We start from the raw sequence: 576,716 nt of genomic DNA, 5'->3' as shown, positions 1-576,716 counted from the left end.
ACGTTACCAGATCTGTGAAGGAACATATCAACATATACTTTGTAAAAGGCATATTGTACAGTATTCTAACTGTTGTATGTGTGTGCATGAATAAAACAGAAAATAAATAACGATGTACACTGAAAGTGTTCAATCTCGCAAACTATTCGGAATAGGGCAAATGTCCATACGAAATATTTTGCTTCAAATGACCGTTCCTGTCATATTCCTCAATACTGACCATTCCTGCTGAGACACGCTGTGTTCTTATTATCGAAACGCATTTTATTGTACTATTGATTTTCTAGTAATCTTCGTACAATTGTGATCAATCCTGAAAATGTCTGGTAAATGTTATACATGGAAGAGGAATAGTGAAATAATGTAAGCAGTTTAAATAAAGTCGTGTACTAAAAACTAATAGAATCCGCAACAACTCGAAAACACTTTAGTTCCAGATAATTATGTCATCACTGTAACATAATGATGATCACAGATTGATCACTTGCTTAGTTGTATTATTATTGTGTGCCTTAATGACCAGTGGCCAGTGAACTGTCCCAGAACATCCAGATCTTTTTTCTACCTTGTCCAAAATTCTCCTTGCAGACACCTTTCATTTCCAGACGTGATTATTCTGCGGAAATCAACGATTTCCTCAGTTGTGGCATTTAACTGAAGAAAAAATTGTGCATAATTCATCTCAGAATCAAATAAGGGGCATATAAAGTGAAAATATTCATTCTTCCCCGTACGAAAATGCCCCTAGTAGCTGTTCCAGCAAGAAATTGCTTAACTACTGTTTTCTTTGGCAGTGAGCTACTTACACACATTTTATGCCAAAACTACGATGATTCATTTCAAACCAGAGCTGAAATCGTTGCGAAGAACATTAGGTATTAGAGATAAAGTTGGTGAACTGTTAACAGATGTTAACTCTGAAATTATTGGTATATCAGAGCACCATAATAATTTGATAATTCAGAGGCTTCCTTTACCAGGCTACAGATTAGCTGGCTGTTTCTCAAGGAGTAAAAAACAGTATTTCATTTGAATCCATAAACGTATTACGACACTGCACTGAACAGATATTTGAAAGTTGTGCAGCATTAGTTGAATCTAGTGAAACTATACTTCTAATTGATGTTGTTTATAGGTCCCCTAACTCCGACTTCAGAGCATTTTTGCTTAAGCTAGAGAGGGTTCTTGATTCACTTTGTAGGTAGTACCAGAAACTAGATGTATGTGGTGACTTCAATATTAATTTTGTATATGATTGTGCAAGAAAAAGGATGTTGATAGATCTCCTAAATTCATATGATCTGATTGCAAACTGTGTTTTTTCCAACTGGGGTGCAGGAGAACAGTAGCACAGTCATAGACAATATTTTTATTCATCCTTCATTACTAGATGGGCATTCTGTAAGTAAAAGGGTGAATGGCCTTTCGGACCATGATGCACAAATTTTAACACTAAAAGGTTTTTGTACTCAAACGAGTGTCATACTTAATTACAAACTACGTAGGAAAGTTAACTAACAGCAATAGAGAGTTTCTTAAAACTTGTCAAGGAACAAGAGTGGCAAGATGTTTATAGTGCCGATAATATAGATGATAAATACAATGCTTTCCATAACACATTTCTCATGCCCTTTGAGAGTTGCTTTCCATTAGAACATTCTAAACGGGGTACTAGAAGTAATGGACACCCCGGTTGGCTGACTAGTGGGATAAAGATATCATGTAGAACAAAGTGAGAATTATATCAAAATGTTAGAAGTAGTCACAATCAAGCTACAGTAGCCCATTACAAACAGTATTGTAAGATGGTTAATAATGTTATTAGCAAGGCAAAAAGTATGTGGTATGCAAATAGAATAGCTAATTTAGCTAATTCACAGGATAAAATTAGAGCCATGTGGTCAGTTGTGAAGGAAGTGTCTGGTCAGGAGCACAAGGTCGATGATATAGTCAGTTCGCAGTAATAATATTTCTATTACTGATAAATCAGATATATTTGCAGTATTTAACAATCATTTTCTGAGCATTGCTGGTGAATTAAATAAAAATTTAGTTTCTACAGGAAATCATATAAATTTCTTAGCAAATGCCTTTCCGAGACTGACGTCTGAAATACTCCTCTGTGATACAGACAAGAGGGAGATTGAGTCAATAATTAAATTACTGAAGACTAAGGACTCTCATGGTTATGATGGAGCGTCTAGCAGAATATTAAAGTACTGTGCTGCATATGTTAGCCCTGTATTTAGCCATATTTGTAATTTTTCCATTAGGAATGGTCAGTTTCCTGAGCGATTAAAGTACTCAGTAGTAAAGCCGCTTTATAAAAAGGGAGAAAGGGATAATGTAGATAATTTTAGACCCACTTCTATGCCATCAGTGTTTGCAAAAGTTATCGAAAAGGCTGTGTATGTAAGGTTAATTGATCATTTTATATCACACGATTTGCTATCAAATGTACAGTTCGGCTTTAGAAGTCGTTTGACAACTGAAAATGCTATATTCTCTTTTCTCTGTGAGGTACTGGATGGGCTAAACAAAAAGTTTAGAACGCTTGGCGTATTTTTTTGTTTAACAAAGGCATTTGACTGTGTTGATCTCACAATATTGCTACCGAAGTTGGACCATTACGGAATAAGGGGAGTAGCTCACAATTGGTTCACCTCTTACTTTAGCAACAGGCAGAACAAGGCCATTATTCACAATGTTGATAACGGCTGTGACGTGGGCTCTGAGTGGGGTACTGTCAAGTGGGGGGTGCCCCAGGGATCAGTGTTGGGGGCGCTCCTGTTCCTTATTTATATAAATGATATGCCCTCTAGTATTATGGGTAACTCTAAAATATTTGTTTGCTGATGACACTAGCTTGGTAGTAAAGGATGTTGTGTGCAACATTGACTCGGTTTCAAGTAGTGCAGTACATGACCTCAGTTCATGGTTTGTACAAAATAAACTAACGTTAAATCACAGTAAGACTCAGTTTTTACAGTTTCTAACACACAATTCAACAAAACCTGATGTTTTAATCTTACAGAAAGGGCATATGATTAGTGAAACTGAACAGTTCAAATTTCTAGGTGTTCAGATAGATAGTAAGCTGTCATGGAAAGCCCACGTTCAGGATCATGTTCAAAGACTTAATACTGCCATTTTCACTATTCGAACGGTATCAAAAGTGAGTGATACTTCGACACGTAAATTAGTCTGCTTTGCTTATTTTCATTCACTTATGTCATATGGTATTATGTTTTGGGGTAACTCTTCCCATTCTAGAAGGATATTTTTGGCTCAGAAACGGGCGGTTCGGGCAATAAGTGGTGTGAGTTCACGAACCTCTTGTCGACCTCTGTTCACGAGTCTGGGTATTTTGACATTGGCCCCTCAATATGTATATTCCTTATTGTCGTTTCTTGTTACCAATATTAGTTTATTTCCAAGAATAAGCAGCTTTCACCCGGTTAATACTCGGCAGAAATCAAACCTCCATTTGGATCGGACTTCCTTAACTCTTGTGCAAAAAAGTGTGCAGTATACTGCTGCATCCATTTTCAATAGGCTGCCACTCGAAATCAAAAATCTTAGCAGTAATCCACGCGCTTTCAAATCGAAACTGAAGAGTTTCCTCATGGGTCACTCCTTTTATTCTGTCGAGGAGTTCCTTGAAAAATTAAGCTGATTCTTATTGTGTTGCTGGTAGCGTTTACTTAAACTTATGGATTGCCTTTTTTTCAGGTTCATGAACATTTATTTTTATCTGTTATTACTTTTATGTTGTAAGTTCATGTACTGACACGTTCCATGACCTTGGAGATTTGCTCCTCAATTTGGTCCTACGGAACTTGACGTGTAAATAAATAAATAAATAAGAACATTTTGAAATAAAATTCAGATGAAGCTAATCAAAGGGCTTGCTTCCATTCGTAAATCAATTGCGGTGTGAAGATGCACAAGTCGGTACTTTTCCGAAGTTATCCGTGTTGGACAGAGTTGTATACAGGGAAAAGACAGGCAAAGCACCATGTAGTTCAACGTCCTATAGACATCGTGGTCCTTAGAAACGGAACAAACATTCTGAAAACACAAAGTGACTTTAAGGAACCATCTTGAACTTGTTTCAAGTGATCTAAGGAAATGACGAAGAACGAACCGCAACGCTGACTCGCTCATTTTATACATGGACGTTACGATACATGTGAAAACATACAGATATGAACAGCTAAATGGCTCCAAAAATAGTCAGATGAAATGTGAAGCTTATAAACAGACGGAAAGCTTCGAATTTTGTTTGCAGAAGAGACAACCATTTCACTATCACTAATCACTGACTAGAATCAATATCAGCCATCATATATACCTAAGTGTATTCCTTCGTGGTGATTCAAAGTGGAAAGACCACGTAAATCTGATATGTTGAATGAAGACAGACACCAAGCAGAGTCGTTGAAGAATGCTACGGAAGTTAAATTCACTTACAAACCTTCCGTGCGTCAGGTTAATGATTAATGTGCTCTGTCTGGCACTTTCGCCAAGATAGATTAACAGTAAAGGCTAAGAAAATTCTGACAAGAGATGCGCAATTAAGGTCGATTCGTACTGTACGTCAAAAGGAGACACGGAAAGAGAACGAAAGTTACTATCAGTTGACGCGTGTGTTCACACTAGACGCTTAGCTTAACTCAGTACAGAATGATGAAAGTGCGGTTATGAGATACCGTCCATCTTACAAAAAGCCGGAATACACAGTATTACATGGACGATTATGTGAATTATTTGCAACTGGCATTACTAAAGGAACTAATAATGATACTGAGTTTACTTACGGCCACAGCAAAATTCATTACGACTGTTCTTCACAAATGTTGTATGGCAAATATTCACACTTCTGATGAGTGAAAGAATGGGAAAACATTTATTTTCTCTAGAAAACATGTTCATCCATAAGCATCAAACAATATTTAGAAGGCAATACAGTATTTTTACTTATCTGTTTTTTTCTGTTGTTTCTTAATATCAAATAACCTCAAAAATGTGTTTTTCTTCTCAAGTGCAGTCGACTATTTCATTGATAAAAAAATTATTATCTGTAAATTTGTTTATGTATTTATGTTCTTATATATGCGTGGTGTAAACTTTTTCTCAGTCCAGCGATTGCAAAACATAAATCGGTTTCAGTTACCTGCACTCTCGTCGAAGAAGATTCATAGACTTTTTTCTATGAGTCTTCGAGCAACCTTCTTGATGTGTCATGAAAACGAAGTAAACAATGAAATAAAGATTAAGAAAACACTAAAGTAGAAAATCCACCACTACGATGGGGCTGGCAGTAACAGGCTGACTTCCATGTTAACAGACGAACGTCACAATTCTTCCTCATACCCACACCTTCTTTTTTTTTTTAAGGAAACTTTCTTTCCGAGAATCCTTAACATTGAGGATCTACGTGAATCCCACCACTGAAATCCTTTGTGGACTGTTTTGCCGTTCCTTTCTGTGACGTCAAGTGTGAATTGAAATTTAGGTGTCATTTCGTTTCGTCAGCACGCGGGCGTCGCATAAATGCCCGTCAAACGCCAGGAGAAGGCGGTGCAATGATATAAAATATGCCTTGGGCATCACAGAGAGACTACATGTGTCCGATAACGGACGCTCATCCTACATGAAAAGAGAAATCGTGCTACGAGGCATGATAATCGAAAGTTGTTCATCTGCAATAGCATCTACGTACGGGATGATAAGGTGGGAAATGATACTGGTACCCTCCACCGCATACCGCAGCGTAGCTTCTCGAGTGCTGATGCAGATACAGACAACATGTATGAAGTAACGCGTAATTTCGTGAAAACGTACTTGTAGTCACTACGCTCCTGTCTATAAAGACTTCGAGTCGCCGGGACGTTAAACTCCTTCATTAATCCTTCTTCTTACATCTTCCATGATAGATAATGGTGCTGGTACAGGGTGGACAGTTTACCCTCCACTAGCAGGAGCTATCGTACATGAGGGGACGTTAAATCCTCACCGTCATTTCTTTTCGTTACAACAAATATAAACGCATGTAACTGTAAGCTTTCACTTATATCACGGCTCACGTAAACGGATGGAAGTAAACTCATTGAAATCCGGTGGCTGCGGAGCTATCGAAGTGAGTCGGTCGCCTGCACTCTGAGAGCGCTGTGCTGACCATTCTCGCTCTTCGGTAATTTAGGGTTCCGAAAGAGATGTAGGGCACTGGACGTGGAACATTAGCGCCGAGATAGATGTCTAGCAGCGGTTAATGTGACACAGTCTACTGCCACTCACTCCGAGCCAAATTGGACGACTCCGCCAACGGCGCCGCTTCACTTCAGCAGGCGCCTGCGGAACAACTGCCCAGCGCAATCGCCTCTGGCGAACCTTAATGAGCAGGATCACGAAGGAAGGCGGTAGCCTGCGTGCCGAATCGCCGAGCTGTCCAGCGCATTTACACATCGCCGAGCTGTCCAGCGCATTTACACGCACCTACGCATGCACACCAAAAAACGCTCACTACCAACGTGTGAAGATGTCATCACGAGGAGAGCGTCGTACGCATTCCGTTAGCTCTGCGATATTTATCACACGATTTCACAGAAACTATTCGGTAAAAAAAACAAATTATTTTTGCCTTACTTTATTTTTCTTCCTTACTTGTAGCTTTATACGTCAGATTCATGTTGAAGTGCCCATTATATCATTAACAGTCATTGTTACTACGATATTTCGCATTTCAGTAAGACAGTGTGCGAAATTAGAAAAATTTTCAATTAAAAATAGGGATCGCCGTGATTTTGTGTTCGCTGCATATTACATCACACGTCGCGGCGCATGAAATATAGCTAACATATGCTTGAGTATGCAAATAATTTATATTATAGCTAATAGCACAAGTTGGTAGGAGCAATGCTATCTACATATTGTATGTAAGAAAAGATAACGAAGTGGGTTTCTCAATTGGAAATCACATTTGTACGTTGTTTGTTTGTCGGAAGATAGTGTTACGCCTCCTCTATAAAAATCAACAAGGATTCCGGAAACTTGAGAAACTCAGCTCGCTCTTTTCCTCCATGAGATCATCAGCGCCGTAGCCAACAGCGCTCAGCTTCACGTCGTGTTCCTTGACTTCAGAAAGACATTGAACCCTGTCCTGCGCTGCCATTTAATGAAACAAATAAGAACTTTTCGGGTATGGACCAGATTTTCGACTGGACTCAAGGATTCCTTGTGGACAGAACACAACACGTCGCTCTTAACGGAACAAAATCGACATACGAGAAGGTGAATTCCGGAGTACCCCAAGAAAGTGTGATAGGATGTGTACTGTTTGCAATGTATATATACTGAAGCGCCAAAGAAACTGGGCGCTGCGGTCGGCAACGCCTATGTAAGACAACAAGTGTTTGGCGCAGTTGTTTGATCGGTTACTGCTGCTGCAATGGCAAGTTATCAACATTTAAGTGAGTTTTAACGTGGTGTTACAGTCTGCGCACGAACGATGGGACACAGCATCTCCGAAGTAGCGATGAAGTGGGGACTTTCCCTTACGACCATTTCACGAGGGTACCGTGAAAATCAGGAATCCGGTAAAAGACCAATTCTCCGACATCGCTGTGGCCGGATAAAGATGTTGCAGGAATGGGACTATCGACGACTGAAGAGAATCGTTCAACGTGACAGAAGTGCAAACCTTCCGCAAATTGTTGCACATTTCAATGCTGGGCCATCATCAAGTGTCAGCGTGCGAACCATCAACGAAACATCACCGATATGGGCTTTCGGAGCCAAATGGCCACTAGTGTACCCTTGATGCCTGTACGGCACAAAGCTTTACGCCTCGTCTGGGCCCGTGAACACCGAGATTAGACTGTTGATGACTTCAAACATGTTTCCTGGTCGGACGATCCTTGTTTCAGAATGTTTCGAGAGGATGGACGTGTACGCGAATGGAGACAACCTTATGAATCCATGGACTCTGCATGTCAGCAAGGGACTGTTCAAGCTGGTGGAGCCTCTGTAATGGTGTGGGGCATGTGCAATTGGCGTGATATGGGACCCATGATACATCTAGATACGGCTGTGACAGGTGATACGTACGTGAGCGTCCTTTCTGATCACCTGCATACATTCATGTGCATTGTGCATTCCGACGGACTTGGGTAATTTCAGCAGGAAAATGCGACACGCCACACGTCCAGAATTGCTACAGAGTGGCTCCAGGAACGCTCTTCTAAGTTTAAACACTTCCGCTGGCAACCAAACTCCCCAGACATGAACATTATTGAGCACGTCTGGGATGTTTTACAACGTGCTGTTCAGAAGAGATCTCGACCCCCTCGTACTCTTACGGATTCATGGACAGCCCTGCAGGATTCAAGGTGTCAATTCCCTCCACCAGGTGTACCAGTTTCTTTGGCTCTTCAGAGTAGGTGATATAGCGGAAAGAGTCGGAAGTTCTTTAAGGCTATTCGCCGATGATGCGGTTGTCTATAAGAAAGTAAAAACGCCAGAAAATAATATCGATTTGCACACTGGCATACAGAGGATTGACGAATGGTGCAGGAATTGGCAGTTGATCTTAAACGTAAATAAATGTAACATACTGCGCATACATAAGAAAAGAAATCCACCACTGTAGAACAACACTGCTGATAACAAACTGCTAGAAACAATATGTACCGTAATATGTCTAGGAGTAGCTATGCAGAGCGACCTTAATTGGAAACGACCACATAAGATAAGTGGTAGGAGAGTCAGAACCAGACTGAGATTCATCGAAATAATCTTAAGGAAATGTAACTCATCCACGAAGAAAGTAGCTTACATGGCGCTTGTTCGGCAGATTGCTGAGTATTTTCATCAGTATGGGACCTTCCCAGGTAGGACTGATAGCAGAAATAGAGTAGATGCCACGAAGGGACGCGTTTCGTCGCGTGGTCGTTTAGTCGGTGCGAGAGCGTTACAGAGATCCTCAACAAACTCCAGGGGCAGACGTTACAAGAGAGGCGTTGTACTTCACGGAGAGGTCATTATAGAAATTTCGAGAGAGTGCTTTCCATGAAGAGTCGGTCAACATGTTACTTCCTCCCGCATGCACCCCCCAAAATCACCACGACGAGAAAATTCGATAAATTAGAGCTAATACCGACAATCATTGTTTCCAAGCGAGTGGAAGAGGTGAGAAAGGTTAGTGGTACCTGAAGTACCCCCCGTCCCCTCAGCCACACACCTGGCTTGCGGAGGGTGATGCAGATGTTGACGGTTTCTGTACACTTCATATTAGTTTCGCAAAACTTTACTGAACTTTTCTTCAGTCGAATTCTATAGGTGATACACTCGATTTGTATTACGCGTCAGTGGTGTTCATGGTAAATGCAAGCTGGATATGGCTCTTGTTCCATGCTGCTGTTAGTACCATTGTTTCTGTGTGATTCTTAGAGGACAAAGCAGTTGCGTCAAACCACTACTCGCTGAAAGAGGCGAGAAGCGTTCTTCGAGGAGGAAGCTGTGTGTGCCGGACACGGCGAGCGACGGCCGCTGTTCTCGTGGAGGCGTGAGGGACGCCCGCCAGCGCCCCCGTGACGCAACGGCGGCCGTCTCCGCGCCTCTCGGGTGTCGCCCGCAGAAAATAGACGCCGCCTCACGCCGACGCCGACGCCGACGCTGAGCCGTCCCCGCCGATACCAGCTGCCCGTTGCACTCATGCTGGTACAACGTGCAGCCTTACAAAAATCGTTCAAGACAGACTTCTTCAAGCGATCATACTGGTCTGACGCATCTCCCCACGCTAGTTTATAACGTGCAAACCTCATCATCTTCATATAATTACCGTAACCATTTCAACCTGCTTACTGTATTCCAGTCTGGTCTTGGTCTACAATAATTCGCCGCCCCCATCTTCCCCCGTTCTCCACACTGATGATACCTCTATGACTCAGTTTGTGTCTTATCAATCGATTCCTTCTTTTAGTCAAGTTATGCCACAATTTACTTTTCCCCCAATTCGAATCAGTGCCTCCTCATTATTTACTCCAGCATTCTACTGTAGCAGGTTCATCAGCTTCGCTACATCATTAGGGTTGTTCATCTCCAGCACAAACTTCCAGCGGAAAAACATACATAAAGGAATCTGGGTGTCACCAGATGGGAGAACTGTAAAACAAATAGACCATGTTGCCGTTGATCTCAGAGTCAAGAGATGGGTGTTAGACGTTAAGACAGCGCGGGGTGCCGAAGGTGGGAGTGATCATTTCCTGGTCAGAGGCCTTTTAAACATACAGTGTAAAGGAAGAACGGGGCCTAAGTTAAAAAGAGTGGAAAGGTACCATGTGGAGAAACTGAAAGATGAGGCAACGAAGACCGGATACCAGTTGCAACTTAGTAACCGCTTTGAAGCACTCAGTAAAATGGACGCGAATCAGGACCTTGAACTAATGTGGGGAAACATCCAGAGCTCAGTTAGGGATACAGCAAAGGAAACACTCATGGGAAACCCAGTGGGCAAGAAGATCTGGTTTGGAAAGGAATGTGCAGATGCCCTGGAAAGGAGAAAGGAAGCCAGGAACAAATGGCTGAAGGGGACAAATCTGGCACAGGCCAAAGCACAACTTGAGGAGGTCCGAAAGACTACACAAGCAATTCTGAGAAGAGCAAATAGGAAATACATAAGGGATATCATCATTGAAGCAGAAACAGACTTCAGAGTACAAAAGACTAGGGAAATATTTCTGAAGGTGAAGTACCTCTGCAAAGGTCACCAGGCCAAGCAAACATTTGTCAAAGATTCCCATGATAAGATCCTGACGAACGATAGGGACATAGCTGAGAGATGGAAAGAGTACTTTCGACAGCTACTAAATTGTGATGAACCCGAACCGCAGTTTTATTTCCAGTACCCAATTACAGCCGATGCAGACTATTCCCTACCTACCCTGGATGAGATAAAAACCAGAATCAGACACCTTAAACAGAATAAGAGTCCAGGTGAAGATGGAATACAGGCTGAAATGATCCTGGCAGGAGGAGAGAAACTTGCAGAAAAAATTCACCGACTGATAAAGGCAATATGGACCAAAAAAGAACTACCAGGAGAATGGAAAACAACTCTGATTTGTCCAATACATAAGAAGGGCGACAAACTGAAATGTGACAACTATCGAGGAATCGCCCTGCTTAACGTCTGCTATAAGTTCCTGTCCAATTGCCTCATACATAGAATTCAGTCAGTAGCAGAATCGGTGATTGGGGAGTACCAGGGAGGTTTCCGGCCAGGACGGTCAACAGTAGATCACATCTTCAGTCTCCGGCAGCTCACTGAGAAACTGGGTGAATATGGTAAAGATTTGCATATTTCATTCGTTGATTTTAAGAAGGCCTGTGATTGCATACATCGCAAGAGCCTGCTCAACTGTTTAAGGAAGTTTGGCATAGCAGAGAAACTCATCAATCTGATAAAGATCTGTCTGAACGAAACACGGGCAAAGGTGAAGATGGGGAATCGCGTAACTGAGGAGTTTGAAATTGTGACAGGACTCAGGCAAGGAGATGGGTTGTCGCCTATCCTGTTCAACTTTGCCCTCGAGAAATTCGTACGCGAGACCTTCCAAGAGAACGAAGGGATTGAAATCGAAGGAAAGAGACTGGCATACTTAGCCTATGCAGACGACATCTGTTTACTCTCTAGGTCGGAAGAGGTGTTGGAGCAAATGACCAAAGCGCTAAAGGAGGCTGCCAGCAAATTTAGGCTAAACATAAACGAAGCCAAGACAGAGGACCTCGTTATGACGCGTGGTCATTGTCAGACTGCTGATCATCTACAATCACTGCAGGTTGGGGACCAGTCCTACAAGAGAGTGCAAGAATTCAAATACCTAGGGGCACTTTTCACTGAGAACTCGTCATGTGAAGCAGAGATCAATGCCAGAATACAAGCAGGAAACCGATCTTACCACAGCCTAGCACAACTGCTTCGGTCCAAATATCTCTCCAGACGACTGTACAAAACCCTGATCCAGCCTGTTGTTCTATATGGCTGTGAGACATGGAGTATCCGGAAACAGGACTTCCATAAGCTCCTTGTTTTTGAGAGAAAAGTGCTTCGGAAGATTTTCGGTCCGCTTCTGGATGCAGATACAGGGGAATGGAGGATCAGATACAACCAAGAGCTTGAGGAACTATACCAGCAGCCCAGCATAGCAGAAACTGTCAAAGCCAACCGAATGCAGTGGGCCGGCCATGTGGCCCAGATGGAGGATCACAGATGGCCTCAGAAGCTCCTGGATTTCACACCTACAGCAAAAAAAGAGACCGCCAGGGAGACCCAAGAAGCGTTGGAGGGATGGACTCCACGAAGATTTAAACCAAGTGTCAATAGATGTGAACGGATAGCGGATAGCAGCAATGGACAGAATACAGTGGAGGAGAAAACTTGTAAATGCGTGCGGTCCACTGGGCCTGATCACGTAGTAGTAGTAGTATTCTACTGTAGCAGCACGTTTCGAAAGCTTCTTGCCTCATTTTCTCTGAATTGCTTATAGACCGTATTATTTATGTGTTTATTGCTTATTTAGCCTGACCAGATTAGGGCCTTAAGGCCCTCTCTTACGTCTGACCAGTGTAGCCGCCCTCCGTCGATCTGCTGTCGTCGACTCCTCTGACCTGAGATGTTGATGTTGTTATCCACTGTATATGCCTGACTTTTCGTTATATCTACACATCAGATGAAGCAGCCACGAACATCTTCACTGTAACGGCGACTAAACTTCGTGTTTTCATAATCATAATTAATATCGACCTTTTGCACAGTCGATCACCCTTCATTTGTTGTTGCGTTACCGAAGACAAGATAGTTAATGACGTCTCTGGATGTTAGTTATTATTTCAGCTTCCTATTTCCCACGTTACTACTTATCCCCACTGTTTCTGATTTTGAATTATTTCTGTCCGATTGGAAATGAAATGTTAAATAGCTTGTAAGTCACAATTTACGCTACGTAATATTTCATAATCGAACCTTCCGTCATCCAGAGATACAGTTTGCTGTTTGTCTATGATTATTGATGACTAATACACACGCTATTGTGGAAATCACATTAGTTTTTTATTAATAACATTTAATAATAATAAACAACATTTAATAATAATAATTAAATGATCTTGAATGATTGCGGTTTGTATATAGAGAAAAGGAGGGTTCATCCTACAATTACTCTCAGCAATTACGGCAACTAAAATGTCCGTGATTCTTATAGTTCGTCAGACAAAGATATTTAGTAACGACTATGGTCCATTACGATTCTTCGATACAGTCATTCAAACTTCGTACGCTTTTATTTCACGAAGCTAAGTGTCCAGTTCCGTTCTTACATTCAATTTAACGTCCCTTCGTAAAGTCCACAGATCCTATTATCGGTTATTCGGCATGTATTAGAGTTAAATATGAAGCACTACTTTCTCTCGCGCACACAATTCCTCAGACATTCTTAGTTCGTGACCTTACGGCAAAGACCTACCTAGACCTCAGTATAAGTTTCAACGTAAGCCCGTCCAGTATAAATTAACTATAGTCACTTTTCTTGCAATTTAGCAGAAGTTCCCTGATCCCTTCCGTAGCATATCACATGGAAATGCCAGCTATACAGGGTGATCCATTGATCGTGACCGGGCCAAATATCTCACGAAATAAGCGTCAAACGAAAAAACTACAAAGAACGAAACTTGTCTAGCTTAAAGGGGGAAACCAGATGCACTATGGTTGGCCCGCTAGATGGCGCTGCCACAGGTCAAACGGATATCAACTGCGTTTTTTTAAATAGGAACCCCCATTTTTATTACATATGCTTGTAGTACGTAAATAAATATGAATGTTTTAGTTGGGCCACCCTTTTCGCTTTGTGATAGATGACGCTGTAATAGTCACAAACGTATAAGTACGTGGTATGACGTAACATTCCGTCAGTGCAGACGGTATTTGCTTCGTGATACATTACCCGTGTTAAAATGGAGCGTTTACCAATTGCGGAAAAGGTCGATATCGTGTTGATGTATGGCTATTGTGATCAAGATGCCCAACGGGCGTGTGCTATGCATCATGCTCGGTAGCCTGGACGACATCATCCAAGTGTCCGGACCGTTCGCCGGATAGTTACGTTATTTAAGGAAACAGGAAGTGTTCAGCCACATGTGGAACGTCAACCACGACCTGCAACAAATGATGATGCCCAAGTAGGTGTTTTAGCTGCTGTCGCGGCTAATCCTCATACTAGTAGCAGAAAAACTGCGCGAGAACCGGGAATCTCAAAAACGTCGGTGTTGAGAATGCTACATCAAAATCGATTGCACACGTGCCATACTTCTATGCACCAGGTATTGCATGGCGACGACTTTGAACGTCGTGTACAGGTCTGCCACTGGGCACAAGAGAAATTACGGGACGAGGACAGATTTTTTGCACGCGTTCTATTTAGCGACGAAGCGTCATTCACCAACTGCGGTAAGGTAAACCAGCATAATATGCACTATTGGGCAACGGAAAATTCACGATGGCTGCGACAAGTGGAACATCAGCGACCTTGGCGGGTTAATGTATGGTGCGGCATTATACGAGGAAGGATAATTGGCCCCCATTTTATCGATGGCAATCTAAATGGTGCAATGTATGCTGATTTCCTACGTAATGTCCTACCGATGTTACTACAAGATGTTTCACTGCATGACAGAATGGCGATGTACTTCCAACATGATGGATGTCCGGCACATAGCTCGCGTACGGTTGAAGCGGTATTGAATAGCATATTTCATGACAGGTGCATTGGTCGTCGAAGCACCATACCATGGCCCGCACGTTCACCGGATCTGACGTCCCCGGATTTCTTTCTGTGGGGAAAATTGAAGGATATTTGCTATCGTGATCCACCGACGACGCCTGACAACATGCGTCAGCACATCGTCAATGCATGTGCAAACGTTACGGAAGGCGAACTACTCGCTGTTGAGAGGAATGTCGTTACACGTATTGCCAAATTCATTCAGCTTGACGGACATCATTTTGGGCATTTATTGCATTAATGTGGTATTTACAGGTAATCACACTGTAACAGCATGCGTTCTCAGAAATAAGTTCACAAAGGTGCATGTATCACATTGGAACAACCGAAATAAATTGTTCAAACGTACCTACGTTCTGTATTTTAATTTAAAAAACCTACCTGTTACCAACTGTTTATCTAAAATTGTGAGCCCTATGTTTATAACTATTACAGCGCCATGTATCACAAAACGAAAAAAGTGGATCAACTAAAACATTCATATTTCTTTACGTACTACACGAATATGTAATAAAAAATGGGGGTTCGTATTTGGAAAAAAAACGCAGTTGATATCCGTTTGACCTATGGCAGCGCCATCTAGCGGGCCAACCATAGCGCCGTCTGGTTTCCCTCTTCAAGCTAGACAAGTTTCGTTCTTTGCAGTTTTATCGTTTGATGCTTATTTCGTGAGATATTTGGCTCGGTCACGATCAATGGACCACCCTGTATACTACGCCGCAGCCACCTAAACGTATTCAGAGCGCAGAAAACAAGACAAGAGATCTGACAATACCCGCGCAAGGTATAGAAGAATTTAGAAACAAAAGTATCCGCGTTAAACCGTCTTTGATTTCTCTGAGGCGCTACTTTGCTGCGCTCGTTATTCTGATGAGAGATCATGTATCGATAATTTTAATTTTAATTATTTTCGATATTATCGATCACCTCTCTCCTATATGCGAAGAAGCCTGATAATATTGTTCTCAATTAAAAGAGCGGTTATAATAGGAACAACAAACACAAAAAATATTACATAACAATCACAACAATAATGATTTTTATAGTTGTTACGAATATCAGCCAACCATAGTGCTCTTTAAATGGTTTTCATTTTATAAATCATTTACGATAAGCCCATTTCGGCGCATTACCATCATCAGGTACTCTGCAAATGCATAAGTAAACTATGGTGTTGTGAGCGTGCAAGCTGCGGCGGGAGTTCAGAGCGGCAGTTTCTCGCCGCAGAGCACGTGGCTGGCGGTTGCTACGGGGCCGTGACGAGCGGCTAGCATTTACACGGCCTTAGAAAAACCAGAGTGGGAGCTAGGCAGGCAGGGGCGCGTGTGGCCGTGTTTGCGCGCTTGGAGAAATTTATATTCCGGAGAAAAACTGATCAAAACAAAGAGTGACATGAAGGCGCGAGTTGGCACTCATGGACAGAAAATTATGTAAAGCTAAACTACCTAGACGCACCACAAAACTATTTAACAGTTTAAAATTATTGTTGTCCTAAAAATTGTAAATTTATGAAAGTTCATAAGCTAATATCTCGGCAATGCTTTGGTCGATTAATATGAACGAAGTGTCTACGGACAGTTAGTAAAGCTGCATCAAACAATCATATCCGATTTAGCTGAATATCTACCATTTTTGACGAAGAGGACGGAATATGGGATTCGACGAAGAGAAACTGTGTTTTTGGTAATAAATAAATTTAAAGAGACGAAACTAGCGGCAGCATTCTCAAGTTTAAAGAGGTAGAAGAGTAATTAAGTACGTATTTTCATTTGTTTATTTATGTTTAGTATCAAAAAATCCGGGAAAAGCAATATCACGCCACAAGATCATTATTTGTGAAAAAAACGGTGGCAGATACAGAAAATTGGACCTTAAATAGTTATTGCCCAGAAAGTTTCCATATTTTTTCAATGTATCAAATGTGTTTTTGTGTTTAGTTTTAGAATATTCGTAATTATTTTGTCAAACATTGTTTTGAGTTAGGCAGTCGTTTCGAGGGTGCACAGGGCGGCCATCATCAAAGGATGACAGAGCAGGTGGGTTTGGAGCGACGCTAAGAACCAGACGTGCCGCACATCTGGCGGTGGTAGTGGGTTGGTAGCCACGTTCGGGGACAAGTACGTATGTAGCGACATTCTCAAGCGATCAAGTGGAGCGCAATATAGTGGTTTAGAACAGCAGACAACAGTGTGTTTCGTGAATTGTGAACGGATTGTCGAGTGCCGTGGTCGCGAGATATGAATTTTATAGTGAAGTGTTGTCGCATCAGTTATTAACAGCCGCCCTTACATAAAAGACCCTCAGACTGCATTTTAAGTATTTGGTGAAATATCGATGAAAAATAAACTACTTGTTCAAATTATAAATCAACGTGAGAGACTCAATATTTTAAATTTCACCGCAATGCCTGCCTGCATTGTTTTTTTATATCTTATTTCAGCTTAAAAAATTGAGTTAACAGCAGATGTGAGCTGGCACCCTATTACGAAATACGTAGCCAAACGTTGAAACCAGCCACATCCCTGGGCCTCTCAATTAAGCTGAGTGTAACAAATATATACATTTTCTTGCCATAGCACGTGGGTGCTCGGGCCAAACTATTCATAGATTTTCGTCGTGTATTTTGTTTGTAGATGTTGAGAAAATGTGGATGGTTTGTTTCCACTTTTTCTGGTGTGCTCTATAAACATAATTTTGAAGTGTCTACCGGTTTGTCCTATGTAGAATTTGTGGCATGTGTTATATGAAATTTTGGAAATGGCGGCGTTGTTGTGTGTGCAAATTTTCGAGCTGCCTTTGTGGATTTTGTGTTTGAGGCTGTGATACGCCAGTGTGATGTTAGTTTTGTTGAATAATTTGTTAAATTTTTTCTAGACCTTCCCTACCTAATTTGTGGTTTCGTATGTTGTTTTCTTCTTCTTCGTTGTGTTTATGTTAAGTATAATTTCTTTATGTATATTGTGCCTTTCTGGTTGTTTTTTATTGTAGCATAATTGTGCCACAATAGGTTCGAACAAAACGCAAGAGTCACGGAGATGCTTCGGGAACTCAAATGGGAATGCCTCGGAGGAAAGGCGACGTTCATTTCGAGAAACACTACTGAGAAAATTTAGAGAACCGGCATTCAAAGCTGACTGCAGAACGATTCTTTTGTCGCCAACATACATTTCGCGTAAGTCCTACAAAGATAAGATATGAGAAATTGGGGTTCGTATGGAGGCACATAGATAGACTTTTTTCCGTCGCTCTGTCTGCGAGTGGAACATGAAAGGAAACGACTAGCTGTTGTACAGGGTAACCTCCGCCACGCACCTTACAGTCGCTTGCACAGAATGTTTGTAAAGGTAGCCGCAGATAAACTTTGAGGCAGACAGGAATTCTGACCTACGGCTTTTGCCTCCGCGAGCAGTGTTCTTACCTACTGAGCTACCCGGGTAATACTCAGGGGCCTGTCCTCACAGCTTCGATTCTGCCAGTATCTCTTTCTAATTTCCAAACTTTATAGAAAATCTCCTGTATATTTGCACTAGTGCAATAAAGGATTTCGCGGAGAAATCGATCGCAGAATTTCTCCAGGAGAAACTTCAACTGGTCAGCAATAAAATGAATTCTTAGAACAAGACGACAATTGTGCTAGCAGGAAGGTTATCTCGAAGTATTAATACGGTTTGAGGAACGCGACTGCTACGGTCGCAGGTTCGAATCCTGCCTCGGACATGGATGTGTGTGATGTCCTTAGGTTAGTTAGGTTTAAGTAGTTCTAAGTTCTAGGGGACTGATGACCACAGATTTTAAGTCCCATAGTGCTCAGAGCCATTTGAACCATTTTGAACGGTTTGAGGAAGGATCACGCGTGTGAAACACAGTTCAATTTTCAGACATACAGCAGAGATAGGCACCGCCGTTTAGGCCACAGGCGGACAAATCGGTCACGACAGAGGTCTTCATCAGCTACCAGCCGGTGGCACCGTGTGGATGCGGTATGGAATGGTTGGGGTCAGTTCGCCGCTTTTCCTGACCGTTATCGGGTTAGCAGACCTGAGGCCGCTATTACTCGGTCAAGAAGCTCCTCAGCTGGCATCACGAAAACCCTCCCACCACGGTAAAAATCCATAGCAGTGCCGGCTATCGAACCAGGGCCCTCCGCAAGGCAGACAGCGACGTTGAGCACTCAGCAACGGAGGCGGACGCCTTAATGCAAGCATCTTGCAGGTAGGTGAATCAGTCGAACGGGTACGAGCAGAATTAATCTCTTAACGCTGAAGAGGGATTTACGCTGTATTGAAACTTTCTGAGAGGGTTAAACCGTGCGTTGTACTGGACTCGAACTTGGAATCTAGCTTCTTGGAGGCACTAATCCCGACCTGGCTTCAAACCTGTATCTCTGGCAGTACCTCTGTTCTACCTCTATCTATATAAATTAGACTGTCTCTTTGTTTGTTTGTAATTCATACAACTCTACAGTTTTATTCTGATCTTTATGAAATGTTGCACACTTTTCCTTCAAGACAAGAGGAAGATCACTGTCTACACAAGATTTCGCAAACTGACTTGGGACATATATGTACGTAATATATGAAGCGGAAAGGTTGATACCAAAAATCTGTAGAAGTTCTTGTCCGATTTACTTCAAATTTCTACACGGTCACCGAATGAACATTAGTGCCAATATACGCTTCATATATTTTTTAATATACACAGTATATTAATATATACAAACGTATATAAAATATATAAAGAAGAAACTTCGTTATCAAACATCTCGAAAAGTGCATGATACGTTACTTTTACTTTAATGTGTAATTTAAACAGGAATCAAAGCATAATCTAAGACGTAATTTTTATTACAAAGCTTTTGGTCTGAAATTGGTGTATATTTGCGAAAGTTAGAGCCGCAAACCTAGAATTTGATTTTTATGAATGCTGCAACTGAAGGAGTATGCATTCATACCATTCCGTTGACACCCAGTGATTAAATATGCCCTTCACTTTAAAGTGTTTGCAGTTCCCCACGCGGCTTCCATTCGCTATGAGTATCAACAAGACACAGTGACAATCGCTTTATGTGACAGATATGAAACACCTCGGATAACGCTGGGCACTGCAGTTTCTTCCAAAGATCGCTAAACCTCTCGTGCATAGCCTGCTGGTCTAACAGTATTGGTTCTGGCCGAGCGGTTCTAGGCGCTTCAGTTCGGAACCGCGCTGCTGCTACGGTCGCAGGTTCGAATCCTGCCCCGGGGATAGACGTGTGTGATGTCCTTAGGTTAGTTAGATTTAACTAGTTCTAAGTCTAGGGGACCGATGACCTCAGATGTTAAGTCCAATAGTGCTCAGAGCCATTTGAACCATTTTTAACAGTATTGATAGAAAGAATTCTAGTGAGGAATGGCTCAGCCACAAACCAGTTGCTGATTCAAGAAGGTATGTATCGTTTACTCTGCAGCGGACTGTACACTTCTTTTTAAATTGTTTGATGGATAGGTAGCTCAGTAAGAGCTCTGCCCACGAAAGACGAGTTTCCTGTGTCGGCGCAAGGTTTTAATCTGACATGGTTTTCTGAGGTACGAGAGTCGTTCAATAAGTAATGCCCTACTTCTTTTTTCAGAACATATTTATTGTTAAGAGTCAGAATCTGGTGACAATATACATCACCATGTCTTGTGAATGTCCTATTTTTCTACTTAGTCTCCTTCATCTTCTATGGCTGTACGCCAATGTTGTGGACGAGCATGTATTCCCTGCCGGAAAAGCTCTTGTCCTGTTGGCTTACCCATGTTTTCACTTCATGACTGACGTCCTCGCTATCTTCAAAGCGTGATTGAAGTCCGACGGTGACAGGTCTGGACTATAGGGTGGATGAGGCAACGATGTCCAACCCAGTTTGGCATTCTGTTCCCTGGTTCTCATACTTGTGTGTGGGCGTGCATTATCGTGTTGGGAGCAAGGCTTCTGCTGGCTTCTTGTCCGATCGAACACGTCGGAAACGGTTCTTTAGTTTATTCAGAGTCTTCACGTATGCCTCTGAAATGATGGTGACCCTCTTGGCATCACATCCACGAGAATGACGCCATCACAATTCTAGCAGACTGTCACCATGACTTTTCCGGCAGAGTAGGTTGTCTTGAATTTCTTCTTTTGTGGTGGATGAGGATGATGCTACTCCATGGACTGCCTTTATGTTCCCGGCGTAAAGTGATGCGCCCAGCTTTCGTCCCCCGTAACGATCCCTGACAGAAATGCCTCTCCGTCGGCCTCAAAACGCTCCAACAATTCAGATGATGGCCTTTCTGTGAATCTTATGGTCCGCTGGGAACATTCTTGGAACCATCGTGAGCACCTCTTTGAATATCCGGGAGTCTCGATCATTGCAGACCCACTTCCAATGCTGTCAGACAACTGTAGAGTCAATTGTCGAGTCGTGATGCGCCGGTCGGCACGAATAATGGCATCCGCACAATTCAGGATGTCTGGAGCAATGGCTGTGACAGGACGTCCCAAACGTGGCTGATCATGGAGCCCTGTTTCTGCATTTCCTGAGGTTGTAACTTTCTTGACCCATCGCCCAATTGTACTCTTTTCAACTGCAGCATCGCCATACACGGCACACAAACGTTTATGGATGTTCACCACGGGTTCTCTTTCTGCACACAAGAATTCAATAACAGCACGCTGCTTGTACCGTGAGTCGTACGTAGACGCCATTTTGACGCTGTACTACGGTCAGAACGGTTCCATACTTCACCGGCTCACAGAGGAAACATCAAATGTGAAGACCAGAAGGACGTTTATATAGGTATAGTAATGACTTTCTAAAAAAAAAATGTGTGGTATTACATACTGAACGACCCTCGTACGTTCAATCGTCTAACACTGTCAAAAGACGTTCCACCACTATAAACACATTCTCGACTGATAAGCAAGTCATGATCATTCCGATCACCTTCTCAAATACACTATCCAATCAAAATTGTCTGACACTTACTAGGAAACATTAATATGGGTAGTGTACACCATTCGCCTTTATGACGGCTTGAATTCTGCTGGGGGCACTTTCAGTGACGTGTCTGGATGTCTGTGGACGAATGGCAGCCGATTCTTCCTCAAAAATCAAAACGAGAAAGATGTTGACGTTAGACGCTGGTGTCTGGAGCGAAGTCGACGTTCTAAATCATTCCAAAGACACTCCACTGGGTTCAGGTTGGGACTATGGACAGGACATTCCATTTCAGGAATGTTATTGTCGACAAACCGTAGTCTAACAGATGCTGTTTTATGACAGCGTGCATTATGTGAGGTACAGCCTTCTACGGCTCAACGACATAACCTTAAAAACCAGACGCGGCTGTGTGCACGTGTGTTTGATGGCTGAGGGGACGTGCCGCCTGCGCTGTGCAGAACTCAACAGCGAGCGAACTCAACAGCGAGCTACACCAAGGTTACAGCCGTCATCAGGAGTTGGTGGCAAGGCACAGCAGACGTGTGACTAGCGGAAACTGAATGAGAAATCCCACAGCTGTTGCAAAGCACCAGTTAAACTCGTGCCTTAGCTCGGTGGCTAGAAAAACCCAGTGCACTGAAACCCAAACCTCCAAATGTCAGATACTCAGATCGGTAGCAAACGTTGTCTGTCGATAGAGTATCAACCAATACACCGATTTACTTTGTGCTATGAGCTGTCGTCCAGTAGAAGATGCGTAAACAGGAATTAAAAGTAACGCCAGAACTACGGAGTGTAGCCAAACCATATCCTTATCTCTGGTAGGTGAGTTGCTAGAGTATCAGGCTGTCGAAAGATATCGGGTTCCAAACCCGTTACTGGCGATTTTTTTAAACAGTTTACGCGTGAAATTTTCATATAGGAGAAAATTTAAAAGGACATTTCGGAGATTGTAGCAATGTCCTTTTGGCAGTCTGCTTTCGCTTCGTTAAACGAAAGTAGCAAACCTATACGTATATTTGTATAGATAATACCACACCTACCTATACAAATGTACTTTATAGGTTTGCTACTTTCAATTAACGAAGGTAAAACAGACTGCCAAAAGAAAATTGCTACATCTCTGAAACGTCATTTTACATGGCAGAAAAATGTTCTCCCATTCAGCAATTTCACGCGTAATCTGTTTACAAAAATCGCTACCAAGGGGGCTTCGAACGCGTGACCTATAGTACACCAATCTGACGCTCTTCCAACTCACCTACCAGATTTCTTCACAACTGAAGCTCACAGATACGGTTTGCCTATACTCCGTAGTTCTAGTGTTACTTTCAATTACAGTTACGCGTCTTCTACTGGACGACAGCGCACAGGGCGCTAGGTGTTTTGGTTGATACTCTATCGACAGACATAGTTTGCTACCGATCTGAGTGCCTGACATCGGGAGGTTTGGTTGTTAGTCGTAGCCGAGTGGCAGGGAAGGAATACCTGCAATGGCGGAACTGAATGACCAGAACGACCACTGCCGGCCGTTGTGGCCGAGCGGTTCTAGGCGCTTCAGTCTGGAACCGTGCGCTTGCTACGGTCGCAGGTTCGAAACCTGCCTCGGGCATGGATGTCTGTGATGTCCTTAGGTTAGTTAGGTTTAACCATGGACCTTGCGGTTGGTGGGGAGGCTTGCGTGCCTCAGCAATACAGATGGCCATACCGTAGGTGCAACCACAACGGAGGGGTATCTGTTGAGAGGCCAGACAAACGTGTGGTTCCTGAAGAGGGGCAGCAGCCTTTTCAGTAGTTGCAGGGGCAACAGTCTGGATGATTGATTCATCTGGCCTTGTAACACTAACCAAAACGGCCTTGCTGTTCTGGTACTGCGAACAGCTGAAAGCAAGGGGAAACTACAGCCGTAATTTTTCCCGAGGGCATACAGCTTTACTGTATGGTTAAATGATAATGGCGTCCTCTTGGGTAAAATATTCCGGAGGTAAAATAGTCCCCCATTCGGATCTCCGGGCGGGGACTACTCAAGAGGACGTCGTTATCAGGAGAAAGAAAACTGGCATTCTACGGATCGGAGCGTGGAATGTCAGATCCCTTAATCGGGCAGGTAGGTTAGAAAATTTAAAAAGGGAAATGGATAGGTTAAAGTTAGATATAGTGGGAATTAGTGAAGTTCGGTGGCAGGAGGAAAAAGACTTTTGGTCAGGTGAATACAGGGTTATAAATACAAAATCAAATAGGGGTAATGTAGGAGTAGGTTTAATAATGAATAAAACAATAGGAATGCGGGTAAGCTACTACAAACAGCACAGCGAACGGATTGTTGTGGATAAGATATACACGAAGCCCACACCTGCGACAGTAGTACAAGTTTATATGCCAACTAGCTCTGCAGATGATGAAGAAATTGATGAAATTTATGATGAGATAAAAGAAATTATTCAGGTAGTGAAGGGAGACGAAAATTTAATAGTCATGGGTGACTGGAATTCGACAGTAGGAAAAGGGAGAGAAGGAAACATAGTGGGTGAATATGGATTGGGGGAGAGAAATGAAAGAGGAAACCGTCTGGTAGAATTTTGCACAGAGCATAACTTAATCATAGCTAACACCTGGTTCAAGAATCATAAACGAAGGTTGTATACATGGAAGAATCCTGGAGATACTGAAAGGTATCAGATAGATTATATAATAGTAAGACAGAGATTTAGGAACCAGGTTTTAAATTGTAAGACATTCCCAGGGGCAGATGTGGACTGACCACAATCTGTTGGTTATGAACTGTAGATTAAAACTGAAGAAAATACAAAAGGTGGGAATTTAAGGAGATGGGACGTGGATAAACTGAAAGAACCAGAGGATGTAAAGAGTTTCAGGGAGAGCATAAGGGAACAATTCACAGGAATGGGGGAGAGAAATACAGTAGAAGAAGAATGGGTAGCTCTGAGGGATGAAGTAGTGAAGGCAGCAGAGGATCAAGTAGGTAAAAAGAAAAGGGCTAGTAGAAATCCTTGGGTAATAGAAGAAATATTGAATTTAATTGATGAAAGGAGAAAATATAAAAATGCAGTAAAAGAAGCAGGCAAAAAGGAATACAAACGTCTCAAAAATGAGACCGATAGGAAGTGCAAAATGGCTAAGCAGGGATGGCTAGAGGACAAATGTAAGGATGTAGAGGCTTATCTCACTAGGGGTAAGATAGATACTGCCTACAGGAAAATTAGAGAGACCTTTGGAGAAAGGAGAACCACTTGCATAAATATCAAGAGCTTTGATGGAAACCCAGTTCTAAGCAAAGAAGGGAAAGCAGAATGGTGGAAGGAGTATATAGAGGGTCTATACAAGGGCGATGTACTTGAGGACAATATTATGGAAATGGAAGAGGATGTAGATGAAGATGAAATGGGAGATATGATACTGCGTGAAGAGTTTGACAGAGCACTGAAAGACCTGAGTCGAAACAAGGCCCCGGGAGTAGACAATATTCCATTGGAACTACTGACGGCCTTGGGAGAGCCAGTCCTGACAAACCTCTACCATCTGGTGAGCAAGATGTATGAGACAGGCGAAATACCCCCAGACTTCAAGAAGAATATAATAATTCCAATCCCAAAGAAAGCAGGTGTTGACAGATGTGAAAATTACCGAACAATCAGTTTAATAAGTCACAGCTGCAAAATACTAACGCGAATTCTTTACAGACGAATGAAAAAACTGGTAGAAGCCGACCTCGGGGAGGATCAGTTTGGATTCCGCAGAAATGTTGGAACACGTGAGGCAATACTGACCCTACGACTTATCTTAGAAGAAAGATTAAGAAAAGGCAAACCTACGTTTCTAGCATTTGTAGACTTAGAGAAAGCTTTTGCCAACGTTAACTGGAATATTCTCTTTCAAATTCTGAAGGTGGCAGGGGTAAAATACAGGGAGCGAAAGGCTATTTACAATTTGTACAGAAACCAGATGGCAGTTATAAGAGTCGAGGGGCATGAAAGGGAAGCAGTGGTTGGGAAAGGAGTGAGTCAGGGTTGTAGCCTCTCCCCGATGTTATTCAATCTGTATATTAAGCAAGCAGTAAAGGAAACAAAAGAAAAATTCGGAGTAGGTATTAAAATTCATGGAGAAGAAGTAAAAACTTTGAGGTTCGCCGATGACATTGTAATTCTGTCAGAGACAGCAAAGGACTTGGAAGAGCAGCTGAACGGAATGGACAGTGTCTTGAAAGGAGGATATAAGATGAAGATCAACAAAAGCAAAACTAGAATAATGGAATGTAGTCGAATTAAGTCGGGTGATTCTGAGGGGATTAGATTAGGAAATGAGACACTTAAAGTAGTAAAGGAGTTTTGCTATTTGGGGAGCAAAATAACTGATGATGGTCGAAGTAAAGAGGATATAAAATGTAGACTGGCAATGGCAAGGAAATCGTTTCTGAAGAAGAGAAATTTGTTAACATCGAGTATAGATTTAAGTGTCAGGAAGTCGTTTCTGAAAGTATTTGTATGGAGTGTAGCTATGTATGGAAGTGAAACATGGACGATAAATATTTTAGTCAAGAAGAGAATAGAAGCTTTTGAAATGTGGTGCTACAGAAGAATGCTGAAGATTAAATGGGTAGATCACATAACTAATGAGGAGGTATTGAACAGAATTGGGAGAAGAGGAGTTTGTGGCACAACTTGACAAGAAGAAGGGACCGGTTGGTAGGACATGTTCTGAGGCATCAAGGGATCACCAATTTAGCATTGGAGGGCAGCGTGGAGGGTAAAAATCGTAGAGGGAGACCAAGAGATGAATACACTAAGCAGATTAAGAACGATGTAGGTTGCAGTAGGTACTGGGAGATGAAGAAGCTTGCACAGGATAGAATAGCATGGAGAGCTGCATCAAACCAGTCCCAGGACTGAAGACAACAATATCAACAACAACAACAAGTAGTTCTAAGTTCTAGGGGACTGATGACCTCAGATATTAAGTCGCATAGTGCTCAGAGCCAGCCACTTGAAATCGGTCCGCGCGACCGCTACGGTCGCAGGTTCGAATCCTGCCTCGGCCATGGATGTGTGTGATGTCCTTGGGTTAGTTAGGTTTAAGTAGTTCTAAGTTCTAGGGGACTGATGACCTCTGATGTTAAGGCCCATAGTGCTTAGAGCCATTTGAACCATTTTTGTTTTAAACATACGTACGCGCGCGCACACACACACACACACACACACACACATATTTTATCACATGTATCGATACTGCGAAATCGTAATTGTAATGCTGATACAATCACCGTCCTGGAACCGCACCAACACTGTAGGCATAACACAACTCTGTAAAGTGTGTTCATATCTTCCCACAGTTAGCCTTTTCTTAAGCACAATAGGTGGATCATACCCTAACCATCCCGTACTTCACTATTGTCACCACACATGATGACAGGCAACGTTTTCCAAGCATTCGCTAGACCCAATCACTTCCATCGGATTGCGCGGTTCATCACTCGAAATCACTCGGCTCCATTGCTTCGCTGTCCAATGACGTCGCTCTTTGCACCATCTCACCAATCGCTTAGGAGTGTCTACAGAAATGTGTGGCATATAACGAGCTCGTCGACCATTGGATCCCATTATTTTTAACTCCCTATGAGTAGTCACTGTGCTACGTGGACCGCGGGTAACACTTCGGAAATCACAAATCATTCCTTCCGCTGATTTCACGCAATTTTTACAAACACCCATCGCACTGCCCTACGGTTCCTCTCCGTCGGTATATACACTACTGGCCATTAAAATTGCTACACCAAGAAGAAATGCAGATGATAAACGGGTATTCATTCGACAAATATATTATACTAGAACTGACATGTGATTACATTTTTCACGCAATTTGGGTGCATAGATCCTGATAAATCAGTACCCAGAACAACCACCTCTGGCCGTAATAACGGACTTTGATACGCCTGGGCATTGAGTCCAACGGAGCTCGGATGGCGTGTACAGCTACAGCTGCCGATGCAGCTTCAACACGATACCACAGTTCATCAAGAGTAGTGACTGGCGTATTGTGACGAGCCAGTTGCTCGGCCACCATTGACCAGACGTTTTCAATTGGTTAGAGATCTGGAGAATGTGCTGGCCAGGGCAGCAGTCGAACGTTTTCTGTATCCAGAAAGGCCCGTACAGGACCTGCAACATGCGCTCGTGCATTATCCTGCTGAAATGTAGTGTTTCGCAGGGATCGAATAAAGGGTAGAGCCACGGGTCGTAACACATCTGAAATGTAACGTCCAGTGTTCAAAGGGCCGTCAATGCGAACAAGACGTGACCAAGACGTGTAACCAATGGCACCCCAGACCATCACGCCGGGTGATACGCCAGTATGGCGATGACGAGTACACGCTTCCAATGTGCGTTCACCGCCAAACAAGGATGCGACCATCATGGTGCTGTAAACAGAACTTGGATTCATCCGAAAAAATGACGTTTTGCCATTCGTGCACCCAGGTTCGTTGTTGAGTACACCATCGCAGGCGCTCTTGACTGTCATTCAGCGTGAAGGGTAACCGCAGCCACGGTCTCCGAGCTGAGAGTTCATGCTGCTGCAAACGTCCTGGAACTGTTCGTGCAGATGGTTGTTGTCTTGCAAACGTCCCCATCTATTGACTCAGGGATCGAGACGTGGCTGCACGATCCGTTACAGCCATGCGGATAAGATGCCTGTCATCTCGACTGCTAGTGATACGAGGCCGTTGGGATCCAGCACGGCGTTCCGTATTACCCTCCTGAACCCACCGATTCCATATTCTGCTAACAGTCATTGGATCTCGACCAACGCGAGCAGCAATGTCGCGATACGATAAACCGCAATCGCGATAGGCTACAATCCGACTTTTATCCAAGTCGGAAACGTGATGTTGCGTATTTCTCCTCCTTACACGAGGCATCACAACAACGTTTCACCAGACAACGCCGGTCAGCTGCTGTTTGTGTATGACAAATCGGTTGGAAACTTTCCTCATGTCAGCACGTTGTAGGTGTTGCCACCGGCGCCAACCTTGTGTGAATGCTCTGAAATGCTAATCATTTTCATATCACAGCATCTTCTTCCTGTCGGTTAAATTTCGCGTCTGTAGCACGTCATCTTCGTGGTGTAGCAAGTTTAATGGCCAGGAGTGTAATATTTGCCTCGTCTCTGTTTAGCTGCGGTTGTTCCTTCGTGTTCGCACTTCACACTCACATCACCAACATTCGACGTTGGCACCTTTAGAACTGTTGAAATATCCCTGATGGATGCATTATTCGGGTGACATCCAATTACTGGCCCATGCACTAAGTCACTGAGTTCTCCTGGTCGATCCACCCTGCAGTTGCTGCTGCTCCACCGACAACGCAGTACTCCTTGCCTCCTCTCATACTGAAGGGCACACCTTTCGTGACCATTCCGCATTATATAGTTGTGTCAGCAGTCCTCTGATCAGATACTGCATGTAATCGGATCAGAAATTTGTTCAATACCAGAACGATACTTGACGGTGAATATTCAAGGGAAGTGAAAGTAAAATCAGTTTGCCGTAACAAGCATATCAGGATCGCCAGTAGTCTCGTGACGCACAAAGAAGAACCGTAGAGAGTTAATCTCACTCTTAAATTATTGACTGAAGATATACTTGTTATAGTCAAGTATCGTCCATTTTGAATAATGAATGACGACTGTCAATAAATATGAAAAATGTAAGATAACGCGCATGGACCACAAACAAGAAAAAGAATGTGGTAATGCGTATTAAAGCTTCAGCGGCAACGTTATGGAGCTTGTCACTAGACACTCCCCTCAACTACAATTTGAAGTATAGAGTTCACTGCTTTGTCGATTCATTTTGTTGGATACATTGGCTCTGAGCACTATGGGACTTAACATCTATGGTCATCAGTCCCCTAGAACTTAGAACTACTTAAACCTAACTAACCTAAGGACATCACACAACACCCAGTCATCACGAGGCAGAGAAAATACCCGACCCCGCCGGGAATCGAACCCCGGAATCCGGGCGCGGGAAGCGAGAACGCTACCGCACGACCACGAGCTGCGGATTTGGATACATTGCAGATTTAATTGCACAAGGATATAATTTGAGAACATTAAACTAAAAAATATCACATTCATAATCATTTTGATTATACAAAAAGGTGTGCTTTGAAGGTAATCATGAAATTATGCTTACCTTTTAGATTTGAATCGAAAATATTGATATCCTTAAGTTAGGTGTAAGTAGTTCTAAGTTCTAAGGGACTGATGACCTTAGATGATAAGTCCCATAGTGTTTAGAACCATTTGAATCAAAAATATTGAGAGGATAACCATCAATTCTTTGGGATAGAAGTTTTTTGCACCCCTATGAAATTTATTTCTTGTACCATCAAACGTCTCGAAACTGATCTACTCATTTTACATCAAAAATGGCAATTTCAGAGACTCGATCCCCCTCCAGAGTAAATATCTGTTCAAGCCCATAGTCATATACGCTTCTACAGCCTTGTCCACGAACGCATTTAAATCTTATAGCCAAATAACAATTTTTTCATCTAATGCATTTATAATCCCTTGCAATCAGAATACATCCACTATCACCTGACTTCAAAACCAAAGAAGGATTGCCATCTACTCCTAATTTACTTTCTGCTACAAAAATCTGGTGTAGTAAATTCTTGTGCATAAAACTGTCTCAAAAATGCGCTAGCTTAAAAATATTATCACCCTTACACAATGACGAGACAATTGTCGAGAGATGCCTCCTAATATCGTGTCGGACCTCCTTTTGCCCGGCGTTGTTTAGCAACGACGTGGCATGGACTCAACAAGTCGTTAGAAATCCCCTGCAGAAATATTGAGCCGTGGTGCCACTTATGGGCGTCCATAATTTCGAAAGAGTTGTCGGTGCAAGATTTTGTGCACGAACTGTTCTCTCGATTACGTCCCGTAAATGTTCGATGGGATTCATGTCGAGCGATTTGGCTGGCTAAATCATTCGCTCGAACTGACCAGAATGTACTTCAAAGTAATCGCATACAGTTGTCGCCTGGTGAGATGGTGCATTGTCATCATTAAAATTCCATCGTTGTTTGGGAACATGAAGTCCATGAATGGCTGCAAATGTTCAATGATCTATTCAGTTGGACCAGAGGATCCAGTCCATTCCATGTAAACATAGCCCACACCATTATGGAGCTCAAAAATGGCTCTGAGCACTACGGGACTTACCATCTAAGGTCATCAGTCCCCTAGACTTAGAACTACTTAAACCTAAGTAACCTAAGGACATCACAGACATCCATGCCCGAGGCAGAATTCGAACCTGCGACCGTATCGGTCGCGCGGTTCCAGACTGAAGCGCCTAGAACCGCTCGGCCACTCTGGCCGGCATTATGGAGCCACCACCAACTTGCACAGGGGCTAGTTGACAATTTTCGTGGCTTCGTGGACCTGAACCAGACTCTAATCCTAACATCACCTCTTGCCAATGAATTCTGGACTCATAACCAGGCCACTGTTTTCCAGTAATCTAGGGTCCAACCGATATAATCGCAGGCCCATGAGAGGCGCTGCAGGCGATGTCGTACTATTAGCAAAATAATCGCGTCGATCGTCTACCGTCATAGCCCGTTGACGCCAAATTTCTCCGCTCTGTCCCAATAGGTATGTTCGTCGTACGTCCGACATTGATTTCTGCGGTTATTTCACACAGTGTTGCTTGTCTGTTAGCACTGATAACTCTGTGCAAACGCCGCTGCTCTCGGTACGAGAAGGATGTCGTCCGTTGCACTGTCCGTGATGAGAGGCAATGCCTGAAATCTGGTATTCCCGGCACACTCGTGACACTATGGATCTCGGAATATTGAATTCCCCAACAATTTCCGAAATGGAAGTCCCATGCGTCTAGCTCCAACTACCATTCCGCCTTAAAAGTTTATTAATTCCCGTCATATGGGCACATACGCGTCGGACATCTTTTCACATGAATCACCGGGGTACAAATGACAGAGTTGTCAGTGCATTGTCCTTTTATACCTTGTCTACGCGATCTACCGCCATCCGTATACGAGTGTGTGCATATCGGTATCCCGTGACTTCTGTCACCTCAGTGTAATCAAGCTGCGAGCGTAAACATATTTCGTCACTGAGAAGCAGAATTGGTCACTGCGTCAATATGTGTGAGGTCAAAGCGTGATTAACATATTCAGTAGCACTAATATGCGACTCAAGTGAAAATAATGCGTCGCCATTCATCGTTCCGCTATGGACAATCTGTGAGCATGTCGAGCGGTGACACCAAACGGAAAACAAAGCTTATCGCTTGTAGGACAGACAAACTCCGTGCCCGCGCGCGCACACACACACACACACACACACACACACACACACACACATACACACACACACACACACACACACACACACGTGTTCCTATAGTTAACGATAATGACGAAGAAGCTAATAAACTCAGCGCAAGAATGATGGAAATGGGTTATTAGTTGACTAAATATGTGTATGATAAGAGATCCAGAGAAGATCCAACATTACATTACAGTGTTATAACAAGACTGTTTATGCGCATCTGAGTGCTTAGAGGATTTGTCTAAGACGGGAATAATAGAAAGTATGGAAAAGAGACAGTGGCATATCCTGAGAAAAGTATTACAACAATCGTGAACACATGAAGAGTATTAATGAAGTTCCGTACTGAAAAAGTGGAGCAACTGAATATCATCATAAGCGAAAATCAAAATAATATTTTATGAACATCTGGTGTGAATGAAAAATGTCCTGTAACATACCGAACATGTCACACAGAAAAAATCTCTCAGGTGAAAAAGGATACCAGAAACTGGAAATTGTCTGACATGGATCGACGGATATGCATAAAACACTCGACAGGCCAAGATTATGGAAGACGAGAAACACTCGCCTTGCTGGCTGTATGCTACTAGTCGACAACGTACCCACAGGACATGAGGAACATCGGTCCACCTAGAAATCGTTAAACAGCCTTCGTACTGCTGTTGGCAGAGCCAGAATTAGTAACATGAAGTGGGCTTCCCTAGCGCATCTAGGCTATGCGAATGTGACTAAGATGAAACCAGAGCCCACTGCATGAACTGCAGCAAGTGCCCTCTGAAGTGCACTATTGAGGACTTCATGGAGGCAATACCAATTTCCGTGATTTGGCCAAAATCTTAGCAGACATTATTTGTTTTTTTTTGTGTTTTGTCGATAAATATAATTGTGAAATGCAAAGTATATTTTTATAATTATTCATTCTAATAAAATACAAGCAGAGAATTGTTTCGAAAGAAACTGATAAAAAATTTGAAGCAGAGCTGAAATGATGGCACTGATCGAATGCGATAAATGAGTGCCAACAGGTGATCAAAGAATTTCGAACATGTCATCCAAAAAAATGTCATAGTGGTGCCGATGGCTGCAAGAAATCAGGAATGATCTCACACTGATGAAGATGGAAATGCATTAAATTTTCAAGAGAGATACAATTCAGAAGCAAGTTTTAAAATCCCGGCTACAGAAGAAACCAAAAATGAAAACTCGAAGAAAAGAGGAAATTATGATCATAATTGAATGAAATACGTAATGTTTAGAAACTATAAGTTAACTCAGAAAAAAATTACTCATGTGGTCGACTGGAGACCCAAATTGGAACGAAACAACATTTTTACCCTTTCATCCTCTCTTCTGAGCGCGAAATGCCGTCTTGGTCACTTTTCGGTGAACATGACTGGATGAAAAACCAAATGAGTCTACGCCAGAATTCCCCAATAGACCATGAATAAATAATTTTAAAAAATCTGTTCCTAGTTCGAGGGTTTTTGCATGACATGGAAGTAGCCTGTTTTGACATATATTACCCCTGTGCGGAAAGATGGGCTAGCATGCACTAAGTAATCGATGTGTACTTTACAGTTTGGATGGAAATCACACAAACCATGGAAGTGAAAGAAAAGACGCTCGCATCGTTGGGTGATGCCAAACGAAACCTAATATTTCTAGAACTTCTTTCATCGCTCCACTCAGACTGACCCATCTTTTGCTTTATGCCAACAAAACACTGCGCAACTACGCCACGGTTACGATACTGTGTTCAAGATCAAATTAATTTAGCTCGCGGACCTTTGCAATTACAACTACAGATAAATGAAGAGTGGGAATGGAAAACTTTCTAAGTGCCAAATCTAACATTTATGAGGACAATGAAAACACAATGTAGGCTATCTCTGTTTGTACATAACCGATTTGATCCCAAAAAAAAAAAAAAAAAAAAAATGGTTCCAATGGCTCTGAGCACTATGGGACTTAACATCTATGGTCATCAGTCCCCTAGAACTTAGAACTACTTAAACCTAACTGACCTAGGGACAGCACACAACACCCAGCCATCACGAGGCAGAGAAAATCCCTGACCCCGCCGGGAATCGAACCCGGGAACCCGTGCGTGGGAAGCGAGAACGCTACCGCACGACCACGAGATGCGGGCTAACCGATTTGATCCAAAAAAAGCTGAGAAAGTGACCTGATACCACAAGAATACGGTGCTCTCCGTGTCATCGAAAAAAATAATGAGACAAATTAGAAAGTAAATACTTTGTTAAGAATATTCGAAGTGTCACGCGATACCAAGTGATTGATTCGCTCTAAGTGCCAATAATAAAAGTTTTACTCGTTGATTCGCGCAAAGAAGAAAACAGCAACCAGCCACTGTAAGTAACGCTATTCATTTACTCAATTAGCGACATTACCGGCTTCGAATCTGGAGGTTCATCTTCAAGTTGGATGTTTTTTTTGGAAGGGTGCATCGCGGATATCCTGCGTCCTCATGTGCAACCTCTCGTGCGACGGTATGGTGGTGTTATTTTTCAACAGGACGATGCTCGTCCACACACGGAACGTGTCTCCATGAACTATCTCCTTGATATCGAGTACTCCCAAGGCCAGCGAGATCCCTAGATCAGTCCCTAGCAAAACAGGCGTGGGACCGACTCCGACGTAAAGTCCATCCCAGTTCTAGAATCCAAGCCATCGAGAACCATTTACAATAGTTGTGGGCTAGCTTGTTTCAAGAGAGGTTACAACAGTTCAACAGTTTTATATCACTCTTTCCAACCGTGTCAGTGCACGAACTCTTTCCAACCGTGTCAGTACACGCATCCATGAAAGACGGGCAGCGACGTCATGCTAATAAGTGGGTTTATACTGCCAACTACTGTATAAATTTAATTTGATTCTGTAATCACTGAAACAACGTAGCATATCCTCTCAACATGTGGTTTCATTTCGTTTTCTCCTCCCCTTCTGGGGGCTTCACTTCCGTTATCAGACTATGTATGTTCATACTCATTTACTTTACTTTTTGGATATATTAGCCACTAGAGTATGAGGCAACTGCCACTTTTCCTCATTAAGGTCTACGAGCCATACACACTCAAGTCTTACGCCCACTTCTTTAAACTCAGAATAGTTAGCACAATAAAACAAAGTATGTTCAGGTGGGCCTACAAATCCAATCCGTACGTCGGTCTCCCAGTCTTGTTAATTCTACACAAATCCATGCAGCATTCACCATATCCTGCCAAAAAATGTATCATTGATTTGGAATGATGTAATGCTGTATTGCTGATTTGGATCTTTCATCAGTTGAAGCCTTGTACTGATGTACAAGCTGCCAGTCTTCCATACCGTAGGAAATATACAGGCGAACTCTAAAGCTGTTCCGCCACCACTGACGGAATAATGGCAAGGGTTTCCCCACAAAGCTAAGCTTCTCATTACCAGATTTAAATTTCGAACGTAAAAACAAGCTGAAAAAACACTCCTATTTCTTTTCGAACGTATCGTTTATCTTTCTTTGCTCTGTCATCACCACAGCCACGTTAAATTGCAGTAAGTTATTTTTAATAGAAGTTCGGTGTGAAGCTTGGCTAACAGATTCTGAAATCACTAATGCAGTCAGAATTTGTCGATATTGCATTACCACTCATTTTGAGTGTTGCTAGTGAGATCGGGAGTCGGCCATTAGGACTGTTGTGAGTGCTCTACGTATATACATAGTTAAAGTCCAAAAACTTTTGTACAGGGGTACTTACGTCTCAGTCAGTTCTTTTTGTTCCTTCCGGAGTTACGACCATTCACTAGGCCATCGGAGAATCGTGACATGCCGTATCAACCGCCGGCTGAACAGGACGTGGTGGAGGTCACTGTACACTGACTGACTCTGCAGATACGAAGCCGGACGCACACAACTGTCACTCAGCCGGTGACCTCGTTTGGCAGAGCCCTGATTTTCGCACTATCTAACAAGGACGAACACTCAGTGTAGTCTCGCCATCGGAAATGACGTAGGTAAACATTTGCCTACAGACAGCCGCTGTGCGTATGGACAGCTGATTGGTTCCGTACGCAATCGCCACAGGAGCCTAGCTTCCGTCAGCCGAGGCAAAGCTGAAGTCCAGGCGTTACGTTATCTGAAGACGAGTGAGTTAAACTGGTATAGTGTTAACAAAAGTACTCCATGGCGCTGTTCCAGGTGGACAAGCTATAATCTGCTTCTGTGACTGTTTGAGTCTGTCGAATTACACACTGTAATTTTGAACGTGTGCTTTCCTATCAGAAATTCCGTAGCAGCTGCTCATTTAGTGTCAAGAGATGTTGCAAGGAAGGAAGATTAATGAGGAAACAGCTTTACGACTGACTTATCGAGGGCTAAGATTAATTTAGCGCTTCGAGTAGATGACTTGCGTGCTTGGGGAAGACTGTCCTCATAACTTCACAATACACGGCCTGTCACAGTCGCCAATTTAAACAAGACCCTGCCTGATTTTATTACGGGAAATTGAGAAAGTATGTCCCTAAACAATTATTGGGGATTTTGTATTTCGACATAACTGTCATTAAGGAGTGTGACTGAATGAAATTTAAAATGTGGTGTCAAATAAACATTTTAAATTATTAGGGAGCAAGAATGCAAATCTTTTCTTCTTTCTTTGTTGTTCTTTCTTTTACTTCCAGTATTCTTTCATCTTTTCACTATGTATTCTTTTTCTCTCCTCGGACCATTTTGACTCTGTCTTCTTCTCCCTCCTGCTTTGGAATCCTTCCATTTTTAACACTTTCCTCTTGCTAAACAGTGAATTTCAATACCTTTGTTTTTAGTTCCCAGTATGATTAAAGATAGACTCTGTTCTTTTTGTTTCCATTCTCTTACTACTTTCTCTAGTAAGCAGTTAAACCGGAGTGGAGATAGTCCATCACCTTACCTTACACCTGTTTTTATGTTGAATGCCTTCGATATTTCACCCCGAAATACTTTTGATTTGGTGTCTGTCAGCATTTCACGAAAAATGGTTACTTATTTAGATTTGATGCCAAATTCTCTGATCACTTTATGGAGTGTTTTCCTATCAACCGAGTCAAATGCCTTTTTAAAATCTATAAATGTTACAACTATATCTTTGGAGTTTGTAAGGCTGTGACGAATTATGGGCTTTAGGTTGAAAATCTGTTCTGAGCAAGATCTGCCCTTTCTAAATCCAGTCTGATATTCTCCCAAATGGCTATCAAGTGTTGCTTCTTTTATTATAATAAATTATATTTTATTATTATAAATTTCCTATATTTAATAATGGAAATAGCCCTTCAAATACATATTCTTTACGTAAAGAGAAAATATCGTAATGTTAGCACCTATTATTCTGATATCATAAATGTATTTCACTGCTAGGAAAAACTATCTCATCTATAGATATTAAATATTTTTCTTTCTGACTCGAAATAAATTGAAAATTCTTTTAATTATGAAATATTACTTCCTGAGGCTCAATCCAAAGTTAATGAAAGCGAAAAATGAAAGAAAACTAATTTCAAACTGCTTTTACGAATTAAAATACCACACGAGCTTCCACCTACACAAAGCATTGGTCACATTTACTTAAAAGGCAAGTAGAAGAAAAGGTTTCCGTTTCACAGTAAGAACATAATTTTAAAGTGCAACAGTGATAATTATTATTTAACGGTAATCCAACTTTCATGAATAGGCCGCAAGCCTCTATACATCGACCTCTACGTGTGCAAGACAAGAGCAAGCGACAAGATCAAAAATACAAGTAATACGAAAGAATTTGCATGACGTCTTTCCTTTATATAGTAGTTCGTGGAATCTTTACATGTCACCGAGTAATCTAAGGTTTGAATACACTCCTTGTGAAAAATATTCTTTGCTAAGCGTATATCACTGTAATTACTTTTACCACTAATTAGAGGCGTCACAAGCACAAATAAGACATAATCGGATGTTGATGTAACTTTGTGCACATACACACCACCGGCGACTATGTAAATCAGCATCTCCATCTACGTGATTACTCTGCTACTCACAATTAAGTGCCTGTCAGAGGGTTCAATGAACCACCTTCAAGCTGACACTCTACCGTTCCACTCTCGAACGGCGCGCTGGAAAAACGAGCACTTAAATTTTTCTGTGCGAGCCCTGATTTCTCTTATTTTATCGTGATGATCATTTCTCCCTGTGTAGGTGGGTGCCAACAGAATGTTTTCGCAATCGGAGGAGAAAACTGGTGATTGAAATTTCATGAGAAGATTCCGTCGCAACGAAAAACGCCTTTGTTTTAATGATTGCCACTCCAATTCACGTATCATGTCTGTGGCACTATCTCCCCTAGTTCGCGATAATACAAAACGAGCTGTCCTTCTTTGTAGTTTTTCGATGTCATCCGTCAGTCCCATTTGGTGCGGATCTCACACCGTACAGCAATACTCCCGAATAGGGCTGACAAGCGAGGTGTAAACAGTCTCTTTAGTAGACCTATTGCACCTTGTAAGTGTTCTGCCAGTGAATCGCAGTCTTTGGTTAACTCTACCCACAACATTATCTATGTGATCGTTCCAATTTAGGGTATTTGTAATTGTTATCCCTAAGTATTTAGTTGAATTTACAGCCTTCAGATGTGTGTAACTTATCACACCTTGTAAGTGTTCTGCCAGTGAACTGCAGTCTTTGGTTGGCTCTACCCACAACATTATCTATGTGATCGTTCTAATTTAGGGTATTTGTAATTCTTATCCCTAAGCATTTAGTTGAATTTACAGCCTTCAGATTTCTGTAACTTATCGCGTAATCGAAATTTAGCGCATTTCTTTTAGTGCTCATGTGAATAACTTCACACTTTTCTTTATTCGGGGTCAATTGCCACTTTTCGCACCACACAGATATCTTATCTAAATCATTTTGCTACTCGTTTTGGTCATCTGATGACTTTGCAAGACGGTAAGTGACAGCATCACCTGCAAATAATCTAAGACGGCTACTCCTATGTCGTTAATATAGGTCAGGGACAATAGAGGGCCTATAACACTTCCTTGGGGAACGCCGGATATTACTTCTGTTTTACTCGACGACTTTTCGTCTATTACTACGACTGTGCCCTTTCTGACAGGAAATCAGGAATCCAGTCGCTCAACTGATGCGATGTTGCATAGGCGCGCAGACGCGTGTGAGGAATTGTGTCGAAAGCCTTCTGCAAATCTAAAAACATGGAATCAATTTGACATCCCCTGTCGATAGAACTCATTACTTCATGAGTATAAAGAGCCAGTTGCGTTTCACAAGTCCGTGCACATTGTTCGTCGATAAACCGTTTTCAAAAATGGTTCAAATTGCTCTGAGCACTTTGGAACTTAACATCTGAGGTCAACAGTCCCCTAGAACTTAGAACTACTTAAACCTAAGTAACCTAAGGACATCACACACATCCATGCCCGAGACAGGATTCGAACCTCCGACCGTAGCAGTCGCGCAGTTCCGGACTGAAGCGCCTAGAACCGCTCGGTCACCACGGTCGGCTAAACCGTTTTCTTCGAGGTAATTCATAATGTTCGAACACAGCATATGTTCCAAAACCCTACTGCAAATCGACGTTAGTGATATGGGCCTGTAATTCAGCGGATTACTCGTATTTCCCTTTTTGGGTATTGGTGTGACTTGAGCAATTTTCCAATCCTTAGGTACTGAAATTCCTGTGAGCGAGCGGTTGTATACAATTGCAAAATATGGAGCTATTGTATCAGCATACTCTGAAAGGAACCTGACTGGTATACAACCTGGACCGGAGGCCTTGCCTTTATTAAGTGATTTAAGCTGTATTGCTACACCGAGGATACCTATTTCTATGTTTCTCATTTTGGCAGTTATTCTTGATCGGAATTTGGTGAAGGAGTTTTGGAAAACCGTGTTTATTAACTGTGCTTTAGTGGCACTGTCATCAGTGACTTCAACGATGTTACCATGCAGTGAAGGTATTTTTGATTGCTCTTGTCACTGGTGTGATTTATGTATGACCAGAGACTCCTTGGATTTTCTGCCGAGACAGTTTCGTTGTGGAAATTATTAAAAGCATCTCGCACTGAAGTACGCGCTATATTTCGAATTTCTGCAAAACTTTGCCAATCTTGGGGATTTTGCGTTCTTTTAAATTTGGCATGATTTTTTCGCTATTTCTGTACATTGATCTGACCCGTTTGTGTACCATGGTGGATCAGGACCATCACTTATTAATTTATGTAGTATATATCTCTCAAATGCTGTCGATACTATCTCTTTAAAATCATTCCACATCTTTTCTACGCTTATGTGATCAGATCGGAAGGAGTGGAGTCGCCGGCCGGTGTGGCCGTACGGTTCTAAGCGCTTCAGTCGGGAACCGCGTGACCGCTACGGTCGCAGGTTCGAATCCTGCCTCGGGCATGGATGGGTGTGATGTCCTTAGGTTAGTTAGGTTTAAGTAGTTCTAAGTTCTAGGGGACTGATGACCTCAGATGTTAAGTCCCAAAGTGCTCAGAGCAATTTGAACCATTATTTAAAACGGTTTATTGACGAACAATCTGCACGGACTTGTGAAACACAACTGTCTCTGTATACTGTTAAGTCCCATAGTGCTCAGAGCCATGTGAGGAGTGGAGTATGTCTCTTAAAAAAGGCGTTAAGACCATTTTTATCAGCTTTTTTAAAGGGATGTACTTTGCGTTTCTTTTTGATGGTTGTAGGAGTTACGGTTTTCACCCTAGCAGCAACTGCCTTGTGGTCACTAATCCCTGTATTCGTCATGATACTCCCTATTTGTCCAGTATTATTTGTTGCTAAGAGGTCAAGTATGCTTTCGCAACCATTTACGCTTCGGGTGGGTTCATGAGCTAATTGTTCAAAATAATTTTCTGAGAAAGCATTCAGTACAATTTCGGATGACGTTTTATGCCTGCCACCGGCTTTAAATGTACAATTTTTCCAGCATATCGAGGGTAGATTAAAGTCACCATCGACTATAATTGTATGAGCGGAGTACATATTTGAAATGAGACTCAAGTTTTCTTTGAACTGTTCAGCAACTATATCTTCTGAGTCGGGAGGGGGGGGGGGGGGGGAGGTCGGTAAAACGATCCAATTAATAGTTTAGTCCGATTGCCAAGTATAACCTCTACCCATACTATTTTGCAGGAGCTATCTAATTCAATGTCACTATAAGGTAAACTACTTCTGCCAGCAATAAATACTCCAGCACCAACTGGCTCAAATGGCTCTGAGCACTATGGGACTCAACTTCTGAGGTCATTAGTCCCCTAGAACTTAGAACTAATTAAACCTAACTAACCTAAGGACATCACAAACATCCATGCCCGATGCAGGATTCGAACCTGCGACCGTAGCGGTCTTGCGGTTCCAGACTGCAGCGTCTTTAACCGCACGGCCACTTCGGCCGGCAGCACCAACTGTATTTAATCTATCCTTTCTGAACACTGTTAGGTCGTTTGCAAAAAATTCGGCTAAACTATTTAAGGGCTTTAGCCAGCTTTCCGTAGCTTTAGCTACTTGAGATTCAGTGCTTTCTATTAAGGCTTGGAGCTCTGGTTCTTTCCCAAAACAGCTACGACAATTTACAATACCGATCGTTTCTCCAACTACCTTACTGTGTTTTACCTTCCCGCTTTTAGACGGACGCCCTTTCTGTGGTTTCCTGAGACCGTCCAACTTAAAAAACCATCCAGTCCCTTCCACACAGCCCCCGCTACCCGTTAGCTGCTTCGTGTGTGTAATGGGCTCCTGACCTTTTAAGCGGAACCCGGAATCCCACCACCCGATGGCGCAAGTCAAGCAATCTGCAGCCTAGACGGTCACACAACCGCTTGAGCCTCCGATTCAGACCCTCCACTCGGCTCTGCACCAAAGGACCACAGTCGGTCCTGTCGACGATGCTGCAGATAGTGAGCTCCGCTTTAATCTCGGAAGCAGTCTTTACCATTTCCGCCAGCCGCCCGAAACCAGAGAGAATCTCCATCGATCCAAAGCGACACACGTCATTCGTATCGACATGGGCCATCACCTGCAGTTGGCTGCACCCTGTACTCTTCATGGCATCCGGAAGCAACCTTTCCACATCTAGAATGACTCCCCCAGGTATGCAATCAGACTGCTCACTGGATTTCTTCCCCTCCTTGGAAGCCATGTTTCTAAGGGGCCCCATTACGCGCCTAACGTTGTAGCTCCCAACTGGAGTTGCAATTGTCTGTGGGAGGTAGAACGACCACCAGAGTGCATTAGTGTTGATCGAGTTATGTGTTGTTAACAGACCTGGTAGGCTATATAAGGAGCATGAACAGATTCAGATATTGAGCGATCACTGTGAAGGACATTGAGGGGCCACATGCTCGTGAGAGACAGCATTATGAGAACCTGATAGAGTTTGAAAGGAGCCTCATTGTTGGTCTCCATTTGGCCAGTTGATCAAGTCGGGTAATACTCATATTCGTGGGCTATGCGGTTGTGATAGTGTCCCGATATTGTATTGCTGGGAACGTGACGGTAGGCATACTCTTTGTCAAGTTTCAGATCGACCACTACTGACCACCTCAAGGAAGCGTCGGCTTACAGTGCACCAAGCACATCGTAATTCTCTCATATCTGCGCCTGCCATCCGAAAACAAGTGATGAACTCCACGCAAGGTCCTGTGTCATGTCACCCCACTGGTCGGGGACTAACGGCAGCCAGGCTAGGAAACTACCGTCCCATGAGTAGGCTGCAGTTAACATCATAGTACAAACGACTGCATTTAGAGTGGTGCCGTGGCTATTTAATAACTTTAGGAAGCCCGTATTTTATTTTCGCACCATCGCCATGACTCCCCATAAAAAACTACAGAAATGTGTCAAAAGATTTTAGCCTTGTGGTGTTAACATTGCTGACCCTCGATTACAGGGTACTGGGTTCGATTCCTGGTCGGGTAGGACTTTCTCAACTCGGGGATAGATACGTGCGTTATCCTCATCACCATTTTATCATCAGCGACGCGCCAGTCGACAAAGTGGCGTCAAACAAAAAGACTTGCACCAAGTGGCCGAACATCCTGAAAGGGTCCCCCCAGCCAATAAGGCCATTCGCACATTTCATATCATTTTAATGATACACGAGGTCATCCATGGATAACAGCCAGAATACAATGTTTATACAATCGTCAGTGTATTAATCCACACTTCCATACTAATATTATTACACCCAAAGGCAATTCTGTCGATTTGACGACTAAACCGCTGAATCGAGTTTGATGAGATTTTGCATGGAGATGGCCTGAACTCTGAGAAACAACGTAGGCTACTTTAAAAGAAAAAAAGGTTGACCACTAAGGGCGAAGCAAGCAATGGAACGTGAACCATATTAAAAATTATTAATTGTGTTGCATAACGATAAGTCGACCACTAACAGTAAGTAAGGAATGGAACGTGATCCGTATTAAAAATTATTATATGTGTTGCATAATGATAATACACACCTTGTATAACGTATAGATGCCCACAAATCCCCACATACATCGCTTGGCAGCGACACTGCGCATGCTGTAGCGTCGTGCGCTGGAACGGTGCACACATGAGCTATGCTTAACAAGACAAGCAGATGCGTCAGGGCAGCTGAAGTTATTGGACGTACAATAGCTTTCTTACTCACTCATCATAACGAAATTACTGACACGCGAACGCGGCTGCAGTTATTTTCATAATGTGTTCTGACAACAGAGCATATTTGTTCTAAATGTCATTTGTAGCTCTTCTGATACGGATAATAGCGGATAATTCACTCGGATATTCCTTTGTAGAAAGAGGAAAACATCACGTCAGATGAGATCAGAGATACACTGGGATTCTGGGATTGTTCAAAATCTTTGAAGTCTACTGTTGCCACATCTTTCATATAAATGTTTAACTGATGCACACGATTCTGAAAAAGAACCAGTTGTTGCATCTTGACATCAGACAAATGGTCCTAAACGCTTCCAAGAATTAAGGCAGGCTCTATTCTCGTGCACTAAATTTAGTGAAAATTTATAAGACCGAGAAACATATGGCCAACTGATATGTAGTGTATTGTAGAAGTATATACACATATCAAAAAGGCTTTGCGTCACCGCGGTTCCCAGAACTCCTGCAGATAGACTTTGACTGTGTATATTGTATTGCAGACACAGTCGCTATGACTGTTCAGAGATGTCACTAAACCCGCCCAAAGATGTTAACAACGATCCATGAGCAGCGCCTATTAGATGGAGGGGTCCGACAGCCTATCAGTTCCAGTCATTCTACCAGGAAGTAGGTACACGGTTCATGTTGTCTGTAGTTCAACCACGCCTAGACGGTCAATACCGCGGTTCGATCGCGCCCGCATTGTTACTTTGCGTCCAGGTGTCTCAGAGTGAACCAAAGCGATGTTGTTCGGAAACGCAAAAAAAATGGTTCAAATGGCTCTGAGCACTATGGGACTTAACATCTGTGGTCATCAGTCCCCTAGAACTTAGAACTACTTAAACCTAACTAACCTAAGGACAGCACACAACACCCAGCCATCACGAGGCAGAGAATCGGAAACGCAAGAGACAGGAACTGTCGATGACATTCCTCGCTCAGGCAGCCGAAGGGCTACTACTGCAGTGGATGACCGGTACCTATGGATTATGGCTCGGAGGAACCCTGACAGCAACGCTACCATGTTGAATAATGTTTTTCGTACAGGCACAGGACGTCGTGTTACGACTCAAACTGTGCACAATAGGCTGCATGATGCGAAACTTCACTCCTGACGTCCATCGCGAGGTCCATCTTTGCAACCACGACACCATGCAGCGGGGTACAGATGGGCCTAACAACATACCGAATCGACCGCTCAGGATTGGCATCATGTTCTCTTCACCGATGAGTGTCGCATTTACCCTCAACCAGACAATCGTGGAAACGCGTTTGGAGGGAACCCTGTCAAGCTGAACGCCTTAGACACACTGTTCAGCGAGTGCAGCAAGGTGGAGGTTCAAATGTTCAAAAGTGTGTGAATTCCTAAGGGGCCAAACAGCTGAGGTCATCGGTCCCTAGATTTACACACTAATACTTAAACTAAATTATGCTACGTAAAACACACACATACGCACCCATGCCCGAGGGAGGACTCGAACCTCCGGCGGGAGGGGCCGCGCAGTCCGTGACAGGGCGCCTTGAACCGTGCGGCCACGGTGGAGGTTCCCTGATGTTTTGGGGTGGCATTATGTGGGGCCGACGAACGCCGCTAGTGGTCTTGGAAGGCGTCGTAACAGCTGTACGATTCGTGAATGTCATCCTCCGACAGATAGTGCAACCATATCGGCAGCATATTGGCGAGGCATTCGTCTTCATGGACGACAATTCGCCCCCCCCCCCCCCCCACACACACATCGTGCACATCTTATCCTTCAGGATAACGACATCGCTCGACTAGAGTGGCCAGCATGTTCTCCAGACATGAACCCTATCGAACATGCCTGGTATGGATTGAAAAGGGCTGTTTATGGGCGACGTGACCCACCAGGCACTCTGAGGGATCTACGCCGAGTCGCCGTTGAGGAGTAGGTCAATCTGGACCAACAGTGGCTTGATGAACTTGGGGATAGTATGCCACAACAAATACAGGCATGCATCAATGCAGGAGAATGTGCTGCTGGGTATTAGAGGTACCGTTGTGTACAGCGGTCTGGACCACCACCTCTGAATGTATCGCTGTATTGTGGTACAACATGTAATGTTTGGTTTTCGTGAGCAATAAAAAGGGCGGAAATTATGTTGATGTTGATCTCTCATCCAATTTTCTGTACAGGTTCCGGAACTCTCGAAACCGAGGTGATGCAAAACTTTTTTTGATGTGTGTATGATCTCCGACCATTAGCATACAGTACTGTGTGAAGCCTCATACTGCTGCAATCAGAGCATATAAATGCGTGGAATGACATTAAGGGGGTCCTGGTTGTGTTCCTGGGGAAACTGCCACGACGCAGTTAGTTCTTGCTATTCACATAACAAGATGCGACCGTGTCTATTTTGTGAATTTCTGTCACGAGCTACGATATGGCATGCACTGTCAAGGGAATGCAATTTCCACAAGAAACAACTATTCCTTATAGGGTCTTAAAGAAAAGAGTGATTTTCAGGTGCAGACTGATCCATGGATTCCTCTGTCTGGAGATTTGATTCGAAATCACCGTCTTTCGATAATTTCCACACTGGAACAGCAATTTGCGAGAGTCCAAAGATGACAGTGGACCAAGGAGGGGAGCTTTGTAGAGGCTGAAATTTGTTAGGGGAAACTTGTTGCACCATTGAAATACAGTGTCTGACAGAAGGCGAGGAGGATACTATTGTGGTTGAGAGGGTACGTTAGTTTAATTCGGTAATTACGTAATCGAATCAAATTAACAAGTAACTTTTCGGAATGACGTGCATCTCGTCTGGACTAGATTCATGCACTGATTCGCTTGGGAAGTGTGTCATATCGTCGTTGTATCCTCTCCTGAGTCAAACTGGCCCACGACTTTTACAACTGGTCCTTCACATTCTGGATACTGATACTGGGAAGTAGTTAACGTCCAAGATAGTCCCACACGTTTGCTATTAGGGATGGTCTGAGGATCTTGCTGGCTACGGGAGTACCTCAACATCACGCAGACAGTTCATAGAGACACATGCCATGTTCAGACGAACATTTGTTGTTGAAAAGTGGGACCACAGTACTGTCACAAGATGGCCGTTACGTACCATTGTGCCTCCATAGTTTCCTCAACCATTACCAACTCTGATCTGAATTTATACCTGATAGCTTTCCATACTATGACACCACTGTGCCTCTCCAAAAACTTTGGAAGAACGGCATCTCTCCCCAAGTCGCCGTCGCACTCGCCGGTGATAGCGATCTGTGGCACTGTAGTGTAAAGCCGCGATTCCTCGGTGAACACAATCAACAGCACTACCTTGCCCGTAATGGAGGATCATCAGTGCTAATCACAAGACCACAAGCTGTTGACCCATTTCTGTAGTTCTGTTATGGTGAGTGACGGTGAAGGTGCTAAAAAAAAATTGGCCTTTCTAAAGCTATTAAACAGCGTTAAAGTGACGAAAAGACTGCCCCTTGTAGCTGAGCGGTCAGCGCGACGGAATGTCATATGTAACGGCCCTGGTTCGATTCCCGGCTGGGTCGGAGATTTTCTCTGCTCAGGGACTGGGTGTTGTGTTGTCCTTATCATCATCATTTCATCCCCAACGTTACGCAAGTTGCCGAAGTGGCGTCAAAAAAATGGTTCAAATGGCTCTGAGCACTATGGGACTTAACATCGGTGGTCATCAGTCCCCTAGAACTTAGAACTAGTTAAACCTAACTAACCTAAGGAGATCACACACATCCATGCCCGTGGCAGGATTCGAACCTGCGACCGTAGTAGTCGCGCAGTTCCGGACTAAAGCGCCTAGAACCGCTCGGTCACCGCGGCCGGGAAGTGGCGTCAACTCGAAAGACTTGCCAGGCAAACGGTCTACCCGACGGGAGGCCCTAGCCACACGGCATTTACATTTACAGCGACGAAAAAAGAAAATAACTAATTTGTAGTTAATTGCAGCACAAATTTATAATATTTGTACGTGTAATAACATCAGCTGCCCTCTCATGTCAGCCTGTTACTCGTGGGTGCGATCACATGTCATAATCAAGTGCAGCCCCACTAAAAGTCTCCCATGTTTCACATGTAAAGGCGCGATGTCTCTATTTTCCGTACAGCATTTAAATCACGACTCCATTGTGAGTCCTCACGAATCTCGGAACTTGTAAGATACTCGCCATCCACAGCAACTAAAACGCGATGGGCTTCTGACTGATATTAGTATGGAAGTATGAATTAAACACTTAAGCATTTTATAAGCACTGTATTCATTACGCTGAATCGTATTAAGTAGAATATATCAAACACTGAAAGGGTTTTCAAAAGTCAAAGAGGAAACAGCTTTTTCAAAGAGTAATTATCGTTCCACATTTCGCATTATTTGCCTTAAATCAATAAGTATCTTCTCCTAAACAATTTCTAAAATAACCTGTGTTCTTCCCCAGTGATCAAGCTATCTCCATACTATTTTATCAAAACTAGTTGAGCGGTTAAGTGTTGAGAGCGTTACAAATCTCTTAGCATATTATTTATTGATTCTTGAACAACATTTTCCGATGTCTTAAGAAATTCTGTCTTCATTAAGCCTCCTCCCCATTCCGAGAAGTTAAAGTCGCTCTGTCCAAACTGAGATGTGTCCATGACGGACGTGTACCAATCTGTAAATCTTATCTGAAATGTAAAACCAAACAATTTTCTTGTGTATACGATATCGCACGTGGAGTAACAGCGTAATATTTTTTTTTTTAATTGACAAAATAAGAAAATGGCGAACGCTTGAAACAAAGATGTGGTTTGGTCGTGTGTTTTGGTCACTTTTTTGCAATAACTAATATACAGATTACAATAGAACTTTACTTTCGTATTTGTGATATTAGCTTGGATTCTGAAAGTACAGCTTCGAAAGATGTAGTATGTGTGCACTGGCCTTGTACAATATTTTCATATTTCTACTAAAGAAGCTATAAAAAAATATTAATAAGAAGCGGATGAATCCCTTATTGGCACATGAAGTGCCCTAACAGTTTGCTGATAGGCACATTCTGGATATTCCACTGATCTTCACACGCGTTTTCTCCATCATCAGAGCTAAATTGCGGGGAAACTCATGCGGTCCAACAGCACAGTGAGTCATTTCCGACTCGGGACATATTCGGCAGGGCAAACTGTACCGATCGGTTTCGGCCTCAGGTTGTGAGAAACAAAGAGCTAGTGTCCTCAATAGTTCTGCTTATTAGGATGATATGACGTTATGTACTGCAGCTGTACCGATTATTGCTGTCAGTATGAGCGACAAGGCAACGCCTGAGCCACGTTGTTTTTCTGAGGACGTTCTGATAGACGGCTGAAATGTACTGGCTACATCCTTCTTTGCGTAAAATATAAACTGATTTCCTTTAAGCAATAAGTATCAAAGAGAATGTGGATTTGAATCTTGTTGGAAAAAATTTTAAGATTCTCACCAAAAGACTGAAAACATTTGTCATTGAGTATCGATATAGAAAATCTACGTAGTTAAAACAAGACTTGTAACATTGTGACAAAGGGGGGGGGGGGGGTTAAAGTAAATGAAACAGTATACATTACCAGTATTGGTATACGGTTAAAGATTCGAGCGAACAACAAAAAGCGTGTCATATAACACTTATCTTCAGAATCTGCGTTCAGCTGAAATATGCTAATAACGGCAAACTCTAACAAAAATGACATCGAAATGTGTGAGGTTTAGCGCTCTGACTAACTGCTCAGTTTTCGTTTTGCTACTGTAGGTCGTTATGTTCATTTTATGGTCCAGTCGCCTCACACAGCCTACAAAATAAGCGATTTTTACGATTTTTTTGGAAAAAGCTAATGAAGTAATCAACGTAAATTTTTTCGCACATTATTCTTGGAGAACATTTTCTGATTTATTTACAAAATTCAGTCATCATTAAGCCCCCCATCCGAGGAGTTAACGTTGCTCTGTCCAAAACTAAGTGTATTGATGACGGAAGTCCTGCAGTTTGCAAATATTATCTGAAATAAAAAACATTGTTTTAATCTGCAGGATAATGCGCACGAAGTAACAGCTCAGTTTCTTGAAATTTAACAAAATAAAAATATGGCAGGCGCTTGAAGCAAATATGTAGTTTTGTAGGGTTTTTTGGTCACGTTTTTTGCAACAACTAATGAATAAATTAAGCCTATTAGTATTTGTCACGATGTTACAAGTCGTGTTTCAACTATGCAGATTTTCTATATCGGTACTTACTGACAATTGTTTTCAGTCTTTTGGTGAGAATCTTTAAATTCTGTCCAGCAAGATTCAAATCAACAAAATTTTAGAAATATATCTTTATTAGTGTCCCTGCAACCCATTCCGACAGTTTGAAGTGTAGTTTATTTCTGTAATTTGACCGAATCACTCCTCGGACATGTCCGCGAGAAGTAATAGTCTTTTTTTTCATTTTAATAAATTCATTAGTTATTGCATAAAAGGTGACCAAAAACACACGACCAAACCACATCTTTGTTTCAAGCATTCACCATTTTCTTATCTTTTCAGTATTTTTAAAGACTGTGCTATTACTTTCTTAGATTAAGAAAATGGTTTATTTTTAGATTTCAGGTAAGACTTGCAGATCGCGGGACTTCCGTCATGGACACACCTCATTTTGGACAGAGCAATTTTACCTCCTCTGATGGGAGAGTGGGTGGGGGCTCAATGACGACTGAATTTTTTTTAAAAATTGGAAAATGTTATCCGAGAATCAATAAATAATATGCTAAGGGGTTTGCGTTGATTGCTTCATTAGTTTTTGGAAAAATCATAAAAGTCGATAATATTATACGCTGACTGACGAGAATGAACCTTTAATGCCAGCTGTAGTTTGGTGTCATGTTAACTTCTGTCATTTGGAGGTAAAGGTGGTAGTAAGTATTCTGCAGAGTCTATCCTGAGATAATGATTCCCCGTATTTGTGCACGGTAGAAAATATAATCAGAGACATAATTTTTGTTGTGGTAATAATGTAGGGAATATCGGGATGTTGATTTCGAGTTAATATGTAACACAACCATCCCAGCAGTCAGGTTTCTGTATGTCCGTCCTTTTGACTGGAGGTCTTTAGGACCACGACTGTTAACTATTGTAAGATAATGAAACGCCTACAGCCGTCCTCGTGATTTTATTTATTGTGTAGCTACCAGTTCCGGCGCCTCAATGCGCCATAGTCAGGCCTTATTTGATGTTCAAAGGGTTGCCATGATCCATATGTACGCTGCATCAGTGGCCAACATAACTGGTTTACGCAGACTATCTGTAACTATGATGTCAACACTCCACTGCAGTTGATGGTTGTAGTGCTGCCATCATAGTTACAGATAGTCTGCGTAAACCAGTTTTGTTGGCCACTAATGCAGCGTACATATGGATCGTGATAATCCCTTCAGCATTAACTAAGGCCTGAAGATGGCCCACTGAAGCGCCGACACTGGTAACTACACAATAAATAAGATCATAAGGACGACTGCAGGCGTTTCATTTTCTTACAGTCCCTGCATTCAGCTCTTATTCTCGATATCAGATCTTTATAATGTTTCGTAAGGTCTCTCCAATTATGCTCCCGATGTACTCGTCTGGACCTATGAATCTAAGGTAACAATTTCTTGACAAACAAACTCTTCATTTCGCGTGGTAGAGCGGTTTGATCGTGCACTCACTTCTTTCAGTTGTCTGCATTGTACATATACTGAACTGTTTTGTATGTGATTTTGCCACTTCAGCTTCATCGCCACCTGGTGCTATAAGATAAACTATTTCTGTTAACCTGTTCCCATGTCTTGTTGAGATCTTATCTGTTCCGAGGAATGCATAAGTTAACTTCCTCTGGTTACCACGTAGGACAAGGTCATCGATAGATAAAACCACCTTCTCCTTCAACACAGATCTGACAGGTCGTTTCATTGAAAAAGTTACAGTTATAATTGGTCAGAACATTATGTACATTACATTAGTCGTACTCCATGGATCCCGTAGAGTGGGGTCTCGGGGATGTGGAATGAAGGCAAAGATATACACTCTCTTTAGGTACAACGTAATGAAATGGATTGATATTATGAGAGGCTATTGTATTACAGTGCTAATGCTCATAATAAAATAAACTTCAACGTTAATCTTATGAATTTCGTCGGGGATACTATTCACTGTAATAAACTGGATGCCTAACAGAAAGATTTTAAAAACAATTGAGCCTTAAAGTCAACTGAATTATCTATGTGACACTTAGTATGTTTGAGAGGTTGTGAAATACCCAAGTACCCAAGTATTTTACTTTCTTATGTACTAATGATAATCCCCTCAATTCATAGTGGAGGTTGTTTATCGCACTACTGTCACTTTCATGTCTTTGACTATTCTCTGAGAGAATAGAATTGTTGGTAATGACGAAGTACGTTATCTATAGTATTTTAGACAGTATCTTCAGAACACAGAAGCATAAGAATTATATCTAGTTTTGAATTCAGAACGTCCTACAACGACTTCAAAAAACCTGGCCTTTTCACAACTGCAGTTACCACGTGCACCGCAAACGTACAGTAGCTGAACTAAAGCACTTCATTAATTCTAGGCAATTAGTTTTGCAGTGAAGACTGCAGATCTTATTTCCATTAAATAAAGAGCGCAAAACCATATCAAATGGCTCTGAGCACTATGGGACTTAACTTCTGAGGTCATCAGTCCCCTAGAACTTAGAACTACTTAAACCTAACTAACCTAAGGACATCACACACACATCCATGCCCGAGGCAGGATTCGAACCTGCGACCGTAGTGGTCGCACGGTTCCAGACTGTAGCGCCTAGAACCGCTCGGCCAACCCCGGCCGGCACAAAACCATATCCATCCTTCCGCTCATTCCTTGGTTTGTATTTTGATACTAAAAACGCCTGGCAACTTTTTTCTCAAGATGTGGAAGCTCTCTTCGATTCTTATCAGCCCTGTACATCACAGAACCGTATCATTGACCACAAACGTTTGAGATAAACACATTGGCTAAGTAACCTAAAAATGTCTTTCAGAAGACTGTTCCGATAGAGCGTGTGCCTGGATTGTAAACAAAGCGCAAATAGTACGTCGAAGGCATATCAGTATTGACTTCTTGGTCGCTTTCATACCGCAACATCCTCACCGCTTTCTTCCTCGATATATCAGCTGGATGTGACAATTTTCCAAGTAGCTACACAAATACTAATCACGACTCCAAACACACACTGATGGCAGCAGCTGAATCAATAAAAACTAAATCACATCAACCAGTACTGACTGCTTTCTGGTTGCTGTCAACGTTAGACGTCAAATAATATTTTTAGGAAGTAATAAATGGAACTTGCGATCGCTGAAATGTTGTCTGCAATGGGGTTTGAAATCATCTTATTTATCTACGTGTTAGACGCTGTGTTGTCTGCTAGCTGATGTTGGTGGCGACCGAAAAGCTTTCAATACCCAACACTGTATTTACATCGCTTCATCTTCCACACCGCGAATCTACATATTTGTAACAGTCATTGTATGTATGTATAGTGTATATATATACAGTAAGTATGTGTGTACACTACCTGATCAAAAGCATCCGGACACCGTTACGTAGTAGGTAACTGACCAACAGTTGTCACGAGCGCCCGATCTGTCAATATAAAAGGAGGCGTGGAGTCTTATGTTGTCAATAGAGAAGTAGCAAAAGCATAAGGGATCGATCAGTGCGGCTCAGTAAAGTCAGTGGATTAACAAATTCATCACCCTTCTAAAACTGCACAGATCCACTGTTGGTGATGTGAGCGCGAAGTGGAACCGCGAGAGAACAAACACATCTACACCAAGAGCAGGCAGACCTTATGATTGACGGACAGAAGGGAACGAAATCAGCGGAAGGAGTCACACGTGAGTTCCAAAGCGTTACCAGCAGCACATGTAGCACAATGGCTGTGCGCATTAAAGAGAATGGGTTGCAATGCTGAAGCACCTCCTCATATGCTACACTTTCTGTAATCACGCTAGGGGTAGTGTAAAGAGCGAGGGCACTGGACAGCTGATGGCTGTGAGGGAGTTATGTGAAGCGTTGAATCACGCTATACCCCGTGGAAATCCAATGGAAGGGTTTGTGTTTGGCAAATGCCTGGAAACGTCACCTGCCATCGTGTCTAGCGCCATCAGTTAAGTAGAGAAGAGGCAGTGTTATGGTATGGGGGTATTATTCGTGGTTAGGGTGTGGTCCCCATATTGTGCTTAGACAACGGTGAATGTGAAGGATCTGAACAGAACACGTACAACAGAGGAACAGTTTGAGGCGATGGCTGCTTGTATCAGTATGACAATGCACTTGTCACAAAGTAGCACCTGTGAGGCAATGAGTTGTGGACAGTAAAATTCCTGAAATGGACTGGCCCGCCTAGAATCCCGACTTGAATACAACAGAACACCTAAGAACGTCGACTTCTCTTCGGACCCCAGAGACCCCAGCTTCCAACAAATCTTCTCTAGTTTCGGCTCTTGAGGAAGAATTGACTTCCATTCTTCCAAAAACATACAGACACCTCACTGAAAGCCTTCCCAGCGTAGTTCAAGCCTTCATGAAGGCGACGGGTGGGCACAATAAATGGTTCAAATGGCTCTGAGCACTATGGGACTTAACTTCTGAGGTCATCAGTCCCCTAGGACTTAGAACTACTTAAACCTAACCTAAGGACATCGCACACATCCATGCCCGAGGCAGGATTCGAACCTGCGACCTTAGCGGTCGCGCGGTTCCAGACTGTAGCGCCTAGAACCGCTCGGGAACCCCGGCCGGCGGGTGGGCCCACTCCATATTTATGTCCATTAATGGATCTCCATATACCTCTGATCAGATAGCGTATGTCTGTATGTACGTTCTACATGAGCTCCTAACCACTGGATCGAATGCATGCAAACAAGCTACACATATACACTATGTGATAAAAAGTATCCGGACACCCCCAAAAACATACGTTTTTCATCTTAGGTGCATTGTGTTGCCACATACTTCCAGGTACTCCATATCAGCCACCTCAGTAGTCATTAGACATCGTGAGATAGCAGAAAAGGGCGCTCCGCAGAACTCACGTACTTCGAACGTGGCCAGGTGATCGGGTGTCACTTGCGTCATACGTCTGTACGCGATATTTCCACACTCCTAAACATCCCTGGGTCCACTGTTTCCTATGTGATAGTAAAGCGGAAACGTGAAGTGACATGTAGAGCACAAAAGCGTACAGGCCGACGTCGTCTGTTGACTAACCGAAACCGCGACAGTTGAAGAGGGTCGTAATGCCTAATATGCAGACATCTATCCAGACGATCACACAGAAATTCCAAACTGCATCAAGATCCACTGCGAGTAATATGACAGTTAGGCTGGAGGTGAGAAAACTTGAATGGTGGACGGCTGTTCATAAGCCACATATCACTCCTGTAAATGCCAAACGACGCCTAACTTGGTGTATGGAGCGTAAACATAGTGGAAAAACGTAGTGTGAAGTGACAAATCACGGTACACAATGTGGCGATCCGATGGCAGGGTGTGGGTATGGCGAATGCCCGATGAACGTCATCTGCCAGCGTGTGTAGTGCCAACAGTAAAATTCGGAGGCGGTGGTGTTATGGTGTGGTCGTGTTTTTCATGGAGGGGTTTGCACCTCTTGCTGTTTTGCGTGGCACTATCACAGCACAGGCCTAAATTGATGTTTCAAGCACCTTGAAGACCAAATCGGGGGCCCGCATCTCGTGGTCGTGCGGTAGCGTTCTCGCTTCCCACGCCCGGGTTCCCGGGTTCGATTCCCGGCGGGGTCAGAGATTTTCTCTGCCTCGTGATGGCTGGGTGTTGTGTGCTGTCCTTAGGTTAGTTAGGTTTAATTAGTTCTAAGTTCTATGCGACTGATGACCTCAGCAGTTGAGTCGCATAGTGCTCAGAGCCATTTGAACCAAATCGGGGATGGCGACTGCATCTTTCAACACGATCGAGCACCTGTTCATAACGTACGGCCTGTGGCGGTGTGGTTACACGACAATAACATACCTGTAATGGACTGGCCTGCACAGAGTCCTGACCTGAATCCTATAGAATACTTTTGGCATGTTTTGGAACGCCGACTTCGTGCCAGGCCACACCGACCGACATCGATACCTCTACTCAGTGCAGCGCTCGGTGGAGAATGGGCTGCCATTCCCCAAGAAATCTTGGAGCACCTGGTTGAACGTATGCCTGCGAGAGTGGAAGCTGTCATTAAGGCTAACTGTGGGCCAACAGCGTACTGAATTCCAGCATTACCGATGGAGGGCGCCACGAACGTGTCAGTCATTTTCAGCCAGGTGTCCGGATACTTTGGATTACATAGTGTAGCTTACTATACGCAAAGAAGCATCGTGTGGGTAAGAATCACTTACTGCCCATAGGGGTTGGAACAGGGTGTGAAAGAGGATGTGTCATAAAGCATAACTCACGAGGATATGGAGCGATTTCAATTAAATTTTGTATATTCACGACTCAATATTTGTACAATCATTAGTTTTGAAAAGAAACACTCCGGGGTAATGTAGCAGTACCCACACTAGGGTCGGGGCTAGGGGTGAGGAGCCGTGACTTGTGAAATATTCGATAACGACCGATATTACTATCGCTTCCATACTTTACTGGATCATTGAACTCATTGGTGACAGCACCAATGACGTTTCACCCCTATGGGAAGCGGGGCGTTGCAATGACTGTGACATACAGCATAGCCCTGTAATGCAAGAAGCAATTTCTTCCGAACTTAGCACACAGATCACTGGCTAGCTGGAAAAAATTACTGACAATAAAAAAAACCTTGCACCTCAAGGTTGAGCATGGCGGTTAAAAAGTGTGACATAAAAGTAAAAATGAGGAAACGCAAGGAACAATTTCCTCTAACTTCAGTGTGTATGTCACACATTCTTTTTATATAAAATACTGTGGGAGTAAGATACCGCTACTACCCCTACAGATCGAGGATGAGAATGGTTGACAGATAAGAATGCTCGAAAATGTCCTGTTGGTACATCTGCTCCGTATTTAGCTGACTTGGAATACTTTAAAAGTATGAAGCGCAATTTCCAACTCATTTGTGCTGCTCAGAGTGTGAATCTGTTAGCGAGAAGAATCACTGCAGCGTACCGATAATTTTGCCAGTTTGTCTCGGGTCCAATGATGATGGCACATTGTTGAATATCACAGATGCATTTAACGTAGTCTCCGTGCTGGAGTCGCGTGACATAAAGCAAAAGAGAGTCAGACAGTTGCCAGCGGCAGTGTTATTTCTCAAAACTGTCATCCAGCGCTGTTGTCATTACGATGCAAATGAAACTGTAGTCTGTCGGGCAGATTCAGTGGAAAGGAAAAAAAGGCAAAACTGTTTGCGAAGAAATGAAGGAAGGAAGGGAGATCGCGTTATGGTAAAAAAAAAAAAAAAAATGAAATAGACTATCAACAAAGACATTGTCTACAGTCTGACGGTAAATGTGTCTCCACAATGTTTGTGAGCCAGAAGAAAGTGAACATCGCTTGCAAGGAATCAGGGAACGAGCCAGCACTTCACGGGCTGGTGAATCTGAGGTACGACACGAACGTTGCTTACAAGGAATGAGATAACGACCCAGCACATTATGGACTGCTGAATCTGAGATACGGTGTGGACGTTGCTTACAAGGAATGTGTGAAGGAGCCAGGTCACAGGCTGCTGAATCTGAGATATGGTGTGAACGTCGTCTTCAACGAAATGTATAGTGCATGTGTGTGAAATATATGCGACACATATGTGTCGCAGGCGAAGCCTCCGGGAAAAAGCTGGTAGGAATACTACGTACCTTCATCACGCGTATCTTCTTACTGTTCCACACTCGTTTGGCGCACATTCAAATGGGCAACGAGATGGTGCGCCCACGATGAATATCGAAAGACCTGTCTGCCACTGGACTGTCCTCAGCCTAGTATGTTAACATCGTATGTTAGCAGTCGAGTGGTCGAATGTTTTAAGTTTACCTGAGTGCAAGTAAAATGCTACAGAACTTGTCTAGCGGATTGAAGGGCCGCAGGTGATGCTTATGAAAACTATTTCACTAATCGTAGCTGTACAGGTAGTTCATCCAGGTAAGTTGCCTTCAAAAGTTTCCGACTGCACTCATGTCGCCACAGGCATTGCCCTCTGTCGCAATGTTCGTGTATCAACCAGAAGTCCACTATTCCCTGCATCCGTAAAACGACATCGATCATACTGTATTTATTTCCAGTCGGTCCACCGCATACCATTTGGCTTCTCCATTACGATAGCCGTTTTGTACTTGTAAGTTTGCACGTCCTCTCCTTTGCCAACAATTTCACTGACCACTTCGGACAAAGCTCAGGGAGTCTTCCTGCTTTTAACTGCAATCGAAAACAAAAGTCCCATTCTTTCTCACACGGGGCATGTACTGAACAGGTAGGTAAAAATAAATCACCAAATGGCTCGTTTATGAAATACTTCATAATTTTAATGTTATTTAATTTATAAATACATTGTTTTAAATTTACTTTCAGTTGGTGGAGAACGGAATGTCTTTCCGACTCATCTTCGCTCAGTTCTGGCGAAGCGGGACATTACTTCTGTTTTGTGCGTCTGACATTGGCCGCTGCATATGTGATACCAGCATAGCATGTTTCCGTTGCAGTCAATAGTTCCATACCTTCAACAAATTCTGTCTCGTTTATAACGTTGATGATTGCCTTGGCCATTTCTTGAGCCATGATTTTAGACCGGTTAGCCTTTACCGAATTTTATCCAAAGTTCAGTGCAATAGCACACTGTAGTGTTTATATCTTCTTTCGTTCCCGGGGTCACACTTTCATACTCTTCAAGATCATAATCAACAATTTCTCTTTTAACAGTTTCCCTGTGTGAAACTGATTGTGACGTTCCTGCTACAGACTCACTTTCAGCATCCCTTCTTTTCCCGGGCATGCTCCATTGAAAGTCTATTAGTTTTAACAGCTTCTAATGGAATGAAGATATTCCCCTATTTGTGACGTCAATGACACAAAAACAATCTAGACCGGTTAGGGCTCACCATCGCCAGCTGCAGACGCACTTGACAATACGCCGGGTAAGCAGTCTGGTGAAGTGGCGTCGAAACTTTTAGGCGCCGCTCTCTCGGAAACTATTAAAGTGCCTAATCCAAAACAGGTGACCCGTTATCTTCACCCTGTGAAGTTTTGACTGTATCAGGCGGCGAACTGTGATGGATTTACCTTCTAAGTTTTACAGATTTATCATTATATTCTCTTCTGTTAACAGATACTAAATATATGCAAGAAACATTAATTTCGCGAACATCTGAATCTGCAAATAGTAAAGTCACAAATATGGAGCGAAAGTCTACAATACCAGTATTTAGATCTCACAACAAATCATGAGTAGAGATGCTTTTAAAACCGACATTTTGTGTTGCTGCAACATGTTAGATTTCATACCAAAAAACAAACACCGTCCGAACAAGCCTTGAAGGCCCAACGGTACCGACTGGCCGCCGTGTCATCCTCAGACCTCAGGCGTCACCGGATGCGGAAACTCGTTGTGACCGAGCGGTTCTAGGCGCTTCAGTCCGGAACCGCGCTGCTCCTACGGTCGCAGGTTAGAATTCTGCCTCTGGCACGGATGTGTGTGATGTCCTTAGGTTAGTTAGGTTTAAGTAGTTCTAAGTCTAGGAAACTGATGACCACAGATGTTAAGTCCCATAATGTTTAGAGCCATTTGAACCATTTTTTGATGCGGATACTGAGGGGCATGTGGTCAGCACATCGCTCTCCCGGCCGTTGTCAGTTTTCGTGACCGGAGCTGCTACTTCTCAACCAAGTGGCTCCTGAGTTGGCTTCACAAGGGCTGAGTGCATCCCGGGTTGCCAAAAGCACTGGACATACCCGGATGGTGACCCATCCGTGTGCTAGCCTGACAGCACTTAAATTCGGTGATTTGACAGGAACCGGTGTTACCAACGCGGCAAGGCCGTTGGCTAGGTTACATACCACCTGGAAGTTTGTGTCTCTCTCACCGGTGAAATGCTCGCCGAGATAGCTGTATAATCAGTTGCGTATTTCCCTTCAGTGGTTTCGAACGGCCACAAAATGTATATGGACGAGGTTAATTCTTATTATATACCGTAAAAAAAATGGATGTGCTGACAGCTAGATGGAGGCCGTTTCTCCTGCCTTTATTTGTACTCCTTCCCACGACTAACGGTCGTCCCCGCTTAGCTGTTAGAGCCCGCTACCTGAACTGTTAACTGTCTTAACCTATTTAAAAACAAGCTAAGCCATTAGATTTCGTGCATCTTCTCTGAAGATAAAAAATGTAGCATCAAGCCGGCCGTGGTGGCCGAGCGGTTCTAGGCGCTACAGTCTGGAACCGCACGACCGCTACGGTCGCAGGTTCGAATCCTGCCTCGGGGATAGACGTGTGTCATGCCCTTAGGTTAGTTAGGTTTAAGTAGTTCTAGGGGACTGATGACCTCAGAAGTTAAGTCCCATAGTGCTCAGAGCCATTTGATCCTGCATCAAACGTAACGTAAGGGGAGAGCATCCCAGACATAACATTAGACTATGTGAGTTATAATGAACACCCTAACCGTTACATGCCATAACGAACTGTAATTCAAAAAAGGCCTTCGTGCAGGCGAACAATAATGTGCTCTTTGGAAGCTTACTAGTAAATTTGAAATAAATTATGTGGAGGAACTTAGTCTGCTGAAAACATGAACGCTCTTAGGAATGGGAGTGATATGAGCTGGAACTGAGGCGTCAAGTTCTTGAAGACAAATACATAACCTATTAACTCTATCACGCCAGTTGTTTGTTACAACATTCATTTGGAGTTGCCAATGCGATGCACAAGTGAAGAGAACTCATAAACTTATCGTACTGAAATGTCAGTTGTAAATCGGAACAATTACATTAACAATGAGTGAAAAAATTCAATAGGATCTAAATCTTGCTTGAGGGTATTTTCGTTTTGTCGTTACAACTACAAAAAATGCATGTTTTTTTCACCAGATGCGTTTCGCTTTATTGAGTTAGAGCATCATCAGTGGTCTATAATTAAGTTATTTAACAGTTCCTTAGTAATACTTTGGTTTTTACTTACGGTAATTTCCGCTTGATTTCTCTCCTACATCGGGAAATGCCGTATGCTAGAACATCATTGATGTTTTTCTTCTTTAGACGCTGATAGTTTCGATCTTAAAGCAAATCAAAATGTAAACAACTTAATTATAAATCACTGATGATGCTTTACCTCAATAAAGCGAAAGACATCTGGTGAAAAAAGCCCGCATTTTTTGTAGTTGCAACGACAGAACGAAAATACCCTAAACAATTGTAAAGCAGCTACGGACATTAGGGCCACGCAATTGAAGAATTTTAGGGTCTAAACCATCTACTGGACAGCCAAGCAGCACTACACTAAGCACGAAATCAGATGACTCAACCGGAGGACAAATACTCTGCGCTGACTTATATGCCGACGAGTGCTGAATTCTCTGGAATGTCGTCACTGGTGGTAGTCCTAGAACCACGAGCGTTGACCGCTGAAGTCAGTCTCCAGTGTGCTTGCCTTAATGGGGGGCGATGGGCCGTTTAAACACTGATTCATTCGTTCAGAGAATATCGCTGCCTTGCTACCTGAGGCAATCGCTGTCTAGAAACAGGAGCAGGCTTACAGAGTACTCTGGATGTTTGGGCGAGTGAGTGTGCCGCAGGGCGTCGAACCGTGAATAGTGAAGTCTATCATGTTTCTCAAAACCGGATATACTTATTGCGAGTCATATATGGGATATTTCAGAGTACTCCCAAACTGAACATTCAGAGTAATATTATATAGCAAGCGACCAACTGATTGGGAAAATGTGGATTTGACTATCTGCTTTTCCACTTGGGAAAAAAATGTAGCGTAGTGAGCTAAGCGATTACTAGCCTAAGAGACATGGGTGGAATACACACGTCGTAGAAGAGGACGTTGGTCTTATACTTGGGCACAAAGGGTGTGGCCTTCAATAACTTCAATTAGATTTACGCATCATCTTTAGGCGAATGCTACTTCCCTATATCCGCCTCAAGAAGGCAATACTCGAGCAGTTAGATAATGAAAACTCACAAAACATTATTTAAATTATTCGCACACCCGTGGTGCCATGACATTCTTCCTTTTACACTGTAGTGGCATTGTGGCTTCAGGCAGGATGTTTGTCTACAGAAACAAATGCCACATTCCTGATTGCAATAAATAAATAAATAAAATAAAATAAAAAGAAAGATATGGATGTCGAAAGAGCGAGTGCTACGGAAAAAAAAGGTCACAGGGTTCGCAATCCCAATGATTGATGAAATAATTTATCCTTACTTCTGTATTAGAGTTGCCCAGTGACGTTTCAGTGCTGAGAAATCACTTCTTAGTTTCAAATCGAGTAATGAAGTGCTAGGGAGAGCGGTGCATTGCCACTTTTGAGTGGTCATTTATAATCACATGATTAATATTATATGATTAATATTAAATATTGAACTACAGGATGAGTTAGTGTGGATCTTCGCACACTTCAAATGACCATGTGACCTAACCACAAAGCTAAAGTTCTGAATGCAGCACGTAAGTCAGTTTTGAAACGATACGAGCAGCAAATGTTTTACGTCTTCTTTAAGAGCATAGGTCGCCTATACTTTATCACAAAGTGGATAGAGTTAGCTAAGATAGTCAACTGAGCATCTACTCTGACGTCGTAAGTGAGTGAATAATGCAGGTACGATTCAAAGTTTTCTTTAGTCTATAACCGCAGAGAAAGGCAACCACGCGGGTTTTTTTATCGGCAGACAGTGAAAATACAAAGGAAAACTGTGCGAACGAGTTCAGCCTGCTCTTCGCCGTGCGATAACGAACACGATGCACCCTGAGTGGAACGTATTGCACATACTGCTGATATATGCAAAACTTTCGAGTAGTCATTAACAAGGATAAATAGATTCCTATGGCGTCGCTGAAAATGCATAAATCGTCGCTTGAAAGTATGCATTCTGTATTCTCTTATATAACAGAAGCAATCCGATTCACCATTCTATAGATACGTACTATGAAAAATGTGTGTTACCTGATAATCGTAGCCATTCTGCAGAATGATCACAATGTTTTGGATTTTTAGACTGAGTCTTCCTCGCTACAAAAAGATGGTGTTAGTTAGGTGGTCCACCACTCGTTATTTATTTTCTGGAACAGATGAAACAACTAATACAGAAAAATAAAATATACCGTGTCATACAATACAGAAAAAATACCGATTAAGTGGACTTTAGCAAGCAGTGAACTGAAGTTCCAGCGCTTGAATGCATTTACATCTACGTCTACAGTCTGCAGGTTAACGTAAGCTTTGGACAAAAGGCACAGTTTCTCGTTTTGTGTTACGCAGGGATCTTCCGCTCCAGGGATGAAAACCTCCTCTGTTCCGCCAGGATGGAGGCCAAGGAACCTGTGTGCCGTCATTAGACACAATAAAACAAGATTACAAATTACTTCTTTTATCCCTCAGAATGCGTCTTGTCGTCTTTTCCTCTGCGGCGGCCGGTAGGTTCGTAAGCCGGGGTGTGATCTCCTGAATCCAGAGGCAGACTCACGGTTACCGGAGATCGCCACATCAACGCAGAGCACAGGTCAGTGACGCACTGTAGTAGGTTGCCTGCCCTTTGGCACTCCTGCGGCTTGTCTTCTACGGATGTGTTGGTTCACACGCCGACTTAAGAATACTCCGTTCCGCCCACAAGGAATCCCTTGAGTCCGAGGTCGCAAGTTCAGTCTTTTGTAAGGCTCATTTGAAAGTGTGGAAAAATATTAAGTGCTAAGGACTCACTATGTACAGTCTTAGACATAAAACCTGACCGCCGGCCGGCCGCCACAGAGACTAAGTCGGAGTCGTTCACTTAAGGTGGCCAATAAAACTGACCGCCCCTGACAACGCTAAGTCCGGCCATCTGCACAATCTGGCAACACTGTAAGATGGGCGAAGTGTTAGGAGGAAGTATTGTCTACTTCCGAGTAGATATGCATGGAGTGAGCCCGTGGTCTTGCGGTAACCGTCGTACATTCTAAACTTGGAGTCGCGTGTTCGCGTCCAACTATTTTTTTTTTTTTTTTAACCACATTTCGGTCTAAAGTTATGAGTCTGATTGAACTTCGAAGACAATTCGCTTAACATTCTACCCACCCGCAATAACAAGTATTCCAGAAACAATTCCGCAGAACAGCTCGTGGCTGCGTCACGATCATAACAGCTTACGCTCGAGCGTTTCCTCGCGTTGCAGCGGCTACCGGCCACCGGCCAGACGCCACCCGCCACATGAAATCCGGCGCCGCCCATGTGAAGGCGGCGCCACGCTGTCAGAGCATGTATCAATACCATTTTCGTATTTGAAGTTCTAGTTATCATCTTGCAGTTAAGCATTGGATTTTGCATACTTGAAAATCATGAACTACAGTTAAGCATTGAAAAATTGAGTCGCAACTGGAAAAAGAAGTAACATCTGCAACACAACGTTTACTTTTGGTACAACAGAGCGGTGAATGTAGAGGAGGCAGCTAGAAAGATTTGAATTGAGTGTGGAGCGAGTGCTTTTGGGAAAAATACGCCAGAAAAAGATATTCTTGTTTCAACGATGATCGTTCTGGCATGAATGATTTTCCACATTAAGAAAGTCTCGACTACTGATATATGTGACAGATTACCATTTTACCATCATGCGACATTTGCATTCAACAAGCAAAGTTCAGAAGTCTGGTTTAGGAGTACTGCATGCTCTAATTCGAAACAACAAAAATCAACGGAGTGACTATTATTGAACGTTATCAGGTGGCTCATTGAGCATTCCTATGCAGTACTGTTACTGGTGACGTGTTACGATGCCTTTATCGTTAACTTCCTAAGAAGGAATGCAAGGCTGAGCCCCACCAAAACACGTAGACTAGAGTAAAGTGTAATGTGAACATAATATTTTACATTTGATAGCTCCATAAGTGTGTTTTGGACTACGAATTCTGCCCCAAGGGGTGTGTGCAACTCAGCTGGAATTTGTTGTCAACAACTGAAACACCTTTCGGTCGCAGTGTAAGAAAGTCGAGCAACAAAACTACATCACCTGTGCTACTGCATGATAACTCACTCTGTTGATTTGAGAAACAAAACTATCCAGGAGATTGATAGGAAAATCGTCTCTCAGGCACTTGTATTGATAGGGAAGTCCTCTCTCAAGCACTTGCCCCTCTCGACATATATTCGTAAAATATTACCTTTCCCGCTCTTGATCGATCAACCGTCAAGGCAATTCATTTCTAGACGAAAATACTCTTAAAACTACTATGGTTTAATGACATCGTTAAAACAAGCAGGCGTAGAATTTGTAAACAACTATTGCATTGTCAGATTGTTGTAGATATGGAGAAGAAAAAATTCAGCTGCTGATTAATTTCTCTTTGATGATTACTGTTGCGTTTATTAAACTAATGGAAAATGTAAATAAAATAATCACTTTACTAATACAAATTAAATTCAGCTCACTACAGAAACATCACGACGGCAGTCTATCTTAATAAAGCATTAAGTTCGAAAATGGTTAAAAGGTCTCTGAGCACTATGGGACTTAACTTATGACGTCATCAGTCCCCTAGGACTTAGAACTAGTTAAATCTAACTAACCTAAAGACATCACACACATCCATGCCCGAGGCAGGATTCGAACCTGCATCCGTAGTGGTCGCGCGGTTCCATACTGTAGCGAAGCATTAAGTGCCTGTAAGACGATTGATCCCATTTTAACACGAATTATTAGGATATTACCGATTTTTAATTTCGAAAAGATCTGTATTTACTTCATTTCCTGTATCATTCGCAAGTATTATGAAAATGTGGCATTTCATAGATAAAATTATGTATTCACAACAACAAAAAATATGTCGGCAGAAAACAAAAGTGGCATTATGAAATTGGCAGTACCGTAAGGTTTTCGCTCTGACAGTAAGGGTTACTGAAAGTACCAAGACGAATTTTGCTCGAGCGCTGTCTTACGATTCCCTTATTGAGTTTGTATCTGCCTGCTTGTAGCTCTACTGCAAAAGAATAAAAAGTCTGGCTTTCAGCGAGTCTAGAAAGGCGAACGACAGCAGCTTGCACCTGGTAGCCAAGCATGTTACCTGAGAAATGGTATTTTCCTAAAGTGGGAAGATATCCTTTTCTGGTTGAATTGTTGGCAATAGTCAGTCAGACGTGTGCCGTTGGTCTAAGCGTTTCGGTGTGTAGAATTTGTACCAATGATTTTTCTAGAGGTTTTTTCTGTCCCAAATAGAGAGTTGAAGTCACCCTTTAGTATTTTCACGTCATCTTGGTGACTTTTGCTCATAATATTTTCGAGTGTGTTCCAGAATTTTTCGACATTTTTGATGTTTTCCTTATTTTCGATGTTGGTGGGGGCATGTGCATTGATGAGTGTATATTTTTACTGGGTCTCTGAATGAGAAGTCGATTGTTGATGGCTGTGTTTCTTTGACAGACCTGATGATAGATCTGTGTTCGAGAAATGCCATGGCCAAGATTGGTACGCCTTTCGCTACCTTTTGTTGCATTTTGCTCTTGAAGATGCAATGGTTTCCGTAATGCAAGGTTTCATTGTCAGTTAGTCGTGGTTCTTGAAGAGCAATGGTGAGAATTTTTTGTCGGTCGATTTATTATGTTAGATTATTTAGTTTTCGTTATTTGGATCAATGTATTGATATTTTGTTATAAAAAAGGGTCTTATGTATGTGAAATCTTATGGGACTTAACTGATAAGGTCATCAGTCCCTAAGCTTACACACTTCTTAACTTAAATTATCCTAAGGACAAACACACACACACACCCATGCCCGAGGGAGAACTCGAACCTCCGCCGGAACCAGCCGAACAGTTCATGACTGCTGCGACCGCGACCGCTCGGCTAATCCCGCGCGGCGTGTAGTTTTCAAATGCATGTTTTCTACTTGTAGGGAAAATTTACAAGAGATCTTCAATATTCTCTGCCGTGCTAACCTGGCCTCCCCAGAATCCGAAATTCCAACTGCCGCCTGTCGACAGTTTGCACAGTTCATGTTTGCTTGTGTTTCATTGGTTTGGCCTGGGTGATTCCAGGACCGGACAGGACCAGAGGGTGTTGAAGCCTTTGGAAGCAAATATTTTCAGCCGAGCTCATTGAGTTAACAGACGGTGACCAGAGTAGCGGTGGTTTTCACTCAGACGTGTGTGGATTTTGAGTTCAACGGATTGAGTAGTCGCTGAGGATTGTGTTAGTATTTGGTTCACCCCAAGTATTTGATTTTCTCGGTACCACCCATATGGGGGAGGGTTTCCCCTATCGGCCCCACGGGATTATTATTATTGTCATTATGTCATCAGCAAATCCGATATGGTGCATCTTTCCACCACTGAAATAGATGCGCATTGTTCGACTCAGTATTTCCATCACATAAATATGGGTTATAATTACGTTTCATTGCTGCTAGTAGACATATTTCTCACTTTTTCTTGAGCAGTTGCTACCTGTTACTCCATCATAGGAATTTATGTGCGCAGCATTGTTGCAATACAGACGTTCAAATTATCCAATTTCTGTAATTTCATTTCGATACCAGATCGTTCTAATCGGATTCAGCCAGTCAGGCTTAATGTGGACATCCGAATACGACTCTCATCATTTGATAGACTGGGTAAACCACATTCTTAATCGGACGGTTGAATCTAGATCACTTATTTATGTCAGGGCCTGAATTCTTAAACACTGTCAAAAATAATAATACAATGTGCTTATTACTAATATTTTATTTAAATATAAATATATGAACGAACGAGATAACAGTTTATTTACAGGAGCACAGCCCCATCCATCATAGCAGAGCAGTGCGAGATTGGTTTCAGGGCCAAGAGAGGATAAAGCTGTTGCCGTTTGTTCCACGATCACCGAAGATCAACCAGATAGAGGATATGTGGGCAGAGGTAACAAGGTCATTGCCATGTGGACCTACAAATGCAAGCGACCTTTGGACGAATATAGAAAACGTATGGTGGGAAGTAAACCACCACGCTACACTGTCGATGACTTAATGAAAACAATGCCCCTACGCCTTCGAGAAATCTTACGTAATGATCGTGGGTGGGTTGGTTACTAAAAGTATACTCGTCCACAGTACCCATGTAAACAATTATCTGATAGTCGGTCAAGCTTTGCTTTGTCGCAGCTCTTTAGATACAAGTCCATTTACTTTCAGTCTCCTCCTTACAATTCTTGCAATGCAAGGTAATTGAAAAATCGCATCCACTCGACGCCAGCTGAGGAATTGACTGGTGCATGTGTTGTTCAACACACAGTAGTTGTCACCCTCACTGGTATCAATGACTGTTTGTGTGTGCGTGTTTTCGTGTTCACGCACAATCTGAATCAATACTATTAACATTAGAGAGAAAAACCAACAATAAATATTGCACCAAATATGACTATAAAGTATTTTAATGTGATGGGAAGCTACAAACTGAATTTTTACCCAACGCACGACCTGTATATTACGTTACGTTAAGTAAGATGTATTAACTCCATAGTGTCGTTAGCAGAGACAGTGCGCTCTTGTTGTCGAGGCTCGCGACAAGTGCAGCGATTGGCAGTGCCCAATGCGCCGCGATTTATGTTGGCTGAGCGTGGACACTGCAGCAGACGCTTCGCCATAAACAGAAAGAAATCACCTTGGCTCTGACTGCAGTGAGCGGATATCACTGCCTGCGTGTTCTTATAGTAACCAATGTGAGACTCTACTCATAGGTGCCATGGAGCAATTGCAACGGGTATCATGTCATTAGTCATCAGAATATTAACCAGTGATGAAATGTCCACTCTATTTGAATCTCAAGAAAATAGGAACCTTCTCACAAAGGAATGTGAGGTGATATCAAAATTTATCCAACATACAAAAATTAACTGCAGGGCTTTCAAGTATGCAGTAGTAGCACACAACGAAATATTTTGTCTCGGAAGCGTATATTTCATTTCCTCTGCTCATATTAACGCCCTTGTTTTAGTATGAAGTGAGAAAAAAACATGAAAAACTAGAGTTCCTGAGAAGCATATCAGTCATTTCCTCTTCTCAGATCATAACTTTTATTTTAGTATGAAGTAAAAAAACAAACAGTTTAAGTTTGTGAAGCATAATATGACACAAGATTCTTATCGTAGGCGCTATCGGAAACGCAAAAAGCAGGGAGCTGTCTATTCTTTTGTCCAACAGTCTGTCTCCTTTCATGCATTACTCCCGCTGGGAGATTCTTATTTAAGGACTTGTGGGCATCAAGTTCTTCATCAGAACAAGCCTTATGTTATTGTGCTAATTACGGTATGGAAAAAATGCAACAAAGACGATTTCCCCTAAAGCAGTGGGGATATTTGCAAAACTCTGTATTCAGCAATGACTGCCAGCTGCCATAACACTTGACAGAATCCATGCGATAGGCAACACAACTGTGCGTGCACTTCAGACTTCATTCAGTAAGACGTCAGGAGATGAATGGAAACGTCAAATTAACAGTCGTATTCAATCCAGAATGAGGTGTTATTAAGGTAGTTGAGCGTTCTAGCAATTACACTTTTATAATTTCCATATGAGTATTCCGATAGCCAAAAGAACCCGTTAGTGTGAAACTATCGGGAACTGCATTAATATCAAACTGCAAGAACTTGAGACAATACGTGGATTCTTCTCTTCGCTGGGTGACCGATTACTGTTATTTAGGATTCTCTCCGTCCTAGGCGTAATGCAAATGGAACTTCAGAGGCGCTTTCCGCTATTCTTGACAAACATCAGCAACTTGTCATCACTGCGAATTACAACTGCATGATGATATGGCTCAGGTTGTCAGTAGTTGTGGTGGTGTTATGCTGTCAAACTGCTTACAGTAACGTTAATGGTGGCACGCATAATTTAGCGCTGACTACCTACTTAAGTAAAGATAGTGTTGTGGCGTCGTCGCTTCTCTTTATTTGGCCTCACCTTGAGTAATCCGATTTAACGAACATAGAATTCCATTCGCGGGCTGCTAATGATACAGTATGACTACAGAAATCATCGTGCGGGTATTACATTAATTCTCCAATGAATTGCTTAACAAATATTACCCTCAGCTATGCAGCTGGAATGACTCATTACATAGGTACTCTATGTTGCACTTGGTTAAGGGATCAGTTCGCTGCAATCCTGCTTCTACTGTTTGTAAATGCTCGTATACTTCATAAATGGTTCAAATGGCTCTGAGCACTATGGGACTTAACTTCTGAGGTCATCAGTCCACTAGAACTTAGAACTAATTAAACCTAACTAACCTAATGGCATCAGACACATCCATGCCCGAGACAGGATTCGAACCTGCGACCGTAGCGGTCGCGCGGTTCCAGACTGTAGCGCCTAGAACAGGTCGGCCACACCGGACGGCATACTTATTACTCACCATTCGTTATTTGACTAAATATGAACTACAATCTGATTCGCATGTATATGACATGGGTTAGCGCCGGCACAAAGCGATGACTAAGGGTTGGATGCCGTTAAAGTCCCGTTACTCTGATGGCAAGACAAATGTTCGCAAATCACCTCTATTGCCTCAAGAAACAATTGCATCTTAAATGTCGAAGGACCGACGTCCACACTGTCACAGCGCGTTGAAATACAGCTAAGACGGCAGATGAATATTTGTGACCGACTCGGCATCGAACTTGGACCTCCTGCTTTCTAGACAGACATGCTGATCACTGCACTATTATTTTTTTTTAAGTTTGAGAAGGCTTTCAGCACCAGGTAGGCGGAGGCAAAGAGGGCAGGGGTCGAAGATCCGAGGCCTGGTGTCAATGCCTCCCCCATACCTGTCAGTGAGCAGCTGCATTATTCCCATGTATTCCATGTTTGCACCCATATATACCTTTAAATTGTGGAAAAAAATTGAAGTAGTAATTAAGGTAAAATAAATTACAGATTGCCGCCTCCAATGGCGTGCGTTCCTTGTAGAACATAACCTATAACAGTGAAAAGGGTGACGGAAAAATACACAACAAACATTCATTCAGAAATATATTCACAATTTAAGTTATTATGCTCTTAACCACAATCCGAGTTGGAGTCTCTCTTCAGTTACAGCTAACCAGTGCGCACCTATTGCACTATCGTAAGAACCTACATGCAGTATTTTGGATACTAGCTGTTTCAATAAACTTTGCCATGTAACAGTTGGAAGCAGGGAGCAGTGGAAAAACGAACCACAACACCGTGCAGGAGACATAATATAGTGGTTTACTGACAGGTCGCAAACAGATAAAAGTACCAGGTCTGGTGTACTGCCTAGAATCTCTTTAAGGAAGATGGCCACAGTATTACACGTTTTTTTCCTGTCAGCATGTGCACGGAGGAAAATTAGAGTAGACCCTACAAAAATCGTAGCATCTACTTTTATTCAGACAGCCAAGCATCGCTGAAATCTGTATCAGCCCCTGCAACTAGATCTAAGGTCGTTGCAGAATGCCATGAAGCATTTTCTTTCGGACATGTCCGAAAGAACAGACACCACACATATATCCATATGCAGGGTGTTTCAGGAGGAATAGTACATATTTTAGGAGGTGGTAGTACAGACGAAAAAAATTCCATATAAATGCGTCCACTTTCTATTGAGTACAGAGATACAGCTGTTAGTACGTAACGCTAACAAACTCAAAGCAAAGGCAAATGAGGACATTCAAAGTTGATTCTCAAAAATTCACCAACCAACTTCAATGCACATTTGACTTCTCTTGATAACACCACGTGTAGCCTTACTGAGGTCGTCTTTGCGTCCTTTTATGAGGGCTGCACTATTCATAAACCCAAATCGGCTCTTGGGTTTACCTTTTATTTGTAGACTTCGCCTTTAACTATCCACGCAGGCAAAAATCCAAAGAGATAAGGTCCGAGGACCTTGAAGGCCAAGAAAAGTGTCATATCTAATGATCCACCTTCCGGGAAATGTTAGGTTTGGATAATGTGTCACCTGACGACTAGAATGTGCAGGAGCCCCGTCGTGCTGGAGGAACATACGCATTCTTGTAGCCAAATGAACCTGCATCTCGGTTCTTACAATACTGCAACAGGTGCGCACTGGTTAGATGTAACTGAAGAGAGACTCCAACTCGGCTTGAGGTTAAGGGCAAATCCCAAGCGCATGGCCACGAACAATTGGGAGCGGAAACTTAATGTCATCGGAACCTTGTTGAAGGACCATGACATCAAATTGAGACCATCTCCATACTGCGACAAATGTCGGCTTGTAGAAACTGTAGAGCACATCTTCTTATGTGAAAATAGAATCAGAATTTGGAACCGGACTAGGAAGAAATTAGCACTATCAACAGAACCGCCGAAAGTCATATACCGATAACTGAAGCTTTACAACCCGACTGGAAATGTTACCCGTCCGCAAAGAATAACAGTTATTCGTGGCTTCTGGGACAGTTTGTGTTTTACGTCGTAACAAACAGAACTTAGAAGAGTACATGTTTTATATTGCAGAAGAACATTTTACGCCGAAGAAGAATAACAAATAAAAGGAATGGTTTCAATTTTTTTTATCTATTGCTTTATGTGGGCTACGAAGAGGTGGACAGTTTTTTTGATTAGAAGCAGGATACCATTCTTTCACCTTTTTTTTAATTCCTGGAATATTCTTTTACGTTGGTTCTCAAATCAGAACTGTTCTAATTTGGCAAAACCCCTCCGGCTCCGAAATTTTTATCATTTGTGGAAAAAATAAGTCTTCCTTACAGACCTCATATGCATCGAGTGCAAAATAACTTAAATTGTAATTATATTTCTGAATGAAAGTTTGTTATGTATTTTTCCGTCACCCTTTTCACTGTTATAGGTTATGTTCTACAAGGAACGCACGCCATTGGAGGCGGCAATCTGTAATTTATTTTACCTTAATTACTACTTCAATTTTTTTCCACAATTTAAAGGTATATATGGGTGCAAACATGGAATACATGGGAATAATGCAGCTGCTCACTGACAGGTATGGGGGAGGCATTGACACCAGGCCTCGGATCTTCGACCCCTGCCCTCTTTGCCTCCGCCTACCTGGTGCTGAAAGCCTTCTCAAACTTAAAAAAAAATAATAGTGCAGTGATCAGCATGTCTGTCTAGAAAGCAGGAGGTCCAAGTTCGATGCCCAGTCGGTCACAAATATTCATCTGCCGTCTTAGCTGTATTTCAACGCGCTGTGACAGTGTGGACGTCGGTCCTTCGACATTTAAGATGCAATTGTTTCTTGAGGCAATAGAGGTGATTTGCGAACATTTGTCTTGCCATCAGAGTAACGGGACTTTAACGGCATCCAACCCTTAGTCATCGCTTTGTGCCGGCGCTAACCCATGTCATATACATGCGAATCAGATTGTAGTTCATATTTAGTCAAATAACGAATGGTGAGTAATAAGTATGCCGTCCGGTGTGGCCGACCTGTTCTAGGCGCTACAGTCTGGAACCGCGCGACCGCTACGGTCGCAGGTTCGAATCCTGTCTCGGGCATGGATGTGTCTGATGCCATTAGGTTAGTTAGGTTTAATTAGTTCTAAGTTCTAGTGGACTGATGACCTCAGAAGTTAAGTCCCATAGTGCTCAGAGCCATTTGAACCATTTATGAAGTATACGAGCATTTACAAACAGTAGAAGCAGGATTGCAGCGAACTGATCCCTTAACCAAGTGCAACATAGAGTACCTATGTAATGAGTCATTCCAGCTGCATAGCTGAGGGTAATATTTGTTAAGCAATTCATTGGAGAATTAATGTAATACCCGCACGATGATTTCTGTAGTCATACTGTATCATTAGCAGCCCGCGAATGGAATTCTATGTTCGTTAAATCGGATTACTCAAGGTGAGGCCAAATAAAGAGAAGCGACGACGCCACAACACTATCTTTACTTAAGTAGGTAGTCAGCGCTAAATTATGCGTGCCACCATTAACGTTACTGTAAGCAGTTTGACAGCATAACACCACCACAACTACTGACAACCTGAGCCATATCATCACGCAGTTGTAATTCGCAGTGATGACAAGTTGCTGATGTTTGTCAAGAATAGCGGAAAGCGCCTCTGAAGTTCCATTTGCATTACGCCTAGGACGGAGAGAATCCTAAATAACAGTAATCGGTCACCCAGCGAAGAGAAGAATCCACGTATTGTCTCAAGTTCTTGCAGTTTGATATTAATGCAGTTCCCGATAGTTTCACACTAACGGGTTCTTTTGGCTATCGGAATACTCATATGGAAATTATAAAAGTGTAATTGCTAGAACGCTCAACTACCTTAATAACACCTCATTCTGGAATGAATACGACTGTTAATTTGACGTTTCCATTCATCTCCTGACGTCTTACTGAATGAAGTCTGAAGTGCACGCACAGTTGTGTTGCCTATCGCATGGATTCTGTCAAGTGTTATGGCAGCTGGCAGTCATTGCTGAATACAGAGTTTTGCAAATATCCCCACTGCTTTAGGGGAAATCGTCTTTGTTGCATTTTTTCCATACCGTAATTAGCACAATAACATAAGGCTTGTTCTGATGAAGAACTTGATGCCCACAAGTCCTTAAATAAGAATCTCCCAGCGGGAGTAATGCATGAAAGGAGACAGACTGTTGGACAAAAGAATAGACAGCTCCCTGCTTTTTGCGTTTCCGATAGCGCCTACGATAAGAATCTTGTGTCATATTATGCTTCACAAACTTAAACTGTTTGTTTTTTTACTTCATACTAAAATAAAAGTTATGATCTGAGAAGAGGAAATGACTGATATGCTTCTCAGGAACTTTAGTTTTTCATGTTTTTTTCTCACTTCATACTAAAACAAGGGCGTTAATATGAGCAGAGGAAATGAAATATACGCTTCCGAGACAAAATATTTCGTTGTGTGCTACTACTGCATACTTGAAAGCCCTGCAGTTAATTTTTGTATGTTGGATAAATTTTGATATCACCTCACATTCCTTTGTGAGAAGGTTCCTATTTTCTTGGGATTCAAATAGAGTGGACATTTCATCACTGGTTAATATTCTGATGACTAATGACATGATACCCGTTGCAATTGCTCCATGGCACCTATGAGTAGAGTCTCACATTGGTTACTATAAGAACACGCAGGCAGTGATATCCGCTCACTGCAGTCAGAGCCAAGGTGATTTCTTTCTGTTTATGGCGAAGCGTCTGCTGCAGTGTCCACGCTCAGCCAACATAAATCGCGGCGCATTGGGCACTGCCAATCGCTGCACTTGTCGCGAGCCTCGACAACAAGAGCGCACTGTCTCTGCTAACGACACTATGGAGTTAATACATCTTACTTAACGTAACGTAATATACAGGTCGTGCGTTAGGTAAAAATTCAGTTTGTAGCTTCCCATCGCATTAAAATACTTTATAGTCATATTTGGTGCAATATTTATTGTTGGTTTTTCTCTCTAATGTTAATAGTATTGATTCAGATTGTGCGTGAACACGAAAACACGCACACACAAACAGTCATTGATACCAGTGAGGGTGACAACTACTGTGTGTTGAACAACACATGCACCAGTCAATTCCTCAGCTGGCGTCGAGTGGATGCGATTTTTCAATTACCTTGCATTGCAAGAATTGTAAGGAGGAGACTGAAAGTAAATGGACTTGTATCTAAAGAGCTGCGACAAAGCAAAGCTTGACCGACTATCAGATAATTGTTTACATGGGTACTGTGGACGAGTATACTTTTAGTAACCAACCCACCCACGATCATTACGTAAGATTTCTCGAAGGCGTAGGGGCATTGTTTTCATTAAGTCATCGACAGTGTAGCGTGGTGGTTTACTTCCCACCATACGTTTTCTATATTCGTCCAAAGGTCGCTTGCATTTGTAGGTCCACATGGCAATGACCTTGTTACCTCTGCCCACATATCCTCTATCTGGTTGATCTTCGGTGATCGTGGAACAAACGGCAACAGCTTTATCCTCTCTTGGCCCTGAAACCAATCTCGCACTGCTCTGCTATGATGGATGGGGCTGTGCTCCTGTAAATAAACTGTTATCTCGTTCGTTCATATATTTATATTTAAATAAAATATTAGTAATAAGCACATTGTATTATTATTTTTGACAGTGTTTAAGAATTCAGGCCCTGACATAAATAAGTGATCTAGATTCAACCGTCCGATTAAGAATGTGGTTTACCCAGTCTATCAAATGATGAGAGTCGTATTCGGATGTCCACATTAAGCCTGACTGGCTGAATCCGATTAGAACGAACTGGTATCGAAATGAAATTACAGAAATTGGATAATTTGAACGTCTGTATTGCAACAATGCTGCGCACATAAATTCCTATGATGGAGTAACAGGTAGCAACTGCTCAAGAAAAAGTGAGAAATATGTCTACTAGCAGCAATGAAACGTAATTATAACCCATATTTATGTGATGGAAATACTGAGTCGAACAATGCGCATCTATTTCAGTGGTGGAAAGATGCACCATATCGGATTTGCTGATGACATAATGACAATAATAATAATCCCGTGGGGCCGATAGGGGAAACCCTCCCCCATATGGGTGGTACCGAGAAAATCAAATACTTGGGGTGAACCAAATACTAACACAATCCTCAGCGACTACTCAATCCGTTGAACTCAAAATCCACACACGTCTGAGTGAAAACCACCGCTACTCTGGTCACCGTCTGTTAACTCAATGAGCTCGGCTGAAAATATTTGCTTCCAAAGGCTTCAACACCCTCTGGTCCTGTCCGGTCCTGGAATCACCCAGGCCAAACCAATGAAACACAAGCAAACATGAACTGTGCAAACTGTCGACAGGCGGCAGTTGGAATTTCGGATTCTGGGGAGGCCAGGTTAGCACGGCAGAGAATATTGAAGATCTCTTGTAAATTTTCCCTACAAGTAGAAAACATGCATTTGAAAACTACACGCCGCGCGGGATTAGCCGAGCGGTCGCGGTCGCAGCAGTCATGAACTGTTCGGCTGGTTCCGGCGGAGGTTCGAGTTCTCCCTCGGGCATGGGTGTGTGTGTGTGTTTGTCCTTAGGATAATTTAAGTTAAGAAGTGTGTAAGCTTAGGGACTGATGACCTTATCAGTTAAGTCCCATAAGATTTCACATACATAAGACCCTTTTTTATAACAAAATATCAATACATTGATCCAAATAACGAAAACTAAATAATCTAACATAATAAATCGACCGACAAAAAATTCTCACCATTGCTCTTCAAGAACCACGACTAACTGACAATGAAACCTTGCATTACGGAAACCATTGCATCTTCAAGAGCAAAATGCAACAAAAGGTAGCGAAAGGCGTACCAATCTTGGCCATGGCATTTCTCGAACACAGATCTATCATCAGGTCTGTCAAAGAAACACAGCCATCAACAATCGACTTCTCATTCAGAGACCCAGTAAAAATATACACTCATCAATGCACATGCCCCCACCAACATCGAAAATAAGGAAAACATCAAAAATGTCGAAAAATTCTGGAACACACTCGAAAATATTATGAGCAAAAGTCACCAAGATGACGTGAAAATACTAAAGGGTGACTTCAACTCTCTATTTGGGACAGAAAAAACCTCTAGAAAAATCATTGGTACAAATTCTACACACCGAAACGCTTAGACCAACGGCACACGTCTGACTGACTATTGCCAACAATTCAACCAGAAAAGGATATCTTCCCACTTTAGGAAAATACCATTTCTCAGGTAACATGCTTGGCTACCAGGTGCAAGCTGCTGTCGTTCGCCTTTCTAGACTCGCTGAAAGCCAGACTTTTTATTCTTTTGCAGTAGAGCTACAAGCAGGCAGATACAAACTCAATAAGGGAATCGTAAGACAGCGCTCGAGCAAAATTCGTCTTGGTACTTTCAGTAACCCTTACTGTCAGAGCGAAAACCTTACGGTACTGCCAATTTCATAATGCCACTTTTGTTTTCTGCCGACATATTTTTTGTTGTTGTGAATACATAATTTTATCTATGAAATGCCACATTTTCATAATACTTGCGAATGATACAGGAAATGAAGTAAATACAGATCTTTTCGAAATTAAAAATCGGTAATATCCTAATAATTCGTGTTAAAATGGGATCAATCGTCTTACAGGCACTTAATGCTTCGCTACAGTATGGAACCGCGCGACCACTACGGATGCAGGTTCGAATCCTGCCTCGGGCATGGATGTGTGTGATGTCTTTAGGTTAGTTAGATTTAACTAGTTCTAAGTCCTAGGGGACTGATGACGTCATAAGTTAAGTCCCATAGTGCTCAGAGACCTTTTAACCATTTTCGAACTTAATGCTTTATTAAGATAGACTGCCGTCGTGATGTTTCTGTAGTGAGCTGAATTTAATTTGTATTAGTAAAGTGATTATTTTATTTACATTTTCCATTAGTTTAATAAACGCAACAGTAATCATCAAAGAGAAATTAATCAGCAGCTGAATTTTTTCTTCTCCATATCTACAACAATCTGACAATGCAATAGTTGTTTACAAATTCTACGCCTGCTTGTTTTAACGATGTCATTAAACCATAGTAGTTTTAAGAGTATTTTCGTCTAGAAATGAATTGCCTTGACGGTTGATCGATCAAGAGCGGGAAAGGTAATATTTTACGAATATATGTCGAGAGGGGCAAGTGCTTGAGAGAGGACTTCCCTATCAATACAAGTGCCTGAGAGACGATTTTCCTATCAATCTCCTGGATAGTTTTGTTTCTCAAATCAACAGAGTGAGTTATCATGCAGTAGCACAGGTGATGTAGTTTTGTTGCTCGACTTTCTTACACTGCGACCGAAAGGTGTTTCAGTTGTTGACAACAAATTCCAGCTGAGTTGCACACACCCCTTGGGGCAGAATTCGTAGTCCAAAACACACTTATGGAGCTATCAAATGTAAAATATTATGTTCACATTACACTTTACTCTAGTCTACGTGTTTTGGTGGGGCTCAGCCTTGCATTCCTTCTTAGGAAGTTAACGATAAAGGCATCGTAACACGTCACCAGTAACAGTACTGCATAGGAATGCTCAATGAGCCACCTGATAACGTTCAATAATAGTCACTCCGTTGATTTTTGTTGTTTCGAATTAGAGCATGCAGTACTCCTAAACCAGACTTCTGAACTTTGCTTGTTGAATGCAAATGTCGCATGATGGTAAAATGGTAATCTGTCACATATATCAGTAGTCGAGACTTTCTTAATGTGGAAAATCATTCATGCCAGAACGATCATCGTTGAAACAAGAATATCTTTTTCTGGCGTATTTTTCCCAAAAGCACTCGCTCCACACTCAATTCAAATCTTTCTAGCTGCCTCCTCTACATTCACCGCTCTGTTGTACCAAAAGTAAACGTTGTGTTGCAGATGTTACTTCTTTTTCCAGTTGCGACTCAATTTTTCAATGCTTAACTGTAGTTCATGATTTTCAAGTATGCAAAATCCAATGCTTAACTGCAAGATGATAACTAGAACTTCAAATACGAAAATGGTATTGATACATGCTCTGACAGCGTGGCGCCGCCTTCACATGGGCGGCGCCGGATTTCATGTGGCGGGTGGCGTCTGGCCGGTGGCCGGTAGCCGCTGCAACGCGAGGAAACGCTCGAGCGTAAGCTGTTATGATCGTGACGCAGCCACGAGCTGTTCTGCGGAATTGTTTCTGGAATACTTGTTATTGCGGGTGGGTAGAATGTTAAGCGAATTGTCTTCGAAGTTCAATCAGACTCATAACTTTAGACCGAAATGTGGTTAAAAAAAAAAAAAAAATAGTTGGACGCGAACACGCGACTCCAAGTTTAGAATGTACGACGGTTACCGCAAGACCACGGGCTCACTCCATGCATATCTACTCGGAAGTAGACAATACTTCCTCCTAACACTTCGCCCATCTTACAGTGTTGCCAGATTGTGCAGATGGCCGGACTTAGCGTTGTCAGGGGCGGTCAGTTTTATTGGCCACCTTAAGTGAACGACTCCGACTTAGTCTCTGTGGCGGCCGGCCGGCGGTCAGTTTTTATGTCTAAGACTGTACATCAGGAGAGCGACAGAAATCACATGTCAGGGAGACGCAGAGATCAATTTTCTGTGGGACGTACGTATTACACTTCACAAAATGGACATCGTCGACATTCAAGGAATGTTCAAAACAAACCATTAACTTGCACCATGAACTCCGAGTGAAAAATGGCGCGCCACTGTGATCACAAAGATTCGGACCATCAAGACGGAAGGCGAACTCCCTGGTAGTTGCAAACCGTGCAGGACGTTCAGCTATGAATCCACTCTTAGACAAAGCATACAGAATCATATCGGAGTAACGGGACGATGAGAAGTGATGGAATCTGATGGCATGCAACCGAATGCGAAACAGTCTGTCGTGGAGCTTATCGTAAAACTGGCTATCCTTTGAGGCGTAGCTGCAGATTGTACGATAATATGTTTTACAGGCACGGAAAAGACATATTTCCAGAGGCTGAATTTTGTCCAGTGGCTCCATGTGGTATGAATTGCAATGTGAGACCCCTTTCAAAAGGTATAGTTAGTTCTAATGGAGTCTGATTTTTATACGCACACCAGGAATGAAGCAAGAGCAAGTTACTTTGACCACCTGATGGCCAAAAGCAGAGCTCATACTTTAGTTGTAGTTCTCTTACGCCCATTTTCCCAACCTTGCTTGCCGTGACGTTAATATTTCCCATTGCCCTCCTAGATCACACACGCGAGAAAGAGTCTTAGGGGGCAGAGAATCTCCAACTTCTCGCAGCTCAATAAATTAACTTTCCAGCCAATTTACCATCCAGATTAACAGTCGACATAATTGTATACGAATGGGTAAAGGCGCTGATGTTATTGGTTCTCGATACAACTCTCTTGGCACTTCTAATTTCCAGGGTTCATTACATATGCATTTCCTCTTCAAATTCCGATTGCTCGGAGATGATAACAAATTCCTTACCGAACGATGGGATACGTTTACTTATCTCATTTACAAATTTTTTGGTCGGGTCCATAGTTTGCTGGGGTTCGTGAAGTTGACGCTTGGTTTGAAATTTCGTTATCTTACGTCTTCCAGTTCTCTAGCACTGTTTAAAGTTACGTAACCATCCACTGCTTCTCTTGAAATCATTGTAATCTATGTTGCGCACAGTTTGATGTGCATGACGTACATCTACATCTACGTGATTACTCTGCTATTCACAATAAAGTGTTCAATGAACCACCTTCAAGCTGTCTCTCTACCGCTCCGTTCTCGAACGGCGCGCGGGAAAAACGAGCTCTTAAATTTTTCTGTGCGATCCCTGATTTCTCTTATTTTATCGTGATGATCATTTCTCCCCACACTGTATTCGCAATCGGAGGAGAAAACTGGTAATCAAAATTTCATGAGAAGATCCCGTCGCAACGAAAAACGCCTTTGTTTTAATGATTGCCACTGCAGATCACGTATCATGTCTGTGGCCCTTCTCCCCTAGTTCGCGATAATACAAAACGAGCTGTCCTTCTTTGTACTTTTTCGATCTCATCCGTCAGTCCCATCTGATACGGATCCCACACCGCGCAGCAATACTCCGGAATAGGGCGGACAAGCGTTGTGTAAGCAGTCTCTTTAGTAGACCCGTTGCACCTTCTAAGTGTTCTGCCAATGAATCGCAGTCTTTGGTTGGCTCTACCCACAACATTATCTATGTGATCGTTCCAATTTAGGGTATTTCTAATTGTAATCCCTAAGTATTTAGTTGAATTTACAGCCTTCGCGTAATCGAAATTTAACGGATTTCTTTTAGTACTCATGTGAACAACTTCACAGTTTTCTTTATTTAGGGTCCATTGCCACTTTTCGTACCACACAGATATCTTACGTAAATCATTTTGCCAATTCGTTTTGATCATCTGATGACTTTGCAAGACGGTAAGTGACAGCATCACCTGCAAATAATCTAAGACGGCTACTCCTATGTCATTAATATAGGTCAGGAACAATAGAGGGCCTATAACACTTCCTTGGGGAACGCCGGATATTACTTCTGTTTTACTCGACGACTTTTCGTCTATTACTACGACTGCGCCCTTTGTGACAGGAAATCACGAATCCAGTCGCTCAACTGATGCGATATTGCATAGGCGCGCAGACGCGTGTGAGGAACTGTGTCGAAAGCCTTCTGGAAATCTAAAAACATGGAATCAATTTGACATCCCCTGTCGATAGAACACATTACTTCATGAGTATAAAGAGCCAGTTGTGTTTCACAAGTCTGTGCAGATTGTTCGTCAATTAACAGTTTTCAAAAATGGTTCAAATTGCTCTGAGCACTTTGGAACTTAACATCTGAGGTCAACAGTCCCCTAGAACTTAGATCTACTTAAACCTAAGTAACCTAAGGACATCACACACATCCATGCCCGAGACAGGATTCGAACCTCCGACCGTAGCAGTCGCGCGGTTCCGGACTGAAGCGCCTAGAACCGCTCGGCCACCACGGTCGGCTAAACCGTTTTCTTCGAGGTAATTCATAATGTTCGAACACAGAATATGTTCCAAAATCCTACTGCAAATCGACGTTAGTGATATGGGCCTGTAATTCAGCGGATTAATCGTATTTCCCTTTTTGGGTATTGGTGTGACTTGAGCAATTTTCCAGTCCTTAGGTACTGAAATTCCTGTGAGCAAGCGGTTGTATACAATTGCTAAATATGGAGCTATTGTATCAGCATACTCTGAAAGGAACCTGACTGGTATACAACCTGGACCGGAGGCCTTGCCTTTATTAAGTGATTTAAGCTGTATTGCTACACCGAGGATACCTATTTCTATGTTTCTCATCTTGGCAGTTATTCTTGATCGGAATTTGGTGAAGGAGTTTCGGAAAACCTTGTTTATTAACTGTGATTTAGTGGCACTGTCATCAGTGACTTCAACGATGTTACCACGCAGTGAAGGTATTTTTGATTGCTCTTGTCACTGGTGTGATTTATGTATGACGAGAGACTCTTTGGATTTTCTGCCAGATTGCGAGACAGTTTCGTTGTGGAAATTACTAAAAGCATCTCGCATTGAAGTACGCGCTATATTTCGAATTTCTGCAAAACTTTGCCAATCTTGGGGATTTTGCGTTCTTTTAAATTTGGCATGATTTTTTTGCTATTTCTGTACATTGATCTGACCCGTTTGTGTACCATGGTGGATCAGGACCATCACTTATTAATTTATTTAGTATATATCTCTCAAATGCTGTCGATACTATCTCTTTAAAATCATTCCACATCTTTTCTACGCTTATGTGATCAGATCGGAAGGAGTGGAGACGCCGGCCGGTGTGGCCGTACGGTTCTAGGCGCTTCAGTCGGGAACCGCGTGACCGTTACGGTCGCAGGTTCGAATCCTGCCTCGGGCATGGATGGGTGTGATGTCCTTAGGTTAGTTAGGTTTAAGTAGTTCTAAGTTCTAGGGGACTGATGACCTCAGATGTTAAGTCCCAAAGTGCTCAGAGCAATTTGAACCATTTTGAAAACGGTTTATTGACGAACAATCTGCACGGACTTGTGAAACACAACTGGCTCTTTATACTGTTAAGTCCCATAGTGCTCAGAGCCATTTGAGGAGTGGAGTCTGTCTCTTAAAAAAGGCGTTAAGACCATTTTTATCAGCTTTTTTAAAGGGATGTACTTTTCATTTCTTTTTGATGGTTGTAGGAGTTACGGTATTCATCCTAGCAGCAACTGCCTTGTGGTCGGTCACTAATCCCTGGATTCGTCATGATACTCCCTATTTGTCCATTATTATTTGTTGCTAAGAGGTCAAGTACGCTTTCGCAACCATTTACGCTTCGGGTGGGTTCATGAGCTAATTGTTCAAAATAATTTTCTGAGAAAGCATTCACTACAATTTCGGATGACGTTTTATGCCTGCCGCCGGCTTTAAACGTATAACGTTTCCAGCATATCGAGTGTAGGTTAAAGTCACCACCCACTATATTTGTATGAGCGGGGTACCTAGTTGAAATGACACTCAAGTTTTCTTTGAACTGTTCAGCAACTATGTCTTCTGAGTCTGGGGGTAGTAGGTCACTATCATGCACATCCTCTGGACTGTATCGAGTATCTCTAAAACGCGCGAACACCAGTTTTTGTAAAAAGTGAGCCGTGTCCTTCCTTTAATATTCGTAGCTTTTCATACGTGCCGGCCGCGGTGGTCTCGCGGTTCTAGGCACGCAGTCCGGAACCGTGCGACTGCTACGGTCGCAGGTTCGAATCCTGCCTCGGGCATGGATGTGTGTGATGTTCTTAGGTTAGTTAGGTTTAAGTAGTTCTAAGTTCTAGGGGACTTATGACCACAGCAGTTGAGTCCCATAGTGCTCAGAGCCATTTGAACCATTTTTTTCATACGCACTACACAGTCATATTGCTGCGGACATATTCGAAATATGTTCATAATTTGGAGACGTCCGAAAGAACAGACACCACGCATTCAAATAACTGATTCGCCTAAATAGACAGTGAATCCACCTCCTTCAGTGCTCATGCAGAAGTGCGTCCGACCTCCCGCGGGAATTTCCAAGTAGCCAGCCTGGAGAAAATGGACAGGAACTGCTGATAGATGCGCTCGGTGGGAGTGCGGATCGGACGTGAGGCGTGCCGAGACAGACCGCGCAGCTGCAATAACACTGTGTCCCGGTTGGCGTAGTTGTTAACGTACCTGCCCAGTAAGCGGGAGGTCCCGGGTTCGAATCCCGGTCCGTATCCATTTTCACTTGTCGTCGGTCTTTCCGTGTAATGTCCCGATGCAACGGATAGCAGTAATTCCTTTTGTTTCCTTTCTCCCCCCCCCCCCTCCCCCTCGAACCTCCAGCCTTCAATTTACAATTCGAATTACCGAGCGAGGTGGCGCAGTGGTTAGCACACTGGACTCGCATTCGGGAGGACGACGGTTCAATCCCATCTCCGGCCATCCTGATTTAAGTTTTCCGTTATTTTCCTGAATCGTTTCAGGCAAATGCCGGGATGGTTCCTTTGAAAGGGCACGGCCGATTTCCTTCCCCGTTCTTCCCGCACCCGAGCTTGCACTCCATCTCTAATGACCTCGTTGTCGACGGGACGTTAAACACTAACCACCACCACCACCTACAATTCGAATCAAGAACAGCTGCCAATGTGAGTAACATAGAAGTAGATATCCCCGTAGTAGTGAAGCTACTTAAATCACTTAATAAAAGCAAGTCTTCTGGAAAAATTTTGCAATTTGTGGTAAGTTCTATGGGACCAAACCGCTGAGGTCATCGGTCCGTGAGCTTACACACACTACTTAAATCAACTTAAACTAATTACAGTAAGGACCACACAAACGCACATGCCCGAGGGACGACTCGAACTTCCGACGGGGGGAGCTGCTCGATCCGTGACAAGGCCCCCTAGACCGCGCGGCTACCCCGCGCAGCAAGTCTTCTTGTCCAGACTGTACACCAATGTAGGTATTGCTGATGCAATACCCACATACCTAAAAACCACATACAACCGCTCACTCGACGAAATATCTGTACCCAAAGAGTAGAAAGTTGCGCAAGTCACACCAACATTCAAGAAAAGCAATAGGAGTAATCCACTAAATTGCAGACCCATATCATTAATATCCATATGCAGCAGCATTCTGAAACATATGCACTACTGCCCATTAAATTATCTACACCACCAAGATGACGTGCTACAGACGCGAAATTTAACCGACAGGAAGAAGATGCTCTGATATGCAAATGATTAGCTTTTCAGAGCATTCACACAAGGTTGGCGCCGGTGGCGACACCTGCAACGTGCTGACATGAGGAAAGTTTACAACCGATTTCTCATACACAAACAGCAGTTGACCGGCGTTGCCTGGTGAAACGTTGTTTTGATGCCTCGTGTAAGGAGGAGAAATGCGTACCATCACGTTTCCGACTTTGATAAAGGTCGGATTGTAGCCTATCGCGATTGCGGTTTATCGTATCGCGACATAGCTGCTCGCGTTGTTCGAGATCCACTGACTGTTAACAGAATATGGAATTGGTAGGTTCAGGAGGGTAATACGAAATGCCGTGCTGGATCCCAACGGCCTCGTATCACTAGCAGTCGAGATGACAGGCATCTTATCCGCACGGCTGTAACGGATCGTGCAGCCACGTCTCGATCCCTGAGTCAACAGATGGGGACGTTTGCAAGACAAACAACCATCGGCACGAACAGTTCGACGACGTTTGCAGCAGCATGGACTATAAGCTAGGAGACAATGGTTGCAGTTACCCTTGACGCTGCATCACAGACAGGAGCGCCTCCGATGGTGTACTCAACGACGAAACTGGGTGCACGAATGGCAAAACGTCATTTTTTCGGATGAATCCAGGTTCTGTTTACAGCATCATGATGGTCGCGTCCGTGTTTGGCGACATCGCGGTGAACGCACATTGGAAGCGTGTATTCTTCATCGCCATACTGGCGTATCACCCGGCGTGGTGGTATGGAGGTGCCACTGGTTACACGTCTCGGTCACCTCTTGTTCGCATTGACGGCACTTTGAACAGTGGACGTTACATTTCAGATGTGTTACGACCCGTGGCTCTACCCTTCATTCGATCCCTGCGAAACCCTACATTTCAGCAGGATAATGCACGACCGCATGTTGCAGGTCCTGTACGGGCCTTTCTGGATACAGAAAATGTTCGACTGCTGCCCTGGCCCGCACATTCTCCAGATCTCTCACCAATTGAAAACGTCTGGTCAATGGTGGCCCAGCAACTGGCTCATTACAATACGCCAGTCACTACTCTTGATGAAATGTGGTATCGTGTTGAAGCTGCATGGGCAGCTGTACCTGTACACGCCATCCAAGCTCTGTTTGACACAATGCCCAGGCGTATCAAGGCCGTTATTACGGCCAGAAGAGGTTGTTCTGAGTACTGATTTCTCATGATCTATGCACCCAAATTGCGTGAAAATGTAATCACATGTCAGTTCTATTATAATATATTTTTCCAATGAATACCCGTTTATCATCTGCATTTCTTCTTGGTATAGCAATTTTAATGGCCAGTAGAGTATTAAGTTCGAACGTGACGAACTACCTCGAAGAGAACGACTATTGACAAGCAATCAACAAGGATTTAGAAAACATCGTTCTTGTGAAACACAACCAGCTCTTTACTCGCACGAACTGTTGAGTGCTACTGAGAAGGGATTTCAAATTGATTCCGTATTCCTGGATTTCCGCAAGGCTTTTGTCACTGTCCACACAAGCGGCTCGTAGTGAAATTGCGTGCTTACGGAATATCGTCCCAATTATGTGAATGGATTTCTGATTTCCTGTCGGGAATGTCACAGTTCGTAGTAATTGACGGAAAGTCATCGAGTAAAACAGAAGTTATTTCTGGCGTTCCCCAAGGTAGTGCTATAGGCCCTTTGCTGTTCCTTATCTGTATAAACGATTTGGGAGACAATTTGAGCAGCCGTCTTATGTTGTTTGCAGATGACGCTGTCGTTTATCGACTAGTAAAGTTATCAGAAGATCGAAACAGATTGCAAAACGATTTAGAAAAGATACCTGCATGGTGCAAAAATTAGCAATTAACCCTAAATAACGAAAAGTGGAAGGTCACGCACATGAGTGCTAAAAGGAATCCGTTAAACTTCGGCCGTAAATTCAACTGAATACCTAAGAATTACAATTACGAACAACTTAAATTGGAATGAACACACACAAAATGTTGAGAGGAAGGCTAACCAAAGACTGCGGTTTATTGGCAGGACACTTAGAAAATGTAATAGATCCACTAAGGAGACTGCCTACACTACGCTTGTCTGTCCTCTTTTAGAATGCTTCTGCGCGATGTGGAATCCTTACCAGATAGGATTGACGAAGAACATTGAAAAGTTCAAAGAAGGGCAGCACGTTTTGTATTATCGCGAAATAAGGGAGCGAGTGTCACTGAAATAATACAGGAGTTGGGATGGACATCATTAAAACAAAGGCGTTTTTCGTTTCTGAGCAATCTTCTCACAATATTCCAATCACCAACTTTCTCCTCCAAATGCGAAAATATTTTGTTAACGCCGACCTACATAGGGAGAACCGATCACCATGATGAAATAAGGGAAATCAGAGCTCGTCCGGAAAGATATAGGTGTTAGTTGTTTCCGCACGCTATACAAGATTGGAATAATAGAGAACTGTGAGGTGGTTCGGTGAACCCTCTGCCAGACAGTTGAATGTGATTTGCAGAGTATCCCTGTAACAAGCTGTTTGTGCTCCCAGTCCCGCAGCGTGAGGGAACGGCTCTTACGGAATGATTGTCCCTTTTACTTTTTTGAACCCAGATGATTAAGTGACTTTATTTTTTAGACCAGGTGATTGAATTCCAACTGTTCCGAAACCTATCGTGTACCCAATAAAGATGGTGGATTAAGCAACTGTCCTACAGTTTTTTTTCATTTTTCAAACTGGACTTGTATAGTTGCGGCTGCCCCATAACAAGAACTCTTTGCCTAACAATATGCTTTTCATGTCTGGATCGTGTGATGATTTGAGCACTGAATCCAGATCTGATCTCAGTTTGTTTGTACAACATACAGTTTTGACACAATATGGCTTCCTTATAAACAAGAAATTAACAAAACACATGTAGGTGAAATGAAAAGTCAAATCATTTTTAAATAACAAATGCCTTTTTATTACCTTAGAACTGCGTGTCCGTTCCTTATATTTATTTTTCCCCTGCTCCTTGAAATAGCTAACACAGCTCTTTCTCCGACGAACTACCTCTTGTATGTCTCGTTGAAGAGACCAACAGTAAGACTCGCATCGTACTGGAGTTCCAAATACTGTCTATTTTCGAATGTCAGGTTACGGCGTTCCTTCGCTATTAAATGGGTGTGTAATTAATGTGCACCGTCGTAGCTACTGAACATGATGCAGCTCAGTCATCAAATCGAATGCGTTTGCGGTTCATTTCTCTGTTATTACTGCAGACAGTACGCAACTGTCCCAATTTGTACTGGGGCAGAGCACGTGTAAGGTGCCTAGTTGCGCCAGAGCAGGACGCAGAGTTTCTGAAAATTTACTCCAACCTTGCGTCTTCAAATGAAGTTTCCGTCCCAGCAGATCGTGAGTCCGTAGGTCTTTCTGTGAGCCTGTAATGTAACTATTAACGAAACGGCTAAGGTTCACTACCACTGTAATCATGATTCCAGAAGTTTATTTGGATTCCATCGTCTTTTTATTCTGCGTATTGCGTGAGCTAAAGCCAAAAACTGATCGCAGGGATTGTGTGGTAAAACGTATCCTTACAAAAGTCACACGTGAAGTAACTACAAGGAGCATTCAAATGAAAAGATACGAAACATTGTGTCAAAAGAACTGGTTGAAATCTCCACATGGCGCTTTGGGATAAAGAAATAAGACATCTAGGGATGTGAATGTAGCGTCGTCACCTACCCCTAAAAAAATTGAAAGCTGTGTCCTCGGCAGGCAAGATGAAGCTTACGGTCTTTTTCGACGTCTGAGGTCCGATACTAGAATTCTTTGAGCAGGAAAGGCCATTAAAAATGATATACTGTGAGACATTCCGCAGCCTACGCAAGTCTGTCAAGAGCAAACGGTCGGAGCTGCTCAGCAATGAAGGATTCTGTTCCATAACAACGATGTCACCGAGGTCACACAAAGTGTAATGGCCAAATTTAAGTGGGAAAAGCTTGGATATCTTTCCTACAAACTGGACGCGTCGCCTTGCGACTTGCATGTGTTTGGTCCCATAAAGAAACAACGCAAAGGGAACCGCTTTATCTCGGACGACGAACTGAAAGATACAATGGAGAACTGGCTCCTGTCACAGCAACAAGAATGTTGGGAACAGGGAATCCTTCCACTCATGAGACAGTGGGGTAGTTGCGCTCACGCCTCTGGTGATTACTTTTGAATAAAAACTTCACTTGTACCCACAATGTTGTGTCGTCCCTTTTATTTTGAACCCCCCCCCCCCACCCCCCCACCCCCCATAATGACCCATATTATTCACAAACGTAATCCTTACATATTGTTAAAAATGTTAAAACTATGGTAATTGTTTCGCAAATCAAATTATACCTCCTAAGCTCAATCCATTCCGCCTTGCTCAAAGAGTCGCGATTTTGCCGACTGTAGTATTCGGCGCACAACTAGCACTTTACTCTTCGGCCCCTCCTTAACGAATGAGCTCTTTCGCCCTTCTGCTAAAACTGAACTTGTTAGCACGGACCGCTTCGCTGGGCGGTCATTCGACGCCAAGCGAATGACACACGAAGTGAGTCGGCTCTTTCTTAGTTATTTAAATATTCTCCAAAAATTTCTACTAAAATGAAACTTTGATTATGTGGTGATAGATGGCCTCCATCTCAAAACTAACCTATTACTTTAAACGAAATTATTGTTTAGTACCAGTCAATGAATGAAAATGTGAGCTTTGGGGCGCTGGCTCGAGGGTAATTCCTCCATCTTCCTCCACAGAAGCGAAACAGATTACAAGGCTATTCATTTGGCGCAATTTCTGACAATAGTTGTACTTGCAGTACCATCTGTTGCTCGTATCTCACTCCACTTTATAATAAAAAGTGTCAGCTACTGCATCTTCGCTCAACTGAGATATGAAACGTAGGGAATGAAGCTTATGGCTTCCAGAGTCAGAAATGTTACAAGGTACACCAAACAAACCTTCTACCAAATTTCGCTTCTCTTAGATGATAATACTCATTCTCCATCTTTGGGTAAGGATTTTACAAACTGTTATCAGTCACAACTTAATGAAAAGTAGTGGTAATAACTTTTTTTGGATGAGTGAGGTTCTTCTGCAAGATGTAGAAGAGCCACAGAGTCCGTCATAGTACACTACTGTGCAAAACGTAATGACGAAAGTAACTTTCGCATGATGTGGCACTTCCAAGTAACATAGCTCGATTTGGTCCATACATGGAAAGAAATGCTAAAGTATAGTACAGAAGGTAACTGACAGAAATGCTCAATGAAACGAACAGAAATAACACTTTTATTGAAAGACAATAATTACAGTGAAGTGATTTTGTCATGATCCCTTGGGCATAACAAAAGGCATGTGATCACCACGGGCGGCAATGTATGGTCTGAAACGTGCTCCCATGCTGGCCACATGGTCTTGTGGTAAGGTGCTCCATCCCTCCAAAAGGGCGGTTGACAACTCCTGATTGGATACGCTGTAGTTCCTGTCCCAGACGCGTCCCACACGTGATCGGCGGAATTTAAGCCGGGGAAACGAGCAGGTCAGTCTGTTCGCCAAATAGCCTGTCGTATCAAGAGCTCCTCCAGCTAAAAAGACGCACATGGAGAAGGAGTAGAGTGCCGCAGTAATGTTGAACGGCGAGTGTAGCGTGTTCAAAGATCTGGAGATCAGTGTGTTCATACAACACGGTGGGACCGCCAAAATGTTCGACAATGCTTCTGTGTGCATTACGTGTTCCCCCCTCTCGGCGTTCAGACTCACTAATCGGACTGAATCTGCTCTCATCTTGAAAGATCAAGCGACCTCCCTCTTCGTTGGCCCAGTGCTTATGCTCTTGGCACCGTTGCAGACTGTAACGCCGATGTGCATGTGTGAACGGAACTGGTCGAGAGACCACCCCTACGCAATCACCGTGCCACTGTGGAGCTTGATACTGCGCGCTTTGCAGTCCTGTTAAATGTGGAAGCAATTACATTCACAGTTTGTCGTAGCGTTCATCTGCTGCCGTAGTTGACCGTTGTCGACCACCCCTCCCCTCTTGGCAGCAGTGCCTGTGGCTCGGGACGCTCTCCACGAGCGTGAAAAATTGCTGGGAGCAGTACCAAACCCGTAGGGTATGCTCGTAACACGTCGTCCTTCTTTCAGTTTCCCGTGTGAAGTCATCCAGATTTTGTCTCCGGGTCATGCTGTAATCATGAACACCACCACTGTTCACGGTTGCTACTCGCTGACTGATACTGTCTTTTACCGTTCCTTCAACTTGCTTCATGTTTCGGGCACAGACCCATTTGGCGCTATAGTCACACTGACCGCACGCCATATAACGCCAGACTTTCTGTCCATGACTGGAAGACCTCTGGCCACACCGTCCCGGTTCAAAATGGTTCAAATGGCTCTGAGCACTATCGGACTTATCATCTGAGGTCATCAGTCCCCTATAACTTAGAACTACTTAAACCTAACTAATCTAAGGACATCACACACATCCGTGCCCGAGGTAGGATTCGAACCTGCGACTGTAGCAGCCGCGTGGTTCCGGACTGAGGCGCCTAGAACCTCTCGGCCACAGCGGCCGGCCATCGTACCGGACTTCAATCCATATCCACCGAGTAGTTAATATGTTACGGTACTTTACACTGAGGTGACGAAAGCCATGGGATAACGTCATGCACATATACAGATGGCGTAGTATCCCGTACACAAGGTGTGAAAGTGCAGTGCATTGGCGGACCTGTCATTTTTACTCAGGTGAATCATGTGAAAAGGTTTCCGCACAATGGGAGTTAACAGACTTTGAACGTGGAATGGTAGTTGAAACTGGACGAATGGGACATTACATTTCGGAAATCGTTAGGGAATCCAATCTTCCGAGATCCACAGGGTCAAGAGTGTGCCGAGAATATCAGATTTCAGGCATTGCTACGACAATTTACAACTACAATACCAGTCGTTTCTACAACTACCTTACAGTTTTTTACCTGTCTACTTTTAGACGGGCGCCCCTTCTGTGGTTCCCTGGGACCCCACGGACAACGCAGAAGACGACGGCCTTTACTTAATGACCGAGAGCACCGACGATTGCATAGAGCTGTCAGCGCTAACAGACAAGCAACACTGCGTCGAAATAACCACAGAAATCAATATGGAACTTACGACGAACGTATCCGTTAGGAAGGTACGGCGAAATTTGGCGTTAATGAGCTACGATCGGAGACCTTTGCTAACAACACAATTTCGCCTGCAGCACGTCTTCTGGGCTCGTAACAATATCGGTTGGTTGCAGAAACGTGGCCTGGTCGGATGAGTCCCGATTTCAGTTGGTAAGAACTCATGGTAGGGTTCGAGTGTGGCGCAGACCCCCCGAAGCCACGGACACAAATTGTCAACAAGGCACTGAAAAAGCTTGTGGTGGCTCCATAATGGTGTGGGCTGTGTTTACATGAAATGTACTGGGCCCTTTGATCCAACTGAACGTACTATCTCTGGCTGCAAATGGTTATGTTCGGCTAGTTGGATTTCATGTTCACAAATAACGATAAAAAATTTTCTAGACGACAATGTACCATGTCACAAGGCCACAACGGGTCGCGATTTTTTTGAAGAACATTCTGGACAACTCGAGCGAATGATTTGGCCATTCAGACATGAATCCCATCGAACATTTAAGGGACATAATCGAGGTAAGTTCGATCACAAAATCCTGCACCGGTAATAGTTTCTGAATCATGGACGGCTATGTAGGCAGCACGACTCAATATTTCTGCAGCGGACTTACGACGACTTGTCGAGTCCACGCCACGTCCAGCTGCTGCGCTACGCCGGGCGAAAGGAGGTCCGACACGGCATTAGGAGCTACCCTAAGACATTTGTCACCCCAGTGTATCTATTCGTCCGTGAAATAGTAGTGTAGTTACGATGTACACCAACCAGTGCTATAACTGCCACTGAAATCTTAAATCCATGTTGCTGTTTACTGAAACAGTGTATGAAATGTACTTCATTGAAATCGCTAAAAATGCATTGTTTCAAAACTGTTCGACATGAATTGTAAAGAAAAAGGATAGGGGAGTGGGGGTATGCGGTGCTTTTGTTATGGTACTGGCATTCAGCCGACTGAAACCAGAAGCATAAGCCAATCTCATTAAGAAAGTTTTTCATCGCTGGCCTCGTGGAGGAGTAACTGCAGCGCGTGAGTCACGGCAGCCCGCGCTCGGCTAAGCGGCCTGCGGAGCGGGGGGCGCAGGATGGATGAATGGCCTGCCTTGTGGCGCTCGGACGTCACCAGACACGCCCTGCCGCCAGAATCCCAGCCTGCAGCTAACCCAGAGGCGCCACAATTCATGACGCGCCGAAGCCCTCTCTACTGGGAAGGCGTATGCGTTATGTGGCACACAGGCAGCGTTCAAAATAACAGAGACACCGCGTTAAACACAAGTACGCTTTCCAGATTCGGTATTACTGATCAGCAACCTATGGAGACATTCTTTCTTTGTGGTAAGGTCAGCGCAATCTAAGCCATATGTTATGTAAGGTACAGTAGTGGAAATCAGTTTAAAGACAGGGTTCCTACGAAAGTAATAGTACAATGTCTGTATCACACAGTATCAAATTTATTACGAAAGTGGTAGATACGTGTTACACATAAAGTATCTTTCATAATGCGAGTAACAAAGTAAGGAGTTTGCATTTCCTGGATGGAATAAATGCACTCACTGTCCTGTTGTGTTAGTGCATTGTTAGTATTTTGTCCAGTCGCTGTTCTTCATAATTTCTCCAAAAACTCTCTTTAGCATTGATTTTGTTAACGTTTCTCGTCCTTGCAGTGAAATTGTCGTTCGCTCTTCTCCTATCGCAATTTTCAGCTCACATACTGCCTCAGATTGCCTTCCATTGCGATAACATCGTCTTGCAAGTATTCCCCAAGTGTTTTCCACGGGGTTCATATCTGGGATACGTGCACGCCAGGGCAAGACATCGGTATCCTTATCTTCAAACTACTTTTTGGTTGTAGTAGAAACATGCACACATACATTGTCTTGTTGAAGCATTAGCCTTTCGTTCCCTACGCCCTCATACATTCTAATCAGTTCTGTCTCTAGCACCCCTGTGTATATGTTAGAGTTCATTCTAGTGTTCAACCGCGCAAAGTATGATTTACCTTTAGCATACAAGACTGCCCAAATCTTAACACTTCCACCTTCAAAATTTCTCCTCATCCTTACCTGCTGCTCTGTTCTCAGATCATACCAGTAGCACTGAAAACCATCCGGCCCTAGCCGGCCGAAGTGGCCGTGCGGTTAAAGGCGCTGCAGTCTGGAACCGCAAGACTGCTACGGTCGCAGGTTCGAATCCTGCCTCGGGCATGGATGTTTGTGATGTCCTTAGGTTAGTTAGGTTTAACTAGTTCTAAGTTCTAGGGGACTAATGACCTCAGCAGTTGAGTCCCATAGTACTCAGAGCCATTTGAACCATTTTTGAACCATCCGGCCCATCTACACTAAACCTCTTCTCATCACTGAAGATCACTTTATCCTATTCTGAAGATCATGACATACGTTTTTCAGCAAACTCCAATCTAGCCTTTTTATGTCTGAGTTTTAAGGCAGGTTTCTGGAGTCGTTTCTTGAATGCAAGATGTTTGTCATTTGATTAAATTTGTCGTACACGTCTGGCAGTTGCTGACCGCCGTGAATCAGCAACAAACTGAGAATAATAACATTTTGTGGCTCTTGCTTTGCGCAAAAGGAACCGCTTCGATTTCTCAAATAATTTTCTGCTTAGCCCATATTTTCCTTTCTGCCTATATAGTGCGCTCAATCTAACGAAATTATCAGTCAGTATACTTTAACGGTTCAACGTCTTGGCGACTGGAAGACTAGAGAGTCTTATTTCCTTGCACGCACCGATTTTTGCGTTTTCGTCGCGTGATAACTGTTTTCCGTGTGGCTTTGTCGCAACACGTACTGTCACTAAAAGCGTCTGTTTCCGATCTCCAGTAAAGCCACATACGCACATGTTAACAACACACACAGCCGACTGGCTTTATGCCGAGTTCCACCATCTACCACCTGAGTCGTAGATGTCTTGTTATATGTTGTACTACCGAAATCAGATACGGTTCTGACTGCATTTGTCAGTATACTGGGTCTCATGGTATTGCATATACACTGTGCACAGCTATTCCACGCGACAATGTTAATTTTCCTACAAATATCTATGCCTTAATACTGATTTCTACTACTGCATTTCGATCCCACATCACATCAGTTTAGTAGTAAAAGCAGCAGCAGCATTAGTAGAGTTTTATTCATCTTTGGATCACTTTTTCAAGGACGCTGGGCATGCCATGTCAGTTTAAGAACATCAAAAGTAACATCATTCATATACACTGATGTTTCCATACTACGGATCTAATATGACCAGGCTGAGACATCTGTTGTCGCCCAGGCACTTGCCTGAAGTGGTTTAGGGAACCCACAGTACACCTAAATCAGGATGACTGTATGAAGACTGGAACCTTCATTCTCCAGTATGTAACGCCAGTCTGTTTAAAACATTGCTGCGTGATTCGGTTTTCCCTACTGTATATCACTGTTTTGCGAAGAACTTATTTAATAATCTAAAAGACTAGTGTTCCACTGTTCACTCATTTCTCGCTCCCAGTTACTGCACATACCGCACACACTATACACACATTGTTTGATAACGTAACACTACACAAGCTATCAGCTGACAATGTTTGGTTTCCAGTTTGTGTACTACAACTTCCCATGTGCTAGCCTGAAAAATGAGCCAGCGTCCCTCTATAAAGAGTGAGATGTTGACCTCAAAAAGAAGATAAGGTTATTTTGTCGAAAACTGACATGTACAGACCGCGGTTGTGTACAAAATATAGGTCGCTTCTTTCAAAGGAGGAGAGAGCAACCAGCCATTATTGAGTGACTAGTTGCTGTCTCCTTCTTTGAACGAATAAACTTATATGGTGGATAAGGTGTTAGTGTTATACATTGCATAGCTTTGGGAGCAAGTTTCTCCACGAAGGAAAAAAAGGATAGAAATAATAAAGAGTGGAGAAACATACTGTGAAAATGTTATGTGAACTATTATTATTATTATTACTTACTTACGTACTTGTGTTATCTTCTTCACAGAACCACTCCTGTATATTATTCAAATAATCCTTCACTGTACAGAAAGTATCGCTTAACTTATGCGTTTTAAATGCCTTTTTAAATAAATTCGTTTCAATCTCTATAATCTACACTCCTGGAAATTGAAATAAGAACACCGTGAATTCATTGTCCCAGGAAGGGGAAACTTTATTGACACATTCCTGGGGTCAGATACATCACATGATCACACTGACAGAACCACAGGCACATAGACACAGGCAACAGAGCATGCACAATGTCGGCACTAGTACAGTGTATATCCACCTTTCGCAGCAATGCAGGCTGCTATTCTCCCATGGAGACGATCGTAGAGATGCTGGATGTAGTCCTGTGGAACGGCTTGCCATGCCATTTCCACCTGGCGCCTCAGTTGGACCAGCGTTCGTGCTGGACGTGCAGACCGCGTGAGACGACGCTTCATCCAGTCCCAAACATGCTCAATGGGGGACAGATCCGGAGATCTTGCTGGCCAGGGTAGTTGACTTACACCTTCTAGAGCACCTTGGGTGGCACGGGATACATGCGGACGTGCATTGTCCTGTTGGAACAGCAAGTTCCCTTGCCGGTCTAGGAATGGTAGAACGATGGGTTCGATGACGGTTTGGATGTACCGTGCACTATTCAGTGTCCCCTCGACGATCACCGGTGGTGTATGGCCAGTGTAGGAGATCGCTCCCCACACCATGATGCCGGGTGTTGGCCCTGTGTGCCTCGGTCGTATGCAGTCCTGATTGTGGCGCTCACCTGCACGGCGCCAAACACGCATACGACCATCATTGGCACCAAGGCAGAAGCGACTCTCATCGCTGAAGACGACACGTCTCCATTCGTCCCTCCATTCACGCCTGTCGCGACACCACTGGAGGCGGGCTGCGCGATGTTGGGGCGTGAGCGGAAGATGGCCTAACGGTGTGCGGGACCGTAGCCCAGCTTCATGGAGACGGTTGCGAATGGTCCTCGCCGATACCCCAGGAGCAACAGTGTCCCTAATTTGCTGGGAAGTGGCGGTGCGGTCCCCTACGGCACTGTGTAGGATCCTACGGTCTTGGCGAGCATCCGTGCGTCGCTGCGGTCCGGCCCCAGGTCGACGGGCACGTGCACCTTCCGCCGACCACTGGCGACAACATCGATGTACTGTGGAGACCTCACGCCCCACGTGTTGAGCAATTCGGCGGTACGTCCACCCGGCCTCCTGCATGCCCACTATACGCCCTCGCTCAAAGTCCGTCAACTGCACATACGGTTCACGTCCACGCTGTCGCGGCATGCTACCAATGTTAAAGACTGCGATGGAGCTCCGTATGCCACGGCAAACTGGCTGACACTGACGGCGGCGGTGCACAAATGCTGCGCAGCTAGCGCCATTCGACGGCCAACACCGCGGTTCCTGGTGTGTCCGCTGTGCCGTGCGTGTGATCATTGCTTGTACAGCCCTCTCGCAGTGTCCGGAGCAAGTATGGTGGGTCTGACACACCGGTGTCAATGTGTTCTTTTTTCCATTTCCAGGAGTGTATTTGGGCAATATACTTGAATTCTGCAGTTTTCTTTCTTCGTAGATAATGCTGTTTTTAGTTTTATATGAATCTTTCTTGGTAAATATGTCTTTTTCCCAATTCAAAGCGAAATTTATGGCATTTGTTTTCTTTATGTTCAGTATCATGTATTGCATAATGACCAATTTAAATTTCCTTGACAATTTTCACTTGCTTTCTCTGAAAGGAGTTCTCTTGTTTCCTAAGTGACTATAACACTGATATCATAAGCAAAAGAAATTTTTACCCACGACTATCACTATTAAGAAAGTTTTGTAAGTCTTTTTTCTTTTCTCTTTTGTCATCAGTTTTCCGACTGGCTTTTTGAGGCTACCACTTCCTCTCTTCTGCCACGGTCTTCATTCCAGACTAGCACTTCCATCTACCGTCCTCGATATTTGTAGAATATGTTTCAGTCTCTGTCTCTCTCTTCAGGTTTTACCCTCTACAGCTCCCTGTAGTATCATGGAAGCTATTCACTGATACCGTAACACATGTGGTGTCATCATGCCCCTGCTTGTCACTCTTTTACAGATAATCTTTCCTCGTCATTTCTGCGGATCAACTGACTTTTCAACATCTCCTCCTGCAATACCACATCCGGAACGCTTCGAATCTCTTCTTTTTCGATAGTTCCACGGTTCACGATTCATACCATACAATGACGTGCTCCAGATGTACATTCTCTGAAGTTTCTTCCTAAAACAAGTTGAGACCTATGTCTGATACTAACAGACTTAACTTCAGTAAGGAATGCCATGTCTGTTAGTGCTAGTCTAAATCATATCTCCTTACGTTATTTTGCTTCCAACGCAGCGGAATTCCTTCATTTTGTCTACTACGTGGTCCCCAGTTCATATTTCCAGTATCATTTCTGATAGACATTGTTACATTCGACTCTCTTTGGTTCACCCTCGGTCCATAACCTGCGCTCATCAGGTTGTTCGTCCCGTTTAACAGGTCCTGTAATTTTTAATCACTCTCACAAAAGATATAAAAGTCATCTGCGAATCTTATCTTCGATATCCTTTCATCCAGACCTTGAATCGCACTTTCTTCATTGCTTCTTAGACGTTGAGCAATAGGGGAGAACGACTGAATCCCTGCCTTTCAATCTCCTTTATCTCACCAGTTGTCTGTTGGTCTTCCATTCTTATTGTTCCCTCTTCATCCTTGTACCTACTTTACAATACTCTTGTTTCCCTATAAGGAAATTGCTGTCAAGCATTACATTAACTAAATTCTGTCCAAGAGGTAATGAAAGTAAAAAAAAAAAAATGCACTTGTGGGCTCTTCTCGACAGATTTTAAAAGTTTATCGAGTCAGAACCACGGTATCTCCCACTCACCCACCCACCCCCCTCCCCACCTACCCCCGCCCCCCCAAATGCCCCCTCTTAGGTATCTTGCAATGACCGACAACTCAGCTAAAGTCTTCAAGCTCCAATAAACCAGTATGTCTCTCATACGTTTGTTGAAAGTCATCAGTCAGGATTCACCTGTCTACCCAGTGACCGCCATGGAAATATTATTTATTATACAATGTGTCCCATTTATCTTGCTCACCCAAGTAGCTTTTTTTCTGATGTCTTAAATGAAAAAATATTTCAACCAATGTTTTTTAACATCATTGCTCAGTTCTTGGTAAGGCTATACGTTTTATATGTCCCCACAGATGTAGGAAATACAAGTTTTTTAAATGTAGCCATGTACATTTTATTCAAGAATACACTTACCCTCTCCAAGAGCTACTGAAAAATGTATTACACTGTAACATTTTTGCCCATAAAACGTAGATGTACTGAAACTGAACTTGTACCGTTCCATATTTTCTCAATAAATTTCCGGTACAAGAGAATTAATGAAGAGAATTTTTTTTTTGCTCTGCAGAACTGAATCAGTTGGTAACAGGCAGGAGCGAATGAACCAAACGGCGTTTGTTTATTTATTGATGTTATTTCGTGTGTACCACGTTTTCCTGCATACTTTCCCTTGTGTGACCGGGGCGGTATGAATGAGAAATTATGTGAAGTAGCATAAAGCTTTAGTCAGAGGTTGTAGCATTGTATGAGTAGAGTGGTTCTGTGGTAGGTACCAACCCCTCAACGCGAGCAAGTTTGGCAAAGAAGGTGTGCAAGTCAGGTGAAAGAGGTCGCGAAGGCACGAGTATTGGCTCTAAGGTTGGCGAACCATCCCTTCCACCACCACTTTTGAACGGACAACGGTTAGGCGATGTGGCCTGGAGGTCACTGGTTCGTGGGTAGCGGCGCTGTGCAAACGTTGAAGACTTAACTCTCGATTTTATGGTAATATTATCAAAGGTATTAGACTGTTTCAAATCTTTCCGTTACTAAAGTCCATATTGTTGAAATCATGTGTGATATGACCACGAAACCCACATAAGGGAGTTTGTTTTCGTAATTTGATTAAATTTCAGTAAGAACTTTGCGTTTGTGCCTTGGTCAGGCATGCACCATGGGTCTTAAGCTCACAGTCGTATTATTGCTCTGTGCGTAACAGAAGTTAACTCATTTAATGTATTTTAATGTGGTGTTTCTTTCACTGTGATATTTTGGGGATTTTTCGATTTCTGATATGTTTTCTTTGTGTGCTTGGTTTCCCGCCACGTGATCGGTTGGAGCGACCGTCACATTAATAAAGTGCAGTTTCATTCCAAAAATGTACAGTAGCTTCACTACAGTTTCGTGTAGCAGAATTCGGAAACAATAAATTTGTGCGGAGAATGAGAACTTTGAATCATGAAATGTGCTCATATTCACTATAGCGTGAAACTGTCAGCGGTCGTTAATAGAAAGGTGGGTCACATCAATAGGTACAAGGTACGAGTGAATAACTATATGGTAGTGCGTGAGTGTAAGAGGGGGAAGAAATAATCTTGTGTGTCAGCATTTTTGTATTTCTGTTGGCTACCGCAACGTGGCCACGTGTATGAACTAGCATCAAGGTGATAATTAGTAAATGTTTCTTAAGCCCCCATAACTATTTGATTTGCTTATAATGAAGTGTGTTACATAACATACGGGTTAAACTCTTGTATCTATAAAAAGTTCAGATTTTAATGCCAATTGGTGGGATAGAGACTTGCAAAATATTTTCCCGCCATATGATAGTAAATGTTCCTGCCCCCCCCCCCCCCCCCCCAGCTCAGTAACGTCGGAACGCAGTATTAAAGCAAAATTGTCAGTCATCGTCAAGTAGACCAATTACTACATCTCTTCGGCGCACGTTTTAATGAAAATTGAAATATTTAGGCAGATGCTCTTCTGCCCTGACCACGTTCACTTCTAGTGTCTTTTGTTGAACTTGTTCTGCGTGACTTGTAGTAATTAAATGTAATATCAATAGAAAGCATGGGTTTAAGTATAATTGTGTGCCTGCATAAAATTCCACTAAAGCCAGGTCTGCGCTCCCCTCTCCCTTTCCATAATTACGAGGTGAAAGTAAATCCTGTTGACTAGAGAGGGCATTTGTCATGACTTGTAATATGAGAGCCCCAGCTGTTGCATAAGAATGGGCAGTAACTATTCCGATAGATACACGGTTAATTGTTCAAATGCAGTAGGTGGTCAATAAATATCAATCTAAATCCTCTACTGATTATTTCCTCCCTTTATCATTAACAACTCAAAGAATAGGTGAAACCTAAAGTATCCAAACCTGCCTAGAGTTCCTACCTCAGCCACATGCTAGGTCAACAAATAAAATAAGTAAAAGCTCTATGCTCCCTAATAAGCACTACATAGGTGTCCTCTGCAGTGGTTATGAAGATTGCGTTATCCGTTACCTTCAAATTTTTACCGGTAGGTTGTAATTTCGTGGAGCACACGAATTTGTTAAACCAGTACCACAGAGGGTAACTTTCAGAAGCAGTAGGACACGATAAGCGACTGTAAACATCCTACCCGGTCGAATTTTATCAGTACCATTGGTAGGAGGGTTACGTTGCAGTACAAACGGCAAAGAGTACACAGATTGTGAAAAAAACGAACTATTTACTGCCTTGATTGTACACATTACGTACACAATGTAGTGCTGTAGGAGAGGTGTGGGGTTTGGTTATGATTTCCGACTCACGTAAACGCAAGTAGTCCTCTCCCCCGCTGCGTACCTCATTTGTTGTTGCTTTAGCGTACAGGACACTGCATACCAGTGTAGTCGTGCATCAAAGTAACTTAGTAACTGGATGGAGGTTTACACAGTGTGAATACAATTTTGTTGTGTAAAGGTGTATGATGTACACACATGACAATAAGGTAGAAATGCTGCCTGATGACAGCATTCTTGCGTTTCTTTGTTCAGTACTGTTAGAGAACATTATGACTATTATATTATCACGTCTATCTTGCACTCTGCTGTACATACCTATACTGTAATTTCCCGTAAGCGGGCGAAATTCTGGTCAGGCACAACTACTGCACAGCAGACGATTCCCCGACAAGCCATCGCCTCCTCGCTGGGTATTTGGTCGTCTCATTTCTAGTCCACGTGAAACGGGGAGTTTAAATGCAAGACCTCAAAACCAGTCTATAACACGAACAGACGAAGCTGCTGAGGACGCTGCGCTCGCTGCCGTAGCCGAGAATCCTCAAGTCAGCACACGACGAATTCCGCGTGAAGCAGGTGCCTCGAAAACAAATGCACATGGCATTCTGCAATGTCATAAATTCCATCTTTACCATGATCATTTACACCAAGAACTTAATGGAAATGACTTCAGCAATAGGGTTCAATTTTGTCAGTGGGTTCAGCAACAACTTCTGACCAATCCTAATTTCTTCTCAGATATTCTTTTTACAGACAAGACGTCATTCTCCAACGAAGGAAATGTCAGTACATGAAATATGCACTATTGTTACGTCAACAATCCAAGATGGCTCCGACATATAAAGCATCAACGTCCATGGAACGTTAACGTTTGGTAAGGAATTATTGGAGGTATCATTATCGGACCTTGTTTTGTAAATGGCAATCAAAATGGCGGACGATATGCCAAATTTTTAAGACACACTCTTCCTGTTCTCTTGGACGACGTACCTCTGAATCAGAGGATGGTCATGTGGTATGAGCATGATGGATGCACTATACACAACGCCTTACGAGCACGACGAATTCTGGACCGTAAATAGCCTGGTAGGTGGATTGAACATGATGGGCCGGTTAGTTGTCTTGCCCGATCTCTGAACCTTACACCGCTGGATTTTTTTCTATGGGGAGCAGTCAAGGATGCTGTAGAGCCATCACAGAGGAAGTAGTAACACGATGTTTTTCATTTACTGGTAGTATCACAGTAAAAGTTACTACAAAGGGCCATGTTACTTCTGCATTGTCATAAGTACTGTGATACAGGACTGTACAGTAACAAGATCCAGTTACTACACAGTGTAGTACTGTTGCAATCAGAGTTTACTGATAACGTTCAAACCCACCTTGAAGAGCTTAAATGATTTAGTAAATGATATCCACTGAAGTGATATTTAAAATTAGAGAAGTTATATATTATTCATCATTTCCATTGCTACTAGTTTCGTGGATAAAATGGTGCAGTGTGGTACATTTTTTGAGTAGCTCCTGGAGAGGATGGGTGAGTGTATTCTTGAATAAAATATACATGGTTACATTTAAAAAAATTTAACCTCTACTCCGTATCTCCTATCCTACAGCTGTAGGGACGTACAGAACGTATACCCTCAGCAAGAACTACCTAGTGATGTTAACAAACATTGCTTGAAACTATTTTTTATTTAACCCATCAGAAAAGTTATTTTGGGTGAGCAAGATAAATAGGACATCCTGCATATTTCAGTTCCAGGTCACACTAATGGTGTCATTACCAGCGTTGGTTAATTACCAGGTCATCATCAGAGTATTTAAATGAAAGAAAGACAACTTCTAAATTGCAGTTAGTTGATTTTATATTTATCTTATAAGAATGCACGTCTCCAAATAAGAAGCCATCAGAACGTGATAGCTCTGTCCAACATTGATTTGCGTTCTTTATATACCATACTTTCGCAGTGCATATTAAGTTAATGAGGGTGATAAGTCGAAACCTGTAATAACAGCACTTGTGTGGCCTGAGGCAAAAACATTAAGAGAAAAAATTATGTACTTCTTCGATCCTCAGTTTCAACCTGTTTCGAACACAGATGATAGTGAACGCGCTGCTGCGAGATAAAGTATTCATACTCGTAGTTACAGTTGATGATAGTTATTCGTCAATACGTAATTACCTTGTGTTTGTATTTTTGCCACAATGCATTTGGTAAGACGTGGCTCGCAACAGACAATAAACTGCCTCATACTAGAAACAAGGGAAAATTTAAACTGCCTCATACTAGAAACAAGGGAGAACGTGTATTTGGCTCCGTTTATCGCATTCATTAACCCTCCTTCAGAAAGGTTATGGTTCATTTGATGCCCGGCGCACTGTGATAGAGCATCATTTTTTTATCTGTGGAACGTAATGATTAAGACAGGGGACATGTATTCAGCAGGAAGCAAGTTCAAATGATAACCGACATAGTCTGATTTACGCTTCCTACGGTTTTGCAAATCGCTTTAGATGATTGCTGAAATGGTCACTGAAAAACAAGCTACCACCATCTGATTCACCCGTCCTTCTCCAACTAAGCAAATTTTCTGGTTGTAACGACTGTGCTGTCAACGAGCATATGAAACTTTTACCTTCGGTTGTCCTGTGAGGAGATATTTTGCGTTTAGTTTTCATCTTGTTTCATTTCCTCCTGTTGGCAATATGTTCATATCGTCTTCATTACGCTTTCTTGCCTAATACCTTAATAAACATAAACATGGCCCGTAATAGGCTGTAATGCGAAGTTTATTTAATCGTGCTATTAGCTAATTTCGACTAAGCGTCAGTGTCAAGCTCCTGTAAAACCAACATGGAAAAGCACTACCTTGTCTGCACACATCGCCATATGTAAATAAAACTTTACACTCTTCAGATTAAGATAAAACAGTACTGTACAAATTTCTTACTTACATTTATAACATCTGTATTACATGTCATTTTCAAATCACTCTTATTTACCAATAAATAGTAGTCATATTCCGTCATTTTACGAGAGGATCCACACTACAGTGACACCTTTTAAAATCGTATTCCGAATTTTGCTCTGTGTACAACAACGTGGTAACTGACAGCAGGGCCGGCCGAAGTGGCCGTGCGGTTAAAGGCGCTGCAGTCTGGAACCGCAAGACCGCTACGGTCGCAGGTTCGAATCCTGCCTCGGGCATGGATGTTTGTGATGTCCTTAGGTTAGTTAGGTTTAACTAGTTCTAAGTTCTAGGGGACTAATGACCTCAGCAGTTGAGTCCTATAGTGCTCAGAGCCATTTAAACCATTTTTTGAACTGACAGCAGCTGGTATTTGTTGTCACAGATACATATTCATCCAAAGACTTGAAGACTCTCGATAGCACATATCATAGGCACGTTACATATATTGCTGGCGTGCCAGACTTAGTTACTGTCATGTATAAAAACAGTAAGCGACCAAAGAATACATTAAAGTCATACAAAAGGGCATAAAATAGTGCGTAGAGAACATGGCATATCACAGGACGAACTGCATTATTTTTATCATATTAACAAAAATATATATTAAGTACGTAAAAAACTCCATAAATAATTGAAATAGAATATTCCAGCAATTTCTGGTTTGCAAGGTATAACGACTACCTCATATCGTAAGTCATCAGTGTCTGAAAGTTATTCATAGACGCACAGAAACCTGACGTGACTATTTGTGCAGAAAGATAATCAGCAGAATGAAAGCGTGACAACCAAATGTCACCTGCGTTATAAAATGTATCGACCAGTATTGGGAACATCAAGTACATATAAAGAGAAATAACGTGGGAAATAACTATAAACAGAGGAGAAAGGAAGCCTCAAAAGAGGGAACGTTATGTGGCCACATAAAGTAAGCATAGCACCGAAATATAAAATGTGTATATATCAATATCACACTCCTGGCTCCCCAGGAGTTGGTGTGGTATTCTATTTCAATTATTTGTGGAGTTATTTACGTACCTCATATATATTTTTGTTGATATGATGTTAAAAATAATGTAGTTCATCCGGTGATATGCCATGTACTTTATATAATATTTTATGTTCATTTGTATGCCCTTAATGTATTCTTTGGTTGCTGACTGTTTTTATACATGACATCAACTAAGTCTGGAACGCCGGCAATATATGTAACGTGCCTATGATATGTGCTATCGAGAGTCTTCAAGTCTTTGGATGAATATGTATCTGTGACAACAAATACCAGCTGCTGTCAGGTACCACGCTTTTGTACACAGAGCAAAATTCAGAATACGATCTTAAAAGGTGTCACTGTAGTATGGATCCTTTCGTAAAATGACGGAATATGGCTACTATTTATTGGTAAATAAGAGTGATTTGAAAATAGCATGTAATACAGATGTTACAAATGTAAGAAATTTGTACAGTAATGTTAATCTGAAGTGTTTAAAGTTTTATTTACATATGGTGTCGTATGCAGACAAGGTAGTGCTTTTCCATGTTGCTTTTACAGGAGCTTGGCAATGATGCTTAGTCGAAATTAGCTGATTACACGATTAAATAAAATTCGCATCACATTACTACGGACCATGTGTAAGTAGGCTGTTTATGTTTTCTTATTGGCAACGTTACGTAGCGTTCTGTATGAAAATCACTGGCTGTGCTGTGTGCAGTCTGTGGCTAGTTTGCATTGTTGGCTGCCATTGTTGTGTTGGACAGCTGGATGTTAACAGCGCGTAGCGTTGCACAGTTGGAGGTGAGCCGCCAGCAGTGGTGGATGTGGGGAGAGAAATGGCGGAGTTTTGAAATTTGTAAGACTGGATGTCATGAACTGCTATGTATATTATGATTTTTCAACACTATTAAGATCCAGTCAATTATAAATTTATGATCTACTTCCAAGAAAATGAGGGCACATAAATAGACATTTCCCTTCACAGGAATTGCATAAATAATTTTTTTACGATTTGGTAACTTATCTGCTAGCGTAAGTTCTCGTGATGCATCACCCTAGTGTTAAGATGTGACATACGTATTAAAGATGGCCATTTTTACTGTAATATTTTTTCTGATTGAGCTTTGTCATGTTTAGATATAAGTTATTGCATTTGCTGCTGCTGTTTGCCAGGCATAGTGCTACTAAATTTCACTTTGTATTACTCTGTTAAGCTAGTTTTACTACTGATTTATTTTTCTTGTTGCTGCACATTGGCTCATATTAGTTGTAATGTTGCATTGCTTGGTAATTTAGATTTATTGCAGCTTGCTTTGACAATTTCCATTTTTTTCATTGCTGTTTGTATTAATTGTTTTATGCTGCTGCATTGCCTCGTCCCTTAGTTTAGCATCTGAGCTCAGTAGATTTAAGTTAGCTTAAGGGGCTCCGGAAAGGCTCAAAATCATGAAAAGTTCATTTTTTACTTTTTTACGTTTTCTGAATCTGCAGACTATTACCTTTTAATAGATATATAATTTATTCAATTCCGAAGACTACAACTATTTTTAAATTTTTTTTGAAATGTGTTCTACATGGGCGTGACCCACTGTGGCGCTGTTAAACTGCTGCCAAATGGTGTTATTATTAACGTCCGTGTTCATCAGGTACATTTTAGTGATGTGAGATAAAGTATGTGTTGTGGCTAACCTGTGATGGTTCAATATATATCGCTGGTGTGATTGTCGATTGTTTCATGTTTATTTACTCTGTCGTTATCTCGAAAATATTCGTAATTAATTCTGTTTCTTGAGTCTCTGTTTTGTTGAAGTATAATAATGAGTAAAAGTAAAGTTATTAGAAATCCTCTGAAGGCTTTTAAGAAAAGGAGAAATGTTGGAAAGCCAAAGGTACGTGTTATTACTGTAAACAATAAAGACGATAACCAAGTGAGTGAACCTAACCTCTCAAGTACACCTGCCCATAGCAGTCAAAGTGGGAAAGAAAATACTTCACAGAAGAAGCTTGGTTCAATGAGTGAAAACTATGAATGTTTTATGGGCGAATCGGATGTGAATGAAATATTTGATATGTCGGTTCTCAAAAGGATTTTTTCAAACTGTGTAAGATGTTTCCAGAATGAGATTTTCACTCTGCAGCGGAGTGTGCGCTGATATGAAACTTCCTGGCAGATTAAAACTGTGTGCCCGACCGAGACTCGAACTCGGGACCTTTGCCTTTCGTGGGCAAGTGCTCTACCATCTGAGCTACCGAAGCACGACTCACGCCCGGTACTCACAGCTTTACTTCTGCCAGTACCTCGTCTCCCACCTTCAAAACTTTACAGAAGCTCTCCTGTGAACCTTGCAGAACTAGCACTCCTGAAAGAAAGGATATTGCGGAGACATGGCTTAGCCACAGCCTGGGGGATGTTTCCAGAATGAGATTTTCACTCTGCAGCGGAGTGTGCGCTGATATGAAACTTCCTGGCAGATTAAAACTGTGTGCCCGACCGAGACTCGAACTCGGGACCTTTGCCTTTCGCGGGCAAGTGCTCTACCATCTGAGCTACCGAAGCACGACTCACGCCCGGTACTCACAGCTTTACTTCTGCCAGTACCTCGTCTCCCACCTTCCAAACTTTACAGAAGCTCTCCTACGAACCTTGCAGAACTAGCACTCCTGAAAGAAAGGATATTGCGGAGACATGGCTTAGCCACAGCCTGGGGGATGTTTCCAGAATGAGATTTTCACTCTGCAGCGGAGTGTGCGCTGATATGAAACTTCCTGGCAGATTAAAACTGTGTGCCCGACCGAGACTCGAACTCGGGACCTTTGCCTTTCGCGGGCAAGTGCTCTACCATCTGAGCTACCGAAGCACGACTCACGCCCGGTACTCACAGCTTTACTTCTGCCAGTACCTCGTCTCCCACCTTCCAAACTTTACAGAAGCTCTCCTGCGAACCTTGCAGAACTAGCACTCCTGAAAGAAAGGATATTGCGGAGACATGGCTTAGCCACAGCCTGGGGGATGTTTCCAGAATGAGATTTTCACTCTGCAGCGGAGTGTGCGCTGATATGAAACTTCCTGGCAGATTAAAACTGTGTGCCCGACCGAGACTCGAACTCGGGACCTTTGCCTTTCGCGGGCAAGTGCTCTACCATCTGAGCTACCGAAGCACGACTCACGCCCGGTACTCACAGCTTTACTTCTGCCAGTACCTCGTCTCCCACCTTCCAAACTTTACAGAAGCTCTCCTGCGAACCTTGCAGAACTAGCACTCCTGAAAGAAAGGATATTGCGGAGACATGGCTTAGCCACAGCCTGGGGGATGTTTCCAGAATGAGATTTTCACTCTGTAGCGGAGTGTGCGCTGATATGAAACTTCCTGGCAGATTAAAACTGTGTGCCCGACCGAGACTCGAACTCGGGACCTTTGCCTTTCGTGGGCAAGTGCTCTACCATCTACCATCTGAGCTGCCAGGAAGTTTCATATCAGCGCACACTCCGCTGCAGAGTGAAAATCTCATTCTGGAAACATCCCCCAGGCTGTGGCTAAGCCATGTCTCCGCAATATCCTTTCTTTCAGGAGTGCTAGTTCTGCAAGGTTCGCAGGAGAGCTTCTGTAAAGTTTGGAAGGTGGGAGACGAGGTACTGGCAGAAGTAAAGCTGTGAGTACCGGGCGTGAGTCGTGCTTCGGTAGCTCATATGGTAGAGCACTTGCCCGCGAAAGGCAAAGGTCCCGAGTTCGAGTCTCGGTCGGACACACAGTTTTAATCTGTGTAAGATGTATTCATTGTAGTGAAGTTGGTCTGGAACTCTCCATAATAAAGCACGTAGGTCTTGCTAGTGAAATACAACTGAAATGTGATAAGTGTTCATACATGACCACCTTTTGGAACAGTGTTGCAGTAACTGCAACTGAAGAAAATGGTAGCAAAATCTACGAACACAACAACGAGCGATGCTTGCTTTAGACAAGGAACGCCTTCGGGCTGCAGACAGGGCTGTAAAGAGTCTAGAAATACAAGCAAGAGTAAACAGGAGGAGGAACAAGAGGAAGCTGGAGGAGGAGTTTGCAGAGGATGAAGATAATCCATCCTATGGACCTGGAATGCACTAAAAAGTTAATCCAATCTTTGTCGCTCGATTCCCAAAACTTTTATTTTCTCATACTAATTACATGTTTTCTAAGGATCTTCCAAACATATTTGTTTCAAACTTTCAGTAAATGTTACGCAGTACCTTCTGCATAATTTAACACAGCCTTTTTCCAAAAAACTGTATATTTTTGAATATATAAATAAAAAATTGCAAAAAAATGTTGTGAATTTTCATTACAATTGAAAAAAAAATCATCTTTAATAACCGAACTAAAATTTTGTAAAATCCCTGTGTTAAGTTGTAGCCCATATTCCACTAAATAATCTGTAAAAATTTCAACTTCCTACCTCAAATACTTTGTGAGGAAAGATGTAATTTATAAGCGTTATTTTAACATTGCAAGTATAAGGCGTTCCGGAGCCCCTTAAGAGGGGGTAGACTATATAAGAGAATGAGTTGCGATGAATTGGAAGAAATGCATTGAGACGTTTTACGAAAAGAGTACAGAAAGCAGGTATAGATAGCACTTTTTGAAATAATGAAGAACGAAGGGAGATCTCCAAGAAGTAAAGAAAGTTTTGTTTGCAAGATACTGCAGTAAAACAAACCCTGTCCTTTCCCTTTCTGTTATTCCGCTATGTGTTTGTGTACTCTTGTATATTTGTGTTCTTCCTGTCTTTATGTGTTTATCTGATGAGAGTTACATTGTAGAATTTTTCTGATAATATGTTATTTACTTTGAAAAGATGTTTAGACATTATTTATTCTGTTTTGTTGCTCATATATGAAGGTGATGTTTCAAAAGTTATTCTGATCTTTATGTATGTACTTATGTCATAATTCCTGTAACACTGATGTATCTGTTTATTTCTATTCTTTTGTAAAGCCTGTACTACTACAGAGTTATCTGTATTGTTATGTTCTTTAATTATGTATTTTGTTCCTTTGTAATTGTATTCTTATGTTATAAAATTGTAATTGACACCAGTTCATCATATTATTAACTTGTAAGTTCCATTTCACTGTACACGTTTCTGTTGGTCATAGTATATGGACAATATGTGAGAAGTAGGGACTGTAGTGTTTGCACGTTTGTTAATAATTCAGCAAGGGACTGGATAACAGCATTGCTGGTTCTAAGGACAATTCCAAAAACTTTGTGAGTGCACAAGTGGTGGTTATGGACTTGCTATATTATCCGCAAGACTCTTCAATGGTGATTGTGCACCTGCACAGTCACAACAGATGGCTGCTGGCCATCTCTACAAGGACTACAGTGGGTCTGTATCTTTGATGACCCACCAATACCATTATTTCTGGAAGGACTACAGTGGGTCTACACCTTTGCTGACTCACCAGTACCATAATTTCTACAAGGACTGCAGTGGGTCTGCACCTCTGGTGGCCCACCAATACCACAATCTCTACCAGGACTACAGTGGGTCTGCTCTGTGATGACCTACCTACCAATAGTCTTCAAAACTTCGAATGACTCTGTTGTGGGTTTGCTCTGTTGTGGCCCATTACCTGTCTGCATGTCAAGGGTCAGCATTGTCTTTCCGTTGGAAGGGCAACACTACTTCTTCAAGACTGCATGGAAATCCACTACTTCCATGTGCATTCTCTTTTGCTGCTCAGACTTTGAGAAAAACACTGCAATTTTACTGTGATGAATGATCAGGACTGTCTTTATGGACTGTGAGAAAATTTTAGCTTTTGACCAACATTGTATCAATAATTGTGTGCATTTGATATCTTTGTTATTGTAACTATGCAAATTTTTTTTCAAATGTGTATTGGCCACTGCCCAAGACAATTTGTAAAATTTTTTGTGGGGAGCATGGGGGCTATGTAAGTAGGCTGTTTATGTTTTCTTATTGGCAACGTTACGTAGTGCTCTGTATTATGTAAGTAGGCTGTTTATGTTTTCTTATTGGCAACGTTCCGTAGCGCTCTGTATGAAAATCACTGGCTGTGCTGTGTGCAGTCTGTGGCTAGTTTGCATTGTTGTCTGCCATTGTAGTGTTGGGCAGCTGGATGTTAACAGCGCGTAGCGTTGCGCTGTTGGAGGTGAGCCGCCAGCAGTGGTGGATGTGGGGAGAGAAATGGCGGAGTTTTGAAATTTGTAAGACTGGATGCCATGAACTGCTACATATATTATGACCTTTGAACACTATTAAGGTAAATAAATTGTTTCTTCTCTATCAAAATCTTTCATTTGCTAACTATGCCTATCAGTAGTTAGTGCCTTCCGTAGTTTGAATCTTTTATTTAGCTGACAGTAGTGGCGCTCGCTGTATTGCAGTAGCTTGAGTAACGAAGATTTTTGTGAGGTAAGTGATTTGTGAAAGGTATAGGTTAATGTTAGTCAGGGCCATTCTTTTGTAGGGGTTTCTGAAAGTCAGATTGCGTTGCGCTAAAAAAAAAAAAATATTGTATGTCAGTTTAAGCACAGTCATGTTTACGTTTATTAAGCATCTGGAGGCTGTGGATGCCCACAAATACAAAATTTTGCCTAAGACCGTCTGCCAACGATGCTGTCGTTTACAGAGAATTGATTTTGAGTTATAAATGCTACTATATTCATTTGCGAAGAAAATAAGGCAGTGATCTTCGTATTCCGCTTTTGGCACTTATTAAAATACTATAATCCAGTGTGCATCCTCCGTAATCTACTACGAAAACGTACTCTGACGCTTAGTTCTTCACCTCTCCCACCTGCCAAGAAGGCCTTTCGGTATTATTGAGTGTTTGGCAGCCTTCCTCAGCTCAACCCGAGCCAAACGCCCTTCGGCCCGCCTGCAATGTAAGCAGTCGGGCGTTGCGAATCGTCTGGAACTCGTCACTGCCCACGAGGAATCTAACTCCTTACCTCAACAGTACCACGGTATGTCATGCTCACGGGTGTGGCATTCCGTAAATTGCATGCCTCAGATTCATCAAATAGACAGACCTAAATCGTTTTCTTATCTCAAACGGCTACATAGCCACCTACTTTTTGATGTTGCATAACAAGAGTTTGTCGTTGACGCTTTCTGCATCATCCTGAGAAAGATATGCAGATTTATTGGTAGTGCTATAAAACTGAATTGTGCAACATACCATTTCAGTTGTTGGTCTGAGCATACATTTAATTAATAAATCACTATTCAAAGGAGGAATTCAAGACCTCCCTATTAATGCTCAGGCTGTAACATCAATACCTATTCTTTGCACTGTGGACACCAAGCTAAAGTAAAACCGATCTCGTTATTTACTGCGGTACCTATTCCGTATGTATAAATTATCATTGTTTATTGCACCTACGCAAAATTAACATTCCTATTACATTTTATATCCAAATTTACGCCTGTGATCTGCAATTAGCTGTGAAACACGGAGCAGACGACATTTTATGTTATTGCGAATACTGTTATTAACATTGCGCTCTCCCCTGAAGAACAGGCGTATGTTGGTACAGTAGACTGGCAAGGTTGTAGGACCAAGGACAATTAACAACGGATTACCACAGCCCTCTGTCCCGTCACTAGTTCTTTTCAGTTTGTACACTGCGGACCTACATCGATATTTTTTAATGAGGAATTACTGTTCTACAGGATGTGGCTGTTGAAGAACAAACTACGTAAAGCATATTGAATGAAACCATACTGAGGCTGCAAAAATGGTAGATCAACTGCTGCCTAGATATATCGTCCGAGAAAAGAGCCGTCATGATGTTTAAATGCGGCACACAACCCAAGACAAACAACGAATCCAGAACGGTAGTTATAACTTGCCGATGGACGAAACTAAATATGTAGAAATACATTCCGATAAGTTATATAGTGGTATAAAGCGAAAAGCTTTTAATATACAACGAGCAACAACAGTAATTGATTTGAGCGCAGGCCGTGGAGCAGCTCTGGCAATGTCGCGCGCCCGCATCAGATCATTAAAATATTATAGATATTATAGATACAGGGATTCAAAGACCGAACGCAATCAAAGAAGACGGGAACAACCTGGTCGCAAGAACGTAAAGAAGCCCACTCAGAAAAAATGAAGAAGTACTGGGAAGAACGCAAGAAAAAGCACAAGAAATGACTGATGCTTAGCGTAGTCCAAAGTTGACTGTAACGAATAATAATAATAATAATAATTATAGATATGTGATATGGATTAGTGACAGGAAGCTCCTTAAGGCCAGTGGACAAAATACAACACAAAATCCTCAGACAATACTCACTAACATATTGCTTAAAGAAGCACATGAACCAACATAGCTTCTACGTTGGAAGCATACTATGGGTAAGTACCTACAAAAACTGGGGTAAGTTGGAGACAAAACAGTGAATAGTAAAGCCTTACGACTAAGAACCGAGACCCGACCAGTAAAGTATTAGATGAATAAACAAATGCCGAAAGTAACGACGGAGTGCTTCGAACTCGAAGGAGGTCACAACAACGTATAAACAACGCCATTGACAAACGGTTACTTCAATTTTCGTTAGGAGGCCGCTAACAAAAACAAAATGTTGACGAAATATTTGACACCCTAGCCGGAAGCTTGCAAAACATCAGAGCTCGCACGAAAAGATTTAAGCGTTAGTTTTCCCCCCGCGCTGTGTGAGAGTGGAACGGTAGGGAAATAGTGCGAAAATGTTTTGATGAACCCTCTGCCACGACTTAAGTGTGAAATGCAGAGTAGTCTTGCAGACTTAGACGTAGATACACAGGGTGAGGACCGGGTTCTACAATATCCTGTAGAACCCAGACCTCCAAGTCTAGTGTACGCACAGTCCGCCGCCTCCCTGCACGTTCGTTTGTCTGAAAGGATCCATGATCACACAAACGCCCAAAAATGGCTTGAAATGTTGCGTTATGTGGGTGGTGTCTGTGAGGGTACTTGTTTTGATATAGCCGGGCTGCCTGTCGACCGTTTTCATCTGCGTGGTCGTTCACAAACACCGTCTCGGCTTGTTCCCGGCATGAATACCGGATCATTCTGCTTCTTATAGTATGTTGCGTCAGTCACACAGCCTGCAACTCACAAGAAGACATGACACGTGATCAGAGGAACTTTCGTTCGGCAGTACCATCTACCGTGGCACCGGTGCGTTTCCACGCATATGTTCACAGGACCTTTTTTCTTCCATTTCCAGTCAGGAATCCGCCCGTTCAGTTTGTCAGTTTTATTCACGTCCATCTTCTATATACCTGCAAAGAATGGGGCCGAGTGCACATACCAGGATAAGGCAAAAAAAATTTCTCCAGGATGTAGAAACTACACCCAGACGCGGGCATTATGATAATACCAGCCTGCCTCCACTAACAGCCTACGAACATCACCATTCAAGATTAAATAACCATCCACTCATAGAACAAAACAGAAACATCATGGTACGCACGAAAATACACAGTGGCGTTGGCAACGTGTTCGGTCAACATTGGCCACTTACCAAAGGAATAGCATCAGACCTCATACCCAAGTATACGGGAAATTTTATAAATGACGGGGAGGAAGAGTGGATTACAATGTCACATATATTAGGCTGACATTATGTTCAGATACACACAACTGTCCCAGTACAGCACTTGTTGTTGTTGTTGTGGTCTTCAGTCCTGAGACTGGTTTGATGCAGCTCTCCATGCTACTCTATCCTGTGCAAGCTTTTTCATCTCCCGGTATCTACTGCAACCTACATCCTTCTGAATCTGCTTAGTGTATTCATCTCTTGGTCTCCCTCTACGATTTTTACCCTCCACGCTGCCCTCCAATACTAAATTGGTGATCCCTTGATGCCTCAGAACATGTCCTACCAACCGATCCCTTCTTCTGGTCAAGTTGTGCCACAAACTTCTCTTCTCCCCAATCCTATTCAGTACTTCCTCATTAGTTATGTGATCTACCCATCTAATCTTCAGCATTCTTCTGTAGCACCACATTTCGAAAGCTTCTATTCTCTTCTTGTCCAAACTATTTATCGTCCATGTTTCACTTCCATACATGGCTACACTCCATACGAATACTTTCAGAAATGACTTCCTGACACTTAAATCAATACTGGATGTTAACAAATTTCTCTTCTTCAGAAACGCTTTCCTTGCCATTGCCAGCCTACATTTTATATCCTCTCTACTTCGACCATCATCAGTTATTTTGCTCCCCAAATAGCAAAACTCCTTTACTACTTTAAGAGTCTCATTTCCTAATCTAATTCCCTCAGCATCACCCGACTTAATTAGACTACATTCCATTATCCTTGTTTTGCTTTTGTTGATGTTCATCTTATATCCTCCTTTCAAGACACTGTCCATTCCATTCAACTGCTCTTCCAAGTCCTTTGCTGTCTCTGACAGAATTACAATGTCATCGGCGAACCTCAAAGTTTTTATTTCTTCTCCATGAATTTTAATACCTACTCCGAATTTTTCTTTTGTTTCCTTTACTGCTTGCTCAATATACAGATTGAACAACATCGGGGAGAGGCTACAACCCTGTCTTACTCCCTTCCCAACCACTGCTTCCCTTTCATGTCCCTCGACTCTTATAACTGCCATCTGGTTTCTGTACAAATTGTAAATAGCCCTTCGCTCCCTGTATTTTACCCCTGCCACCTTTAGAATTTGAAAGAGAGTATTCCAGTCAACATTGTCAAAAGCTTTCTCTAAGTCTACAAATGCTAGAAACGTAGGTTTGCCTTTCCTTAATCTTTCTTCTAAGATAAGTCTTAAGGTCAGTATTGCCTCACGTGTTCCAGTGTTTCTACGGAATCCAAACTGATCTTCCCCGAGGTTGGCTTCTACTAGTTTTTCCATTCGTCTGTAAAGAATTCGTGTTAGTATTTTGCAGCTGTGACTTATTAAGCTGATAGTTCGGTAATTTTCACATCTGTCAACACCTGCTTTCTTTGGGATTGGAATTATTATATTCTTCTTGAAGTCTGAGGGTATTTCGCCTGTATCATACATCTTGCTCACCAGATGGTAGAGTTTTGTCAGGACTGGCTCTCCCACGGCCGTCAGTAGTTCCAATGGAATATTGTCTACTCCGGGGGCCTTGTTTCGACTCAGGTCTTTCAGTGCTCTGTCAAACTCTTCACGCAGTATCATATCTCCCATTTCATCTTCATCTACATCCTCTTCCATTTCCATAATATTGTCCTCAAGTACATCACCCTGGTATAGACCCTCTATATACTCCTTCCACCTTTCTGCTTTCCCTTCTTTGCTTAGAACTGGGTTTCCATCTGAGCTCTTGATATTCATACAAGTCGTTCTCTTATCTCCAAAGGTCTCTTTAATTTTCCTGTAGGCGGTATCTATCTTACCCCTAGTGAGATAGGCCTCTACATCCTTACATTTGTCCTCTAGCCATCCCTGCTTAGCCATTTTGCACTTCCTGTCGATCTCATTTTTGAGACGTTTGTATTCCTTTTTGCCTGTTTCACTTACTGCATTTTTATATTTTCTCCTTTCATCAATTAAATTCAATATTTCTTCTGTTACCCAAGGATTTCTACTAGCCCTCGTCTTTTTACCTACTTGATCCTCTGTTGCCTTCACTACTTCATCCCTCAAAGCTACCCATTCTTCTTCTACTGTATTTATTTCCCCCATTCCTGTCAATTGCTCCCTTATGCTCTCCCTGAATCTCTGTAGAACCTCTGGTTCTTTTAGTTTATCCAGGTCCCATCTCCTTAAATTCCCACCTTTTTGCAGTTTCTTCAGTTTTAATCTACAGGTCATAACCAATAGATTGTGGTCAGAGTCCACATCTGCCCCTGGAAATGTCTTACAATTTAAAACCTGGTTCCTAAATCTCTGTCTTGGAACTACTGACGGCCGTGGGAGAGCCAGTCCTGACAAAACTCTACCATCTGGTGAGCAAGATGTATGAAACAGGCGAAATACCCTCAGACTTCAAGAAGAATCTGCATCATGCTACTTGTATAAACACAAAAAGTTCTCTACATCTGTGGCAAAACTGAAGTTTAACCATGGATTTTTTGAGAAACGTCTGCACATAATACAATTGTCATCGACGGCACAGTGTAAGTGCGGCGCAGAAGAACCGAACCACTTGGTCTCCCAGTACAATGCCAACCAAGATAAAACGGAAGACCTACTGAAAGACTTGATAAACTGTGGACAACTCCCTACAAGTGACGAAGTACTTCTTGCAACACTCAGCTACAAAATTTGTAAACTACTGTGGCACTATTATTACCGAAAAACAAATGCTTTTGTAATGTTCTGATTTGTATTCTCGTGTAAACGAGTTTAAGACTATTTACTGTTCGCAGAACTGTCCAAGAAGGAAAAGAAGATAAGAATTTAACGTCCCCACGACAGCGCGATCATTCGAGATGGAGCACAAGCTCAGATGACGAATGGAAAGCGGCCATGCCCCTTTCAAAGAAACCATCAAGGCATTTGCCTGAAGCGATTTAGGGAAATAACGGGAAATCTAAATGTGGATGGCCGAACGGGGATTTGAACCACCGACCGCTAGTTTAAGAATCTAGTGTGGTAACTACTGTGCCACCTTGCTCAATGCTAAAGTGAAGTAAGTACACTCCTGGAAATTGAAATAAGAACACCGTGAATTCATTGTCCCAGGAAGGGGAAACTTTATTGACACATTCCTGGGGTCAGACACATCACATGATCACACTGACAGAACCACAGGCACATAGACACAGGCAACAGAGCATGCACAATGTCGGCACTAGTACAGTGTATATCCACCTTTCGCAGCAATGTAGGCTGCTATTCTCCCATGGAGACGATCGTAGAGATGCTGGATGTAGTCCTGTGGAACGGCTTGCCATGCCATTTCCACCTGGCGCCTCAGTTGGACCAGCGTTCGTGGTGGACGTGCAGACCGCGTGAGACGACGCTTCATCCAGTCCCAAACATGCTCAATGGGGGACAGATCCGGAGATCTTGCTGGCCAGGGTAGTTGACTTACACCTTCTAGAGCACGTTGGGTGGCACGGGATACATGCGGACGTGCATTGTCCTGTTGGAACAGCAAGTTCCTTTGCCGGTCTAGGAATGGTAGAACGATGGGTTCGATGACGGTTTGGATGTACCGTGCACTATTCAGTGTCCCCTCGACGATCACCAGTGGTGTACGGCCAGTGTAGGAGATCGCTCCCCATACCATGATGCCGTGTGTTGGCCCTGTGTGCCTCGGTCGTATGCAGTCCTGATTGTGGCGCTCACCTGCACGGCGCCAAACATGCATACGACCATCATTGGCACCAAGGCAGAAGCGACTCTCACCGCTGAAGACGACACGTCTCCATTCGTCCCTCCATTCACGCCTATCGCGACACCACTGGAGGCGGGCTGCACGATGTTGGGGCGTGAGCGGAAGACGGCCTAACGGTGTGCGGGACCGTAGCCCAGCTTCATGGAGACGGTTGCGAATGGTCCTCGCCGATACCCCAGGAGCAACAGTGTCCCTAAATTGCTGGGAAGTGGCGGTGCGGTCCCCTACGGCACTGCGTAGGATCCTACGGTCTTGGCGTGCATCCGTGCGTCGCTGCGGTCCGGTCCCAGGTCGACGGGCACGTGCACCTTCCGCCGACCACTGGCGACAACATCGATGTACTGTGGAGACCTCACGCCCCACGTGTTGAGCAATTCGGCGGTACGTCCACCCGGCCTCCCGCATGCCCACTATACGCCCTCGCTCAAATTCCGTCAACTGCACATACGGTTCACGTCCACGCTGTCGCGGCATGCTACCAGTGTTAAAGACTGCGATGGAGCTCCGTATGCCACGGCAAACTGGCTGACACTGACGGCGGCGGTGCACAAATGCTGCGCAGCTAGCGCCATTCGACGGCCAACACCGCGGTTCCTGGTGTGTCCGCTGTGCCGTGCGTGTGATCATTGCTTGTACAGCCCTCTCGTAGTGTCCGGAGCAAGTATGGTGGGTCTGACACACCGGTGTCAATGTGTTCTTTTTTCCATTTCCAGGAGTGTAGCAGTAAATATTGCAGTTATTGTGTGATGACTAAAGGGTTTGGTATAGACATATCTACAGATGAGACATTGATCCACGAATTAACGACAACCGTAGCAACAAAAAAAGTAAATACATTTATGCACTAACAATAAATGTACCGTATTTCAAATTGTAAAACAGCTTTCACATGGGTGTATGGGTCCTCTCTTCAGTCCAACAGAATTAAGAAATAAGATTATATTAATGAGATTTAGGCTATGTTTCTCTATGTACAACTAAATAAATGCAATTTATCGTGTCTCCAGATGCGTTTCGCTTTAATTTATTGAGGTATTTTCAATGGCAATATGTGCTGGTCCTGTTCAAAAGTGTGCTTGGTCTTCAGCTGGTGAAGCTGTTCTTCTGTTTACACTAGTAATGATTCTTGTCAGCACAGCCCCCAAACCGCTTACGCACATTCCACCATGTTATTAATCGTAGTAACTGTCCTGGCTCCCGGGTTCGATCCTATGTACTACTTAGATTTTGAGCAAAAATAACCAGCAGTGGTGGCCAGAGACTTACGATATAAGGAGTCACCCTCATTCTGTCAACGGCGTTGTCAAAAAGGACGGAGTTGTGACAAGAGCTTCAGAATACCATCTTGTCCTTGGGGTGGGGAACTGGCTCTAAAGGCGGAAGGATCAACAGTATTCAACGACATGAGAACGTAGAAGACAATGTAAAATACTGCATTAAATACACATAACCCGTATCCACAAGAAATGTTGCTATTGGTCTGCCGCATCAAACCACGCCGAAAACTAATTACCCATAAAAGAGATACATATAAAGTGAAACTCGTACACGTAACATTAGTAGCAAATGAAGGTAGATACTAATAATATTACGGACCATTATTAAGATTTCTTTCTGTTTCATTCTTTGGAATTTTGGAAGAATATCCATTTATATGCGTCAGAGCTAATTACACTTAATGTAATTTTGTCGCAGGGTTTTCTACCGAAAGTAGGGTGTGTATATCTGAAAAATATTCATAGAAACTGTTCTGAAAAGGGATTCTGGATAGGAGTCTTTGTTTCGGTCTCTGACAGTTCAGCATTTCTGTGAGTTCCTTCACTAGCGAAACAAATCTATGTCCATTAATGGTTATATTCTTAGTATATTTTCGATACCTCTTGTTGTGTCAACTTTATACGTCTTCTCAGCAATACGAAGGTAATTCAGTACTAGGTGTAGAAACGTTTTATATCTTTCGTTGATAAATAGGATTTTCCACTACTCTACATGTGTACCGAGATCTGCCACTTAGAATCGATGGATAAACCAATGTTTGATATTTTCGTTCCTTTACATTGACGGTCCGAGGCATTTTACAGCATCCCCTATTCTTGGAGTATTTAGTCCTTCGTCAAAAGCTACATCTTGACACGATTCGTGAGAAGCATGACTTTACATTCCTTTATGTGAAGAAACAATTCCCAATGTGAATACCATAGTGAAATCTTGACAAATTTGTGGAAGGCAGGCCGGGACGGGGGGGGGGGGGGGGGGGGGGGGAAGTTGTCGGTACGCGCCAAACATTTTTCAGATAACGTCTCTCCACTGACATCCATATCAGCTACTAACTAGTCAGTCACATGCTTCGTGTGTCACCTATTGACAGCAATTACTTACGAAACATTCTTCATACCGAAACAAGCTTATCGATAAGTGACAGTTCGCATAAGAGCGATTGTTCTGTTGTATAGCCAGTACTATTATGCACTCAAATATAACTAAGCGAAATTTCATACTTTTGTTTAAAGCTTTTCACAGAAAGCGGAATAGACTCAATATGAATGTCTAAGCTGTCGGTGCAAAGCATTTTCTGCCTCAGTGACTTTGCGCTCAGCAACAAAAGCCAGACGAAACTGTGCTTTGCGTACGAGGTTGATAGTTAAGAATCCGTAAGTTCACAGAATACTGCCTGGTAGTTTGCTCATTCTCGCTTCCCCAAAACTTAAACGCTACGCATTTGCTTACTATGGTGCCAGGTGTTACACATTGATGTATCTTCGCCGATTTGCACACTGGTTCGCCATACAAGAGCAGACATCATAATCAAGTAAGTTACATATACACTGCCAGAAAATTTTTTTTACACGGGTTTAGAGGTTTTCAGTGCACTCAAGATTTATTGTTGCAATACTGCATATGGAGTGCATGAAATGGATACATTTACAGATCAATAGCACAAGTGGTTCTGAAGTACCAGGTAGCGACCGATGCTGAAATACCCATATTAGCAAGTCGTGTAGCCTCTAACTGGCGGCAATGCAGGCGCTGACTCTGGCATCCAGTCGATCGTGCAGATGGCGAATACTAGCCTGGGATACGTTATGCCTCTCCTGCTCGACGTGTTCTAGTCGTTCTGTAAGGCTTGTTGGCTAATGAGTCGCGCGAGTCACTTCTCCTCCCATCACGTACCACACGTGCTCGACTGGAGCAAAGTCCGGAGGTGGTGCTGGCCTGGGTAGGTGTTGCTCGTCCTGCAGAGCACGCCGAGTTTTCCGGGCAGTGTGTGGGAGAGCGTTGTCCTTGTTGTAACAACACATCATCTCCCTGTGGCAAGAACGGCCCTAATATTACTCGGCACATACCGAGGGCTGGGCTGTGACCGAGCGGTTCGCGGCTCTTCAGTGCGGAACTGCGCTGCTGCTACGGTCGCATGGTTCCAATCCTGCCTCGGGCATGAATGTGTGTGATGTCCTTAGGTTTAAGTAGTTCTAAGTCTAGGGGACTGGTGACCTCAGATGTTAAGTCCCATAGTGCTCAGAGCCATTTGAACCATTTCAACCGAGGGCTGGTTAGCGTCCCCTCCAGACCATAAGGCCAGAGATGCGGCCAATGTGTCTAGGACGAATGCACTTTACGAGATGATGCTCAACAGGTCTGTGTCGTACGTGCAAACGGCCATCGCTTACGTGAAGGCAGAATCTGGTTTCATCGCTGAAGAACACGGCGCACCATTCCATCTTCCAAGTGGTCTCCTGACGCCACCAGTCGAGTCTTGCATGTCGATGCTGCGCCGTGGATGAAAGACAGGCTGGAGGTAGGTACGCCCGTAGTCCCACTGCTAATAACCGGTTCGCAACAGTTCGTGTTGACACGTCTCCGTCACGAGCCCTCTTATCTGTACTGTGGCAGCTGTACGATTTGTCACTGCTGCTCTTACAATATGACGATCCTGTGGGGCGTCTGTGCTGTGCGCACGCCCGCAACCTCGTCTACGGGTGTGAGAATGTCCATGACCACTGATACCACCAACGGTGTGCATCTGATGCAACAAGTCCAACTTGTACGGCAATTTCCGAAAGGACCATTTCATCAATCGGAAGGCCACAATTTGACCCCCTTCAAACTCGTTCAGTTGGCTGTGGGAAGCACGAGCACGTCTCTGTGGCTTGGTTGCCTGCTTTGCTTCACACGTTTGTGGCACACTGAACCTTCTAGCTGTGACCATTCCCTGTTAAAGGGTAGATACAGACGGCGCTGTGGTAGCTATGCCATTACGCTATCTGTTGGTGGACGACAATGAAATCGTTACCAGCAAATTTACTATCCCTCAGGTGCCATATGCACTCCTCGGATGAAAATCTACATCATCTTTTCAGATGCAATGTGCTGCTGGTATTTCTTCCACACATTTCGATTGATCAGTGGTGCTACACTTAGATTAAAACTTTCAGTTTAAGCTTAAGAAACAATAAACAGAAATTAGGCTAAAGTGCTGAGGATTACGCGCAACACTTAGGGCTAGTAAAAGAACATCACAGCTTACGCTGTGAGACCAATATATACCTAACAAGGATTCGAGATTGGAAAGCCTAATCATGATTCTATAGCAGAGTTAGAAAGTTATTTCGAAAGCAAAGAGAGCTTCCTAATAGTGTTAAGTGAAGTGGAAGTCTGGCTGGCAAACAAAAGCTGAATGAAGCGGCAATCAGTGTACGCTGAGCAGTACGAGAAGCGTCCGTTGCATTTGAAAGTAAAATTTAACAACCGATCCAACTAGAAATTCTGAGAAATTTTGGCCTTACATAAAGTGAAAAAGAGGATCAAAATAATCTGTTCAAACTCCTAGTATTGCACTGATACCGAAATGCAAGGTGAGAGAAAGAGGGCCGAAATATTTAATTCAGTGTTTCGGAACTGTTTCATCGTGGCAGATAATAAGATTCCACCTTTCAAATCATCGTACGAACGCCGAAATGGCGGATGTTGAGATATGTGATCACGGAATAGTAAATCAACTAAAAAGCACTTAGTAATGGAATGAAATGTGCACAGGATGAAATACTTGTGTGAGACTACAGAGATTATACGAAAGAATTATCTCCTTTCTAGAAGTAGTTTATCGGAGGTTCCATCGTGAAAGATAATAATACGATTCCACCTTTCAAATCATCACACAAACTCCAAAACGGCGGATGTTGAGATATGTGATCACGGAATAGCAAATCAACTGAAAATCACTCAGTAATGGAATGGAATTTGCACAGGATGAAATACCTGAGTGAGCCTACAGAGATTAGGCGAAAGAATTAGCTCCTTTCTAGCAGTAGTTTATCGGAGGTCGCTACAGCAACGAAGAGTACCTAGCGACTAGAAAGAAACGAATTCCTTTCCCGTTTCCAAAAATTGCCATAGGACAAATGCACATATTTATAGCCCATATCGTTGACGTCAACCTGTTGCAGAATTTTGGAATTTGTTTTATGCTCATGTATTTTGAGGTGTTTGGAGAGCGCAGGTAACGGTGCTCACGTTGATTTCGAGCTCCTTGACTTCAGGGAGACATCTGATACAGTCCCACACTGTCGTTTAGTGAATAAAATAAGAGCTTACCGAGTGACGGACCAGATTTGTGATTGGATATAGGACTCCCTTGCAGACATAATTGAAACGCTGCATACGATAATGTAGTGGATAGCATCAGAAGCTCCATTTCGCTGTTCGCAGATGATGCAGTTATCTACACTTTCCACCCAATTAATGTGACCACTTGTCAATAGACCGAATAACCCCCCCCCCCCCCCAGAGGGCTCACGGTCCTTTTGTGAGACGAACGTGGCGAGCACGGGGCCCCAAGCTACTACAACCTTCCTTCTTTCCAGGGCTGCACTTCCTTGTCCTTCCTCTCCTTTCCTCTCCTTGCTCCTTCCCCTTCGCCCTCACCTCTCCCTCTCTTGGTGTCTTTGTTTAAGTTGGCACCGCTATCCTCCTGGTCTGTTGGCTTTGCAATTTGGTTTTGTTGCGTAATCACCTCATCCTTTTGGCATTCCCTGGTCCCCCTCTGGGGTTTGACCTCCATTACTAAATTTCTCTTCCGTAGTGTGAGCCATTCGGGGAAGAGCACCTTACCTATTGTCTGCAACGTGTGCCCTGCTAGTTCATTCCACCTTCTCTTTCACGTCGTTGTCTGATGCTAGGGTGCATAGCCAGCACGGTAGCCAGCCCATGTTGTAGGGTCGCTATGTACCCTTTTGGTTGAGCCCCATGAACACACAGGGATCACACTCTGATACCTGAGCTGTGACCTCCTCATGTAAGCCTAGGCATGGTTGTTTCTCGTCCTGGAGCATTGGAACGCCCGGCAATGGCCGCCATGCCAGATGGCCCTTGCTGTGACTGGGTGGCCCTCGTGTGGAGAGCCCCTGATGGGAGTGGGTGGATGCTATGCAAATGAAATGCATATGGGTCCAGAACTCTGGCTGTTCTTCTGCGGCCATCTCTCTGCATGGAACTGATTCTTTTAGTGCTGCTTATCCTGCCCCTTCGGCCTTCCCTTCCATGGCTACCCCCTGGGAGAAGGGTCAGGCTCAATTGGCTAGGGGCGAAACTTTTCCCCCGCTATCTGGTTTGCACCAGGACTGATGGGGATACTTTCACCAATACCAAACCTTTATTTTTTGTGGAACACATTGAAGTCAAGTTTGGCGAAGTGGACTCTATGAGCAAGATGCGGTCAGGTTCGTTGTTGATCAAAAACTGCTTCAGCTGGCCAGTCTGTAGCCCTTTGTGCCTGTAACCATCTTGGCACAATTCCTGTGTCCATTACCCCCCACCAGTCTCTAAATATGGTTCAAGGTGTAATTTTTCACGGGGACCTAATCCTTCAAACTGATGAGGAACTTCAGGACAACCTCGGACGGCGGGGTGTTCACTTTGTTGGATGTGTTCAGAAGGGTCCAAAGGACAATCACATTGATACTGGTGCCTTTATCCTGGCCTTTGAAGGGGATACCCTCCCTGAGAATTTAAAGATTATGGTTTATCAATGTGACGTGAAGCCGTACATCCCACCACGTATAAGGTGTTTTAAGAGCTTGCGTCTTGGACACACGTCTTCCCGCTATTTGCAGGCCCCTCTCTGTGGTGACTGGACGTCCATTCCATAAGGGGAGTTCCTGTGTTCCCCCTCTTGTGTTCGTTAAGTGTCATGACGACCATTCTCCATGCTCACCAGATTGCCCAGTTTATAAGAAGGAAATAAGATACATGAGTATAAGTCCCTTGATCGTTAACCTACATTGAGGCTCGTAAGAAGTATGCACGTCTTCACCCTGTGTCCATGACGTCTAGCTATGCTTTAGTTACATCTTCACCCCTTCCTCCCATTCCCTTAGCCCAGTCCCAAACCCCTCTCCTCCACCCCTCCCCTGCAGCTCCCACACCCTCCCCTCCAGGCGTCGCTCTCCCTCCCCAGCCGGAGAAGTGTCCCACTTCTTCGGCATCTGCTGGTCAAGGGCGCACATCCCGGGATACCCCTTCCCAGCACCTTCCAGGCCGAAGGTCTGCTGCCACGCGACGACCGCGAGAACCACGATCTGTGGGCCCGATCATGCTGCAGCTGGCTCCTTTATGCTACACAGCCCTCCTCGATCTCAAAGAGAAAATAAGAAGAAACGTAAGTCCCAGGACGAGGAGCCTCTGTTGTCACTAGAGGTCCCATCCCCACCTTCGCAACCTGATTCTGACCTGTTGTTCATGGATGTCACCCCCTCCTTGTCGGTGATGGGTGGTAACCCGGCGGCATGACTGGCTTTAGGCCATTCAACCCCCATTCGAATCATCATTCTGTGGTTATCCAATGAAATTGTAATGGATATTACTGTTACCTTCCGGGGTTGAAATCCCTTATTTCGTCTTACTCTGCAGCTTGTGTGTTCCTAAAGGAATCTCATTTTAGTGATCACTCACAGACCCTCTGTGGGTTCTGTGTATTCTGTCGATATCGGGTCGGTCCCCTGCGGGCCTCTGGTGGCATTTGTATGTTGGTCCATATGAACATTGCTAGCACGTGGATGCCTTTTCAAACTACATTAGAAATGGTTGCTGCTAGGGTCCCCCTGGACTCTGAGGTCACGGTTTGCAATCTTTATCTCCCTCCTGCCAGGACTCTTACACCTGCTGCCTTAACTGCCCTTCTTCAGCAACTTCCTCCTCCCTTCCTCCCTCCCGGGGATTTTAATGCTCATCATCCCTTGTGGGGCAGTGCATTTCCATCTAGACGGGGTCTTCGCATAGACCAGTTTCTTGCAGACCTCGACTTTTGCCTTCTTAATGATGGCTCCCCTACTCATTTCAGTGCCGGTCATGGTACCTTTTCTGCCATTGATCTTTGTTTTCCCTCCCTCCTCCCTTCATTACACTGGTCGCCACACGACGACCTTTGTGATAGTGACCATTTCCCGTTGATTATTACGCTCCCTTCCCGCTCCCCGATGGACAGTTTACCTCGTTAGTCTTCCCAACGCACCGATTGGCCTCTATATACTGGAAAGGTCGTTTTTTCTCCCTCTTTGTTGGGTTGTATTGATGACGTCCTACGTGAAGTGTCTGACGCGATTGTTCACGCTGCTAGCCTTGCTGTACCGCGCGCATCTGGACCATTTCGCCGCCGGCAAGTCCCGTGGTGGAGTACGGCAATTGCCATTGCCATCCATGATCGCCGTCGAGCTTTGCAACACCTTAAGAGGCACCCATCCGTTGTCAACCTTATTACCTTTAAACACCTTCGCGCTAAAGTCCGTTACTTAATCAAACAGAGCAAGCGGATGTGTTGGGAAAGCTTTGTTTCTTCCTTCTGTTCTACTGTCCCTATGTCACGGGTATGGGCTACACTTCACTCTCTCCAAGGTTGCCATTGGCAGTCTACCCTCCCAGGCCTTCACCTCCTGGATGGCCTTTGCACAGACCTGTTGATTCTCGCGGAACATTTTGCGAGCCATTTTGCAACAGCATCAGCCTCCTATCCGGCTGCTGTCCTTCACCAGAAACAGTGGGCTGAAGCTTTTACCTTATGTTTTACCCCTTGTCAGTCAGAATCTTACGACAAACCTTTTACTGATGGGAACTTCTTTCCGCACTTTCTTCTTCTCATGATACCGCCCCTGGCCCAGACTCCATTCATAACCAACTGCTTCAACATGTCAGTCCTCCACAATGGCAACATCTTCTCTGGGTGTTTAACCGTATTTGGCTCCAGGGTGACTTCCCTTCTCAGTGGAGGGATAGCATCGTGGTTCCTGTCCTTAAGCCTGGTAAGAACCCCCTGTTTGTCGAAAGCTATCGGCCAATTAGTCTGACAAATGTTGTTTGCAAGTTACTTGAACGGATGGTAGCCTGTCGGGTCAATTGGGTCCTCAAATCTCGGGATATATTGTCCCCTTACCAGTGTGGCTTCCGAGAGGGACTGTCTCTGATCGATCACTTACTTCGCTTGGAATCCACAGTTTGGCAGGCTTTTTCCCAGCGCCGCCATTTGGTTGCAGTATTTTTCGACCTTCGCAAGGCATATGACACGGCTTAGCGCCATCACATCTTACTTACACTTTATGAGTGGGGTCTTCGGGGCCCATTCCCGATTTTAATCCACCAGTTCCTGTTCCATCAGTCGTTCAGGGTTTGGGTTGGTACTGTTTTTAGTTCTCCATGGACCCAGGAGAATGGCATCCCACAGGGTTCCGTATTGAGTGTACTTGCCCTTTGGTCACCCCTGCTCTGTATGTGGATGATTTCTGCATTTGGGTTAGTTCCTCTTCGATGGCCTCTGCAGAGCAGCAGCTCCAGGGAGCCTCTAGATGGACCCTCTCACGCGGGTTTCAATTCTCTCGCGATCCACCCTGATCCAGAGCTCTATCTCGATGCACAACGATTACCTGTGGTCCCACAGTTTCGTTTTCTGGGTCTTCTTTTCGACAACTAGCTCACTTGGCTGCCTCATCAGACTTCTGAAGGTAGGATGTTTCCATAAACTCAATGTCCTTCGCTTCCTTGCCCACAGCTCTTGGGGTGCGGACCGTTCCATCCTTCTCCACCTTTATCAGGCTGTAGTGGTGTCTTGCTTGGACTATGGTTGTAAAGTTTATGGTTCGGCTGCTCCTTCCACACGGCACCTCCTGGATCTGGCCCACCATCATGGTATCCGTTTGGCCACCGGTGCCTTCCCTACTAGCCCTGTTGATAATCTCCTGGTTGAAGCTGGGATGCCCCCCCCCCCTCGCCACTTTGTTTGGCAGTCCCAGCTTCTGGTTTCTTATGCAACCACTGTCTGTTTCTCTCCCACTCATCCTCCCTATTCTATCCTGTTCCCAGACCATGGACGTCACCCACCTGATTCCCACCCTCGGGCAGGTTTAACTGTTGGGCTCCGCCTTGCGTCTCTTTGCAGTGATTTTCAGCTTCCTTCTTTGTCCTGTCTCCCATGCTCCCTCCCAAACACCCCCCTTGGTTAGTTCCTCAGCCCCGAATTCGGGTGGATCTCCACCGAGGTCCGAAAGATACCATTCCCCAGATGATGTTCCATTGTTTTTTCCGCCGAATTTTATAGAAGTTTCGGGATGCTGTTGTTTTTTAGACCAATGGCTCTAGATCTGCTGACCATGTGGGATATGCCTTCACGTCCTCTGTTGGCATGGAAAATCATTTCCTGCTACCTACATGTGGGGTGTTTACTGCGGAATTGATGGCAATTTCCCAAGCCCTTACCTTTATTAAACAGTCCCAATGCAACCGCGTTTTGTTATGTACGGACTCAATGAGTAGCCTTCTGGCTATTGACTGGTGTTTTTCCCACCGTCCCTTGATCTTCGCCATCCGTGACCAACTCGCTGATCTTCACCAGGCTGCTTGTTCCGTTGACTTCCTTTCGGTCCCTGGACATGGGGGTATCCTGGGTAATGAGCCTTTCGGTCCCTGGACATGGGGGTATCCTGGGTAATGAGCTTCCTGATCGTTTGGCTGGGGGAGCAGTCACTTATCCTCCTTATCTCTAACCCCTCCTGCAGCAGATTTACGGCTTTACATCAAATCCCACTTCGCACAATCCTGGGCCAACTCTTGGGAGGCTAATTCCCCATCTAAAAAACTACGTGCGATTAAGGTGACACCAGATCCGTGGCGTTCTTCCTTACGCCTGTCTCAAAAGGCCTCAACCACCCTGTGTCGTCTCTGCATCGGCCATACCAGGCTGACTCATGGTTTTATTTTGCATAATGAGCCTCCCCTTTTTGTGGTTGTGGAGCCTTCCAGTCAGTAGCCCACATTTTGGTGGAATGCCCCCTTCTTTTGGCTCTGCGTACTAAGTACAGACTTTCCCGCACTTTACCTTTAGTGTTGGCTGATGATTCCCGGATGGTCGAACTGGTTCTCAGTTTCCTCTGTGAAAGTGGTTTTTATTCTCAGTTTTAAGGTTTTTAATCTCAATCTGCTGTTGGGGCAGGGCAGTGAGGGTTGGGGTGTTTCCCACTGTAAGCTGTGTTGGGAGGTTCTCGACTCCCCTCCCTGGCCAAAATCCTCTTTTCTTTCCCGTTTACTCTGTTTTTATCACTTTTTAGAACTGGTTAGTCTACTTTTCCAACACGCAGTTCTACATTCTAGCGGTTGAACGCTTTTAAATAGCAGGTGGTCTTGCCTCTACTGCATCAGATGTGGGATATTTCCTGCCTCTAGCATAGCCAGCAGTCTAGCAGACTTCCCTCTATTTGTTTTTACCCTTGATGACACGACTGCCCTTTTACGCTTTTTAGCCTTTTCCCCTTTATCGTTCTGACTTTTCTGAGATGTCAAACTGTCTGAATGGACCACATTTGAAACAAGGGACTGATGACCTTGCTGTTTGGTCCCTTCAACCCCAATCAACCAACCAACCAACCGGATAACCACCTTTTGGGTCCGCAGCTCGTGGTCTAGTTGCTAACATTGCTACCTCTGAATCACGGGGTCCCGGGTTCGATTCCTCACCGAGTCGATAATTTTCTCCGCCCGGGAACTGGGTGTTTGTGTTGTCCTCATCTCATCATCATTTGGCAAGTGGTGAGACTGGAAATGGAAAGATTTGGAACTCGTACTGGCGCTGATGACCACGGTGTTGAGCGCGCCACAAACCAACATCATCATCGTCATCATCATCACCACCACCTTTGAAGCGCGGACCGCTGCGAGAAGCGCATGAAGAGTGTCAGTGAGGTTCTGGAAGGTATCGACAGGGATCTGGAGCCATGCCAACTACAGCGCCATGACCACTAGCATTGTTTCTTGATTGAGGATCCATGACGTGTGCAGCCCAAACGAGGCTGTACCACAGATTCTCGACTTGGTTTAAAACCTGGAAACTTGATTGTCAGGAGAGTACGGTAAAATCATCATGGTACTCTTCGAACCACGCTGGGACACTTCGAGCTGTGTGACACGTTGCATTGTCCTTCTGGTAGATGCCATCGTAACGAGGAAACGCAAACTGCATGTAGAGGTGGACATGTCCCAAGGATAGATGCATACTTGTATTGATCCATTGTGCCTTCCAGAATGACGAGATCACCCAGCGAATACCACAGAATCATTCCCCAAACAATAATGTTCCGCCCTGCGGCCTGGACCCTTCCGACGATTGTTGTAGGATGTTTGCCTTTAAACGTTTCACGCCGTAGACGACAGCAGTCACATGTCCAATGGAGCATTAAACGTGATTCATCTGAAAAGGCCACCTGTAGCCATTCAATGGAAGTCCAGTAGCACTGTCGTGCAAATTCCATCCTTAGTCGCCAAGCCTGCTGGGGAGATCCATACGCAGCAAAGTTCGTGAACGGTCGTTGCAGACACTATTGGTAGCTATCTAGTTCATCTGGGGGGTCAGATGCTCAACAGTTGCACGTGTATTCGTCGCCGTTCATCCCCGTAATCTGCGGTCTGTGGTCTGTGGTGCACCATAGTTGCGTTGGTGCCGGTTTTGGATAGCGCCATTTTGCCATGACGGTATACTTAAACCGCAGTGGCACGCGAAAAGTTTATAAATTCAGTCGTTTCGTAAATGCTTCCTTCTCTGGTCCCAAAAGCCAATTATAATGCCCTTTTGGACGTTGGACGTCAGATAAGTGTCTTCATTTCCGCATTACGGCAACGACAGCACTGTCCCCCTCCCCTCCCTCCCCCACCCACCTACAATCTATATACACCCTCCACTACTAGTGTTGCCACCTGCTGTCTGTGAATGGTTATTGCAAGTTTACGTCGAACATAGGCGGTGGTCACATTACGTGTCTCGGCCTTGTATAAGGAGATAGCAACGCCAGAAGATTGTAGCGAATTGCAAAATCTGCAGAGGACAATGATTGGTGCACGGACTGAGTGCTGACACAGGACGCAATCGAGTGTAACATATTACCCATAAACAGCCGAAGAAAACATTTACTTTCACTCTACTGGTGACATCACTGGCGACAGCAACTACCGTAAAGTACGTTCGAGTAACCATGTTGCGCTACTTGAACTGGAAAAACATAAAACAAAATTAATGGAAAACAGATGCCAGGATTGCATTCGTCTGGCAAATCTTAAGGAAGTGTAATTCATCCACAAAAGAAGTAACTTACAAAACAGTTCTCCGGCCGTTTCTTGAGTACTGCTCATCGATGTGAGACCCATGCTTGGTTGGATCAGTAGAAGATATATAGATGATTCAACGAAGAGCGGCGCGTTTTGTCACGGGGTCGTTTAGTCTGAGCGACAGTGTTACGGGGATATTCAACGAATTCCAGTGGCGGATGTTGCAATTGCAGCGTTGCGTATGGCGGAGAGACTCACTACTGAAATTACGAGAGAGTACGTTTCGGCACGATTTGGACACGTTACTTTCTTCCACATACGTCTCGCGAAATGACAACAACGAGAAAATCAAAAAATTCATAGCTCATACCGAGGTTTATCAAATTTTTTTCCTGTGAAATTGGAGAAAGTATCTCATTACTGAAATTCATATAGCCTCTAGTCTGCCAGTATTAAACACGAGTGAATAGCCACTGCATTATTTTTTCAGAAGTTTAACATGACATTTTGTATGCAACATCACAATACGCAGAAAGCAATCTAGTCTCTAAATGAAAGCGTGTACTAGCAGTATCAGCCCAGGAAATACGTAACTATCCTGGTATGCGAATTAAGACGACTACCAGATGGTAGACAATTCGTTAGCAGTTAACCAGCTGAAGTAAACGGCACTTTCTACTGACATCTGTTCGCTGTCTGCACTCCCCTACTAACGCCGTTTTCGTATTCATTACTTTTTAAGATAATTGTACTTTTCCGTCTAAATAAAATAAACTTGGTTGTAAAATCTTATTCAGAATACAGTACCTTTACCCTAATTGTAAGAAATTTAAGAGAAACACAGCGAACGATATTTACCCCTACGGTATTATCAGTTTTAATTCCCAACGCTTCATCAGACATGTAGCCGAATGTGTAAAATTAATAACTAAACTGTTAAACGGCATAATAGAGCGAAGGAAAACAATTTCTCATGCGTCTGTTTCAGGGACTTTGTCGCTGAGTGCTGTAGGTAATCCCTTTTAGTGTATTCCCAATGGGGAACCTGCTTGCACAATCAAACTAATATATGTGCACATCCAAGCGCACCTCCACAACAGCATCACCTACCAATCCCCCACAAACTCCGCTCATCTCCCCCCCCCCCCCCATCAATTCAAGCCACGCACACACACATTATGGTCAGAGCCAAATGCAAGGCTGTGGAAGCATGCATAACAGGAGGAAAGTTAAATGCCGCCTAATGGAAAATCAAAGAGGTCCTTGGTTAAAAGAGAAGAAGCTGGATGAATCTCAAGAGCTCAGACAAACAACAGAAAGATGAAAGGTGAAATGAAAAAGAGATGCAAGACAAACTTGAAGACAACAGTACAGAAATGGAAGAGGAAATACACACATCAAAAAAAGATTTGCATCACCTCAGTTCCGAGAGTTCCGGAACTTGTAACACCGAAAATGCAGGATGCATGGGCACCTGCTGCCGATATATAATTTTTTTTTTTTGCTGAATTGTGTGTAAATATTTATAATTTAAATGCTTTCTTTTAATAAGTAAGGACATTGCTTCACTATATGTGTTAATTTAGGTAGAAGTCTGTTGACATTTCATGGTATTTATCTGTGTCTTACTGTGAAGCTTATAAGCTCTGGGAAAAAGCCAAAGGAATTGTTATTTGCATCGACTAGCAACGATAATAGCAGTGCTTTTTGTGCGTTGTAAAATCTTTGGGTAGGGAATTGTTGCGCGGAGATAGAGGGAGACGGGTTCCAGCGCTTGTAGTGTGCGGAAGTGTGGTGTTAACGCTCTCGCAGTAGAGTGTACAATTGTCGGCGGCATCATGTACGCGCGCCGGCAGATGTCTAGTATCAGGAGGAAGTACAGTGGACGGGGGGAAAAGGCTGCATTAATTATGATTGCCCATTCCTGTAATTAACCGTGCTCCACAAGATGCTACCGTCTTCAAAAACAGCAGCAGTTCCAGCGACACAGATTCGTCGACGGCTCCGAGTTTCGTCATATGCGCAGCACTGAAGTAAGATTGTTCATTGGTAACCTAGCAGCACAGCTGAATGTGATTTGATTGATAAAATTTATTTAAATAATAATCAGTTAACCTCAGGACGATTGTGTCATTGTCCTCGGACATTGTTACCAAGCAGGGTCCTTGTTCCCTTTTTTCCTTATATGCTAACTGTCATAAGAAACATATTGAATAGTTAAGCCAGTTTATTCGTGAATAATTTCGCTTTTAAGAATTTTAGTCTCAATCTACTTTCAATTAAGTGTTGTACAACAGAGCTTGCAGTATATGTATAAAGTAAAGCAATTTCATATTTCAAGTTTGAGAATCAATGACTGGAAAAATCCAAATCTAAAGAAATGCACAAGTTAAGAGTGCAGAATTTTTATTTATTTTACATGTAGCTTGGACCACATGGTTGTTTGGTTTGTACGTATTACGTTATTTATTTCTGTTCAAGTCAGTAAAAAAAGGCTCAGTTGTTCAGACAATAATTTGAAATCCAATATGCTAAATAAGTAACTGCAAACTAAAAGTGCTTGCTTTTTTTTCTAAATTTCTTTGATGACGTTGGGTTGAGGCCACTGAAAGTCACTGTTCACGTAACGAAGTTTAATACTAACATAAGGTTAAATGCGTATTTTCAAATCATTACTCGATTGTTTTTTCAAAATTTAATGAAAACTAAGACTGCAATCGTGACATTTAATTGTAAGCATAGTGATCAAATATGTAGGACGGTGGCCTGTGGCGGGAATAATTCAAGCTTCCCGTTAACGGCAGGAGCCGTCCGAATGGAAAGGCCTATTGGGACGTAGGAATATAGCTGACTTAACTGTGTCATCCTCTAGACGGCTGAATAGCGAACTAATACTTAGTACATGTTGGACAGCTTTCGTGATCGCTTGGAAATTTGAGAAAATTCAATATGGACATGTGTTTGCGCTGGACCATTATTCCCTCCCATGTAAATTGTCTGATTGACTGCTTCTTCACATTTCCCATCTTCATTTGGTTGAGAGAAGATCGATTGTGATGTGTATTGAGTGCATCTAGTAGGTGAAAGACGGGTGAAGGACACATTTGCTGGTTCTCTAGACATGAGAAACACCTTAGTTGACTTTGTAAATTATAAGGATGATTTGGAATCTGTTATATCACCGTCATCAGTATTCGCGAGTGGAAATATCAGTTTCCTCTATTTTTTCGAGGATTCACATCAAGGTCTTTGCAGACAAGATCAGTTTCCAGTTGTGCAGTGGTTTACAGCACGCTGCAGCTCACAAAAGTTTCGGTTTTCTAGAGAAATAATTTCCAGCCTACATCTTCGAAATTATACTGCACAAGTATATTGCTATGTGCTTGATATCGAGAAGTATTGCGAAAATGGTATGATATTCTGGCAACCCATGCAAAAATGTTCTTGTAATCCCAGTCTGGAGATGGGTGTGGAAAGCAAGCAGGTCAGGTCCAGAAACTGTAACGCCGTTGTGCCAAGGGGAACTGACCCCGACTTTGTACAATAGTTCTGAAAGTGACTTCAGTCCGCTGAGGGCACTATGGTTACTCGTTGAGGGCGGATGACTTGTTACTGTCGGTTGCAGTGGATGATCACCCAACCTTGAGGGAAAATGTCTAGTGCTGCAAGGAGTGTATGTGATGCATATGCTTATGCTGTCTTAGTGGTATATGTACAAGTGTCTGGCGGTCGATAGTTATATGAATGATGTAAAAGGAGCAATTTTGTATGGCGCAGGATACGAATTTTATGTTTACTACGTCGACATGGTAATCGGTGATATATTGTCGGGTTGGAAATCAGTTTCACGCTCTAATATTCAACCTTCTGTCCTCAGTGCCAGAGCAGTGTAATTGAACAAGATTCTTTCCGCATTTCACGATCTGTTGGCCACTTTACAGCGTTTAACTGTCAGTGCAATATGGTGATTTTTACAAAATGGTTCTGCCACTGAAAAGTCTCGTCTGCAGAAAGAAAGAGGTGGACAGTGCTTCCACACTGGCAGCATCAGTGATTTGGCGGGTAAATTCAGAAAGAGCCAATCAGAATGCTCCATTCATTCACAAGACATCATTTGTGCTGGGACATAGGAGTCTCCACATAGTGGTGAGAACGTTTGCGTTTTGGAGATGTTTGTTGAAAGCAGGACTTAATGATTTCCAGGAAGGGTACCACGTGATGGGCAGGGTGCCATGTTAGGACCATCAGGAAGAATGCTGTCGATGTTATTCTTGGCTATTTTCGAAAACAGGTCCTGTTAGGACAAGAATTTCCATGTAGACAAGCTGAGACATCACAAAAGCTCCTACAAAACTGACCCTTAACTATTTCTGCAACACTTTACAATTTTCTTGAGGTAGACTTGGCTCATACTTACATAGCCATGTGACGTCAGTATAACACTGAGAACCCTTTAGCTGCCCCTGCTATGGTGAGCAGCTAGTTAGATGTCTCGCTCTTGACAGTGGACTTGCAGCTATGCATCAGCCAAAGTAAAAACGTGTGCAGCTAGTCGCGTCTCGCATGTCCTGTTAGGATTGCTAGGAAGAATGCACCCTATACTAATCAGGGAAGCATTGCAACAGATTTCTATAGAGTGACATATGTCGCGAGTATAACTCTCGAAGAACTCTTAACTATATACCCGAAAACAGACGTGACTTTCACGTCTGGCTGTTAGCTGCAGCAGCGTGAGAGCAATGGCTTGCGTCCTCTGCATTTGTCTCTAGCGCTGGCTTGCACCCGGCTGGCCGTGCTAAGCGCCTTTGCAGTTTCGACGGCGTCGGCATGTGCGCACGTCGGAACAGTTTGCTGATTTGTTGCAATTGACGACAGTTTGAAAGCGTTTTTTTACATGCACTGAGTGTTTGTACAGAGCGTTATTTTCGGCAGTTTAAGCGTTGTGAGCGTGTTTCCAAAGCCTTTTACATGCACTATTTTGACAATTTAGGAGTTGTTTTCGTGTCTGTACATCAGTGTACTGCATTATTTCGGTGATTTATGCGTAGTTTGCAGGTCTGTATGCTGCGTACTGCATTATTTCGGTGACTTACGAATAGTTTGCAGGTCTGTAGGCTGTGTATCTTGACCCCAAGAACGTCAAATCGAGTGTTTTGTATCAGTGTAATAAATAAACTATGTGAAATCGATATCTAAATAAATTGTTCCGAAATAAATAAAGTACACTCCTTCCTCTCTCCAGCAGCTCAGAACAGGCTGAGTCCTTTTCCTGTCATTTCCCCCCAGACCGCCATCTTGGATTACATCAGAGACGGGAGGACGGCACTCTCTGGTTGCGGTGCTGTGTACTAGGTCAGAAGGGCTCTGGACCTCATGGTGAACACACTGGATGGAGCTACTGCCCCAAATTGTTTAAATAACTGGTAGAGGCTGACTTCAGGTTTGGGTTTCGGTGAAATACAGGAACACGCAAGCAAGTCTCACCCTACGACTTATCTTTGGAGATACATTAAGGGAAGGCAAATCAAAGTTGATAACATTTGTAGATTTAGAGAAAGCTTTTGATAATATTGACTCGAATAGACTCCTTGAAATTCTCAAGACAAATAGTATAAAAAACAAGGAGCGCAAGTTAACTATAACTTGTTCAGAACCAGTTATAAGTTTCGAAGGACATGAAAGGGTAGCAGTAGTTGAGAAGATAGTGAAAAAAAAGTTCTAGCCTACGGCTGATATTATACAATCTATGCATTGAGCAAGCAGTAAACGTAACAAATGTAAAATTTCGAAAGGGAATTCTAGTTGCCGGCCGGAGTGGCTATGCGGTTCTAGGCGCTACAGTCTGGAGCCGAGCGACCGCTACGGTCACAGGTTCGAATCCTGCCTCGGGCATGGATGTGTGTGATGTCCTTAGGTTAGTTAGGTTTAATTAGTTCTAAGTTCCAGGCGACTGATGACCTCAGCAGTTAAGTCGCATAGTGCTCAGAGCCATTTTGAATTCTAGTTGTGCGAGAAGAAATAAAAATCCGAGGTTTGCCGGCGGAACTGTTAACCAGCGACAGCAAAGGTTCAAATGGAAAGAATGGATAATGTTTTGAAAAATTAAGATGAACATCTGCAAATACAAAACAAGGATAATACACTGAAGAGCCAAAGAAACTGGCACACTTGCCTAATACCGTGTAGGACCCGCGCGAGCACGCACAAGTGCCGCAACACGACGTGGCATGGACTGGACTAATGTGTGAAGTAATGCTGGAAAGAACTGACACCATTAAAACCTGCAGCGCTATCCAAAAATCCGTAAGAGTACGACGGGGTGGAGATCTCTCCAGAACAGCACGTTGCAAGCCATCCCAGACACGCTCTGTAATGTTCATGCCTGGGGAGTTTGTTGGCCAGCGGAAGTGTTTAAACTCAGAAGATCATTTCTGGAGCCACTCTGTAGCAATTCTGGACGTGTGGGATGACGCATTGTCCGCTTAAATTCCCTAAATCCGTCGTAATGGACAATGGACACGAGTGGATGCAATTAATCACACAGGATCCTTACGAACGTGTCACCTGTCAGAGTCGTATCTAGACATATCAGGGGTCCCATATCACTCCAACGGCACACGCCGCACACTCCTTACAGAGCCTCCACCAGCTTGAGCAGTCCACTGCTGACATGCAGGGTTCATTGATTCATGAGGTTGTCTCCATATCCGTACACTTCCATCCGCTCGATACAATTTGAAACGGGACTCGTTCGACCAGGCAACATGTTTGCAGTCATCAACAATAGGCAACATGATTGTAGTCATCAACAGTCCAATGTCTGTGTTGACGGACCCAGGCGAAGCGTAAAGCTTTGTATCGTGCAGTCATCAAGGGTACACAAGGGGGTCTCCGGCTCCGAAAGCCCGTATCGATAATGTTTCGTTGAATGGTTCGCACGCTGACACTTGTCGATGGCCCAGCATTGAAAGCTGCAGCAATTTTCGGAAGGGTTGCATATCTGTCACGTTGAACGATTCTCTTCAGTGGTCGTCGGTCAAGTTCTAGCAGGATCTTTTTCCGGCCGCAGCGATGTTGGAGATTTGATGTTTTATCGGATTCCTGATATTCACGGTACACTCGTGAAATGGTCGTACAGGGAGGTCTCCACTTGATCGCTATCTCGGAGATGCTCTGTGCCACCGCTCCTGCGCCGACTGTAACACCACGATAAAACCGCTTAAATCCTGATAACCTGCCATTGTAGCAGCAGTAACCGATCTAACAACTACCCCAGACACCTGTTGTCTTATATAGACATTGCCGACCGCAGCGCCGTTTTCTGCCTGTTTACATATCTCTGTATTTGAATACGCATGCCTATACCAGTTTCTTTGGCGCTTCAGTGTAATGTAGTTGAATTAAATCAGGCGGTGTTGACGGAATCTGGTTAGGAAATGAGATACTAGAAGTAGTAAATGAGTTTAGCTACCTGGCCAGTAAAATAACTGTTGATGGAAGAAGTGGGGTGGATATAAAATGCAGACTAGCTATAGAAAAATATTTCTGAAAAGAAGGAATTTTTAGCATCTAATGTAAATTTAACTGTTAGGAAATATTTTAGAAGGTATTTGTCTGAGATGTAGCCTTGTATGGAAGTGAAAAGTGAACGATAAGTAGTTCAGACAAGAAGAGACTGAAGATTAGATTGGTAGATCAGATAACTAATGAGGAAGTATTGAATTTGACTGGGGAACAAATAAATTTATGGCGCAACTTGACTAAAAGAAGGGAGTTAATGTAACTTATCCCGAGAAATCGTAAATTTGGTAACTGAGTGAAGCGACTGTGCGCCTTTGTGTGTGTGTGTGTGTGTGTGTGTGTGTGTGTGTGTGTGTGTGTGTGTGGGCGGTGGCGCTGTGGAGGGGGGGAGGGGGGGCAGGCGAAATGTGTGTGTGTGTGTGTGTGTGTGTGTGTGTGTGTGTGTGTGTGTGTGTGTGGGCGGTGGCGGTGTGGAGGGGGGGAGGGGGCCAGGCGAAATTTTAGATGGAAACCAAGTTATGAATGCAGTAAGCAGGTTCAAACGGATGCAGGTTGCAGTTGTTATTCAGAGGGAAAAGGATCTCACAGGACAGACTAGAGTGGAGGGGAGTATCAAACCAGTCTTCGGACTGCCCGTCTTAACAACAAGCGACTGGAGTTGCCTTCACGAGATGTGCCCATCAGGACTCAGCACCATTATGTGTGAACACCCTTTTGTTCACCTGCATTTGGGAAGAAAAGTTAATGGCTCGGAAATGATCACCTTTAAGTTTGGATACTGTCAACAAGCTGTCAGTAGCGTCCCTTCTAGTGTCTATTTTGTTTTTCGAATCATTGTCCTGCGCCACTAATGTTGTCTCACGATCAGTCACTCACCGTCTTCCAATGGAGTTCTGCCTGTTCTGAAGCCCAAAATGACTGACAGACGTGAGGAGTAAATTTCTATATGCCTCCAGTGGGCGCCCATGGTTTCAGGACTTACTGAATACATTTTTTAAAAATTATAAATGCGTCATACGAAAGTTCTTCCTTTGTAGCGAACGAGTATCACACAGATGGAAACAATCGTAACCCAAAAACAAGACGACCGACTTGATCCTTACATGTGGTACTCATGAACGATGTCATTCTCATACAGTTTTCAGGTAGTGAAATAATCGTACATAAGAACACAGTGTGTCATAAAACTTTCGTTATGACTCTATTTTTCAGCTGGCATAGAAGCACGATGCGACTGCAGATTTTCTATGGCCACCTACGGTGTGCTTGCCCAGCGTGCACCAGAAAAGGACAAGTTCTTGACTGGTTGCAGGTGAGACTCACGAGCGCATAGGAGACTGTAGTTATTGCGGTTACATGTCGTATAACTCAGCAGTGCTCGGAATTTACACCTGCCGTACTGGCTCCGGAAAGACCCTAAGGAACGAAGGAGCTCATAAAGTTAGCAGCGAGCTGCGAAGCCTTTTGTAAACTTTATCAGAGAATACCTGCTTCTGCGAGTTACGACAGGCCGCGCTAACTATCCTCTCTTGTTACGATGAGTGACGTCCTGGTCTGACAGTCGAGAGCTGCCGCCGCGCCGCCTGCTTGCCCGTTCCTTGAGCGCTGCAATCGGCTCACAAGCTGTGAAGGAGACAGCACTCGCGAAACGGGCTGCCAGTCCACACGGCTGTGACAGGAGCTTAAGTGTTAGGCTAAGCGGAATGCAACCAAGGCGACTTTTGCTATAGGTCATGTAGGCGATACCTCAGTTTGTTCTGAAAATAGCTACCGAACGAGGTGGACTCGCATTAGGAAGGAGTGCGGTTCAAATTTCCATTCAGCTATCTAAAGCAGAAAATCTCATGGGCGTTTTCCTTCCTCATCATGTCTATATTAGAGTTCGTGTGACAGTCTCTAATTACCTCATTGCCATTAATTGTACGTTAATCCCAATATTCTTCCCTTCATTTTCAATGAATAGTTATACATCGTTATTCGCCTTTGTCAGCTTATTATGTAGCAAGTAGCCTCCACGCACTTCATTGACGTGGCAGGACATTTATGTAGAAGACGTTAAAATTTTACCAGAATTTCATTCCAACACCCTCGACAATAACGGAGAACGCGCCGTTTAAGCAAGTGAAGTACAGGTTGCTCCGTTTATCTGGTGACTGCCTGCCTCGGGTATTGCAGGCCGGCCAAGGAAGCCTCACCTGTCGGTCTAATGGGTCCCGGGAAAACGCACTATGCCCCCCCCCCCCTCCTTTTTTTGTGACGCACGCGCCTTGTCGGAGAGTGTCATTCGAGCAGTGCAACAGACATCACAAGTGTAACGATGAAGTTTGCGAAAGCAACAATGGCAAGAGCGAATTGTTCAATTCCACAACCAACGAATGTTTATTTGCGATTCGTATGTGCACACGTAGTCCTCTCTTACTGTTCGGGGATTGTTTGAACAGAAGTTTTCAGCTGTTCGAGTTCAGAGTCGTGAGGCAGTTCACAAATTAATGAATAAATTTCGTGAAACGGGTAGTGTTAAAGACAAGAAGCGTAAATGACAACGTACAGTGCTCACAAAAGCTCAACTCGATGACACTGCATACCGCCTGGAAAATTCCCCTAAAAATCTCTTAGACGTCTTTCGCAGCAAACACAAATATCGTCCACCTCTGTACAAATAGGTGCTAAGTTGCTTGGACTAAGGTCTAATAAATTATCAGCAGTACAAGAACTTCGACCTGGTGATTCTGCGCAAACGGTTAATTTGTGTTGATGAGTTTTAAAACAAGCGCATTACGGCGAAATGGATCACTACCTCATTCTGTTTTCAAACGAGGCTTGGTTCTTTTTACACGGGTACGTTAATTCCCAAAACTGTCGACATTGGAGCGCAGATAGACCTGTTGCGCATGATCAAAAATTTTGTGGTAAATTCCTATGGGACCAAACTGCTGAGGTCATTGATCCCTAGACTTACACGCTACTTAATCTAACTTGGACAACGCACATACACCCATGCGCGAGAAAAGACTCGAAACTCCGACGGGGGAGCCACGCGCGAACCGTGGCAAGGGGCCCGGGACCACGCGGCTACCCCGCACGGCTCCTGGTCAGAAAACAGGGATGTGGTTCGCAGTTAGTGGTGACAGAATAACAGGCCCAATTTTTTTTCATGACAGTTACAAGAGAAAGATATGTGAAAAACATTTTGCGACCGTTTTTTAATGAACTGAGTGAAAGAGAACGAAGCTTCCCATTTTTCGACAGAATTCGGCAAGGACTCACACGGCCAATGTTTCTTTGCACGAAATTCACGATTTGTTCGGTGAAAGAGTGATTAGTAACAATATTTGGTCCGCTAGAAGTTCTGATTTAACTCCGTGCGGTTTTTATTTGTGGGGTGCACTGAAGGACTGAATTGTAGTGAGACGATACATAACTTTAACAGTCCCCTTGTTGTTCAGTAGTAAGACATGCAGCCATGCATCAGTTTTTCTTTATACTACACAAGATATCGTTGTTATTAACATACTCACTTTTTCAGTGCAGCGTTTCCTTTTCATGTAAACCTTTACTATAATTATAACAAATCATGTAATGCATACTTAAAGACAGTGTGATCAAATATCGGTACACAACAGTCGAAGAGTAGGTAAAATACCAAAACGTGGTCAGAGGTCATTATGGTTGCAAAACTTAGTTCGCTGGCGTGACACGCCCTAGACAAGAAAAACTAGTGACACCCGTATAATATTCTGTAGGTTAATGCTTTTCTTTGTGCACTAGAAGTGTGAGAGTGATCAGAATAACAGTTTCTGGTGGCGGAAATGTTGTGTTTTACAAGTGACAGAGTAAACGGACAACGACAGTACTGCAGAAACAGTCGTAGTAGCGCGAGGAACATTCAATAAGCAATGGAGCACATTGTTTTCTCGATCAGTTTCTGTTGAAAAAATGCGGAATTTGTTACGGGACATCGCGGAATATTCCCGCTTCAGCCCCTACAGTTTCATGAAGTTCCAACAGGTGGCGGCACTATACGTAGCCTTCAAAATGGCGTCTGTGACGGAAGTGCGTTTCAAGCAGAGAGCTGCCGTTGAGTTTAATGTAAATAAGCTACATAAAACCAACTGAAACCAGCCACTTTTTGAATAGTTATGCTTTATTCCATGATACGGTTTTCGAACCTTTTCAGGTTCATTTTCAGGTGGTTTCTGGAGGCTACATCATTAATTTTAGCATAATGTTGGGTGCTGGCTCTGTTACAAGAAGATGGAACACGCTTTAATGTATCACCATGACTCTTCTTTATCTGTGGATAGGGATGTAAATTTATTTCTTTACTTACTGCAACAGTATGGGCGGCTTTTTTGGTTACTGTCCCTCAGTCTGCTTTCATTTTGTGGTCAGTTGGTATATCACTTCACACACTTTTACACAATCTATATTAATTTGCACTCTGACAGCAAAACTTTGCCAGCATGTGCTGTACAACTGTTGCTTGTAACAAAGATGTTGACAAAAAGATATGGCATAGACCTACTTTGCACAGAGATGTAATTTGTTCTTTTTTACAAATATTAAAGTTGATATAAGGGCAAATACAGTACTCGCCATTAAAATTGCTACACCACGAAGATGACGTGCTACAGACGCGAAATTTAACCGACAGAAAGAAGATGCTGTGATATGCAAATGATTAGCTTTTCCAAGCATTCACACAAGGTTGGCGCCGGTGGCGACACCTACAACGGGCTGATATGACGAAAGTTTCCAACCGATTTCTCATATAAAAACAGCAGTTGACAGGCGTTGCCTGGTGAAACGTTGTTGTGATGCCTCGTGTAAGGAGAAGAAATGCGTACCATCACGTTTCTGACTTTGATAAAGGTCGGATTGCAGCGTATCGCGATTGCGGTTTATCGTATCGCGACATTGCTGCTCGCGTTGGTCGAGATCCTATGACTGTTGGCAGAATATGGAATCGGTGGGTTCAGGAGGATAATACGGAACGCAGTGCTGGATCCCGACGGCTTCGTATCACTAGCAGTCGAGATGACAGGCATCTTATCCGCATGACTGTAACGGATCGTGCAGCCACGTCTGGATCCCTGAGTCACCAGATGGGGACGTTTGAAAGACAACAACCATCTGCACGAACAGTTCGACGACGTTTGCAGCAGCATGGACTATCAGCTCGGAGACCATGGCTGCGGTTACCCTTGACGCTGCATCACAGACAGGAGCGCCTGCGATGGTGTATTCAACGACGAACCTGGGTGCACGAATGGCAAAACGTCATTTTTTCGAATGAATCCAGGTTCTGTTTACAGCACCACGATGGTCGCATCCGTGTTCGGCGACATCGCGGTGAACGCACATTGGAAGCGTTTATTCGTCATCGCCATACTGGCGTATCACCCGGATTGATGGTATGTTGTGCCATTGGTTACACGTCTCGGTCACCTCTTGTTCGCATTGACGGCACTTTGAACAGTGGACGTTACATTTCAGATGTGTTACGACCCGTGGCTCTACCCTTCATTCGATCCCTGCGAAACCCTACATTTCAGCAGGATAATGCACGACCGCATGTTGCAGGTCCTGTACGGGCCTTTCTGGATACAGAAAATGTTCGACTGCTTCCCTGGCCAGCACAATCTCCAGATATCTCACCAACTGAAAACGTCTGGTCAATGGTGGCCGGGCAACTGGCTCGTCACAATACGCCAGTGACTACTCTTGATGAACTGTGGTATCGTGTTGAAGCTGCATCGGCAGCTGTACCTGTACACGCCATCCGAGCTCTGTTTGACTCAATGCCCAGGCGTATCAAGGCCGTTATTATGGCCAGAGGTGGTTGTTGTGGGTATTGATTTCTCAGGATTTATGTACATAAATTGCGTGAAAATGTAATAACATGTCAGTTCTAGTATAACACATTTGTCCAATGAATACCCGTTTATCATCTGCATTTCTTTCTGGTGTAGCAATTTTAATGGCCGGTAGTGTATTTTAATCCGATGTCCTGCGTGCTGGCCAGCCGCGCAAAGCTGTGACTCCTCCAATGCTGGAACATGCGGACCCTCTCATTCAAGGTGATCGAGGGATGAGTCAAACGTCGCGCTGCACAACTGGACATCTCTGACACACTCGTTCACCAGGTGGGGTACTCAGAGGTGTGTGCCCACCGAGTTTCTCGCCACCTAGAAGAACACCATAAAGGGCAACGAAGGACCATATGTGCGGAATTGCTTGTGTGTTACGAGGCTGACCGTTATAATTTTTTGTCGAGCATCGCCACAGGCGATGAAACGTGGACTCATCGCTTCGAACCGGAAACAAAAAGGCAATCCGTGGAGTGGCGCCACACAACATCTATCATCTGAAGAAACTCTTCAAGGCCGCACTCAGCCGGTACAGTGGTGGCGACGCCTTCTGGTACTGAGTTTTTTTGTTCGATATCCTCCCTCATGGTGCAACGATGAGCGTGAAGCGTATTGTGCTACTGTCAGCAAATTGAAAAGACGACTTCAACATGTTTTTCGCCATAAAAATGCAAGCGGACTTCTCCTTCTCCACGACAATGCGAAGCCTCACACATGTCTGCGCACCCGAGAGGAGCTCACTAACTACACTGAACTATTCTTCATCATCTACTCTACAGCCCGGATCTCGCACCTTCCGACTTCCACCTTTTGGCCCAATGAAGAGTGCAGTCTGTGGGAAGCAGTACGTGTATGATGGTGAGGCAACTGATACAGCAAGACGTCGGCACCGACGTCCACCAGTAGAATGGTACGGTGCAGACGCACAGGCCCTCCCAGTAAGGTGACGTAAGGCGGCCTCATTAAACGGGGATTCTGTTGAAAAACATGTTTTTGTATCCCAAAGACTGTATTGCAATCCCGAATAAAATCGACTTCTTTGAGAAGGAAATGTGTAGCACTACTTGCTGAATGCCCCCGCTATTACAGTCGAAAAACCAATTATACTGACATCATGGGCAATGTAAGGGCTGTATTTGAATATGAGTGTACTGTGCCGTCGCCACTACCACCTAGCAACAGACAATCTGGAAAGACATCGTTCAACACTCGCAGCTAAGTGACTTCAATCTACGAACTCTCAGAAAGCGTTCTCTCAGTAATATTTCATTTTCTTATTTCAAAGTACTTCTGTTCTAAAGACTTAACAGAATCAGCTTTTCTAATAAATGTGCTTTAACAGTAACTGAATTTAATTTTTGCGTTCTTACTGTTGTTCGTACTGTTGAGGCCGACATTCACCTATGATCTTGAAATTCTCGTTCCAGTCATTTTACGTAATTTTACATCTAAACACATTATTTCAAAATTGCTCTTCATTGTGCATTTACAGTGATGTGTTTTGCTGTTACAAGTTTTGCTGTTAGGGGAATGAACAAATATCAAAATTTTCGTGTTATTAACACACTAGTTCTGAACTGCGCAATTCTTGCTTTTGTTTGTCATTATATGTGGTGTCTTGTGTCTTTTGGGGGATTGCTCTTACACGTGAGTGTTTTAGTAGGGATGTTAGTGGAATTTACGTATCTCTATGTTGTACTTTTTGAAGTTCCCGAAAGTAGGAATTTCTGCTCTGGGAAGACAGAACACTGGAGGTTCAGACAGCGTGGGACGTTTGAACGTGACAGACAGATGGTGACGGAAACTTGTCTACTTTCTGATACTTGACATATGGCAGCTTCATAAAGAGGTGTACTTGTACTCTCAGTTATTTCTGGAGGTTATTAAGGCTAATGTGATTTCATGCCGTGGAAAGAGGTTATGGTAATTTGATAATTTACATTTTTTTGGACTCGCTTCTTAATAGTGAATGAGATTTGATAGATGGAAAAACCTGTATCTGTATCACACTTGCTGTAGAAGTAAGTGTGATACAAGTAAAGGTTTTTCCATCTGTCAAATGATTTATGTTATCTTCTTAGGAATGTCGTGTAATAATTTTGCTTCGTTTTTGTAACACGATCGAAATTTAGCGAATATGCTCCACGCAGTCATAGTGACTGGATTCTGCACAGAATATCGATCTTCAACAACATCTACGATATACCCTCTCCTTTTGGGCAGTTTGTATCCAGTTAGTAAGTCTCTTTCATATTCTATCATGGCGTCTGTTTGTAGCGCCCATAACACAAAAAATGTAATATTTCAGCCATAACTAATTTATTACTCAAACTGTGATTCCAGTTTATATCTAGTACTGGCACACACCCCTTTTTTCGAATATAGGTCCTTCATCACAGTGCCCCTCCACTAAGGACGCACGCATCGCCGAGATGGTACACACTAAGCTAAGTACCTAGAGGGGGTGGACAGAAATATGGAAACAACAAAAACACAACACATTACCATGTCTAATGCAATGTAGGAAAACCGTTGTCATTCAAAACAGTTTCTAGTTCTCTCGAAATAGATTAATGTATGGTTTTCAAGAGAATCATATATCTTTCTTCATGCAAAACAGTGGCAACTTGAGGTAATGATGAAGCAGATGGGTAGCGATCACGCAACCTCCCCTCCAGACCAGACCGCAGAGTTGAGTGTGGTGGTCAAGGGAGACGCGATAATTCACCCTGGTGTTCACAAAACCACTCCGGAACCAACAAGTGCCCTGCCGCCTTGGAACACAGTATCACTGTCCTGCAAAGTACCCATGGATTCAATGGACTACCGCGAATTGGCTGCCCAAATAATCATCCAACCCCGCCATGTTCCAGCCTTGCAAGCAAGCAGTCTGCATCGTACGCTCGGAACGGCGTAATCCAGACGTAAAAAAGACTCATCCGACTGAATGACTTTCTTCCATTGCTCCATAATCAATTTACGGCTTCGGCACAACGCTTTTTTTTTTTTTTGCTACGGGCATTTGCATCACTGGTGAATGGTTTTGGAGTCCGGCTTGCCATGTGTTATTCAGCTTATTTAGCTCCCTTTGCATTCTTTTGGTGTCGACAGGGTTAGCGAATCCGACCTTCGGTTCAACAGCTACTTTTGCATCTGTCGACATTTTTTGTCACAATCTTCTTCAATGACCATCGGCCACAACCAGTCAAAGTAAACTTAAGCCCGCATTGTGACTTGGAGGAGGTTTTTCCACTTACCCTGTATGCGGTGTAAGTCTTCGATATGGTGCCTCTTGAAAGATCAAACACTTTGGCTCAAGTCGGTCAGAGTGGCCGAGCGGTTCTAGGCGCTACAGTCTGGAAACGCGCGACCGCTACGGTCGCAGGTTCGAATCCTGCCTCGGGCATGGATGTGGGTGATGTCCTTAGGTTAGTTAGGTTTAAGTAGTTCTAAGTTCTAGGGAACTGATGACCTCAGAAGTTAAGTCCCATAGTGCTCAGAGCCATTTCTGAACTTTGGCTCACTTGGTTACGGAAGCACCCATCTTACGAGCGCCAGCAATTTGCCCGCGTTCAAATTCACGTACCTCCGACATAACACTCTCACAACCACACAGGACGCTGTTCTGACCACGAGTGACACCTGCAACGTACTCAGGGCGTTGCACAGGTGCTGTTTGTGCTCAACTATAACAGCACTGCCTGTAGGCTTGGTTAGCGTCTATATTTACGTTCAAGATGCATTTCTCTCGGTGTTCCGATATTTTGCCAATCCCTGTATCTTTTTCTTTTGGTCATTAGAGGTAACTACATGTTAGTGTGAATACACAGCTCAGGAACAACTGTTTCCACTCCGGGAAAGAAAGCTGTGGAAGAGATGACGTAAATGGATAGCGATGTTGGACAAAACAATGATTCAAAACTTATATCAGCGCAAGGATATGAACCCAAACCTCCGGCTTACTAGGCAATTAGGATATCTGTTCACCACACTGACACGAGACATACTACACTGCACGGACTACCATAGAACGTCTCCCTCGCCGATACAAGTTCCAAAACATGCATCAGGCCATTGCTATTAATGTTCTAAACTCGTATCAGTAATGCTAAGGCTCTCTGATATCTATAGTGCCAGGGTAGCATAACGAATAGTGCATCTGCATAGAAAGCAGGAAACCCACTTTCAGTCCCGACGCTGGTACAAATTGTAATTCAGTGCTTTGGTCTACACCATTCTCATACATAAAGGTGCGACTCAGTATGTCTTAGGAATACCAACCATAAATAAGTAGGTATGGTGAGAGAGACAGGGGACAGACTTACACAAGAACACATGGCTCAAAAAATGGTTCAAATGGCTCTGAGCACTATGGGACTTAACATCTGTGGTCATCAGTGCCCTAGAACTTAGAACTACTTAAAACTAACTAATCTAAGGACATCACACACATCCATGCCCGAGGCAGGATTCGAACCTGCGACCGTAGCAGTCGCGCGGTTCCGGACTGAGCGCCTAGAACCGCTAGAACACCGCGGCCGGCCCAAGAACACATCCGATACTTATTGCAAGCTTCTTTTGTATGAATGTAAGGGCAGTAATTTAATTTATGGGATGTTAATTTATGAAGAGAAAACCCTTCGTTCCTATCAGAAAGAATTTATAAATGCTAAAGGAACTGGGAAGAGTATACTTGTCACAAAGATGAATTGGTTTTCCTGTTTGCAAAATGTTGATAAGCCACATTCGAAGAAGACTGTGTGTCCATTGTGCTGCCATCATTGTGTATCTCGCGAAGAATTCGTGATAATAGCAGAGATGAGAGCACATTTTTCCCTCGCAATGTAATAGGAATAAAATCGATAATATGTACTATGTACCCTCCGCCATGAACTGTAATGTGGCTTGCTATGTATATTTGTAGATGTATTTGTAAACGATAAATCTCTTTAAGAGAAATTCAGTGTGCCAGATTTAAAGTTTTCCTAACGCCACTTCAGCTGGTAAACATATTTTTTAAACTGAAACTTTACGCGTTTCCATATACCTGCTGCCCTAAGAATAAGCCGACCGGGGTGGTCGAGCGGTTCTAGGAGCTACAGTCTGGGACCGCGCGACCGCTACGGTCGCAGGTTCGAATCCTGCCTCGGGCATGGATGTGTGTGATGTCCTTAGGTTAGTTAGGTTTAACTAGTTCTATGTTCTAGGGGACTGATGACCTCAGAAGTTAAGTCCCATAGTGCTCAGAGCCATTTGAACCATTTGAACCTAAGAATAAAGGTGTACTGAGACATAGGCTGTGGAATCGAAGTATAGTTAACACATTACTTGAACGAACAGTAAAAAATATATTGTAGGGACAGTATGTGATACACATTATCGATACTGTTGGGTGTAGTAGACGTGTGAATTTTGACAGGTTAGCAGAAACTAAGAAAGAGATGGAGGATCGCACGAAACCAGTCTAAAGACTAAGACTTGAAAGAAAGACAATATTATGGAACTGCACACACTCCGGCGAAGGAAGTTACATCGCACATTCTGCCTGATACCACAGACGCTTAATAAGGTCAGGGATCCAATGCACACAGGCGGCAGCTACAGGGATAGCGGGGACTGTGTGGAGGGGACTGGGCAGTTTTTTAGGTTAGAGGGTCGAGAGGGAGAACAAAAATGGTTTTAGTCTCAAAGGGTGCAGTTCAAACGCACGGCAAGAGTTCACGTAGGAACCGTGGATATTAAAGTAGTAAACTGCCGTATCTGTGTTGGGAAAGAAGCAGAGATCCACGCGCTAATAGAAAGCGCTGTAGCACAACTTGTTATAGGTACTGAAAGTTGGCTAAAACCAGAGATAAGTTCAGCCGTAATTTTTACAAAGAACCTGACGTTGTTAAGAAAGAATGGATTAAATACAGTTCGTGGTTGAGTGTTTGTTGCTGTCAGAAGTAGTCTATCTTCTTGTGAGAATGAAGCGATAGTTCCTGTGAGTTGGTATGGGTAGAGGTTATACTTGGCAGACGCACCATATTAATAACTGATTCAGATAATACAGTTGCTGAAGAGTTCAAAGAAAAAGAATTCAAAGAAGACGGAATTGACCCCCAACGGTACACAAGACAGGTCAGAACACTCATTGTTGCACAAGCAACGAAAGAAGCATGCTAGATTTGAAGAACGCAAAATCCCTAAGATTGGTAATCTTCTACAGAAGCTCGAAATTTAGCGCGAATTGCAGCGTCAGATGCTTTTAATGGCTTCGACAAGGAAACTCTGTCTCGAAAAAATTCAAAAATATTCTGGTCGCATGCGAGGCACACTAGTGGCAAGTCACAACAATACCTTGACTGCGCGATAGCAAAGGTAATGTTAGCGGTGACAGTGCCACCAAATCGGAGTTACTGTTGTGTACATACACTCCTGGAAATTGAAATAAGAACACCATGAATTCATTGTCCCAGGAAGGGGAAACTTTATTGACACATTCCTGGGGTCAGATACATCACATGATCACACTGACAGAACCACAGGCACGTAGACACAGGCAACAGAGCATGCACAATGTCGGCACTAGTACAGTGTATATCCACCTTTCGCAGCAATGCAGGCTGCTATTCTCCCATGGAGACGATCGTAGAGATGCTGGATGTAGTCCTGTGGAACGGCTTGCCATGCCATTTCCACCTGGCGCCTCAGTTGGACCAGCGTTCGTGGTGGACGTGCAGACCGCGTGAGACGACGCTTCATCCAGTCCCAAACATGCTCAATGGGGGACAGATCCGGAGATCTTGCTGGCCAGGGTAGTTGACTTACACCTTCTAGAGCACGTTGGGTGGCACGGGATACATGCGGACGTGCATTGTCCTGTTGGAACAGCAAGTTCCCTTGCCGGTCTAGGAATGGTAGAACGATGGGTTCGATGACGGTTTGGATGTACCGTGCACTATTCAGTGTCCCCTCGACGATCACCAGTGGTGTACGGCCAGTGTAGGAGATCGCTCCCCACACCATGATGCCGGGTGTTGGCCCTGTGTGCCTCGGTCGTATGCAGTCCTGATTGTGGCGCTCACCTGCACGGCGCCAAACACGCATACGACCATCATTGGCACCAAGGCAGAAGCGACTCTCATCGCTGAAGACGACACGTCTCCATTCGTCCCTCCATTCACGCCTGTCGCGACACCACTGGAGGCGGGCTGCACGATGTTGGGGCGTGAGCGGAAGACGGCCTAACGGTGTGCGGGACCGTAGCCCAGCTTCATGGAGACGGTTGCGAATGGTCCTCGCCGATACCCCAGGAGCAACAGTGTCCCTAATTTGCTGGGAAGTGGCGGTGCGGTCCCCTACGGCACTGCGTAGGATCCTACGGTCTTGGCGTGCATCCGTGCGTCGCTGCGGTCCGGTCCCAGGTCGACGGGCACGTGCACCTTCCGCCGACCACTGGCGACAACATCGATGTACTGTGGAGGCCTCAGGCCCCACGTGTTGAGCAATTTGGCGGTACGTCCACCCGGCCTCCCGCATGCCCACTATACGCCCTCGCTCAAAGTCCGTCAACTGCACATACGGTTCACGTCCACGCTGTCGCGGCATGCTACCAGTGTTAAAAAAGCGCCATTCGACGGCCAACACCGCGGTTCCTGGTGTGTCCGCTGTGCCGTGCGTGTGATCATTACTTGTACAGCCCTCTCGCAGTGTCCGGAGCAAGTATGGTGGGTCTGACACACCGGTGTCAATGTGTTCTTTTTTCCATTTCCAGGAGTGTAGTTCCGCGTAGTCAGCGCGTACATAACTTTCCCACTAGAGCGCGCCCCGCTAAGCACAACAGCGCAGGCGCAGCGCTTGTCCGTCTCCGCACTATGAGATGGCGCTGTCTTAGAGACGGACCAAATTCTGCTTCCGCCGATCCGCGTATTAATATGTAACGCAGCCAATGAGATTGCTGCTAACGTAGATCCTTTTCTCCTCGCGGATCTCACTCGCGTAGTGATACCTGAACGCTCGAGGTATTATAACGAGTGTACAGACTTCCGATCAGTCAGCCTGCATTAGTCTGTAGTCAAGTTTCAGTCTGCGCATAATAAGATTACCATATTCCTGTACATAGCCATGAAGAGAAATGTATAGACACTTCGTCAAGTATCAGAGATATGTGAGAATAAGATTAACGTACCAAGACCAAAGGAACTTCAGATTGTCAATTGTAAATAGCATCCAGAACCAAGTTAAGTTATTTTTATGCTTGTTATCATTTTAATAAATGTGTGTGAAAATTAATCAAGTTCTGTTTAAAGTTGGTCACCGTCAATCTGCTACTCTAAGCGTGCAAGTGGCATTTCTATCGTCTGACCTAACGGCAGAAGATAAACACGCCACGATACGACCACGAGACATAATGCTGACACTCGCCTACTTCGCTAGAGCGACAAGCCAAATAATCTGATGGTGTGTGTACCGAAGGTCTTACAGTATGCACACCACAGTTACTGAATACAGTTTTCCGAAATTCCTTCACCAAAGAAGAAGAAATAAATATTCCTGGATTCGAATGAAGAACTGCTGCCAACATGAGTACCGTATATGTCCTCTGTGCAGCAAAGCAGCTTAAATCACTTCATAAAGGCAAGTCCGTCAGTCCAGGTTGCATTTAGATTCCTTTCAGAGTATGCTGATATAATAGCTCCGTACTTAACAATCATATACAACCGCTCTCTCGACGAAAGATACGTACCTAAAAACTAGAAAGTTGCACAGGTCACACCAACAGTCAAGAAAGGAAGTAAGAGTAATCGGATGAATTATAGAGCCATATCACTGACGTCGATTTGCAGCAGGATTTTGGAACCTATACTATGTTCGAACATTATGAATTACCTCGAGGAAAGTGACCTGTTGACACACAGTCTACACGGATTCAGAAACTACCGTTCTTATGAAACACAACTAGCTCTTTATTCACACGAAGTAGCGAGTGCTACGGACAGGGGAACTCAAATTGAGCACATATTTTTAGCTTTCCAGAAGTCTTTGGCACAGCTCTACACAAGCGAAGTCTATTCAGATGGCGTGCTTATGGAGTATGGTCTCACCTGCGTGACTAGATTCATGTTCAAAGTTCGTAGTAACTGACGGAGAATCACCGAGTAAAATAGAAGTGACATCTGTCGGTCCTGAAAAGAGTTGTACGCCCTCTGCTGCTCTTAATCTACGTAAACGATCTGAGTCAATCTGAGCAGCGCTCTTACATTATTTACAGGTGATTCTGTTATTTGCCGTCATGTAAAGTCATCAGATGATCAAAACCAATTACAATATGGTTTAGACAAGGTATTTGTACGATGCAAAAAGTGGCAATTGACTCTAAATAATGCAAGTGTGAGGTCATCCATATGAGTACTAATGGAAATCTGTTAAATTTCGGTTACATGATAAATCGCACAAATCTGAAGGCTATCAGTTCAACTAAATACCTAGGAATTACAATAATAACCACTTGGATTCGAACGATCACACAGATAGTATTGAGGGAAGGCAAACCAAAGACTGCGTTTTATTGGCACTGAGAAAATGTAACAGATCTACTAAAGAGACTGCTTATACCACGCCAATGGTGCCAATGGCTCTGAGCACTATGGGACTTAACATCTGTGGTCATCAGTCCCCTAGAACTTAGAACTACTTAAACCTAACTAACCTAAGGACATCACACGCATCCATGCCCGAGGCAGGATTCGAACCTGCGACCGTAGCAGTCTCGCGGTTCCGGACTGAGCGCCTAGAACCGCTAGACCACCGCGGCCGGCGCTTATACCACGCTTCTCCGCCTTCTTCTAGAGTATTTCAATGTGGTGAGGAATCCGCACCTGAGAGGACTGAGGGAGGACACAGGAAGAGTTCAAAGCAAGGCAGCTCATTCTGCACTATCGCGAAATAGGGGAGATAGTGCCACAGACATGATGCGCAGTCATTAAAACAAAGACGTTTTTGGTCGTCGAGATTATTTCATGACATTTCAATGTCCAGCGTTCTCTTCCGAATGTGGGATTATTTTATTGACACCCAACTACATAATAAGAAATAAAAACAATAAAAAATAATAAAATAAGAAACATCAGAGCCCTCACGGAAAGATTTAACTACTCTTTTTTTTCCACGCGCTTTTAGAGAGTGTGACGGTAGAGAAAGAGTGTGCAAGTGTTTCGGTGACACCTCTGCCAGACACTTAAATGTGAATTGCAGAATAGTCACAAAGATACTACTCACCTACTCACTGCAAACTGAGACAGATTGGATGATAAATAATCAAAATCGTTTAAAGTGCCTACCATGAAACTGAATGCTTCTAAGTGCAAAAAAAAAAATTCTTTGTTTCAAGCGTCATTAATACTGAGGCACTAAGTTTTATTTGTCATAAAACAACTACATAAATATAGCATTAATGTTTTAACTTGTGGGACTGTAGAGGCGAAAAATCATTTCTCATTTTTTTTAAATTTACAAGAAAATAGGAAAATGAGATCTAAGAAAAATCTCTCAGTATTGACTTATCCCTCTTACACAACTCAGTTCTTGGGAACAGTTATTGTAAAGTTTATTGACGAACTCCCTATGATGTTTGAGGAAGAAATGGCAACTTCTTCAGCACATATTTGTTTTTTTTAATAGCTATCTGAGATGGATGAATATGAGACTTTTGATCATAATGCATTTGGAAATCTTACACGACTGGATTGGTAATAACATTCCAGCAGCATCTGTACAACCAAATAAGTCAGTTGTAAACACTGAAATGACATGGAAAGGGTCGATAGCTTCAGCTGCCTAAACGATCTTGTGCAAATCTTGCGAACAGAGACCTTCCTGACGTTTTCGTTTCTACATAATTGCCAAATCTCTTGTCCCCCTTAATTTTACGGGCCACGCGGGGTAGCAGCGCTGTCTAAGGCGTGTTGTCACGGTCCGGGCTTCTCCCCCCGTCGGAGGTTCGAGTCCTCCCTCGGGCAGGGATGGGTGTGTTGTCCTTAGCGTAAGTTAGTTTAAGTTAGATTAAATAGTGTGTAAGCTTAGGGGCCAATGACCTCAGCAGTTTGGTCCCATAATACCTCAGCACAAATTTCCCATTTCCTTAATTTTACGGAACAAGTCAGACATTGCACATTCCACTCTATATGTCCTCAATTTGCGCCTCCTCGTCCTCAGATATCATTATTCAGTGTGACCCGTTATTTTCTTCCTTAGCAATCATTATCTTTGCTACTTTATCTCTATCTACAGGATAATGTTTACTCATCTTCATGGACTATTAAGACTGTTACAAAAGTGGAAGTGACTAAATTATTATTGTGTTTATTATTAAGCTTATTATTAGTAATTCTGTAATTAGAAGTACGAGGAGCGCTCAATAAGTAACGTGACATTTTTTTTTTCCTCTGTCGGTTTCGGGTGAAAAATTGCGGAATTGCTGTGGGGCATGGTGGAATATTCCCGCTTTGGTCCCTGTAGTTTCATGAAGTGCCGACAGGTGGGGGCGCTATACATAGCCTTCGAAATGGCCTCTGTAACGGAAGTGCGTTCCAACCAGAGAGCTGTCACTGAGTTTCTTTTGGCGGAAAACCGGCGCTTGCAGAATGTCTACGGAGACCTTACAGTAAACAAAAGGACGGAAAGCCGTTGGGCGAAGCGTCTGTCATCACTGCAACAAAGTCGCTCAGACCTGTCGGATCTCCCGCGCTCCTGCAGGCCACACACACGTGGGACTCCTGCAGTGTTGTAACGTGAGGGCACTCTCCTTGGAAGTGCTCGACGGATCGCAGTCAGACACCTCGCTGCAGAACTGGACGCCTCTGCTGGCAGTGCTGGCACACTTGTCCACCATTTAGGGTACTCAAAGGTGTTTGCCCGCTGGGTCCCTCGCCGCCTAGCAGAAGACCATAAAGAGCAGCAGAGAATCAGCTGTGCGGAATTACTTGCGCACTACGAAGCTGTCGTGATGATTTTTGTCGAAGATGGTCACGGGCGATGAAACATCGGATCATCACTTCGAATCGGAAACAAAACGGCAATCCATCGGGTGGCGCCATACCAACTCACCTACGAAGAAACAGTTCAAAGCCGCACCCTCAGCGGGTAAAGTCATGGCCACGGTCTTCTGCGGTTCTTAAGGGGAGTCGTACCGCCCAAAATGACAAAATTTGACATTTTTACTTTTATGCAAATTATGAAAATATGGATGTTTATGCTTAATTTGGTGTTGGTTTTATTGAAATATTCGATTATTTACTATTTTAAATAAATATTTGAAAATAATCATGCAATGACATTTCAGAGAATTTTGTTTTCCATCGTTTCGCATATTGGCATTTTCCTCTGGAACTATAGAGTCTAGAAGACTGCGCTTTCTTTTGTTTTGTAGAGAACTGTCCGTTTCATAAGTTGCCTACACTGGCGGTACTCCGCAGTAAACTCATTGAACTGTACATTTGTTTGTGTTTGACAACAACAGTTATCCACTAGCCGCGTTTTAGTTTCTGTGATAGTTTTCGTCATGACTAAACCAAAAGGAGTGTTTTAAAAAAATACGAAACAAAGGAACAGATACTACAGAACAAATACAGCAACAGTAAAAAGAGTGGTTAGCGCCGAAGGGCGTGATAATTTGGTTGTAAATAGTGACAGTCCTTCTACTCCTCCGAGTGCTTCCAAGAAAAAACTGCTGGGTAATGGTGTAAAATACAACGCAGCTTCAGACAGTGAAACAAACTGCAATATCATTATTAATCTCCATATGCGTATTTCACTTTTGTGTAAAACAGTGTGTTGTCGTATATGTGGAGGGGAGATTGAAATTTCTGAAAAGCTATCTCAACGCAATGGTCTGGTGTGCACTTTACAAATAATGTCTTTGAACTGTAAAAGCGAAAAGACTTTCAAGACTTCAAAAGTAAGTATAAAGAATGGACTTTTGACATTAATCTAAGATACTTCTATGCATAGGGAAAGGCCATTAAGCTGGTAATGTTCTTTGTGGCTTGCTGAACCTCCCTAGTTCCCCTACAAAATCTATCAAATACAACTCCATAGTAAGTAGTAGTGTCAAGGCGTGTGGTATGGAGTCAATGACTACAGCAGCGGAGCAGGCTGTAGCAGACAATGTTAGTTCTGACATAGCAATATCATTCGACGAATCGTGGCAAACAAGAGGTTTCTAGTCAAAGAATTCATGTGCATCTATTATCAGCATCGACAATGGTAAAGTGTTGGATGTTGATGTGTTGACCATGTACTGTCAGGGTTGTAGGCCAGCAGGCAAGACTACTGAAAAGCAAACTAAGCATGAAATGAATTGTCAGTGAAACTATGAAGGAACTAGTGGAGGGATGGAGGTCGCTTCTGCAGTGAAAATGTTCCAACATTCCCAGCATGACCGTGCTGTTCGCTACATGAGTTTTCTTGAGGATGGATGATGATGATGATGATTATTAGTGTTTTAGGGCGCGCAACAGCGAGGTTATCAGCGCCCGCTGGGGATGGAGACTCACGATCGTATAAAGCAGTGGTGGAGAGTAAACCCTATGGTGATTTGTCAGTTACAAAACTAGAGTGCATTAATCATGTGCAAAAGAGGATGGCCACGAGACTACGTAGACTCAAACAGCAGTTATCTGATGGTCTAAGTATAAGACGTCGACTGACTGATAAACAAATTGGTCAGATTACACAATATTATGGTATGGCTATTATAAGTAACAGAGATAATTTAGATGGTATGAAGGGAGCTGTCTGGGCAATTTATTTTCACAAGCTGTCTACAGATGCTGAACCAATACAGAACCTGTGTTCCACTGAATGGTGTAAATACTTGAAGGCAAAAGAGGAGGGTAAAGTAGACACTGTCTCGCACAAAATTATTATACCAAATGCTGTTGTACTTACCATGAAACCTGTATTCCAGAATCTTGCCCAACCAGAGCTGTTGAAGAAATGTCTCAAGGGCAAAATACAAAATGCGAATGAATCACTTAACAATGTTGTATGGTCAAGGATACCAAAACAATGTGTTTGTTGGAAGGTCAGTCATTGAACTCGGTGTTTTGGATGCTGTTCTTACCTTTAATGATTGCTATTCTGGAAGACTACAGGTTTTGGAATATCTTGGCATTCATAAAGGTTACAACGTCACTAAAAGTGTGATGGACTTGGATCAACTGCGAATCATGAAGGCAGAGATTGCAACAAACAATATGTCAAAAGAAGCCAGATCCAAGAGAAAGAGGGCAGCACTGGGTGAGGAAGATAGAGGAGGAGATGAGGACTACCACCAGGAGGATTCTAACATATATTTTATGTATCAGTTGGCTGTATATTAAAATTTTTTCTTTAAACGCAATCTTCTCAGCATGACATTTTTCAGCATAAAAGCCCCTTTTTCTCAGAAACTTCTGAATCTACATCAATGAATTATTTACCACATAACACAGGTAGTACAATTAAGTTGTAGCTCTACTTTAGTAGTATTTACTGTAATAGTTAAAATTCAAGAAATTAAAATTGTGAAAATTTACGCCAAAAAATTATATGTTTAGGGAAAAAATCATAACTTTTTTCCAGTTGTTATTTTAAAGTGATTGTAGAGCAATACCGTCACAAAACATGGGAGAACATGTGATAAAAACTCATTTATATACTCAACAATTCCTGAGAAAACGGGGCATTTATATAGCTAATTTAACATTGTCGAGATAGGGCGGTACGACTCCCCTTAAGGGGTTGCATTGTCTGATTCCCTCGCTCATGGTGCAACGATCAACTCTGAGACGTATTGTGCTACCCTCAGGAAATTGAAGAAATGACTTTAGGGAGTTCGTCGCCATAAAACTGCAAATGAACAACTTCTTCTCCAGAACAGCGCAAGGCTACACACTAGTCCCCGGAGAGAAGCTCGCAAAACATCATTGGGCTGTGCCTCCTCATCCACTCCACAGACAGGATCTCACCTTCCGACATCCATCTGTTTAGTCCAATGAAGGATGCCCTCCAAGGAAAGCAGTACGTTGATGCACAAGACGTTGGCCCCGGCGTCGACCGGTAGAGTGGTACCACGCAGGCATGCAGGCCCCCCCCCCAGTAAAGGTCGTCGTATTGAACGGAGATTATGTTGAAACATAGGGTTTTATAGCCCAAAGTGTGGGGAGTAATATGGTGTATTGCCGTCCTGAATAAAACCAATGTTTTTAGAAAAAAAAGTGTTGAAGCACTTATTGAACATCGCTCGTGTTAATGAAAAACTATTACAGGGATTTAACTTATCGAGCAGATTGTTTAAAAATAATATAAACCTTAAAGCTTATATTTGGAGTATAAATGAAATATTTGCTCGCTCCAGAGAAAAATCCTTTTTGTCTGACTACATAAGAAATCGAAAACTTGTTTGTACTCTGGTCTCATGATGCCCATTATAGACCGAAATTAATTACCTGAAGTAAATTTTTTTGTCCATAATTGGCATAAATACAAAATGATCGTTCCTGGATCACTATGGATTTTTGCTGCAACTAAGTAGAATGTTATGAAACGTAACAAAACCGGTTTTTTTTCGGGTTCTACGTCTGTTATGAGTACGCCTCGGGAGCGATTTACCTCAGATCCTGGCCAGTTAAAAACAAGCAATTAATAAAACACGGAGCTCTAAATTGATGGCTGTGACGCAAGTGTTGGCGAAAGGCGACAGCTATCGACAGGCACAGTATTCCGCTCCTGTATTCCTGGCACGTGCTCAGAGCCAGCTGGCAGCAGGCGTGTTATTTGCCTTCGACGCTAGCAAATCGTTCAGCTGCGTGCGAAAATACGCACCGCTCATTCCAGTACGGTTGTCTCCGGTCAAACACTTGGCCTCACATTCTACAAGGTGACAATCGAAAGTTTAAAAAATAAGATAAATGGCTCATTGAATCTTAGGATGGTTATTTTAGATTACGAACGTTTCTGCACCAATTTTCTATACGATATAACAGTATCAACTGTTGTGATAACCTGTCAACAACGAAATTATGGTGAACACTATTTGAAGGTGGTCACGGGCCACTTATAATTAATCATCGGAGCATTGCCTCGGGATGATTATTTGAAAAGAGAAGTCAAAGTTAGTCCCATGCGCATAAAACGACCGTTTGGGAGCAGGCGCCGGAATACCACATTGCCTTCGCGGTCTACGTCCTAGAGGTTTACCGTTGTTTTGCTTCGACCTGTTTTGTAGTATAAGTGTTATGACGTATGAATAACGGTGATTATCCTTATACAGTATACTGGCCGACTGATCACCATTCGTAGTCACATACCTTCACTCCTGAGACACTGAGGAGATGCTTGGAATTTAATCCAGTATATTATTGTGAAGTCAGGTAAGCGAGAACCATACGCCGCCACCTCTCCTCTCTTGACCGTTCAAATACTAACGACGAAAATTTCTCCCACTACCAGGATTCGAACAGGCCAGCCACCAGTCGAGTGCCATACTACTTTGTCGGTGATCATGGGTACAGAGGCAAGTAATTGAAACCAGTGTCGAAACAAAGTTGTCTGAACAAAGTACAGGGTCCCGATGGGGATTTCAATAAGGTTATCAAGCGCACCTACCTTCTTTGCAATTGTAATTATTCCATTTTTCTTGAAATCTCAGGGTATTTCGCCTGTTTTGAATATCTTGCACACCACGCAAAACAATTTTTCGTGGCTGGTCTCCTAAGACTGTGACCAATTCTGGGGGAATGTCGTCTACTCCATGAGCCTCGTCTCCACTTGTCTTTCAGTCCTCCGTCTTTCTCGCAGTATCATAGCTCCCATCTCATCTTCGTGTAATTTCCTCTTCGCTTTGTGCAACATTGACTATATGTTTATTCCTTTTCTACAGCGCTTCCATATAGACATACTAGCTTTCAGTTTTCCCTTCTTTGCCTGTTACTTGACTTTCCCCCTGAGCTCTTAATATTCATATAGCAGCTTCTCTTTCCGCCAAAACACTATTCGTTTTTCCTATACGTAGTATCTTGCCACGTAGGTTTCTACAGCCTTGTTTTTCTCCTCTAGTCATTCCTGCTTAGCCATTTTCTATTTTATGTCAATCTACTTTGTTAGGCGTCTGTATTCTCTTTTGCCTGCTTCAGTTGGTACATTATTTCACCTGTTTGAACCCCTACTGCCTTTGTCATTTCATCCCTCGTAGTTACTCAACACCTTAGATTGTATTTCTTTCCCCCGTTTCAGTCAAACGTTCCCTAATGCTCTCTCTCAAACGATCAATAAACTCTGGCTCCTTCGGTTCATCCAAGTTCCATCGCCTTAATTTCCTACTTATTTTGCAATTTCTTCAGTTTCAATCTACAGCTCATAACCAATAAATTTGGTCGGAGTCCACAACTGCACCTGGAAATATCTTACAGTTTAAAATTTTGGTTCCAAAATCTTTGTCCTATTATTATCCAGTCTCTCCTGGTCTTTTCCACGTATATAACTTCCTTACATGATTCTTCACCCAAGTGGTAGCAATGATTAAATTATGATCTATGTGAAAAATCTACTACGCGGCTTCCTCTTTGATTCCTTTCCGCTATTTCAGTTCCCGATCAGAATTAACTTTTCATGTCCCTTAACTATCTGAATAATTCCTTTTGTCTCCTTCCAGTCTCTTCATCATCTGCAGAGCTAGTTGGCATATAAACTTGTACTACAGTGGTGGCTGTTGGTTTTGTGTCTGTTACACAAACGTCAGTTTTACAATTTGTGGTTGCTCGCCTAAGCTGGTGGCAGAATAAGGCCAGACGATTTAGATAAAAAAAGTTAGAGTGTTGGACATAATTCGTGCAGTGGCAAATTTTTATACAGTGATACAAGGGAGTGCCATGAACGACATACTAGAAATCCTGTCCTAGGAACATGCCATTCTATCCGTTGGAATGTCCTGGACATCCACACTGGACACTTTTCGTTCAGATTCCGAGTAAATATCATTTAAGTCATAGGTGGCGAATTTTGCAACGTCTGATTTATAGGAGAAGAAACGATGAGACGTGAAATACTAATCAGCCAGAAAATTACGACCACCGACTGCTGTCGATATAAACCCGTCCAGGCGTCCTGGCAAGGAATGACTGCTAGTCAGACACACGCACGGTGACCGTAGTATCAGTGAGTGTGCTGTCCGTGTGTAGAATGGGGAAGGCGCACGATCTGTCTGAGTTTGACCGAGGGTGAATTGTGATGGCCGGGAGGCTCGGCATGAGCATTTCTGAAACTGCACGACATGCAGGAGTTCGAGGAGTGCTGTGGTGTCTTCAACATGTGGCGAAACTAAGGTAAAACCACGTCCAGACATCGTGGGGTGGGCGGCCAACCCTCATTACAAATGTCAGACGACGTTGGCTGGGCAGACTGGTAATACGGAAAGGGCGGCGAACTTTGGCGGGACTAACATCAGGCTTTAATGCTGGACAGAATACAAGCGTGTCTGAACACACAGTGCACCGAACACTCCTAAAGCGTGGTCTTTGCAGCTGATGATCCACACGTATGCCAATGTTAACACCACGACATTGGCAACTACAACTGAAACGCGTACGTGACTATCGGCACTGGATGTTGGCACAGTGACAGAGCATTGCAAGGTCTGAATCCCAATACATCTGTAAGTAGGCTGTTTATGTTTTCTCTATGTAAGTAGGCTGTTTATGTTTTCTTATTGGCAACGTTACGTAGCGCTCAATATGAAAATCACTGGCTGTGCTGTGTGCAGTCTGTGGCTAGTTTGCATTGTTGTCTGCCATTGTAGTGTTGGGCAGCGGCAGCTGGATGTGAACAGCACGTAGCGTTGCGCAGTTGGAGGTGAGCCGCCAGCAGTGATGGATGTGGGGAGAGAGATGGCGGAGTTTTGTAATTTTTCATGAACTGCTATATTTATATATGATGATATCAAGGTAAATACATTGTTTGTTCTCTATTAATATCTTTCATTTGCTAACTACCCCTATCAGTAGTTAGTGCCTTCAGTAGTTTGAATCTTTTATTTAGCTGGCAGTAGTGGCGCTCGCTGTATTGCAGTAGCTTGAGCAGCGAAGATTTTTGTGAGGTAAGTGATTTGTGAAAGGTATAGTTTAATGTTAGTCAGGGCCATTCTTTTGTAGGGAATTTTGAAAGTCAGATTGCGTTGCGCTAAAAATATTGTGTGTCAGGTTAAGCACAGTCATGTATAATTTGTTCTAAGGGGAAGTTTCATATGGCGACCCTGCCAGGATACCTCACTGGAATCTTCTGATTTTTTCTTGTAGTTTGTGTATTTAGTGTAGCTTTTGTTTATTGCTAGCGCGTAATTGTAGAGAGAATCTCCTTTGTAGTTGTAGCCTTTCATTGTTGTACAGTAAAACAGTTGTGGCATGCATATAGATTTGCACCAAGTATTTCGCAGCTACGCTTGCAATTAACTAGATATTATTTTCAGTGCTATGTTAATGTGTTCTCCTATTTTTGCACTTCAAATTGTGCTTTTCTGTGTTATCGTGTGAAATATTGTGACAATTATGGCGTGTGAAAAACGTAACACTAGGCTCCAAACTAAACTGAGAAATAATAGTGACGACGAGCGTAGCTTATCAGCGCCGCAGAGTAATGAATTTACTAATGTTCAAAGTAGTAATTTGGTAACTGTGCACAGGGAAATGGAGCGGGCGTCAAACAATGGCGGGGACAGTGAAACAATTAGTGAAGAGGGAAGCATTATCGATCGATCGGTCGGCAATAGCTCGCCTCAGGAAGCCGAAATGACACGACACGATCTCGCAAATACTGTAGATTCAGGTTTTGGATCCTCACCGTTTTCTCAAATAAGTCAAGACACATTTTCTGCTTGTCAAAATGTGAATGTTTCCGGTGTAAATTCACTGCCGAAAAGCACTGAGGAACATGTTTCAGACACCAATGCATTGTTATTACAATTAATACAACAAATGGGACAAACACAGCAAAAGCTTCAAAAGTTAGACACAATGGAACAAAATCAGAGACAAACACAGCAAAAGCTTCAAAAGTTAGACACAATGGAACAAAATCTTAAAAAGTTAGACTCATTGGAGCAAACTCTTGAACGAACACGTGAGGATTTAACTGCTGAGTTACATCACATTGAATCGAAATGTCAAAAAGTCTGTAATGACGTAAAAACACAAATTTGTGAGCATTTCCAACCTATTTTTTCGCGTCATGAAAATGCACTACAGAATCACGAAGCAGCCATAAAAGAACTGCAAACTATTGTTCATGAAAATCATGAGACCTTGCAAGCAAAATTTGACTCAGTTGCATCTACCGATACGGTTATGCAACTTCCAAAAACTCAGGAAAACTTAAAGGTCACAGTAGACACGATTTCAACACAAATGGACACTCTGAAACTTGGTTCAGAAAAACATACAGAGGAAATGATTTCACTATCGGATAAAGTAGCCGAACTTTCAGATCAGTTCACTAACTTATCTACAAAGGTAGATGATGATCTGAATAACACAACACCTGTAGCCTTCACTGACACTGAAGAGTATGTAGAAATTAGAAAATTCAAACAAAATCAAAATCAAATCAATACACAGTACAAAAGAGAAATCCGGGAAGTACAAGATCAGTTGACGCAGGTAATACAAGAATTACGTATTTCAGAGGGTACTTGCGCCCCAATACGGGAAGAGGGACACAGAAATACGGAACAGCCACAAAATAATAACACAGGGCATTTCGGAAGTTATGAAAGAAGTTGGCAAGGTACGCCGAATTTTGAGATGGAACCGCCGAAACGACGTAACAATGACCGACATGCGACTTGCCGACATGATGATTTTGACTATAAGCTGTTCATTACTACACGTAAATTCAAAACATTTAAGAATTCTGGCAACGACATTCATCCACAAGCAGGGCTCCATCAATTCTCGCATTGTTTTCCTCCCAACTGGTCGTTAGAACACAGATTAGAATTTATGTGTGGCTACTTGGAGAATGAACCAGCTGTAAGAATGCGATCGGTAATTCACGATTGCCACAGTGAAGGAGAGTTTTACCATGCCTTCCTCTCAGCATATTGGTCTCAAGCCACACAAGACCGAGTAAAACATGGTATAATAATGATGAAACATTTCGAACAATCTGAATTTTCCAGTCTTGTCAAATATTTTGAAGACATGTTGCATAAGAATCAGTATCTTTCAAACCCATACAGCCCCTCAGAGCTCATCCGCATTTGCTTACTCAAATTACCTGAACATTTACGGCATATTATTTTAGCAGGACGTTGCAAAGACGACATTGAAGCTTTTCAGGGACTGTTACAAGAACTAGAAATTGACACTGATAATCGCGGAACGCGAAAACAAGGACACAACAATTACAGGTCACATCCGTCACAATTCCGTGACGACAGAAACAGTAACCGGACACGACTGGTCTATTCTTACAACGCAAATCGTGACCAAAACAGACACCACCCATATGACAACCACTGGCAGAGTAATAATAGTTACAGAGAAAGATCGCATTTCCGTAGTAATGACTATCACAGAGACAATAAGAGAAACAAACAATATGGGAACCAAAATAAATACTATCAAGGGAGACAGAATAACTTTAGACGCAACGGACCAGCGCGCAGTTACGATTCAGGGAGAAATTCTCTACCATGTGACCGACAAGAAAGAAACTATGGAATCTACCGACATGACGACAGACGATATGATCGTAACGACAGACGTGAATTGCATCAGAACTGGCGGGATTCAAACAGAGCAGGGCACTTTCGACAACGTGAATTTGTAGAAGTTAGGTCTCCTAATCCCAATAACGGCGCGCGCCAACAAAGAGACAGACAATGACTCGCACAGCAGGCAGCCGCGTGCGCCCGCTGGCTCCGAGAAAAATAACATAAGACGCTAGCCTGGAGAAAAATTTTAGCATTTTTTACCGATGTATACAACATGATAATTGCTTTGAAGTTGAAACTCTGTGCGCTAGGAAGAGTAAAGGTTTACACCACATTTCACATGTAAAACCATTTACTGAGAGATAATCTGCTTTTTAACTTTGTCTTTGCCATAAAACTTTTCACTTCACATTTCTAGTATGCTTTGTCAGATTTAGAATCTGTTAACATGTAACAATGTTCGAAGTGAAATATCCAGTCAAGAACCAAGAGAACTTATTGAAACAGAAATGACGAATGCATTGTTATAGTGAACAGACGTCACAGTGGTATTGTGTGTGTACATTCTTGCTTGTTAGTTGCACGATTATGGAACGACTATAAGGCTTACATACTTAGAACATTTACCAGTACTGTTAATGAGATTTTAATGCAACATTTTGGATTACTTGAAAATACATTCTGGGTTTAAAGTACTTTCTGTGAGATACCAGACGGCACAGTGGTTAGTTTATGTGACAGCTACACGATTTTATCACGACGCTACTAATGAGTGACAATTTACAATGTTGCTCTTGCAGTGTTTCTGTTTTATATCTGCACAGTTTTCTGTTTTATTCTGGAAAGTAAAACAGGTTTTAGTAGTAACTTTTGTGGTATAGCTACAATGAGACTGCCTTTTCTGTAGCACAACAATACGTTACAGCACAGTACTTTCCTCATTACGGCAATAAGCGTAATAACTAAGACATTTATACGCAAAGCATTTCACTTTTGTGTATTATGAGGTAAGTACATTGACTTCTGCAGAACTTAGCTTTCGGAGGACGATAACTACGACACTTCCACAGAGATTATGTTGCAACAAGACGCACATTTAGCGCTACAGGACACGCATTTGAGTGATTAATTTTGTACTTAAAACATTTATTTTTAAAGATATTTGAAGTACAATGATACGAAGTTTTTCCATGATACATTTCATTCCATTGCTGTAATTTGTAACACCTGGGAGTATAATTACATTTATCCTCAGGGGGGTACACGCTTACTTTGTGTACCATGTGTGTGGCAACCACAAGGAACCCTAGCTAATATGGTATTTTGCTTATACAACTTTACACATCGGTACCATATTTCTCTAAAACACAGAATTACACAGCTATCTGATTATTTAACTGAGAGAGACAAACATTTATTTTACTACATCAGTGACACATGTTTACGCAATTATACAGTTGGATAACTTCACACTTATGAAACTGTATTTTGTCTGTACTTTGTAAACTGTTCATATTTTTTCGGAATCATTGTGATACTATGAGAGCTTTGAATGATGTATTTGGTATGAGATCATGATTTTTAAAGTACGTTTGAGGCAGCTGACACTTTTGACATGAGCAGAGAATTTTTTTAATTATTGGAGGAAGCTACGACGATTTTGAGATTTGACTGAGGTGTTATGATGTTATTTTTACGACGACGATGTGTATTATGCTGCTGAGGTATGTTTACGATTAATAAGCTGATGCTATATGAGTTATTTGAATATGCTACGTATCTGTTATGATGAAATATTGAAGAAGTGTCGACGAATAAGGTAAGGAATAATGAATAGTGGGTAGGGACTCTTGACTTGTGAAACAGGATGTTGGAAACCAAGAATCGTACTTTAAGAGTTATGAAATGTGCGTAAATGCGTGACTGTATCACAATGCTGACGAATATTTTATTTGGACACTTATATTTATAGGGTTTTGTTTCTACACATTTGAAACGCAAATTTTCGACCTGTGAAATTTTTATATGAGACTGTCACTGTAGCGGTAAATATTTCCGTAAGAAAGTTAAGTGACCACCTGCTCGTAATGCGTCGTGGGCACCCAGCTGTGTCAAACGCCTGGAGAAAAAGCCATTAGCGCGTGCCTTTCAGAGCACAGGAAGAAAAAAAAAGGGACGCCATTAACCTCGCTGCTGACATTCCTTTGTAGAAAGCATCGCAAAAACGACACGGTCGAACTTGAAAACATATGATTTTTGTAATGCGTTGTGGGCACACAACTGTGTCAAACACCTGGAGAACAAGCCATTAGGGTGTGCCTTTCATCACTAATGCGACACCCTCGTTACTTGGAAACATATCGTACTTTCTGATATTTACTGAAATGCCTAATGAAATGACAAGAAATAGTTTGTCTACACACCTGACTATGACTACTGTCTTTCTAGATGAGAGATTTTTTTACTACTTACGAAATGCCACATGACTATTGAATGATATTTTTATGCTTTGGTTTGCGTAATTGCTTATTTCATTTGATATCTGGTTTCCAGCTGTGTTGCAGCATTGCTTTTATAAAATAAAATGCATTTGCTAATGTGAACACTTTCTGTCAACAGATCTATTAAATAATTATTTTATGATCCACATTCTTTAAAAAAGGAGCACTTGGAAAGGAAAGAACAATAAGAAGGAACTAGTAACTGCATTCATAATTTTCTTTTCAAGTAATTGGTAACTTTTTGGTAGAATAACTTCTTGTGGTGCACCACTTTAATTACTTAGACATTAAGATGTGAATATACATTTCCCTTATCTGCATTGTTATCTTTAGTGTACTATTTTTTCTGCTTGAGCTATGTCATGTTTAGATATAAGCTGCTGTTTGCCAGGCATAGTGCTACTGAATCTTAAATTGTGTTACTCTGTTAAGCTAGTTTTACTACTGACTTATTTTTCTTGTTACTATACATTGGCTCATATCAGTTGTAATATTGCAATTGCTTTGGCATTTGTATTTTTGTCATTGATGTTTGTGTTAATTGTTTTGTGCTGCTGCATTGCCTCGTCCCTTAGTTTAGCATCTGAGCTCAGTAGATTTAAGTTAGCTTAAGAGGGAGGGTAGACTATAGAAGAGAATGAGTTGCGATGAATTGGAAGAAATGCATTGAGAATCTATACGAAAAACGTACAGAAAGCAGGTATAGGTAGGATTTTCTTGGAAATAAATGTTGAGGTAAGAAATGTGTGAACATATAAATACAGAAAGCATGCTTAGATAGAATTTTTTTGGTGGAAACAAAGGATGAAATAAGAGGAAAGATATATGAAGTTTTGGGTTGGACTGCAGTACCACATGTTACACTGAAAACGAACCCTGTCCTTTCCTATTGGTGTTATCCCACTATATGTTTGTGTACCCTTGTGTATTTGTTTTCTTCCTGTCTCTGTGTAGTTTCATAGAATTTTTTCTTCTTTTAATATTACGCTACATTCACTATGATGAGGAATACTGTTATCCTCGAATATAATTGGCATTAATAATATGTTATTTACTTTGTAAAGATGTTAGACATTATTAATTCTGTTCTGTTTCATGCTCATGTGTGAAATTGATGTTTCAAAAGTTATTCTGATCTTTTATGTATTTACTAATGTCATAATTCCTGTAACACTGATGTATATGTTATTTCGATTCTTTTGTAAAGCCCATATTACTACAAATGTTATCTGTATTGTTATGTTTTTAATGATGTATTTTGTACCTTTTGTAATTATATTTTCGTGTTATAATATTGTAATTGACACCAGTTAATCAAATTAAGTAACTTGTAAGTTACATTTCACTGCACACGTTTCTGTTGGTCATAGTATATGGACAATATGTGAGAAGTAGGGACTGTTAGTGTTTGCACGTGTGTTAATAATTCAGCAAGGGACTGGATAACAGCATTGCTGGTTCTAAGGACAATTCCAAAAACGTTGTGAGTGCACAAGTGGTGGTTTATGGACTTGCTATATTCTCCGCAAGACTCTTCGATGGTGAATGTGCACCTGCACAATCGCAACAGATGGCTGCTGGCCTTCTCTACAAGGACTGCAGTGGGTCTGCACCTCTGGTGGCCCACCAATACCGTAATCTCTACCAGGACTACAGTGCGTCTGCTCTGTGATGACCTACCTACCAATATTCTTCCAAACTTCGAATGACTCTGCTGTGGGTTTGCTCTGTTGTGGCCCATTACCTGTCAGCATGTCAAGAGTCAGCACTGTCTTTCCGTTGGAAGGACAACACTACTTCTTCAAGACTGCATGGAAATCCACTACTTCTGTGTGCAATTTCTTTTACTAATGAGACTTTGTGAAAAAAAACCTGTGATTACCGTAATGAATGATCAGGACTGTCTTTATAAACTGTGAGAAAATTTTAGCTTTTGACCAACATTGTATCAATAAGTGTGTGCATTTGATATCTTTGTTATTGTAATTATGAAAAATTTTTTCAAATCTGTATTGGCCACTGCCCAATCCAATTTGTAAAAATTTTTGTGGGGAGCATGGGGGCTATGTAAGTAGGCTGTTTATGTTTTCTCTATGTAAGTAGGCTGTTTATGTTTTCTTATTGGCAACGTTACGTAGCGCTCAATATGAAAATCACTGGCTGTGCTGTGTGCAGTCTGTGGCTAGTTTGCATTGTTGTCTGCCATTGTAGTGTTGGGCAGCGGCAGCTGGATGTGAACAGCGCGTAGCGTTGCGCAGTTGGAGGTGAGCCGCCAGCAGTGATGGATGTGGGGAGAGAGATGGCGGAGTTTTGTAATTTTTCATGAACTGCTATATTTATATATGATGATATCAAGGTAAATACATTGTTTGTTCTCTATTAATATCTTTCATTTGCTAACTACCCCTATCAGTAGTTAGTGCCTTCAGTAGTTTGAATCTTTTATTTAGCTGGCAGTAGTGGCGCTCGCTGTATTGCAGTAGCTTGAGCAGCGAAGATTTTTGTGAGGTAAGTGATTTGTGAAAGGTATAGTTTAATGTTAGTCAGGGCCATTCTTTTGCAGGGAATTTTGAAAGTCAGATTGCGTTGCGCTAAAAATATTGTGTGTCAGGTTAAGCACAGTCATGTATAATTTGTTCTAAGGGGAAGTTTCACATCCTTCATCATCCCGATGGAAGGGCGCGAATCAATCGACATCCAGGGCGAAAATTCCTTGTCAGCTGTAGTGCGGGACGGAAACAAGCTGGCGGCGGCTCCGTTATGCTCTGAGGAACGTTCACGCGGGCGTCTACGGGTCCAGCAGAGCTCGTGCAAGGCACCATGACGGCCAAGGACTATCGTCCACTGGTTGCAGACCGCGTACACTCCTTCATGACGATCACGTTTCCTGACGGCAGAGGCATTTTTCAGCAAGATAGTGCGCCATGTCACAAGGACATGAGTGTGATGGATTGGTTCAAGTGACACAGTGGCGAGTTCCAATTGATGTGCTGGTCCCCCAACTTGCCATATCTGAAGCCGATCGAACTCACTAGAGATACTACGCGCCGCTGCCGTTATACGTGCCAGAGGTGGACACGCCGCTTATTAAATAGGTCGTCATAATGGTCTGGCTGATCAGTATATCTGAAATGGGAAAAACTTGACGGAGACCGTGAAACGTTTGAAGCAATGTTACGGAGATGATGCGAAATGATGTGTTACGTTTGAGTCTCGCGATTCAACAGGGCGATCAATCGACTGAAGATGACCCTTGATGGGAAAGGTTTTCGTTCTCAATTCAGCAATAAAAGAAAGTCTGCTATGCACAACACTCACTTAACAATTATTAAACTTAGGTAAGACATTTTATGAACAAAACTGAAGAAGCATCGAGTTGCAGCAAAGTTTGTTCTGGCCACATGATGACCGAAAAGCAGAAGCCCAGTTTGCAGAGAACTCACTGAACAAGGTGACGATGACCAAATATGCATACAAATAATCGCCACGAGGTTTTATGGATAAGATATTTAAACAAAGGCGGAGTAATCATAGCACACTGGTAAAGATTTTTCTTTCCCAAAAGATTCACAACAGTCTCAATCCAGTCTACAATAACTACTTTCTATGTGATTCGAATTACGCATTTGGAACTTCTATCTCAATGAAAACAGTCAGGTGTTATCTCTAGTCATGGAATACCCCCAGAAATCGACCGATGAGACTTTTTTTGTGTTTCAGAAATTAAAATCTGTACTGGAAGGTCACTCTTTCGGTTCCGTTGATGGCCTTAAGAAAAATTCATCACGGGCACAAAGCTATTTCGCAGTAAACTTTCAAAGACTGCATTGCGAGGTGGAAACTCAGGGGCACAAATATGTGACTGGAGCGTAACAGTTTGAATAAAGCAAAGATTAAACATCCTTGCGTTTGTCAAAGGTCTAGATCTGTGGCAGTGCCGTTAATTACGTATTTTACGGAGCAATGTTGGCAGCCTTCGGCTTGATGTGTGATGGAGATGCAAGGGAGTGTGTCAACAGCTGGTAGTTAAGTTCCTATGTGTCAAATCCTGGTGTGAATGAAGAGAGCGAGTTGACGCACTGGTTAGCTCACTGAACTCGAACTTAGGAGGACGACGGTTAAAATCGCGGTCCGGCCATCTCAATTTAGGTTTGCATGATTTTCCTAAATCGCTTAAGGCACATGCCGGGATGGTTCGTTCGAAACAGCACAGCCGATTTTCTTCGCCATCCTTCCCTAATCCGAGCTTGTGCTCCGTCACTAATAACTTTGTTATCGACAGGACGCTGAACACTGATCTTCTTTGCCTTCGGCTTGAATGTAATCACGGAATGCGCAATCTATTCGGAAAACTATTTGTCGTAATCGCAGCAGTGCACAGGATATTCATCATACCAGTAATTATCTGCCTAACGATACAAAACTGAAATCACTACTCTAAAAAATAAGCAATTATAGTTGTGCTTCTTATTTCAACAGTAGCTGTAGCTGCTCTTTATCTGACACACAACATTGCTTGTTTGCGCGTCACAAACACACTATCATTTTCTAAGCAAAGCCTAAAAGATGAACTTCGTTACCCATCAATCACCACAAAAATTCATGCCAAGGAAAGAAGAAAAAATACAGAATTTTAAGGTAACCTTATACAGGGTGTTTCAAAAATGACCGGTATATTTGAAACGGCAATAAAAACTAAACGAGCAGCGATAGAAATACACCGTTTGTTGCAATATGCTTGGGACAACAGCACATTTTCAGGCGGACAAACTTTCGAAATTACAGTAGTTACAATTTTCAACAACAGATGGCGCTGCAAGTGATGTGAAAGATATAGAAGACAACGCAGTCTGTGGGTGCGCCATTCTGTATGTCGTCTTTCTGCTGTAAGCGTGTGCTGTTCACAACGTGCAAGTGTGCTGTGGACAACATGGTTTATTCCTTAGAACAGAGGATTTTTCTGGTGTTGGAATTCCACCGCCTAGAACACAGTGTTGTTGCAACAAGACGAAGTTTTCAACGGAGGTTTAATGTAACCAAAGGACCGAAAAGCGATACAATAAAGGATATGTTTGAAAAATTTCCACGGACTGGGAACGTGACGGATGAACGTGCTGGAAAGGTAGGGCGACCGCGTACAGTAACCACAGAGGCAACGCGCAGCTAGTGCAGCAGGTGATCCAACAGCGGCCTCGGGTTTCCGTTCGCCGTGTTGCAGCTGCGGTCCAAATGACGCCAACGTCCACGTATCGTCTCATGCGCCAGAGTTTACACCTCTATCCATACAAAATTCAAACGCGGCAACCCCTCAGCGCCGCTACCATTGCTGCACGAGAGACATTCGCTAACGATATAGTGCACAGGATTGATGACGGCGATATGCATGTGGGCAGCATTTGGTTTACTGACGAAGCTTATTTTTACCTGGACGGCTTCGTCAATAAACAGAACTGGCGCATATGGGGAACCGAAAAGCCCCGTGTTGCAGTCCCATCGTCCCTGCATCCTCAAAAAGTACTGGTCTGGGCCGCCATTTCTTCCAAAGGAATCATTGGCCCATTTTTCAGATCCGAAAGGATTACTGCATCACGCTATCTGGACATTCTTCGTGAATTTGTGGCGGTACAAACTGCCTTAGACGACACTGCGAACACCTCGTGGTTTATGCAAGATGGTGCCCGGCCACATCGCACGGCCGACGTCTTTAATTTCCTGAATGAATATTTCGATGATCGTGTGATTGCTTTGGGCTATCCGAAACATACAGGAGGCGGCGTGGATTGGCCTCCCTATTCGCCAGACGTGAACCCCTGTGACTTCTTTCTGTGGGGACACTTGAAAGACCAGGTGTACCGCCAGAATCCAGAAACAATTGAACAGCTGAAGCAGTACATCTCATCTGCATGTGAAGCCATTCCGCCAGACACGTTGTCAAAGGTTTCGGGTAATTTCATTCAGAGACTACGCCATATTATTGCAACGCATGGTGGATATGTGGAAAATATCGTACTATAGAGTTTCCCAGACCGCAGCGCCATCTGTTGTTGAAAATTATAACTACTGTAATTTCGAAAGTTTGTCTGCCTGAAAATGTACTGCTGTCCCAAGCATATTGCAACAAACCGTGTATTTCTATCGCTGCTCGTTTAGTTTTTATTGCCGTTTCAAATATACCGATCATTTTTGAAACACCCTGTAAGTAGGCTGTTTAGGTTTTTATGTTGGTAACGCCACGTAGCACTCTATATGAAAATCACTGACTGTGCTGTGTGAAGGCTGTGGTTGGTTTGCGTTGTTGGAGTATATGCTGTTGTAGTGTTGGGCAGTTGGCTGTTAACAGCGCGTGGCCTATCAGTAGTTAGTGCCTTCAGTAGTTTGAATCTTTTATTTAGCTGGCAGTAGTGGCGCTCGCTGTATTGCAGTAGTTCGAGTAACGAAGACTTTTGTGAGGTAAGTGATTTGTGAAAGGTATAGGTTAATGTTAGTCAGGGCCATTCTTTTGTAGGGACTATTGAAAGTCAGATTGTGTTGCGCTAAAACTATTGCGTGTCAGTTTAGTGTTGATCGGAATAGGTAAAGAGCGAAAAGTCTGAGTGCGTTCAGTTCTGCTCAGCTGTTTGAAAATCAAATAATGTAAGAGGTTTATCAGCGCAGTAATTCATTAATTTTTCTAAGGCGATGTGTTGATCAGAATAGGTAAAGAGCGAAATGTCTGAGTGCGTTCAGTTCTGCTCAGCTGTTTGAAAATCAAATAATGTAAGAGGTTTATCAGCGCAGTAATTCATTAATTTTTCTAAGGGGACGTTTCAACCTTCCATGATGCAACATAATCACAAAAACTCTGAAGAATATTGAATCATTTCATTTTCGGCGTTCAACATACACCTGCTTCTTTACCTCTCAATGGCTACCTAAGAGTATCCTCCTGTTCGCTTGCAAAAGAGACGTGTTGCAAGATTATGTATTGTAGAGGGAAAGAGCCATGACTAGCACCGACTATGTTCTACACTTTAGGCCGTATTACGCTGTAAAAGAACTTTGCAGTATCTTTTATAAAAGACACGTCTTAATTCGAAGAAATATTAAATTCAATTGATGAAAGGAGAAAAATATAAAAATGCAGTAAATGAAGCAGGCAAAATGGAATACAAACCTCTCAAAAATGAGATCGACAGGAAGTGCAAAATGGCTAAGCAGGCATGGCTAGAGGACAAATGTAAGGATGTAGAGGCTTATCTCACTAGGGGTAAGATAGACACTGCCTACAGGAAAATTAGAGAGACATTTGGAGAAAAGAGAACCACTTGTATGAATATCAAGAGCTCAGATGGAAACCCAGTTCTAAGCAAAGAAGGGAAAGCAGAAAGGTGGAAGAAGTATATAGAAGGTCAATACAAGAGCGATGTACTTGAGGACAATATTATGGAAATGGAAGAGGATGTAGATGAAGATGAAGTGGGAGATACGATACTGCGTGAAGAGTTTGACAGAGCACTGAAAGACCTGAGTCGAAACAAAGCCCCGGAAGTAGACAACATTCCATTAGAACTACTGACGGCCTTGGGGGAGCCAGTCGTGACAAAACTCTACCATTTGGTGAGCAAGATGTATGAGACAGGCGAAATACCCTGAGACTTCAAGAAGAATATAATAATTCCAATCCCAAAGAAAGCACGTGTTGACAGATGTGAAAATTACCGAACTCTCAGTTTAATAAGTCACAGCTGCAAAATACTAAAACGAAATCTTTACAGACGAATGGAAAGCTGGTAGAAGCCGACGTCGGGGAAGATCAGTTTGGATTCCGTAGAAATATTGGAACACGTGAGGCAATACTGACCTTACGACTTATCTTAGAAGAAAGATTAAGGAAAGGCAAACCTACGTTTCTAGTATTTGTAGACTTAGAGAAAGCTTTTGACAATGTTGAATGGAATACTCTCTTTCAAATTCTGAAAGTGGCAGGGGTAAAATATAGGGAGCGAAAGGCTATTTACAATTTGTACAGAAAGCAGATGGCAGTTATAAGAGTCGAGGGGCATGAAAGGGAAGCAGTGGTTGGGAAGGGAGTGAGACGAGGTTGTAGCCTCTCCCCGATGTTATTCAATCTGTATATTGAACAAGCAGTGAAGGAAACAAAAGAAAAATTCGGAGTAGGTATTAAAATCCATGGAGAAGAAATAAAAACTTTGAGGTTCGCCGATGACATTGAATTCTGTCAGAGAATCAACAAAACCAAAACGAGGATAACGGAATGTAGTCGAGTTAACTCGGGTGATGCTGAGGGAATTAGATTAGGAAATGAGACACTTAAAGTAGTAAAAGAGTTTTGCTATTTGGGGTGCAAAATAACTGATGATGGTCGAAGTAGAGAGGATATAAAATGTAGACTGGCAATGGCAAGAAAAGCGCTTCTGAAGAAGAGAAATTTGTTAACATCGAGTATTGATTTAAGTGTCAGGAAGTCATTTCTGAAAGTATTTGTATGGAGTGTAGCCATGTATGGAAGTGAAACATGGACGATAAATAGTTTGGACCAGAAGAGAATAGAAGCTTTCGAAATGTGGTGCTACAGAAGAATGCTGAAGATTAGATGGGTAGATCACATAACTAATGAGGTGGTATTGAATAGGATTGGGGAGAAGAGAAGTTTGTGGCTCAACTTTAGTAGAAGAAGGGATCGGTTGGTAGGACATGTTTTGAGGCATCAAGGGATCACAAATTTAGCATTGGAGGGCAGCGTGGAGGGTAAAAATCGTAGAGGGAGACCAAGAGATGAATACACTAAGGAGATTCAGAAGGACGTAGGTTGCAGTAGGTACTGGGAGATGAAGAAGCTTGCACAGGATAGAGTAGCATGGAGAGCTGCATCAAACCAGTCTCAGGACTGAAGACCACAACAACAACAACAACAATTCGAATGAGGACTCATGACTGAAGACAATTTTTCTCCAGTCAATGAGTTTCCAGAACAAAGACGTGTCTGGAGACACCGTGGACAGCGGTGGGATACCGAGCTGACTGTCGCCATACAGGGCCGACAACCAGGAGTGATAGTTTGCGCTTCCATTTTATTTCATAGCAGGACGACTTTGGTTGCACCCGCGGCACTCGTATAGGTGGTACGTAGACGATGTCCTGCGCTCAGTTTTGTTCCCCGTCATAGCAGCCATGCTGGGCTTACGTTTCAGGGAGGTAACACACACACTCACACACACACGGCGTGTTTCTGCTGCTTGCCTTCGTGCTTGCCAAATCCTATCGTGGCAAGAAAGGTCGCCGGATCTCTCCCCAATTGAGAGCGTGTGGAGCTTTACGGCACGGCCCTCAAACCAGGTCAGTATTTTGACGCGAAAATTGGACAGAATCCCTCTGTAGGACGTACAATAATTCTATCCATCAGTGCCAAGCCGAGTAACTGCTTGCATAAGGGCCAGAGGCGGACCAGCGCGTTATTGACTTGCTCATATTGTGATGCTCATAGTGTTGAATAAATCATTCCATTTTTCTGAAATGTAATCATTTGTTTGTTTGTACATGTACATCACATTTACTGATGTCCACCTCATCCTGACAATTCGTGCACGGTCTGTCGCTTTTTTAGTGTATTTTATAAAAGTAAATTATGATCCGAACTTTCATCAATATATCTGACAATGACCTTTCACACTGTGATGCAAGCTTTAACAACGGTGTGAATTAAAACGTTAATGACACGTCCCTTTTTGTAACAAATCTTGTATTTAATTACAGAGACAGCCCTCATGTACGAAGAAAATAGCAACTAGAAATGTTGTTGCGCTATACTGTAAATGCAGTACGTATTTGTAGGTTAACCGTCGAGTACTGTACGCGTCAGTTAGCGACGCTAGTGAAAGCGTGACGCGTGTGGCCGGCCGTAGGGTGAAGGGTAGTGCGTGTGCTGCGTGACGAACGGTGGGCTGAGATGCCGCACTACGGCGCCTACGATGACGGTGGGGCCGATATTCTCCCGCTGACGCATCACCCGGACGTAGACTGGAGACTCCAGTCAGTGACGTGCCTGCTTCCGTCAACTCAATAAACACGCCCGCCCCCGTGTGTACACATCAGCCACCGGCTACAGATACGTCATCTGACGTGGCCCCGTGTGCTGCACATCCCTGTACCACAGGCAGCACTGCCCGGGTAGAATCTAGCTGTCGCGATAGTCTCAGAGACTCCACGTCTCATATGCAACTTCATATCGCACTCCAGCAAGAAAAGAGACACAAGTCGAAAAACGGCAATATTTAGTTTATGTCTGAAATTTACTTGTGATGGCCGGCCGGAGTGGCCGAGCGTTTCTAGGCGCTACAGTCTGGAACCGCGCTGCTGCTACGGTCGCAGGTTCGAATTCTGCCTAGGGCATGAATGTGTGTGATGTCATTAGGTTAGTTAGGTTTAAGTAGTTCTAAGTTCTAGGGGACTGATGACCTCAGAAGTTAAGTCCCATAGTGCTCAGAGCCATTTGAAACATTTTTTTACTTGTGAAGTGCCCCGACGCGCACAAAACAAAAATGGAATTCATTGCCAACAACACTTTCTTGAAATTTAAAGGAAGCTTATAGCGGATGGTTTTATAGTGAAGCTACTCACGGAGGTCCAGCCTGGGCTGTAATTATCGTATGGCAGCGAAACTTGGTAGGTATACTAATGCGTTAAAGTGAAACCAATTTATTCTGGAAAAAATTACTTCCAATTTTGGCCACCAGATGCAAATCTCGCGCTCTGCAGCATCTCATCGACGTCTCCGGTATGCATATTGAACAAATTGTGTAGCAGCGGTTAATAATAAAATCAACATTAAGCCTTTCGCTCTTGTTTGACCTTTTATGTCCACGTCGCGTTCTTAAACCTTTGCATATGTAAACATTTCTATTCGTCTTACTTGTATATGCAGTGCCATATTTGCACCAAGTGGCCAAAATTAGATTTTTTTCAGCTTAAATCGGTTCCGCATTAGGGTATTAGAATATCTACGAAGTTTAGCTGCCGTACAATAATTACAGCCTATCCTGTACCTCTGTGAGTAACAGCTTTTTAGTTATAACAACCTAGTACTATTTGAAGCGTAACAGTTAGGCTCTTATCTTTTCTTTAAACTTAGTTACCGGCAGTTTCTCACCCATATTAATGAATTGAAAAACTGACAGCGCGTCAATAACGATGCTAAGCATAGTCAAATAAGGGCAGTATCAGTGATACTATTCTTTCGGAAGTGTGATCATAAAATGAACCTACACAGTATATTCCTTTTTTCTCAAGTAGACACTGTAATTGGTAGGAATGTTTAAAAATATTCTATTCCCTTAATATTGCTAAACTTCTGTTACCACCATTGTTGATAATAGATTTAGAACAGAAGTGACTTGAAAGTAATTAAAATCAGTAAAATTCGTTTATAATCATTATCGATGATACATAGTTTAAAAAATATAATTCAAAAAACAAAGAACAGAATCTACTTAAACTGTGAGGCTAACTATGTAACTACAAAGCATTCGCTGTTTGCCAGACTCTGTTTTGAAAAGATTGTTTTACTACATTTCTATTCATGCAAGGAAACATGCTAAGAAGAATTTATATTCATATTTTACGAATAATCGACTAAAATGTAATATGTATTTGTTATATTTACGTGTCTATTTTCATTGTGAATAAGTCTGATTTGTAGCGAAGTTCATATATTACGCAATATCATTTTATTTTACGATTTATTGAACGTTGTTTAATGTATTGCTATCTGTCAAAATTGTTTGTAACTCTTGAATTTCCTGTTTTTAACATTCGCGTCATTGTAGCAAAACATATATAATCCCCATGTGGGACCCCTGTTGTACGCCCATTTTCGCTTGAAATATCGACGCAGCAAGTGTGGCGATCAGTTTAGTAAACACGTAATCGATTGTAAAAGGCAGACACTGTGCCAACTTTGTACAGTCGTGCCTTGAAATAAACAAGATAGAATCTCAAAATTAAGTGGGCACGAAATAATGTGGGTATTACTACCCACTTTTCCAGTGTTCGTAACACTGGGGCTTCCGTTCATTCTTATTTTCTACAGCAACAACAGCAAGATCAACTCTTCGAAACAAATAACACTGATTAACTAATTGATCCCAGCCGAAGATATTTTTATGGTAAACTTTTCATATTATACAATTAGTTCTTTAAGTCGAATTTTCTCAAGCATCGCATTTTTAGATGTGTCTATGTTCTTGCCGGGCTGCGATATACAAGATGAACCCGAACTCCACCCCCTAAACTTCGGAGGCTGTTTAGTGATTTTTTTTTACTATTTTCGTGTAAGGTACCAGTGATCTCCAGTGGCTCGTTACAGAGCCATTATATTCGGTTTGATTTCTTACGCCGTTTATCTTTGCATCTGTACAAGAACAACAGTGCAAATGTTAACTGCATGCGCCGTCTTTTTGTTTCATTCGCTTGCGCTACTTGCTGTTGACCCTAGTAACCCTCACATTACTCTTCGCCCTCAGCTTGCATAAGATAAGGCTCGAACCTGATTCGCATTTGTTTTTCCGCTAGTGCTAGTTGTACGTTAACAGTAGTACATGGTAGTATGGATAAGTTTTATTGATGAATACTTGTCCGGGGTGAATCTCGAGTATGGATGTACAATGGGAGAGCGGCGCTAAGACGCTTGCTGATCTGGTCCCGCAGCGATGGAGAGCACATCAGAGTACTCTTTGGCCAAATGTTTGAGCGGAGGGAAAATAAGGTTCCCTAGAAACTACACAATGGATTTTTCTCCGATTTTTCATAGCCAGGCCAAGAGTGGGGAATGGACAAATGGGGTATCAGGTCTAATATTAAAAAGTTAATTAATTGCTTGAAAGTAATTGGGGCAATTAAGAGGAATTTAATTAGTGATTCTAGGGAAAAACTAAATACTTCACAAATAGCTGCTGCTAATTATATAAATAATGTATCAAAAAGTTCATGTCTTCAAGACCTAGCTATTTTCCGAGTAAAGAGCTACACTGCTGTGATATTTAACAGTAAAAAAAAATTGAAATAATTTTTAAGAGAATTGGTAACTTTTTTGAGGTATGGCATGCCTAAAAGAAAGAAATAAAACAGATTAGAGAAACGATTGACGGGGTCTGAACGATGTTCGAAATCATGTGCAGTAAACGACGTGCTGATTGATAATTTAAAGTTTAATGTCCAACGTAGAATCTTAGAATAGGGGATTTTTGTCTGGTACATTATGTAGATTGTGCAGTCTCCTTTGCTGTATATGATTTCAAGCATCATTCAAAACCTCGTCTAATGTCCGTCCAATCTGTTTTATTTCTTACTTTTAAACAAATCATTTCAGAAAACATTTAACTGGTTTTTAATGTTCTAAAAAACTTTCATGTGTGTGTCCATGCTTGCCTACCAGGAGCCGGATCCTTCCATGTTATAATGGATGGGATATGGCGAAACACCAGATCTGGATGAAAAAGTGTTGCACGTGATTGGTGGCTATCATGACACAGTAGCCAGCGTGTTGCACGAGCTCTGCACACAAGCCAAACGATTCCCCGCCCTATTCGATTCGTGTACAGGGCAAGGGAAAAATTACTCTCTATAAGAGACCGCAAGCCTAGCACACAATAGGTCGCATGGACGTACCTCAGTTACCGGTGAATGTGGTACACCGCAAAAAGCCGAGAATATCTTACTACTGTATTTAATATTTTCAAGATATCGTCAATCAAAGAAATGAACTATGTTTCATATGAGTGATATTTGTTAAGCCATGGTGATTCTGTGAGAGAACTGTTTTCCTCAAAGAATGCCATGTTCGAGATCAGAATGTGGTCTATGATCCTTTAGCAAAGGCACGCTAATCATACAATCTTGAACATTCGTTCTTTTATCTTTCTTATAACATTCTGCATTCTTTTTTAGACACGATTATTCTTCACAGGGCAAAAGATTCTGATACGAGTAATGTAGTGTGTCTCCCCCCTCCCCCCCCCCCCCCAAGTAATTCTCATAATTGATATGTAAGTGCTTAAATGCACAAAAATACCAGTCGAAGATTCGTCTAATACCTAATACAGATTTTCTGAATTTATCCTGTATTTTGTCGTTTATAAAGAAAATTGCGTTAAGTAGGGTACCATCATATAACTCACGTCTGGCATGGAGAGGAGCCGTTCTGTTGTCGCTCTTGGAGCGAGAACACGTAACGAGAGCGTGTGCGCTCGTACGTGTACTCAAAGAGCGAGGAACAAGTCTCTCCTCAGTACTTCACTGGGAGAGCAACTCTGTTGAGAGCGAATCAGAGTGCGACTCTGTATTGAGTCCTTGCAATTAAGCGTTGTTCACTTATTGTGCGGTGTGAACGGACAGAGTTATAGCTAAACGCCTGCGAGCGAATTTTTGAGTGGCACTACGGTGGACTGGTTATGTGACCGGTGTACCACACCAATAGTCAGACTAGGGGCGAATAGGAATCCTTGACTTCATCAAGGCGTTGGGAGAGTTTGATTGGCGAAGGTCAATCCTGATAGAACGAGAGTTATCTTACTTGTCAGCAGCGAGCGGCGCAGACAGCAGTCATCACAGCTTACAGTATTGTGCGCTACAGCTCTTGTGAGCCCCATATTTCCTCCACAACAGTACACTTCACTGCATTTCACACGCGACAGCCTCAATTGTACCTAACAACATTCTAACGGATAATTATTCAAGTTGAGTAGGTGTGGCTCTCAGCTATTCTGCCAAGTTAATAACAATCTTAAAGTTTGTATAGAAATTTCATTAGCGAATCCTGTCCTTAAGAGGTAGCGTCACATTCAGAAAATAACCCGGAAATAACTTGTTAGTTCATAACAAAAAGTGGCATTGTGATTTCTCAGAATTTTTGCAAAATAAAATAAAATTTTCGGTAGTTTCATGTTTTTCTTACACTAACTAGCACTACTCTAGTACCCAAGTATCCCACTAGTTATGTAAGAAATTTTGTGAATTTCTGTGTCATTTCCTTACAGCGGACGACTCCAGAAGATATTTATTGCTGAAAGTTTTTCAGGCATTTCTCTTTAGAACGTTAGGAGCGTCTGTCTGACTTCTGTAGCAGTGTGGGGGTGGAAGTTGCATCTTGCAGGAGCTACAGGGTAAAAGGTACATCTCAGATTAATCCGTTGTGCAGAATGACAGAATAGCACCCACACGCTCACACCCTCTTGACTTCTTCTCCGTCGAATAACGCTAGGTACAGGAATTTTTAGACTCTTTCTACTTATGAAATAAGTAGACATACAAACCTTACTTTTCGTCAGTTAACGATGTATTTAACCTCCATGCACAATAAAACTCTCACTTTCCACATAAATATGTAACTTCCTGTAAGTCTCTCGTACAGCCGAACGTCAGAAACAAATTGAGTTACAGTTAAAAGAAAGTTGGCTTGGATACCATAACTTCGCTTAGCATGAATCAGAAAATGTCTTGCCTGTAGAAAGGTTACTTCAGGAGTTCCTTTCTAACTGTCCTTGTTTTAATAACAATAGTCAATGGCACAATAAGCACAGAGCTGCATATAAACTCCACGGTTCTTCCTTACACACTCACTAAAACATCTATGGATTGCCCGACAAGTACTTGTCGATGCCGTTCGTCCGCCGCGTCTACTTTCTTCCCGCGACTGATTTTAAACTTGCAGACACAAACGTGTGACGAGCAGTAGGTAGGATTCTACCATTCCACACTCATATCCAGAACATCGTGTGTTCGAGACGGTAGAAGACAGAGTGGTTCTAGAATTTACATAGAAATTCTCTAATCATTACAAAGGTTTACTCTACAGCGCGTAAAATACAACGGGAATTTTGTCGGGGTCAAACATATGCTGTATTCTGTGTCATATAGACTAACACAGAACGCAAAAATTACTGAGATTCTATCGATTCTCGACCATACCAGGTTATTTTATTGGTTTGTTGCATAAGTTCGTAGCGTCGTTGTTTTGCAAGTTGGAATTCTGATTGTTATGGGTTTATTTATCGATTTTCATTTTTTATTTGTGGTTCACTGTTGTTATTTAAGATTACATATAGTTACTTTCTCATCTGGAGATAATGAGATGTTATGCACCTGGTAGAACAGCGACGGTGGGTGGGGTGTACTACGAATTGCGTCCCCGAGGTGTAACCATCACTGCTGGCATCTATTGCCAACAACTGAGACATCTTGCAGACGCAGTAGAAGAACAAATCCAGGAATACCGAGAGAAATGATGCTACTTGACAAAAAACACTATACAAGAGTTGGGCTGGGAAGTCATTCCGCATGCACCTTTTCACCTGATCTTGCTCCCACAGATTTTCACCTTCTTCAACCTCTATTGAACAAATTTCAAAGAACTTCCTTCCGGATGAAAATGCGCTCCGAACATAGCTCGACGAGTTCTTCACCTCGAAACCATGAATGGAAAAGTTACCATACTGCTGTAAATAGTAAAGGAGACTACGTTATTGATGAGTAAACTTTGTTATATATTTTTGTTGTGTTTATTGAGATTATGGAAAAACGGTGTGAACTTATGTACAAACCTAACAGTTCAGAAAAAAAAGAACATTACTTACAGTTGAAAACAGTGCAGCTCGTTTTCATTTTCTTGTATGATCCGCTGGACGGACTTAATGAAGGCAGAACCACTGGTGCATACCAGCAGAAAACAAGGTGGCCCGCTCTAGAGGGTACATACTGACTGACTTACCTGTTTTTACTGGCTGGCAAAATACTGAGCCGCGACTGGAAGATCTAAACACGTGTGTGTTTCTTGTAAGCTCTCTGCGTCGGCTATTTGGGATACAGAGATCGAACCAAAGTCATCGCCGGCAAGCGTATCTTAACGGCTTCTGGCCCAGGGTATAACGTACTTTCAACATTACATCGCCCTGTTGCCTACGTGCAGGGGTAGTTTGGCTGGCTAGGGGTGAAGGGTGCGAGGGGAGTTGAAACTTGATACATGCGCGCGCCCGCACACACACACACACACACACACACATAGCCACACACAGTTTTCTCTCCTAGTCAAAGCCCAGCCTTTTACCAACCATTAAAAAGGAAACAACCAATCAGTATGAACCCCCTAGATCTAGCCATATTATTCTCTATACCCTCAAATTGGCCTCCAAAAACGACTGTAGTTCGACCTTTGCACGCACTTTGGTGCAAGACACAATTAGCTCGCAAATTAAGTGTCACAGTGTAATTTCCACGTCTAAATTGTATGTGTTGTTGTTCTATAATAATACAAATGATATGTGTCTCGCTCTATTTACAGTAACAATGTAATTGGCAGGTTAAAGTACACTTGGCGTCTAAAATACTACAGTCGACCCTCACATTAATTGCCATAACTTTATTTAGCAGATGCTGATAGTTGTGAATACTATCGAACCATCAGTTTACTAAGTCATGGTTGCAAAATATTGACACGAATTATTTACAGAATAACAGACAAACTCGTAGACTGGAGAACATAAGTTTGGGTTCCAGACAAATGTAGGAAAACAAGAGGCGGTACCGACTGCACGATTCATCCTACAAGATAACGTGAGGAAAGGCAAACCAGGCGCATGTAGATTTAGAGAAAGCTTATGAAAGAGTTGACTGGATTACACTCCATAAAATTTTGATGACAGTAGAGATAAAGAACAGGGAGCGAAAAGTTATTTATGACTTGACCACAAGCCATACTGCATATACTGCAACTTCAAGAATCGAAGGGAATTTAATGGAGAGTGGAGTGAGAGAGAGTTGTAGCCTACCCTTGATGTTATTCCATCTGTACATTGAGTAAGCTGTGAAGGAAACCAAAGAGAAATTTGGGAAGGGAATTAAAAATCAAGGAGAAGAAACAAAAACTATGAGATTTGTCAATGACATTGCAGTTCTTACAGAGCCGGCAAAGCGCTTGGAAGAACAGTTGAAGGGAATAGATAGTGTCTTGAAAAGTGATTATAAAATGAAATCAACACAAGCAAAACAAAGGTAATGGAATGTAGCTGAATTAAATCAAGCGTCACTGAGGTAATTAGATCGGGAAATAAGGCACTAAAAGTTGCAAGAGTCTTACTATTTGGGCAGCAAAACAGTTGATGATGGGCGGAGTAGAGAGCATATAGAATGTAGACTGGCAATACCAAAGAAAAGCGTTTCTGGGAAAAAAGAATTTGTTAACATCTAACATTAATTTAACTGTTAGGAATTATTATCTGAAGGTATTTGTCTGGAGTTATGCTGGTATGGGAGTGAACCGCGGACGATTTTTAGTTCAGACAAGAAGGAAATAGATGCTTTTGAAGTGTGGTGCTATAAAAGAATGCTGAATTGTAGATGGGTAGATCGAAAAGCAAATGAGGAGATGCTGAATCAAATTGGAAAAAAAGAAATTTATGAAACAACTTGAGTAAAAAAGGGATTGTTTGATAGGACACATCCTAAGTCATGAAGGCGCTATCAGTTCAGTATTGGAAGGAGGTGTGAGGGATAGTAAAGACTGAAGAGGGACACCAAGTTTTGAATACAGTAAGCAGGTTGAAACGGATGTATGTTGCGGTAGTTATGTAGAGATGAAGAGGCTTGCACAGGTTAGACTAGCATCACACCAGTACCGCGGTCTCCGATTTTCAAGTAACTGTTGGCCTCAAGGAATGCGGTCATCCGTATTTCGGATGAGCGCGCTGCTCTGGGGAGACGCCTTGCTATTTTTTCGAGAGGATTAGGCTATGTGTCACCACCAGGTATCTCCACATGCTTTCGCTCTCTCTCTCTCTCTCGTTGTTATCAAGAACATAAACCTGACACTAAATTCTATACACATTATACTCAAGCCACCCGCACTGTTGAGGTACATTTACAGTTCTCGAAGGAAAGAGGTCACTGTACGCGAGGAAGGAAACCTCTCCAAGTAGGTGACTTGGGGATTTTACAGGCGATAATACCAAGCCACTTTATCTTGTTTCGCAACAAATCGCGCATATTCGGGCGCTTGTTAGCCTGTAGACCTACAGTATCTTTTCTTACAGCATTCTACAATCACCGTCACGGTGCTCTAGGGATAGCATCTATTAGTAATTGAAACGTTCTGGGTCCCGAGTTCGATCCCAGACTCTGCTTACGCTTTTAATAAAAATCATCAGTAATGGCGGCTGAAGACTTCCGGCACTAGCTGTCACCGTTGTTCTGCCAATGGCCTTGCCAAAGAGGGCGGATAAGCGGATGGTTTGAAGTGGCAGCCTGTCGCTAAAAAGCGTGGGAAATTTCAGCTAAAAAGCGGCAGTGTTACCAAAGATCAACGGGGAGAAGTTGTATAAGGCAAAGGAAACCACTGCATTAAAGACACATTCTGTGTATCCATAGGTAATTTAAAAGTGTCATGATAATCTCTCCACTGGCAAAAGATTCCGGATTAGTCCCCCGTATGGGTATTGAGGAGAGGAGTGCCATGAGGGAGGTGAACATAAGAAAAAGGCCGAGCGTGCAATGTCAGAACTTCGAACATGGCAGGGACGCCAGAAAATTTGGAAAGGGAAGGGCAAAGTCTCAGTCTAGTGACAGGTGTTGAGTGACCGTTCTGAAGGACACGAAGATGCTGCATACTCCCATACGACCGCGTTATCATCATGTGACAGAGGCTGAAAGCGTCGTCGCTGTGGGTTTCCGTTTGGTCAGCTGGTCGAACCGTGCAATATTCATGCTTTTGGGGCATTCGGATCTGACAGTGGCTCGATGTCGAACTGCATGGCAACGTGAGGATACGCTACTCGTCGTCAAAGTTCCGATACACCGCGTCTGACCGCCACAAGGGAGGATCACCATATTGTGCACCAGCATAACACAGCCCCTACACATCTGTACCTGTCATCCGAGAACAATATTGTGTCATTCCGCATAACTGCTCAAAGAATATCAGAAGCCAGACTACGAAAATATCACCCACGCACGGGCTGCCGTTAACTCAACAACACAAAACACTGGCTTTAGAACGGTACAGCGACCGGAAAGCATGGACTGCTAATGAATGGCGTCGCATTATGTTCAGCGATTTATTGCGTTCTGCACCATCCCAGATGATAATCGCTGGCGACTATGCCAACGATCTGGGGAGAGGTTCCGTTCTTCCAATGTTTTTGAGAGGCACAGTGGTGTTACTCAGACGTCATTGTATGGGGAGCCAGTAGGTACGGCTTCAGGTCGTGGGTGGTAATGATTGAGGAAATTCTGACAGCAGAATGCTACATCATGTGCATCCTCATGTGTTACCGTAGTGCCATGTTTCAACATGTATCAACATGTCTCTATGGACCATCTGTGTGATTTTGAGGTACTTTAGTGGTCAGCAAGACCCCCTGATCTGTCCCCAACAGAACATGTGTGGGACCAGGTAGCATTTCAACTCCACCTTAATGCCAGTGTACCAAACATCAAGGACCAGTCACAACAATTGCGGGCTGTTTGCTTCAAGAGAGGATGCAACAGCTTTATGACCTCCTTCAGTGCATGCATCCAGGTCAGAGAGGATGCAAAGTCTTACTGATAAGTGGGCTCTACTGCCAAGTTGTTTGTAAGTGTGACCACCCCTGAAGTAACATCACATAAGTCTTATGTCTTGGACCATACGAGGTGGCAAAGCCAGCACGTAATAAAGGTGGTACAGAGATTACACTGAAAAAAACACGTTTATCTGTAAACACACAAATGCACAATTCTCAGCTCCAATGTGAAATAGAAAATAATATCCACTTCTAGGAGAATGATGATGATTCTCATAGTTGATGAGAAAGTCCCTAACTGTTGGCCACTTCAGTGTCCTTCATCTGTGTTCAGAGTCCATTCGGTCTCTGGTCAGTCTCCGATCAGTATCCGGTTTCCGGTCAGTGTGCTAGATGGTGTCCTAGTTGCTGTCCGAGATGGTGTCCTAGACAGTGTCTGACTTAATCGAGCACAGGCTGCTTGGTGTCTTATAAGGAACTCTAGACTGGGGCTCAGGACACAGTGCAGAGGCAGCAGCAGGTACTGAAGATTATAGTATGGGTGCGGAGTGCCCAGCAGGAGGTAGCTCCACTGTCCATGCATATCAAGTTTCAATTTTGTACTTCTCTGTTACTAACTTTATTCGTAACGCATTTTGCAAGTAATACACACATAAACCACTGATGATCATTGTTTGACACTTAATTTAGGAAAAAAACTAGCTTTTCAGATAATATAAATAGTTGTCAGTTCTGGTTGTATAAATGTTTACAAAATTTAAAAAATCTTTGATGGAAGATAGTTCTACCTACCATCAACGACCTACGATCACCAAATTAAAAAAGTGAACATGGATGTCATTATAATCGACATTATACTTCGTTCTGCTATATGCATTATTGATGCATAACTTGTCGTTTGTAACGGAATTGTTGTATTTCCAAATAATTTAGCATCCAGTGTATTTAATTATTTCTAACGTAGTTGTTATTACTCTTTCCGATTATTTTAATAGTCTCTGGATGAGTATTTTGAATGAAACGATCCGTAGTGGCTGTAACATAAATTTATTGAAAATCGCGACCGGTTTCACTTCAATTGAAGACGCATCCTCAATTATATGTACAAAAATGATAAAGAAAAAATTTTACAAGGAAAACTTTTTTCGTTGTAATTTTGGTACAGTTCACCTGAGCATGCGTCTTCAGTTGATGCGACGACCGGTCGTGACTTTCAATAAGGATATTTTACAGTCAGTGCAAATAGTTTGATTCAAAATGTGGAAATTTGGCTGCGGTTGCCCACAATTTAAAATAATATGAGTGAATAAACTGGAAGTAATAAAACCATCTGAATTATGGTTTTGCGCCTTTAATCATAAAACGTTTACACGCAAATATTTAACATATTATCTCATTTGTACAGTAATCAGACGTTTGAAACTGTTGTTTAGACGAGAGTTTGGTTCTTTGAAGAATGTTGGATTGGTGTGGGGTAGCAATTGCGGACCGGTAGACAGACCGAGCAGAGGCCTCGTAAATCGGACGCGCGGCGCTAACGCGATCGCGAACGCGCCCACGCCGGCCGGGCCCGGGCCGCCTGTTGCACCCGGCACGCGCCGTGACGTCACGCGTGCGCGCGCAGCCGGCTGCCGGCGCTGCGGCGGCGGCGGCGGCGGTGGCGCGCCAGTCTGAATCCAGCCGGCGACCCTTCCACACAGCAGCAGCACACTACAACACTCGGGCCAGGCACGCACGCTCCAGCCATGGCGCAGCTCATCAACGTCAAGCTCTCCCGCTTCGACTCCCAGCCCTGGGGCTTCCGTCTGCAGGGCGGCAAGGACTTCGGCATGCCGCTCGTCATCCAAAAGGTAAGCAGTATCAGAGTGCCGCGAGGGCAGGTCGCGCGCCGGACGTGGGAGCACTGTGTTCTGTGCTTGTGATTGTTGTCTAAACAGTGTTTCGTGACAATACTCCAACAGTGTCCAGAATACGTTACCGCGTTAATCCAGTCCCTCCAAAGTGGCAGACACATTCACTTCAGTGAGAAAAGATAAAAAAAATCGACGCAATAAAGATTGAAGACAGAACAGTAATTAACTGAAGTCTCAAATTTAACTAACAGCTGTGCGTCAGATGTGGCAGTCTGCTCGAACGCCTCCTATCTGAGTCCACTGCCTTTGCCTTCTGAAGCTCTGGTGCCTTGCACAAAGGTAAAGTCATTATTACTGGAACTCCGCCTTCATTCGAGACCAAACTTTGTCTATATCTCTTATTACCCTCCAATATTTTTTGGCTCTAGCTCATTTTGGAAAGTGGACTTCTGGAATTTTGTGTTTAAAAGTTCTCCGCGAACCATAAATCCTTATTAGAAATTCTATGGTGTAGGACAGGCAGAGAGAAAAACACCCAGTGAAAATTGTACAAGGGGGAAGACAAATGAAAACCAAACAGATGGAAAAAGTAAGTAAACCGTTTCTTACTTGGAATACAATTGTAACTGTTATTATATTTATCCCACTGTGAGACAAGATGATCAGTGCCTTCGTGGAAAAATATTTGCAGTTGCCTACAGAACCATCACTGCAGCCGTGCACTTCTTCGTCCGAAGCTCCAAAAATACGGAAATCACTTGGGGAGAGATTCGGGACTATATGGAGAAATGTGTACGGGCTTCAAAATGAAACTTCTGGAGCGTTGTCGAAACAACAACCTCAGCAACATGTGGACCTGCCCACATGTTTAGACAACGCTGTAGACGTTTTGCTGAGAGGTCCTCTCCAAATAGTCCTGAACTCTCCCCATGCGATTTTCAAATTTTTTGAGCCCTGAAGGAAGACATTCGTGGCGATCAATTCCATTTTGACGAAGAGGTGCATGCCTGTGTTACAGTCATGGTTCTGCAGGCAACAGCAAACATTGTTCCATGAAGGCATTGACCGTCTTGTCTCAGTGGGATAAATGAATTAGCAGTTATGTTAATAACTTTTCAAATAACAGTTTACTTACTTTTTCCATCCGTCTCGTTTTGATTTGTCTGCCCTTTGTACCATCTTCACTGGGTGTTTTCCTTTCTGCCTGTGCTACAGCGTAGATTTTCTAATAAGGACCTCGTGGTACTTGGAGAGACGTATAATCACAAAATTCCAGAAGTCCACTTTCCAAAATGAGTCAAGAAACATCAAAAAACTATACGGTTCCAGAGACCTTTTCAAGTCCCACACATGATGTATAATTGCAAACTGAAACGACGAATGAAAATTTGTATCCACCCCAGAATCCGAAGCCGGGCCTCTGCCCACTAGGGCAGATGCGCTATCCTCTACGCCACCCTGGCACAGTGGCTTTGCGGAACTGCACTGACTACCCCAGCACACCTCCCTGCTCTATCCAACTTACCATTCACGCCTCGGCCCATTTGACTTGATCAAAACCTTTGCCTAGGTGTCAGGCAGGAGTCCCCATTTCGTTCAATGCCGAGGCGCTATTCCAATAAATTTTACGAGCCTCTGCGACGCTGTTCGAGTTTAGGGGGAATGCCAAGTGGACTGAGGCGTGAATTGGAATTGGGAAAGCCGGCCGCGGTGGTCTCGCGGTTCTAGGCGCTCAGTCCGGAACCGCGCGACTGCTACGGTCGCAGGTTCGAATCCTGCCTCGGGCATGGATGTGTGTGATGTCCTTGGGTTAGTTAGGTTTAAGTAGTTCTAAGTTCTAGGGGACTGATGACCACAGATGTTAAGTCCCATAGTGCTCAGAGCCATTTGAACCATTTTTTTTTTTTTTTTTTTTGGAATTGGGATTCTAAAGGGAGGCGTGCTAGGGTACTCTGTGAAGTTGTGCAAAAACACTGTGCATAGTGGTTAAAGCACCTGCCGGTGAACAGGAGACCTGGGTTCGGATTCTGGCCTTGGTACAGATCTTGATTCGTTGCTTCAGTCTGCATATATATATATATATATATATATATATATATATATATATATATATATATCACTGTAGCACTGCCAACATATATCATGCGTAATGACCACAATGCTAAAGTTAGAGAAATTCTGGATAGAACAGAAGGATGCTGAATATTTTTCGTTGCGCATACTACCCGCAAAAGGAGTAAGAATGGGGGAAAACGAACAGGCACACACTGTGCCCTCAGCCATACACGTTTCGGTGGTTTACGGAGCACAGATGAAAAAGCAGTGTCTGAGACCATGACTCCTGTGGACGCTACAGCGTATCAACCAGTGCTTGAGCACAAAACATTGAATATTCATTCAAGAATTGCTGGCTTTCAGTATAACTGTAGACGGTATCAGATTCTCTGTGTTGATCACTTTTTTTGTGTTTAGTAGTTCTCCTTGGCACAACACATTTGTTGATCACCAGTTTTACTCGACGTTATTCATGGCATCGTTACAAGGTGCTGATTGGACTTTATATGTAGGATAACGGTGTCACAATTGTTGTTAGTGTCAGCATCCAAATGTCTCAAGATTACAAAGCATGAAAACAGCCAGGTAGGATCAGAGGTGAATGGGGATTACACAAGAGTTACTAATTACTTTCAGCTGGCGGTATACTACTGAAAAAATTCCAAAATACCTGTGCAAAAACGTTCAGAAAAAAGATGATAATTAACACACAATCATTCATTACAATTTCGACAGCCAATGTTAGTTAAGAATACCAGAGTGTGCTACCAACAGCCCAACATATCGATCGCGTGGTTGTCATTAACATAAAATTACTCATTGGGAGAGGAACCGAGCGCAATGGAGTGGTGAAAACACTTGGCTTTTGTTGGGAAGAGGACAATGGGATGTTAAATCCTAATCATCCTTCCTTCCGCGTACTGGAAAGGTATAAGGTTCTGAATCTCCATATATCCAACATGATTTGTGTCTTCGTAAACCTCTCAAGGCGAATGCCAGGGTAGTATCTGTGAAAAACTCCATGGCCGCTTTCCCACCCACTCTCCCAACTCTGTCCTTCGCTCTGTCTATGATGGCGCCATTATCGACGGGATGTTGAACCTTAATCTTCTTTTCCTTCAGAGTCATTCAGTCTTTCGAAAATTTGGCAGCACTGATTGGAAACAACAGCAGTTAACGGCAAAGTGCAGAAAACAAAAAGAAATTAAATGTAGCTCAAACAGCATCACGGTTTGGTCTTAAACAATTTGACTACACTTTAATTCTCTCTATAGTTACAAGGAAACAGTAACATCATGGCCTGAGTTGATGAATAAAAGAGTAATTAGTAAAGGGTAGAGGGAAGCTAAGGTCACAGGCAAGTGCCGTCAAGTTGCTTAACGTGAAATAAAAGCTAAGAGTATGATATCGAAAGCAGTAGACAGACAATCGCCGCGTTGCAATAACACCAGTAGGAAATCTACCGATATCACAACTATCTACGAAATCCATGGGCGAAGAAAAGTAATGATGATGACGAGAGTGAAAGAAAATAAGAACGAGGTTGTTGTGAAAAACACCATTACACTGAGACAAGGCAGTGATCGTTGTTGTGCACACGGTATAGTATGTACGGTAAAATTATCGCGACTTAATGGCTTAATCACCGAAATCAAGCAGTGTTTTCGTTGCCTACGGGAATTGATCATATTTCGTTTTGATGAGCATGTCACGTACCTACACTGGGGGTGCCTCAGAAGCCTTTAGCTTAGCTCGTACGTCTTTGCGCCGCGATGTATGCACACAACACACTTCACTGTCGGCCATGTTGCATAAGCTGTAGGCGGAAGACTGACGGTATGCGTTTGATTGCTTCCAGAGCGAACATACTCGACGTGGTTCATTGGACACAGATATCTTTCAAAACTGTATGGCAGTCAACTTTATCATTAAATACGCGTGATCAAAGTAAATACTGACCTTACAGAAATACAGTGGCTGTTTCCATCAGATACATTTTTTTCTTAACGGTTATATACAGGAAGGGAGCTCAGCGAAAAATACATCACATTATTTCCTGTTCATTTCACACACGGGTTGTGACAAAACAACTGTCTCCAAGCTCCCGAGTTCCTCCGGTCTCGTACACAGGACAGGCAGCAGCCGTTTCCGGGAGCGGTCCAGCTCTTGCTCTATCGTGTAGCGAGTTGCTTCGTACAACAAGTTTTTCATTACTCTTTTCCCGTTTCCACGAAAGACGACTGAAATTTCTCAGTAAGCAAATTGATTAGTCAAGAATCTTCATGAACAGATCCCCATTTGCCTCTGTGACGCTGTAACCTTTCGGGAGACTGGACAATTCTCGAGACTTAGCTAAGTGAAAGATTTAGCTACAGATTCTGCCGGAGATTAAATGTCCCTTCTCACAAGTTTTCCTGTGGTATGATGTCTGACCAGTTACCTCCTTGGAACTGAATTCAATACATTCCGTTGTTATAAATCGCACTTCTTGAAGAGTGGCCTCTGAAACAACGTTGTATTTACGATATATCTTGCGTAACGCCAAAATCAGACGTAAAAAAGACTGATAAGCTTTTAACGTGATTCTCAGTCAACGTTGGTTTTTCTGAGTGCCGCGATATGTCATTTTGATTGTAGAAAGTTGCTTCAGCTACACGCAGCTAAGTGTCCCGCCATTGAAACGGACTGAAGTCATCCACAATTTCGCACAATGGGATACAGAAAAAGGCTGCCTTGTGCTATAGCTTTAGTCACAGTCATCGCATTTCTCGGTAGCAAAATGTCCCGGTCTCTGTTCATGGTGTGATAAGAAAACGCTCTGTAAACAGAGATACCTCTCAATCTCTCTCGCGAAAAATTATCGTGATTTCGGCTAACTGTAGGATTCGAAATACACTGCAACAACGTCATTTGCTTCGACAAGGAAAATGGACATTTGTGGTAATTATTATGTGAACGAAACGATGTCTCATGTCATAAGAAGAGACAGACTATCATTCATATACGAACCAGATATTCTTACGACTTCGGGTGAAAATTGCACGGCTTACACAATAAGACATGACAGAGAATACATAGTTGAGCCATTAATTATTTCTCTCAATGCCGAGTGGAAGGAAGGAAAACGAGTAATAGCTCGATTAAGTATTTAGAGTCATTCACAGTTTCTGTTTCAATGTTTAAGTGATAGTATTAAACAGACGAGAAATTATTCATTGCTGCCGACGGTCTTCAGCTATCTACTCTTTACAACAGCGTTGACTGGTTTGTTCTAAGTGACCCCCTTTCAGTTCTCCAGTAAGGAAACGTAACATCTGTTTCGTGGAGTGAACAAGAACGAGATCATTTGCACTACCAATGAAAACGCGGCGTTTTCTCGCTCAGAACGACTGGAATGGTTGAAGAACTGGGTTCGTATTCAGAAGCTATCCTGATTTAGGCATCCCTTGGTTTGAAACCAGTGTCGAGGATAATTTGTTAAATTATTGCAAATGAAAGCAGCTGCCAGACATTTTTACAATTTTTCCCCAGATGGATATCATTAATAATCCCAATTTTAATCGTCACGCACAAGTATTCCTATATGTAGGTGCTGCACTTACGTATGTGATTGTTCTGTTCTGTTCTGTTCTGTTTGCTCATTTCGAAGCGAGACTGTGGAGTAGTATTGAGGTGGGATTAGTATTTAACTGTTTGATGTGCCTTCGATATCGAGGCCGTAAGAGAGAAACTATCTTAGGTGGACAAGGATAGGAAAGAAAAACTGTCCCGGCTTTACTGAAGGAATTAATCTTGCATTAATGGAAACTTATTTACGAAAAACATGGACAACCTAAATCAGAATGGCCGGACTTGAATTTTGATACCGCTACTTCCGCTGGTCCAGTGTAGACCATGCAATCTCGTTCAGTGGTAAACAAGACATTGGATTTTAGAAGAGTGTGAACGCTAAGCGAAACTGTCACTTTCTGCGAATTACACAAGAGAGAGCACATTTTTGCCGACTCTTGCGCCAGTTCGCGGTAAGTTTCTTTCACTTCCTCCATGTACGAAATCGAGAAGGAACTGCTCCTTAGATGAGGAACAACATTTGAATGTTATAGACCGTTGCTGATGTTACAAAATTCGTGAGACGCTAATAGCAGCTAATATAAGGGGCGATCAAAAAGTTTCAGTTTGAGGACATCAAAAAAATTCCGTTTGAGGTTGTTGCCGCGGCGTATATGCAACCCAGTGCGACTCCGATGCTGATATATAAGCACTGACATGTAAGCAAGGGGTTCGTGTGACCTTCGAATGGGAACTTTTTTGATCGCTCCTCACATGTGTCACGGTAAGAGAGCTGGAATGTTAGACGGATGGTTGCATTACGCCGTGAAGTATTAGTTTCCAGTCCCCAGGCTCTTGGTTCATTCTCTCAAAACAGCACCCACCTCCGTATCTGAGGTTTCTAACACACATTTGAGCAAAGATAGTTGATTAAAATCCTGATGGTGAGGAAATATTTAACGAATGTATCTGTGTGGCATGGCCAGAAGAGGTAGTAATCTCGAGATTATGATCACCAGGTTTTGCGACAATGTCGTAGACCGAATTTCAAACCTGTCCATAGCGTCTCACAGAGTGAGGGAAAGCGACACTGTTGATGGCGAATCGTCCGTCGTATTGGACGTTAATTTCGGCGGACATTTTTGTGCTATTCGAGAAGAGTAGGCTATGTGCCGCAAAAGGCTTTTGTTCCATCCTTTATCTCGTCGTCATCATCATCGTCGTCGTCGTTAAAAACAGCGATAATAAAAACGCTGTACTACAGACACCCTTACTATAGCCATGTCAGTCACACTTACCGCAGTCTGGCAAGCAAGCCGCCCAGTCGGCGTCACAAAATACCACTGACCGTGCGGCCGCACGAGTTCACAGTCCAATTCACGTCAGGCCTCTGGGTGCTCTTCAATGAAGTTTCCTTTGCTTCGAGTCTATCAACAATAGCTAACGAGACGGCTAGTTAATTACACGTTCTGTAGATCATTTGAAAGATTTTTTATTCAAGTGGTGTTGAAGGAGTCAGTTTACAAGATACGTGATTATTAATAACATTAAGGAACTTTTTTTTCAGTATTACTCTGCAACTATACTTAAAACTAGTTTTATTACAGGCTACCAGTTTTTAAAATAAATATTCATTCTTCTATTGAATGGAAGTTGCCCAGTACAAATGATATTAACTTAGACTGAAAACTTGCGTGGACGATCTGTCAGACATTTTATTTTATTGGTAAAATGATCAAAAATTTTCGTTGGTGTATTTGTACTCCTTCTCGAGTCAATGGCAGCTTTCATAATGCTTAAAAACGCTATTTTTTCTTCTAGTGCTGTAGGTACTACATCACTATTCTTCTCAAATTGCGATAGATTACGTATGACGAATTTAATTAGCGATTATACTTATTGTGAAGGCCCAGTTAAAATGCATGACCCCTTGAACAGGTGCCCACAAAATGACTTAAGGAGAAGATCACATATTTTTATAGCTTGCTTTTGTGCGATCGATACTTTCCTTCTAAGTGATGAATTATCCCACAAAAATTATCTCATAACCCATTACTGAGTGGAAATATGCACGCTGTGTTAGGATGTAGATTCGTTTGTTTCCAAGACTAGCAATTATACGAAGAGGAAAAGTAGTTTTGTGTGTGTGTGTGTGTGTCTGATTTCCCTAAGAGACCAAGCTGCTGAGCTTCTCGGTCCCTAGACTTACACACTACTTACACTAACTTATGCTAAGACCAACACACACTCGAACCTTTGGCAGGAGGGGCCGCACAATCCGTGACATGGCGCCTCAGACCGCTCGGCCACTACGCGCGGCGAAAAGTAGTTGAATCTAAATGTTAGACCATCTCAATAATATGCTTCTCGCAGTTCAAGTTTTCATCAATATGTACACCCAAAAATTTGGATGATTAACTGATTCCACTTATACAACTTGTATCGGTACCCGTCTGTGTTCGGTCACTCCTGTAATTCGACGTGAAACCCAAACGACACTCTTGTTATAACACGCAATACACCCACGTAACACTATGTTGTATTTTACTCGGCACAGTTGTGGGATCCCAGTCCTCTCGTTTTCAGAATCTGCTGACAGTCATTGTCTAATGGTTTTTCTGAAGCTATTTGGACTGTAGATTTTGCTATGCCACCAAAGTGACGACGTAACTATGATTTCACAAAACCAAATTCGTAAACTCAGCTCTCAACGGGGAGCACTTCCGTAAACATCTAGCGTTCCTTATTTACAGTTATTGTGCAAAAGGTTAAAGGGGAGGTTAAACGGCCAAGCGACGGTTACTGAATAAGTCAATTTGGTCGGGGCAGAGGAAAACAGACGAACAAAGGAAGATATAAGCAACAAGGAAGAGTTCAGAATGATTCTCATATACGTATGATGTGGATCGTCATGTGCATAGCCAGCACGTATCAGCCGAACAGAATCCTTATCGCGACGATTACAATTGAAAGGAGATGTTATCAGAGACACTCAAGTACTCACAAGTTAGTCCAACGTAATTTCTCTCTTGGTTACGGTGGTGACGAGAATATGTTCAGGTTTCAAATTAAAACATAAAATTATTTTCTGTTATCGTCAACTCGTATGTTAAAGAGACTGAATATAAAAAGCATATTTTATTATAACACTAATTTAACTGACATAAAGACAAGCTGATGTTTTATATTTGTTGCAACTTTGTAGAAAATCCACGTGGTGCAGACTGACAAGGCTCTTAGTAACTGCAGGCCCTGGCAGGCACTGTGAATTCACTCCGCATCAGCACCCATGTCTTTATGTCTATAAGATGTGTCGACGTGTACGATTGCAAAACAAAGCTTAAAAGATAAAATTCTAGATATCTTTAATTTGTCCCAAGAAAGAAAATTTAGCTCAGTGGTACGCTATAGCAACTGTATAGAAATATGTTTAGAATCTGGTGGTAATTCGCCAAAGCTGGAAGGAGGCAAGACATCCTCACTCCGGATTTTAATAACTGTTACTTGAGCCGGAAACCTGTACAGTGCACAGTCACGCTGTATTCTTCAAATTAGGTGAAGCTATTCGAGATTACAACTGTTGTGTGATGTTCATCTGAACTATTGGTAGGACAAGAAGTCACCAAAACTGTAAATAACTTCTTTATGAAGATGAAGAGGCGCTAGGGGTAAACGAAACTTTCCTTGGTACGTTTCTCTGACACAAGTAAACCCTAGCTAGCGACTTAATTTTTCACCTAGCAGTCTGTCATCCAAGACCTAGTACGTCCGGGAGGGTCAACAGTTGCGAGCTACGTCGGAGAGAAGAATCTCCGAATGTACGAACAGAATCGTCGGCAAACATTGCTGTAGCTCATAATGACTAGGAGTCACTAATATTTATCGTTTTTTACGATCTAGAGAGGCCAGAAATAGGAGATTAGAGAGGGATAGCGGCATGGGATAGTTCCTGGTTATAGTGCATTTAGTCATGAAGATTAAATTAAAGTTTTGGAGTTACCTGCAACCTCGTCTAATAGCCCAATGAACAATAAGAGCTCAGATTGTCGTTGCCCCCTTGTGTATAGCTTGTAATGTCTTTCGTACATTCAGTCATTGAAGATGCTTGCCTGTGAAAAATGGAAGACAAGTACATTTGGGAAAAGTAAATGTAACGTTTGTCTGCCTCCGTAGCTGAGGAGTGTGCGCTACTGACTGCCATGCGGGAGCACGGGCTTCGATTCCCGGCACTACCAAGGATTTTTCCATGGAGGGAGGACTGGAACGGGAACACCCAGCATTGTGAGCCGAACTGAGGAGCTACTTGAGTGACTTAGGCTCCTCCAAAGTCAAGAGTGGAGAGCTAAGGATGACACGGCGGTCGATCGGATCCGTGTAACTTTACCTTTTAACTAAATGTAATGTGGACAGATCTAAGGTAATCTAGAATTATGACCACATAGGTACTGACGTCGTCACTCACTCGACATACAATAGCACCCTCCTGTATAATTCAACTACGGAACAAACAACGAAGTGCCTAATACGCCAGTGACAGTAGAGACGTCAGTGCAACGTTTTGCTCGTAGTCAGAGCTTTTAAATGATGAGTGGCGCATCACAGCGATGAACACAAAGCCGTCACAACTACGGAGTCTGGCTAATTGACAAGATCCTAGCTCAGCTGGAAGCGTAGCTGCCCAACCGTTATTATCAACAAACAAAGAACAGGAGCAAACTAGTGTGCGATATTCAATAAAAACATCGATGCTCTGAGATAAGTGTGTGGTTTGCAGTGAAGAAGCGCGTGTTGAAGGAAATGGAGCAATATGTTTTCGTTATCACATGCCACAGGCATAAACGTACTGTAGGATAATTCCATTTTCCACCACGCTTATTATAAAAGTACTATCATTTGTACCTTTATCGGCTGATTTTTGCTGTTTGCCACTTGGAGGTGCGTACTCCTATACTCGTAAATTTGTATCGTCGCCCTTTGCCGGTCTGTACAAATGTACATCTGCCAATTTCATACGTAACAGTCGTAGTAACAAGAGCCGCAGTTTTATGTACATACGACAGTGATGTTATTTTAAAGCATTGACTAATATGGAACGTAGTTCTTGCTTATGTTTACTACGACTGTTACATATTTAAAAAAAAACGAGACATTTGTATACACCCGAAAACAAGTACACATTTACGAGTATACGAGTAAGCACTTGAAAATGGGAAACAGCTGAAATCAGCTGATTGTGTTATAAATGACAGTGAACGTATAACAGCCAGAGTGATTAATGGAATTATCTTCCAATGTATCATCAGCTGAAGTTGGTAAATAACTCCTTAAATTGCTCCGTGAAGTCTGTACTCACTGTCTGATTTACTTATGCCACTAACAGAGGATACATATATTTAATAAAACTAAGCTTTCGTTCATTTGTGTGAGCGTTGTCATCATCTTGGAATCGAACGCGGTTGGAAATTGAAACTCCCCGCGAGAGATTGGATGGATGATTACTATTTCACGTGTCATCAACATCGAGGTCCTGTCCTCTTCATAGGAGCCCTCCTGTCATTCGCCTTAAGTAATTTGAGAAAACCACAGAAAACCTAAATCTGGGTGGCCCAAGATGTAATTGAACCCCGCACCTCCCGAATACGCTTTCATTGCCTTAATTATTGCGCAGTCTCGTTCAATTAAAAGGTGTACGTAATTCAGACAAGGTCACTGACCTAAGTTGTTCGACATGCTGCACTTACTGTCACATCGAACTGATTAAGTAGGAAAGCGGACACTGAATTATCAACAGAAGTAGCGAGGTTAGAGTGCCGTCCAGGTTGTAGATTTACAAGGTGTCCTAGTACCTTCAGGTGCGAGGCAGGATAGTCCCCCAATTTGACCGCGACCCACGCCTCTTTCATATCCTCGTGCTACTAGAGTACCGCTCCATGATTTATAATATAGGTTTCGACAGGGTGTTAGTTTTCATTGCATCAAACCGCGATCTGGCTAGATTGAAGTGTAACTTCCCTGAGTTCCTGCAGCCACTTAAATTATTTGCCGAGATATGTCAATAACATGCTACTGAATCATGTAATATGATTCAACGTTTCGCCAGCTACTCCAAGCGGCCAACGTCAGGGTGTTATACAGTCAAGTAAGAAAAGAGGCGTTGGACTGAGACTCTTTGAGTGGCTTTTAAGGAAATATAATTCACCCAGGAGGGAGGGAGTATACAAAACTACTGTTCGAATGAACATTTTGTATCACAGAGAGGCGTTTTACTTTCACATTTCCGACAGCGTTATGTTATGCAAAATATTAGTTGCCCCCACATACGTATCGCCAAATGACCATGATGCGGAAATCACAGATCTCATCACACGGAAGGTTCACCCGAGGTCGCACATCATGCGCACTATTCGCCAGCGGGACAGCGGGGAAGTATTGTAGAGGTACGAGAGGTACCTTCCACCGTATACGAATAAAGGAAGGAAGATTAGAGTTTGACGTCGTGTCGACGACGCTGTGATTAGAAGCAAAGCTCAGGCTCGAATTTAGGCAAAGATGGAGAAGCAAATGGCCTCGTCTTTTTCGAAGAACCCATCTAAACACTTGTGTAAAGCGCGCACGCACACACGCCATAGATGGCATATAGAAGATGATGTACACGTGTATAAGCAGCGGTGAAAAAGTTCCCGTTGAGTGCGTTACTGCAGTGTATATGCAACGGGTATATAGGCAGCGACGTGTTGCGGTAAATGCGGAAACGTGAACTATGGCGACATTATTACCATATGCGTCCAGACGGGACCAGCGTGCTGTTATTCTTTTCTTGGTTGCCTAAGGGCAAACACCGGTAGACATCCACTGCAGAACGAAAAATGCGTAAGGGCAGCGAGTCTGTCAAAAATCATTGTTGTATAATGCTGCGACAAGTCCCATGCTCGTCGCGATACGACAGAAGAACGAACACTGCAAGAATGTATGCTGATTTGATGTAGGTGAACAGCAACGTCGTACTGTCATATTACACAGTGGCTGGGAGACGCAGGTGCATCCAGTGTCGTCAAACAAGTCGGAGCGATGAAGAACGAAGTGGTAGACCAGCTCTCTTTGAAGAACCGGTAATCCCAAGTAAAGTGGAGGCACCGGTGTTCGAAGACAGAGCGTAGCACAGTCGAGGCGACACGGCAAACAGTTTAAATCAGTCATGTATCGGTTCTGAACAACCTGTACGACATTTTGAACGTGACAGAGGATGCAGCTATGTGTGTCGGTCAAGATCGCTTCTTTAGCCGTCTAATCACCATAGACAAATGCTGGGTGTATTTCCGTGAAGGAAAGGAGCAAAGCAAGCATTGGAAATGAGCCAAAGCCCAACTATCATAGGGTTAGCTGAACAGCCAGCGCAGCTGAGTGCTTTGCGGGGGGACCCGGGTTCGATTCCAGGTACTGCAAGGAATTTTTTTTCTTGGTGAAAGGACTGGTAGGAGGTGCACTTAACTTCTTGAGGCCAACTGAGAAGGCCGGCCGGGGTGGCCGAGCGGTTCTAGGCGCTACAGTCTGGGACAGCGCGACCGCTACGGTCGCAGGTTCGAATCCTGCCTCGGGCATGGATGTGTGTGATGTCCTTAGGTTAGTTAGGTTTAAGTAGTTCTAAGTTCTAGGGGACTGATGACCTCAGAAGTTGAGTCCCATAGTGCTCAGAGCCATCTGAACCAACTGAGAAGCTACTCGTCCATATTGTGGCATTTACAAGGTCAAGAAAGCTATAACCGATCGGGAGAGCAATGTGCTGACCACAAGCCCCTCCACATCGCATCCAATGACAGAAGACGCCTGATTGGCCCATTTTTATGTTGAGGTGCTAACAATGAGGCTATAGGTGGCTATCAAGTATCTAAGCGTCGCGGAAATCCGTTCAAGGGTCTTTTTTTTTTCCTTTTTGTCCCCATGACAACGCAACCGCTCGGTCTGCACAGAACACGCTCAAAAGCGCTGCTTCTTTGTAATGTCAAATATTGCCTCAATCCCTGAAATGTTCTGACCTGACGGCCGACACTTCTTCCGCCTGTTGATTATCGAGGTGGAACAGCCAGTATGCAGACTTCTACAGCTTTTCGAGGCGGTAATTAGGACTGGATGACTGGCCCCGGCAGGCTTGTGACTGGCAGGCGCCCCTCTCCCGCTAGGCAGCTTCCCTTCCCGGGGACAAGGTGCCCCAGCTCGGGTCCCGGGCGGCGCTAAATATACCGGCGGGTTATAACTGCGGGCCCCCTGCCCGGCGGGAGCCGCTTTGCGCCGCCTGCAGCCGCCTGCCAGCTCGCAGCACACGCACCACCCGGTAACACACTTCAAGGCGTTCGTTAATAAATTGTTAACACGACACTAGAGGCTGTATCGCGAGTTTTCAGCGACGCAGTGACCCTCCTTTCTATACCGAACTGTGAAGAAATTTCCAAAGAAACACCGACAACTGCATAATACGTGTAACACATACCACACGACTCGAGACAGATAGGTGCTGAATGAAAAGTATTTGGCTGTTAATAAAGCAAGGGGTATGGGGTGAAGCCTTCAATGACTACCGTAACAGAATCTTACCGAAAGATCTCTCACAACCCCCCCCCCCCCCAAAAAAAAAACTGGGCGTATGTAAAGGCTTGCCAGTGACACCACAGTTTCTGTCCAGAATAGTGGTCGTCAAACTGCGACCAGCGGGCTAGGGATGGCGGTCATCGCTGAAACAAGCGGTTTTCGGTTGTATCTATTTTTATACGCACCAGTTTAACCTGGTAGTTAAAACCGTTCCAAATAACCAGTTCCTGCGATGACAAATTTTAGGATTCTTTTTCCTATTATTTCCTGTAATAAATGTAGAGATCGAACAAAGATTGAAAAATTATGATTCTGCCGTGTTTAAAGATACATAGAATCAAAATATTAAATTAAATAAGCAAATAAATGCAAACGTAGGCCGTCCACCATACGCTGCTTTTCTCTAAAAGTGATTGAGTGGTTGAGTACAACGACAAATCACCAGTATTCCCCCACTGTTTCTAATTTTTGGAAACTCTGCTCAAAAATCAAGGATCAGACCACTGTTTGGCCATTATGAATAGCCAGTGCTAAAGGGTGAAAACAAAGGCATAACATCTCTGTTTTACATGTTAATTTGTCCGTTTTCAAGGGCTACAAGGTGGTAAGGACATTACGTAGACAAAAGCAGCAGATCAGCCACTTTCTATTCTTACAGTATAGTATCAATGGATTGTTGTTAACTTTTTAATTTATTACTGTTACCATAATTTCCTTCTTCTTTTGTTATTTCATAGAAATGACAGATAAATCTTTAATCTTTTAAAGCAATTGGTACATAGTACTTCATTGCTACGTTACTTCCTAAAAATATTTCCACACTAGGGTTGGTGGGTGCCGTTCCGCAATACGACGATGGGAAAATACTGTATAGACCAGTTGGGGGCAAGTCTTGCACACTAGGTAGGGTGGTTATCGCAGAAACGAGCGATTATATCGTTTTTTTAATGCCAGTTTAAACTGACCGCTCAAAATTACCGGTTTATGAAATAACCGATTTTCGGTTTTTATCCCTATATTTCCTGTAATGAATGTAGAAATTGAACAAAGATTGAAAAATTTTCAATTCCTTAGTTTCAAAGGACATAAAATCAAAGTACTAAATTAAATAGGCAAATAAAAGAAATCTTAGACTGTCCAACGTTCGCTGCTTTTCACTAAAGTGATAAGTGGTTGAATACTTTTAAAAATCACCAATATTACCCATTTGAATCCAATTTTATTAAACTCTGCTTAAAGATCACGTTGTAATCGAGGATCATGCCAACAGTGGGGCATTAAGAATATCGAGTGCTACAGGGTGAAAACTGAGATCTATTTTTCCCGTTAATTTGTCAGTTCTCAAGGGCTAGAAACAGAAAAAGGCATATTGTGTAGACAGCTACTTTCAGTTTTATTGTAAACTTCAAGTGCTATGATGTGGCAAGTTTGTTGGGGCTCCTCCCGTTCTTAGTACCCACATCAAAAAAAGTTTTGCATCACCCCGGTTCCCAGAACTCCTGAAGAAAGATGTTGACTGTGGATATTGTATCACAGACACAGTCCCTTTGACTGTTCACAGATGTCGCTAAACAACCATGGATGAACAGCGTCTGTTAGACGGACGGGGTCCGACAGCCGATCAGTTCCAATCATTCCAGCAGGAAGGAGGTACACGGCTCGTGTTGCTTGTTCAAAAAATATTCAAATGTCTGTGAAATCTTATGGGACTTAACTGCTAAGGTCATCAGTCCCTAAGCTTACACACTACTTAACCTAAATTATTCTAAGGACAAACACAAACACCGATGCCCGAGGGAGGACTCGAACCTCCGCCGGGACCAGCCGCACAGTCCGTGACTGCAGCGCCCCAGACTGCTCGGCTAATCCCGCGCGGTCGTGTTGATTGTAGTTCAACCATGCCTAGATGGTCAATACCGCGGTTCGATCGCGTCCGCATTGTTACTTTGTGCCAGGAAAGGCTCTCAACAAGGGAAGTTCCAGGCGTCTCGGAGTGAACCAAAGCGATGTTGTTCGAACATGGAGGAGATACAGAGAGACAGGAACTTTCGATGACATGCCTCGCTCAGGCCGCCCAAGGGCTACTGCTGCAGTGGATGACCGCTTCCCACGAATTATGGCTCGGAGGAACCCTGACAGCAACACCACCATGTTGAATAATGCTTTTCGTGCAGCCACAGGACGTCGTGTTACGACTCAAACTGTGCGCAATAGGCTACATGATGCGGAACTTCACTCCCGACGTCCATGGCGAAGTCCATCTTTGCAACCATGAACCATGCTGCGCGGTACAGATGGGCCCAACAACATGCCGAATGGACCACTCAGGAATGGCATCACGTTCTCTTCACCGATGAGTGTCGCATATGCCTTCAACAAGACAATCGTAGGAGACGTGTTTGGAGGCAATCCGGTCATGCTGAACACCTTAGACACACTGTCCAGAAAGTGCAGCAAGGTGGAGGTTCCCTGATGTTTTGGGGTGGTATTATGAGGGGCCGAAGTTCGCCGCTTCTGGTCATGGAAGGCGCTAACGGCTGTACGATCCATGAATGCCATCCTCCGACCGATAGTGCAACCATATCGGCAGCATATTGGCGAGTCATTCTTCTTCATGGATGACTATTCGAAGCCCCCATCGTGCACATCTTGTGAATGACTTCCTTCAGGATAAAGACATCGCTCGACTAGAACGGCCAGCATGTTCTCCAGACATGAACCCAATCGAACATGCTTTGGATGGATTGAAAAGAGCCGTTTATGGACGACGTGACCCACCAACCACGCTGAGGGATCTACGCCGAATCGCCGTTGAGGAGTGGGACAATCGGGTCCAACAGTGCCTTGATGCCACGACGAATACAGGCATGCATCAGTGCAAGAGGACGTGCTGCTGGGTATTAGACGTACCGGTGTGTACAGCAATCTGGACCACCACCTCTGAAGGTCTCGGTGTATGATGGTACAACATGCAATGTGTGGTTTTTAATGAGCAATAAAAAGGACGGAAATGATGTTTATGTTGATCTCTATTTTCTGTACAGGTTCCGGAACTCTTGGAACCGAGTTGTGCAAAACTTTATTTGATTTGTATATTTTTATCTTGACTCTGTACTGTAGGATAGTGACACCAAGACGCTCCTTCTGTTGGACATGCAAATGGTCCGTAGCCAAAGGGCTATCCGTAACACTTGACCCTACCTTTTTATCACCAACTGAATCCTACACACACACACACACACACACACACACACATATATATATATATATATATATATATATATATATATATATATACTCTACATCTACATCTACATCTACATTGATACTCCGCAAGCCACCCAACGGTGTGTGGCGGAGGGCACTTTACGTGCCACTGTCATTACCTCCCTTTCCTGTTCCAGTCGCGTATGGTTCGCGGGAAGAACGACTGTCTGAAAGCCTCCGTGCGCGCTCTAATCTCTCTAATTTTACATTCGTGATCTGCTCGGGAGGTATAAGTAGGGGGAAGCAATATATTCGATACCTCATCCAGAAACGCACCCTCTCGAAACCTGGCGAGCAAGCTACACCGCGATGCAGAGCGCCTCTCTTGCAGAGTCTGCCACTTGAGTTTATTAAACATCTCCGTAACGCTATCACGGTTACCAAATAACCCGGTGACGAAACGCGCCGCTCTTCTTTGGATCTTCTCTATCTCCTCCGTCAACCCGACCTGGTACGGATCCCACACTGATGAGCAATACTCAAGTATAGGTCGAACGAGTGTTTTGTAAGCCACCTCCTTTGTTGATGGACTACATTTTCTAAGCACTCTCCCAATGAATCTCAACCTGGTACCCGCCTTACCAACAATTAATTTTATATGATCATTCCACTTCAAATCGTTCCGTACGCATACTCCCAGATATTTTACAGAAGTAACTGCTACCAGTGTTTGTTCCGCTATCATATAATCATACAATAAAGGATTCTTCTTTCTATGTATTCGCAATACATTACATTTGTCTATGTTAAGGGTCAGTTGCCACTCCCTGCACCAAGTGCCTATCCGCTGCAGATCTTCCTGTATTTCGCTACAATTTTCTAATGCAGCAACTTCTCTGTATACTACAGCATCATCCGCGAAAAGCCGCATGGAACTTCCGACACTATCTACTAAGTCATTTACATATATTGTGAAAAGCAATGGTCCCATAACACTCCCCTGTGGCACGCCAGAGGTTACTTTAACGTCTGTAGACGTCTCTCCATTGATAACAACATGCTGTGTTCTGTTTGCTAAAAACTCTTCAATCCAGCCACACAGCTGGTCTGATATTCCGTAGGCTCTTACTTTGTTTATCAGGCGACAGTGCGGAACTGTATCGAACGCCTTCCGGAAGTCAAGAAAAATAGCATCTACCTGGGAGCCTGTATCTAATATTTTCTGGGTCTCATGAACAAATAAGGCGAGTTGGGTCTCACACGATCGCTGTTTCCGGAATCCATGTTGATTCCTACATAGTAGATTCTGGGTTTCCAGAAATGACATGATACGCGAGCAAAAAACATGTTCTAAAATTCTACAAGAGATCGACGTAAGAGATATAGGTCTATAGTTTTGCGCATCTGCTCGACGACCCTTCTTGAAAACTGGGACTATCTGTGCTCTTTTCCAATCATTTGGAACCCTCCGTTCCTCTAGAGACTTGCGGTACACGGCTGTTAGAAGGGGAGCAAGTTCTTTCGCGTACTCTGTGTAGAATCGAATTGGTATCCCGTCAGGTCCAGTGGACTTTCCTCTATTGAGTGATTCCAGTTGCTTTTCTATTCCTTGGACACTTATTTCGATGTCAGCCATTTTTTCGTTTGTGCGAGGATTTAGAGAAGGAACTGCAGTGCGGTCTTCCTCTGTGAAACAGCTTTGGAAAAAGGTGTTTAGTATTTCAGCTTTACGCGTGTCATCCTCTGTTTCAATGCCATCATCATCCCGTAGTGTCTGGATATGCTGTTTCGAGCCACTTACTGATTTAACGTAAGACCAGAACTTCCTAGGATTTTCTGTCAAGTCGGTACATAGAATTTTACTTTCGAATTCAATGAACGCTTCACGCATAGCCCTCCTTACGCTAACTTTGACATCGTTTAGCTTCTGTTTGTCTGAGAGGTTTTGGCTGCGTTTAAACTTGGAGTGGAGCTCTCTTTGCTTTCGCAGTAGTTTCCTAACTTTGTTGTTGTACCACTGTGGGTTTTTCCCGTCCCTCACAGTTTTACATTTACTCCTGGAAATGGAAAAAAGAACACATTGACACCGGTGTGTCAGACCCACCATACTTGCTCCGGACACTGCGAGAGGGCTGTACAAGCAATGATCACACGCACGGCACAGCGGACACACCAGGAACCGCGGTGTTGGCCGTCGAATGGCGCTAGCTGCGCAGCATTTGTGCACCGCCGCCGTCAGTGTCAGCCAGTTTGCCGTGGCATACGGAGCTCCATCGCCGTCTTTAACACTGGTAGCATGCCGCGACAGCGTGGACGTGAACCGTATGTGCAGTTGACGGACTTTGAGCGAGGGCGTATAGTGGGCATGCGGGAGGCCGGGTGGACGTACCGCCGAATTGCTCAACACGTGGGGCGTGAGGTCTCCACAGTACATCGATGTTGTCGCCAGTGGTCGGCGGAAGGTGCACGTGCCCGTCGACCTGGGACCGGACCGCAGCGACGCACGGATGCACGCCAAGACCGTAGGATCCTACGCAGTGCCGTAGGGGACCGCACCGCCACTTCCCAGCAAATTAGGGACACTGTTGCTCCTGGGGTATCGGCGAGGACCATTCGCAACCGTCTCCATGAAGCTGGGCTACGCTCCCGCACACCGTTAGGCCGTCTTCCGCTCACGCCCCAACATCGTGCAGCCCGCCTCCAGTGGTGTCGCGACAGGCGTGAATGGAGGGACGAATGGAGACGTGTCGTCTTCAGCGATGAGAGTCGCTTCTGCCTTGGTGCCAATGATGGTCGTATGCGTGTTTGGCGCCGTGCAGGTGAGCGCCACAATCAGGACTGCATACGACCGAGGCACACAGGGCCAACACCCGGCATCATGGTGTGGGGAGCGATCTCCTACACTGGCCGTACACCACTGGTGATCGTCGAGGGGACACTGAATAGTGCACGGTACATCCAAACCGTCATCGAACCCATCGTTCTTCCATTCCTAGACCGGCAAGGGAACTTGCTGTTCCAACAGGACAATGCACGTCCGCATGTATCCCGTGCCACCCAACGTGCTCTAGAAGGTGTAAGTCAACTACCCTGGCCAGCAAGATCTCCGGATCTGTCCCCCATTGAGCATGTTTGGGACTGGATGAAGCGTCGTCTCACGCGGTCTGCACGTCCAGCACGAACGCTGGTCCAACTGAGGCGCCAGGTGGAAATGGCATGGCAAGCCGTTCCACAGGACTACATCCAGCATCTCTACGATCGTCTCCATGGGAGAATAGCAGCCTGCATTGCTGCGAAAGGTGGATATACACTGTACTAGTGCCGACATTGTGCATGCTCTGTTGCCTGTGTCTATGTGCCTGTGGTTCTGTCAGTGTGATCATGTGATGTATCGGACCCCAGGAATGTGTCAATAAAGTTTCCCCTTCCTGGGACAATGAATTCACGGTGTTCTTATTTCAATTTCCAGGAGTGTATATATGTATGTAAGCACTGGAAAATTCCATTTTTATGCGCGGCGTTTTGGAACATCTAAGGTATGCATCCTGTCACATGCATACCGGTACACTTTTACATAAGTTGTCGTACTTACCACAGTCAATTGCAGCACAATACTCTTCGTGTGTCCGGCTTATAGATTAGTCATCAGAAACTACAAATGAAATAAATTTTCAGTTTGAGTTTATGATCGTAAATTACTGCATTTAGATATTAATGTGTAAGTCTTACACGTCATCTTTTGCAAAGTTTGAAAGTTTACAGTGTTAATAATTCGTGCACGTAAATACAATAGCATCAGTTTGAACTGACAAAAAGACGATGGATATACAATTTCGTTCACTCAGTCACAGGCTGAAGAAAGTGAGAGACGCATATTGTCAAAATAAAGTTTTTAAAAAGTGTCGTTGCTGAATTTCATCAAGCAGTCACTTTGCCCACGCTATATCAAGCCGCGTAAAGAGGCTAGTGCCTCATCTGTGGTAGGATTAAAATGCCGCCTGCGACTGATCTTTCACTGACCTGAAAAATATAAATTTAGATGTACTAAAAGTCAGAGATCTGATGTTTTAGCCAATCGGTCCGTGTGTCATCGCCAGCGTGGTCTCCAGAGGCAGCACACTTTGTAGCAGCAGCGAGAGTAACGATATGGCGGAGTAGCCTCCCGTAATCTTTGCGGGCACAGGAAGTTTTTACTATTTTCTGTCCTCTTGAATTCTGCACTTTTCCGAGGAGTGTTTTAGTGGTGCCTGATAGAGAACAGAAACTGCTTCGTTAGTCATTCTAGCACTAGCGGTTCCAATACTGTCCACAGACACGAAAAACAGAATTCAGCACTGACCACCACTGAGACACCTAGGAAAACAGTCTCACTGTAAACAATTGTGACCTCTCTCCTCAAGGACGCCCACAGCCACATGCATTTCCGCGCGACGAACAATTTGTTTACTGTTCTAGAAATGAGGTTAATGATAAATGTATTCACTCGGCACGAGAAATATCTGGCAGTAAAACAGAACAGAGCCGCCTGTTTCACTTTCTATCAAGTGTGTTGGAGGAAGAGTTGTCATCATCGAAGTGAGTCTGTGTGTACGATGACTACTGTCATTTTTAAGCATGCTGCGACCTTATTGCTAAATGATACGTGACCAATACTTACTTACCGTGTCATCATACTTAATGCTTCTGCATAAGCGGATGATCTCATCCGGGAAAACCGACATAGCTCACTGCTGAAAGAACCACGTACCTCGTTGTGTATAAGCCACACAAAACCTAACATAAAATTTCTTACGAGTGGCTCTGTTGCAGATTCCCGATTTTCTAGAGCAGCATGTTACGAGCGGTACAAAATAATGTACAGACAATATTTCTTAACACTGAAATAATGCTATCTTCATGTTTCAGGTGCGATACAGATATAGAAATGCGCCAGTGGGATGTCAAAATATATGTGTTATGAATCAATGCGTATACGTCTAAAACTATGAAATGCTGTTCCCTTTAGTATCAGTAACATTTTCTGGAGAGAGAATTTCATGTTTAAATCAGGGCAACAGATTCTTCTTTTTATACAGAATAAACTTGTATTCCAAACACGAGTTAAAGTAAGCACACCAGTAAACAACGTAAACTGCCTTTCTTTTACAGCTTCTCTAAGCTGACATCAAAAATGGCAGCACGAAAGAAGCAACCGGAGATTCCACAAAGCGAAAGACATTTAACGTGGGCTTCCTGTTTTTATCCTAAAGCTGGTAGCATTCTCTTTCGTTCCACTGGAGTGATGTAAATATTGATTATGTGTTACAACTAAAACCTGTGTGCCCGACCCCATTCTGTCGCGGGCATTGCGCTATGAGAGAAGCCCATAACAAGCATAAGCATTAAATCGTTTTGGGAAGCACGATGGGACGGTGTTATTGCAGCGCAGTTCCCGCGAATGGTAGAAATTCACGTTCGATTCCCGGTCAGTACACAGTTTTAATTTTACCTGCACCATCATCACAAATGCTTTGCTAGGATCGAAAGAAATTATTCTCAGCTGTCAATATTAAAATATTTCATATTATTATTTGTTTTTTGCCCTAACGTTACTTTCATAATTGATACTGTAATGGCGTGTAATATGAGAAGAATCACTCATTTGTAAAAGACAAGTTCGGAATGAACATATTGCGCCGGCCGCGGTGGTCTCGCGGTTCTAGGCGCTCAGTCCGGAACCGCGCGACTGCTACGGTCGCAGGTTCGAATCCTGCCTCGGGCATGGATGTGTGTGATGTCCTTAGGTTAGTTAGGTTTAAGTAGTTCTAAGTTCTAGGGGACTTATGACCTCAGCAGTTTAGTCCCATAGTGCTCAGAGCCATTTGAACCATTTTTTGAACATTTTGCGAAATGTTCAAAGCTTACATTTAATTTAGCAGAACTTCTAGCGTTTATAAACATAACGAATGCAAAGCCGCTGAGAATAAATGAAGGAGCGTTACTCTTTTATCTTCTTCCTGTAGAATTAACTGTTGTTCGGAATCTCTTGAGCTGTACAGACCAGTTTCTGTTTCGTGCATAAATGTTTATATATTCGTGTCGATCCGTCATTAATCAAAACCACTACCTTGTCTCCTAGCCATTTACGCAATTAGCGTTGTAATTTACGCATGTTACAGTAAAAACAGGCGAAGTTGGCGACGGATTGTTGTGACACGATCGATCGGACACAACTGGTGTCCTTTTTTTATTACTTTCCATTGAAGTCCCCGAACCCCCCTGAGATCTTCCGAAGTAGTTCGACAGATTTCCTTGACACACAGTCTACATCTACATCGATAGTCCGCAAGCCACGGTACGGCGCGTGGCGGAGGGTGCCCTGTGCTACTACAAGAATGTTAACAGAATCTTCCATCGGTTCTTGGTAGAAAAACATTATAATAAATGAAAAGCACCAGTTTTCATTTATTACAAGTCATTTCTTTTCCTTTTCCACTCACTAATAGAGAGAGCGGAAAACGACTGCCTGTATGCCTCCGTACGCGCAGTACACGTTGGCGGTAGTAGAGTCGTTCGGCAGTCAGCTTCAAATGCCGGTTCTCTAAATTTTCTCAATATTGTTCTTCGAAACGGAAGGGAAGATTAGGTTTAACGTCCCGTCGACATCGTACTCGAGAAGAGCTTGCCTTCCACCCAAGGCTTCTCATCTGAGTTCACGAAGCAACTCCGTAACACTAACGTGTTGTTCGAACTTACCGGTAACAAATCTAGCAGCCCGCCTCTGAATTGTTCTGATGTCTTCCTTCAATGCGACGTGGAATGGATCCCACGCACTCGAGATGAACAATACTTTCCCAAAATTCTCCCAATGAGCCGAAGTCGACCACTCTCCTTCACTACCTCATCCCTCACATGGTCGTTCCATTCACACAATCCCGATGGTAGAACGAAGTTTTTAGAAAGCGTTGAAGGTAGGCAAGTTCGGATCCTTCACCTGTTTGAGATGCGGCGTCAAACACAGAAGTGAAAATGGTTCAAATGGCTCTGAGCACTATGGGACTTAACATCTGTGGTCATCAGTCCCCTAGAACTTAGAACTACTTAAACCTAACTAACCTAAGGACATCACACACATCCATGCCCGAGGCAGGATTCGAACCTGCGGCCGTAGCAGTCACGCGGCTCCGGACTGAGCGCCTAGAGCCGCGAGACCACCGCGGCCGGCTCACAGAAGTGAAAACCTAAACAAACAAATCAGTTTAAAAGAAACAAATTGTAGACGCAAGTCACAGTCTGTACAAGCAACTAAGTGCACGTGACCATGCTGGAGCACATTTCTTGCGAAACCCAACGAAAGGGCAGTAGCGCTTGAGCCCACTGACAGTTTCAATGGATGATCTCCCGTTCGCTGTGAGATGTGCTTTTGCTGCCTCAGACGTGTCGCAGGACTGCTTTCGCACACATTGCACGAATTCTCGTTGGTCTCTGCGTGGTGACCGGACTCGTTCCCTGCCAGACGGCATTTTGTGGCTGCGTGATATGTGCGCCGCTTATCCTCTCCCATCGCCGTCTGCGCTGGCTTTCACTGCTAATGGGTTTGGCAGTTCCGCAATTGTTCCCACGGCGTTGGTTCAACACTGCATAATATGGAGCTCCAATGGGGCACGAACCCGATACCGGATATGCGTGCTGCGACGTTGCTTGTGAAATGGGGACTGAACCGCCTACAACACGCCTCCTTCAGAGAATTCATCCCACTCCCGGCTCCCATATATAAGGTGCCCTATTACGTCTATTTGATCTGCGTACATTTCTCCGGTTTTCTGCTCAATATTATTTGCCAGACCAAATACTACTTTTTGTTGTTTTGTTGATGTGGTCTTCTATCCTGTGCAAGCCTCTTCATATCCAGGTAATTACTGCAACCTACATCCTTGTGGATCTGGTTAATGTATTCATCTCTTGGTCGCCCTCTACGGTTTTTACCCCCCCCCCCCCTCACTTCCCTCTGGTACTAAATTGGTGATCCCTTGATGTCTCACAATCTATCCTCCCAACTGGTCTCTTCTTACAGTCAGGTTCTGCCTCAAATTTTTTCCCTACCCAGTTCAGTTAGATACCTCTCCATAAGTTGCGTGATATACCCATCTAATCTTCAGCATTCTTCTAAAAATGGCTCTGAGCACTACGGAACTTAACATCTGAGGTCATCAGTCCCCTAGAACTTAGAACTACTTAAACCTAACTAACCTAAGGACTTCACACACATCCATGCCCGAGGCAGGATTCGAACCTGCGACCGTAGCGAGCATTCTTCTGTAGCACCACGTTTCAAAAGCTTCTATTCTCTTCTTGTCTAAACTGTTAATCGTCAATGTTCCATTTCCATATATGGCTACACTCCATACAAATATTTTCAGAAAAGCCTTCCTAACAATTAAATCTATAATCGATGTTAACAAATTTCTCTTCTTCAGAAACGCTTTCCTAGACCCTTCTAAAATGCTGCTTATATCTCCCTATTTAGAAGGAACACGTAAAGTAACTGTCATTGTATGTACTGTTCACTCGTCCTAAAGTTAAAAAATAAAGCAGATAAATAACCAGAAAATTTTAAGTGGCATGTATTACAAAACAGACGAAATAAAGATAATCATGGAGTCCCAGAAGAGCTTGTTGTATCATTTACCTTACGCACGTATTACCAGCAGATAAACTGTAATGTAACGATTGAACAGATTTAGAAATAAAGTGGTCGCAATAAATGTTGCATATTGCTTTATTGTCAATACTAGACATAACAGGAAACAAAACTGATTTTGTTCTGTGAAGTACTATCGTAATAAAACAAAAATAAAGAAGATAAACACATTCGATTTGATAGCCACAAACAGAAACGGACAAAAACGTAATTTACTGCATTTTTATATTTTCTCCTTTCATCAATTAAATTCAATATTTCTTCTGTTACCCAAGGAATTCTATTAGCCCTCGTCTTTTTACCTACTTGCAATATGCAGCATTTATTTTGACCATTGTATAAAGAGAATCGTCATGCAGAGCAATACATCTAAATACTCTGACAAGAAAGTCGAACATCACACTAGCTTCGAAATGCGTTGTGAATTCGAATAAGAGTGTAAAGAAGAAGTATGTCTTAACACAGACGTCCTGGTGGTGAGCTGGTGTGGCCATGTGACGGTATAACGGCAACGGTGAGATGAGTTTGTAAAGTCGAAGGTGGGGCTGTCGTTTGTTAACTGGATACGAGATCTCAAGCTAAAACAATTGTTCAAAGTTTATTACCCATAAATATGGTGGCAGACAATAGAGGTGGCATGAAAGTGAGTCTGTCACCCGTGCTCTCAAGGCGACTAACGCTGCCGCCTCCCCTTGACCTTCAGAACCTGTCTTGCGCCTCATCGTAAGCTAGGCACATTTATTCGCGCTCTCGTTAAACAATAGATTAAAACCTGTAGAAGGCAACAACCACTAGGACGCCGCATGCGGCGTGGATGGAATGAAATAGGTGCAGAAAATTTGTCAGAAATTACATTTAAAGAATTCTTATGTACTGTAGACTCATCACTACGGTAAGAGACCTTCCTTATTTGACAGGTTTGTATTTACACTGCCTGACTAAAAAAGTGTGGCAACTAGAAGAGAGGAGGGAACGAAACTTCGAAGATTAGAGAGTATGTGATGCCATTTGAGTGACTACAAAATCGGTATGCATGCACTGATTCGGTTGGGAGGGGTGTCATAAAGCCGTTGTCGCCTTTTCTGAAGCAAGCTTGCCTCAACCGTTGCAGCTGGTCCTTCACACCTCTGGATACTCGCACTGGGACGCAGTTGACGTCCGAGATACGTTTCTACCAGAAAGACATCTTGAGGTCTTCCTGGCCAACGGAGTCCTTCAGCATCACCCAGAATGTTCATCTGTACACGCCATGTGAGAGCGAGCACTGTCCTGTTGAAACATGCACCTCGATATTGTTGCATAAGTGGTTACACATGAGGACGTAGGGTGTCCGTGACGTACTGATGTGCAGTAACAGTTCCGTTAATCACTACTAGCTGTATCCTGAAATCATACTCGACGGATCCCGACACCCTGACACCAAGAGTGACACTTCTGAGCCTGTCCAATATACACTGTGTGATCAAAAGTATCCGGACACCCCCAAAAACATACGTTTTTCACATTAGGTGCATTGTGCTGCCACCTCCTGCCAAGTACTCCATACCAGCGACTTCGGTAGTCATTAGACATCGTGAGAGAACAGAATGGGGCGCTCTGCAGAACTCACGGACTTCGAACATGGTCAGGTGATTGGGTGCCACTTGTGTCATACGCCTGTACGCGAGATTTCCACCCCCCTAAACATCCCTAGGTCCACTGTTTCCAATGTGATAGTAAAGTGGAAACGTGAAGGAACACATACAGCACATAAGTGTACAGGCCGACGTCGTCTTTTGAGTGACAGAGACCGCCGACAGTTGAAGAGGGTCGTAATGTGGCAGACATCTATATAGACCATCACACAGGAACTCCAAACTGCATCAGGATCCACTGCAAGTACTATGACAGCTAGGCGGGAGGTGAGAAAACTTGAATTTCATGGTCGAGCGCCTGCTCATAAGCCACACATCACACCGGTAAGTGCCAAAACGACGCCTCACTTGGTGTAAGGAGCGTAAACATTGGACGATGAAGCAGTGGAAAAACGTTGTGTGGAGTGACGAATCACGGTACACAATATGGCGATCCGATGGCAGGGTGTGGGTATGGCGAATGCCCGGTGAACGTCATCTGTCAGTGTGTGTAGTGCCAACAGCAAAATTCGGAGACGGTGGTGTTATGGTGTGGTCGTGTTTTTCTTGGAGGGGGCTTGCACCCCTTGTTGTTTTCCGTGGCACTATCACAGCACAGGCCTACATTGATGTTTTAAGCAGCTTCTTGCTACCCACTATTGAAGAGCAATTCGGGGATGGCGATTGCATCTTTCAACACGAACGAGCACATGTTCAAAATGCACGGCCTGTGGCCGAGTGGTAACACGACAACAACATCCCTGTAATGGACTAGTCTGCACAGAGTCCTGACCAGCATCCTATCCAACACGTTTGGGATGTTTTGGAACGCCGACTTCTTGCCAGGTCTCACCGACCGACATCGATACCTCTCTTCAGTGAGCTGCCATTGGCCAAGAAACCTTCCAGCACCTGATTGAACGTATGCCTGCGAGAGTGGTAGCTGTCATCAAGGCTAAGTGTGGGCCAACACCATACTGAATTCCAGCATTACCGATGGAGAGCTCCACTAACTTGTAAGTCATTTTCAGCCGGGTGTCCGGATACTTTTGATAAAATAGTGTATTGGAAGACTAGGGCTCTCCGCAGTTCGCCCCCATACTTGTCGACGATGCTAATCTGGGGTAGTGCAGAACTGCATCGCTGAACGCAATGCGATGCCAACCATCAGCAGTGCATTCTTCCCGGTCGCGCCACCGCTCCAAACCCAGCCGTTTGCGCTGCGATGTTAACAGCGGCCTGTCCACAGAATGATATTTCCCTAATCTGGCTGCTGCTGCTGCTACGTTGCGACCGATGGTGCACAGTGAGACAGAATGGTGCAGGGAGCCCATTACGTATTCTCGGATGGCAGGCGCAAATGCGAAGGTGTTACGATGTGCATGGTGCACATCCCTTGTATTGGTCAGACTCGGTCGACGGGAACCTTGACGACGAATACGAGTGACCTGTCGATCCCAGCAGTCCAATATCAGGCCACTGTCACATCAGAATGCCTCACCAATCTGAATGTCGTACGATTCGACCAGGCGGCCGAATGGAAACCTCCTGTGGGGTACCCTTTCAAAAGCCTTTCAGGTGCTGATAAATGTATCTGACACGACTACAAGGCGTCTCTATGTTCATCACAGTGGTTACTCAACGTCTAACATTGTTCATGGCCGTTACGTACCCTACAATGGGTGGTAAAAACATTATAATCACGAACAACACTAATGCACTCTAGTGGTCGTGCTACCTGTCATAGAGAATTGCAGCTCCGGTCATTTACACACCCGCCCAAGACGTGCACATGTACAAAGTTACTCTGACATCCGACCATGTCTTTTCGGTGCTTTACTTTTTTTGTGAGGCAATGCATAAATAAAAGGCGTAGACAAACCTTGTTATCATACCGAAGAATAAACAGCGAGTTTCCAAGAGGCACACTTTCAGTGATGACGGAGACTGCCAAATTTATCAGTTGGAGACAGGGGATCCAACTAAGGAAACGACTGAGAGAATTAAATTTTTTTTTCGGTCTGGTTCTGATGATAAAAAACTCACAGTCATAGCTTTGTGATAACATGAGTCCATTATTTTGGTTTATTTGAGTCCAAAGCTACAACAAACTGCGTAATTGAGAACATTTTTCCACACTGGCTGATATTACTGCAGTTAATAGCAGCCTCTGTGAAGAATAGTTTCATTTGTCTAAACGAGATACTACGTTACCAAACGATATTCAAAGTAGAGTCTTCCAGTTTCTATGCAGACATGACAATAGGTATGTTTTACACTTTCTGATAACGTAGGTATTAGAAATGTACTTCATTGAGGGTAACACATCTGTATACTCACGGAATGAATGCGGCCTTTTTTACCACTGAGACTGTTATTTATTTAAACTTTTCGGCTTTTTAAGCCATTGTCTGGTGATTATCTACAAAATTTGTTTTATATCTAAGTGGCAGGGCCTTCACAGTTTTGTATTTCAATTCGTTTCGGTTTACAAAATTTAACTGTTCTGTTCGATTGTCGGTTTGTTCACGTAAGGCCTTATGTCCACAAACCAACTTTCAAAACTTCAAGAACAGTTACATTTTTGTAAACCAAAACTAATGGAAACAAAATATAAAGACCCTGGTATTTCTGACATTTATCAACTTTTATAGATAATCAGTAGAGGATGGTACAAATAACGGAAAAGTTAAAATAACAGTAAGGGAAGGGGGGGGGGGGGGGACCGCATTCATTTAATCCGAGTGGTGCCACATCAAGTTCGCTACATTACCGTTCATCTTCTAGGGAACGTGTGATGCAGGTGTATACGAGCAAGTTGTCTACAGTGAGCTGAGGCTCCGCCATGTTAGAACCATATATGCACACGAAGGACACGGGGGATGCATTGCAACAGAGTGTGGAGTGAGACAGAAACAGCGTACACTGGCGAAGCGTTAATAGAGAAAGAAATTGTGGTGTGGGAGGGGGTTGGCGGGCGGTTGTAGATGTCTGACTCGGCGTGCCCGTAAGAGGACATTGCCGGGCCGCAATAGAAGTGCGGCGAACGAGACTGCTAGAGACAGCCGCCAAGGTCTCCAGACGGTTCACTACCAGAGGGAGCAAGACTTAATCATTGACCTTGAGCAGTTGTGCAGTTAGATACTGTAGAACAGGAGACTACTACAAAGTTCCGCGACATTCCTACAACACTATAACTATTGTACGCACTTCACATTTTGGGACTCCTATAGGTAACACGCACTGCAATCTCTCTCTCTCTCTCTCTCTCTCTCTCCCTCTACTCTTCAGGGAAATTAAAGTTGTATTGTGTCTTAAAACTGGTCTATACGTCCTTTAGTACATCTGTTGTGTTCCAGCTCATCCTTCAACCCGAGTATACCTAACGCATCGTGATAGTGAACATCCGTGTCGCAAGCAAGACACTACAGACGAAACTTGCGACAGTGTTAAATCCTTGCCTCGTTTATGAAAGCAGTACTGTAACTGATAATCATACTGCTTTACTATGCATATATCCGCCCCCGGTAGCTGAGTGGTGAGCGCGACAGGATGTCAACCTTAAGGGCCCGGGTTCTGTTCCCGGCTGGGTCCGAGATTTTCTCCGCTCAGGGACTGGGTGTTGTGTTGTCCTTATCATCATCATTTCATCCTCATCGACGCGCAAGTCGCCGAAGTGGCGGCAGATCGAAAGACTTGCACCCGGCGTATGGTCTACCCGACGGGAGGCCCTCGCCACACAGCATTTCCATTTACTATGCATTTGCTTATTTATGCTCCCCTTTTCCTGTTTTCCTCCGCAATGTGAACCTGTTCACTTGGTTAGTAATTGGGAATGCTGTATGTAAATTATTATGGAAGAAGAGGAAGGAATATTAGGCTTTAACGTCTCGTCGGCGATGTTCTTGAGGACAATTTTATGGAAATGGAAGAGGAGGTAGAAGAAGATGAAATGGGAGATATGATACTGCGTGAAGAGTTTGACAGAGCACTGAAAGACCTAAGTCGAAACAAGGCCCCGGGAGTAGACAACATTACCATCTAGTGAGCAAGATGCAAGAGACAGGCGAAATACCCTCAGTCATTAGAGACGGAGCACAAGCTCGGATTGCTTCAAGAATGGGGAAGGAAATCGGTCATGCCCTTTCAAAGGAACCATCTCGGCTTTTGACTGGAGTGATTTAGGGAAATCACGGAAAACCTAAATCTGGATGACCGCACGCGGATTTGAACCGTCGTCCTGCCGAAAGCGAGTCCAGTGTGCTAACCACGGCGCCAAATCGCTCGGTAATTGTGGAATACGAGTCGTGGTGACGATTTTTCATCGAAGCAAGGTCATTTCAGCAGTGAAATGCTTCAAATAATGAATGAAAATGCAAAATAACATAGATCTTTCGACGTCTTGCGTGTATTACATGACCACTTGGCTATCGAATATTACGTGCTTCCCCTGGTGTTAGACTTCGATAAGGTCGGGAATACCGAATAGACCCATGGCTATCTTCCAAGAGGGAAACAACGAAATCCGCCGACGATCGTAATTCAAGGAGGTACTGTGCTACCGATAAATAAGAGCAATCGCACTTCGAATAACTCTGCAGCTGAAGAGCAGTCCCACGGGACGTCTAGTCGCGCCCGGATAGAGGCGATCAGAATGCTAGTTGCATCGAGCGAAGGTGCCAACAAGCACTGCGTGACCGTGGTTTTACTCTGCACCGAGGCGAACAGTGAAAATTTATTACCGTTCAGCGAGCAGCCAGGGCGCGTCGGAATCGGCTAGCTATCTCCGACGTAAATACAGTGATGGCTGGGTACATGCAACAACACTGCGCCTTTACGACTCTCTATTCTCCTGCAGAACGAATTCCTTTTTGGTTGTTACCACAACAGAGCTCTCTCCTAACCATCTGATAAAGTGCAGCGCATGCTACCTATCGAGTAATGGTGCCTGACTCAGCGTCACTAACGAGATAAGGCACGTGAAATTTCCAACGTATTCGAAATTTGCGACGTATTAGTTATAGGCCTATGAGCTTTTACTCTGCCGCCGCTATGCCACATGCAGGTATGCCTTTGGGTACTTTTACACAATAATCTAATCTTGAACTAGGTTGGGCACCAAGAAACATATCCACCTTTTGGAGAGATAAAGCTTTGGTTGCTTGCCAGATGAATTCGTCTTAAGTCCGCCAAAAAAGTATTCGCAATTTAACAGTCTGTATGAATGATTTTCTATCTTTAATGCACCAGAACGCATTGCAAAGTGTTTCACGACGATTTAACATTGCGACAGTAACAAAGGTCTTTCATGACGCTAGTTATATAGAAGGCGTCTTTGCAACGAACGGAAAAGGATGTCAGGAGACTTTGACCAAATGACACACTTATCAGTCCGCAGATAGCGCGCAGTGTTTCAGTGATGAAAAGGAAAAAAATTACGAAACATAAGTGGTGCTCCTATCTCAATTTTATTGAATGTATTGCCAGCGAATCTTGGAAACAGTCGGCCGTGTGAGTATGCGCCTTCTCAGGAGCGACGTCTCTCTCCCTCCTCTCTCGCGCTCTCTCTCTCTCTCTCTCTCTCTCTCTGTGTGTGTGTATGTGTGTGTGTGTGTGTGTGTGTGTGTGTGTGTGTGTGAAGGTTGGCGCCGGCTGTCAAACCAATGTTTATAGTAACAACCCTCTCCATGACAGGATATTGCCAAAGCAACGCATCTGCCACAAATTTTCCCCCTTCTTACATACGTATCCCTGATGCCCCACTCATTCTAAAGGCAATACGGCCCGCGCCGTTCGCAACCACAAACTGGTTTTTATTTCAGGGCTATTTTTCGAGAAGCACGATAACAGTTTGGTTGTCCTTCGCCATTATCTGTAGCATTTCTCGCAAACAGAGTAGGCAATTTTCTTCTCTCTTCGAAACAGACCTTGGTCATTCGCCGGGGAAGCATTTTGTCGGCGTAAAAGTCAAGCATCAACAAAAGTGATCGCGTCATGCTGAAAGCTCGGCCGCAAACGTGACCGAGACCCAGTATTGTCGCTCTTGCCAATATGAATCCGATTTTAGTTCGTAGGCAACACTCGTCTTTTTTCTCTAAACGACATTGTAGTTAATACAGATACGAACTCACTTCCGTAAAATTTATTGTTTCGTGTACGACAATTAGCAGAGTTCTTTGCGTAAACAAAAAAGAATGCGCACCCATCGCCAGGGTAGCTGTTATAATCCTATTTTAACCGGTTACTCATCTCAGTCACTGCTGGAAAAAGATGCAACTGATTATATCCCATTTCTGCAGTTAGAGATCATCTTAAGACAAATAGAACCTAAAAATGTTTCGTAAGAACCGAGATTAATGACGATGAGAAAACGTGTTGGTTCTTGTTTCATGAGCTCTTAGTATTCGTATCAGAAATTACCTATGTTTAAAAAGTCAAAAGACATTTGAGCTAAAAAAGGGTTAGGCGCCTAACCTCGCACCTCAAATGATTGGTTACTGTTTAATATTTCACATTCATCACCGTTAGTGGGTGCCCGGCCCTAATGAAATATGAAAAATGCTTCCCCACATGGAAATTCACAACTCTAAAATTAGTATCTGAAACTTGCAAAGTGAGAGCATCTGGAACTGCTGACGTTGTGATGCAGATTTGTCGATTTGTCTGAGGGGGGGCTCACACCATGGATATACAAACCTGTATAGCCGGACGGGAGATCCGACACACTGTCCCTTCCCTCCAAATTGTGGCTCTGCTGCGACGTCTTGTCGGCCCTAGGGTTGGATTCAGGATGAATCGGGTACAGTTGTCACAGGATTTCGAAAGACCAACATTAAAGACAAGCCAACATGATGTCGCCGATCGGTAAGAGTACGTGGACCATGTATTTTTTGCATAAAGACAAAGATCAAGAAATACAAGGAATAAGATAAGAAGAAGACGCCTTGTAAAAATTATAGTGCCATTTGCGAAACTACGCACAGAAAAAAGGTGATCTAGTGTGCTGCTGATGGGAACGCACAGCCTGTCTGGTGGTCTTCAGTGTGCACAAAACATAGAGAAAAGTATCCGAATAGTCTTGAAGAAGAGAGCGAAAGGCAGCTGTCGAGAGAGGGCTGATTTTCAGAGATTCCGTTATCAAATTAATAGGTAATAACAAGTCGCTTTGACTTGTGCGCATATGCAGTATGATTGTTAATGTTCTTAGCAATGGTTCTAACTTCAGGTTTTTAGTTACCTAAAAACCAAAGAAAACACATTATGCTAAGCTCGTGTGATTAACTGTGACGTCCTAGGCGATAACATCTAAGGTAACAGTACTGCGAATCATATCTTTCGGAGAATTATTGATGCTAATAGGTTCGTCAGAAATCTCGGTTTGTTAATAAGCATCATATTTTTTTTCTTGCAAGTAAATGTGATACGAAGGAGATAATGGCTTCTTATTAGTCCGCAACTGCATTTCCTGCGAAATTCCGTACTTCACTGTATAAAATCTATCTAGAAAGCCTAACGAGTATGACAGATAGCTGAAGGTGTAGGATAGCGCATTCTTCGAACTGTAACGTAAGTTTTAACGATGCCATTGCATGCTTAACTCAGATAAGCAAGTGAAACGACTTCTGATTATGAATCATAGTTTCTTCAGTAGAGGCTTATTCTTTCCCGGTGACATCATGAGATGGGTATTTATGATTCCAACTTCAAATCGATTATCAACTTACATGTTGCACACACAAGTGGGAAAACAAATAAAGCTGCATCGTGCACTTATAGAACTACAAAGGAGGACTTATTGTGAAATTGCGGGGTCATTATTAGTTAAATGACATGATACTCAACGACAGTAAAATTTTATGTTGGACTTCAGGGTGTTTGACGAAGAACATTATCTGAATTTCTTTCGTTATAATTTGTCCAAGTTCAATAGTATTTCGGCAAGTATTGCGCAATCTCCAAACAAGTCTGTCTACATACGTACTCTCCAAGCCATTGTGTAGTCCATGAACAGCCTAATCCTTATCACTATTAGTCGCTTCCTTTCTTATTCCTATTGAGAAAGGAAAAAAAATCACTCTCTGTATGACTGGATGCCCCCTAATTTGTGTTATTCTATTCTAATGATTACTGCGCAACATGTACGATGTATGCAATGAAATCGGACTGTTACGCAATCTACCCAGAATATTAGATTTTTATATTTACTTTGCAGGGTTTCGCGAGAAAAGTTTGGTCTTTCTTCCACCCATTCCCATTTAAGTTCCCTTAGCATCTCTGTTTCACTTACGTAAGCGTTATACTGACTTGTTCTAATTAACTATTTTAATGTTTCATACATCATAACTGAGATCACTCTCCATTTAGCTTAATATTGCAACATACTTTCTCAGTGAAAACATACAACATATTAATCATTTACATGTTGACGTTTTATATGATCCTTCAACTAACTTTAAATTTTGTAACTCATGATGATTTACTTAATGTGTGTGTGTGTGTGTATGTGCGTGCGCTGTTTCATCTCTGCTCCCTCTCCCTCGCATCTAACCGCTGCCACCTCCCCCCCGCCCCCCCCCCCCCCCCCTCACCAAACACATGAACGATCATAGCTGCATGTCTCTGAATTCCTTCGAAGAAATTCCGTCATAAATTTGATAAGAACCTAAAACACCGTTACACTATTCTAGAACTGGCACAATAGCATCTATCGATTCAGTTTCTGTTGCAGACGCATTGCACCTTCCCAGAATCCACGCCAGACTCACACTGGTTTTGCCCCGCAATGGGCAACGGAAAAGTTTTGTTCTTACTGAAAATCGAGATGATCTCTAATACTTCACCACCCGTACTCCGCAAATCACCCTACGTGCTGTGGCGAACGGTAAACCCTCTAGTAAATAGTCAACGTGGGAACGAGAAGAGAAAGTCGGTGAGATAAGTTACATCGTTGTAAAATACATAGTGCGTGATTTGGCAACAGAAGTAGGAAAATTGGAAACTATCAACGAATAAAAGTGCTCGTATCTTATAGTTGTTATAACCGAAAGTGAAACACAACATCCTTAGTATCGCCGGTGCAGAGAAAGGTTTAACGAAGCAACTAAATTGCCTTTCGTGAAACATTAACGTAATAAACAAGACTAAGAATGTCGTGTAGAAGTCAGATGTTCGAAACTGAGTTTTTTGTGGACCAAGCGCTGGAGAGTAAACGAACATTTTCAATGCAAAGTATGTAGTGTGGACGTGATTTGTCTAGTTCTATATGATAATGTAATGTCTTGTGAAATTACTAGAGCTGTATCTATTCATAATGTAGAAACTGGTATCCTGAAAGAATGAGAGAAAATTCCTGAACTAAGGTAGAATTGTTTCTCTTCAACAAATAAAGAGCAAGATGGAATTGTTTCTCTGCAACAAATAAAGCGCAAGAAAATAATGGACAAATGGGTTTTAAATGAATCATTTCAATATGATATTACAAGGAGACAAATAATGTGACAGTGAGTATCTTCGATTTTTCGCAAACGATCTCAACTTACGCAGACTTACTCCAGAAGACAGCTGTGTACCCAATCAAATCTTGAGCAACTACTCCTTCGTCTGATAGGTGGCAAATAATTTCGCAAAAAGAACCACCCAAATTACGTAATGCAGCTGTGATCATTAGAACGGCAGCCGTTGATCATGTATCTCGGAAAATTTCGCAAACCCGTTCTGAAACCCCCTATTCACTATCGAAACAAATTTAATCGTGAAAATCGACTGCTAGAGGGAGATACCATTATGGTACTCTGTAGTTTATCTACCTGTGCTGAGGCTCACGTCCCTTATGATGCTAGCGTTAAAGAGCTGTGTACGGTCGGTTTCTTGCTGAGAGATCAAATGGGTTCTGCAGACAATTTGTGCTTCTATAAGAAAAACTCTGTTACTCTAGTAATTAGTTCGTCTTGCATATTGGTATTGTGTTCAACAACTGTGCGAGAAACATGGCAGCGTTGTAATAAATAAAATTTTGCTTTTGAGAACTTATTTTTTAGACTCTTAATACGAATTTCACAAACTAAGTTGTCAAGGAAGTCACTTCCGTGTTTCCACTCAAAGATTTTACATCGTTGTTGTGGCTTATAGGAATCACCGGCAAAGCAAGTCAAGACGAAATTATTACTGTGTCTGTTTCACGAAATATTTTCTCCTTGCACATCGACAACATACAGTGCTAACTGTAAACAATGATGCAACCCTGCTAAAATGTGAGGGAAAATAACGGAATGCTGGTTGCAGTTAAACAATCCTACAAGATAAGGGGAACAGAGACTCGGTAATGATTACTCGAGTGTCACGACGTATCCTCCACGGTTTGTATTAGTAACACTGGTATTACGCCTGTACTGAATGTGGTGGGTAACCATTCTGACAGATTAAACCACGTGCCGGCCGAGACACGAACCCTTGCCTTCCGCAGGCATATCTATTGCTGAGTGCTCTGTAGGCACCATTCACTGCCCCTCTCGCAGCTTCTGGTAGCCACATCTGGATAGGTCAGTCTGGATGAAAATTGTTCCGGAAAGCAGTCGTCAGTGTTTGAGTCTAAACAGTTTCAACCTGTCAGTTTTTACACTGGGTTACAGTCGGCTGTATAGTGAAATATTCAGTCTAGGGGCAGACCTTAGACACTTTGTGCAATATCCTTTTCGTAAAAGTTCTGGTCTAAGTAGGTGTTCAAGAAAGCCATTGAGGAACAAGTATGAGGAAGGTTCAGGCAGATAGAAGCTATGAGGCATCTCTTGAATTGTCCACTAGTCTCAACTGGTAGGATTCGACAGCCGACGCGGCAGACGGTATAAATTTATCATTAACAACTTCCCAGTGTTTACAAATTTCCTTGAGTTTTTGAAGGTTTAGAAATGTGGAGTGGTGTGAATCAACAGATGAAACAAAAAAAAGTAACATACAATACAATAATGCAATTAATAAATGAATACACCGAGTACATGCAATAATAAGTACCGTACATGGCATTCTCCGGAACGACCAGTCCCAGAATGTTGCTTCGGATGCAACAACATAGTCGAAATTCCTTTATTTCGACCTCACTGTCGAATATTTCGATTTCTGCGCAACATTTCTAACCGTCATGCAGAAAAGTGGAACCCATAAAAGCATATTCTTACATCCTCCGACCATTTGCAAAAAATTACATCTATTACAGTACAACTCGATGCGTGGGCCAGGAAGCGCAAATTCCGCGGCAGTTATTTTGTATTTGGAAGCTGACACGTCTGACCCGCGCCGCGTGTCGCAGACCGCAGTGCAGAGTTTTGAAAGCGGTCGCAAGTCGCACAGCGGGCATCTTATCATAATTTCAACACGGCTTCCTTCCTCTGACTACAACATCCTCACCACTAACTCCGCACACTGACTCGCAACGGCTTCTGGCATACTTTTGTCAGCCACGCGCAGGTACCCTCACAAGCGGGGAGGGAGACAGCAGCAACGGCACAACGATAAAAAGCTTGCGACGCCGCGGATCCCTCTCTAAGCATATTTTTATTTATGTGAAGCGTGCGACTAGTTAAACCTGTAACTTTTCTTTTTCTCTACTTTTTGATGTTTGCGTCTGTAATGAAACCGATCGACCCTAAACGGCCGCAGTGACTGGTGTGCCTCTTTTGTATAGCACGCTTGACTAAAGACACACCTACTTTGCTTACATCTTCACTGTATAGGTTTAAAATTCAATAACGGCAGTTAGATGGAATTCGACCTCGGTTAACTGACTGAAACCCAGCTAGGAAAATACTCGTGAACGTAGCGAACACAGAAATAAAGAGTACTGCTCAAAATCACATGAATATGAAAAACATAGTAATATTGTGGCGTAACAAGAATCATAAATAAATCACTTGATACGGTGCAAGTAATCACGAAACTGTGTTGCTTGCAACACTGAATTTCGCAGCGCAACTGAATTTCATCATATCACGCTGCAGTGCCAAAAAAAAGTCTATAGCCACACACGTCCATTGGTATTCGCATACCTAATTCATATACATACAATTTGAATCATGGTATAAGTAATAGTATTCGTACTACGACAAGGACTTAGTCACTAAGTACAATTTGGCTTTTACGTTAAGCAAAGAAAATTAGTCGCTGTTTTAGTGCAACGCAGCTGTTAAATAGTTCAAAAGATTTACATTCAGCACTGCTGTCAGTTCTGATGAGTCCTAAGTTTACATAAATTTCATTGTCCGAACATTACGTTCTAGTGTCTCAGTTTAGAGGAACATGACTGTAACTACGTAAAAGTACTTTATACGTGGGACTTTTCAAATAATTAACATAATGTTTCTATATAGAGTCGTCAGGCACATTTTATTTGGTGTTTTTCCATTCTGTAGATGGGATCAGTCCAAACAAATACATCCAGTGTCGACGGAAAGCGTCGGTTTGATTCCCATTACAAACGTAGTGATTTTTAAACCTGAATTCTACGTGCCCGTTTGGTAGAGCGGTCCCACATCAGCGCAGTGCGATATTTGTTTTATCGACACGTGTTAACAGGGACAGCAAAGCACGAATACTCGGCAGCGGCGGCATCGCGACTGACCCCCGCCCGCTGTTTGCTACCGCCAGGCGAGCAGCGCCACTGAGACGCCACTGAGCCGGACTCCTGTTCATTCCTCGTCTTTTACTCACTTTGTTAGCACATATCGATAAACCGAATACAGCACTACGCTGATTTGGGACCGCTCTACCAAACGGGCACGTAGAATTCAGGTTTAAAAGTAATTTTGTTTGTAACTGGAAACAAACCGATTCTTTTCGTTGACAGTAGAACATGTTATAAGCAGTATTTGTTTCGGCCGACTCCATGTACAACCTACAAAAGCGAGATTGCAGATATCTGCCGAAACACCAGAGAAAATGAGCCTGACGACCCTCAGGAGAGATACCCGGTACACTTCGATATATTTTGAATTTATGTGTGACACTTGTACATGTAGAGTCTAGTGCCCACAGCATCAGCATTAACATTATGAACGTTTTACCACCGTGGATGAGATGCAGATGCTATCTGTGTTTTCCTTCCACACGCGATTAATTAATCCCACGCACCATTAGTAACCGTAGGCACATTAACATCGGCGCGGACATTACTGCGAGCCAATTAGCGTAGATGTTAAGCTCATTACAGCTCCTCGTCCATCATCAGTTACAAACGATGATACAGCTGCAAACTTGGCAGAGTGTATGTTCAGCAATCGACTATAAACGTTCGATATCAAGAATGTTTTCTAGCTACAATTAGCAATGTCCATATGACAACTCACTTCAAGCAGATATATCTACTGGATTGTTATTTGCTGTGCCACCATTTGGTTGTGCAACATAAATACACAATTGCGACAGTTTTCATGTTAGATATTTTGTGCTATTTATTTTATCAAAGAAGATAATAATGACAAAATTACACGAATCGTATACAGACTAGAAGCTGTCGAGTATTTATTAGCATAATCAACAATATAACACATAAATTATTTTAATTTTTCCAAGAGCTTCTCGACAGAATAGAAGGTGTGAACCATGAGGAATTACTTCAGTTTTACTCTGAAAGTGCTAGGGTTACTAGTAAGATTTTTTTATTAGTTGTGGTAGTTTATTGAAAATAGGTAGCTGCTAAGATTTTTTAATCGTTGTGGTACTATACTGAAAATGGATACAGCGACATACTGTACGCTTTTCTCCACAAGAGTCAGACTCACTAATGATACGCCAATCCTGTGTAACCAAAATGTCAGTTTTCGTTGGACTGTGTGTTAGAAACTAGACAAACTGAATCTTACTGACACTTCGCACAATTTATTTTCTATAAGCCACTTGAATTGCACTATCAGACGCAACCTCATAGCAGTTCTCATTAGTGTGGTGAATCAACTTGTGCTGTATGTTCTTTAAGTATGAACGGAACAAATTTTGAGCTACTCCTTATTCCATAATAGACCAACATCTGCTGTAGTATTTTGTGATCAACATAATCAAATGCCTAGTTAACTCAAGGAAGACGCCTAGCGTTCGAGAATTTCTGTTTAATCTGTCCAGTGCTCACAGAAAAAAGTGAATACAGCATTTACAGTTGTTATACCACTACTAAAACCAAACCGTACGTTTGACAGCAAATTATGTGAACTGAAATCATCTATTATACACATAGCCTTTTCAATACCTTTTGCAAACATCGATGGCATAGAAATAGGTGTAAAATTGTCTACTTTATCCTTTTCTCCTTCTTTATAAAGCGGTTTCAGTATTGAGTGCTTTAATTGTTAAGGAAACTGGCTATTCCTAAAGGAAAAGTTAAAAATGTAGCTAAGTACTGAGCTAACATACGTAGCACAGTGCTTTCGTATTCTGCTAGATACTCCATCATATCCAAGAGAGTTCTTAGTCATTAGCGATTTAATTATTGGCTCACTCTCCCCCTTGTTAGTATCGCGGAGGTTTGTTTCAGATAGCAGTCTTTGAAAGCAGAAACTGTGGAAACTAAATCTTTATTTCATTCATCTAATATGTTCAGAAATTGCTTGTCAAATACTATACATGTACCTGACTCATCAGTGATAAAGATATTTCACTACGTATTTAATTTGTATCTTTGATCTTGTGTTTCCATCACGACCTACCATTGGTTTTAGTTTTGCCCTGAGAATTAGCTACTCCTTTTGCATAACATATGATTTGACCTTTTTATACAGCTTACAGCAAATGTTTATAATGGGCCACTGCAGCTCGATTGTGACGATTTATAGCGGGTTCTGTCATGTTTGTAAGGCAAGCACTCGTGGCTATTAGATTTAGTGTGCTGAAATCTGATAAAAAAAAATCAAAAATTAATAGGCGGTCTGTCTGACTGCCGTTGATAGTACTCCACAGTGCATGCATAACACATCCAGAACTAAATCTTTTAACTAATTTAGATATGGTGCAATGAAATGATAGTATTTTGAGAACGAAATCTGTAAAGATGTTACGATATAAAATGATATCAGCAAAGAACTGTTTTAAAATACTAAATCTACAGTGTGATGAATACATTTTCGCCAATTACAAAAATGCACCAGACAGCGGCAGATACAAGAATCCTTGCTTTTTGCGAAGAGTTTCGTCCTGGCACAAATACACTATGTGATTAAAAGTCTCCGGACGCCCCCCCCCCCCCAAAAAAAAAAAAGTTTTTCATATTAGGTGCATTGTGCTGCCATCTACTGCCAGGCACTCCATATCAGTGGCTTCAGTAGTCATTAGACATTGTGAGAGAGCAGAATGAGAGGCTCCGCGGAAATCACGGACTTCGAACGTGGCGAGGTGATTGGGTGTCACTTGTATCATACGTCGGTATGCGAGATTTCAGCACTCCTGAGAGTCCCTGGGTCCACTTTTTTTAATGTGATAGTGAAGTGGAAACGTGAAGAGACGCAAATGCGTACATTCCGACCTCGTCTGTTGACTGACAGAGACCGCCGAACCAATTGAACAGTGGAAAAACGTTGTGTGGAGTGACGAATCACGGTACACAATATGGCGATCCGATGACAGGGTGTGAGTATGGCGAATGCCCGATGAACGTCATCTGCCAGCGTGTGTAGTGCCAACAATAAAATTCGGAGGCGGTGGTGTTATGGAGCGGTCGTGTTTTTCACGGAGGGGGCTTGCACCCCTTGTTGTTTTGCGTGGCACTATCACAGCACAGGCCTACATTAATGTCGAGCATCTGTTCATAATGCACGGCCTGTGGCGGATTGGTTACACGACAATAACACCCCTGTAATGGACTGGCCTGCACAGAGTAATGACCTGAATCCTATAGAACACCTTTGGGATGTTTTGGAACGTCGACTTCGTGCCAGGCCTCACCGACCGACATCGACACCTCTCCCCAGTGCAGCACTCAATGAAGAATGGAGTGCCATTCCCTGAGAAACCTTCCATCACCTGATTGAACGTATGCCTGCGAGGGCGGAACTCCATCATTACCGATGGAGAGCCCGAAGAACTTGTTAAGTCAGTTTCAGCTAGGTGTCCGGATACTGTTGATCAAATATGTTATTGTCAGTCACGATAACTAAACTTGCACCACAGTTGATCCGATATTAAAGAATTTTTTCATAGCTGCCTGTGAGGACTCTCTCTTAGAAACTCTGACATTATACTTACCATTTCACACATTACTGCGCAGTTTCTCTCCGTTTAAAATAGTTCTCATAAATTTTAACATACAGTCACGGTTGAGTAACAGGAAGTATGCCCATAAATTGTAATCGTTAGTTAGAAATGCCAAGGCCGTTTATTTCCTAGTCTTCTTCGGCTGTGCTCGTATTCCCACTAATGTCAGCAGGCGGATGTCTGTAAAAGTTCTCTCACGTTTAAACAGATGGCGCATTGACCACTGAATGGTAGACATAACCTCATTTGTCAGTCCAAAACGCAGTTCCGTCTGTTGCTAAGCAGTGTATAGCTTATGAATATCATTGTGCGCAAGATATCATAATGATCCTTAGAGCAACAAACGTATCGACAGCAGTTCAACGGCGTCCAAGCTCTCGTGTGCAGCGAAAAATAACGTCGTGATGAAAACATGTTTACAGTGCAAGTTACTTTAACAGCGTTTATTTTTTCTTTTTTATTGCTCTATGGTACCTTCAAGAGACATTCATAACGGAATGAGACAGTGTATGATCACTTATGCTATTACGTGCGTTTTGGTGACATTGTAATATTTTAATTCGCACAGTCCATCGAAATGGCAGACCTGTCTTGATGTCTTAGTCTCCGTTTGATGGTTTTTTTATTCGTGAATGCAGCGTTCCTCCCACTTCACAATACTACGATACCACTTAACGCATGTAACTGTCATAAACTTGTGCAGGCAGATTTCAAAAAGTTTGTATAAAATAGGGGGTGGGGAAGGAAAGGGAAAGGATGGGTGGGAAACACTCTGAGTTCAAGCTGCACAGAGCAATGTGGTAAGGCAATGGCGAGAGTCGAAAATTTGTATCGGACCGGGACTCCAACCTGGATGCTCCGCTTCTCTAGAATGGTTGCCTTAACCACCTAGATCATCTGGATACGCTTTCCGTTAGATCAACTTATCATTCGATGCGATGCAGCGTTCCTCGTCCATAAGCCCTCTACTCGCAAAGTATTTATTCCCGTAGGAGTTCTGACGATACTAGTGCATCCGACAGAACAGACAAAACTCAAATTTAAAAAAAAGCTTCGCTATTTTCAGTAAATATTATATCAGCGCAGGTAATGTAAAAATTTTCATTCAGTTCTGCGCTTCATAAAAACCTCTAAGTTTACACTGCAGTCTATGATAAATAATGTACAGTAGTTTATATAAGTCGGAGATGATATTGCTTGTACAGATGCGTCGATATAATGCTTTCGTAATGCTGTACTATTTTGCTATAAAACACTTTTTGAATTAGGAGCTACTCTTGCCAGGTTAGTAGGAGGGCATTGGGCATTCTGGGTCATTCTGGGTAAGCTGGGTCAGCTGAGGAAACGGAGGAAGAAGTAAATGATGAAAATACGCTTTCAAGGTAAACGATAAGTCATTTCCGTTGCTAAAGGCTGCTACTTTCTGGCGACCATGATTCACACCGTAAAGCAGTATTGCCGTTTCGCGGGAAAGCCTTAAATGTGCAGTCAGTTTTCGAAAAGATGTTTCGTAATGGTCCAGCAAATGTTGACAGTCACAGTGTTCATTTGTTTTTGGCAAAGATTCATAGTGCGTGATCCGCTTGATAGCTAAATAACAGTCGCAGATTCCTTTCGTTCACAAGTGGCAATCTGATTACCTTAAGAAAGAACGTCGGGTGTACCATTTGTTATAAAATTACGTTTGTTTATAATACGAAGCACTGCACATAATAACCGCACATTAATAGTGATAATATTGTCACCTCATACTTCGAAGTTTTTCCGCTTGTCAGCTTACCATATGCTCCCTTTCTTTAAAATTACTCGTGTCCTTGTCGACTGCTGGTAATAGTCATAGTTACCGTTCTATAATAATCGGTTGGATGGAGTTCATTAAGCACAAATCATTGGAATGTTACTGTTACTTTGCTTTGTGGGAACAGATTACTGAATTATCGTAACAAAATGTTAGTACGAGATTCGAGTAAAACTTCAACATTCATGGACGCCTCGATTTTGCATGACGATCCCTGCTTCCGAATTACTGTACAGTATTCGTATTACACTTCCCCCGCCACGTCACGGTAAAATTCTGTACACTTTTCAGCATATGGGGTCCATAAGGCGCAAGAGGGGTCCCTTTCCGCTCGCCCTCTCCCCTGGAATCTACAGTACAAAATTTTTATTCATTACAGAACTCATACTTCTCTAGAAGTGAGTGAGTAACCATCAGTTCTCTGTGGTATAATAAGTTTTTTGACGTCTCAAAACTGTCCAATTAATTTATATAAAAAGTGGCAGTTTTAGAGTCTTGGCGTCTCCGCCCCCCCCCCCCCATACACCCATACACACACCCACACCCACACCAACACACACACACACACACACACACACACACACACACACACACCGCACCCCGAAAAAATTTTCGGCGAACAGCCCGTGTTACTTGGCTACCATTCGAAAGTTTCCCCCGAAGGACTGTTCATCCGGATCTGTAGATTCCGGTAATTTTTTTAACGAGTCCAAGGCTGGCGCATGCTCAGAACAAGCAACCGCGAAATTCACTGAGCCCAGAGATGCTGCTCACTCTTCTATCTGTTCTATCAGTCGAGACGCAGCACCAGTGACTTCTCGTACTGATACAGGTCGGCTGTTCCTGCCAGTGACTGTCATGGCTTGGGATTCATCACATTCACCTTTGGGCCTTCATCCTTCAGCTCAATCCCACATACCATCGTTCTCCCTTCGATAATGTTGGCGCTGATATTTCCGCAAGTTACCGGATACTTAGCTTGACATTATCTCAACAATTCACAGTGAAAATCAAATCCGACTGGTAGCTCCACCTCCAGCTTTGTCGTCGGTCCAGAATCCGTCCGGCGCGGCGCGCCGTGCCGCGGGACGACCTCCTGGAGGACGCGGGCCGCCTCATTGTGTGCCTAATCGGCGCCCAGACAATGCTCCGTCCCGGCCGTCGACCCTGCCACTGCAGGCGCCAGCCTTCCTGTCCCCAATTCCGGCACAGTCCTGTCTTACGCAAGGAAGACCCATTTATACCGCACCGAAATCTTCCTCATCTCAAAATCAACCTACCGCACGTCCAGAAACTACCTTACACAGTTAAGTAGCGTACTCCTGTACAGCGATTCTCAATCAATTTGGCGCGCCTCCCTAGGGTGGGCGGGATGAAGGTGGGGGGGGGGGGGGGGGGGGGGCGGCATGATAATACTAAATGGAGGGGCGCGAACTGACTGAAAAGAAAAAAAAACTGATTAATTTACTGAGAGAAAAGCAAAGCGATATACATTCCGACAAAATAAAAAAAATCCCATTTACACTTATATAATGCACTTATAAATAAGACTATCAGTACTGCACAATGCAATTAACTTTTAAACACTAAATTAAAAACAAGTTAGTAATTATTAGCGAATACCTTGAGCCTGGATCTTAGAGAAAATTATTTCGAAGAAGGGTTTAATATTAGAAGCAGACACTCTGATGTTTAGCTGAGATCTACATTTTATGGTAACAATATACGAAATGTTCTTTGTTTTCAGGGCTTAAAACTCATCGTCCACCACTGCCCAAAATTCAAAGAGCGATTACTCCTAAATTGTCTTTTGATTTCGCCACTTGCCGGGAAGTCTACGAAGATTTCTTCTTCGGCAGTTCAGAGACTTTCGGGAGAATTTTCGCGCTCTACCTTTAGGACAGAGAGCAATAGATGACCATAGATTCTGGTTTCTCAATGTAGCGGATCGGTATGCGAAATGCCAATAAATTTACTTACTCGTAGTAATTTTTAAGGTTTGTATATTTGTAGCTTTAGCGTCAGAATACCATATACATATTCATCCTAGAAGAAATAGGGGAAGGATGGGGCGCAATGAAAATTGGGTCGAAAATCCTAACAGATTGAGAAAAGATGCCCTTGAAGACTGTGTTTCACAGTCTCTCACTCGCTAAGCATTTTTTCTACTCTTTTCCGTGATCAAGAAGGGATCGTATTTGCCAAAAGTGCGTTCACGTGATTCCACAAGACACACACGGGCCCAGTCTGACGAAGAGAGAAATTTTCCACCCACTATTTTCGTTTTCAGCAACTAGTTTTTGTATAGTGTCTGTTAAATTGGATGCGGCCTAACTAGTAGCACTGGACACTGAAGATCCACTTGAAATTGCCCAGATTAAGGATGCCCTCTATGGAAGTGAAAGAACTCAAGGGGAGTAATATTACTACGCGATTCGACGACCCTGACCAATGACTGGTTACAGACACGACTACTTACTGCAACGGAAATTCTCTTGGCACATGAAATGCTCTATTGATTCTGACTTAGGAATGTGACGTTACCACGGAACACAAAAAACGAGACGACGAAATAGCGGCTGCCCAGAAACTCTAGAGGCAAACTTACCTTCTGTGATCAGAAAATAATTTACGAATGCTGAGAAATGCCGCCCGGAGCAGCAGCAGCCCCCATCGGACTGTCTATCGAAATAAAGGGCGAGAATACTTCTGTAACCGCCTCCTGTGTAAGGCGTTAGCGCAAGCCTCAAGACTTACTAAGTGCTACTCTCTCGCAAAAATAATGCTCCGCTAAACTGAATTTACGAAAGGAACGACAGAGCGAAAAAGCTGTAAGACATTTTTTTTACTTTATTATTTTATCCAAAAAAAAAAGCGCAAGGGTTTTACTCAGAACAATCAGATTAATGTTGCGTGATTCATTGTGCTCTCCGCACAATCATACAAAGAGATGTCCCGTAACGTGGACTTGAAAAAAATATATAAAAAATCGCAAACCTTTTGGTGAATGACGTGTTGGCTTACTAAAACTGATCACGAATCAGAAACAAAACGTAAACAAAACTGGATTTGCCCCACACTGACCGTAATCGCGAGTGTTACTGTGCTACTCATTCAATAATATTTCTTACAAAATAAAGAAGCAGACTGTTCTGGAGTCGGCGTATAGAAAATAAATTCGCTTCTCAGTACCGCCGCAAGAGTACAACCACAGGCTGCTTTAAAGTATCACTCCACATCTTACTCAGCCTCGATCCAAAGAACACCATATCACACACGAGCAAAACAACTTCACTTCGGAGCAGCCCAAACGGTATAGACCGAAGCGGAACGCTTTGTTTTTCTTCAAAACAAGCAAGCCATATGTGACGACCACTCTCTCGCTATACACTGGACGAAGCCACACTGACCTCAAAGACCTTAGGCAGAGAAACAAGTGTAGCCGAAGCAGCCGTGAATACGCGGAAGTTGATCAATGTGGTACAAACATAATAGTAAAGATTGTCCGCAAGACGAAGCTACGTGAAAACAGAATATATGGAAGATGGTCGATTATAAAGGACACCTTCTATGTACTCCCAACGATCGGAGAACGCTCTGAAAATGTATTAGAGATAAATCGTTAAATTTTCGTGGACGTCGAAAGCCAAAACCTTGATTCAGAGGAGACTGTACTGCCATGGCTTGACGTGCGAGAGTTATCCAGAAAATAAATTCTCCATGCCGCCAAACGATGGTAGGCTATGCAGTACGAAAGGCGAGAACGCCTGTTTGAGAGATTCGGAATGTTGCGAGTGTACCGACTGTAAATAGCGGCCGCTATGCTTTCCTTGGTAAACAACGAGGATATATCTGTGATTGAGTTCGCATACAGCGAAGCGCCAGACGAAATTTGTCATTAGCTCTGTATAGTGGACTGGACATTGTGAGCTGTATTGTTGATACTAGTGAGTCTCTGAAGACATCAAAATATTCATAGCGAAGAACGTATCGGGCTGCCATCCATCATTACTGACTAACTCGTGTATTATAGGCGACAATAAATTACGGAGTGAAGTCATTTTATGATTCTAGAATTCAATAGCCATTCCTCACATATTCCTCATAATTCTGGAAAATACGACGAGTTATTCAGCCCAAGAAGCACTGGAGATTCGATGTTGATCCGTGGCAATGCTCCCCCCCACATTCGGTGCAGCGCACAACTACTGTTCTACAAGCTTTTACGCCAAGAGGTTTTTCGCCGCTCATCCGAAAGGACTGATCTTCTTCACACCGTTAATCATGTTTCCTACTCCGGAAGAAAAAGACCTGCAGGATCAATATTTTCTCGGCGAGGAACAAGTTTACACACTGTTTGCAGACCCAAGTGTCAATCTTCCAAATCACAAGAATAAAAAAGTTGATCCGATGATTTGAAAAGTGACTCAGTTCCAATAAATGAATATGTCGACAAGTACCTCAACAACTGCTGTTTGTGTTCCAATAAATGTTTCCAGACAACTTCGTTTCTTTCTTGTTTAAGACAACACTAAAAAACATTCTACATGAACCCACTACGTATTTCGCGCACGCAACCATTGGATGGTATATCACGCCATCATATTCAGTGAGAAAATTTATGCTGTCAGTGTGTAGAAAAAAAAAATGATATTTACCCCTAGTAAACAATACAGAGACTGTCATACTGGCAATAAGCTTGCATATACAGCAAATATTACCACACAGAATCCTACTAGGCGAAGCATTTTCTATTTTACTTTCGCAATCGATGAAACTAAACTCAATTCTTTCTAAATATATGTTTCGGTTGCTAGTGTAGCCGCATCATTCAAGCAATTGTAAGCTAGGGCCGTACGTAACTTAACCGATTCCATCCATTTCAATAAAGTCTCTAAAAGCAGATTTATGTGCTATTCACAAATTTGCCTCCTTTTAGGAATTCACCGTTCTAGGCTGGGTCGCATGTTACCCATGCGTAAACGTGGCCTTGACTATGGCCTACACCGTACCGGACTAGTAATGACGAAATACATTTTACTGTGGTCAACTACGCATAAGAATACAAATTGACACTTTCCAACGAAAATCCGCAATAAAGACGCAATCCTGATACCACAGAATACATACATTTTTTTACAACGTACAAAACTTATTGTAATTCGAAGAGGTCAGGAAGCAGCATTACACAACATGGAAGAACTACCACTTCTGCGTAAGACTAACGTCCACGAAATCAGTTCCACAGTGGACTCAGTTGATCTAGTAGCAACGTGTGGAATTTTGCGTCAAGAGACACTTCACACTCCTTTCAGATGTATCATCTACTTCTACTTAGCTTCAAGGTAGCTTACTATATGAACGACTTTTCACCGCAACGTAAATTGTACAAACGAGAATTTTCATACGTGCTCCAAAATATCTCTTCTCAAGGTATACGTGACATCGTACACAAGCATACTCAATAAAACGTGTGCAACAAATAATGTTTTGGTTTTAAATTTCATCTGTTTTTGCTTTGGACTCGTTTTCATATTGTACATCAGTGTGTGTCACAGTAACTACGGTCGTAAACGCTATGCGCTTTTTCCGTCTCCTTCTCCTTCCCTTGTGCGCTTCACGCTAAGGGTGAAGTTACATTAGCAAGTGAACCAGCTGCATTCTCGACTCTTCACAAGCATCAAAAACACTCCTGCGGACCGACTCAGAGAAGTGGACTTCCTTTCCTGCTCGCTAGAGAAGGGCGTGCCTGCGCTGTTCACTCGTTGTGCACAGACTGTGGCAGTCAGACCTTCACAATGTGCTATTCCATTTTTCATTTCACATTCATCTTCTTAAACAGTTGCTCCCGGAGGCGAATGAACGATTTCTGCGATATCTGCTTGTCAGATAGTCGTTTCGTGTAACAAGGTCTGCCGCCTGCCGTTGCGACCGAATGCTTTCGAAAGGCACGACGCAGCGCGAATTGGGTAAGACTGGCGTGGGAGTCTACGACTGTCACATTTCATGTACCGTTTCACTGCTTCAGTGGTCAAGAAGACAGGAACTCTATTAGCTGGACTTCTATCTACGGCAGCTTAATTCGAAATCGATGCCAACAGTGAAGATTTTCTCTCCCATATACCGCTACTTCCTTATTGTCAGTTTCATAATTCGCGGTTTTATCCTGCTGCTGTCTAAGACTATTTTACAGTAGAGACAGGACATTTCAAAAAAGGAGTCACCTTATTTTACTGATTTACTCGGATAATTCTGTGCACGTCTCATTTCCAGACCGTTTTCGGGCTAGAGGAGTTTGCTAGTAGAGTTGAAAATATTGCTATTGTTTGAGACATATCTCCTGTCGATATTTGAACTGTTAGAAACAGTGGTAATGTACTAACACGGAAATGTACCGTATTGGAAGGAGGAAAGTAATGTTTGAAATCCGAGGGATAGACGCTTATGTCTGTTTCAGAAATAATGACTCTTTACGTAGTGTTTCGTTTCCCGTTACGGTACAAGATGCAGAACTTACATCCATAGCTGGCAGTCACTAAACTATACCCTATATCCAAGTACAGTATCGCACTACCCACTGAACGCTGTTTTCCTGGCTGGGATACCCCGAAACGTGAACAAAAACCTACAAGCCGAATCACCAAACCAGAAGATAAGAAGCGCTCCTGTAAGAATGTTCACAAATAACAGTGGGCGCAATATATATATATATATTACTCTTAACGAAAAGAGATTCAAGCTGAGGTGACGAATCTCTTGCGATACCTCCTATGACGTGTCGGACCTTCTTTTGCCCGGCGTAGTGCAGCAACTCGTGGCGTGGACTCAACAAGTCGTTGGAAGTCCCCTGCAGAAATAGTGAGCCACGCTACCTCTATAGCAGTCCATAACTGTGAAAGTGGTACCGGTGTAGGATTTTGTGCACGAACTGACCTCTCGATTATGTCCCGTAAATGTTCGATGGGATTCATGTCGAGCGATTCGGCTGGCTAAATCATTCGCTCGAGTTGTCCAGAATGTTCTTCAAACCACTCGTGAACAATGGTGACCCAGTGACATGGCGCCTCGTCATCCATGAAACTTCCGTCGTTGTTTGGGAACATGATGTCCACGAATGGCTGAAATGATCTCATTTCCAGCCAATGATCGGCTCAGTTGGATCAGAGGAGCCATGCCATTCTACGTGAACACAGTCCACACCATTATGGTACCACCACCAGATTGCAAAGCGCCTTGTTGAGAACTTGGGTCCATAGCTTCGTGCGGTCTGCGCCACACTCGAACCCTACCATCAGCTCTTAACAACTCAAATCAGGGCTCATCTAACCAGGCTACGGTTTTCCAAACGTCTTGGGTCCAACCGATATGGTCATGAGCCCAGGAATAGTGCCACAGGTGATGGTGTACTGTTAGCAAGAACACTCGCGTCGGTCGTCTAGTGTCATAGCCCATTATCGACAGATTTCGACGCCCTCACGTGACGGATAGGTTCGTCGTATGTCCCAGATTTATTTCTGCGGTTATTTAACGCGGTGCTGCTTGTCTATTTGCACTTCCAATTCTATGCAAATGCCAACGCTCTCCATCGTTAAGTGAAGGCCGTCGGCCACTGCATTGTCCGTGGTGAGACATAATACCTGAAATTTGGTATTTTCGGCACACTCTTGCCACTGGATCTCGGGATATTGAATTCCCGAACGATTTCCGAAATCGAATGTCCCGTGCGACTAGCTGCAACGACCATTCGGCGTTCAGTCTGTTATTTCCCATCGTGCGGCCATAATCACGTCGGAAACCTTCTCACGCAAATCACCTGAGTATAAATGACAGCTCCGTTAATGCAGTGCTCTGTGTATGCGATATTGCCTTCATCTGTATATGTGCATATCAGTAGCCCATTATTTTCGTCACCTCAGTGTATGTTCAGTTAACAGTGATGTGTGTGTGTGGGGGGGGGGGGGGGAGCGAGGGGGGATGGGGCGGGGGCGCGCCTGTAAGGTAATGGAGAGGGGGACGGGACAGAGGGGTAGCGCCTCTCCTTCGAGAAGTTGTTCTGGAACTATTTTCTGCAGGTGGTCGTGATAACGTAGAACGTCAGATTCAAAACATACTTAACATATTCGATAGAAGATTATAAAGTAGGAGATTTAGTCTACAACATGGATTAAGAACCACACAAAGAAGACAAACAAGGCGGCCAAAGAAGTCATCAAGATTGGCCGGGTACTACTGCAAAATTTCCCCCGTTGCCTCGATTTGAGGGGCTTTCGGAATGGCCGTGGATAGCGGGTGGCTTTGGCATGCTCAAAATGTCGTATATGATCCTGATCCATGACTGAAATTTATTTTTTCCACTATCGCCTCGATTCTTACACACTGGTCTTCGAGCAGCAGGGCCGTCTCTTGCTTCTTCATAGAGAAACCGTTAGCACCACCTATCCACTGTCATGTATTGCTGCACTGATGTCGTGCACATCGACCAACTCAACGTACGGTAATGCAGCTTGCCAAGGAGCTGCGCCGTTTTGTTCTGGCTACTCGAGTGGCTTCCAACGAAACTGTGAAGCGTGTGTATCAATGCGGCCACCTGAAACTAACCGCAGCTAAGGCTGATGCCAGACTAAGATTCATTGGAAGAATGCTCAGGAAATGTAGTCCGCCTACAAAGGAGGTACCTTACAAAGCCCTCGTTCGACCAGTACCTGAATACTGCATAGAGGAAATACAGGAGATCCCAAGAAGAGCAGCGCGTTTCGTTGCAGTTTCATTTAGTAAGCACGAAAGCAACACGGAGATGATCAGCCTACTCTATTCGCTGACGCTGCAAGACAGACGTTCAACATCGCAGTGTGGTTTACTGGTAAAGTTCCGAGACCGCGCGTTCCTAGAAGAACAAATGTATTGCTTCTTCTTACGTATATTTCACGAAAAGATCGTGACGATAAAGTTAGAGAGATTCGAGCCCACTTACCGGAAATCGTTATTCCCGCGAACCACTTGTGACTGGAACAGGAAAAGGGAGAAGTGAGAGTGGTATACAAAGTACCCTCCACACCGCGCCGCAAGGTGGCTTGCGGAGAACAGATGTAGACGTGTAGGACTGCAGACATGTAGCTGCAAACGAACCGAAAATTAATTACGTAACTTTATATCTTCAAGTTGATAATTCAAACTGTATGATACCCCTCCTATAATGCTGAGGAAAGAAGGACTCAGTGTTGTTATTTCAGTAAGTCCTACGAAAAAGCAGGGAAACTGCACACGACATTGTAGTTCAATCATATTGCCAAAACTTTTAGCTTCCACTCTATCTCGTTGGCATTAACTCGCTGAATAGTACTGAATCAAATATTCCCGGAAGCCACTTTGATGTATCTGTGCAACAGACTGCCGCTAAAAAGACATCAAGTGTAAAACTAATTGGTCAGGCCACCTCTGCCGAGTGCTGAAGTGGCGCCAGCCCACGCAGATCTGCTGCATGCCGTTTCCCTCGTCTCGATACGCCTTGTCGCATCGCACTTCTGTCACGCATATCTGTTGCCGCCGACAGTGCTAATAGATGTAATGAGCTCGCCGCAGAATGCTAATTGCTGAGCACAAAACGAGGACACTGACGGCGACCAGTTACGCATTAGCTGGTGACGATCGCTGCTTCGCTCGTGCAAAGGCTAGGTGTTGCGTAAGAGCAATTCTATGCTAGGAATATACATGTCCTCAGATTGCTCTTGGTTCTAGGAAATCCTGCCGTAATACATCACTGCTGCTCTACTACTGACAGATCCGTAGAAGAGATGGTATTATTGCCAACGATGTACGAGGATCGTTCCGAAAGTAATTTTCGTCATTGTTTTTCACACTGAAACCATATTGACAAAAACCAAATACACCGTGGCATCATGAACTATATACCTTGCACTATTTTTCTTCATAGCCGCCACCGATATTGAGCCATTTGTTGTAGCGTGCAATCAGTTTGAAGAAACCACTGTAGTAAAACTCGGTGTTCTCAGATTCAAGGAACTGTCGCAAGGCCTGCTCCACCTCAGCATTGGTTTGGAAGTGACGTGCTGAGATTGCGCCTTTCAATGCAGGGAAAAGGTGAAAGTCCGATGGGGAAAGATCGGGGCTGTAGATCGCGAAATTCAGTCTCTCCCATCCGAAGTGACGAACCGGAACCTGTGTAAGACTTGACGTGTGTGGTTTTGCTTTGTCGTCCAAGATCACAACACCTTCACTTAAGAGCCCTGGTTTCTTTCGTCGAATGGTTGACCTGAGTTTCATGAGGGTGTTGCAGGAGTGTGTCACACTCATGACTTCTTGCTGGAAGAAATGAAGGAGAATCACCTTTCGCGTCCCAGAGCGCTGTGGCTATGTGGAGGGTGACACTAGAAATTTTTCTCCACTGACTGGGATGCTTCCACGTCGTTGAGGGGGCCTCGAATTCTGTAGCAAAGCGGTGCACTCACATCTCATCGCCTTTGATGATTCTGAACAGGAACTCATTTCCCTGCCGCGCGTACAGCGTACAGCGTCAAGCGATCGTGGTTGATTTCATTCCTGTACTCTTATGGTCCGACATCCAACTCGCACAGACTTTTCGGTAAACCCACACATCTTGCAGCTTGTGATAGGCCTGAGCACGGCCAAAACGCACTGTGGACGCCACGTCTGACGCCGTTATGCGCCTGTCCGCTAACGCCATGTCCTGCATACAAGAAAATGTTGTTTTCATTCCTGTGTGTGGAAGGACACCCACTTAGGCCTTCATCTACATTCTGCCATCCTTCTCTAAACATCCAACACCAGCGACCAACCATCTGACGAGATATGACCTTTTCGCCATACACTGTCTGTAGGCGTTCATGGATGACGGACACAGTAGTCTCTCGTGCCCATTCACGTCGATTGGCGAGAATCACTGTTCAGGCTATACCTGGACTCGTCCGTGAACATAAACTGTGACCCCTGTTCCAATGACTATGTACTGTGTTCTTGACACCAGGCTTTACGGGCTCTCCTGTGACCAGGGGTCAGTGGAATGCACCTTGCAGGTCTCCGGGCAAATAAGCCATGTCCGTTCAGTCGTCTGTAGACTGTGTGTCTGGAGACAAATGTTCCAGTGGCTGTGGTAAGGTCCCGAGCAAGGCTACCGGCAGTACTCTGTGGCCGTCTGCGGGCACTGATGGTGAGATGTCGGTCTTCTTTTCGTGTTGCACTGTGGATGTCCCATACTGTAGCGCCTGGACACGTTTCCTGTCTGCTGGAATCGATAATTTTGAGATCACACTTTGTGGCACACGGAGGGCCCATGCTACGACCTGCTGTGTTTGACCAGCCTCCAGTCGCTAGTATTCTACCCCTCATAACGTCACCAATATGTGTTCTCTGAGCCATTTTCAACACACAGTCACCGTTAGCACGTCTGAAAACGTATGCTCACTTGCTGCACCGTACTCTGACATGCACCAACACACCTCTGCGTATGTGGACTTTTGTCAGCGGCTCCGTGCGACGACCGCAAATCAAATGCACCGCATGGTCATACCCCGAGGTGATTTAAACCCGAAAACCGCCCACCAGAGCGTTGTTTCACCGTGTATCAGCATTATCCTTAATTTATGAGCATGAGTACAGTAAGGTATTAGATGTTGACAGAACCTTAATTTATGAGAAAATATTTGGTGCTCACCTGCTCCCAGCGCATTATCTGTTGATGTCTCTTTAAGGCGTTGCATACACAACACTTGTTCATTTATTCCCAATGATGGACGATTATGCTTCTTTTCGTGATTCTACCCGAGGAGACGCAGAGGGATCGTCTACCTCCTTTCTCTTCTCCGAGAGAACTGACCCCACTTATTCATATAATTAAATCGCACGATGGGCTATGAAACCACTTTCAGTGCGAATGCACAGTCACGTCCGACCCCCTGCGGGAATCTCAAAGTAGCGAGCGTGGAGGACACGGACGGCGACTGCGGATAGGTGGTGCTCGGTGGGAAGGTGGGCCGGCCGAGGGGCGTACCAGTATAGTCCGCGCAGTTGCTATAAACACACTGGCTGGGCTGCACAGCGGGTAACGCAACTGCCTAGTAAGCAGGAGATCCCGGACTGGAATCCCAGTCCGCCACACAGTTTCAGTCGGTGCCACTGATTCCGCATAAAGTCCTCACGCAGTTGACATCGTGAGTTCCTTCCTTTACCTTCCCTTTCTTCACCCTCCACCTTCAGTTTACTTAATAGGTATGGATAAGTTACCCTAGATGTTGCCAAAGAGATGTGTACAATGGCTGTAGTGCCAGTTTCAGTAGTAATGCCCTCACCCCAAGGTGAACCCTTACAGGCGTCCGTTTTTCACTCCTTACGTCTATCTTTACTGATATTTCGATGTTTCGAGAAAACTACCCAAATCCGTAATTAAAAAAACGGCTCTGAGCACTATGGGACTTAACATCTATGGTCATCAGTCCCCTAGAACTTAGAACTACTTAAACCTAACTAACCTCAAGACAGCACACAACACCCAGTCATCACGAGGCGGAGAAAATCCCTGACCCCGCCGGGAATCGAACCCGGGCGTGGGAAGCGAGAACGCTACCGCACGACCACGAGCTGCGGACAAAATCCGTAATATTTTAATGAACATGTTATTTTTTCCTTGTAGATATAACAGGTATGTCTAGTTTCATTCCAGTAGATTGTGGCGAATAGTGAAAATTGACCTTTATACGACGACAACATCGAGGTCATTGGTGACGGAGCACTCTCTCAGATGTTGGAGAGGATCCGGGCTTGTCTTGTTGAAGGGAACGTTTCGACACTCGCCTGATGTGGTTCAAGGAAGCTGCTTAGGATCAGGATGACCGTACTCTACTCATCGCGAATACGAGCCCTTTGTCATGATCACAGCGCTACGTCACCCGAGTTTAGATGTATCTCGACGATATCCGTGTAGTGACATCATGCCGCCTTACTTGCGAACGTTTACTTGGAAGACCCTTACGTCGTTCGTCTGCAAGTTCGTTCTTCTTTATATATCTGGTATTAGCAACATTAGAGAAGCATACTAAATCGTAACACTTTCTACAGAACTTTTGTGCCATAAAATGAAGCTCTTTCGCTACGTTCAGCCCTGATTAGGGCCATATACTGGCGCCTTTGATTTCTATGTAATAGGAGGGAAGTTTCTGTGTCTTTTCCGTCGTCGCAGCTTACCTTAGCCTGCATTACAAGTAGAAGCGTCAACATCACGCGCATGTACGTATCGTGGCGGTCTTTTCTATTCGGCCACTTATTTTCATTGCTTGCAGGTTGTTTACACGAGAAGAAGCAACTGCTTCGCATTTGCCTACACGGGTGTGGGACACTACGCGGCAAAACGCCAACAAATCTGTTCCATCCTACCACTGAAGTAGATACTAAGTATATAACGCTAACGGAGCAGCAATGAACTTTTTTGTGTTTACGTGTGAAACTCAGTGATAAAAAATGTGTATAGGTGCAGTGTGCTTCTTGCTGGAAAATCGTCAAAATGAACCGTAAGGCAGACAACTGGCTACAGGAAGGAAAATAAATTCTACGTAATCAACTGATCCACCTGCAGATGAGGATGTAAGCACTCGATACGTGTCATCGAAGAAAATAAGATTGACTGACAATGATACTTGTTTTAATTTGTCATTTTAGGCTCAACTGGTTCTATAAAGCACAACTGTCTAATAAAGGGAAGCATCGTTAGTGTGTATTCAGCAGTCAAGTTTAGATAAAAATACATAACCAAGCTACAACGTGAATTGCCAATAACTTCTCTGCCCCCGCGATGGAGAAGAAAGCGGCCTAAGGATCTTCTGGTACAGTTAAATGAGAAAGTGTCGAAAAAGAATAAGACTTCTTTAAACTCTTCACTTATTGGCTTGTCATCAGCCTGTCCACGTGCCTTTTATCTTATTCCAGCTCAGACGCATACAGCCTAACGACAGTGACGCTATAAAAGCCACAGCAACTCCCTTTATAGCTTGTCGTTGCATCCATTTAACGTAGTGTTCTACGACATAGCAATGGAGAGTATCAGCACCTATTGTCCACAAGTATCTGCGTTTTATTTCCCCTGCTTATCTACTGGCGTCAATTATCACTTATCGTTTTTGATAATATAGCGCTAGCTACTGCCAGGAAACAAATTTCCGTCTCAGTGTACCTCTTTCTTTGTTGCACACGTACCTATTACTTGCACAATGCTGAATGTCTCTTGCGTCAGTGGTTTGTCTCATATACTCTTCAATCGGTCTTACTCATTAGTGTCTTCATACCACTGTACAACCGCATCCCTAGTTGTTACGGCTCTTTGTTTCTGTGAATATGACACCTACAACGTTGATCTCTTCATCGAGTAAGAGCGATATGCTAATAAAGATAAAAATGTTTACTATACATTTTGAATAGCACTTACAAATCGAGCAGATTTTTCTTTCCGTGTCGAGCAAGGTTGAGATACTGACCTCCAGTTTGGAAGAGAAAGGTTTGAAATCCCCGAACGGTGCCCTGTATTGGATTTTTTTAGATCAGTTGAGGCAACTGTCGGGATGGTTCCTTTCACAACGCTACGGTCAAATAAGTCGATATTTGTTTTCTATTCCTAATTAACATATTTCAGCGGATTTGTTAAACCTTAAGCTTCTTAACTTTTAGGATATTCCTCTCAGTATTTCATACGCCGAAGCTGTTATTTATGTTTAATACGAAGAATGCATGTTACGTTTCTTAACAAAACCATTGCTCCAGAATATTAATTTAAATTACAAAGTCAGTGTAGGCATGCTCATGTCTGGTGATGGCTCTTCCACGGGAATTAGCCATCAAATCATAAAACCGTTTTAAAGAATTAAATGGAAGTAGCTGCAGTTTTTGCAAAAAGCTTTTAATTTGCGCATCATGGAGTTCAAGAATGCTGTTTCGAGAGGCGAAGCATTGTCTGAGATAAAGCGCACAATTTCGCGCAGAATTAATGTTATTGAGTTATGTATACCGCAAATTACAACAGCTGCGGAAAAGTCGATACCAGTGACATTCAATTTTCCTACAGTTACGCGGTGTTCCCCATCGTCCGAAGACAGGAGCAACGATATTAGAAACCTCAAAAATCTGCGTAAATTCGACGCTAGTCTTATAGTTGTAAGAAAATCTGGAAAGATCTATAAAATCATCTGTTCTTTGTAAACAAGTAGCTCGGTTTTGAACACAAACGTTAACAGTTGAGGATGGCCTAGTTTACTTGAAAAATAACATCAGTTCGATTTGCTGCCTTAAGGACCGCAGAAGCTACATGGTTGCGCCGTGTATCTTCATTCGTTCGCGTATCAGCGGAAAGCGAACGATCAACAAATAAACCATTAATAAAAAATTGAGCTGGTGTCTGACTCAGACACGACAGGCGTTTGTCCTTGAACCAGAGAGAATTAAACGTTGGAGCCTACTGAAGGTTATTTGAGGAGATCCGCATGTGATGTCTTGACCCGCCGGTTCCGGCACTAGGACACGCTGGATTCGTAGCGCCGCCTGCAACGTGTAATGCGGGTGTGTTTGTATGCGAACGTGTGTCAGGTCCGGCCTGGGTGTTTGCGCGCCCACAGACCTCGGCAGAACGTGCATTCGCAGAACGTCAAACATAACAACTCATCCTTCTAGGAAACAAGAAACCTGCCGTCACCTCGCTTCGTCATAGGTAAACAGCTCAGTTCCAAAAACGCTCTGCTGGTGATCCCAATACCATAGATTATAATTACCACTCTCTGTGCCACTACACAACATGCCATGTTCTCTAAATCATTTTCTGCGTCAGGAACCCGTCTTTGGAACAATCTTCCTCAGAATATTAGAGAAATTAAAATCCTTTCAAACTTCAAAAGACGACTGATGGCCCACCTTCTATCACAATAGCTATCTCTTCTTGCAGCTCACTCTCATCAATCCTCCCTCCCCCTTCACTTTTCCCTCCCCTTCTCTATAGGGTTCCGCACTGGAATTCTCTTCTTTCCTAGCAGCCATCGGCACTTCCATTTCAATCCTCTCCTATTTCATTATCCCTCGCACTTCTTCTAATATCAGACAAGGCTTCAAAAGTGCTAAGATATTCAGTATCATTCTTAATCCCTCCATTATTTCATTATTATTATTATTAGTGCTATTATTATTATTGCAAATTATTACTTTTGTTAATAATGTGAATTATTATTATCGAGTTTGTTATGTAATAACTAATTAGTGTCATTCTAAATCGCTCCATTATTTTATCATCATTGTCAGTATTACTATTTTTATTACTGCCATTTGTTATTTTATTAATAATGCAAATTATGGTTATTATTATTATTTTAATTGTACATGCTGTTCATGGTCAGACGTAAGAGAGGGCGTTAAGGCTCTAATCCGGCCAGGCTAAATAAGCAGTAAATAAATCAGTTGCAGGTACGGAAGTGTAACCGAGGCTCTGCTTAAAACGTGAAATGCCTGTATATACTTCTTAAGTCAGGAATTTAAGAAAAAGACGCACTCGGGATATTTGTTTTCCTTTTATGCCCTAGCTTTATTATGTATTTGTAGTTTTCACTGCGTTAACTTATACGGTATAGTGAAAACTGAATACTGATTATGAGACTGACTAAAGACAGTGGTACAGGTCTTCATTAAAAAGACAAGGAAGGAAGAAAAATGAAATGTAACGTTTACATTAGTAATTTGTCGGCGTCCGTACCATCTTAGATTTGCCTGTGAATTAAGAGAAACCACGAAAAATCAACATAGCACACTTTATTGAGTTTCCAGTTCAATAATTATTAAATCAAATTTCTTCAGTACTATCTTTCGAAAGCGGATTTATCTGTAGAGACAGAAGTATACCTCATAAGCTGCAAATTAACAGAAATTATATGTTTTCCGAGTTCATGTACGAAAGAAAGTTACCAGTACACATCATAACTTCAAACATGTCAAACAAGTATAATAAAGTATTTCATGTAAGCTTGCACAAATCTCTTTCGCCTCCACAATCCAAGCAATGGTTTTAGCTTCAAGAATGTCGAGCTCGGACGATAACGATACGCTCTCTTTGCCTTTGTGATATGAGGGAAGAAAACGGGCGTGGAAACCTGATATGTCGTGTAAAACTAGTTAACGCGACGAAAACTGTGTTCCCTCAACACTCAGCTAATAGATGGTATGTCACACTTGATTGATGTAAAAATCTCGGTATTAATGAAGAAATACATATAAATAATTCTGTCTTTCGTAAAACATCTGATCAAAAACCGGTTCAACACATAAGAGAATCTGCAACAATAAACGAAAGGCCAGCGTGAACATGGCGATTTCTCCCAATTCGAAGGAGTTACCATGACCAGAAATGCCCATCTGTGCACAACTCTAGTACTAGTGTCTTATTTACCTCATCTGTAGAAGCCAAAGAGCCATAATCACCTCCCAGTTTATTCTACAACTTCTTGTAGTTGATCCTCAGTAATGTAACTTTTAACAATGACATCTGTGTATCGTCGTATCAAAACATCTTACAGATGCTCAAGCAATTTTGCGCCAAATTATTGATGATTTGCCCCAAATTATTGATGATGCATGATTATCAATCATATAGTTACGGTATCAAGCAATGAGTCATTTGTATCAAACCAGTTGTGTTTGACTTACGTACAAATTCAATCTAGGTGTAACTGATCTTTCTATCTGCGAAGAAAGCTCTGTTCTTTGAAGCGTATTTCAGCATGTCCCCAGAATCGCGCTATGTTGTAAATGCTTAAAGAATCTGAATAAAGCCTCATAGATTTAATTAGAATGTATTATTGAACCATGTTCAGTTTTTTAATTATATTCTGAACAGTCCACCATGAAAGTACCACACGTTCTTGCAACTCAATCGAGAAAAGCCATCGAAATACGCAGCGTGAACGGATACGTTGTAGGACCACTAATGTAACCCGTTACGCAACGTTATCATATGTAATAAAGATACTCACATCGTGTTCGTTCGACTGTATTGTTATGAAGACAGGAATCCGTGTATGACACTTACGAAGACGGGCTAGGGGCAACGTTTCATTTCGATACTACTAGAAATGGAGCAGCCGTCCACTGCCTCGCCGAAAATCTACTCTAGTAAAGGTTTGTACTTGAATACCTGCCAACCAATGAATAATAATTTTTTTTACCAGTATAATTTTTAATATTGATGCGAAATATCAATTAAGCGTAATAATTGCAATAGTCAACTACTAATAAAGATGAAACAGTACATTTTCTCCCTGAAGTAAAGCCCGACACAAAATTGATTTGGTACTCATTTGTAAAGTACAGATTGTTTTAACGAACAACGTAGTTGATTCAGTACTGCTTGACGAGCAACTCATACAACTAATTTCTTTTAGAACCTCTTAACTATTGTGCCACAAGACTACGCTATTGGTGAGATGCTGGAGGACGATCAGAAGCAAAAACATTTTGCTCACAATGCTGCTTTATTCCGTGTATGACTTTTGTGAACGTGGCCTAACGACAGGTGTACTTTTCCTTACTTTCTGTCGATGTGTGTGCATACAAAACTTTCTAAAAATGGTCAGTATCTCAATAAAGTTAGCAACTGATACCTCGGGATACTTTCACTGCCTCTTAAACAGGAAGTCTTAGGTTCGAGTCCCCTATAAAAAAAAATGGTTCAAATTGCTCTGAGCACTATGGGAATTAACTTCTGGGTTATCAGTCCCCTAGAACTTAGAACTACTTAAACCTAACTAACCTAAGGACATCACATACATCCATGCCCGAGGCAGGATTCGAACCTGCGACCGTAGCGGTCACGCGGTTCCAGACTGCAGCGCCTAGAACTGCTCCGCCACCCAGGCCGGCAGTCCCCTATAGGATGGATGTGAATTGACATGTGTTTTTACCACGTGTCCTACACATATTAAGAATCAAAAGATATATAAGTAGGCATATGTTTATTGGCTATATAACTTTGAAAAATATCCTTGGTATAACCTAGAAGGCAATTTGTAAAATGTTTTCACCCGAGCACCTCGTGTCGGTACTTGGTCGACATATCTAATTCGAAAAGCAAGTTAAAAAAAAAGAATCAACAAGATACGCAAATAATATAAGGACGTCCACAAAGCTCTCCCCGCTTTAATCAAACTGGATTATTTCTCTCAACAGCTATTGGACGACTTGGCAACGCGGGTAGCGAACAAGTACTGTTTACTTTTTTTATCGCTGTTTTGGCAGCGGAATGCAATTTCACAGCACATTAAAGAGGCGAACAAGATAACGGGAGGCGCCCGCAACGCCCGCTTGGCTGCGTAAATCGGACGAGGAACTCTGATAAACGATACGAGGGGCAGCAGCACACGCTGCGGGCTGTTGCCTCCACAGTGAGAACGAACTGCAAGAGTTATCACGAGGAAAGCCGCAGCATGCCTCTCGTAACACGCAAAAAGTAAAGAAAAGTAGGAAAAAAACGATACAACACTAGTTAAATGGATATGTTATAATTACACTCGAACCGGCGGATATTCTCAGGTTTTCATGGTGGTAACCACTTCACGTACAAACGAAACGAACATTGTAAACGTCGTCTGTTTACCGTAGTGTCGTAGTGTGGGGACACTGTTGGCGGATCATCAATATTTTCATATTTAATCCCACATCGCGCTTTCAAAAATGGCTCTGAGCACTACGCGACTTAACTTCCGAGGTCATCAGTCGCCTAGAACTTAGAACTAGTTAAACCTAACTAACCTAAGGACATCACACACATCCACGCCCGAGGCAGGATTCGAACCTGCGACCGTAGCGGCCGCTCGGCTCCAGACTGTAGCGCCCAGAACCGCACGGCCACTCAGGCCGGCTCGCGCTTTCATGTTGCGAGCATTCCGTGAGCTGGACATTCGAGGCTAAGCAAGTTGCTGTAAAGGCCATTCCATCAAACAGTGTCATTTTGGAAAATTTGGCGAAGGGGTACTGATCAAATCAGTAATCCAAAATAATAGGATAGTAAAGACACTGTAATCAACTTTACTTCTTATCCTCTCTTCATAAAATTCATGTCAGTAATAGACGAAATTACGTAGCTATCATCTACCACTAGTTTGTTGCGAGGTACGTGGAAAAGTTTTACAACCTTCGGTGCTAACGCAGAGGTCCACGTGACAGAAAACTTGATTTATCTATGACCCTGAATAGTTGTAGACACTTTTCACGATGTCTTGATGTCTTTCTGGTAGGATATGCATCCCTTAGCTGGAATAAATGAAATAAAAACATTGATAAATGAGGAAAAATTAGCAAGAGCGAAAAACGCGAAAATGACATAGAATGAAAGTGGGATATAAAGTGAAATATGTGACTAGCAATTTAAAAAAGGGTAAAATAATTGAAATTTAAGATTATTCTTGGAGGTAAGGGCAAAGGTTGAAATCTCGTATAATTTGAAGAACAGAAAAAAATATCAATTCAGTGCAAGTTTCAAAAATGAGTATGAATGCTGAAAAATGGACAGCAATTTTGAAACTGAAAAAATGATAAAAAATTGAAGTAGAGAGCGTATTTAAATAATGCAGAGAATTCGAAGATATTGTTTAAATGAACAACAAGAAAAAATAGAGTATACATCTTGCAAGGTGAAAATGATAACCTTCCTAGAAATCGCGGACGCCTTTAAAGCATGAAGTTTGCTGGCTTACTTAACATTAATTGTAGCAAATTAAATTACGAAAATGGGGCAGTTGAAACTACCAATACCAGATGTCGTCTGTTGATCCGTGACTTAATGACGTAGTGTGTAATACGTGGGTAGACAGAGATAGAACAGAATACTGAATACTTTTCATACAGCTTGTGGTGACAGACGGTTCTCTTTCGTAGCCCGAGGTCACAGTTCTCCCGTGAGATAGCGAAGCCAACTAATGTGATTACGAATGTTAGTTGAGGTGACGTACTGATCCATAGTGTAGCCCGAGGTCAGGGTTAGGTTGTAAAATGGCACTGTGATTGCGTGTTAACAAGCCAATGACATGAGAATAACTGCAATTCTTGATACGGTGTGTATTTTAGCCATAATGGATAGCAGATGATTGATATTGATAGGTTCAACGTTTCTCGAAATCTGATGAATCAGTATAAAAAAGTTATATTTTCCTTAAGACAAAGTTATCGGGTTTATAGCCGTGTGGACTGGCCGAAATAGCGCGTCGTTCCTTGCGTGTCACTCCCATGTCAGTTCGTATGGAAGGACAACGAGAATACAATTGTCTTTTTTTATTTTTGGCCTACAATCTACAAAAAATGAAATATCAAAATCTCAATACTATTAGAAATCTTTCAGTTACATCTACAGGGTGTTACAAAAAGGTACGGCCAAACTTTCAGGAAACATTCCTCACACACAAAAAAAGAAAAGATGTTATGTGGACATGTGTCTGGAAACGCTTAATTTCCATGTTAGAGCTCATTTTAGTTTCGTCAGTATGTACTGTACTTCCTCGGTTCACCGCCATGATTTCATACGGGATACTCTACCTGTGCTGCTAGAACATGTGCCTTTACAAGTACGACACAACATGTGTTCGTACGCTTCTCAACAACAGATTCGGTGATCGATGGATTGGTAGAGGCGGACCAATTCCATGGCCTCCACGCTCTCCTGACCTCAACCCTCTTGACTTTCATTTATGGGGGCATTTGAAAGTTCTTGTCTACGCAACCCCGGTACCAAATGTAGAGACTCTTTGTGCTCGTATTGTGGACGGCTGTTATACAATACGCCATTCTCCGGGGCTGCATCAGCGCATCAGGGATTCCATGCGACGGAGGGTGGATGCATGTATCCTCGCTAACGGAGGAGATTTTGAACATTTCCTGTAACAAAGTGTTTGAAGTCACGCTGGTACGTTCTGTTCCATTCAATGATTAATGTGATTTGAAGAGAAGTAATAAAATGAGCTCTAACATGGAAAGTAAGCGTTTCCGGACACATGTCCACATAACATATTTTCTTTCTTTGTGTGTGAGGAATGTTTCCTGAAAGTATGGCCGTACCTTTTTGTAACACCCTGTATATGAATCGAGAAGCAATGAAATCGTCTGTAAATTGCAATTATGGAAATAACGAGCAAATAGGGAGCTTCAGATTACCCATTTGATTTGGCTCAAACTCTATACAGACAAAGAGGCAGCCCTCTCATGGTTTTAAAAGCTTTAAGTAATTGTTAACCTCAGGAATTGGTGCAAAGCGGAACGCGGAGGGTACTAGTCGGATTTAGAGCTGTAACAGCAAATGTCTGAAGGAAGGAAGCAAGGAAGGAGCTGCATCCGTGCAGGCCCGTTGCGTCAAATGGTAGGCCGCTTCCTGTTGACATTCGCCTGGCCGGCGCATGTTTAGCGAGCGGCCGCGCACGTGGCAGGCGCGTGCTTTTCTTCCTGTGTATGCGCCACCACCGATTCCAGAAAGCGCGCGCGCACACACAAGCACACGCACACACACACACACACACACACACACACACACACACACACACACACACACACACACACACGCCCAGTCTGTCAGAAGCGTCGCCCCCATCAGACGTTATCCCGCTCTCAAACAGACCAACCTGCCGAGGGGAACTTCCCCTTTCCTGACTGCTGTAGACACTCTCGTTTACGATCCGGTTCAAAAACGTTTAGCTTCGGTGGAAAGATCCCGCCTCTAACGTTATTCCTTATTCTGATATGCACTTTCAGTATGATTATTGTTTGATCATGCAAGGGTCAAATATGAAAACATAAATCCAAAAGTTCGGGCAACCCACACCAGGTCCTAATTTTTTTGTTTGTAGTGTAACAGAAAAGAAGACTGAGTCGCTCTACAGGGTGTAACAAAAATGTACGGATAAACTTACAGGAAACATTAATCAGACGTAGAGGAAGAAAATATGTTATACGCACGTGAGTCCGAAAACGATTTATTTCAGTGGTAGAACTCAGTTTCTAAACTATTCACCACATTAAACATTTACTTTGAAAAGAAGCCTCATCCGTGAACAACACAATTACAGTAGAGGAGGAGATTAGTGTTTAACGTTTCGTCGACAACGAGGTCATTAGATAGAGCACAAGCTCGGATTAGGGAAACTGAGGAATGTAATTGACGTCCTCTTTCTAACGAATCATCCCTGCGTTTTCCTTAAGTGATTTAGGGAAATCACGCAAACCTAAATCAGGAGGGCCAGACGCGGGTTTGAAGCGTTGTTATCCCAAATGTGAGGCTAGTGTACGAACCACTGCACTACCTCGCTCGGTCATTGCACTAGATTGAAGGTCGACACAGTATTCGCAGAAATGTAACCATGCAAGAAAGTTGTGCATTGATAGTGCCCACACACGTTGTACACGGTACGGATACAGCAGGTTCTCATCTAGCACTCTCCAGACAGTCAGATGTTCAACACTACTTATTGCAGTTAATTGTCTTCCGCTAACACTGGTGTTGTCGTCAACTGCACGAAGAAGTTCCTTCTCCAGTTGAGGTAACCTCATACTTCTAGGCCTTTCTCACATGCGAATAGTAGGCCCAAACGTCATAAGCTCCCAAAGATGACGACCAATCGCCTCGAGCATCCTCCTGCCGAGTCACTGTCCCCTGGAAATCCCCCCCCCCCTCTCCCCTCCGATACAAACACTGAGCCACACCGCCATTACCGCTTGCAAATCCGTACAGCAAATGGCTATCTACCAACTGCGCATTTTATAGATTTCCATTCCAATGTACCACAAATCACGTCCGTGATGAACATTACACTGAGGTGACAAAAGTCATAGAATACCTTCTAATATCGTGTCGGAGCTCCTTCTGCCCAGTGTAGTGTAGCAATTCGACGGAGCGTGGGCTCAATGAGTCGTTGGAAGTTCCCTGCACAAATATTGAGCCACGCTACGTCTATAGCCGTCCATAAAATTGCGAAAGTGTTGCCGGTGCAGGATTTTGCGCACAAACTGATCTCTCGATTATGTCCCATGGATGTTGGATGTGATTCGTGTCGGGCGATCTGCGTGGCCAAACCGTTCCCTCGAATTGTGCAGAACGTTCTCCAAAGCAGTCGCGAACAATTGCGGCCCGGTGTCATGGCGCATTATCATCCATAAAAATTCCGTCGTTTTTTTGGGAATGTGGGAACAAGACGTCTATGAATGGCAGCTAATGGTCTCCAATTAGCCGATCATCCAAAGGACCCAGTAAACACAGCCGACACACTGGCTTGCACAGTGCCTTGTTGACCAATTGGGGCCATGGCTTCGTCTAGGGTCCAACCGACATAGTCACGAGCCCAGGAGGGGCGCCGCAGGTGCTGTCGTGCTGTTAGCAAAGACATTCGCGTCGGTCGTCTGCTGCCATAGCCCATTAACGCCAGATTTCGCCACACCGTCCTAACGAATACATTCGTTATACCTCCCACATTGATTTCTGCGGTTATTTCAAGCATTGTTGCTTGTCTGTTAGCACTGACAACTCGCTGGTCTCGGTCGTCAAGTGAGAGCTGTCGGCCTTTGCATTTTGGTTCAAAATGGCTCTGAGCATTATGGTACTTAACATCTGAGGTCATCAGTCCCATGGAACGTAGAACTACTTAAACCTAACTAACCTACAGACATCACGCACATCCATGCCCGAGGCAGGATTCGAACCTGCGTCCGTAGCGGTCGCACGGTTCCAGATAATTGTGTTTTCCATGGTGAAAGGTAATACCTGCAATTTAATATTCTCGGGCACACTCTTGACACTGTGGATCTGGGAAGACTGAATTGCCTTACAGCTCTGTCAATGCATTTCCCTTTTATACCTTGTACGCGATACTACCGCCATCTGTATATGTGAATATATCGCTGTCACAAGATTTTTGTTACCTCAGTTTAAACAGTTGATGCTTCGTCCTTGATGCTAGTAGAGCAATGAAGTTAGTCACATGTTGACACAAGCAATGCAGTGGATCACATTGTGGCATTATCGTCGTTCAGTTGGAAAAACAAGCCCTGGCGGTGAACCTAGGAATTAAAACTTACTGTACAGTGTAACCAAACGTAGCCAAGAGGGTATTTTGTAACATTTCATGAAAGAAACCGTTACGTGTGATGCTGGTACTTTCTGCGTATTTCCCATCATTAACGTGATTATGAGGAGAAGTGAAACATGAGTTCTAACCTGTAAATAAACTGCTTCCGGATCCATCTTCATACAACACATTTTATTCCTCTATTTGTGACAAACAATTCCTGGATGTCTGACCACAAATTTTTGCTACTTGCTGTACAATCAAGAGGCAAAATTCCAATGAAAAAAAAAAGAACGAAATAAACTGTACTTCTGCATCTACACTCCACAAGGCAGCGTACGCTATGTGGTAGAGGGTACTTAGTTAATCAGTATCATAATTGCTCTTTGCTACGCCATTCGCAAATGTTTATTGTCGTCGTCGTCGTCGGGGCGTCGTCGTCGTCGTCGTCGTCGTCGTCGTCGTCGTCGTCGTCGTTGTTGTTGTTGTCTTCAGTCCAAGGAACAGATTGATGTAGCTTTCCCAGTTAGTCTATCCAATGCAAACCTCTTCATGTCTACATAGGTACTGCACTTGAATCCATGTACTGTACTCAAGCCTAGATCTCCCTCAGCACATTTCCCTCCCCACATTTCCGTCCACTGTCAAACTGACGATTCCTTCAGAATAAGTCCTAAACCAATCTTTTCTCAAGTTCTAGCCTAAATTTCTTTTCTCCTCAATTCGATACAGTACCTCCTCGTCAGTTATATGACCTACCAACCTAATCTTCAATAACATCACATGGTACGCAGTAGGAAAGATTGCCAGCACTCTTTTACATAAACCCAGATACTTGAGTTTCAGCATCGTACTCTTTATGTGAGTGGCAGTGGTGGTCTAGTGGGTGTCCTCAGGGTAACTCAGAGTGTTCGGTTTTTCGGATCACCTCAATTCCGAGTAGGAGCGGGAATTTTTTCTCTTTCCAGTACCACCATGACGGCTCCAAAGTGAGTACAGGGGACCTTTCTCGGAGGTAAAATGCGGCGTGAGCGATGAGCTTGCCAACATCCCCCTCCCAGTGCCGAGGCGAATGGAAGGCTGCACTCCACCTGCTGTCAAACCAGAAGCCCCTTCACGGATTGAGCGCTACAGACTTCACCCTTTTACTTATTGTGTAAGAGATATGTTGCAGGAGGAGTATGTTTGTTGGCTCGTTTCGGAACGAGACGCTCGTAATTTTGCGAGTAAGGTTAATTCAAAGCTACAGAACGTCTTTCTTTTAACGTCTCTCGTTGCTGTTTGCTCAGCTTCCCACTCTGACGATGACTAAAACTCATGACGAATTGTATAACTCTTCTTAGAATCTTTTCTGCTCCTTCCGTTAATCCAACTTGGAAAGTGTCCCAAACAGTCGAACAAAGTTCGAGAAATAGTCGAACAAGGTCTTTGTAATCGACGTCTTTCGAGCTTGAGTTCCATAAGAAATGTCAGTCCGGCATCTGCCATCACCACTGCTAGATTTATGTGGGCGTTCCACCTTAAATCACCCAGGGCAAAAATTCCAAGACACTTGAACGTAGGTCCCACTTCAACACCTAGATGGAGCTATTTGGTCTTTGGATCAGATACCACCTCCAATAAGAAGCAGCTCAGAAAATCTACAAGATATTCAGACAACGCTTATCCTTGAACTGTTATTTCCAGTACTTCTTATCCAGTCTTCGCAACTCCCCCGTTCTGCATTCACAGCTTCTAAGCGTTGTGGCCTGGATTCAAAGAAGACCTGGACACGGTCCTGAGGAATCTCCCGTCACTTGGTCTGTTTATGTGACCAAAGAGCTCCATCAGTGGTTTGTTGTGGACCTTAAACCATGTAGTAGGCACGCTCGAAGCTTACGTAGCTGGTATTAGATGAACGATATGTCAGACGAACAAGCAAGCCACGGCAAGAACCTTCCCGACTGGTAGCTGAGAATTGTTTTGTATAAATATGGCATTTCCTCGATCTCTAATAAATTGCCGTTATAGGGGCTGCTTTTCAAATTGCTTTCGAAACGTGAGAGTTGTGATCGTATGTTGTATCCATCACGACCCAAATGGCACTTGCTGGCTGCCGAACTGCAGTCACCACGTAGCACATAACACGTTTACAGCCATCACTATAGAGAAGATCAAGTGAGATTCGTCACTTGGTAGGAGACAGCTTTCTCGTACCAATGCAATCTGAGAAGTTTCGAAATCGACGCCAAACACTCCAGCCTGCAGCGAACCCGTCGAGACCGTCAATATCTAAAGGCATAAACCTGTTGCAGTGTTCCAGCGGAGAGCCCATGCTGTGGACGAAGCTGCATGATCAGTTGAGGGCATTCGGTAGCGGTGATTGTCATCTCGATTTCCACTCGAATCTGCGTAAGATTCTTTTCTATCTCCTGATTTTCCATTGTCGTGGTAACATGCCTTGTAGCAACCGAATGTCGCTGTATAAAACTCTCATTTCTCGAGGTCCGAACTTCCTGCTCCATTATAACTCGATGTTGCACTCTCTGACGTCGGGGTCATACGTGTTTCGATTTTGTTCGACAGTTATTCAGTGACACATATTGGTGTGACACTAATCACTCCAGTCAAACAAGCCAAGGCCGTGCTGAGGGTATGTTTACGTCATATTTCTAATTTTTCTCTTTATTGTCATTTTATTCTTGCATGAAGGAGTGGGGGATCCGTCGGCAGAATAAAACTGCTCTTCAGCAGCACAATTCTAAGAAACATAGTCCTCATAAACATGAAAATATGAACAACCTAGAGATGGTTTTCACTAAAACAGACCATCTCGATGTGGTGGTGATGAGTTACAAAGTGAAAGTTGTGGCACTGATGTCCTGCTGGATGATGATGTTGCCTCTAAAGGTCGGCTGGAGATCAATGTCCCACGTAGATGGGTGGATAGACTGCGGCGATGAGAAGGCAGGCGGACGTGGAATGTTGGTGGAGATGTGATGTTGGACACTGGAGAATGAAATTGGTCAGCCTTTATTCTGAGGGTTAAGGTGATGAAAGAGGTTCTGGTTGTGCTTATTGTAGGGATTGAGCAGAATATGGGTAGAAATGATGAGGGGAATAGGGAGGGGGTGGGGCAGAAGTGGACGTGCTAATTTTTCTGCACTCTTAATCACTTATTGTTGGCGCACTGTTCTGCATATCCTCTACGTTTAAGTTCTTTCTGGGCAAATTTTCAGGATGTTGCAGTTTACGCAAGAGTTAGTGCTGCTCTAGGTGTTGAAATGTAACAAATGGAATCCTTGCATAGACGACATGGATAAATTCAGTACCCTGGGATAACTGCATAGTTTTTCTCGCAATCATGGTGTTCCTTTCTATCCATCCATCTCGCCACGTCACCCAGTCATTCTGCGTGCGCTGCACCTGACTTTAGAATCTATACACGTGGTGTCTGCTCTGTTTCTGGTGGAATGTTGCAGAATACGTACATTGACTCACAGCTGCGAGGTGTGAGGTGCGGACGTGTTAACGACCTACCTATTGACGCGGCGGCTCTTCTCAGAGGTGACGTCCGCTAACGGGCTTACGGGCTTGCCATTACAGACCACTTAGCGCTTCGTTCCACTCGTGTACGGGAATAACGTGCGCTGCTTCAGCAATTAGGATGCGTCAGCTTGGCATAGCCTACCGGGAAGTTTGCCTCTGATGTACATTCGTAACATCCCGTTGTAACGTAGAAAGGTTTTGCGTGTCCTCAAACGGATATACTTCCCTCTTAGATATCGCTTGAGCATATGGATGAAATTAGCGGAAAAGGGCACTGACAATCTGTCTTAATAAGATGTCACCTGATGGACTGACAGAAGCGCTTGCAAAGAAGGCACAGTGTGTGAAAGAGTTGTCTAATCTAGTCGCGTCAACGTAAAACATCCTTAAGAATGACCAGCATTACCAAAAACTTAATATTGCGCATATATAGGATGTGACTAAATTTCCTGTCCAGACGTTGAGGACCTGCAGTAAGTATCAAGACCGTTTAGTTTAGGATAGGAGCTCATGTTCGGAAATGTACTGTTTACCCAGCACACTCAAATATCACAATACACGCTCAAATGTCCCGCATTGGCGCAACTCACTAGGGTATTACGTGCGTTATTCGCCGATCACCTGATATCCCATGCCCACTATAGGTTTGTTTACATGCCACGCAGTTGTGTCTGAGGTTTCATATTTCACGTGCAGTCCGACGTCATCTGGACCAACGATTTGAGTAATAGTGGCTAGGACGTGGTAGCCCTATTGACTGGCCTGCACGTTCTCCCGACTTGAACACGCTAGACCAGTACCTGTGGGGTTACATGAAATCCTTGATTTACGAGACCTTTGTAGAGCCCGAGGAAGATCTGCTGGAGCGGTTATCGCCACGGGCGATGCTGGAGGACCAGGAATTGGTGATCGCGTGTACGCAACATGGTACGAAGGTACCCAATTTGTGTTGAAGTCGGTGGTCGTCACATCGAGCCATATTTGTAAGTAGAGCACACGACAAACGACAGATGTCAGTGCAACGTGCGTTGTGGTATTTTGCGTGTAGAGGGAAAACGGTATGTTTCTGGACAGGAGTTCCTATACTGAACTTACCCATCTTGGTCCCCGCTCCAAGACCTCAAAGTCTGTAAAGGAAAGTTAGTTAAACCCTGTATATTACGTAGGCAGTCGTAAATAGCTCGAATCGTCTGGAACTTTCGCTTTTTGTGCCTTGCTGAACGTCATCGCAATAACAGTGAATGAGAAGTAGGATAAAATGCAATTCAGTCTTCATTTTGACTGCGCTGTAGCATGCAGAGGTGTGGGCAACAGGGCAGTGAACTATAAACTATGCGTCTCTGACCGAGTATTGTATTATATGAACCGTAAAAATGGAGGGGTGTTACCAGTTTTGTCTTTTAATACAGAGCTTAAGAATTATTGAGAGAGCAATGGAGACATACAGGCTGGGGTAGGACAGACAGGAAAACTAACAAATGAATCAGGGAACTAACTGAAATGGGAGCTCGGGTCGGGCAAATACGAGGGTATTCGGGGGGGTAAAGTCCAATCGTATGCGATAAGGAAACCACTGGTAAAATCCGACCAGCTTCGCACAGATGTGTTGGACAGTGTCTCTAGTATGGCCGTCGATGTGTCGCGTCGCTCTTTTCAGTTCTGATCGTACAGTGACCACGTAAAGATGCATAGATAAATAGTGTGTCTCACCAAGTATGAGGCCTGATGCCATGCAGCCCGCATAACATAACTGTCAGGAGTTTCATTCTTCATGACAATTCTCGGCCGCATTCTGCAGGGGCAATCAAGATGTTCCTGCAGCGTTTTAGATGGGAAGTGTTTCATCACCCAATCCCGATGTGTTTCATCTCTGCTCACACAAACCTCAGGCTATGAAGACAATATTTGGCACAGACAACGTAGAGAATAAGCGAAAACCACAGGCGGCTGCCTTCTATGATGAGGGTATTGGAAAGTTGGTACAACGCTACGATAAATGTCTAAATCGGAGAGGCATCTATGTACAGAAGAAGTAGCTTTAATGTGTAGGTAACTGTTGCAAATAAAAGATTTTTTATTTTCACAGTGGTTTCCATTTCGCGACGAATCGGATGTTATTTTCCGAATAGCCCTCGTATGTTGAGGGTAATCAGCCGTATCCTTTTTTCAGCCAAAGGAACCATCTTAAGAGGTGAAAGAAAGACATGTAGAATCTAAATCTGGATGGCAGTGCGGAGATTTGTAGCTCAGTCATCCCGAACTCTAGTTCTGTGCTTTTATGACTGCGCGACTCCTCACGGAACGACCAAATAGTGGGCGAGCTAACGGAAGATGGATAGATGACAAGAAAACATGTAGCAGTAACATGGACGAAATTAAATGACTGTCGATGCGGATGAAATGAATGGAGGTGCAATGACACGAAACAATTGTGCAAATCTTTCATTGCCACTGTTGCTTCCGAACACTACAACAAGATAACCTCACCGGAGAAAATATTAGATCACCTATTAAAAGAGCACAGTGTTCACTTCGGAGTTCTGCATGTTTCAATTACATAATATAGTCATCATGGATACAACGATCTATAAACTTGAATGTTGCAGATTGTATTAAAACCATTACTTCGCTAAGTTCGCATTGTGAAATACATTGATTACTAGTTTCATCCGCTTAAATGGTCATTTTCACGTGTGGAAATTGTTACAAATGTGACAAGTCAAAAATATTTAGTAATACAATGACTTTAAGAAGAAAAATTATGCAAAAGCTGTTAGGAGTACATAGGATACAAACTTTCGAAGCCTGAATCGAGAGAATAGAAAAGAGCATAAGACACTTCGTCATTATGGTGTTAACATCCTAGAAAATTACGGTGAAAACATACCTTTATAGTCGTATTTACAATATATGTGTATGACTCATTTGTACAAGCATTAAATGTGACATAAGATAACGTCATAATGCTCACTCATAGCATCAAAGTTAACCAGACCAAAGTAAAATTTTTTGTTTGTTGTCTGTTCTTTTGGACGTGTCCAAATGAAAAAACAGCGCTTTTTGATTCAGCGGCCGTATATATACATGATGTAAGAGAAATTCTGACCATAGCCGCAATCATGCATTGAAACAAACCCAATGGCGACAAGCGAAAATTTACGCGAGAGGGGGACTCGAACCCGGATATCCCGCCTTACACGAGCGGTCGCCCTAACTGCTTCAACTTTCCGAGCACGCTTCTCTTCCAACCGAAAATCTCAAGTTGTCGCACATTACACATATAGGGCGCACTGTCCATTGTCCTCACTTCTCGTAGCTTCACCTGATTCTGTGAATAGTTCGGACAAAGGGTATCGTTATTCGCTATCAAGGCGCATATATATTATTTATATGTGTAGTGCCCGAAAGGAAAGGCAACGTACATATAAATAATATATACGCGCCTTGACGGCGAATAATGATACCTTCAGTGCGGATGCATACTTCGTCCGAACTATTCACAGAATCAGGTGAAACTACGAGTATGTAGTGTGCAGCAAGTTGCGAATTTGGGTTTGATGAAAGGCGTGCTCGGATAGCCGAAGCGGTTAAGACTCAGCTAGCATAAAGCGAGGAATTCGGGTCCGAGTCGCGGTCGGGCACACGTTTCCACTTGTCGCCATTGGGTTTGTTTCAAGGCTCGATTGCGGCCAAGGTCTGAATTTCTCTTACACCAGAGCGACAGACTGATTAGCACTGTGTACCTGGGCTCACAGGTCAGCAAAGATGCCACCAGGTGGTAGTACACTATAATGAAATGGAATATAATGTAATATAACAATTGAAAGTGGCGAAATACTAAAGTAGTAATTTTAAAGCAACTGATATATCCTACTGGCATTGCCACAAAATTATTTTAAAAATTGCGTAATAAAACTAAAGCTGCACGGATAGAAAACCCCTACAAAAGGCGTAATTACGAAAAATTAATAAAAACAGAGAGAGAATTAACATTAATGATATTTCATTCTTTACATTTCTCACTACAACAATAGTAACTATTATACATGTACAGAAGCTAAATGAAATTACTTAGGACGTCACTGTGGAATAAGAAAGACAGGAGAAACAACCTCCATGTATAATAAGGGCATGTTCTTGCCTGATGACGTTCTGTAAGAAATTCCAGATCTGAATATGACCGTTAAAGCCGTTGAAACTAGTTATTATTGTTTTCTACATTGTGATCACGTCGGGCCGGCCGGGGTGCCCGAGCGGTTCTAGGCGCTACAGTCTGGATCCGCGCGACTGCAACGGCCGCAGGTTCGAATCCTGCCTCGGGCATGGATGTGTGTGATGTCCTTAGGTTAGTTAGGTTTAAGTAGTTCTAAGTTCTAGGGGACTGATGACCTCAGAAGTTAAGTCCCATAGTGCTCAGAGCCATTTGAACTATTTTTTTGTGATCACGTTCAAATAAAGGTTTTAATAAAATCTGCAACATACAAAAAATGTATTGTATTTCGCACAACTTGTTCAAAACACGTGAAGCAAAACAATTTTCATTAAAATAGTTATTTAAGTGACGGATGATGTACAATGAGCAACAAATGAGTAAAAGCATCATACGCATTATCGGAAAAAGACCCGTGTCTCCCTCACGGCAGCCATGCGATAGAGGCACAGGTCGTAAGTGTAGATCTGGCGCCTAGTATGGAGGCCCTGCGCCAGTGTCTGGGGTCAGAAGCTGTGCGGACGAAACTGTGTTCCGATATCTGGCCGGAGAAGTGGCAGTGTTGCGGGTGACCTGGGGGCCGACTTCGTGATGTCATTCCGGGCAGAGCAGGGCAGGGCAGGGCAGGACTCGGCCGCGATGGGCGGCGGGTGGTCGCGGGCGCCGTAATAGCGTCATTAGTCTTCTGGATCCGCGCGGCTGCACTCGCGATCCAGACCGGCGGTACCTGCTCCGAGCTGCGTGCCGGAACACCGCGCCGTTGTGTGCTCTGCTCTGCTCTGCCCGTTACGTCATCGCCCAGCGCCTACGCTGCGCTACGCTCTCTGCGTATCACGCGCGCGCGGCACACACACACACACACACACACACACACACACACACACACACACACACAACGGTCCAAGAATACAGAATGGTCCAAAAATGTGTACACTGTTCGATTATCTAAAACCTCCAAATTAGTAACTGACGGAAAAGTCTCATTTTAAGCGCTTTAATAGTTTGTTCTGACAGTCGACACATGCGGGTTGTTTTATTTTGTTACAAGACAGCCACATAAGCATTGTTTTGTTTTGTTTTGTTTCGTTTTGTTTTGTTTTGTTATGTGATAGTCGCAACAGAAGCGACATTACGACACCTCGTCGGTGCAAGGCGGACGAAAGAAAGGCAGTCGTGAAGTCGCACACTAAACGGAGGAAAATGTTAGATTGCTATTAAACTATTGTAAAGTTTACTACTCCACATTTTATTCAAAGGGAGTCATAATTTATAGGTTATGAATTAGTTAATTACCATTATTAGATCTCCAGTGGTGCGCTACATATCAAATTAAGTACAAAATTCCCTGTTTTATACCTTATTGCAATCGTAAATTTTACCAGGATTTGGTAATCTAGGGAATTACAGAAAAAATGAGTTTCAAACAGGACGAATGAGACGTGTGACAACTACGCGCATTCGAGAAAAATCTGAAGTCGGAGACTGATTTAAAGACGTACACACACAGCGATCTCGACGCCTGTAACACCAACAAATTCAGGGAACGCTCGTGTGTACATTAGAACAGTTCGCTCGCTCACAACAGAAGTCTGTCAGAGTGTGCCCATGAAACCAGGACGAGTCGCTCAAGATTTCAGCGCGTTTTGAAGAGTGCGAAGTTCAAGTGTTACATCCACAATTGCTACAATCAATGAACGAGGACGACCCAGACGGTAGAATGGAGTACTAAGAGTTTTTTAAGCATTGTGATCAACGGTGAAGTGTTTGCGGAGATGATTATGTGGTCTGGCGAGGCGCAGTTTAAACTCAATGGCACAGTAAACCGCCTCAGTTGCGTCTGCTGGGCCGTTGCAAATCCACACGTCAGTGTGGAGAAAACCACAAATTTACCGTGAGTGAATGCGTGGTGTAGGTTATCTTATCGAGGTTTGATTAGGCCGTTCTCCTTTGGCTCTACAAATACCGGCGAGGTGTATCTAGAGAAGCTTCAGACATCCATTTTACCAACCATCCATGAGTTGTACGTTTCGCTTTCAACAATATGGTGCTTTACCCCATTACCATAATCGTGTCAAGGGTCACCTCAATGAAAATACCCACACGACGGATAGGACGAAGAGGTGCTGTCGAGTATCCAGCACGTTCTCCAGACTTAAGGCCTTTGAACTTTTCCGTAAGATCATTCGGAACTCAAAATGACGTCGTTTATTGACAAAAACCACTCACATTGGATGAAATTCGAAAATACTCAAACATTCCTGTGCAGGTATCCAACTGAATAATTTTCAGTAGGTAATTCGCGCATCAGTTCAGCGGAATCGCCTGGGTATGGATGTTAATGGTGACCACTTGAAAAATTTACAGTGATTTCCATAACTTGGACTTTACGCTACACTTTCACTTGAAATCAGACGTTTACGTCAGTTAATTTCGAAGTTATGAGTGAGTACATTTTTGAGCCACTTCGTATATTGCTGACCATCAAAACTGTAATACTAGGCTCGATAGGATGCAACGAAAATATACTTATTGTGGATATACAGTACAGTCGGGGGAATGAATTACTAAATTTATAGGTGATTTGTAGGTATGCAGGGTGCGAAATTTAGTGCTCAGAGCTACCGCCTTAGGCAGAAACAATGGCTCTAACACATTTCACCTCAATGCCACGCACATGATGTTGCAGTTTTAAAGGACAGCCGACTACATGTGTCCAGCACTCAGCAACGTCCATAGCAGTGGGGATGCCTGGAAGGAAATCACGCTCAGGCATTGAAGAACGTGGCGTGTGGCTTTCTTGATAATCACTGTTCATATCCCAGAATTAATAAGCGACTTGAAATCTGGGCAGCTATCACTACATGTATGGAACTGCTATTCGTATGCTGACATCAATTGGCGAAAGAAGGAAGGAAAGAGAATTAGTGTTCAACGCCCAATCGACAACGAGGTCCTTAGTCAATGAGACGAATCCTTTCTTCAAATGAAGTATCCTGACAGAGTTGAATGGAATACGTAATTATGACTGTAGAGAAAATTAAGTGTAGTTGAAGCGAACTGTTAGCTAGGTGAATACACGGTAGATGGCGCCAACATGTTTTCTGGGTTCCAAGAGGTGAGAAAAGAGGGCGCCTTAATGGTAAGACAAAGGTGGCTTTAGGAAACGTGGAAGAGTAGCACAGGTGCGTATCGCTGAAGACTGCAAAGCGTGATAATGCACAGGGCAGATCCTTTTTCATCAGTGACTGTCAGATGGCTAACGATGATCGTCATTATTATGCTTAGTAACAGAGGTTTAGAAAAACCACGGAAAACCGAAATCTGGATGCTGGACGAGGTCTCACTACTTTGCCCACGCTCTCGGTGCCATCGACGGAAGGGAGGCTCTTCTCCTACCACAAGTCTAGCCTTGCCTTCTCAGTGGTCTGTATGTTCAATATTTGGGGGGAACTACTCCTGACTTCCAGATGACAGTCGTTACTGGAGAGCTCTCAGCGCAAGGTATAGGTGCAGTTGCTGTCTTTGGGTACCTGGGTAATATTGTTGTCTGTTGGAATAGGCTTTCATAAGCTTGTAATTATCTTAAAAATTTCGTTTAGAGATTTACCGGTAATATATCTTACATAATCAGTATCAGCTTCTAACCTCTTCTTAACTTCGTATTATTACTAAATTAATGACTGAAATTGTTTAGCAGACATCAGTGCCGAGGCTGGGTTTTGTTCTACATTCACTATGTGATCAAAGGTATCCGGACACCTGGCTGAAAATTACTTAAAAGTTCGTGGCGCCCTTCATCGGTAATGCTGGAATTCGGTATGGTGTTTTCCCACCCTTAGCCCTGATAACAGCTTCCACTCTCGCTGGCATACGTTCAGTCAGGTGCTGGAAGATTTCTTGGGCAATGGCAACCCATTCTTCACGGAGTGCTGCACTGAGGAGAGGTATCGACGTCGTTCGGTGAGGCCTGGCACGAAGTCGGCGTTCCAAAACATCCCAAACGTGTTCTGTAGGATTCAGGTAAGGACTCTGTCCAGGCCAGTCCGTTACAGGGATGTTATTGTCGTGCAACCACTCCGCCACAGAAGGTGCATTATGAACAGGTGCTCGATCATGTTGAAAGATGCAATCGCCATCCTCCGAATTGCTCTTCGAGAGTGGGAAGCAAGAAGCTGCTTAAAACATCCATGTAGGCCTGTGCTGTGATAGTGCCTCGCAAAACAACAAGGGGTTCAAGCCCCCTTCGTGGAAAACACGACCACACCATAACACCACCGTCTCCGAATTTTACTGTTGGCACTACACACGCTGGCAGATGACGTTCACCGGGCATTCGCCATACCCATTCCCTGCCATCGGATGGCCACATTGTGTACCGTTATTCATCACTCCACAAAACGTTTTTCCACTGTTCACTCGTCCAATGTTTCCGCTCCTTACACCAATCGAGGCGTCGTTTGGCATTTACAGGCGTGATGTGGGGCTTATGAGCAGCCGCTCGACGATGAAATCCAAGTTTTCTCGCCTCCCGCCTAACTATCATAATACTTGCAGTGGATCCTGATACAGTTTGGAATTCCTGTGTGATGGTGTGGATAGAAGACTGCCTATTACACATTACGACCCTTTTCAACTGTCGGCGGTCTCTGTCAGTCAACAGACGAGGTCGGCCTGTACGCTTTTGTGCTGTACGTGTCCCTTCACGTTTCCACTTCACTATCAAATCATAAATAGTGGACCTAGGGATGTTTAGGAGTGTGGAAATCTCTCCTACAGAGGTATGACACAAGTGACACCCAATGACCTGACCACGTTCGAAGTCCGTGAGTTCCGCGGAGCGCCCCATTCTGCTCTCTCACGATATCTAATGACTACTCAAGTCTCTGATGTACAGAAGTCTATAACAAAAGTTGTTTGCCGCACGGGATTGGCCGAGCGGTCTATGGCCCTGCAGTCATGGACTGTGCGGCTGGTCCCGGTGGAGGTTCGAGTCCTCCATCTGGCATGGGTGTGTGTGTTTGTCCTTAGGATAATTTAGGTTAAGTAGTGTGTAAGCTTAGGGACTGATGACGTTAGCAGATAAGTCCCATAAGATTTCACACACATTTGAACATTTCTGAGCCATTTAGTCCAAAACAGACTCTCGGATAACGTTGACATGTTCTGGTCAAAGGAGTTCTGGCCCCCGAATAGCTCGGATTTGAACCCCCTCGACTACTATGTTTGGAGCGTAGCCGGAAGAGTTACCAATAAGACGAGGCACTCTAATTTCGCATCTCTACGCATCACTATCGAAGCAGTGTTCGCGAATACGGACAGTGCTGTTGTAAAAAGTGCGTGCGGTTGCTTTAGGATAAGACTGGAGGCGGTCATTGCGGCTGAAGGGGGTCACATCGAGTAATGTTGTTCTTGAAAACTACCACTACTCATATGTAAAAGGATTTTCATTGCTTTAAAAAAAGTTTCATTTGTGTCCGGATTTAAGTGCCGCACCCTGTATATATAATCAAGGTGAGGATGGCCAATTGATCACTTCAGTGCAGATGCACACCACGCTGGAACTCACACCGGTAGTGTGTGGCTAAGTTGAGAATTTGGGTCTGACGGGAGGCGTGCTAGGGTAGTTCGTCCAGTTGCGATGACCACTGTGTCCGGATGGAGCACAAGTGGTCAGTGCACCTGCTCAGTAAGCAGGAGGCCCGTGTTCGAATCCGTCACAAATTTTCAACTTCAATTTAAATCAATACGCACTGGCAACTAATGTCATTAACATCTTTGTGCCTTGTTTCAATTTTCAGTTTCAAATAACTGTTTAGTGCACATTTATATAATCAAGCAGAAGCAAAATAATTATTTTGCTGTTTGTTTGATTGTAAATAAATACCAAACTATGCGATGTGTAAAAAATGTCAGTGGACCAGGTAGTATATTGATTGTATCGAGAAGTATGTTAAAGAACAAAACGTATCACTGACCTGTCCCATTACAAGGTCTTGCTACATCGTTGTCAGTGAGCAAGTGAGCACGCGCGTTCCAGAAAACAGTATTCAAGGACAAGGGTTTGACGCTGTCGATCCGTGTCGCCTAGAGCGACACAGTGCGATACAGTTCGGTAGCGCGAAAGCGCGAGCGGCGGCTCGTGCGCCCTCGGCGAGCGTCGGGCGCGCCCGGCGCCCGCGCATTCCACAGGTGGCGGAGCTGGTCCACCACGCAGTGTCTGTCTGCGCCGCAGCTGCCACGGGCAGGAACAGAACCTGCGGCGCTGTCCTTGCGGCGCCTACCGGTGGCCGGCGGCGGCGGCGGCGGCCGGCGGGGCATGGGGCTCGCATGGGGGGAAAGCGGCGCCTGTCTCGTGTCACCGCGCGAGGGACCGACTGCTCTCTGAGCTCGCTATGGGCCAGTGTCTCAGATTTGGAACTGATCTCGTGACCTAGCTTCACAGGTCACAGACAATTCACATGAAGATTGAAGTTCGACATCGAGATCAATAGGGACGGAACACAAGCTCCGACTCTTTCAATGTTCGGTAAGAAAATTGGCCCTGCCCCGTCAAAGAAACCATCCCGGAGTTGCCTGGAGCGAATTAAGGAAAGCACGGGAAACGTAAATCTGGAAGGCCGGACGCGGATTTGAAGCATCGCCCTCTCGATAGAGGCGCTACATCACTCGGTGACAGTTCCTGGTCATCTCCTTACCAGCAGTTCGTAGGAGGGTAGTGTCAGCGATCGGAAGACCTTACATCTGTGAAACTACTGGGTTAGGTAGACCCAATGTAAGAAAATATTTGTTGCCTACAGACCAAGTTGTCCGTCTATAATGATCTGGATGTCGACGGAATGTACAAGGGAGGCGATGTAGTGGTTAGAACATTTTATGTGCGAACATGAGGAGCACAGTTGAAACGACATTCAAAGCATTTTAATTTGATGTTTCTCTACCTTCCTCAATGTCCTTGAAGCGTGTGCTGAAACAAATATATCGAGGTCACACCTGAATACTTCTCCCAGCTTTTTCCAACAGTAGTAGTATTTCGTAGCCGATGATTTCAGCGGTGACTGAACTTTACATTCTAACGTACGTTCCTCCAAATCGATACCATGGTTAAGTAAATGTTTCATCCGTGAAAGCAAAGAGATGGTATGCGGCGTAAGTCAACGCTTTTCTAACGATATCATTAAAAATCGGAGAAGAGAAGAGGGAGGTAAGAATCTTTTCAAAGAGAAAGCTTGTTTTCGAGTTTTCATTTGGTCCCTCCAAAGTACAATTTTGAACATTTCCTGTAGTAAGTGTATAGCGTTAATGATGACTGAAGGCAATCGCATTCTTTCTTGGAGATGGCGTTAACTTCCGGGCAGTGAGGTCTTCAACGTCACAACAACAATACATATATCTCTATACGAAGTGTGTTCTTACTTTTTGATTTCATGTTAAGCCACAAAAGTGTTATATCACTGAATTTGTCTCATCTAGATCTGCTATTCTGGCGGAAAAAGTGGCAAAGTTCAGTATAAACAAGCAAAGTTGATGCCTGTTCAAATGGCTCTGAGCACTATGGGACTTATCAGCGGAGGTCATCAGTCGCCTAGAACTTAGAAGCACCTAAACCTAACTAACCTAAGGACATCACACACATCCATGCCCGAGGCAGGATTCGAACCTGCGACCGTAGCGATCGCGCAGTTCCAGACTGCAGCGCCTAGAACCGCTCGGCCACCCCGGACGAGTGGATGCCTGTATCTCGGTTATTAATGAAATTGCGAGAACGCAAATGTGTTTGTTTTATGCGCCCCTGATCAATGTTAGTCTAGGTGAAAACAGATTACGAATGTCTTTAACGAGGGAAACTAATTTAAGGTGAAAAAATTAGGCATTTTGCCCCGTATGCATATCGAGTCTCTCTCCCAAAAGTCATCAGGCACAGTTTCTCTGATATTTCTGCAGATGTTGGCAGTTTCGTTGTTGCAAATATGGATGCAAAGTACGCTGAAACGAATACTGCTAATCGCATCTTTCACGCGACGTCCAGCGTCGACAGAAAGCGTCGATTTGTTTCCCGATATAAACAAAAGGAAAAATGGTCCCAAATTAGTCTAGTGCGATATTTGTTTTATCAATTATCACAGCTATTAGTCCACATCCTGATTGTAGAAAAAAATTTACACCAATATTTGATCGGCAGGGGGAAGAGAGGCGGTGATGCAGTATTTCCGATCACCGCACTTGACTAAAATTTGTCCATCAGAAAGTGGAGAGCTAAATTCAGCCACACCTTAGTGTGTTACTCTAGAGAAGTAAGCTGTCTGCCGACACGGTATTTGGCTGTTCTCTCTCTCTCTCTCTCTCTCTCTCTATCATCATCATCATCATCATCATCATCATCATCATCATCATCATCATCACCACCATCGTCAGCAGCAGTAAAACAATCACGACACTGCCCTACACAGGCAGTCATATAGCCACATATACAAGGCTGTTCCAGTTAATACATTTTTCATAAAGCCCCCCAAAAGGCATCAACTAGAAAGACTTGCCGTGAATCCGAATTCGGCATAGCGTAACTTGCCCACCCTGCAAGGTAATGTACGGATCGTCCAAAGTGTGGAGATCAGTTTGCAAAGTATATGGACATATTGCTCAAACAAGGAAAGATCGCTTTTTTAGAAATGAAATAGTTCCATAAGTTGTTGTTCAACGCCGTAGATGAGTGATCAGAGCCTCTGATTCCCTTGGGAGGAATTATGCAGAGGGAGGAGGGTATGAGACCGGGGTCGATTCTTGGGGACCGGGTTCGATTCTTGGTACTTTCAGAGATTTTTCAATGGTGGGAGAACTGATCCGGGGTATACTCAGCCCCTTGAGGCCACCCAACGAGCTACTCGAACGATTAGTAGCGGTTTCGAGGTCAAGCAAACAGACAACGACGGGAAGAGTGGTGTGCTAACCAAATGCCCTCCATACCGCATCCAGTGACGCCATTGGGAGAGGACGGCATGATGGTCGGTCTGGAACCAGAACGCAGAACTTTACTTATTTTACACGCCTTGTTACTACATGCAGCCCATTACGAGTAGGCATGTATCAGGTAAATTGTTAACTTTCTCTCGCATGACAACGCTCAAGAAGCTTCCCCCCTTACGTTTTACGTTGTTGCTTATTGATCCCTACTTTTGGGAATGGTGAGTAATACTTTTTCAATAGGAAGATACTTGGTGTCGTTTAGCCTGAAGAGCTCTGAGATACATTCGTGGATGAAGATCGACTCGATACGAATGTCTTTCATTATTCACGGGCTTCGGAGTACGAACCACAGACTAGCCTGTGCGATTTGTCCGGCAGTTTAACCGAAATTTCACACGCCACCTTACAGAGTCAGAGGCTAGATTTGGCCTGCAAGCCGTACGCCAACATCTTGCGGAGAACTCTTCTCCAGGAGTGTGTCGCAGGTTCACCAGCTATACAAAGTGACCATACAGACTCCGCCAACCTCTCGGACGCACCAGGTTCTCGTAATCTGGAAAAGGAAGAAACGTCGCGGAAGCCGACTGATTTGCAGCGATGGCAGGCGGTGTACGGGAGGAGGAGAGAAGCTTTTATGCAGCGTCCTCGGCTTGCCTTATGTGTCCGCGAGCAGGCAGGAACAAAGGGGCGCATTTGCAAGGCTGTGCGCTCTGCTCTGCCCTGCCCTGCCCTGGTCCGGCTAATGAGCGGCGCCAAGGCCCCCGGCAGCCGGGCGGACGGCGCGTCGCCAGCGGCAGCCGCTCTCCGAGACACCGCCGCCCACGGAACTGCCGAAACGTGCATCCTGCCGTGTCTGCGCGCCGCGCCGCGCCGCGCCGCCTGACTCACCTCCACGAAATGCCGTCACCTACCGTAAAACTCCCCAACTATAGGTTCCTAACTACCGGGTGGCTATAATAAAAGTGTAGCTACTCAAAAAGGTCCAGTGTTGGCCGTAATTATCGTATGGGAGCCGAACTTGGTAGATGTGCTAATGCCTTAATTTGGAAATGATTTATGCTGGAAAAAAAATTAGCTGCAATTTTGGCCACCAGATGCAAATCTGGCGCTGTGAAAGCAAGAAAGAGGTATAGAAATAGATTAGGAACAGGACACGGGCAGAAAAGGTCAAGTGAGAAAAGTATAATGTTGATCTGATTATTAACAGGCGTTTACGCAGTTTGTCTGAGCACCAGCGACGTCGACGAGATGCTGTTCAGCACCAGACATGCACCTGCTGCCCAAAGGGGAACTAAATTTTTTTCCAGCGTAAATCGTTTGCGCATTAACGAATTAGCACATCTACCAAGTTCCGTTGCCGTACAATTATCACAGCGACCAGTGCACCTCCGTGAGTAGCTGCACTCTAATTATAAGCAGCGGGTCGGTACGTGATACGGTTTTCGACGTACAAAGCTCCCTATCGGCTGTGGCGGTCAAGCTAAAGTTACGAAAAAAATCAGTGAGTTTGCGGCAATCGCCTGGATGTGGTGCAGTGGATTCCACGTACTATCTGCCTCAACTACAAGTTTCTATACGTTTGCAAAATCCACTGCCAAGTGTTCGTATGTTAACATGACTGATGTAGTCTTCTCTCATTTCACTATCTCTAATGTATTGTCCTAGTAAATTCGTATCTTCACCACAATACTATTAGCTATAAACAGCGACCTTTGGCAATTATTCAGGTTTTTATGTGAAAAAGTAGAATTTAGGTACCCAATAACGTGACACGAGGTTTTTCGGATCATATGACATTTAGGTAAAGTGTTTTCGTTTTCATTGTTATAGAAATGGCTTCTAGTGTCGTAACGAATAGATGAAAGGTGGACAGCTGGCCATATAAAAATTATTCACGGAAATACTACGAAAGATCGTGGATGGCGTGAAGAATAACTGGATCGCAGCTCTTCAGGCCAGTAAAAGATATGGAATATACCGAAATGTCATTTATATAGTGTGAAAATCGCAAATCAAACGCTGGTAGACAAGCAGTACTACCAGAGCAGGAAGAGAATGTAATTTGTGCCCGTGTAATTGCTCTTGCCACCTATGGTTTTCCAGTCAATAAACTCGAATTGCGTCTAACTCTGAAGAATTATTTGACACGAGTTGATCGCACTGTTCCTGAATTCAAGGATGATCTGCCCTGAAAAAAGTGGATTGACATGTTTTTAAAGAAGACATGGGAAGCTGAGTATGAGAATTTCTCTCCAAAACTTTATTTTTTTGAAGTGTAGTGGGTTAGAATTGACAATCTGTAGTAATTAGAATGTGTAGATTCCAAGAAAGGCACTACAATAATGTGGCACATCCACTATAGTTGAGTTTTCTGCGTAAAATGAGAAGTGTCACGTAACTGGGCAACTTGAGCTCCCAACAAAGTGACATACAAGAGAATTTCCGCATCCCTGCTACATGAGATAGATTTTTTTAAAAAATAAGGAATTCAAAAGAAGAGACGTGTAGCTAAGTTGCGAAAAATTCCCAGCCTTCCACTTGAAATATCAAGGAAGTTAGATGTAAAAAACTTCTAAAAGAGTTGCACAGTTGGGAGTTCTTCGGCACCATTCCGACAGCCGACCGGTTAATCCACCAGCGGTGCTAAGCCGCTAGCCACCATACAGTCCATCCCGGAGTGCACTGCGTACTGAGCGAGAGGAAAATGTCTGTCAGACGGCAAAGGACTTGAAAGAGCAACTGAATGGAGTGGTCAGTGCCTTGACGGAGATTGTACGATGAACACCAACAAAACTAAAACGAGGGTAATGGAGAATTAGATCAAGCGAAGCGAAGGGCATTAAATTTGGAAATTAGACACTGGTAGTAGATGAGGTTTGCTATTTGGACAGAAAAATAAATGACGATGGCCGAAGAAGAGAGGATACAAATTGCAGAGTGACTATAGCAGAAAAGTATTTCTGAAAAAGAGGAATTTCTTAACATCTAATATGGTGGTCTGGTGGGCAGAGCACTAGACTCCGGCTCTGCAGTCCCGGGTTCAATCCGCAAGAACCCGCACTCGTACTAAACCTCCAGAAACGTCTGAGTTTAGCCGGCGAGTCCGTAGATGGTGGTACAACAGGCGTACAGTATAACTGGCCACGTTTTCCCACCAGAGTTTTGCGATAATTAAGCCAGTCAGTCCTTACACTGCTTTAATGAGCCGCCGCGTAGGAATTCTTCCTACCTGTTATGCGGAGATGCTCTCGTAGTTTTATGTCCACATGCACATTCGTAGCAGCGCCGTCGGACTCTGAAAGTACGTTACTATCTACGCTTGCGTAATAAAGTGGGAAGAAGTTTTTCTTTATGCAAATAATTTTTACATGGGATGCCATTATGGTGCGCTTATTTAAGAAACATCGTAAAATGAACATGTTCACACTGACTATAAGCTAAGTATTGACGGTAAGAGAGCACGGTCTACCGCAGGACTGGATCTAAAGGCGTCCTATCGACGACTGCTGACTGTGGCGCACAGTTTGCAGCTCGAGCGTACAGTCGGTGTAGTAGTTTGTCTAAGATCGTACATTTTCGGTGGTACCAAAGTTATTCATTTATTTATTAATATCAACATTTTCTGACACTGTAAAATTACTGAAAGATGGTATTTATGACCCGTAGACGCGTCCTAACGCCTGAGTGGCAAAAGACAACTTTTGTTAGCAAATATTTATTACTAACAATTACTTGATTCGCGCCAGAATAGTTGTACTTTCCCTACGAATGTCTTTGCTGACGTGACGAGCGATTTCTGCATCGGCAGCGCATCCCACTGGCTCTGAAAACGGCGGATGGCCAAACGCCTCTGCTAGACAACGTGGGAACCTGCCGCTCGCTACTTACTCCGTACGTACTGTAGCACTGATACATTCACTTCACGTATGTGAAATAGCAAAACTGGAAATAAAGTAAAATGCGCTCTTATCTGCAAATAAGGAGTCCCTTACAAATCCCACACAGGGATGCCCCCAGGTCCATTCAGTCTGCTATTAAATGAATACCAGGGCTCTATCCGTGGGCTAAAAGGTGGCTGTGGTGTTGGGCTAGCAACCCTCTCCCTCCTTGTGCCGCGGTGGAGAAAGTGTGTGTTCTGCCTAAAGTCAGGCCAGTAGCCCGGTAAAGGGCTTGCGCCAAACACGAATATCAATTTGAGTGTCAGCGAGTATTTTCTGAAGGTACTGGAGTGTACCTTTGTACGGAATCGAAACAGCAGTTACTACAAGGAGAGACTAAAAGTTTGATTAATGAATAGAAACTGAATAGCTTTTCCAGGTTAACATCAGATATACATTTTCTTTTGCCTATTGCTGATCGGTGAGACAAAATCAACTAGATATAAAGTAATCAAAAAAGTGTAGACGAGATACTTCACACACGAGAACAATATAAACACATTGCCCCCATTGTGTTGCCAAACGACGAAGAGAAAAACCACGCCTCTCCACTAAGTCAGCACGTGTTCCAAGGTCGGCTGAGAGAAGCACGTCCATAAGAAAATGTTTAAAAGCGCGATGTGAAACATTAAAAAGAATTCTCGTCAGCCATATAATTGAGCCATCGACATTTTTGCAACCCCAGACATTACTGCACGTCCATGAGTGTCCGGGCTACAGCAGAACATATGGTAAGCCTAACAAATTCCAAGGTCACCTGATTTCACAGGCCGGCCGAAGTGGCCGTGCGGTTAAAGGCGCTGCAGTCTGGAACCGCAAGACCGCTACGGTCGCAGGTTCGAATCCTGCCTCGGGCATGGATGTTTGTGATGTCCTTAGGTTATTTAGGTTTAAGTAGTTCTAAGTTCTAGGGGACTAATGACCTCAGCAGTTGAGTCCCATAGTGCTCAGAGCCATTTGATTTCACAGCACATGACTTTTCGTACTTTTTTGTTATAATAATCAATGTGTCAGCCTTAGGTGAACGTCGATGTCGCACGCTAACAGCAGTTCTTGTGACCCAAGACATGCTCGCAAAAGATTGGGTGAAGTTTAACTATCGTCTAGATATTTGTCGTGCGTCCGGCGAGGTGCATATTGAAAACTTGAGAAAGATGAACGGAAACCTTGATTCTGCACGTAATTGTAAAAAAGTACCCCTCCGTTATTTGCAGATGCATGTAAACTATATAGCCCTGTAAAATCGGATGGTTCTCATGAAAATGAAAACTTTGTAGTGCTATGTGTGAATTGAAATTTACATCAAGTTTATTTCTTTATTCGTGTACAGTTTCGTGAAATGGGATGAATCTTACTCAAATTCTCTGTGTATAAATAATTACGGCTATGCTTGATGTAGCGCGTTCAGAACGCAGGGAAGTACTTAAATAAAAGATATCATTTTTAGTATATTAAATATATAACATTTCGTGCACGGTCTTAGTCCCCTAGAGTAAGATCTCGAGATACTGCATTGTGTTTATATATAAGTAAAGTCTGTCCAAATATACAAAATCTTGTTTTCACATATAAATTGAAAACGATAAAAGAACAAGTTGCTGCTGTGCTTGTTAAAGCCGTTTTAAGGTGACATTCGTTCCAAAAATGAAACCGCGTAGACGTCGTTCGGCAGTGCTGGATAAGAACGCTGTTGGCTGAGAAATTCAGAGAAGGCAGCAGTCGTCGGAAATGTCCTCTGCTGGAGGCTTCCTGGCGCGGCTCCGGAAGTGTGGCGGCTGATTCACCGCCGCCTCCTTCTTTCAGGCCCCAGCGCACGTTTGGAATTCTACTTGTCGCTGTTCTCGCCACCCCTCCCCCGCCCACAGTGAAATAGCAGTAGTCAGATCGACTACAATTTGGTATATGCGCCGTATGTCGCATTCCATTGATCCCGCGGGAAAGTGTAACGTAATGAAATGGCCAACGTTGTGTCAGCATTACTATGCTAATTTCAATTATAAAGTAAAACGTTAATTTTAAATGTTCGTTTGAAGATGCTCTTCGCTCAGGGGGAAGAGGAGTTGCTCTATTAGATATTTTTTATGCTCACGGATGTTGTTGTTGTAAACTAAATGAATAATTTCATCTTACATTGGGCGGAAATTTCGATACAAATATTCTTTTGCAGACATGAATTTTAACAGAGTTAGAGCTGCTATGTTCAAAAGAAGATTGCTTAAATTGCTTCTGCTCTTATGAATAAACTCATATCAAATTATGTCTGGCAGTTGTTGAGAAAAGGAAGAAAGAAAAGAAAAAAGATATATGAAAACATAGAAACATATATAGAAAACATTTTTGAGAGCAGTTCCAGGAATTGTATTTGGAAACGACCTTAGTATCTTAAGAAATAAAATTTAGTCAAAATCTTCTTAGCGTTATTCAAACGTCCTATAAGTCAAATTACCATGGCAACCGTTCACTTTAGGCGTATATGAAGTGCTGGGTTGGTGAAATTTTGATGCGAGGTGGCAATATTGGAGACGAAATGCTGTTTGGCACATAGCTTACCCCTCTGAAAATAGTGAGGAGACCGTCAGATTCAAAGTACTTATCCGCCTAGTGGACCACAACCATTTGTTTGATATGGCCTCTTTTCATAAGGCCATGGTGGTAGGTTTGAGACTTGCGCATTCGAATACGCGCGTGTTTTTATATACCAGTTTTCAAATACTTATACTAGATAAATACACGTATAATACATAAAGATGAAACGTTATTGAAGAAAATCTCGAAGATTTCCTGACCGCTTTACTTCAGATTTTTAGACACTATTCTAATGAATATTCGGACGGACTTAGGTTGCGTATATATAGCAAACAGGAAAGTTGTATTTATAGCTTATCGGATTATGATTTGAATATTACTAAGCAGTTTGAATTTGAAGTAGCAATGAACAAGGTTCGAGATCAGCGAGAGGGGGAAGAGGACTGGGCAGAGGGGTGGGAGGAAATGAAAAAAAGATGAGATGGACAGAGAGCGGTCAGGAGGAGATGGAGACGGAGGGGAAAGAGAAAATGGAATAGAAAGAGGAGGCGCTGATGGACAGTGAGGGGGCAGGAGGAAACCGAGAGAGAAGAGGGAGAAGAAGATGAAGAAAGTGGGGAGGAAGTGATGGACAGAGAGAGGGAGATAGAGAGAGAGAGAGAGTGGCAGGAGGAGATGGAGAGAGAGGGGGGAAGGCAAGATGGACAGTGAGAGGGGGAGGATGTGATGAACAGAGAAAGGCGGAAGGAGGAGGAGATATACAAAGAGAGGGGAAGCAGGATGGGACAGGAGATTAGGACATATATCCATTTTCCTTACTTGCAAGAAACGTCTGCTTTCTCTTTTCTTTCATTACCATTTAATCAGACTGAGCCACAGTGATGTTTCAAATAAAATGTGATAACAACTGAAAACTTTACGATTTATTTAACCAAGTGCAACGTTGCAGAAAGAGAATAAAGTGCCGTGCAGATGGGTCAACATAAGGGACCGGCCTATCGGACTCTACCTAATTTCCTATTATGTGAGAAGAGTAAAGCAATCTTATATCCAGCTGTTCGAATGAAGTTGACACCACTAGAATGTGTATCCATTAATTCCATAATTTCGTAACTTCTACAATAGTACATCGTCTTATATCCAGAGTGAGTCTTTCTTGCGATTAGTTACAAAACAAGGCATGAAAAGGAATGCAGACAAAACACTCCCTGTCGCTACGTAGCTTACTGTTGCTTCGCATCGTACCAGAGTGAACAAAGAACAGAATCTCTCGTACGAGAGCTCTTTCTAAAACGCCAAACAACGTCATACCTCGCATCAGTAGCGTAATGCTAATAAAAAAAAGTGACCACCAAGCGCTTCGACTTGACATTTCCATTACATGACACAATGAAACATTTGCTGCGTAACAATACTCCATATTCTGGATTTTTTTCGCAAATCGGCAAATCGAATGTCAATGGAAACAAATTCGCAAATTACGCTCGAGATAATCCGAGAGACGCGTGACAGCGGCGAGACCTGGCGCAGGAGAAGAGGTGCCGCCCCCCCCCCCCCCCCCCCCCGTTCCACGTCATTCGCTGGGCGCGGTGCAATCAGTGGGGATGTGACCCGCATGCGCACCGCACGCCGCGGGAAGCTCGCTGCGGCTATCTTTAGCCGGCGCAGATAGAATTACAGGCCCGGCGTACGGTTCGGCCGCTAATAGCCGCTGCCGTTAATATATATAGCGGAGCGGAGCGGCGCCAGCCGTAAAGCGCATTCTTTACTAATGCTGGCAGCGGGCGGACATTAAGGGCCGCCCTTACGTAAGGCCGGATGTGGCCCTCCGCGTTCCACGTGCCACAGCGGCGCCGACACGCTAACCGGCTACGATTCGAAACGTCTCCTAGTACATGTCGTATCCTGCTGGCTCAGCTCGAGTTATTGAGCTCAGCAAAAACGTGCCTGCCGCCCGGTCTCAGGTAATCTTTCTAGTCCTATCTCGGCCATGCGTGTCGGTTTATGTAAATCATTACAGTGGGTGACCTACGTAGATATAAATGTAACTGAAACTAATTCCAATTCTCTAGGAAAAAGACGTATTTTGTAGGACAGAGAACCACAAAATCCATAAATATTATAAAAATGGATGCACGTATATATGTTGAATTCATTCTGTACATTTAACAAGCAATAATGGAAAAAAAAAAGAAAATTTGGAGTAGGAATTAAAGTTCAGGCACAAGAAATAAAAACTTTGAGGTTTGCTGATGACACTGTAATTCTGTCAGGGACAGCAGAGGACTTGGAAGGGCAGCTGAACGGAATGGACAGCCTCTTGAAAAGAGGATATCGGGTGATACAGAGGGAATTTAATTAAGAAACGAGACACTTAAAGTAGTAGATGAGTTTTGCTATCTGGGCAGCAAAATAACTAATGATGGCTGAAGTAGAGAGGATATAAGAATATAGAGTGGTAATGGCAAGGAAAGCGTTCCTGTAGAAGAGGAATTTTAACATCAAAAAAATGGTACAAATGATTCTGAGCACTGTGGGACTTAACATCTGAGGTCATCAGTCCCCTAGAACTTACAACTACTTAAACCTAACAAACCTAAGGACATCACACACATCCATGTCCGAGGCAGGATTCGAACCTGCGACCGTAGCAGTCGCGCGGTTCCGGACTGAAGCGCCTAGAACCGCTCGGCCACCGCCGCCGGCAATTTTAACATCGAATATACATTTAAGTGTTAGCAAGTGTGTTCTGAAAGTATTTATACGGAGTGCAGCCAAGTGGAATATAGACGATAAACAGTTTAGACAATAGGAGAATAGAAACTTTTGAAATGCGGTGCTACAGAAGAATGCTGAAGAGTAGGTGAGTAGATGACGTAACTAAAGAGGAAGCACTGAATAGAATAGGGCAGAAAAGAAATTTGTGGCACAACCTGACTAAAAGGAGGGAATGATTGATAGGGCACGCTCTGAGACGTCACGGGGTCACCACTTTAGTACTGGAGGGATGTGTGTGTGTGTGGGGAGGGGGGGATAAAATTTGTAGAGTGAGAGCAAGAGATGAATACAGTAAGCAGATTGAGAAGTATGTAGGATGCAGTAGTTACTCGAAGATGAAGACGCCTGCACAGGATAGAGTAGCATGGAGAGCTGGGTCAAGCCAATCTTCGCACTGAAGACCACAACACTCATATATGTGTGTATGTATGTACGTATGTTCCACATCTCCTCCTAAACCACTGGAACGATTTAAACCAAACATGATCTATTTATCACCTGTCTGGAAACAATTGCTGGGAGGGGGGGTAAGAACCACCTACCTGTCAAAGGAATGGGAGTGGCGCTGAAAAAGTAGCGTAGCTCGCGACGCGCAAATATCCAAACATTTTCATCCAGAATTTGAGAATAAAAACACTTAGTCACTTGCAACAAACTTTACACACAAATTCAAACCTCTGCGAAACTTTTTCTCTTTGACCATCCCCTAAAAATGAGGAAAGGAAGAAAGTTTATCGTTTACTACATTTTCCCCGTTCGTGCAGTAAAACTGCCGCATCAAGCATGCCGTTTTAATTTATTAGTTCTTTACTACTATCTGCATCCGTGACACATTTTGCAGACAGAATTTACATATAGCACTGAATGTACCTGCAAAATTTTACCATTGTAGAGCACGTAGTTCATGATGTATGACATAATAAACACTGAGATGCGTGAAAACCTGCCGCATCATGCATGAGATTTTAGTTTGTACTTTTTTATTGCTGATTCTGTATTTTTGCAGACAGTACCCACATATGCCGCTGAATGCATATACAAAAATATATTATTCTACGACACATAGTTCACAAGAAATGGCGTCGTAAACATTGAGCTGCGTGAAACCAAAAGTCCAGGGCGAATTTCGATCCAAATAACTCCTCCTACACTCCTGCATTGATTTAAACCAACCTCAGTTTATATATCACTTACTATCTGGAAAGAAATACTGTGGGGGTAAGAACCAACAACTTCCTATTGGGATGGTGCTGTTAACTTGAGGAAACAAGGTGGGAAGACGAGATGGACAGAGAGGGGGGAGTGAAGGAGAGATGGGCAGAGAAAGGAAAGAGGAGAAGTGAACAGAGATGGGAGGAAGAGATGAGCAGAGAAAGGCAGAGGAGGAGATGGACAGAGAAAAGGAAGAGGAGTAGCTGGACCGAGAAAAGAAGAAGAAGAAGAAGAAGAAGAAGATGGACAGAGAGAAGAGGGAATATAAGTGAAAAGTGGGAAGGAGGAGGAGGAGGAGGAGGAGATGGACCGGGAAAGGTTGAAAACGAAGGGGGATGAGGAAATGTACAGAGGGAGGGGCATGAGGAGATGGACAGAGAGAGCGGCAGGACAGATGGACAGGCAGTGCCAGGTGGAGGAAGTGGAGGGGATGGACAGAGAGGGAGGAAGGAGGAGATGGAATGAGAGTGGGGAAAGCAGGAGATGGGCTAATAGAAGATTTGAATAGATACGTACTGGGTACTGAGCCGGATGAGACAATAACTCTGGAAAGAAAACAGGGACTGAATTAAAAACGTGGGTTGTCTAGCACATGCACATAGCTTCACAATTCTATCAGCAAAGAAGCATTTACTCAAATATATCTTTTAGAAAAAGTAACAGACTAAGCAGGTCTCAGAATTTCAGCTGCAACACTAAATTCATAATATACATAAAAAATGCATCAAAATATACAGGAACAAAAACAGGTAAAAATATAAAGGGTTAGTAAATTTAAGTATCTTTAAGAAATCATACAACAGAATAGATCAGAAAGATCTGCAACAGACCTAAATATTAATAGGAGAGAGCACACAGTTTAACTGAAATGCAAAACTAGAAAGCTATAGTATTGTGGTAAGACCTGAATAAGCTGTAGTATTGAGGTAAGACCGGAATGTTTATAGGCATACGAGTGGTGAACAATGAATAACTTGTTAAAATAAACTAGCGGTATTTGAAAGACGAATCATGAAAAAAGTAATGGGTGCAACATAAATGGGTGTTTGAAAATGAGAAACAAAGAAAATATCTACCCAAGTGAGAATATATATAATAACAAAATCCTCGTTCCAACGAAACTTGAATATTGCTCCTCGATCTACGACCCTACTAGATGGATCGATAGAGGAAACAGAGAAGACCCGAAGAAGAGTAGCACGTTTCGTCTCCGATGCATTTAGAAAGTGTGACAGCTTCACGCAGATGTTCGTCCAGTTCCTGTGGAAGTCGCTACAAGAGATGCGTTGCGCATCAAAGTGTGGTTTACTATTGAAATTCCGAGAACATACGTTTCTACAAGAGTAAAAAAAAAAATATTGCTTCGTTCCACTTATATCTGAAGAACGTAATACAAAAGGAAGCGAAAATAATAGTATACCGAGTAACTGGAGACAGCTTGTTATAACTGTATACTTAATGTAACATAACATTTTTAGCCACAGTACATTCCTGGACTCAAAAATACCTATCAGTAACAAAAACCCACACGTGAAACTTAAATTTAATATAAAATAATTTTGAAGGAGAAAGTAGAGAAATGTGAACTAAACCCGACAGTATAAGCCGTCTCATTTATTACAATTCACGCTGGTTTAGCTTCTCTGTTTTCGGTATGCGATGTATGACTTGACACGTCCGCACTTGCGGAAGTGTTGTCGCCCATATAGCACTGACGAAAGTCGTGTAACGAAATGTCAAGGGAACTTTCGAAAGAAATGCGGCATGCGAGGACGCAAACTCCTGACAACGCAGCAGCTCGCCTTGGCTGCTGCAAGCGCATAACTTGACGCCGCCCGCTGGGCGCAAGCGATTATGTTCTGCAGCGCGCTTGAATGCCTTATTGTTTAGGGGGATTATGCCTTTCATAGTCCATTAAATGACGTATGGGGAACGTAATGCGACTTTCGCAGATGGACGCGGAAGGCTTGAATACCACCTCAGCGGGAACGGAAGCCGCTGTCGACTCGAGATCTAACACACAAGATGGAGGAAGTGGCTTGGCAGTGACACCGCCACGCTAATCACCATTCCAGCTGGCCATCAACAATCGACTAAAACAGATATTGAAAGGGAGTTTCGACTTGGGAAGACTATTGGAGTCGCTGGAGAAAAGAATATCTTTTGCTATTGATAAACTGGCACCAGACGAGAGGTTACCCAACACGACAGCCCCCACAAGTGGTAGAAGTCATCCTACTTCGAGAAGACAACAAACTTCGTCATCCGTGAGACGTAGTGACACAGTGAAATTAATAATCAACGAGTGAGGTAGTATTAACTCTGGCCCTCTGTTTTTGACAAGGATTCCATGCAGAATGCCTATTTATAAGGTTACTTGCTAATTTAATTTCAATAGCTACCTTAATAACACTATCCCAGTCGCTGGAAGTGCATACCAGAATTTCCGTGTTGTTATATTCCAGAGTGACATTGTTATATTCCAGGATGAGAGGTGCCAAGAGACTGTTCTGCAATGGCGGATTTTCTCGCCTGCTGTAAGCGTGTGTGCTGCATATGCTCAGTACACCGGCCTTCCACAATCCTGATAGTCTAACCAATATGTCATGCCACAGCTACAAGGAATACGGTAGACATCCAACTTTACGCAACCTTAAATTACCCTGATCTTAGATAGTGGTCGAGAAACACACTTCACATCAGAATTCCACAAAATGCGACTAATCCTGTTCGAAATGCTCCCTATATTAGGCAAAAATTCCCTTAAACAGCACTTACTTGCTGCAGTTTTGTGTTCAAAATGGCAGTGTGTGCTTCTGTCGAGATACTGACTGTTGTCTGTGACGTCATCCGGCTGCATCTCCGTTAAGTTTTTTGAACAAGAATGTCGCTGTCGGCGTAATCTCTCTAAAATCGTGTCTGCGTTGTTACTGCATATTCTTGAAATGAAATGTTTTTTCTTGTATTATGTCAAACCCTCTTCCCTACTGATCTTTCACACAGTCAGCTACCCGTAAAATCTTTGGTAAGAGTGTTATAGCTCCGTATAAAAACTCTCATATTTTGCAGCAATACGCTGATCACAGCTACGATGTTCTCGGCTGTATGATACTATTTTAGGGACGGCACATTTCTGTATTTAAAAGGAATGAACTTTTAGTCACAGATCATCGAATTCAGAGATCGCAAAAGAAATTGGAAAGAACGTAAAGCAGCTACAGTACCGACATTTCCTTGTGTTCTACAGTGTAAACGAGACATCCAACGACAAAATTTCAAAGGTTGTTGAAATATATTATGAGTATGTTGGTATAATGAACGCACAGACTACGGTGGTTCGTTACAAAATAATTGCATTTATTTTCATTTCTTACCCCACTGTATTTCGCAGAAAATATCTGCACAGTAGTGCAAATGTCGAGGTTATGCGCTGCGTGTCTTGTTGCGGAAGAAACTTGTTCCATTCACTCACGGAAACTGCTGTTGACAGTAGTAATGGCCGTTTCGACCTCAAGCTTGCATTCAGTATTGCTCGATTTTGCCTTGGGTTTGTTTTCCGTCAGTATTAGTTGTGTGTCAGCTATGATCCACAGTGATTGGATAGGTTTACTGATGAAGAGCTGGCCGACATGAACCTCACGTATGGGGGTCACTGAATGCAGTGGAGTAGCGGCTCAGTGACTCGACAGTAAGCTGTTTCCGCAGCGATGGCAGCTACATCGCAATATTTTTGCATCTGTCTGAGGGATTTTTCATTCCTTTGTGTTTTGTGTTGTACGTTTTGGAGATTGCATATTGCTATTTTTTCATTGTTTTAAAGATATTTGCGCAGATACAAGGATAAATGGAGCAACAAACTAAATAAATCATAATTACGTTGTTACTCTGTAACGAGCCACCAGATACCAAGACTTCCTAGTACTAAAATTCTCAGAATATATCGCTGACTAACCTCCAAAATTTTGTCAGTGGAGTTCAGGTTTACCCTGTATAATTCACCGAAAGTATTTTCGGATTCTGTGCCGCACCGTCGTATCACAGACGTTACCTGCCTATTTACTTATTGGTTCGAACTCGAAACGGATCCGTTTTCATGCGTGTTAATGCAGTATACTGAAACCAGCAATCCCTGCCCCTATTCTTCAAAGAATCGAGCTCCCAAGTACACAGCAGCTTCAAACGTCTGAGTACTTTACAAATGAGTTAATGTGTTAAATATTTTACTTTAAACATGTAAACGAGAAAAGGTTTGAAATTGTGTTTATAATTTGAAGAAAGTTGTTAATTGTTATCCCTGGATGAGTATAGTCTGGGTTATTCGCGCTCGGCTTCAAGAAAAAGCCAGTCTTTCAAGCGTCCCAATGTTAAGACGTCGTATCGCCTGAACTGCGTGTCGTGCGATGATGTAACATGCACGTACATTTAGTAGTGTACTTGGATACTGCCTGCAAAGTGTGTTGCGAATAGAGTTAGTCGTACAGAAGTGATAAATTAAAACATAATGTCTGATGCGGAACAGTGAAAATGTAGTAAGCGATAAACGTTTTTCCTTTCATCGTTTTCTGGGGTCGTCAGCGAGAAAAAGTTTCCTAAAGTTTGAAATTATGTGGAAGTTCAGGGTAAGTCACGACTCATTCTCAAATATGGGATGTCCAGAGCGGAATGGTCAATATTCAGGAATTATCATCCGAAGCAAGAAGACTCGGGCTCTAAAATACATACCTTAAGAGTTATGATCACTTTTGATCTTAGATACTGTAAAAGAAATCACTTCTACTGCAAGCTCTTTACTTTCTGTATTTTGAGAGGTGGTAGTATCGGTCAAAGAAAGAAAAAAAAAGTTCAGTAAACATGGGCTCTACAGTACATACATTAAGAGCTATGAGCACTTGTTCATCTTCGCTACTGTGAAACACCTCTTCTTCTGAGCAAGTACTCATAGCTCTTAATGTATACAATTTAGAGCCCATGCTTACCACACATTTTTTTCTACTTTTGGTCCACACCACATCGTCCCAAAATATGGGAAGCAAAGAGGTTGCCTTAGAAGAGGTTTGTCTCACAGTATGGAAGGTGAAGTCCTCATGGCTCTTGAGGTTTGGATTTAAGACACCATGTTTGCTAGAATTTTTCCTTCCAATCACCGTTCCCGTCATATTCCCGAATATTGATCCTTCCCTCTGCGGTACCCCATATAATGTGGGTAATTTGCGCGTCGTGACTTACACTGCCTCAAGACATAAAGACAGTTCCTAACGGTGAGACCTGTCTTAAACTGTATCAGCAAGATTATACTTCTTAATGAGTAGATTGTGACAACGCTTTAAATTTTTAAATTTTTCAAAATTTGACCCTGGAAGCCGTTAGGTAGTCAACTTGCTAATGGGATTGTGTACAGTGCACGGTTACCCGTTTAATGATATAGGTACTGAAGATGGTCCGACTATTCTTCCACCTCCTTCTCCTTCTCTTTCTTCTTATTAGTGTGCAAGGTATTTTTAATGATGCGCAGATGACTAATGAAAGCTAGTGCAGATTATTTTTGTATGATCGCTAGTATCTACCTAACTATGTGGCGCGGAAGAGGTCGTGGCCATCCTGATTTACATTTTCTGTAGTTTCTGTAATCGCTAAATGCGAATATCGATATGGTTCCTTCCAAAAGTAAATGGCCAATTGTCTTCTTCTTCTTCTTCCTAACTACTGCATCACTTCATTCAGTGGGTGGGGATGTGACCGTCCATTGTTCGGTGTCACCGCAGTTACGGTGGGTCGACGTTGAGACGTGACGGAATAGCAGAAAGGAGCCGTCGTGTTTGGATGTGCCCATGACCGCAACGGGAGTGGTGAAGATCAATTTCAACCATTTTCCGCACAAATATTGATAAAAGAACTTCACGCAGTTAACTTTTGCAGTAGGGAACTCGCAGAAGGCTTTTAACCGCAGTTGCACCATATAAAGCTGCACATGTACAGTGGGCCAAATAACACAAACTACAGTGGAGGCGTGTACTGTGGACCGACAAGTCGGCATTTTGCCTCTTTTCAAGTGATGCAAGGCGTTGAGTGCACAGACGGTCCGCTGAGGCGTGTAACTCAGGTGTGTGGTGGGTAGTTTAGACTGGAGGTGATTCTGTGATGCTTTGGCTATGGTTTTCGTATTATGAATTGGGCCCACATATTTAGGTTATCGTGAACATGGACCAGGACTTCGCTATAACATTTTCGATGACGAAGTGTTTGCTTTTCTTCTACGTCTTCGTGATGACTGCGCTGTGTAAACTTTCCTCTTCCAATATGGCAACAGTCGTCCTCGCAGGGCTGCACGCATGCACATTTCGACTGGCCCGCTAAATCGTGCAATCTCAATTCCAAGAAAATGTCTGGGTCTGTTGGCAATAACGCACAGTTTGGTAGCTCTACGGGATCTAATCATTGAATGGCTTCAGCTGGACATGAAATACCTGAAGAAACTTGTGGACTCTGTTTATCATCTGTCTGCGGTTATTAACAAGGCTAGAAGCGATGTTACAACGGTATTTCATGGAGTCTTCTGAAGTGGACTTTTTTTTTTTTTTATTTGTCTGGTGTGTTTATACAGTGTATCCCAGAAATACTGCGACAACTTCCAGACGTTGTAGAGAGTATCTTCAGGAACAAATCGTGGATACGAACCCGAGTACAGAAACGTCATCTGACGAAGTTACAGAGCGTCGATGTTACTGGCGCCGGCATCTGCCACAAGATCACCTCTTCGGCACCGAACGTGACTTCGTACGCTGACGGACCTTAGGCGTGCCGTCTTGCAATACTGTTACTCAGTAATCGCGAGTGATTGCCACGATCGCCAGTGGAGAAGATGGATCTAGCTGCTGCGTAGAAAAACCTAGTCTCCTATGAATGCGATGCTCTGTTGTCTCACTACATGACGGTGTCGGACACCAGTTTCCACCTGCGTTTTTTTCTCTTTTGGAACCCTTTAAAATCTCCAATTTTTTCGGTGTACAGGAGAAAGATAAACTGCACATGGGAACTCGTGTCCGAAACCGTCATCCACGAAGACAATAGAACATCGCATTTACTAGACACAAGACCTTTCTACGCAGCAGCTAGGTCCATCTTCTCCATCACTGAATAGTACACAACATTGCGAGATGTTCCGTCTACGATCCAACGGCTTACAAAGCCAAGTTTCCTGCCGAAGGGGTGGGCCACTGGTAGTCGCCGGCGCCTATAACTTCGATGCTATGTAGAGTCGTTGGATAATGTTTCTGGACAATATTCCAATTCTCGATTTGTTCCTGGAGAAACCCTCTACAACTCCTCGACGTCTGTCGCAACATTTCTGGAACAACCTACATACACAATACATTCGTCTAAAACGCGGAGAACTAGAGAAACACATTGTTTAATGTGTAACAGGACGTGCTTTACTTCGTTGCGTTTTCTGGACGTCATGCAAAGGGCTTAATATGGTGCTTCTGTCTTTTGTGCTGCTAAAACAATCACTAGCTAAAAATACGTCTTTAAACGCTTCTACGTCACAACACAGGCCACAAATACGACTTTAAACGCTTCTCTTGTTATTAGATTGCAAAGTTCCTCGAGATGAACAGAAAACATAAAGAGGTGTGTGTGTGTGTGTGTGTGTGTGTGTGTGTGTGTGTGTGTGTGTGTGTGGGACCCTTACTGAAGCTGAATACTTGTTAGTAACAAGAGACTTCTGTAGCCTTGAAGGAATCGAGTTACCAAACATTTGCTACAGTCAGAAGTGAGTTCATCAAATCATCAGTTTCAGCTGTGCAATGACGCCAATACGATAAGATTATGTGGTGCTTAAGCAGTGGACCAAGTATATTACTGCACTATGTAAATATTTATTATCTAAATCCTACTGTCACAAGATTGCAACAGGTATCTTCGGTTTGTAAGGTCTGACACTCCTAAGAGGCTGCCAGGGGAAAAAACTGCCTGTATGCTTATCAAACCGTGGTATCGTTATCAATAGCTGTTCATGCGATCGGCAGCCTGTTCTTTGTCTGGTGCTCTGGGCGTTGCCGTGAAACAGAGGCCTACGCAGTTTCTGTCACGTCCGCGTAACTCACCTTCTACGATGCACTGACGTTTTTATGCGTGTGCTCGTACATACACTGTCAAAGACTAAGGGAAATTTAAATACGCGCACCGCCATAAACAGACAGCGACGTTTCAACGAAGACGAACGACTCCCCACACCGTTTCTAAACTCCAGTCGAAGAAATGTGTCCTGCAATTTATGTGTCGTGTTCTTCACTGTCTGCGCGCTGCTCTGCTGCCTCTCGAAGCATAGGTGCAAAATCAATAATAGTGTGTCGGCAAACGCTTATTTTAGAGCAGGCTATAAATCTTTGTCCTGACGCAAAGACATATCGTGCATTTGTATGAACACTACTAGCTTTAAAATGGTACTTTAGATGCGTCAAAGATTAGTAAGATAGCAATTAAATGGATCGGAATTCTGTTTATGAATATTGATGACTGATGTAATAGACACTTTACTCGAAAACATTGCGGTACTAAATTTTTAAATATTTTATCAAATTTTGACGATGACTGACGAAGTTAAATAAAGAAGAATTTCGTAGTCATATTCTAATGCATAGGTTCTTGTATGAGGACAAGATGAAAGACTGTTTTCTTAGTTCTAAAAGCATTTATTTTTCGATGTAGCTCCGTTTTAGGTTAATTTATTCTGTCCAACCTTTTCCAGTTTTTGGATTCCATACCCAAAATACTACTATGGAAGATTGGCAGAACACCCACATACGAATGCGTTTTCTAGACACAAATTTCATTTAGATGTTGAGTAAGATGGAAGCCATCTGGTGCCACATCTGGTAAATAGGGTAGATCTTCCAACAATATGTACTTCAATTATCTCAGTTTTCCTGCTGAAACGGAAAGAAGTGACACAGTGGTTAGCACACTGTACTCGCATTCGGGAGGATCATCCAGATTTAGGTTTTCTGTGATTTCCCTAAACTGCTCAAGGCAAATGCTGAGATGACTCCTTTGAAAGGGCTCGGCCGATTTCCTTCCCTATCCTTGACAACCCGAACTTGTACTCCGTCTCTGATGACCTCAATGTCGACTGGATGTTAAACCCAATTTTCTTTAGTTTCTTCCTTTCCCATATTGACAGAGCAACACAGTGAGCAAATGTACGAGGGCAGTTCAATAAGTAATGCAACATATTTTTTTTCTGAAACAGGGGTTGTTTTATTCAGCATTGAAATACACCAGGTTATTCCCCAATCTTTTAGCTACACAACACTATTTTTCAACGTAATCTCCATTCAATGCTACGGCCTTACGCCACCTTGAAATGAGGGCCTGTATGCCTGCACGGTACCATTTCACTGGTCGATGTCGGAGCCAACGTCGTACTGCATCAATAACTTCTTCATCATCCGCGTAGTGCCTCCCACGGATTGCGTCCTTCATTGGGCCAAACATATGGAAATCCGACGGTGCGAGATCGGGGCTGTAGGGTGCATGAGGAAGAACAGTCCACTGAAGTTTTGTGAGTTCCTCTCGGGTGCGAAGACTTGTGTGAGGTCTTGTGTTGTCATGAAGAAGGAGAAGTTCGTTCAGATTTTTGTGCCTACGAACACGCTGAAGTGGTTTCTTCAATTTCTGAAGAGTAGCACAATACACTTCAGAGTTGATCGTTTGACCATGGGGAAGGACATCGAACAGAATAACCCCTTCAGCGTCCCAGAATACTGTAACCATGACTTTACTGGCTGAGGGTATGGCTTTAAACTTTTTCTTGGTAGGGGAGTGGGTGTGGCGCCACTCCATTGATTGCCGTTTTGTTTCAGGTTCGAAGTGATGAATCCATGTTTCATCGCCTGTAACAATCTTTGACAAGAAATTGTCACCCTCAGCCACATGACGAGCAAGCAATTCCGCACAGATGGTTCTCCTTTGCTCTCTATAGTGTTCGGTTAGACAACGAGGGACCCAGCGGGAACAAACCTTTGAATATCCCAACTGGTGAACAATTGTGACAGCACTACTAACAGAGATGTCAAGTTGAGCACTGAGTTGTTTGATGGTGATCCGTCGATCATCTCGAACATGTGTGTTCGCACGCTCCGCCATTGCAGGAGTCACAGCTGTGCACGGCCGGCCCGCACGCGGGAGATCAGACAGTCTTGCATGACCTTGCGGCGATGATGACACACGCTTTGCCCAACGACTCACCGTGCTTTTGTCCACTGCCAGATCACCGTAGACATTCTGCAAGCGCCTATGAATATCTGAGATGCCCTGGTTTTCCGCCAAAAGAAACTCGATCACTGCCCGTTGTTTGCAACGCACATCCGTTACAGACGCCATTTTAACAGCTCCGTACAGCGCTGCCACCTGTCGGAAGTCAATGAAACTATACGAGACGAAGTGGGAATGTTTGAAAATATTCCACAAGAAATTTCCGGTTTTTTCAACCAAAATTGGCCGAGAAAAAAAATGTGTTGCATTACTTATTGAACTGCCCTCCTATGTTCTAATGTGTAATGTGTGTGAAATCTTATGGGACTTAACTGATAAGGTCATCAGTCCCTAAGCTTACACACTACTTAACCTAAATTATCCTAAGGACAAATACACATCCATGCCCGAGGGAGGACTCGAACCTCCGCCGGGACCAGCCGCACAGTCCATGACTGCAGCGCCCGAGACCGCTCGGCTAATCCCGCGAGGCTGTTCTAATGAGAGAGACTTTTTTGCTCCGGGTCTCTTCACACTTTTTCTAACACAGTTCGTCTAGAGGACTTGAAAAGTATTCACAAATTACTGTTTAACATTACTCAAAGTAATCAATAAAAATAAGCTATTGTACATCTCTGCACGTAACCCAAACCCTTTTAACAAATGCGATTGACGGCGGCCCCTTTGTTTCTTTTTTGTAATAGAGCTACGACTTATACCTACTGCTTTATTGGAGGCAACAAATCGGCTCACAAAATCTTAAATGATCCAAAGACTGAAGCGAAGCATTAGCTTTTTGTGAGTATTCAACAATACCGCATCTGTTTGTACAACTCTTTTTCATGATTAATTTTTGATGTAAATCATTGCACTCTCTCGATCGTCTACTACGATGTTGTTCAATTTGTCTGGTTTTTCATCTGCGATTGTGGTTTACCAATGTCTTTCACGCGCATCATCTTCGAGAGTGCTACGCCCAATTTCGGATTCAGTTGTCCATTTTCTTAACAGATCGAAATAAAGGAACAGATGTTTTATAGTTTATAAAACATAATCAACTGATGAATTTGTGTCGGAGGTAAACCTTCCAAAACAAAGTATTTCTACAACGACACAGCGTTCCAGTTTATGTATTTGAAGAGAGCCGTATAGACAGAAACTGAGACAGACGATACTGCAAAGCAAATATAAACACAACAAAAACCAAAGCAAGACATAGATGCCGCGTGGAAAAAATCTGCGCCAAGCCCCAGTCATGGGGACGTGCTGATTGTCCCTATTACCGATACCTGTCGTGAACTGCCGATGATTTTTCAGGCACTGCTTTTCAGGCCCAGTAACCAAGGAGGACATGACCCAGTACTTTTCTCCAAAAGCATCGCCACATTTCACGTGTGTTGTTGAATGATAGAACAAATTTTGGGAGAAGCGTGATGAATATGGCAGTAAGCGGTGTGACAATGCTATAGCACAGTATTCGCGTGAATTAAAATTCGTTCGGCAAAACTCTTACATCTTACTGGTTGTCTCACCCTGACAAAATATATACTGCTGGTCAATGCAACACCAGGGAAGATAGCAATTAATGAAATTTAGTTGAGTGGTCAGTATAGGTGGGTGCTGTGCGGAGGCTCCGGGTTCGATTCCCGGTAACTGACAAGGATTTTTCCCAGGTGGGAGGACTGGTGCGGGGTGTACTCAGCCTCGTGATGCCAACTGAGGAGCTACTTGAGTGAGAAGGAGCGGCTGCACGGACTTGAAAGCCGGCGAAACGGATGGGAGGACAGAGTGTTGAGTACACGCCCCTTCATACGACATCAGCATGAAGCATAAGGCAGAGGATGAAGCAGCTGCCGGTCGACAACCCTTGGGCATTCAAGGCCTGGACGAGAAGCTGGTGGTATACATTTTTTGCGCGTACGGTCCGTGATTGGAGAATGACTGTGGCACGCGCAGGATGGGGCACTGGCACATTTTGCTGCTGATGTAGACATCGAACGCGGAAATACATCATTATTTGTAGGTGATTTGAGAGTACCCAGGATGCGAAATTTGGTACGCAGAGCTGCCAGATCTGGCAGCAACATTGGCTCTAACCCGACTGTACATCGTTTAGAACTGAATTTGGATGACAGATGCTAGTACGACAAACCATGCTGCTCCAAGTCCACTGTCGGCGCGCTTCTCTCTGTGGAAGCCGCTACAATGGTCGCCGTGCTCGCAGCCCTTAGTGTTCCATGCGGTTGTATATTGTCTTGCTGCAGAAAGTCCATTTCCGGACTCAGGTGTACGTGACGTTGGTATGCCAATCCGCACTATGTAGCGAACTACGTGTCTGTCCTCTTGGGCACTAGTCACGTGGGGTGACTGAGATCCTGCATGGCGCTGCATAGACCCTCCTGAGCATATTGATTCCATGTTTCATTAACACTCGTGACATCCCGACCAACGTGAGCAACAATATTACGAAACAGTAGACTATTCACAGGCCACGATCCTGTCGCTATCGAAGTTCAGAACGTATCGGTAAATATTTCTCTTTCTTATACGAGGCATAACACGATCTTCTCGCAAATAACATCCAAATGCGATTTCAGAATGAGAAACCCACTGTGTAACCTTTCATTATAAACAGAATGTACATGACGACACTCCTGCCTGGCTTGTGCTCCTGCGCTGAAATACTAATAATTTGCAAATCTAATACTCTTTATGCCAATTTTATCGCCTTCGTGATTTTGTAATTTTAATGATGAGGCATGTAGTTTGATAAGACGATATGTACTGTAACTGGGTGTAAAGTTTCACTTGCCTTGTAACAGTAAAAACAACACATTCGTTGTATTCATTATAAACGTTACTGAACTATTCACAATTTTTTTTTCTTCTTTTGCAGGTGAGGCCTTCCCTTGAGCTACTCCTCGTATTACGTAACGAGCAATGAAGAGTGAAACGTGTCGGTGCTGGTCGAGTACAGGTATGAAAATACATTGTCTCGTCTGGAGGGGTGTAGGTGTATCTGTGATAGGACGTTGAAGTACGATTCACTGATTACTGGCTTTAACTAAGTTTGTGGGGAAAGCTGTCGTTGTAAGGGGAAATGAAACAATCACACAGGCTATGACATTAACATAACATCCCCGAATATGTATGAAACGAGACTACTTCAGCTGCAAGTATGACCGCGGACACACACTGCAGTAGCATAGCAGCAGGAACACTGCTCGTAAGAAAAAGGCAAAACTAAGAGTTTAATGTTCCATCGACAATGAGGTCATTAGTGATGGAGTACAAGCTCGGGTTAGGGAAGGATAGGGAACGAGATCGGCCATGCCATCTTTAAAGCAATCATCCCAGCATTTGCTTTAAGCGATTTAGGGAAATCACAGAAAAGCTTGATCTGGATGGCCGAGCGGGGATTTGAACTGCTGTCCTTCCTATTCACTTGTGCTCAGAACATTAAGTATCCTGGGTATATCATAGTAGGGAAAACTGACACAGGTAAACGGATACGATAAAAGAAACAAAAAAGTCCGATAAGTAGGGCTACCCAAACGAGCAGTTTGCGAGATAATTGTGAATTTGGGGTTATGAGCTGCCTCTGACTTCAGTACGAAATATTTTCCTCGTCAGTAAACATGTATTTGTTATGTATCTTTTTGAATTAAGTTCGCGCAGCCCCTCCCGCCGGAGGTTCGAGTCCTCCCCCGGGCATGCGTGTGTGTGTGTTGTTCTTAGCATAAGTTAGTTTAAGTAGTGTGTAAGTCTAGGGACCGATGACCTCAGCAGTTTGGTCCCCTAGGAACTCACACACATTTGAACATTTCCCCTCTATCTAGCACCAAATTTCGCCCGTGGCCCACGTTTGAAGAATGTGGTACATACATAGTGGGTCACCGGCACATTTTCTGATGCCAGAATCTAACGCGCCACTAAGGTCCACGATAGATCGGTCGAGCAGGACGTACACTTTTGGCCTCCAAAATCAGTTGACCGGTATTCATTGGATTTTTCTGTCTGAGGCCATCTCAAAATGAAGAGTACAGCACTACCGTTGACTCGGTTGAAGAAATGAAGCAGCGAACTCTACAAACTTGTCACGATTTACGAGATGATCGTGTGGTGTTCGAGGGAATTCGTAAGTCACTGCAGAGACGAGTGTACAATTGCATCCGAATGCAAAGACGACACGCGGAACACCTCCTTTAACGAGTGTGCAGTAAATCGTAACGTGTGTCGTGCGGAAATAGCCCTTCATATCACGTTTAAGTAGACCACGAATGAAATTTGAGCCCAGTTTGAAATGGCGAAAAGTTTTTATTGCAGCGATATTAGGATAATACATTTCGCAGTGAAGTTAGTTGCGACTTGCAATTCTAAATAATCGTAATTAATGAAATTTATTCCTGAAATTCAACCTCATTGTAATAGGTACGGATGTACTACTTAAAGCGACATGTGAAAATTTGTGCCGGTCTCGGACTCGAACCAGATTTGCTGCTCATCGCGAGCGGTCGTCTTACATAGGCTAACCGACAACGCTTCCAGACCGACCCAAACTTCTATACGTCACAAACCTATCTATTTCTTCTCATAGATTATTATTCTTATAGATTATTAATTAATTTACCCATACATGTCGCTTCAGGTAGAACGTACCTATTACAGCCAAGTTGAATTTCAGGAATAAATTTCAATATTTGAAACTGTAATTCGTCGTCGGATATAAAAACCCGCAATTATTTTGCAGATGGCTCTTCTGCGGCACCATGTTTACTAAAATGCTCTCGATGGGTCGACGGTGGTGTACTCATGTGTAACAGTCTCACCTCAAATGAGATATAAGTGGACGTCTGTAATCATCCACCTCAAGCGGAATGTACACGGTCCTGTTGACACATTGTGTGCTTCCGTTTTTTTTTTTTTCCGCGTAAGTCATCTTGTATACTTTTAGGAGGAAGAAAGCTAGGCGACTGAGGAGAGAGATTTTAATCCTGTTCCGACCAATTTCCGATATTTGTTCGGCAGATGTTGAGCGATAATGGACCAGCACGACGCTTCCTGTGTACTGTGGAGACAGTGCTGCCAGCAGCAAGATGAGAGAGGAGTTTTTGTTGCCCCTAGAATGCGTTCATGTAGGCAACCTGCAACTGGGATCGTGCACCGTGTTAGCCTTATATACATATATTTTACAGTATACAGATTAATCTCATAACGGCATAACGGACGAGCAAGTAGCGCTAAGTCCATTCGTATGTTATTTGACCAGCGGTATACAGGGTGTTACAAAAAGGTACGGCCAAACTTTCAGGAAACATTCCTCACACACAAAGAAAGAAAATATGGCATGTGGACATGTGTCCGGAAACGCTTACGTTCCATGTTAGAGCTCATTTTATTACTTCTCTTCAAATCAGTTTAATCATGGAATGGAAACACACAGCAACAGAACGTACCAGCGTGACTTCAAACACTTTCTTACAGGGAATGTTCAAAATGTCCTCCGTTAGCGAGGATACATGCATCCACCATCCGTCGCATTGAATCCCGGATGCGCTGATGCAGCCCTGGAGAATGGCGTATTGTATCACAGCCGTCCACAATACGAGCACGAAGAGTCTCTACATTTGGTACCGTGGTTGCGTAGACAAGAGCTTTCAAATGCCCCCATAAATGAAAGTCAAGAGGGTTGAGGACAGTAGAGCGTGGAGGCCACGGAATTGGTCCGCCTCTACCAATCCATCGGTCACCGAATCTGTTGTTGAGAAGCGTGCATGAACCACATGTTGTGTCGTACATGTAAAGGCACATGTTCTAGCAGCACAGGTAGAGTATCCCGTATGAAATCATGATAACGTGCTCCATTGAGCGTAGGTGGAAGAACATGGGGCCCAATCGAGACACCACCAACAATGCCTGTCCAAACGTTCACAGAAAATCTGTGTTGATGACGTGATTGCACAATTGCGTGCGGATTCCCGTTGGTCCACACATGTTGATTGTGAAAATTTACAATTTGATCACGTTGGAATGAAGCCTCATCCGTAAAGAGAACATTTGCACTGAAATGAGGATTGACACATTGTTGGATGAACCATTCGCAGAAGTGTACCCGTGGAGGCCAATCAGCTGCTGATAGTGCCTGCACACGCTGTACATGGTACGGAAACAACTGGTTCTCCCGTAGCACTCTCCATACAGTGACGTGGTCAACGTTACCTTGTACAGCAGCAACTTCTCTGACGCTGACATTAGGGTTATCGTCAACTGCACGAAGAATTGCCTCGTCCATTGCAGGTGTCCTCGTCGTTCTAGGTCTTCCCCAGTCGCGAGTCATAGGCTGGAATGTTCCGTGCTCCCTAAGACGCCGATCAATTGCTTCGAACGTCTTCCTGTCGGGACAACTTTGTTCCGGAAATCTGTCTCGATACAAACGTACCGCGCCACGGCTATTGTCCCGTGCTAATCCATACATCAAATGGGCATCTGCCAACTCCGCATTTGTAAAAATTGCACTGACTGCAAAACCACGTTCGTGATGAACACTAACCTGTTGATGCTACGTACTGATGTGCTTGATGCTAGTATTGTAGAGCAATGAGACGCATGACAACACAAGCACCGAAGTCAACATTACCTTCCTTCAGTTGGGCCAACTGGCGGTGAATCGAGGAAGTACAGTACATACTGACGAAACTAAAATGAGCTCTAACATGGAAATTAAGCGTTTCCGGACACATGTCCACATAATATCTTTTCATTTATTTGTGTGTGAGGAATGTTTCCTGAATGTTTGGGCGTATCTTTTTGTAACACCCTGTATATATATGGTGTTGAATCCATTCAGTTAAGTAGTGGCGCTATATGTTATCAGTGCGTGTTGTGTTTCTGCACACACCTTCTCTCATTTCTGGTTGACATAGCCCTGCCCACTAAGGGTTTAAGTTGTCATGCATAGCGATCTCCTGTTGCATTTGGGCCGGCCGGGGTGGCCGAGCGGTTCTAGGCGCTAGTCTGGAACCGCCCGGCCGCTACGGTCGCAAGTTCGAACCATGCCTCGGGCATGGGTGTCTGATGTCCTTAGGGTAGTTAGGTTTAAGTAGTTCTAAGTTCTAGGGGACTGATGACCTCAGATGTTAAGTCCCATAGTGCTCAGAGCCATTTGAACCATTTGTTGCATTTGGGCCTTGAAAATTACAGTGGTTGTCGAGGATGTTACCCAGTTGCATCCCCGTTAAGTTACCTGAACATTCGATACGCCTTTAGAAGCTCAAATTTCACAGATGCCTGACGACCATAATCATTATTGTTGTGGTCTTCAGTCCTGAGACTGGTTTGATGCATCTCTCCATGCTACTCTATCATGTGCAAGCATCTCCCAATACGTACTGCACGCTACATCTCTTGGTCTTCCTCTACGATTTTTACCCTCCACGCTGCCTCCAATTCTAAATTGGCGATCCCTTGATGCCTCAGAACATGCCCTACCAACCGATCCCTTCTTCTTGTCAAGTTGTGCCACAAACTCCTCTTCTCCCCAATCCTATTCAATACTTCCTCATTAGTTACGTGATCTACCCATCTAATCTTCAGCATTCTTCTGTAGCAACACATTTCAAAAGCTTTCTCTAAGTCTACAAAAGCTAGATAATAAGTAGTAGTAAATGCACTGATTCATTTAAATTCTATGTATTGTGTTTTCAACTGCAGCAGTACATATATTGGTAAAATTTCGTGTGCTTACGACTATTTGATGCCAAATAATTGTTTTACAGTAGAAATGCAACAGGTCTTAGCAGAATACCAATAAAAGTGAATGAATCTTTGGCTGGTAAAAACGACGTACGTATGAGCGCAGACTGATTTTTGCATCGAAATCAATGATTAACGTTCAGATTTTTTCACTTAATAATCGCGTGATAAACTTGGTAGAGCACAAGGACATTAGCACTGCGTCAGCAAAGCAGTTCGATCCTGTCACGCCTCTGCTAGCAATTTTACGTCGTGTTACATCGTCTGAAAACTTAATGTGTCGCTATTCCAGTGCGGAACAGACTCTTGTTCCCGCCTTGACGTACGGTAGCTTGACAATATAATGTAATGCGAGGCTGATGAAGAACCTGTCGGGTGTCTTTACACGCAAGCCCCACGTATGCACTCACTGACAGCTGCAACCTGTTAGTTCCTGACGTGACGCTGTGTATAACTCCGACTGGTGCGAAGTGCCTATACGTCATCCACCTAGTGTATTTTTACAGCTTGCGCCTGAAAGACGCTGTGTCAACTGCATAGCTGTTAAGCCCGCAGGATGTCGAGGCGTCTGTGTACAGCGTGTCGTTTGTAATATATTATAGTTGCAGGACGGAGACGAGTTTGTATAACCCTTTGTGTTGTTTGATACAGCTGCAACCTGTCATTGAATGAAGCTTACCTGTACCACGATACAACGTTTCCTGTACGTAGCTACCAGTCCTCTGATCGATGTGGTCCGCCTCGACTTGCTCTTCTGGGCCAATGTCGTCATCTCAGAGTAACACACCCAACATCTTCAATTATTTATTAGATATATACCAATATATGTCCTTCGCTACAATTTTTTACGCTTCATCTCCTTCTAGAAGCAGAGTAGTCATTGCCTGATGTTTTTAATACAGGGTGGCAATTATTGAACTATATGACATAAAATCGTCATGCTGTCTGAACGGTTTGCGTTAGAACGTTCAAACTGCACGGTTGGCCGAGGGGCATGATGGGAATGGTGATGTGCATATGGTTTGGTTTAGTGACGAAGCCCACTTTACTTTGGATGGGTTCGTCAATAAGCAATCTTGGCGCTTTTGGGGGACTGAGAATTCTCATTTCGCGATCGAAAAGTCTCTCCACCCCCAACGGGTGACTCTAACGTGTCCAATGTCCAGTCACGGAATAATCGGTGCCGTATTCCTTGATGGCTCGATGAGTACCGAACGGTAAGTGAAGGTTTTGGAAGATGATTTCAACCCCGTTATCTAGTGACCCTGATTTCGACAAGATGTGGTTCATGCAAGACGGAGCTCGACCCCATCGAAGCAGGAGAGTGTTCGATGTCCTAGAGGAGCACTTTGGGGACTACGTTCTGGTTCTGGGGTACCCAGAGACCACCGGCATGGCTCTCGATTGGCCGCCATATTCTCCGGTTCTGAACACATGCGACTCCTTTTTGTGGGGCTATATTAAAGACAAGGTGTACAGCAATAACGCCAAAATCATTTCTGAGCTGAAAACAGCCATTCAGGAGATCAACGACGGCGCCGATGTTCCGATACTTTAGCGAGTCATGCAGAATTTCGCTATTCTTCTGCGCACATCATCGCCACTGATGGCAGGCATATTGAACATGTCATAATCTAAATGCGAATATCTATAGTGACGTTTACATGTCGAATAAAGCGTGTGCACGCCGTAGTTTGTAACTAATTTAGGTTTTTTTCATATAGTTCAATAATTGTCATCGTGTATATGTGCTATCATCATGTCCGATCTTCTAGGTAGTGCTTTCCCCATATTCCTTTTCTCGCTAATTTTGGAGAATACCTTCTCATTTCTCAGCATACGACTCATTTAATTTTCACCATCCTTCTTTCTGGTTTACTGACATACAATGCTGTGCTCCAACTAAGGTCTAAGTTTCGTACTGGTTGATATCTTTCGGCGACCAACACTCTCCTTGCATGTGCTAGACAGCCTCTTCTGTACTCCTTATTTCGTCCATCATGCGTTATTTTGCTATCTTACGAAAGCGTCTTAATTTTTCGTAAGTCTTGTTTCTGTTATCAAAGGCAACGTCCGAATTGCCTCTCTATTGGCTTACCTTTCCTAGGAACAAACGGATCGTTTTCTAGCAAATCTCCTATTTCCTTTTCTATTCTTTCGTATCTTATTCTGGTCAGCAATTTGTATGCATAAGCAGCCGAATTGACTGTGTGTAAGTTTTTGCATTTATCTACTCTTATTATCTTCATGTTGAAATGTTTGTTTTTAAATTCTCCGAAAGATATTTTGGCTCTACCATTTGCTGAATCTATCCATCTGATTACCATTTCCTTTTCGATTTCTTCGCATTTCGTTTTAGCTTCCTTGCACTCCAACTGATTTCATTCCTAAGTGACTTATGTTGTTGTACTTCCTTCTTTTCCCAAATATTTTTGTATTTTCTTCTTTCAACAATCAATTGGAGTACTTTTTCTGTTACCCATAGTTCTTCACAGTTGCCTTTCTTGTACTTGTAACGTATCAGCCAGGAATCTAATCAACATCCACACAAGATATGACTGCTTAAGACGCTACGAAGGAGCATGTGATTTACCCTGGAATACTGGGGCATGATCTGACAATGACGAATAGTTAATTTTCATCTGTCCTGTCCTTGGCCACCAAATTCAAATGTGGAAATACGCTACCCTCTCATCTCTTGGTATCGTAACCGCTAACTTCAACTGCAAGTGAATCGAATCACTGCAATCTCAAAGTTAGGGCCTTGAAGGAGTACTGGGTGCAACTTCACTATCATACGACCTTGGTGAATAAACGAGGTGAGCTATCTGAATGAAAGTCTCGAGCAGAAAGATCCACTGTATTCTACAAGAGAAAGATAAAAAAGTAATTTACAAATCTCAAAACAGTTAACGTGTAAGATAACAAATGAAATCCAGGCGACCCGAAAGTAACAGAAATATCGTCAGTAGCCACAATGCGGTTTCAGCGGATCACACAAAGAGATATTTTTCACCAGCGGAAATAGCTGTTGTCATAAGTTTCTTTTCCGGTGACGGGTGGAGACGTAGCGGTCTCGGAGATGCAGCCCGTCACTATGTGAACAAGTTTGGTCTAAAATTACGCGCCCTTGCTGTAGCCAAAAAGGGAAAAGTTTCACATAATAAAAGCGTAAATGTATATATCTGCGATTCAACCAATGTCACAACAGGAACTACTTACTCATCTGAAGCGATCGAACGAGGTGCCATAATGGTTAGGACACTGGAGAAACAGATTTCAAATCCCCGTCCAGTTATCATGATATAAATTTAGCCGTTGTTTGCCATAAGTGAATCTTCCAGGGGATTCCCAAGAAAGTTTCTTCAATTAGGCTACATCCGAATACCTATTTTATCTGAACTAGTGTTTCATTTCTGAGAACATGGGTTCCGATAGGATGTAACCTTCCATACCTTCAACTGGAGTGTCACTTACTGGGGAGAAACTAAACTTTTCGCAATATTCTTTTTTACTAAAAACCACCACTTCCCAATTTTCTTTCTTACTAAAAACCACCACTTATCGTTCTGTGCATTCTGTAGAAACCACGTCTGACTACTGCAGATACTTTTTCAGTTATTTGTTTTCACTTTTTTCAGTTACTTCTGAATTATCCGATACTGCATCAGGTACGCGAAACTATGACTTTCAGGACAAAACTGCAAATGCCAATATACATAACATGGTACTAAGGAGCCATTTAGTGGCACAGTGCACTACTGCACATAGTAAGCAGTTGCCAAACAAGAACTTGGTAGTTGGTGTTCTGCTGAGACGCTTTGTGCACGTCGCCTTTGGAAAACGCGTGTCACTAGTGTTCCCTGGTGGTCAAGCGGTGACGACAGACAACTCGCTACCCGCGAGATCCGCCAGTGACCCGCACCGTCTGGGACGGCGCTCTTCTTTTCCTGCACGAGCCACGCACAGGATATTCGCGGCAGTGACGCAGTCGGCAAGCTCGTAAAACAGCCAGGTGGCGCAGACTCCACCTTCTCCTCTCTTCTCTCCATTCCTCATAAAACCGACGGAGACAAGCGATGTCCAGAAACAGCTACGCTATGTACTGTACAAATCCACAATCCTCGATTCTTATTTCCAGGATACAGTTTCCGACTAGTCGCAGAACAGTTACTGCAGATAGCAGTTATTTTATATAAACGTCTAGCAGTATATTTCCCCTGGAACGACAGTACGTTTACTCCATATCTACTGGATGATTATAACTAAAGTGCAGCTGCTCGCGGAGGTGGAATGTGGCCTGTAGTTATGGTGTGCAGTGTAACTTGGTAGATACACTAATGCGTTAATGCGGAACCGATTTGCTCTGGAAAACAAATTATCTTCAATTTTGGGCACCAGGTGCTAATCTGACGCTCTACAGCATCTCGACGTCTCCGGTGCCAACGTTGAACAAACTGTGTAAGCGGTGTATAAAATAAAGAATAAACATGCACTTCGACAAATTGTTGACAGCTGCATCGAATCCCTCATTAAACTATTAGTTTTCTAACAACTGCCCCAGTGCACTGCTGTCTGAATTATGACTTCTGCAGTATGAAAGGGCAACTACGGGGATCCCGGCTATAGGTATACAAAAACGTTTCTTTAATTTTAGTACCTGTTAATGTTTATAATTCTATTTGTCCAACATTGTCCGGAGAGCACAAACATTTTTGTGCATATTGGTACAGTTCATAGTGAGAACCGTTTGTAGCTCGGCAGATATCGAAACGCTACTCCACTTCTCGCCACATGTTCATAAGCACGACAGGTGTTGCGGCCTCTACTGCAGCGTAAATCCGTTGTCTCAGATCTGCCAGATCTCAAACGCTTTTCCTGTAAAAAAAGAAATACGCTTGATAAACTCTCATGCACTGAAATCCATCGGGGTCAGCCCATGATGATGAAGTGGGGCACCATCCCGCTGGAAAATGATTTCGGAAGGCATCTGTGGAACTCCGTAGTTCGCCAGCATGCCGAGTTAGGTATGCTCTGTCACGGTAGACTCCATTTAAAAAAATGAACCAATCACATCACTTTATGCAATCCTAACCACACAATAACTTTTAGTTTGTCCCTTTAGTACTCAATCACTTCTCCTGGAGTCTCACTTCCCCATATTTAACAGTTATGTCGGTTAACTTTGCCACAGATGCGGAAGGTAGATTCACCAGTGAACTACACTGCATTGAGGGTAGTCGCTGTTTTCGTCTATACGATGCAACATTTGAACAGCAAAATCACATCGTCTAAGGCGATCCTCAGGCTTAATGTGATAAAAAAAGTTGGAGTTCGTAAGCATGTAACAGGATACGTTTGTGTGCAGTGTCGTGCACCGGGACGGCCAGTTCCCTACTAGCTTGTGTAATATATTTATGTGGGCTTCTAGCGAATGATTCGCGCACACGTTCTACTGTCTCTTCAACCTTTTAGTATGTTTTCCAGCATTTGAAATCAGACTTGTCCTGTCTCGAAGAGTTCTGTCCCACTGATAAACGGATTTACGTGTGGGAAGATCCACGTTCCATGCTCTTCTTGCACACGCCATTGAACAAGTGTAACAGATTTTTACTACCGTAGCACATACTGTACCTTTCGTTGTGGCTTCCCCATGTTGATTGTTAGGAGTATGTCTGCCTGCTGCACAGCAAACATTTGTGCGCATGCGCCACACGACAGCGCTGACCATCAAATGGTAAAGATCACATCTTGAGAGTGTCTCTATCGATGATTTACCCAGCAACGTAAAATGTCCAGTTCTTTCGTTATAAGGATTTGTTTCTACGCATCTGTAACCCGGACACCCTCTGTAATAAGTATTTACACCGAAAAGCGACCTTTCGTCCAATGAAAGCTTTACAAATAACCCGATGAAGTCTTCAGAGGATTGGACGTAGATGGTTCATAACGGAAGTCACAAACTCTTTCAGCAACAAGCTACACGAGTACACGGCTTTACCTCGACGTTGTGGACGTCTTTCTCCGTCTCGGCTGTGAATGATCGCAGTTACGCAACGCCTGTCCTCACGCGACGCGACGCCGCTTCCAGCTGTCGGCCGATATGGCACGGCTTGATATAAGGCAATTCGCAGGCGGCTCAATGAGGCACGCGTTTTAAAGTATATCTCTGACAGCGGCGAAAGGAGTGGAGTGACGCACAGCTTATCCTTGGCGTCTGGCGTGCATCGTCCATCATGCCAGAGCTGCAAGGATTAAAAGTGCGCGCTGCCGTTTGCAGGCGGAACGAATCCCAGCAGCTCACGAACGTTAGGATCAACAGCCGTGACCGATTGACGTCGTAGATAAGCCGGCGCATATCGTTACGGCCAGCAATGCGATGGACGTTCGACATTAACCGCGTTTAAAAATCTTATCCCACTGAACTGTCATGAATCCTGTCACTGACAGTATGATTTTATTTTAGACATAACATCTGATTCCTTCACGAAAAGCCGCGCAGGGTAGCCGCGCAGTCTTAGGCGCCTTGCCACGGTTCGCGTGGCTCCCCCCCGTCGGAGGTTCGAGTCCTACTTAGATTAAGCAGTGCGTAAGCTTAGAGACCGATGACCTTAGCAGTTTGATCCCACAGGAACTTACCACAAATTTCCAATTTTTCCTTCACGAAAACACATACATCTTAAGCCGCTGTAAAGGAGTTTTGTACTTGCATTGATGAGAGTAAGACGTAAAACACACGAATTAAACATTTTATCTGTTGTAGTCTACCTGCAAATGTTAATGAGAACACAAACTAAATTTCCACCTTTTGAGACCAGTTAATGGTTAGGAATGCCGTCTAATAAGAATCATTAAACTACAGCATCGTTGTTTCGTTTGGCTCCAGGAAACATGGACGTCATTTTCAGACGTGCAAAAACGTGTCAGGGTACATTTACTGGTCACTGTTTGTATATCACCGTCACAAGTTAATACGAGAACATTTTAGCAGTAAGTACCAGAGCGACGAGTCGGTGAAATGATGACCTACCTTGGTGTTTACTGAAAAAAATAGAAAACTTAACGTGTGTGGCTATGTCTGGCTCGGGGTTCCCAAGTAGGTCGTGACCAGAAAATCGTAGACACCGAGAAGGCTGTTCCAGTGAACTAGAGCGAGGGTCAGGGGCAGGGCTGAACAGGAATAGACGATCAGCTGGCGACGAGAGGAATGTCTCGGTAACTTCAAGCGGGAATTATAATTTAGGCCGCCGCTGTAACGGAAGTTTCATGGGCTCCAGCTGTACCGCTAGTATAATGCAGGGTTACCAAGTCTGCCGAAAAAAATGCATTTTTGAGTTTAACGAGAAATATGCACTCGACTGCGCCGGAAAATACGATAATGCAATGCCTGTGTTATTCCATATTACGATGCAATGTTCCTTCGGACATGATTTATTCCAAATTACGACGCAACGTTCCTCCGCATCGTAATTTGGAATAACACAGGCACTGTACTTTCAATAAAATGTCTCCCTTGTACGGTAATATAAATAATGGATGTACGAGTACAGGTTGCGGACACGTGGTTGGCGGCATACGAAAGTTTGGACCTGGCCGTGGGTCGTGCTCGGATAGCCAAATGGTAAAGCGATCGCTCGCGATAAGCGAGAAATCTGGGTTCGTGTTCCGGGCCGGCACAAATTTTCATGTACAACTGCGAATACATTTCTTGTATGTATTTCATAACAGCTGTAGTTCGGCTGTTCCTTCGGACAACAGGCAAGCCTATCTGAAAGAACTTTGCATCCAATTCGGCAAAACACAGGCGCTGCAATATCGTTATTCATCAGCCGACACCGGGCAAGCGACTTTCGAGTAAAATATTTGCCCTACACGGGAATATTCATAATGGATGTACGAGTAAAGGTTTTAGACATATGATTGACGACATATGGAAGTTGGGCTCTGGCCGTGATAGCTTAACGCTAAGGCGACCGCTCGCGATAAGCGGCAAGCCCTGGTTCGAGCCCCAGTCCCATACAAATTTCCACTGTCGTCATTACGTTATACGGTTGTTGGTATTCCATATTCGCAACTGCGAATACATTTGATGTATTAACTTAGCCCAGGAAAATTGTTATTGTGTTCCACATTGAAGACTTCGTGCAAACCTGTACAGCAACCGGCCGTGTTTTTTTCAGTCCCAGTATTGTATAATGACAGCATATCATGCTCACCAGTAAGTCGCGCGAGCGCGAAGGGGGAAACGTGAATATCTAAATCCTACACTCCTGGAAATGGAAAAAAGAACACATTGATACCGGTGTGTCAGACCCACCATACTTGCTCCGGACACTGCGAGAGGGCTGTACAAGCAATGATCACACGCACGGCACAGCGGACACACCAGGAACCGCGGTGTTGGCCGTCGAATGGCGCTAGCTGCGCAGCATTTGTGCACCGCCGCCGTCAGTGTCAGCCAGTTTGCCGTGGCATACGGAGCTCCATCGCAGTCTTTAACACTGGTAGCATGCCGCGACAGCGTGGACGTGAACCGTATGTGCAGTTGACGGACTTTGAGCGAGGGCGTATAGTGGGCATGCGGTAGGCCGGGTGGACGTACCGCCGAATTGCTCAACACGTGGGGCGTGAGGTCTCCACAGTACATCGATGTTGTCGCCAGTGGTCGGCGGAAGGTGCACGTGCCCGTCGACCTGGGACCGGACCGCAGCGACGCACGGATGCACGCCAAGACCGTAGGATCCTACGCAGTGCCGTAGGGGACCGCACCCCCACTTCCCAGCAAATTAGGGACACTGTTGCTCCTGGGGTATCGGCGAGGACCATTCGCAACCGTCTCCATGAAGCTGGGCTACGGTCCCGCACACCGTTAGGCCGTCTTCCGCTCACGCCCCAACATCGTGCAGCCCGCCTCCAGTGGTGTCGCGACAGGCGTGAATGGAGGGACGAATGGAGACGTGTCGTCTTCAGCGATGAGAGTCGCTTCTGCCTTGGTGCCAATGATGGTCGTATGCGTGTTTGGCGCCGTGCAGGTGAGCGCCACAATCAGGACTGCATACAACCGAGGCACACAGGGCCAACACCCGGCATCATGGTGTGGGGAGCGATCTCCTACACTGGCCGTACACCACTGGTGATCGTCGAGGGGACACTGAATAGTGCACGGTACATCCAAACCGTCATCGAACCCATCGTTCTACCATTCCTAGACCGGCAAGGGAACTTGCTGTTCCAACAGGACAATGCACGTCCGCATGTATCCCGTGCCACCCAACGTGCTCTAGAAGGTGTAAGTCAACTACCCTGGCCAGCAAGATCTCCGGATCTGTCCCCCATTGAGCATGTTTGGGACTGGATGAAGCGTCGTCTCACGCGGTCTGCACGTCCAGCACGAACGCTGGTCCAACTGAGGCGCCAGGTGGAAATGGCATGGCAAGCCGTTCCACAGGACTACATCCAGCATCTCTACGATCGTCTCCATGGGAGAATAGCAGCCTGCATTGCTGCGAAAGGTGGATATACACTGTACTAGTGCCGACATTGTGCATGCTCTGTTGCCTGTGTCTATGTGCCTGTGGTTCTGTCAGTGTGATCATGTGATGTATCTGACCCCAGGAATGTGTCAATAAAGTTTCCCCTTCCTGGGACAATGAATTCACGGTGTTCTTATTTCAATTTCCAGGAGTGTATATCGGCGACACTGCACTCTGCTCCCCGCCTAGCGCGCCTGGAGCCATTAGACATATGATATTTCATGCTTCCCCTTCTCCCGCTCCAATCTTGACCAGCAGCATAAGAACGTAATATTATATCCAGTCGCTTCAGTTGTGTGCTCTGAACAACTGTACAACCCTGTCAAGAATAGTGCCATATGCATGGGAGCGAGGAGAGCTTTCCAGCTCGGCAGTTGAACTACACGTGAGGAGCTTCCTGCCGCCGAAACAGTAATAACCATCCTATTTTTCTGTCTAATTGCTAGCTAAATGAAGCAATAACGAGTGAGAGAGCGGCATGTGAGCGGCCTCGAACCGACCCTTCAGATTCTGTTGGTTCCCCTTCACCAGACTAGCGCCAGCTTCGACATTACTGAGAGATTGCATAACGCTTCCACGTCTTGTTAACGAACTCGTTAGCTGTACGGTTCTAATGTGCGCAATTACTTTACTTCGCGTAGCTTCGTTCCGTTTGAGTGTAACCACACTACCCTCCATAAGGCTAAGTCTTAAGACTGAAATACGTATACTCGTAGAAGTCTGCCCGCTAGAGAAGACTGCCAGCAGTTGCCAATAGATTCTCTGCTGCTACTCTTCCCATTTCAAATTCACGCTGATTCTGAAAATACGAGGCTATTGGCCAGCAGGTGCCCTCGAATTTTTGGACTTTTGCTGGAGGCTCGAGGATGCACCGTCAAATTTTTTATGGAAATGCGATGACATCAATTTTTGCAGCCTTCCCGAACAAGCCATGTGGAACTACAGAAAGCTACAATAGGCTGATTTATGTACTATACTTACGAAACCTCTCCCTTCCCTGTGAGTTAGCACGTCATATCTGGAAGAGTTGCAGTGAAACACCGGCAGAATAAACCTTTACACTCTGTAGCGAGTAATTCTCGGAAGCGCAGATACCGAAGTTCGGACACAACCAGGAGTGTAGTTTTAACCTGTCAGTACGATTTCAGAATAAAGTTTTCTCTCTGCATTGGAATATGCGCTGTTTTGAAACTTTCTGGTAGATTCAAATTATTTTTTGGACTTGGATTCGTACCCGAACCATTTTCTTTCGCGGGCAACGATCTTACTAACTGAGCTAGCCAGGCACGGATCACGAACCTCATCTCACAGTTTTACTTCCTGCAGTATCTATAAACTATTTATAAGTTTTATTACTACTTGCATTTCACTCATAACTATAGAGTTATATCGTGGGGACTTTGTCTACAAAACAGATCGTATTTGTTTTACAGAGCAGCAAAACTCAAAGCTGGCAGACTAGCCTCAGTTGTACGTATGTGTATGAAACCTGCTAAGTACTAGTGCTCGAGTCGTAAAGTGACGCCTCCTCGGGATTCTACACTGTAGTGCAATGTGTGATGTTCAGCATCGATCTGAGCTGTCTTAAGGTATATGCAGCACCGTCATTTCTCCTTCGCCCAGTTGCAAAATGAATATTAGTACGTGAAAGTTCAGACTGGTAACCTTTCAGGTGTACGCCAATTAAGAAATCAGACCCCACAGAGGTTAGCTCTTCTCCCGTGTGTCTTCGAATTCGAGACTTCTTTGTCCTTGCTGTAGATATAACGAATATAAATATCAAAGCTGTTTATTCTGTGTACAGTTCCAAAAAACGTAGACGTATTTTGCCAAGCACCCAGGAAATGAGAAAGTTCACAAACAGAGCTCAAGAATCAATACATTTTAACTTTACCCTTTGGACAATATGGATATTAGTCATGGATCGCCATCTGAAAATCGTGAACTTTATAACCAGTGACTACATTCCGATCTATTAAAAGACAAAACACGTGACGTTCGAAATCAACTTTGCACAAGAATTATATTGTAGTGTAGTTACAAGTAATAAACGATAACGCGAGATTTGAAACAGACTCACTCTCTCTCTCTCTCTCTCTCTCTCTCTCTCTCTCACACACACACACACACACACACACACACACACACACTCACACACACTCACAGAGCAACCTCAGGCAGGTCTCTAACCAATGACCTCCAACGTATGACAGCGATCAACAGCACAGACCAGTAAAATTGGGGAATGAAACACTTGATATACCAACACCTAACCACGATTTTGCAATCAGTGTGAACTAAAACGAATAAATGCAAGGATAGTATTTTTTTTTTAAAAAAAAAAAGACCAAAACGTGGTTCGGTATTATTTCAGTGAGTGTGTACTTTTATGCTGAAAAATGAAATAAAAGTGCAGCACATAGTGCAAGATTAAATAATATATTTGCAAATGCAGGGTGGTCAGAAAAGTCTGAAAACTTGTAAGGGTGTTGCAGGATAGACTGCAATGAGAAATAATTGTTAAGAAAAAAATTCGATACGTTCTGCTGTTTCTGAGTTAATTAGCATTGAAGTTAGACATTCAGGCCGTTGCGTACACAAATTCAAGCATCCCCGCCCGAGACAGTGTCGCCAAAAGTGTTCTTTCTTTGGTTTTCTACAACCAAAAAAAGAGAGCGACCCAAAAGTTGGACATGGGACGGTAGTAGGGATCGAACCCGAGCCAAAGGCTGAGCAGTCTTGTGCGCTAGCATCGATGCTACTCGCACAACTACCACTAATTGTATGTTTCTGTTGGTTCATCATCGCCAGGGGAGCTAATTGAATGTGGCGGGCCGCTTGAATTTTCGCTCGCAACAGCATGATTGACAAACTTAAATGCTAATTAATTCAGAAACGAATTTTTTTTCTTAACAATTATTTCTCAGCACAACAAACGCCACAGCATCCTCACAAGTTTTTGAGTCTGTTCCTGATCACCATGTAGTGGTACTAGCCGAGAAAGTAGTATAAAGCGTTTAGTTCTCGTTTGGTTTTTCTCTGAACAAGGCAAAAAATAGCCAATAATAGCCTACAAAGTTTTAAGTTTATATCGCCACCAAAAAGGCATTTGTAAATTTCAATACACGTTTTGCTTCGCAGTACAACCAGGCACAATTTTTTAGCAAATGTAATATCGTTGTCTATTAAACACTGTCATAGCTTGCCATATACACTCGACAACAACTATAGTTTCGTAGTACATAAAATTTGTGTCTGCCACATTTTATTCTATTAATATCTTTTTGTTTCGGAAAATTAATCTTCCATCGTCAAGTAGCTTGGATAATTTACAACCACGCAGCGTAGGATGTCTAACCAGCCTCCAACTCTATGGACCGAGCGAGGTGGCGCAGTCGTTAGCACACTGGACTCGCATGCGGGAGGTCGACGATTCAAATCCTCGTGCGGCCATCCAGATTTAGGTTTCCAGTGATTTTCCTAAATTGCTCCAACAGAATGCTGGATGGTTCCTTTGAAAGTGGACGGCCGATTTTCTTCCCCATCATGGAAACAATGCGAGCTTGCGCTCTATCCTAATGACTTCGATGTCGACGGGACGTTAAACACTAATCTTCCTTTCTTCCAGCTGTGGTATTAGAAAGAGCGTTATGAACCTTATAACCGTGGTGTCCATTATTGCAGATGCAGAAAAAACCTCGCTATAATTAATTCGCCTCTTTGTAATTATATCTTCTCACTGCAGATACACATGTCATAATATGTTACATATCAGAAGTCACTCTTGTACTACCTAAAACTGACAAAAAACGAGAGAAAGCAGTAATCACTTTTAATGGAACGTCAGCGCAAATAATAAAGCGTCTCGATGTAACGACATCGCCCCTTCACGAAGTGAGAGGAATCTTGTTCCCAGCTGAATTGAAACTGCTTTCAAGTGACGCAATAGCAACTTTTGCAGACGGCGCTGATGAGCGAATGGCTTCTGTGCACGCTTCTTGCAACCGTGTATCCTGTTTCGTAGTCGATAAGACGGTTGTTTATAGTCGAGGGATTAAGGTACAAGATGTACGACTTCGGCATCTGGCGAGAGAGTGTATCGTTCTTTACTGTGAGCTAATCTGCGGATAGACTCCCTCTAAATGTGTAAATAATGTTTGACACGATGGAATCGCTAAAACTTGCTTGCAGCTTAAATAAACAAGCGACGGAAGTGTCAAACAACAACTAGGCCCCTAACTGCGAAAATTCACCAGCGAAAGAACAGTGAAGACTTCACATCAGACGGTGCAGAATATGTATGGAGACTTCAATAGGTAGAGCACTACATAGAAAAGTTACAAAATTCAGGCACAAAATTACGACGTCTCAGAAAGGAATGTCATTTACAGGGTTAATTAATGATGAATAATTGACTCCGTATCTGAAAGCTTACAACGGGAGGCCGCCAATTGTGAAATTCAGATTCAATTCATACTGCGCATGATAAAAGCTCATGGCCAGAGGTGTAATGTGGCAAAGCACCAAGATGCACTTCTCAGCCGTTGTCGAGAAAATCGACAGTTAAAATAAACCGTTGCGGTGAAATACTCTCAACGATTAATAATTATCGACAGCGTCGTGGCGCAGCGGTAAGCGCTCGGGTTCGTAATCCGAAGGTCGCTGGATCGAATCTCGCGCCATGCAATTTTTTTTTTAGTATTTGTTTTTTGTTATTCAAATGTGTCTATACACACACACACACACACACACACACACACACACACACACACACACACATATATATATATATATATATATATATATATATATATATATATATATATATAATTCCCGGCAATCAGTTGCAACAATTATGCATATAATAAGTTGTTGAAGGTCGTTTGTCGTGGAAAAACTGGCGACTTCGAACATCATTATGTTTTCCGCAAACAAAGTTGTATTTCACAAATGCTATTGTCTTCATAATGTTAACCACGTATAGTTAACGGAAGACGTAGAAACGATATTCCAAAACGAATACGTATAGCGTAAGTCAAACGTTCGAATTAGAATAGAAACCCCACGAACACAAATTTGCTGTGGCAGATATGAAATATAAGCTCCGTTACTCGCTCGTTACACTTGAAGGACAGATGTTGAATGGGCCGAAACGAGCCGCCGCATAAAAGCGTAGTTGCGTGCTAACTTCGAAAGAAGGTAGATGCGCTCCCTAGCGCAACTTATAACATCGTCGAAAATCAGTGCGGACGTGAGAGCTTTGGTACACCCTGTTAAACAAACGGAAAAATGGAGGCGGTACAATTGGAGAGCGATCCGCCTTCACCAAAATGCATAAGCAATTCATTATATATATTTGAATTACGAAAAACTAATAATAAAAAAAATGTTACATGCCGTGAGATTCGATCCGGCGACCTTCCGATTACAAACCCGAGCGCTTACCGCTGCGCCACGACGCTGTATAAAATTATTAACCGTAGAGGGCATTTCACCGCAATGGTTTATTTTAACTGTCGATTTTCTCGACAACGGCTGAGAAGTGCATCTTGGTGCTTTGCCACATTACACTTCTGGCCATGAGCTTTTATTATGTGCAGTATGAATCGAATCTGAATTTCACAATTGGCGGCCTCCCCTTGTTAGGGGCTGTCCTTCCTGGACTCTTCATTGTTTTTGCAGGAGTCCGTTATAATGAAGACTCATGAATTGAACTCATTTATATTTCCAACTTAAATAAAAGCTTTTAGTGCTTTTTTTCTATTGAAATTTCACTACTGGGCTGATACCATAGGTTCACGCCATGTAGATTCTTCTAAAATAGCTTGTAAGGTAAAACTGGTGCAATCCCTATTTTGCACCCAAAAAAGGAAGCTTATCCACACACTGCTGTAATTCGCTGACCTACGATCGATCTGTACAACGCTAGCTAACCTCAATGAATTTCTTAAGACATCATCCAAAATGCTGTTTGATGAGAGCGAGTTAATAATACGTCCCATCCTCTAATACATTTTGCAGAGAAAACAAACCGCCATGAAGCAATAAGCAGATTCATTTAAATGCCATGTATCAGATCGTATTACTGACAGTGGGAGAAATAAAATCTCAGGTCGTTATAAATGCATCAGCGGCACAAGAACACTTTCACAGTATCCAGAAGGAGCAATAAAAGCATCTGAACGTCTATTCAAAAATATGATGCAAGTTTGTCATAGCTGCCTCATTCCGAATCCATTGTGTACATACTGTCGGAGAATACTGATGAGCAAAATTTCGCAGGGTCTCTATGATGCTGTTGGAGAGTCAGACTTAACAAATGGCAGAAATGATTACCGACAAAAGCCACTACTTTCAACCGTAAGCACTGATGAGCTTCTTTCGGCACATGCTGAACGCTGTATTCTGTAACAGTAAGGTTTCTGTACATGCAATATAAGAAGCCTACGTTATTTTAAGTAATCAGCAAATTGTAGTTTTGCTGGCCTGTCGGTTCGCCATCAATGTAAAGTTCATCACGTTTGGCCTGTCGGTTCACCATCAATGTAAAGTTCATCACGTTCTTCCAAACGTCGGTACCATAACAACCAAAAAGACAACGGTGGACCATACTGAATAAAAATCGGACGAAATCCTCGTACATTCATCTACCGCCTTCTTACCTTTCATTTAATTGTTCATCGATCTGATACCAGTTGCAAGTTCTCCTAACTCATCCTCAGAAATGATATAAATATTTCTGTAAATTGCAGTTACATGTTTTCGTGCACGCATGCGAGAGTATAATTCCCGCTCCTAACACTCCCTCCATTAACTGGCGGACATCTGTTACCTGGAAGACCAACAATAGTGGATGGAGTAGAAAACGAGTATCACAGAAAAAGACAACTTGTAGCCATCCAGAGAAGCCCATTTCCCATATCTCAATTTTTCCCATGGCTACATCTTCGGTAACCTAAACTGTACTACTACTTCTCAGTTCTGACCCCATACACAGAAAAGTACGACAAACGCTTAATTTATCTCGAGCCTTTTAATTCCCTGCTTGATGGCAGTGTTCTCCGCTGTCGGTGTATCGATCTGCAAATGCCAAAATTTCTCCAATTTAATCTCCACTTCTAAGTGGTCAAACCGCTTCCCGAGCAATCTGCGCCGCAAATCTTAACTGCCCTGGCTCTAAAGCTGAGGTCTTGATTTAGGTCTCTCCCCATCTGAAGACAGCCTATTACGTGTCTTGCTCACCATGTCAGTTGACAACTTAATGGGATGTTGCCCACTGATCTTGAATGCATTATATGGTTGTATTTAACGTGAGTAGACTTTTCACGTTTGGGATATGCTTGGGAAACTTCGGCACTTACAAAACTCTGTGTCTTGTGTAAATGTGCAGCCGTAGAAAGTTATCATTGATAACTTTGAGTTCCTTTAAACAGCAGCGCGCTTAAACTGCCCATTAGCAACACCAATGACAACAAAAGAAGAAGTTACCAAGGCGATAGCGCCGATGCGACCCCGGTACCGTGAACAGAAGCCTTTACTTGCGCAACGAACGCCTGCTAACAATGGCCGATAGTGGTGCGAGGCGTCAATCGCCGCCTGGCTTACGTAAGCCTCGGAATGGGCGCTGGCGTTGCAGATTGGGCGCTGATTTATGGCTTGCAAGTGGCCGGCGGCCACGACGGTGGCGGAAGTCCACTCCCTGCCCGCCTCCGAGGCTTGGACAAACAGGCTGTAACAGCGCTTGGGCTAGAGCAATTAGTTTGTAAAACTGTGGCCCGCTGCATGCTCACCCTCTTTTCATCTTTTTGCTTCCAGACGACTAATCATTAATACACTGGTTGTCCCGTTTATCTTGACCACCCCGAATAACTTAACGTCCAGAAACAAAATAACAAATGAATCTAGCAACTGTTACTGAGCTACCAGAGGGGACATCTACTAGCATCATTGCCTTTCTTGTAACTTGGTTCATTTCTAAGACATGAGAGCAGTGCGTCTCTTTTAAATACCACTCCATATTTTTATTCGGTAACATACTTGCTCTCCTCAAGACCTGTTCTAAAACGTATCACAGTATATCATTCACATAAACATGACATTATTAAAAACGTAACACAAAACTGACTTTGACTCTCCTGCACTAGCAAACAGTACAAGTACCCCGGGTAACGTAACTCGTTCACTTGTCGAAACTGGCGGTAAACAAGTGGAAACACAAGGAAAATGGATAACAGTCGAACCGCTTACGTTGAAGTTTTGTGTGAGTACAATGTAAACCAACGAAGAGATACACAGCTTATCGTTTGAAAGTACTACAGTACTGTGCTAGATCTACCCACACTGCAAAGAAAACATTATTGTAATTACTGTTCTCTTAACTTACATTCTCCTTAGATGGCTAGCATTTCTACATTCTCTTTATTGGCGTATACTGCACTCACAACAATCTTCAATTGTAGGCGTTTGGCCGAATAACTGGTGTACATTTTCCTTGTGTTCCCATCTGTTTACAGTCAACTCTGTCAAGTGACGAGTCACGTTAGCCTAGATACCTGCACTGTGTGCTAGAAATAGAAAGTCAGAATCAGTTACCGAGCGAGGTGGCGCAGTGGTTAGACACTGGACTCGCATTCGGGAGGACGACGGTTCAATCCCGCGTCCGGCCATCCTGATTTAGGTTTTCCGTGATTTCCCTAAATCACTCCAGGCAAATGCCGGGATGGTTCCTCTGAAAGGGCACGGCCGACTTCCTTCCCCATCCTTCCCTAATCCGATGAGACCGATGACCACGCTGTCTGGTCTCCTTCCCCAAACCAACCAATCAAAATCAGTTTTGTGTTACCTTTTTAGCCCTAGAATACTACACCAACTTCGAACCCTTCCATACCTATACCTTCGTCGATTCGACTAGCACACCTGGGTTTCGCCAGGAAAACTACTAAAAGCGACGCAACGGTAGCATTATAAAACCTCGCACTGCTGCGAGTACGGCGCGCCCCTCCCGTCCACAACAATAGAGGGGTTATTGAAGGGGAATGTATTCGTCGAATCGACTGTTAATAGTATTCTAGGATTGATAACATTAGTGCAGTGTCTGTATTTGGCAGTGTTTGTAAAGTTCGATACAATGTTACTTCGAAGACACTGCCAACGGTTTGTAGCCGTATTAAATCGTGAGATGCGCAAACCACAGGTGTACAATTTACTGGAAACAAATGAAAAATTGTGCCGGACCATGACTCGAACCCGGATCCCCCACTTTAAGCGAGCGGCCGCCTTAACTGCTTCGCCTATCGAAGCGTGCTTCAGGGACAGACCCAAAATTCCGTATGTCCCAGTGTCTGCTACCCATAGTGATCCCACAGTTATGTGATTCTCGCACAGAGAGAGAGAGAGAGACCTATTTAGTTGCCAAAGCCAGGGCAATCTGACGAGAAAATTAAATAAGTCTCTCCCTGTGAAGGAATCACGTAATTGTGTTATCACTGTGGGTATCAGACACTGAAACATACTGAAGGGTGGGTCTGCCGTGAGGTTTGCTCGGATAGCCGAACGATTAAGGCGACCGCCCGTGTAAAACGGGAAACCCGAGTTCTCTCTCTGCAGTTACTTAATGTTTCATTATTGCATACATTCATCTGTGATGGCTATAAAAATGAACTGTATTAACAGCCTGTTAACTGTCTCGTTCTACGTCATTACTAAACCTACTGGAAATTATCTGTGGAGCGTGAACCTAGCCAAATAATAAATCACTTTTTCCGCAGGGTGTGTCATATTTTACCTGGAAATGTGCTACGAAAGCGGCCCATTTCATTAATTTTCTTAGAGCAATGACCTAAGTCAGTCACCTGGGCCTTAGACAGTGAAGACAATTATATGTAAGCACAGAATCACTTTGAAGTTCCTTTACTTGTTCAAAAATGGTTCAAATGGCTCTGAGCACTATGGGACTCAACTACTGAGGTCATTAGTCCCCTAGAACTTAGAACTAGTTAAACCTAACTAACCTAAGGACATCACAAACATCCATGCCCGAGGCAGGATTCGAACCTGCGACCGTAGCGGTCTCGCGGTTCCAGACTGCAGCGCCTTTAACCGCACGGCCACTTCGGTCGGCTCCTTTACTTGTTCTTTTGAATTTCCTTTCCTTCTTACAACGTACTTTTCTCTTTGGAGAAGTTTTGACTGGCTGCTCCGTAGGATTATTTAGACAAGAACGCTACGTCTGTTCAACATAACCACTCTTTATGCATCGCAAGACACAAATGTAAAGGTCCAGGACAAAATATAGGCATTCTAATGAAGAAAAGTTTTATTTGTAACCTCTTTTGGACGCGACAAGGTGTATCGGAGTATTAATGGTGTAACTAATTTATCACATTTTCCATTCCATTTGCGCAAGACACTTAAAAAGGGCGACTACCTGTGCGCCTTCGCAGGGTTCTGTTCCCCTAATTTTGTCTCTGCAGTTCTTACAGATAGAGTACGCAATGTTGGGCGGCAGTGAAAGTTTTTGAGCACCATCATAAGGGCAATCGTTGATCTTACGAGCTAGTTAAGTTCGTGATGCATAACTTCCTTCCCACAGCGTCTGCTATCACACAGTTGGTCGCCATCTGAGATGATGAGAACAGAATCGCTTTTATCCAGAGATATTGACCTGGGAACGGTGTATTCAAACCTCGTGAATCCGTTGGCCCTGCAAAGGCGTAGGTACCGGATGTTTCATGAGCGCTTCATAATACAAGGCATCGTTACGACCAACTTCACTGCGAAAAATAACTGCGCAGTTACTGAGCGATACTAGAAACCAACGCCTGTGCGACTATTTGATGGTACCAAGCGTGTCTATAGACGTATTTCGATCTTGAAAAAGAAGTCATCGCAGTTAATGACAGCCGATCGAAATGGTCATGGATGTTGGTACTAACTGAATGTATTAAACGTAAGCACTTTTTTTTTGTAAGTGTGAGATACAAATTATTTGTATAGACAAGCTCCGTTAACGATCACTTTGGAGTTATTTACTTGTTACCTTGGATTACAAGGGCATGTTGAAAAGTAGTGCCATCGAGTTTTTATGTGAAAACTCTTAAAGCTTTTCAAGTAAAACAAACGTTATTAACATTCTACATCTTTATTCTTCACGTCTACGTATTTGTAGCCCTCTGCTGATAGAGGGCTGAGAATTGTAGCGTGTAACGTGGCGCTGTGTAATGTAACTATGTTCCCAAAACTTAAAGAACACCTTCGAGGACTTCTCTTTGATAGTGATGAAGCGGTGCTATCAGAGGTGACGTGGCTCCATCAACGAAGTCAAACATTCTACAGTGACGGCATCAACAAACTGATCTCTCGTTCGGAGAAACCTGTTCGGAGCCAGAGTGATTGTGCAGGGGAAAAAATACGTAGACGTTAAGAATAAAGAAGTAAAATTTTAATAAAGTTCGTTTTATTTAAAAAGTTTAAAGAATTTTAATATAAAAAATTCGGAGGCATTACTTTTCAGCACGGCTCTCGTACATCTGCTTTCTACAACTATCTTCGAAGTTCGGGCAAACATTCTTTGGTCGGGATTCTCAGTCAACTAACTGTTCTTTGAAAAATGATTATTTAGACAAGCATTCTTCGGACACACCTGTGTATCAGTAAAATTAGTCTGCATAAGCCTATTCTTCATACTGCGAGGGTTGCAGTTAACACACTGTCCAGTGAAATTCAGCTTAGACTGATGTGCGACGCCGGCCGCGGTGGTCTCGCGGTTCTAGGCGCGCAGTCCGGAACCGTGCGACTGCTACGGTCGCAGGTTCGAATCCTGCCTCGGGCATGGATGTGTGTGATGTCCTTAGGTTAGTTAGGTTTAAGTAGTTCTAAGTTCTAGGGGACTGATGACCACAGCAGTTGAGTCCCATAGTGCTCAGAGCCATTTGAACCTTTTTTTTTTTTTTTTTTTGATGTGCGACGTCACCTGATAACAAAAATCTCTCCTTTATGGTGCAGAACCCCCAAAACCAGATGTAAGAAGTAAATAAATGAAAGACTGACTGGTAACGGAGTTTTAATATAATTGAGCATATGCCCTCTCGAAACTCTCATCATCATAACGTTTCGTCGCTAATCCCCATGTAAAATAACTTTTCGTGATTGCTTGTGTTGCAGTTGTTATGCCTTAGTGGTTGTGTAATACATTATTTTGCCATTGAGCTAGACATGCCAGGCTATGGAACTTACTTGACTTCAGTTATTGTTAATAAAATGCGTTGGAAACACGAGCCCTCCTGCCAGTTAATGTTTTATGTCAGTTCCAGGGTAGTCGCTACATTACTGAAACAAACAGGTCTCTTGCTTTACGTCACATACTACTAACGAATTTGCACTCCAGTCAACAACTACATCTACATCTACTTGATTACACTGCAATTTAGAATTAAGTACCTGGCGGAGGGTTCACCGAACCACCTTCAAGTTATATGACTCTCGAACAGCGCGCGCGTCAACAAAGTATTTTCGCATTCTGGAAAGAAACTTGGTAATTGAAATTTCTTGAAAAGATCCTGCCGCGACGGAAAATGCCTTTGAAAACAATGCCTTTGTTTTAATTATTGCCACCCCAACTCGCTTATCATATCCGTGGCATTCTCTCCTCTGTTTCGCGATAATACAAAAGGAGCTGCATTTCTTTGAACTTTTTCGATGTCCTCCGTCAGTCTTACCTGATACGTATCGCACATCGCACAACAATACTCCAGAAGACAAGCGTAGTAATAAGCGGTCTCTTCAATAGACCTGTTGCATCTTCTAAGTGTTCTGCCAATAAAACACAGTCTTTGGTTCGCTTTCCACACAACATTATATACGAGGGCAGTTCAATAAGTAATGCAACACATTTTTTTTCTCGGCCAATTTTGGTTGAAAAAACCGGAAATTTCTTGTGGAATATTTTCAAACATTCCCGCTCCGTCTCGTATAGTTTCATTGACTTCCGACAGGTGGCAGCGCTGTACGGAGCTGTTAAAATGGCGTCTGTAACGGATGTGCGTTGCAAACAACGGGCAGTGATCGAGTTTCTTTTGGCGGAAAACCAGGGCATCTCAGATATTCATAGGCGCTTGCAGAATGTCTACGGCGATCTGGCAGTGGACAAAAGCACGGTGAGTCGTTGGGCAAAGCGAGTGTCATCATCGCCGCAAGGTCAAGCAAGAATGTCTGATCTCCCACGTGCGGGCCGGCCGTGCACAGCTGTGACTCCTGCAATGGCGGAGCGTGCGAACACACTCGTTCGAGATGATCGACGGATCACCATCAAACAACTCAGTGCTCAACTTGACATCTCTGTTGGTAGTGCTGTCACAATTGTTCACCAGTTGGGATATTCAAAGGTTTGTTCCCGTTGGGTCCCTCGTTGTCTAACCGAACACCATAAAGAGCAAAGGAGAACCATCTGTGCGGAATTGCTTGCTCGTCATGTGGCTGAGGGTGACAATTTCTTGTCAAAGATTGTTACAGGCGATTAAACATGGGTTCATCACTTCGAACCTGAAACAAAACGGCAATCAATGGAGTGGCGCCACATCCACTCCCCTACCAAGAAAAAGTTTAAAGCCATACCCTCAGCCGGTAAAGTCATGGTTACAGTCTTCTGGGACGCTGAAGGGGTTATTCTGTTCGATGTCCTTCCCCATGGTCAAACGATTAACTCTGAAGTGTATTGTGCTACTCTTCAGAAATTGAAGAAACCACTTCAGCGTGTTTGTAGGCACAAAAATCTGAACGAACTTCTCCTTCTTCATGACAACGCAAGACCTCACACAAGTCTTCGCACCCGAGAGGAGCTCACAAAACTTCAGTGGACTGTTCTTCCTCATGCACCCTACAGCCCCGATCTCGCACCGTCGGATTTCCATATGTTTGGCCCAATGAAGGATTCAATCCGTGGGAGGCACTACGCGGATGATGAAGAAGTTATTGATGCAGTACGACGTTGGCTCCGACATCGACCAGTGGAATGGTACCGTGCAGGCATACAGGCCCTCATTTCAAGGTGGCGTAAGGCCGTAGCATTGAATGGAGATTACGCTGAAAAATAGTGTTGTGTAGCTAAAAGATTGGGGAATAACCTGGTGTATTTCAATGCTGAATAAAACAAACCCTGTTTCAGAAAAAAAATGTGTTGCATTACTTACTGAACTGCCCTCGTATATGATCGTTCGAATTTAAATTATTCGTAATTCTAATCCCCAAGTATTTAATTAAATTCACAGCCTTCGGGTATGTGTGATTGTGTAACCGAAAATTGACAGATTCCTTGTAGTACTCAGGTGGTGACTCACTTATTAATGTTTAGAGCCAATTTCCACTTTTCGCACTTTACATATATCTAAATCATTTTGCAATTGTTTTGATCTTCTGATGACTTTATGAGGCGATAAATGACCGCATCATCCGCAAACAATATAGGGAGGCTGCTCAGATCGTCTCTTAAATCGTCTGTTTCGATTACGAACAGTGGAGGGTCACCCTGTATAACACTTCGATGGCGAACGCCAGTTATCACTTGTTGTCAGTTACTATGAACTGTGAACTTCTTGCCCTAAATCACGAGTCCAGTCGCACAACTGGAACGATAGAAGTTGCTTCTGACGAACGGTGTCAAAAGCCTCCTGGAAATCTATAAATATGGAATTGATTTGAGATTCCCTGTTAATAGCACCCATTACTTCGTGTGAATAAAGAGCTAGTAGTGTTTCTCAAGAACGATATTTTCTTAATCTCCGCTGACTGTCTGTCAATAGCTCGTTTTCTTCGGGGCAATTAATAATGTTCGAGCACAGTATGTGTTCCAAACTCCTACTACAGATCGACGTTAGTGATACGGGTGTGTAATTGAGCAGATTACTCCTGCTTCCTTTCTTGGATATTGGTGCGACTTGTGCAACTTTCCAGTCTTTAGGCGCCGGCCGCGGTGGTCTGGCGGTTCAAGGCGCTCAGTCCGGAACCGCGCGACTGCTACGGTCGCAAGTTCGAATTCTGCCTCGGGCATGGATGCGTGTGATGTCCTTAGGTTAGTTAGGTTTAAGTAGTTCTAAGTTCTAGGGGATTGATAACCACAGATGTTAAGTCCCATAGTGCTCAGAGCAACTTTTTTTAGTCTTTAGGTACGGATCTTTCATCGAGCTAGCGGTTATATTGTGATTGCTAAATAAGGAGCTATTAGTCGACCACAATATTATTGCAGCTGGGAGTGAGAGTATTTCACGAGGATACGCTGAACCACTTGATAGTACAGTATGTGCACATATGTCTTAAAATCATTCACAGCGCGATGCATTTTCCTTAGTCATCATTGTAATTGTTTGCCATAGCGTCACGTTTCTGGTAACTACCACTGGAACCTACCTGGTACACAGTCTTCACCGGATGATTTACCTTTATTAAGTGATTTAAGGTGCCTCGCTACACTGAGGATATCTGGTTGTAAGTTACTCTTATTGGCAGCTGTGAATTGCAGAGTAGTCATGTAGATGTTCTTCAATTCAAATCTGGAACCTTTACTTCGTCTTCTTTGGTGCAGGAATTTCAGTAAACCGAGTGTGGTAATTCCGCTTTGGTAACACCGTAATCGGTTACATCACCATTGCTGTCGCGCAGTGAAGGTAATGATTGTGTCTTGCCGCTGGTGTACAACATACGTGACCAGAGTCTCTTTGGATTTTCTGCCAGATTTCGAAGCAGTGCTTCGTTGTGAGGTCCGCGCTAAATTTCGAGCACACTTGAACAATCAAGGTGTCTGACGAATCATCCGGGAAAATGTGTTGCACTGAACGGTGAATAAATAGAGGAGGACTAACACTTAGTTTCATGGCCACAGCTTAACCTTTTTCGAGGTGACAAAACTTATCGATTACCCCCGCATTTTCTAGACGGGTAAATTATTTCCCTTCTTCCACTGCTGTGTCGCTCCCACCAGGTTACAGAAAGGCCCAGAAAAATGTAGAAACTGTTTGATAGCTAATATCTTAGGAACAAAATGGCATACCGTTGCTGTAGCATAGTCCATTGTTTCCTCAATCGATCTTGGGGCATCTTTTCCAGCAGATGACAGTGCAGCAATGGCTGAAGTAAGATTGTCGTTTGAACAAGGCGAGGCCGTACTGAAGTCGCACTGGAACTACGAAAACATGATGGCGTAATGTGTACAGAACTCGGCCACCAACACGTGCATCAATTTATCGTATTCGGGATGGATTTGAGACCGACGGTACTGTTCAGGATGTGCATAAGGAAAGGACTGGCCGACCAAAAACATCAAGTCCAGCTTCCAGAGCTACTGTGTTGCAACATTTTACTAGTCCACCTCAAAAAATCTGTGAAGCAGGGTGCACGTCAAAGCGGGGTAAGCCGATCAAGCGTACGATGAATTCTGAAGGCTGCAAAATGGAAAGTTTCCATTCCAAGGTCGCTGCGCGCGCTATGAACGAGGACGACCCGGGTCGAGGGACGGGGTACTGCGATTGGTTTGAAGGCATGTTTCGCGAGGATGTACGGTTGGCAGGGATGGTTATCTGGTCTGGCGAGACGCATTTCAAACTGAAGGGTGCTGTAAATCGCCACAGTTGGCTGTACAGGGCTCCTGAAAATCCTCCCGTTCACGTGGACAAACATGTTAATCTACCGGTTGTTAATGTATGGTGTGATGTGTCATCGAGCGGTTTGATCGGCCCATTCTTCTTTGAAGGTACCGCAACTGGTGAAGTGTATCTTACGAAAATCCACCTGGACGATGGATAGGTCGAAGAGGAGCTGTTGAGTACCCAACACGGTGTCCAGACCTTACACCTCTTGATTTCAGCCTTGAAAAATGAAGTTTATCAACAGAAGCCAGCTATACTGAACGATAAACCATCGATGCGTTCTGTGAGGCTACCACACCGGCAACACTGACAGCCGTAGTTCGGTATCGACGTTGTTTGGCGGATACAGGGTGTTACTTTGAACACATAAAATAACCTTCCCTTCGTGCAAGAATTGTAACGGTATGTCACTTTGTTCCATTAACATTGGCTACCAAACAGAGTAGACCCCTCTGTAGTGGAGAACAGCTGGAAGGAGAAGCAGGCACGCTTTGGTGCGTCGTCGCACAGCGGCCGGCCTCGGCTGGTAGCGGCGCCCAGCCTCTCCCGGGCCCTGCCTCGTGTCAGGGAGACGCGGCCGGCCGGCTTATCTGGGGAATGCGCCAGCCGTGGACAGCGGGCTGCGCGAGCGCCACTCTGGTGGCGTACGGGCCGTCTCCCTACAGGCGCCACACTAAAGGCGCGGAAACCCAAATCCCGGCGCAGTCGCCTTAAACTCAGCCGACGGAGGAAGGGCACGTCGTTGTCGTGACGCTTCCGGGGGCCAAATATCTTCCAGCCACAGAAAATATTAAACATTCGCTACCTTTACAAATATTACGGAAGAAGGTCATTCAATATGTACGAGAAAATTTATTTCCACTTTCTTCAAATTGAAATGGACCTGTAAAAAAATTGAAATTTCTCATATTAAGAAATGGGAAGGAGCGATCTGTTTTACTCGGTAAAAGCCTTTCTATAGCTAAGATCGCATAAATACTTGATTAATTTCGATAACCGGTTTCGACGGGCTTTGCTGTCTCCTTCTGGTTTCCAAAACTTTTTATTGCAATACGTGTTCATTGTGAATTGCAATCTCGTGCCAAGTTGTCATATTAATGGGTAAAATGTAGTACACTATGCAAAGGTTTGTCAGGAATACTGTCAAAAAGCACCTTGTGCACATGGCCAAGTCCGTATATCTAGCGCTCACAGATGACTGATAAGACTTAAAAAACACGATATACAGTAAAATATACATATACAATAACACATCTGTTTACGTTAGCTCGACGTGTTCTATTCATTAGAAACAACGAATCGGAGAAGCAATAACTTGTCACCCGGTTCGACAAGGATGACGAAGAGTTTTTGAACGACTTTGTTAGTGATCACGAGACCTTGGTTTCGCATGAAGTCCAGAAAAAAATCATCAGTCAATGAAATGACGTCATTCACGATTCCCCCATTTAAAAAAAAGGCCAAACAACTTCTAAGCACTAAAAAGGTTATTGCCACAGTGTTTTGAGATCGCAAGGGAGTCCTACTTAACTACTTTACACCTAGAGGAGAGATTATTAAACGCATCTGCCTCAGACAAAATTGTGTGGGTTGTTGTCCACGGGCACGGTGATTCTTCGAGATAACGCTAGCTTTCATTTCGTTGCGTTAACGACAGATTTGCTTCGGAAGTTTAAGTGAGAAGTTGTTGAACATCTGTCTTAATCCCGGATGTTACAATTTTTTCTCAAATTACAGGATTTTTTGGACGAACAGCACTAGAGATTTTTTTCTTTGTAACTGCGTATTTCATGAATTAAATTTAAAAAAATTTTCGTATGTACCACGACGCGTTTCGACAATTTATGTATTATCGAGTGCAAATATTTACGTCGGTATTTTATGTGATATTTGCGTGCGTGTAAAAAATCACAACATTTATTTTGTCCGACTTTCTGATTGCAGTAAATTCACAAAAAGACGACAGCAGGGCAAGGAAGACGGACGAACAACACACGTGATATGCATAACGTGAAAAAACCATTGTAACTATTTGCACGCGATACTGAGAAAGTCTCGAAACGTGTCGTGGTATGCAAGAAACAATTGTAGCTAGTTCACTGTCTTATTAATTAAATAACGACATTAAAATATCTAGTAAAATAAGTTTTCTTTCATTACACTGGATGAAAATGTCTGGAGAAACGAACATGCTTTACTGTTAGAATGACCCTCGTATACTACTTCCTCCAATACATCTCGTGTAAAAACCACGTCGCTAAAATTGTAGAAATTCTAATTCGTATCAAGGTGGTACCGACGACGTTTGTTACCGCGTACTATCCACATATGCAACAGGTACGGGAAGAAATGATTTGGTGCACTACGTACCCACCGCCACCAACTGCACGGTGGTTTGCCGCGTACAGATGTACACACATCAAAAAAAGTTTTGCATCGCCTCGGTTCCGAGAGTTCCAGAATCTGTACAGAATATGGGAATAGACATCAACATAAACATCATTTCCGCCCTTTTTATTGCTCATGAAAACCACACATTGCATGTTGTACCACCATACACCAAGACCTTCAGAGGTGGTGGTCCAGATTGCTGTACACACCGGTACGTCTAATACCCAGCAGCACGTCCTCTTGCACTGATGCATGCCTGTATTCGTCGTGGCATACTATCCACAAGTTCATCAAAACACTGCTGGTCCAGGTTGTCCCACTCCTCAACGGCGATTCGGCATAGATCCCTCAGAGTGGTTGGTGGGTCACGTCGTCCATAAACAGCCCTTTTCAATCTAAACCAGGCACGTTAGAGAGGGTTCATCCCTCAGAGTGGTTGGTGGGTCACGTCGTCCATAAACAGCCCTTTTCAATCTAAACCAGGCACGTTACAGAGGGTTCATCCCTCAGAGTGGTTGGTGGGTCACGTCGTCCATAAACAGCCCTTTTCAATCTATACCAGGCACGTTAGAGAGGGTTCATCCCTCAGAGTGGTTGGTGGGTCACGTCGTCCATAAACAGCCCTTTTCAATCTATACCAGGCACGTTAGAGAGGGTTCATGTCTGGAGAACATGCTGACCACTCTAATCGAGCGATGTCGTTAGCCTGAAGGAAGTCAGTCACAAGATGTGCACAATGGGAGCACGAATTGTCGTCCATGAAGACGAATGCCTCGCCAATACGCTGCCGATACGGTTGCACTATCGGTCGGAGGATGGCATTCATGTATCGTACGGCCTTTACGGCTCGTTCCATGACCACCAGCGGCGTACGTCGGCCCCACACAATGCCATCCCTAAACGGCAGGGAAACACCACCCTGCTGCACTCGCTGCACAGTGTGTCTAAGGCGTTCAGCCTGACGGGGTTGCCTCCAAACATACCTCCGACAACTGTTTGGGTGAAGGCATATGCGGCACTGATCTGTGAAGAGAACGTGATGCCAATCCTGAGAGGTGTATTCGGCACATTGTTGGGCTCATCTGTACCGCGCTGCATGGTGTCGTGGTTGCAAAGATGGACCTCGCCATGGACGTCGGGAGTGACGCTGCGCATCATGCAGCCTATTGCGCACAGTTTGAATCGTAACACGACGTCCCGTGGTTGCACGAAAAGCATTATTCAACATGGTGGCGTTGCTGTCAGGGTTTCTCCGAGCCATAATCCGTAGATAGCGGTCATCCACTGCGCTAGTAGCCTTTGGACGGCCTGAGCGAGGCATGTCATCGACAGTTCCTGTCTCTCAGTATGTCTTCCGTGTCCGAACAACATCGCTTTGGTTCACTCCGAGACGCCTGGACACTTCCCTTGTTGAAAGCCCTTCCTGGCACAAAGTAACAATGCGGACGCGATCGAGCCGCGTTATTGAGCGTCTAAGCATGTTTGAGCTACAGACAACACGAGCCGTGTACATTCTTCTTGTTGGAATGACTGGAACTAATCGGCTATCGGACCCCATCCGTCTAATAAGCACTGTTCATGCATGGTTGTTTACTTCTTTGAGCGGGTTTAGTGACATCTCTGAACAGTCAAAGGTACCGTGTCTGTGATACAATATCCACAGTCAAATTCTATCTTCAGGAGTTCTGGGAACCGGGGTGATGCAAAACTTTATTTGATGTGTGTAGATGCCATAGATGCCTCGTAGCAAATTAAGGGAAAGTTGAAATCGGTCGGAAAGTATGCTCACATCCCACTAATCAAGAGACTGCCTTGGTGTTACGACGCGCCGGTTTCGCTATCGCACCAAAGCAGCACGTAAGCGAGGCAGAGTCGTGCAGTGATCGTAGACGTGCTTTTCGCATCTATTTAAGGGCGAGTGGGGAGGCGTAATGGCGAGCCTCAGGCTGCTGGAGGTGAGCAGACACGAAGCGCACCCGTGCGCCGCGCCGCGCCGGCCAGTAGCGCACCGGGCTGCAGTGGGTCAGCGGCGGCGGCTGCGCCCGGCGTACCAGCGGCCTGACTCAGCCGCCGTTTTCCGACGCACTTTATCTCCCCCGGCCACGTCCGTGGGGCCGCTATCGCTGACGTAGCCACCACTCTCGTCAGAGACCGGCCTCGGCGCCGATTAGCCACGTACCACTGATTGCTCATCCAGCGCCTTTCTGTCCGAGAGCTATGGCTGACGTAAGCTTCGGGAAAGTAAGACCCAGTCATTTAATCCTTTGTCAGAGATGCATAAGACGTTACCTTCGTTTCTTTTAAAATCTACACTCTAAGAACTGTCATAATTCTGAATGTCTCCAGTCATTATTATTGACACACGAGGCAAGGCTACTGCGGGAACTAAAGAGAGCGGTAGATTAACAAAGGTCGTTTCATCTACATCTACATTCCACTTGGTGTGTAGCAGAGAGTACTTGGTCTACCTGTCACTCACAATCCTAACGAGGTGATCCTGCGACCAAGGCAAAACTATCAAAACTTCACTCCCTCACCCTCCCCCCCCCCCCCGCCCTCTCCATTAAACGACCTTTCTGTCTTTCTGTAGTTTTTTCCACTCAGATTCAGAAAATTTTGTAATTCTGTAAGTAGGTTTAATACAAATGAAGAAATACCGTCCCTGGGAGGCTTACAAGGGGACCAACAGGCCTGTTAACCACGGATTTTAATGAGTCGTATGTTGTAGACAGAGCTGATCTGAGCACCTGGCTAGCGGCTTTTTCTGCGACGGCCCCTGGTTTCACATACATACTTCCTATAGCGATAGTATTCGTTAGGTTTCGGCTAAGCGAGTATAGCGCAGTAGTTGAGATTTAAGGGTGCCACGCTTCGAGCAGGCTTCAAAAATGGCTCTGAGCACAATGGGACTTAACATCTGTGGTCATCAGTCCCCTAGAACTTAGAACTACTTAAACCTAACTAACCTAAGGACATCACACAACACCCAGTCATCACGAGGCAGAGAAAATCCCTGACCTCGCCGTTCGAGCAGGGGTTCAAATCATGCCTGTGTACCTTTTTTCAGTTTCATTTTACAGAATATCATTAAACAGTAGATGCCATGCAAAATTATTCAAAATAAATCATTTTCGCCGTAGTAATTTCCGTAATAAATCAATTATTGTAGCAAACTTGCCCCAAATGTGTCTGTGACAGATTAAACTACAGAATCGTCTTCCTCGCTATCGCTTGCATCGCTTCCTGTGCTAGAACAGATTTCCGGATCATGTTTGCCATAGGAGCGACAGAAACAATAATTCGTAGAGCACCTCGCACATTACATGAAATCTACCGCCATGCAGGCACGCAGATTTTTCAGAAGTGATACCGGGAAACAAAGTTCGTTTAAAGTCATCAACTACGATGTGAACTAACTGTATTTGATCATACTGGGTGAAAGCAGGTGCACTGATTTGACGCATAATTAAAGAATGTATTTTTATGGAATCTTCCCTGGAAACGATTCCCCTATTAGTTGTTAGCAAGTCAGGAGCATTTTGAATATTTTTCGTAAAGATTCCAACCTGCCTGTGAAATTAAACATTACGGGTTTGGCAAATCAATACCGCCAGCGTGATAGCCGTCAACCTCAGCCGCTGCGCTTCGCTCGCTTCGTCGGAACAGGGCAAACGTTACCAGTATAGGAGATACACACAAAAATTTAATGTTGATTTTCTCGGAAACTAGGAGCATTCGGATGAAAAGCCGCTAGCCAAATACTTGAGACAGGTCCCTCTGCAACATATCTAAGATTCATCAAAATCTGTGATTAACAGGTCTGGTGGTCCCTTTCCTAGCCTCGAATTCCTTTTGTTTATACAGCAAATCGTACCAACCGGAACTTGGAACCAGCAAAAGAAATTGCTGGAGTGGCAAATTTCCTCCTCCTTTCTTTGTTTACTTCCTCCATCGTCGCGTCTCGCTCCAGTTCTCATCTGGTAAAGAGCATAAGCTTCCGGTCAAACAGCACATTCGCTTCGGCACCCACACACCGGCCTTTGAGAACGTACGAGGGGACTTCAGAAAGTAAGTTATATATGTTGTCGCACGCTAAGACCATTGCACAACAAGCGTGGCGCATTGTCAGCAGAGAGTGCAGGTTCTAGGTTTCCAACAGACGCATTCTGCTGCGTTGTAGAAGAGAAATGGCGCGGCAGGTGGAAATGTATTCCAAAATTGAATTACGTAGAAAAGTACGATTTTTGTGGGTAAGACTTCTAATCTACACACAGGTTTATCATTAAATTCTGGTGCTATATGGACCAAACGCAATGCCGTGTCCAGTTTGACCAAGGCACAACTAAGCATGAAAATTTAGGAACCACCTCATGCACACAGATATATCAACAAGAGGAGGGATCATCAGTATATAACAGAAACAAATGGTGACTATAACAGTTAGGTTTATTATTGTAATACACCAACGTATGAGTAACCCATGATACACCTGACTAACATTTAATACCCAGACAACGGATTACAATTATAAAATCTTAGCTTGGCACAGGTGTGGTGGGCATGATAATAGCATAGTTAAGAAAATAATCTGTCGGCACAGCGAAGCAAAGGTGGTTGGTGGACTACGGAAACAATACAGAAAAAAAAGTATAAACACCAGTAAGATCTCCAAAAGCGCATAATGAAAGCAACTAGCTGGCTGCAAGACATTAAAAGTGCATTGTTAGCTCCTTAAGGTAGTTATCTAACACTGTGTCCCTACGGCATCGGTGTTTGCAATGCTGGTCCGTTGTTACCAAACTCATGCAGGGTGAATGCATGTGGCAGCAGCGGTAGCGGCTGGAGATTCTAAGTTTAGCCTGCGCTCTGTTTTGTGTCGTCGTTGCCACTGTAGAGTCTTGTACGATGGGAAGCAAGGAGAGGATACTGTTTGGTGGCAGGTATCCATGTTCTACAATACAGCTGCATGTATGTATTAAAAAGGTTCTTTATTCATAAGAACAAGACGCTACTTATCTTTAAGCAACATGTTGTGGTACAGGCTCTCGTAATAGTCGACAGTAACCTCATTGCTAGTGAAGTACAAGTCTCGCTAAAAACATTACACTGTTGTAGCCGCTGATGTGAACTGGCAGACACCAACTAGAATAGTGACTGGGCTAGTAACCTAGCTGACTGCGACTGACGCTGTCGGCGACTGGGCTGACTGTCTGTGACTGACTTGGCCCTCCGGTCCGCGGCGGCGATCTAAGTACTTGCATTCGAGAGGGCGTTGGCGGCCCGTTGCTTGCGAGTCTGTCTCTGGCCCCTCTCCTGATAGGCACACTTGATTCCGCACGTATTGTCGATCTACTTGCAACCTCTTTGCCGACCAGTGTGCTGGCGACAGCTTACGCCAGCACACTCTGTACTCAGTGCTATGTGGAGACATCCTTTGGTTCGCCAGCAATGCTCGTCTGCTCAATTCTGTTCTCTTTCTTTTCGACCTGAAACTTGGCTATTTCTATGATAATAATAGAAGCTGAAGAACTTAATAGATACCTTCATTGGCTGCATCTTGATAACTAACATGCCACAACTATTAGAAATGAATTGTGTAGATGAATTTGTGCCACAGCCAGGACTTGAACTGGAGTCTCCTTGCTTATTAGGCAGGTGTGCTAGTCATTACACCACTGCAGCAGTATAGCTAACACAACTGCACAAACTACCATAGTCCAAAGCTCTCCCTAACACAAACTTCAGTTCACATCGTCAGCTTATTTCCCCCTGTTTCTCTCCCACCGTCAGAGGTGCGAGTCCTCTCTCGCACATGGGTGTGTGTGTTGTCCTTAGCGTAAGTTAGTTTAAGTTAGATTAAGTGGTGTGTAATCCTAGGGACCGATGACATCATCAGTTTGGTCCCATAGGAACTTAACCCAAATTTCCAAAATGATTCCCCTGTTTTTGTCAGAGCAGGAATCTCTCTGGCCAATAGTGGAAGACGTTTCGAGTTCCATCCAGTATAATTTTAGTAATAAGTTTAAACAAACTCCTACTCTTGCAGATTTCGTTATTATGAATCGATAGTACTGTGGCGTTAGGAGGAAGCCAGGACTCTTCTCCCACTTCATGATATGATTATGAAGCAGACCTATTGATAGCCTCGCATGTTGGCATAAATGAGAAAGTGTGCCTTTTACAGGAAATAACGCTATGAACCAATAGGAATGCTTAATTCTAAAAGGTTAAATGGAACGTTGTTTCATGGCATAGCTACTGAGGCACTGGCACTTCTCACACTGGTCTCTGGAAAGCGACACTTGGCTACATCTTTATCTTTCTAAAAAGATTATTCGAACAATACCGGTGTTTCGGCAGGTACTGTACTGTGCACAATCCAGAGTGCAGTGGCGGGCAGACGTGTATGCCATGTCAGCCTCAAGGGCTTTCAGCTCTGCACTCGCTCATCATAACAAAAAGAAAGGGAAAAGAAAGAAATAAACTGCTCAGTCACTGGTGGTACTGAATATTGTTTGCAGTTATGTGAAGGAGCGTAAGAGTACAGCTATATTGATCAAAGGAATGAGCATATAAAAACTAAACTAAACTCCTCCCGCACAGGCCATGAAGCCCCAAAGGTACTGACCGGCCGCCCTGTCGTCCTCAGCCCAAGGCGTCACTGGATGTCGATATGGAGGGGCAGGTGGTCAGCACACCGCTCTCCTGGCCGTATGTCAGTTTCCGAGACCGGAGCCGCTACTTCTCAATCGAGTAGCTCCTCAATTTGCCTCACAAGGTCTGAGTGCACCCCGCTTGCCAACAGCGCTCGGTAGACCGGACGGTCACCCATCCAAGTGCTAGCCCAGCCCGACAGCGCTTAACTTCGGTGATCTGACGGGAACCGGTGTTACGACGGTGGCAAGGCCGTTGGCAATGAGCATATACCACTCTGAAATATGTTCCATGACAGTTTTAGAGGAAACCTGCAAAAAAAAAAAAAAATGGCTCTGAGCACTATGGGACTTAACTGCTGAGGTCATCAGTCCCCTAGAACTTAGAACTACTTAAACCTAACTAACCTAAGGACATCACATACATCCATGCCCGAGGCAATATTCGAACCTACGACCGTAAGAAACTTGCCACATAAGTTTCTTCGTTAGTAATCGTTTCTTTAATTGTGTATTTGGATGAAATGATACTGAAAAATCACACTGTTGTAACAGCATCCCTTTACAATTGCGCCACGTAGTTCTTACTACTATTTGAGTTGTAGGAGTAAGGAGATAATAGCTGAGTGCGAGAGTGCTGTAATGCGGGTACTACAAACGTTTCCACCCGACATTGCGAGTAGTCTGCCCATTGTAGGTAGCAATGTGTGGGCATACATTGTCGAAAATCGATACAATTCTTGACGTGGTCACTGCGGGTCTCAGTATGACGATGTTTATTGTGGTAAATCTAAACAATTCTAGATCTACGTCACGTTTTGGAATGACACATACTGCTTTATAAAATGCATGAAATTGCATGTCACATGTTCTTGGCTCCATTAAGTTTATCAATAACACTGCTTGTGTCTATGAAGGTTTTCGCGGCGTGTCTGTACATTAGGGGTAGCAGAATCCTTCTGCAGTCAGCCCGCAGATGCCGGTTCTTTAAACTATCTCAGTAACGTTGTGCGCGAAAGGAATGTCGTCTTCCCTGCAAGGACCCCCATATGAGTTCCATACCGCACCTCTCCCCTCAGGCAGTCTTTGCTTTCGCTCGCGGCCGACTTAGGCGTTGTAGTGTCCGCACACTAATCGATGAGCCCTGTTGAACGCTCTCTGATATGCTATCAACGTCAGGACACTATATGCGAGAGCCACCTTAAATATGCTACTTTAGCAATATCACAACGTTATGACACAGCATGTCATACCTCTTGCTAAATGAATGTACGCACCACTATCACAGTAGAATAAATTATATGGAACGCATATTTTATACTTTTATTATATTTATGCGATTGTTGTCCATCTCCGTAGCCAAGTGAAAAACTGGACCAGAAGAAAACTGGCAATAATAAACAGAGCAGCGGAACGTGCGTTAATATGAGTCACAGACTACGACCAGGTTGGACACTGTTTCCCAGATCCAAAAACAACAGCTATACCTGGATAATGCGGCACTGCGTTTATTATGTCATAAATAATGAAACAACATCTGTAAAAGAAAACAAAGATACGTTAGACAATAATATCAATGAGTATCTCAGGAAAATTGTACAGAAAATTGTGTCAAAAACTTCCTAGCAATCACTCTTTCTCACCTCGAAAACGCAGGACCATGTGGAGCACTTCACCCCAAGTGCATCTGTAGAAGACCAGTAATCCCAAATAATTATACCAAGAAGTTTTGATTAAGACTACAAATGCTAATTTTCCAAAGAAATAGCCATCTTTTATTACATGATCTTTCTGAGCTATATCACAGAAAGAAATTTATGTTGTTTACTATATATAAATCCCAGATACCAAGGAAAAAGACTACGTTTTCAAACACATACAGAAGATAAACTTAAAGAATGTGGCACTTTCATTGACAAAATAAGGACTTTCAGTCTAGCTCAGCAATCAATTTTATTGTGGAACAAGAAGAATATAATTATCACACCGGGAAGAGGCCTTTAAACTTAATACGATGGCTTTTCTTTTTCAACCTGCAGTCAGTCGGGAAATTAAGAGAACAGTGACAGTTAGGTGAAGCTTTGTGCAGATGTGTTGCTCAGTGCTTCTAGTATGTCCCTCTATCGCGTAACGTCGCACTTGTCATTTCTGAACGCACAGTGAGCACCTAACAGTCATATGTTTCCTTCTTCAAGACAGATTCTCGGCTCTACACTGCACGGGCAACGAAGACTTTCCTGCAGCGTTCTCTGTGGGCAGTGTTTGACCACTCACCATACAACCCGGGATCTGTTCTCTCTTTTTTTCATCTCTTTGCTCACAAGAACCTCCGGTTATGAGGACAGCATCTTGTCACAGACAACGAGCTGCAGACCAGCACAGGGAATTGGCGGAAATCACAGGCGGCTGCCTTCTATGACGAGGGTATTGGAAAGTTGGTATCACTCTACGACAAATGTCTAACTCGGAGCGCCGACTATTTAGGGAAGTAGCTGGAAGGTATAGCTAAATGTTGGAAATAAAACAGTTTTGATTTTCACTGCAGTTTCCATTTCATGACCGATCGGAGGTTGAAATAAAGCAGCACTCGTATTTTACAGTTTACTTCATAGAAGCTAAGTTTATTTTAGCAGTACAATTTTTGCCCTAAGGAAGAAAGAAAACTTTTTATTTTTGGCAGAGCATAATTAATTTAGTGCTATGAGAATAAAACTCATTATTTTGGAAGCTTAAAAATTTTTAAAAATAAAATAAATAATAAATATAAAAAGATTAGCAATCCATATCCGCGCCGCCCCCCCCCCCCCAAAAAAAAGTGGTTAGCACGTCTGACACTTATTTGAAGGATCCATGTTCAATTCTCGGTACTGTCGGGGATTTTTCCTTATAGGAGGACTGAAACGGCGTGCACTCAGCTTCGTGATGCCAAAATTTCTGGAGAGTTGACAACGGCCGGAAGAGCGATGTACTGACGCCATGACGCTCCCCACCGCATCCGCATGACGCCACATGTCAGAGAATGATGCTGCGTCCGGTCGACATCGCGTGCCCGGTCGACTTCGCGTGGTGTTCAGGGCCATATCGGGGGGAGAGGGATAGCGAGACGTAAATTGTTATGCTGTTTTATCTTCCTTATGTTTACAAATAGCTCTGGCTGTGGTTTACTAATAAAAGCGGAAACAAGTAACCATATAAATCTTGCACTATGACGGTAAATAAATACTCTTAAAACTGGAGAATGATCACGGAGTTCCTCCTCGATCAAAAAAATGAAGTGACAGACAGCTAGTTGTTGACAGAACAGCTACAAAAACGACAACCAATCAGAGCAAGAGTTTGGCCACACCTTCCGTACTGTGAACAGGTATCGCTCTGTAACCCCAGCTCTAGGTTATCAGTCAGCTACGGATGGCAATTCGGTCTGTCACTGTTGTGATTCGTTTTTGTATACTTTCTTTCTCTGTGCGGTATGTTTCATTCACGGAATGGGTGAAACTAACTGTAAAATTGCTTACAAAAGTGATACTCCGGCAATGCGATCTCAGTATTCCTGCTATTCGGTGGACGAATTTCTATTTAAAAACTGGTTGCCAGAAAAAAAGAAAAATTTGCTTTAAAGAGGAGTTGCATGAGTAGGACTAAGAAAATGTGTTCATTAATGTTAACATCAATCTTGCATACATATTCTTGCGCACTCACTCCTTCCATGTCACTTTGATAGAAGAGTTGTTCACATACGAGTAATACATGGTGACAATTATTGAACTATATAGAAAAGACGTAAATTAGTTACAAACTATGGCATGCACACACTTTATTCAACATGTAAACGTCACTACAGATATTCAGATTTGGGTTATGACATGTTCGATATTCCTGCTATCCTTGTCTATGACGAGGCGCAGACGAATAGCGGAATTCTGCATGACCCGCTGAAGTGTCGGAACATCAATGCTGCCGATGACCTCCTGAATGGCCGTTTTCAGCTCAGCAACGGTGGGGTTAATGGTGTACACATTGTCTTTAATACAGCCCCACAAAAATGAGTCACACGTGTTCAGGTCTAGAGAATATGGCAGCCAATCGAGGGCCATGCCAGTGGCCTCTGCGTACCCCAGAGCCGGAATGCGGTCCCCAAAGTGCTCCTTCAGGACACCACACACTCACCTGCTTCGATGGGTTCGAACTCCGTCTTGCATGAACCACATCTTAATCGAAACTAGGGTTACTGTGGATAATGGGGATGAAACCATGTTCCAAAACCTTCACGTACCGTTCGGTAGTCATCGTGTCATCAAGGAATAACGCAGCGATTATTCCGTGACTGGACACGGCACACCACACAGTCACCCGATGAGGGTGGAGAGACTTCTCGATCGCGAAATGCGGATTCTCAAGGCCCCAAATGCACCATTTTGCTGATTGACGAACCTATCCAAATGGAAGTGGGCTTCGTCGCTAAACCAAAGAATATTTACATGAAAGTCTTGTTCGTCAATTATGTGGACAATAATGATGGCGAAATACAACCGCTATTCCATGGCCCTAGGCCTTAAAGGTTGATAGGTTTGAATTTTGTATGGGAAGAGATATACGTCTTCAATAACAAAAAAAATGTTCAAATGTGTGTGAAATCTTATGGGACTTAACTGCTAAGGTCATCAGTCCCTAAGCTTACACACTACTTAACCTAAATTATCCTAAGGACAAACACACACACACCCATGCCCGAGGGAGGACTCGAACCCCCGCCGGGATCAGTCGCACAGTCCACGACTGCAGCGCCTTAGACCGCTCGGCTAATCCCGCGCGGAACCTTCAACAACAATTTGTCACAGTGTCTCCCGGTTGATTCCCACCTGTAGTCAAGCTAGTCTCGTCGATTTCCTGAGGCTGGTTCGAAACAAAGCGCGTCTCTTTCTTTTTTGACGGCCAACATTGCCAACACTGTCATCATGAACACTACCCGTTCTTTCAAACTTGCGAATGAATTCTTGATTGTTAGTACGCTTGGACCGGCTGTCTTCAGCTTGATCTCGGTCGCAAACTTCCCTTGAGCCGCAGCTCGGCTGCGATTGCTCGCATCGTAGGCCTTCACAGGCACTACACGCTCAGGCACACTCTGTACCGTGACATTTTCACGTGCAAATGGCTGACAACAACAAGAAGCTTGCGCAATCGCATGCTAATTCCCATTATGCTCCGCGACCAACCGTGCAGTTTGAACGTCCTAAAGCAAACCGTTCAGAAGTTATGTTGGTTTTATTCCATAGAGGTCAATAATTGTCACCCTGTATATAGAACATGAAACTAACTATACTGCCTCTTGCCGGGAAATTACACTGCGCATTACCGAGATACGTATGAAAATACTCGTTACGAAACCGCACAGCTGCAGCTACCGGAATCTTTTGCGCCTGCGCGAAACGACGAACCGTCAACATCCTCCCTCCTGTGCTCCGCTGGCAATCACTTTGTTTTTCTGATACAGGTATAACGTGCTATTCCTCTAGCGGAAGGCGCTCACTGCAGGCACTTGCTCTGTTTTCTAGCGAATGGGCTCTTCTTTCGGAATGTGCCACGTACGGCCGGGTCCTGTGCAGTTGCCGAGCAGTGGAGGAACACTGGGAGCATGGAAACGCCGGAAACGTCTCGGGCACGCCGCCGGCTTGGCGGCGGTGTGACTGAGGCCCGCATCTGCATACGGGGTCTGTCCCACGGCCCGCCCTGCTCCCATTCTCCGCGTGCACCGGCTGCCAGGCTTCCTGGTTGCAGACCCGCGGAAAACGAACAGTATGCGGGCGCTGCGTCAATACGAGACCCCAAAGAAAACAACATGCGAAAACCACCTGGCCACTTCATATGCAAATTCTAAACTTCCAATTCATAATCTATACAGGGTGTAACAAATATGTACAGCTCAAACTGCAGGACACATTCCTCACACGTAGACCAAGAAATTATGCTGTACGAACATGGGTCTGGAAGCGCATTGTTTCCGTGTTAAAAATCATTTTCTCCAACTCATTAATCACGGGAACACATAATAACAGAACGTTAGAATCGTCGTACAACGCCAGTGTTTTGTTTGGAATGTCCCTGTAGCCACGCGACGTACGAACATTGCTTGTTTGCAGGTTAGATTAGATTAGTTTTTCGTTCCATAGATCCGTGCTGAGGAGATCCTCGTGGATGTGGAACATGTCAATTTTTTTAAGCTGAAATAACAACACTAATAGTATGAATATATACAATACATCATTTGTTTCTGTTAAAAAATTCGTCAATGGAGTAGAAGGAGTTGGCCACTAGTAAGGCTTTCAGGCTCCTTTTAAACTGATCTTTATTTGTAACTAAATTTTTATGTTTCCTGGCAAATTATTGAAGACGAGTGTTCCTCAGTAGTGGACCCCTTTTTGAACTAAAGTAAGTGCTTTTAAGTCCTTGTGCAGATCATTTTTGTTCCTGGTATTGTATGTATGAACTGAGCTGTTTGTTGGAAAAAGAAAAAAAATGGTTCAAATGGCTCTGAGCACTATGGGACTTAACAGCCGTGGTCATCAGTCCCCTAGAACTTAGAACTACTTAAACCTAACGAACCTAAGGACATGACACACATCCATGCCCGAGGCAGGATTCGAACCTGCGACCGTAGCAGTCGCGCGGCGTTGGAAAAAGAGATAAATTATTTAGGACAAATTTCATTGAGGAGTACATATACTGAGAGGCGGTAGTTAGTATACCCAGTTCTTTGAAGAGGTTTCTACAGGACGTCCGTGAATTTACTCCACAAATAATACGTCTTAGTCGCTTTTGGACTCGGAAAACTTTTTGTTTGACTTGAAGAGCTACCCCAAAATATTATACCATATGACATTATGGAATGAAAGTAGGCAAAGTATGCAAGCTTTTTCATTTTTATGTCGCCTATGTCAGCTAACACTCGAATTGCAAATACACATTTGTTAAGGCGTTTCTACAGTTCTGTGGTGTGCCCCTCCCAACTGAATTTATTATCAAGTTGTAATCCCAGGAATTTAAGACTGTTAACCTCTTCTATCTGCTCTTCTTCATACTTTATGCATATGCTGGGTGGAAACCTCTTACAGGTTCTGAATTGCTTATAGTGAGTCTTTTCCAAGTTTAATGTCAGTGAGTTGGCTTTAAACCATTTATTAATATCCATGAAAATATCATTAGCAGATCTTTCTAGAACTACACTCGAAATACTATTTATTGCAATACTTGTGTCATCTGCAAACAAAACGAACTCTGCTTCTGGCAGTGTAACTGATGAGAGATCATTAATGTACACAAGAAAAAGCACCACATGTAATTTCTTCCCATTCTGATGATGACTGATGACCGACTGTTCCAGCGAGCAGTACGACCGTTGCAAGCACACGGGTTACTACGAAGATTTAATCACACACGGCAGTGTACACATATGCAGAGATGGCAGATGCCCAATTTTAATGTTAATGTCCGTCGGTTTCTAAATAACATATTCGGTGACGGATGGATAGGTAGAAATGGACCAGTTGCCTGGCCTTAACGCTCTCCGACCCTAAACCCATTGGACTTTTATTTGTGGGGGCGTTTGAAAGCTTTTGTGTATGGAGCCATAGTACATTATGTTTAGAATCTCCGTGCCCGTATTATGAAAGGCTGTGAAACGATACGCAATACTCCAGCGATAAATCAGCGCATCTGAGATCCACTACGACTGTGGGTTGATGCATGTATCAATGCCCGCGGATGGGATATTGAACATCTTCTGTGAGAAAGAGTGGTATGTGGTATGCTGGTGCGTTCTGTTCGTGATTGTTTCCCATAATTAATGAGTTGGAGAAAATGACTTGTAACATAATTTCTTCGTCCACGTATGAGAAATGTACCCCACAATTTATGTCGTACACTTTTGTTACACCCTGTATATACTGTCTGCGCTAAGTGTCACTTTAATTATGAAGAAGGTTCCTTTTCATCAGTCAAATGTGCAAATATGTGTGAATTTCTAAGGGACAAAACTGCTGAGATCATCGGTCCCTAGACTTACTCACAACTTAAACTAACTTATGCTAAGAACAACACACATACCCATGCCCGAGGGAGGACTCGCACCTCCGGCGGGAGGGGCCGCGAAGTCCGTGACATGGCGCCTCAAACCGTCGGCCACTCCGCGCGGCTTTCATCAGTCCAGTTTTTCGTTATGTTGATGATAAACTGTCTTTTTGAACTGCTGATTAAGCCCCATGGAAAGAAAAAACTGTAGATTTCATTGATCACATGAACAGCGTACATCCCAACTTAAATTTCACTGCTCAAATGGGGGAGGAAGGAAAAACACCCTTTACAGACGTTCCAGCTGAGCGAAACTTAGATGGTCGGCTTGGAGTCTCGGTGCATCGCAAATGTGTACTGTCAAACGATTCACACAGACTTTTATCTGCACGCGTACAGTTTCCACCAACCTGTTTAAAAGACACGTGTGCTGAACTCTCTGATACACAAGGTGTTAAAAAAAGTGTTCCATGGTCCAAATCAAGAAAAAATGTCCAATGAACATGGACTCTAAAATGCGTACTTTAAGAGCTTTTAGCACTTTGTCATCTTCGCTACTGTGAAACATTTCGTCTACTACAAGCTCTTTACTACTACGAACGACTTACAGAGTACTGTAAACAAATGAGGATACATTCCTCTATTACTGTGTTGTCAATGTATACATCATGCAGTAAACATCTATTGGTGTTGTTAATGTAAACACCGTATTCACAGTCCTGGGTAATTCACACGTGAAATGACAGACGCTTCCATTTGTTGTGTTCTGGTAAATGGAAGTAGCCTTCGATCCCGTGTCCAGTGTGCCCATAAATGTCCAGAACCCACGGTGCCATATGTACTACTAATACAATCTCAAAACATACCACAAACTTATCAAAACACGGACTGGTTCTATTAGAACTGATGTGTGCGCTGCACTTACCCAGAACTGTGAATATGTTTTAAAGTAACAACACTGACAGACGGTTACAACATGCTGCATCCATGGTCTATAACAGAGAAACGTTTCCTCATGTGTTTCCTGTATTCTGCAGGTCGTTCGTAACAGCAAAGAGCTTGCAGTAGACAATATGGTTCACAGTAGCTAAGGTGACCAAGCGCTCATAGCTCTTAAAGCACACATTTTGGAGCCGATGTTTATTGGTCATGTTTTTCTTGATTGCGACCGCTACGGTTGCAGGTTCGAATCCTGCCTCCGGCATGGACGTGTGTGATGTCCTTAGGTTAGTTAGGTTTAAGTAGTTCTAAGTTCTAGGGGACTGATGACCTCAGAAGTTAAGTCCCATAGTGCTCAGAGCCATTTGAACCACTTTTTTTCTTGATTTGGTCCGTATTACCAAACATCAAATAATTTTTTAACATCCTGTATAGAGCTAGATGCATATGGGACGAGAAGCATCTCGTCGCTGCAATAAACCAAACTACTTCCGTGTTTAGATATAATGGCTATCGAGCACATGAAATCTAATCAGTTGCCTCAAAAAAACGCTAATTCAGGTCGAGCCAAAGAGCACTGTAAGATCGGCACACGATGTTCCTTCCGTTCTATGGAGCAATATAAAGTAAAATGGGCCGATTCTTACACAGATATGGAAATAAAACAGTTTTTCGCCGTCTAAGAAAATCAAAGAAATATTGCGCTCTGTGAAAGACAGTCATGGGCTCAGAGTTCCAGGCATTTATAATAATCCACGTGAATGTGGCACCAGCTACGGGGAACATGTCCGAAAGAACAGACACCATATTCATATAAGTATATAGTTCTGGCAATACCGGCCATGACCTTCTTCTTCTGTGCTGATGCACACATATTCCCCGAACTCTCACGGGACTTGGTAAGAATGTCTTCCACGAGTAATGAGTGCGTTGGGTAGGGACACTACGAATGTAGTGTGTGGACAAACAAGGTGAGAATGTGGGTCTCGCGGGAGGCGTGCGCGCGATAGTCCCTGCAGTCGCGCTCTCCTCTGTACCCTCGGTGGCTCAGATGGATAGAGCGTTTGCCATGTAAGCAGGAGATCCCGGGTTCGAGTCGCGGTCGGGGCACACATTTTCAGCTGTCCCCGTCGATGTATATCAACACCCGTCAGTAGCTGAAGGTATTAATATAATTCTAATTTCGTTCTGGACGGCTGTAGGTTATCAATGGTGTCTGTTCTTTCGGACAGACACCATATTACATAAATTTTTATCAAGACTTGCGAATTTTAACCCTGTAACAGCTGTACCTTACGACTCATGACTGAATGTCAGGCGTTTCAAAAAGTGGTTTTGCTGGTATTTCTTAAATCAAGAACTTTGTGAAAGGAGCAGATTGAAAAGCTCTTTAATAACTTGCATCTGCAATAATAATTTGTCGTTACAGAAATTTGAGCTTGTCTAACAATTCCCCATCTCTTTTCTGTTGCAGGTGAGCTCCGCAGAAAGAAACAAGTCAGAATCTTGCACGATACGAAACTAGATATCTAAGGTAAATAATGTTGATATTCATAGCGAACTGCAGCATGCATTGCCAAATTTTTCGGTAAGTTCCTACCACAGTATTACCATTTAAAACAAGAGTTTGGTGCGGCAGTCAGTTATCGTCGGTATAGTTAGCTCATTGCAGATAACTCAGTAAACCAGTTTTAGTAAGGGCAGAAGTGGAATACGTCTTCCCTTCTCTTAGAGAATCATCCAGACTTGTAACAGAAATGGTTGGAAAGACCAAAATAAGAGTTGGCTAAGAAGTTATCGATTCAGTAACCCCATCTTCCAGCTGAGTTGTCAGTATCGCTCCCTAATGGTTCAAATGGCTCTGAGCACTATGGGACTTAACATCTGAGGTCATCAGTCCCCTAGAACTTAGAACTAATTAAACCTAACTAGCCTAAGGACATCACACACATCCATGCCCGAGGCAGGATTCGAACCTGCGACCGTAGCGGTCGCGCGGTTCCAGACTGAAGCGCCTAGAACCCCTCGGCCACTCCGGCCGGCAAAACTCAGCTGGACAGCGCGCCTTCCCTATTCTACACACGGCAAGCACGCTCACTCATACTACAGGCTTCGTGAATGTGCCTGACTATACTCCGTTCATCCTAAGAATAAACCTGATGTAAATAAACACAAACGCGATGATTGGTCAGAAGCCGTAGTACACTTACACTGGTGTTGTTAAGCTCTTGGAAGTAGGTTCTATTTATGTATTAGATATATTATTACTAAGTTACGTTAAATGAAGCTTTAAGAAATTCAAATCAACAGCCATCAACGTTTTTCTTAATCACGTTTTTGCTAAGTAGTTTTTATTTCAGAAATCGTAAAAAGTCACAGCCTCCGCACTCTTGTCGCGCTGTTAAAACGCAGTATGAAAATCGCTGAGGCTTCTTCTTGTTCCGTAGTGAATCACGTGTGGGGAACACGGTTAAAAATTGCCAAGAAATATGTAGTTCTTAATGTTCCTCATAAATTTACCGAGATACTCGGCTTTGAAGTTTTTAGAGAGACTATGTTGGATACAGTTTAGATATACACAAAGAATGCTTAGCGGGATCGGCACCGTAATAGAATGATAATTTAGTGCAGTTGATGGTTTGCTTGTTCAGGTTTCCCCTAAGTAATTTTTTTCTCGTTCAGTTTGAAATATCCACATCCCGTAATTGTAAAATCCGTCGTCATTTTTACAAATAATGCACGTCTGCTTATTTCTAATTACATACTGCACGCGAAATTCTTGTTTTCATTTCAAATATAAATTCTTAATTCTCGACATTTTATGAAAGACTGTTAACAAAAGTTGCTTAAATTTAAAAAATAACAATTTAATTTTTTAAGGTAATAACGAAAAAGCAAATACTCTTTATTTGGATTATTTCCATTGTTTTATACTACAGTATATATAGAAGTGTCGTAGAAACATGAAAAACAATCATTTTCACAGCATCGAGCACACCATACAAACACTGCATTTTTACATTTTCCACTGTACCATTACAATATAAGCCCAACAGAACTGATCTGAAGCCAATTTAAGGGATTTGGTCCGAGTAATAACAGGATTGTTAAGCTGCCAGGCGTAGCACGCAGCTTTTTCACATGTCACTGCCGAACGCTGTGGGATATAGACAGCACTTCATAAAAAAAAGAGGAAATGCGGCGCCTGGTTGGCTTCGTGGATTTTTTTGTTGATCGACTCGTTATCAACGTAGCAGATGACAGTTCCACAATTGAAAATTATTTCTCGGATTCGGATGAGGAAGGAGCTAGGAGATTGCCATATGACTGATTGTCATTAATACCTTCAGTGGCTTCAGTATTCAACAGTACGGTGAAATCCCTGCAGTATGCTTTTGCATTACATATAGCTAGCTCGCTCAGAAAAATTAGCCTGTGTTTAAGTTAGGAATTTGCCTCACTCTTGTTTGTAATTACTATGTCAGGTGGCAACGAGAGCATTGTATGCTTTCCGTCTGATCACATAATATGCGCGCGGTAATGATGGAGTTTTTCCGAATATTATATCTTTCTATTTAAATGTTAAATGACATTCGAAGCTGTACTGTTTCTTTGCTCGTCGTATTTTACTTCTGAACTTCAATCGCAGGTTAGTTGGGCCGCTGGCTTGCCAGTGCTGTCAAAGTTAAATGCTCCGGTAAAACTGTTGTCCCGCATTATTACTCTATGTCCGTGTAACACAGCATACAACCTATCCTTATGATCGTACTTAACTGTACTGGTCGCAGCTTAACTTCCGTCCCACGTGAAACGAAATCCAATGAAATGTAAGCAAACGCGGAAGAATACACGGCTTAATGTTTCCATCAGGTTTATTCTAATGATGAACAGAGTAAAATTTCGAGGTTGGCCGTGAAACAGTGCTACCACTCGTCATAATTACCATCTACGTGCAGATCCACATTTCATTATAATTTGCAGTTCACTCAATTACGTTACTGATCAGATTAGCCTTACTCGCTTAGGCTAGTTAATAATAGCTGAATGATGGAGAGTTATTGACGAAGTACTGTGTAATGCTGCCCTTCGGTGGTCGCCGTGTTTCGTGTTGACAGAGTAGTGGATATCTTTTAAAATATAAATACAAACGGCGAAATGCTATAACTAGCCATGAAAAGTATCACTACGTGCAAGCTTATTCGCTTACGAAAGTAAATTTTTAACAATACACCCAGATGAATATCTATGCGTTGAAACTGTCGCTAGGCTGTGTTATTATCTGCCGTTTTTGTTGCAAAATATTCATTCCCGTAAGAAATCTGAAACGTGCGCGTATGATATACAACACAACGTCTATTATGTTAGCTGTGATATGCATTTAATCAGTTATTCGATTGCAGGAGTGCCTATTACTGGCGTCAAATGTGTACTTCTAGCAAATGATTTTTGTATGTGTTTCATCGCAAGAATACATTATAACTTTCCAGTTCCTTATTTCAGTCTAGTATTTGAAACTTCGTGACCTCTTGGGAAACCACGTGCATATATTAAGGAATGTGTGAAGCTTACGAACTGCAGCTGCCACTCATTACAAAAACGAGTCGCATGAAGCAGTCACAAAACCGATGAACTGTTTTAGACACCGTTCAACAGTGGTTACAAACTTGTGTGGCTGGAAACGTTGCATATCCGTTCGACCGTCGTTTGTCGAGCACTTAGCCGTCCAATCAGAGCCCTTGCCGAGGCCAGGTGCGCTAAGTGGCCGTTGGTTGCGCCCACGACGAATTCGACACAGAATACCACGTGACCTCATCCGCGTCTACAGCGCCTCGGTCAAGCTTAACTCGGGTGTACACATTGCCAAGGCTATCCGCATTCCTACAGCATCCGCGGCTGACGGTGAAAATAAAACGCATACGCGTTGAGACAATTAATGCTCTGGGCAGACGCAAAACCCATCAATTACCAAACACAACAACAGATGATGACGTGATAGTGCAGGACTGAAAACAGACGAACATCAGTTTTATTTTTTACATGCATCTGACTTCGAGGGCCTACCGGTCAGAAGATTCTACGTGTAGTCGAAAAAACAGCTTCGTATTCGGCATGTTTGCAAGACTTCCGATGAACATAAATAAATTACTGTGATTCTAGAGCAATTAATCGCGTGTTATTTTGCTAAATCTTGCAGATAACCTCAAATTTTCAAAAGAAGTAAATGAAGCACACATTTGAAGATAAATGTTTGTCGACTATCTGTATTATGTTACCTCCGAAGGCAGACGCTGTTTATGTATGCTACAACCACCATTTTACCGGGAGAATTTGCTGTGTTTAATTAAAATCTTTTACAAGACTTGAATGCTGCACTGAACCTGCTACGAAGTTAGAGACCAAACTGCATCTGTGCTACAAATATAACTTCTTTAATTATTTGTAGTACTGTTTACCAAATGCATCTTATCCTTCAACGTTAGAATATCAGGTACAAACTACGTCGTGTTACTGTGAAATCTAATTTCTATTTAAAAATCTACAACCTAAAATATGTAATTAAGATTTAACTGGCGTCACTTCGTAATTTAAGCTGTCGCATTTTTTACTTTCACCTCGACAACATTCTTCAGTTGCGCTTGCTATTACGCTACGTAAAAATAAAATGTACTTACAGTTCACTTATGACATGCCTGGCGTCCTAACAGCTTCTGCTTCTTCTCGTTAACATCAGGAAGCCTCACTTAAATTTCCCGCACGTCTAATACACTGTATTCGACATATTTCCACCGTTCTATTGTGTGGCAGTTTGATCAGTGGTGATGCGCATTTGTTCTATGTACTCTTGCCAACTTAAGCAGATGGCTTAGAGAATTTGAAAAACGTCTGTGATTTAAGCACACCTGCGAATCGTGATTCCCTGCAAGTAATATGAAAATAAATGTGGAGTAGGAAATGAAGAAATTGTGAAAACACTAAAGGGTAAGTCGCTTAGCATATCACGATGTATCCCGAGAACACACAAATATACGACACGAAAGTAAGCTGCCGCCTGTTAATCGTCTGAGAAGCGACTGCGTTCAAAAGATCAGACTCATCCAAGGCGACAATTTTCGATGACAGACTCCTCATGTTAATACATTTTGGCGTGCGCGTTGTTGTGATGAGGCGTCCTAATACCTATGAATAATTATATTTTTTATCATTATAACAAAAAGCGGCATTGTCAGTCGTTGTTAAAAGGTCATTTTGTATGTATTTGCACTAATCAAACAGTATACATGAAGAATGGACAAACTGGTAAAACACTGGACTAGCGCTCTAGAGAATCTAGATTTTAGTTTCTAAGTGATCTCTGTAATTTAAGTATTTTGTGGTTTCGTACATCACGCCAAGTAATTCTTCAACATGACTCACGTCTGTATACTCCCGCATATAGAGATCTGAACCTGTCTGTTGTATCATCAGGGATATGTTGACTCAGTCAAATAATTTTACCATTCAGATACCGGAGTCTGTCAGTTTACATGTTAGTAGACATCGACTAAAATATATTATAGTTTACTGAACTGCCACGCTTTGCTCGCGATCATTATTGTTTCTCTTGTCCTGCCTTTCTCCAAATTAAGGGAGAGCCTTGAACTCACTGACGTTTTCAGACAATCATAATTCTCCCGCTTGTATTGCGAAGTGTAATACTGGTTCAAATCAATCCCTCGTACCCTTCTCCATTCAGATATTACGTAGTGTGATCTGTGGTTCCATTTGTCACAGGAACTCCTTATTTGAGCAGCACGGAGAAAATTTTCTTGTTAGCTTTGGAAGCTGATCTGTCCTATTTAAGTAGTCTTGCTTGTGTAGGAATGATAGCTGTGAGTTTTGGTATAAGAAATCCGATATTCTGTGGCATCTTACACCACGATTTCGTCGCTGCCCATTGAGTACTCGGCGTCCCAAGCTCGGTACCTGCTGCCATCTAGACTTTTTCTGATGTGGGAAAGTCTGTAACAGGGCTTCTCCAAGTTTTGTTTGCGCTCCTATGGTGATGTGCTTCTGTAAAGAAGGTATCCGAAGTTTCAAGAGGCACCGTATCGAAGATTTATATCGTATACCCGGAAAGCGGAAAAACAGCATCTGCTAAGTCACTACGTGGACGAGAATGTGTTTTTGAGTGATTGTGACAGACGGTGATCGAAGACGATTGTGACGTTAAATAAGAGGACGCTGCATGCAAAAGTCACTGTAAAACTGTATGCTGCGCTCGCGAATCTGTCCCCACCAAAGCAACACGAAGGGAGCACCATAAGCGGCGAATTGCAAGGCCAGTTTACCGTTCGATCGACGAAAGATCCGCACGCAAAGACTGGAAAGTTGCACACGTCACTCCAATATTCAAGAAGGGCACTAGGAGTAATCCACTAAATTACAGACCCTTATCATTAACGTCGGTATGCAGCAGAATTTTGGGGCATATATTGTGTTCGAACATTATCAATAACCTCGAAGGAAACAGTCTGTTGGCACACAGTCAACATAGATTCAGAAAACATCTTTCTTGTGATACACAACTAGCTCTTTACTCGCATGAAGTGTTGATAGCTATTGACGAGACTTTTCAGATTGATTCCGTATTTCTCGATTTGGTTCAAATGGCTCTGAGCACTATGGGACTCAACTACTGTGGTCATAAGTCCCCTAGAACTTAGAACTACTTAAACCTAACTAACCTAAGGACAGCACACAACACCCAGCCATCACGAGGCAGAGAAAATCCCTGACCCCGCCGGGAATCGAACCTGGGAACCCGGGCGTGGGAAGCGAGAACGCTACCGCACGACCACGAGACGCGGGCATTTCTCGATTTGCGGGAGGATTTTGATACTGTACCACACAAGCGGCTCGTAGTGAAATTGCGTGCTTATGGAATATCGTCTCAGTTGTGTGACTGGATTTGTGATTTCCTGTCAGAGAGGTCACAGTTCGTAGTAATAGACGAAAAGTCGTCGAGTAAAGCGAAAGTGATTTCTGGCGTTCCTTAAGGTAGGGTTATAGGCCCTTTGCTGTTCCTTATCTGTGTAAACGATTTAGGAGACAATCTGAGCAGCCCTCTTAGGTTATTTGAGATGACGTCGTTTATCGACCAATAAAGTCATGAGAAGATCAAAACAAATTGCAAAACTATTTAGAAAAGATATCTGCATGGTGCGAAAATCGGCAGTTGACCCTAAATAACGAAAAGTGTGAGGTCATCCATATGAGTGCTGAAAGGAATCCGTTAAACTTCGGTTACACGATAAATCAGTCAAATCTAAATGTCGTAAATTCAACTAAATACGTAGGAATTACAATTACGAACAACATGAATTGGAAGACGTAGAAATGTTGTGGGGAAGGCTAACCAAAGACCACGTTTTATTGGCAGGACACTTAGAAAATGTAACAGATCTAGTAAGGAGACTGGCTACACTACGCTTCTCTGTCCTCTTTTAGAATACTGCTGCGCGGTGTGGGATCCTTACCAGATAGGACTGACGGAGTGTATCGAAAAAGTTCAAAGAAGGGCAGCACGTTTTCTATTATCGCGAAATATGGGAGAGAGTGTCACAGAAATGATACAGGATTTGGGCTGGACATCATTAAAACAAAGGCGTTTTTCGTTGCGGCGGAATCTTCTCACGAAATTCCAATCACCAACTTTCTCCTCCGAATGCGAAAATATTTTGTTGACACCGACCTACATAGGGAGAAACGATCACCATGATAAAATAAGGGAAATCAGAGCTCGTGCGGAAAGATATGTGTCCCTTCTTTCCGCGCTATACGTGATTGGAACCCGGAATTGTGAAGGTGGTTCGATGAACCCTCTGCCAGGCACTTAAATGTGATTTGCAGAGTAGCCATGTAGATTTAGATGTAGAGTTGGAATTCCAAAACCACATATCAGTGATGGAACAAGAAAACGTGGTGCCGAAGCCATAAAACCTGGACTGTGCAGCAGTGGAAGAAAATCATTTGGTCGGACGAGCCTTATTGCACACCGTTCCCAACTTCTGGCCGAGTTTGAGTCTCAGGAGTGGAACATTGGGGGTTGGGGGGAGGGGGGGGGGGGGGTTCGGTGATGATTTGGGCAGCCGTACAGTGGTATTCCATTGGACCCATGAGTACTCTGCAAGGCCGCATTACTGCCAAGGATTATGTGAACATTTTGGCTAGGTCCGTCCTATAGTACAGTGTTAGTTTCCCAATTGTGGTGCTGTGTTCCAAGATGAGCGGGGGAGGAGGAGCCAACATCCAAGGCAAGAACATTGGCTATTGTTGTAGCTAATCGTGGACTGATGCCTTTCCTTGTTTATTCAGTTCATGCTTTCGTGGTGTTAAGTTGTGTGTATCCGTATTGTTTGGAATTTTTTTATTCGATAAAAATGTCTCTAATTTCGTAACTACGGGTCCCGTTTATGGTTTCATCCACGTAAATATAAGAATTTATGTAAAGGAAACCAATGTATCCACCACTAAAATTTTTCAGCAGTTCGTGTTCTGTCAGTTCTCGCATAATTTTTCTCTTTTTATTCGTAACACTAAGAGGTAATTATTACGAATAATAAATGCATACAGCACTCTTTCATTCTCAAATAGTTTGTGATTACGAAATTATACGGCAAAGTAGGAACGTCTTCGCTGACGATGTCAGTGAGTTGTTGATATTTTCTTTTCTATTTTTTAAAATGTACTTTGTTACGAATGAAATTACAAAACTAGAGGATAATTTCGTATTACGTTAAATGTGGAATGAGCAGTAAGAATCAGTTTATACCTGGATAATTACTGGAAATACCAACAGATAATAAAAAAGCATTACTGTGTGTAGACGGAAAGAAACGGGATATTTAATGTTAATTATTTTTGTAAGTATTGATTAATAAATATGCTAGCGGATGTATTTGTGTTACCTTTCACGCCCTTCTACAAATTCATCATTTAAGATTGATGTTAAAAATGTTGATGGTTTGGGGTCGATTATTATGGGCCATTGATATTTAGACGTTGATGACGAAATCGAAATCAGCATCAGTGAGTTGCCAACATCCGTCATTTTTAATAGGTAGTGGACCTCATCATAACACTCGTACCTGGAGAAAGTAGTCAATGACTTCGAGTTAAGGAAACCCTTGCAATTAAAATGATTGAACATTTTGATGCGAAGGTATAACCAACGACGTCTTACGACGCCGCTTCATTTTTACTAGCAGTTGGGGTGCTGTGGGCACGGGAACACCTCGGATATTTTAAGACGCATTCTCATCGCGAGAACGTCTGCCAGTAATGCGCGCCAGACTACCAGATCTTCAAGGAAAACTGCTCTGTGGCCGTTGCTGGGCACTCGGCCGTTGGCCGAGTAAAACACGACGGCAGCAGAGTCAACACTCAGGTGTGACTCACGCCCATCGCGGGTGAACCGTCACTTCGATTCAGCCGCAGCGCTCTTCCAAGGTTCTCTGGCGAAGTGCGCCGGTTGCCAGCTGCTACTGAATGCGGCACAATTGGAAATTCTACAGTCCTTCACATACATTATTAGATCTTTTTACTTCTTATCTATATTTTTTCGCACCTCTTTTTCTATCTAATGAGATCGAAGCCGAGGGCATGTTTCTTTCTTCCGTAGAATTTGGGAGTGAGATCCAGTGAAAGGTCTCTAGCGCCTGTTCACGAACAGCATTTGAGTACTGTCCTGTGAAGAACACACAGACACGGGTACTACTAGTTTTTCAACGATATTTCCATTTTCTGGTGCACATGTGGGAGGGGTACTTGTTCATAGTGTACTTGCAAGGGAACCTCCCCATCGCACCCCCCTCAGATTTAATTATAAGTTGGCACAGTGGATAGGCCTTGAAAAACTGAACACAGATCAATCGAGAAAACAGGAAGAACTTGTGTGGAACTATGAAAAAAATAAGCAAAATATACAAACTGAGTAGTCCATGTGCAAGATAGGCAACATCAAGGAAATGTGAACTCAGGAGTGCCGTGGTGCCGTGGTTAGCGTGAGTAGCTGCGGTACCGGAGGTCCTTAGTTCAAGTCTTCCCACGAGTAAAATGTTTAATTTCTTTATTTTCGCAAAGTTATGATCTGTCCGTTCGTTCATTGACGTCTCTGTTCACTGTAATAAGTTTAGTGTCTGTGTTCTGCGACCGCACCGCAAAACCGTGCGATTAGTAGACGGAAGGACGTTCCTCTCCAATGGGAACCGAAAACATTTGATCGCAAGGTCATAGGTCAACCGATTCCTTCACAGGAAAACACGTCTGATTTATTCAATACGACACTGGTGACGGCATGTGCGTCTCATGACAGGAATATGTTGTCGACCCACCTAACTTGTACACTTGGCGAATGGGTAAAAAGATTCTTCTACCTCTCTCGATTTAGGTTTTCTTGTGGATGTGATAATCACGCCCAGAAAAGTGATGAAAACATAAGAGTTTGTCACATAAACTGAAAATAAAAAATTAAACTTTTCACTCGAGGGAGGACTTGAACCAAGGACCTCGCGCTCCACTGTTACTAACGCTAACCACGCGACCACGGCGCGCCTGAGCTCATATTGCTCTTGATGTTGCCTATCTTGCACATGGACTACTCAGCTTGTATATTTTGCTTATTTTTTCATAGTTGCACACAACTTCTTCCTGTTTTCTCGATTGATCTGTGTTCAGTTTCTCAAGGCCTATCCACTGCGCCAACTTATAACTAAATCTGAGGGGGGTGCGATGGGGAGGTTCCCCTGTTAGTGCTGTTCTGTTTTGCAGTACGCGAATGCCCTTCCTAGCACGAGATCATTCTTAATGAACCGCCATTTGTGATAGACTGCAGGACTACTCCACCGCCACCAACCTACATCCCGCGTAAGGATCGCGAAGACAAGAAAGGAGAAACCAGGATTCGTACGGAAGCACACATACAATCGTTTTCCCCTCGCTCCGTTTGCGTGTGGAACAGGAAAGTAAATAACTAATTAACAGTGCTACAACCTGCCACCCGCGATGCACCGTATTGTTGTTCGCGGAGTTATGTGCCGGCTGATTACAACTAAAGCGCAGCTACTCACGGAGATCCAGTGTGGGCTATAATTATCGTATGGCAGCGAAACTTGGTACATACGCTAATACGGAATCGATTTATACAGGAAGAAAAATAGTTACAATTTTGGCCACCAGGTGCAAATCTGGCGCTGTACAGCATCTCGTCGACGTCTGCAGTGCTACGCGGCGATTAATAATAAAATTAATATTATGCTTTCCTCGTTTGTTTGACCTTTTCTGCCCGCGTCCCCTTCCTAATCCATTACATGTGGGAACAGTTCTATACGTCTTTGTTGCATTCGCAGTGCCAGACTTGCACCCGGCGGCCAAAGTTAGAACTAATTTTTTTCCCACCATAGGTCGGTTTCGCATAATGCATTAGAATAGCTAACAAGTTAATACGATAATTACAGCCGACACTGGATCTCTGGGAATAGCTACACTTTAATTATATGTAGATGTAGACATCGACGGCATGCTGAACCCTAATTTTCCCTCCTCTCATTACAGATGATTCGAGTGTAGAATAAGCGTTCGTCTTCTATCCTCAATTCAGGAGAATTTAGGGAGAATTTTTTAATTTAATATGGAACACTGACTCCAGACTGGTAAAATGTGAACTTCACGTGGGATCGTTGGCTTTAATGCACCCGTAGGTGCGCCCAAAATTGCAACGTCTTAAGCCATCGGCACACGGACCGTGCTGTCGAACGTTAACGTTGAGCGTGCAGAGTTCAACGTGCTGCTGAACGCTCAGGAACGATGCGACTTGTGCATACGGTACGTGGGCCCCAACGTGGTATACGCGACCGCAACGCACTCCAGCGGCAGTTGAGGGATGTTTCTAGTTCGTAAATCACACTGTTTACTCAACGGGCGCGCGTAAAATTCCCACGTTAGCTCTATTAAAACGCACATTTTCTCCATCGTCCATGAAAAGGAAAGTACCATGTCCAATCAATAAGGACAGAGACATATAAAAGTTCCATTACAAACAGTGCGGTACAAATTTAGAATACTTCTCCACATAAGATAAACATTATTTCATCATTCCCACGTTTTAGTAAAACCCCAAGGTCAGTCTTACTTTATCACTGTTCCTACCCAGTAGCAGAATCTTTGCAACATGTGAATTACGAAGCGTAAAAGAAAAAGGAGCAAAATATCTTTATACAAGAAGCGCAAGCTGTCCTGTAGATTAAGCCAATCGAACAAAGTCAACCCTCAAAAAAAGGTGAACTTATATTTACATAACATCAAATATTATAGTATATACTTATATTAAACTAATAATAAAGTATCAGAACCTAATAAAAATGTGAACGTTAGGAAATAAAATTTAGAAAAGTCAAGACGCGAACCTCCAGCCCAACTAGTCACATCACATAAGACACTGACGCTCCTCATTACGTTATACCAAGAACAAACAATTCATCTAATCAAAGTATGTTACCCCTTGCAGAAAACCGTATCGTAGATATGTTACTAATTGAAATTTAATTATAACAAATTGTACCAAGAACAATGCGTTTTGGGTGGATCTTCCATATGTCGCTGCCTTCAAATAGCTTACTCTCATAATAAGCAAGTTTCAATAATTCTTTTGTTTCTCGTTATTTTATTGGAACGAATCACACAGTTACCAACGGGTTTTCCAGTGATTCTGAATTTGCTGGTGCTCAGAAACGGCATATATACACATAAGCTTGAAATGAACGCCAATATGGCGCCTCACAACTCTGTACTGAAGGGAGACGGCGTGCGTGGGACGTAGGTGGCGTTGTCCCATCTCATTGGTCAACGCTCAGACGCACGCTCAGAATATCTGATTTGCCAGATATTGCTCTGCACGTTCGGAAAGACTCCCGAACGTGCGATTCCACGCTATGACGTCAGAAACTCAGCACGCTCAACGCTTGGATGCACGGTCCATGCGCCAACTGCTTTAGTTTAGCCGAACACATTTGCCTCCTTTTTAGTACGAAGTATGATATCGTATATTCAGTGTAACAGTTCGTCCAGGAGGTGCCATGACTACGAGTAGTGTGTGGTGTCGTGCTTTGACGATGAAGGAGATTAGCTGTCGACGAATACACTTCTATCAGCTGACTATCCGTCATTGCCTAGTCCCACAGTATTTTTCCCCTACGATATTTTTTGCTAGCTATTGAGCCATTTGTGCTTCACGTCTTATGAAACTGCTCTAAACGTTTCAGAATTATTGTTTTCACGATACTCTTTTCTAACGTAAACCTCACCTCTAGGACTGCCATCAGCCAATTTACCAACCCCGAAACTATCGATTCAGTATTAATGTCGTTGGTATCTGATTAAATTATTTGCGACTCCCTCAGACACACACATCATAACTACGGATGCTAGGGTGATCTTCCCCCTAGATTATTTCTTTCCTTTGTAGTAAGTTCGTATGAGCACTAAATTTGGATGACGTTGTCAGATTACACCAGAGCGACGACTGCATAAGAGCACCACTGAAAGCTCATGAGTAGTTTTGTTGCATACACTCCTTACATTCTCCTTAGCGTTAGGTGTTCTTTGTTGTCTGATTGGTGCCTGCTTCTTTACTATTAAGCTTTAAAGACACCTCATCCAAATCTTCGACTTTTCTTTTAACAGAATTCCACGATATTCTCTTGTTTAATATTCTGGAGCTGGTGAGTGGTCATGATCGTCTTCCAAATTGGCAAACAAATTTTCGCTGTCTCCAGTAAATAAATTGAAAGACCTCCGTGAATTCTTACCACAGTATCTCCACAGTGTTACAGATTCTACAAATCTTCGCATCGCAAGTTCAATGTAGATACCACGATCATTAAAGACGCTGAAAAATCTACCTCTACCATAAGTTTACTTTAAGTGGCTAATTTAAATTAGACAACGAAACACTGCGTAATCTTGCAGAGATGACTAACCAATCGGGGGTCGGATGGTCCCGCTATCTGAGGACAAAGTTCTCCGAATTCGAGTGATGGTTTACTTGACCGCTTTCGTTAGAACTCGTGGAACGCTATCCAGAACTGTTGTACAAATTTGTTTTATTATAGTATAGGGAAACTGTATCCCTCATTATTGCAATTATCTCATAAACTATTACTTGCACAAAAACGTCGTTAGGGTTTTCTGTAGAACTCTGGGAGTTATTCAGAACTGTGATCATATTTTGTACACAAATTGGCAAATAATTTATTTTTATAATATCAGATTTTTGCCGAGTACTACTGTTTCCGTCACGAAATTCTGCAGAGCGATTGAAATTTTGCGCAAGAGACTCTCAAATTACAACACTATCTATCAAGAACTCGGAAAAAATGTACGTCTTTCGAAAGTTTCGTGCCATCTTCGTCAGCCTCACGATACTACTTTCATACACCGCATGCTGTCATTCATTCCTGTGTTTAATTTTGAGAGTTTTTATGTATGATAACATTCATGTTCTCTTCAAAAGACATATTTTGAGTTACGATTTATTGTAATGAGATGTATGAAAGCTTAGTGCCTTGTTAAAACACATTAATCATAAACATCAGCACATACAGGGGCACTGCTAGTGTGCCACGTGAGTAGCTCGGCTCGCAGCATGTCATGGGTTTGAGCAGTTTCGGCCATTCCGTGCAGTGGTAGCAACGTACGATTTGTGACCTGAAATGGTAGAAATGGCACACAGAAGTCATAGCGCCTTCACACGTTCAGTATTATTGTTAATACAACAATAAAATGATGGTCTGTATGCGACTATTGTCGTATTGTCAATGCTACAAACATAGGCAAATAGTACTGTTGACAGTAATGATGCAGACCAAAATATTCTCAGTATTGCCAGTACCCTCTGAACATTTGTAAACTATTCTTGTCCGTTGTGGGCGTATTAGAACACTGCAACTGTTGGAACTGAAAGTAATTTATAATAAATTAGCTGCAATCAGTTGTTTTTACTGGCTTTCACATTTTCATAACAACATTTCAAGCTGCCTGGCATCCCATCTTCAAATGTTTTGCCTCGGGCATGGATGTGTGTGATGTCCTTAGGTTAGTTAGGTTTAAGTAGTTCTAAGTTCTAGGGGACTGATGACCACAGATGTTAAGTCCCATAGTGCTCAGAGCCATTTGAACCATTTTCTCAAATGTTTACATTTATTTACGTGTCGTCAACATGTTTAAGTAACAGCTCTGCAGAATTTTGCGACGGACGATTGTATGATAGCTATTGTAAAATTTCGTAAGTAAAGACACCTTGTTCACAAAGCGTAAATAAATAAAGACATTCGAAGATGGGGTATCGTGAAATGAATGTACTCTCAGAAACGTGTGTTTTGAGGTATACTTTGTTGGCGTAGCGTGTCGGGTAAAGGATGCGTTTCATATCGGTGCGTTACTCCATAAATATTAAGGTGTGTCCACGCGATGCTTTTTGTTCAACTTCCTGCGCATGCCCCTAACTTTCCAGCAGCGCAACTGCGTATACGAATTTAGACGTTTAGGCATTTAGGGGGCATGCGCAATTTCCTGGAAATGCTTCCAGCTTTCGGTGGGAATCTTTGCACTTTTTAGCAGACTACAGGCAGTTGGAGCCGATGACTGTTTCACTGTGTAATGTGTCGAGGTTGTGATGCGAAGGATTTATGTGCAATAATGTCTGTTAATTCCAAAAGAAGCACGCATAAATTTATAGATGATTACAGATAAAGAAAAGTCGTATGGAATGCAGCTTCTAAAGAGTATTTGAATAAAAATTTGAGATGTGATGCCCTTGCGTGTCAAGTATTAGATAAAAATCCTCTGATTATATTATTGTAAAAAGTAAGATACCTTAAGAAGAAGAATAAGCCAGAAATTTATGAAAAGCGTATACGAAAACTGTGGACGAATATTCATGCTATGGCGACTTAATAACACAATAACTGAGGACCTGACATCTATACGTAAGAAATGATGGGGCACGTGTAGCTCCTTTAACCTACAGAAATTGATGTTGCAAAAAATACAAAATTGTAAAGCACAACCACTGTATTAGTGGATAATGGCGCCCCTGAAATCCCCAAGGTTGTCGAGTCCGAAGATATTAATTTACATACAGTCTTTCACGATTTCAAGTTGTGTAAAAAGCTTTTTCTATAAAATAATACAGAAATGGTGCATTTAAAAGTTATTAGCCTTCACATAACGACTAAGTGTTTTTCAGATTCAGCAATAATTACTGAAATGCTCTGTTTTGGAATGAGAAATAAATATTTCTAACTGGTACATTACTTGCCGGTTACTAGCAGACGAAATATTATTGCCAGCCTTATCGTTGCAGTTTCCCAAGCATAAAATCTGAATATCGCTGTGACCTCCTCCTGAAATTTGAGAACAAAACGTAGTCACTTTGGATTTCTTGTACCTCTATTATTTAGAAACTTCTTTAACTATAGTCGCTTTTGCGTTTTCTTTTTCTGTCCCCATCACAATAAACGCAGCACAAACTCCCAAACAAAGAAAGGGGTCCATAGCAGACTGCTTGCGCAACGAGGCAACATGTGGACACGAGAACCCATTCACACACGCTAACTTTATGTACACGTGTCTGTACCTTTACGTCATGGGCTAATAGGTTTGACTTGATGCGCTAGGAGCGCTGCTGTCGCATCACATGGCGAGGCAGCCCGCGAGCTTAATTGAGTGTGTGAATTAGGTCGGCGAGTCACCAGCGGTTTTCCGTGCCTGGTGTAGGGAAATCATCTCCCGACCATAATTTTATTTGATCACCTTGAGACATTAAAATTCACATCTACAGGAACACTACTACTCTACGGTACGAATCACGACTTGGCACTATTATTACACTTCAGTCTTAGCACTGTCAGATCGATGGAGGAGGACTGCTTCTTTGACGTCCCGTCAGTGTTTAGGTTATTAGACACTGACCACACACTCGTATTTGAGAAGAGTGAGGAAGGAAATCGGCGTTTTCTTTGCATACGAACCCTTCCGGAAATCGTCTCACGCGATTTTAGGGAAACCGCGGCAAACCTAAGTCGTCTTTCCGAATACCAGTGTCTGAATACTGAAACACTTCACGCAGTGTCACCACATCGATTTACATGTTAAAATCACTGCTTATTAATCGAAGGAGTTCACATGCGCGAGTGTAGAAACAAAAAGTAAAATAAAGATAAAGGTTCTGGTGACTACGTTCGCCATTTTCTCCATTACAGGGATCCTATGGTGTTCTACGATTCCCTCGTGACAAAACTGTAGCGCTGCGTGTCTTTTCTGTTCGCTTCCATTGCCCATCGGAACAACTTTCAATATTTCGTATTAAAAGGACAGCTTCGAATAAAAATACGATGATAAAGCTTGGCTGAATAAAAGATGAAGAAACCGGAAATACTGGACATCTGCTCAGATTTAGACCTGCTGTCCTGGTTTTGGGTTGCTGACGTACTGCTGGCTCAGCTGATTTCTTCTGTAGCTTTCAAAAGTACGTCTCAGAAATCCCCATTCGCCTGCCATGAGGGCGTTTCTCAGCTGTTATCTGTACTGTGAGTGAATGCCAAAATCGACTCAACAACTACGCTAGAGTCAAAAGTGGAAGTAGAGCCTTTAAAATTCGTATATGGACATCCAGATCGAGACGTCCGCGGTTTCTTTGCATCATCTCAGACGAAAGCTAAACCCCACTCGATACCTTTCACCATCCTTGGCCTAATAAATAGAAGTTATGTCTCTTGCGGCATCAACGTCGATGCCAATTTCCCTGCTTCCCTCATGCCTTCCTTCCGCATAACGAGAATGCGGAATGATAATTAAAACGGCTGGTCACCTATTAGAGGCCCGGCTAACGAAGATATCATTCCGAGCAGTGCCCCCACAATCACATCTGTTTTTTGGAAGCTGTAATGTTCCAGGCGCCTGTCAGATAAGGTGCAGAAGCCGATTGCTTTCGAGATGGAACTATTTTCCTAATCTTCATCTGAATCATGCAATTTCTTTATCAAAAGAGAACTGCATTCTGAAAGAATAAAATCGACTATACCAAGACGAACCCGTCGTAAGCCTCAGAATATTTTCGCCACTGTGTTGTTCGCGATCAACTTGAATGCCTTAGCGAAAATATCTTCCGTATCATTTACATATACTGTGTATCGATTCTAATCCACTCCCTTGAGGTACGCACAGCGTTTGTTTAGCTTGTGACGAAGTTCTCGCATTGCGGACGACGCACTGCGTTATGTTTGCTAGATACTGTTCACACAATCGCTAACCGGTATGACATTCTGTTAACTTGGAAGTGCTAAATACTAATCAGTTTCTGAAGTACAGTTCGATTGTGGCTTAGTGGCTACGTGGATGTCAAACTGCGGATGCAAAGTTTCGGAATTCATTCCTCTTCCGTAGTACCAATTTTTTCCTGTCAACTAACACTTTTTCATCTATGACTTCATTAGTGAAATGAACATGTGAAAAAATCAAGGGTATGCGTGTTTCTGAGTCCACGTTAAACAGCATATCTCCTTAAAACTGAGTGGGCGAGTGAGTCCAAGGGTCGGAGGGAAGCACAAGGGCATCATGCCTACACTTTCCACTTTTGGCAGAGCGTAAATAGAGACGCAGTCACCTTTGCCAAGTCAAATGTCGGGACACACAATTATTACACCAGAACTTAACTACAAACACCATACTTGACACTTAAAATATTTATAAGTTAACAATGTTTATCTTATACGTTTATGAAAGTAAATGAGGCTGGGCATGGAGCTTATGGATGTACTCCTCTGATGTAGCGGCCTTTAGAAGTCTCTTGCCACGTAAAAAATGCTGGTAGAACGCGAAACAGCGGAAGAACAAAACATGATAAGGCACGCGGTCTGAGGCGCCTTGTCACGGCCCGTGCGGCTCCCCCCGTCGGAGGTTCGAGTCCTCCCTCGGGCATGTGTGTGTGTGTGTGTGTTCTCCATAGCGTAAGTTAGTTTAAGTTAGATTAAGAAGTGTTTAGGCTTAGGGACCAATGACCTAGGTAGTTTGTCCCATAAGACCTTACTACAAATTTCAATTACAAAAATTGATAACAATCCTTCCCTTGGTCACTCCATAAATGCAGCTGCCTCTTCAACACTGCCAAGAAAACGAGGCAGCGAAGCAGTTTACTATTAAATCTATTGTTTTGTTGCCCTCTGGTGTATTTCACACATATTGGCAAGAATAAAATGATGAACTTAAGAATACGAAATTAAGATTATGCAACACGATATAAAAAAGTAAAACTGTGACAGTGAACCAAAAGAAGTAGCGACTTGGGTTTCCGTCGTACTCACGTAGGGACACGGGAACCTTGTAGAAAAGTAGGGACAATCCGTACCACTTTCAGCAGTAGCCTACCATTCCTAATAGAGCACTGGTGTGTTCAACCCAGACTTCTGCCTGAGGACAGACTGACAGTGAAGTAATCTGAACTAATACACGAGGGTCGTCCACAAAGTAAGTTCCGTTTGGTTATACACTCCTGGAAATGGAAAAAAGAACACATTGACACCGGTGTGTCAGACCCACCATACTTGCTCCGGACACTGCGAGAGGGCTGTACAAGCAATGATCACACGCACGGCACAGCGGACACACCAGGAACCGCGGTGTTGGCCGTCGAATGGCGCTAGCTGCGCAGCATTTGTGCACCGCCGCCGTCAGTGTCAGCCAGTTTGCCGTGGCATACGGAGCTCCATCGCAGTCTTTAACACTGGTAGCATGCCGCGACAGCGTGGACGTGAACCGTATGTGCAGTTGATGGACTTTGAGCGAGGGCGTATAGTGGGCATGCGGGAGGCCGGGTGGACGTACCGCCGAATTGCTCAACACGTGGGGCCTGAGGTCTCCACAGTACATCGATGTTGTCGCCAGTGGTCGGCGGAAGGTGCACGTGCCCGTCGCCCTGGGACCGGACCGCAGCGACGCACGGATGCACGCCAATACCGTAGGATCCTACACAGTGCCGTAGGGGACCGCACCGCCACTTCCCAGCAACTTAGGGACACTGTTGCTCCTGGGGTATCGGCGAGGACCATTCGCAACCGTCTCCATGAAGCTGGGCTACGGTCCCGCACACCGTTAGGCCGTCTTCCGCTCACGCCCCAACATCGTGCAGCCCGCCTCCAGTGGTGTCGCGACAGGCGTGAATGGAGGGACGAATGGAGACGTGTCGTCTTCAGCGATGAGAGTCGCTTCTGCCTTGGTGCCAATGATGGTCGTATGCGTGTTTGGCGCCGTGCAGGTGAGCGCCACAATCAGGACTGCATACGACCGAGGCACACAGGGCCAACACCCGGCATCATGGTGTGGGGAGCGATCTCCTACACTGGCCGTACACCACTGGTGATCGTCGAGGGGACACTGAATAGTGCACGGTACATCCAAACCGTCATCGAACCCATCGTTCTACCATTCCTAGACCGGCAAGGGAACTTGCTGTTCCAACAGGACAATGCACGTCCGCATGTATCCCGTGCCACCCAACGTGCTCTAGAAGGTGTAAGTCAACTACCCTGGCCAGCAAGATCTCCGGATCTGTCCCCCATTGAGCATGTTTGGGACTGGATGAAGCGTCGTCTCACGCGGTCTGCACGTCCAGCACGAACGCTGGTCCAACTGAGGCGCCAGGTGGAAATAGCATGGCAAGCCGTTCCGCAGGACTACATCCAGCATCTCTACGATCGTCTCCATGGGAGAATAGCAGCCTGCATTGCTGCGAAAGGTGGATATACACTGTACTAGTGCCGACATTGTGCATGCTCTGTTGCCTGTGTCTACGTGCCTGTGGTTCTGTCAGTGTGATCATGTGATGTATCTGACCCCAGGAATGTGTCAATAAAGTTTCCCCTTCCTGGGACAATGAATTCACGGTGTTCTTATTTCAATTTCCAGGAGTGTATAAAACAAACGTCTGCAGATACAGAAAAAATATTTATTGTACAAAAATGTACAACTGTTAAACTACTTTTCTACATAGCTCCCGAAATTTTGTAGGCACTTGTATAGCGTGGCACAAGATTTTTTTGTATGCTTCTTCATAGAAGGTTGCCGCCTATATATTCAGTCATGTGGTAACATGTTCTTTCAGGTGTTGTCATCGTTGAAGTGTTGACCACCAAGGACAGATTTTAGGTGTAAGAAGAGATGAAAGTCGCTAGGAACGACGACCGGGCTGTACGGAGGATGATCAAACGCGTCCCAGTGAAATTCCCGTAAGAGTTGTTTGGTCACATTCGTCGTGTGAGGTCGGGCGTTATCGCGGAAAGAACAACACCTTTTGACAGTAATCCTCGGCGCTTGTTCTTTATTGCGCGGCGCAATTTTTTAGTGGTCTCGCAGTAACCATGTGCATTGATTGTTTGGTCTCGTGGTAAGAAATATATCAACAAAATGCTTTTTATGTCCCAAAAATCGGTGCACATGACTTTTCGAGATGTCAAGATTTGCTTAGGCTTAGCCTTCGTTGGGGATGAAGTGCGCCTCCATTCCATTTATAGCAGTTTTGTTTCAGGGGTGTCGTACGATACCCAAGTTTCATTCACCGTGACTATACGAGAAAGAAAAAACTTCTTCATTGTAGCGTGAACTGCCCATCTGTTGTTTTTTGTATTGTTCAGTAAGAATTTTGGGTACCCAACGTGAGCAAAGTTTTCGAGATTTCAGTTTTTCAGTAACAATGTCATGAATTTGTGATCGTGAGATTTGGAACTTCCATAGCAAGGGCACTAAGTATAAACTTACAGTTGTGCTTAATCTCCTGTTTAATTGTGTGAACCAGCTCATCAGTAACCACAGACAGGCTTCCACTTCGTTCTTCATCGTGCACTTGATCACGTCCTTCATTGAACAGTCTGACCCATCTTCTGACCATTGAATCACTCATAGCATTTTGTCTGTAAACCTCGCAGTTTTGCCTACGAATTTCCTTTGGTTTAACTTTCTTTGCATTTAGAAAACGAATCACAGATCTGATTTCACACACGGAGGCATTTTCAATTACGGCTGACATTATAAAGAAGCACTACAAAGCACACGTTGGCAGCAGCGATCTAAAAATAGCGTACATGTCTCCTCCTTGAGTCAGAGTAACTGCCGCGCATGCACGGAACTGCGATCGTAGCGCTGCCGCGGATAGAAATAGAAACGGAACTTACTTTGTGGACGACCCTCGTTCTTTAAACTTCTGCAACCACTAGCAGAATCTTAGATTTTTGGTCTCGCATAAGTACGCTAGAGTATGTTGGTACAATACTTGTTTAATAAGGTCAATAATCCTTAAGCCTGAATATAACTGATACAAGAGCAGCAGAGCAATTCAGTTGTGCCTCTATCGCCTTTAACTGTCCGTGGTACTTATAGCACACTGTCGTTTCTTGTGTAGCAGCTAAATCGTGCTAAAGGCGGCGTGGAAGCTAAATCGCGCTTAAGGCACACCAGCCAATATTAACGTGTTAATGTCCGAGAGAGTGATTTACCTGTTCCGTAGATCATGTGCACTAGTTTTGTCGAAATGATGTGATACGAGTCGGTTTATGGACCACGTGTACATGGTATGTTTGTCAGTTCGACACATGCGGGCCGTTTCACGGTTACTAAACAGTGCACTGGCTTAAATTAATAAGAATGAACATATCGATCTTTAATATTGCTTCTATGGTTCATCTTCGTAGCGATAGTCATTTCTCCTACGGGGTCAGCTGTACTCAAGATGTGTCAAATTACCTTTGCGGCCGCATGCTCTTCCTTTAGCCGCTGTCTTCACTTACCTGAGGGAGGGAAGTCGTGTGCGCCACTTGTCTGTCAATTGTGTAAACATCGTCTTGTGTCAGCTCGCATTTCAACTGCTCATGTATCGTATTTCCTCAAGGGGAAACTGTGGACCAACCCAGCCTTTGCGTAAACAAGTCTGGGAAACCGCCTAAAAACCAGATTCAGGACGCCAATTAGGGTAGTTAATCAGCCGCTTGGATTCGACCTGTTTTAGCTCACCTTCCTGTCTCGCAACCTAGCACGCTGGGCGTCACGCCATGCAAACAGATGTTACATACGGAACGAGTGATATACTTAGACTGTGTCAACTTTTTCTAGAACCGTTTCTACCTGCCTTTAATTAAAAATCCGCCTATAGTTAGAAGGAACTGACCGGAAGTAATAATTTCAGCATAAATTAAAAATTTGGCAACTTCCGTGCCGCGGTGGATACACCGGTTCTCGCCAGATTACCGAAGTTACGTACCGTCGGGCGTGGCTGGCATTTGGATGGGTGGCCGTCAGGGTTGCCGTGTACTGTTGTACTTGTGTGCACTAAGCCTCGTGATGCCGATCGAGGGGTTCTTGATCGAGTAGTTGCGCCTACAATTCACGAACACCGACGGAGGCCGCCCCCACAACCGCGTCCGATGACGCCAGTCACCTGAAGATGACACGGCGGTCGGTCGGTACTAGTGGTCGTCCCGAGACGTGTTTGGACTGAGTCGGAAATTTTTAATTTTCTTTGCTATCTACCGCACTGTCTATGTTATTGGACATACGATCCAAGATTTATATGGCTGCATTTGGAAATCTGTGTCTGCTTTTATATTCTGCAAATCACTGTGAAGTTCGTGGCAGAGGGTATGTCCTACTGTACAAGTTATTATGCTTCCTTCATGTTTCATTCACGTACGGAGAGCGGGAAAATGATTGTTTGAATGCCCCTTTGCGTGCTGTGATTATTCTAATCTTGTTTTCATGATCCCTGTATGTGAGATACGTAGGGGGTTGTAGTGTATTCATAGAATCATCATTTAAAGCCGGTTCTTGAAACTTTGCTAGTAGACTTTCTCGGGATAGCTTGCGTCTATCTTCAAGACAGTACAGTTTCTTCAGCATCTGTAACATTTCCCACCGGGTCAAAAAGATCTGTGACCATTCATGCTACGAGTCTCTGTATATGTTCAATATGCCCTGTTAGTCCTGTTTGGTACGAGTCCCACACACTTGAGCAAAATTCTAGAATGGGTCGGGCAAATGATTTGTAAGCAATGTTCTTTATAGTCTGATTGCACATTCCCAGTATTCTACAAATAAACCGAATCCTGCAGCCTGCTTACACACAACAGAGCCTATGTGATCATTCCATTTCGTATCCCTATAAAATCCATTCTGAACCTCTTAGAATACAGCTCATCACTACGATTCTGGAATTGTGCAGGATTATTTTGGACGATTATTACAAAGATGACCAGAATACACACACACTCCGTCTTCAGGCCACGAGTGGCCTACCGGGACCATCTGACCGCCCTGTCATCCTCAGTGGAGGATGAGGATAGGAGGGGCGTGGGGTCAGCACACCGCTCTCCCGGTCGTTATGATGGTATTCTTGAGCGAAGCCGCTACTATTCAGTCGAGTAGCTCCTCAATTGGCATCACGAGGCTGAGTGCACCCCGAAAAATGGCAACAGCGCACGGCGGCATGGATGGTCACCCATCCAAGTGCCGACCACGCCCGACAGCGCTTAACTTCGGTGATCTCACGAGAACCGGGGTAGCCACTGCGGCAAGGCCGTTGCCCATGACCAGAATAGTTGCTTATAATAACTAATATTTATTCACGACAGATTGTTGCGGCATTTATCGCCATTAACAAGTGACTGCGAACACAATTTTGGCTAGAACTTGTATAAACGTGAATGTCAATCGTATTAAAATGACTATATTGGACTCACGTCTAGAATGATGTAACGTCCATATTACGTCGTTAGTGAATTGTCTTGTAACTGCCATTGCTTTGATATGATGGAAATGACGAAAATATATTGAAGTAATCCGTTAATTACGGTTTGACAGTAGTTGGACAGTTCTACTCTTACGACTTTACATGTTTACAAAGATTATACAGTTGAACAGCGATAATATTTTATTAACTAAGTTTTATCACGATGTAATATGGACGTCATATCACTCTAGACGCGAGTACAGTGTAGTCACTTTAATATAAATGACATTCACATTTATACACGTTCTCACCAAAACTGTATTCGCAGATACTTGACAATGGCGACAAGTGCTTAAACAGTCTGTCGTTAATAAAGATTAATTTTTATAAGCAACTACTTTGGTGTATCTTTCTAATAATCGTCTCATTATCTGACATATATTATGCTGCTGGCCCCAAAGAAGGAAACTTATTTTGGACGAATTTCATAAACGAATACAAATATTGAGAAGTAGCGGTAAAAATGCCTAACTGATTGAAGAAGCATCTGCAAGATGATTGAGGGGTGAACATCACGTGTTGTTATCACTGCCCAGGACTTGCTGTCACGATTGGTAGGCTACCTCATGAGGCAGTTCCGACTCCCGGTCGTGTGGGTTGCCCGACACAGCTGAGTGCCGACTCCCACAGGTCCATCGTTGAAATTCGCGTCCCTTGCGACTCGTCTCTGTCGCTGCGGTTCTTGCAGAACGGCGGTAGTGCCGGAAGGGCGCTAAGTAGAGGATGCCTCCACACTGGTTTTCATGGCTTTCTCCTGCCCACTTATCGCAAAACACTGCCGCGAGCAGTTTGGAGGCAAGTATCACACGGCGCTTTTACTCACCGCGACGCAAACACGCTGCTAAAGTATCTAAGAACGGTGCTGGCGTCAGGCCGCTTCCACGTAATTTCAGGAAAGCGGCGAGAGTTAAGCGAATGGCGACCTCGTTGCCACAAGTTAATTTATTTCGCAGCAGCGCCGGTAGTATTGGGGACGCCGGCCTGCTCAGAGCCTCTGCCCGCCGACTGCTGTTTCTCGGTGAGATTAAGCTTCTGCTGGATTCCTGTTTTTCAGAAAGTTTTAGAGAGCTGCGGCCTACCAGCTTTAACGATGTAATGGGGCGGATGTAAACTGTCGGGAGGAACTCATTATTTCCTGTCGGACTGTGTGTTGTTACGGTCGATGCTAGCAAAGATATGCTTAAAATCTTACAAAAAGCTACGTGAAGAACAAGCTGGATTTCTTAAAGCAGAGGGACCAAAGATCAATATGGATCATGGAGAGGGCAAGAAAAGAATTCCCAAAAGATGTGTATCTCTACTTCACTAATTATGCCTTTGATACTGTCGACCACAATAAATTATGTGAAGTACTCAAACCCTGGGAGTACCAGATCATCTCATTTACGGAATTTACACTCTGACCAAGAAGTCACGGCGAGAACTCTACGCCGAAGGACTAAACCAGTCAAGACTCTGGAGTGCGGCAAGGCTGCATATTGTCACCTAATTTGTTCGTTCTGTATGCAGAGCACTTTACTAGGAATCCCAGCTTAAATGAAGAAGAAATTGGAGTTAAAATAGCCGGAATAAATGTAAATAACTTCAGATATGTATCCTGATGACAGGAAATGAAGAAGACGTAAAAATCCTGTTACTGAAGATGAAAGTGCCGAGGCTGGACTAATGGTGAATGTCAAGAAAACGAAACTTATGGCAGCTGCGCCTGTCAGTAAGTTTATGGTGTGTAGGATGAGAACCAATGGCAGTAGTTTCTATTTTGATCTTTCTCTCCTTCCAGATTTCTGCTGATGATGACTGCTGCGACGAAGTTCAGACACAATTGCTCAAAATGGTTCAAATGGCTCTGAGCACTATGGGACTTAACATCTGAGGTCATCAGTCCCCTAGAACTTAGAACTACTTAAACCTAACTAACCTAAGGACATCACACACATCCATGCCCGAGGCAGGATTCGAACCTGCGACCATAGCAGCAGCCCGGTTCCGGACTGAAGCGCCTAGAACCGCTCGGCCACTGCTGTTTGGGGGCACACTGTTCACCGCACATTGTCGAACATGAGGCTCCACAGCAAATGACCCCTGCTTGTTCCCATGTTGAGCCATCGGCATCATGCTGTGGGCACGGGATCATTGAGATTGACCCGTGGATCAATGTAAATGTGACGCGTGAACGGGCGAATCACGTTTCTTTTTACACCAGGTCCATCGTCGCGTGCAGAGGCACCCTCATTCAGTGAAGGGCTGGTTGAAACTTGCAGCCTGCCACGGACTCGGGACGTTGGGGCCAGTATTATGGAATACAATATCACTTGGGGCTCGATGCGACCTGTAGTAGTAACCCAAGGCAGGTTGACAGTTATGGACTATGTGAACATTTCTGCGGACCACATGCATCACCTCATGCTTGATGTCATCTCTGACAGCGATGGGATATTCCAGTAGATAACTGTCTGTGCCAGAAGACCAGAATCATGCTACAGCGGTTGAGAAGCGTGATAGTGAACTCACTTTGATATCTTGGCTGCCAAATTAGTTTGATCTGAACCGCACGGAACACATCTGGGACACTATCGGGCAGTCGATGGCTGTGTCCGTATACGCCACCATCCAGCGAACATTTGCTCGAAACAAGCACCCTACTACTGACTCAGGACGCTGGGGTGAGCATTATACTACGAAGGACGTTCACCTGGACTTCCATTGGACCTGCAGTAGTAATTGAAGGTGCCTTAACAGTTGAGGTCTATACGAAGATTTTTGAGGACCACCTGCATCTCTTCACGCTTGATACCTTCCCCGACAGCGATGGGATCTTCTACCAGAATAACTGCTCGTGTGTCAGAAGGTCAGAATGGTGCTACAGTGATTGAGGAGCGACATAGTGAAGTTACCTGAACGGTAAGAAAACCATCTGGGACTCCATCGGGCGCCAGGTCCACGTCCCCATCCACTGGCATCGCCACATACATGCGAGAACCTACCTAGGACTTGTCGAATCCCTGCCCCGTCTTCCAGTGGTTGACCAATGCTCTATAAAGCAGGTGATCATAACGTTTTCGGATCGTCAGTGTATATAACACTATCTTAAAATTTCAACGATTCCCCAAAAACTAAAATCGCCCGCGGAAACAGAGCTACAGAGTATGAAGTAAGGCGCTGACAGTCGTTGCTCATCCTTTCACCCCTGCTCCGTCGAGGTATGGAGATGCGCCACAGCGAAGCGAATCGGCGCGCAGTGCCGCCGGCTGCTACTGTGACGTAAGAGGCTCCTTGTAAGGGGGCGCCAGGAATAGGAGGCGGCCGGCAGCCAGCGTCCAGTTACGCCCCGTCCTGGCCCGCGGCGGGCTCACACCCCTGCAGGCTCGGCCACCGCCCGCCTGGGTGGTCAGCTCTAGGGCCCATTTCACACGATCGACTCTCTGGTCGAAATCGACAACTTCTCGTGGGAGCGCGTCACAAACTCGCGTGTAAATCACCAGCCAACGGAGTCGCGAGTGGGGCAGCGATGTCACTGATCAGTTGACCGTGACGAATGTGGCATCCTACTTGAACATGCTGCATACTGCGCACGCGCAGAAAAAGGAGGTTATGACGTCGTCTGGAACATTGGAAGTTAATCTATCTTCACCGAGTCCACTCTTATTACAATAATGGATTTTGTGTCTTTTTAATTCTTATTTTGTTGCTTGCTCTGTTTGCCTGACACAATGGAAAGGTTACACAGGCCTGTTATTTTTCCTACTAGTATTCTCGCACAAGAAAACAAAAATATCTGAAAGGAAAAAGGCATTTACGTTTTCATTACCTGGACAAAGTAAAAGCGAACAATATGTAAAAATAAGAAGTTTTTTTTCTTGTGCCGTTGTCCCACATTTACATACTTGGAAATATTAATATAAGGGGTGGCCAGATGCCTTTTCTGTCGACACCCCAGTACTCAATGTGTTCCACATCTGTCTGCACATAGTGTCATTCACGTGAAAGTTTCCTAAGTTTTTCTTAAAAGACATCATAGTCGCCGTTGACCGTATAAAATATTTATTGTTACTATTGCAATTTCGGCCGTATGGCCATTTTCAACCAACACTGCAAAAGTTACTTATACACAAAAATACAAAAGTGAAGCACAGGATGTATATACATAATTAAGCGAACATTTCATTAAGAAAGTAGGTCATCTATACATATTAGAGATAAATGTGCATTACTTACATTCTGTCAGAATATAAAACTATCTGACCTGAGTGCACGTCGACGTCTAAATGCAGCGTTTTGACTGTGAGAATCCCACAAGATCCGATGAGTACGACACTTATTAAATCGTAATATGTTGTTAAATATGTACTGAACTGTCGATGTTACCATCGCTGTAATAATCTATCAGACATACAAGTTCAAGTCCACTGACAACATGTGCAGCTAAGTCAGTTGGCGCGAAAAATCCATTTACTAAAGATACTGCCTGTGCACATAGCAAAGATACGCATACAAAGTACTATAATCAGAGCTCTGTCTTTATCTCATTTACGAGCACTTAAGTCAATGTGAGAGCTTATTAACAGATAACACATGTATTATCTCCTATTATGTTATAAATAAATATTCCCATCATATCCTACTGCCCATTACAATCATAGCACTATCTTTAGTAAATGTATTTTCGCGCCAACTGACTTAGCTGCACGTATTGTCAGTGCACCCGAACTTGTATGTCTGATAGATTATTACAGCGATGGTAACATCGACAGTTCAGTACATATTTAACAACATATTACGATGTAACAAATGTCGTACTCATCAGATCTTGTGGGACTCTCACAGTCAAAAGGCTGCATTTTGACGGCGACGTGCATTCATGTCAGATAGTTTTATATTCTGACAGAATGTAAGTAATGTACATTTCTCTCCAATTTTTATAATTGCGCTATTATGTTAATGATATGTGTGTTTATTTAAGTATATTCACCCTGTGCTTCACTTTTGTACTTTGAACTTTCTTGTGTTTAGGTAACTTTTGCAGTGTTACTTGAAAATGGCCATATGGCCGAAATTGCAATAATAACAATAAATATTTTATACAGTCAACGGCGACTATGACGTCTTTTAAGAAATATAAGACTGTGAATCCCAACCATGAAAAGTTAATCAAGTTTTCTAAATGTTTGCGAATCGTGTAACTGAGGCCGGACTTGTGTACGAGCCCAGTATTCACCTAGTGGGATGTGGGAAACCACCTAAAAACCACATCCAGACTGGCTAGCAGACCTGGTCCTCCGCATGGCTGTTCAGGCAGCTTAATGTGTTGATAATTTTTACTTATGGACCGTCTGACAGCAACTGAATAACTTTTATTCAGTTGGTGTCAGACTGTCCATAAGTAAAAATTGTCAATATACCGTAATATTACACGCAACTGAGGAAGACAGGATTACAAAAGTTGAAGCTTAATGTGTGTAAATAAGAAGGTAAACATAAAAAGGTTTTCAATGAAAATTGTTTTAACAGTGAAAAAGTCAGACCTGTTTAACGAGAAAAATAAATTTTGGTGCTACCTGGAACTTAGAAAGAAAACTGTGATGGATAAAGTGAGAAGGCGCTATTTATACAACCTTTAAATATTCTTTGACGTGTTTGTAAGTATATATTTTCTCAAACATATGATGTTCTGAAATGTTGAAGCGACACCTTCCCTGTTCTTTCAATTCACAGGAGTGTGGACGATTTACTACTTTCCAACAACACTATTTTTTTTGTTTTTGTTTTTCTGTTTTTTTTTTATTTTGTAAAAAGGATGGGCGCTCATAGCCTTACTTTCGCCGTTCAGGTTCCAGATAGCACAAAAGACAGCTTTCCAACATACGCAATGTTGTCGCTGACGTATAAACAACACCCAGCACAAGAATAAAACACCAGGGGGGTGCAATACACTCAGTCCTGATGAATAGTCTGCCGAGATAAGACAGTCTGCCGTCCAGAGTGACCGAGCAGTTCTAGGCGCGACAGCTACGGTCGCAGGCTCGAATCCTTCCTCGGGAATGGATGTGTGTGATGTCCTAAGGTTAGATAAGTTTAAGTAGTTCTAAGTTCTAGGGAACTGATGATCTCAGAAGTTAAGTCCCATAGTGCTCAGAACCATTTGAACATTTGAAGACAGTCTCTCGCGTAAGACGTGTTTAATGGCGTTACCTGGAAACGCAGCGTGATTATCTGTTCTGAAGCGAGCGCCGCGCGTGGGGAAGATCGTACGCTGTCGACTCGGACACCTCTAGGATCTCTGATGTATCGTCCGAGTAGAAATCTACATCGAAGTTTTACAGGCGAGCGTAATTGGCATAAACCAGGATGTCCACCTGTGGATGTGAACCGTGGCACAATTTCGGAAGCACGACTGCTCAGCGAAACTTCTGCAGCTTGTAACACGTGGTCTCACTGGGAAGCCATTGAACATCTTCCTCCCTGCCCGATCTTTGGCTGTACGATTTCCTTTTTCTTTGGAGAGCTGAAGAAAGACATTCCTGGCCTTCGATTTCCTTCCGGCGAAGAGGTGGACGCCTGAGTGCAATCATGGTTCCGTAGGCAACCGCAAACACTTTTCCATGAAGGCATTGACCACCTTGTCTCACCGGGGGATAAATGTACTAATAGCTACGGCCATGTTTTGAAACAATAACCGGCCGAAGTGGCCGTGCGGTTAAAGGCGCTGCAGTCTGGAACCGCAAGACCGCTACGGTCGCAGGTTCGAATCCTGCCTCGCGCATGGATGTTTGTGATGTCCTTAGGTTAGTTAGGTTTAACTAGTTCTAAGTTCTAGGGGACTAATGACCTCAGCAGTTGAGTCCCATAGTGCTCAGAGCCATTTTGAAACAATAAACATTTTACTTACTTTCTCCCATCCGTCTCGTTTTCATTTGGCTGCCCCTATATCTCACGGAACAGCAGCAGGAAGCAAACATCTGTCGGAACGGCAGCAGGAAACAAGTGTCTGAGATGTACTGTACGTCACCGCTGACAGCAAGTGGCCAGTACTGGCGCCGTCTCTGCTCTCTGAAATACCAGATGACTCTGCGAATTCAGTCACAAGGCCAGCGGCAGAGTGGACCTTCAAGGACATACGCGCGAAGGCGTATCCTTAGTTCTGCTTAAGAAGAGACGTTAGTATGTTGGAACTCCACATCCAGGGACAGGAGTAAGAATCGACGCTTTTTTGCTCGATACTTTCCAGATTGATACTTCTACAGGTATCAGCACATTATAACAGGAATTGTGTTGAACGATTCAAATAATGATTTGTTGCTTTCTTATTATTTACCTAAATTTTTTTCTGCGTGACTCAGTGATTCAGCACTAACAGGCCAACAACTGAACGAGCGGTGTGCGTGAAAGCGACACAGTGAGTGCACGCAGACATTTGCGACACTTCACCGTCACCAACCTTGGCAACGTTTTGTTCGCAGTTCATTTACTTGGAATCTCGTTGTTATCACCATTCGACTTACTTGCTTGTTTTCGTATTGTTGTTTAAATATATATGAACGGTTTGTTCTTGATTATCACTTTTGAAGTCTTTATTCGACTCACAATCTCGGATCACAGCAGTTTCACCCAACTCTGATGCTGTATCAGCAAAGGCAACAGATTCATTCGACCCGGAAGCTGGTTCTGTTTCAGAAACTAACGGCACATGGATAAGAGCTTCATCGGAGGCCTCTGGAGCAGTTAAACCTGAAGTTTTCTTAAGAAATTTCATCATACTCGAACTCATAGCTTGCTTGGTTGGGTATAATCGTCTCAGCCTTTCTTTTTCTTTTTGGTGCACCGGATTCCCATTTTCTCACTATGTCTCTTGGCATGATCATCTAACAAACCTTTTGTGGTAAGTACGTCGATAATTACAGTAGGATGCTTAAAGTACTGGTGTCATAGTATAGAGCGAACAGGCTGTGCGACTATCATACATGGCAGATTTTTTTTTTTTTTTTTATTCTGTCGTGTATGATAGCAACCAAATAGATACGCCAAGGAATGTATTTGTATACTGACTTATCATAGGATGGGGTTCCTTTAGTATGTTTGGCTGAAACTGTTACAACCACACGTCCAGAGATAAAAGACTTGTTCTCTTGTACCACTTCAATAACCCGAGAAAAGTGTGAAGTGTCGCTTGGTAGGATTGGTTTCAGAGATATGGCATTACGGCCAAGACAATGCTCCTGTCTGTATTGTCTCTTCTGCAGAGCATTGTTGCATCTCCTTTTTGGATCGAAGTGTCAATTCGGAAAAACTATGGATGCTAAGCGGGCTGTGAATATGGTATAAAGAAAAGAAAGTGTATCTTCCGTTTAACATGCATCTTTCTTTAATATGGCGATCAGCTTTCTCTCTAAATATATAATTTAATAATTTATTTTACCAAATTTTTTTAGTGTGTGTGTACGACTTTACAACAAAAGTCTCCTTCGAGTTCCATGCGTTGCTGCCGTCTAGTGCGCATGCGCTAATTCGCGATTCGTGTAATGTACCAGATCCCGTCTGTAGTCTCCAACTCGTACGCTTGGTGCGTTGCCACATAGGTGTACACCTTAGATGCGTCTTGTAATGGGGCTTAACTGTTGCCGGACGACCCTAGATGAATACTACTACATTCGTACCTAAATAGAGACGGACAACTAAGTAGCTAAAATTTTAACAGCTTCAACAACTTTTTTGCGAGGCCGTCAGCGGTCGCCGACGCGTAACGCCGCCACTGGCGAAATCCATAGATCCACACTACCAGAGCGGAAATGAACGACTAACAGGAACAATTGGTAAGAAAGATTACATATTATCTTCTCGGTGTATCCAAGAAAATGAAATTTTGACAGAAAATTTTTGCCTGATCGCTACACTACTTAAGGACCAGTTATATAGTTCCTAGTTAGCAGCCGCTTAAGTTTTATTCCCGAAACAGAGAAGAAAAAGCGTGGTATGGACACTTAATAACGCCTAACCGGAGAATAAACTTGGGATAAGTGAATCGGCGGTTCTGGCAGGGTTAGCGAAGTTAAGCGGAGAATAACCGTTGACAATGGCGGTAATAGTTACAGAATTACTGATGACGATATTTGTTTGTTATACTGAAGGAGAAGAAACGGACATATGACACAAGTTATATGGAAGAATATGACGATTCTAAATGATATAAAAATTTCGTATTACTACTACTACTACTACTTCTCGATCTCATGTTTGAGAAACTGGAGAATGTGAATGAAATGTCAGACTATTCTAGATACTTCTACCGTGTTATTTACGTAAATGAGGTAGATAAAAATGACCATTTGTGCCAAAACAGTCTCGCTTATTTGGCGTGTGTTACAACTGCAGCAATATTAGGAAGATCTGTTTCGTTTTATCCGGCAGACAGTGACAAAATAGACGTAATCAAGTTGTGAAATCACACCAGTCTTGGGTGCTATTTATATTAACAGCTATTTCGGTATTAGACAGCGACATTTTGATTTTTCATGTGGCAAAACGTTTGACAAACTTTGGCAAGGTAAAGATTCTTTTGCAGAAAGGAAAGCACACTGTGTACAGCTATAGCAAGATTAGAGAGAAAAATATGCTGAGACTTAAGGCTTGAAGAAATGTGTATTGTCTTGCTTGTCTCTTGTCTTCATTGGTTTCATGTTTCCTATATTTAATTTTATCTCACACAAAAGACAAAGTTGTTAGCTAATAGGTAATAAAGAACGCAAATTTTTAGAAGAGTTCTTACTCTCCTGGTCACAAATAATACCCCCCCCCCCTCCCCCCAGTATTATTTGTGAGCTTTTTGAAGATCCACAGAACGAGAAACTGTGACGTTTGATAGAAGAACGCTGTGTGAAGAGATGGGGGACTGCTCTTTGGCACACTTCAAATAACATATCTCGCATTTTCCTGGTCATATATGTTCTGTATGTCAAACTCTTCAGAAAGATGTGCGCTACAAAATAAACATATTTTTGAAAAATCGTTTTTTTAATTTTTGACGTCCTATCGCAGACGCTTGAAGGGTAAGGAGGGGGGAGGGGTGTTGTCACTATCTAGTTTTTGCCCCGGTTCGAAAATATCGTAGATATTGTTGTTAAAGATAAGGAGGACTTAAATAATATACGAAGGTTGAATGAAAATTAATGCTTCCACCTTTGTTAATTGGGTTTGGATGGGAATATTTTAATAAATCAAACGCAGAAATAATACTTAGTATGTGATCTTTAATTACCAATATTCACTTTTCCACATAATCACCAGCCAATTGGATACATTTATGCCAACGACGAACAAGTTTTCTGAAGCCGTCGCGGAAGAAGTCGACGCACTGTTTCTGCAACCACAGTCTCACAGATCTCTCAACATCTTCATCAGAAGCATAATGATGTCCCCACAGATCGTCTTTCATTATCGGGAGCAGATGGAAGTCAGACGGTGATAAATCTGGACTGTATGGAGGATGCCGTATGGTGGTGAGATTCAGTCTCTGAAGTTCTGCTGTGGTGGCACGTGAAGTCTACATCTACATCTACATCTATACTCCGCGAGCCACCTTACGGTGTGTGGCGGAGGGTACTTATTGTACCACTATCTGATCCCCCCTTCCCTGTTCCATTCACGAATTGTGCGTGGAAAGAACGACTGCTTGTAAGTCTCCGTATTTGCTCTAATTTCTCGGATCTTTTCGTTGTGATCATTACGCGAGATATATGTGGGCGGTAGTAATATGTTGCCCATCTCTTCCCGGAATGTGCTCTCTCGTAATTTCGATAATAAACCTCTCCGTATTGCGTAACGCCTTTCTTGAAGTGTCCGCCACTGGAGCTTGTTCAGCATCTCCGTAACGCTCTCGCGCTGACTAAATGTCCCCATGACGAATCGCGCTGCTTTTCGCTGGATCATGTCTATCTCTTCTATTAATCCAACCTGGTAAGGGTCCCATACTGATGAGCAATACTCAAGAATCGGACGAACAAGCGTTTTGTAAGCTACTTCTTTCGTCGATGAGTCACATTTTCTTAGAATTCTTCCTATGAATCTCAACCTGGCGCCTGCTTTTCCCACTATTTGTTTTATGTGATCATTCCACTTCAGATCGCTCCGGATAGTAACTCCTAAGTATTTTACGGTCGTTACCGCTTCCAATGATTTACCACCTATGGCATAATCGTACTGGAATGGATTTCTGCCCCTATGTATGCGCATTATATTACATTTATCTACGTTTAGGGAAAGCTGCCAGCTGTCGCACCATGCATTAATCCTCTGCAGGTCCTCCTGGAGTACGTACGAGTCTTCTGATGTTGCTACTTTCTTGTAGACAACCGTGTCATCTGCAAATAGCCTCACGGAGCTACCGATGTTGTCAACTAAGTCATTTATGTATATTGTAAACAATAAAGGTCCTATCACGCTTCCCTGCGGTACTCCCGAAATTACCTCTACATCTGCAGATTTTGAACCGTTAAGAATGACATGTTGTGTTCTTTCTTCTAGGAAATCCTGAATCCAATCACAAACCTGGTCCGATATTCCGTAAGCTCGTATTTTTTTCACTAAACGTAAGTGCGGAACCGTATCAAATGCCTTCCTGAAGTCCAGGAATACGGCATCAATCTGCTCGCCAGTGTCTACGGCACTGTGAATTTCTTGGGCAAATAGGGCGAGCTGAGTTTCACATGATCTCTGTTTGCGGAATCCATGTTGGTTATGATGAAGGAGATTTGTATTATCTAAGAACGTCATAATACGAGAACACAAAACATGTTCCATTATTCTACAACAGATTGACGTAAGCGAAATAGGCCTATAATTATTCGCATCTGATTTATGACCCTTCTTGAAAATGGGAACGACCTGCGCTTTCTTCCAGTCGCTAGGTACTTTACGTTCTTCCAGCGATCTACGATAAATTGCTGATAGAAAGGGGGCAAGTTCTTTAGCATAATCACTGTAGAATCTTAAAGGTATCTCGTCTGGTCCGGATGCTTTTCCGCTACTAAGTGATAGCAGTTGTTTTTCAATTCCGATATCGTTTATTTCAATATTTTCCATTTTGGCGTCCGTGCGACGGCTGAAGTCAGGGACCGTGTTACGATTTTCCGCAGTGAAACAGTTTCGGAACACTGAATTCAGTATTTCTGCCTTTCTTCGGTCGTCCTCTGTTTCGGTTCCATCGTGGTCAACGAGGGAGCAATTGACAGGAATGGGGGAAATAAATACAGTAGAAGAAGAATGGGTAGCTTTGAGGGATGAAGTAGTGAAGGCAGCAGAGGATCAAGTAGGTAAAAAGACGAGGGCTAGTAGAAATCCTTGGGTAACAGAAGAAATATTGAATTTAATTGATGAAAGGAGAAAATATAAAAATGCAGTAAGTGAAACAGGCAAAAAGGAATACAAACGTCTCAAAAATGAGATCGACAGGAAGTGCAAAATGGCTAAGCAGGGATGGCTAGAGGACAAATGTAAGGATGTAGAGGCCTATCTCACTAGGGGTAAGATAGATACTGCTTACAGGAAGATTAAAGAGACCTTTGGAGATAAGAGAACGACTTGTATGAATATCAAGAGCTCAGATGGAAACCCAGTTCTAAGCAAAGAAGGGAAAGCAGAAAGGTGGAAGGAGTATATAGAGGGTCTATACAAGGGCGATGTACTTGAGGACAATATTATGGAAATGGAAGAGGATGTAGATGAAGATGAAATGGGAGATGTGATACTGCGTGAAGAGTTTGACAGAGCACTGAAAGACATGAGTCGAAACAAGGCCCCCGGAGTAGACAATATTCCATTGGAACTACTGACGGCCGTGGGAGAGCCAGTCCTGACAAAACTCTACCATCTGGTGAGAAAGATGTATGAAACAGGCGAAATACCCTCAGACTTCAAGAAGAATATAATAATTCCAATCCCAAAGAAAGCAGGTGTTGACAGATGTGAAAATTACCGAACTATCAGCTTAATAAGTCACAGCTGCAAAATACTAACACGAATTCTTTACAGACGAATGGAAAAACTAGTAGAAGCCAACCTCGGGGAAGATCAGTTTGGATTCCGTAGAAACACTGGAACACGTGAGGCAATACTGACCTTACGACTTATCTTAGAAGAAAGATTAAGGAAAGGCAAACCTACGTTTCTAGCATTTGTAGACTTAGAGAAAGCTTTTGACAATGTTGACTGGAATACTCTCTTTCAAATTCTAAAGGTGGCAGGGGTAAAATACAGGGAGCGAAAGGCTATTTACAATTTGTACAGAAACCAGATGGCAGTTATAAGAGTCGAGGGACATGAAAGGGAAGCAGTGGTTGGGAAGGGAGTAAGACAGGGTTGTAGCCTCTCCCCGATGTTGTTCAATCTGTATATTGAGCAAGCAGTAAAGGAAACAAAAGAAAAATTCGGAGTAGGTATTAAAATTCATGGAGAAGAAATAAAAACTTTGAGGTTCGCCGATGACATTGTAATTCTGTCAGAGACAGCAAAGGACTTGGAAGAGCAGTTGATTGGAATGGACAGTGTCTTGAAAGGAGGATATAAGATGAACATCAACAAAAGCAAAACAAGGATAATGGAATGTAGTCTAATTAAGTCGGGTGATGCTGAGGGAATTAGATTAGGAAATGAGGCACTTAAAGTAGTAAAGGAGTTTTGCTATTTGGGGAGCAAAATAACTGATGATGGTCGAAGTAGAGAGGATATAAAATGTAGGCTGGCAATGGCAAGGAAAGCGTTTCTGAAGAAGAGAAATTTGTTAACATCCAGTATTGATTTAAGTGTCAGGAAGTCATTTCTGAAAGTATTCGTATGGAGTGTAGCCATGTATGGAAGTGAAACATGGACGATAAATAGTTTGGACAAGAAGAGAATAGAAGCTTTCGAAATGTGGTGCTACAGAAGAATGCTGAAGATTAGATGGGTAGATCACATAACTAATGAGGAAGTATTGAATAGGATTGGGGAGAAGAGAAGTTTGTGGCACAACTTGACCAGAAGAAGGGATCGGTTGGTAGGACATGTTCTGAGGCATCAAGGGATCACCAATTTAGTATTGGAGGGCAGCGTGGAGGGTAAAAATCGTAGAGGGAGACCAAGAGATGAATACACTAAGCAGATTCAGAAGGATGTAGGTTGCAGTAGGTACTGGGAGATGAAAAAGCTTGCACAGGATAGAGTAGCATGGAGAGCTGCATCAAACCAGTCTCACGACTGAAGACCACAACAACAACAACATACCGATTTTACATATGACCAAAACTTTTTAGGGTTCTTGTTTAGATTGTTTGCCAATGTTTTATGTTCGAATTCGCTGAATGCTTCTCTCATTGCTCTCTTTACGCTCTTTTTCGCTTCGTTCAGCTTTTCCTTATCAGCTATGATTCGACTACTCTTAAACCTATGATGAAGCTTTCTTTGTTTCCGTAGTACCTTTCGTACATGATTGTTATACCACGGTGGATCTTTCCCCTCGCTTTGGACCTTAGTCGGTACGAACTTATCTAAGGCGTACTGGACGATGTTTCTGAATTTTTTCCATTTTTGTTCCACATCCTCTTCCTCAGAAATGAACGTTTGATGGTGGTCACTCAGATATACTGCGATTTGTGCCCTATCACTCTTGTTAAGCAAATATATTTTCCTTCCTTTCTTGGCATTTCTTATTACACTTGTAGTCATTGATGCAACCACTGACTTATGATCACTGATACCCTCTTCTACATTCACGGAGTCGAAAAGTTCCGGTCTATTTGTTGCTATGAGGTCTAAAACGTTAGCTTCACGAGTTGGTTCTCTAACTATCTGCTCGAAGTAATTCTCGGACAAGGCAGTCAGGATAATGTCACAAGAGTCTCTGTCCCTGGCTCCAGTTCTGATTGTGTGACTATCCCATTCTATACCTGGTAGATTGAAGTCTCCCCCTATTACAATAGTATGATCACGAAACTTCTTCACGACGTTCTGCAGGTTCTCTCTGAGGCGCTCAGCTACTACGGTTGCTGATGCAGGTGGTCTATAGAAGCATCCGACTATCATATCTGACCCACCTTTGATACTTAACCCAGATTATTTCACATTCGCATTCGCTAATAACTTCACTGGATATTATTGAATTCTTTACTGCTATAAATACTCCTCCACCATTGGCGTTTATCCTATCCTTGCGGTATATATTCCATTCTGTGTCTAGGATTTCGTTACTGTTCACTTCCGGTTTTAACCAACTTTCCGTTCCTAATACTATATGCGCACTATTTCCTTCAATAAGAGATACTAATTCAGGAACCTTGCCCTGGATACTCCTGCAGTTTACCAATATTACGTTAACTTTTCCTGTTTTTGGTCTCTGAGGACGGACATTCTTTATCAACGATGATAATGTCCTCTCTGGTAAGCCGTCAGGTATTTTATCGTTTCGCCCAAGGGGGGGCCCCTCTAACCTAAAAAACCCCCGTGTGCACGCCACACGTACTCTGCTACCCTATTAGCTGCTTCCGGTGTGTAGTTTGTGGTTTGGCATTGTCATGCTGCAGGGAAACATTTCCCTTTTCCTTTCGGACCCTTGTTACCTGTCATTTCAGAGTTCGCAGCATTGTGATGTAACGCTCTGAATTTATTGTTGTTCTACGGTCAAGGAAATCGACATGGATAACACCATCTGCGTCCCAGAACACTGTGGCCACGATTTTTCCAGCTGAAGGCTGCGTCTTTTATTTCTTTTTCTAGGACGAGTCTTCGTGTCGATATTCCATAGACTGACGTTTCATCTCCGGGTCGTAATGGTGCACCCACGTTTCGTCTCCTGTCACAATTGAATGGAGAAAGGCATCACCTTCATTATTGTAATGCGAGAGGAGTTCCTGGCAAATTTCAAGTCTGTGCCCTTTCATTTCAGGAGTCAGCATCTGGGGAACCCAGCTTGCACAGGTCTTCCGATAGCCAAGCAAAGCAACAATGTGACCCATATGTTCTTGTGAAATGCCGACTGTGCTGGCTGTTTCTCTCTTGAGTGATACGACGATTGTCCTGGATCAATCTGTCAACATTTTGCTTGTGAAACTCGGTGGTTGCTGTCACAGGACGTCCAACTCTTTGTTTTTCATGCAGGTCAGATATTCCTGCCTCAATATTTTTAAACTTACTCACCCAATGACGCACAGTATTCACATGAACACAATCACCATAAACTGCTTTCATTCTCTGATGATCTCCTTTGGGATGATATCTTCTGCTGTCAAGAATTCAATGACTGCACGTTGCTTAAACTGCATTCACCGACCATCTGTGCAGGGTTCCATACTTTACACTGTAACAACATAACCGTTTGCTGCTAAGGATTTCTGCCAGTTGGAGCTGTAGAGAAGAGGCTACGGAACAAGCCAGTACCTGCCATATACCAATGCTCCCAACTGCTGAAGAGTTACGAAGGTGGAGGCATTACTTTTCAAGTCAACCCTTGTATGTGAGTAAAAATATTTGTATGTGTGGCAGTCTTCCCACATCTCCTTCTAAACCAGTGGATTGATTTCAATCAAATTTGGTTCACATACTACTTCTTGTCTAGGGAGAAGTGCGGGAAGGATCACCTAGCTGCCTTAGGGGTGAGGTGGGGTGAGGAGGGTTGCTAAACCCTGCCCTGCACAATTTCTGGTGTGTGGGTGGTACCAGAATATGTTCCTGGATGTATACGTGTGGATGGGCACAGCTGAGGGGAGAGAGGGGGAGAAGCAGATGGGTAGTGAGAAGAGGGAAGATGAAATAGACAGAGAAAGGGAGAGGAGGGGATGGATACACAGGTTGTGGTGGGAGATGAGGTGGACAGATAGTGGTGGGAGGATGAGGCGGAAACAGACAGAGGGGAAGGATGAGGTGGACAGATCAGGAGGGAAGAGGAACAGAGAGAGGGGATAAGAATAAATGGATGAATAAAGAGGGAAGGAGGGGATGGACAGGGAGATGAGTAAGACATGAGATGGACAATGAGATGGGGAGGATGATATTGAAACATAGAGGGGAGGCAGTAAGAGGTAGACTGCGAGGGCAGGAGGAGATGGACAGAGTGAGCAGGAGGAGGAGATGAACAAAGAGTGGGGTAGGAGGAGACAGATAGAGGTAGGGGGAGAAGGGGATGGACAAGGAGTGGGGGAGGTGGAGGTGGTAAGAGACGGGGAGGAGGAGGAGATAGAGAGAGAGAGAGAGAGGAAGAAAGTAGTATACAAGACATGTTCAGAAAATAAGTGTACTAAATTTTATATTTTCTTAGAAAAAATGTATTTGGAAAAAAGTACAGGATATTATTGATACACTTGAATCATAATCACATATTGATACACTTGTTGACTATTTCTCCACATAATCGCCACCCCGTTCAATGCACGTTGTGAGCCATGACACAAGTTTCTTTATGACGTCCTCGGAGAGCTCTCCTGCCAGCTCTTTCCTCCACTTTGTAACCCCTTGCTGCACCTACTCGTTGGTTGAAAATTTAATTCTACTCCTATGTGCCTGCGGATAGGTGAAAAGATCATAATCTGAAGGCAGAAAGTCAGGGCAATACAGAGGGTGGTTCAGAACATCCCAACAGAATGAGTCCAAGAGTGCATTGGTGGCTAAGGCTGTGTGAGGATGGATATTGTAAAGCAACAAGCCCACTCCTTCTGTCAGCACTCCACTCCTTTTGTTTTACATGCTCCTTTTCAGTTCTTTTAGGGTCTCACAATATTGCTGTGCATTGATGGTCCCTGCTGGAGCATAAATTTGGCCAGAATGACGAATTTTTGGTCGCAAAATGACACTTTTTGTCTCAGGTGTATAATGAGGCACCCATGTTTCATCTGCAGCCACAATAGAGCTCAGAAAATCCGCACCTTCCATTTCAAGTCACTCAAGAAACTCGCAGATGTGACTGACCTGATTTTTCTTGTGCCGATCTGTCTGCTATTTTGGAAACCATCTTGCGCAGTTTCCAGTATTTTAGCATTTCTGTGGATGTCTTGTACAGGTGAATACTGGAGAGTTGTGGAAACATCACAGAAATTTTATCCACTGTCAATTGGCGGTCTTCATGAACAGTGTCCTTGACCATTTGCGCCAACTCATCAGTCCGAATGGAAGATATTCCACTCCTCTGTTTCTCATGAACATTTGTTCTGCCTCCACTAAAATCCCTATAACAGCCATACACCTTTGTCCTGTTTATAACACCTTCAGTGTAAACCATTTTCATGTGTGGCAGTAGGTGAGTCAGATGTGGATCTGTCACTCACACTTGGCAGAATTTCTTACTGACGTCTTTCTCACAAGTGGATACTACAATGTGAGTTTACATACTGCAATGTTCTCTGGTCAGAGAATTCCCCTGTGACATCCAGTTTTGTCAATCCTCAAAAAAGAAGAAAAGCACAGCACATTATGGTCATAGTATATTTACTTTCTGAATATGCCTTGTACCTGCCATATGCGTATGCAGCTGAACTCACGTGCAAAAGGTTAGTATTTTATATAAACTGAAACGTTAGGATTTTCAAATACAAAAGTATAAATTAGATGCTATATTTGATAATAAAGGCAACATGCTGCAGCATTGTTTTTTTGGCAAACTTGATGCGCTCATTCGACCTCCTGGTCCCTACCACCCCTCTCCCTCATTATAACCTTAGAAGCCCAGAGCTAAAATTTAAGTCAACTATTAGTAGTTTGGGTTTCACACATCTTTTTGTACACTGTCATTTCCAATACCTATGAACAATTCACAAACTTTGGCATTTCAGAAATATTTCTGCATTTGGCTATTAATTAGCAACTTGGATAAATTACAAGCAAAATGCGTATGCTAGTATACATCATTTCAACATACATCATAAGATACACAATCCAGAATTTTGGCTAGGAGATGATGATAATATCATGTTTTAGCAGCATAAAACTTGACAGTGAGAGCATGAATGTGAGCCATGCTGTGCCACAGTGTTCACCACAAATGAAAAATTTAACAGTTAGTATTCTTCTTCTTTGCAGAGAATGATTTGGAGATGTATAGGGAGTAATGACATCTTGGGAATGTTGAAAAAATGAATAAAATGATTTATCAAAAAAATATGTTTTCTTGCTCAATGTTATCAGGGCCAGGGGACCACAGATAATAACTGATGGCTTTCCACTCCATTCTGTTTTCTGCAGTCCCCCTCTATCTGCCCCACACTTACATTTGTAAATCTTATTTTACTCTTGTCTCTTTTTCTCCTCCTGCAGCCCATGGACCTTCCACCATATGGTAACATTTCCATAATCTTTGGCTATGTTTTGTTATTCAGTTTAACTACATGTGCCTCATTCTTCCTCAGTCTGAGCTTGTGCTCTGCCTCAAATGGTCTCATTGTCTAAAAGTTAAGTTCTACATTTTTATTTCTTCCATTCCATTCTGGGATCTTACTCTTAAACAGCCAGTGTACCAAGTGCAACATTGAGCTGCAGTATTAGAGAGTAGGTATTAATTTAGTATTCATGGAAAATGAAACAGTTGGTGTTATTCTTCTTTGCAGAGAAGTGTTTGAGATTAATGAGAACTAATGGTGCACAATAAATAAAATGATTTATTGAGACTTCATGATGGGAATTACAGAACATACCCTACAACTTTTTGATTCAGTTTTAACCACACTTGTTGTATGTGACTGTAATAAATACACCTGCCATGATAATTATTTCCTATTTAATAACATAAATGTCTGTGGTGGTTTTTGTACCCACATATCTTCAAATTTTTGATTAACTTTAACAGTGTAATTTCTCGTCATACTTAAAGAATTATTATATTACTCATACTGAACATATCTAATAAAATACTGCTATTCTGGAGTAGAGAAAACAGCCTAGTTCTGTTTGAAATTTGGGTAAGGAGCTTCCCCCCCCCCCCCCTTCCCCTGCACACACCTTCCATAATTTATGTATGTTATATGTACATATTATGGTCCATTAAAGAATTGACAGTTATCTAATACAGGTTTTCTGAATTTATCTTGCAGTTTTTGTTTTTATCACAAAACAGCATTAAATACAGTGTGAACATACAGGTCAGTTTCTTATCACAACCTATATTTCATACTCACATTCATTGGCATCACCAACACAGCCAGATCATTGCTTTCCAGCCTTTGGCTACACAATAGATCACTTTGTCACCCAACCAAGATATTGGTGGTGTGTGTGTTTTTTATGGGGGTGGGGGGGTGGGGGGGAGGGAAGCATGCACACTCCAGTCTTAATTACATTTGTACACATTTCTTAGGTGAAAACTTTGGTCCCCTGTTTGCAGGTGAATGGCGGCAGCTTGGCTGAGAAGGCGGGTCTACAGGCTGGTGACGCTCTCATCCGCGTCAATGACGTCGAGCTGTTCAATCTACGCCACAAGGAGGCGCAGGATGCTATTGTCCGCGCTGGCAACTCCTTTGAGCTCGCCGTGCAGAGGTTTGTACCAGCTCATGCAAATCTTACAAATTATCAAAAACATGGATTGCTTTGACACTATGTAGAAAAAGTACTCAATTCTGTATTGACAAGATTTAGGTTTCAACAGATATATCTACCTACCATGGTAGAGTGCATTGGTTGGGACAAGTAAGAGATGAATAACTGCTTATATGCCTCTGTCTAATTTGACCATCATGTTCTTTGTGGGAAAGATGGTGTGGAAGACGAGGAATTTTTGTAGATTTTTCCACCTTGAAAATAAATTCTGTGGTTTGATGAGTAACTTTTCACCAGATATTTGCAGTCATTTTTCTGAATATATGTCAGTTGAGACTTTTTAAAATTTTTATTACCCTTTCCCATGAGGCAAATTGTTCTGTTATTATTCATATCTTTCTTTTTGGGATATGCTCATTAATGTCCCCTGTTAATCTGATTGAATAAGAATTCACACTCTCGAGCAGCTCCCCAGTATTGACCATAGGAGTGTTTGATAAGCGACCTCTTTTTGGGTAAGCTGCAGTGTACCAATGAATAGAGATCTTTCCTCCATTTAGCTGCAATAGAGGCTATGTAAATATTCCAGTGCACATCTTAACAATTAGTTAATCCCTGCTATTTACACGACATGACCAAGTGTAGTTGTGGCTTGTAACTGTGTTGTCAAGGGGCCGTACTTGGTACCAGACTAATATTTTGTCAGTGTCTTACTGGATATTACTACAGTTTTATTTCATATAACACTTCATTATTAATAATTGCTGAATCTGCTAAAAGCATAAAATGGGAACTATTACTATCCACTGAGTAATTATTGTATGATGTGAACAGTAAAGCTGCTGTCATACTTCTGTGAGACACAGCAGACATCACTTTTGTGCATGTCTCTCTATTCTGGATAATGTTCTTTAGGAACTTTTCCATCCGTTAACAAACCTCATTATATATCTGTTGAATATATTTTATTACTTGATATCTGTGTGTTTTCTTTCTTTTTCTAACAGATAGTTAAGATCTATGTGTTTTTTTCAATAACTGGAGACTTTTTTTAACCTAAACTTGGTGCAAATATAGCCAAATTATTATTAAAAGAAAGGGCATTGGTTTTTGCCCACAGGATTAACTCGCACCAATCCCACCATGTAGTCATGTAGCAGCAAAAATGTGTAGAACTCTCACAAAGCTTGAGTCTTGACTATAAAGCAAATAGCAAACCATGGTCCACTGGTAAAATATTTGAAAATGCAGTTTATCTAAGAAAAATATTGGTAATGAAGTATTTGTGCAGCCTGTACTGGAACGGTCCTCACATTGGATCTGCATCAGGTTCAGCCAACAGGGGACAGGGAGTGATTACATGAGAAGCAGTCAGTGCAACTGTTCACACAGTCATTTCAGCTGAAGGGTAGTGTCACAGAAATGCTGAAAAAGCTAAAAAGCAGTTCTCAAATAAAAAATGTACCATCTCATTAAAAACTCACTCTAAAATTTTAAAAAATCAGTTTTTAAAAATTAATACTGAATTTTCCTACAAGCTGTCACAGAAAGCTCTCTTGGTGATTGTGAAGTTAATAATAACATGCATGAAGATATATAAGCAGCTGTTATCTCCTCTCTATTTCACAACTGGCATGGAGAGAAATCTTAATATATTATAAAGCAAAAAAGATTCTCTCTAACACATATCTTTCAGTCAGTTGAAGGGTGCACTTATAACAGAAAATGGTAATCACAGGAGTTATCAAAAACAAAATGTGCCGCTTTAACCACAGTACACATACAGAGCGCCTAGTGAAATTTTCCATCCATCAAATAATAAAGTAATCAAGGTAACAACATTCACAAAGGAACTTAATTTTAACTACAGTAGGAAATTATGTGTTAACATCATTCTTTGATGATAAATTGAAACTGTATATCTGATTAACACTCAAAGCTAATGTTCTGCTTTTTGTAGTTGTACACAACCAGCTACCTCCCAAATAGCCCATCCTTCTCTGAATGTTCCGGATGTGAAAATGATGTTAGACTTTATGCTACTATCATTCAATGAAGCTCGATATCCCAACTATTTTCTTGTCCTTGTACACAGCAGTCATTGACATTTTTATCTGGAATTGGCAATGTTAGTGGTAGTTGGTTTCCTTCCTGTTGTTTATTCAGTGTAAGAATATTCCAGAAATATTGAACAGACTCTGATGGGAGAGCCTTACAAGAAAGGAATTGTGAACTATTGAGAGATTACTAATAAACACCTGCAGCAATCAACTGGTTGGATTCTTTGGATATCCATCTATGATGGGAAATGGCTGTCTCAACCTCTTTTAGCTACTGCCAGTTCTCCAGCTTTCATTATTACCTATATGTGCATACTGTTTCATATTATTATATCTTATCTTCTACCATTTTAATGTATGTATCTGCAAACTATAATTCTGCAAGCCACATTCCAGTAAAACATATGGAACATATTACCGCCTCCAACTTACAACTAGTGCAATGATTATGAGGGTAAAATTAGAGACATTCAGATGTATATAGTAGCCTACTACAATCTTTCTTCTCATGTACCTTTTGCAAATGGAACAAGAAAGGTAAAATTAGTAACTTCCAATCAACTGTTTCTCATCAAAGAAAGCAACAAACAGCATCAGCCACTCCACATTTGTTGAAGGTCCAAACAGTGTGCAATTCTAGCAGTGGTGCATACACATCCATTGTTGTGTGCCTCGTTATTCAGTCATTCTTGACACCTTTCTTATGAAGAGGTTTAACAATTGTATATTTTAATCTGTCTGGTAAAATTCCCTGTGCCATTGATGCATTATATATATTTCTGAGGACATCACACATTAAGTTAGAACAAATTTTCAAAATTCTGTTTGAAATTCCATCAGTGCTGCATGGGCTTTTGCTTTTTATAATTTTTATAATTCTATTAATTTCAGTGAAAGATGTTGGTGCTTAAAGTTTTTTTTGATCGATTTTTAATATATTTTCTTACTTTTTCAATTGATTCATTTAATCCAATTTTTGCTGCTACATTTATAAAGTGATATTGAAAAATACTTGCAAACACAAATCAGACCAAAAATTTTCCTTAGCATTTTTCCTACTTCTTTTTCTATGTCTTTAGTTAACCCTTAGGTGGTAACATGTGAAAAATTGGCGTTTACGCGATGACCAAATTTTTCAAAGAATTTCCACTGTAGAGAATATTGAAAATAAATAACAATTTAAAAGCTTCATGAAAAATTAATACTAATATTTTTATTCTCTTTCAATTACATTTTGCAAAACAATATGAAAAAATTATAGAATTAAGTACTAGTTTTTACATGACATAGGTTATAAAGTATATTAATCCTTAGCAAAATTCACAAAATTTAACATTACTGTTTCAAATGAATTAGTTTCTAAACTTGACATGTGATTTCTCAAATATCTTGATATACATGCAAATAAACAGAAAAAATTACAAACTTTCTACCCACATTTTACATATTTTCTTGGAGCACTGTGAGCAATTGGGTTTATCACATTTCACACACTTGTATGCCATCATTCTGTTCAATGTGTAGGGAAAAAAACACAGTTTTTTCTCTTTTCTAGCTTGTCGCTTATTTTTCTTTTTGTTGGATTCCCATATATTTGCTTTTCGCCCAAAATACCTGAAATAATTTGTCTGAGGTCATCTGGTAAGTTTGGAATCTGGAGCCTTCTCTGCATATGACGCCTGGTTAAGTTCATTCCTACTCTCTTCATGAACTCAAATCTTGACATCATACCTTTATGAAGATACATAACATAGGCATTTGTGCAGCTCACAGATATTAGGAAGTAAAATACTGCCAGTGGCCATCTCCTCGTTCTCCGTTTAGCTGAGTAGTTGCTGCACTTTGTGTCTAGAGCATCTACGCCAGATTTTGTGGCATTATAGAAACTGATGTTTTGTGGTTTGTTGCTACTTTCATCGGTATACGCAGTGTGGTGCATTGAAGACAGCGTTAAAACTGCCTTAGACTTTTTTGGAACAAAAGACAATAGTGTAAGATCTGTAATAAAACTATAAATACTGGAGCCCACTTCTTTCTTTGGGTTGGGGCGAAACTCCTTTGGAACTTCTCTTTTGTTGGATTTTAGAGTTCCAACATATGTCAACCTGTTTTTCAGCAGCTTCTTACTCAATTCAGTGGAGGAAAACCAATTGTCTGCTGTGATATTCCAGTTTGTCCCATATATACATTTGGAAAGACGAATTACAGACTGTGTTGGCTTTTGGAACTTTTTCTCTTCATCAGATAGTGTTGCTCCATCACTATCTTTCCCCACATAAATATAAGCATTATACAAATATGAAGAATGTGCATCTGTTAGGCACATGACTTTAATGCCATATTTAGCAGGTTTCTTGGGCATAAATATTTTGAATCGGCATCTTCCTCTAAATGGGATTAGACTCTCATCAACACATGCATGACTCCCAATCGAATTACCTTTTGACAATTAGAAATAAAGATGTTGAAAATATTGGACACAGCTGCTGCAGGATCATTTCTCTTCCTCTGTTTGCGAGTAGATGCATTATTAAATCTGAGAGCCACCAGTAAAACTTCACATCATTTTAGAGACACGGTTCCATGAAAAATGGGACATCCAGTACAGTCATTTGCAAAAAGTGGTGCCAAGTTCTCACGTCCAGACTTGAAAATGGAACATAGGACCAGCAAACCAATCACTGCCTCAATTTCAGTTTTGTCTGTATCTTTATAACTGGAAGATGAAGGATTTTGTAATTTATTCCTTATCACTTGTAGTTTTGAGTTGGTATGTGCAACTATCTCATCCAATATCTCAGAGTTGAAAAATAAACGCCATATTTCTTCTGGGTCTGGATCGTTACCTAACTTGGCAGGATCTAACCATGATGACAATCTAATTTTTATTACATTTTTGTTTGGTGACTTAGCACTGCCATTGGGCACTCTGGAACTCCATCTGAAACAGTTCATCTTGTCATGATAAATTGTGTCAATTTCAGTGCCATCATTTTTCCTATTCTGAAGAGAGTCAACACCACCTCGTTCATTCTCGGACGTGCAGAGAATATCATCCACATCTATTTCAGAATCACTATCATGGTCTGAATCTGATTCGTGATCTTCCTCAGGAACATAAGAATCGTCTGAATGATAATCATCATCACTTTCTTCAAACTGCTCTAAAGCCATCTGCACCATTATTTTGCTTCTTTGTGACACACAAGGTATCCCTCCACTAGTAGCCATCTACAAGTAATGAGATATTTGAAAAGTAAGGAGTATAACAAAAAGAAACTTACTCGCTTAGTGTAATATCCGTCTGTCAGACGGAGTAAAAATCTTACCTCTACGGTAATATCCGCCTGTGAGACAATGTGACTGACATTTGTGCACGAGTAAAACAATACTATCATGGAAATGAAACAATGACATCAGCACAGTAGCAAGTTCAACACATGAATGAAGCAAAGCTGAAATATCAGATCCAAGTAACAATGCACGTATGTGAACAATACAATACAATACAATCTCGTACATTGAAAGCTTTTATACCCGCCTAAGAGATGGATGTTACCAGCTGAGGATTAATGATCTGCCTCCAATGCTTACAGTCTCTGATACATACAACACTTCAGATTTGACTACTGTGATGTAATATTTTAACTATGCATTACAATACATTGACTTTTAATTGTATCTAAATATATTGCCAAACTGTGCAAACATAGGTTGTCCATCTAGGTATCAAGGAGAACCTTCAATGTATTGTTTTTTTTTTTTTTTTTTTTTTTTTTTAAGAAATTTTCAGTCAATTTCTAGCTGATATTTCATGGAGCTTTTATCTGTTGTTTCTAAAGATTGCTGGATTATGTGCATAAGCAACACATCATAAATGAATTTTAATTTCATTTAGTTTGCCAGTGGTTATTCCTTCTACTTCTTTTTCCTGTGTCTAATTACTTCTCTAGTACAAGACTGAATGCTAAGGGAGGCAGTCCCTGCCAGACCCTTGTTTTTATATCAAAAGGTACAGACATTTTGCATCGTAATTTAACTTTTGAACTGGTATAAGTTAATGTTCGTTTAATCAACACTATTGTCTTTCTACACATTTTAAACTCTTCTAGTAGCGTACATCTATCTACTGAACCACATGGATTTTTGTAGAATATAAAGGTGACAACCATTTGTCTGTCCAAGTGGTTTTGTAAGACTGTCTTGAGATTGAGTCTTTGGATCTATATTCCCTAAAATCTGCCTGATATTCACCAATTAAATGGTCTGTTTGTATTTCAAGCTTTTTAAGTATAATTTTTGAAAGAACTTTGTAAGTAACTGGCAGCAAAAAAGTCCCTCTGTAGTTATTTATATCTGTTTTATTCCCTTTCGTGTGAACTGGATGGATTACAGCATGCTGACATTGTTTAGGGATTCTTTCCTATAGCCAAATTGTTATGGTTATCCTGTCTCCCATTTCACAGTATCCCATATAGTTTTAATCTTATTATTTGCATTATCAGTTTCTGTCAAGACTTGCATATTCCTGGATAATTTAATGGCTTTCCTTAAAATGTTGTAGTATTTTTTGCAGAATGCAAGTAATGTCTGATTTCAACTTATTCTGACCTCTATATTAGTTTCTCTTTTCCTATTACATAAAATTTTAATCTCTTTTGTTATCAATGACGCACTTGTTTTCTTAATAGACTTTCTCAATAACTTTTAAGGATCTGGATATTTAAGGAAAGCTACTTTTAAATATTGACAAAAATTAATGTGGAATATAGTGAATTTCACGTTAGCATCTCTTTCTGTATATACCTATTTTAACTTATTCTTAAAATGTTGCACCATTTTCTCATTAATAAGCTTCATTATTTTATATGAACATGTGTCAGAGCTGTAAGGTGCTACATCATTTATTTTCATCAATTGTGCATCATGAACAGATAGTCCTTTAACACTTGAGTGCACATGAATTTATTTGAGCCTGAACAACTGTCTAAAAAATGTTACCAGTCAGGGTCCTGCTGTCTGGCTGCACATGACTTGGGAAATTTATTGTTGAAATCAGATTGCAACAGACAAATAACGGTTCCAGTTCCTTTTTCCTGTCAGAGTCTTATAAGCAATCTACATTGAAATCTCCACAAACTACTAACTGTTACCTCTTATCTGACAGGTAGCTTCATAAAGCATTTATATTTCTCATAAATAGCTGAAAATTTTCTAGACAGAATCTGTAGCGTTACAATTCTTGGGCATCCACACAATATTCTGTGGGAGTGGGAGCAAGAACTGTGGGTATAGAGTATTTTTAATATTTTGCGAGATGAATGGTGACTTGTAAGTAGCCATAAAAAAGTTACATTTTGACCCAGTTAAAAACCTGTGTAATACTGACTTTCAAACAATTTCCCTGACAGAATAACACCTGACTACACTACATTATTTCCTACCCCAGAGAGATAGGGGCACAGGCAGCCTTGCCTCCTACTGTGGATACGTTTGTGGCTACAATTACAAACGAAGCATTCTGCAGTAACAACTCACAAGTACATGCTTTATGTTCTGATCCAAACAAAAACTGGTTGTATCAACATTTTTGACTTTGTGTCCACCTTTTCCATGTTCACTCTACGTGAAAATGATGCAAAGCATTTTGTTTAACTCCTCTATCCATGTGGTTACATTGTTTTCAGAGAGGCCCAGAATATATATAAATTTAGAATTTTCCAGATCTCCTAGACATACAAGAAGCTCATCTACTTTACTTTTGAGCCACCTAATATTCTGATGAAACAAATTAATTATACCTTATTTTAAACTGTTGCATGTATGATAGTCCTGTTCTGTTCTGTTTTCTTTCAGGACTTTCTGTCCATGATATGGCTCTAACCTAAAAAATGTACCCCTCTGATTTCAATAATGCCAGTGATTTTACCTTGTGTGCTTATGCCCCCATCCCCTCCCCCTTTAAACTTTCTGCAAGATGCTCAGCTAATTTGTCCTTCCCCCTCCTATTCAGGCTTAGGCCACAGTCTATGTATCCCCATTTTCCAGTTGCAGCAACAGGTACAGCACAGATATGAGACTTTGTTTCAGTCAAATGAAATACACCCAGCTCTTTGTCTTCATGACTGACAGTTGTATTAACTGAGGGCTGGTCATGGTACTGCAAAATCCCCACAAACCCCCACATGAGTGTGTGCTATTGCTGCTCTTATTTCTTGTGGGCCACTTTTAACACTATACTCTAGACAAGGTTGTTTCCTGCTCGTCTTTCCTTAACTACCCGATCCTCTTCATCAAAACCTCTGCACAAGGCCCCTATGTTTTCTGTCACCAGGGGAAGCTTGGCACAAGGTTTCATTATGCTTGTGACCTGTTATTCTACACCTAGCTTTTCCTGTAGCATTTGGCCTCCACCCCTCGTGTGACTCTACCTAGCAAAGGACTCTTTTCTTTTACTTGAATTTTCTACTGGCCCAGCCTTAAAGTTATTACTGTGAGCCTACTGCTCAACACCTTGCTCGAACACTGGTTCAGGATCTTCTCCTATTTAAGGTAACAAGTCAAACTGATTGCTAACTGGAATTTGAAATGTGATTTTCAAGGTTTCCTCCTTTTTTCTTATTGCTCGTTATCAAACAATAAATTTCCCTGGCTCTCATAGTCTCTTTCTCCATTCAGCCATCTAATTTAAAACATCTTATTTCTAATTCTGCCTGAAGGGCACAAATCTTTCTTCACTGTTCCACAATTCACTTGTCATGACACAATAATCTACAACTCCATAGGAGAGCCTCATCTGATACTTTACTGGCTTTGCAGCTACAATCACCCCAATAAAACCCCAAATCATAGTCCTGACATAGAAAAAGAAACAGGCAGGGTCTATTATGAAGCTTGTGGGACATCCTGAAACAGTATTTTCCAGGCAGAATAATAATTTTCCCCTTTTATAGTAATAATTACTCTTTGTTTTCTGTTCCTCGAGTAGGATTTAATCCACTGTAGGGCACTACCGATAATGCCCTACATGTCAAGTCCCTAAACAAGCAAGACATGGTTTACAGAAGCCTTGGTGTGAGCACAGAAAGTTCCTGCAACCTTATTGCTTTGGATAATCGTGTGTATTTTCTCAACAAAATTGTTTACTGCATCTATGTTGCTTCTCCCTTGTTGAAATTGAACTGAGTAATTGGGACGATGGCATATTTTTCAATAAAATTTTGCATTTGGGCAACAGCAACTTTCTCAAATATTTTTAATGTGACTGGTAAATTTGACATAGGACAACAATTTACCATGACCTCTTATTGGAGAATGGTCTAACTCTGGTATACTTCAGTACCTATGGGAAGCAGCCTTCTTCAAACCATTGGCTAATACTGAAGCTCTTGGGTGTGCAGTTATGTTGTGCTCTATTTTAACAACTTCAGTGGGTATTCCAGAGTGACCCACAATAGTTTTTGTTTTTTAATGCTAGAATTGCTTTTTCTTTGTCATTTGCTGAAAATTTTCTCTTTAAAATGAAAATCTGACTGGCTGTCACAAGCTAATGAATTTCAGCCTCAAAATTCCTGATTACCAAACATGTCTTCTAGTCCAAGTTTTAATGCACTTTCTCTGGCAAAAGCCAAAGAAAATATGGTGTGACCATTATTTTGAATCCCTGAGCAGTTATGTTTCTGAATAACCTGACCAAGGAATTATATCATGGAGCCTTAATTAAGTGAGCTATGAGAATGCATTACAACATAAAATTAAAAAATAATATGAAAAAATCAAACTGTGGGAATTTGCATTTATGTTTCACTACCTTTCCAGGTAATTGGCAAAAATTTTCATACATTTCTGAAGTAGTTACTTTTTATGCTTATGTTTGTGTTACTTATGTTGATTATTAATATGCAGTGATTAATGTTGCAGGGGCGGCAGCACCTGGAAACCCACAGTGACACCAGTGGGACCAACACCTCCCGTAGGAGCTCACCCTGGGCCCGTCACCAAGACATCACTTGCTGCCCGCCCCGCAGCTCCCGCCACACGCATTGGCAGTGCACACAATGTTTCTGCAAGGCCTTTTGCTCCTCAGGTGAATGGGAATTAAGGGGCTCCGGAACGCCCTATACTTGCAATGTTAAAATAACGCTTATAAATTACATCTTTCCTCACAAAGTATTTGAGGTAGGAAGTTGAACTTTTTACAGATTATTTATTGGAATATGGGCTACAACTTAACACACGGATTTTACAAAATTTTAGTTCAGTTATTAAAGATGATTTTTTTTTTTTCAATTGTAATGAAAATTCACAACATTTTTTTGCAATTTTTTATTTATATATTAAAAAATATACAGTTTTTTTGGAAAAAGGCTGTGTTAAATTATGCAGAAGGTACTGTGTAACATTTACTGAAAGTTTTAAACAAATATGTTTGGAAGATCCTTAGAAAACATGTAATTAGTATGAGAAAATAAAAGTTTTGGGAATCGAGCGACAAAGATTGGATTAACTTTTTAGTGCATTCCAGGTCCATAGGATGGATTATCTTCACCCTCTGCAAACTCCTCCTCCAGCTTCCTCTTGTTACTCCTCCTGTTTACTCTTGCTTGTATTTCTAGACTCTTTACAGCCCTGTCTGCAGCCCGAAGGCGTTCCTTGTCTAAAGCAAGCATCGCTCGTTGTTGTGTTCGTAGATTTTGCTACCATTTTCTTCAGTTGCAGTTACTGCAACACTGTTCCAAAAGGTGGTCATGTATGAACACTTATCACATTTCAGTTGTATTTCATTAGCAAGTCTTACGTGCTTTATTATGGAGAGTTCCAGACCAACTTCACTACAATGAATACATCTTACACAGTTTGAAAAAATTCCTTTGAGAACCGACATATCAAATATTTCATTCACATCCGATTCGCCCATAAAACATTCATAGTTTTCACTCATTGAACCAAGCTTCTCCTGAGAAGTATTTTCTTTCCCTCTTTGACTGCTATGGGCAGGTGTACTTGAGAGGTTAGGTTCACTCACTTGGTTATCGTCTTTATTGTTTACAGTAATAACACATACCTTTGGCTTTCCAACATTTCTCCTTTTCTTAAAAGCCTTCAGAGGATTTCTAATAACTTTACTTTTACTCATTATTATACTTCAACAAAACAGAGACTCAAGAAACAGAATTAATTACGAATATTTTCGAGACAACGACAGAGTAAATAAACATGAAACAATCGACAATCACACCAGCGATATATATTGAACCATCACAGGTTAGCCACAACACATACTTTATCTCACATCACTAAAATGTACCTGATGAACACGGACGTTAATAATAACACCATTTGACAGCAGTTTAACAGCGCCACAGTGGGTCACGCCCATGTAGAACACATTTAAAAAAAAAATTTAAAAATAGTTGTAGTCTTCGGAATTGAATAAATTATATATCTATTAAAAGGTAATAGTGTGCAGATTCAGAAAACGCAAAAAAGTAAAAATTGAACTTTTCATGATTTTGAGCCTTTCCAGAGCCCCTTAACCAGTATACCCAGATTCTGACAGCAGTTCATTTGTAGTAGTACTAGAATGTACGTTCTTGTGTAGTTGGAATGAAGAAATCTTCCAACAGAAGGAAAGGTGTAAAATATTTTTAGCTGAGTACATAATATTTCAACTGTGTGACCTGCAGCATCATTTCTTTTCTGCTTTCTCACATGTTTATCTACTAATATGAAGCATGTTTTATTCTATTTTACTCTATTCTGCCCTTTAATTTGCAGTGTATTCCTTTCAGTTCCACTGATGCTCCATTTGATCGTATACCTCTCATTTACCCCACTTGCAATTTTGCACTGCCATATTATGTCCATCTTATTATCACATTTTGAAGACTGTTTACAAATTATATGCATAAATTTCCATACATTTTATTCTCTTCATTGTATTTACCATTCAGAATCTCACCAGTAAGTGAATTACAAATAGTTTCTCCTGTAGTAGGTATTTTTGTGTTTGCTGTTGGGATGTGTTCAATTTTTATACAATAACATAATGGATATGTTTCTCATGTACACAGATCAATGGTGCGCTGGGTACAGATACTGTGAAATCTATAGTCAACAAGCAGTATAATTCACCAGTTGGAATGTATAGTGAAGAAACCATAGCTGAGACACTCTCAGCTCAGGCTGAGGTTCTTGCAGGTGGAGTCCTTGGGTAAGCTATAAAGATATCAAATTTAAATTTAGTACTGATCCCTTTTTTATCCAAATATTCCTACATTTGACAGCATTTTATAACAAGTTGTATTATTTAATTAGAATGCTTTGTAATTAACTTATCCATTTTTAACTTTCAATAGAGTCAATTTCAAGAAGAATGAGAAGAACTATAATGCAGAAAAAAGTGAGGTATTTAAAATGGTCCAGGAAATTGACAAGGAACCAAGGGAGCCCGAACCAGGTATGGTGTGGATAGTCACACTTATTTTTCAGTGACATGTAAAAATGTCTACCCAAATCAGATAGGTTGTCACACATGCAAGGATCTTTTTTAAAGGCAGACATCTCATTGTTAGAACAGAGTAACAAACTAAACAGAAATACCATCATAGTACAACTTCTGTCTTACTTCAGTTGTTGTATGCTGGTAACTCAGTCATGTTACCGTTCCATTTAGCTTGTAATAGAAAGAGAGGGACAGGTGATTCTTGCTCTGTCTTTTTCATAAAAGAGTTTCTGCCTTCTTTCATGCATTTGAAGTCATGGGTTATGTATCTTTATTTATGTATTTTTTTTTTAAATTCTTGGACTCAGTAGTCAATTACGAGTTTGTTAACCTGAAAAACAAAGTATTTATTTCTGTTTAGCTATAGAAGAGTAAATTTTTATTTTTCAAGCTTTTTCTTGTTCTTTTTGTGTAACCATAAGATGCAAATTAACTTTCTTGAAGTCACTTATACCAAGAAAGAGTTTATTGACCTTGGAAGCATCACAATATACAGGGTGAGTCAGAAGGAAAGGTACGTGCTTCGAGATATGATAGTATTAGTGATTCTGAACAAAAAGCTTTTTATGGACATATGCCCTATTGCGAATGGTTTCAGAGACAGAACATGTTTAATATCACTTTTATATGTTTTTCTTTAATAACTTGAAAACTGCACACTCCAACGAATAATGTGTCTCAGTACACTATTAAAATAAATTAAATTTGCAACAAAAAAGGTCCTATTTATTTTTTGTCTAGGACTAACAGTTTGCACAAAGAGATTGCGAGAATATTGGAAGCCTCGCGCGACAAGTGTGTGCTGTAACTTAAGTACTTTTTGTAGGCCAGTTTGAGGTAGTTTTCCAACTAGTGTCCTGTATCAAAATGTTTGTCTCAGCTTCCTCTATACTACTGTGGTACATCGTAAACAATGACAATTAATAATACAAAAAATAAATAGAAATGTACATTAAAAGTGTTCTATCTCGGAAACCGTTCAGAATAGGGCATATGTCCACATCAACTTTTTTATTCAGAATCACTAATGCTGTCAAGTGTCAAAACATTTACCTTTCCTCCTGACTCTCCCTGTATACAGGATGGTCCATTGATCGTGACCAGGCCAAATATCTCATGAAATAAGCGTCAAATGAAAAAACTACAAAGAACAAAACTTGTCTAGCTTGAAGGGGGAAACCAGATGGCACTATGGTTGGCCCACTAGATGGCACTGCCATAGGTCAAACGAATATCAACTGCTTTTTTTAAAAATTAGGAACCCCCATTTTTTATTACATATTTATGCAGTATGTAAAGAAATATGAATGTTTTGGTGATGACTTTGAATATTGTGTACAGTTCTGCCACTGGGCACAAGAGAAATTACGGGATGATGACAGATTTTTTGCATGCATTCTATTTAGTGACGAAGCGTCATTCACCAACAGTGGTAACGTAAACCGGCATAATATGCACTATTGGACAACGGAAAATCTACGATGGCTGCAACAAGTGGAACATCAGTGACCTTGGCGGGTTAATGTATGGTGCAGCATTATGGGAGGAAGGATAATTGGCCCCCATTTTATCGATGGCAATCTAAATGATGCAATGTATGCTTATTTCCTACGTAATGTTCTACCGATGTTACTACAAGATGTTTCACTACATAACAGAATGGCGATGTACTTCCAACATGATGGATGTCCGGCACATAGCTCATGTGCGGCTGAAGCGGTATTGAATAGCATATTTCATGACAGGTGGATTGATCATCGAAGCACCATACCATGGCCCGCATGTTCACCGGATCTGATGTCCCCAGATTTCTTTCTGTGGGGCAAGTTGAAGGATATTTGCTATCATGATCCACTGACAACGCCTGACAACATGCGTCAGCACATTGTCAATGCATGTGCGAACACAACGGAAGGCGAACTACTCACTGTTGAGAGAAATGTCATTACACGTATTGCCAAATGCATTGAGGTTGATGGGCATCATTTTGAGCATTTATTGCATTAATGTGGTATTTAAAGGTAATCACGCTGTAACAGCATGCATTCTCAGGAATGATAAGTTCACAAAGGTACATGTATCACATTGGAACAACCGAATTAAAATGTTCAAACGTACCTACGTTCTGTATTTTAATTTAAAAAACCTACCTGTTACCAACAGTTCATCTAAAATTGTGAGCCATATGTTTGTGACTATTACAGCGCCATCTATCACAAAGCGAAAAAAGTGGTCCAGCTAAAACATTCATATTTCTTTAGGTACTACACGAATATGTAATAAAAAGTGGGTGTTCCTATTTTTAAAAAATGCAGTTGATATCCGTTTGACCTATGGCAGCGCCATCTAGCGGGCCAACCATATCACCATCTGGTTTCCCCCTTCAAGCTAGACGAGTTTTGTTCTTTGTAGTTTTTTTGTTTGATGCTTATTTTGTGAGATATTTGGCCCGGTCACTATCAATGGACCACCCTGTATGTTGTACAGTTGTGGGATAATATTTTTTCAAATGTAAAAACTTATTACATTCTTTAATGCATTAACAAAAGTAATCAATTTTTGAAAATATGACAAACTTGAATAGATGAAAAATCTACTCACCAAGGGATGGCAGGAAAAAACACATATAAAAACTGCGGAAATTTTCAAGCTTTCAGAACCACTGTCTCCTTCTCCTGGCAAAAAGGTTGAAGGAGAAGGAATAAGGATAAAGGAAAAGGACTGACAAGGTTTAGGAAATGGGGAGAATTATGGAAAAGTTGCCCACAATACCAGGTCAGGGAAGACTTGCCGGACAGGATGAAAAAGAAAAACTCTCACCCATCCAGTTAGTCTTCTCTGACCTATGGTTCTGGAAAACTTTTTCGTGACTCTTCCCATTTCCTAAATCTCACCAGTCCTTTTCCTTCATCGCTCTCCTTCCTCTTCAGTCCCTCTGCCAGAAGAAGGAGCAACTGGCTCAAAAAGCTTCCACATTGCCTTAACTTTTACGTGTTTCCTCCTGCTGCCACTTGGTGAATAGATTTTTTATCTGATCAATTATATTTTGTTATTTGCTTTGTTTGAAATTCATATTACATTGTGATAATTTGGTTGAGTAGAATGCCAAACAATATGAATTTCACCAGTATTTGTTTACTTTTAAAAAAATTTAACTAGTGTATTTATTGTGAAGCAGTAATTACAAATGCAGCAGATTTTTTAAATATTGTATCTGAAGTTAAATGTCAACTGCTCTGCACAGCTGATCCTGGAAGTGTTCCTGATTATAAGAAACCTGCTCCTGTTGTGTGTATACAAACATTCAAATTTTTCATGGTTGACAGTAAACAAAAGGCAATTTTTTTGATCCATTGGGTTTTGATTTTTGATGTCTTCAATATTTTTTCCTGCTACTTGCTAATTATTTTTGCCATTTTTGATCAACTCTGAAATCCCCAAGCAGATGATGTCAGTTTTATTTTTGAGTTTTTGCTTAAAAAGCTTTTTATCTGCCTGGAAAGGCAGGTGCAATGACACCAGTTATTGTGAGAAAAAAGATAAAATACTTTTCAAATAAAATAGTGGACTACTTTATCAAGTGATGGCCCTATGGCCCATATACAATACCATCAACCTCAAGAAATTAATGAGAATACTTTTTTTCTTCAATTTTTGGTGCTAATTTTTACTTTAACTGTAAAACACAGTCAGAACAAAATAAGACGTACTATGAGCCCATCATATGTAGTTCTTCTGCTATTAATCTCCAGTTATACTGCACTCTAATGTACACCTCTGAAATTTTTACTGGTATCTGAGTTCACTGTTGACTGTCCTTATAAAAATAGTATCTACAGTTGCAGCATATTGTATGCTGTTTAACATGTCTTCTGAAACAAAACTATCTGCAGTGTACTGTCAGTTTTAAGACCTTAAATGTATGTCTTTGTATATTGTATTTCCTGATTGTACCACGACTACCACAGATGTGTCAGCGCAATCTGCAACTGGTGTGCCCCCTGTGTCTGGCTTACGACATGTTTCTGCCCCTGAGACCAAGCCTGCACCCTCCACTCCCCACGACGCCCTGCCCCCAGGTCAGAATATCTGTGCCGAGTGTGAACGGCTTATTGTGTAAGTATGTTTCCTCATATTGTAACTTATCATCTTTCTTTCAGCACCTGTAAGTGCCTCACATGCCATTTTGCTTCTAAAATTCTTTTTTCCTCACAAAATTTCAAGTGTGAGAAATAAAAGATAAATGCTTTATAAGTTGATTAAAACCAATCTGCCGAGTGGACTTTTTCCAGAATTCTAATGAGGAACTGTATTCACTGTGACTCTGCACTTAGGTTTTTTAGATTTTGTCTTAGTTATTTTCAGCAGTTTAAGTAGACAATTAACAATTTATTTATCTACTACTTGAGAAATATAAGTGGAATTAATAAAAATGCAAAGCAAGGGAAAATGAGCCCAAGTTAAAGTTGTGCAAGATAATTTTTTTTTTTTTTTTTTATTGCTACTCATCTTTTAACATACACGTTGATGAGGCAGTGAAAGGAAAGATCATAACAGCGGCAGAAGTTCTATGGAGAACAAGCAGTAATACCTTGATTACAAACAACACTACTGTTATGACATAGATGAAGATGATTATTAAATGTAGTGAACAGTATACTTAGCACAAAGTTTGGGTTGTCGATTAACAACATTAAGTAAAAAAATAATTTAATGGAATCAAAATAGAAATCAGTTAGGTGTTAAAATTGGGGAATATGTGACAGAAGATCTGTAAGAATTCTGGTATCTATAAAGAGTGCTTGCTGAAGATCAATAAAGCAAGGAGGACAAAACAAACAGAATGGGACGCATTGAAGGAAGCCTTGTTAGACAAAAGAACTCAAAAGTCCACATGTAAGGACAAATTTTCTATAGTAATATGTGTGAAGCATGACACTGTGTGGAAACAAAATATGTGCAGTGAAAAAACGGTATAAAAATGAATTGAAGTTATTTGAAAGATGGTGCCAGAGAGAGAAGAGGTTGGAAATACGATAAGCCATCTGTGGCTGTATTGTATAACAATTGTAGGAGTGACAAGAAAAAAAATGTAGGTTACTAAAAAGGATGGATTATTTAGTACAGATTGTTAAAAATGGGTAGAGAGAAATGCAAGATAATGTAAAACCCACTGAAAGTATTTCTTTTTATTAAGGAAACCACTTAACATAATTAATGCACCTTATGTACAGAATTAGTAACAAAATGCTAAGGTGGTAAAGTTCATTGACATGCCATTTTAAGTGAGCATGTGTCCCTTTTACTTTTTTCATAATGCCTACTAATAAGGTCTTATATCCAGAAATCAGTAGTGCTTTGAAGCACCTGGTCCACAAAAGCTGTATTAAGTAAAACATCCAACTTAGGGACAAGTGACTGTAAGTGTTAGCCTGTTCACAGTCTGTCAATAGTAGCACCATTTAAATTGTTTCCAAGTTGATCTCAAAATTTTTCAGTGAAACAGAATCAGTGCAGCAGTTCATATTTATTACATTTTCCATCACACTCAAACATTTATGTGTGAAATTATATGGCATTTGGGTCACTTGTATATAAATATAAGGAGCAGAGACTAGCAGCGTTCCAGTATAAGTGGTATACCGACGCCATTAAACAACTAACTTACCACACATGCGCCCCCAGTGGTTCCGTCAGGGCCTTCGTATTTCTCGCGTGCCAGCCATGCAGTGGGAGGTAGGGCTACATCTCCCCGCCCGCTCACACCCCTGGCCCAGCAGCTGCCACCCCCAGGCTCTGTCCCGAGTGCCCCATTTGGTGCCACCAGCGCCATGGCCCCCACCGCTACTGCTGGTGCGTCTGAAGGTGTTCCCACCTGTGGTGACTGTGGGAGGCCAATTGTGTAAGTGACTGCCCAACTGTAATACGAGGCTCGCTCCTGTAGAATTCACTAACTGTTTACATTCCTTTTTCTCTTTGTGGTTGGGTGGAAATGGTTCAAAAATGCTATCCACCAACTGAGAATGTCATACATGTAGCTGAAGAGAATGTGAAATTGCATGATTGCTTGTTACCTTGACATCTTCTTGTCTGTTACCTATGTAATATCATACAACACTGTGTTAATAGCAAACAAAACTATTAAAATGAACACAGATGGAGGGTTAAACTTGCAAATTTGCTTACTATACTTTATGTTACTTGACTTCACTTCAAGACAGTTGGCTAACACATTTTTTGTCATAGCTAGAACACTTAAAACATATACCAAGTTAGTTTCTTTTAATGATATCTGTGGTGAGAAATAATGTTTCTCATATCTTTGATTGAAACAAAATCTGTGTTTCTCCATGTGCAAAGTGAAATATACTACGAAACTGAAATATACTCATTCTAGAGTGTAGGTGTGGAAACAAACTATTCATCATTAATTTTCCAGGTCAATAAAATGAAATTGTGCATGTCAGTCACCAATGTTCTGTTTGTGCCCCTTTTTTTCTCACACTAACAGAACACTATCTTGATGGTAATGACACATTAGCAATGCTGTATTATACATGATTGCAGCCGGCCATGGGAATTCATAGGTGATAACAACATTATTTGCTATACAACCTTTGTCATCTGGAGTGCTGTGTCTGTCTCTGCAACTACTTTATTGTCTTTGTGCAATTCCATTCATGTTTTAATTTTTATTTCTGTGTTTGTAGTAGTGTAGAAATGTCCCATGTAGCCTTGAAATGTATTGGTTCATTTTAAAACTGACAAATGTAATTTACATTATGTTGCCTGTCTTGTAATCCATAAACTGCAAAACTGCATTTAAAAAAATTAGACAACAAGATTAAATAGAGTAAAAATTCATGTTAAGTTTTCTGATATAAATATCAGATGATGTTCTTGGAGCCAAGAATTCCTGCTACATGGCTTAACATAAGAAAGGTATACACAAAGGATTGTGCATCAGTGATTGATTATTGTATGGTGTGGTTGGTTGGGAGACACTGAGGGGTAGATTCAGCCACCACATTTGTTCTTTCCTTCTTGCACAGTGGTACCTCTCCCTTGTGAAGTTGAGAGTTGTATGTTACATGTATCTGCTGAGTCTAGGTGACTGTAATGATTATGTGTATGGTGTCATGTTTGTGGTGTAAGATAATAGAGGAGGGAGAGGGTGGAATCTGACGCCAGCACATAGGCTACTCCTCTTGAATATTGCAAATGGGACCATAGGCATTATGGTCCCCATTTTAATGGATAGGTCACCATCAATAGTGTCACGTACTTTTGCTTCATGAGACACTGCAGAGAAGTTTGAGATGTAATACTTTATATTGATGCAAAGTCTAGTAATCTGGAACTTTATACCACCAACTATCCTCCCCTTCCCAACCAAATAACAGCAGTGAAAATTTCTTCGATCATCAGGAATCAAACCAGCTTACTTCAGAGCTGAACACCACCACACAGGTATGCTTCAGTAACCTGAGACGCCATTTGTGAGTCAGTAACAAGTATAAAAGAGGAAGAGATAGAGGTGATGTAAAGGGCATTTAAAGAATTGTTTATTGCATTTTTTTTTTTTTTTTTTTTTTTTTTTGCATGGAGACACCAACTGGTGTCTTTTGCAAAAGTACAATTCTGAAGAGAGAATATCGTCTGAAGAACTGCTCTGTTCTTAATGGTTCTGAGGCACAGCTCTTTGAAACATCCATACATTTGGACAGCTGTCTGAAGTAGTTAGAAATTGAGGTAATGGACATGATAGTGTATTAACAGATCATTACTTGTTCAGTGTATTCCAGCTTTCTCTGTACAGCTTGATTCAAAATGAATTACATCACCTGCACATTTTTTTACTGAAATCAGATTAAATGAACCAGTTTCTGAAATAAATATACATGATTTGTCTGTATGTATGGTTGCCCAATGGCCAGTTATGGGCTTATTACATATCACTTTAGCTTAAATGTAATAAAAGTGAAGCTGTTAGTCTTGACATTTCTCAAGTTACTCATGAAACATAACAAAACTTCACAACAAAAGTGAACATCTTTCTCCTCTGTACTGCTGATTCTACTAGATTTTAATTACAGTTTTGTCTGTGGGATGCAAGAAGATCACCAGAAAAGGTGATTTCAATTTAGATTTAAAATTTGCTTTGCTACCTCTCAAACATTTAATGCTACCAGAAAATTATCTAAGGGTTTTTCAGCTGTATACAGAAGACTATTTTGAACCACTGACAGCTTTAGCAATTAATAAAGAAATATGTACAACAGCTTCCTTGTGTTGCAAGTACTTACTAGACCTTGTTGCCAAAGAGAACTCTTCAAAGTACTCTGGCAATGGTTGTGTAGTAGTGACAGATGTCATGCTTTGTCAAACAGTTATCTACACTAATTGGAGCAGTGATTTTGTTATCACTAATACTGTGTGGTACAGTAACTGAGAAACAGTGCTGAAGATTGAAAATATAACACAGGGGTGTTGTAACTTGTTGTGACCACGGCCGGAACGGTCACAGGATGGCTGAGAAAGCGTGGTGGGACCAAATGGAGAGTGGCCTGCGAACAAACAAATGAACGGGAAGGACGGACACGAAACAACAATGGACGATGGAGAGAGACCTTACAAGGACAACACGCAAGAAGTAACGGAGTGACAGAGACAACCAAACGAATCCAAGACATCCACTAGTAATGAAAGCAAAGAACAACAAACATGCTTTCTGTTGTCGAGGCAATGTGTCCTGACTCACGCAATGATTAGACTCGCTGGCTGAGTGAGAGTCAGGCGCTTAAATACTCTATTTGGGGCGCTGCTATTGGCCGCTGGAACCGCGTGTTCCACTGTGGCACCCTCACACTAAATGCAGGCCAGGACGCGTGCGCCCCCACAGCTTGCGGTGCGATGGTGCAGAGATCTCTAGTGGTCTTCAACGCCCATGATGTCTGGTGGGGATTCAAACTCTGCAGCATGCGGTACCAGAGGTGGCTTTTACTATCTCTTGCTCTCTTCTATTTCATGCCAGTCTCCTCATCTTGGATAGCATCAAAGCAGCTGACAAATCTCCTGTACCTTCTGACAGATGGATCAGCAATGACAGCCCTTCATGCCCTCATTTCACTGAGTGCTATGAAGAGTTTCAGAATTTAGCAAAAGGACAATGATGCACACACTGATGATCAGAAGCTGTATTCCATCAAATCTGCTCCCCCTGTCATCAGAATGTTACACCACTGAATGTTACACCACTGAAAAGCTGAGTGATAAAAATATTAGTGTTAATGGCATTGAGAAACAGCTACAATTGCTAAAGTTAAACAAGGCTCCATGGCCCAAGGATATCACTATCTGATTCATGCAGAATTTGGAGCTGACTTAGTTCCTGCTTTTACCAAAATGTGCTGTAGATCCATTTGACAAAAGACTATGCCAAATGAGTGGAAAAAAAGGACAAGTCACATGTGTTTACAAGAAGGGTAAAAGAAGTGATCTATAAAAGTACTGACTAGTCACATTGACCTCCATCTGTTGTAGAATCCTAGAACATTTTCTGAGCTCAGACATAATCAGGTATCTTGTACAAAATGACCTCCTCCTTGCCAAGCACCACAGATTCTGAAAAAATTGATAATGCCTGACCCAATTTATCCTTTCACATGACATCCTGAAAGCCATGAACTAAGGAAATCAGGTAGAAGTAGTATTTCTTGATTACCAAAAGGCATTTGACCCTTTATGCACCAGTTTTTTTTAGCAACAGTACAGTTATATAGGGTACTAAACAAAAGTTATGACTGGGTTGAAGTGTTATTGACAGAACCATCAACAGTAGTAGAAGTAACTTCAAACATGCCAGTGGGAAGTATGTTGGAACCCTTGTTGTTCATGTTATATTCTAACAACCTGGAACACAGTATTAACAGTAACCTCGGACTTTTCACAGTTATCTATAATGAAGTACTATCTGAAAAAAAACTGCACAAATATTCAGTCAGGTCTTGATAATATTTGAAAGTGGTATTATGATTGGCAAATTGCTTTAAATGCACGGAAGAGTAAACTCTTGGTCTTATCAAAACAAAGCATAGCATCCTACAACTATAATATCTGTGATCCATACTTAGGTTCTGTCAAATACTGGGGTATAACAATTTATGTGTATTTGAAACAGAATGATCATGTAGGCTCAGTTGTAGGTACAACATGTGGCAGACTTCATTTCATTGGTAGAATGTTGGAACAATACAGTCAGTCTACAAATGAGATTTCTTACAAATCACTTCTACATCCTATTTTAGAATATTGCTCACCTGTTTGGTACCCACACCAAATAGAATAGGAGATACTGAATGTATAGAAAGAAGACAACACATATTGTCACAGGTTTATTTGACTCACCGGCAAGCATCATGGAAATGCTGAAAAATCTAAATTGCCAGACTCCTGAAGGATTGACACAAATAATTTTTCTGCAAATGCTATTCATAAAATTTCAAGAATTAGTACTAAGTGAAGAATCTAAAGATATGCATCACCCCCATAGAGATTATGAAGACAAAATTAGGCTAATTACAACACCTGTGGAAGCATTAAAGTGGTCGTTCTTCTTGTGCTTCACTTGCAGTCAGAAGAGGAAGAAACACTAACATATCATACCATACTCAGCAGTGTCAAGCACTTCACACTAGTTTGCAAAATATCTACATAGATGTAGATATTATTAATAGCTGTCACCACCAGGGTCTGAACTGTTTGTCTGAATTGAATCCTGTACCTCTGAAAATGTTGAGAGGAGAACATACATTTATGAAATGATTTTCCCTTCATAAAAATTCCGTATTATTACCTCTTAGTGTATGCACATTGCTTTCTGAAAGATTCTGTCTGTTGGAGGTAACGCACAGAAACAAATGAGAATGAGAAAGTAAGTGCTTCAGCAAATTATGCTTATGAGACAAATGCTTTGCAATTTAAATGCCCTGTGTTTGGGTTCAGCCACTCTCAGAGTCTCACAATACTGCATGTACCACTTACAATACGTTTCAGGACTGTTTTTCATACCAAGGGTGATCCGTGGGTTATCAAGTACCCAGGGATAAATGCTGAGGAAGGTGACAATGCCTGAGTAGTCTTCTTACCACTTCCACATACTTCACCCAGTCTACATTCAATTCTCTGCCATGCATTTTGAAGGAAAATGTTTGATTCAAGGTCATAAAAGTTAAGTTTAAAAGTGAGGTTTTGTTTTCAATATATGTAGTATTATTACCTCCATTTTTACTTTCAATGAGTGGGACTACTTTTATCTATTACTTCCTGGGAATAATAACACTGCAATTTGAAAAGAAAATGTATTCTTCTTATATATGTGAGTATAGCAATCTTAAGTTACAAACTGTCAAAATGAATATTTAGTCCACAATTAGAATACCAGTAATGACAATGTCACTAATAATGACTGAAGTCATTGCAGTTCCCTAAAAATTGTTTTTGTAAGGGTTATGAGACAGGTAACATACTTTTGTGCATGTCTAGAAGTTTTTATCACCCATCTGTGAAATTAAATGCACTTTATTTTATTGTACAGCAACTTTCTTTGAAAGAAAAATATTTTTCATGTCATGGGAGAGCTCCAGTAACTCACTCATAAATTAATTACAATATTTAAAGTTAAGAAGGAGAGAATGCTACCAAGAATTAATTTTTAAAACTCCAAAAGTGTAATTCCTTCAAAGAAAGTTGCATTTGATTGTAATGCCCTTTTGTGTTGACTCTGTAGTGGGTAGAAAACAGTTTTTTGTTTTTAATATTAGCAAGATTGCAGATAGCTTCAAATATTATGAAGATTTGATACGTTAGGAGAAGTCCAATTTCAAATTCCATAATAACTGATTTTGTTTTTTGATTAGCAACATTTCTTTCTTTTGTTATGCTACATTTTATTAAGTATGAATGCTTTAGATCATAACAAAAGAAAAACATATTCCCGACAAAGCAATATTTATGTAATCACCAACTAACGCGGCAAAAACTGTGTGTTAAAATTTTTTGTTAGAAATTTTCCTTTATATAGGAATACCTTGTTAATACATGGAATTGACCTAGAAGCAAAATTAGAATTTAAAATAATGCACAACCTACACTGAAGTGACTAAACTGGCTGCAAACGATAATAGATGTATGGATACAGGGGTTGGATACTTATTGTATGAAAGTCATAGTTTAGTATTACTCCTTTCTTTCTCCAATATAATTTTGGACAAATTGTCCTATAATGATCAATAGAATTTAGAAGCTGAGGCAGCAGTAATTTATTATTTAGATTCCATCTCTGCTCACAATTTATAATGTATATTTGTTTTAGTAGTGGTAGGCTTCCTATAAAAACATCCACATTGTTTGTAATTTTTTCTTGACAACTTTCCTCAGGCTGGCTGAATAATATCAATTAAAGATACATGCTACTAAATAAAGAAGTGATGAAAGTGTCAAGAATTTCTTGTTGTGACAAGTTTCATCTGATGGATTTATTTTTGTTTGTATCTCCTATTTAGAGGTGTCTTTGTGCGCATAAAGGACAAGAATTTGCATGCAGAATGTTTCAAATGTGCAACATGTGGCACATCACTGAAGAACGTTGGCTACTACAACATCAACAACAAACTGTACTGTGATATTCATGCCAAACTGGTCGCACGTCAGAATCCACCAGCACCCAACCTGGAACCTGTTACCATTCCACCGTGAGTACTTTGACCATCTTCTGCAAGTGCTTGTTATAAGGTGGTTCAATACTTCTGTATGAAATGTCATATGTAGCTTCTGCATTCCCACATAACTTAAGAAACAGTGAATAGTGTGTCAGCGCTTTCACTACGATGTAGAGGTGATGGTATTTGTTTTGAGAGCACCACATTCTTTGACAGATAAGAAGATAGTATTTAACAGCGCAAAATATTTTTAAGAAGTGGTACGTCTTGCTATGTCAATAGCTCTTTTACAGTTAACAAAACTTCTCTTTATCAGTATGATGTTTCAGTGAATCTGCTAAAGCAGAAGTGAGTCTTTAAACTGAGGGGGTACTTGCCACAGACCAAATATTCCAGTCTCTCATGAGAAGAGTGGTGGCTTTGTGTTGACTTTGAGAAATCTGTGGTATTCACTTTACAAAACTAAGGCACTGCTCAGTAGTGCACAGATTAACATGTGCTTCTAACTGCAGTAGTGTATTAAACCATCATTCCAAGCTCAAGATCTGATGGTCAGCTCTTTCATAATGACATGTTGCAGCATGGTTCTCAGAAGTTTGATCCTGAGAATCTTTCTACATAAATGATCATTTGCATCGGAGTTTTCCTGTTTTACACAAATGAAGACCAGGCAGAAAATATGGTGATTTTGTATGATGAAGAATTCTTACAGTCATGGGCTGATGAATATATCCAACTGCAAAAGACACACACATGGATGAATGACTGAATTATACACCCTAGTAGAACTAAATTATCATTATTGGCATAGAAATGCCACAGGTGCAATAAGTATCACAGAGCTTCATTAAGCTCTAGTTACAGCTCATCTTCTAAACCAAGTACCAAGTCAAAAGCCGAGCAACAAGAAACCAACTGCCATATATCATTCCCTTTACTGGATGTGTGAAATGAACCCTTTCCTCCCCACTGAAACACTTTCTCACATAATGTCTTGTAGATAACAAAGACAGATAAGCAACTCCTGTACCAAAAAAAGAAAACCAGAATGTTGACATGATTTCCAGGAGGGATTTGCAACTGTCAATTTCATGGCAAGGTCACAGTAAAACTGAAGACAGTATACCAATATTTTGTTAAGCTAATCTGTATCTTAGGACTTTACTTTCCCCTCACTGTATGTGTAATCAGAGTGTATACCCTTTCTTTCCCTTATTCCCAGCCTATATTGTGATGAGAAAATTTTATAAAATTCAAAAAAAATTAAGAAATAACTACACAAACATTTGTAAAAATTATGACAAGCAAATACACAGATCAATAGGATTACAGATCTGTATATAATTTAGGATATACTGAAATTAATATATTCTGAAACCCCTACATGCTGCAGTGATTGTAGTTTGGTATCAAAGAGAGATTGGATATGTTAATGGGGAAACCCCACTGCTTGTGATTTGCATGCAAGCCCACAAAACATCAATCATGGTACCTAAAAGATGATAATGAACATCATGACCAAGTATATTCCAGACACATGGGATGAATAACAAGGCAAGCAAATTCACAGGCTGTCTTTCTTTGAGGAAGGATTGTAGGCTCTTCACTTTTTGTTTTTATCATCCTGAAATATGGAATGTCATAGAACATACAACTTGACTCTGAAAGGGATGCACAGCCTATGGGAAATGATTTATACTTCTAGAATTTGTTTGTGAATCACTGAGTTCATTCTAAATTCATTCTTGTTATTAACCAAAAATGCCATTAGCAAGTGTGTACATTACCATGTAAGTATAAGAATCATTAGGTCCCCAGAAAGACTTCTGTTAGATATTTAGTTATCAACTTTCCTGTGATACTATTTCCTGAGGAGCAGCCATCATTAACTTGCATTCAAGATGCTTACAACTAAGAGATCCTTCTTGCTTGTTTAAGTGGTTTATCTTTCAGACAAAGAGACTTGTTTTTATTCTCAGTTATATTTCCAAGTATAATTTATTTGTCCTAAATAACAAACACCGTCAGGATTTCCACTTTATTCTAATGACTGCTGGTTTAATTCTGCAATGCAGATCATCTTCAAGTCTCTGTTGAAACAGAGAAAAGTCAATAACAATAAAAAGTTATAAAAAGTGTGATATTGCAAACACTAAGCTCAAGGTTGTAAAAATGACAACAAAATGTTATGAACCCACACATACCTTATGCCTTGAAGTGCAGTTCATGCACATTGATGTAAAAATAACATAAAATACAAGGATGTGGAAGGGAAAAATTTTATAGTCACCTGCCATGTGCATATGTCACAGATGAATGCATGAAGACAGTGTAAAAGAGATTCCTGTACCATAAAATAAAGTAAAATAATTAATAAAAATTAATAATTAATAGACACAGTAATGTAATACATTTCAACATGTACAATGTGTTATACAATAAAAGATAAAAAATAAATGTAATAAACAACCTTACAATACATTGTACATTTGTATTTCAGCTCAGACTCGTAGATGATCTGCAGCATAGATTGAAACCAGTAGTCAATAATAAAAATTTGTGATCCAGATCATGTTTGTCTATTTACTGTAGTAAAAGATATCACCATTCATCTACGTCTACATCATAGTGTGCAAGCCAACTTATGTTCCTGAGACATGGTGCCTATCACGAAACATGTCCTAAAGTTATCATACTTGTGACATTTCAGGGGCAGTCGAATTCCGAGCAGCACCATATCTTCAGCATTGGCCTCGGCTGCTGTCAGGCCATCTCCGTTGTCTGCCCCAGCTCCTGTTGCCCCACCTGTTAGCCGGCCAGTACCATCTGCTGCTCCACTGAGCCCGAGCTCCCCACAGCCTGGTACCCTTGGGCCAATGCCTTTCCATGTGAGTACAGCTCAGTTGCTGGTGCAGGAAGATCAGGGACAACTTTGTACAAAAATTATCAGCAAAACATGCATTAAATGCTCAAATAATCAGTGTTAGAAGATGAAAATAGTAAACATTTGAATAAGTTTGAAGTTGTTTTGATAGTATGAATAGTACTGCACAGTGAATTTTCGTTTTTAAAAGTTGACAAATTCTCTGTCTTGAACTGATGGTGAAATGATCACGTCGAAGCTGTTTTGAATTTGTGGTAAACTGCAAAGAATCAGTGGCATCTAAAAGTAGTTATTAGAATTTGTATTTCTGTTTTATTTATTTATCTTGCAGCAATGTAAGTCTGTGGTGTGGTTTGAAATCTCTCACAATGTGTTATATTTCCTTGTTATATAAAGCATTTTCCCCTATTCACATGTGTCTCATGGAAGACGAACACATTTTAACTCAACTTCTCAGTTCTATCAGTTTATTGGTACTTCTGAATTCTTGTAGCCATTGAGATTTTCACAAGATTCAAATTTAGCTTTGTTTCCTGTGTGCTGGTTGCTGTTATTTTTGTACTGGCACTCTAGGTATATCGTTTTATTGTATACAATTCTATATCATTTTATTTTGTACAATTATCTTTCTGTTATTTTTACATATATATTAGTAATTTTCCACTGACAAACTGTTTTTCTTTTGTTGATTTGCAATGGGTGACACTAGTTTTCATTGTTGTCTCAGTGTTGTGGAAACAACTGAAGAGCTACTCAACAGGTCGTGGTGAAAACTGCTGGTTAGTTATCCTTTCTTTGTGAAGCTACTGGCAGATCAGTCAGAACAAGTTTCCTACCTACCATCTTGCACTAGAAGACCAAATAATTATTCATATTAGTTGAAAGTATCATAAAAATAATTTTTACCTCACACCAGTGTAATCTTATCATCCTATTAATCTTCTTTCTTTTTATCTTTGTTGAAATATTCTGCAGCTGCTGAACTACAGCTATGAACAAAATCATACATTCTATTTGTAATCTTTCTTGCTAAAGCTCCAACTTCTACAGCAGGCAATTGATATGAGGTAAATCTGTACATTCTTCCACTCTCTGCTGTGAACTAGGAAACCTTGTTTAATATTAACTGAGCTTATTTATGTCAAACTTTCAAGAAAGATCTTCCTTCCAAGTTTAAGTAGTTGTATGCCATCATTTTCTGCAATTTTCTTTGTCACCTTACAGTCTTTGTTATAATTGCCCATGTTTTGATATAATACTGTGCCACAGTGGCTGTACTGTTTTCTTTTGTGTATGCTCTGTGATATGTTTAAGAGAATCTGAATTTGCATTTAAATTCGCACTCTCAAACACCTACTCAATTATAGCCTAGCCTAGCACATATTTATAGTCACAGATGCTGCAATAGATACCCTGTTTTAAATCTTTTGTTATATTTGAATGATTGAATTTTACTATTTTACAATATTTTAGTTTGCTTTTAAAATTAAAAAAACTTGTACCAGTTTAAAAACTTTTACACACAAGAAACCACACTGTATTTAGCTGACTTACAAATTCGTATTGAAAACTTATGTAAAATTTTAAGATGTCTAATTCTGAATGAAATCAGTATCTCTTAAATAATTCACAAAGGGATGATTTGCTGCAGGATTTCTTTCACACTTAAAACTCAAATATAAAATATTCTTAGTGTCACTGGAACTAGCTGAAAATCATTTTCATGATGAATTCAAACATAGCACATTTTTTTAAACTTTGTATATTTTATTAATTCTGTGCAGCACAAACTTATGATGCTGAGTATTATTACACTGCAAAGAGGACAGAGATTCATGTATATAATATTTAGTATTTCATGTTATCTTTTTGTAGCTATTCAACACCCACATATGCTAAGAAGCTGCTGTAGTAGTAAGTGAATAGCTTAAATATTAGACGGAGAGAATGAAGAAATGTGTACTTTCATTTTATAGTATGATGCAGTGTACCTCATCTGGGCTCAGTAAAAAAACATTTTGCTAGTAGATATTTCATATAAAAAGCTGAAAAAATTGTCTGCCCATTATTGAGCCAGCTTTGAGGAAACATGGTATAGTTTTTGCTAGGAATCATGTAAAAATTTGGTGGCCATTGTGAAGATGTATTTATTTCTATATGGTCACTCATTTCACTGAATCAGGTACCCATAACAGTCCATGTGTTTGTTCTGAAATAGGAGAGAGCTGTGTATTAATTTGCTGTTTCTTTACTTCCTTAATAGCACAGTAAACTTTCTTGTTATTTTACGTGCAACAGCTTACTACACAGTAACCAGTTCATTGCTTAAAGGAGTCTAAAATGACTTGTTCTTTGCTACAACTAAGATACGACAAATAGATGTTTAACATGTCTTTGACCTCTAATAGTTCACCCAAATCTGGTTTTTGCAGGAATTGTAGTTGTAATCCAGGGTATAGTGTGTGTGTATGTGTTTTATAATTAATTCCTTCAAACATAATTTGTGTTGCTGTTTGGATTATTTACTTATCTTTTGTTCTTTTTTTGTAGTGCTGTGTGTTTGTAACTGTTTGAAACTGTACTAACTCATAGAATTCATACTTTTGTACATTTGCATTGTTAATTTTTTTTAAATAATAGTAGCTGACTCCATGCTTCTTTCATTTAAGCTTTGATTGAGTAGTGTTTTATGCTGTGATGCTAAAATTTTTGCAGCAAGTGGATCAGCATAGTGTAGCTGACGATAAAAAAGTTTTGGAGAATAACCTGAAGAATGTGACAGAGGCATTTCCAGCTCTCAGTATCGATGCCACTGATGACAAAGGAATCCAACGTCCTACAGATAGTATGAAGGTATCCCAGTTTCTAGGGATCACTGAATCTTATTCCATGCTTCCTCTGCAAGCTGGTGTTGGGAATGGCAGCTTTTCTTGCTCTTTCACATTAATTCAGGAAAATTGTTTATTGGCACCAGTGGTTTTTACTAGTTATGATGCTGTGAAGAGATCATGGATAATTGTTGTTATTTATTTTCCATACATAAACCAACACTTTGGATTTTTTGCCAGGCGTCCCAGTTATATTATAAATAATTGTGATTTTTCTTTCATATCATTAATCCAGTTTTGTTTTGAGAGTAGGCAACTTTAAATGAGAATAAGGCTCTCGCTCTCTCGCTCTCTCTCTCTCTCTCTCTCTCTCTCTCTCTCTCTCTCTCTCTCTTTCTCTCTCTCTCTGTTCCCCCATTCTCCTCCTTACATCCATATGTCTCCAAGTTCAGAGTAATAAATGACTGTATTCACTTGGAGACACGTACATATACTGAGAATGCAGTAATAAAAATGCCCAGAAAATTAGCTGCAATTTTTGATTACTCGTATCTGATTTATGTGCTCCTCTTAATGTAACATAAGAGAAGAATGATAAAGATTGTTGACTTTCTGTCACAACTATGAGAATATGAAAGAGATTATGTAGAAAACCAGTTTGCACAACCAGTGGACACATCAAACACTGAGGGGTTCCTTTACTTTTTTGTACTGTAATTCTTTCTCAGCCGCGTGGCAGTTTGGGTGCACATCCTGTACTTATAAAGAAGTCTGAGTGCCTCTAACAGCCCTGTCTTATCTTTAGAGAGAGAAGTAATTTCTCCTATTACTAAAACAGTAATGAATATTTTAGGGTCATCACTTTCTATATTTCACCAAATGAGAATTAGACTGCAAATTGAGTTACTGTTTGATGAGCTATTGGTCACTGGTGCCTTTACATTTTCCTGTGATTAAAAGCTTAATGGTACTGGTTGTAACTTTAAATGCTGCTTCTTCTGTATATAATTCTACAGTCAATTGCAGATTACACTGCAACACCAGGATCTTATTATTTGCAGGCTCCAAGACATGGTACTTCGCACGTCACTCCTCCGTCTCCTGCGCAGGTACACTACCCCTCATTATATTAAAATTTTGGAATCTCAGTTTTACTACACACTTCCTTAGGTCCTGTAATTCCCCAGCACACATAATTCCCCAACACACATAAGATTTATAACATAAAGAAGTATGCAATTGTTAATTTTGTACAGAATAAGAATTTTAATTTTATATTGATTCTTGTTGACTGTTTAGATGTTATGACTTTAACAGTAATCAAAATCTCGCGATGGAAACAATAAACAACGATAAGGAAAGGCAATAATTCCTCCATAACTGAGCGATGCATGGCACATAAACACACGAAAAACTCAAAGGCCAGTTAGATGTAGACATAATTAAAATTTTTTGAAAAAGTGTTCTAATAATATGATAATTTATTTAGTGAGCACAGTCATGGTTGCATATAGCTTGTTACATTTTATTTGTGAATGACTGGTTATGATCTGTTACAAAGATCATCATCAGATCTACATTCCTGGGTGATAATAGAAATCACTTGCATGGGGCAGGCCTGTCCGTGATGGCATTTGAGCAGCGTTCTCAAAACCAGCACTGATGGGCCTGCTCAATGCCAGGGATTCCTACTATTATCAAGGAATGTAGATCGGTTTATGATCTCTGTAGTGGATCAAAACCAGTCATCCACAAATAAAAAATAACAAGCTATACGAGCTCATGCTGTGTTTACTAAGTAAATTATAGATGCAGTTATTTGCATGTTCTGTATATCATATTTGTGACAACACACTATGATGTGTAATGTGTTGGTAGGTTTCCAAATAAGATACCTGATATGTGTGAAAACATGGCTGCATAATGACATTTTCCATCACTGAATTCTTAAATCTGTAAGAAATCCTACATACAGATATTAGGTACTGGCTTTTGAGCCATTACTTTGGAAGTATGATATCACACTAGAGAAAGATCTGTAACTGAAAAGCTTGTAAGGTTTGAGCTGATATGTGTGTCCATGCACCACATAATAATCAACTTTATAAGTGAGTGGTTGCCTTTTCTAATCTTTGTTTATTGTAACTGTAATCATTAATATAACAAACAAATGGACCAGGGAACAAACTGGAGTGGAAGACATAATTATAACTGCAATGAAAAAATAATAGAAGTGGGTGTGATGTGTTTTGAGGCGCATGGGTAGCAGATAGACCAGGGACATTCTTCACTGGATTTGAAGAGATGTGAGACAGACAGTGACTTAGTGAAAGGTGTTCAATGGCATTACAAACAATGTCGGAACAATGTGGATGCATGCAGCTGAAGACCATAATTAATAGAAAAATCTAGAGAAGGCATTTATCTAGCAGTGGGTGTAAAATGGCTATTAGTGTGGATGAGCCTTAGTATAATGTGTGGTATAAAAGCAGTCATGTCCAGTTGTTTCCAGCATTGCTGTATTTTATATTCCATGTATTTCTGTATACTGGGTCAAAAACTCATTATATTATGGTTCAGTGGTGAGCTTTTGACTTTGACTGTGTAACTATATGGTATATAGCCAAATAACACAACTTTACTGAAGCAGGACATGATTATTTATATTAATGCAACAATGGAAGTTTAATCTTCCTTTTTTTCAAAGTAGTAATGATGAAAAGTGAATAAACAGACATTTTCAAAATTCATGAAACTAAGGCAGTAATTAATGCAGTTATTATAGTATAGTATTGGTAAAAAGTGCTACAGGAAATTTCATTAGTGTTTTGCATCTTGTACATTGAAAAACACTGTACAATAGGCACATATGCTAGAATCAGAAAACCTGCTACAAGTGGATAACAGTAAGTTTTGTAAAAAGCATTTATGCTGCTGTTTCTTCCTTTCTTTCTTTCTCTCTCTCTCTCTCTCTCTTTCTCTTTCTCACTCTGTCTTTCTGCTTTGCTTTATAGTTTCATATCATAATTTCTTCAACTTACTTTCATAATTACTTTTGATATTAAGGTGATTAGCTTATGGAGTGTACTGGAAATGGCTAAAATAAAATCATAACCAAAAAGATGAAACTGCAATTGCACTGATTGTGAGATATAAATAAATACCTGGATTTAAGTTTGTAGCCTCTGCAACACAGAGGGAAAGAGGATATTTAGAAAAGGTCCGATTGAACTGAGAAGCTAGTAGGAAAACCAACATCATTCAATTTCTATCAAGAGATGAGGAATGAAAATGTAATAAGAGCCTGCATTGTGGTAGACTGTGACATCCAGAAACTACAGCTCATTATCTGCTTACACAAACTAAAAATAAAAAAAAAAAAAATGAAACCAGGAAAGTATAATGAGAGATTAGAACCATGTATTTGTTACTGAGTTCTCACACCTATTAAGCTTGTAGATAGATACACAATGCAGATCGTATATTTAATACTTAACCTCCACCTATTACTTCCAGGAATTCATTGCTCTAAAAAACACCTTCAATGAGATATAGAAGGAGTATGTTTTTCCAGTAAATGATTCCAGCTCTATTCCTGGGAATTAAATACTGAGTGTACTGTGTTGTTGCTGTACTATAGGTACTATGCAGTGAGATCCTGTTTATCATTTCTTTACAAACACTTAATAGTCATACATTTTGACATGTTTTTTACTCGCGATTTAGTCAATATCATCCCAATCTAGAATGATGAACAGTTGGCAGGTAAAATAGAAACTAAGTCATTTTCAGGTGCACATTTTTGTTAATGGAGGTGGTGGTGACAGATGATGTTTTGTGGAAGAGGTACTTGAATAGGTAGACACATTAAACGTGGAGAGATATTATTGTGTCATGATAATTTACAGCAAGGACCATACAGAAAGTGTATTTCCATATGCAGTATTACTTAGCCTCAGAAGAACAATATTACTTTGTGAATTATGTCTAAGTAGGAAACAAACAGCAGATAACTGAATACAGATTTATTTACTTTGATTGACCTCTTTGGTCTTTTCAAATATGTTGATGAAATGACATAACAGCTATAGGGTTTGACGACATTGTGATTAATGCTTAATAACTTTCTGAGAGCCATTATGGAGAGGGTTAGTTCCATAATAAGAGATTAGTTTCAAGGAGATACATCACAGATGGAAGCTTATTGCTTATGTTTAGCCAGGAGAAAGGTACATTATCATGATTTTAGCTGAGACTGCAGTTTATACATGGACAGTATTGCACTATGAGAATGATCTTTGCTTTTCCAGCGTTCTCTCATAAGCTAAGCAGTAGTTCATCTGTTGATGAGATTAACCTTTTTGTATACCACAGTTCCTTTTTATGCTTATCAACTCATCCAAACAGAAAGATTATTCTTATTTTTTCTGTGCAAAACTTTCTGGTCACTGACTTACATTCTCTCTTTTTTAATCAGCATTTCATGTCTAACCTTATTTGCTTTTAATGTTGTTTTTTTTTGTAACAAAAGCTATAGGAAATTAAACTTCTTTGTTAGTGATAGACAGTGTGTTGCTCATCTTAATGATATATCATGAAACCTGTTGTAATTTACAGGTGTGAATCAACTAGTTGCATATAAAATTTCAAAATTTACTTTTGTTTAGGTAAATATTTGCAGATTTTCTGTACACTAAACATGAAAGGCTTTATAGGTATAGTATTGCTATGACACTGAGTGGGGTTCATGTTGTATACAAGGTGTTTAAAAAAAGTGTCAGATATTTTGAGAGGTTGTAGTATGGACTGAAACAAGGAAAAATGTCCAGTACAGGTTGTCTTCAAAGTGCATACTATCATACTAGGAGCATTTCTTCATCTTCAACACTGTGAAACAAACATTTTCTGCTGCAAGCTTTTTGATTTCCATGTTTTTAGAAGTAGTATGGTCTACAGTAAGAAAGAAACGTATAGAGAGGGATACTTTAAAAGTTTATTTGTGCTAATACATTTGTCCAGCATCATGAAGATCACCATCCCTCCCACACTCACAAACAGCTTGCTTTCTAATGAACTTGTACAGCCACTATGGGTATTGAACAATATTGTATGAGACTCATCCATAAATTAAGTTACCTATGGTTATTTTTACAGTAAATGTACTGGAAATATAGCTCATACACAACAGAGCTACGATGTAATAGTCATATTATAGCAGAACAAGACCCAATTGTTATTGATAGTGATGCACCAATGGCTGACAGTGGTAGCCCTTATTCTCTCTCCCACCAACTGCAAGGTTCAGTCTGTGATAAAGTTTCTTAATGCATGAAACATTGTGCAGATCAAAATTCATTGACAGCTGAGTCAAGTGTAAAAATGTCATGAGCAAACAAATGGCGATCGCTGGTATAGGCAGTTTTCTGAAGATTGTCGAGGTGTTCATATTGAACAGGGCCGTGGGTGTCTGTCCCTCATTAGTAATGGCCTTGTGGAGCTGGGGTAACAGCACTTTATGGAGAATCATGGCTTCTGATTTTGCTCCAAGCAGTTTCTCTCCTTTCTTGCACCTCAACAAATTTCTGTCATCCAGTCAGCATTGTTGCAGTGATGAAGAGCTGAAAATACCTGTCATACATTGATTCCATTCCCAGGCATCAGACTTCTATGACACAAGAATAAAAAAGCTGAGCCTGTGGTGTGAGAAGTGTCTCAGTTCTGGAGCTGATTACACCAAAGATGTCTCTGTCCCATTTAAGCTGCTAAATGTGGTGAAAATATATTTAAAATATGTTCCATTTTACTTAAAAAAGGGATCAGTAATCATTATGTGGCAGAAAGTGTGGCCATAATTGTAGAATTTAAGCGAATGCATTGAATCTTACCCAGTGCTCCTTGATCACTACCATACACTTGCTAAATAAGTTATCTTGTATTATGAAACATGATGTATGTTTCCAGGCAGAAGTGTTTGTGATCAGGTCCTAGTCTGTGAAAAAAGTTTTTTATGCATAATACAGTAACAATATTTGGCAAACATAACATATGTCAGAGGTGTTGAAAATATGCTGCAGTTAAAATTTCAAGTACATATTCAAAGTAATTAATCCACAAAAGAGGAGGGAATACAGTTGTATGACAGTCTTATGTTGAAACTTACATTTTACAGTGTCCTTATATGACATCAAGGAATTAAAAAAGTGAATGACATTGGGGAAAAGGCTAGTTTAATACATATATGCATCATTACTTTCCTAAATGCACAGATAGGTTATTACAAATGATTCTTATATTACTCACATTTCAGTATGTACTAAGTATGAATTTTAAGGTGGGATAGTTTCTTTGTGTAGAACTGCTATGAAAATATTATTAAGTTTTAGACCTGTTATACTATAATATGAGTTTCAAGAAACAAAATAGGCTTTAAGTGCATGCAGTGTAACTTGGCATTTCATGTGAGGGATGCTGGGAGTGGAGAAATAGGCAGAATCCTCCCAGCATCACATGCAAAAAATGTCAAGTTACATTATACACACAGTAGCCTTCTATTTCTTTTAGTCTTGATCACATTATCTAACTAAGGGGATGCATGGTCTAAATGACTTCTTTAATAATGTTTAACATTTTGTTTTGATATAGGCCCCAAGCTCTCTGGCAGGTCCAAAGCCGTTTGGCAGTGTTTCTTCATCAACCACTGCTCGACCTGCACCTGGTAAGTCCAAACTGCAGCCAATACCTTTGCCAGTTCATTTTATCCATTGTTTGACCCATCCACTGCACTGTTCAAACCATATTCCATGCATCCCATACTCAGAGCTCTCAACCAACACCTATTTAATTTAAATGATATCATATCAATATTTTTGATTATCTTATACAAGGCTAAAATTATTTCAAAAGATACATAACAAATAAATTTTTGACTACCAGGTTATTCAACACTGAGGCCCATTAGCAACATTAAAGGTAATAGAAAACCATTGCTTGGATGATGTGTAATTTCACAAAAATTGAATTTTTGAGTTCCTGGATTAATAAAAATTAATATGCTTAAATATCTACATTCTTGAGCATGTAGTTTCTTTTTTATTCATTTCAGATAATCTTTAACTTCTGAGAGCTGCTTAAACCCCTGCAGATTTTTAAAATATTCTTATATCGTTGTCATTTAGTTTTGCTAAAGTTTAATTTACAATGTCATTCCCAAAACTGAGAAAATATCCTCTTGAGCAGAAAAAGATCAAACCATTGAATTTGATGAAATTCAGAACATTTTGATCTTAAGTACCTGCATAAATTTTAAAAATGGAAAAACTGTAATTATTCCCTCATTTCTTGGGATTGTGTCCATGATATTATCAACAGTTACTCCTGTTCCAATATTTTGGCTGACAACCTTTCAGTCATTCTTAAGGTGAATCACTTGTAAGATTTTTAAAGCTCTTTACACTGTGGAGGAAATGAGCATATGTCTGCCGTGTAACGCACTTTAAAAATCTTGCAAGTGATTCATCTGGAGAATGGCTAAAAGGTTGTCAGCCAAAATATCAGTACAAGAGTTAATAATACCATGGATGCACTCCTGAAAAATGATGCACTACATGATCTGTTGGGAGAACTTCAAAAAACACTGTTATTATTGTTCAACAAATGAAAACCATGACACAGACATATAATAAACTCTAGTTTTAAAAGAGATGAAGCTCATATAAATACCTCAAGGCAGGGAGTGCTTTTTTGCAGCCCTGAAGTGTTTTGCCTATTGAAAGTCTGTATCTGTATTCTACTCATGTAATATAGGATGGAAAAATTATAACTATAAGTTGCAGTAATAACTGGAAAAGTTTACTTGTTGTGGACTATGGAAAACATTTAAATTTTCATATCTATTAAATAAAATTGGATAATGCTGTTGTCCAGAATTGACAAATGTAACTCAGGGGATGTTCACAAATTACTATAGAACCACAGACGTACAACTTGTTCATGTCACTCTGTGAAACATGATTTATTTTCCACGTAAAATAATCTGATAAAATCAAACTACAGTTGCTCTGTTGACAGAGGTCTTCTTCTTTTGCAGCTTATAAGCCTTTCAATCCTACACCTAGACCATTTCCTGTATCTCAAAGCTAAATAATTGACTTAGGTCAATACTTTTCCATCTTTCCCTAAAGCAGCTCTCAAAAGTTAATAGCTTATATTCAGTATTAATACCTGCTTCATTAATTATGCTAATCATTTGGAAGCAGCTGATAGCAGTTGGCATTATCTGGCAATTGCATAATGATTATGATGTAACATGTGCTTTTGCTAAATGATAAGATTTTTAAAAATTACATAATTATGTATTAATTCCAGGACAATATTTTTTTTTTACATGCAGCATTGCTTTGCAAATTTTTTTCTGTTTTCTCTTTTCATGAGAAAACTGTAATAATTACAAGAACTTAATTTACTATTGTGGCTTCCATTAATTATTGATGATAAAGAATGTAACGCATTGCTCTTACAAGATAAGTATGAACAAATATTTTTTCATTACACATCATTTTTTTAAACTGTTTAGTCAGACAGTGTTATTTGACTGATACAAACAGGTATTCTTCTTGGAAATTCATGATTTGCAAATAATTATCTGAACCTGCTTAAATAACCGTTTCTTTCACCTAATAAGTCTGATTTACTTTATTTTTATAGTGCTTGTCCTGAGTTTATATGTAACATATCTTTTTTGTGCAGCAAATCCTTTTTTTCTGATTCATTATTTTATTTTTTTTTCTTTCCCTTCTTAACTGTTACTAATCATCACAACAAATCTCTTCTGATAACACTCTGTGACAATTTTTATCTCACCTTTGTGTGGTATTGGTTTGTAACTTTATGTGTTTTTATGCATGCTGTGTGTGTCACTAACCATTTTTACGACATGCAAATGCCATAGACAATAGTAAATTTTCTTGGCCCCCTAAACAAGGGGATCAGTATACCTCATCAGTCCCTACGGCTACTCCATTGTACATACCTCCTCCACATTTGCAAAACACTCCTAGACCTGATAAACCAGATAGCAAGAGCACATTACCACAATTGTCCCAGAACAACATACCAGAAACAATTGCACAAACTCCTGCTGTGAATGTCACCTATCCTGAGGGTACTTCAGCTGTTGCAAGTGAACAGCATTCTGGAGCTTTCCCACAACCTTACAGTGAGTTTTTGCAAACACAGTGGAATGCAGTTTCCTCTGAAGATGCCCTTAATCAGGAAACTCAGTCACCTTCTTATGAACAATACGAAACAACTTCACAAGCTCCTGCCATGAATGTCACCTGTCCTGAGGACATATCAGCTGTTGAAAGTGAGCAACAGCCTGAAACAACCACAGCTTTCCCTCAATCTTATAGTGACTTTTTGCAAACTCAATGGAATGCAGTTTCTGTAGATTCCATTGAGCAGGAAACCCAGTTGCCTGTGTATGAACAACATGAGTCACAAGTTGAATGTGACACTGTATCAGAGCAGAAAGATGAAAAATATAGTGCTCCACAAGAGAAGATGGAGAGTGCCCCACAAGATAAAGTGGAGAGTGCTCCATCAGATATGTTGGAGAGTGCTCCACAAAATAAAGAATCAACATTTGAATATAGTTCTGATTCCAGTCAGAATATTTCACAGGAAGTGAGTCAAGAACAGCAAAGGATAGAGCATTCTGACAGCACAAAACATACCCAACAAAAAGAAAGTATTTCCGAGGTTAATAACATAGGCAGCACAGAGTCTCCACAACTGGTATTAGAGGCAACTGAGCAACGATCAGAAGAGTCTTCAGCTGCACTTACAAAGACCATTAGGACAGTAAAGGTTTCAGAGGAATTTTCACATGAAAGAAAGGAAATAGAAATCTTAAAGGCAACCAGTGGTGGGATAGTCACTGAAACTGTGAAGACTGGTGCCACCGAGACAAACATAAAGCATGAGTCTCAGCAGAAAAGCACTGAACTATCACAGCAAGGGGTCCAGAATTTGTCTGGGATTATTCCTCCCAGAGAAACAACTCAGAGCACACTAAAATCTAAACAGATATCTGAATATACTGAATCAGATAACTATACTATAAAATGTGAAATGCAGAACAGTGGTGAAGGGCACCAAGATCATGTTAAGGGTAAAGAACAAACTTTAAATAATATTACAAATCAAGTAGACAGTCAAGAAAGAATCAGTTGCCAAGAATTGCAAGAAATGAAAGATTATTTTGCTTCTGATGCTGGCCAGATGTCAAAATGGGCTACTACAGCTAGTGCTTCAGCTTGTCAAGAACAGTTAGCAGAACGTCCCAGGTCACCTCCACCACCCCCACGTAGTTCACCCATAGATCCACAATTGAAGTCACTACCACATTCAAAAAAGAGAATTTCTATGCTTGAGGCACTCACAATAGCCCCAGAAAAACCATATTCACAATTGTCAGTTGAGACAACGGGAAACATATCAAGCAGTGCATTACCAGGACTAGCTAACATGCTTCTGAATGTTGAACAGAGCAATAGCAAGATGGTGAAACCTCAGCACCCTAAGGCTCAGGTGAAGAGGCAACAGCAAGAAACCCAGAAAAAAATTGAATATACTGCTCCAACTCAACAGCAACATACACAAACGTCCCAAGAAAAAGAAAAAAGATTTTCAGCCAGAACAGGGCTTTGCCCTGCTTCAGTAGTACCACAGTACCAACAGGATCTAGAACGGTTTCAAATACAACGAGCCCTTTCCCCTGCTCCACACTACAGGGTCCCTGGATCAAGGAGCCCAAGTCCAGCACCTGTCACTGATCCTGAAGCAGTCAGACATGCTTACAGATTTGGTGCACCACTCGAGCCCAGAGGAATACACAAGAGTGCTAAGGATTTAGAAACTGTTTCAGCATTAACTGTACAACAGGCACCAGAGCACAAGCAAGTTCCCCAGCAAAATATTCAGCAAGCAGTTCATACAACAGCAGCACAGTCATCACACTTCGAAAGAAATAAGCAAATAAAGCATACATCTTTGACACAGCACCCATCTAAACAAACTTCTCAAGAAAAAGCAAAAAAACAACCAGTGAGAGCATCATCAGGGCTTCGTGGGGCTTCAACATTACCATATTACCAGCGAGATTTAGAACGGTATCAAGTGCAACGTGCACTTTCCCCTGCTCCTCACTTTAGGGTCCCTGGCTCAAGGAGTCCAAGCCCAGCACCTGCGATTGATCCAGAATCATTCAAACACGCATATAGATTTGGTGGTGAAGTTGAGCCCCGAGGAATGCACAGGAGTCATGCAGAGACTGAAACAATTACAGCAACAACCACACAACAGATGTCAACAGAAAAGCAAATTTCTCAGCACACTACCCATATTAAAACATCACAGTTATTACAAACAGATAAAAAATTACCTCAGTTAGCTCAAAAAAATATTCCCAAATTGCCACAAAACCAGGATAAAAAAACATTTAATGAAAAACAGCTGATCCAAAACCGGAAACAAGTTTCCTTCAGCCCTCACATTAAGGTGGCTACTCCATTCCAGCAGGCTGGATTTCAGACTCAGACAAGTTTGCCTTTCCCTCATATTCCCCTCCCAGGTGATCAGGCCACCATGTGTCCACCCCAGAATGTTCCCGTTCCAAATAGTCCTCTGTCACCAGAGCCCCATTTTCAGCCTCCCAGTGCATTAATCACAAATATCCCACCCATCTCCGCTCCACCACTCCAAGATCCAAAGAAGCCAAGCTGTACAGCAGCGCCGCCTGCAGGTGTTGGTGGTGGTGTTGGTGGTGGAAAGGCATCAGGAACTGTGGCTGGCTCCACGACTCCCCGTCGTGGTCGTGGCATCCTCAACCAGCCTGGTGGTCGCATCCCACTTTGCGGCAGCTGTAATTCGCAAATCAGGTATTGCCAAAAATACAAATGTGAACAACCAACTGAATAGTGCCCATTTTTTGAGTGAAAAAATAACCTAATGGCATGGTGCACTTAGTTAACATTGATGATAGTAGCAAACTGTAAGATGTAAGCTGCATGTGACTGAAGTAATGACATGATGAACACGAGTTACAGTTTGAAGGGTAATCAAGCGGCTGTCCTATTATGAGATCATGTTATTGTGTTACTGATAGTCTGTGTTCCTTAAGGTTAACTTAGTATAGTTCATGTTCTTGTGAGTGCTCTATTAATGTGTCAAATAAAGTATTTATACTAAAATGCAACATTTTGATGATCTCAGTACAATTCCTGTGACTTGATGCATCACGCATTAATATGAAACAATCATGTCACATGACTTATCGCTGACTGTCAAATTCCATCATGCAGCCATTATACAACTTCAGTGAACACACATCTCAGCCAACCGCTGATGATTGGCAACATGCCTACAAATGCACTGGTGAACTCTGTAGGAGACAAACCTCCACCCTTCTGACAAGAAAATGCTGTTCTGTGGTTTATGCAATTTGAAAGCCAGTTCATGTAGGTGCCCTAAATGCTGACTAAACCAGGTATATTTACATTGTCAGTGTTCTCATTGAGTTGGACTTTTACTACCATCTGAAGGACATATCTGTGTAACAGCCATCATCTGCTTCCCTCTCTGACATGAAGTTTTTCTGAAGGTTGACACTGCGACTGAAACTGGCACCCCCCTTCTTCACGGATGGAATGCTCGTTTCAGAGTGCCTCACCATACCATTATTCAGATCAATCACTGTTTGACTGTGTATGAAGTACATCTAGACTACAGCTTTTCACCCAGCAGCAAACAGTTTTTTTGAGCATTTATGCTGCCAATTAAAAGTGTCTGTAAGGTGCCACAAATCAGTGTTGGACAGAAATTCTCTCGATTGAACTACTGGGCCTCTGACTACCATCAAGGAAGATCTTGATGCTACAGTAGCAGAACTGTTCAATGGCCAACCAGCCAAGTTACCCTGTGCATTCTTCAGTAATACACTGAGGTGACAAAAGTCAGGGGATGGCAATATGCACATATACAGATGGCGGTAGTATCACGTACACGGCATGTAAAAGGGCAGTGCACTGGCTGAGCTGTCATTGGCAGAGCTGTCATTTGTACTCAGGTGATTCATGTGAAAAGGATTCTGACGTGAATTGACAGACTTTGAACATGGTATGGTATTTACAGCTAGACACTTGGGACATTCCATTTCAGGTATCATTAGGACATTCAATATTCCGAGCCTCACAGTGTCAACAGTGTATGCTGAGAATATCAGATTTCAGGCATTACCTCTCACCACAGACAACACAGTGGCTGATGGCCTCCATTTAATGACTGAGAGTGATGGTGTTTGGTACAGTTGTCAATGCTAACAGACAAGTAACAATGCATGAAATAACCACAGAAATCATTGTGGGATGCAGCAGAAGACTGATGCGAGTGCCTTTGCTAACAGCTCAACACTGCTGCAGCATAATGGTGTGGGCTGTGTTTATATGGAATGGACTGGGTCATCTGGTCCAACTGAACTGATTATTGATTGAAAGTGGATTTGTTCAGCTGCTTGGTGACTATCTGCAGCCATTCATGAACTTCATGTTCCCAAATGATGGAATTTTTATGGATGACACAACTGTTTGGTTTGAAGAACATATCTTGACAATTCGAGCAAATGATCACCTGACATGAATCCCATTCAACATATGTGGGACATAATCAAGAGGTCAGTTTGTGCACAAAATCCTACACCAGCAGCACTTTTGCAATTATGGATGGTTGTAGAGGTAGCAACTTGACTTGACTCAACAAGCTGTTGAGAAGCAGAAAAAAATGTTCAGAAAGGAATACTTTAAAAGTTTGTTTGTGCTAATACATTTGTCTAGCCTCATGAAGGAGATCACCCCCCCCCCCCAACCCCTCACACACACACACACACACACACACACACACACACACACACACACACACACACAAACAAACAAAACACTTGGCTTTCTAATGAAGTCAAGTTGCTGCACTGCACTGGCAAAAGGAGGTCAGACACAATATTAGGTAGTATCCCATAACTTCTGTCACCTCAGTGTATGGCAAATAACCTTATTTAGACATCATACTTCTTTCAATAATATCTTCACATATTCATCAAGTTTGGCCAGTTACACTGAGAGCATCATACTCATCATCATTTCACTTCTGCTTTCGACATGTGACCAGGTCTTCATCAGACATGATGCTATGCAAAAGCCCCTGCTGCCTCTGTGTGATGCACGGTAAGCAGTTCTTAGTTGAAAAGACAAAATATTTAAGATCGATGCCAATCGAATCCCAACTACGATTTCCAGTGATTGCATTAAACTGGCTTTCTGCATCACCGATTCTGGCACCTGTGAAACAGACAAGGTGCAGTGAATGCTAGAGATGATGACTGATCATTCTATGACAGACTTGGCCACCATTTCAACCCCCCACAGTTGTCACTCAGTCTGTTTGTCATATCCATTTTAATAGAAACTATCATTAGAACTTGAGGGGGGGATGAAGAATGAGGAAACCACTGTCTTATAGTGAGCTGCAAGTCATTATATACCTTTGGATCCTGTTTATTCTTAGCTGTTATTAAGCTGTTTATTGTCTGTGTTTCTCAGTTACCTCAGCTTTGTTCAGGTTTTTGTGAGTATCCTATTAGTGTTGTGGCAGATGAGTATTATACCAAAATAGACCATGTTTGTGATGAATGTAAAGTTAAGAAAAACGTGAAGTTCTGCATTCTGTCCCTAGATAGGCCAATCAGGCCCAACCAACTACCATGTCATCTTCTGCCAGTGGCATCATTAGATGCAGCATGGAGGAGCATGTGGCCAGCACACTGCTCTCCTAGTCATTGTCGAGTTTCTTGTCCTTGGAACCTCTACTAACCAGTTGAGTAGCACCTCAGCTGACCTCAGGAGGCTGAATGCACCCCCGGCAGTATGGGGTAATGAACCAGAGTCACCCACATAGTAGCCAGGTGCAATGACCACTCAGCTACTGACATAAAAAAGTGTCCTGAAATCCATGAAAACATTTTGATAAAAAACAAGACACAGTTGTTTACATTTCTCATTGTGATTTGTTTATTGTATGACACTGCCTGCAGTTCTACACACAGTTCTGTTTGCAGTACACACTGTCCCCATACATAAGATCAAAACAATCAGTTCTGCATTTTGGATATTTTTAACTCAGATCATTGGGTTATTTCTGTTTTATGTTGGCATTTTATATCCCCTGAACATAAATAATTTTATGTAATTGCTTGCTTCCTGGTTTTGCATGCTTCCAAATTGTTTCTGCTTTCTATACCTCCTGGGCTTGTTATATATGTTTGCTGCTTTTGCTTTTATCATGGAGTATCCTTCATTTTACTAATTTAACTAACACATTTCCCCTGTTTTCCATCTGCTAGTGTGTTAGTAGGTCCTTAACCATTGAAACCATTACCAAATTCAGGATTATAAGACTTAGTGGTTTGTTTTCTTTATTCATTGAATTATTTTCAATTTTTGGACTATTCATTTCCTTGTACTGTTGTGTTACTAATAAATATTAACAACTAATAAAATGTGACTAGTTATAACTGAAATTTGTGTGTTGTTTCCTAACATATGTATTAATACATAATTTTTCTGGCAGAAGCAATAATGCAGTTGCCCAAGGATACAGTTGAGAAAGAAGAATATATATGTGAATCATGCGGTAAACTGATAAAAAGGTAAATTTGCCTTGGAACATCAATGGGACTGGTGGCAGTTTTAGTTGAAATTCATATAATTTGGCACATATATCCTAAGACGGTTAGAATAAATTATTCTTGTATTGTGTTACACAATTAGTAAGCAGTATACATAAGGAAATCAGTATTGTGATTTTGTGTATTTCGAGCGTGTGACAAAGTACAGTGAAGACTATTATGGCACAGTTTTAGTTTGAAACCCATAATAATTTTGGAAAGAATTTGTGTATCCTTTTAACAATTTAAGTGGTGCTTTCTCATTCTGCAGCTGACATACCTGCATCCAGAAAATCTCGATTTAGATCCTTAGAAATTTCATTAACACACTTCACAGTTTCAAAATGACTTCCAAGAGGTCTAAAGTAGGCATTAGATAATTCCATAGAGTACTGTAGGCTGAAATGTTTCAGTCATTATCCTTTAGAAAGCTGGTTAGTCGACAACACATCTGAGATGTGAAATTGATCTGAATGTACACATTAGAAAACTGTTGTAAGAAGTGACTTTATCCTATTAGGTTTCTATCTGATTTGATTATTTCATTTTTGTGCACAATATTTTTATGATCAATCTACTCATCTTCTTTAGGTACCTCATGCAGACAGACATTTGATATGTGCTTGCTACCTGGACCTTAGTTAGGCTGTTTCATATTGGTGATACTGAATTCAGCCCTCAGAACACACTACACTCTTTGATAAGCATTTTTCTGTCTTTCTCTCAACACAAGCTCTTTCTGTGTGAATGGGTGTTGTTGTCATCCCCCGCTCGTCATCCTCAGAGTTTTCTACCACTCGTTGAAATAATGAGCTTACCAAAACACTCTGAGTCACTCAAAAAGTTCCTTTTTTTATCTATGAATGACTCTCTACTCCTGATAATCTGCTGTGCTGTATCTGTGAAGATTGTGTCATTCCAATCACAAATTCAGCTATATTACTGATCTAAATGTATTTACTGTGTTAGAATTTTCTTCATACTTGAAAACTCAAAATCCTGTTAGTTTTTTGTTGCTACTACTCATACAATTTGAAGTGTTCAGAAAGCTCATTTCACGTAATTTTATTTATGGTAATTTAAGTCTTTGTTATTTACAGTTTCCTGTAGTTTAAATACAACCTAATCAGTATAATGATTAATTTTTTTCTTATCTAACATGTAAAGTTTTCTTATCTGAAGAAGATGTATATATTGCAGGTAATTATAGATAATTTTTTGAATGATTCACTAATGTAATTCAAAGTGTATTCACAAGACATGAGCATGCACATGTAAAATTGAACAAACACATCTTGAGAGAATACAAATATAGAAAGTGGTTATCTCTCTATTTTTGGACCAAAATGAAGTACTCTTTATACAGTTTGTTCATGGACTGAAAGAAAAAGCATTCACAGATGAAAACTTCTATCAACAACAAATGCTAGGAAGAAATCTCAACATACTTTGTTTTACGTTCAATTTGGCAGTGAATGAACATACAATGTACAGTTTAAGACGTACTGGATATGAATACAGATTATTCAACCCCGTGCACGGGAGATGCTTGTTTGAGAGGACTGTGAAATCTGATTGCTCCAATACATAATTTTTTGAGCCTATAATACCTGTGCCAACAAAGATTATATTTTCAACAAATGAACATAATAGAGCTGGCAGGGTTGTAAGGACATAACAAAGCAAGTTCTGCAAAGACAGGAGGCCTGACAACTAATGCTGTCATCTCATAGGCAACCATACTGCTGGTCACATCCTGTACAGTGCCTATAATGTGTTGAGGAGATGTTTTCAGTTACTAACAGGTTTCACACAAAAATGATTCTTTAGAGTTACCTTAATTCTTATAATTAAAATGCAATTGAAAATTTTTAAATACAGTTGCATAAATGTAGTTAATTTTGTGTTTGTAAAGATTATTATACCACAAAGGAGCTATTAAACCAGACTGAAAATTGTGGAAGTGTGAACTAGGATAGGATGTGAAAAGATTCACAATAAATACATATGTTTCAGTTCTGAAATGAAATGCAGACTCAATGGTCTGTGTGGTGTAGTAGCAGAGAGCTAGTGAGGATTGAGCTTAGGCATTGATCACTCAGAGAATTACTTAACAGGTGATGGCATGCCTTGATTATGTCAAAGTGCCTTGTGCAGGAAAATTTATAGACGTTGTACAAGATCAAATGAGCAAATTGCATGAGGTAAGTTTTTGTTAGCATATCAGTAGCATTGCCACCTTTACTAGGAACAACTAATAATTGATTTTTATGTGGAATCAGTACACTAGAAATGAACAAGAAAGCTGGTAATCTGCCAATTGTGCACAACAGAGTGCCTGATTGAATCATGGACATTTAATCATTCTAATAAGAATAACAAGCTCTGTATAATTTGACTGATTTCTGCTGGTAGAATACAGTGGTCAGCTATTGCATTGAGGAATATGAATACTTAACCACTGCTGTTTTGATCTACAATCAGCATTATCAGACATAACAGCTAATGAGGTGTCAAAAAGCTGTGCATGTGGGGAATACTTTACAACGTGGAGTGAAATAAATACCATATTGTGCCATGAGTTTTGAAATGTCATTCCGAATGTATATGTAGGTATAGCTGTGTGAATTGAGAGTGGGTATTATATGCAACCCAGTTGCCTTTCTCAGAAAAGATGGCAGTATTGAATTCACCCCAGATTTCAGTGCACTGCTAGTGTGGTACTCCAATCTGACTACTCCTGACAACATTTCACCTGAAATGAATTATTCTTCATTTCAGATTAATACTATTTCTTTCAAAATAACAAGTTCTTTTATTAAGTTTGTCTACACTGAATACATATCAGATTGAAACTACATTATAATTCTTCAGAGACACCCATGTATAGTATGTTATTTTTAAAAAATCATTAATTTTCTGGTTAAATCACATTTTATTTTGACATGACCAATTGCAAAGATACTAAATGGTCATCTTCACTGAACAGCAGTGTGTTTCTCATTGAGACAAAGATCTAGAACAGCAATGCTGCATATTGATCTGAAGATGGCTGATATGTTTGAGTCTAGATAAGTTAGGAATATAGACATTATTGTGTCAGGAAATAAATATTTCTTTTAAAGAAATCAGGTAAATGTGTTTGGAAAGTTCTTGTAGAATGTAAATACTTTAGCATTAAAGGAGATCACTCACCAAAAAGCAGAAGTGTTGAGTTGTCGATAGGCACACACAAAAGAAGGAAAATGTGCTAGCTTCCAAAGTTATCCTTTGATGAGCTAGAGTACACACACACACACACACACACACACACACACACACACACACACACACTCATGTGTGCACATACATGATGCTGACTAGCACACACACTCACATATACGCTAGTAGATACACTTATGCCCCTAAATGGTGCATAGGCATAGGCATATCTAAGAGAGAGAGGGAAAGAGAGAGAGTACCTGTGTGTGTGTGTGTGTGTGTGTGTGTGTGTGTGTGTGTGTGTGTGTGTGTGTGTGTGTGTACTCCAGCTCATCAAAGGATAACTCCTAAAGTTACCAAGTTTTCCTTCCTTTGTGTGAGCCTATCGACAATTCAGCATTTCAGTTTTCCAGTGAGTGATTGTCTTTCATTTTAAAGTAAAAAGATACCAGATAGTTTTGATTAGTAACTATCATATCAGTGTTATTGTCCTGCTGTCAGTATCCCAGATCCATGGACACTTAATGAAGCTTGACTCATTATAAATCAGAAACGTGTCTGACACCTTGCTATTTCAAGCGCATAGTGTTTATAGGCTGTTACTGCAACTTGTGTTAATTGCATGGGTACTGAGTTCATAGTAGCCACCTGTTTTCATTATTTTAAATTACATTTACATCATTATTTGTTTGTGTGTTTCATGTGCCTTTTTTAAAATTATATCAGTTCTGCAGTTTTCTTTGTTATAAGTGTATTATAATTTGTAGCACATTTCATACATTGTCAACTTATATTAGTTCATTTCTTCATCAGAGGACCATTCATCACAGCTTTGGGCAAGATATGGTGTCCTGAACACTTCATCTGTGTCAACGGACAGTGCCGCCGACCACTGCAAGACATTGGATTTGTAGAGGAAAAGGGAGAGCTGTACTGTGAATTCTGTTTTGAGAAATATATTGCACCAACATGTGATAAGTGCAATACCAAAATAAAGGGAGTAAGTATGGAACTTACTATGCTGCTGCTGCTGCAAGCTAGTTTAAAACTGAAGCTTTCTGACAGATTAAAATTTTGTGTTGGATATCTACATCTATACTCTGCAAACCACCATCGCATGTATGGCAGAGCATACGTCCCATTGTACTAGTTATTAGGACTTCTTCCTGTTCCATTCATTCACGGAACGTGGAAAGAATGATTGTTTGAATGCCTCTCTGTGTGCAGTAATTATTCTAATCTTGTCCTCATGATCCCTGTGTGACTGATACATAGAGGGTTGTGGTATATCCCTAGAGTAATCATTTAAAGCTGGTTCTTGAAAATTTGTTAATAAACTTTCTCAGGACAGTTTACATCTGTCTTCAAGAGTCTGCCATTTCAGTTGCTTCAGTATCTCTGTGACACTCTTCCATGGATTAAACAAACCTGTGACCATTTGTGCCGCACTTCTCTATATCAGTTCAGTATCCCCTGTTAGTCCTATCTGATAAAGGTCCCACACACAGCAATATTCTAGATGAGTTGATGAGTGATTTGTAAGCAACCTATTTAGTAGACTGATTGCACTTCCTGAGTAGTCTACCAATAGACTGGGTCCTTCACCTGCTTTACCCATGACTGAACCTATGTGATCATTCCATTTCATATCCCTACAAAGGTGTTACTCCCAGGTATTTATATGAGTTGGCCAATCCCGTCAGTGACTCATAAATATTATAGCCAGAGGATACTACATTTTTTCGTTTTGTGAAGTGCACAATTTTACATTTGTGATCATTTAGAGCAAGTTGCCAATCTCTGCACCATGTTGAAATAATATCGAGCTCTGGCTGAATATTTATGTAGCTTCTCTCAGATAGTACTTCATTACAGATAATTGCATCACCTGTAAAAATCCTTATTTTACTATTAATACTGTCTGCAGAGTCTTTAATATATAACGTGAGCAGCAAGGATCCCAACACACTTCCCTGGGACACACTCGAAGTTACTTCTACATTTGACGATGACTCTTCATCCAAGATAATGTGCTGTGTCCTCCTTACCAAAAGTCCTCAATCCAGTCACAAATTTCACATGATACCCAATATGATAATACTTTACATAATAAGTGTAGCTGCGGTACTGAGTCAAATGCTTTTCGGAAATCAAGAAACATAGCATCTACCTGGTTGCCTTGAACCAAAGCTTTCAGTATATCATGTGAGAAAAGTACGAGTTGGGTTTCACATGATCGATGTTTTTGAAAACCATGCTGGTCGGCACTGAGAAAGTCATTCTGCTCAAGATACCTCATTACGTTAGAGCTCAGAATATGTTCTAAGATTCTACAACAAATTGATGTCAAATATATTGGACGGTAGTTTTATGGATCACTTCTACTACTCTTCTTGTTGACAGGTGTGACCTGTGCCTTTTTCCAAGAAATGGGAATGGTTTTTTGGTTGTCGGATCTAAGATAGATTATAGTGAGAAGAGGGGCTAACTCAGCCGCAAATTCAGTATAGAATCTGACAGGGATCCCATTGGGGCCTGGATCTTTGTTCAGTTTTAATGATTTCAGCAGTTTCTCAACACCACTGGCACTAATATTTATTTCATTCATCTTTTCAGTGATATGAGGATTAAATTGGGACAATTCTTGTGGCTTTTCCTTTGTAAAGGAATATTTGAGACTGGAGTTCAGCATTTCAGTTTTTGCTTTGCTACCCTTAATTTCAGTTCCTGTCTCATTCGCTAGGGACTGGACACTAACTTTGGTGCCACTAACAGCCTTTACATACAACCAGTATTTCTTTGGATTTTGTGAAATGTCGTTTGACAATATTTTTCTATGGTAGTCATTGGAGGCATCACTTGTTGCTCTCTTACCATGGAGGTTCCCTTTCATTATGAACTGTCCTACTGGGTACATATCTATCCCAGTGCATGGTCAACTGTTCTTTTAAACTTGAGCCAGAGTTCCTCTAGTGCTCATGACCTGTGCTGAAAGTTTGAAGTTCCTCATTGAGATAAGACATTACTGATTTTTTTATCTAGTTTACTAAACTTATATATCTTTCTGCTTGTTTTAGTTGTCATTTGTGCTTTGGTAATCACTGTTGCCACAACTGCATCATGGTTGCTGATACCAGTTTCAATATGGACATTCTCGAAGAAGTCAGGTCTATTGTTGCCACTAGATCCAATATATTCCCATCATGAGTGGGGTTCCTAACTAACTGTCCTAGGTAGTTTTCAGAGAAGGCATTTAGTAAAGTTTCACAGGATGTCTTGTCGTGCCCACCACTAACAACATTGTGATTTTCCCAATTGATTGTTAGATGATTAAAGTCTCCACAGCATGATTGGGGAACTTAACATCCAAGTGAACTGAGGTTTTCTCTGAAGTTTTTGGTTACATTAGGAGATGGGTCTCGTGAGTGATAGAAGAATCCAATTATCATTTTATGCCCACCTCTGATACTGAGTCTTGCCCAAAGAATCTCACATGCAGCTTCAATTTCTATATCAGTGGATTCGATTTTTTTGTCTACTGCAACAAATACACCACTACCATTTCCCATTCGCTTGTCCTTTCAATATACACTTAAATTTTCCCCAAAAATCTACTGCTATCAATTTCAGGTTTCAACCAGCTTTCTGTACCTAGTATTATGTGAGCTTCACTGAGTTTCATGAGTGCTTCAAACTCTGACACTTTGTTACAAATGCTTTGGCAGTTTACCATAAGGATTTTAATACTCTCATGTGTGGGAGGCATTTCTTTCGATCTTACAGTAATACTTCTGGAATTCATACAGCCATCATTATATGGATTGGATGGACTCGTCTAATCTAAAAACCTCTTGTGTGCACTCCAACACAGTCAGCTACTTGAGTAGCAGCCTCTGATGTGTAGTGCACACCTGACCGATTTAGGGGGACCCTACAGTTTTGAACCCTAAGGCGCAACTCCAGAAGTTGTAGCCTAGCTTGTCACAAAACTTTCAAAGTCTCTGGTTCGGTCCTTCCACTCGACTCAGAAACAAAGGGCCACAATCAGTTTTCGGGGCAAAGCCGCAAACTGTGAGCTCCATTGAAAATCCATGTGCTAGGCTGGTCTCCTCAACCTTCTCTGCCAGTTTCTTGAACGATCCAAGAATGACTTCGGAGCCCAGACAACAGGCATCATTTGTTCCAACGTGTGCCACAATCTGCAGTTGGTCACACCCTGTTCCCTCAATGGCTGCTGGAATAGCCATACACACGGAGTACACCTGTAGCCTTACCTGGCCCTTGCTGCCATTTCCCTAAGGGGCACAATCATTCACTGTGTGTTTTAACTGCTGACCCCTACCCTTTTGCGTTTACCTCCTCCTGATACTGGACAAAACAGGTTTCCCCAAAACAGGTGAAGTGAGTCCCACTGGCTCAGTTTCAGTGAAAGACAGTACATCTAACTTGTTGGCCTGGGGGATTGGTACAACACCCTGAGTCCTCCCTGGTTCCCGACCACCCTGTACAGGATACCTAGATTCACCTTTGACATACTGCTTGCAGTCAATTGGACGGGTAATGACAGATACTGTACTTTCTGCAGAGGAGGCAGGATCCACAGGAGAGGATAGTACTTGAGGTAGCTCTGGTACAGGTGTTACAGGTACACGACTCTGATTTGCAGCAGCCATCAATCATTTGACAGTAGTCAGGACAATTTCCAGATGCTTATGAATCTCAACCAACTCATCCCATGTTTGAGAACAGCATTCACAGTGGAGCTGCATTTTGGGTGGTGCAACGTATTACGAGACAGTGAACAAAGGACTTTAAATTAAACCTGCTGATTATCTTTTGACCTATTGAGCTCAAACGTTGCTAATTCCCTATAAGAACTGAAGTAGATACACAAAACGAGAGTTCTATTAAGGCAACACAAAAACCTGTGGAAGAAATTACTAGTTTCCTAAAACCTTTTGATGTTAATTATAGTTGTTAGCAAACTGAGAAAACCGAGTTAATTTACAATAAAATGCAGATAACATTTAAGGCTACTCCTCTTTAAGGGAAAACTAGATGTAGTTAGGAAATCTGCTACAGTAACTATATTACAAACCCCAATTGCTCGTAGATTATGCAAAGAACAATGGTTGCGTCCAAAAATTCTCAGAAATAGATGTTTATTTGCATTGATATACAATGATATTCAGGGGTGATGAATACTTTGCCTGAATTGTGTACCATAAACGCTGATTTGCTATGAATTAAATTCAAATCTCCAAAACACTTGTATCACTAACTTACGAAAACGTAGTTTTGTAAGTATCCAAAAATTCTGAAACTAATCTATTTCTGATGTAACTCAAAAAATGAAATTGGAGACAGATTGTTTTGAATGAGGATAGGTCTACTGTCCTTAAAAATTTTAAAAGTGCATAATTTACTTTAAACCTACAATTGACAATAACAATACCAGTTCATCGCAGCACTTGCGAATGTTCAAGTTTTCACAATATATCACAATACAAATGGGTATTGATACACTCAGATAACACAGGAAAAGCTATGCAAACAATAAAATATGTGAATATAGAAATTTAAATTGACACACGATCTTGTGCATGTGGTCTCACACAAGGGAAAATACCTAAGATGGCTTTTATTTATAAATAAACATGTGTATTACACAGATTTTTCACTCAGTTGATTCTGTATGCACTTTTACACTGGCCTGCCGAAGAAAAACACTGCACTGCAGCATAAGTTTATCTCAGTCAAAAGTGCTATAGTGTGCAGCAACAAAGAATCACATCTTCTGCATGTTGCAGCTAATAATGCAAGATATAGAAATAATCTGATTCTTTGTCTTAGATGAGTAGTTCTTGATCAGCCAGCTCATTTGAGCACACCTCACAGCCCAACACAAAGACTCAGTCTGTTAGTACTTTTATCCTACTTTAATGATATTTTCTTAATCTGCTTAATCTTGTGTTATCTATGCTTTATGTTAACAGAAATATTGATAAGTTATTTTTCATATATGGGGTAATTACAAAGTTAATGCAACATTTCAAAAAATTGGCATAGATAAATAGCCAAGAACAATTTAACAAATGATACAGTATGTTAGAGACAATCTCCCAAAGCTATTTTTTCAATACTTATAAATGTTATGTTTGTCCACACAGCACATGTCACAGCACATGTCTAATCAGTAGTCCAATTCTGCCCATACCCCACCCAGCTTATCGAGAGTGATTGTAAGAACAGCTGCTGCTATGCATCATCACAAGTCTTTGAGGTTATGTGGTAGAAACAGAACATAAATGCTATCCTTGATGTAGCACCACAATAAAAAATCACAAGGCGTCATGTCTGGCAACAGCTGTAACATGACCTATCCAATGACATGGCATAATTTTATACGCCACTGTGGAAATGTGGAGGAGCACCAATTTGTTGAAATGTGAAATCCCTGCTATCAGTTTCAAGTTGTGGTATGAACCACAGTTGATGCATGTCAAGGTAGGTAATATTATGGACACCTCTCTCAGAAAAGAAGATGGGTCCATAGACTGTCTTGTTGGACAAGACAAATAACACATTAACTGAAACTTCCTGGCAGATTAAAACTGTGTGCCCGACCGAGACTCGAACTCGGGACCTTTGCCTTTCGCGGGCAAGTGCTCTAGAGCACACTCCGCTGCAGAGTGAAAATCTCATTCTGAACACATTAACTTCTCAGAATCTTGGATGTGTTTGACCGTGCATGTGGATTTTCTGTCCTCCATATATGTGCATTATGCCAGTTGACCTTTCCCAAAACATGAAAAGTGGCTTTCTCACTAAAGCTTAATTTGCTTTCAAAGTCATAATTTTCAAGATGTCTCTGCATATCAGCCCAGAACTGCAGTTTCTTGCCACATCTTATGTATTTCAGGAGCTTCAATTTGTACAACTTCACTCTTAATCGGTTATGAAAGATTTTCATTACTATTGGCTGACAGATGTTCAGTTCTGCATTAGCCTGACTGGTAAATTTCATCTTCATGTCTCCCAAATAGTACAATCCTTGTTTTGACATGTTTGGCTGCTCAAACGTTTTGCATTGTACACATAATGAACCTCCTTGAATTTTATACACCACTTCGCTGTGGTATTGTAAACTAGTGGTGTCTTTTGGAACATGCCATAGAAAACTCATTGCACACTCTCTATTAATTTCCAGAGGGCAGAGTCTGTAACACACAATGCTTTCTCTGTCTGGTTTGCCACCATTTTCAGCAGTTGTGCTTGGTACTGCCTCTGTCAATGGTTTTCCAAACTAACCTGCCAGCACCACATTAGAAAAAAAATTAAGAGTTTGTCTTTCACACATTGTATGATTTGTTACATTGTTTTTAATCATTAACTTATACCAATTTTTAAAAATGTTTTGTGGACTTTATAATTACTCTGAATTTTCACAGGACACGCAAAATTATATTAAATTGGATCACATCATCTTTATAAATATTTGTGGAAAAATCTGAATCCCAATAGAAACATGATTTTAAATTAATCACACACAATATTAAACTAACATCATTGCAGGTTCTGCATTCATTGTTAAAGTACAGAGTAGATTCTCCACTCTTGCAGAAACTTTTTCATAAGCTCTATGTAGATACAAGGCAGGGCATGCTCAATGGAGATATTGTCTTGTAAATATGAGGAAAGAAGATGTTAAAATGTTTGAGTTGTTTAACTACACTGCACATTAATGTTAATAGCGTGTGAAAGAAAAAGATCACTGGATTACTGTTTTAAGTTGTCAAGACATGAAAAACTGGAGTTGATGATGATGTTTGGTTTGCGGGCACTCAACTGTGCGGTTATCAGTGCCCGTTCAAATTCCCAACCTTTGCTCAATCCAGTCTCGCCACTTACATGAATGATAATGAAATGGTGAGGACAACACAAACATCCAGTCATCTCGAGGCAGGTGAAAATCCTTGACTGAACCGGGAATTGAACCTGGGACCCCATGCTCGAGAAGCGAGAACACGACCGCAAGACCACAAGACCATGACCTGCGGACAAACTGGAGTTGAGCTTACACATAAGTGAATAGGAAATTGGGCATGAGTCCCAAACAGTTTGGACTTTATAATTAGTTACTGTATCAAGAAAAAGAGGTAAAGGAAATATATATGAGTGACTGAGAGAAATACATATATAGCTGGAAAGTTCTGGTATAATTAAATACTTTAGGAGTCCAGGAGACCATGCAACAAAAAGCAGAAGTGTTGAACCATTAACAGGTGGACACAAAAAAGAAGGAAAACTTGCTACCTTTCAAAATAAATCCTCTGTCATGCTAGAGTACACACACACACACACACACACACACACACACACACACACACACACACACACAAACACGTGCTTGCACACTTGTATCCCTATATAGTGCATGCTGCATGCGCAATGCCAGGATTGCAGTTCATCATGCGGACGAGGGTGGGGTGGAGGTTGTATGGGGTAGAGTAGATAGATAGATAGATAGAGTGGGAGGCAGGAAGAAGGGTTGGAGTGTTTGTTTAATGGCTCAGAGGGAGGGGGCTGGTTTGCTGTCTAGCAATGGGGGAGGGAGCCATGCATATGATGCACGGTTGTTGGAGCAGGTGAGAAGCAACCAATGAGGAAGATGACATGAGGACATGAATTGAGAGTGGGTGATAGGAAAGGGAAAGGGGAAACTGTTGGATGTTGGATGGGGATATTGGTTTAATGAAGACTGAGGCCAGGAGGTTTATGGGAGTGAAGGATGTGCTACAAGGATAACTCCCCTCTGTATAATTCAGAAAAGCTGGTGTTGGAGGGAAGGATCCAGATGGCACAGTCTGTGAATTAGCCATTGAAATCAAGCATGTGGTGGTTAGCTGTGTTTTGTGCCACTAGGTGGTCAACTTTATTCTTGGCCATGGTTTGGCAATGACCATTCATTCTGGTGGAGCGCTGGTTGGTTGTCATATTGACATAAAGAGCTGTGCAGAGCTCATACCAACTCCACTGCAATTGTTGCACAGCTTTTTATGTTGGTGCGACAAACTAGCAGCTGTCCACTAGAATAAATGACCACCACCAAACTGTGCCAAGCACTATACTGACCACTCAATGGCACAAAATGCAGCTGAGCACAACATGCTAGATTTCAACATCTGCTTCATAACTTGTGCCATCTGGGCCCTTCCCTCCACCACCAGCACTTCTTTACTGTGTGGGTGGGAATTATCCTTGCAACACATCCTCCCCTCCAGCAATCCTCCTGACCTCAGACTTCATTAGCTCAATGTCCTTACACTCTTCACCCAGCAGTTTCCCCTTTCTTTGTCCTATCACCCCCTCCCAATTCATGTCCCAGTGCCACCTTCATCATGCACCGCTCCCCACCAGCATCAATACCTGTGTGTCACATGCCTAGCCCACATGCCTGCAGCTCTCCCTGCTCCATTGCTAGCCAGCAAACCAGCTGCCCCCCTCTGAGTCACTACCATACACTTGCCAATGTCTCTTTCTGTCTGCCACCTGCCGAACTGCAATTCTGGCATTGTGCAATTAACCAGCACTATGTAGGGGCACACCTGCTTGTGTGCATGCATGCATGTGCAAGTGTGGTACGTGTGTGTGTGTGTGTGTGTGTGTGTGTGTGTGTGTGTGTGTGTATTCTGGCTTAAGAAAGGATCTGTTCTCAAAGCTTCCAAAATTTTTGTGTGTACCTGTTGATGACTCAATGCTTCTGCTTTTCATTGAGTGGCCTTCTCTACTTCTAAAGTATTGAGAGAAAGATAAGTCAGTCTTAATGTTGTACCAGAAGAGAAGTGGATTACAAGTAAAATACAGAGAGCTACTTAAGAAGCTTCTCTGAACCTCATACGTTTCCTGATGTATCCTGTGTGAGGTCATTCACCCATGACAAGTGAACATTTACATATGAAGTATGGAGGCAAAGTCCCTGCCAGCCCATCCTTATTTAAGCATTCCATATTTTTCATAAATCTGTTGAGGCAAATGCCAAGATGGCTGTATTATTATTATTGCTCTCATTTTAACACATTCTTTGGGGAAAGTATACACCAATGAATTAACAGCAATATGGAGACTATATTCCCAACAAATCAATTGGTACTATAACGCATTCTCATCAGTACTGCCAGACACTTTGTAAATGTCATTGGCTCCAAAGTTAGAGCTGCACATAATATACAATTTTTGTTGGAATACAGAGGACTAAAACTGAAATCAAATCTGGGCTAACAAATATGTGTAAAACTAATGAAGAAAATACAATTTGTTTTCCATAGGACTGCTTGAATGCCATTGGAAAGCATTTCCATCCAGAGTGCTTCTTGTGTGCTTACTGTGGCAAGTTGTTTGGTAACAGCCCCTTCTTCCTTGAAGATGGACTTCCATACTGTGAAGCAGGTCAGTATCAAATAGTTAGACATTTGGATTCTTTATTAATGCTCTTTTTTCATTTCTATGTTTGTGTCCACTGAGCAGCTTCATTTTCTTATCTCAGTTTTCTGAAATTCATTTTGAGTATTTGTACATGAAGTAAATCACTGCTTATTGTCCATATCATTAGTGACAGTAGAGCACAATGGACAAGTACAGTATCAAGTTCTTTCTTAAAAACTGCAGTGAGCATAGAAGGAGTAATATTTTATATTTTTTTGAAAATAATTATTGAATACTGTTAAAAGGTCACATATAAAGTAAATGATGATCTGTCAAGAGTTGAGTAGTTTTTAATAATGCCTGTGTACTTCATATAGTTGTTCTGCTTGCTAAACAAAATTCTCACTGCAAGGCTTTTGTCAAATTCACCCAAACAGTTTTTGAATACTTTTATTGATTTGGGGGGAATGCTCAAGACAATTGTTCTGTGACAACTCTCACTTTTTGTGAACAGGTTTACTTTTTTTGGGGAACGAGTTCAGTCAGTTACAAAATTCTTACAGAGATTTATATTTCTGTTATTTCTGTCATTGGTTCATTGTTTATTGGTTGTTACCTTCAATCTTTTTTTGTGTCATAGTTAAGCAGAGGTTTATGTCACTACATGTGAGTCTCTAACACTCATTTAATGAGACAGATGACAAAGAAATGTGTGGTCATGTAAATAATGCATTAAACAATTCTGAAACACTGTCTAAATCAGCTCCAGGAGATATGCATACAGTTATCATAAGAAGCATTCCCATAACTCTTTAAGTTGTTTGTCATAAGGCTACTTTCAGAAATTCTGTGGCACTCAGTAGATCAAACAAGCAGCAGCCCATGAAAAGTAGGGAGTGGCTGAGCTGTGTCAGCAGCCCAAGTTTGAGACTCACCTTGAGCCATGGGACAAAGGCATGCGACCTCCTCCTTCCAGTTGGAAAGTTAAATACAATAGAATAATTTAATTTATGGGTGATTAATTTGTAAAGTCATATAATGGAAGACTTCTGGAACTGAGCACAAATCATTTTCATGCTGTTTTGATGCTAAAACCTTTATATCTTCAAATATGTTTACACAACTTTTCCTCTTCAGCCAGTATTGTTTAGAGCATTATTTTCTCTGATCATAATTATTACTAGGAAAGGTCAATGCTACGGAGGTACTGATTCATTAAAAAGCACAAATCATCTTCTACGGTATCTGGTTCTTTGTAACATAAACTCTTAAGTGAAAACAATTCCATTCAGACACATAAAACATTTAGGTGATAAAGATTAAAAGCTACATTACTGGCATCAACAGCAGCAGTGGAGGCCATTTGACATCCACTGCTGGATAAAGGACTTATTTACACTTTTCTATGCCCTTCAACCTTCAGCATTACCCAGTAATGTTGCTCCTACATGACATAATCCACTCACCTTCCATCAGGTCATTGTCTTGGTCTTTTTCTTATCTGTTGGAATCCTGTAAAGAATTTACTTGCTCCACCTAACAACCATTTCTTGGTCACAGGTTGCACTTATCTTCATTCAGTTCATTACAATCACAATTATATCTTTCAGTCAGTCTTTTCCCCGATCTACTTTTTTGCTTTCCTGTATAACCTAATAACTCTTAACATGCGTCCCCTGCAATGCTCCCTGATCATCTCTTAGTTTTTGAACAGTTTTTACATTATACGACAATTTCTCACTGTCATAAATCAAAACTGATAATATGTACTGATTGTGCACTTTCCTTTATAGACACATCAGATGCATTCAGTTTGCCAAAAGCACAATGAGCCATTTTTAACTTTTGTGAAACAAATACTAACAAAGAGATAGAGGGACTGGCCAGTACTTACCTCAGCTTAGTACAGCCGATAGATACACAAAACAGAACAGAAAATTTACGTGTCTTAGCTTTCGGGACTTTGTTCCTTCGTCAGGGAGGAGAGAGGGGAAAAAATGGGAAGAAGGGAAAGTGGATTCAGTTACTCACAACCAAGGTTATGAAGCAACAGGGGAAATGTAAACTGGGAGGGTTCTATGTGACATGGGACAACCAGGAGATCTGGGAAAAAACCTGGGAATTTTTTCATCTGGGAGAAAACTGGGAAAAACCCGGGAATTCTTCAGAATTCCAGGAATTTTTCATTGTTTTAATTTTCAGTTAAATTTTTGTAATTTTTACTGGAAAGAATCAATACTCTAACAAAGGATATTACTGTAGAATAATACTGCAGTAATAAAACATGAATGAGGGAGGGAGAGGGAGGGAGGGGGGAGAGAGAGGGGGAGGGGGAGGGGGTGGGGGAATAAAACTTAAGTTGCAAAAAAATGCGCTATGTACAGTAGCAAAACACAGTGTTCATACAAGTGTCTGCCAACAGCAAAATGTGTCAAAGGCTTTAGGAAGACTATGAAATGCTTCATAACAACAAACTGCCTCTGATGAACATGATGTCACAACTGTTTAAATTAGATTCGTTTGAGCAGTTGCGAGCGAGATACCTTCTCCCACTTCAGGCTACAGAAGTGTGGTAGTTAGCTGTATAAGCAATAGCAGCAAGAAGCCAGCAGCTGGATGCTACCCGGAAAAATTTTGCTGGCACGCCAAAGCTGCCAGATTCACAAATGCGCAACAGGCCCATATCTAGGGGGTGCAGAGAAAACCAGGGTATCTGCCTCAGGTGGCAGTTTCGGGGGGGGGGGGGGGGGGGGGGCAAATTCATATTCTTGAGGGAAAAAAACCTTGTTTCACAAATTGCCTAGAATCCACTGCACATCGGTCTATCAATTATTCATATGATTTTGAAATGCATCCCTGTTGGCTTTTGAACATTTTTGAACACATTCTAAGTTGATTTCTGAATGAATCATAAGTTGATTTTTGAGTATGTGCATAGCATACATGATGATTCTGCCAGGGGAATCCCCATAACATCTAGAAATAAACTTTCCTGCAGACAGAAGGGGACGGGGCTATACAAACTGAGCGTAATAAAGCCGAACGGGTGAATGCCAGTCACTGTTTATGTGGTCAACTGGGTTTGCGAATGATCAGCATTCTTATAATTACTAGTGAAATCTATAGATTCAGACTACCAGAGTGGAAATAAATGACTAACCAGAATAAAAGATTAGGAAGATTATATATTATCTTCTCGGTGTATCCAAGAAAATAAAATTTTGACAGAAAATGTTTTGCCAGACTGCTACACTGGTAAGGACAAGTTGTACAGTCCCCAGGTAGCAGCTGCTTAAGTTCTATACTGGGAGTAGTGCAGAAAATGCATTGTACGAACACGTAATAATGCCTAACAGAGAATGAACGTGGGGTAATTAAACCCGTAATTGTGGCAGGGTTAGTGAAGTTAACTGGAGAATAAGTTTTGACACTGGCAGGAACAGTTACAGAATTAGTGATGAAAGGATTGTTGGTTAGAACAAGGAAGGAGAAGAAATGGGGACATCACACAAATTATGGAAGAATATGATGATTCCAAATATATATAAAAATTTCATACTACTACTTTTCTATCTCATGCTTCAGAAGCTGGAGTGTATGAATGAAATGTGAAACTGTTTCATAACATAAAGCTTTTTGCTTGAAGTAGGCCTAATAGGCATTTGACATTGGTACTTTGTGAATTATATTCTGTCATGTTATAAAAATGACCATTTGTGCCAAAACAGCCCCGTTACAATTGCTGCAATATTAGGCAGGTCTACTTCATTTTATCTAACAGACAGTGAGAAAATACACATAAGGCACGCCATGTAAATCTGTAACAAGATTAGAGAGAAAGAACTGTTAGGACTTAAGGATTGAAGAAATGTGTACTGTTCTGCTTGTTTTTTTTTCTCTCTCCTTTTTTTATTATTAGAAAAAAAGAGAGGGCAGGGTGCCAAACTAACCAACTGGGAGCAGGAGAGGCACTACAGGACATTTTAATTGCCATTGTTCTGAATATAGTTTGATGGCATCCATTACAAAATATTACACTTTGAATTCCACAGAGTGGAATACAGTGACGTGTGATAGAAGAATGCTGTGTGAAGAGGTGTGGCACTGCACTTTGGCACACTTAAGACCAAATAACATGTCTTACATTTCCTCGAACACATATGTTTTCTGTATCAGACTCTTCAAAAAGATATGCGCTGCAAAATGAAAATATTTTTGAAAAGCCTTTTTTTCCCCCTACCTCAAATGCTTGAGGGAGGAGAGGGGGGGGGGGGGGGGGCGTCACTATCTAGTATTGCCCCGGTTTGGAAATATCATAGATCTGGGGCTGATGCACAGAGCAGTCTGAGTTGTAGTGGGGAGGTGGGTAGTCTCCACATGACCCGTGTTTGTGTTTAGTGATTTTGCTGTTTCATCTTCATTTATTGCTCTCGTGTCGAATGAAAACAAAACAGATTTCAGTGGCTGGGAGCTATCAGGTGAATTAAAATACATTCAAATAATTATGGAAGGCTAAAATATGTTATTAGTTTCAGATTATATTTTATTTCCACCTTTCTGACAGTCAAGCATTAATCACCTTGCAGAACAATGAAGCTATTTTTGTCAGTTTGCTAAAGAAATTTGGCTTGTATTATTCTTTTTCAGTCAGTCAATTTATCTGAAACGAAGTGTTTAATTCCACACTACTGGCTTGTTTTAACTGTCTGCTAAATTTCAAGTGCATGTTTTCATCGTCTAGCATGTATGGCGTTATGCCATAATAGAGAACCAAACATGAGATAATACAGTACAGGTATTCCAAGAAAATTTACATCCAAATCTGGACATACGTATGTGCACATTAAGCCAAATTATGCATTTTAGTATGGTTTGCAAAATTTCGACGCTCTTGGAGTATTCTCTGTCTTGTGTCTTTTAGGACATAATGTAACATCTTTTAATGTTTTACACGTATGAACATATGGGCTTCCTGCGTCATCATAGCTGCGCAAGTGCGATGAAGCCTGTTATCTGGCGCTCTCTGGCAACTGCTGAAATGAACCTATTTCTAACAGGTCGCGGGAAAATATTGCAAATGGATGTTTTTAAATGCGTTACTTTCAAAGTAAATTTCCTTTTATGCAAGATGAACTATGTGCGAGAATGTACCGTGAATTTCTTAAACCACAGAGGGTTTGATTCTCATTTAAATATCAACTCTTTGAGGGTGACCATTAAGAAGAAAAATTTTACTGGCACATCTGTGTGATGTATCTTAAAGTGTAACATGTGCAAAAAAGACCAACATTATATGCGAAAGCTTAGCTTCTCTTGCAGCTTATTAATCTTAGAGACCACTATTATATGTGAAAGCTTTTCTTGTGTCCATGCTACTTAACAGTGATGTTGCTATTGGCTGACTATATCACGTGTCCTATGCTCTGAATATCCACTGTCATCAGCTGGTGAGATCACGTGACATGAGGCATGACTGGCTAAAAAAGCACATCACAATCTCGATTTCAATGCTACGGAAAGTAACATGTGGTGTTTGGTGAAATACTTTCGTAATACAAAAATATGCTGTGTGCATGTTGCTGCACATCAAACATCTTTCCAAAATGTGTTTTTTTCCCTGAGTTTCATTTTCTTAAAAGCCAGTGTATAAAACCATAACCATTCAAAGGATTGACAAGTTTTACAGTTCCGAGGAGAAGTATACTGTCACTTAACATGGAAAAAGTGAAATTTCACCCCGGAGAAAATGTATTTTTAACTGGGAAATCTGGGAAAAATCCGGGAATTTTTTTTCCTGGTCTGCATATGCACTCTGCCCTTAGCACATTGCCCACAAGATGTTCAAAACATTGCTTGTCAACGCTGTCCTACTCTTTCAGTGGGAGTCCACCTGAGATCATCCAGTATGTGAAGAGTATCTTGTGATAATGAACTGCAGGTTTCACCTGTCCCAAGCATAAACAATGAAATTCATCATATTCACTAAGAAGTGCAGTGTGCTCATAATTTTCTAGCTAGATGGACCCATTGCCAAAATGGCTGCAAGGGTGGAAGATGGCTAACACACCTCCCTGCTGGCATAGGTGCCTGGCTGCTTCCACAATCTTCTACAATGGTTATCAGGTGTTAGACAAATCCTGCAATGATCAGTGAGAGGACCCCAGTATCATTTTTTCAGCACGTGTAACTTTCTGGAAATGGATACAGTGCATAAAGCGCATTGCTTCCCGCCTTTGGTGGGAATTTTTGCACTTTTTAGCAGAAAACAGGCAGCTGGGGTCCATGTGTGTTTCACTGTGTAGTGCACTGTGGTTATTCTGTGGAGGGATTCACATGCAGTAACATCTGCTGACTCCGAAGGAAGTACGCTTGAATGTGTAGATGACTAAAGACATAGAAAAGTCATATGGTATGCCACTTTTAAGAATATTTGAATAAAAATGTGAGATTTGCTGCCCCAAGCATCAAGTATTAAATACAAAGCCTCCGGTCATGTTACTGTAAAGAATAAGGTAGCATAAGTTTCATGAGAGGAAAACAGAGAAGACTAAGCCAGAAATTTACGCTGTTTATGAAAACTTTATTAATATTCATGCTACGGCAACTTAATGGCACAACAACTGAGGAGCCTGACATCTGAACAAAAGAAATAATGGTGTGTGTGTAGCTCCTCAACAAACTACTAGAAACAGAAATGTAGGACACTGATGATGCAAAAAATATAAAATTGGAAAACATAACCTCTGTTCTAATGGATTTTGGTATCTGTGACATTCCCAAACTTGTCGAGTTCAAGGCTGTTAATCTGTGATAATCTTTCTGTAGCAACACGATTCACGTTTCCGTCGCACTTCACATAGTGTAGACTGGGAACCGTCTGATAGGCATGCCCGATGTGAACTGACTGGGCACGGCCCGTGCTGCCTGGATTGTTGTAGTTTCGCCGGCAGAGGTCGCGGCCGAATTCTCGCTTACCCTCTGGGTAAGGGTACTTGTGGCAACTACTGTCCGTGATGTGCCGTGCCGATGTGCGCCTCCCGCAATCTTTCTGGTGGCTACTGCACTTTCATTATTTAAGTTGTGTAAACAACTTTTTTATAAAATAAAATACAAATGATGCCCTGAAAGTTTATTAACCTTCACATAGTGACCAAGAATCTCCCTTAAATATTTCTCTGTTTCAGGAGTAATCACTGAAATCCTTTGTCTGGAAATGTGAAATAACAAACTGGTATGAGTCACCAGTTACTAGCTAGTGAAATGTTATTGCCAGCTGTGTCACATCTGTTTCCCAAGCACAACATCTAAAATCTCACTGTGACCTCCTTCTGAAATTTGCAAACAAGATATTATTGTCACTTCATATTCTCATACGTCTGTTACTTAGATACTTCTTTAACTGCAGTCACTTTTGCATTTTCTTTTTCTGCCACTGCTTCACCACAATAAATGCAGCATGAGCTCCCAAGCAAAGAAGGGGACTCATGGCAGACTGTTTGCACAATCAGGCAATGTGTGGATATGACAAGGCCCATGCATACAAATGTTCTTTGCACAAATTTTTGTGCATTATCTTTCATTCCCATTCATCTGTGATTGTTCGTGAGGAAAGAGGCATTGGGTGGACATATCTTACATAAGCCAATTCAGCATCTGACTTCTCTTACCATCCTTCTGGTTGTGAAGTGACATATGTACATGGTCTAAGCTTTAAATGACCTGCAAGTTACCGTGAGCAGTGTAAACAAGCTACATAGACAAATTCATACTTGGTGACACAGCGTGCTCTATACAAGTGCACTGAGAATTCAGGTTTATTTTCACCTCCGTTACACACAATTATGGCCATATGGAGCAATTTTATGAGATTGAAATAATATTGAGAAAGAGTTTTCTGATTTTTATATCTATCTAATCATAGGAAATCACTACATACAGCTGCCTGCATTCTTAGCTCATTTTAGTAATGTGTGTTTTTGCTAGTATTATCTGGTAACTACAGTTACCACATTTACAGTTTATTATTTACAATAGAATCTGTATTCTCAAATTTCTTTGTTAGGTGCTACACTTTAAACAGAAACTCAAAGCAGTTAATATTTTGATGTGTGTAAACAGTAAAATCATAGTAGGGTACTATGAAGTATTATGTTCCCAAAGGCTCAATCCTTGTACCACTGATCTTCTTAGTTAGCATTAGTGACCTACCAGCATTAATAAATAACAAGGAAAATATAGTAATGCAAGACCTGAGTTTCTCCCAGTGTACACAATGTTCAAAAAACTTACGGGAATGCAGTTGAGTGACGTCGTCAAGTGCCGATATTTCAACAGGAGCACACCGTGCCATTTTCAAGTCATAATGGTAGAAAATAAGCATTGTATAAGATAATTTAAAACCTCAGTTTTCAGAGAACTCTAGAAAGATAACACTCTCACACACTGTAAACACTAGCACCATCACAAACCAAAGATGACCAACCAGAAGTTATTGAAAGTAAAATTAATAATCAATGGGTGAGGTAGCATTAACTCTGCCTCTCTGTTTTTTTGACAAGGAAGAAAGCAGGACTCCATGCATAATTTAAATAAAGCCACCATCTCTATTTATAAGGTTACTTGTTAATTTAATTGCAACAGATTCCTTAATAACATTATCGTAGTAGCTGGAAGTGCATGCCAGAATCTCTGTGTTGTTGTATTCCATAGGATAACTAGTGCCAAGACAGTGTTCTGCAATGGTGGATTTGCTTCACTGTTGTTAAGTGTATGTGATGCTTATGCTCAGTGTGCCTGTCTTTCACAGTGCAATATATGACATGCCGCAACTGCAAGGAATATTGTAGACAACCAGCTTATGCAAACAAAGATCATTCTTTACGGAAACTAAAAGGACCCTGATCTTAAATGGTGGACAGAAAAGACACTTCATCCACAAAATACAACCACTCCTATTCAAAATGCTCCCTGCATAAGACAGAAAGGCCTTAGATTTTGATACCACCTCAGTATTCATCACTCCCCTAGCGCACTGTTAGTCGATAAAGCAACACACATTGATCTGTCTTTCATTTAACTGTTCTGATGAAAAGTGACTTTGAGATGGGCTAACTCAGCTGACAAACCTAACTCAGCTGACAAACTCCTTGGGTCAGAGATGACAAGAACCTTGTGAACCAAGGTACAAAGAACCCCTTCACATTGAGCCGGATAGTGACACACATCATACTGCAGGTACAAGTTAGTGTGAGTAGGCTTCCCTTATATGGCATGTCCCAATGTACCATAAACCTTCCTTCTGATCAAAAGATCAAGGAAGGCAAGACAGTCACCCTTTTCTACTTCCACCATGAAACAAATATTCAGGTGTATTGAATTCAAGTGTTCTAAAAAGGTTGTTCAAACTCTCACTGCCATGAGGCCTAATGGTTGTCATCACTTTCTTGATGTGTTGGTCAGGAGGAAGGTTTATGGTACCTTGGGACATGCCGTATAAGGGAAGCCTACTAACACTAACTTGTATCTGCAGGATGATGTGCGTCACTATCCAGCTCAATGTGAAGGGGTTCTTCGAACTTCGTTCACAGTGCTGTAGTCATCTCTGACCCAAGGAGTTTGTCAGCTGAGTTAGCCCATGTCAAAGTCACCTTTCATCAGAACAGTTATAGTGGAAGACATATCAGTGCGCGTTGCTCTGTCGACCAATTGTGTGCTGGGGGAGCGATAATGATATTGAGGTGGTACTAAAGTCTAAGGCCTTTCTGTCTTATGCAGGGAGTATTTTGAACAGGATTGGTCATATTTTGTGGAAATACAATGTGAAGTGTGTTTTTCGACCACCATCTAAGATTGGGAGGGTTCTTTAAGTTTCCATTAAGGCTGATTTTGGTTTGTGTAAAACAAATGTCTACCATATTACTTGCAGTTGTGGCATGTCGTACATTGGCCAGACTTCGAGGACTGTGGAAGACAGTTGTACTGAGCATAAGCATTACGCACACTTACAACAGCCAAGCAAATCTGCCTTTTTACAACATTGTCGTGGCATCAGTCATCATATGGAGTATAACAACACAGAAATTCTGGCACAGGCTTCCAGCTAAAGAGATGGTGTTATTAAGGAAGCTGTTGAAATTAAATTAGCAAGTAAACTTATAAATGGAGGTGGTGGTTTTTATTTAAGTAATGCATGTGATCCTGCACTCTCCCTTGGCATAAAACGGAGGGACAGGGTTAATGGTACCTAACCCGTTGTTTATTAGTTTCACTTTCAATACCTTCTGACATTGCTCATCTTTGGTTTGTGATGGTGCTAGCATTTGCAGTGTTGGTGAGTATTATCTTTCCAGATTCTCTGAACACAAAGGTTTTAAATTCTTTTGCACAGTGCTTACTTATTGCAGTTATGCCTTGAAAATGGCAGGGTGTGCTCCTGTCAAAATATCGGCAGTTGTTGACAATGTCACCCAATGGAATTTCCGTACGTGTTTTGAACAGGCACAGTAATATTTGCTGATGACACAGGTATCATGATCAAGGGTGTGAAATCTTCAATGCAGATTACATCTGAAACAATAACATCACAAGTACAGAAATCGTTCATAGAAAATAATCTACCATGAAATCGTTCATAGAAAATAATCTACCATGAAACTTCTCAGTCAGCAAATAACAAACAACAAGCTCTTGAAATAGATGGTAATGATCAGAAAATAAATGAAAGTTCACATTTAAGATTTCTGGGGATACAAATGAATTATGAATTAAGATGGAATCAACCTAATGATTACCTGCTGAGAAATTAAGCTCAGCATGCTTTGCAATAACAGCTATTTTATCCTTTGTTGACATGGAGATAATAACATTGTCATATTTTTCATATTTCCACTATCTGGTCTCTTGTGATATAATATTCTGGGGAAATGCCCAAAAATGAAAAAAAGTTTTTAAACCACAAAAATGTGCTGTGAGGTTGAACTATTGTGTTACAGGATGGACATCTTGTAGGTATGTAGGTATCTATTCAAGACCCTTGGGATATTGACACTCACGAGTCAGTACTTGTACTCACTTAATGTTAGTTATAATCAACAACTTTCCCAGAGTAACTGTAATATTCCCATTCATGACACAAGGCAGAAGCAAAACCTTCACAAAGACTCACTAACTCACTAACTCGCAGTACAGAAAAAATAGTTTTCTTCTTCTTTTTTTCATCCTGCATGTAAAAAGAAGACAAAATTTGTTAAGTGTAAGTAAGAAAATCATACAATGGAAATGGAAAGTCCAGGGTGGAATGTAACAATACAAGAGAAGGGAAGTTGCTACTCACCATATAGCGGAGATGCTGAGCCATGATAGGCACAGTAAAAAGATGAGTTATTCTCTACTTTGACCTTTGTGACTTCTCGCCAATTTTAGTGAGTTTTTTCCTTCCACTATCATCATCTTCCTCAGATTTCATCTCTTTTTCCCCTGTGCATCCGTTTCATACTTTTCACATGTATTTGGGTGTATTTTTGCGTAATTTTTTGGACGTAACTCTACTTTCTTACGTATTTTTTCGCATTTTTGCACTACCATGGATCGTTGCTCCTTCCATCTGCGTCAATACAGAAAAGTTTCCTTATTCCTAGCCAGATCCCAGTCCCACATACTGTTCCTGCATTGTTGCTTGGCTCATGAAATCCCCCCTAATGGCGTTACCATCAAATTACCCATCTCTGGTTGCCACCCCTCCTTCTACAATGACCTCCACCTGTTCAGATTCTGCCCATCCTTAGCCCTCACCAACATAGTCCACAAAACCATATCAACCAAGCCCAATCCTCCTTGCAGTACCTTCTCTCCATCCACAAAATTCTCCTGCTATGTAATCCCAAATACCTGGAACCCATGACACACATTGAAACTCTTGCCCTGCAGGAACTTGAGCAACATGCACAATGCCACCTCAAAAAGCTCTCCATCCTGCTCACTTCCTACTCCCACCTTGGAGTACCACTGTCCACCACTTCTATAACAACCTCCAAACTTTCCCCACGCCCCCTCATAGCTGACAAACCTTGTCTCGCAGACCTACTACACTTACCCCACCCTCCGAAACTCCCTCCCACCACCACACAGAACTCAAAACCTAGACAGACCCGCAACACAGTCATGAACCTTTCCTCCAGGAGCCTTAGTCCCACAGAAATATCAGACCTTTCCAAAGGCCTCAACTTTTGCCCCACTCCCAAATTCAACCATGCAGGACTAGTTAACGACCTTCTCTCCTTCTCCCAGTCTCTACAGTGGAAACACTTTTTCGCCTCCAACCTGACCAATCAGACTCAACCAAAGACCAACATTGAACCTTGCCTAACTCAGTTCACTCCTCCATCCAACCGTGATCCACCCCCACTGCCTCTAAACCACCCCCTGTTAACTTTCCAGAATGTCTTATCCCGGAACCTTGCCTCACCATCATTCGCCAAATCCCTCAAACTGCATACTAACCTTACATCTGCAGAAAGAACTGCAGTCCACCATCTAAAAATTGATCCCGATCTTATAATCCTACCTGCAGACAAATATTCCACCACCGTAGTTTTGAACCACAAGGATTACGTGGCAGAAGGACTCTGTCAGCTGTCAGATACTTCCATCTACAAACCATGCCACAGTGATTCCATTCCAGCAATCCAGCAGGATCTCCAGTCACTACTCAAATCCTTAGGCCCATCCCAGAACCTCTCCCCAGAGTCCATCTCTCTACTTATCCCTACCACTCCCCACACTCCCACCTTCTACATGCTTCCTAAAGTCCATAAACCCACCCAGGACACCCCATTGTGGCTGGTTACTGTGCCCCATGAGAGAATCTCTGCTCTCGTTGACCAACACCTTCAACCTATTACCCGGAACCTATCCTCCTATATAAAAGATACCAACCATTTCCTTGACCGACTCTCCACAGTTCCTCTCCCTTTACCACACGGTGCCCTGCTTGTCACTATTGATGCCACTGCCCTGTACACTAACATTCCTAATGCCCATGGCCTTACTGCTATCAAACACTACCTTTCCAGGCACCCTATGGATTCCAAACCAACAACCTCCTTCCTAGTCTCCATGACCAACTATATCCTCACCCGCAATTACTTTTCCTTTGAAGGCATTACCTACAAACAAATCCGCAGTATGGCTATGGGCACCCGCATGGCACCATCCTATGTTAACCTACTCACCTGGTTCAGATTCATGATGACATCTTTGCTATTTGGATTGAAGTTGAGGACACCTTATTCACATTTCTCTAGAACCTCAACAACTTCTCCCCCATTTGTTTCACCTGTTCCTATTCAACCCAACAAGCCACCTTCACGTCAGAGATGGCTACATCAGTACCTCTGTCCATATCAAACCTACTCACCACCAGCAATACCTCCACTTTGACAGCTGCCACCCATTTCATACCAAGAAGTCCCTTCCGTACAGCCTAGCCGCCGGTGGTCGTCACATCTGCAGTGATGAGCAGTCCCTCTCTAAATATACCGAGGGTCTCTCTGAAGCCTTCACTGACTGTAATTATCCTCCCATCCTTGTACAAAAACAGATCTCCTGTGCCTTATCTTTCCAGTCTCCCACCACCTCTCAAAGTCCCACAGCTCAGCCACAGAGGAGCATTCCCCTCATAACTCAGTACCATTCAGGACTGGAGCAACTGAATTACATTCTCCGCCAGGGTTTCGATTACCTCTCGTCATCCCCTGAAATGAGAAATGGCCTACCCACTATCCTTCCCACCCCTCCTACTGTGGTATTCTGCCATCCACCGAACCTACACAGTATACTCGTCCATCCTTACACAACCCCTGCTCCCAATCCCTTACCTCATGGCTCATATGACTGTAGTAGACCTATATGCAAGACCTGTCCCATACATCCTCCTACCACCACCTACTCCAGTCCGGCCATTAACATTACCTATCACATCAAAGGCAGGGCTACCTGTGAAACCAGTCATGTGATCTACAAGCTAAGCTGCAACCATTGTGCTGCATTCTATGTAGGCATGACAACCAACAAGCTGTCTGTCCGCATAAACGGCCACCAACAAACTGTGGCCAAAAAACAAGTGGACCACCCTGTAGCTGAACACGCTGCCAAAAATGATACCCCTCATCTCAATGACTGCTTCACAGCCTGTAGCATTACACAGCCGTCATTTCACCGCCACACCCAGTCTTTTAATTTCTTTTATTTTTATTTTTATTTCTCTCCTTTCCACTACTTACCCACTCACCCCTCCACACCTTCTCTCCTACCCTCCGTCTAAACTGCAACACTTCACTCTCTGCCACTCCCACCATACTACCCCCACCCAATTGCCACTCCCATCATGCACTGGTGCTGCTGCTCGCAGTGTAGTTTCAGCTCTCTGAGAATGCAGATGTGTGTGCAAGTTGCACTTGCTGACAAAGGCCTTAATGGCCGAAAGCTGATTGTGTGAATCTTTTTAAGTAAGAAAATGTTATTTCTCATAATTGTTAAAAATATAAATCATTCTCTCTCTCTGTTTCCATATGGCAATTCCTGTTTCATGCACATCATAAAATGGATGGTAATGAATTGAATTGAATTGAATCTACAATAAGCTCCCATTGAATATAAAAATGATAGTGACAACCCTCATATATTCAAGTGGGAAAGCTGTTTTCAAATGGCCTTGAAGGAGTTTTTTATCAATAACTGTTTTTATAATATTAAGATATTTCTTTCTGAGCAGTAGGATACTTTGATTTGTACAAATAATATTTGTATGTATCAGTAATTAACTTCTCCAATTTCTTTATATGTATTGTTTGTAATTGTTTGCAGAAAGTTATGAGAGGAAGCAAAAAATATATAAACAATCCACAACAAATCCTGTTATTTCTTGTCTATCGAGAATAAATGAGCATGCATTTTTTTTTTTCCAGATTGGAATGAACTGTTCACAACAAAATGTTTTGCTTGTGGATTCCCCATTGAAGCTGGAGACCGCTGGGTCGAGGCATTGAACAACAATTACCACAGCCAGTGCTTTAACTGCACTGTATGTACACAAAAATTTTCATTTGTTTAAGTTGAATAATACAGAAGTAAAAACATAATATCAATGTTTCCAATAGCATTTAACATTTAATATGAAACAATTTTACTTTAGTTAACAGCATCATCCACATGAAGTTTTAACCTTTTGACTGCTACAGATGTGCTGTGTGCCTTCCATGCAGAGTGCGGCTTTGCTGTCACTGTACTGCTTGCTTAATGCTGCTATCAAAATTTTATTTAAAATTGAAAGCAAGACAATATCTCACTTCATTCTTGAAATATTGGTTTTTATATCCAGTGGACAGTCATGCGTAGTGTTTCCAGTTTGTTTGTATAGACCAGCCGGCTGCTATGAGATACTTATCATCCAATTCCAAGAAAAACATTTGGTGAAAAAATATGATCTTTGCATGTCTTACTGTCTGATATCTTCACGTGATACAGAATTCAATTTCTTTTGTTATGCATCATGCTTACTACACTGCATCAAATTAAGTAAACATTGCATGAAATCTTAAAGAGTTTGCAGAGATAAAAATGCTTTGCGTAGACTTTGCTTATGGTTGATTTTAGTTCATATGCTGCTGTGTATGAAATGTAGATAAGATATCAAAATTTTATTTAAAATTGAGAGCAGAATGATATCTCATTTTTTTCTTGAGATATTGATTTTTCTATCTGCAGATGGTCATGCACGGTGCACCCGGTTCTGTGCCGATATTGTGATAACAGTCATCATATATATCTGGCAGATGGTCATGCATAATGCACCCAATTCCATCCCCATATTATCGTAACAACAATCATGTTTCATAAACTGTTCAAGATACTGGAACAACGTTTTTTTGCAAATTATAGCATGCAAAGAGGCACATGTATTATATGATAAATATTCGAAACTTTTTTGTTCACTGAGATACAGAAGTAATTCACCTACAGCAGTGAGTGCATCGTGAAACAGAATGCATAAACATTTCAATAGTCCTTAAGAAATATATAGTAGCTGTGTCCAAACACATCTTTAGAACCTGGGAACAGCAGAGCATGAAGAGTTAACTCATCCACAGCAGTCAAAGGATTAATGTTCTTAAACTTTTAGATTGCAAACATATTTCACATATACTGTCAAAATATTTTTAATTTAACAATAAAGCTTAAGTGTTTACTATGTTACTGTAATAAATGTTTTGTTGGTTCTGTATGTACCAAAAGACCAGTACCGTAAATTACATCTCCAGGTTTTTGTTGTGTTCTGTTCTGGATTATATTTGAGGCTGTAGAATGAAAATGATCCTGCTCACTAGAAGTTTAATTGAAAATACATTACCTTGAAGACAATCTCTGTAAATATTGTGAAATGAATCCCACTATGAGTCAAGACAAAAATCATTGTCACAGAGGTCTTTAGGTCACTGGCAGAACTGTTTATTGTAAGCTACCCACAAATTCATTCACCTGTTGCAAAATGATGTCCACAGATCTCTTCTTTCAATGGCACAAAAAATATTTATATATCCTCAGGAAATATGGAAGCTGCAAGGGAAGTGTAAAGACGTAGCAGAAGTGGCATATCAGAATGGTTTGAAACAGAAACAGAAAAAGCACAGAACTGCTCCGTGCCCACTTCTTTTCATCATAATTATGGATCAAATAGCAAAATCTATTAAAAAAGCATATCATGAAACAAATGCCACTGTATTTGCAGATGAATAAATGCAAAAGAAACTTGACTTTTGGAACAATATCTTCCAAAAGTTTAACCAAATCAAAACCATGGCCATCAGCTGAGTGGGAACAGATGCATGGTCAGAATCAGCAGCATGCTTCATCTACTGCAGGAGTGTTATGCTAAAAAACAACACCAAAGAAAAGAAAATACCCAATAACTAAAAAAATGTGAATTAAATAAACCTATAGTGGAACAAATAAATACCAGGATGTGCAAATATGACAAATTTATAATTGTATATTCCAGCCTCAGATCACACAAACAGTGTCATTACCAACTTCAGCTTCTTAGCAAGCCATCTTCAGGTGATCATCTGATGATGATTTTTCCTTTTGGAAAACATGCTGCTTCCTGTGTCAAGAGGAAGCACACGTCTATTAATATCTATTAACCATCAGAATTTCAAACGTATGGGAAATAATGATACTCCTTAGCAAAATGGCATCAGGTGCTCTCAGTTTGTATGCATGGGGCCTCATTCATAATGTTGAAGAGACTGTTCTGACAGCCACTGAGGGAACAGGGTCCAACCAGTTGAAAATTGTAGTGCAGATTGAAACAATTGATGCATGTCATCTGGCTCTAAGGTCATACTTGGATCATTCCAGTGACTGGAAGAGAGGGTTTAGAAGACCATTATTGCTCACTGAGTTTCAACAAAGCTCAAAAGTTGCAGAATGGTCCATATAAATTATCAGTGCCCCCTCAATTTTAGTTGAATATAAAGATAGAACCAGAGATTTCAAAGATTCTGTGTCAAGTGACTTACACCATAGGGTTGAGAAATTTAGATCCAATCCCTAATAGGCCGGTGTGCATCAGTCTGCTAGCCAGGTAGCTAACTGAGTGTGGAGGCGCAACACAAGGCCTTGTTTATATTAGGTGACTCTTCATCCTGTATATATAACAATAGCCATAAGAGACCCAGAACTGTCAGTATAAGCTCCTAAGAAAAGCCCTCTACAGACAAGAGTATTAAAATCCTTGTTACTAGCTGCCAGAACATTTGAAACAAAGTACCAGAGTTTGAATTGCTCCCACAGGGCAGTGGAGCTCACATAACACTAGGCACAGAAAGCTGGTTAAAATTCATAATAGATGACCATGAGATTCTTGAGGGAAATAAAAGTGTATGTGTAAAGGCTAATGGTAATAGAATGTATTGTATTTGTGGCAGTACACAAGAAACTCACATCTAAAGTGATAGAAACTGAAACTGCATGCGAGTTTGAGAAAGAGGCAGTATGAAAGATGAGCCCAAACTTATAATCAGATCATTCTAGTGACCATTGGAACCATCTCCAGATGTAACAAAAATCTTTAGAGGAAACCTAAGTTCACTAGTACGTTAAGTTCCCCAATCATGCTGTCCTTATGGGAGGAGACTAATTATCCAACAATCAATTGGTAAAATTGCAGTTTTGTAAGTGGTGGTAGTGACAAAACATTCTGCAAAATATCACTAAATGCCCCTATGAGAACTATGTAGAACAAATTATTCAGAAGCACACTCCTGATAGAAATATATTAGATCCAACAGCAACAAACAGACCTTACCTCTTTGAGGACATCCATGTAAAAACTGGTATCAGTGTCATGAGGCAGTTGTAGCAACAACAGCTACCAAAGTACAAAGGAGAACTAAACAAGTAGAAGGATTTACATGTTCAGCAAAGTAGATAAAGAGGCAGTAGTGCCATATATCAATAAGAAACTCAAAACATTTAGTACTGGAGAGAAATAATATAGAACAACTAGAGGAATAGTTGGCCATACACTTGATAGCTATGTACCTAATTAGAGCAGTTCATGATGGGAGGGACACTCCATGATGTATAGTCAAAATGAAGAAATTTCTAGAAGTAAAGATTACTGCATAATAAGTATACAACACAGTGCAGAACTACAGATGGGGAGATGCTGAATGAAACATGTTTAACCATCAAGAGGATAATGCATGAACCCTTCAATGACTACTGTAGCAGAATATTATCATAGGACATCTCACAAAGCCCAAAGAAATGCAGGTCATATCTACAAGCTATTACTGGTACCAAAGTTAGTGTCCATTCACTTAAGGAGGAGACAGGAACTGAAATTGAGAGTAGCAAAACAAAAGCAAAAATGCTGAAATCTGTTTTCAGTAATAGTACGAGGGGGTAATAAAATGGAATAACATTGCTGTGGGCAGAACTGCAAAATATCGCTAAATGCCTCTATGAGAACTATGTAGAACAAATTATTCAGAAGCACACTCCTGATAGAAATTTCTTCATTTTGACTATACATACACCGTTGCTCATGTGTGTAGGTTCCGTACCAAATAGGACTAACATGAGATGTTGAACATATACAGAGAAGAGTCACATGGGTGTTCGTAGTTTGCTTGATCCATGGGGTAGTGTCATGGAGATGCTGAAGAAACAGAACTAGCAGATGCTTCAAGACAGACACAAACTATCCCAAGAAAGTGTACTTAGAAAGTTTCAAGAACCAACTTTAAATGATGAATCTAGGAATACTCTACAATTACCTATGTAGTACTCCCATTTGGATGGCAGTCTGACAAATTACAGCATGCACAGTCCTTCTCACACCCCATACATGAATAAAGCAGAAAGAAGCTATAATAACTGGTACATAGGAAGTACTCTCTGCCATGTACTTCACAGTGGTTTGCAGAATGTGGATGCAGAGTTAGATATAGATAAGGAGCAGGCGGTAAGCAATAATGTTCACTTGCACCACGGGTATCAAGGTGCCTCCAGTTATTATTGCAGCTCATGGGAGAATGCCCCCCATAGCATGATACTGACCCCACCAGCCTGTGTTCATAGCATGGTACGGTATATGTTTTGAACAGTCATTCACCTGAATTATGACATATCTGGGTGTGACTATCAATCTGGTGTAACAAGAAATGAGATTCATCCAACCGGGTGACACAGTTCCATTGATCCACACTCCAAGCTTGAAGATCCAATTCCACAGTTTGACAACAAAAGTAACAGTAATATATACAAAGTGCGATCAAAAAGCAATGGGAATTTTTGTTTTTCTTCAAGTATTTGTATTTATTCATCAATATCAACTTTCTCCCCTTCAAAGTAATCCCCCTCAGATACAATACACCTGTGCCAGCACTTTTTCCAATGCACTTCTGGAACTCGCTTATTGTTATGGGGTTCAGCTCCTTCAGTGATCCTGTTTTTAATCATCAATGCTGGCAAAATGACATCATTTCATGGTTCTCTTCTGCCCCAGGAATAGAAATAAGTCACAGCGGGCGACGTCCAGTGAATACGGTGGTTGGGGAAACAAAATGGTTTTGTTTTTTGCCAAAATTTCACAAACAAGCATTGAAGTGTGAGCGGGAGCATTAACGTGATGCAATTTCCACAAATGGTTATGCCACAATTTTGGTCATTTTCTTCAGATTGCTTGATGAAAATGGCACATAACTTCCAGGTAGTAAACCTTATCAACCATACAACAATAAGACAGGAACTTGTGAAACAATATCCCACTGTAACCAGAGAAAACAGTGAGAAGAACCTTCACAGGTGATCAAACTTGCCAAATTTTTTTTCATCTTGGCTCTTCAGGCAATTTCCAATGGGACGGCTGGGCCTTGGTTCCGACATCATACCTAGAGCAAACTCAGAAAGCTCCCTGATGGTGATCTGGCAATTTTCCAGAACCATTTTCTTTACTTCTTCCATATTGTCATCAGTAATTGATGTGCTTGGGTGCTGAGGGCAGTTGTCATCTTCAACATTTTCTTGACCCTCTTTGAAACATTTATACCACTCGTAAACTCTTATTTTACTCATAGCAGAGTCACCAAATGCCACAGTCAACATTTTGAATGTGGTGTTGCACTTTATTCCATTTTTGAAGCAAAATTTAGTGGAAATTATTTGATCCATCTTTTTCAACAGGAAAATTTCAAGTGCTTGAAAACATGTATACATTTTCGACTGACAACAATAAACTAAATATTCAAGAAAGCTGAAAATGCAAAGCTACGTCAGGAAAATGTGTACCAGAAAGTTTTGAAAATAGGATTATGAAGCCTGCAAAATTAAAAAATATTCCTGTCACTTTTTGATCACACTTCATATAATACTAAAAGGAAAAATAATTTACACCATCTGTCACTCGGCCATACTGTTGCACAGAAATTAATGAGATATTTAGCCATAAAAGTTTTTGGCCACCTACCCAAAAAGAATAAAATGAATTTCAAATATCTGCTTGAATGTGAGTGTACAATCCAATTCATAGCAGTTCGGAAAATGACAGTTTTTTTTTTTTTTTAATAGGATCCAGTTTTACTTATTTATTCGAAAGTTCTTCTCCAAGTAGAGTAGAGGGGGAGGGAGGGGGGGGGGGGGGGAGAAAACGAAACAGTCTTAATAATTTTCTGCAGTCAGCAAATTAATTTCAGATTGAAGAAGTATTTCTCCATATTATGAATCAACTTCTTCCAAAAACTGTTTAGTGATTAATTTATTCAAATTATTATATATGTAATTTGTATTACATCTTTCATACTGGACAGAATTCTGACAATTTATTCAGTTTTTCCTTAACTGACCAACAAAGCCATTTTTGCTCCCAACAATAAGTGGTGCACCATCACTACAAATTATAGTGCATTTTTTATAACCACCAGTTCTGTTAGAGCACTTTTTAATGGCATTAAAAATATGCAGACCTGTTGATTCAAATAACAGAACTAATGTAACTCTTTGTGTACAGAAAAGTTAAGTGAAATGCTGTCGCCGGCCGTGGTGGTCTAGCGGTTCGAGGCGCTAAGTCCGGAACTGCGCGACTGCTACGGTCGCAGGGTCGAATCCTGCCTCGGGCATGGATGTGTGTGATGTCCTTAGGTTAGTTAGGTTTAAGTAGTTCTAAGTTCTAGGGGACTGATGACCACAGATGTTAAGTCCCATAGCGCTCAGAGCCATTTGAACCATTTGAAATGCTGTCGAATCGGTAGCCTACTCTCGTCCATACAAAATTAATAACATGGGCAGTTTGCAATTAAATTATTTGGTTTCTTTTTTATGTTGTGATCCATATAAAGGATTACACTTTCTACAGTGTTGCATGCAAAGCAGCTTTTTTAAAACATTCCGTGGCATCATTTAACCAAATGCTTTTACCACAAGTACACCATCATTGAAGCATTTTTGATCTTTTGCTAGTTGTAAGCATACTACATAAGTTGCCATTTAACTTTTGTTAATCTTTGAAGCTCCAGGCAACTAATGTATTTCTTTTTTTAACGTATTCATTAAAACGCAATTTTTGTCACAAGAGTAAAGCCCATGTGATGCTTCATGGAACAAAGAGAAATAGCGGGCAAGATTACTGTATTTGTTTTGACTTGAGCATTTTTCATATATTAAACATTGGGATTTTCATTGGGATTGTGTACAAAAAATATTTACTCCCCCATTCCGCACTGAATACACAGTTTTCAGTATTCTTTTATACATTCTCAAGAACCATAACAGAAAATAGGCACAGTAATAACCAAAATGACAACATGAGCTATACCCAACTGCAGACAAATAAGCGAGTTGCAGGATGCAGTGGTGCTGTGATGGTACTGTGCGAGTTGGGAGGGGGGGGGGGGGGGGCAGCACTCATTTGAGAGGATGGCTTGTGATGCTCACCTTGCCAGGTCTGGCTTAAACAGTATAGGAAAATCAAAGAATTCCCAAATTTTGATGGTCAGATGAGGACTTAAATCATTTGTAGCAGTTGCACCTGCTTTTTAATTCTTCGTTTGTTGTCTTTGGTGTCAACGTACTGGCTGAAAAAGTAGGGGTTGGATGTGCAACTACTGTAAATGATGTAGCTCACAGGTACATATTTGCATTTTACCGTAGTTTACTTTCACTTTGCACAACCCCCCAATAATACACAGTTATATATGTATGGCCAGTGTACTGTTGTGTAAACTTTCCATAAGCCTCATTAATAGTTTGCAGGTGAATCTCCACTTACTGCTACAATAGTTTTCTGTTGAACATCTATCAGCAGTAAAAACATAACGACATAGTTCACAGTCCTTCAAATAAATTGAACAGTCACTGTCATTGCTTTAACACATGGCCTATTGATGTAACACCTATTCCACAGTTAATTTGAAGCATTGTTGTTGTAACCAACACAGGTTTCTCGTCTGAAACTTGACCATGGACTGACTGACTGTGACCAAAAATCAGGCCTTTATATGTGATCACAATAATTGGTACTGAAAATACACATTGTTCAAAGTTAAATTTACAGAAATTCCAATTAAAACTTAACTCATTAAATTAACTGAATACACCAAAAAATTGGTTAACAGTTTCTTCTACTGCAAGAGTTACGCCAAATTATTTGTTTAAATCATGAAATTAACAAATATTGTTACACAAACAATACTTTTGACACAACTGTTAATTACTTTGGAATTAATTAAGGGCTGGCTTTGTTAACATGATTTCGAATAGAGCCAAATAGATCCTCTAAGATTACTAGCATTTTGTCCTCCAAATGTTTACAATTATTACAGAACTTATGTTTGTTTATATATCAACAATAGGATTTACATTATGAAACAATTACTGATTTCACCCGATAACAAAAGATACTAACTAGGAATAGTCAGAATAAATTAGAAAATCAATTACATACATAAAACTAAGCACGAAATTAGGTCCGGTGTGATATTCTTTAAAACTAAGAGTCAACATTTCTCTTTTATGAAAATGTAGATTATATTCATGTATGTTAATGGTAATTAGTTGAAAGTGAAAAAACGAATTTAAGTAGGCAGATGGCAAAACAAGAGGGGAAGAAAAAATATTCGAACTTGCTTCGTCACGCACTGTCCGTCCAAATATGAGAGAAGTGCTTTACCACTGTGCCAACTCACTTAGTTTATGCTGAATCAGAAAATATGCAGCTATTTGCTTTACTTTATGCTTATCAGCACAGTCAAAATTAAATTATCTTTTCCATTATCTATTTTTATTCATTTTCACTGTTTTACAGAACTGTAAGAAGAACTTGGAGGGAGAGAGCTTCTATGCCAAAGGAGGGCGTCCATTCTGCAAAGCACATGCTCGTTAACTAGCCATTAAGTTCCAGATAAACATGTATAACATTGTTCAGCGTGTGTGTAAAGCAGTTATCAGTCATATGTCAATATGAGAGAGGTTTTTGCATAAAATATGCCAACATTTTTTTTAGTTTCAGTGATTATTTGCACAACATACATTTGTATCTATAGTTTGATCCGAAAGTCATATTTACAAGACACCTTTCTAGATCATTCTGTAAAGTACACACTATTCCTACTCAAGAAATTATTGTTCAGTGTATGAGGTCATTCATGTTGATTGTTTTATGCAGTATGACACAGAAAGATGGAGAAGGATGCTAGAGATTCTGTTCCAGTGTCAGGTATCATTGTATGGTGCAAAAAGGAACTGTTACATAAAAAAAGGAATGGTGCTGTTGTCACATTATATATGTTCCTACAGCACTTTTACCTAAAGTGCAAATGTTGGATATTAATTGTGTGTAATCAATAACACTAGTTCACTGAATGCTTGTAAATGGATAAAATTAATATGTAAGTTCTACACTTTATCTTGCTTATCTGATTGTTTCTATTTTCTTCTTCTTATTCTCCTTCTCTTTTCCTTATTTATGTACTTACTTAAAACATTACACACACATAAATATGACAAACTGCAATCTCTTGAATACTTTTTCTCGTACACAGATTTTTCTCATATGACAGATTTGTATCTTGTGCATTTGTCTGTAATTATTCATCATTTAAAGTTTTAATATGTTGTGTGGTTTCACAAGGCATCAGATGTTACTTTTTGTACACATATATTTTGTGAGAGATATGGGCATTGCTCTTCTAAAGTATGAGACATCTGTGTGCGGTACTGACTGTCAGGTGTAAATAATAATAAATAGTTACCTGGTAGATTATAGATGCATTTAAATTAATACCAGAACATTCATTACTCTTCTTGTTTTGTTGAGAACTATGGTCCATGCCAGTAAGATGCTGTAATTCCTATTATCATTGCCGAAACACTAACATTTCATTGTGAGGTAATCAAAATTGTAATAAAATCCCCTGTATCTTAGTAATTCTCATATCAAATAAGCCGTGAATTCTAAGTTGCCAAAATAAGTTTACATGATTAAACATAAAATTTTTTGCAACAATAATTTATGTTTTCATCATGTAGCATCTGATCAGGCACACAATTCCAGGAGGAATGTTTGTGTCTTTTTAGAATAATAGTCTACTTCTACAATTAAGGTCTTTTATATGTGATATCCTGCATGTGAATATGTTGTGTTGCAGATTTTATTTATGTTAGCATTCAACAAATGCTGTCCAAAGAGAAAATACAGAATATAAGTAAAAATATGTTTTTCCAGTTTCTTTGTTTGTAAAAAAAATCAATTTCATTTTAAAATTGCTTTCCTAAATACATAAGCATGTAATGAAGTGGGATGTTTGAAACCATAGTTCATATGTCATTCCTTATTACTACACCATTCATAATTAATTAGAGAACAATGCAAAGTATTATTTATCTTTCATGAGCAGGAAAAGAAATCTTTATTGTTTCTGTGTTGGTGACATTTAAGAGAAACATTTCAGCTAAGTACTGTAATAGGTATTTCTGTATGCATATCTGACATACCTGTTTATTTCTCCCACAACATAATGGGGTAAAATATACAACTCTAAATAGTAATTATCTAATTACTGTATTTATTGTGTATTCATTCCTATCCAAAGATATTTAGGATCCGTCTTTCATCTCAATCTTGTTATAGATACTTCAGAATTCACAAATAAGAATTAATACCACAGACAAGCCAAATAGGAAATGGTTGTTTTTGATTGCTGTACTACTTTTCAAGATTGTCTCAAAACTCGCAATTTATAAACCTTAAATTCACCATTGTTTTTATATTGATGCTTATTACCTACTTAGTAGAATATTTGAATTCTAGAATAGAAAGATCAGTGTTCTATAATTTGATCATTCATTGGCAATTTCATTATTTGGTGTACTAAAACAATTACTATTGTTGCAAAGATTCTGTTGAAAATTTTTAGGGAATGATTTTTAAATATTAACCAAAAATTACAAGATGACCAATAAGAAAAGCTATAGAGTGTGTATGAATTGTTTTAGAAATATGAACTGAGGTAAACAGGCAAACTCGTGCAACTTTCATTCACATGAAACAGGCTTTTAAAAGAGGGGACTGGATGTTACTATTCTGAAAACAGCAAAATTTAAATAGACTGGAGAGATAATAGGTTGTTCCTCAAATTGTGCAACAAAAATATTTGTGGGATTAAAAAGCAGGTTAGAATAAGAAGATATATATGAGAAGGTTTTCCCCTGTCTCCATAATTATTTTATTTTGTTTTATTTTGTAGAAAGTATAAAAGAATCCACAAAAACAACACACAATAGGGAAAAAATGAATAGTAAATAGGTAGGACTTACATTGCATTCATTTAACAGGCAATTTATAACCTCAAAATATATAACAGAATTATATATTTGGAATTTTGACTGAGGGACTGGGCTGCCATAAATTAAGGGTAAGTACGCACAAAAAACAAAACAGTGGTGATAAATAATTGGACTGCCAAGTGAAAGCAAGCAGTAAGATACAAAGAAACTCTATAGTCAGTAAATGAATTCTGGTACCAGTACTTCTATAGTACAATACAACTGACAAAAATAGAAATCTGATGAATAGTAAAAAAGTATCACAATGATCAAATAAACCTTCACAAATAACAGTAATTTATGGAGAAACGAACACCATACTGGTTATACAAAAGAAAAGTATTTATTTGAAAAGTTTTAAGCTCTTTACAAAGAAGAAGGAGAAAATTGGCAGCCATGGAAACATAGATATAGAGCAAAACCAAAGAAATATCCTGGATAAAAGGGAATGGGCAAGTAATGAAAGAAATAAACAAATATAACTTTGAATGACATATTACAGACAAGACTAACTAACTTAATTTGGCATTTCAAATTTATAAATAACTTATTTAACAGAACAGTTGTGTGAAGACACTCAACAGATAGGCTCAGAAAAATGCTATCACAATGCATGTTCAGTGGAATGAAGTGCAACTCTTACAAATAAATGATACAGTTGGATGGAAAACCAGGTAGTTTCTGTCTTTAATGAAATAGACATGCTGGCCAAATGGTGGCAATAAAGCATCCCCATCAATCAAGTTTAGCTAAAACAGAAAAAGTAAAATTTCACAGAGCTGCAAATGCTGACTCACTTGCACTGTTCAGAGAGAATTTACAGGATGAAAAATGTCAAGATGTTTACAAAGGATGGGAGTAAATGACAAATTATTTCCTGAAATACAATTACATCATGATGAACCTTTAAAGTGGATCACGGACATTTACAATGAAAGCATAGCTAAAGGTAATTACCCTCTGGTACCAAAATATCTTGCTAAGAAGAGAGAGCTTTGTTTAATGCAAAGGACTATCTCTAGTCAAGACTGTAAAATGCACTACAAGCAGTGCTGCAAAATCCTTCAGCATGTTATCTAGAAGACAAAAACCATGTACTACACATGAAAAATACAAAATTTGAAGAACAAGACGATGACAGTTTGAAGCCTTATTAGGCTTCAAATCAGTGGTTGTCAAACTTTTTTGCTTAAGAGCCAATACAGGGTGTTTCAAAAAGTACTTTACAACTTTGAAAATTCATATAAATTATTTCATAGTACCTACAGGGTGATTGCAGTGTCAATTTGTAGGGAATTATATCAAGTTTTGTCTTGCGTAGTTCGCTAGTGTCAAATCGCACTGTACGGAGCACTTGCTTCAGTTGCATTAAGGATGGCTACCTTCACTAGACCTAAGCATTTTAAAAGTGTGTTTTGGTTTCAAGAATCGAAGTCAGTGACAACAGTTCAGCATAATTTCCGTACTAAGTATGCTAAAGATCCTCCTAATAGCCCTACAATTTATGAGTGGCATAAATGTTTTGTAGAAACAGAGTATTCGGTAAGACATGGGAAATCATCAAATCATCCAAGCACATCTGAAGATGTTGAGTTTGTGAGACAACGTTCTGTCAACAGCCCTACGAAATCAACCCAGCATGCATCTCGCGAACTGCAAATCTCACATACGACTGTTTGCTGTTTTTTGAGAAACTGCGTTTGCAACTGTACCGACTGACTATCATACAAGCAATAAAAGACACTGATAAAATTGCTCACAAGAACTTCTGTGCAGATATGTTAAATCGATTACATGAGGATGAACATTTCTTGGACAAAATCATCTTTTCTGACGAGTCGACTTGTTACTTAAGTGGCAAAGTTAACAAACACAACTGTAGGATTTTGGGCAGTGAAAATCCACATCAAACATTGCAACATGTTCATGATAGCCCTGAACTGAATGCTTTTTGTGCATTGAGCAAGAACAAAGTGTACAGCCCCTTATTTTTCCATGAGAGAACCATCAACATGATAGTGTACCTGGATATGTTACAACAATTTTTGATAGCACAGATCAATGAAGATGACCAAGAACAAAATGTTTACTTCATGCAAGATGGTGCACCAACCCACTACCTGGCTGACTTGTGTGATTTTCTCAGTGACCGCTTTTCAGGTCAGTGGATTGTCCATGATGTGCCAATTGCATGGCCCCCATGTTCCCCCAGCTTGACATCACTTGAAATTTTTTTATGGGGATTCATCAAGGATATCATGTTTGTACCCCTGTGACAGCTTGTCTATCTGAACATAGAGCAAGAATTTATGCTGCCACTGAGCAAGTTAGACCTGCAATGCTACAGTGAATTTGGGAAGAAACTGACTTACAATGGGATGTGTGCTGTATAACCAGTGGAGGCCATATACAACATATTTAGTTTAAGGTTTTTTTTTTAAAAAAAAAAAAACCTTGATGTCTTTCCCTACAAAATGACACTAAACCCAGCTCTGTATCTTCTTTCAATAAATTTATATGAATTTTTAAATTTGTAAAGTCTTTTTTGAAATGCCTTGTACTGACATTGTAAGGTGGCACCTGGGACTGCATATACACGGTGATTGAAAGGTGGCATTTTATGCTACCTGCTATGTTATATCTGGCCTTCAGAACCCACATATGAGATTTTCATACTCTCTTGCTCATTGCATGAAAACTATAATGCTACACAAAAAATGAACAGGACATTTTTATAGGAATTTTTTTTTGCTAGAGGCCCTAGTTTTCAGGTTATTGAAGAAAAACATACAAAAGTGATCTTCAAATGCACCCCCACTCATACACTCAGCCCCCCACTAGTCAGGATACCTAGTATGTTGTTCATGGCACTCCCTCCCATCACTGTACAAAAATTTATGACTGCACGGTTTCCCCACATTCAAGCTTGTTTGGTCTTCATCAACTCGCCGTATTTTGCCACTGGCTTAGTTGTACAGTTTAAAATTGTAAAACTGACATTTTTGTAAATTTCATCTATCAGTTTTGTGAATTTTAGCATGAAATAAAGAATTACATTGTTGTATTCATTGGGCCTTCTGACTACTATGCTTGTAAGTACTACTTTGCTTGTAAGGACTAAGTTCAGATCAAATTGTCAATGTAATTAGTTTTAGTTAATGATATGAATATAATAGAGGGAAACATTCCATGTGGGAAAAATATATCTAAAAACAAAGAAGATGTGAATTACCAACCAAAGTGCTGGCAGGTCGATAGACACACAAACAAACACAAACACACACACAAAATTCAAGCTTTTGCAACAAACGGTTGCTTCATCAGGAGAGAGGGAAGGAGAGGGAAAGACGAAAGGATGTGGGTTTTAAGGGAGAGGGTAAGGAGTCATTCCAATCCCGGGAGCGGAAAGACTTACCTTAGGGGGAAAAAAGGACAGGTATACACTCTCACACACACACATATCCATCCACACATACACAGACACAAGCAGACATTTGTAAAGGCAAAGAGTCTGCCTTTACAAATGTCTGCTTGTGTCTGTGTATGTGCAGATGGACATGTGTGTGTGTGCGAATGTATACCTGTCCTTTTTTCCCCATAAGGTAAGTCTTTCTGCTCCCGGGATTGGAATGACTTCTTACCCTCTCCCTTAAAACCCACATCCTTTCGTTTTTCCCTCTCTCCTGATGAAGCAACCGTTTGTTGCGAAAGCTTGAATTTTGTGTGTGTGTTTGTGTTTGTTTGTGTGTCTATCGACCTGCCAGCACTTTCGTTTGGTAATTCACATCATCTTTGTATTTAGATATAATTAGTTTTAGTGTAACATTTACAACAGTTGTTTTTCTTCCATTACCCTCATAGTTGCATTTATATTAATAATGTTAACGAAATATGGTGGTGCAATAGCCCAATGAATAGAGAGCAAAAAAGATGGAATATCAGGAGTAATTTGTGTAGTCAGAAATTTTTGTACAGTGGTAGGAGAGTGTGCCATGAACGACATATTAGAAATCCTGACTGGTGTGGAAGAGTGTGGGGGTGGAGGTGCGTGTGAAGGTCTTGAATAACTCAATAACTGTGGCCTCCAGCAAAAAGGTACCAAGTACAAAATTTAACTACATTAATTTTTCTGTAGGATTAACATCTGTGCATAGCAAGAGAGAAAATATGAAAATCTTGCACGTGACCAGATATAACATTACAGGTTGCATAGAATGGCATCAGTAGGGACAGCTGAATCTCCCTACCTATTGATGTTATTAATTGGTAACCTATATAAGTTAGTGTATCATAGGTCCCCAATAGACTAACTTAAGTAAGGGCACGATTAGTTGGCCACCAACCCCGAAGGACTGATCTGTAAAAGTTGCATCATTTGGAACAATTACTGTCAACTGTTCTCTCTTTGATTGTTGCCAACCTCATCGAGCCCAAAGTGGTGACATTGTTGTTGCCTAATGAAGTGGTGGTGTTTTGTCTGTGTGGGTGCATGATTAACTGACTGAATCAGTAATTGAACATATATTTAAATGCATTATGCAATATGAGACAAGCACAAATGTTTACTATTTTTTTTTTAATATCACTTGTCTTCCACTTATTATGTTGTAATACAATAGCCTTAATTTAATTTCGTATTCCTTGGTACAAACACGTAGCACATTTGAAGATGAGTATCTCTGTAATGCTAGTTCATGAGTCCATGTTACTTCTGTATCAAAATTTGTATCATAGCAGCTGATTGGTACAAGTCATACTCACCATGAGTTGTCCATACTGGAAGACAAACAATAAAGGACACCATTTCACATCCTCCAATGCTACAGAGTGTGCACTACTTACCCCTCTGCCCCTGAGGTAAGCAGCCAACTTTACTTAGCTCACAGCCAAATTCACCTGTTGTTGTTGTTGTGGTCTTCAGTCCTGAGACCGGTTTGATGCAGCTCTCCATGCTACTCTATCCTGTGCAAGGTTCTTCATCTCCCAGTACGTACAGCAGCCCACATTCTTCTGAATCTGCTTCGTGTATTCATCTCTTGGTCTCCCTCTACAGGGAGCGAAAGGCTATTTACAATTTGTACAGAAAGCAGATGGCAGTCATGAGTCAAGGGATATGAAAGGGATTTTTACCCTCCACTCTGCCCTCCAATACTAAATTGGTGATACCTTGATGCCTCAGAAGATGTCCTGCCAACTGATCCCTTCTTCTAGTCAAGTTGTGCCACAAATTTCTCTTCTCCCCAATCCTATTCAGTACCTCCTCATTAGTTATGTGAGCTACCCATCAAATCTTCAGCATTCTTCTTTAGCACCACATTTTGAAAGCTTCTATTATCTTCTTGTCCAAACTATTTACCGTCCATGTTTCACTTCCATACATGGCTACACTCCATACAAATACTTTCAGAAATGACTTCCTGACACTTAAATCTATACTTGATGTTAACAAATTTCTCTTCTTCAGAAACGCTTTCCTTGCCATTGCCAGTCTACATTTTATATCCTCTCTACATCGACCATCATCAGTTATTTTGCTCCCCAAATAGCAAAACTCCTTTACTACTTTAAGTGTCTCATTTCCTAATCTAATTCCCTCAGCATCACCCGACTTAGTTCGACTACATTCCATTATCCTCGTTTTGCTTTTGTTGATGTTCATCTTATATCGTCCTTTCAAGACACTGTCCATTCTGTTCAATTGCTCTTCCAAGTCCTTTGCTGTCTGTGACAGAATTACAATGTCATCAGCGAACCTTAAAGTTTTTATTTCTTCTCCATGGATTTTAATACCTACTCCAAACTTTTCTTTTGTTTCCTTTATTGCTTGCTCAATATACAGATTCAATAACATCAGGGATAGGCTACAACCCTGTCTCACTCCCTTCCCAACCACTGCTTCCCTTTCATATCCCTCGACTCATGACTGCCATCTGCTTTCTGTACAAATTGTAAATAGCCTTTCGCTCCCTGTATTTTACCCCTGTCACCTTCAGAATTTGAAAGAGAGTATTCCAATCAACATTGTCAAAAGCTTTCTCTAAATCTACAAATGCTAGAAACGTAGGTTTGCCTTTCTTTATTCTTTCTTCTAAGATAAGTCTTAGGGTCAGTATTGCCTCACGTGTTCCAACATTTCTACGGAATCCAAACTGATCTTCCCCGAGGTCGGCTTCTACCAGTTTTTCTATACGTCTGTAAAGAATACGCGTTAGTATTTTGCAGTTGTGACTTATTTAACTGATAGTTCGGTAATTTTCACATCTGTCAACACCTGCTTTCTTTGGGATTGGAATTATTATATTCTTCTTGAAGTCTGAGGGTATTTCGCCTGTCTCATACATTTTGCTCACCTGATGGTAGAGTTTTGTCAGGACTGGCTCTCCCAGGGCTGTCAGTAGTTCTAGTGGAATGTTGTCTACTCCCGGGGCCTTGTTTTGACTTAGGTCTTTCAGTGCTCTATCAAACTCTTCACACAGTATGATATCTCCCATTTCGTCTTCATCTACATCCTCTTCCATTTCCATAATATTGTCCTCAGTTACATCGCCCTTGTATAGACCCTCTATATACTCCTTCCACCTTTCTGCTTTCCCTTCTTTGCTTAGAACTGGGTTTCCATCTGAGCTCTTGATATTCATACAAGTGGTTCTCTTTTCTCCAAAGGTCTCTTTAATTTTCCTGTAGGCAGTATCTATCTTACCCCTAGTGAGATAAGCCTCTACATCCTTACATTTGTCCTCTAGCCATCCCTGCTTAGCCATTTTGCACTTCCTGTCAATCTCATTTTTGAGACATTTGTATTCCTTTTTGCCTGCTTCATTTACTGCATTTTTATATTTTCTCCTTTTGTCAATTAAATTCAATATTTCTTCTGTTACCCAAGGATTTCTACTAGCCCTCGACTTTCTACCTACTTGATCCTCTGCTGCCTTCACTATTTCATCCCTCAAAGCTACCCATTCCTCTTCTACTGTATTTCTTTCCCCCATTCCTGTCAATTGTTCCCTTATGCTCTCCCTGAAACTCTGTACAACCTCTGGTTTAGTCAGTTTATCCAGATCCCATCTCCTTAGATTCCCACCTTTTTGCAGTTTCTTCAGTTTTAATCTACAGTTCATAACCAATAGATTGTGGACAAAGTCCACATCTGCCCCTGGAAATGTCTTACAGTTTAAAACCTGGTTCCTAAATCTCTTTCTTACCATTATATAATCTATCTGAGACCTGTCAGTATCTCCAGGCTTCTTCCATGTATACAACCTTCTTTTATGATTCTTGAACCAAGTGTTAGCTATGGTTAAGTTGTGCTCTGTGCAAAATTCCACCAGGTGACTTCCTCTTTCATTTCTTAACCCCAATCCATATTCACCTACTACGTTTCCTTCTCTTCCTTTTCCTACTATTGAATTCCAGTCACCCATGACTATTAAATTTTCATCTCCCTTCACTATCTGAAGAATTTCTTTTATCTCATCATAAATTTCTTCAATTTCTTCGTCATCTGCAGAGCTAGTAGGCTTATAGACTTGTACTACTGTCGTAGGCGTGGGCTTCGTGTCTATCTTGGTCACAACAATGCGTTCGCTGTGCTGTTTGTAGTAGCTTATCCGCATTCCTATTGCTTTATTCATTATTAAACCAACTCCTGCATTACCCCTATTTAATTTTGTATTTATAACCCTGTATTTACCTGACCAAAAGTCTTGTTCCTCCTGCCACCAAACTTCACTAATTCCCACTATATCCAACTTTAACCTATCCATTTCCCTTTTTAAATTTTCTAACTTACTTGCCCGATTAAGGGATCTGACATTCCATGTTCCGATCAGTAGAACGCCAGTTTTCTTTCTCCTGATAACGACGTCCTCATGAGTAGCCCCCACCCAGAGATCCAAATGGGGGACTATTTTACCCCTGGAATATTTTACCCAAGAGGAGAGGACGCCATCATCATTTATCCATACAGTAAAGCTGCATGCCCTCGGGATAAAATTACGGCTGTAGTTTCCCCTTGCTTTCAGCCGTTCGCAGTACCAGCGCAGCAAGGCCATTTTGGTTAGTGTTACAAGGCCAGATCAGTCAATCATCCAGACTGTTGCCCCTGCAACTACTGAAAAGGCTGCTGCCCCTCTTCAGGAACCATACGCTTGTCTGGTCTCTCAACAGATACTCATCCGTTGTGGTTGCACCTACGGTACTGCTATCTGTATCTTAATGCTAGTTGATGTTTCTGGATTTGGCTGCATCTTTAGAAATAAAAATGTAAATGTTCGTTTGTTCAAAACCTAAATCTTTGAATATTCTTCACTGACTGCTTCAAAATTTTGACACAAAATTGCATTCAAACATATGGATGTTTCTATGTACCTATTTTTAAAATATACAAATAAATATGTGATATATAAAAACAAAATAGAGAAATGTTGTTATCAAACAGAAAAGTTATAATTGTGGCTTATCTACTTATCATTAGAATACGACTACAGAATCTGAATTTTCAGTAACAATGAACAAGACTCAAGATGAAAGAGAGGGCGAAAGAAGAGATGAACAGAGGGGTGGGAGAAAATGGACATAGAAAGCAGAAATTAGTAGATGGAGAGGGAGGGGGAATGAGAAGATAGTCAGAGAAAGGAGGAGGTGATGGATAGAGTGAGAGGGAGAGAGGGGGGGGGGAGGAGAAGGTGGACAGAGTGAGGGGGAGAGAGAGGGGAGAGGAGGAGATGAACAGAGAGAGATGGGACGAGGTGATGGACAGGGAGAGAGGGAAGGGAGGCAGATGGACAAAGTTTGGGGGGGAAGGGGTGAGCAGGAGATGGACAGAGACAGGGGGGGGGGGGGGGGGAGGGAGGAGGGGGAGATTAGAATTATATCCAGTCCTCATACATATGTTTTCTTTCTTTTCCATTTAACCAGAACGAGTCACAGCAACACATGGCCATGGGCAGCTAGTATTATTATAAACTAAGGCTAAGAACTGCAGGCCGCAGTTTGACAACCACTAGATTAAATGAATAAACTTAGTATTTAACTCCCGTATGGCAGTAGCAGTGAAACGGATGATATTAAATTCAAGTAAGTGGCTACTAAATTCAATGAATTCATCCTTAACATCAGCTGAAAAAAATTGGACAAAAATGGTCCTCAAAAGCAGGTCCAATAAACTTACTTAGACAGACTATGTGTACTCTAGGACCAGCTCATCTGTTAGAGAGACCACAAAAATCATTAGGTCACCAAAAAGTATTTCCTCTTCTGGCTCTGATGGTATTTCAGACAAAGTATTAAAATCTTTTGCTGACTTGATAGGGCCATCATTGAATTACCTTTGTAATTAGTTAATGAGTCAAGGCATATTTCCTGAAAGACTAAAGTACACAATAGCAACACCAATAAACAAAAATCAGGACAAGCACATACTGAGGCTATTAAACTATGACATTGATGGAAGTTAATGTTGAAGAATGGACAGAAGGGAATAGCTGGTTCATGATGCTTAGTTACCATACTCTTTTAACAACAGATTACAGAGGAAGAGGCACAACACTGATCTGAGTTTCATCAGTCCTGAGACTTGATACTGCTGTACATAGTTTGCAGCCAATGCCATACCAATGGTCTCCACATTTTTACTGCTCTGAAAATAACATACATCCCCTACAGAAGACAATTCTACCCTGAAAAAACTAATATGATAGGCTACGCATTAGATGTTGACACATAGATACATCATCTCCCCCCACTTACACACAAACACTCACACACACACACACACACACACACACACACACACACACACAGAAAAAAGTATTACTTTTGTGGACATACTGAGAACTGTATCTTGCTAAACACACACACCCATGAAATGTAGACAAACATACTTACCTTTAATCACAAATTATGTTATGTCAGCAATTCAGAAGTACTGTGAGCTGTATGAGAACCCTTTCACTAATGATACAGAAAAACTTTAATGCTTTAATGCAAGCCATGAGTAAGGTGAGACCAAAGAAATGGATTGAGGTACTTGAGAAAATGGATATGACACTTAGTACCAATCTTGCGTGGAACTTGACCAAGAAATTAATTATGGAAAGGAAACGTGCTGCAATTAAGAGTGAAATAACCACAAACAAAATCTGTCATCAACTTTTTTTAAATTGAAAGACCAAAGAAAAGTTGCCAAGACCAAAGATAACAAGAACACTTCAAACTGAAACAGATTTATTCCATGCTTACATACATACATACATACATTAATCTTTGTTCCATAGATCATTAATATGACATTTTGTAATGGTGTGGAACATGTCACTTTAACATAAGTTTTCTTTACACAAAATAATTAATTAATTTTTTTCCAGTTGCTACTTCACACCTAAGAATTAATCTATTGAGTAGAAGGAGTTGTCATTTAGAAATTCTTTTAATTTTCTTTTAAATGTTGGTTGGCTATCTGTCAGAATTTTAATACCGTTTGGCAAATGACCAAAGATTTTTGTGGCAGCATAAATCATCCCTTTCTGTGCCAAAGTGAGATTTAATACAGAATAGTGAAGAACCATAGACCTTGCCGTTGGTGGGGAGGCTTGCGTGCGTCAGCGATACAGATAGCTGTACCATAGGTGCAACCACAATGGAAGGGTATCTGTTGAGAGGCCAGACAAATGTGTGGTTCCTGAAGAGGGGCAGCAGCCTTTTCAGTAGTTGCAGGGGCAACAGTCTGGATGATTGACTGATCTGGCCTTGTAACATAACCAATACGGCCTTGCTGTTGTGGTACTGTGAACGGCTGAAAGCAAGGGGAAACTACGGCCGTAATTTTTCCCGAGGGCATGCAGCTTTACTGTATGGATAAATGATGATGGTGTCCTCTTGGGTAAAATATTCCAGAGGTAAAATAGTCCCCCATTCAAATCTCCGGGCGGGGACTACTCAGGAGAACGTCGTTATCAGGAGAAAGAAAACTGGCGTTCTACAGATCGGAGCGTGGAATGTCAGATCCCTTAATCGAGCAAGTAGGTTAGAAAATTTAAAAAAAGAAATGGATAGGTTAAAGTTATACATAGTGGGAATTAGTGAAGTTCGGTGGCAGGAGGAACAAGACTTTTGGTCAGGCGAATACAGGGTTATAAATACAAAGTCAAATAGGGGTAATGCAGGAGTAGGTGTAATAATGAATAAAAAAATAGGAGTGTGGGTAAGTTACTACAAGCAGCATAGTGAACGCCTTATTGTGGCCAAGATAGACATGAAGCCCATGCCTACAACAGTAGTACAAGTTAATATGCCAACTAGCTCTGCAGATGATGAAGAAATTGAAGAAATGTATGATGAGATAAAAGAAATTCTTCAGATAGTGAAGGGAGACGAAAATTTAATAGTCATGGGTGACTGGAATTCAATAGTAGGAAAAGGAAGAGAAGGAAAAGTAGTAGATGAATAATGATTGGGGGTAAGAAATGAAAGAGGAAGCCGCGTGGTAGAATTTTGCACAGAGCATAACTTAATCATAGCTAACACTTGGTTCAAGAATCATAAAAGAAGGTTGTGTACATGGAAAAAGCCTGGAGATACTGACAGGTTTCAGATAGATTATAAAATGGTAAGACAGAGATTTAGGAACCAGGTTTTAAATTGTAAGACATTTCCAGGGGCAGATGTGGACTCTGACCACAATCTGTTGCTTATGAACTGTAGATTAAAACTGAAGAAACTGCAAAAAGGTGGGAATCTAAGGAGATGGGACCTGGATAAACTGACAGAACCAGAGGTTGTACAGAGTTTCAGGGAGAGCATAAGGGAACAATTGACAGGAATGGGGGAAAGACATACAGTAGAAGAAGAATGGGTAGCTCTGATGGATGAGGTAGTGAAGGCAGCAGAGGATCAAGTAGGTAGAAAGTCGAGGGCTAGTAGAAATCCTTGGGTAACAGAAGAAATATTGAATTTAATTGACAAAAGGGGAAAATATAAAAATGCAGAAAATGAAGCAGGCAAAAAGGAATACAAACGTCTCAAAAATGAGATCGACAGGAAGTGCAAAATGGCTAAGCAGCGATGGCTAGAGGACAAATGTAAGGATGTAGAGGCTAATCTCACTAGGGGTAAGATAGATACTGCCTACAGGAAAATTAAAGAGACCTTTGGAGAAAAGAGAACCACTTGTATGAATATCAAGAGCTCAGATGGAAACCCAGTTCTAAGCAAAGAGGGAAAGCAGAAAGGTGGAAGGAGTATATAGAGGGTCTATACAAGGGCGATGTACTTGAGGACAATATTATGGAAATGGAAGAGGATGTAGATGAAGATGAAATGGGAGATATGATACTGCGTGATGAGTTTGACAGAGTACTGAAAGACCTAAGTCGAAACAAGGCCCCGGGAGTAGAAAACATTCCATTAGAACTACTGACAGCCTTGGGAGAGTCAGTCCTGACAAAACTGTACCATACGGTGAGCAAAATGTATGAGACAGGCGAAATACCCTCAGACTTCAAGAAGAATATAATAATTCAAATTCCAAAGAAAGCAGGTGTTGACAGATGTGAAAAATACCAAACTATCAGTTAATAAGTCACGGCTGCAAAATACTAACGCATATTCTTTACAGACGAATAGAAAAACTGGTAGAAGCCGACCTTGGGGAAGATCAGTTTGGATTCCATAGAAATGTTGGAACATGTGAGGCAATAATGACCCTACGGCTTATCTTAGAAGCTAGATTAAGAAAAGGCAAACCTACGCTTCTAGCAATTGTAGACTTAGAGAAAGCTTTTGACAATATTGACTGGAATACTGTCTTTCAAATTCTGAAGGTGGTAGGGGTAAAATACAGGGAGCGAAGTGCTATTTACAATTTGTTCAGAAACCAGAAGGCAATTATAAGAGTTGAGGGACATGAAAGGGAAGCAGTGGTTTGGAGGGAGTGAGACGGGGTTGTAGCCTCTCCCCAATGTTATTCAAGCTGTATATTGAGCAAGCAGTAAAGGAAACAAAAGAAAAAAAATCAGAGTAGGTATTAAAATCCATGGAGAAGAAATAAAAACTTTGAGGTTCGCCGATGACATTGTAATTCTGTCAGAGACAGCAAAGGACTTGGAAGAGCAGTTGAATGGAATGGACAGTGTCTTGAAAGGAGGATATAAGATGATCATCAACAAAAGCAAAACGAGGATAATGGAATGTAGTTGAGTTAACTCGGGTGATGATGAGGGAATTAGATTAGGAAATGAGACTCCTAAAGTAGAAAAGGAGTTTTGCTATTTGGGGAGCAAAATAACTGCTGATGGTCGAAGTAGAGAGGATATAAAATGTAGACAGGCAATGGCAAGGAAAGTGTTTCTGAAGAAGAGAAATTTGTTAACATCGAGAATAGATTTAAGTGTCAGAAAGTCATTTCTGAAAGTATTTGTATGGAGTGTAGCCATGTATGGAAGTGGAACATGGACAGTAAATAGTTTGGACAAGAAGAGAATAGAAGCTTTCAAAATGTGGTGCTAAAGAAGAATGCTGAAGATTAGATGGGTAGCTCACATAACTAATGAGGATGTACTGAATAGGATTGGGGAGAAGAGAAATTTGTGGCACAACTTGACTAGAAGAAGGGATCAGTTGGTAGGACATCTTCTGAGGCATCAAGGGATCACCAATTTAGTATTGGAGGGCAGAGTGGAGGGTAAAAATCGTAGAGGGAGACCAAGAGATGAATACACTAAGCAGATTCAGAAGAATGTGGGCTGCTGTACGTACTGGGAGATGAAGAGACTTGCACAGGTTAGAGTAGCATGCAGAGCTGCATCAAACCAGTCTCAGGACTGAGGACTACAACAACAACAACAACAGTGAAGATCATCCTTTCTTATAGTGTTGTAGCTATGCACTTTGCTGTTATTTTTTGATTGGGATGGATTATTAATGACATATTTCACAAGAGAATATGTGTATTGTGAAGTTGCTGTGAATATCCAAGTTCCTTAAGTAAATGTCTGCAAGATAATCTGGCGTGGGCTCCAGCTATTATTCTGATTACACACTTTTGTGCAATGAATACTTTCTCTCTTAATGACGAATTGCCCCAACATATGATGCCATAGGAAAGCAGTGAATGAAAATAGGCATAGTAGGCTAATTTACTGATATGTTTACCACCAAAATTTGCAATAACCCTAATAGCATAAGTAGCTGAACCTAACCGTTTCAGCAGATCATTGATGCGTTACTTCCAATTCAATTTCTCATCAATGCACACACCCAGAAATTTTGAGTATTCTGCATTAGCAACAGACTTCTGTTCATAGTCTATATTTATCGATTGTGTTACACCATTTTCTGTACAGAATTGTATAAACTGTGTTTTCTCAAAATTTAGTGAGAGTCCATTTGCAGAGAACCACTTAATAATATTCTGAAAGACATTATTTACAATTTCCTCAGCTGATTCTTGTTTGTTGGGTGTGGTTACTAAACTCGTATCATCAGCAAAAAGAAATAGCTTTGCATCTTCATGAAATTAGAGTGGCAAGTTGTTAAATATACACTCCTGGAAATGGAAAAAAGAACACATTGACACCGGTGTGTCAGACCCACCATACTTGCTCCGGACACTGCGAGAGGGCTGTACAAGCAATGATCACATGCACGGCACAGCGGACACACCAGGAACCGTGGTGTTGGCCGTCGAATGGCGCTAGCTGCGCAGCATTTGTGCACCGCCGCCGTCAGTGTCAGCCAGTTTGCCGTGGCATACGGAGCTCCATCGTAGTCTTTAACACTGGTAGCATGCCGCGACAGCGTGGACGTGAACCGTATGTGCAGTTGACGGACTTTGAGCGAGGGCGTATAGTGGGCATGCGGGAGGCCGGGTGGACGTACCGCCGAATTGCTCAACACGTGGGGCGTGAGGTCTCCACAGTACATCGATGTTGTCGCCAGTGGTCGGCGGAAGGTGCACATGCCCGTCGACCTGGGACCGGACCGCAGCGACACACGGATGCACGCCAAGACCGTAGGATCCTACGCAGTGCCGTAGGGGACCGCACCGCCACTTCCCAGCAAATTAGGGACACTGTTGCTCCTGGGGTATCGGCGAGGACCATTCGCAACCGTCTCCATGAAGCTGGGCTACGGTCCCGCACGCCGTTAGGCCGTCTTCCGCTCACGCCTCAACATCGTGCAGCCCGCCTCCAGTGGTGTCGCGACAGGCGTGAATGGAGGGACGAATGGAGACGTGTCGTCTTCAGCGATGAGAGTCGCTTCTGCCTTGGTGCCAATGATGATCGTATGCGTGTTTGGCGCCGTGCAGGTGAGCGCCACAATCAGGACTGCATACGACCGAGGCACACAGGGCCAACACCCAGCATCATGGTGTGGGGAGCGATCTCCTACACTGGCCGTACACCACTGGTGATCGTCGAGGGGACACTGAATAGTGCACGGTACATCCAAACCGTCATCGAACCCATCGTTCTACCATTCCTAGACCGGCAAGGGAACTTGCTGTTCCAACAGGACAATGCACGTCCGCATGTATCCCGTGCCACCCAACATGCTCTAGAAGGTGTAAGTCAACTACCCTGGCCAGCAAGATATCCGGATCTGTCCCCCATTGAGCATGTTTGGGACTGGATGAAGCGTCGTCTCACGCGGTCTGCACGTCCATCACGAACGCTGGTCCAACTGAGGCGCCAGGTGGAAATGGCATGGCAAGCCGTTCCACAGGACTACATCCAGCATCTCTACGATCGTCTCCATGGGAGAATAGCAGCCTGCATTGCTGCGAAAGGTGGATATACACTGTACTAGTGCCGACATTGTGCATGCTCTGTTGCCTGTGTCTATGTGCCTGTGGTTCTGTCAGTGTGATCATGTGATGTATCTGACCCAAGGAATGTGTCAATAAAGTTTCCCCTTCCTGGGACAATGAATTCAAGGTGTTCTTATTTCAATTTCCAGGAGTGTATATTAACAACAATAAGGGACCCAAGAATGAACCCTGTGGGATACCATTCTTGATACCTCCCTTGTTAGAGGACTCTGCTGATTTTTGCAGACTGTACTATTGGTTTCAACCTTCTGCAATCTTCCAGTTAAGTATGAATTAAACCATTTGTGCACTGTCCCACTCATACCACAATACGTAAGCTTATCTAGAAGAATTTCATGATTCACACAATCAAAAGCCTTTGAGAGATCACAAAATATCCCAATGGGTAATGTTCAGCTATTCAATGCATTCAATATTTGATCAGTGAAAGCATATATAGCATTTTTTGTTGAAAAGCATTTCTAAAAACCAAATTGACATTTTGTTAGTACTTCATTTTTACAAGTATGTGATGCTACTCTTCAATACATTACTTTTTCAAGAATTTTGGATGAAGCTGCCAGAAGTGAGATTGGGCGGTAGTTGTTAGCATCAGACCTGTCCCCCTTTTTATGGAATGATTTAACAATAGCGTATTTCAGTCTGTCTGGAAAAATGCCCTGTTTCAATGAGGTACTACATACAGTACTGGCCATTAAAATTGCTACACCAAGAAGAAATGCAGATGATAAATGGGTATTCATTGGACAAATATATTATACTAGAATTGACATGTGATTACATTTTCACACAATTTGGGTGCATAGATCCTGAGATATCAGTACCCAGAACACCTCTGGCCATAATAACGGCCTTGATATATCTGGGCATTCAGTCAAGCAGAGCTTGGATGGCATGTACAGGTACAGCTGCCCATGCAGCTTCAACATGATACCACAGTTCATCAAGAGTAGTGACTGGCGTATTGTGACGAGCCAGTTGCTCGGCCACCATTGACCAGACGTTTTCAACTGATGAGAGATCTGGAGAATGTGCTGGCCAGGGCAGCAGTTGAACATTTTCTGTACCCAGAAAGGCCTGTACAGGACCTGCAACATGCAGTCGTGCATTATCCTGCTGAAATGTAGGGTTTCACAGGGATTGAATGAACAGTAAAGCCATGGGTCGTAACACATCTGAAATGTAACATCCACTGTTCAAAGTGCCGTCAATGTGAACATGAGGTGACTGAGACGTGTAACCAATGGCACCCCATACCATCACGCTGGGTGATACACCAGTATAGCGAAGATGAATACATGCTTCCAATGTTCACCGCGATGTCGCCAAATGTGGATGCGACCATTATGGTGCTGTAAACAGAACCTGGATTCATCTGAAAAAATGACGTTTTGCCATTTGTGCACCCAGGTTCATCGTTGAGTACACCATCGCAGGTGCTCCTGTCTGTGATGGAGGTCAAGGGTAACCGCAGACATGGTCTCTGAGCTGATAGTCCATGTTGTTGCAAACGTTGGCAAACTGTTCGTGCAGATGGTTGGTGTCTTGCAAATGTCCCCATCTATTGACTCAGGGATCAAAACGTGGCTGCATGATCCATTACAGCCATGTGGATAAGATGCCTGCTATCTTGACTGCTAGTGATACGAGGCCATTGGGATCCAGCATGGCATTCCGTATTATCCTTCTGAACCCACCGATTCTGTGTTCTGCTAACAGTCATTGGATCTCGAGCAACGCGAGCAGCAATGTCGCAATATGATAAACTGCAATCACTATAGGCTACAATCCAACCTTTATCAAAGTCGAAAACATGATGGTATGCATTTCCCCTCCTTACATGAGGCATCATAACAATGTTTCACCAGGCAACGCCGGTCAACTGCTGTTTGTGATTGAGAAATCAGTTGGAAACTTCCCTCATGTCAGCATGTTGTAGGTGTCGCCACTGGCACCAACCTTGTGTGAATGCTCTGAAAAGCTAATAATTTGCATATCACAGCATCTTCTTCCTGTTGGTTAAATTTTGCCTCTGTAACACGTCATCTATATGGTGTAGCAATTTTAATGACCAGTAGTGTATGTGGCTGAGAATCCTACTTATTTGTTGAGAACAAACTTTTAATGCTCTGTTGAAAATGCCATCAATTCCATGTGAGCTTTTACTTTTGAGTGAATTTATTATTTTCCTAACTTCAATAGGAGGGGAGAGTTGAATTTCAGTTTTATCAAACTGCATAAGTACTGCCTCTTCCATACAATGCCTCGCATTTTCTAAAAAATAGCTGGATCCTATTTTCTCTACAACACTTAAAAAGTGATTATTAAAAATGTTTTCTACTTCTGACTTCTTGTTAACAAACTTTTCATTGTGTTTGATAGAAATGAAGTCATCCTGTGCTCACGGTTATCCTGTTCCCCTTTTAACAACATTCCAAATTGTTTTAATTTTATTAACAGATGTGCTAATCCCAGACATAATGCACATACTTCTGGACTTTTAATAACTTTTCTTAATACAGTGTAGTAGCTTTTATAATGTTTCACTGTTTCGGGATCATTACTCCTCCTAACTATAAGATCCATTTTCCTTTTCTGTTTACAAGTTATTTTTATCCCTTTAGTAAGCCATGGCTTTTTACATGGTTTCTTACAATTATATTTCACTGTTTTATTAGGGAAACTGTTTTCAAATATACTCACAAAGGTATCATGAAATGGTTAAATTTGCCTCATGTTCGCTGTACACCTCATCCCAGTCTAACTGCTGTAAGCTTTCCCTAAAATTTTGAATTGTTAAATCATTAATTGAATGCACTATTTTGGAGGACTGTTTTGCATTACTGTATGGAGCTATATCATATACTGTAACTAGCTGTGCATCACGATCAGACAGACCATTCTTAACAGGAAAAGTTTTTATTTGATTAAATTTATCTTGGTCTATAAAAACATTATCTATCAGTGTGCTGCTTTCCTGTACCACCTGTGTAGGAAAATCAATAACTGATGTCAAATTGAAAGAACAAAGTAATACTTCAAGGTCAAGTTTCCTATCAGAATCTTTCAGAAAATCTCTGTCTAACAGATAGCACAACAAAGAACCCAAGTTTCTCAAAATAGTTGAAAATTTCCGAATGGGACCTATACACAGCTACAATTGTAAAAGAGCCATTATTTAGTTTAAGCTCATGTGCGCATGCTTTAGATGTTGCTCTACGCAAAATTTTTTAGTTTCCAAATTTTTCACACAATGACATATTTTAACATATATGGCAACTCCTCCTCTCTCCATAGTGTCTCTACTTACATATGCTGAAAGCTTATATCCACCTACATTTACCATTTCCATACCTGTGACTATGTGATGTTCAGACAAGCATAGTATGTCTATTCTACCCTCAGTTTCTAAATCTTCTAAACAAACAAGAAGCCCATCTATTTTGTATTTTAATCCCCTGATATTCTGATGCAATATACTAACATTATTTTTCACTGAGCTTTTAGGTGAATCTTGTGACATACTAACATTATTTTTGACTGTACTGTTATGAGAATCTTGTGATTTTTTAACTGCTCTAGTACCTGCCTGTCTGAAGTTCTCGTTAAGCTTAATTGCAATCAATGACTGGACACTGATCTTAGCCTAAAAAAGTACTTCCTTGAGTTTCAAAGCCCCCTCCCCTTTACAGATTTTGCTATCATCACAGCCAGTTTACCCTTCCCTTTAATATTGAGATGCAGGCCATGTTGTGTGAAATCTCATCTACCAATACCATCAACAGGAACCAAACCCTCGCCTGACAAAGTAGCCGCCCGAAGCAGCCATATTGACACTTCTGACAGAGCTGTTCAATTTGGGCTGATCATACCGCACAAAAGCAGGAACCAAGCCAACATTGGCCCATTTTCTTTAAAAAATGTTGATGACAGTCTACTAAAGACGAAAAATGAGAAAGCTGCAAGGATAGATGACATATATAAAGAACAGTTTAAGGGGAGCCGGAGGTGCCTATGCTGCCCATGTTAAAATCACTAAGTTTGAGGAACATTTATGAATAAACTACGAAATAGAAAAATTTGAATTTGTTTTTACATATAGAGTGGTTTAGTATTGCAGTAATGACAGATGGATTTTGGAGTATCTTTTCTAGTTTCCTTCCAATTATTTTTTTTTTTATTAATGACCCAAATTTTTTTACAAATAATTGCTTTATAATTAAACTGAAATGAAACTACTGAACATATTGACAAATGGCTGTGTTACAATGTAAGTTTGACCACTAGGAGTGCTGTATAAAAATTTCATCTCTCTAGCTTGAGTGGATTTTGAGAAAATGTTCCTTATATTCGAAAAATTCTAATTTATGGGAAATGGCTATCAAAGTTTCTCAATACATTCCTGCACTATAGGATGGATTATCAGGGTCTTCTTCTTCATCCTCCAAAAGCTTCCTCTTCTGTCTTCTTTTCTGGCCTGTTGTTCCATCATACTTCATATGCCTTTCTCTTCTATCTGCTCCTCTTATCCTTTCTCTGTCAATATTTCTTAGTGCTCGTACAGTGTTCATCCCAGCTGTAAATCCTAATGCCTTCAGAACTTCACACTTCACACTGTTCCCTCGGTTGTAGGTTGCTATTGCATCATAAATGCCAAAGTGCAATGTTTTTATGCTTACAAACATCCTTTTAGGAATCACTTTCCAAATCAAATTGTTTACGCTCTCATTAGGATTCTGCGTCTTTCTGTGTAGACATTTGTGTAACAATTCTGGCTGTGCTAAGTCATGAAAAATTGGTTTTATTGCATTTATCACAGCTGCTGGCAAACCATGTTTGTGATCATAGTCCTTTTTTGCATTATATTTGCACCAGGAATCTTTTGGGCACAGGCTGTGTTGAGGGTATTCATTGGAAGAGGCAGTATGATGGAACAATGCCCACACTGCTTTTCGCATGTCACTAACATTACTAGTATTTTGCCTTATAGCATACCCATAGTGTCTCTGTAGACGTTCAATCACCTCATCAGTAAGCCTGCCTCTCCCTCCTATTGTCTTTCCATCACTGAGCTTACTTGAACCCAAAGTTTGTTTGAGCCTACGAAGCCGTGCACCCATACATTTTTGCACATGCCCAATGCATTCCAACTTTTCAACTACAAATTCGTTTCCATATGGTTTCAGTTCCTCTACAGTCTTGAAACCTTTTTAGTCACCATCCCCAAGGTAGTATTTCTACCTAACGTTGTATCTGGGAACTGAACGTTCAAAAATTTGTTTCACTCCATCCACTTCCATTGCTCCACTTGATCCACTAAAATTTGCCTCACAGGTTCCACTGTGCTCTCCTTTGATTTTATTTTTGCACCTACAATGTTTTGATAATATTGCAATATATATCACTTTTGCACTATCACCACAAGTAGCAGTTACAACCCCATTCAGGGATTTATGACCCCTCTTTTGCCAGGAACCATCTAATGCCACTACCAAATCCCTAGAACCACTGTTCATTTCTACAGATTCCTCCACTGCTTCCTTCATGGTTTTCAAAGCCACATCTTCAAAAGAGGATCCTACCAGTTCACAGTAGTACCCAAATTTGCTTGGAGGCGGTGGAAAGTTCATAATACCACAAAACAGTTTACCAGCAGCAGACCCTTTTCCAATGGATCAAAGACCATACACAAGTCGAACATTCACATCAAACACTCTAGATCATCCATTTTCACCAAAGAGACTGGCATGTGAATTGTAGAAAGTCACTTGATACTTGCAACATGCACAGATTATCTTCATCTCACAAGCTAAACCAAAGTGCTTTGTTATCTCTAGTCCCACTCCTACACTTGAACACATTTTGCACAGAACACTTTCTTTCATCACAGAAGATAATAATCCAATATTGAGTACTTCGTTAATATCATCACTGTCACTAACATATTCACGAAATCTGTCACTTCCACCAGTCAGCTTCTTGCTAGAAGATGTCACAGGGCTATGGCCGGCCATGTGTTGCTTAGCAGAAGAACACACTGTTTCAGTAATTGTAGTATCACAACTTGGTATTAGTGTTAATTTTCTTTTCCCTACGTTCTTCCTCTTCTTATATACATGGTTACTAAAACGTGGCATCGTAACCAGAACAACTCTTTACACAAGAAGTATAATACTACCAACAACAGATGCAACACTGAACTAATTTGAAATGGTAAACAGCAAAGAGACGATGTTCCGCACTCTTAGCGCTTCATTTGTCACAGAAAACAATATAGCCAACCCTTGCACACTCGCTGTATGCGTAACATAAGGCGCTGTATGCGTAACAGGCCGAGAAAATCCCTAGCAGTTCGCCAGGAAGTCACGAGAGGGTGTTAGATGCATTCAGCGGCCGCCCATTTCCTCTGCAGGTGTGGGGGAAAATGGTAATAACTCCACTTCTAGGGCGAGTAGAACAATGATTCAAAGTTTACATTAAAGTGGAATGTTCCAATTAATTTTCGGTAGAAAAAAAAAAAAAAAAAGTGATTTTTTTGGATTTGACCACCTCCGGCTCCCCTTAAGCTCTTTGGTTCTGCAACAATATAAAGAGTACTAGATCCATACAGCCAGAAAAAAAGAATGCAATACACTCAAGGACTATATTCAGTGGCACCAGGGTGTAACTTGTGTCTAGTGAGGTGTCATAGTATTAGTGCTTCATTTTTCATGGTCATCAAATGGTGTCCAGGAGGCCTGTCTGTCGACCCTCTGTTTGTTCCTGCAGACAGTTCCTGCATTGAGTTTAGACACAAACAGTGTTTGCAACACTCATTCCACAGTACAGCCACGCCCCGCTGATCAATATGTACTCCTGCTGATTAACTTCAGCCATTTGTACAGGGTCACAGTGTGGCCTTGCAGCTACTGACAGAGTGCTGCACTTGCTGGGCACAATGTATCATTGGTACATCACTACATTCAGCAGTGGTCTGAGGACACATACACAGGCCAGGTTCTGGACATCCACATAGTACAGACAAATATCAAGATTGTTGCATTGTGCAAACAGCAATGGCCAATTGAACATCATCCAGGAGGGAAATCCAAGCATGTGTTGTACCTGCTGTGTCCCCAAACACCACTGGGAAACATGGCTACTCCTGTGTTGGGAAATGCTTGGCTAGATAGATGAATGGCACTCAGTTGTCTTCAGTGGTAAGAATAGATTTTGTCTACAGCTGAGTGATGGGTGTCCACAAGTATGGTGTAGACCTGGTAATCAGCATTTTCCAGCGTGCATTCGCCCACAAAATGCAGGTATCACCCCAGGATTCATGGTGTTTCTGTAGGATAACCAGTGCCTGCTGCATTGCACAGCTTGTAATCCCTGAACTACTGCCATTTCTTTGACAGGAAGATGAGGTGCCTATTCAGCTTGATTGCCCGTGTGCCCCCCCCCCCCCCCCCCCCCCGCCGCCACACACACACATACAGAGAGAGAGAGAGAGGGGTAGGGGAGGGGGGGGGGGGGAGATATGTTGATCAGCCAGAACATTATGACAACTGACCTAATATTGATATAAGCCCGCCCAGGTGATAGCAGCATCACCTGGCGAGGAATGACTGCCAGTCAGATACATGCATTGTGCGTGTAGTATCAGTGAGCATGTTGTCTGTGTGTAGGATGGAGAAGGCACGTATCTATCTGAGTTTGACCGAGGGCAGATCATAATGGCCTAGAGGCTCAGCACAAACTGAATGACTTGTCAGTGTTCAAGGAGTGTTGTGATGAGTGTCTTCAACATGTAGTGAAACCAATTTGAAACCTCGTCCAGACATTGTGGGATTGGGTGGCCAATTGGAGGGTACAAATCCATCGTCTTCCAGGTGAACAGCTCCTTGACACCTGTACAGTGGAATGGACACAAGCTGGTGGCAGCTCTATTATGCTCTGGGGAACATTCATGTGGGCATCAATGGGTCCAGTGTAGCCTGTGCAAGGCACCACAATGACCAAGGAGTATCATACACTGATTGCAGACCATGTACACCCCTTCATTATGATCATATTTCCCAGCAGGAGTGACATTTTTCGGCAAGATAATGTGCCACGACAAGGCCAGGAGTGTGGTGGAGTGCTTCAAGCAATACAGTGGTGAGTTCCGACTGACATGCTGAGCCCCCACTCCCCAGTTTGCCATGTCTGAACCTGACTGAAGACATCTCAGATGTGACTGAGAGTGGCATCAGAACTCATTGCCCCCTTCCCCAGAATTATGGGAATTAGGTGACTTGAGTGTGCAGATGTGTACCAACTCCCTTCGGCAACCTACCAAGTCCTCATTGCTTCCCTGCCATGACTTGTTGCTGCTGTTATCTGTGCCAAAGGTACACATACCACTATTAGGTAGGGGCTCATAATGTTCTGGCTGATCAGTGTATACATACATAAATTTGAAAACAGTATTACTTCAGTAAATATATGAATTTTTTGCTTTGTCTGTAAAAGAACTTGCATTGCTTACAGTAGCTGCACTGTCTTTTTACAAGTCTCTTAAATTTTAAACACTCTGAAAATTCATATTTTGAATAGAGGCAATGATCCAAGAAGAATACCCTTAGGGTTTTACAAAAAATGAGAATGATAATATAATTTTTGTCTTATGTTGAAGACTAATGTAAATTTATATAGCACTATTTCTAGTGGAGGTTTTCTTAGCTGATATCTTACTGAGTGGACATAAAGCTTTCATTTTGCCTTGTTTCTTGTTGATGGATATTAAAGTTTTTATTTGAAGTGGGAAGATTGACAACAGTTTAAAGAACAGTTTACAAGAATCTGTTTCTCAAGCATACAATGCTCTTACAGTTCTTTTCTGAGTTAAGAAAATCCTGAACTAGTGCTATATTATCCCAAAATATAATTCTGTATGGTAGGATGTTGTGGAAGTGGGCAAAGTAGGCAATTTGGACAGTGTGTAAACTTGTTGTACAGATAGTAAATGTAGATTATAACATTTTATGTAACATTCCATTTATTTTATTTGCACGTATATGCCATTTAATGTCATTTTGAAGCCATAGGTCTAAAAACTCGGTTTTCAAGGAAGATGTAATTTTGTTGGAGTTTATTGTCTCACTGGTGTTGTCCTGCAATAAAGATGCTTGTGTCATTTGCCCAAGAATGGATCCTCAAGTAACTCTTTTTTCCTAGCATTTCTGAATCAGAGAAACTTGTCCTAGTATTTTTCTTTAGTTGATGTGTTATTTGTATTTGAAGTTTTCCATTTGTCATGTAAGATGTGAACCATTTTAGTGCAGTGCACCTGATGCCATGTACTTTGAGCTTCTCCAAATGTATATTGTGGTTCAGCATGTCAAAGGCTTTACTTAAATCTAAAAGAATGCTACTGACAATTTGGTTTTTGTTCACTATTTCTACAGCATTTTGTATAGAATCATAGTTGATACTGGTAGCCAATTTATGTTTCTAGATTCCATGCAGAGTATAAGTGAGAATTTTGTTATTCTTAAAAATTTCATTGAACTATTATGCATTACTTTTTCTATGATTTACTAAATCCATATAATAAGACAATTGCTCTTTAGGTCCTGTATTGATTTGTCTCCTTTCTTATGAATAGGGACCACTTCAGCAATTTTTAGATAGTCAAGAAATGTGCCTCCTGTCAGAAAGGATTAATTGACTACATCTACAAGAGACACTGAGATGTTTGTAATACATTGCTTCATGATATAATGTGGATTATCATCAATTCCTGATGACATTTTCTTGATAGTTGGTGCATCACAGATGATTTCATCAGATTTGTTTTGCAAATATAGATTGAGGAGGAACAAGAGAGTATTCTGTTTTTCTGTCTGTTTCTACTCTCTCTTTTGTCACTGGCTACTAAATTATTTCTGGTATCTGCTTAGTAATACCTGAAAACATTCGCAGTGTAGTGGAGGTCAGTAACACACTTGTTATAATGGGTCAGGGTTATATTTTGCGTTGTAGGGGACACTTTATTTTCTTACTTCTTTATTGTTTTCCATAGTGATTGGATTTTATCTGTTGACTCTGTTATGAACATATCATTGGTCTTTCTTTTTGCCTGGCATTATAATTCTTTTGTAGACTGAATTTATTTCAGAATGGAGCTGTTCAGGGGAGAGTGTATATTTTTCCCGAACTTGAGCAACTCTCCCTTCCTTGTACTTGAGATTTTGATACCTGTTGTTATGTGTCTCTTTGCTTTTAGAGTTGTGTCTCTTTTTACTTATGTTTTGAGATGGAAATCAATAGTAAAGAAACCACTGAAGATGCTAGCAAGCTTCTCAAATTTTTTGTTGGTGTCATCTATTTCAAAAACTACATCTCACCTTCCTCCTCATACTAGGAATTGAATGTCTCTATATATTGTGTATTGAATCTTCTTGCTGTTACCATTCTTTTATAGTTATGGTTGGGCTAGCCAAATCATCATATTTCTTGCTAATTGAATACATGTTGGACTTTGTGAAGTGATAACTTACTTGTCTCCAGAGCCTGCAAGAACCATTGTTGAATTGCAACAAAAGATGGAAGATGCTCAGGACAATATATCACAGGATGCCATTTGACATCTTTTGATTGTTTACATACAATTATATATCCTTGCACTGCTGTGTGTGTGTGTGTGTGTGTGTGTGTGTGTGTGTGTGTGTGTGTGTGTGTGTGTGTGTGTGTGGCAGGGGAGGGGGGGGGGGGGGGGGGGAAGCGGTGCTTATTTGTACAACTGTTTGGACACCCTTTACTTTGATGTGTGTCTTTTGTTTCATCATAATTTGTTATCATACTTTACTACAATAATGAGCCACATGTCACAGTACTGTTCCATACAATTACATTATCCTTGAGATTGTTGCATTTTTTTTCTGCAATGTATTTAATAAATTACTTCCTACATATAAGGAGCAATCGGAAAGTTTCTGTTCAAATTTCAAAGCCTATATGGCCCTTAATCAGTATGTCAGTCAGGCAATAACATCATGATCACTGAAGCAATCATCTTACCATGCACCAGGTTGAAGATACCAATTTGGTAAAACAGCATGTTCTGCTGTTTCAGGAAGTCTGTACCTGCCTCATCTGACATTAATAGTTTACCCTGCAAGGCATGATAATAGCATGAAAAAAGATCAGAAACTAGAGTGTTTCCTACTTGAGTTGTTGTAACTCTGCATTACTAAATTTTCAATATAGGGATGTGTGTTATCATGAAGCACCATGGAACTTAGTGCATCATTCCACAGTTATGGTTTTTGACAGGCATCTTGTCCCATATATATTCTATGTTTTCTGATGGATGCCTACTAGTATTTGTCCTTTTGTGGGCAAGAGAAGAATAGCAGTACATTGGTCCAGTTTGGATTCAATTGGCAGTAATGTCATCATAGTCCATGTTGATGCATTTACCACATGCACGTCAGAAAGACACGAATGCCACACTAATCCCTTTTTCACATAGTGGTGCCTATATACCCATATTGGAATCACAACACATTGCATATAAGCTGCAGCAACACCCTCTAAAGGAAACTTTTTGATCACCCTTTATATATTACTCAAAATATGTGAAGAAAATCTGAAGTTGTTCCACTTTTGAAATCAAGAAAAGTTCCTGGTGCAGTTAACAGCTACTCACCAATATCTCTATTATGCCTTCTATCCAAATTATGTGCAAATAATACACAGGATTTAGCCTCATAATAACCAAAATTTTACACAACATGCAAATTTCAGACCTGAAAAGAGCAGTACAAGCTAAGTTGTAAGCCTTACAGAACATGTTGAACATGGGTGCCAAAATAAATTAATCACAGGAATTGCTCTGGTGGATATGTTTTCTGCTTATGCTCACAGAATCCTGCTGATGAAGTTGTACAACCAACTGATCTGTAATTGTTGACCAGTCTCTCTCATTTATGAGTTCTCAAAATTTTTTGAGAAAGTTGGCTACAACTGAATACTGAACCATTGTCCACCGAATAATCTTTCAACAAAAACTCAGTTTGTCTTCCATAAAGGCTTACCCATGGAGAATGCATAACTAAACAGTAAAAATTACCCTTTTGGCGTTTTCTGTGATCTGGACAAGGCCTTTGACTGTATATAATTCTGATAGGGGAACTAAAATAATATGGCATTAAAGGTTTACCAAATGCATGGATGGAGTCATATCTTGACAACAGAAAACAGAGGTTCGCACTAACAAATGATATGATAGGAGTAAGATTAAATTCACAATGGGGAAATATTAAATATCATATGAACCAAGGTTCAGCCATTGGCCCACTCCTGTTATTGGTCTACATAAATAATGAACTGGGGACACCGTGGAATGGTAGCTACATGCAAAGTCCATACTGCTTCTGTGTCTCCTTCAAGAAAGTTGAATTGTTGTCAACTGGTTATCTAGTTAGTCTTGACTTTTTTCCACATTTATGGTTTCTTTCACACTTCCGATGACCAGTTCCAGTTATCACAAAAAATATCCTTTGCAGGTAGGTTCTTTAGTCATCCTCTTCACCAGGGTGGCACATACAACAAAACTATGGATTATTCTCGTGACCCAGCTCTAACATTATAAAGTGACAACAGAGGCTTTACTTTATGAAAAATGGTGCATATCTTTTGTTCCTTGATGTAACAATACAAATGATAGATAACCACTGTGTAGACACAGTAAATGCCCAAAGTGGCAGTAATTCACAAACAGACTGAAAAGAGAAGTACTTAGAAGATAATATAAGTCAGTGGCTGAAGTTCACACGTTAATAGAGGCACACGGAGAGTATGAGTGGCGGTTGCAGACTTCTCTACATGGTATTCCATGTCAACCGATTCAAAGGTAGTATGTTGCAAATTTGAATGAACTATGTAGTAAGCTAGTAATTTGTTTTCAAAATAAGGGATAGGTTAATAAAATGTAAAAGTTCATGGAACCATTTTGTACACCTGCATTGGAAAAAATGCATTTATGACTACAGTTGCCGTCCATTAACTTTATGATGAATTATGCAATTTCTTAATTAATAGCTTTATTGCTTAGCGAAGGGTGTCATTCAGTTCATAAAATTTAGAGAAAAAGAAGTACAATGGTAAAAGCTGGCATCCAGCAAGTACAATGGCCAAATTTGCAATAGCAAATCTAGATGTTGTCAAATTTAAACATTAATTATTTGATAAGTTAATTAGTTTCAGGAAAATCAAAATACAGTTCTACAAGTATGTAGTCTGGATGCCAATCTTTGTAGTGAGTTGTGTCAGTATGTCCAAAACAATAAAATATATCTTGTGGTATCTGATAGAATTGAACATTTATTTCCATATAAAACACATTTATACAAGCTAACTTACAAGATGGAAGTCTCAACAGTTAACCGTAAAGAGTGGTGTGGAATCATTTATATCCTTGGAAGGCTCAACAGTTAACTGTAAAGTGCAGCATGTAATCATCTATACCCTGACATCAAAGAGTAACTATAATGACAAATACTAGTCACATGAAATGTTCATACACCACTGTACGCTTGTGTTTATGGGGACAGAATGAGATGCTACATGACTCCCTACTAGTGTTAATGATATCACAGATTAAACTTCACACATCATCCTGCACATGTTACCACTGCTTTCTTGAAACCTGGCATTGTGCCATTGGAGCCGGTGGTTCCAGCGGGATGTGAGGTTCCAGTCTTTGGCATTGTTTTCTTCTCCAAGGCATCTGGCGTCCATAGCGTCTCAAGGTGGCTGTGGGGTATCGGAGCTTGTTTGCTTTCTGCTGTCCTTATTGTGTCCAATGCACAGAAAAATGTGGGCTTGAGTCAATCCAGTGCGACAGTGGTAGGCATACCATTTATTCTGATCTGGATTGTGTGGCTGCCTCTGCTGATCACCAGTTATGGCCCGTTGTATGGTGGCTGCAAAGGCTTGTGTAGTGCAAGTAAATGTGTGTGCAATTCTCAAGATCTGTGAACACAAACGGGTGTCTCCCAGCCTGATTTCTGGATGCTGTTGATCTAAGATGGTGTATGTGCTCTTGTAATCTAGTAGCAAAGTCTGACACATTGATTGTATTGTCTGCCATGCTGTGCAAGAATTCTCCTGGCAGATGTAGCGTTTGCTTGCAGTAGCTTTGCTGCCATAGCCTTTCTACTGCTTCTGAATGACATCTGTAGTCCAAGGAGAACAATAGATAGGGCCTTCATCCAATTCTGCATTGTGTGACTTTGCAGAGCTGCTTTCAGTTAGCATTGTGGGTGTTCAACTATACCATTTGATGCAGGATGATAGGCTGTGTGCAAATACACTTCATGCCAAATAATGTAGCTAATACTCTGAAAAAATAGGCTTCAAATTTTCATACCTGGTCTATGGTAATCTGTAGTGGTATGCTGAATAGGACAAACCAACCACGAAAAAATGTCTGTGCCACAGTTTTGGCAGACATCCTTCATGGGGACTACTTCAGGTCATCTGGTAAATCAGTTCATAAATGTAAGACAATAAGAAACTGTGAGCAGGCCTACGATGCCAATGTGCACATGTTAGAAAAATTGATTTGATGGCAGAAATGTGCATAGCAGTGCTCTGACGTGCTGTGTGATCTTATTCCTCTGGCCCACAATGCATTGCTTGACAAATGGTTTGCAATCTGTGTGCATTGGCGGCCAGACCAAACTTTGTTTCACCAATCTAATAGTGGCTTGCACTCTCAGATGTGCCAGACTGTGTACTGATGCAATTGCTTGTGAACGGAGCTGTTGCAGCACACATGGTTGTGCTTTCAGTCCAGATAGATCACAGCACAATTCAACATTTGCTTCAGGTGTCGCAACATGTTGTAACAATGCAGTCCCGGTTGTTCCAACAAATCTTGTAGCTCATCCTTATGTTGCTGGATCTGTGTGAGGGCATCAAAATTAATGGTAGCCGCAACAGTTTCAACATGTGAGCATGTATCTGCTGCCATGTTCATGACTTCTGCACGTGATAACACATCCGCTGGTATATCTTCAGCTTCTCTTCTATATACACAATGCAGGTAGTGAATTGCCTAATGTAATCTAAATGACGTAGTTGTCTTGTTTATCCTTTCTTCAGTTTTACAGCAAAGGCATATGTTAGCCACTTGTGATTTGTGTAGATAGTGAACTTTCAGCCCAAATAAATGCCTGAATTTCTTGACTGTGGTGTAAGCTGCATACTGTTTGCAGTCAAAGGTTGTCCAACATTGCTGCGAAGGTGACAACTTGTGACTGGAGCATGCTACAGGCTGCCAACAATGTTCAACCTGTTGTTGCAGTACAGCACCAGTGACACTAGATGAGGCATCAACCATAAGTGCAAGGGGTGCCTGTGCCATGGGGTTGAGCAGCCTCTGCAATTGCTGTTTTCGAATACTATGCATGTCTACTGTGTAACCCAGACATTGCACTTCCCTTGCTCCAAAAGTGCGCTTCAAAGGATTAATTACTTAGCCTTGTGTGCATAGATGATTAAATATCTGAGGCAGATGATGTAATGGTTCTTCTTCCATTGGTGATATCACGGAAATGTCGTCTCTGTAAACATAACAAAGTCTAAGTCCCCAGTGCCCTCATCCATGAAATGCTGAAACGTCTGTGCTGTATTGCACAGACCAAAAGGCATCCTATGAACTTGAGTAGACTGAAAGGTGTTGTCACTGCTGTCTTGGGGATATCTTCTACAGCAATGGGGATCTGATAATATACCCATACTGGATCAAGAGCAGAAAATATAGTCTTGGCAGAGAAGTCTTCTCTATGTGACACCGGGTACTGATCTGGGATGATACTCACATTGAGCTGCCAGTAATCACCACACGCATGCCATCCATTCTTCTTTGGAATCACATGGACTGGTGCTGCCCAGCTGCTACCTGACTCTCTGCAAATGCCCATTGACATCATGCTGCGAAATTCCTGTTTCACCATTCGCAACTTCTCTTGCATCAAAAGTCTAGGCCTAGCAAGAGATGACAGGCATGGCATGGTCAAAATGTGATGCACTACTGTGTGTTTAACTGTCAGGAGAGTAGGCAACTGTTGTGTGATATTGGGAAATTCTTTCAGTAATCTTGTGTATGACATATCTCCTGTGACCACAGGTACTGTCATCGGAGTGATTCAACACACCTACCCCGAAGTATGCAGGTTCATAGTGCAATCAATCAGCTGTTTGTGTTGGAGGTCAGGTATCAAATCATGAAAGGATAAGAAATTGGCTCCTATGATAGGCTGTGATATATCCACTACTGTGAAGCACCACTCAAATGTATGGCGTAGTCCAAGGTCAAGCAACAATGTGACCTGACTATATGTTTTAATCTCAGAGTTGTTCATGGCAAACAGATAAGAATTATTGTTGTTGTGGCATGATACATGAGTTACTGTGTAGATGGACACATCTGCTCCTGTGTCCACTAGGTATTGTACTTCTGTGTTGCAGTGCATGAGAAAAAGTCGAGGTGCGTTACCGGTATGAGTAGTTGCTGCTGCCATGATTTCCACTTCATGTTTCCACTTGCATGATGGTGTACAGTTTTGTGTGTTGTTGCTGAATTTCTCGTGGTGCTACCACAAATTTTGTGCTGATGGTGAGCGGCTGCAACTTCTCGATGACCGGTGACTTGGTCCCTGACATACGTGCATCATTCGTAATGTGGCTACTTGTGCAGTAAGCTCCACTAATTGCAACTGGAATGATGTTAGTGTTACTGTAGATGAATTCACTTGCAGTGATGTCAGTGTTGACACATTTGTTGTGGGATACATCTCAAAGATCCTGCCCGCTGTTTGTGCTAGTGCATTTAAATCACCCTCATACGCTGCCTGAATTTTTTGAATGTCTGAGGGTAATCAGGACAACCAAATATTGTGCAGCACATTTTTGCTCACTGTGTTGCTTGCCAATGTGCACAAACAGTGTAAAAGTTGTGATGGGGTCCAATTGCTGAGCTCCTCAGTCTATAAAAGCTTCTCTAGTTGCTTTGCTTCTGATTGTGGCAGGAGCATCACTAGTACCTTCTTAATTGATGCATACCATTCAATGTTGGGCAGTACAGTAAGGATATCTTGTACTTAAGTGGCTAAGTCTTCTGTTAGTGCTGCAACTACATAGCTGTACTTCGTTTCATCTGTTGATATCTGTGCAAGCACGAACTGGCTTCCAAGCTGCACAAACCACAACACCAGGTTGTGTTACCAGAATTGCAGGTGTTTAATTGAGACCCTATTAACTGTGCTGCTTGCAGCTGGCTCTGTAGTGACTGATGGATTGTCCACTTTTGTGTGAGAACGAGTGCAGCTGATGCAGAAATAATGAACGTTCACGTAATGTGAAGCCAACACAGTTATGTTGTTGTGTTATCCTTGGGGTCACTGAATTTGTGGTTGCTGATAGAACTGAACATTTATTTTCACATAAAACACATCTATACAAGACAGTTTACAAGCATGGAATGCTTAACAGTTAACTGTAAAGAGTGACATGGAATCATCTGTATCCCTAACATCAAAGAGTAGCTATAATGACAAGTATTAGTCACATGGAATGTTTATACACCATTTTACACTCGCATTTGTGAGGACAGATTGTGATGCTACCAACTAGGAAAACTATATGCCAATTGCAATCATCATACTGAAAATAAAAGTCTGAATAATAAATGTAAGTGAGGCAAACTCTGGTTAATATCTTGAAAGATTCAGGTACGTACTATGTATGCACTACATCATACATACTTGGATGAAAATTGAAAAATGAATAAGGAAAAAAAATTAATTATTTGCAGGAGTGCAATCGCAGCAGGTGGAGTATTCCCCCCCCCCCCCCCCCTCCCCCCACTCAAACACATGGCATATACATAGTTACAAATAATTTCAAAAATCCTAGAAAAATAAAAATTAAGCACATTTCAATTATTTTGGCTTCTTAAATATTTCAAATGCATATATTACTGGAACTTTTATTGGTCATCATTTTTACATGATGATAGTAAAAACACAAATTTTTAAAATACCACAGTAACACACAGAATTTCAAAATTAGTCCATTTTCAGAAAAGTAAACTTTTTTTTCTTCTCTCTATTCTCGAGCTTTTTCAGTTCAATTATACAAATGCTTAATAGTTTTGGTTTTCACTTTGAAAGATTTCCCACATACCAAATTTAAAGAATTTAAATCTACTCTTTAGCTGCTGCAGGGGAAATAACATCCTCTCTTGTTTCAAACTCCTTGTGATCTCTCATGGAGGCTGGCCACTTTTGCAGGCCCCCTCATACATAAGCTCCATGCACTGCACACCCTTCACTTCATTCTCACATCATCTAAAAAATGTGGTTGGGCCATCTCTCCTTTTGATCCACCCTAACTTGATATAGGTTCCCATCTGTGGGATAACCTGCCCTATAAACATCTGTTCTCTCTTCCTTCATGAGGTGCACCAAATCACACAATTACCACTGTGAGTAGTGAAGTATCCTGGCTCTTTTTTTGCTCTTCAGTCTTCTTGACACACTTCCTGGTGCCTCCCTACCAGACCTTTCAACTTCCCGCTCACTTCACTGTACACCACATTCGTGTCTTTTTGGTTCTTGATGTCTCCTTAACTTCCCTATGGCACATTCCCTTCCCCTTCCTGTCTCCCCACTTGTGTGACTGTGTTCTCTAGCATTCCAGTTTTAGTGTTTCATCTATTTCTTTATCTTCATAGGAAGGTCCCAAACACTACCCCTGAAAAATGTTATTAAGTTAACAATCAAGGTTATGGGTGTTTATATCCACAAAAACAAGTACCATGGCTGGCACCTATACACTGCACCTGATAATCCATTAACCTTCCCCTATAAATCATTGGGAGTCTTATACAAAAGTTAGAAAACCTTACCCTGCCCTGACATTTGTGGAAATTACTCATTAGTGTTGGAAAATATAATAAAGGAATACTTTACAAATTTTTTCTGTTATGTTACTGCATCAGGCATCACAAAATTCACAACTATCTGCGCTCATTTTGCTGTTACTATTCCATAAACATTATTCTGGCTGTTTCTAACATTTCATCAATCCACATTATATAATCCTTTCTCCCTTTCTGTAGTCGGTTCTGCTAGGAACAAAGCTTTTGGGTGTGGAATCTCTTTTACATTTTATTTTGTTTATTGTCTTTTTTTGCATACAGTCACGAACTTGTGACTTTTACAAACATTATAGCATTTTTATACAATTTTTGTACATCAGTAGGAATTTGCAATTCTCATTTACAAGATGCCACTTATGGGTGACACACTTGGCAATATATGGTACAGAACTTCATAATGCAACATACAGTTGTCAAATAGTATAGTTATCCAAATTTACAGCATGTTGTTACAAAAATAATATATATTACAATCACCTCAGAATAATACATTGTATAGACAGAAGAGTTAGGCCTACATTTGAGAGTAGCTACATTTTAGTATCAGTATTCATTCAGTGAGTACAAACATTTGAGAGTTAAGAATGATTTTAATTCCATTTTGAATACTTTACCTCTGTGGCATCTTATAGCACTTGGCAGTTTGTTAAACCACATCTGGCCATTTATCCAAGAGCTATGATCTGTTGTCTTTAGTTTAGTTCTGTTTTTGAAGAAGCAATCTTTCTGTCTTGTGTTATGGGTATGCACATCAGAGCACTTAGCTTCATTATTTTTATGGTCCACAAAGAATGTTATTAATTTGTACAGATACAAGGAGTATACTGTTAGATATTCATGTTGTACAAAGGTTTCCCTACATGAATCTCTGTATCCTAGTCGATCCATGGTCCTGATTGCTGTTTTCTGCAGTGTTAGGATTCTGTTCATGTGTCTATCAGCAGCACATCCCCATACCTCTATTCCATAATTAATATATGCAAATATTGTCCCATAATAAGCAGTTTTTAATGTTTGTTCAGAGACTAATTTTGACAGTTTGGGAATTAAGTGCAGTGAACTGCTGATTTTATTGCATACAACATTGATATGTTCTACCAATCTAAGATTTTCGTCTAGGTATGTCCCCAAAAATTTACATTTGTCAGTGTCTGCTTTTTTGATGCCACTTATATTATCAATACAAGTTTGGTATGAACTACCAAGTTTAAATGGCAATAGCTGGGATTTGCTAATACTGGCTTTTGGACCTTGATCATAGAAGTAAGTAGTTATTTGACTTAAGCCATCAGTTGCAGCCAATGTCAAGTCATTAGTTAGTTTGCAAAAGAATTAAAGTGAGGTATCATCTGCATAACTTACTAGTTGGGAGTACAGAGGTGCCTCTAAATCATTAATGTAGACCAGGAAAAGGAAAGGGCCCAATACAGAGCCCTGAGGTACACCTTGTTTTACTGTTTCATAGCTGGATTGGAAATGTTTGATCTGATCATTAATTTAATAACTCAGCTTTGAACACTGCTTATGATTGGTTAGATAAGTGATCAGTAGTTGTATGGATGTGGCATTTATATTGTAAGTTTCCAGTTTGCTTAGTAGTAGCTCATGGTTCACTGACTCAAATGCTTTAGTAAGGTCTAGAAATATCCCTGCTGTCTGCATTCCCTCATCCAGGGCATTATACACCTTGTGGAGAAATTTGGTAATTGCCGTAATGGTACTATGATGTTTTCTGAAGCCATGTTGTGTTTCTGCTAGTAAATTATTCTTTTTGAAATAATCAACAAGTTGTGTCAACAAAACAATTTGAAATATTTTTCTGAAAATTGGTGTTAGTGATATGGGCCTGAAGTTTGATAGCTCTTCTTTCAATTCTTTGTTATGCACAGGTTTAACTGTACTTTTCTTCAATATATTTGGAAATGTGTGCTCCCTGATACTAATGTTGATCCATCCCAGCCAGATGAGGTCTTATTCTTTAAGTTATTTATTATTTTTCCTATTTCCTCCACATTCACTTCCTTAAATTCTAAAGCAGTTTCCAGCCTAGGGTAAGGCTTTACCATCTGAGTCAGACCTGTGTTATTAACTGGATTCAAAGCTGAAGATATAAAATATTCATTAAATATATTGAAGATTTTATCTGGATCATTAATATGATTTGCTTCATGTTGGATTCTGTCAATTCGAGCATCTAACTTAGGGGTGGCTTTGCAATATCCATTTATTACATTCCATGAAGTCTTCCCTATATTTGATGACTCAGCTATTTCCTTATCTAGGATATGTTTTCTTAAATTTGAGAGCTGTTCCTGAAATTGTTTTTAGCTTGATTGTACTTATCCTTAAATATCTGCAATTTAGTTGACTTATGTAGCACACTTAGATCTCAATATTTTGCCTGAGTTTAATGATGCAAGCTGGAAGAGTCAGTCTGGTGTTTTTTACATTTTGGTTGTGAGTTACTACTTTTTTAATTCCTTTCACTGGGCAGCAAAAATTAATATATTGTAAAATAATATCATAAAATTTGGCCCACTTGCATTCAGACCCTTTTTGCTCAAGAACTAGTTGCCATTCCTCAGATTCTAGCTTACTTTTAAAAGCATTAATGATTTTCTCTTTAAGCACTGTTTTATATTCTACAACCTGAGTCCATTCTTGGATGCTTGTGTGTTCATAGTCTACAAATTGACATTTGTGGTCTGAGTAGTGGAAGCCCACATTCCAGCATCTAATACTATCTTTTACCTCTTTACTTAGTATTATGTAGTCTATTCTACTAGAACCAGACTGAGTTACTCTTGTATCTGAATTTACTGCATTCATAAGATTATAGGAATTAAGGGTATCTATTAGCCTGCTGTTATGATTATTGCAAGATGTTGCCTCTATATTCAAGTCACCAAGTACTGTTACCTAGTTTGGGTCACAGTGTCTCACTACTCTATTAAAAATGTCTATGAAACGCACTACCTCTGATTTTGGTGGACGATGAATCCCAATAATTTTCTGTTTCACTGTGCCCTTTCCGCAACCTTTTAATTTATTTACTTTGAGCTGATCTCTAACAAATACTAATACTAATTAGTAAATACAATACAGACACAAGCATGTCTGCTTGTGTCTGTATATGTGTGGATGGATATGTGTGTGTTTGCGAGTGTATACCCGTCCTTTTTTCCCACTAAGGTAAGTTTTTCCGCTCCCGGGATTGGAATGACTCCTTACCCTCTCCCTAAAAACCCACTTCCTTTCGTCTTTCCCTCTCCTTCCCTCTTTCCTGATGAGGCAACAGTTTGTTGCGAAAGCTTGAATTTTGTGTGTATGTTTGTGTTTGTTTGTGTGTCTATCGACGTGCCAGCGCTTTCGTTTGGTAAGTCACATCATCTTTGTTTTTAGATATATTTTTCCCATGTGGAATGTTTCCCTCTATTAATTCATATTGTACATTTAAGTGCATGAGCCTTAATGGTACTTTTAGTTTGTCACTTTGAATTTCCTGCTGTTCTGGATTGTTCATATTGGGCCAAATCCGGTTGGAGTTGGCCCTTTCCACTAGTTTCCCTGCGTGTTGGGATTTAGGGTGATAGCCCATTTGTTTTCATGAATTATTACGTCAACAGCTTTGTTTATGTCTGATACAAGTCTGTTTTTACCAGATGGATTTAAATGTTGACCATGTGTTGTGAAACTAGTGTTTTCGTAGCTGTTGACATCAAGAAGTCTTACATTTTTAAACTTGGAGCAGAAATGTTGTAATTTATGATTTGTTCATTGAATTTCACTATTTACATGAGACCAGTCCACCAGATCAAATCTCAGAGGTAAATTCGCTACTATCACATTTGTAGTCGATAGCAACTGCAAGATAATGAGCAGATTTCTTATAAATGCACTGACCTCATTGCAGTAAACATCATTTGATCCCACTATGAGAACAACACAGTCACTTTTAGTGGAACAGCACATTCTTTTCGTATATTGCTAGTTGTTGTTGTTGTTGTGGTCTTCAGTCGTGAGACTGGTTTGATGCAGCTCTCCATGCTACTCTATCCTGTGCAAGCTTCTTCATCTCCCAGTACCTACTGTAACCTACATCCTTCTGAATCTGCTTAGTGTATTCATCTCTTGGTCTCCCTCTACGATTTTTACCCTCCACGCTGCCCTCCAATACTAAGTTGGTGATCCCTCGATGTCTCAGAACATGTCCTACCAACCGATCCCTTCTTCTCGTCAAGTTGTGCCACAAGCTCCTCTTCTCCCCAATTCTATTCAATACCTCCTCATTAGTTATGTGATCTACCCATCTACCCATCTAATCTTCAGCATTCTTCTGCAGCACCACATTTCGAAAGCTTCTATTCTCTTCTTGTCTAAACTATTTATTGTCCACGTTTCACTCCCATACATGGCTACATTCCATACAAATACTTTCAGAAACGACTTCCTGACATTTAAATCTATACTTGATGTTAACAAATTTTTCTTCTTCAGAAACATGCAGCTTTACTGAGAGCTGCATCAAACCAGTCTCAGGACTGAAGACCACAACAACAACAACAACAGAAACGCTTTCCTTGCCATTGCCAGTCTACATTTTATATCCTCTCTACTTCGACCATCATCAGTTATTTTACTCCCAAAATAGCAAAACTCCTTTACTACTTTAAGTGTCTCATTTCCCAATCTATTTCCCTCAGCATCACCCGACTTAGTTCGACTACATTCCATTATCCTCGTTTTGCTTTTGTTGATGTTAATCTTATATCCTCCTCTCAAGACACTGTCCATTCCGTTCAACTGCTCTTCCAAGTCCTTTGCTGTCAGAGACAAAATTACAATGTCATCGGCGAACCTCAAAGTTTTTATTTCTTCTCCATGGATTTTAATACCTACTCCAAATTTTTCTTTTGTTTCTTTTACTGCTTGCTCAATATGCAGATTGAACAACATTGGGGAGAGGCTACAACCCTGTCTCACTCCCTTCCCAACCACTGCTTCCCTTTCATGCCCCTCGACTCTTATAACTGCCATCTGCTTTCTGTACAAATTGTAAATAGCCCTTCGCTCCCTGTATTTTACCCCCGCCACCTTCAGAATTTGAAAGAGAGTATTCCAATCAACTTTGTCAAAACCTTCTTTAAAGTCTACAAATGCTAGAAACGTAGGTTTGTCTTTCCTTAATCTTTCTTCTAAGATAAGTCTTAGGGTCAGTATTGCCTCACGTGTTCCAACATTTCTATGGAATCCAGATTGATCTTCCCCGAGGTTGGCTTCTATCAGTTTTTCCATTCGTCTGTAAAGAATTCGCGTTAGTATTTTGCAGCTGTGACTTATTAAACTGATAGTTCGGTAATTTACACATCTGTCAACGCCTGCTTTCTTTGGGATTGGAATTATTATATTCTTCTTGAAGTCTGAGGGTATTTCGCCTGTCTCATACATCTTGCTCACCAGATGGTAGAGTTTTGTCAGGACTGGCTCTCCCAGGGCCATCAGTGGTTCTAATGGAATGTTGTCTACTCTGGGGGCTTTGTTTCGACTCAGGTCTTTCAGTGCTCTGTCAAACTGTTCACGCAGTATCATATCTCCTATTTCATCTTCATCTACATCCTCTTCCATTTCCATAATATTGTCCTCAATTACATCGCCCTTGTATAGACCCTCTATGTACTCCTTCCACCTTTCTGCTTTCCCTTCTTTGGTTAGAACTGGATTTCCATAAAAGCTCTTGATATTCATGCAAGTGGTTCTCCTTTCTCCAAAGGTATCTTTAATTTTCCTGTAGGCAGTATCTATCTTACTCCTAGTGAGATAAGCCTCTACATCCTTACATTTGTTCTCTAGCCGTGCCTGCTTAGCCATTTTGCACTTCCTGTCGATATCATTTTTGAGACATTTGTATTCCTTTTTGCCTGCTTCATTTACTGCATTTTTATATTTTCCCCTTTCATCAATTAAATTCAATATTTTGTCTGTTACCCAAGGGTTCCTACCAGCCCTCGTCTTTTTACCTATTTGATCCTCCGCTCCCTTCACTATTTCATCCCTCAAAGCTACCCATTCCTCTTCTACTGTATTTCTTTCCCCCATTCCTGTCAATTGTTCCCTTATGCTCTGCCTGAAACTCTGTACAACCTCTGGTTCTTTCAGTTTATCCGGGTCCCATCTCCTTAAATTCCCACCTTTTTGTAGTTTCTTCAGTTTTAATCTGCAGTTCATAACTAATAGATTGTGGTCAGAGTCCACATCTGCCCCTGGAAATGTCTTACAATTCAAAACCTGGTTCCGAAATCTCTGTCTTACCATTATATAATCTATATGATACCTTTTAGTATCTCCAGGCTTCTTCCATGTATACAACCTTCTTTCATGATTCTTGAACCAAGTGTTAGCTATGATTAAGTTATGCTCTGCACAAAATTCTACCAGGCGGCTTCCTCTTTCATTTCTCTCCCCCAATCCATATTCACCTACTATGTTTCCTTCTCTCCCTTTTCCTACTCTCGAATTCCAGTCACCCATGACTATTAAATTTTCGTCTCCCTTCACTACCTGAATAATTTCTTTTATCTCATCGTACATTTCATCAATTTCTTCATCATCTGCAGAGCTAGTTGGCATATAAAGTTGTACTACTTGAGCAGGCATGGGCTTCGTGTCTATCTTGACCATAATAATGCGTTCACTATGCTGTTTGTAGTAGCTTACCCGTACTCCTATTTTTTTTATTCATTATTAAACTTACTCCTGCATTACCCCTATTTGATTTTGTATTTATAACCCTGTATTCACCTGACCAAAAGTCTTGTCCCTCCTGCCACCGAACTTCACTAATTCCCACTATATCTAACTTTAACCTATCCATTTCCCTTTTTAGATTTTCTAACCTACCTGCCCGATTAAGGGATCTGACATTCCACGCTCCGATCCGTAGAACACCAGTTTTCTTTCTCCTGACAACGACGTCCTCCTGAGTAGTCCCCGCCCGGAGATCCGAATGGGGGACTATTTTACCTCCGGGATATTTTACCCAAGAGGACGCCATCATCATTTAATCATACAGTAAAGCTGCATGCACTCGGGAAAAATTACGGCTGTAGTTTCCCCTTGCTTTCAGCCGTTCGCAGTACCAGAACAGCAAGGCCATTTTGGTTAGTGTTACAAGGCCAGATCAGTCAATCATCCAGACTGCTGCCCCTGCAACTACTGAAAAGGCTGCTGCCCCTCTTCAGGAACCACACGTTTGTCTGGCCTCTCTACAGTACCCCTCCGCTGTGGTTGCACCTACGGTACGGCTATCTGTATCATTGAGGCACGCAAGCTTCCCCACCAACAACAAGGTCCATGGTTCATGGGGGGGGGTTACATTTCCGAATTTTGCTGTAGGCTTAACAACAGCTGACACACTCACGTTCTCCTTATCAGAGTTTGGTACAAAGTTTGAAACATTGTGTGAATGGCTGTCTCCAAATATTTTAATTTGAATCCATGATCTATTTGTTTTTGCATGGCTGAATAATTGTTCTTTTGAGATTTTGTGTTTGTTTTTGTGATTTTTAACACTGCTGAGCTGTCTTCAACATTGTCAGACATAAGCTGTTTTTTCTTCAGGTTTTTAATTGTTATGGTCTGTTACATTAAGGGAAAAATTTGCTTGTTGCCTTTTTGATATCTGGACTTAACTGGTGACTGCAAATCTATACCAATTCACCAGTCTTAAATTCTGGAACATGTGCATGATAGTTATGTTGCTGCACACATTATCTGCATGTGAACATAGACTGTTGCCTGTGCATAACAGTATTTCATCCAATAGCTGCTTCCAATTTAGGCCACTTAAACATTTTTAGCAATGGTTTTCCTACAAACGGTTTGTTCATGACTTCTACTCAAACAGCAAATCACTGTTTCTGTATTTATAACATTGAAAACAATCAATTTTTGACAATATAAAGTAACTGGGTAGAAAAAAAAAATCTATTATAATTAGGAAAGCTTTCGGAGCCAGTGACTCCTTCTTCAGGCAGAAGGGTTGAAGGGGAAGGGACAAGGGTGAAGGAAAAGGACTGGAAAGGACTAGGAAAAGGAATGGATTTCAGAAAACTCACCTAAAACTGCTGTGCAGATGGGATGAGAAGAAAAGTCTTTCCTTCTCATTCCATCTGAGAAGGAAAGATTTTCCTTCTCATTCTGTCTGGTAGATATCCCCTGACTTGCAGTTCTGGGTGACTTTTCTGAAGTCTACCCCTTTTCCTAGACTTCTTCAGTCCTTTTCCTCCAACCCTCTTCCTTCACCTTCAACCTTTCTACCTCATGAAGGAGCCACTGGCTCTGAAAGCTTGCCTAATTAAAACCTTCTTTTACGTGTGTGTTCTGCCACTGCTTGATGATAAGTGTTTCTATATTTGTGGGTTTTACAGTATACAATGTTACATATTTTGACCAGCACTCAACCAGCAGAAAAATTTATATTACTCCTCCTCTACTCATTGGGAGTTAACCAAAATAGTCAGCTGCAGTAAGGTCATGTAATCCTTTTCGTATTGTAGGGCACAATTTATAACTTACAGCTTGGTTATCACCTTTTATTTTCTGGAATATTTCACAGGATCCTAAAACTGGTACTACTTTTCTACTTAAATCCTTGATGTAATAGAATTTGCCCATGTGCCTGATGCACTTACATAATCCAAAGTGTCCATATCCCTTGTGGATAAACTTTACAGATCTGTCTCCAGAGTCATTGGAATATGTACTCTCCATGAAAGTCTCATAGTTTTCATTCTCCAAAACATCATCATCATCATCATCATCATCATCATCATCATCATGTATTATCCATTCATCTGCATTATCATTAATAACCCCATGTTGTTCATGGTTAACCACTTATGGGTCCTCAGTTATAGACTGCCTTATTCTCACCACCAAGTTCCATCCTTCATTATTGGTATAACTTAAGACTAAAAGATTTGTATTGATTGTTACTTCAGGACCAACAGTTCACATGTGTCATTCATACCCATAGGTAGGCATCACAATATGTCAGAACCCCCATCCCATGAACCTTTTATGTACCATAATTTATACCTCAAACAATGGAAAATCCAGGATGGAATTTAACAATACAAGAAAAGGAAAGCTGCTACTCACCATATAGTGGAGATGCTGAGCCGCGATAGGCACAATAAAAAGATTCACACAAACGTCGCTTTTGGCCATTAAGGCCTTTGTCAGCAGTACACACACACACACACACACACACACACACACACACACACACACAGACAAGTGCAAGTAGCACACACATCTGCAGTCTCAGGGAGCTGAAACTACACTGCGAACAACAGCACCAGTGCATGATGGGAGTGGCGACTGGGTGGGGGTAAGGAGGAGGCTGGGGTGGGGAGGGGGAGGGATAGTATGGTGGGAGTGGTGGTTAGTGAAGTGTTGCAGTTTAGATGGAGGGCAGGAGAGAAGGTGCGGAGGGGGGAGGGGGTAAGTAGCGGAAAGGAGAGAAATAAAAATAAAAATAAAAGAAATTAAAAGACTGGGTGTGGCGGTGAAATGACAGCTGTGTAGTGCTGGAATGGGAACAGGGAGGGGGCTGGATGGGTGAGGACAGTGACTAACGTAGGTTGAGGCCAGGAGGGTCACGGGAGCGTAGGCTGTACTGCAGGGAAAGTTCCCACCTGCACAATTCAGAAAAGCTGGTGTTGGTGGAAAGGATCCATAAATCACAGGCTGTGAAGCGGTCATTGAGATGAGGGGTATCATCTTGGCAGCTTGTTCAGCTACAGGGGGTCCACTTGTTTTTTGGCCACAGTTTGTTGTTGGCCGTTCATGCGGACAGACAGCTTGTTGGTTGTCAAGCCTACATAGAATGCAGCACAGTGGTTGCAGCTTAACTTGGAGATCACATTACTGGTTTCACAGGCAGCCCTGCCTTTGACGTGCCTTTGCTATGGGCACCTGCATGGCACCATCCTATGCTAACCTATTCATGGGCCATCTAGAGGAATCCTTCCTAAAAACCCAGAATCCTAAACCCCTCACCCTCTGCATTACATTCTCCACCAGAGTTTCGACTACCTCTTGTCGTGCCCTGAAATGAGAAATGTCCTACCCACTATCCTTCCCACCCCTGCCACCATGGTATTCCGCCGTCCACCCAACCTACACAATATATTCGTCCATCCTTACATAACCCCCAATCCCTTACTTCATGGCTCATACCCCTGTAATAGACCTAGATGCAAGACCTGTCCCATACATCCTCCTACCGCAACCTACTCCAGTCCGGTCACGAACATTACCTATCACATCAAAGGCAGGGCTACCTATGAAACCAGTCATGTGATCTACAAGCTAAGCTGCATTCTATATAGGCATGACAACTAACAACCTGTCTGTCCACATGAATGGCCACTGACAAACAGTGGCCAAAAAACAAGTGGACCACCCGGTAGCTGAACATGCTGCCAAACATGATATCCCTCATCTCAATGACTGCTTCACAGCCTGTGCCATATGGATCCTTCCCACCAACACCAGCTTTTCTGGATTGCGCAGCTGGGAACTTTCCCTGCATTGATTTATATCTATGTGATACTCTTATAGGAAAAGGACCCACCTTATGAGACTCCTATGGAATAGATGACTTTCCATTATGAAGCACAACATTTGATGGTTGGTATAAATTATAATTTTAGACACCCCAAATCAGAGTCTTAAATTTATTTATACTCCACACTATGGCAAATAACTCTTTTTTTGTTGTAGGATAGTTTAACTCATGATTGCTCAGTGCTCAGCTGGTGAATGTTAAGGTATTGTGATCTCCTAATGTTAGGTCCCCCCCCCCCAGAACTAATCACAAGCAATTCCACATTCCAATACATCAGTACTAAATTTAAAAGTATTGAATGTTTCCGTTTGCTCACCACTTTAAGTCCATTTTGACTTTTGTTTGAGAAGTATTAATAGTCTTTGACTGTTCACAGTCTGCCCCTGTATGAATAACCTATACAGTCCTGCTAAGCCTAGAAACAATCTTAATTATTTTATATTCCTTGGTTTTATACAATCTCTGATAACCTGTGTTTATTCTATATTGGGTTTTATTCCATTTATGCCTACCAGATTCCACAGAACTTTAACTCTCCTCTGCCAAAATGTGATTTATAGTCCTTAATTAAAATACCATTAATGGAAAATCTTTCCAAAGTTCTTGTTAACAGAATGTAATATTCTTTCTAAGTTTTTGATACTAGTGAATCATCTACATAAATAATTAACTCTCTTAGTAGAACCTTGCCTAGCACCAAAAGCTCTAATGAACAGGCCTACAGACACTGAAATATTCAAACCGAATGATAACACTTTAAATTGATAAGACTTACCTTCAAGAATAGAGGCTGTACGTTTTTTTGAATTTTCATAAATTTTGACCTGCCAATACCCCAAGCTCAAATCTACAGAGCTAAAATATTGTGCTTGTTCAAATTTTGACAGTAATTCATCAATACAGGTTGGTTCAAAATTTTCAAATGTTTGTGAATCCCTAAGGGACCAAATTGCTGAGGTCATTGGTCCCTAGAATCACACACTACTTAAACTAACTGATGCAAACAACAACACACACACCCATGCCTGAGGGAGGACTCGAACCTCTGGCGGGAGGGGCCGCACAATCCGTGACATGGCGCCTCTAACCGCGTGGTCACTCTGCATGACACAGACTGGTCTATTCCATTTCTATATGTTTAGTCACTGTATGCATGTCCAGGACTAACTTGACTCCACCAGCAGCCTTAAGTACCACTGTCAGGGGAATATTATATATACTAAGACTATGTTCAATAATACTCAGTGGTATGGGGTAAGGTAAAAAAAAAAAAAAAATGGTGTATCATCCTTTATCTTAAAAACACATATGTAATGTCAAAGTACCCCTGGTTTATCTGAAAACACCTTTCCATACTGTTACAAGTATAAGTCCTCTTTTTGTTGTTCAGCTAACAAAGCTCATTCAAATGCTTTTAGCTTTGTGAGTATAACAATTCTTACTGATCACTAGATTCCTCAGAACTCAATGTACTTCAAGTAGCCACTAACCTTATCTCATATTTTCCATTTCTTATTACTACCCTATTCTGAAATAGTATCACATAGCACTGATTGTTGTAATGACATGCCATTTCTTTGGCTAAAAAAATCTAAAGTTACTTTATTTGCAATAAGCCAGTCAATGTTGAGCAGTAATTGTGAACTTATACTGGGAACTTCTAGAGGTGTTTGCATACACTTAAAATTCCCCTGCATTAATGGTATCTTACTTCTTGTGTTATTCATATTGTTTTAGAACACAAAATATCAACAATGTATGCTCTTGTCACTGGAAGTCTAGGGGACACCATCTTCGGTCTTAACATTAATAATAATACTGATAGTAATAGTAGTAGTAGTAGTAGTAGTAGTACTAATAATAATAATAATAATAATAATATGCCGCTTCCTGAATCAATATTCACATCTATCTTCTGATGGTTTATTTTTCCTGATACTATTGGTTAAGTTATTCTCAGTATATTCTAATTGTTTTTCTTCTAAAATCCATTCTTTCACTGATATAGTTTGCATGAAAGAAACTAGTTTTTGGTGTATGAGTCTTGCCTTACATCAACACATCCTAGATCATGGCCCCAGTTCCAGGACATTGTCCGTTTTCCGTCACTATCATTGGTTGCGATGGAATCATTGCACTGTTTTATAGATTTTTATTTTTTACAGAATTTGGAACCAGCATATGCATGGTGGGTTTTTCAATAGCTGCTTTGTATGTTGTCCCTTTTTTGCATTATTTCTGGCTATCCAACAAAAATTTGTCTCCCTTTCCTTTTGAAATCTATTTTTATTAGTACATGCTCTGTTTGTATCACCATTTTGATTTCTATTTGATTCTCCATGACTAAAATCACCATGCTCTTTGTTCATTGCATCTAGACTTTCTACAAATGTCAACAAATCATCCGCAGTGGAACATCCCCTCTCCAAAATCTCCTTTTGTACATAATAAGGTAATCTCCTTACCAAAACCTTAGTGAGATGAATCTCCTCTACCAATCTAAATACTTTGATCATGCTAGGTGCCATTCAATATATTTTTTGAACCCACCCCAGGAACTGTTAAAGTCTTAGGGATCTAACAGCCGTAGTGTTAACTTCTCCTGAATTCCATGAGACCAGTATTTTTTCTTAAACTTATCCTGAAAATCAACCCAGGGTACAAACTCCTCAGAATGGGCTGTTACCCATTCCACCACATCATGTACAAGATAACTTAGCATGAAGGCTATGCTTTTAGCAACTTCCCACTTTTGTGACAAGGATCTTGGAAGTACTCCCAGAAATATGTTGGGTGTACATCCCCATTAGGGAAATGCTCCCTAATTGCAACTCTTCTAATAGATTTATATTTTGGATAGTATTCCCTTGTTCCCCCGATTTTAGTGCCTGTTGGGTTTTAGCAATTTTGTCCATAGTTTTTACATTTCTCCCTTTGCCTAGTAGTATAATCCCCACACAAGTTAATACTACTTGAATTATCAGTCTTTTATTGAAACTTCTGGTCTGCTAAAGCCTGTGTCTTTTCTTCCAAACTAAGTGTAGATTCATTTGGCTCAACAGTATCACTGGATGCATTATGACATCCCAATACTTCAATACATGAACACACTTCTGAGATTCATTGCTTTACATCTTTATATTCACGTTTTGCAAATTCTCTGACCTCCTACACAATTCCATGAAGCTCCTTCACATATTCATCTACTTCCCTGCACTAAGTCACACTGAGATGAACTCTCTCTAAGTATTTCTTTGGAAAAAAATGGCAAGTTTCCTTTCCAGTTCTTTACTCCACTCACCTTGCTCTTTGACGACTTTAGTTATCTCTTCGTTATGTAGCCTAAAATTTTCATCGGTACTTTTATGTAAACTTTGAATTCTCTCATTTAGCTCTGTTTTTTATGTTATTGTTATTTCTTTTCATTTCTTTGACACTGCTTTGGAAATGTTTAGCAGATTTTCATGCCTCTTTCTAGCCTCTTCCTTATCTCTTCCTAGCCTCTTTGTCGTCTCCTCCTAGCCTCTTCTTGAAAGACACACAACCACTCAGGAATTTCTGATGCCATTTTCCTCACACTCATAGGCATACACTGGCACCAATGGGGTGTAAGGCTAGTTCGCGTCCGTAGTAGAATACTACACGTGCACCCTGGGTAACGCTAAATGAACTAGCACTAAAGGCAATCAGATAATCCAGATAATCCTGTGCTGGATCTCCTGGTAGGCACATCATGAGTGATACCGACCAAATGAACGATGAAGAATTGACTAGAGCACTCGGACCGTGCCTCCGAGTCTGCCACCTAAACATTGAAGGCATAAGTAGGAGCAAATGTGAATTTCTCCAGAGAGTTCTCACTCAGAACAAAATCGATGTAGTCGCGATACAAGAGACTCATGTGGAAAACATAGATCAGCTGGCCTCTAGAGGAAAAATCCCTGGATTCGAGATACTGGGAGCCACCTATCACCGCAATTACGGCGTGGCAACCTACATGCGAAATAAGATAGAAAATGCTTCCCTGTGTAAGATATCTACAGACAACAACATACATGTAGTTGCTGTCAAAATTGGCGAGACCATTATAGTTAACATCTATAAGCCTCCCGGCTGTCCATGGCCTCCAAAAGTACTCCAAGAATATCCCCACCCTGCTATCTACGTAGGAGACTTTAATAGTCACCATGAGAACTGGAAGTACGCACGAAACGACCAGAATGGTGAATCCCTGATGAGCTGGAGTGAGGAGACTAACACCCACCTGATTTTCGATGCCAAGGACCGCGGAACATTTCGATCAGCAGCATGGAGACGAGATTATAACCCTGATTTATGTTTTGTCACTAAAAACAAAAACAACCAACCGCTAGCCGCAACCCGTAAAGTCCTGTCTGATTTCCCACATAGCCAGCAGCGCCCTGTTATCTTAAAAGTCGGAATTAACATCCCAATCATAAAATCCTTTCCTCGCCCCCGATGGAATTTCCAGAAGGCAGACTGGGCCACCTTTGCAGAAAACCTTGACAAGTGTCTAGATTGGATACCCCCGACTAGGGACAACTATGACAGATTTGTGGGAGCAGTCATCGCCACGGCTAAGAGGAATGTATCCAGAGGCTACCGGAAACTGCACATCCCTGGCTGGAATGAGAGATGCGAAGACCTGTACCAGGAATTTACCGAAACCAACAACCAAGAAATCGTGGATGAACTGTTGCACAGCTTAGACGCAGCTCGACGGGAAAAATGGATGGACACCGTGGAGAATCTAGATTTCACTAAATCCAGTAGGCAAGCATGGACCCTACTCCGTAACCTGGGAGGCAGTAAATGTAAAATAAAAGACACCTACCCGATAACCCCTAACAATGTGGCCGCACACATAGTTAGAACCTCAAGAGCACCAAGGGACAGAACACACACCACGACCGTCAAACGTGAATTAAGATCCTTAAAACAAAGGGCATCGCCTACCTCCGAATTTTCCCAGCCTATCACAGCGGAAGAAGTTGCAGCAGCCTTGTCAAAAATCAAAAGTGGCAAGGCTCCCGGCTTTGATGGCATCCACCCGGAATTCCTACTTCACTGTGGAAAATATACTAGAACATGGCTCGCAAATTTCTTAACAGATATTTTAGAATTGGGTAATATCCCACACCAGCTTAAACGAGCAAAGATTATAGCGATACTAAAGCCAGGCAAACCTAATGACATGCCCCAAAACTACCGCCCTATCACTCTGCTGAACTGTGTCTATAAGCTGTTGGAACGTATCATCTACAACAGAATAAGCGGAAAAATTCTTGAAGTGGTACCGATTGAACAGGCAGGTTTTCGACCCAACCGCAGTTGCACCGACCAGATCCTCTCCCTAGCAACTCATATAGAGGCGAGCTTTCAGAAAAAACTCAAAACATCAGTAGCCTTTATTGACCTATCAGCCGCTTATGATACCGTTTGGCGACAAGGCCTGATATTTAAGTTGCTGCGGGTCATACCATGTAATAAGCTGGCCAACCTCATTGATAACATGCTCACAGATAGAAGTTTCAGAGTCATAATGGGCGACTTAAAAAGCGACCAAATGAAGCTCAACAATGGTTTACCACAAGGCTCCGTTCTGGCGCCATTGATGTTTAACGTTTACATATCTGACTTACCTGAAACCACTTCTCAAAAATTCGGATATGCCGACGACTGGGCAATAGCTGCAAGAGGCAGATCAATGGAGGCAACGGAAAACACATTAACTGCGGATTTAACAAAGCTGGGAGATTACTTCCGAAGGTGGAGATTACGGCCAAACGCGACAAAAACGGAGGTGACGTGCTTTCACCTCGACAATGCCCAAGCAAAAAGAAAGCTCAACGTTCATTTAGAAAACAGGCAGCTAAACCATAATAATTACCCCAGATATCTAGGCGTCACCTTTGACAGAACCCTAACATTGAAGGAACACCTACGTAATACAGCCGCAAAACTTAAAACTCGAAATAATATCATACAGAAGCTATGTGGGACCACGTGGGGCTCTTCCGCGGCTGTACTGAGATCTTCGGGTCCGGGACTTGTCTACACAACAGCAGAATATGCCGCACCGGTATGGCTAAACAGTAAACACACAGGCTTGATCGATGCTCAACTAAACTACATAATGAGGATGATATCAGGAACAATAAAGCCAACGCCTTTACACTGGCTACCTATACTGAGCAACATTCCCGCACCGGACCTGCGCAGAGAGAACGCTCTCATACACGAGTATGGAAAAGTGCTGAACAACGAGAAACTGCCAATCCATAAGGATGTTCCTGCCCTGGAGATGAACAGATTGCGCTCAAGACACCCCTCTTTAAAAAAGGCAAAAAATACGCATCCTCTCAACCCGGATTATGGCAACCTCTGGAAAATGCAGTGGAGAGAATTTGTGCCCCAAAACCTGCAGAATATGCCATGCATCAATGTCCAACCACCAGGATTCAATTTGCCAAGGAAAACTTGGACGACCCTGAATCGAATTCGGACAAATAACGGCAGATGTGCAGACAGCCTCCATAGGTGGGGTAAAATCACCATCCCGAGATGTGACTGCGGTGCGGACCGGCAGACGATTCGCCACATCGTGGAAGATTGCCCTCTGAGACGTTTTGCAGGAGACCCCAATGAGTTTCTGACCGCGACTGAAAGTGCAATAGACTATGTCACAAATCTGGATGTTTGCTTGTGAACTTTTGTTTGTTATATACACTTTTTTTAAACACTTTTATATCTACAACTATATGTTACACACTGTGACTACTCTTTATTTCTGTGTCTTATGATTTTTATGTCTTTTCTATATGATGTGTTATATGCCATTAGCTAAATAAACTGGCACCAATCGAATAATGAGTTGAATGCTTCTGTGACATCTTTCACAAAATACTCTCTTAAACAATACTGCACTCCACTAAGGTATGTCATCCCAAACAAATGTCACTATGAAAATTGCTCACTTGGAGTGGTGAGAGGAAACAGTATCACAGCATTGGTGGGTTGAATGGCACAGTGGCAGGCAGCAGCACGATGTGTAGGTTCTCATGTCAGCCCACAACAGTTCACTGCACCCATGCCTAGTTTGATGTGGACAGCACCAACATCAGCACAGAGTTGTCAGCCACCTGTGTCCCTTGTAATTGTGCATGCTGTCTTCCAGCACAAAGGCACAGAGTACAGACATCCAATATTAGCAGCTACCACTCATAATTTTACCTGTCAAAACACCTTAACTTTCACTTCTGTGGGTGACTTTCCCCATTTGGGAAGCAGAAACCACTATTTTTGGCTCTCTAGCCTCTTGTTATTTCATAACTTACGTCAGTGGTTGCCCTTGGTAATGTATTATCTCTTCAAATCTCCCACTTAAAACTATTCAAAATGCCTTTCTTCTGCTCTCATTCACTTATCACACTCTGTCCTGTCACAGTCATCATATGCGGCATTTATCATGTTCCTTGGTGCTACTGTGCTTCACCATACTTGACACCAGGTGTAACACCGTCTTCTCTTTAGCTGGTTGACTGTAGGATATGTTAACACTGGATTGACAATTGCCTTTAATAATAGTTATGAGCTGGACCTGCTAGTCAGTTTCAACTTGACACCTCGCCATGCCCAGTAACTTCTTTTGCAAAATGCAAGTGCTTCACTGAAAGAGAATGGGGTTTCTGCTATTTTTAGCTATGTAAATTATTTTTGAAAGTAACTTTGCTTTAAACATTGTATTTTCTTCCACAAACTTACACAATTACAATTTGCAGCCATATAACAATAATTTTTAATCTCAACGTCTCCCAAAATTAACCAGTCACTTTCATGTGTCTACTACTATTGACATTCTTGGAGTGGTCTGCTTGCATATTCTGTGATGGCCCCTCCAAAGCACCTTCACCTGGCAGCAGCAGCATGGAATTGTGCACTCCATCAGCAATTGTAGACACCTCCTCACCACTCAGGTGGCACACACAGCTAGCACCTTCTCGCATTTGACTCTGTACATAGAGGTACCTCTCATCAGTGTACTATTTTTACAAAGTCCATCTAAGCTATATGTAATTATTTTATTTCATTCACATGGCTAGCCTCCATACTTTGAAGAGCCTAATGGTGTGCCATGGCCTTTCCCACAGAAATGTTATGGCTCTGAGCACTATGGGACTTAACATCTGTGGTCATCAGTCCCCTAGAACTTAGAACTACTTAAACCTAACTAACCTAAGGACATCACACACATCCATGCCCGAGGCAGGATTCGAACCTGCGACTGTAGCAGTCGCGCGGTTCCGGACTGCGCGCCTAGAACCGCTAGACCACCGCGGCCGGCAGAAATGTTATGGGACACCACAATACACCTCATTTCTTGAATGCTGATGGCATATGCTATATCTTGATATGTAATTCTTGAAACCTTGTGGCACAGTTTTCCACACATTCTCTAACTCTCTTGCAACAACTTTCTATACCAAGGTGCACTTCATGGATTGGTTTCAGTGTCCTGACAATTAACCATGCTTGTATAATTACCTTTCGCCCTTTGAAGAAAATTCCTTCAGCATAGCTTATCATTTTCTTAAAGGTCTAAAAATGTGACAATTCTCATGGTGTTTCCTTAATTGTATCTCGAAATCCTTACATTACACATGGCAGAAGTAACTGTAATTCGTTATCCTTAAATGCAGCTTCTTTCAGTTGAATCAAGAACTTTATGTTGACATGTAAAGCCATCAGTACGTCTAGTTCTTCCGTTTCTGCTTTATCATTTTGTTTCTAGCAGTCTATACTTAGAATATCCGGTACCGGGTATATTTGAGTCTTTAATGTAAATTACTTTAGGAGAATATGGCAAAATTTAAAAAAAATTATGCATTTTAGTCTTGTAGGTGCACCTTCCAAAGATTTTTTAGAAACTGTCTCCAATGGTTTGTGATAATTTCAGTTATCAACTTCTTGCCATAAATATATTCGTAGAAGTTTCTGAGTACAAATTTAAATGCTATGGGTTCTTTTTCTATTTGTGGATATAACTGTTGTGCTGATGACACTGCTGTACAAGGTACATTTGGGAAGTACCTCAAATATTGAAATGAAATTAATTACGATGGAAATGACAGTTGTAATCAATAAAACTTGCTGCACCAATTTGAACTGCCCGTAGTGGTAATTATACATGTTGGTGAACCTTATAGAGAGTGGTGTAATAATGAATAGGACAGGAAACACAGGTATAATATAAAGATTATTATTTATTTATTTATTCCATTTAGCTTTACAGTCCTATTATTACCCATGTTTATAGGTCTTGATGTAGACATCTGTTTAATAAAAATGTAAATGACAGTATGCACATTAGATAAATGATGCAGTTGTGCAGTTGGGTGTAGAGAAACTTAAATCCTCCATATTCCAGATAACATTGTCAGGATCATCACAAGCATCACATTCAACTGGAGAGGAAGCTTTCTTCTAGTCATGCTTGACTATGTTGTTGAATGTGGGGACATTAAACTGATTATGGATACTTGCATGATGGTTGATGATAGTATTATGACTATGGAGTTACTCATAAAAAAACGTTTAGCAATTTTTTTTCACTGGCAAGAAAGCATACATTTGAATGTTGAATAAGAGATGTTAAGCCAGGCAGAATGGTTGTTACTTGTAAGTATTTTTTTGGAATTATAAACGGAGTGAAAATGAATCCAGAGCCAGACAACATCGAGTTTCAATATTGAGAAAGAGAAAGAAAGAGAGAGAGAGAGAGAGAGAGAGAGAGAGAGAGAGAGAGAGAGAGTTGTTCCATCATTGTTCAAGAATACACTTATCCACTTTGTCTGACTCTGAGGCTGTTATGTCTGTGTTCTGAGGTTGGTTCAGTTTCTTTTGCACAAGGGGACCTAACATACCATTAGGTTCATGGAAAACAATGAATAGTGAAGAGAGAAGTCTATCTTCCATGAAAATAATTGCCTGAATTGAACACAAATGTGGTATTACAGAATCTGATTGCACCGTGACAAATGTGTCTTGTTCCCCCTGCTAAATAGTGTGCAGTCTCTGTGAATTTCATAATTAAATCCAGATTGGCTGTGATTTAGAATTCCAGCTGCTGAAAAATTAGGAATAACAGTGATCATGAATTCAATACCAAACGCAATCACAGAATTCTCTGTCTCTTCTGGCACTTAAGCATACTTGTATATTACAAACTGCATAACTTTTCAACCCACAATCTTGTGAATTCCCTTCAATTTCTACACCCAAGTAGATCTAACATTCAAATTCATGAGTCCAAGCACTCTAGCTTCTGTGTATGTCCACTACCTTATGAGGGGGCACAAAAAAAAACACGGAATAACAGTGCCGTTGGTGCAGCTTGTGTAGTACGCACTTCTGCCACTAGGTGTGTATAGTGCAAGTCATTGCCGGTTCAGTGCCACCTGTGTTGGTGTCCTGGCTTGTTCTGTTCACTTACAGTGATTGTTTCTGCTACTGGTGTTCTGTTCTTGTTTCTTTTGTTATGATGGTAAGTTTAAGTGAACTACATGAAGCTGTGAAATTTTGTTTCCTACTTGGTAAAAATGGTACAGGAAAAACTCAAGAGTACAGGTGGTTTGCTTGATTTAAAAATGACATGTCAGTTGATGACAAACATCATTCTGGACGTCCGTCAACTGCCCACATTGATGAAAATACTGAAAAATTTGAGAGCTTGTGCTCACAGACTCTTTTAAGAAGTTGTGTAATGGTGTTCGTCAAAAAAGACCTGATTTGTGGAAGGCAGGAGACTGGTTCTTCCACCATGATAATGCACCTGCACATGCAGCCATCTCTGTTAGACAGTTTCTGGCTAAATATGCCATGGTTCCGCTGTTCCAAGTACCTTATTTGCCAGACCTGGTTCTGTGTGATTTTTTTTTATTCCCATGCACAAAAAGGGCATGAAAGGAAACTGATCTGACAACATTTAAGAAGTCAAGGAAAAAATGGGGAGGAGCTGTCAGCCATTTCTAAAGATGACTGCAATAAATGTTTCGAACAGTGGAAGCACTGTTGGGAGAAATGTATTAGTTGTAATAGAGAGTTTTTTGAATGGGAAAAGTTTGTTTTGTAAACAGTTCTAAAGTATATAGCATTCAAAAAATAATTATGGTTACTTTTTGGTACCTCTTTCTATATCAACATCATGCACAGCCATGAAATTAGCCCTTGCCTCTTGAAAATATACTCTAATATGACCTCAAGTTCTGCACATTTTGTTTCTTGTTGTTCATAATATGATAGATAGTTTCTGACCTTGACCTTCTGAAGTGATGGATAATTATTTTCAATGACCAGTCTATATTTTGTGTTTCAATTACTTTCTTGACATAATCGAAAGGAACATAGTCATTAGCTACACTATCAGTAAAAGGCTCATAAATTTGGTCTGATATCAGTAATGTCCTCAGAAGGGTAGCATCTTCAAGTCTTTTTATCAAACTAAAGATAGTGTTTGCATGTCTCTCTCCTCTTCATGTACTTCAGATGATGAAGACGCTAATTCAGTCTAGTGTAAAACCTCTAACATACTGTTTGCAACGATTTTCATTGTATATGATACAAACACAAATACAAAATGTCCACTTACAGTTCATTATGTCACTCACACACAAATACTAAGAATTTACTTGTCTTGCACTGTCAAAACATGAGTTCAATTCTGGTGAGACACTCTCAAATATACACTATGTGATCACAAGTATACAGACACCCACAAAACATATGTTTTTCATATTAGGTGTATTGTGCTGCCACCTAATGCCAGGTACTCCATATCAGCGACCTCAATAGTCACTAGACATTGTGAGAGAGCAGAATCGGGCACTCCACAGAACTCATGGACTTCGAATGTGGCCAGGTGATTGGGTGTCACTTGTGTCATATGTCTGTACACAATATTTCCACACTCCTAAACATTCCTAGGTCCACTGTTTCTGATGTGATAGTGAAGTGGAAACGTGAAGGGACACATAAAGCACAAAAGTGTACAGGCTGACCTAGTCTGTTTACTGACAGAGACCACCGGCAGTAGAAGAGGGTCGTAATGTGTAATAGGCAGACATCTGCCCAGACCATCACACAGGAATTGCAAACTGTATCAGGATCCACTGCAAGTACTATGACAGTTAGGCAGGAGGTGAGAAAACTTGGATTTCATAGTCAAGTGGCTGCTCATAAGCCACACATCACGCTGGTAAATGCCAAACAACATCTCGCTTGGTGCAGGGAGTGTAAACATTGGACGATTGAACAGTGGAAAAGCACTGTGTGGATTGAAGAATCACGGTAGACAATGTGGCCATCTGATGGTAGGGCGTGGGTATGGCGAATGCCCGGTGAACATCAGCTGCCAGTGTGTATACTGCCAACAGTAGAATTCGGAGGCGGTGGTGTTATGATGTGCTCGTGTTATCCACAGAGGGTGCTTGCACCCCTTGTTGTTTTGCATGGCACTATCACAGCACAGGCCTATATTGATGTTTTAAGTTCCTTCTTGCTTCCTATTGTTGAAGAGCAATTCGGGGGTGGCAATTGCATCTTTCAACACGATCAAGCACCTGTTCATAATGCACGGTCTATGGTGGAGTGGTTGCATGACAAGAACATCCCTGTAATGGACTGGCCTGCATAGAGTCTTGACCTGGATCCTATAGGAACACCTTTTGGAATGCCGACTCGGTGCCAGGTCTCAAAGACTGACATCAATACCTCTCCTCAGTGCAGCACTCCATGAAGAATGGGCTGCCATTCCCCAAGAAGCCTTCTGGCACCTGACTGAACGTATGCCTGTGAGAGTGGAAGTTGTCATCAAGGCTATGGGTGGACCAAAACCATATTAAATTTTAGCATTACCGATGGAGGGCACCACGAACTTGTAAGTCATTTTAAGCCAGGAGTCCATACACTTTTGATCACATAGTGTATCTTGTCAGTAGCATATGCAACAAACTGGTTGTTCACCTTCCAATAGGACAGTTCCCGTAGCTCTGTAGCTGGCATCAACTGAAAATTTCACATCTTCCCTTACATCATCATAACGAGGCAATGGGGGTTTTGTGAGACATTCTTTTATTTTGGTCAGTGCTTACTGTTGGGCCAAATATCTTAGCATCTGCCACAATGGGTCTGTTGGTTAAGAAACATTTGGTATTTATTTAGATAAATAACTCACAAAAATCCTTTTGCACAGTCTAAACATGTGAAATATTTTGCATCTCTCAGCATTCTACTAATTTCTTCCAGTGTCTTAATTGGATAGTGACACTGAAGAATATTTTTATTAATTTCACTTGGAGTCAAGCAAGTGCAAAGTTTACTTTTTATTTGTGTGACTATCATAGGTGAAACAGCTGGCGTAGCTTCTTCTACAGGCTTGATTACTCTCATTTCAACCATTTTCTCAAGTTCATCTTGTATTTGGTTTTTAAATTTATGTGGGACCCTCCTTGGTTAATAAATCTTCAAATAAGCATCTTCTTTGAGATATATGGCATACACAAAGTCCTTAATGCATTCCAAGCCTGAAAAAATTTCTCATTTGGAATATACATTCCTGGCAAATTTACTTTTATCTTTTTATATGATTCAGTTTTGTAAGTATTTCTCATCCTAAGGTCAGCTGAAAATCAGACTCCACCATTAAAAAGTTCACATTTGCTAATCTATTTCCAGTCTTACAGAAGAGTTTGGCTTCTCCCAGAACATCTGCCTTACTTGTATTATAGGTAAGTAGCTTTGTAGCCACTGAATCTGATATTAAATCTGACACTCACTTCATCCGCTACTGTTCTGGTTATGACATTACACTCTGCACCTGTACCAAGTTTGACTTTTACTCCAACATTATTTTTAAAACTACAGTTTCATACCAGTCCTCGTTAAAATTAAAGTCATTTCCAAAGCATTTATAAAAATGTTGGACTTTTCATTGGGAGATTGAATTTCATCTGCAGCAACTTTTTTTTTTTTTTTTTAAAAAAAAAAAAAAACACCATTACTTTTGCAAAACTGTCTCTTCTTTTAATTGGTTTGTGTATCACTCTCCATGTTTCATACCGCCTGATGTAGCCTCGTCTAGTACTAATTTAATTTAATTTTATTTTATTAGTTTTGTTTATTAATGGAAACTGTTATGTAGGCATGCTATTCCTATTTTGTGTTAAAGGTTTTCCTGTCTACTCCATTGTTATTTATGTGCTGTTCAATTTTTACTTTTTCACTGCATTACCACTACACTGTCAAAGATGTTACTGTATGTTTCTACTTCAGTCTAGATGTGTTACTTCTCTTCCAATCTTGTTTGTTAACATTGTAACTTCTTTGGCGATAATACTCAGTAAATGTCTGAAGATGGTCTTGTAAGCCGAAAACCGGTTAATAATAAAAGTAATATTGTAGAACAAAAGCTTATCCATGCTTATTAACCCATGATCTTGGAAGGTTAATCACTTAATTGTGTTACCTAGATAAATGTATTCTCATAATCACATCACTCTACAGTAATTAATTTTTGGGGTTGTGATTTTTTTTTTTTTTCATCTCTGTATTTTACAAATTTCCTTTCAATAATGTGATATGGAATGATGTTCTGAGGAAAACTCATCTTTAAGAAAGAAAGTCTTCATTATTCAAAAATATGCTACAAGAATAATATGTGGTGCTCATGCGTGATCACCTGGTAGGCATCTGTTTAAGGAGTTGGGCATTCTGACTACTACTTCACAGTATATTTATTCCTTCCCTCATGAAGTTTGTTGTAAATAATCAATTTCAGTTCAAAAGCATCTGCATTATTACAATACCAGAAGGAAAAATGGCATTCATTACTCCACATTGTAGTTATCTGAAGCATAAAAAGATGTGCAGAATGCGGCAATTAAAATTTTTGATAACTTACCAAGTGACATAAATGTGTGGAACAGGCAGCAAAGTAAGCTTTGAAAACAAACTGAAAACTTTCCTCTTTGACAAATCGTTATATTATGTACAAAAATTTCTGCTATTGTGAAGTGTAAAAGGTGGTGGAAAGAAATTACTAACTCATATCTGTATATTAAAAAAACTTAAAGCACCAGGTAGGTATATCAACAACATAGGGAAAGACTTACCATACTTACTACTTACCATAAAGAAAACACATCAAGTTGCAGACAGGCATGATTAAAAGACATCACATACAGCTTTAAGTCACAGCCTTCATCAGCAAAGACACACACACACACACACACACACACACACACACACACACACACAGAAGCAAGCACACCTCATACACACAAGATCACCAGCTCCGGCACCACAGGCCAGAATGCAACATCAAGTTGCATGCTAGCAGCAAACTGGATGGGGTGGGGAAGGGGAAGGCAATCATAGTACTGTGCAGGTGGGGAGAGAGCCAACAGCTGTCTTGTGGAGGGTGCAGGGTCTTGACTGCTCACAGGTGCAGCATCAGGAGGTTGTGGGGCAGGTAAGGGGAGGAAAAAAGGAACAAAAAAGGAGAGGAATGGGAAAGACAGGCAGATGTGTTGGCAGAGGGCTGCAAATAAACGGGTTGGAAGATGAGGATGGGGAAGAGATGATAGGACAGAGGTGGTGCAAACTGTTGGGCAGAGGGTGTAGGAACAGTATGTTACTTCAGGTTGAGGCAGGGATAATTATAGGAGTGGTGAATGTCTTGTAAGGATAATGTCCATCTGCACAGTTCAGAAAAGCTGAAGGTGGAGGGAAGGAACCAGATGGCTCGGGTAGTGAAGCAGCAATTTAAATCAAGTGTGTTATGTTCAGCTGCGTGCTATGCCATAGGGTGGTCTACTTTGCTCTTGACCACAGTTTGGCAGTGGCCATTCATCCTGATGGACAGCTGGTTGGTAGTAATCAAATATGAAAAAGTATGCAATGATTGTAGCAGAGCTGGTAAACGACATGGCTGCTTTCACAAGTGACCTGGCCCCTGATGGGGTAGGACAAACCTGTGGTAGAACTGGAAAAGGAAGTGATGGGTGGGTAGATTGAGCAGGTTTTGCACCTGGGTCTTCCACACGGACATGATCCTTGTGGCAAGGGGTTGGATTGGCTATGAAAAAGGGAGGAACTAGGATGTCGTGGAGGTTGGGGGGTGACGGAACACCACATTAGGAGGGGTGGAAAATATCTCGGTTAGGATGTGCCTCATTTTGGGGCAGGATGACAGGTGTTCCAGTTGTTCCAATCTGGGGTGGTATTGGGTGATGAAGGGGATGCTCCTTTTTGGCTGAGTTTCGAAGATGGTGGGAGGACTGGGATTCTGAAGAAAACTGGCACATGATGTCTGTTTACAGACTAGGTTTGCTGGGTAGTGCCTGTCTGTGAAGACCTTGGTCAGACCCTCAGCATACTGAGCAAGGGAGTTTTTGTCACTGCAGATATGGCACCCCTGGGTAGCCAGACTGTATGGGAGGAATTTTTTGGTGTGAAAGGGATGACAGCTGACAAAATACAGGTCCTGTTGATGGATGGTGGACTTAATGTGGAAAGTGGTGCAGATGGAGCCATCAGAAAGGAGGAGGTCAACATGTAGGAAGGTGGCACACTGGGTTGAGGAGCACCACGTGAAGCGGATGGGAGAGAAGGTGTTGAGGTTGTAAAGGAACGAAGATAGCGTGTCTTGACTCTGAGTCTAGATCATGAAGATATCATCAATGAACCTGAACCACATTAGATGTTTTGTGTTTTGGAAGGTTAAGAAGGTCGCCTCTAGATGACCCATAAAAAGGTGGCATAGGAGTCTGCTGAGCACATACCCATGGCTGTGCCATGGATTTGTTTATAAACCTTCCCTTCAAATACGAAGTAGTTATGGGTTAGCATAAAGTTAGTAAGGTGTTTGAGGTTTGGGTTTGGAATCTGAAGGATGTTGGGGAGGATGCATGAGGTAAAGTAGTGGGGAGGGTGGAGAGTCACTGAAGGAAGTGCTTGGTGTCTTTGATGTGGGAGGCTAGATTACGGGCAATGAGTTGGAGATGTTGGTCAATGAGTGACGAAATTCTTTCAGTGTGGACATAATAACCAGCCACAAAGGGATGTCCAGGATTATTGGGTTTGTAGATTTTGGGGAGCATGTAGAAGGTGGATGTGTGGGTGTCATAGGGGTGAGGAGGGAAATGGATTCAGGAGAGATGTTCTGGGAAGGGTCTAAGGTTTTAATCAGGGATTGGAATTCCAGAAACAGATGATGATGATGATGATGATTTGTTTGTGGGGGTGTGGGGCACTCAACTGCATGGTCATCAGTATTCATACAAAGTCCCACTTTTCACACAGTCCAATGTTTTCAAAATCCAGTCTAGCCACTGTCAGAAATGATGGTGATGGTGGTGGTGGTGGTGGTGGTGGTGGTGGTGGTGGTGGTGGTGATGGTGATGATGATGATGATAACAACACAAACACCCAGTTCCCAGACAGAGAAAGTCCCCAACCCAGCTGGGAATTGAACCCAGCACCCCATGATCTAGAGGTTCTGGGATGGGATCACTCTGGCAAACTTCCTTGTGGTACAAACTGGAAGAGGCAGGGTTCAGTGTTGGAATTAGGGTGGTTTTGGTTGGAGGGATTGGTGGCAAAGAAGTGCTTCCATTGCAGGGATCAGGAGAAGGAGACCAGCTCTTTGACAAGTCCAGCATGGTTAAATTTGAGTGTAGGGCTACAGGTGAGGCCTTTGGATAGGACTGAAACTTCTGTGGAGCTGAGGGTTTTGGTGGAAAGTTTAACAACAGTGTTATGGGAATGTTTTGACTCTGGATTTTGTGGAGGTCTGATAGGGAGCTTTGGGGGTGTGGCAAGTTGAAAAGCCAGCTAGGCAGGGTTTAGCTGCTACTAGGGGCAGACGAGGAGGAAACCTGTGGGTATGATAGGGGTTGGATGGTGATGCCCAGAAATGGTAGAAGGATGTCAGAAGGTTGGATAATTTATGGAGATGGTGTCTGGAATGCTCCTCCAGGTGCTGGAGAGCATGGGGTACAATTCCACATATGGGATGCATGGAGTAGGGATTACAGAGTAGTGCTATTCTGCGAAGGGAGAAGAGGTGGTTACGGGATGCCTGTGGCTTGTGTGATGAAGCAAGCTGGGATATTTTAATTCCCCTCTTGTTTTGCCATTTGCCTCCTTAAATTCATTTTTTTTTTCATTTTTTGGGCTAATTACAATAACATACACGAATATAATCTGCATTTTCATAATAGAGAAAGGTTGACTCTCAATTTTAAAGATCATAACACCAGATCTAATTTTGTGCTTAGTTTTAGGTATGCAGTTGATTTTCTAATTCATTTTGACTATTCCTAGTTAGTATCTTTCATTATAGGGTGAAATGAGTACTTGTTTCGTAACTTAAATTCTATTGTTGACATACAAACAAATATAAATTCTGCACTAATTATAAATGTTTTGATGACGAAATATTAGTAATCTTAAAGTATCTATTTGGCTATATTGGAAAACATGTTAGCTAAGCCAGCCCTAAATTAATTCCAAAGTAATTAACAGTTTTGTCAAAAGTATTGTTTGCATACTTATATTTGTTAATTTCATGATTTAAACAAATAATTCAGACTAACTCTTGTAGTAAAAGAAACTGTTAAAAAGAACCAATTTTTCGATGTATTCAGTTAATTTAATGAGTTAAGTTTTCATTGTAATTTCTGTAAATTAAACTTCAAACAATGTGTAGTTTCAGCACCTATTATTGTGATGATATATAAGCGCCCGATTTTTGGTCACGAGACAGTCAGTCCACGGCCGCCTTTCAGACGTTGAACTTGTGTTGGTTAGAACGACAACAATGCTTCAACTACTAACTGTGGAATAAGTGTTAAACAAATAGGCCATGTGTTAAAGCAATGACAGTGTCTGTTCCATAAGTACCTGATTATTCTTCAAGAACTGTGAACATTGTGGTTAGGTTTTACTGCTCGTACGTGTTCAACCGGAAACTATTGTAGCAGTATGTGGAGGTTTGCCTGCTAACTGTTAATGAGGCTTAGGGGAAGTTTAAACGATAGTGCACTAGCCATATTGAATGTGTGTATGGGGGTTGTGAAAAGTGAAAGTAAAAGACAGTGAAACGCAACTGAGCATCTGTTGGCTACATTATTTATTGTAGTCAGTGTCCAAATTACAAACCCCATTTTTCAGCCAGTGTAGCAACGCAGTACATCGGCACCGAGAACAACATAAAGAAGTTAAACAAACCAGGTGAATTGCTACACATGGAGATGTGTTTCTGCAGTACCAGGTCTGTGAGGACCACAGATTGTCAGAATATGAAAAGTTGTAAGTCATTGCGAAAGGAGGGATGGGACCCAGAGAAAGGAATCTTTACAGTTAGGCCATATGGGGAGATCCTGTGGTTTAGGTAGCATTTGTGAAACAGGATGTGGGACTAGGTTTTGGCCAGGGAAAGGGATACTTTTCTCAAATGGTGCAGAAAGATAGAGCAAGGGTCCATTGGCCCTCACAAACCTGGTACTGCAAAAACACATCTCCATGCCACACGCGCCCCAGAACTGTCGTTGCTCCCTCTGCAAGATTTTACTACTCTGCAATCCCTACTCCATACAACACATCTCTGTAATTGAATCCCTTGCTCTCCAGCACCAGGAGTAGTATTCCAAACACCACCTACTTAAATCATCCAACCTGCTGAGAACCTACTGCCACTTCAGGGCACCACTATCCAACCCCTATTGTACCCATAGTGTTCCTCCTAATCTACCCCTCATAGCAGCTAAACACTGCCTAGCTGACCTTTTCAACCAAGAGTCAAAACATTCCAGTAGCACTGTTGTTAATCTTTCCACCAAAACACTCCACAGAAGTTTCAGTCCAATCCCAAGGCCTCACCTTTAGCCCTACACCTAAATTTAACCATGCTGGGCTTGTCAAAGAGCTGCTCTTCTCCCAATTCCTACAACGGAAGCCTTTCTTTGGCACCAATCCCTTCAACCAAAACCACCCCAATTCCATCAGTGGTCACCTTCAGGAATTCCTTATCTCCAGCTTAGTCTCACCATCCTTCCCCAGAAAACCAACCTTTCAGTAAATGAAAGAACAGCCATACACAATGTGGCCGAATCATCCTATATGCAGACAAAGGTTCCACCACTGTTATGAATCACAATGACTACCTGGCAGAAGGCCTCTGCCAATTGTCTGCCTCCTTCACCTATAAAGTTTGCCAGAGTGATCCAATCCCAGCAGTCGAACACAAGCTCCAGTTTTGGCACCCCCCACACCAACCTTCTACATGCTCCTTGAAATCCAAAAACCCAACAATGCCCATTGTGGCTGGTTATTGTGCCCCACTGAAAGAATTTCAGCACTCATTGCCCAATACCTCCATCCAATTGCCTGTAATCTAGCCTCCTATGTCAAAGGCACCAACCACTTCTTTCACCGACACTCCACCATCCCAATCCCTTTACCTCCTGGGTTCCTAATTGTCACAGTTGACTCCACCTTCCTAGATGCCTACATCCCTCACACCCATGGTCTTATTACTATTGAACACTACCTATCCCAACGTCCTTCAGACTCCAAACTTCCCTCACACAACAAACCCACTACTTCATTCCTCATACACCTTATTACCTCTATTCTAATCCACAACTACTTCTCATTTGAAGGGAAGGTATATAAAAAATCCATGGCACAGCCATGGGAACCTGCATGGCACACTTCTAAGCCAACCTTTTTATGGGCCATCGACAGGAAATCTTCCTAACCTCCCAAAACACCAAACCCCTAGTCTGGTTCAGGTTCCTTGATGATATCTTCATGCTCTGGACCCAGGACCAAGACACTCTATCTTCATCTCTTCACAGCCTCCACACCTTCTCTCCCATCTGCTTCACGTGGTGCTCCTCAACCCAGTGTGCCACTTTCCTACAAGTTGACCTCCTCCTTTCTGATGGCTCCATCTGCACCACTTTCCACATTAAACCCACCAACCACCTGTATTTAGACAGATGTAATTTCTTTCACACCAAAAATCCCTCCCATACAGTCTGGCTACCCAGGGATGGTGTATCTGCAGTGACAAAAACTCCCTTGCTCAGTACGCTGAGGGTCTCACCGAGGACTTCACAGTCAGGCACTATCTCGCACACCTAGTCTGCAAAACAGATATCATGTGCCATTTTCCCTCACAACCTCAATCTCCCCACCACCCTCAAGAACCATCCACAAAGGAGCATCCCCTTCATCACCGAATACCACCCCGGACTGGAACAACTGAAACACCTATCATCATGCCCTGAAATGAGGTACATCCTACCTGAGATATTTCCCACCCCTCCTAAAGTGATGTTCCATCACCCACCCAACCTCCACAACATCCTAGTCCCTCCCTATGCCACTGCCAATCCAACCCCTTGCCACAAGGATCATGTCCCTGGTGAAGACCCAGGTGCAAAACCTGCTCAATCTACCCACCCATCACTTCCTTTCCAGGGGCCAGGTCACTTGTGAAAGCAGCCATGTCATTTACCAGCTCTGCTGCAATCATTGCATAGCTTTTTATATTAGTATGACTACCAACCAGCTGTCCACCAGAATGAACAATCACTGCTAAACTGTGGTCAAGAGCAAAGTAGGCCACCCTATGGCACAGCATGCAGCTAAACATAACACACTTGATTTCAATTGCTGCTTCACTATCCGAGATGTCTGGTTCCTTCCTTCCACCACCAGCTTTTCCTGAACTGTGCAGATGGGCGTTATCCTTACAACACATTCGTCGCTCTTGTAATTATCCCCGCCTCAACCTGCAGTAACATACTGTTCCCACGTCCTCCGCCCAACAGTTTCCACCACCTCTCTTTTATTATCTCCTCCCCATTCTCATCTTCCACCCTGTTTATTTTCAGCTCTCTGCCAACACATCTGCCCATCTTTCCCTGCTTCTCTCTGTGTTTGTTCCTTTTTCCCCACCTCCCTGCCCCACAACCTCCTGAGGCTGCACCTGTATGCAGTTTAGTCCCTGAACATTCCACTAGACAGTGTTCATCTCTCTCCCCACCTGTAAACTACTATCTCTTCCCCTTCTGCACCCCCCGGCCCAGTTTGCTGCTTGCATCCCATGTGATGTTCCATTCTGGCCTGAGATGCTGGAGATGGTGATCTTGTGTGCATGAGATGTGCTTGCTTCTGTTTAAGAGTGAATGTTTTGTGTGTGTGTCTTTACTGAGAAAGGCTGTGGCTGAAAGCTATATGTGATATCTTTGAATCGTGCCTGTCTGAAACTTTGTGTGTCTTCTTTATGGTAAGTAGCAATCTATCCTTTCCTACATTGTTAAAAATAACCTATAAATGTTTAGCATGTAGGCATACTCACAAATTAATTTGCAATGTGGTGAATGGGAAATGACTCATTTCACATCAATATGATTTTTTGTGCAAAATGATCCACTGAACATGAAACTAACCTTAGACAACATTATGATTTACTTCAATTTCATTTACTGTAGTTGCACTACATCATATTTTTATGAAACTGGCAAACTGCTTTTATTTTTACTGCAATTTAAACAGATGCTTTTGAATTTATTTTTACTGCAATTAAAAAAAATTACTTTGAGTTCATTTTTACTGCTGCTATAATAATAGCTTATGCATTCTTAACTTTGTACATCATTAAGCTGAAAAAAATCTGCAATTATACATACAAAAATTACTCTTTTTAAATTTAAATGTAGAAAAAATATTTTTCATAAAATTTTAGCTGAAATAGCATTTAGACGTATGCTTCCATCCTCTTATAGTCTATCAGTAGGCCTTAATGTACTAAAGTCTAATTATTGACTCACATCAAAATTTCAACTATTGGTGTAGCACATATTTACATACACTTCAATTGAATACAGTAGCAGCTCATTACCTTTTTCTCTTCCAAACCACAGATAGGATAGGTGCAGCAGGGAGTGAATCGAGAAAGGGAGTATGAATTCCTTAAGCTGGCAAAGACATTACTCACTTTGTAGAGTATCTCTAAAGTGCAGTGAACTCCCGATCTATTCATGATTTCACAATTATTCTCATTCCTGTTCTATCATCTAGTTTTGCAAACACTGTGTGAAATATTACTTTCATTATTCCATACATTCATCAATCTCATGCAGTAAAGAACAAAAATCTTTGAAAATACATTTTTCAAATAATACTCCATTGAACATTACAGTTACACTTGATGCTACTTTGTACACATGTACAGTGAAAATTAGTTCTTGCAATTTTTTCACATCAATGTCAACTTCAAAAATTCTTTCTACTTCTAATACTGGGCATTTACTGATATTTTTGTTGACTTTAAGATTTTCACCTTTTCAAACTTTTCTATCTTTCATTGCATACCTTCTGTCACAGCCTTATCAACATTAAGCTTGTTAATAGGTTTGAAATTCTTACATTCCTGGTAGCAAACCCATTAACGTTGTCAAACATGTCATTTATTACTTGTAAAAGTTCTGTTTCAAATTCATTAATACAATATTTGTATTAACAATTTTTTCAGTTACCCATAGATATTGAACATCACCAGTGTTTTAGGTACTTTGCCTCAAGAACAATAATTTCATTACTAACATTATCAGAACAGGTTCTCACTACTTCCGTTAATTCAGTCTGACAGACATTAACAACCTCAATTTCCATCTCATTATTACATTGTTTTTCAATTACATTTTCAGTTAACAACCTACCAATGTGAAAATATTCTAATTTTGATCTAGACCCCTTTGCTGTTTTTTAAATTTATTTTCTAGGCAATCTTTTACTGGCTATCTTCTAGTCCAAATCTGATTTTAAGGTACTACTTTCATTCTTAAATTCCTTTTTAATTTTGCTACTTTTTATTCATTTCTATCTTAAACTATTTTTGTTGCCTTAATATCTGACACCAGATACACAAGGATGATCCTCAACTTTGCCTACACACTATTTTTCCCCTTCATTCATATTGACAAAACAGTGAGCAATATTTAACTGAAAGGAATGCTTTACCTCACTTTCCTCCAACTTTACTTGTTGCCATTGTCTCGTTCACTGTTGTGGCTTGCTACTCTTCTCCGAATTCATGCATCTGTCTGCAGCATTGTTTACTGCTGGGGCTCTGCACTGACTGGCTTCGATGTATGATGTCTAGCTGCTCCACTCCTAATCTCCTATGGGCTGGTGTGATTTTTAAAATAGCAGCCTCCTCCAGATTTTGCATTGCTTAAATCCCTAGTTCACCACGGCGGGCCTGCTCCTTAAAAGGAAAGGCATCTGATGAGGAGTACCTACCAGCAAAATCCTTACTGCACTCAGTGTCTATTTGATGACATTTTCAGGAATTGCTCCAATAATGTAAACTACACACTTTCTAATTTATCTTCATTTTTCCACATTTATTGTCTCTATTAAATGCCTGATGACCAGTTCCAGTTTTCATAAAAAATATCTTTTACACATAAGTTCTTCCATCATCCTCTTCACCGGGATGACGTATACAACTACACAGCTCTAACCTTATACTGTTACAAGTGTGGCTTTTACTTTATGACACTGTTATGTTCCTTGATGTAACAACACTAATAATAGGTATCCAATGTGTAGACAGTTTAAATGTCTAAAACGGCAGTAATTCACAAATAAACTGAAAAGAGAAGTGCATGAAAGATAGCATCTTAATTGAGTCATGAAGAGAGTATGAGGGATGACTACAGACTTTTCTACATGGTGTTACATATGTACTGACTGGAAGTAGACTCAGAACTGAGTCTAACATAATACAAAATAGTTGTGGCCCCCCAACGTCTCAGATAGATGTTATTTGTGTGCTAATCTGCCACTGACTCTTACAGAGGTGTGGTCATGGTGCTAACTAACCACAGACTTTACCAGGCAAGCTTGCTACATGATGTTATATGATTACTTGTCGGTCACAGATGTTTTACTTATCTGTCTCTCTCTCTCTCTCTCTCTCTCTCTCTCTCTCTCTCACTGTGTGTGTTGGGGGGCGGGGGGATATTAGCATTTTAAGAGCAGTACATGGACTCAACATTTCTGAATGAATGGGGTTGGCCTTATAAAGAATGGTGTATGAACATTTTAGTGTTTTGGAAAGTACATAATGGTTTGAAAAACTGCTGTGCTGGATTTTGCTAATTTGAATGAGCTATATACTAACACACTAATTTGGTTTGCAAAATAATATTGGGTTAAGAAAATGCCTGTTAAAGGTCCACCAGACATAAGTCAACATCTAAAATAGTGGCCTACTTTGCCAGGAAGGATCAGGTGAAACAAATGGGACTATAGGTACTGAGTTTCTGAAAAAAATGGAGGGAGGAGGGCTTTCTGTCATGTCATTAATGAAATTGAACCATGTCAAAGGTTCGAGATAGCCAATAACAAGAAAGGATTTCTCTAAATGAACAAGTGGGCACAGGATAGTAGCACAGTAGTACAATGTATCTTTTTTGTGATATCTTTAAACAAGACATAATTATTGGTACGAAAATAGTTTGTAACAATTGCCAGGAAGGAGGATGTCAAATGATGTTCAACAAGACCTGTATACTGAGGATGTTGGTGCACAAGAGGTATTAAGGAACAAGAACTGAGGAGAGTTGATGCAGGAAGTGTATCATGTCTTTGATTTAAAAGTGTTGGCTGGGAGCAATAGGTTGGAGGTTTTGGCCCACAAGATCAGAGACTCTTTCAGAAGCTACACAGTAAATAGCTGTAATGGAATGTTCTGGTAATTGGTTTATGGGTCTTGCTAAGCATATATAAAGTGGTAGTCTGGACACTGCTGAGATTGGAAAGGGAGACAGTTTCAGGAGAGGTGTACTATTGGGAGAATGATCAGGTAAGGCTCTCTTCTGGGACAATGTATAGCAGTTATTTCTGTAATTGTGAGGTCATTCTCACTGAGAAAAGATCTAGAGGTGTAAATTGATATGGAACTGGAAGTTAGGTGTATTAGTTAGGTTATCATGATATGAGTGGGTGGAGTTGGGGACAGTCACAGATGACTGTAAGTACAAAATGAGTGAACTGGAATTAATTATTGGGTTTGTGCTGATTCTGCTCTCTTATATAAGAGGCAAAGAAGTTTTTCTGTTGCACAAACCAAAGGAAAGAAAGAATCAAGCAAGAATTAATTTCAGTATGTGGCTGAAAGAGAGGCCTTTGTAGAAGACTTTTAAGTTTATTGACCTGTACTATATCCGATGTAAGTTTCCTTCTTCATCTAACATCTAGTTGGTGATTTTTAGGTGCTCCCAGTGTACTTTAAATAACTTCATGCAACTCCATCAATGTACAGTTTCACATTTATACGTATGTGTTGTAACTGTTCTTTGTTGTTGATGATGATGATCAGCTATTATGCATTAAGGTTCATACTGATACCAAAACAGATCAGTAAACTCACCAAGACTTTTATAAACTAGTGGCAACAATACATAGTTCATACTCAATACCAGTTTTGAAAACATAATATTATTGGATAGATGAAATACCTACGCACCAAGTGGCGGCTGGAGAACACACATACAAAAGATATTAAAATTTCCAAGATTTTGGAGCCAGTGATTCTGTATTATGGCAGAATGGTTGAAGTGGAAGAAAGAGGGGCGATGGTAAAGGACTGATGAGGTTAAGGAAAAGGGGTAGAGTTTGGAAAAGTTGGCCAAAACTCTGAGCCGGGGTAGACTTACTGGACAGGATGAGAAGGAAAGTCTGATTGCTGGGTATTGCACCAGATGAGATTTGAAAACCTGAGAGCTTAAAAGTGGAAGATAGGCTAATACACAAGAAGGAGATTACTGCCAAAACATTGTGTATGAGTTAGTAAGAAAGAAAAGCTAAGTGAATTGTATGTGACAGAAGTGGGAGGAGTGGCGGCGAAAAATAGATAGATCTGAAAATGACAGAGAGTGACGAAAGGAATAGTTACTGTGAAGAAATGTTGAGACCAAAGAAATTAATGTAAATTAAGGCCAGGTGCTTGGTGAGAACCAAGGACATGTTATATCATCAGTTCCCACCAACGAAGTTCTGAGAAAATGGTGTCTGGGGGGGGGGGGGGGGGGAATCCAGATGGCTATGTGGTGAAACAGGCAACGAGGTCACAACCGTCATGTTATGATGCATGCTCTGCAACAGGATATTGTGTGTCGCCTCTGCCTATGCCCATTCATTCTAACGGATAACTTGGTCATAGTGATGCTGATGTTGTTAAGGCCAAACAGTGGTTACTTAAAAGCTGTGTTGTTTCACAAGTGGCTGTTCCTTTGATAGTATATGTTTTGCCAGTAACAGGAATAGTATAGGTGGTGGTAAGAGGATGCATAGGTACGTAAAACATTCTCGGTATTCTTGCCGCGTCAGTTCTGGATAAAATCTTCAGCTTTCGACGATTACCTCTATCATCATCGTCAGGAGCTGACTCTCTTCACTGCTGCTGTTGTAGCTTCTTTATAGCCCGTGGACGGCTTCTGATTGGTTGGCTTATGATTGGTCAGCGATTACGTACTGCTGTCACAGATGGTGTCACTGTGTGCACTGGTGGCGCCACCACTTCTGTTGGAATGTAAACCTCGGAAGGAACGTCTCTGCTGCTTCTCTGCATCAAGCACTCGTTTCCATGCACGGCTCAGATGGTATCCGCTATCGCGGTTAAAGTTCTTTTGGCTCATCCTTATTTCAACAGCCTCCTTAATAACATAATCCCAGTACGTTAGGCATGGGACAGAATTTTATTTTCATCGAACAATATTTTATGTTTGTTCGTGAGGCTGTGCTCAGCAAATGCCGATTTCTCCAGTTCTCTATTTTTAATATGGCGTTGGTGTTCTGCGCAGTGGTCAGAAACGGTACGAATCGTCTGACCTACATAATTGCTTCAACACTCACAGGGTATATTATAAACTCCAGGGACCCTGAGGCCAAGATTGTCCTTAACAGGGCGCATCATCTCCTTAATTTTCTTAGGACGACGAAAAATTGGTCTTATACCTTGTCTACACAGGACTCTTCCTATTTTGCTGGAAATCATGCCACAAAAAGGAAGAACCACAATCCGTGTTTCATCCTGTGAGCGAGCAGCATTTTCACTATTCCTTATTTTGGAGAACGCTGCCTTTATATCGCATAGACCATAGCCATTCTTTCGGAACATGTACTTCAAATGGTTAATCTCAGACCTTAAGTGGTCCTCGTCAGAAACTGTTTTTGCTCTATATACCAATGTGTTTAAAATGGCTCTCTTCTGAGCAAGATGATGGAAACTCTATGCATTCAGGTATAAATTGATTGATTGACAGTCCGACATGGAAGAACAAACGAATGATTCGGGCAGTTGATGGATGTCCAGAACGAAGTTTGTCATCAATCAACACCATTTTTAAATCGAGCAAACCACTCATACACTTGAGTATTTCCCATAGCATCATTTTGTAAGCTGTTTTCAACATTAAAACAGCATCAGCGGCATTTTTGCCAAGCAGAAAACAAAATTTCACAGCTGTGGATTGTTCACTTAAACTTTCCATAATAAAAAACAAAACAAGAACAAAACTGTGCTAGCAGAAACAATCATTGCAGATGAACAGAACAAGTTAGGCTGACAACACATGTGGCACTGAACTGACAATGAGTTGCACTACACACACCTAGTGGCAGAAATGCATACTGCACAAGCTCCACCCACGGCATGTTATTCCATTTTTTTCAGTAACCGCCTCGTAATATGTCCACTGATCTCCATTTCTTGTACCTGTAAGTGATATTTGTTTGGTACTGCATAACATGAGTTTTTGCAAGATTTAGGTTGAAGCAGCTGGCTGTGAACCAGTTACAAGCCTGATGAAATTTTCTCAGGCTTCCATCCGCATCCCGGGTACCGAGTGCCGCGGGTTTCGAATCCACGCTAGACAGCACGGACCTCAATTACCACTAGATGTCTCTGCAACCGTCGCAACGTAAGCCGTGGCTGTGGGAGTTCCTGGCCCGCTTATAACATGAGGGCGCCACGATTGAGCATGTGGTCCCAGCAGCCAATAGCGATGTACCCTATCACTCAGTGATGCAGTCTGATATTTGCATGAGTCTATCAACATCTCACCTACAGACAGTGTGTTTACTTTACTTTGTTTCTGTGTACGAGTGGATGTTGTGGGTTTGTTAAGTTGTCCCTTGTGACCTCGTTGCTTCTTGCGTGTTGTTGTTCGTAAGGTCTTGCTCGGTCGTCCACCATTGTTTGTGTCCGTCCCTTCTGTCGGTTTGTTTGTTCGCATGCCACTCCCGTTTGGTAGCGCCGTGCTTCGGCCTCAGCAACCCGTGACCGTTCCAGTTGTGGTTACAACATTTTGGTGATGAGGTAAACAGTGGTAGTTGTTTCCCAGTCTTCTTTAGCGTCATTAAATGGGGGGAATGACGGCGGATGTGGGAAAGCGTCGGACACCCGAGGACTCTGAAGCTGTTGTTGGAGTGCGTCCCTCTTATCAACTTTGTCTGGTAGCAATGGCAGCGACTGTTGTAAGGTGTCTAACTGGAGCTGCTGCTGCTGCTGCTGCTGCATGAGCTGCTGCTGTTGCTCCAGAAGATGGACCAACTTCACGTTGGTCCATCTTCTGGAGCAACAGCAGCAGCTCATGCAGCAGCAGCAGCTCCAGTTAGACACCTTACAACAGTCGCTGCCATTGCTACCGGACAAAGTTGATAAGAGGGACGCACTGCAACAACAGCTTCAGAGTCCTCGGGTGTCCGACGCTTTCCCACATCTGCCGTCATTCCCCCCATTTAATGACGCTAAAGAAGACTGGGAAACATACTTACATTGGCCGAAACTACATTTCACGACTTTGCAAGTCACAGAAGACTCCTTGCAGTGGTCGTCGTTTTTGTCTTGTTCCTCCCCAGACACGTTCTTTCTTCTCCGCACATTGACACCATTGTCTGATACTGTGGCTCTCTCTTTCCAGGAGATACGCCTTTTGCTGACAAACTACTATTCACAATGCTACCAAGTGGTTGCCTCTCGGCTGGAGTTCCACCAGTACCGTAAACAGCCTGGTCAATTGTACCGTTCCTGGGTCACGGACTTGCAGGGTCTCAGCCGTCTATGCGATTGCACAATCAGCAGTGTAAGGCTCCATATGCAGACTCCCTGATCCGGGATGTGGTGGTTCAGCTGGCTCCCAATCCCGAGGTCTACACTACAGCACTGAAACTCAATAACCCCTCCTTGGAAGAGATTCTCCACATTGCCCACCCCTTTGAAATTGCTCAAGCGGCTAAGGAGGGTCTTACGGCATGGCCGCAAGTTGCAGTGATCGATGTGTCTCAGCAGTCGACCTGGCCCAGCTGACAGAGGCCAGCACCGTAGGGACTCCCCTCTGTCTGTCCGACACAGCTGTGGCACCGGCACCTCCGGTCGCCCCTCATCGCTGGCCACACAGCCCGCTTCCACCTTGCCCGCAGTGCTTCCCCGCACATTCTCGAGCTAATTGTCGCCACCGTTGGAAAACGTGCATGCCATGTAACAAGGAGGGCCACGTCCGATCGGTTTGTCATAGTCACTCGACTCGCTTCAGTCCTACCCCTCCCGGGCCTCAAGATACCACCCAAGCTCTGCAGTCGGTCATCCCACAGGATGACCCGTCTGTGCAGAAGCTTTTCCTCACGCTCTGCCTTTTCACTGGGGATGTCAGTTTTCGGGTCGACACTAGGGCCACCGTCTCCCCGATAAATATGGCAACATATACCCGACTGGGCTCTCCTGAGTTGTCACCTCCCTCTCGGCATTCGGTCGCCTGTGGCGACGGTTCCATTCCCCTTCGTGGACAGTTCGTCATCCAGATGACGTACGAGCACGTTCCCCGGCTCCTTACCCTCTTTGTTGTCGAAGTTTCCGTTGGCCTCAAATATTTTTGACCTGGATGTGTTTCAACTGTTTCGCTTTTCAATTTCCGATGAAGTTAAGATCATTTCCACTGATACTCCTTTTCAGGACTTGGACAATCTGTGCTCCGTTTTTGTGTTTTCGTTTGCAACGGATCTCGGATATGCTTCGAAATTTCAGGCACACATCACACTTTGGTCAGATACGCAGCCTCGCTTTTACTGGGCCTGACCCTTCCGGTGGCCTTACGGCTGGCAGTTGAGCAGGAACTTGATCGGCTCCAGACCGCTGGCGTTCTGGAGCCTGTGACATACAGTGCCAGGGCGACACCACTGGTGGTCATACGGAAACCCAATGGGTCCAATGGGCTGTGTGGAGACTTCGGCACTACTGTCAATGCTCAGTCTCTCGTAGACATTTACCCCTGTCCCTGACAGGAAGACCTTCTCACCAACCATGCCGGGGGAGAGTACTTTTCAACGATCGACCTGGCTGAGGTATACCACCAGTTACCCTTGGATGCTGATTCCCAGAACATCTTGGTTATCAATGCACCTTTCAGATTGTACAAGTACAAGGGCCTTCCATTTGGTGTCTCTTCGGTGCTGGCCATTTCCCATCGGTTCCTGGAGCGGTTTACACAGCCTGTCCCCACATGCGTGAATTATCTGGATGACATCTTGGTCACCGGGCGTTCCCGCCAGGAACATTTGCAAAACCTCAGCACCTTATTTCATGCTCTGCGATCTGCAGGTTTACTCAGTCGGCTGGGCAAGTGTTGTTTTTTTCAAGTGGAAGAGGAATACTTAGGCCACTGGCTTAGCAAAGATGGCACTCGCCCTTCGGATCGTAATGTCGCGGCCATTGAGGCCCTTCCTCGTCCCGAGGACTTACCTGAATTCCAGGTGTTTTTGGGCAAGGTTACTTATTACTTAAAGTTCTTACCCCAGGCTGCCTCCGTTGCTCAACCCCTCAATCACTTGCATCGCAAAGGGGTGCCTTTTGATTGGACTCCTGCCTGTGACCAGGCTTTTCTTCATTTAAAGGCAATGCCGAAGTTCACCCCTTGCCTTACTCCCTTCTCTCCGGATAGCCCCATGGTTGTGGCAGCTGATGCATCGGCATACGGCATTGGAGCCGTCCTCGCACATCGGAATGCCGATGGCTCTCAACAGCCCATCAGTTATGCATCTAAGACATTAACCCCGCACAATGGAACTACTCCCAGATTGTAAAGGAGGCCCTGGCGATTGTGTTCGCCGTCCAAAAATTCCACATGTATCTCTTTGGGGGAAAGTTCACCCTCCTGATGGATCATAAACCATTAGTTACGCTTTTTGGACCCCACTCTCACCTTCCAGATCGAACGGCTCAATGTCTCCAGTGCTGGGCGTTATTTTTACGAAATTACACTTACACCATACGGTATAAGTCCACTGCCTGCCATGCTAACACAGACACTTTGTATGTCTCCTGGCAGGCCCCGGTCCTGCGTTTGACCAACAGGAGGAACCTCTGCTTCTACATTGATTCTGCCCACCAGGATGCATTGGATGGTCTGCCTCTTATGGTTGCTCACATTGCCACAGCTACATGCTGAGGCCCTATCTTGCGGCAGGTTCTCTGCTACGTAGTTCACGGGTGGCCCTCCTATATTACTCGTTGGATGCCGACTGATTTCAGTCCCTGGCACCATCTGTCCCACAGGCTCTCCATGGTCAATAATGTCCTTCTGTTGGCCACGGAGTCGGATACCCATTGGGTGGTCATCCCTCCAGATTTGCAGCATCAAGTGCTCAGTTTGTTACACCACGGGCACTGGGGTATGTCCTGTATGAAAGTTTTGGCTCGCCGGCATGTGTATTGGCCCGGCATCGATGGCGATGTTGACCGCCTGGTCCGCGGGTGCACTGTGTGTGCACGTCAACAGGCAAGCCCCCATCAGTTGTTTGCACCCTGGCCTGTGCCTCGCTGGCCATGGGATTGCATCCATCTCAATTTTGCAGGCCCATTTTTGGGGCCCATGTGGTTACTTATCATTGATGCCTACTCCAAATACCCATATGTTGTCTGCATGGCGTCCACCACCACAGAGGCCACACTCACAGCCCTGGGCCAGATTCTCGCCATAGGAGGCCTGCCTCACACATTGGCCTCCGATAATGGCCCCCAATCCATGGCATCCTGCTTCCATGACTTCTGTCAGGCCAACGGTATCACACATATCCGTAGCCCGCCTTTCCACGCTTCCTCCAATGGCGTGGCGGAGAGGCTTGTCGGCACATTTAAACAACAGCTGACGAAAGCAGTTGAAACATCTCCAACCACGTTGGCCCTCACCCTGGTTTTGAGCACCTACTGCACCACGCCAATTGATGGGTGTAGACCGGTGGAGATCCTGCGTGGGTGACAGCTGCAGACCCTGCTCCATTTGCTGATGCCATCCCCCTCCCACCCCCACTCCCACCTGTCCAGCGTTATGCCCCCGGTGCGGCTGTGTGGGCCCGCATGTACGGGTGCAAGGGGGGTTGGATGCCCGCCACAGTCCTCACAGCCCATGGGCAGCGTGTGACGTCAGTGCAGACATTGAAAGGGTTGGAGTGCCACAATCATAACCAGCTCTGCCCGCGTGCCCCCGCAGGACTCCCGCCGCCGCCTCCTCCTCCTCCTCCTCCGCTACCTCCTTCGGGTACAGACGTGATCCTCGAGTCGCCGTCACTGCCCCTGGTTGCTGCCTCCCCGTGGGCCTGGCACCGGCCCTCCCCGCCACCAGGTGGATCAGCAGCTCCCTATGCCACCTTGTCCTCTGGGTCAGCAGTCATGGACACCTCGGACGTCCCTTCCATTTCCGCCCCTATGCCCAAGTTTCAGGAGGGAGGGATCTGGTACCGAGCACTGCGGGTTTCGAATCCGCACCAGGTGGCATGGACCTCGATTACCACTAGAGGTCTCTGCAGCCGTGGCTGCGCGCGTTCCTGGCCTGCGTATAACGTGAGGGCGTAACGGTGGAGCACGTGATCCCAGCAGCCAATAGTGAAAACCCTGCCCTGTATTTAGGTGCCTGCCTCTCACTCAGTGATGCAGTCTGATATTCACACAAGTCTATCGACATCTTGTTTACAGACTGTGTTTACTTTACATTCATTCTGTATACGAGTGGACATTGTGGATTTGTTAGGTTGTCGCTTGTGACTCCGTTGCTTCTTGCGTGCTGTTGTTTGTAAGGTCTTAATCGGTCGTCCGTCGTCGTTTGTGTCCATCTTTCCCATTGGTTTGTTTGTTCACAGGCCACTCCCGTTTGGTCCCACCAAGATTTATTCTCGGCGACCAGAACAGTTGTGGTTACAACATTTTCCAAATACAAAATGCGTATAATCCAGTTGTTAATGTCAATAGGTACTCAGAATGCTGTTCACTTCAAGGATATTATTTTTACCTTTTCGTGACTTTAATTTTATCTATGAAAATCTGCAACCATGGAGTCCTGAAATGTCAAACAACATTACAGACACAAAAACGTATGCTACTGAACATCAGGCATGCAACAGGAAGTTACAAGTATCACAGAGGCAGCAGAATCATCAGAGGTGCTTGTTGGCACTAGAAAAATGATTTCTATCTTCCAGTTCTGCTGAAGGTTTTAGTGCAAAATACTGCTGTCAAATTTAAATTAGTACATTTTCTGCCTTAGAAATATTAACACAGGAGTACTCCTTTTAATTTAAAGTTTTAATAATTGTTACCACAGTGGTACTGCTTTTCATGGTATATTTGATAAATGAGACAGACAAAATATCCTCAGACTGTAATAATTCTAATTCCAATGAAGAAAGATGCTGACAGTTGTAAATTAGAGATGAGAAATGGAGCAAGTATGAGTTTGACATTGAGCGTTGCATGCGCTCAAAATCAAGGTTCCACTGTTGCACATGTACATACCACCTTCATTCCTCGCTGCTGTAGGTCTGCAAGTATGACAAGTCTGAAAATGATGGTGCTGCAGTTTCTTCCTACTCACTGACTCATTCTCTCTTAATGGATTGACACCAGTTGTAACTTAGTATGTACGTTGAATGAATGATCATGCAGTTGTACAACAGCACTCACGGGATGAAATTACTGATTGTTGGGATCAAATGGCCTTTAACGAAACTATGTTTTTTGAGAGAGCGTAAGACAAAAATTAAGTTATGCAATGTATAAAATTGCACTGTGCTCCATTAGAGAAGACTGATAACTGGAAAAAGGTCAATGCTATAGTCCTATCTTTAGATGAAAAACACACAACTTTCATCCAATGCAGACAAAATAGTTGTATTCTTGTCCATTCCATCTCCACTGTGAGAAAAAATTTGTGCTCCACCAAACAAAAATTGGGAATTGATCAGTATCACTGGTGTCCCTTTGACACCAAAAAATGCACTATTTACCTATTCTTTTTGTCACAGAACTATGAGTTTATGGGCTAATAGTGAGTTGTGTAACGGATCATCAATTTCTGTAACTTTTTTTTTAACACTGTTGTAAATTTATTTTAATAACTAATCACTATTTAGAGAATACACTTCATCCTCATGTACTGTTTTCTTGTACTCTTGTCACAGACCCAGATATGTTGGAATGTAATTGTTAAGACATTCTCTGAATAAAGATAAAATAATAAAATAAATTTACAGCAGTCTTCAAAAAAGTTTTATATAATGAATATATACGTATGTATTTATCAATATCTATGTATATATCTATACGCAAGCACGCACGCGCACACATATGGACACTGCTGCTGCCCCCCACCCCCCACCCATCCCCACGCACACAGATATATAATCCCATGAATCTTTGGTTATACTTGAAAACTCGTCAGCTCGCTTTCCTCTCTATACTGGTACAATCCATTAGTACCTGGCAACAAACTGAAATGACCTGTGATTTGAATCTCCAAGCTCATGTACTTAGTGAGTTCAGAGATGACATCATAGGACCTGCTAGCAACTTTAAAGCAAGTATACAGAGCTGTTTCCAATATCTAGTGCAAATACTACTGAACCACTGGTTTAATAAAAGTCATGGTTGCAAAATATTAACATGACTTACAAACGAATGGAAAACTGGTAGAAACTGACCTCAGGAAAAATCAGTTTGGGATCCAGAGAGCCGTAGCAACCTGCTAGGCGATGCTGATGCTATGACTTGACTTAGACGAAAAGGCAAACTTGCATTTATAATGTCTCTAAATTTAGTGAAAGCTTTTAACAATGTTGAGTAGAATACACAATTTGAAATTATAAAGGTAGAAGAGAGAAAATATAGGGATCAAAAGGCAATCTAAAAGTTGTACGGACACCAGACTGCTGTTGTAGGAATCGAAGGACATGAAAAGGAAGCACTAATTGAGAAGGGAGTGAGACAGGTTTGTAACCTATCCCCGATGTTATTCAACACATACACCAAGCAAGGTGTGAAGGAACACAAGGAGAAATGTGGAAAGGGAATTAAAGTTCAAGGAGAAGAAATTAAAATTTTAAGATTTCATGATGATACTGTAATTTTATCAGAGAAAGCCAAGGACTTCAAAGAACGGTTTATAGAAATGGAGAGTGTCTTGAAAAGAATTTATAAGATGAGCATCAATAAAGTAAAACAATGCTAATGGAATGTAGCTCTATTAAATCTAGCAATGCTGAGGGAATTAATAAGGAAATGCTAATAGACAAGGCTTGTTATTTGATAAGCAAAATAACTGATGACAGGCAAATTAGAGAGAATACAATATATAGACTGGCAATTTTAATCTACATCTACATATACATCTAAAAACAAAGATGATGAGACTTACCAAACAAAAGCGCTGGCAGGTCGATAGACACAGAAACAAACACAAACATACACACAAAATTCAAGCTTTCGCAACAAATGGTTACTTCATCAGGAAAGAGGGAAGGAGAGGGAAAGACGAAAGGATGTGGGTTTTAAGGGAGAGGGTAAGGAGTCATTCCAATCCCGGGAGCGGAAAGACTTACCTTAGGGGGAAAAAAGGACAGGTATACACACGTGTGTGTGTGTGTGTGTGTGTGTGTGTGTGTGTGTGTGTGTGTGTGTGTGTGTGTGTGCGCGCGCGCACGCGTGTATATCTGTCCTTTTTTCCCCCTAAGGTAAGTCTTTCCGCTCCCGGGATTGGAATGACTCCTTACCCTCTCCCTTAAAACCCACATCCTTTCGCCTTTCCCTCTCCTTCCCTCTTTCCTGATGAAGCAACCGTTTGTTGTCAAAGCTTGAATTTTGTGTGGATGTTTGTGTTTGTTTGTGTGTCTATCGACCTGCCAGCGCTTTTGTTTGGTAAGTCTCATCATCTTTGTTTTTAGATATATTTTTCCCACGTGGAATGTTTCCCTCTATTATATTCATATCTCTACATATACATCTATATCTATACTAGGCAAAACACATTATGGTGTGTGGCAAAGGATACTTTATGTACTACTGTTCTTTCCCAACTTTACTGTTCTAACTGCAAATGGTGCATGGGAAGAATGACTGTTGGTATACAACCAAATGAACTTGAAACTCTTTTCACAAAATATACTTAGGAATAAGGCATATATTGGATGAATCATCTGTTAACATACACTCTTAGAATATTATCATAAACTATATCATGATGCACAATGCTGCTCTTTTAGTGTCTGCCACTGGAGTTGGGCAAACGACCCCATGATGTTTTCATGCTTACTAAAGGACCTGTGACAAAACATGCTACTCTTCTTATCTCTCAATCCTACCCAGTAAGTGCCCTATGTTGATGGGCAGTTCTCAAGTAATGGTTGAACAAGGTTTTAATAGATGTGATTGTCTCCAGTGATTGATTGACAATTGCACAATCATACAATAATGAGTCTTTATGCCTAACTTTGTGCAATATGTTTGTTTATTTGAGGGTCAACTGCCAATAATTGCAACAAATGTCAATTATCTGCAAATATTCCTGTGTGTCACTACAATTTTATAGTACTGCAAATTCTCTAAATATACAACAGCATAGTGGGAAAATCATTTCTGAAAAATATAAATTTTTAAATCTGCAGATGAATTTTAATTGTTGGAAAGGCCTTTCTGAAGGTATTGTCTGATGAGTAGCCTTGTTTTGAAGTGAACCATGGATAAAAGACAGTACAGATGAGAAGAGAATAGAAGCTTTTGTAATGTGGTGTTATAGCAGAATGATGAATAGGAGCTGGGTAGATCAGAAAGTTAATGAGGAGGTCCTGAATCAAATTGGGGAGAAACAAAAATTATGGCACAATCTGGCTGAGAGGGGGGACCAGTTGACAGAACACATCCTGAGGCATCAAGGAATCATCAATTTGGTAACAAATGCTGAAAGGGGGGACGGGGGGGGGGGGGGAGGGAGGGAAGGAGGGAGGGAGGGAGGGAGGGAGAGGGAGAGAGAGAGAGAGAGAGAGAGAGAGAGAGAGAGTTGGGGGGAGGGGAAGATTTTACACAGGGATCAAGGCTTGGCTACAGTAAGCAGATTCAAGTGTATTAGTATGTTGCAATAGTTAGCAGAGATGAAGATGCATGCACAGAATAATTAGCATAGAGAGCTACATTAAACCTGTCTTTGGACTGAAGACCACAACAACAGTTCTTTCCTCCCTTCCCTCTTTGTTCTCTGAAGAAGGAACTAACAGTTCCGAAAGGGTGGATAGTTTTTTCCACTTCTACATATCTCCATCAGCCACACATTGAACTTCATCCATGAAAATCATCAATTTTTAAAGCTATAATACAACTGCATAAGTAAAAAAATCCACACAACATATGACAGCGGGAGAAGAGACATCTAAAAGTTCTCATACCATCTGGTAAGTCCCCCCTGACCAGGAGTTCTGGGTGGCTTTTCTGTAACTCCCTCCATTTTCTAAAGCCCATCAGTCCTTTTCCTTCATCTTTCTTCCTTCCCCTTCAACCCTTCTGCCAGGAGGAGGAGCTACTGGCTCCAAAAGTTTACACATCTCCTTCACTTTTATACCAGTTTTCTCATGTTGCCCCTTTTTTTTATCGATCTAATCGAAAACTTACCCGGAGATTAAAAATGTGTGCTACACTATTTCTCACACACAGAATTTTGCCTCTCACAGGCAATGCTCGGACTGACACTAACCCGTCCTCACAGATTCAATACAGCCAGTTGTTCTTTCCCAATTTCCAAGCACTGAGGGGGTGCACTGTGAACTCTGTCTGGACAGCCCCGTCAGTATAGGCATTACTGAGAAAAGTCAAGGGTATGGGTAAGAGTTTCGGGTCTGGTATACAGTTCTAATGAAATTTCAAAATGTTGCACAAGCGCACACACTCTGTTGCAGAAGGAAAGCTTCATCCCCCATGCTATGGCTAAGCCATTTCTCCATGGTATACTTTCTACCAGGACTTCTAGTCCAGCATGATATGCAGGAGACATTCTGAGAATTTTGGGAAGCAGGAGAGAGGTATTAGAAAAACTGAAACTGTGAGGGTAGTAAATGACTCGTGCCTAGACAAATCAGTCAGTAAGAAAATTCCCTGTGAAAGGTGGGCTTCTAGGTTTAAGTCCTGGTACAGCAAACAATTTTAAACTGGTAGTGAATTTCAAAATGGCACACATTCCACCAGGAAAAACTAATTCTGAAAATACAACGGCTATTCAGAAAGTAGGGAACATGTTGGCATTTAAAAAAAAAAAAAAAAAAAATCTAAGTACAAGAAATACATTTTATTATATACATCTGAAAGAGCGACTGACATACTACTAGTCCACAGTCACTAAACACACTGAGGCACTTATCACAGCAGTGGACAAGGTTTGAAAAACCTTCGATGTAAAATTCTGCCACCTGAGACTTGAGCCAGTGAGTCATGCCCGCCTGGAGTTCCCCGTCATAATCAAAGTGCTGTGTTGCAAGACAGTTCTTTATCTCGTGAAACAAGTGGAAGTTGCTTGGAGTAAGATCGAGGCTGTAGGGCAGATGAGGGAAAATTTCCCATTTGAATGAATTAAGGAGTTCTTTAATGCAGTTTGCCATGTGAGGTTGGGCATTGTCATGCAAAAACAAAGTTTATGGTTGGTCCATGTTCGAGAAAATTGATAAGAAATGCACCTTGCCTATCCCAAAACACTGTCGCCATCAACTTAATTGCTGACAAGGTTTGCAATCATTTTCTTGGTTTTTGGGGGGATCTCGTGTGCTCCCACTCCATGGACTGTAATTTTGTCTCGCAATTGACGTGTTGCACCCAAGTCTTGTCACCGGTTACGATTCGATCCAGTAATGAATCAGCATGTTTGTGGTAGACCTCCAGAAATGTCTATGTTGGTCCCATTTGCTGTTCTTTACGGTGCTCTGTAAGCATTTCGGGCACCCATCGTGCACAAAATTCATGGTAGCCTGATTTTGAGTGACAATTTCAAACAACAAAGTCCGTGAAACTTGTGGAAAATAAAGTGAAAGCTCCATTATTGTGAATCAACAGTTTTCATGAATCGTTTCATCAACTTTAGCGACAAGATCATCAGGCACAATGCTCGGGCTGTTTTCTTCATCATGAATGTTGGTTCGGCCATTGTTAAACTGAATGCACCATTTCCACACGGAACATTCACTCATTACGTTGTTTCCATGCACTTCTCACAGTTAAAGATAATTTCTATGGGTTTTAGGTTTTATGCCAACAAAAACAGTATCACAGACCGCACCTCACAACTGGCAGGATTTTCGATTGCAGGGCACATTTCAAATTCAAATATTGTAAAAACCAGATGCGCAGAGATGTTCCTGTTGTCACGGATGGATGCCGACAGAGCTGCCGAGCACACACATACCAAAATATAAGCGACTGGCACGCGCCTAGCGGCGTCAGACAGAAACGTTCCCTACTTTCTGAATAGCCCTTGTATATATTATCTGTTGGAAAGAAAATGGAATATAAAAGAGAGATATTTTAATAGAGGTGAGAGAATCCAAGAAAAAGAATAAGAGAATTGAGTTCACCTGGAAAAATTAAAGGCTTTGACCACAAATTTATAGCTCTGCTCCAGTAAAGCTGGTTTGGGCAACAGTGTCACACATTTAGCATATCTTCAACAATCCTGCAATAAAAACAGAGCACTTTTTTTCTACCTTATTTTATTCTTTGCGGGCAGGTAACAGGGCCAGAACACATATACAATAAAAAGACCACGGTGTGACCACTGCAAACATGAGTACTATCACATACTACAAAGCATGAATTTTTTAAGATCTGAATGTGGTTCATGGAGTTTCACAATATGCTTGAAGTCAGAATGAAGCTACTCAGCACATTTTGGAGGAGGAGATTAGTGCCTAATGTCCTACTGACAATGTGGTCATTACACATGGAACACAAACTCATATCAGGGAAGGATTGAGAAGGAACGCAGTCGTGCCCTTTCGAAGGACCATCCAGGCAACTGCCTTAAACCATTTAGGGAAATCACGGAAAACCTAAATCTGAATGGCCAGATGGGGGTTTGAGCCATCATCCTCCCGAATATGAGTCTAATGTGCTAACTGCTGCACTAACCCTTTCGGTTGCATATTTTGCACAGATCAGAATCGTATAATGATCTATCCATTATTATTATTTTCATATCCATAGTCACCATGTAATGCCTGACTTAAAAAGTCACAGATGTAATGGTCAAAATACATTGATCACCAGAACATTGTAACCACTGAGCTACTTTCGAAATAAACCTGTCAAGGCAATAGCAGCATCATCTGGTGAGGAACGACTGCTAGTCAGACATAGGTACAGAGCATGTAGTATCAATGAGCATGCTGTTAATATGTGGAATGGGGAAGACGTACGATCTATCTGAGTCTGACTGAGGGCAGATTGTGATGGTCCGGTGGATTGGCACAGGCATTTTGGAAACAGCATGACATGCCAGGTGTTCAAGAAGTGCTGTGGTAAGTGTCTTCAACACTTGACAACACCAAGGTGAAATCACATTCAGACATTGTAGGGTTGGGCAACCACCCCAGATCACAGATGTCAGGCATCGTAAGCTGGGTAGACTGATAAAACTGGTCAGGCGGAGAGCTGTGGCAGAACAGATATCAGACTTCAATGCTAGGGGAGACTACAAGTGTGTCTGAACACACAGTGCATCGAACACTGCTAATGATGGGCCTCCACAGCCGACAATTCATGAATGTGCCAATGTTAGCACAACAACATTAGCAATTACAACAGAAATGGGCACGTGACCATCGCCACTCAATGTTGGTCCAGTGACGGAGCACAATACGGTCTGATGAATCTGGATACTTTCATCATCGTACCGATGGGAGGGCGCAAATCAGTTGTCTTACAGGGGAACAGTTCCTTGACACCTGTACTGTGGGATGGAGACAAGCTGGTGGTGGCTCCATTATGCTCTAGGGAGCATTCACGTGGGCATCTGTGGATCCTGTGAAGCTCATGCAAGGTGCCAAGACAGCCAAGGGGTATCATATATGGGTTGTAGACAATGTACTCCCTTCATGGCAATCATGTTTCCAAATGGCAGTGGCATTTTTCAACAAGATACTGCACCATGTCACAAGGCCAGGAGTGTGATGGACTGGTTTGAGGAACACAACGATGAGTTCCAATTGATATGCTGCACCTCCCCCCCACAAGTCACCAGATCTGATCCCTATCAAACACATCTGGGGTGTGACTGAACATGTCATCAGAGCTCATTGCCCTCCTCCCCAGAATTTATGGGAATTAGGTGACTTCTGTGTGCAAATGTGGTGCCGACTCCCTCCAGCAGTCTACCAAGGCCTCATTGCTTCCATGCTACGACATGCTGCCGCTGTTATTCGTGCCAAAGACAAACATATCAGCTGTTAGGTAGGTGGTCATAATGTTCTGTCTGATCAATGTCCAATCAATTCAGCTTGAAGTGGATGAAATATAGAGCAAAATTGAAAATGAAGGTTACCATTTACAACAAGATCATTACATATAGAGCACAAGCTCGGACTGATAAGGATCACATAGGGAATGATTTGTGTATTTTTCGAAGGAAAAATGTCAGAATTTGCTTTAGGTGATTTAAAGGAACTACAGAAAACCTAATCAGGATGTTTGGGGGAAGTTTGAATCCTGCTTTTTCCCAAGTATGAGCCCAGCATATAAACTGCTACAACAACTCACTTTGTCCACCTAGAAGATCCTGCTATATGGATATCTCGGAAAGAAATAACTGTCAAGGTATGGAGACACCTAGACTTAAGAGTGCGGAAATGAACAGAACAGAACAGTACTCTATGATTTAACAAATTGAGTGAAGCTTTCCATTATGTAATTTTTTTTTTCTGCCAGTATATGAAACTGAAATACGGCCTGCAGATGATATTTATTTGCCTAAAGCATCTCTAAGTCCCCCCCCCCCCCCCTCCACTCCCACCCTCTCTCATATCGTACTTTCTGTGATAAGTGAAGATGAGGTATATACAACATGGTTAGATATAAAGATACAAATCTAATAAAAATGGAAGGCATGCTCCCTCTTGTCGTGTAAGTGATCTGCCACAATTCTTCAGACTACATTTGTGCTTAAAAATGATTCCAAATAGTAACATTGATTACAAATGGCAACAAGTATGAAGTTTGGAAGTGTTATACATGAAAATGGACAAGCACTTGCAGACATTCAAAACCTGCTTATTTCTGTTTGTAGAGAAACTTATGAGATAGTGAAACAGTGTTCCAAATTTCAAGAGGGGGGAAAGGGAATATTCGTGGTCAAAGGAGAAGTCAAAAGGTATCCATAGACACTAAAAAAATAATCAACAGTCTGTAAGATCTGATCTAACAGGCATCAAGAAGCACCAAGAACTATTTTTCATTAAACAGTTATATATGTAATGGGTAATTTGAAACCATGAACCCGTGCACCAAAAAAGCCTCTAAAAGAAAAGAACAGAGGAACTATAGTATAGACATTTCTTGGGTGTTTAAAAGAATATGGATACAATTTTTTTGCTGAAATGCAACTGGCAGAAGTACTTGGAAAGTGTTCCATATTGATGAGAATAGCAGTAAGTCAATGGCATGGTACCACAAGATGAAACACACCAATTCTTTGTTAAAAAGTTATAGGATCCATTTTCTTGGGGCAGAAGATAAACATTTCTCATAAAACATTTGCCTTGCAGATATAACATAAATGCCTAGGTTGCTGTGGAAGTTATCAGAAGTAACAATGTGGAATGCTGTCATGATGAATTTATTTAGTTTAGTGAAACAAAAGATGCTGTGTCAGAATAATACTTTTCAATTGGGTAACTCAGTTGGTAGAGTACTTGTCTGCGAAAGGCAAAAGTCCTACTGCAGAGTGAAAATCTCATCCTGGAAAAATAATACACAATGGAACAAGCAAGGAAGGGCTACGAAGCAGAAGCAGATGCAAAGATATAATTCATTGCCAAAACAAGTCTCAATTTAATTTTAGAAAGAGATTTCTGAGAATGTACGTACGAAG

At 42.0% G+C, this 576,716-nt stretch overlaps 1 protein-coding gene and 1 pseudogene across 5 annotated transcripts; one reads left to right on the top strand and one right to left on the bottom strand.

Annotated features, from left to right (window-relative positions):
- Nucleotides 1-193,215: 193,215 nt before the first annotated feature.
- LOC126419273 (PDZ and LIM domain protein Zasp-like) lies at nt 193,216-485,630 on the top strand. Of its 5 annotated transcripts, none has more exons than XM_050086435.1 (16): nt 193,216-193,445; nt 399,812-399,963; nt 409,944-410,109; nt 412,097-412,236; nt 412,382-412,482; nt 418,213-418,429; nt 425,091-425,279; nt 427,957-428,134; nt 430,846-430,983; nt 432,020-432,067; nt 437,601-437,673; nt 439,906-442,897; nt 450,748-450,934; nt 460,263-460,383; nt 475,323-475,438; nt 484,223-485,630. In XM_050086435.1, exons 1-16 carry the CDS (start codon nt 193,341-193,343, stop codon nt 484,298-484,300), a joined length of 5,001 nt encoding a protein of 1,666 aa, XP_049942392.1. In that variant the 5' UTR covers nt 193,216-193,340; the 3' UTR covers nt 484,301-485,630. The 5 variants fall into 5 exon arrangements, with proteins under 5 accessions (XP_049942392.1, XP_049942395.1, XP_049942396.1 ...); XM_050086438.1 differs by lacking the exon at nt 418,213-418,429 and adding an exon at nt 416,496-416,643; XM_050086439.1 differs by lacking the exon at nt 430,846-430,983.
- LOC126419949 (5S ribosomal RNA) lies at nt 344,762-344,879 on the bottom strand (annotated as a pseudogene).
- Nucleotides 485,631-576,716: the final 91,086 nt, after the last annotated feature.

The sequence above is a fragment of the Schistocerca serialis genome, chromosome 9 (genome assembly GCF_023864345.2).
Source record: "Schistocerca serialis cubense isolate TAMUIC-IGC-003099 chromosome 9, iqSchSeri2.2, whole genome shotgun sequence".
Classification (NCBI taxonomy): Eukaryota; Metazoa; Arthropoda; class Insecta; order Orthoptera; family Acrididae; genus Schistocerca; species Schistocerca serialis.
The sequence above is the reverse complement of the archived record's forward strand: the minus strand, read 5'-3'. Positions and strand labels throughout refer to the sequence as shown.

What these genes read in the sequence shown, in the direction of transcription:
- LOC126419273 (XM_050086435.1), top strand. Translation starts at nt 193,341, where the DNA reads ATGGCGCAGCTCATCAACGTCAAGCTCTCCCGCTTCGACTCCCAGCCC. An exon ending in TGCCGCTCGTCATCCAAAAG is followed by an intron (nt 193,446 to 399,811) that starts GTAAGCAGTATC and finishes CCCTGTTTGCAG; the next exon opens with GTGAATGGCGGCAGCTTGGC. An exon ending in GCAATACCAAAATAAAGGGA is followed by an intron (nt 450,935 to 460,262) that starts GTAAGTATGGAA and finishes TGTTTTCCATAG; the next exon opens with GACTGCTTGAATGCCATTGG.